At 41.2% G+C, this 576,716-nt stretch overlaps 2 protein-coding genes and 1 long non-coding RNA gene across 3 annotated transcripts; 1 reads left to right on the top strand and 2 right to left on the bottom strand.

Annotated features, from left to right (window-relative positions):
• Positions 1-120,341: 120,341 nt before the first annotated feature.
• Positions 120,342-430,295, top strand: LOC126267487 (beta-mannosidase-like). The gene is made up of 14 exons (XM_049972771.1): positions 120,342-120,514; positions 162,972-163,121; positions 176,450-176,598; positions 218,683-218,882; positions 230,452-230,710; positions 260,408-260,570; positions 307,149-307,345; positions 317,591-317,781; positions 337,752-337,942; positions 361,694-361,971; positions 370,270-370,417; positions 384,981-385,192; positions 398,170-398,379; positions 429,913-430,295. The coding sequence occupies exons 1-14, from the start codon at positions 120,373-120,375 to the stop codon at positions 430,162-430,164; spliced, it is 2,742 nt and encodes a 913-aa protein (XP_049828728.1). The 5' UTR covers positions 120,342-120,372; the 3' UTR covers positions 430,165-430,295.
• LOC126267490 (uncharacterized) lies at positions 367,448-380,863 on the bottom strand. Its single transcript, XR_007549013.1, has 2 exons — positions 380,808-380,863; positions 367,448-367,783 (listed from the first exon to the last, which is right to left on the bottom strand). It is a non-coding gene; the product is annotated as an uncharacterized LOC126267490 (long non-coding RNA).
• Positions 430,296-504,846: 74,551 nt separating the features above from the next.
• On the bottom strand, positions 504,847-531,710 carry LOC126267488 (uncharacterized protein DDB_G0286299-like). The gene is made up of 4 exons (XM_049972773.1): positions 531,668-531,710; positions 523,872-524,173; positions 512,993-513,061; positions 504,847-505,886 (listed from the first exon to the last, which is right to left on the bottom strand). Exons 1-4 carry the CDS (start codon positions 531,692-531,694, stop codon positions 505,229-505,231), a joined length of 1,056 nt encoding a protein of 351 aa, XP_049828730.1. The 5' UTR covers positions 531,695-531,710; the 3' UTR covers positions 504,847-505,228.
• Positions 531,711-576,716: the final 45,006 nt, after the last annotated feature.

The raw sequence follows: 576,716 nt of genomic DNA, 5'->3' as shown, positions 1-576,716 counted from the left end.
GTAAGTCTGGAGGCAGATATACATACAGTTGTCAAAGAATTGCACGGTATTATTACTACAAATGTTTACAAACCACCCAAAACAACATGGCCCGATTTTGTCCTACACACAGTAGAACATCCTGAAATGTACATAGGAGACTTCAGTAGTCACCACGAACTTTGGAAGTACTATCAGAATTATGAAAATGGGAGCATACTTGCAGAATGGGTTGAAGAGAATAATCTTCATCTACTGTTTGATGCCAAAGATCAAGCCACTTTCAGGTCAGCTGCTTGGGACAAGGATTCAAATCCTGACTTACGCTTTGTTAGCTGCAACGAAAGTGGCTTTCCCATCAACGCCACAAGGGAAGTGATGGATCCCTTTCCTCACAGCCAACATAGACCTGTAATAATACAAACTGGCTGCACCGTTCCTGTCTTAAGATCAACCCTAGATGCTCAATGGAATTTCCAGAAAGCTGACTGGACGAAGTTTTCAACGGAACTGTATAAGACCATTCGCTGGATACCTCCATCACATAAGAACTATCAAAGCTTCATTGGTGCAGTAACAGCAACATCTAAAAAGTGCATGCCAAGAGGATACCGCAAAGAATATGTTCCAGGATGGAATGATGAAAGTGAAACACTGTACTAACACTTCCAGCAAAGTGGTGACCCAGAGAGAGCTACGGAACTATTGTCTAGCTTGGGCATGTTTCGGAGGCAGAAATGGTCAGAAACAGTCGAAAATATGGGCTTTACCCACTTGAGCAGGAAAGCATGGAGTATTCTGAGAAAACTGGGAGGAAGTGCTCTAGTATGCAGAAAAAATTCCGGAGTAACACCAGACCAAATTGCTCCCCCACATCATTACTACCTCAAGAGTGCCTCCTGACAAGATACATACAAGACACATCAGACGACAGCTTTGTGACCTGAAAAAGACGGCATCTCTCTCATCTGAGTATACCCACCCCTTCACAGTTTCAGACATAGACTCTGGACTGAAGATCCTCAAACCTCTTAAGGCGCCTGGATTCGATGTTATCCATCCAGAATTCCTGATCCATAGGGGAGGAAAAGCTAAGAAATGACTGGCAGAATTCATCACTGACATCCTGCTGACTGGTTAACTTCGATTGGAGGTTAAAAAGTCGAAGATAATATCTGTTCTGAAACCTGGCAAACCCAGCAACGTGGTAGAAAGCTATCGCCCCATTACCCTACTTAGCTGCTGCTACAAGCTTTTTGAAAAAATAGTATACAACAGAATAAGTAGCGCTATCCTAGAGAACGTTCCAGTTGATCACGCAGGCTTCAGACCAGGGCGTAGCTGCTGCGACCAAGTGTTGTCTCTCACATCCTTCACAGAGCCAGGATACTAAATGAAGCAGAAAACATCTGTGGCGTTTATTGATCTGACTGCCGCCTTTGACACTGTGTGGAGGGAAGGCCTATCTACAAATTTCTCCACATCATACCCTGCAGAACAATGGCTCGACTGATTAACAGCATGCTAAGCGATCAGATGTTTCAGGTAATCAGTGGAAGCAACATAAGTAAGGAGAGGAAGCTGAACAATGGATTGCCTCTAGGATCAGTTCTCTCACCATTAGTATTCAACCTGTTTCTATTTGATCTTCCTGACACTTCGTTCAGAAAATACTGCGAAGCCGATGACCTGGCTCTAGCCATACGACACCAGGAAATGAAAACAACAGAAGAGATTCTAACCAATTACCTGTCTGCACTAGATGATTACTTCAAAATCAGGAGACTCCAACCAAGCGTGAGTAAAACAGAAGTGTGTTTCTTCCATTTAAATAATCAGTTGGCGAATGTAAAACTGTAAGTAAGTTTCAGAGACAGAATTCTTCGTCATAATTGGAACCCAGAATATCTTGGTGTCATCATGGACCGTACACTATGCTTCAAACAACACCGTCTTATCTTAGCTCAATAGTTGAGGACTCGAAACAACATCCTGCATAAGCTATGCAGAACAACCTGGGGATCTTCACCTCTGGGATTGGTGTAATCAAGTGCTGAGTATTGTGCACCTGTCTGAATTAACAGTCATCATACAAGGCCTATTGAAACCCAGCTGAATACGCCATGCATAGCGACCTGCCACTTCTAAATCGTAAGAGGCTGAAATCACGCCACGCCATCCAACCCTGTGCGATGCTGCTGACATGGTTGCTAATGATTTCAAAGCTCTCGAAGAATGAAAAGGTCGGTGGGAAGCAGTGACAGATGTGCGGCCGGCCGCGGTGGTCTCGCGGTTCTAGGCGCGCAGACCGGAACCGTGTGACTGCTACGGTCGCAGGTTCGAACCCTGCCTCGGACATGGATGTGTGTGATGTCCTTAGGTTAGTTAGGTTTAAGTAGTTCTAAGTTCTAGGGGACTGATGACCAAAGCAGTTGAGTCCCATAGCGCTCAGAGCCATTTGAATCATTTTTTGAACAGATGTGCGCCTGCATAACATCTCAGGTGCTAAACTTCCAAGTGGATTCGACCTATCATGCAAGACTTGGACTACTCTCAACAGAATCCGTGCCGCCCATGGCCGATGCAGGGATGTTCTCTTTAAGTGGAAGAAGCTGCCTAATCCAGCCTGTGACTGCGACGCTCTATACCAGACTGTTCACCACATTGTCCGTGAATGCAGGATTCGACCCTATCACAATGCTCAAGAGGACTTCCTGCTAACAGCTCCACATGCAGTGCACTGGATTGATGGACTGGATATTCAGCTGTAAAGAGAAACATAAGTTTCTTGTGTGTCAATATGTACATGTTGTTGTTGTTGTGATCTTCAGTCCTGAGACTGGTTTGATGCAGCTCTCCAAGCTACTCTATCCTGTGCAAGCTTCTTCATCTCCCAGCACCTACTGCAGCCTACATCCTTCTGAATCTGCTTAGTGTATTCATCTCTTGGTCTCCCTCTACGATTTTTACCCTCCACGCTGCCCTCCAGTACTGATTCCAAGATGCCTGAGAACATGTCCCACCAAGCGATCCCTTCTTCTAGTCAAGTCGCGCCACAAACTCCTCTTCTCCCCAATTCTATTTCAATACCTCCTCATTAGTTATGTGATCTACCCACCTAATCTTCAGCATTCTTGTGTAGCACCACATAGCGAAAGATTCTATTCTCTTCTTGTCTAACATCGGGGAGAGGCTACAAACCTGTCTCACTCCCTTCCCAACCACTGCTTCCCTTTCAAGTCCTTCGACTCTTAAAACTGCCATCTGGTTTCTGTACAAATTGTAAATAGCCTTTCGCTCGATGTATTTTACCCCTGCCACCTCCAGAATTAGAAAGAGAGTATTCCAGTCAACATTGTCGAAAGCTTTCTCTAAGTCTACAAATGCTAGAAACGTAGGTTTGCCTTTCCTTAATCTTTCTTCTAAGATAAGTCGTAGGGCCAGTATTGCGTCACGTGTTCCCACATTCCTACGGAATCCAAACTGATCTTCCCCAAGGACGGCTTCTACCAGTTTTTCCATTCGTCTGTAAAGAATTCGTGTTAGTATTTTGCAGCTGTGGCTTATTAAACTAATTGTTCGGTAATTTTCACATCTGTCAACACCTGCTTTCTTTGGGATTGGAATTACTGTATTATTCTTCAAGTCTGAGGGAATTTCGCCTGTCCCATACATCTTGCTCACCAGATGGTAGAGTTTTGGGAGGAATTGCTCTCCCAATGCCGTCAGTAGTTCTAATAGAACGTTGTGTACTCCCGGGGCCTAGTTTCGACTCAGGTCTTTCAGTGCTCTGTCAAACTCTTCACGCAGTATCATATCTCCCATTTCATCTTCATCTACATCCACTTCCATTTCCATAATATTGTCGCAAGTACATCGCCCTTGTAAAGACCCTCTATATACTCCTTCCACCTTTCTTCTTTCACCTCTTTGCTTAGAACTGGGTTTCCATCTGAGCTCTCGATATTCATGTAAGTGGTTCTCTTTTCTCCAAAGGTCTCTTTAATTTTCCTGTAGGCAGTATCTAACTTACCCCTAGTGATATGCGTCTCTACATCCTTACATTTGTCCTCTAGCCATCGCTGCTTAGCCATTCTGCATTTCCTGTCGATCTCATTTTTGAGAGGTTTGTATTCCTTTTTGCCTACTTCATTTAGTGCATTTTTATATTTCCTCCTTTCATCTCTTCTGTTACCCAAGCATTTATACTAGCCCTCGTCGTTTTACCTACTTTATCCTCTGCTGCCTTCACTATTTCATCCCTCAAACTTATCCATTCTTCTTCTCCTGTACTTCTTCCCCCCAATTCCTGTCAATTGTTCCCTTACGCTTTCCCTGAAACTCTCTACAACCTCTGGGTCTTTCAGTTTATCCAGGTCCCATCTCCTTAAATTCCCGCCTTTTTGCTTTTTCTTCAGTTTTAATCTACAGTTCATAAGCAATAGATTGTGGTCAGAGTCCACATCTACCCCTGGAAGTGTCTTACAATTTAAATCCTGGTTCCTAAATCTCTTTCTTACCGTTATATAATCTATCTGAGACCTTCTAGTTTCTCCAGGGTTCTTCCATGTATACAACCTTCTTTCATAATTCTTGAATCAAGTGTTAGCTAAGATTAAGTTATGCTCTGTGCAAAATTCTATCAGGCGGCTTCCTCTTTCATTTCTTAGCCCTAATCCATATTCACCTACTACGTTTCCTTCTCTTCCTTTTCCTACTGTTAAATTCCAGCCACCCATGACTCCCTTCACTACCTGAATAATCTCTTTTATTTCATCATACATTTCTTCAATTTCTTCATCATCTGCAGAGCTAGTTGGCATATAAACTTGTACTATTGTAGTAGGCGTGGGCTTCGTGCCTATCTTGGCCACAATAATGCGTTCATTTTGCTGTTTGTAGTAGCTTACCCGCACTCCAATTTTTTAATTCATTATTAAACCTACTCCTGCAATACCCCTATTTGATTTCGTATTTATAACCCTGTATTCACCTGACCAAAAGTCTTGTTCCTCCTGCCACCGAACTTTACTAATTCCCACTATATCTAACTTTAACCTATCCATTTCCCTTTTTAAATTTTCTAACCTACCTGCCCGATTAAGAGATCGGACATTCCATGCTCCGATCCGTAGAATGCCACTTTTCTTTCTCCTGATAATACCATACAGTAAAGCTGCATGTCCTTTACGGCTGTAGTTTCCCCTTGCCCTTGCTTTCAGCCGTTCGCAGTACCACAACAGTAAGGCCGTTTTGATTAGCGTTACAAGGCCAGATCAGTCATCCAGACTGTTGCCCCTGCAACTACTGAAAAGGTTGCTGCCCCTATTCAGGAACCACACGTTTGTCTGGCCTCTCAACAGATACCCCTCCGTTGTTGTTGCACCTACAGTACGGCTATCTGTTCCGTTGAGGCACTCAAGCCTCCCCACCAACGGCAAGGTCCATGGTTCATATGGGTGGAATATGTACATATGTATATGTAATTTAATTTTATGATATGTCTGTATTAGCCATACGCTAAGTAAAAAATATAATTATTAAAAGTTATTTTAAATACCAGCCGTTTACTGAAGCAGGTGAAATCTAAAATGTTCTAAAAATAATTAAAAATATGTCTTCGTATATGTATGTGCTCTACAGTTGATCAAAAATTTTATTGCCTTAAAAATTTAGTATATGTATTACAAAAAACTTAACTTTTATACAAATTAGATAATTTTAAAAAAGCGAAATTGACATGCGGAACGAGTGACTACCCAAAAAAAGAAAAAGGAATGAGATCAGCCGCATCAGACTGAGGTGGGAACGAGGAACAGAGGAACGAGGCCTACAGAACGAGAGCAAAGTAGGAAGGAGGCCGTGAACGGTAACGATTGTCCGTGAACGACGTCGACTAAATTCAACGGTGAACGACTGCTCCTCAGAAATCGTTCCTTGGACCTTTCATGCACTTCAGCGACCTGTTCCTTTGGATCTGCTCGTTCCAAACGCCAAACACGCCATTTTTGTTGTCCTTCTTCGCCTTGTAGCAGGCCAGGACTAATTTCTTGACATGTCATCAGAAGTCTGTTGCCATACAGTTGTGGAGTTGACTGTCGTGATGCATAGTTTCTCATCAGGACTAAGTCCACCGCCAGATTGAGTCTGTTAAATACAATTCTATGAGAAGTGGTGAACTACGCCGTACATGAGTGTCCATTTGACTAATAGCTCGTCAGAACTCAGAGCATTCCAGCGTACTGGCACCATCACCATGAGCTTCCCATGTTTACAGGAGTCGCCCTCCTCCAGTTGGACAATGGTACATTCCCAGAGACCTGCAGTGCCCGAAGCTGGACCTATTCCATTATGGACGTTGGGGCATTATGCTCACCAAATGGTTGGCTCAAGTCCATGTACATTGGCACAGCATTGATGAGGACATAAACACCTTCAGCAACTGCTGCCTTTGCCAACAACACGAGGCGGTCTCTAGAGACACGGTCTGTGGCCTCCTCCAATGCTTCTGTGGTCTGGGATCCACTTGGATTTTATGGGTCAACTATTAGGACGCAATGGCTCATACTTACCGACATCTCTAGTAAACTCCCATCTATTGTAAGCACGATGTCAGGCACTTCGGCCTTGACTGTTCTGGTCCTGGCACTCACACTCTCCATAGAGACCTTAGCAACCATGATCGTTACGGACAATTGTCCTCAGCTTTGTTCAATTGACTCCAAACAGTTTTGTGAAGAAAATGGAATTCGACACGTGTAGACAGCTTCCTTCCATTTGGTATCCAACGGCGTTGCAGAACAATTTTCTCTGCACCTGCAGGATGCAAATGGCCAAGCTACCACAAGCGTTCAATAAACAGGATACACTAAAAAATTTTTCTCGTTTCTGGCCGCGGTGGCCAAGCGGTTCTAGGCGCTTCAGTCCGGAACCGCGCGACTGCTATGGTTGCAGGTTTGAATCCTGCCTCGGGCATCGATGTTTGTGATGTCCTTAGGTTAGTTAGGTTTAAGTAGTTCTACGTTCTAGGGGACTGATGACCTCAGCTGTTAAGTCCCATAGTGCTCAGAGCCATTTGAACCTTTTTTTCTCGTTTCTTATCGTAGCGCACTTCTAGAAGGTGTCAGCCCCACCGAGACGCTGCAAGAACGACCTCAACATAACAAGTTGATCATCAAGACTGTCGCATGTAGAGACCCACCGTAAGTGTGCCATCTGTATCGTTTTAGACCCCACAAGAAGCCTTGACAACGGTGTTCATCAGGGGAAAACGCCAGTGGCCCCAGCTTGGATCATTCACCTTTTGAGCTGATCCATGGTCGACATTAGACCATGGAAAACGAATATATTAATCAGATCTGTTCCTGTTTCTCCAAAGATGCCACGTTTTCTTCTCCAGAGGCACCGCACCTAACCCACAACCCACAACAGCAGCTTCCACAGAACGAGTCCCTTTGGCAGCACGAACTCAGCTCCAGGATCAGGGCTGTTGCTGTGGCAGTTACCCCCACCCCAAAAGACGAGGACTCAGATGGATCCAGAGCATCTCCAACAGCAACCAGAACAATGTAACCACCAGAAGTCACGATAGACCCACCTTTTCTCTCCTATGGGGGACAGGGATGCAATATCCTGTAACCAAATGTACCCTCAATACAGTCGCGACTGCTGAGTTGACGACGTATAGCTCCACCGTTAATTCCACAACACAACCGGCTTGATAAGAAACACATCGGCGTTCAGATACGCCTAATCATTTATTCTATCCAAATCCCTAGAGGAAGGTTCGTAGTCGCTCATCTACGACAACACCTCAGCCCGCAAGAAAAGATCATGCACAAATTTATGGCCAACAGACGGATCACAGCCCTGTATCACCCGCATTATTCGCTCGGTTTGGCCCCAGCCGCCTTGTGATTGATCCCCAAATTGAAGTTGGCAATAAAGGAACACCGTTACGGCACACCTAAGCACATCCAAATGCCGTTCCAAGCGAGGTCTACAATGACCGTTTGAAAACATTTTCAAAGTGATTTCAGCTGTATATTGATTCAAGAGGATAATATTTCAAGTAAATGCAGTGATTTTGTGAACATAATACATGAACATTATTTTTCATACCCACAGTCCTAACGGAATACAGTGCTTAGCTAGGGTGATGTTTAGATGAGCGAGCTGGCCATTAGAACCGTGACATCATGAAACAGGCATGCTATAATCGCCAAACTGGCATCAAGTGTAGTACATGGTTGAATTTACAAACAATTATAATTTCAGAGGGAAGTGATACCACAGTAATTGTCGTTCAAAAGTCGCACTCGAATGTTGTTTGTAAGAAGATCGTTTTATCCATCATGTGAGGAGAAACTTCTACTACTGCAGCACTTCTTGTTATTCAGTAGTGGAAGGATCGTTGCCTACCGAATTGCAGCTTATCATTTCGTGATATTGCTGTTCACGTTGCTCGTGATGCTAAGACTCTCTTGTGAATGTGGAATCGAACAGCTTAGGAAGGCAATGCCCAATGCTGTGCAGGATCCCTCTCGACAGTGATAGAAACAGGAGTGACAACATGTCATATTTCCAGACGAATCTTGCTTTGACATCCAGCATCAAGTTGAGGAAAACGAACGTTTCAAGATGACATTGGTCATCGTCGAAAGAGCTCAGCACTCGACCTGATGGTACAAAGTGCCACTGAATACAGACCACGATCACCACTGACTCGAATGGCCCATAGTTTTGACAGCACCCGTGACATTTCTGAAGCGTTACAGCCGGTGGCCTTTCTCTGTGCTCAAGGTCTAAGTCATATTATCTTTCAACAAGATAACGCAAGACCAAATGTTACCCGTGTTGTCCTCAACTACCGCGATACAGAAGGTATTAAAGTGTTGTGCTGATCAGCACGTTCTCCACATTTCTCATCTATTGGGAACGTCTGCCGATAAACGGCCATATCATCGCTGTGACTGAAGAAATCGGGCATTGACAGGACTTAAGTACCAGTATTTGTCATCGCATATCAGTTCGACTCGATGCCCAGCCTGAGCAGAGCCAGTTACCAACAGACTTGACAGGTCCGTGCACCAAATTTTCAACTCTGTATATCCACAACTCGCCTACAAGCCTAATGATATATTTTTCCCACTATGCTGTACTCGAACAATAAGTAAAATCTTGTTCATAACTGTAGGTCAGTTTAAACTGTCGAAACCGTTAAAGTGAACCAAATAAACGTTTTCTTGTGCAGCTGAAGGCCGACCTCTAACTTTATTGGAATAAGTAAAATGGGAATATTTGCTATCCTACCATCTGGTGCAGTTACTAGCGATGTAGAAGAATTCGAAATTGTGGGTATGCATTGTTTCAGAGTAGTATTACAATAGAGGCGGAAAAATGCTCATACCGGAGAGAATAAAAGGGGAATATGTTCCTCTTTTATAGGACTTTGCCAGGATAGTGGTAAGTGTGGGGGGGGGGGCAGCTTACTTTTTCCCCTATGCCCAGGTTGATCTCCACTCACCTGTATTTTTCATTTCCACTGTCTTCCCTCTCTTTTGCTCCCACTGCTTCTGCCTCTATCCACCTATCTCTTTCACTGCCTCTCTCACTGACCATCAGTGTCTTCTCGAAAGAAAATTGCTTCATCCATCTAACTTTGTCTGCCACATTCTCTATCGCACAATCACAGTCTCCTCTCTCTTTCTTTCAAACTGGCAGTGTCTCTTCTCTCTTCCACCGTCACTGTCCCTCTGCTACTCTCTTTCGGCACAAAAAAGCGTGAATACCTTCATGTACCAAGATTTCTGCAGATGAAAATGGAATTAGGATTAAAGAAACTGGTTTCCCACTTCTCTGTCAGAGTCTTTTAAAGTGGAAGATATTCACTTTTTGTGCTCCGACAAGAATCTTTTTCAGCTAGTTCCCTTCTTTTGCCTTTTACAATAGGGTGCTAAAGCAGTACTAAAACAGTTGGAGAAATACTACGTTTATTTGAGCAATATTGTCAGAGGCCATGATTTTTCTGACTGTGAAAACACGAAATTACTGCTCCAATACAATGGAGATATTTAGCGTCCTTCCTGTAGATTGCTTTCAAAGTTTCATTCTGAACATTCCAAAGCGCCAGCGCAGCTGTGTTTATGAAAGAAACTACTTCGACACTATCACTTCAGCGTTGATATCCTTGATGTAGATAATGTTACAGTCAAAAAGATTTCGAAAACCGAGGTTGATGATGTAATGTTCTGATAAATGTATTGCTATCATCTGTAGGCAGCATTAGATGGCATCCTTAGTCAATGAGTTATCGGAGAGCTTCAACATGGTAACGAGGACTTAGTCGACAAAATGCTGTCAGAATGATGATGTTATTCGATCACTTACTTAGCTGTCTGACGCTTTCATGCGGCACCTGTACTTGACAGAAACACTACAAAACGTTATATATGGCGACCGCTCAGCGCCAACATATGCCACTATCTTTACAATCTGGGTGTGTCCAGATAAAATGTGGTACACCTAGCAGCTGTTGGCGACGAATTTCATTTCTCGTAGGCAACTTTTGTATAAAGCAACATATAAAAGTATGTGCGTGTGAGCTTAAACTAAATAATGGTACTTTTATAACTAGACGTGTATAGGTGCCCACGGAAAATTTTCAGCTAATTTTGAAGAACTTGGATCTATGTTGTGCTATATGTCAGACAGTGGATAGCAAATTATTGTTTGCTGGCATTAGGATGTAGATTTTTTGAAAGAATCCGATAGAAAGCTTTACCTTGTATTACTTGATTCTTTCAATGTGACGTCAGTTAATGATTTTCCCACTCAGGTAGTATGGGAAAGCAGAACACTGCTAAATAATGATTCTAGTCCAAAATAAATTCAATAAAATAAAATGTTTTCCTGTTAAGAGTGGTCTGTCTGATAATGATGCACAGCTAGTTTCAGTATATAACATAGCTTCATAGAGTAATGCAAAACAGTCCTCAAAATGTTGCATTCAATTAACAATTTAACAACTGAAAATTTTGGGGAAAGCTTATAACAGTTAAACTGGGATGATGTGTACAGGGAACCTGATACTAGTTTAAAATTTAACCTATTTCATGATACCTTTTTGACAAAACAGTGAAACATAATGCAAGAAACCATCTAAAAACCATGTATTACTAAATGGAAAAAAATAACTTCTAAACAGATATCGGAAATGTATCTTATAGCTAGAAGGAGTAATGATGCATAAATAGTGAAACATCATGAAAACCACTTCACTGTACTAAGAAAAGTTATTAAGAAGTCCTTATGTATGTGCATATATCTGATATTAGCACATCTGAGAATAAATTTAAAATAATTTGGAATATTGTTGAAAGGGAAACAGGGAAACAGCGAGCACAGGATGACTTTATTTCTATCTAACTCAATGAAAAGTTTGTTAACAAAAAGTCAGATGTAAAAAAACATTTTTAATAATCGTTTTTTAAGTATTGTAGAGAAAATAGGATCCAGCTTTTCATTAGAAAAGGCAAGGCATTGTATGGAAGAGGCAATACCTATCCAATTTGATGAAACTGAAATCAACCCACCTCTCCTACTTAAGTTAGGAAAATAAAAAATTCACTCAAAAGTACAAACTCACATGGAATTGATGGAATTTCCAACAGAGCACTAAAAGCTTGTTCCCTATAAGTAGGATTATCAGACACATATGTAGAAGCTCACTGAAACAGGGCATTTTTCCAGATAAACAGTAATACGCTATTGTTAAACCATTGCGCATAAATTGAGATAGATCTGATGCTAACAACTACTGCCCAGTCTCACTTCTGACGGATTTATCCAAAATTCTTGCAATAGTAATGTATTCCAGAGTAGCATCACATATTTTTAAAAATGAAGTACTAACCAAGTATCTAATTGCTTTTCACAAATGCTTTCCAACAGACAATGCTATATATGCTTTCACTGATCAAATACTAAATACTTTGAAAAACCGAACATCATCCAATGGGATATCTTGTAATTTCTCAAAGGCTTTTGAATGTGTAATCATGAAATTCTTCTAGATAGTCTTAAGTATTGTGGTATGAGTGGGACAGTGCACAAATGGTTTAGTTCAAACTTAACTGGAAGAATGCAGAAGATTGAATTTAACAGTACCGACAGTCTGCAAAAATCAGCAGCATCCTCTAACTGGGGAGGTCTCAAGAATGATGTCGCACAGGCTTAAATCTTTGGTAACTTATTGTTCTTACTATATATTAATGACTTGCCACTCTTTATTCATGAAAAGGCAAAGCTAGTTCATCTCGCTGATGACACAAATATAGTAATCACACCCAACAAACTAGAATCAACTGAAAAAATTGTAAATAATGTCCTTCAGAAAATTATTAAGTGGTTCTCTGCAGAAGGACTCTGTCTAAATTATGAGAAAACATGGTGTATATAATTCTGTACAGTAAATTCATAACCCCCCCCCCAAATACAAAAATAATAGCGAAGTGCATAGCTACAACACTAGAAGAATGGATGATCTTCACTATTCTGGGTTAAATTTGACTTCAGCACAAATGGGGGAATTATTCTGCTACAAAAATCTTTTATCATTTGACAAATAATATTAAAATTCTGACAGATAGCCAACAAACATTTAAAAACAAATTAAAAGAATTTCTGAATGACAATCCCTTCTACTCAATAGATGAATTTTTAGATATGAGGTAACTGTAAAAAACAATAAAAAATTTATTACATTGTGTAAAGAAACCTTATGTTAAACCGACACGTTCCACATCACTACCAAGTCTCGTATTCACACATCACTACCAAGTCTCGTATTCATGATCTATGGAACAAGTATTAATGTAATGTAACGTAACCTCTCGCACTATACTCCCAAGTTTCTAGTACATTATAGCGCGGCCGAGACACAGCTCTGTGAGCTAGTAGCCCTACTTTCTGCTTCACTTCACTCTCTGCCTGTCTGGTTAAGAAAGGTCTCCAACATCGAACTGTCACTGTTGAGGCGGGATTAACGATTCCTGTAAGCACTCACTTGACTACTACAGGAAATTCACTACCCCTGCACTCAATCACCCCTTAATAACCATTCAAAAATGAATTCTCCTTCCTTGCTAGTAATAAAGTACAGTTCCTCTACAGCGTATGTAGAATAAAGCAACAGTTTTGGGTCATTTATGCTGTATTACCATTCTAATAAGATTTACAGAATTGCTGTAAATATCAACAGTTGTGAAATTCGCTGACTGGCGAATTTCATGAGATGCACGGACTATACTATCTACTTGCCAATACAAGACAATAAAAAAGTAAGACATCAATAACTTGGAAGGTATTTATAATGATGAATGCCTTTTAAAAAGGGAATGCTGAGAAGTATAGGGTAATGGTCCATCCACGACAGTGCCCCGAACAAATATTTTCTAAAAATCTGCACAATTTTTTGGGCTCTATTGATCACATAGGTAAAGTATTTTGGATAGCCCTTTCCGTAAAGTCGATTTTTGTAACTTTCGGAAGAAAGTGCATACTGCAGCTATCCTACGGTATCGGGTCAAAATTTAGATACTACATACTATATCTAATTTCCACAGTCTTCTGTAGCACCACATCTTAAACAGTCCCCATTATCATACAATCTTGTGCTCCAAACGTACGTTCTCAGAAATACTGTTCTTCAAATTAATGCCTGTGTTTGATACTAATAGAATTCTCTTGGCCAGGAATATACTTTTTGCCAGTGCTAGTCTGTGGTTTATGTCCCACTTGTCCTGTCCGTCACTCCTTAACTACATCTATTTCGTGATTACCCCGACCGGAGTGCCCAAGCGGTTCTAGGCGCTACAATCTGGAACAGCGCGACCGCTACGGTCGCAGGTTCGAATCCTGCCTCGCGCATGGATGTGTGTGATGTCCTTAAGTTAGTTAGGTTTCAATATTTCTAAGTTCTAGGGGACTGATGACCTTAGAAGTTAAGTCTTGTAGTGCTCAGAGCCATTTCTTGATTACCAGTTCTGATGTTAAGTTCCTTGTTGTTCTCATTTCCCCCTCTCATTACTTTCCTCTCTATACGGTTTATTCTCAGTCATATATTTTGGTACTCATTAGATTGTTCATCCTATTCAAGAGATCCTGTTCTTCTTCACTTTCACTGAGGATAGCAATGTCATCAGCGAATCGTATCATTGATATCCATTCACCTTGAAATGTAATACCTCTCTTGAATGTTCCTTGTCTTTCCCTCACTGCTTCTCCAATGTGTAGATTGAACAGAAGATGCAAAAACCTACACACTGCCTGTAATAACCAAAACCAACTGTGGGAACGCCTTGAGCTGCGGATCGGAGCCGCCAGGTGGGGAACACAGGATGAGTCGGACGACAGACCAATGACAACTGACAACAATCGACCACGACCGACTATGAGCGACACAACAAGGAAGAGATAAACAACAGAGGCTTGTGGAAACCAAAACACCAAATGTAAATCCATTCAGAACCAGAGCCAGACAAATGTCAACAACGAGCAACGACCAGAACGCAGTACCACCTATATAGAAACGAAATCCAGAGCGAGTACCAGACTGACTGGACTAGGTTTTTTTTTCTTTATTTTGATTTCATTCCCCTGCCCCATATGGGCAGGGGAGGGCTGTCAGCGGCACAATCCGCCGCTCTTCAGCGGAGTGACACTACAACTAAAACAAGAATAAAATGATACATACATAAGGAGATAAAAAAGTGGAACATAAAACAGAGTAAGGGGAGAAATGGAGGTAAAATATACACTGACATGGAGACATTCATGGGAGGACAGTTAAAAAAAAAGTCACCAGAAAGTTAAAAAACACAATTGGCGATTCTTAAAACACAGAGAAGAGAGTGAATGCGCAGGCACAGGTTAAAAGTCGGCCACAGTAGTAAAAAAACTCTGGAACAACACACTTAAAACCCACTTGGAGCACACACGACGAACAATAAAACTGTCAGGTGGGACCTGCCGAGGGAAAAGGTCAGAGAGTATGGAAAAGGAGGGGAGTCCCTATATACGAAACCGGAGGGAGCAGCCATTAACCGCTGTCTGCACCTGGTGTAGCGGTGGCGCCCTCGCTGCGCGGAATAGCCGCCGTGGAGGCAGAGCCCTCTATGGGCTGACTACGTCCATTTGTTCTGGCGCGTGTTCGACTTCCGCGGCAGAAGGTACTAGACTGCCTTACACCCATTTTAATTCGAGTGTTCCCTGTTGGTTCTTATATGTAATGTATACTACCTGGCTTCCAGCCGAAGTGGCCGTGTGGTTCTAGGCGCTGCAGTATGGAATCGCGAGACCGCTACAGTCGCAGTTTCGAATCCTGCCTCGGGCATGAATGTGTGTGATCTCCTTAGGTTAGTTAGGTTTAACTAGTTCTAAGTTCTAGGGGACTAATGACCTCAGAAGTTGAGTCCCATAGTGCTCAGAGCCATTTGAACCATTTTTGAACTACCCTGCTTTCCCTATAGCTCACCACTATTGTTACCAGAATTTTGAACACCTTACACCATTTTAAGTTGTCGAGTGCTTCTATCAGGTCGATAAATCCACTGAACGTGTCTTGATTTTCCTTCAGCTTTGTTTCCATTATTAACTGCAACGTCAGCAGCTTCGATGCATAAGCTGTTAAGCTGATTGTGCGAAATTTTTTGCAGTTCTCGGCTTTAGTTATCAGAATCATACACCGAACACGGTGGTCTTCCATCGACGTAGTGCCAGGTGGCCGCATGGAGGCCGGGCTTCTTGCGACTGTACATTCTCCTGACCACCGTCACCAGCAGTCATGTACAGTGGCAATGCTCCTACCAAGTGTTTCTGCAGTACCGCAAAGGAACATCCAGCTCCTTGTAGCACTACTACACGACCTCGTTCAAATTCAGCGAGATGTTCATAATGGAGCCTTTGTCTCGTTAAAGGTACTCTTTACTAACATCAACTCGCCACATCCAGTCTAAAAGTAACTAACGCTCACGACCGTTACAGCTTGTATTTAAGGCAAAGCTCACAGTCTCACTACTAGCGCTCCTGTTACGCGAGCGGCACGAAATTTGAATAGGCATCATCTTGCAGACGTAGGAACACCTCAACCAACTGTCGCGTTCGTCGCTCAACTGCTTCTTGGTACTGCAGATTTTTTTTTCCGACGGTGTTGACCAGGCATGAGGTGTTTGGGCACGGCAGTGTCCAAATGTTGGACTGAATGGAAACACGAGGGAGACCACTCCCATCGTCGATTTTCTGGTCCAAAAAGCCTAATCACACGACGGGAGGCTCATGTATTGTACACTAAGCACCTGCAGGTACCAATCGGGCACATTATAACGCGCTGCGACACCCACACACTTGGTTGTCTTCTAGCGGAACACAAAAAGTTGAATCCCTGTCCAGTGTGTAATCTGCAGTTCCTGCCGCAACACTGCTGTTTTGGAGTGAGTGCGTACCTGAACGGTGCTGCGTCACATTCAGCGATGAATCTCGCTTTTGCACACTCTAAGATGACCAACATCTAAGAGTATGTCGGTGCCTATAGATGGGGACAAACTGTTTCAATGTTTGAAGAGACATCCTGATATTATCGCATGTGCCGTTATGTGAAAAAAATTGATTTTTCAGGAGATCTGTGGTAGTGAGTGCGGGAAACTGACGGCATAGCATTACATCAGAGACATCATGCATCCTCATATGTTACCTCACACGAGACAGTATCCCTGTACCACACTTAAACAGGACAATGCTCGTCCTCACACGGTACTCTATGAACTGCCTACGTAACGATAAAGTACTCAGCTGGCCAGAACAATTTCCGAAATGTTCCTAGTGGAACTTGTACGGGACCAGATCTAACGTCAACTTCATCCAGTGCCAATAGCCATGATATCGCACATTTACAAGGTATTGTATGGCGATTCTCCGCTGTCATCACATATGTACTTTGCCGTTACTGAATTCGACGGAAGACAGTCATCAGAGCGAGTGCAATTACGGTTCCCTTCTGTATGCCGTAGACGGCAGGTAGCTGCCTCAATTTGTAATGGAGTAGCAAGATATGTAAGAGGTCCAGCCGTGTGTTCCCACATCAGTGGGAAACACTGAAATGATGAAAATGTCCAAGAGTCTGGCAACTTCAAGTGATCAATACAAAGTTTCCTCTTACACATCTTTCGATGCTTATTAAAAGTCCAAATTTGTTGGATAGAAGTGATCAACATGCCTGGTGCAATATTTTTAAATATGAGTTAAGAGGAAGACTTTATATCGTAGTACAGTTAATTATCTTTCAGCTGACGTCAGTGTATAGGCTTCTTGTCCAATTTGTAACCTTAATGAAAGTAAAACTTTGTTCTGAGTTTTGATACAGAGATGACTGAAGTAATGAGTCTTGATTTTTACGTATCTACTTTTTATTTCCTCTTCTCGCAATCCATTGGATATAAATATCCACAACATGTAAAATCACAGTGTTAATACAAAATCATTGTGCTTGGAAGTTCTTTGTTTTACCCGTTACACAGCAAAAAGCCTCGTGAACTGAACTTCAGTATGGTCGAAATATTAGTAAGTGGTGCCGTGTGCGGCACCAATTTGACGTAAATGTCAAGAAAATAATGTTATAGAAGCATTCAGAACATTCTATGAGTCAGATTTGGTGTCTGTAAACTGCTTTTAATATTTAACAGAAATCAAAATTAGTCGATGTTTTTCACATATCAGAATACTTTGAAAATATTACGGCACTGAAAGATGTTAACTGAATTGGCAAAAATATTTTATTTTAATAGAGATGTAAAGACACATCATACGGTTGGTAAATTAAACAAGCATGATGTTTAATGATTTCATAAAAAAATGACAATAAGATTTATTAAATTTAATATTTTATCCACCCTCAGCAACTGTAGATGTACTGTATGTAAATGAAATAACAAGCAACCAGTTGCATAAACGAAAATTTCATTTCCTTGCCGGTTTCGGGCACATAGTGCCCTTCTTCCAAAGGTTAATCTTATCGTATTATTTGCGAGTGTCAACAATAACAGGCACACAGAAAAATCCATTCTGCTATATGCCTCTTATTGTTGACACTCGTAAAGAATGCGATAGGTATAACCTTCTGAAGAAAGATACTAAGTGCCCGAAACTGGTAAAGAAGTTTAATTTCCTGGATACAACTGGCTACTAATTATTCCGTAACACTGTGTTATTTATTTAGTTGTGACAATTATGCGAAGACCAGACTTCTTAGGTTAACTCGGTAGCTTATGAAAATTTCGATATCTACTCGACTAATTTCAAGCAAGCCAGAGATCCGCCAGACTATTACAATATTGTGTAGATATCCATTAACATGAATCAGACATAATATATCCGACAATTAATATAACCATCGTTGAAAGAAAAGCAGTATCGTTTCAGTAATTTGAAGAACTTACGTAAGATCATTGTTTATTAGATGCACTAGTTTCAGCAGAGAAGTAGTATATACACTCCTGGAAATTGAAATAAGAACACCGTGAATTCATTGTCCCAGAAAGGGGAAACTTTATTGACACATTCCTGGGGTCAGGTACATCACATGATCACACTGACAGAACCACAGGCACATAGACACAGGAAACAGAGCATGCACAATGTCGGCACTAGTACAGTGTATATCCACCTTTCGCAGCAATGCAGGCTGCTATTCTCCCATGGAGACGATCGTAGAGATGCTGGATGTAGTCCTGTGGAACGGCTTGCCATGCCATTTCCACCTGGCGCCTCAGTTGGACCAGCGTTCGTGCTGGACGTGCAGACCGCGTGAGACGACGCTTCATCCAGTCCCAAACATGCTCAATGAGGGACAGATCCGGAGATCTTGCTGGCCAGAGTAGCTGACTTACACCTTCTAGAGCACGTTGGGTGGCACGGGATACATGCGGACGTGCATTGTCCTGTTGGAACAGCAAGTTCCCTTGCCGGTCTAGGAATGGTAGAACGATGGGTTCGATGACGGCTTGGATGTACCGTGCACTATTCAGTGTCCCCTCGAGAGCTGTACGGCCAGTGTAGGAGATCACTCCCCACACCATGATGCCGGGTGTTGGCCCTGTGTGCCTCGGTCGTATGCAGTCCTGATTGTGGCGCTCACCTGCACGGCGCCAAACACGCATACGACCATCATTGGCACCAAGGCAGAAGCGACTCTCATCGCTGAAGACGACACGTCTCCATTCGTCCCTCCATTCACGCCTGTCGCGACACCACTGGAGGCGGGCTGCACGATGTTGGAGCGTGAGCGGAAGACGGCCTAACGGTGTGCGGGACCGTAGCCCAGCTTCATGGAGACGGTTGCGAATGGTCCTCGCCGATACCCCAGGAGCAACAGTGTCCCTAATTTGCTGGGAAGTGGCGGTGCGGTCCCCTACGGCACTGCGTAGGATCCTACGGTCTTGGCGTGCATCCGTGCGTCGCTGCGGTCCGGTCCCAGGTCGACGGGCACGTGCACCTTCCGCCGACCACTGGCGACAACATCGATGTACTGTGGAGACCTCACGCCCCACGTGTTGAGCAATTCGGCGGTACGTCCACCCGGCCTCCCGCATGCCAAGTATACGCCCTCGCTCAAAGTCCGTCAACTGCACATACGGTTCACGTCCACGCTGTCGCGGCATGCTACCAGTGTTAAAGACTGCGGTGGAGCTCCGTATGCCACGGCAAACTGGCTGACACTGACGGCGGCGGTGCACAAATGCTGCGCAGCTAGCGCCATTCGACGGCCAACACCGCGGTTCCTGGTGTGTCCGCTGTGCCGTGCGTGTGATCATTGCTTGTACAGCCCTCTCGCAGTGCCCGGAGCAAGTATGGTGGGTCTGACACACCGGTGTCAATGTGTTCTTTTTTCCATTTCCAGCAGTGTAGATTTGGAATCGGTTGCTTTCGCTGAGAGGCTGTAATACAGCTACTCATAAAATGGCTAAGTCTCCATGCTACTAAACTTAGTACCCAGAAATTTGATGGAATTCCATAGAATTTTTATTTTTTACGTTTCATCAGATCAGTCCGAAAATTGATTTCAGAAATTGTGTGGTATTCCTATGTACACCTACAAGATTCAGAAGTTAAGACAGTAATCGTAATTATTATTCATAAATATAATCATTGTACTCTAATGAAAATGATATAGCACATTGTTAGTATTTCACAAATCAAACTGCGCTTTCTGAGCTCAATTACTCCCTGCTTTGCTCACAGAGTCGCAATTTTGGACGTGCATTGAAATTCTAGCAACTCTACTATTCGGCGTTTCCTTACCGACTGTACCGCATCGCTGGACGGTTATTTAGCGCGAAGATGAATACAGAATAAGTGATTCGGTTTTATCCCGTTACTCAACTATTCTTCAAAAATTGATTGTAAAGTGGACTTTTGACTACATGGTAATAACTTTGTGTTGAGAGTCTCTCCCTTATTATTTTAAACAAAATCTGAATTACATTTTAGCAACGATTGGATTTGCGCTATACCAAACTACAGGTCAGCAGTTTTGGTACACTATATAAATGACATAGTGAATGGTAAGATTACCGCTTGTATTGATAGAACTGATAGCAAAACAAACATAAATGAATGTGTAAGAGAGAAAAGAGAGAATTTGGGAGCTGACAACTCCCTTAAGTTTTTGTATGTTTGATTGTTTGTTTTGCACATATCTAGAACCACAAAACATTCATTGTTAGTCCAACGTGTATTTCGTATCCTTACAGAACAGAAACTGCATTTTACGGTTAATAATAGTTGATCGTCAAACTTCTATACTTTTATGCAACCAAAACAATTACTCTTGGTGCAAGTACTACGGCATACATGCACAAACAAAAAGTATATATAAATATTAGTGATTTTGAACTCAACAGAGCATTATCCTGATGAAAGGCAATAGTTTCCCATTATTATTGATAAATGCGAAAGTTGTTTATGAATTACGGACACATGTTTTATGTATGTTCGAGAAAGTACTGAAGCAATGTTTGATACATTTTTGTTCTGTGATTCCTTTTCATTTTACCTTTTTGTTGAGAAAGCTGTATTTCCTAGCACTGTATGATGCTTCAGATGCCTCTGGCACTGTGTGACTCAACATCGGAGGCCATCAGTCCCCTAGATGTAGAACTACTTAAACCTAAAGACATCCCACACATCCATACCCGAGGCAGGATTCGAACCCGCGACCGTAGCAGCCGCGTGGCTCAGGACTGAAGCGCGTACAACCGCTCGGCCACATCGGCCGGCACTGCGCTGTATGAAAACTTCGTGTTGTTTTCTTTATATTTACTGCAACGTCCCTCTGTTTCACATTACATATCAACAGTTTTCGAATAAAACCTGAATTAAACGTTTGCAGTTACAGTTTTGCTACAAATACTTTTTGTTTCTGAGTAACACAGTGGAAAAAACTGAGTAGAACAAAATTGTTCTGTAGGGTAGCCAGCCTTTTATATATCCTTCTCGTTTTCTAGACGGTTCACCGCTTCCAGTTTTTACGGGAATCTAGTAAGACGTTTGTCACACATGTAAACAAAGCGATCGTGTAGACGTTATGCCCGATAGGTGTGCAACACAGCTAACATGCGGGTAATGTTGGTATGACTCATCTGACAAAAGCTACTACCTTACTCTATGCTTACTTATGGTATGGTAGCCTACGGTAGCCTTCACTAGTTTTACAACTCTAGTAATGACTAATGAATGAAAATGTTAGCTTTGGAGCACAGGCTGATGATAATCCTTCCATTTCCCATCACAACAGCCAATCAGCTGGCGCAATTTCCCACGATAGGCATCCTTTCCGTGCCATCTATTGTTCATGCCTCACTCCACATTATGAAATCATGTCAGCTATTCATCTTGGCTCAGCGGTGATGTGATGTGTAGGAATAACTCTTATGGCTCCCCGATCCAGAAATGTTACAATTTACTCCACTCATGCCTTGTTAATGGGATAAAAACCACTTGAAGAACTGTATAAGCGGTGTGCTGCTCGCGTTCCAGCCGTTGTTCTTTGGCATTCTGTCACATCGAGTTGCGTCTTGTTTCTTCCTTACTTACTGGCGTAACGAAGTTGCTGGCTTGCCTCCTTGAGTGGCAGCAGCAGCAGCTCTTATCGATACTAGTACTGTCGTACTACCTTTGGTGTGACGGCTAGTATTTCCGGGTGATGGTCGTGTGTGTGATGGTCAGTCAGTTGGACAGAGCAGTGAGGAAGTTTCCGCAGCGCTAGGCCAGGACAGGACCGCTGGTGGCGTGCACACGCTGTCGGATCATGAGGCGCTAGCTGCGAGAGCGACTAAGTTCGTTGCCCATCGAACCTGGATGCTGAAGCTGAGTGATCAGTTAAACTGTTATGAAACCTCAACTATTGTCACGTCTCTTCGTTCATTTGCAGGTTGTTGCTCCCTGGACCGTTTGGGCTAGCAGCAACGTTTGATGTCTTAGTCGGCGAAATCTTGCAGCCATCTTCCTATTTTGTGATTAATTATTAAACTGACTGTTACTTGCCAGTGAAGTGTACCAGCGGTATTTTCTGCCCTGTGGCCATTAACGCCCCAGTTACCTGCCCTGGTCGTTAGCGTAGTTTTCCGGCAGTGTGCCTTTCCTCATCGTGTTGATACTGTCTGGCACGGCGTGTAGTTAGACAGTCTTTTAAGTTGTTTGGTTCATATTTTGCTTAGAACGGTTATTGTTCCCTTGGCTGTTTTTAGACGCAAATTTCTGAAGACACAGCGCTGTTCGTATCCTCGTCCTCGGCCGATATTTCCCATCGTGGTGCCATTGGTAAGATGGAAGGGAATTGGTTAAATTGTTTGTCGGTCCTTGGGCCGTCCCTAGTTTGAGATGCCATCCGATTATTTAATGTCAACTCTTGGCTGCGTGTCTTACCTCACCTTACGTTTGAGCTACCTTCTCAGACGACCCTTGGAATACTTATGCGCACCACTTGTTCTGTTTGTGTTAGATTGTGATTTTCATTTTAGTTTGAAATATTGTGCGAGGCCTTCAGCCATGTATTAATTCAGTTTTTTTTAAATTGTACATAAGGATTTCAGCCGTGTTAAATTAAATGTTGAAGATTGATTTTATGTAAAAAAAATATTTTTCCTTAAAATTTGTTCTATCTGAAATTGTTTGTAATCCAGGCCCTAAGCTGTTAGTTGTTCAATGTGTTATGTGTGGCCTTCAACCAAGGAGTTACGTGAATCCCTTTTAATAACGCCTTCATCCATGTGTATTCTTTAAAAGAAATTTTTTTTTACAAGTAGGGAGTTGTTTACTTCTAATTGTTTGTCTGATTTGTTGTTCAGGCCTTCCGCCGTTGTTTCAGATTTGTTTGTGGTCTTCAGCCGTGCAGTAAGTTAATATTTCTTTAATTAGGCTCTCGGTCGTTCTGTTGTAATTTAAAAAGAAATTTCTTGGTTAGAAAAATATTTTATTAATGTGTTGTAATTTTATTTGTCCTTCAGATGTGTAGTATAGGCCCTCAGCCGCTAAGTTTTTTTCTAAAAAAAAGTTTTACCTTCTATTTTTAATTGATTTTCCAAGCCAAGTCTGCAACCGCTCTTTTTTATAACTCTTCAGGCCTTCCCAGAGAGATCTTGACATGTGGAATAATCGGATCTACTGCCGAGCGTTTTTGTCGCTCTGGCACAATATTTCGGCCACATAACTCGTTGCCTTCTTCAGGTGCTACCTGATACTACTGTATTGGGGTCTCGCGTGGATCTGCACGGAGAAAACTTGTCCTCCGATGTGTGATGGAGTTCGAAGCAGTTATTGCTTTGCCTCCCATGCATGCCGTTGTAATGCGTCTTCACATGTGGATTATCTTCTTGGGTGTCTCCTCAGCACAATTCTGCAGTGCTAGCTACGCAGCGAGCAGGTGTGGCCAGCGGGTGGCAACGCTGCGCGGCAGGATTTGGGCGTTGTGCGACCGGCCAGCACGTTCGTGAAAGGTGCGGGCGGTCGTCTGGAAGAGGTCGCGGAGCAGAGGTACTTCCGCGATGTCGTGAAGATGAGCGGTGGGGAAATCGTAAGGCAGGTGTAAGGCCAGCCGAAGGATGCGATTCTGCAGTGTCTCCAGCTTCTTCAGGTTCGTGTCGGGGGCGTTCCCCCAGACGACGGCGGCGAATTGGAGTACAGGGCGGAGCAACGCCTTGTACAGGGTGATGCCCAGCCGTGGTGGTAGTTGGGAGCCGGGTTCAGCACCGGGTACAGGATGCGGAGCCTGTTCCGCACTTTGGTCTTCACTTCACGGATGTGCGGAACCCACGTGAGTCGGCGGTCGATGGTGACGCCGAGGTAATGCGCCGTCGGACGCCACGGGACAGGGCTTCCACCGACGGTGAGCGGTTGCAGACCTGCAGGAACGAGTCGCCTGGTCACGACCAGGAACTGCGTCTTGGCCCCCTTGAATTGTAGACGCCACTTGACTACCCAGGCTGCCAGGGTGTCAACGGCGAGCTGCAGCCGGCGGCGCATGACGGCGGCATTGAGGCTCCTCGTATATAGAGCCGTGTCATCCGCGTACAGGGCGAGCCGCACACGGTCGATCTTCGGCGCATCAGAAGTTGATGCGGCGGACGGAGGACAAGCCATGCGCGGCCCGCACATGGAAGATTCTATCAGCTAGATAGAAATGGATGAGATGAACGTGCGACGTCGGGACCCCAAGTTCACAAAGTTTGAATAAGAGGCCGCGGTGCCACACACTGTCGAAAGCACGCGACACGTCCAGGAACACCGCGCCGAAAAACTCGCGCTGCTCCAGGGCGACGAACGCATCTTCCACTAGCCGAAGGAGTTGGTGAACGGCCGAGTGGCCCCTGCGAAAGCCGAACTGCTCTTCGGGCAGGAGGCCTTCCGCGTCAACGTGGCGCTGCAGCCGCCTGATGTACACCCTTTCAAAGACCTTGGAGACGGCCGGCAGTAAACTAATAGGTCTGTAGTTCGAGGGCTGACGCAGATCCTTCCCCATCTTCGGAATCGCCACGATCTCTGCATGCTTCCAGGACTGAGGAAAATTGCAGGACCGGAGGATTACATTAAAGACGTTGGCGAGATGAGTGACAGCCACCGGCGTCAACTTCTGGAGCAGGGCGTTGGAAACTTCGTCTGGTCCCGCAGCTTTCCTGGGGTTCAGGGCACGCAGGATGGACAACACCTCCTCCGCCATCGTCTCTTCAATGACAGCACCGTCGTCGCGTGCCTCCAAGTAGCGTGGAAGCCGGTCAGCAACCAGGTCGTCGTGGACAGCGTCGGTCGGGCCTTCGATTTGCGTAAACGCAGCCTCAAAGACGTCTGCGAGGGCATCAGCCTTCGCAGCTGGTTCGCAGACAGCCTGGCCGTGGACCAGCAACGGAGGGATACGTTGCGTGTGGCGTAGGAAACGCTTCGTCGTCTGCCAGGCCGTGCCGTCGTCAAGACAGAGGGTGGCGACTTTGTTAATCCAGTCGCGATTGCGATGGTTGTCAATGGCGGCCCGGATGTCCCGACGCATCCTGTTGAGGAGGCGCTTGGTGTCAGCATTTCTTGTCCTCTGCCACTCCCGGTAGACACGGTTCTTCTAAGTGATGGCCGCAAGGATGTCCGGTGGCAGCCGGCGGGAGTAGTCAGGCGGAGTGCGAGGTCGGGGCGGCGTTGCTATAGCGGCAGCGTCGATCGTGGTTGCCGTGAAGTGCAGAAGTGGTGCGTCTGCTCCAGCTTCCGCAGGGGGCGGCGCGGCGTGGCGGCGAGTGAGTCCGTCACGGCTGCTTCAAACCTGTCCCAGTCGATACCAGCAAGTGAGATGCCCCTCCTGGGCTGTTTGAGGGCGTCTAGGTCGATATCAAAAACCACTGGGACATGATCAGAAGACAGTGCCGTTCTCATCTTGGCAGTGATCTGGTGAGGGTTGCCCTTGACGACCGCGTTGTCGATCATATCCGGGAGGCCACGGGCAGGGAAGATTGTCGGATCGTACGGCCCCACCACAAGCGCATGGTGACGTTCCGCTACCCGGAGCAGGCAGCGGCCAGCGGTAATGGTCATCCTGCCAGGAAACATGTTTACTATTGAAGTCCCTGGCGACGAACACCTGCCCCCTCAAGGAGACCAGAGCATCGATGTCAGCAGTGTCCAGTGAACGAGATGGCGGTCGATAGTCAGCGACGAACGTGATGGCACCCGCCGAGGTGTGAACAACGACACCAGTGGCCTCCAGCGTTGCCAGTGGTGGGAGTTGTAACACGTGATGACAAACGCCATTGCAGACGTAAACGGTTGTCCCACCACCCGCCGTCAGTCGATCGGTGCGATAGCTGGAGTAGTTTGCCGCCCTGACATCGACCCCAGGCTTCAGGTGGGTTTCGTTGATAAGGCAGACGTCGACGGCTTCATCTCGAAGAAACTGGCGAAGTTCGCCAGCTTGAGTGCTGACGCCGTTGACATTCCACACGACGACCGTGAGCCCTCTAACGCTGCCCATGGTGCAGCTGGTGAGTGTTGACAGCAGTCGGGGCTGGAGAGGCCATCGGCACTGCAGCGGTGAGTTGCTGCGACAGGACTTCAATCAATTTCGTAGCACTGGTCGCCAAGGCAGTGAGCTGCGCGACGAGGTTGGCCAGGTCAGCGGCGGAGGCAGAAGGCGCGGTCCCGTCGCTGGAAGGGGGAGACGTGGCTGACTCGGGGCGCTGACCCCCGCGCAGGCGATTGGCGGGGCGCGGTCTGGCCGACGGCCCGGGAGAGGCAGTACCCGGGTCCGCCACTAGCAGCTGTGGTGGAGGCGCAGGAGCCTCATGTATCGGCACGGCATCGGACGCGGCAGGAGCAGGAACAGCCGACGCAGTCGGGACGGCGGAGGACGCCCCTGACGTTGCCGCCGCGAAAGAGACGCCGGGCCGTCTCGTTGCTGGCTTCTTCGGACGCGGCGCTGGTGTTTGGCCACGTTGGCGAGCGATGGCACGCTTCCACACCTCACACCCACGATAGCTGGCCACGTGAGCACCGGCACAGAGTGCACATGTCGGCTTCTCGGTGGGCGGACGGGGGCACGCACTTCCTGCGTGGGCGCCGGGGCATTTAACAACATCTGTCCGGCATAGAGCAGTGGCGCGCGACGTGATTGATACCCTGGCAGCGAAAGCACTGCACAGGGCCTCTCCTGGAGCGAAGATCTTCGGTCTGAACAGGAACGTCGGCGACTCGGGTCAATTGGTAGAGTTTGCGGTTCTCCACGATGTCGGAGCAGACGACCAGGAAGAGCGGCATATCAACGCGTGATGTGGGCGACTTCATCTTCACGACCGCCCGGATGTAGAAGTCCACGTCAGCGACTTCACGATGCAGGTGATCGGCTTCCATGTTGAACGGGAGGTCGCGGATTACAATCTTCAAGACCTTGTCGGGTGCGGAAGCGTGGGTATTGAATGGGATGCCACGCTCAGACGCCTCCTGAATTACCCGGCAATAGCCGGCAGCAGTGCGGAGTGTGACCCTGTACAGGTCACGCCCGGCAGACTTCACGGTGTATACGGCCGTTGTCCAGCTGCGCAACAGCTTCTGCAGTTCTCCATAGGGTGGCCGAAACTGGAGGACCATCGACGGAAGATGGGAGTCTTTCTTCGGCGCAGGATCACGTGGCAGCTGGTCCGGCTTGTCAACAAGCGCGTCGAATGAGTTGGCGACGGCAGTTGTAAGCGTAGCCGATGACTGCATGCGTCTTACAGTTCGCCGGGCCGGGATAAAACCATCGGCGTCAGGGGCGAAATCTTGCTTGGCCCTCTTCTCGATCGGCGAGCTGCGAACAGCAGACGTCGCGGCTGTTGCCCTCCTCTTCTGTTTCCCGCTTCGTCCGCGTGGCTGAGGCGCGGTGGAGCTCTCATCTTCAGAATCGGGGAGCGGAGCAGACAGCGCTGTCTTCAGGGTTTCCGGAGCTGTGTCCATCAAATCCATAGCCATAGCACTGGTCGTCGTAAGTGGGGGGCCAGACGGGGCCGCTGACGGCGCAAGCGCGGCCGGACGGCGATCTGCCACACCCTTCGCGTCGCTAGCAAGCGCAGGTACGTCCTTCTCGCGGCTGCACATCTCAGCGACTCTTTGCCGTATTGGAGGATCTTGTCCAGTATTTATGCCCAGAGGGCGCTGGGTGCTCTCTCTGCCGTCCGCGCCCGCCTGGCGCTGCCTGTAATGTGTTAATGTGTTGTCTCTTCCCCGGTGCTCCCTCGGACGTCCGCGCCCGACTTGGTCGCCATCTGTGGCAGCTGTCTGAGGCCCGTCCTGTGTTGGTCTTTCCGGTCGTGATCCGCGCCCACCTGGTGCTGCTCCTGAAGTTTTGGCCCTTCCCTAGTGCTCCCACGGACGTCCGCGCCCGGCTTGTCCACCATCTGTGGTCGTGGCAGCTGTCTGGGGCCGGACCCGCGTTTGGCGTTCCGTTCGAGGTCCGCGCCCACTCGGCGCTGACCCTAATGTGTTGGCACCTCCCTGGTGCTCCCACAGACGTCCGCGCCCGGCTCACCCACCATCTGCAGTTGTGGCAGCTGTCTGAGGCCCATCTCGCGTCGGGCCCTCCGTTCGCGGTCCGTGCCCGCCTGGCGCTGCTTGTAAGGTATTGTCTCTTCCCTGGTGCTCCCTCAGACGTCCGCGCCCGACTTGGTCTCCATCTGTTGCATCGCTCTGAGGCCCGTCGTTTGTCGGGCGTTCCGTTCGCGGTCCGAGCCCGCCTGGTGCTTCTCCTGAGGTGTTGGCACTTCCCTGGTGCTCCGACGGTCGTCGGCGCTCGGTTCGTCCATCACCTGCGCTCGTGGCGGCTGTCAGAGGCCGGTCCTGCGTCGGGAGTTGCGGTCAAGGTCCGCGCCCGCCGGGCGCTGCTCCTGCAGTGTTACTACTTCTTGAGGAGTTTCTTGGTTCCTTTCGTTGGGCCCTGATAAGCTCCAGAGCCGGACTCCACGCCGAGATGACCTGTTAACCGCTGTCTCGGTGTATTTGGTTGTCTGTGACCTTGATCTAGATGGCCTCCTTTATGACACTGTCCCAAAATCTTGGAGTCTGTGTCACAACTTTGGTGTTGTTGTAGTCCATTGAGTTACAGAGTTACAGACAGTGTTCCGCAATGGCAGATTTGGTTGCCTGTCCGAGTCTGGTGTGCCTCTGGTGTTCTTTGCACCTGATGTCCAACGTCCTGGTTGTCTGTTCAGGGTATGATTTTCCACACTGGCACGGGATGTTGTAAATGCCTGGTTTACGTAGCCCCAGGTCGTCCTTCACAATCCCTAGCATTGTCCCAATTTTGGAGGGTGGACAGAAGATACTCTTTGTATCATACACTCCTGGAAATGGAAAAAAGAACACATTGACACCGGTGTGTCAGACCCACCATACTTGCTCCGGACACTGCGAGAGGGCTGTACAAGCAATGATCACACGCACGGCACAGCGCACACACCAGGAACCGCGGTGTTGGCCGTCGAATTGCGCTAGCTGCGCAGCATTTGTGCACCGCCGCCGTCAGTGTCAGCCAGTTTGCCGTGGCATACGGAGCTCCATCGCAGTCTTTAACACTGATAGCATGCCGCGACAGCGTGGACGTGAACCGTATGTGCAGTTGACGGACTTTGAGCGAGGGCGTATAGTGGGCATGCGGGAGGCCGGGTGGACGTACCGCCGAATTGCTCAACACGTGGGGCGTGAGGTCTCCACAGTACATCGATGTTCTCGCCAGTGGTCGGCGGAAGGTGCACGTGCCCGTCGACCTGGGACCGGACCGCAGCAACGCACGGATGCACGCCAAGACCGTAGGATCCTACGCAGTGCCGTAGGGGACCGCACCGCCACTTCCCAGCAAATTAGGGACACTGTTGCTACTGGGCTATCGGCGAGGACCATTCGCAACTGTCTCCATGAAGCTGGGCTACAGTACCGCACACCGTTAGGCCGTCTTCCGCTCACGCCCCAACATCGTGCAGCCCGCCTCCAGTGGTGTCGCGTCAGGCGTGAATGGAGGGACGAATGGAGACGTGTCGTCTTCAGCGATGAGAGTCGCTTCTGCCTTGGTGCCAATGATGGTCGTATGCGTGTTTGGCGCCGTGCAGGTGAGCGCCACAATCAGGACTGCATACGACCGAGACACACAGGGCCAACACCCGGCATCATGGTGTGCGGAGCGATCTCCTACACTGGCCGTACACCTCTGGTGATCGTCGAGGGGACACTGAATAGTGCACGGTACATCCAAACCGTCATCGAACCCATCGTTCTACCATTCCTAGACCGGCAAGGGAACTTGCTGTTCCAACAGGACAATGCACGTCCGCATGTATCCCGTGCCACCCAACGTGCTCTAGAAAGTGTAAGTCAACTACCCTGGCCGGCAAGATCTCCGGATCTGTCCCTCATTGAGCATGTTTGGGACTGGATGAAGCGTCGTCTCACGCGGTCTGCACGTCCAGCACGAACGCTGGTCCAACTGAGGCGCCAGGTGGAAATGGCGTGGCAAGCCGTTCCACAGGACTACATCCAGCATCTCTACGATCGACTCCATGGGAGAATAGCAGCCTGCATTGCTGCGAAAGGTGGATATACACTGTACTAGTGCCGACATTGTGCATGCTCTGTTGCCTGTGTCTATGTGCCTGTGGTTCTGTCAGTGTGATCATGTGATGTATCTGACCCCAGGAATGTGTCAATAAAGTTTCCCCTTCCTGGGACTATAAATTCACAGTGTTCTTATTTCAATTTCCAGGAGTGTATTTTAAAAGAATTCTGCTGATATTTGCAGAAATAGGTCCAGCGTATGGCAGGCATGCCACCTTCTTCGTCTTCGTTCTTTTTTTGTTGTGGATTTGGGCCTTCAACCCAGAAGGCATCTCAATTTTTGCTTAACTCGGCCTTCAGCCGTATTGTCTGACTGTGATCTTTTAAAGCAATGTGTAAATAAGTGATTCTTAGAAAAATAAAGTTGTGTGTTTGGTTGTTTGACTCACAGTAACCTTAGTCAGCTAACATGCTACCGGGAAGATATTCTCTTTTCAGGCAACAGAACAAAGAGGTACCCAGTAGAGTTGCTAGGCCACAGAGTGACGTCTGGCAGTGTTGATGTCACCTCCCCGCGCTGCTGTGTGTGTGTGTGTGTGTGTGTGTGTGTGTGTGTGTGCGTGCGTGCGTGTGCGCCCTGTAGTGGCTGTGGTGGTGTGCCGCTATCTGTGACAGCCATCCGATGGCCGGCCTCGTTACCGCTTATCTAGGGGTCGGGCGAGCGCTCAGCGCTCCCTGAAACTCCCCCTGCGGCCCACACGACACGCCGGCACTCTGCTTTCGTCGGACGCTGTTCCCCACTCTCCTGCTTCAACATACAGCTTTGTAATAAGGGATACCGTTTCGGAGAATGCCTTTAACTCTATGGGAATCTTACTTGTGGAGTATCACAAGTCTCTGTCTAAGGTTCCCCGTTAGATTCCTTGTACTACATTGGAAAGGTAATTCCTGAGAACTAGATCTTTTGTTAAGCTCTTTTCCTTTCTTTTTGTGATCGAAATATTTCAGAAGTAGGGGGAAGCGTTGTTCTCATATGCTGCAACAGGTTTCTCTGCAGGATAAGGAGAGGCTGACTAAGAGCAACATGTATCTGTGAGCAGAAGAAGTAACATTATTTAAAGGAAAAAGTTTCGTTGTAGACAGCAATTGTACAGAATGGGTGAAGGCCAAAGAAACCAAAATATAAACCAGAATCAATGCTACGTTGGAATTTCAGACTTGCAATACAGATCTGGCGCCTGACACTAAATGCTGAGAGTATGGTTTAAGGGGGTAGGACGTCAAACGGGCCGACTTGGAGCAGGAAAGTCACCACAGGACATTTCAATTTCTGCTGTCTATACTTTTACAAATAAATTCATATAACTTTGTCACCATGACCAGGAAGGATTGAGGACTCACACTCATCGCAGTGGAAGTTCAAAAACGTAGCAAATTACCTTTTTTTTAATGGAAATGTCATCGTTTTTCACTTATTAATGGCTGCATTGGTTGCTATAGGTACACCTTTCTTCCTGAGTAAGAGAGAGATTCTTCGATGAATTTTTCATAGCATACAAACAGTAGTTACAGGTGTATGAAACACTAGAATTTTCAAAATCTATTAAAAAACTGTGGAAAAAATCGAGATAATTAACTATTAAACTTGAGTTTTTTTAAACATGAAGTTTAAAATGTAACAGTTCATTCATTTTTTCATAAATTAAATAACTTGTAGAGTTTCATACACCTGTAACTATGGTTTGTGTGCTGTACAAAAGTCATCGAAGAATCTATCTTACTTAGGAAGAAAAGTGTACCTATAGCAACAAATGCAGCCAGTAGTAAGTGAAAAACTTATGAAATTTCACATGTAAAAAAAAAAGAGTTTTATCACGTTTTTGAGCTTGTATTGCTATGAGTATGAATCCTGAATCCTTCTTGGTCATGCTATTAAAGTTTTATGGATTTATTTGTAAAAGTATAGACAGCGGAAATTAAAATGTTCTGTGGTGCCTCTCCTGCTCCAAGTCAGCCCTGTTTTTAAGACTCTAATGACAGTGAACGTTTAAACAAAAAAGGTGGGAAATACTTAATGACTGTTTTGTGCTGAAACAGCATTACTTGCTACGTATACACGCATAGGCTATTAAGTTCAAAAAGACAGATATTAAGTTCAAAAAGACAGCTACTCACACACTCAGTGTGTGACTAGCTGTCGTTGTGAACTTTGGTTCCTTATAAAATCCATTGACACAGCTATTAGTGTAAAAAAAATTGAACTACTGTGGTGGGCTCAAAATAACGTTTTAGCCGTTGATGATAACATATGGTTGATAATGGTCATTTGGCCGAAAATAGTAGCGAAGCGCAGTGTGCAAAATAAAGGACACCCGAAGGTTCACCATGAATTTTAACAATTATTTCGTGGGTGAATATTCCTACCTGCAAACATAAACAGATGAAAAAATTCGTTAGAAAAATTTATTCAGGCATATTTGTTATACAATTTGCAAATGAAGATAACTTAAAATAATATATTTCGTTTGTTATATAATAAACCAAGAAAGTTCCGCCCTGCTTTTTGTTTATTTTTTTAATATCTTCGATGGCATATCTTACAGATTAGATGGACTTTATCATCGTCACTATCTGTACCAGCATACCAGCTATGAACCCACTGCCTGCACTTCTGACAGGCAATCCAACCCTCACCTGAAGCGGAAAGCATTTCCTTGCAGTGTATACCTGCTGTCGTCTTCAGATGTTTCATTTTCTGTAAAGTAAGTTTCCTTTTCTTTTGTCTTCCATATCTTTGACTGAAGACCTTTTCCTTTCACTTTGTTCTTCTCTTCTCGTGATTGCAGCCTGCTCTTTCTTATATTCTCTTTAGCTTCTTTAGTTTTCATGGATTTTTCAACCTCTTCCTGTAGCACATTCATTTCGGGAGACGATGTCAGAATACCGGTTTTACCTCTCTTTCTTGTCACTCGTTTCTGTCCCGGTTCAACTCTGATTACTGGGGTAACATTTTCCAGGTTAAAAGTAGGGAAATTTGGCCCAGTGAAGTTATTGATGAATGCACGTTTTTCGTGGGCCAATTTGGCCTCTCCGTTTTCCGTACCATCTTCAGACGACAAAGGCAAAATATGCGGTAGAATTCGTCAAACGAAAAATAAAAGGCGACCAGGGTGGAGCGGAATATACCAGCAGACCAATCCGCTCCTAACGCAAACCTACTGAGAAAATATTCCGTGACCATCGTGAAAAAAAATATTTTCAACTCCAGTGCATACACAGATAGGTAAGAACATACTCATTTAGGCGGACTGAAAGTACCTTCTAAAGAAGAAAGTATGATAAACTTATCTTAGTTGGAAACGGTCCGGTAAGTTATAACAGAACAACAAATTCGCTCACTTTTGTAAACAAACTAAGTCACTCGCTCGCGACAACAGTGGTAACATTATTAAACCAAAACAGACATTAGACATTCTCAGCGCACTTAGGCGCCTCTAGCCGAAGTTATACCACCAGACCACCGAGACAGTTTTGCCCAGGTAATCCATTCCGCCCCAATCTCCCCTACAAGGATAGGGGTTACTAATAAAGCAAAGCAACTAGAGCATTTATAAGGCTGTTAAATTCATAATTCTTCCAAGAGTAATGAGCACTTGTATTTTTTCGCATATTACACCAGCAATTTTTCATATTAAGTAGCCTAGTTTGTTAATATAAACTAGAAATAGGAGTAATTTACATACAGAAGAGCAATGCAGTGCCCTGTATCAAATGTGCTACTTTCCCCACAATAGTTTCCGTTGCATTGTCTGATAAACTGAAGGTGAAACAATGGAAGTTAATGAAGGAAAAGTGAAATTCTCTAGAATGCCTGCCGGTTTGTTAAAGAGTTTGCACTCTATGTTTATCGTGCTTTTTACGTAAATAAAATATCTGTTGCTGCTGTTTCTTAATGAAAATTCTATAACAAGGGTGTACGCACTGGTTCGCTGAAGTGAAGCTAATAAATAAAGAACAGTGATTGAATTCTCGATGTGTAGTGAGTACATACTTGTGACTTGAAATATAATTAGGTATGTAATATTACTCATACATTAATCATTTATTGTAAGTACACATACTGTATAGGATACACAAATTCGTTTCATTGTGCAATTATTTCCATAATGTATGCCTGATCATATACTCCTTTATCACTTGCATGGCTTGACCATGTCATTATATAAGATTATCGTCTGTTGTTATGTTAATAATTGTGCACAAGCCATGTGATTCTCCGTTTATCTCTACATGAATTTGCGCTCCACAAGCTGCCTTACCTTCGTTCTCACACAATATACTGCAATGTTTCAAGGAGTAAATTGTTCTTCAAATATACTGAGTTGAAAGTGTTTAAAAATAATATTTAATCTGCAATAAAAGTATCTTCTCCACGCTATTCAGCTTATATTACGAAAATGCCCATCATATAAAGCCCAAATTGCCCTCTTTACACATACGAAAATCACAAGACCATTGGATAGCAACCGTAAGTATTGTATGTTTCCGTAATTTCGAAAACATTTGAGAATTTATTAATAGCGAAAGGAAACATTGACGCCCGACTAAAGTCTTCACAGACACTGACGTTATGCCAAGTGTTCCCCGTGGAAATCAGGTTGGACTATATTGTTCACGCTCTATGTTAATATCTTGTCAAATGCTTGGTATCAGAAGAAGTCGCAAAAATTAAGCAGATGCCTTGGAAATTTATAATGAAGCGTTATCCAATAGAAATCGTTGTCGTATCCAAACACATCTTGACAAAATATGAACTTTCTACAAATACTTGTAACTAGGTTCTCGTGTGGAGGAAGATAATTCCCAGCATAAAAAGGAAAAAAACGTGGAAATCTTTAACCATTCGAATAATGAGTTAAACTTGGTGACAGTCGTAGTAGGCTAATACCTGGCAACAATAGTCTGAAAAATATGAAGTGAATTTATATAACAAGATAATACTATCTGTAGACTTCCATTCATTAGTAGGGTACTGGGAAACTACGAAGCAGACTGCTTGCAAAACGGTACATCCAGCAATGTAAAATTGTTCAAGTGTGTTGGATTAACAAAGAACATTGATGGTACACGAAAAAGGGTAGCGCTACTGCCTACATGTTTGTTTTGGTGGGTAATTTTCCACATAAACGTGCTTAGATAATTCTAAGAGGCAGTTTCCAGATTGATATCCACTAATATTCTTCATCCGACTATGAATGACACCCATAGAGAGTGTGAGGATAAAAATTTGCCAAAGAACATCACCTACGGAAGCGAATAACGAAACACTTCTCCCATGTCCCATCTGTAGATATTGCGGATAGCAAGACTGATAAAAGTACTTCTACAACGTACTTCATAGTGACACAGGTTTTTTTTGTATTTTTTGTTTATTTATTTTTTGAATGATTTCGTTATGCCTTCAGATGATATTCTCTTCATTTGTTGTACTCTAAAGATAGAGTAATGAAAACCCCGAAACAGAGTAAAACCATTCATGACCTGCTTTTTGGTTGCGCGATCTTCCGCACCACAGGTTTTCAGTACCGTTTCATTAGAGTGCAGTGATCGACTTTAGATATAAGATCTTTGCAACAACTGTACAGAAATGATGTGCTTCCACAACAACGGAACAAATATTTACAAGTTATTTTCAGAAAATTACAGCTACATTTACGCCAGTTATGGACAACAGTTAAATGTAGCTGAGGTCAAAGGACATGTACATAGCTTAATTAACGAATTTCTGTAAAGTAAAATAAATATCATCTTCCTAGTGGAAGGTCGCTAAAAAAGATCGACTGTTGCAACAATTGCTCACGATTAACATGCTCCTAAACAATTTTTAATTTGTTTTATTGCAATTACTTTCAGGTGTAGGACCAAACACGTAAATGGCATCAGATACCATTAAAGAATAGTCCATAAAGTAAGTTAAAATCCTTCTAGTATTTCTTGGAATATGAGTTTTTCCTAAGTTAAATTCATAATGATACTAATGCATCCAATTTATGTCTCTTCCGTTCGGGAAATTTGAAAAACATTAAATAAAGAGAATATTAGCTGAAGGCATCATGGAACCATTCAAAAAAAATTCATCGTAGCTGCAGACCTCATTGCAATGAACATCATAGATCGCAGAGTAGTAGTTGTTCGATCTTCAGTCCGAAGAACTGTTTCTTACAATTCTGCACGCTTGTCCGTTCTGTGCAAGCCTTTTCAACTGTACGTAACTGCTGCAAACCTACATCCACCTGAACCTGCTTACTGTTGACACGACTTGGTCTCCCTCTACAAGTTTGATCCACTACAATTCCTTGATGCCTTACGATGCATTCCACCAAGAGATCTTTTCTTTTGGTCATATTCTTTTCTACAATTCGATTCACTACCTCCTCAATAGTTTCTTGATCTGCCGTCCCCTTCCCACAATAGTTTCCCCCTTTACCAAATTAATGATTGTTTCTCGATCAGTTCTCTTCTTTAACTCAAGTAATACCATAAACTTTGCTCCCCAGTACCACATTAGTGTTCCGATCACAAGCTTTATTCTGTTCCAGTCTAAACTGTTTGTCACGAGTGTATCACTTCAGTTCAAGGCTATACTCTAGACAAACACATGCAGAGAAAAATTCCACACACATAAACTTATATTCTATATTAATAAATTTCTCTTTTTCGAAAACTGCCAGTTTGCCTTTTACACTATCCATTCAGATTACTATTGTTACCTGTCAAATACAATTTGTAACACAAACGTCTCAAAAATGAGATCGACAGGAAGTGAAGAAATGCTATGCAGGGATGGCTAGACGACAAATGTAAGGATATAGAGGCTTATCTCACTAGGGGTAAGATAGATACTGCCTACAGGAAAATTAAAGAGAAATTTGGAGAAATTTGGAGAAAAGAGAACCACATGTATGAATACCAAGAGCTCAGATGGAAACTCAGTTGTAAGCAAAGAAGGGAAAGCAGAAAGGTGGAAGGAGTATATAGAGGGTCTGTACAAGGGTGATGTAATTGAGGGCAATATTATGGAAATGGAAGAGGATGTAGATGAAGATGAAATGGGAGATATGATACTGTGTGAAGAGTTTGACAGAGCACTGAAAGACCTAAGTCGAAAAAAAGGCCCTGGGAGTAGACAACATTCCATTAGAACTACTGACAGCCTTGGGAGAGCCAGTCCTGACAAAACTCTATCATATGGTGAGCAAAATGTATGAGAAAGGCGAAATACCCTCAGACTTCAAGAAGAATATAATAGTTCCAATCCCAAAGAAAGCAGGTTTTAACAGATGTGAAAATGGAAAAACTGGTAGAAGCCGACCTCGGGGAAGATCAGTTTGGATTTCGTAGAAGTGTTGGAACACGTGAGGCAATACTGACCCTACGACTTACCTTAGAAACTAGATTAAGGAAAGGCAAACCTACGTTTCTAACATTTGTAGACTTAGAGAAAGCTTTTGACAATGTTGACTGGAATACTCTCTTTCAAATTCTGAAGGTTTCAGGGGTAAAATACATGGAGCGAAAGGCTATTTACAATTTGTACAGTAACCAGATGCCAGTTATAAAAGTCGAGGCACATGAAAGGGGAGCAGTGGTTGGAAAGGGAGTGAGACTGGGTTGTAGCCTCTACCCGATGCTATTCAATCTGTATATTGAGTAAGCAGTAAAAGAAACAAAAATTCGGAGTAGGCATTAAAATCCACGGAGAAGAAATCAAAACTTTGAGGTTTCCCGATGACCTTTTAATCTGTCAGAGAAAGCAAAGGACTGGAAGAGCAGTTGAACGGAATGGACAGTGTCTTGAAAGGAGGGTATAAGGTGAACATCAACAAAAGCAAAACGAGGATAATGGAATGTAGTCGAATTAATACAGCTGATGCTGAGGGTGTTAGATTAGGAAATGAGACACTTAAAGCAGTAAAGGAGTTTTGCTATTTGGGGAGCAAAATAACTGATGATGGTCGAGGTAGAGAGGATATAAAATGTAGACTCGCAATGGCAGGAAAAGCTTTTCTGAAGACGAGAAATTTGTTAACATAGAGTATTGGTTTAAGTGTCAGGAAGTCATTTCTGAAAGTATTTGTATGGAGTGTAGCCATGTATGGAAGTGAAACGTGGACGATAAATAATTTAGACAATAAGAGATTAGCAGCTTTCGAAATGTGGTGCTACAGAAGAATGCTGAAGAGTAGATAGGTAGATCACATAACTAATGAGGATGTATTGAATAGAATTGGGGAGGAGTTTGTGGCACAACTTGACTAGAAGTAGGGACCGTTTGGTAGGACATGTTCTGAGGCATCAAGGGATCACCAATATAGTACTGACGGGCAGCGTGGAGGGTGAAAATCGTAGAGGGAGACCAAGAAATGAATACACTAAGCAGATTCAGAAGGATGTAAGCTGCTGTAGGTACTGGGAGATGAAGAAGCTTGCCCAGGATAGAGTAGCATGGAGAGCTGCATCAAACCAGTCTCAGGACTGAAGACCACAACAACAACAGTACTGAGCAGAATAATAATCTTATAAGGAAAATTACTTAATTTGGCCATGCCAAAAGAAAGTATACTGCACTGTCTGAAGACTGTGAGAAAGCGGCATTGTGGCCGGAAGATGTAAATGCGAATAGCCTTCAGCAGAGCAGATGTGCAGACGCTCGTTGCGAACATGATCTGATCATACAACCCTGAGTGTGTAAATGGCATTTTATTCATCCCAATTACGCCCCATTGGATTCAGGTCGGAGCACAGGCCAGGCCAATCCACTCCACAAACAAATGTCCCACGGATGACAAGGTGCTTTGTCATCTGCACCGTTCGCAGTACACAATGCCGTAAAATTTGTTCGTATCCATCCACGTTTATCGTTTTCTTAAGTACAATACTCGGCCCACACTGTAACCACGATAAACATGCCAGTACCTTTAACACCACCTCTGCACTTTGTTGGCACCACACATTATGGCAGGTAAAATTCTGCAGTCATTCGCCACACCCAGACCCCTACATCGGATTACCACTGGAGGTAGAGTGATTCGTCACTCAAAATCATTCGTTTCCTGTCATCCTTCGTCCAGCGCCGTCGCTGTTTACAAAGCCTCAAGTGTCGCTTAGCACAGATTACAAACACATGTCGCTTAGGAGGAGCTGTTCGCCCATTGTAACCCATTCTTTTTAACTTCCTACGCACAGAGATTCTGCTAGCTGTAGTAGTGGAAGCAATTTGGAATTCACGAGTAATTCCTCCTGCTGGTTTCATGCAATTTTTATAAACCACCCTCCGAAACCCCCGATGGCTCTTGTCCGCCAGTATAGGAGATGTGCCAGGTCTTCGTTTACCTATGGTGTTTTACGCTTTTCCACTTCACTTTACATCACGTACAGTCGACTTGGGCAGATTTAGGACTGGTATGTCCCTGACCCATTTGTTACTCAGATGACACCGAATGACTGGTCCACTTTCGGAATCATTGAGCTCTCCTGGCTGTTGCTGCTTTTCTGTTGACAACACAATGCTCCTCCGCCTCTGTGTTATTCATATCACGATAGGAGTAGGCGTATGATTATAAAGCCATTTTCTCTATTCAGCTACATACAAGAGTGAGTCAAATGGAAACCTTAAATTTGTAATAGCAAATCGGAATTCGCGCCCTTATCCTGTAAGTTGGTAAGCGTGCTACAAACAGCTTGCAGAATGCGCTGTAGGTGACAGCATAGTGCAGATGCACACATACCATCAGTGTATCAGTATAAATATGGCGGCCCCTCTTGCGACTTGCACCAAGGACGAAAAGCGTTCTGTTATTTGGTTTTTGCGTACTTAAGGTGTGAAACCTATTGAAATTCTTCGACGAATGAAGTTTCAGTACAGTGATGCATGTTTGCCACAGTATCAAGTCTATGAATGGAGTAGGAAGTTCGCAAATGGTGTGACTTCAGTGGAATATGCTCCTCGTCCAGGTCAGGCACAAAGAGTTGTGATTCCATACAATATTGCAGCAGTTGAAGCCATAGTGAAGGAAAACCGCCGAGTGACACTGATTGACATTGGACAATGTTTACAGATTAGTCATGGGACAGCACACCACATTGTGCATGATGTGCTACAGTTTCACAAAGTGTCTGCAAAATGGGTGCCACGGCAGCTGACTCCTGAAATGAGAGAACGACGTATTGATGCTTGTGAACAACTTCTTCGGCGCTTTGAACGAGAAGGAGATGGCTTCCTTGCAAGAATCGTTAATGGAGACGAAACCTGGGTTCACTTCCACCAATCGGAGACGAAGAGAGCGAGCAAGGAATAGCGCCATTCCTCATCGCCAAAACCAAAGAAGTTTCGAACAGAACCATCAGCAGGGAAGATTATACTGACTGTCTTTTGGAACGAAAAAGGGGTCATTTTGGAGCATTACATGCCTAGTGGAACCACTGTCACCAGTGCATCATACAGAGAGTTCCTAAAAAAATCATCTGCGGCCTGCAAACAAATCAAAGCGACGTGGATTGCTGTCAGCTGGTGTCCTTTATCAACATGACAACGCAAGTCCCCACACTGCCTGTACAACAGTTGCAACTATCACAGACCTGAATTCTGAGTGTCTTCTTCATCCACCATACTCACCAGACCTTGCCCCAAGTGATTTCCATATGTTTGTACCACTCAAGGACGCAATGGGAGAAAAGAAGTTCCGTTCTGAAGAAGACGTACACGACGCGGTGAATGAGTGGTTGCGCGGACTACCAAAAGAACTTTTTTCTAAAAAATTTATGCACTTTGTAAGCGCTCGAGGACTTGCATTGAGCGTGGAGGAGATTATGTTGAAAAGTGATACAGCTTTGTATCACTTCTGCAGAATAAATAATATGTAAAAAAATATTTAAGGTTTTCATTTGACTCACCCTCGTAAAACACCGTTCTTAACCATATGTCATGTTCTACATCCTAACGATGGACTCGCAAAATTTATCCTTGAAACTAAAGCAACTGAAATCACTCAACAGAGGAAAGTCCACTGGACCTGAGGGGATACCAATTAGACTCTACACAGAGTGTGCGAAAAAACTTGCCCCCCTTCTCAACAGCCGCGTACCGCAAGTCTCTAGAGGAACGGATGGTTCCAAATGATTGGAAAAGAGCACAGGTAGTCACAGTATTCAAGAAGGGTCGTCGAGCAGATGAGCAAAATATAGACCTATATCTCTGACGTCGGTCTCTTGCAGAATTTTAGAACATGTTTTTTGCTCACGTATCATGTCGTTTCTGGAATCCCAGAATCTACTCTGTAGGAATCAACATGGATTCCGAAAACAGCGATCGTGTGAGACCCAACTCGCTTTATTTGTTCATGAGACCCAGAAAATATTAGATACAGGCTCCCAGGTAGATGCCATTTTCCTTGACTTCCGGAAGGCATTCGATACAGTTCCGCACTGTCGCCTGATAAACAAAGTAAGAGCCTACGGAATATCAGACCAGCTGTGTGGCTGGATTGAAGAGTTCTTAGCAAACATAACACAGCATGTTGTTCTCAATGGAGAGACGTCTACAGACGTTAAAGTAACCTCTGGCGTGCCACAAGGGAGAGTTATGGGACCGTTGCTTTTCACAATATATATAAATGACCTAGTAGATAGTGTGGGAAGTTCCATGCGCCTTTTCGCGGATGATGCTGTAGTATACAGAGAAGTTGCAGCATTAGAAAATTGCGGCGAAATGCAGGAAGATCTGCAGCGGATAGGCACTTGGTGCAGGGAGTGGCAACTGCCCCTTAACGTAGGCAAATGTAATGTATTGCAAATACATAGAAAGAAGGATCCTTTCTTGTATGATTATATGATAGCGGAACAAACAATGGTAGCAGTTACTTCTGTAAAATATCTGGGAGTGTGCGTGCGGAACGATTTGCAGTGGAATGATCATATAGAATTAATTATTGTTAAGGCGGGTACCATGTTGAGATTCATTGGGAGAGTCCTTAGAAAATGTAGTGCATCAACAAAGGAGGTGGCTTACAAAACACTCGTTCGACCTATACTTGAGTATTGCTCATCAGTATGGGATCCGTTCCAGGTCGGGTTGACGGAGAAGATAGAGAAGATCCAAAGAAGAGCGGCTCGTTTCGTCACAGGGTTATTGGGTAAGCGTGATAGCGTTACGGAGATGTTTAGCAAACTCAAGGGACAGACTCTGCAAGAGAGGAGCGCTGCATCGCGGTGTAGCTTGCTGTCCAGGTTTCTGGATGAGGTATCGAATATATTGCTTCCCCCTACTTATACCTCCCGAGGAGATCAAAAAATGTAAAATTAGAGAGATTCGAGCGCGCACGGTGGCTTTGCGCCAGTCGTTCTTCCGGCGAACCACACGTGACTGGAACAGGAAAGGGAGGTAATGACAGTGGCATGTAAAGTGCCCTCCACCACACACCGTTGGGTGGATTGCGGAGTATAAATGTAGATGTAGATGTCGATGTAAATGTATAATAACATACAAATAAATGATTTTAACATAGTATTCGTAAAGTCTAATTTTATTCATGTTGTTAGGTCCTGATGAGACAAAATAAACACGCAAACCGTAATTAGCGGTATGATAGGAGGAAGGAAAATACAGTATGTGACTTGGACGTCAACACAGAACATTGCTTCAAGTAACCGACAGCGGAAGGGCGCCGCTAATATTAGCGAAGTATCAGGTCGTTTAGGATACACTGACAACTTTCAGTACTTAGTGTGACAACGAAAGATGGTGGCACAAATAAAATTAAGTTCAAGTATTTCCTCTCAAAGACTGAATTCATTAAGAAGAGGCAATTGCTGAAAATCTTCCTGAACTCGGATCTATGGAAACAGCTAGCCAAATTTACATGAAACATCTCAGATCGAAAGATGGCCACGAGAGGGGAAGAAATATCGGTAGCGTGTGTTTCTGAAGAATAAAGCTATCTGCAATGAACACGTTTTGAGGACAAAATGCGTGCATTATGAGATCAGTTAAGAGAATTTGGAAAGAATTCCAGGTACAGATATTGAATAACTCGACAGAAAACGTTGGCATCATCAATGACGCTGAAGAAAATAAGGAATGGAGAAAATGTTTACAAACCTTGTACCTGGCCGTGATATTGGCGGATCACATTATGATGTATATTTATTAATATAGATCCATTTGCTAAAAGTTGTGCTAGTCCTCTCTGAATATTAGACTTCTTTGGCGTTTAAAACGAATTAAGAAGGTTTCACTATGTTTCATCATAAAGTTTCCTCCAAGCTATGAAATTCGTCGTATTAAGGAATATTAAAATCCTTAAATAGAGGTCGCTCAAGAACTTCGCATATCCTCGGTCACAAGTATACGCATAAACACGTAAGATGTACGACGCTCCGGTAAATGAGACTCCTGGCGTTAATCTGGGAACTTGCGCGCCGTCTCAGGTTCTTCTTCCTTCCGCAGGAGGCGCTTTCGGCAACAGAACAAACAGCGATCGCAAGTTGGCTGTTTGAGTTGCTGGGCGACTATCGATTCATTCACGAGGCTTCATCTATACGTCTGCCTCCTCCAACCGTTTTAAAATAGCCCCTGCCAACTTTAAACAGGAAGAAAATCAGAACCAGCAAACTCCAGCACTTCCTCTTATTCTTTTTCATCACAAGTTTCGAGCCGAGAATTACGAAATGGGTGCCTCTTAAAATTATTCTTGAAGTCCATCAGAAAGTTTAGAGTTCTGTGAAAGAAAATTGAAAGAGTTGTCTGCCTAATCCAAAAGTACGGGTTTTAAAACGCAAACTGTCAATAATATAATATTGGTACCATTATGATAACAGATTTTATCTTTGTGCTGGCTTCCTGAGACGTAACATCTTCATTTTCTTCCTTTAATTTACTAGTTTTCTTTTCCAGTACTAAAAGAGGGGGTATAAATTACTTCTATTTCTCTGATATGTTTTCTGTTCGGTGCTCCTATTTTTGTGATCCAGGATAAAGCTGATATCTGTTTCCACAGGATTTTTTTTCTTTTTCTTTCGACAGAATGTGAAGCAAAAGATTTTTTTGCTGTTAACACGTATTATTAATTATGTTTTATGATAAAGATAAGAAAACTTCTGTATTTTGCTACTGAAATTTATTTTTGTGTACCAGACATATTCTGTCTATTCATGTTAAAGATCTTCTATGGTCTAATATACACATAACATTATTTAATTACACACATATATATTTTTAATATGAAATTTGTAGTGATTCTTTGGCAGTTTTTTTAGCTATATGCTTGTGTTCTCTTTTTTATTGTCACATTCTTTTTTTGGCCTCTTCATGCAGCCATCTGTTGTTCTACATCTGCTAAATGAACATAGTACAGGTATCTTCCAGTAAATATTTCTTTACACATAACCTATACTGTACTGTCCACACATGCACCGTTTTGTCACATAACTAACTCAGGGTTCATGCTAGCTTTAGAAGGGTAGAGTGGAGTGGGGTGTTGGGATGGGGTTGGAGGAATGGTGGGTTGTGGGACACAAACAAATGGTTGCGTGAACAGAACACAATATGAACGTAAATTTAAAAAATTTGGCCTTGCCAGGGTGGAGTGAGTCCGTCAGAAATGTGTACTAGCTATTAGTCAGATGCGTTATCCACTCCGTTGCATTAAAAAGTAAGAACGAGAATAAATTATAGCTTAACTGATAGGCACTAGGAATCATATTTCAAGCATAGTTGGAGTGGGTATGATAATCACGAAAATATTTCTGATGTACCAATAATAACTGCACTCGCTTGGCAGGACACCCATCTAGTAGTCCTTACTATTAGATGCCATAGAATGGGCTAGGAACCTCCCAATGTCTACATGTAACTAGGATAGCCGTACGTAAAACGGCGCTTATTATCAATATGACGAATGTTACGAATATATGGCATTCAGGTGTTCCGCATCAGCTCTAAGCACCATGAGCTTACCCAAAAAAGACGCTATGATCAACAAGAGAAAACACAAATGTTTATTCCAATTCGTTTTTTCAGGCCCAAATCGAAAAGCTTTTTTGTATATTTGCAGGGCGTTTTTTCCTAGTTGTGGTCGGTATTTTTTCTTTTTTTTAAAGGTACCGCATCTCAGTCGGTAAAAAAGGAAACATCATAGATCGCACTGTTGTCTGTTCGTCTGTCTGTCCGACAATTAAGAAGAACCATTTTTCTCAGGAAAGGGCAGACGTACCAATTTAAATTTACTTCACATTCTTCGACCTAGAATCCTTCAGTGATGTAAAAAAATTTAAGCATCAATGCAGTCAAAAGATGTAGCCAATTATGTCACATATTTTGATACCCAGAAACTCACCCACCAAAACCCGTTGGCCGGCCGCTGTGGCCTAGCAGTTCTAGGCGCTTCAGTCCGGAACCGCGCTGCTGCTATGCTCGCAGGTTCCAACCGTGCCTCGGGCGTGGATGTGTATGATGCCCTTAGGTTAGTTAGGTTTAAGTAGTTCTACGTTTAGTGGACTGGTCACCTCAGATGTTAAGTCCAATAGGGCTTACAGCCATTTGAACCATTTGAACAACCCGTTGACCTAGAAGCACAAAATCTGGCAGTAACCAAGGATCCTCAGTACAAGTGATGGAAAATAAAATCTTAAAATCGTTAATTTGTAATTATATCACACAAAAAGGACTTTGTGACTTGTTATCGGACCCCTTTACGAACGGTTAAATGTCCTTTTTGTCGTTTGTTATTGGACCACTTTTTTTCAGAAATTTGCACATGTATTAAGTAGAAATTTATGTCTCATATTAAAGTCTATAATCCTCTGACAGTGGAAAAATTTTAGTTTGTAAGTCAGTTCAATCAAAGGATACAGCCACTTAGGTCACATATTTTGATACTACGTTTCAAGCATTTGTTGAGACCTTTTGACAATGTTGACTGGAATACTCTCTTTCAAATTCTAAAGGTGGCAGCGGTAAAATACAGAGAGCCAAAGGCTATTTACAATTTGTACAGAAACCAGATGGCAGTTATAAGAGTCGAGGGACATGAAAGGGAAGCAGTGGTTGGGAAGGGACTGAGACAGGGTTGTAGTCTCTCCCCGATGTTGTTCAGTCTGTATATTGAGAGAGCAGTAAAGAAAACAAATAAAAATTCGGAGTAGGTATTAAAATCCATTGAGAAGAAATAAAAACTTTGAGGTTCGCCTATGACATTGTAATTCTGCATAGACAGCAAAGGACGTAGAAGAGCAGTTGAACGGAATGGATAGTGTCTTGAAAGGAGGATATAAGATGAACATTAACAAAAGCAAAACGAGGATAATTGAACGTAGTCGAATTAAGTCGGATGATGCTGAGGAAATTAGATTAGGAAATGAGACTCTTAAAGTAGTAAAGGAGTTTTGTTATTTGGGGATCAAAATAACTGATTATGGTCGAAGTAAAGAGGATATAAAATGTAGACTGGCAATGGCAAGGCAAGGGTTTCTGAAGAAGAGAAATTTGTGAATATTGAGTATAGATTTAAATGTCAGGAAGTTGTTTCTGAAAGTATTTGTATGGAGTGTAGCCATGTATGGAAGTGAAACATGGACGATAAATAGTTTGGACAAGAAGAGAATAGAAGCTTTCGAAATGTGGTGCTAAGAAAAATGGGGAAGATTAGATGGGTAGCCCACATAACTAACGAGGAGGTACTGAGTAGGGTTGCGGAGAAGAGGAGTTTGTGGCACAACTTGACAAGAAGAAGGGACCGGTTGGTAGGACATGTTCTGAAGCATCAAGGGATCACAAATTTAGAATTGGAGGGCAGCGTGGAGGATAAAAATCGTAGGGGGAGACCAAGAGATGAATACATTAGCAGATTCAGAGGGATGTAGGTTGTAGTAAGTACTGGGAGATGAAGAAGCTTGCACAGGATAGAGCAGCATGGAGAGCTGCATCAAACCAGTCTCAGGACTGAAGACCGCAACAACAACAACATTTTGATACTAGCAAACTCACTCATCAAAACCTGTAGGGTACTTCCCATTGACCTAGAATCATGAAATTTAGCAGGAAACCAGCTACCTCGTACAAGTGATGTAAAATATCCTGAAATTGTTAATTTGTCATTATATCACACGAAAAAACAGGTTTTTTGTCATTTGTTATTGGACCCCTTTTTTCCAGGAACTTGTACATGTATCAAGTTGAGATTTGTGTCATATACTAAGGTCTATAGTCCCTTGGCAGGGGAAAAATTGTAGTTCCTAGGTCAGTGTAGTCAAAGGATACAGCCATCATCACATATTTTTATACTCCCCCCACCACCCATGAACCATGGACCTTGCTGTTGGTGGGGAGGCTTGCGTGACTCAGCAATACAGATAGCCGTACCGTAGGTGCAACCACAACGGAGGGGTATCTGTTGAGAAACCAGACAAACGTGTGGTTCCTGAAGAGGGGCAGCAGCCTTTTCAGTAGTTGCAAGGGCAACAGTCTGGATGATTGACTGATATGGCCTTGTAACAATAACCAAAACGGCCTTACTGTACTGGTACTGTGAACGGCTGAAATCAAGGGGAAACTACAGCCGTAATTCTTCCCGAGGACATGCAGCTTTACTGTATGATTAAATGATGATGGCGTCCTCTTGGGTAAAATATTCCGGAGGTAAAATAGTCCCCCATTCGGAACTCCGGGCGGGGACTACTCAAGAGCATGTCGTTATCAGGAGAAAGAAAACTGGCGTTCCACGGATCGGAGCGTGGAATGTCAGATCCCTTAATCGGGCAGGTAGGTTAGAATATTTAAAAAGGGAAATGGATAGGTTAAAGTTAGACATAGTGCGAATTAGTGAAGTTCGGTGGAAGGAGGAACAAGACTTCTGGTCAGGTGACTACAGGCTTATAAACACAAAATTAAATAGGGGTAATGCAGGAGTAGGTTTAATAATGAATAGGAAAATAGGAATGCGGGTAAGCTACTACAAACAGCATAGTGAACGCATTATTGTGGCCAAGATAGATACGAAGCCCTCACCTACTACAGTAGTACAAGTTTATATGCCAACTAGCTCGGCAGATGACGAAGAAATTGAGAAATGTATGATGAAATAAAAGAAATTATTCAGATAGTGAAGGGAGGCCAAAATTTAATAATCATGGGTGACTGGAATTCCGAGTGTAGGAAAAGGGAGAGAAGGAAACGTAGTAGATGAATATGGATTGGGGCTAAGAAATGAAAGAGGAAGCCGTCTGGTAGAATTTTGCACAGAGCACAACATAATCATAGCTAACACTTGGTTTAAGCATCATGACAGAAGGTTGTATACATGGAAGAACCCTGGAGATACTAAAAGGTATCAGATACATTATATAATGGTAAGACAGAGATTTAGGAACCAGGTTTTAAATTGAAAGACATTTCCAGGGGCAAATGTGGACTCTGACCACAATATGTTGGTTGTGACCTGTAAATTAAAACTGAAGAAACTGCAAAAAGGTGGGAATTTAAGGAGATGGGACCTGGATAAACTGAAAGAACCAGAGGTTGTACAGAGTTTCAGGGAGAGCATAAGGGAACAATTGACAGGAATGGGGGAAAGAAATACAGCAGAAGAAGAATGGGTAGCTTTGAGGGATGAAGTAGTGAAGAAAGCAGAGGATCAAGTAGGTAAAAAGACGAAGGCTAGTAGAAATCCTTGGGTAACAGAAGAAATATTGAATTTGTGGTGTCACCGCCAGACACCGCACTTGCTAAGTGGTACCCTTTAAATCGGCCGCGGTCCAGTAGTATACGTCGGACCCGCGTGTCGCCACTATCAGTGATTGCAGACCGAGCGCCGCCACAGGGCAGGTCCAGAGAGACTTCCTAGCACTCGCCCAGTAGTACAGCCAATTTTGATAGCGTTGGTTCACTGACTTCTACGCTCTCATTTGCCGAGACGATAGTTACCATAGCCTTCAGCTACGTTATTTGCTACGACCTAGCAAAGGTGCCATGATCAGTTTCTATTGATATTGTAAATCATGTACCGTCAAGATCGACGTTCGTCATTAATGGATTAAAGTTAAGTATTCCACCAGCTACGACCGTTTTACTCACTTCTAATTCCCTTGTCATGTTCCAGACCTCACGCCAGCCTGCGTGAGCTAAAACGCGTGCATTTCGGCCTCCTTTGGTAACACGGTGTTGGCTCTCCTGCCAACCACAACAGAATTTAATTGATGAAAGGAGAAAATATAAAAATGAAGTAAATGAAGGAGGCAAAAAGGAATACAAACGTCTCAAAAATGAGATCGATAGGAAGTGCAAAATGGCTAAGCAGGGATGGCTAGAGGACAAATGTAAGGATGTAGAGGCTTATCTCACTAGGGGTAAGATAGATACTGCCTACAGGAAAATTAAAGAGACCTTTGGAGAAAAGAGAACCACTTGTATGAACATCACGAGCTCAGATGGAAACCCAGTTCTAAGCAAAGAAGGGAAAGCAGAAAGGTGGAAGGAGTATATAGAGGGTCTATACAAGGGCGATGTACTTGAGGACAGTATTATGGAAATGGAAGAGGACCTGGATGAAGATGAAATGGGAGATACGATATTGCGTGAAGAGTTTGACAGAGACCTGAGTCGAAACAAGGCCCCTGAAGTAGACAACATTTCATTGGAACTACTGACGGCCTTGGGAGAGCCAGTCCTGACAAAACTCTACCATCTGGTGAGCAAGATTTATGAAACAGGCGAAATACCCTCAGACTTCAAGAATAATATAATAATTCCAATACCAAAGAAAGCAGGTGTTGACAGATGTGAAAATTACCGAACAGTCAGTTTAATAAGCCACAGCTGCAAAACACTAACACGAATTCTTTACAGACGAATGGAAAAACTAGTAGAAGCCGACCTCGGGGAAGATCAGTTTGGATTCCGTAGGAACACTGGAACACGTGAGGCAATACTGACCTTACGACTTATCTTAGAAGAAAGATCAAGGAAAGGCAAACTTACGTTTCTAGTATTTGTAGACTTAGAGAAAGCTTTTGACAATGTTGACTGGAATACTCTCTTTCAAATTCTAAAGGAGGCAGGGGTAAAATACAGGGGGCGAAAGGCTATTTACAATTTTTACAGAAACCAGATGGCAGTTATATGGGTCGAGGGACATGAAAGGGAAGCAGTGGTTGGGAAGGGAGTGAGACTGGGTTGTAGCCTCTCCCCGATGTTATTCAATCTGTATATTGAGCTAACATAAAGGAAACAAAAGAATAATTCGGAATAGGTATTAAAATCCATTGAGAATAAATAAAAACTTTGAGGTTCGCCGATGACACTGTAATTCTGTGAGAGACAGCAAAGGACTTGGAAGAAAAGTTGAATGGAATGGACAGTGTCTTGAAAGGAGGATATAAGGTGAACATCAACAAAAGCAAAACGAGGATAATGGAATGTAGTCGAATTAAGTCGAGTGATTCTGAGGGAATTAGATTAGGAAATGATACACTTAAAGTAGTAAAGGAGTTTTGCTATTTGGGGATCAAAATAACTGATGATGGTCGAAGTAGACAGGATATAAAATGTAGACTGGCAATGGCAAGGAAAACGTTTCTGAAGAAGAGAAATTTGTTAACATCGAGTATAGATTTAAGTGTCAGGAAGTCATTTCTGAAAGTATTTGTATGGAGTGTAGCCATGTATGGAAGTGAAACATGGACGATAAATAGTTTAGACAAGAAGAGAATAGAAGCTTTCGAAATGTGGTGCTACAGAAGAATGCTGAAGATTAGATGGGTAGATCACTTAACTAATTAGGAAGTATTGAATATTATTGGGGAGAAAAGAAGTCTGTGGCACAACTTGACCAGAAGAAGGGATCGGTTGGTAGGACATGTTCTGAGGCATCAAGGGATCACCAATTTAGTATTGGAGGGCAGTGTGGAGGGTAAAAATCGTAGATACCAAGAGATGAATACACTAAGCAGATTCAGAAGGGTGTAGGTTGCAGTAGGTACTGGGAGATGAAGAAGCTTGCCCAGGATAGAGTAGCATGGGGAGCTGCATCAAACCAGTCTCAGGACTGAAGACTACAACAACAGCATTTTTATACTCGCTAACTCACTCATCAAAACTTATAGGGTACTTCCTGATGACGTAGAAGTATCAAATCTGGCAGGAAGCAAGGTGTTTCAGTACAAGTAAGTTTTTACGGAATCCTCGGTGCTCTCCCACGAATCCGGATTTTGATTCATTGCTTCTCTTGGTAGCGTAGCGGCGTAGATGGCGCCCCATGAGACGACATATCGGTCGCTCTGCGTCTGACAGTGCCGGTACGGTAACTCAGCGTGTTGGGTCTGAGGCTTCGCTGCCCTCTGTAATAAAAAACTGAGTTAATGGAACAACGACGAACTGAAACTGGCGTCTTGCGACGTCCGCACCGAGCAAATGCAACGAACGAAAACGAACAAAATGAGACTACAAAAAAAAAAGACGTTCAAGGGCCACTGCCGAGGCTGGCGCTGTGGACACGCCCCGCACTACTACAGCACAGCGCATGCGCTGAACCCTGTGCCGCCGGCGCAATTCAAGCTGCCTCGCCACTCCATCTTTCATCGCTATTACGCATAGGTATTTGTTCCGCAACCTCATCTACTGGCTGTTGGTGTAAATCATTACTGTCACTTGTTGTCATTAACATAATTATAGGAAATGCAAGCTTTCATTTCGTTGATGACGTCTTCTCGGGCTAACAGCCGAGTTATGGTGTCGTATTGGCGCAACATTTCGACGACTTTCCTACTCATCATCTATAGGCGAAGACTCGCGGAAACGTTGCGACAGGACCACGCCGTGACTCGGCTGATAACCCGCGAAGATTTCATCAACGTAATGATTGCTATCCAGTTCAATTTCGGCTATATTACTGGGTTAGCCAGTCACATAGAATTCCAGCATTTCCGTTAAACGCAGAAAGGGGACAATGCACATGCTATGTTGTTCACCCTAAGGACACATCAGTTAATAATAGCAGTAACATCTGTACCGATTGCAAGGCTTCAATTATTTAACACTCAATAGTACCCTAATAGATAGTAGTATTGAATTACGCTGCCGTGTAGCAATGACACTGCATTGCCAGAAAAAGACCGACTGGAAATTCTAGAGGAGCTCAGCTCTCTTTGATGCGTGGTGTAGAGAGGCTCTTCTGGAAGCCCTTTGCGGACGTTTCTGCATCTCGACAAGAATAATTCCGAGCCTGCATGTTCCTTCAGCATGTGCTTTGAATGCTGCAGTGTGAATAGCTCCGTCCATGTGGATGAGACATATTTCAGCTTGTTTTTGTTGGGAGTAGTAATAAGGTCTTGTCAATTGATTTAAGTGTTCTACTGGTCATTAAAACTGTAACACTACATTACAGCATGTCGGTTTTGGGGTACCAAAATACACGAGCTGCAATATCGCGATCTGAATTCCGACATGTTCTGCCAGACGTTTCTGTTTCCTAGACGACGCTTAACAGGAATTTCCAGCATTCAAATGCGATTTCTGAATGAAAAGAAATATACTGCCTAACGTTTCTTTATATACAGGTTGTACAGGGTGTTTCAAAACTGACCGGTATATTTGAAACGGCAATACAAACTAAACGAGCAGCGATAGAAATACACCGTTTGTTGCAATATGCTTGGGACAACAGTACATTTTCAGGCAGACAAACTTTCGAAATTACAGTAGTTACAATTGTCAACAACAGATGTCGCTGCGGTCTGGGAAACTCTATAGTACGATATTTTCCACATATCCACCATGCGTAGCAATAATATGGCGTAGTCTCTGAACGAAATTACCCGAAACCTTTGACAACGTGTCTGACGGAATGGCTTCAGATGCAGATGAGATGTACTGCTTCAGCTGTTCAATTGTTTCTGGATGCTGGCGGTACACCTGGTCTTTCAAGTGTCCCCACAGAAAGAAGTCACAGGGGTTCATGTCTGGCGAATAGGGAGGCCAATCCACGCCGCCTCCTGTATGTTTCGGATAGCCCAAAGCAATCACACGATCATCGAAATATTCATTCAGGAAATTAAAGACATCGGCCGTGCAATGTGGCCGGGCACCATCTTGCATAAACCACGAGGTGTTCGCAGTGTCGTCTAAGGCAGTTTGTACCGCCACAAATTCACGAAGAATGTCCAGATAGCGTGATGCAGTAATCGTTTCGGATCTGAAAAATGGGCCAATAATTCCTTCGGAAGAAATGGCGGCCCAGACCAGTACTTTTTGAGGATGCAGGGACGATGGGACAGCAAAATGGGGCTTTTCTGTTCCCCATATGCGCCAGTTCTGTTTATTGACGAAGCCGTCCAGGTAAAAATAAGCTTCGTCAGTAAACAAAATGCTGCCCACATGCATATCGCCGTCATCAGTCCTGTGCACTATATCGTTAGCGAATGTCTCTCGTGCAGCAATGGTAGCGGCGCTGAGAGGTTGCCGCGTTTGAATTTTGTATGGATAGAGGTGTAAACTCTGGCGCATGAGACGATACGTGGACATTGGCGTCATTTGGACCGCAGCTGCAACACGGCGAACGGAAACTCGAGGCCACTGTCGGATCACCTGCTGCACTAGCTGCGCGTTGCCCTCTGTGGTTGCCGTACACGGTCGCCCTACCTTTCCAGCATGTTCATCCGTCACGTTCCCAGTCCGTTGTAATTTTTCAAACAGATCCTTTATTGTATCGCTTTTCGGTCCTTTGGTTACATTAAACCTTCGTTGAAAACTTCGTCTTGTTGCAACAACACTGTGTTCTAGGCGGTGGAATTCCAACACCAGAAAAATCCTCTGTTCTAAGGAATAAACCATGTTGTCCACAGCACACTTGCACGTTGTGAACAGCACACGGTTACAGCAGAAAGACGACGTACAGAATGGCGCACCCACAGACTGCGTTGTCTTCTATATCTTTCACATCACTTGCAGTGCCATCTGTTGTTGAAAATTGTAACTACTGTAATTTCGAAAGTTTGTCCACCTGAAAATGTACTGTTGTCACAAGCATATTGCATTAAACGGTGTATTTCTATCGCTGCTCGTTTAGTTTTTATTGACGTTTCAAATATACCGGTCATTTTGGAAACACCCTGTAGATAGCTTTAATCCTACCTGCTTTGTGTGACTATGCTTAAACGCTACTCGTTTGGATGTCCAAGCATGTGGTACACGTTATCCCATTCCGAAGTTTGTTGTATGCCGCATTTTTGGTGCAGCAGTTTTAAAGGCAGTTGTGTACTTAAGAGCTAGTACAAAATCAGCGTACTCTATAATTACGCTGAAGAGCCAAACAAACTGGTACACCTGCCTGATATCGTGTTGGGACCCCGAGAGCACCTAGAAGTGCCGCAATACGACGTGGCATGTACTCGATTAATGTCTGAAGTAGTGTTGGAGGGAATTGCCATCATGAACCGCGCAGGGCTGTCCATAAGTCCGTAAGAGTACGGAGATCTCTTCTGAACAACTTGCTCCAAGGGATCCCGGATATGCTCACTAATGTTCATGTCTGGGAAATTTGGTGGCCAGCGGAAGTGTTTAAGCTCAGAAGAGTGTTCCTGTAGCCACTCTCTAGCAATTCTGGAAGTGTGGGATATCACAAGTCCGTCGGAATGCATAATGGACATGAATGGATGCAGGCGATCAGACAGGATGCTTATGTACTTGTCACATGTTAGGGTATCTAGAGGAATCAGTGGTCCCATATCAATGCAACTGCACACGCCCCACACCGTTACAGAGCCTCCACCAGCTTGAACAGTCCCCTGCTGACGCACAGGTCCATGGGTTCATAAAGTTGTTCCATACCCGTACACGTCCATCCACTCGGTACAATTTGAAACGAGACGCGTCCGACCAGGCAACACGTTTCCCATCATCAGCAGTCCAATGTCGATGTTGACGGCCTCAGGCGAGACCTAAAGCTTTGTGTCGTGCAGTCATCAAGAGTATATGAGTGGGCGTTCGACTCCGAAAGCCCATATTGATGATGTTTCGTTGAGCGGTTTGCACACTGATGGCCGAGCGTTGAAATCTGCAGCAATTTGCGGAAGGGTCGCACTTCTGTCACGTTGAACGGTTCTCTTCAGTCGTCATTGGTCCCGTTGTTGCAGGATCTTTTTCTTGCTGCAGCGACGTCGGAGATTTGAAACTTTACCGGATTTCTCGTATTCACGGTACACCCGTGAAATGGTCGTATGGGAAAATCGTACTTCATCGCTACCTCAGACATGTTGTGACCCATCGCTCGTGCGCCGACTGCAACACCACGTTCAAACTCAGTTAAACTTGATAAAATTGCCATTGTAGCAGCGGTAACCGATGTACCAACTGCGCCAGCCACTTTTTATCCTGTATAGGCGTCGGCGACGGCAGCGCCGTATTCTGCCTGTTTACATATCTCTGTGAATAAGCATGCCTATACCAGTTTCTTTGGCGCTTCAGTGTAATTTTTTCTACTGTGTTGCAAAGACGTAGCATTTCAAGAAAAAGAAATCAAGAGATTCTGCGAATCGTAGACTTATAGAAGAGCACGGTTGTCTTTCGGTGATTCTGCTCCGGAAAATTTTATTTCTATGTCTATGCTTTCCATGTTATAATCGGAATGGCTCCGTCAACATACGTATTATTTCTAAGTATGAGCTTTCAAGGTTATAATAGGAATAACTCCGATAAGGAAGATAAAAAAATATCAGTTTCTTTCTGGTGACAGTAACTAAATCTGATATGTTACGTTCATCTGATATGCACTCCTGGAAATGGAAAAAAGAACACATTGACACCGGTGTGTCAGACCCACCATACTTGCTCCGGACACTGCGAGAGGGCTGTACAAGCAATGATCACATGCACGGCACAGCGGACACACCATAAACCACGGTGTTGGCCGTCAATGGCGCAGCATTTGTGCACCGCCGCCGTTAGTGTCAGCCAGTTTGCCGTGGCATACGGAGCTCCATTGCAGTCTTTAACACTGGTAGCATGCCGCGACAGCGTGGGCATGAACTGTATGTGCAGTTGACGGACTTTGAGCGAGGGCGTATAGTGGGCATGCGGGAGGCCGGGTGGACGTACCGCCGAATTGCTCAACACGTGGGGCGTGAGGTCTCCACAGTACATCGATGTTGTCGCCAGTGGTCGGCGGAAGGTGCACGTGCCCGTCGACCTGGAACCGGACCGCAGCGACGCACGGATGCACGCCAAGACCGTAGGATCATACGCAGTGCCGTAGGGAACCGCACGGGCACTTCCCAGCAAATTAGGGACACTGTTGCTCCTGGGGTATCGGCGAGGACCATTCGCAACCGTCTGCATGAAGCTGGGCTACGGTCCCGCACACCGTTAGGCCGTCTTCCGCTCACGCCCCAACATCGTGCAGCCCGCCTCCAGTGGTGTCGCGACAGGCGTGAATGGAGGGACGAATGGAGACGTGTCGTCTTCAGCGATGAGAGTCGCTTCTGCCTTGGTGCCAATGATGGTCGTATGCGTGTTTGGCGCCGTGCAGGTGAGCGCCACAATCAGGACTGCATACGACCGAGGCACACAGGGCCAACACCTGGCATCATGGTGTGGGGAGCGATCTCCTACACTGGCCGTACACCTCTGGTGATCGTCGAGGGGACACTGAATAGTGCACGGTACATCCAAACCGTCATCGAACCCATCGTTCTACCATTCCTAGACCGGAACTTGCTGTTCCAACAGGACAATGCACGTCCGCATGTATCCCGTGCCACCCAACGTGCTCTAGAAGGTGTAAGTCAACTATCCTGGCCAGCAAGATCTCCGGATCTGTCCCCCATTGAGCATGTTTGGGACTGGATGAAGCGTCGTCTCACGCGGTCTGCACGTCCAGCACGAACGCTGGTCCAACTGAGGTGCCAGGTGGAAATGGCATGGCAAGCCGTTCCACAGGACTACATCCAGCATCTCTACGATCGTCTCCATGGGAAAATAGCAGCCTGCATTGCTGCGAAAGGTAGATATACACTGTACTAGTGTCGACATTGTGCATGCTCTGTTGCCTGTGTCTATGTGCCTGTGGTTCTGTCAGTGTGATCATGTGATGTATATGACCCCAGGAATGTGTCAATAAAGTTTCCCCTTCCTGGGACAATGAATTCACCGTGTTCGTATTTCAATTTCCAGGAGTGTATGTGTTAAGACTACAAAATGTCACAGACTTAAATTTTTTGCGTTATGTTTAATTGAATAATTCAAAATAATTACGGAATCTGGAATAAGAAATAATTAAAAATAGTACACCTTTTTTCAAAATTTTAAAATATGAAGTACATGGCTATATTATAATATGCGCCTTGATATTGCGAGATTTACAGACTGTACATTGGTTTGTATTGTGTTTGAGGTTGACTTTTTCTATTTTTGTCGAAAAAGAAATTGTATGAAATTGTATGAAGGCATGAGGTAGGAGGCGTAGTTGTTGGAGTAGAGTTGGCGATCATTTCTCGCAATGCCTGCGTCACTTCTGATGCTGCTCCCTTTTCTGTAATCATGTTAACACTGATAAAACAATGTACGCTGGATGGCTTTTTTCGACACTGTTTCTCGTGATTATCAACTCAGCTAGTATAGCATAAGAAATAACATACCTCTTCAATAGTTGACGCACCTTCAAATACTCTAACACATATGTGGGTCACATACACAAATGCATACACACACACACGTGTTGGGCTTATGTGTTTTTGTATGGAACAGTAATATACCAACTCTAAATTATTTTAACTCTCGCCCCAGCCAAAATTTTCGGGTGGTTTCCCGAGTCAATTAGGAGAAAATCTAAAGTGAGTGTACGCCTCCAGTTAGGAAGCTCCATGCGGTGTAGCTGCAAACAACGAAAGTGTCACACTTCAAATAAGGTATTTTATGACGTCACACTGTACGTTACACACAATGAATTATTTTTTAAAGTTCATAAATGTTTCTGCTGTCAGTTATCAGTTACTCACGTGAGATATTAATAAGACTTCTGAATGATTATACACAAAAAGTATTTTGAATCCAATTCACAACCAGTGTTCAGTCTACACTGAGTCCATTATAGAGTTGACATCTTGTAACGTAACCCTTTACAGCAGTAAGCAAACCGCTTGTCCACGTCACAGTGTGCCTAATGTGTTCGGAAACAAGCCATCAGTCCCATACCATACAGAATCGCCGCGGGTAGCGCGTATATCATACTACCAAACTGACATCCCTCCGTCTCTCAACTTAAAGATCTTCGCATTTAATTAATTTAGTTATGTGTCATATCACTACAAAGCAGAAAATAATTCCTACTACTTAGTAATATGGTCATCACTCCGTTACGAACAAACTGTGCTATTTTAACCAGCTGGTTACTATACAGAAATATCACGTAATATGAAAATGAGTGTGTCTTACTACTGTATCAAAATAACATCGCATAATGGCGCAAATATTTCCTGCTTGAAATTAATCTGAATGCCTACACTTTAAAAAAAACCTAGCAGTTTGTGAAAATGTGCACACTGTAGCGATTATACGATAATTACTGAATGAGTACTCACATACACGATTATTCAGCTGCCCCTAACTATGGGCTTTACACAACCTGCAAAGCCTTCAAAAACCATGCACAAGATTTTCATACTCTCTCGTTCGCAGTGTGCAAACTATTCGTTCTATAGAAAAAAATGAACTGAACCTTTTTGTATGAAATGTAATGTGGTTACATTTTATACTGGCACACATTTTTCTAGAGACTGTACTTTTCTAAATATTAAATATAGTGGCCTTCAAACATTTTTTTCTTGAATAACTCGGAAAATGTGGCCTCCAGCAAAAAATTTATTGCGATACAAAATTTAACAACATTAAATTCCCTAGAAAAAAGTACATTTCATTTTCGCTGCACTACTAGTAGTTTGCGTGCAGGGAGTGACAGAATATCAAAATCTCACATGTGGATTTTGAAGGCATTGCAGGTTGCATAAATCCTATAGGTAGGGGCAGATGAATCGCGCTGTATGTAAATGCAATCGCATAACAGTGCATTATCTAATACCTTTACAGACCGCTTTGCCTTAAATGTACTTAACTTCTGCAAATAAAATTTTTGACTATAACAACACATAAACAGTCGAGACATCGGTGGAATACTGCACTCCAAGCCAACACATACGACTACAGAATATGCAGGGTGTAAATCAATCAAATTCTTAAATATTCCACAAGCAATTACTTAATGTTTACTGGAAGTCGGTCATTCAAAAATTCTCTAGACTGAAGAACTTTTCTTATTACTGATCCTCGTTAGTGAACCAGACCTTAGCAATGAAAAATACTTTACATTATTTAAGAAATCTGAGAGCAAAAGATAACCAGTCTTACATAATCTTTCGGCTGTACTCTGAATATAATCAGAGAATAGGAACGGTCTCTTACCATAGGAAACAATACATTAGTCAAATCACAACATTATCACCTCCTACATTTCTAGATGCAAATGTATTAAATTCAAATAAATCGACAGTCTAAGTTGTTGTTCTTTCTCAGAGACTCCAAAAGACGAAATGGATTATCAATTTGGTGGCGTAGAATGGCGTAGACTATACTGTCCCATTTGTGGGCATGGTTCGTTGAAGGTACTTCACTTGGCACAGTGGCATACAATAATTTGTTAAACACATATACTGCCTGAAGAAAAAAGAATTGTTCTAAATGCACAACAATGATTCGGTGGGAATGGTGTCATGAAGCCGTTGTACCCTTTCCTGAGGCAAGCTGAAGGACAACTATTGCAACTAGTCTTTGATATCCTAGTTACTGGTGCTCGGTTATATTTGTCGTTGGAGCTGGTCCCACAAATGTTCTATGGGAGACGGATCTGCGGATCTTTTACTGACGGCAGTACTACAACATCACGCAGACAGTTTATACAGCCACGTGTCATGTGTGGACAAACATTGCCCTGTTGGAAAATGGTACCGCGGTAATGTCAGATGGGAACTAATACACGAAGACGCAGGATGTCTGTAATGTACTGTTGTGCCGTCAGAGTTCACTCAGTCGTTGCCAGCCATGGCTTGAAAACCATACACGACAGCTCCCACACCAGGAAACCAGGAGTAACACTGTCATGTCTCTCCAAAACAGTGGAAGAATGGACCACGTCAAAAGTTGCCAACATACTGGGGCAGTGCAGGACAACCGTTTATCGCCCAACGCAGTGGTACGCCATTGATCAGCAGTCCAGGCTTCCCACTCATTTTACCATTCCAGATGCAGCCGTTTGTGTTTTAAAAGGAACCTATAAATAGGATGGTATTTCCCTTCTCCGGCTGCTGCCAAGTGTGTGAACTGTTGACATGTTTACCAGTGCAGCTGAGAATTTTTTCTTTTTTTTGTTTTGTTTTTACATTTTACGCAGATACTTCTTTAAGTGTGTGAAGTACAGTTTATAAATATTTCCAAGTTCTCTGGATACTTTTGAGGGCAGCCAAGCTGAGCGTTCATTATAATTAGATCTTTCATTTTAACGACTGATAAAATACTAGACTGTGACTGGTGCGGCCGAACGGAGTGGCCGAGAGGTTCTAGGCGCTACAGACTGGAACCGCGCGACCGCTACGGTCGTAGGTTCGAATCCTGCCTCGGTCATGGACGTGTGTGATGTCCTTAGGTTAGTTAGGTTCAAGTAGTTCTAAGTTTTAGGGGACTGATGACCTTAGAAGTTAAGTCCCATAGAGCTCAGAGCCATTTGTGACTGGTGCAGAGGGGAGGAAAAGTGGTATATTATGCAATGTGAGTGAGCACAGTTTTACGTAAATGTTATGGGAATAATGCGATTTGGTGCACTTTTAGGAGTGATTTTAAAATTACTCTCTGATTAGTTGGAAAGAGGAGATGGTGGCGTACCGGCATTAAAGCTCAATTGAACTAGATCTCCCATCTTTGATTTCTGACTGGCTGTTTCATTTTTAGAACATAGCTATAATTGGCTGATGGTAGGCGAAGGGGATGTGGAGAGATATTTAATTTTCCCATTAGGGTGGCGGAGGGTACCTTGAGTACCTCTATCGGTTGTCGCTTCTATTCCAGTCTCGTATTGTTCGTGGAAAGAAAGATTGTCGCTAACACTCTGTATGGGCTCTAATCTCTCTGATTATATCCTCATGGTCTCTTCACGAGATATACGGGGGGCAGTATCCTGCTTGACTCCTCGGTGAAGGTATGTTCTCGAAACTTCAACAAAACCCCCTACGGAGCTACTGACCGTCTGTTTGCAGAATCTTCCAATGGAGTTTATTTATCATCTCCGTAACGCTTTCACGATTACTAAATGATACTGTAACGAAGCGCCCTGCTCTCCGTTGGATCTTCTCTATCTCTTCTATCAACCCTACCTGGTACGGATCTCACACTGCTGAGCAGTATTCAAGCAGTGGGCGAACAAGCGTACTATAACCTACTTCCTTTGTTTTCGGATTGCCTTTCCTTAGGATTCTTCCAATGAATCTCAGTCTGGCATCTGCTTTACCGACGATTAATTTTATATGGTCATTCCATTTTAAAACACTCCTAAAGCCGGCCGCGGTGGTCTAGCGGTTCTAGGCGCGCAGTCCAGAACCGCGGCACTGCTACGGTTGCAGGTGCCTCGGGCATGGATGTGTGAAGTTCTTAGGTTAGTTAGGTTTAAGTAGTTCTAAGTTCTAGGGGACTGATGGCCACAGAAGTTAAGTCCCATAGTGCTCAGAGCCATTTGAATCACTCCTAATGCCTACTCCCAGATGATTTATGGAATTAACTGCTTCCAGATGCTGACCTGCTATATTGTAGCTAAATGATTAAGGATCTTTCTTTCTATGTATTCGCAGCACATTACACTTGTTTGTATTGAGATTCAATTGCCATTCCCTGCACCATGCCTCAATTCGTTGCAGATCCTCCTGCATTTCAGTACAATTTTCCATTGTTACAACCTCTCGATATACTAAGGCATCATCCGCACAAAGCCTCAGTGAACTTCCGATGGTATCCACAAGGTCATTTAAATGTATTGTGAATAGCAACGGTCCTACATCCACCATCTTCTATTTTGTTATCTTTCTTTCCTGTTTAATACACTACCGCCGTTTTCTGGATAAAGAGGGGACACTGAGGGGAGAGGGGGATGGCTTCCCACTGATTAGGATGATAATATCCCTGATAAGAGTGATGATATCACAGATAATATGGTGAACATATCTCTGTGTACCAGATAACCAAAAGTCTTTTATTTCTTTCTCTTAGATATTATTACATTATTTATATAGAAATTCTATGTAGATCTCTCCCTCCATAAGCTCCAAAATACTTAGTTATACTAGCTCATTTAGAATTATACAAAATATTATATGCTACATTAGGTCAATTCATAATTCATGTGCAACATTTGGTCTGTTCTTATTTCTAGGAATATCCAATATACCCATTATCAGGTAATACAGGGTGAGTCACCTAACATTACCGCTGTATATATTTCGTAAATCACATCACTTACTGACGAACCGATTCCACAGACCGAACGTGAGGAGAGGGGCTAGTGTAATTGGTTAATACAAACCATATAAAAATGCACGGAAGTATGATTTTTAGCACAAACCTACTTTTTTTTTAATGGAGCCACATTAGTTTTGTTAGCACATCTGAACATATAAACAAACATGTAATCAGTGCCGTTTGTTGCATTGTAAAATGTTAATTACATCCGGAGATATTGTAACCTAAAGTTGACGCTTGAAACCTCCGACGTTGAGTTGCGTGTTGTAACAAACAAGGACCACGGTCGGTGAGCAGCATCTGCAGGGACATGTTTACGATTGTGGCTGTAGGGCACTGTTGTGATTTGGTGTAGCTGTCGCAGTGTCCACATGTAGCGCTTGCTGCTATTGTTATTCTGCATTCGTCTCCGCATGCAGACCAACTGTAGTACACAGTGTTACCAGAAGCCTGTGATAGTGTAGTGTTGGCGACCACCTCATTGGTCCTCACTTCATTGCAGGGGCCCAAACAGCTACAACATACATCGCGTTTCTACAGAATGATCTGCCAACGTTGCTCAAAAATGTCTCACTGGAAATGAGTCGACGTATGTGGTATCAGCATGATGGTGCACCTGCACATTCCGCAATTAACACTAGGCTGACCCTTGACAGGATGTTCGACGGGCGTTTCATAGGACGTGGAGGAAGCATAAATTGGCCAGCCCGTTCTCCTGATCTTACATCTCTGGACTTCTTTCTGTGGGGTACGTTAAAGGAGAACGTGTACCGTGATGTGCCTACAACCCCAGAGGATATGAAATAACGTATTGTGGCAGCCTGCGGCGACATTACACCAGATGTACTGCGGCGTGTACGACATTCATTACGCCAGAGATTGCAATGGCGTGCAGCAAATGATGGCCACCACATTGAACATCTATTGGCCTGACATGTCGGGGAACACACTATTCCACTCCGTAATTGAAAACGGAAACCACGTGTGTACGTGTACCTCACCCCTCATGGTAATGAACATATGCGTCAGTGAAAAAGACCAATAAAAACGTGTTAGCATATGGACGTAGTGTGCTGTTCCAGTCTCTTCTGTACCTAAGGTCCATCACCGTTCCCTTTGGATCCCTACGTAATTCGGTGCTCTCCGATGCACACGATCGAACAACGGAGGAGTGGTACTCAAGCGTCAACTTTAGGTTATAATATCTCCGGATGTAATTAACATTTTACAATGCAACAAACGGCACTGATTACGTATTTGTTTATATCTTCAGATGTGCTAAAAAAACTAACGGGGTTCCATTTAAAAAAACCTAGATTTGTTCTTAAAAAACATACTTCCGTGTATTTTTTATGGTTTGTATTAACCAGTTACTCTAGCCCCTCTCCTCACGTTCGGTCTGTGGAATCGATTCGTCAGTATTTGATGTGGTTTACGAAATATATCCAGCGGTAATGTTAGGTGACTCACCCCCAGATCGATTTCAGCCAAATTTGGCACAGAAACAGTACAACTCAGGAGCATTAGCACTGTGGGTTTTATAACGTCCTGGGTCCAGTAGGAGCAGAGACACGATCCAAATGTGTTTTCGCAGCCCCTGGTGTATAGGCTGCTCTGCATGACAGCCATTTTGTGTGGGAACTGTATTGGCCATCCAAATCATCCTGCTTTGTGAGGCAGCTTACAAGTCAAGGGCAAGAAATTGTTTTCTGGGACCGGTATGTAGGTGGCCCTGCGTGACAATGTTGGAGTAGCATCAGCCTCCTTTATTGACCTGCTTTGCAAGGTGGCCTGTACATCGTGGGCAAGTAACTGACTTTCAGGCGCCTGATGTGTAGCTTGCCCTGCATGGCAGACATATTGTAAGAGTGGTATCGACTTCCTTTATTGAATTGTATTTCAAGGGGCTACATGTGGTGCTGAGCATGGCTGGGGACAGATTGAGATGGATAGGGGAGAGAATGGACAGGGCGAAGGGGAGGAAGAAATGGACATAGAGGGAGGGGAGGCGGGGACATGCGGGGGTTAGATGGAAGGCGTCCCCGGAGGCTGATCAGAAAGCCTCCCCGGTGCGTCTGACAAACCGGTTTCAGGCACTGTCTCTGGCTGAGCCAGATGCAGCTGCCTGCCCTGTTTCAGAGGATCATTCTCAGCCTTCAAGGTCCGGGCAATCGCAGAGGGTGGGCTTATTGGTAGTTGGGAGCTCCAATGTTAGGCGCGTAATGGGGCCCCTTAGGGATATGGCGGCTAAGGAGGGGAAGAAATCCAGTGTGCACTCCGTGTGCATTCCGGAAGGAGTCATTCCTGATGTGGAAAGGGTCCTTCCGGATGCCATGAAGAGCACAGGGTGCAGCCAGCTGCAGGTGGTGGCACATGTCGGCACTAATGACGTGTGTCGCTTTGGATCTGAGGAAATTCTCTCTGGATTCCAGCGGCTATCTGATTTGGTGAAGGCTGCCGGTCTTGCTTACGAGATGAAGGCAGAGCTCACCATCTGCAGCATCGTTGACAGAACCGACTGCGGACCTTTGGTGCAGAGCCGGGTGGAGGGTCTGAATCAGAGGCTCAGACGGTTTTGCGACCGTATTGGCTGCAGATTCCTTGACTTGCGCCATAGGGTGGTGGGGTTTCGGGTTCCGCTGAATAGGTCAGGAGTTCACTACACTCAGCTGGCGGCTACACGGGTAGCGGAGGCTGTGTGGCATGGACTGGGCGGTTTTTTAGGTTAGAAGGCCTCGGGAAAGTGCGGGATGGGCTGCAATGTCAAAGGGTGCTTGGCAATTACAGGACGTGCTTGGATCAAGGAACAGTCGGAATTATAGTTGTAAACTGTTGTAGTTGCGCTGGAAAAGTCCCTGAGCTTCAAGCGCTAATAGAAAGCACAGAAGCTTATATCGTTATACGTACAGAAAGCTGGCTAAAGCCTGAAATAAGTTCTGCAGAAATTTTTACGAAGTCTCAGACGGTGTTCAGGAAAGATAGATTAGGCAGAATTGGTGGTGGAGTGTTGGTGTCTGTCAGTAGTGGTTTATCTTGTAGTGAAGTCGAAGTAGATACTCCCATGCGAATTGGTGTGGGTGGAGGTTATACTTAACAGCCGAATTAAGTTAATAATTGGCTCCTTCTACCGACCCCCAGACTCCCATGATACAGTTGCGGAACAGTTCAGAGAAAGTTTGAGTCTCGTAACAAATAAATACCCCACTCATACGGTTATAGTTGGTGGGTACTTCAACCTACCCTCGGTATGTTGGCAAAAATACTTGTTCAAAACCGGTGGTAGGCAGAAAACGTCTTCCGAGATTGTCCTAAATGCATTCTCCGAAAATTATTTAGAGCAGTTAGTCCACGAACCCACGCGAATTGTGGATGGTTGCGAAAACACACTTGACCTCTTGGCCACAAACAATCAAGAGCTGATAGAGAGCATCATGACTGATACCGGGATTAGTGATCACAAGGTCATTGTAGCTAGGCTCAATACCATTTCTTCCAAATCCATCAGAAACAAACGCAAAATAATTTTATTTAAAAAAGCGGATAAAGTGCCACTAGAAGCCTTCCTAAAAGACAATTTCCATTCCTTCCGAACTGACTATGCGAATGTAGACGAGATGTGGCTCAAATTCAAAGATATAGTAGCAACAGCAATTGAGATATTCATACCTCATAAATTGGTAAGAGATGGAACGGATCCCCCGTGGTACACAAAAAAGGTCCGAACGCTGTTGCAGAGGCAACGGAAAAAGCATGCGAAGTTCAGAAGAACGCGAAATCCTGAAGATGGGCTAAAATTTACAGACGCGCGAAATTTGGCACGTACTTCGATGCGAGATGCCTTTAATAGGTTCCACAACGAAACATTGTCTCGAAATTTGGTAGAAAATCCGAAGAAATTCTGGTCGTATGTAAAGTACACAAGCGGCAAGACGCAGTCAATACCTTCGCTGCGCAGTGCCGATGGTACTGTTATCGACGACTGTGCCGCTAAAGCGGAGTTATTGAACGCAGTTTTCCGAAATTCCTTCACCAGGGAAGACGAATGGAATATTCCAGAATTTGAAACACGAACATCTGCTAGCATGAGTTTCTTAGAAGTAGATACCTTAGGGGTTGCGAAGCAACTCAAATCGCTTGATACGGGCAAGTCTTCAGGTCCAGATTGTATACCGATTAGGTTCCTTTCAGATTACGCTGATACTATAGCTCCCTACTTAGCACTCATATACAACCGCTCGCTCACCAATAGATCTGTACCCACAGATTGGAAAATTGCGCAGGTCGCACCAGTGTTCAAGAAGGGTAGTAGGAGTAATCCATTTAACTACAGACCTATATCATTGACGTCGGTTTGCAGTAGGGTTTTGGAGCATATACTGTATTCAAACATTATGAATCACCTCGAAGGGAACGATCTATTGACACGTAATCAGCATGGCTTCAGAAAACATCGCTCTTGTGCAACGCAGCTAGCTCTTTATTCGCACGAAGTAATGGCCGCTATCGACAGGGGATCTCAAGTTGATTCCATATTTCTAGATTTCCGGAAAGCTTTTGACACCGTTCCTCACAAGCGACTTCTAATCAAGCTGCGGAGCTATGGGGCATCGTCTCAGTTGTGCGACTGGATTCGTGATTTCCTGTCAGGAAGGTCGCAGTTCGTAGTAATAGACGGCAAATCATCGAGTAAAACTGAAGTGATATCAGGTGTTCCCCAGGGAAGCGTCCTGGGACCTCTACTGTTCCTGATCTATATAAATGACCTGGGTGACAATCTGAGCAGTTCTCTTAGGTTGTTCGCAGATGATGTTGTAATTTACCGTCTAGTAATGTCATCCGAAGACCAGTATCAGCTGCAAAGCGATTTAGAAAAGATTGCTGTATGGTGTGTCAGGTGGCAGTTGACGCTAAATAACGAAAAGTGTGAGATGATCCACATGAGTTCGAAAAGAAATCCGTTGGAATTCGATTACTCGATAAATAGTACAATTCTCAAGGCTGTCAATTCAACTAAGTATCTGGGTGTTAAAATTACGAACAACTTCAGTTGGAAGGACCACATAGATAATATTGTCGGGAAGGCGAGCCAAAGGTTGCGTTTCATTGGCAGGACACTTAGAAGATGCAACAAGTCCACTAAAGAGACAGCTTACACTACACTCGTTCGTCCTCTGTTAGAATATTGCTGCGCGGTGTGGGATCCTTACCAGGTGGGATTGACGGAGGACATCGAGAGGGTGCAAAGAAGGGCAGCTCGTTTTGTATTATCGCGTTATAGGGGAGAGAGTGTGGCAGATATGATACACGAGTTGGGATGGAAGTCATTACAGCATAGACGTTTTTCGTCGCGGCGAGAGCTTTTTACGAAATTTCAGTCACCAACTTTCTCTTCCGAATGCGAAAATATTTTGTTGAGCCCAACCTACATAGGTAGGAATGATCATCAAAATAAAATAAGAGAAATCAGAGCTCGAACAGAAAGGTTTAGGTGTTCGTTTTTCCCGCTCGCTGTTCGGGAGTGGAATAGTAGAGAGATAGTATGATTGTGGTTCGATGAACCCTCTGCCAAGCACTTAAATGTGAATTGCAGAGTAGTCATGTAGATGTAGATGTAGATGTAGATGGATAATGATAGGCGGAAATGGAAAAGGGGGAGGCGGAGATGAAAAGAGACAATAGGAGGAGCGCATAGAGAGAGGGAAGAGGAAGATGTCGTCAGAGAGAGGGGATAAAAGAGAGGTTGAGAAGGAGATAGAAGGATAGAGGTGAGAGGATAAGCTGAACAAACAGTGGGAGAAAGAGGTGGACACAGAGACAGCGAAGATAAGGCATGTTCGGGGTAAGCGTCAGACACTTGCGTTGGCGAATCAGCTTGGTAAACGCTCGTAAATAAATAAATTTCACAGTTAAGAATGATGACATCATTGATAAGTGCAGGCTCTAGTGATGCACACGTAGACGACACAAAAAAGGCTCAGTATGCCCAATGTTGACAACGTTGACTGGAATACTCTCTTTCAAATTCTAAAGGTGGCAGGGGTAAAATACAGAGAGCCAAAGGCTATTTACGATTTGTACAGAAACCAGATGGCAGTTATAAGAGTGGAGGGACATGAAAGGGAAGCAGTGGTTGGGAAGCGAGTGAGACAGGGTTGTAGTCTCTCCCTCATGTTATTCAATCTGTATATTGAGCAAGCAGTGAAGGAAACAAAAGAAAAATTCGGAGTAGTTATTAAAATCCATGGAGAAGAAATAAAAACTTTGAGGTTTGCCGATGACATCGTAATTCTGTCAGGGACAGCAAAGGACTTGTAAGAGCAGTTGAACGGAATGGACAGTGTCTTGAAATGAGGGTATAAGATGAACATCAACAAAAGCAAAACGAGGATAATGGAATGTAGTCGAATTAAGTCGAGTGATGCTGAGGGAATCAGATTATGAAATGAGACACTTAAAGTAGTAAAGGAGTTTTTCTATTTGGGGAGCAAAATAACTGATGATGGTCGAAGTAGAGAGGATATAAAATGTAGACTGGTAATGGCAAGGAAAGCGTTTCCGAAGGAGAGAAATTTGGTAACATCGAGCATAGATTTAAGTGTCAGGAAGTCGTTTCTGAAAGTCTTTGTATGGAGTGTAGCTATGTACGGAAGTGAAACATGGACGATAAATACTTTGGACAAGAAGAGAATAGAAGCTTTCGAAATGTGGTGCTACAGAAGAATACTGAAGATTAGATGGGTGGATCACATAACTAATGAGGAAGTATTGAATAGGATTGGGGAGAAGAGAATTTTGTGGCACAACTTGACCAGAAGAATGGATCGGTTGGTAGGACATGTTCTGAGCATCAAGGGATCACCAATTTTGCATTGGAGGGCAGCGTGGAGGGTAAAAATCGTAGAGGGAGACAAAGAGATGAATACACTAAGCAGATTCAGAAGGATGTAGGTTGCAGTAGGTACTGGGAGATGAAGAAGCTTGCACAGGATAGAGTAGCATGGAGAGCTGCATCAAACCAGTCTCAGGACTGAAGACCACAACAACAACAACAACAACAACATGCCCTATGTATTCCCACTCTCTGCGGGACCTATTAATCAACAGGTAGCTTCAGATCGGTACGGAAAACCAGAAGCAAATTTGTGAAGTCTCTTTTCACCGACTTGGGACCATTACCAAGACTTCCGCGTGGAGTTAACGAGTTACAAAATCGAATGAATCGCGTAAGTTGCAGTAGATGTTGTGTATCTAGTAGAACATGCAGAGGATTCTTGTTTATTCGCCAGCAGCTCGTTGTCCTTCCAGTTCCGCTAGGCAGGGTCGGTGCTGGAGAAGTCTCTGTGCAGCAGACAGTCTCGCCCTCGCCGGCTGGCAGACGGCGCCCTGGAATGCGCTCAGCGGACCGCAACAGCCGGAATAGCCGGACGGGCCGTCTACTCTCTTGGGGTCGCTGTGTGGCGAGGAGCAGCGGCGCGCCGCAAGAGGCAACCACTGTACTGCGTAACTCTTGCCCTCGCACGCACTTCTCCTCCTGCACACAGCTTTCTTTTTAAGGACTTCAGCCTTTCCACTGGTTTATATGTTGTATTCCTTCACCCTTTTAAGGAAGCAAGACTAGGTAGCCAGCTTTTAACCTCTGTCGTTCAGTTTGTAAGTCTCAGAGGCAACGAAAGAAAAAAAATTCCTTAGAGGAACAAAATTACCGATTAATCAGTGCTAAGGTTTGCATAACGCTTCTGTCTGAAAACGAGGAAGAGTGTTCACCTTTTTTTTATTATTATTTGTTTTCTAGCTCTCATTTTGTTCTATATTGTTTGTTATATTTGGTCGGGGCGGACGTCCAGTGACACCCGTTCAGGTTCTATGTAGATCTGTTCACTGAGTTTTTGTATTACAGAGGTTAGCTAACCCTCTGACCAAGCACGCTGAGCTACCGTGTCGGCTAACAGGAGGCATGTTCAGGGTGTCCATCTGAGCCACCGAGGACACAGAGGATAGCGCGACTGCAGGGATTTATCTCTGGCACGCCTCCCGCGAAACCCACATTCTCAACGTATTGCCCCGCACTACATTCGTAGTGCCCCCGTCCATTATACTCATTTCTCGCAGAGCGTTGCCGATTCCCGTAAGAGTTAGGACAATGTTTGCGCTTCGCACAGAAGAAGAAGAAATCCAAAAGAACAGATATAGTATATATATATATATATATATATATATATATATATATATATATATATATATATATATATACACTCCTGGAAATTGAAATAAGAACACCGTGAATTCATTGTCCCAGGAAGGGGAAACTTTATTGACACATTCCTGGGGTCAGATACATCACATGATCACACTGACAGAACCACAGGCATATAGACACAGGCAACAGAGCATGCACAATGTCGGCACTAGTACAGTGTATATCCACCTTTCGCAGCAATGCAGGCTACTATTCTCCCATGGAGACGATAGTAGAGATGCTCGATGTAGTCCTGTGGAACGGCTTGCCATGCCATTTCCACCTGGCGCCTCAGTTGGACCAGCGTTCGTGCTGGACGTGCACACCGCGTGAGACGACGCTTCATCCAGTCCCAAACATGCTCAATGGGGGACAGATCCGGAGTTCTTGCTGGCCAGGGTAGTTGACTTACACCTTCTAGAGCACGTTGGGTGGCACGGGATACATGCGGACGTGCATTGTCCTGTTGGAACAGCAAGTTCCCTTGCCGGTCTAGGAATGGTAAAACGATGGGTTCGATGACGGTTTGGATGTACCGTGCACTATTCAGTGTCCCCTCGACGATCACCAGAGGTGTACGGCCAGTGTAGGAGATCGCTCCCCACACCATGATGCCGGGTGTTGGCCCTGTGTGCCTCGGTCGTATGCAGTCCTGATTGTGGCGCTCACCTGCACGGCGCCAAACACGCATACGACCATCATTGACACCAAGGCAGAAGCGACTCTCATCGCTGAAGACGACACGTCTCCATTCGTCCCTCCATTCACGCCTGTCGCGACACCACTGGAGGCGGGCTGCACGATGTTGGGGCGTGAGCGGAAGACAGCCTAACGGTGTGCGGGACCGTAGCCCAGCTTCATGGAGACGGTTGCGAATGGTCCTCGCCGATACCCCAGGAGCAACAGTGTCCCTAATTTGCTGGGAAGTGGCGGTGCGGTCCCCTACGGCACTGCGTAGGATCCTACGGTCTTGGCGTGCATCCGTGCGTCGCTCCGGTCCGGTCCCAGGTCGACGGGCACCTGCACCTTCCGCCGACCACTGGCGACAACATCGATGTACTGTGGAGACCTCACGCCCCACGTGTTGAGCAATTCGGCGGTACGTCCACCCGGCCTCCCACATGCCCACTATACGCCCTCGCTCAAAGTCCGTCAACTGCACATACGGTTCACGTCCACGCTGTCGCGGCATGCTACCAGTGTTAAAGAGTGCGATGGAGCTCCGTATGCCACGGCAAACTGGCTGACACTGACGGCGGCGGTGCACAAATGCTGCGCAGCTAGCGCCATTCGACGGCCAACACCGCGGTTCCTGGTGTGTCCGCTGTGCCGTGCGTGTGATCATTGCTTGTACACACCTCTCGCAGTGTCCGGAGCAAGTATGGTGAGTCTGACACACCGGTGTCAATGTGTTCTTTTTTCCATTTCCAGGAGTGTAGTTAAGGCTCACCGGCCACCTGACCATCTTCTTCTTCTGTGCATGCACAAACAGTGCCCACACTTTAACGGGAATCCACAACGCACCGCGAGTAATGAGTATAATGGGCGGGGGCACTACGAATGTAGTGCGGGGCAATACGTTGAGAATGTGGGTTTCGCGGGAGGCGTTCCAGAGATAAATCCCTGCAGCCGCTCTCTCCTCTGTGTCCTCGGTGGCTCAGATGGACAGAGCGTCTGCCATGTAAGCAGGAGATCCCGGGATCGAGTCCCGGCCGGCGCACACATTTTCATCTGTCCCCGTTGACGTATGTCAACGCCTGTAAGCAGCTAAGGGTGTTCATTTCATTGTAATTTCATTCTAACGAGCTGCATGGTCACAGATGGTACCTGTTCTTTCGGAATAGATACAATCTTAGTATATCTACCCTCATATCTTCACTGGCGGAAGCGGAAGTGATGCTGTGAGTGAAAACGGAGATCCGTACTTGAATAACTCGTTCAGAAGCGCACTCACCTGCGAAAAGGAAAGCTCCCAGGTTGGAGTACCATTCCGACGCACAGTTAGAATCGGCTGCGAAGTGCGAAATCGGCGCTCACAACGTTGTAGAGGTAATATTCATTATGGACGCTGCATAATTTATTATTATTTGTACTTAAAAGATCATGTTCTGACGTATCGCAAGTGACTCCGTGTAACAAGTACATTAAGTCAGTGGGTTACTACCGTATATTGTTTTGTGCGGCAGAAAAACAACACAAACCGTTCGTCTCTATGGCTATGGTTGAAGCTAGTCATAAATAACGTTGTCTACTCTCTCTGTAAGTGCAGAAAAGACAACAGAGGCTATTGACTTAGCAACGCAAGCCAACTACACTAAGTGCAAAACATAAGGAAGTAATTTTCGCATAACGTGTCATTGCCCAAATAACATAGCTCGATGAATCTTGGACCATACGTAGAACCAACTGCTACGGAAAAGTACAGGTTATTTTTCTTGTTGTTATGGTCTTCCCATCGAAGACCGTTTGATGCAGCTCTCCATGCTACTCTTTGATGTGAAAGCTTCTGCATCTCCTAGTAATTACTGCAGCCAACATCCCCTCTGAACCTGCTTACTGTATTCATCTCTTGGTCTCCCTCTACGATTTTTACCCCACACGCTTCCCTCCAGTACTAAATAGGTGACCCCTTGTTGTCTCAGAATGTGTCCTACTAACCGATTTCTTCTTTCAGGTTGTACCACAAATTTCTCTTCTGCCCAATTCTGTTCACTGCCTCCTCAATAGTTATGTGATCTACCCATCTAATCTTCAGCGTGCTTCCGGAGCATCACATTTCAAAAGCTTCTCTTCTTTTCTTGTGTAAACTGTTGTAAACTATTTATCGTCCATGCTCAACTTCCATGTATGGCTACACTCCATACAAATATTTTCATAAAGGACTTCCTGACGCTTAAATCTGTACTCGATGTTAACAAATTTCTTTTCTTCTGAAACGATTTTCTTTCCATTGCCAGTCTGCATTTTATATCCTCCCTACTTCGACAATCATCATTTATTTTTCTTCCCAAATATCAAAATTCATTTTCTACTTTAAGTCTTTCACTCCGTAATCTAATTCTCTCAGCATCACCTGATTTAATTCGACTACATTCCGTTATCCTCGTTTTGCTGTTGTTGATGTTCATCTTATATCCTCCTTTCAAGATACTTTTCATTGCGATCAACTGCTCTTCCAAGTCCTTTTCTGTCTCTGGCAGAATTACAATGTCATTGGCAAATCTCAAAGTTTTTATTTCTTCTCCTTGGACTTAAATTCCTACTACAAATTATCTTTTGTTTGCTTTACTGCTTGCTCAATATACAGATTGAATAACATTGGGGTAGGCTACGACCGTGTCTCACTTCCTTCCCAACCACTGCTCCCCCCTTTCATCCCCCTCGACTCTTATAACTGCCATCTGGTTTCTGTACAAATTGTAAATGTATTTTACTCCTGCCACCTTTATAATTTGAAAGAAAGTATTCCGGTCAACATTGTCAAAAGCTTTATCTAAGTCTAAAAATGCTAGAAACGTGGCTTTACCTTTCCGTAACCTATCTTCTATGAGAAGTCGTAGGGTCAGCAATGTGTCTCGTGTTCCTACATTTCTCTGGAATCCAAACTGATCTTCTCCGAGGTCGGCTTCTACGAGTTTTTCCATTCTCCTGTAAATGAGTCGTGTTAGTACTTAGCAGCAGTGACTTCTTAAACTGATCAGTAGCTCTAACTGAATATTGTGTATCCCGGGGCTTTGGCCGCGCTCGGTAGCCGTGCGGTCTGGGGCGCCTTTTCGCGGTTCGCGCTGCTACCCCCGTCGGAGGTTCGAGTCCTCCCTCGGTGTGGGTGTGTGTGTTGTCCTTCTCGTAAGGTAGTTTAATTTAGGTTAAGTAGGGCCTAAGCCTAGCGACCGATGACCTCAGCAGTTTGGTCCCATAGTCCTTACCACAAATTTCCAAATTTCCGGCGCCTTGGTTCGACTTAGGTCTTTCAGTGCTTTGTCAGATTCTTGACGCAGTATCATATCTCCATGCTCATCTTCCTCTACGTCTTCTTCCATTTCCGTAATATTGACCGCAATTGCATCTCCCTTGTAAAACCCTCATATACTCCTTCAACCTGCTTTTCCTTCTTTCCTTAGGGTTGGTTTTGCATCTGAGCTCTTGATATTCATACAGATGGTTTTCTTTTCCCCAAAAGTCTCTTTAATCTTCCTGTAGACAGTATCTATCTTACCCCTAGTGATATATGCTTCTAAGGTAACTGAAAGAAATACGCTATGTGACGAACAGGAACGACATTTTTATTTAAAGACAATACAATTACAACAAAGTCACTTTGATTTATGAAGGTCCCCTGGACAATACAAGAGACGGTACATCGTTCGTAATAGGATGTATGATCACAACGGACGGCAATGCATGCTCTGCAAAGTGCTGCCACTCCCGGCTGCAATGTTATGTATCAGTTCTTGTGGTAGGGGGTTCCATTCCTCCGCCAATGCGGTTGACAGTTGGTGGATGATTGTTGGTCCATGTGGACGTGCTGCGCTACGTTTCTCCAACTAAATCGAGGCACGAGCCTTGGGATTTAAGTCGGGGCAGCCGGCCAGTCCATTCGCCGAATATCCTCTCAAATTAAATGGTTCAAATGGCTCTGAGCACTGTGGGACTTAACATCTGAGGTCATCATTCCCCTAAACTTAGTACTACTTAAACCTAACTAGCCTAAGGACAACACTCACATCCATGCCCGAGGCAGGATTCCCACCTGCGACCGTAGCAGCAGCGCGGTTCTGGACTGAAGCGCCTAGAACCGCTCGGTCACAGCGGCCGGCGAATATCCTCTCGTTGCTAGAGATCCTCCACCAGCTCAAATGTAAATGGTCGCGCGTTGACATTCTTAGAAATGAAGTCAGGTCTGAATACCACCATGAAAAGCCGTACGTGAGGAAGCAGTACAGTGTTACAATAACGTTACCGCTGAATTTACCGTGTTCGGGAGATTTGGTGGTCAGTGCGCCCACACAACATTATGCCTCCCCCCAGCATAACACCTGGACCAACAAAATGACCATGTTGAACAATGTTGGATGTGCCCTCATATGACGAGGGGTGGATACAAGTAATGCACCCAGGAACTTCATCAAACATGATCGTTTAGTGGTCCAGGTGTTGTGGTGCGCGGAGGCATGATGTTGCATTGGCATACCGACCTCTAAATCTTTGAACACGGTTATACTCGCCAGTCAACGCTATTACGACACTATACTGCTTCCCCACGTGCACCCTTCAGAATTGTATTTGATGATGAAGTCCCATACTGCGGGGAGCGTATGGCACGATGCGGGAGACCCGCACCGGTGTACTAGTGGAGATGGTTTGCCAGTGCCGTCCTCTGACCGTAATGGGGATGAATGATGATGATGAAGACGACACAACAACACCCACTCATCTCGAGGCAGGAAAAACCCTTGACCCCGCCGGGAATCGAACCCGGGACCCAGTGCGCGGGAAGTGAGAACGCTACCGACAGAATTGTATTCGAATCTGTCTTAATTTTTATGGACGACAATGTACGACCGCATCGAAATGCGCTGGTGGAAGAACGCTTAGAACGAGAAGATAATTGACGAATGAATGGTCTTCCCATTCCCCCGACTTAAATTCCAGTGAGGATTCGTTGGACAGACATAGTGCACTGCACCCACAAGCTCCAACGGCCCACCACCAATTGCCAACCGCGCTGGTGGAGAGACGCAACCCCCTGCTAACAACAACTCCTTACCAACTTTGTGGCCAGCTGGGAGCATGTTGCGGAGGATGTTCTGCCCCCCATAGTGATCTCACACCCCATAAAGAACCATGTTGCTCTTTTTGTACTTTTGTGAGATCCATCAGAATCGCTATGACTTCATTGAAATTAATGTCTTCTAATAAAAGTGTCATTTCTGTTCGCCTCATTGCGTATTTTTTCAGTTACTTTCTGTAGTATACTACAGCAATTCTTCCTGTGTATTTTCCAAGTCTGAACAAGCTCTTACTTCCTAGTGACACATCGTGCGAAAGTTTCTTTCGTCCTTAGGTTTTGCGCGCCAGTGTACTTCAGCGTGAAAGAACGAGTTTAAATGACGATCGAGGTTTTATTAATAACTATCCTTCTCGAATGCAGCTTATTAAATAATTCACAGTATCATAGATTTCAGCTTTCGGCCGTTACCAGATCTGTCAAAATACAACTACACAAAAAAACTTATGCAATAAAAATAGGTACAGTACGGCAGCAGGCCAAGTCCACAGAAAATATATGAGTAGTACATAACAAAGATAACATAGCTGACACCTACGACGTACTATCATTAATAGTTCGACACGAGTATCTTCGCCAAATGCTTTGTACGCCCTGGTATACAAACAAATGGTAGTGATGGACTGGTTCAAAATAGGATATTCATGGTCGTCAACAAGGATTATTAGATAATAGAATGAAATTTTCACTCTACAGCGGGGTGTGCGCTGATATGAAACTTCCTGTCAGATTAAAACTGTGTGCCGGACCGAGGCTCTAACTCGGGACCTTTGCCTTTAGCGGGCAAGTGTTCTACCAACTCTTTTTTTTATTTAATTTTGTTCTGTATTGTTCGTTGTATTTGCTCGTGGTGGACGTCCCATGACACCCGTTCAGGTTGTTCGTTGCCCTGTTCACTCAGTTTTTTTTATTACAGAGAGTCGCTAAACCCTCTGACCGAACAGGCTGAGCTACCGTGCCGGCATCAACTGAGCTACCTAAGCACGATTCACGCCCCGTCCTCTCGCAGGAGAGCTTCTGTGAAGTTTGGAAAGTAGGAGACTAGGTACTGGCTGAAGTAAAGCTATGAGGACGGGGCGTGAGTCGTGCTTGGGTAGTTCAGTTGGTAGAGCACTTGCCCGCGAAAGGCAAAGGTCCCGAGTTCGAGTCTCGGTCCGGCACACAGCTTTAATCTGCCAGGAAGTTTCATTATTAGATAATGCTGAAAACATCGGGGCTCAGGTTTATGATGTTTTCCTTGGCTTTCGGAAGGCACTTCGTACATCACCGGACTGTAGTTTAATGAAAAAATCTGACCAGATTTGCGACTAGATTGAAGACTTCGGATTAGTAAAATAAACACGCCGCACTAAAGTAAACAAAATCGATGAATTTAATGGTAATCTCAGGTATACTCCGAGGAAGAGTGACAGGACCGTTACTGTTTACAATATATGTACAACGATGAGCCGAAACCTTACGACCACTGCCCAGCCTAAGGTTATATGCTACCTGTTGGTGCTGCGGGCACGTGACGCTGTAAGAAAAGTATACGAGCGGAGCAGAGGCGAATGGGGAACCGTTCTAGCGAAGATACTGGCGCAAATGCGGAAATCCGCCGACTTAAGAGGCTTTGACAAAAGCCAGATTGTTGTTGCCCGGTGTCTGGGAGCGATTATCTCGGAAATGGCGAAGCTGGTAGCCGTTCAACTGCTACTGTCGTTATCACGTATGGAAAGTGGTTGAAGAATGCTGAAACCACGAGTAGACGATAAGAAGTTGGACGCCCATACCTCATCACAGAACATAGGTTCAAATGGTTCAAATATCTCTGAGCACTATGGGACTCAACATCTTAGGTCATAAGTCCCCTAGAACTTAGAACTACTTAAACACACACACACACCCATGCCCGAGGCAGGATTCGAACCTGCGACCGTAGCAGCCCCGCAGTTCCGGACTGCAGCGCCAGGACCGCACGGTCACCGCGGCCGGCAGAACATAGGGATCGGAGGCTTGTCCACTCTCTAAAGCAGGATAAGGGGCGATCTGTGGCAGATCTGATGACAGAGTACGATATTGGTACACTCAGTAGTGTTTTGAAGCTCACCGTTCAGCACACAGTGTTTGACATGGTGTTTCGCAGCAGAGGACCGCTATGTGTTCCCATGTTGACCCAACAACATCGTCAGTTATGACTACGGTAGGCACGGGATCATCGAGATTGGACCGCGGATCAATGGAATCGTGTCGCCTGCTCGGATGAACCCCGTCTGTTGTTAAACGAGGTCGGTGGTCGTGTACAGATACGCCGTCATCCAGGCGAACAACTGCTCGAAGCCTGCAGCGCGCCGAGGACACAGCAGTATTATGTTATGGGAGGCATTCACCTGAGCGTTCATGGGACCTGTGGTAGTAATCCAAGGCACAATGACAATTGCGGACTCCGTGAACATTATAATTAACCACCTGTAATCGCTTTATGCTTGATGTCTTCCTCAACAGTGAGGTCATGCACCAGCTCCGTTCCCATCCAGCAACCGCCCGTAAATTACGGGAAGTGTGTCACCTGTGCTTAGGTATTAGTGCCATAAATCTCTGGAAACGAAACAAATACTTGCCTAATCCAATCCACGGCACGCAGAATCACTGTTCAACTGCGTTCCAGAATCTGACCAATAAGCTTTTAAGTATGTAGCCACAATGTTTTGGCTTATCAGTGTGACATAATAGAAAAATTCGAAGGCCCCAAAAAACTGTTCGCAGATGATCCGGTTGTCTATAAGGATGTGCAGTGGATTTTTGATTGGTGCAGGAGCTGGCAGTTGATCCTGCGTATATATAGGAAAGAAAAGTCAGTACTGTACAACTATACTATTGATGACAAACGGCTGGAAAGTGTACCTACCGTATAATATCCGGGAGTAAACATCTAGAGCTGTCATAAGCGGAATGACCACATAAAAAATGATAGGAAAAGCAGATGCCAGACTGAGATAGATGGGAAGAATCTTACGGTAATGTAACACACCCACGAAAGAAGTAACAAACAAAATCCTTGTCCAGCCGATTCTCGAGTATTGTTCGTCTGTCTAGAGCACTTAAATGGTAGGACTGATAGAAGAGATAGAGAAGATCGGACGAAGAGCGGCGCGTTTCGACACGGGATCGTTTGGTCTGCTCGAGAGTATTACAGAGACTCTCAACAGACTACATTTGTAGGCACGACAAGGGAGGTGTTCTGCATCCTGGACAGGTTTAATATCGAAATTTCGATAGAGTATGTTCTGGGAAGAGTCGGATAACATATCACTTCCTCCCACATACGTCTCACAAAATGATCAAATTCGAGAGACTAGAGGTAGTACAAAGGTTAACCGGAATATATAAGTTACGAATGCTCGCTGTTGTCAGTTGCTTTTCGAACTCTATGGACAGGGCTGGCTACATTGTGAAAGACGTGCATCTACCTTGCACTTCTTTCACTTATTTACGATATTGTAGTCATATTATTATCATTACTAATACGGAAATAGCGTGCCTGCTAGTCTGCTGAATTTTTCAGTGTGACAGCATAATGAAACTGGAGAGAGGACTGGAGCAAGGTACTTTTATTTTATTTCCATATTCAGCAGTCTCTATCAGCTAGCCATGTTGGCTTTCCTTTTCCCGCGCTGACCTTTCAGCTTGGAAGCATGGGCCGATAGTTTGAACGACTTGGAGAAGCCAAAGTAGTCCTTCTTCTTATTCTTATAAGTGGTAGTACCAACCTAAAATTCAGTTTCTCCTGCACGTTTGGCTCTGTAAAGAGGCCTCCCTGACGACTGCCTGACTAGATTCTATCACATCACGAGTCATTCAACCTAGTCAGCAATGTCTGCTTGGACGGCAGCTAGTTCGGCGACAGATCCGTGCCACCTGATTGGCGGACGAAAAGTGCGCCATTTCCTACCCCCACAAGGCCCGGCTCCGCTGGAGCAATGTCCAGTAGGCAGTTAGCAGTCGTGGGGAGTCGGTCGCGAGATCCAGAAGAAGATGGTTGCAAGCTGGTAAGCATGCCTGCTCTTGCTAGGCTTAGAAGTGGATTGAGTCGCGAATACATATTAAAGTGTTAGGTCTTTAATTTCGAGAGGATTTGCGTCTCATTGCTTTTATTTCTCCCTCATTTTACAGTTTTGTTCTTGGACTTGGCGCCAGAGTTTCGTCGGTTGCAGTATGCAAAGTATACGTGTGACTCTCGGTATAATTCAACCCCCGTCGTAAGTACTTCGCTTTCAGTGAATATCTTTCCTTCTCCAATATTTCGTGATATTGGTGAACACTTCATAACGGCCTTTGTGTGTTAGGTTTTCCCTTCTTTTTCGGCCACGTGTGAACATGTGGCGAGTAGTTCTGCACACTATATCTAAATTGAACCAGAAGTAGCATGGCCCGCGTTTCTTGTTATTCGTTTAAGGACGGGAGGTCGCTTTAATAACGTGCACCCACAAGTAGTTCATAGTTTCTCCTTTCAATATACTTACGTATTAGCTACTGGAGCCCGTCTCTTATCTTTCACCAATCATTAGAATAAATTCTTTTCTGGGTGGTCAGCTCCTGCCTTTCCTTATCCATTTCGAACGCTAGTATTGTGGCTGACTACTGAATTTAGGCCATATCCACTCATACCCCCAATCTTCTATTAACATCCATATTTAGCAAAATATGTATATTCAATAATCATACTTCGCTTGTACAAGAGCTTTCAATGAAAATTATTAACCCCATTTATAGGGATATCATTGATATACTAGCATTCTAAAACCCCCTGTTGAAAATGCTCCTCTTAAGAAGGTAAAATTAATTGTAAATTCAATGAGTAGTTTTTGTTTGAGCGTGGTGGCTATTTTTTATGCAGTCAGATAGACGATCCTTGCGCCAGGTCCTGAACCTTTCTGATGCGTCGATGACTCTTGTATGTGGTGATCTGTATGAAATTCAATCCCAGTCCTCCCTTCTAGATAAGAGAAAGTCACACTGATAGGGCAGTTGTGAGCAAAATCCACGTTATGTGGTGAAAGGGGAGGCCCTGCCATTCACCATCCCTTTCAATGGACAAGGCACCTCTTTTAATTGCTTCACCCTCAACCCTGCTTTAATTTTAAAACACTATCCAGCTCATTGAGATAGAGGAATGGCATGTGTTAGTAAAATTTCTGTAACGTTCGTGGGTGCTATTTCATGTGTCCTAATAGTGTGGAAAGCGGTGCTATTGACGTTCCATTGTAGGAAATCTATTTCCAGCGCCTGACGTACTATCTCCTAGAAAGGATTTCTGTACAAAGCGCCACACACTTTGGTCACAGCCGTTAAGGGAATCAGTCTCCTGTTCATTAATCAGATAGGAACTGCAACTAAAATATGTTAGTTAGGAGCTGGGTGTAATAACGTGCAAGGACACAAAACCATAACACAATATCTAGAAAAGATTTGATTTAACAAATAGAGCAAACTAATTTGTTTTAACAGGTGAAATTTGGCAACATATATTAATGGAAGAAAATCACCAATAGAAATTTAATTATTGATATTTAAAAATTTTTCATTTGACGTTTTGAAATCGTGGCACTGATAGAGCTCCTACATCGAAATAATTTTTATAAAGCACCATACAAATCCAGGTACCACTTAAAAAGTCAAAAAAAAATTTCAGTTAACACATGTTCCAAAAAAATACATGAAACATCAATAAACATTTAGTTAATACATTAACTAACACCTGTAGGCACAACAGGTCAAAAGAGCAATGATCAACCATAAGAAACATGAAGTAATACCTTTCTGTAAATCTGAGAAATGTCAAACTTCCTGGCAGATTAAAACTGTGTGACGGACCGAGACTCGAACTCGGGGCCTTTGCCTTTCGCGAGCAAGTGCTCTGCCACCGAGCTACCCAAGCACGACTCACGCCCCGTCCTCACAACTTTACTTCTGCCAGTACCTCGTCCCGATTTCGAGTCTCGGTCTGGCACACAGTTTTAATCTGCCAGGAAGTTTCATATCAGCGCACATTCCGCTGCAGAGTGAAAATCTCATTCCGGAGAAATATCGTTTGAAGTCTCATAAATGAGTACCAGTTGTCTCATTAAAATAGCAAAAAATTTCAGCTAAGAAGGAATGTACCAAACACACCTTGCGATAACTAAGGGTAACACTATTAAACAGGATGTAAATAAAATTTAAACAACAACGCCCATATGGCTGCAAGTAAAACATCTTCCACCAAATGCGAGCGAGAACTCCTCGAGCATGTAAGTTGGTAGAAAAGAGACTCACCCTGCCACTCAAAGTGATATTCAACCTCAGTGAATGCTCATAGCGTCCATGACTCACGTGACTCGCAGCACTTGTTCTTGGACGCCTGTCCGGAGGTTACCGACTGAAAACAAATGAGCCTGAGCTCATATGCACCGCTGTCAGCGTGATATAGAGCTCACACGCCCCTTGGCGGAACGGGATCGAGAAGGTTGCTTAGCTAGACAGCTAAAGAGATTATAGGTTACAACCGAAGTGTGTGTTGGTTATAGCTGTATTTACAGGGATTTTTTTACTGGTTAAAGCATTGTATTAAAATTTTTTGTATGCTATTATCTAGCAAAAATTGTCTCCATTCATAAACACTAAAGCAAAGTCCATTGAGCATGAGCAGTGACTTAGGTTATCCTACTGTGGGAAAGTAATCAGTTGAGAGTCTTTTGATGATGCAGCCGTATCAGACTTCACAGCATATAGCCTTAATGACTTGGAAAAAACGACCTATAATTCCGTAACATATTTCATACTTCCACTGGCGGTCGGATATGGAAGAGCAATATCAAGGGCTAAGGTTTCAAGTGGTTTACTAGACAAAATTGAGTGCAGTTCAGTCTTATTAGTGTTGAGGGTTTTTCCTTTCCGACAGATTGCTTAGTTCCTTAATGGTCCATGTACTTTTCATCGCATATTTGGAAAATAGCAAAATAAGTTAAGTTTCCTCACACATTTTGTGGTATGTAATGTCCCCAGGCATGATCTGTATATGAAATAAGTTTATCTACACTTTCAGACAGAGTGCATACACACAAAGTGTCTGTACTAGTACGTCTCGTGTAGAGTAAAATGTCATTGTTTAAAGTGTAATGCTGCTTCAAACGGCCTGTGTTATTCTGTTTTAACTCTGTTCTCACCTTGGGGCAACACGGATCTGGTTCTTGTAATTCTTTCTTGTTTCTGCACATCTCAGTATAGTATTGTCTGCAGTATTCGTATTTCAAAAGTAATATGTGATAATCTGTTACTTGTTCTAGTGTTTCTGCATTTTCGGTATGACGATGTGGCAGTCCAGACAATGATTCATCTACAGTATTTCGTTTTCCTGCAATATGAATTACTTCAAAGGAATATTCTTGTAAAGGAAATTCCCAGTGGAAAGTGCGGGTGTATTGCATGACATAAAAAAAGTTAAAATCAGTACAGACTTTCATGTTTTTATCATAAACCGAGTAACTGAATTTTTTGAATGCCCACGTAGTCGCTAATGTTTCTAATTCTGTCGCTGAATAAGACTGCTCACAGTCTGTTAGTGTTCTGCTTGCAAATCTAATCCCTTTTATTTCATACTTACCCTGTTCTTCATCGTTTTGCAAACAAACATGAGCGCAAAGCAGTGTTTAAAGGCATCTATAGCGACACAAAAATCTTTGCTCTTATGAGGATAACATAAGATTTCTGAATTAACTAATGCTTCTTTGATTGTGTTAAAGTCACTGGTGCATTCCTGTGTCGAAAGTTATAAAGTGTTCTTCTTAAGTAAACCTAGTACTGTTGTACTATTAAACAATTGGTTTGGGCCGGCCAGAGGGGCCGAGCGGTTCTATGCGCTACAGTCTGGAACCGCGCGACCGCTACGGTCGCAGGTTCGAATCCTGCCTCGGGCATGGATGTGTGTGATGTCCATAGGTTAGTTAGGTTTAAGTAGTTCTAGGTTCTAGGGGACTGATGACCTCAGATGTTAAGTCCCATAGTACTCAGAGTCAATTGTTCTGGAACAAAACGTTGCAAAAACGAGCAGAGTCCAAAGAATGCCTTTAACTGTTTTTTGGTGTTTGGATATGGAAAATTCTTGATTCCGCTAATTGTTTCAGGATCTGGTCATATTCCTTGTGAGAATATTACGTGGTCTGAAAATATTATTTCCTCTCTTGCAAACTGCAACTGAAAACTTTTATAGTGTCCTTTCTAGAATGTGTAGATGTTCTTCCGAACTATCTGTTGCTACGAGAATATCATCAGCATACAGTACTACACTTTCTAATAGTGCTGTATCTGGTACTTTGTCTAAAGCAGTGGTGAATACTCCAGAACTAACATTAAGTCCGAAAGGTGACACACAAAACCTAACTTCTACCGCCAAAAATAAAGGCCGCATATTTTGTATATTCTAGGGTTAGATTCACCTGCCATTACGAAGTATTTGACACCATGGAATTTCTGTGACTGCTAACCAAGGCCTTTTGGTCTCGTGCATATTGGTAGAATTATATCATTTATGGCTTATGAATCTAACACAAGACGAATGCTTCTATTAGGCTTGGTTAACAAGAAAGTGGGCTACAGTATGATGATACAGATGGTTCAGTTATGTTCTATTCTGGCATTTGCTTGATCTCATTTGTCAGTGGTGCTCGCTTCGAGCCGGCCGCAGTGTTCTAGCGGTTCTAGGCGCTCAGTCCGGAACCGCGCGACTCCTACGGTCGCAGGTTCGAATCCTGCCTCGGGCATGGATGTGTGTGTTGTCCTTAGGTTAGTTAGGTTTAAGTAGTTCTAAGTTCTAGGGGACTGGTGACCACAGATGTTAAGTCCCATAGTGCTCAGAGCCATTTGAACCTTTTTTCTTCTTTTTTTTTTTTTGCTCGCTTCGACATATAGGTGTTGTTGCGGCGAAATTCCATATTGTAAACGTAGGTTTTTAAAACCTGGTATTTGTGTAAATACCTGAAAATAATGAAGTAGTAAATCATATAACTCATCTTGTTGTTCGTTGGTAATTGCTGTAGATTCAATTACATTATCGCCTACTTGCTCCAGTAAGTCTGATATTTCATCTGCTGTTACCGGGTCGTTAGTGTTACGACAGTTATCACAGCCTAAGAATTGCATACGATAGCTCTGGCAGTATTTGCCATGTTTACATTTTGTGTGTTCAGAATTACTTCAGTCGTTGCACCAGTGTGCATTGATAAACGTACAATTCAGGAGAAATTAATTATTCTTCCTTTCTCTCTTTTAAATCCTACACCAATTAGGCGATCACAAACAAAATGATCAACGCCAACTCCACTCACGATTCGATATTTCTGTACAGGAAAATAAGGAATAGGGCATATTTCTCTCATCCTCTTATACAAATTGTATGATACAGCACTTATTGCTGCTCCCATATCTATAACATTTATAGTTGGAACACCCCCCCCCCCCCTCCCGCCCACGACCACTTGTGTTGTGGCCCGTATCACTTCATTCTTTGGGCCACGACCTTTCGTGTTCTCTTCCAATAACTCGTCGCAGAGGTCCATGTTGTCGTTGCACCTTGATAAAGATACAGGATCTGACTGATTACTACCTGGCTCATTATGGTTCTGGTAACTAACTGTGACGAGGTGTTGCCCCAATATGATCCCACTTAAAACTTATAATGTGACATGTAGTACCCATTTGTTTCTAGCTGTAGGTTGGTGACACTGCGTGCTGCACATCGCAGTGTAGCATGGCGTCCCATTTTGTTGGGTTTTTTTTATATACGTTACCTATGACATGGCTAAGTCGTGAGAGGCCGGCTGATACCGGCTACTATTTCTTTCTTTCCTTGTACAGGACATGAGTTTGCTCCCATATGACTGCAGAATCATTTATCAATAAAACTCTTTGCATAAGGTTTAGGATCTGAACGAAAACCTGTTTTTTTTAACAAAATTTCGCGGAACATGAAAATGTGTAAAAATTTTGTTACTGCCTCCGGATTATACGACAGGTTGTAGGACAGTGTCTCGTTATGCTTCGTGTCACGTAATTTGCTAAATTGGTTTAAATTGGGTTCAATAATGTCAGAACATGAAATAATAGTAAAGAAAAGCATTGCCCCAGATCGTAGGACTGGTAGTGATACATTCTCCTTCAGAAGATCACTGTTGTGATTGGTTTCAAAATGGCCTCCCCTGTTTTCTGAAACATAACTGAATTTCTGATATACGTCGTCAAACGGCGATAAGTGATAAGTGCGGATTTGTACAAAATGCGTCAAAATTCAAATTACATTGAATTGTGTTCATGACTGATGTGAAATTATACGGCCAATTCGGCGCCTTTTTTACATAAATTCTTCTAAATTTCTTCACACAAGGGGCATCATTTTCATTCCTGACAAATTTATCTTGTAGCTGTTATTCATTTGCATTCAATTTTGCCGGCCGGCAAAATTAAAACATCTCCCATATGGCTTCAAGTAAAATTCAGGTAGTAAAATTGAAATTACACTAATCCAGAACACAAAAAAACAGCACAAATAATATACATAAACTGCCAACAAGGTTAGACACAATGGGCAGGAATAACTGTGGCTTTAACCATTTTTGCGGTGTAAGTTAGCCAAGGTGGACCCAGTAAATTCTTTAAATAATAAAAGGGTAACCAAAACCTATGTCAGTATGACATGACACAGCTAGCATAAAGCTCCCCTACAGCATGGCGATAGCTCAGAATAACGCACTAATCGGACCACCAAACAAGTCCAACAACTACTGGTGACTATGACTCAGTAATCTCACTTTATCTTTGAATTTTGTAGATACAATACAGCAGAGGAAATTCCAAACTCATGCATGTAAGTTGGACGAACAGAGAATCACACAGCCCTTCAAAGTGATACTCAGCTTCAACAGACGCTCAAAGTGTCCGTGTCCCATTGACTCATAGCACCTGTACTTGAGTGTCAGTCCTGCAGTTATCAGAGAAAAATGGCTCAGAATAAGCTCATGCACATCGCTGTTAAGTCGGTTTGGTGGAGAGCACGAATGCCCCTGTGGCAGCACACTGGGAAGATTGTTGCTTAGCTACACAAGCAAAGAGATTCCACATCTAGCCACTGAATGAATCAGCAACGACCATACACTTCTTGATATATAACAGTATTATTCACAAGTTTTTTGATGTATATAGATAGGCCTTCGGTGCGACAGAAATTTTTCGGTACATGCATTCAAACACAGTTCTAGTTGAATAGTATGGGTAGTGCAAGCAAAGATCCATTTAAAAATGAGTTGTTACACCTTTCACACTTAATATATTACTAATTCTACATAATGCAACCTTGGAATATGATGGGAAACTGGACTACTTGTGCATTGATCAGTGGAGACTACATAACACACCACATCTACATATTACAGTGAAATTGTAGCAAAATGCCCCATGTTGCAGTGAAAATGTAATCAAATGCCCAGTGTTACAGTGAAATCGTAACAGTCTGCCCAACGTTAAAACAAAAATTCTAACAAGATGCCCCATGTTATAATGAAACTGGAACAAAGTCCCCTGTTACAATGAAATTGTAACAAAATAACCCTGTTACAGCGAAAATGTAAAAGGATGCCTCACTTTACAGTAAAAACTGTAACGAATTACACAACACACAGATGTGTCACAGCAAGATTCACTAAACTCCCGCGAACTCATTAGGAAGGTCAACATACTGAGAAGTTGAGCTTCCTTTTGGTGGAGCTCATTCGAGTTGTGTACATTGTGGCATCTCCTCCTAGTAGAGTGAAGCCACATGAGCTCTCAAGTTTTCTCCTAACTAAATGCAAATATGAACAATTTGTTTCTACATTTGCTAAAATCGAGCATTACATTAACACGGCAACGGTAAATAGGGTTATGAGCCATGCTAGCCTGGCTCTAGTATGATAGAAAATTTGTGTCACTCAATGGTTGCTAGATGTCACTTCAAAACAGCTTCTTCACATCCATCTTTACGTGTTGGCTAAACTCTCTGCTGACTCTGGGGCATGAGTAGACATTACGACATGGCCAGAAGCAGAATCAATTCCAGCATTACCGACGGTGGGCGCCACGAACTTGTAAGTCATTTCCAGCCAGGTGTCCGGATACTTTTGACCACATAATAAATATACAGGGTGACTCACCAATCAACAGAGTGTAATAATACGTAGAAAGCGGTTTTTTTGTGCAGACATACAGCTTTCTACTATTTTGGCAGTGGTGGGGCTTGAGGATGGCGGTAATGTGCCGACAAAACATTCTCAAGATACAGCTGTGGTGGTACTTGCTCTCACATTATTTTATTTCTTCTCTCAATGTTTCATTTTCAACTACGAAGTATACATCCCTTTTCTATTCGTGGTCCTCCTTAACCTTGAACATCAACGGAAGTTGGAGCAAGTTTTTTGAATCCTAAGGTACAAACAAACCTCATCAGCAATTTTCTATCGCCAAGATGAGGGGCCATTTTGGCATGCAGCTCATGATCAACAGAATTTGCCCGTGAATCCTATTTCAGTGGCGTCTCATGGACTAAGCACACGTGACACTAGAGTATTACTGGTGATCCGTATCGTCAAGTGTCGGCACATGGATCGTGCATTCGAACGTTGAGCGTTGAGCGCGCCGAGGTTCTTGGAAAAACTCGTTTTGATGTCTTTCCGAACGTCCACGACAAGTCTAACATATCACATGTTATGAAAATGCTCTTAAAAGTAGACCAGTGAGATGAAAGAACGACACCTCTGCATCACATGACGCCATCTCTCGTCAGTACAGAGTCACGAAAGGCAATTTGGGCTTTCAATTGAAGACCATATGTATACAGGGTGGTCCATTGATAGTGACGGTGCCAAATATCTCACGAAATAAGCATCAAACGAAAAAACTGCAAAGAACAAAACTCGTCTAGCACCCGCTAGATGGCGCTGCCGTAGATGAAACGGATATCAACTGCGTTTTTTAAAATAGAAACCCTCATTTTTGTTACTTATTCGTATAGTACGTAAAGAAATATGAATGTTTTAGTTGGACCACTTTTTTCGCTTTGTGATAGATGGCGCTGTAATAGTCACACACGTATAAGTACGTGGTATCACGTAACATTCCGCCAGTGCGGACGGTATTTGCTTCGTGATAAATTTCCGATGTTCAAATGGACCGTTTACCAATTGCGGAAAACGTCGATATCGTGTTGATGTATGGCTATTGTGAACAAAACGCCCAACGAGCTTGTGCGAGGTATGCTGCTCGATATCCTGGACGACATCATCCAAATGTCCAGACCGTTCGCCGGATAGTTACGTTATTTAAGGAAACAGGAAGGGTTCAGCCACATGTGAAACGTCAATCACAACCTGCAACAAATGATGATGTCCAAGTAGGTGTTTTAGCTGCTGTCGCGGCTAATCCGCACATCAGTAGCAGACAAATTGCGCGAGAATCGGGAATCTCAAAAACGTCGGCGTTGAGAATGATACATCAACATCGATTGCACCCATACCATATTGCATGGCGACGACTTTGAAAGTCGTGTACAGTTCTGCCACTGGGCACAAGAGAAATTTCGGGACGATGACAGATTTTTTGCACGCGTTCTATTTAGCGACGAAGCGTCATTCACCAACAGCGCTAACATAAACTGGCATAATATGTACTATTGTTGTTGTTGTTGTTGTTGTTGTCTTCAGTCCTTAGACTGGTTTGATGCAGCTCTCCATGCTACTCTATCCTGGGCAAGCTTCTTCATCTCCCAGTACCTAATGCAACCTACATCCTTCTGAATCTGCTTAGTGTATTCATCTCTTGGTCTCCCTATACGATTTTTACCCTCCACGCTGCCCTCCAATACTAAATTGGTGATCCCTTGATGCCTCAGAACATGTCCTACCAACCGATTCCTTCTTCAGGTCAAGCTGTGCCACGAACTTCTCTTCTCCCCAATCCTATTCAATACTTCCTCATTAGTTATGTAATCTACCCATCTAATCTTCAGAATTCTTCTGTAGCACCACATTTCGAAAGCTTCTATTCTCTTCTTGTCTAAACTATTTATCGTCCATGTTTTACTTCCATACATGGCTACACTCCATACAAATACTTTCAGAAATGACTTCCTGACACTTAAATCTATACTCGATGTTAACAAATTTCTCTTCTTCAGAAACGCTTTCCTTGCCATTGCCAGTCTACATTTAATATCCTCTCTACTTCGACCATCATCAGTTATTTTGCTCTCCAAATAGCAAAACTCCTTTACTACTTTAAGTGTCTCATTTCCTAACCTAATTCCCTCAGCATCACCCGACTTAATACTACTACATTCCATTATCCTCGTTTTGCTTTTGTTGATGTTCATCTTATATCCTCTTTTCAAGACACTGTCCATTCCGTTCAACTGCTCTTCCAAGTCCTTTGCCGTCTCTGACAGAATTACAATGTCATCGGCGAACCTCAAAGTTTTTATTTCTTCTCCATGAATTTTAATACCTACTCCAAATTTTTCTTTTGTTTCCTTTACTGCTTGCTCAATATACAGATTGAATAACATCGGGGACAGGCTACAACCCTGTCTCACTCCTTTCCCAACCACTGCTTCCCTTTCATGCCCCTCGACTCTTATAACTGCCATCTGGTTTCTGTACAAATTGTAAATAACCTTTCGCTCCCTGTATTTTAGCCCTGCCACCTTCAGAATTTGAAAGAGAGTATTCCAGTCAACATTGTCAAAAGCTTTCTCTAAATCTACAAATGCTAGAAACGTAGGTTTGCCGTCCCTTAATCTTTCTTTTAAGATAAGTCGTAAGGTCAGTATTGCTTCACGTGTTCCAGTATTTCTACGGAATCCAAACTGATCTTCCCCGAGGTCGGCTTCTACTAGTTTTTCCATTCGTCTGTAAAAAATTCGTGTCAGTATTTTGCAGCTGTGGCTTATTAAACTGATTGTTCGGTAATTTTCACATCTGTCAACACCTGCCTCCTTTGGGATTGGAATTATTATATTCTTCTTGAAGTCTAAGGGTGTTTCGCCTGTTTCATACATCTTGCTCACCAGATGGTAGAGTTTTGTCAGGACTGGCTCTCCCAAGGCCGTCAGTAGTTCCAATGGAATGTTGTCTACTCCGGGGGCCTGGTTTCGACTCAGGTCTTTCAGTGCTCTGTCAAACTCTTCACGCAGTATCGTATCTCCCATTTCATCTTCATCTACATTCTCTTCCATTTCCATAATATTGTCCTCAAGTACATCGCCCTTTTATAGACCCTCTATGTACTCCTTACACCTTTCTGCTTTCCCTTCTTTGCTTAGAACTGGGTTTCCATCTGAGCTCTTGATATTCATACAAGTGGTTCTCTTTTCTCCAAAGGTCTCCAACGGAAAATCCACGATGGCTGCGATTAGTGGAACGTCAGTGACCTTGGCGGGTTAATTTATGGTGCGGCATTATGGGAGGAAGGATAATTGGTCCCCCATTTTATCGATGGCAATCTAAATGGTGCAATGTATGCTAATTTCCTACATAATGTTCTACCGATGTTACTACAAGATGTTTCTCTGCATGACAGAATGTCGATATACTTCCAACATGATGGATGTCCGGCACATAGCTCGCGTGCGGTTGAAGAGATATTGAATAGCATATTTCGTGACAGGTGGACTGGTCGTCGAAGCACCATACGATGGCCCGCACGTTCACCAGATATGACGCCCCCGGATTTCTTTCTGTGGGGAAAGTTGAAGGATATTTGCTATCGTGATCCACCGACAAAGCCTGACAACATGCGTCAGCGCATTGTCAATGCATGTGCGAACATTACGAAAGGCGAACTTTTTGCCGTTGAGAGGAATATCGTTACATGTATTGTCAAATGCACAGAGGTTGACGGATATCATTTTGAGCACTTATTGCATTAATGTGGCATTTACGGCTAATCACGCTGTAACTTCAGGCGTTCTCAGAAATGATAAGTTCACAAAGGTACATGTATCACATTGGAACAACCGAAATAAAATGTTCAAACGTTCCTCCGTTTTGTATTTAAATTTAAAAAACCTACCAGTTACCAACTGTTCGTTTAAAATTGTGAGCCATATGTTTGTGACTTTTACAGCGCCATCTGCCACAAAGCGAAAAATGTGGTCCAACTAAAACATTCATATTTCTTTACGTACTACACGAATATGTAATAAAACATGGGGGTTCCTATTTAAAAAAGCGCAGTCTAGCGGGCCAACCACAGCGCCATCTGGCTTCCTCCTCCAGGCTAGACAAGTTTCGTTCTTTTTTTTTTTTTTTTTTTTAAGCAGCTTATTTCGTGAGATATTTGCGGGGTCACGATCAATGGACCGTCAGCAGCTCGTGGTCGTGCGGTAGCTTTCTCGCTTTCCACGCCCGGGCTTCCGGGTTCGATTCCCGGCGGGGTCAGGGACTTTCTCTGCCTCGTGATGACTGGGTGTTGTGTGATGTCCTTAGGTTATTTAGGTTTAAGTAGTTCTAAGTTCTAGGAGACTGATGACCATAGATGTTAAGTCCCATAGTGCTCAGAGCCATGTGAACCATTTGAACCAATCAATGGACCACCCTGTATAACCGTTTCTAAGAACTAACAAATTGCGGATTTCTCGAAACCCGTACCATTTATTGTAATAAAACGAAGGGGGTCGTCATATTGGCGGTTGAAGAATTATGTAACTTGCATATTACGGAAGTATGTCGTTTCAAGGCAATGGGATACTGAGAATGCGTTTTTATCCATCAAAAACGCATTGTTCTTCGTATAATTTGTTATAATGAAATGTCAGTTAATAACATAATTCGATTTTAGCTTCCAGGGGACAGTAATAGATAAAGTATGGTCGTAAATCACGAATGGTAAGTGTACGTGTAGCGTAATGAGTAGAGCCGCAGACTGTTAATGTAATTAAACGATGTATTGCTCGTTTGCGTCCCACTGGATTCCAATATCTTTTTGCTATACTTCGCGTTTTCGAATAGGTTCTGATATATACGTGTTAGCTTAACAGAAAAATATTATATAATATTCGTTGTTATGAAAATATACGTGCGCTCTTTATGAGAAGTGAATTTGTTGGATTGCCTTTAAGTACAAGACGGCGTGCATTACTTGCAGTACGATATTTTTCACTTTCGTGTTTCACGTTTTGTATTTCACATGTTACAAAGAGTCTGCTACTCAATAGGAACAATGATCAAACAGAGTGACGTTAAGATTTAACTAAAATTTGAGTATGATGAAATAATTTTTAGCTTGTGTGGAAAACTACTGTAAATTCGTTTCGCATTACTTGTAATGAAACTTCTATGAGCCGACGTCCTTACTGACTTCACGTGGTATTCCCTACTTTCCTTTTTCCCTTATACCATTTTTAGGGATATTGAAAATCTAATTTATGCATACTACAGACAGAACAACATGTCTAGCGTATGAACAAGGGAGGAAATATGCGTTTTAATAGAGCTAACGTAGAAATTTAACGCCCATCTAATTCGTAAAGATTTTATTTGTCGGCCACTTGCAGCTGACAACTGCCGCTGGAGCTCGGTGCGATCGCGTATACCACGTTGGGGTCCACGTACCGTGTGCACAAGTCACATCGTATCCGAGCGGCCAGCAGCACGTTGAACTCGACACCCTCAACGTTGGCATTCGTAAGTACGGTCCGTGTGCCCCAGACTTCATCGTTATCAACAACAAAACCACGAGCCATTGGCTATATACAATAAAAACAGTCAACTACATTAAACACAGCTACACATGCAGCTACAAAAAATGACACGAAGCTGGCGAACTGGTGTCATTTAGAAAAGCTTTCACGTCACGATACACACAAAATGTAAAAATTCTCATACTTAAAGTCATTTTACCAGATCCGAGAAGTCGCTTAATCACAGCTAGAGCTCCTCTTAAACTACGATTCGATAGTTTATGTTCGCTGCATAAAAGACGCAGCAAACCAACGCATAATTGTAGTATTTGTCGAATTGGTGGGGAAAGAAACATAAGTGAATGTGTAAGAGAGGAAATGGGAATAGACGACTACCCTTTTTTTTGTTGTTGTTTTGCACATTATTCAAACGGTCCGTCATTCAATATTAATCCATTGAGTACTTTATATCCTTACAGAATAAAAACTGCGTTTCACAAGTATTAAAAATTAGTTGTCGCGAAACTTCTGCGCCTTTGTGTAACCAAAGCAATTACTTTTGATTCAAGTATAATTTACATGCACAAACACAAGAAATATACACCATTATTATTGTTATTTTGTATTCAATAGAACGTTCTTTATCTTGATAAAAGATATGAGTTTCCTGATATTATTGATAAATGTGAAATTTGTTTACGAATAACAGAAATATGTTGATGCAAGCTCGATGAAGTATTGAAGCGATGTTTGATATATTTTTGTTTTTTTTTTTTTTTCTATTTTATCTTTTGGTTGAGTAAGTTGCGTTTTCAAGCGCTACGTGATAAATCCGTATTGTTTTCTTTATTATTACTACCACATCCCCCTGTTTCACGTTCAAATCGACAATTTTCGAATCTAACCTGAATTAAACATCGACAGTTTCAGTTTTTCTGTAAATATTGCTTGTTCTTAAGTAACAAACAGGAAGATGACTATGCTGAACAAAAATATTCCGTAAGTTAGCCAGCCCTTTATACAAACAAACTGGTACACCTGCCTAACATCGTTTAGGCCTCCGGTAAGCACGCAGAAGTGCCTCAACACGACGTGGCATGGACTCGATTGATATCGGAAGCAGTGCTGGAAGGAACTGACACCATGAATCCTGCAGGGCTGTCCACAAATCCGTAAGAGTGGAGATCTCATCTGAACAGCACATTTCAAGGCATTCCACATATGCTCAATAATGTTCTTGACGGGGAGTTTGGTAGCCAGAGGAACTGTTTCAACTCAGAAGAGTGTTCCTGGAGCCACTATGTAGCAATTCCGGACGTGTGGGGTGTCGCATTGTCCTGCTCGCGTTGCCCAAGTCCGTCGGAATGCACAATGAACATGAATGGATGCAGGTGAGCAGACAGGATGCTTCCATGCATGTCACCAGTCAGAGTCATATGTAAATGTATCAAGGGTCCCGTATCACTCCAACTGCACATGCTGCACATCATTACACAGCCTCCACTAGCTTAAACAGTCCACTGCCGACACGTAGGGTCCACAGATTCGTATGGTTGTCTCCACACCCGTACACATCCACCCCCTCGATAGAATTTGAAACCAGACTCGTCCGACCAGCTAATATGTTTCCAGTCATCATCAATCCAAGGCAGGTGTTGACGGATAAAGCTTTGTGTCGTGCAGTCATCAAGGGTACACGAATGAGACTTCGGCGCCGAAAGCCCATACCGAAGATGTTTCGTTGAACAGTTCGCTCACTGACACTTGTTGATGGCCCAACACTGAAATCTGTAGATATTTGCGGAAGGGCTGCACTTCTATCACGTTGATCGATTCTCTTCAGTTGTCGTTGGTCCCGTTCTTTCAGGACCTTTTTCCGGCAGGAGCTATATCGGAGATTTGATGTTTTACCAGATTTCTGATATTAACGCCACACTTGTGAAATGATCGTATGGGCAAATCCCCACTTCATAGCTACCTCGGAGATGCTGTGTCCCATCGCTCGTACGCCGACTACTGCACCAAACTCACTTAAACTTTAATAACCTGTCATTGTAACAGCAATAACCGATCTAACAACTGCGCCAGACAGTTGTTGTCTTATATAGGCGTTGCCGACTGCGGCGCCGTATTCTGCCTGTTTCCATATCTCTGTATTTGAATACCTATGCCTATACCAGTTTCTTTGGCACTTCATTACACATACATCAAAAAGAGTTTTACATCGCCCAGGTTCTCAGAACTCCTGAAGATAGACGTTGACTAAGGATATTGTATCACAGACAATCCCTTTGACAGTCCAAAGATGTAAACAAAAATGCATGAGCAGCTCCTATCAGACGGAGGGGGTCCGACAGCCGATCCGTTCCAGTCATTCCACCAAGGAGGTGGTAGACGGCTCGTGTTGTCTGCAGTTCAACCATGCCTAGACGGTCAATACCGCGGTTCGATCGCGTCCGCATTGTTACTTTGTAACAGGAAGGGCTCTCAACAGGGAAAGTGTCCAGGCGTCTTGGAGTGAACCAAAGCGATGTTGTTCGGACAGTGTGGAGAAGATACAGAGAGACAGGAACTGTCGGTGACATGCCTCGCTCAGGCCGTCCATGGGCTACTACTGCAGTGGATGACCGCTACCTACGGATTATGGCGCAGAGGAACCCTGACAGCAACGACACCATATTGAAAAATGCTTTTCTTGCAGCCACAGGATATTGTGTTACGACTTAAACTGCGAGCAATAGGCTGCATGATTCGCAACTTCACTCCCAACGTCCATGGCGAGGTCCATATATTTGCAACCATATTTGCTGCGTGGTACAGATGGGCCCAACAACATGCCGAATGGGCCGCTCAAGATTGGCATCACGTTCTATTATCCGATGAGTGTCGCATACGCCTTCAACCAAACAATCGTCGGAGACGTGTTTTGATATTACCTGGTCAGGCTGAACGCCTTAGACACACTGTCCAGCGAGTGCACCAAGATGAAGGTGCCGTGCTATTTGGGGTAGCATTATGTGAAGCCGACAGACGCCGCTGGTGTTCATGGAAGGCGCCGTAATGGCTGTACGATACGTGAATGCTATGCTCCGACCGATAGTGCAACCATATCGGCAGCACATTGCCGAGGCATTCGTCTTCAATGACGACGATTCGTGCCCCCATCAGGAACATCTTATGAATGACTTCCTTCAGGTTAACGATATCGATCGACTAGAGTGGCGAGCATGTTCTCCACGCATGGACCCTATCGAACATGCCTGGGATATATTGAAAAGGGCTGTTTATGGACGACGTGATCCACCAACCACTCTGATGGATCTACGCCAAATCGCCATTGAGGAATGGGACAATCTGAACCAACAGTCATTTGATGAACTTGTGGATAGTATTCCATGATGAATATAGGCATGCATCAATGCTAGAGTACGTGCTACTGTGGATTAGAAATACCAGTTTGTACAGCAACCGGAACCATCACCTCTTAAGGTCTCGCTGTGTGGTGGTACGACATGCAATGTGTGGTTTTCATGAGCAATAAAAAGGGCGGAAATAATGTTGATGTTGATCTCTATTCCAATTTTCTGTACAGGTTCCGGACCTCTCGGAACCGATATGATGCAAAACTTTTTTTATGCGTAAATAAGAGATACTTTCAGTGATGGTGACGATATAGAGTTATGGAATCGTACCGTTAAGTGTCATTGTCGACAGTCCTGAAAGTATCAGCTGAATGAATAACGTCTGATCGAAATTTTGGTTTTCCATTAAACTGTGCGTCGTAAGCTTAGTTTTCCTTCCTGACACTGACGCGCGTATTCTCCTGAAAACGCTGGGAAATGCAGAACTGTCCCTGACTTATGTGAGACGTCTCACATACGAAAGGGAGGAGCGCATAGGCCTGCTTTGTCCTTTGCAGCAACCGAACTTTGAGAACGAATCGTATTAAGCTCATGTTTCGAACACCTGCATTTACGTATTCCCTTTTGTTTACATCTAAATGTAGCGTGTCCCCACCTCGTAGGAAATTGATTCTCTGCTCCTCCTCATCCACCATGATATGTGGTGTTTACAAATGTTCCACCATGTCTAGATACACGTGGCTAATGATAAATAAGTTGGTAAAGGAAACTGGAATCAAAACAAAGTTGCAAAGAAAGTTCATGTCCTGTAATATGATCTAAATACTTAACGAATTGCAGCGAAACACTCTTTTTATGGAAGGAAGGAACGAACGGAGATTAATATATAACGTCCCGTTGACAGCGCGGTCATTAGAGACGGAGGACAAGCTCGGATTAACGAAGGATGGGGGAGGAAATCGGCCGTGCCCTATGAAAGGGATCGAACAGGTATTTGCCTTATGTGAATTAGGGAAATAATGGAAAACCTGAATCTGGTTGGCTGGACTGTATTTGAAACATCGTTCTCCCGAATTCAATCTTTGTATGGACTGAAACACTCAATAGCTACGATAAATCGAAATTCCACTATATTCTCCGTCACAACGTCAAAGCCACCAGTACAACAAAAACGGACATTTTTTCAGGGAGTTGTACGTAATCAGAATTATCAAGTCCAGAAATCAATCTGCGTACCTGGGATGACGCTCAAATTACTTATTTATGTGACATGTTGTTGATGTTGTGAAATCCTCTACTTAGTTTTCGTTACAAATTTTTTATATAGAAAATCCTTTCTTCTTCTTGCTCTTACAAGGTCCATCGCGTAGAAACTTCATAGCAACGAAAGATTTTGTAATTGCTCCGTCACACAATATTATATGTTTATTTAATCGACAGATAAATCAGCCAGCTGATGTGTCATTTCCACATATCAGATCTTAGCTGTCTCTCTCCCTGATAGGCGTTCTGAAATCGGTACTCAGGAAACATCATCCTATTCGATAACTAAGATAACCACTTAAATCAAATGAGAAACAAATTCAAATTTGCAACCTACCCGACAAAGACCTGTAGCAGTCGTTGCAGATTCGTGTCTAAAATAAAAATCCTTAGAGATTCAGCATTGGAGCATAAGCACTCCAAGGCAGATACTGCTTGTGATATGCTGCACAAATACTTTTATGTATCTGAAGAATGTTATGACATATCAAATGCCGATTGATATGTCATGACATCCTTCAGGTAAATAAAACGTTTTGTGTAGCATATCACAAGCAATACGTTCTTTGGGGCACTTGAGTTCCAACCATCCAACAGCACATTTTATCTAATAATAAATCTAAAAATAAATTTAAAGGTGATGTTGATTGTTACGTTGAAACATTTCAATATGAGGGTAAACTGGCTAGGCTAATAGCAGGAAATGTAAGGGGGTGGTGAGAGGCGCTGCCACGAGTGGTAACATACCAGTGGTCATAGGTGTTGGAGCAGCACCTTTCTTAGGGTAGGTAGGACAGAACGAAGTCAAGTTCTGAGAAAAGTAAAGATTGAAACAAACCTTCAGTTTGATAAAGAAATCAGACAGTATAATCCTGGCACATTGGATCAGCGAACACAGCTGTTGGTTAAAAATATACAGCGATCATCAGAAATTTTACTTCCACCCAATTTCATCTTAGTAAATGTGAAATGCCAACTATCCTTAGTGCATCAAAATATTCAAGGGCTTGGAAGTAAATTTAATGAGCTACTTATGTGCATTGATGAATTAGAGTCTCGAACCAAGTCGAAATAATCTGCCTCTCTGAGTATCATGTGACAACAGTTATAGATATGTTAAAACTTACAGAATTTAAGTTAACCTCCAACTTCTGTAGACAAAAGATGGAGAAAGGAGGAGTTGCCACATTTGTTAAAAACAGTTTTTAATTTAAGAATATTGACATTAATAAATTTTGCTTAGAGCAGCACTTAGAAGCATGTACAACAGAGATAGAATTTCTTAATAGGTTCTTTATAATAGTAGCCATATACAGAGCACCTTCAGGAAATTTCAAGTTGTTTATAAACGGTCTTGAAGATATATTATCTCATCTAAAATTAAAAAACAAAGAACCAGTGGTTACTGGTGATTTTAATATAGATGTCCTGAAAACCATTGTCAGTGAACAGTTACTTAAATCAGTTACATTGTCCTTCAATTTAATTTCTACTGTAAATTTCCTAGCTAGGGTATACAAATGTTCTAAGACTGTCATTGATAATATATTTATAGACAATTCTAGGCAACTAAGCCACATTACAAAACCAGTAGTAAATAGGCTGTCTGACCATGACATGCAACACCTAGCATTAAATTTTCAGGTTAAAACATCTATCAAAACTGAGTACAGAAGGCCAATAAAACAGTCAAAAACTGAGGAATTTAGGAGATTACTCAAAGAAATTAATTGGATGGATGTTTACAGCATCCAAGACACAAATGAAAAATACAAAACATTCATTAATAAAGTTAGCACATTATTTGAAAATTGTTTTCCCCTGAAGGTAACTCAAATTAAGCAGAAGTCTAATAAGTAACCATGGATCACACAAGGGATAAAGATATCACGTGAGACAAAAAGGAAACTCTATCTCATAAGTAGGCACACCTTTGATACTAGCATTATAGCTCATTACAAAAATTGCTGCAAAATACTGAAGAAGGTTATCCAGAAATCTAAACACCTGCATTATGAAAATAAGATAAATACATCCAGCAATAAAAGAAAAACAATATATGATATAGTTAAGCCAGAGACAGGTAGGACCAGAAATGAGGAGGAACAAATAGCTCTAAAAATAAATGAAACCATGGTAATAAACGCATGTTGTGTTGCAAACCATTTAAACAAGTATAGCATGGGGTTGTCAGGTTCAGTAAATAATGCAATGGAATACCTGACACCAGTGCACACAAGCAGTGTCAGTAAAATGGAATTGACACTTACTTCACCCAAAGAAATAGAATCCATCATAAAGTCCTTGAAATCAAAGCATTCTAGTGGTTATGGTAACATATCAACAAGATTAATAAGAGTGTTCATATGAGCTTAGTTATTTGTGTAATCAATCACTTGTCACAGGAACACTCAAGGACTGGATTAAATATGCTAAAGTTATACCTCTCCACAAGAAAGGGGACAAAGAAATGCTGTGAAATTATCCTCCAATATCACTTCTGCCAGCTTTTTCAAAAATCTTTGAAAAGGTTATGTTCAAGGGTCTACTTACGCACCTTAGTGAAAATAACATACTGTCAATGTCACAGTTTGGGTCTCTTAAGGGTTCTGATATTGAGAAAGCTATTTACACTTACAGCAAAAATGTCCTTAATTCATTGGACAGCAAATTAGAGGCAACTGGCATATTCTGTGACCTGTCAAAGGCAACTGACTGTGTAAATCACAGCATTCTTTTAAGTAAATTAAAATATTATGGCATCACTGGTAGTGTAGGAAAGTGGTTTCAGTCATATCTTGCTAATTGAAAACGAAGGGTGTCATTAAGTAACACTTCAGCAGTAGGCAATCAGACATCATCTGACTGGGAAGAAATTACATGTGGTGTTCCCCAAGGTTCCATACTAGTTCCACTACTGTTTCTTGTGTATATTAATGAGCTGTCATCTGTTACATTACCAGAAGCCAAGTTTGGCTTATTTTCAGGTGATGCAAACATTGCAATAAATAGTAAATCAAATATAAATTTAGAAAGGTCAGCTAATCAAATTTTTACTGACATTAATATGTGGTTCATAGCCAATTCACTGTCAGTAAACTTTGAAAAGACCCACTATATACAGTTCAGAACTTCCAAGAGATTTCCTTCTGGTGTATGTAGAAAATATGATGACATGAAAATAGGAGACGTTGAGAGTGTAAAATTCTTGGGATTACAACTTGATAATAAATTCAGTTGGCAGCAACATACTAACAAACTGGTAAAGCGCCTAAACAAGTCTGTGTTTGCAATGCGAACAATGTCAGACATAGGAGATATAAATATAAAAAACTGGCATATTTTGCTTATTTTCACTCCATTATGTCGTATGATATCATATTTTGGGGTAACTCCACAAACAGAGAAAAAATGTTTAGAGTACAGAAGCATATAAAAAGATTAATGAGTAGTGTACATCCAAGAACACCATGTTCAAACCTATTTCAATAATTCTGCATATTAACCACAGCTTCTCGGTATATTTATTCCTTAATGAAGTTTGCTGTAAATAATACATCTCTTTTTCCAAATAACTACTTAGTACACAATATCAATACTAGGAATAAGATCAATATACATAAAGATTTAAAATCACTTACTCTTTCTCAGAAAGGAGTCCAGTATTCAGCAGCACATATTTTCTATAAGTTACCAGCAACCATTAAGAGTTTAGTTCAAGACAAGACACAATTTAAACAGAATTTAAAAGAATTTTTGGTTGCCAACTCGTCTATTCCATCCATGAGTTTCTCAAAAAGTGCAGTAGACCATTTTAATGAAAATTTATTATACTTTAATTTTTGACAATACTTGGTTGTAACAGCCAAGTAACGACCTACTGTGTGAATGATGGATGTATGGAAAGCAGGTGTAAGTCGTAAGTCTGTGAGTAGTGGAAGTTTAATTTTAAATCTTGTACATAATCTGACTGTTCTTAACTGAGGATCACTGAAAAGAATAATTTACTTTAATTTTTGACAATACTTGATTGTAATAGCCAAGAAACTAGCAAATGTCTGAATGATGGATTTAATGAAAGCAGATGTAAGTATTAAACCTGTAAATATTAGAAGTTTAAATTTCATTCATGTACATAATTATACTGTTCATTGACTGAGGATCATTTAAATTAATGATACTACAGTTTTTCTAATTACATTTTTGTAATGTGTTTATCTGACATGTTCCACACCCAGGAGGATTCCCTCTTTTATTGGTATATGGAATGAATAATTAATCTAATCTAATCTAATCTGTTCCACTGGCTCTATTGAGCTGCCTTCAACCATTCTATACCTCGTAGCACCTCTACCTGCCAAGTGCATCTACACTTTCGATTCTGGAGAGAATGATGAACAGTACATTGTTTCATTAGATAGCCACAGAGGCACCTCAACAATGATTGTATTTTATAAACTAATATTTTACGATTCACATGTCTATAGGTACATCAAGCGAATGTGTCTTTCTGTAACCATGTTTATTTTGTATCCCTGCTGTAGTTCTGTATCCCATGCTACATTTATGTGTTTCTGTTCCTCTTCCATACTTTGTATGCTAGAGAGAGTGTGTTAGTGTCTGTGTAATGCTTCCATGTACTCTGATTCGCAGATATGAATTCTTTGTGTCTCAGTGGAAGTTTAGTCAACTTTTGTAGAGAGCTTAAGTAGTGTTCTGCTGGACCAAAGACACATTAGGAGACGCTGGTCAGCAGCCATTGTACAAGTTGGTACAGGTAGCAGAATTGTATTTTCTCTGTCCATTTCCGCTACTGCCTAAGGTCCACTGTCTGGCAGCATGGAACAGCACTGTGTGCTGGGTCTTCGGAGGTGAGGTTGTCTGTTCTGGTCATCTCGAGAAATGTAGGTTAGTTAGTTGGAATGTGTAAGGGCTTGTTTGAGTATCAGAAACTAAAACGTTAGTTGGAAGTATAACCATGGCAAATCATACCTTATTATCTCTTACAGTTAGTGAGTGTGACTGTGCTCATCAATATTTCAGTAATTTAACAGCATTCTTTGCCCTACTGCAATATAGCGATGGGCGAGTGCTTAGTCCAACCTATGTCTCTCTTCAGTTAGTGTGAGACTTTTGCGCATGAATGGTTTGTGTGTTTTCCACTTGCTGTGTTAGAATTTTTGTCCACTCACTTTTAAATTCTTTCTGCAAGTTTCTGGTTTCTTGTAGTGTGTGAACTAGTAATAGTTGTCACATACTTCTCCACGTACTTCTTCTGTTGTGCATTGGAGCCTTCAGCTATGTAAGTCTCATCTTCTCTTTGTGTGACTTCTTTTTATTAACTTCATTTGTAACAATTTTCCTTTCTTCTAACAACTTTCATGAGCTCAGCGTTCATTGTAGGAATCTGAATTACACTGTGAGTCCTTCCGACACATGCAGAGCGTTATTATTTATTCACATTTTTTGTACCTTCGAGATGGACAATTCCTAAACAAGTTACCAACCATGCGGTTGATTAGTAAAGCTTAAGTTTCTATGCTCCATCGCGTTTTTAATCTGGTGTGCGAGATGTGTCTGTAAAATAACGGGACTGTTGCTTTAAAACACTTAATTTCAAAACATACATATTTAGTTGTCAACCTCAATATATTCACCTGCTCTATCCCTACAACGCTCCATGCGAGTTTTCCATTGATGGAAACACTGCTAGAAGTCTTTCTCTGTGAGTTCCTTTCTGGTGCATGTCGCTTTTCCTTACACTGCTTCAATGACTGAAATCTTGTTCTTTTTAATGCAAATTTGACCACGGGAAATAGATGAAAGTCACATGGTGTTAGGTCAGGCTAATAAGGCTGGTGGATTAAAACTAAGAAGCTCTACTTTGCTAGAAATTTGACATGTTCTTCCACAATTCGGGTCGCTTTTTTGTTATTCTCTCGCAGAATTGAGTAAGAATCTCAAAGTAATAATGTTGACTAATAGTCTGACCATCAGAAACTCAGTGAACACGCACAGTTTCACAAATATCGAAAAACACATTTATCATTGATTTGAATCTTGATTTTCCAATTAGAGCTTTTTTCGCGCTCAGTGAAGTTGGGATTTTCCTGTGTATGGATCATAAGTAAAAAAGCCATCTTCGTCATATGTTTTCAGTCTTTCCAAGACATTAGGACATTTTCCATTGTATTCAAAGTGTGAGTACAAACATTTTCATGAGCCCGTTTTTGTTCGATCGTGAGAATTTTCGCCACCAGTTTCACACACGTTTCTCATGTTAAACTGTTTATGAAAAATTTGCCTTTCACATTCTTTCTAAATTAATACTGTTTCAGTAATCAATCAAATACTCAACTGAAAGTTATATAGGATCAGATTAAGTACATTTTTGCTCTTTTCATCCGTTTTTTATGTTGAATGTCGCCCCAGGAGTATTATCTTCAAAATCTTCTCTGCCATCTAGGAAACTCTTTAACCACTCATAATCTCGGCTACATGATAAACAGTCTTCACCATACACTTGTTTCAGTAAAAGACAGGTTTAGTAGCAAGTATTCTACGCTTCATGTGAAAATTCAAGATAGTTCGTTGCTTTATTATTACACTTACCATTTTTCCTTCAAAACAAAATAACAGCTCTTACACAAACGAAGGCCATGGCCCCACTGATTTGTTCCGGACACAGAAGATGCCGCATTCGACTGAGAAGGGGTGTGTACTTTTGAGATGAAAGTACGTGTAGAGTGACTGTAGAGAAGAACTGTCACATCCGCTTCTATAGAGAAGCTATAGAAATACACAAATACGAGAATAAATTCAACATGAAAGACGAAAGCCTCACGGTAATCGGATCCTGGCCTCTCATGCTGCAGCGAACGACAATCGCAGGTAGCAAGAGAACCACACTAGAAATGACTATGTAGAAGCCCTTGGACGTTGGTGCACCAGGTACATATAGTCTGTGGCCATGAGCTCGGCTCCAATCCACTAATGGAAGGTGTGATGCCCCACCCACTTCTATCCTTATATGATCAGTTATTGCCTGACCAAGGTTGGCGATCGGACTCGTAACTATATAATGGGCGGACATTCGCTTGCAGTAAGACCTCAGTGTTGATTGCACTTAATCGATCTAAGCGCTGCGGAGCTAAGCTCTTACCACACACCCTTTAATTTTGATTAATTGGAACCATTATAGTCACAAGCAAACAAGGGGGAGGAGATCACACAATATAAGTCCTAAACACTTTGAAACAACGATATACACTGAATATATACAATATGGATTCTACACATGTATTACTTTCGTTACTGCAGCAAAAGACTCTTTCATCACTACAGAATAAATCTGTTTTAAACATGACACATTTTTAAGTAAAATAACACTGAAATGTTGAGTTACAAGATCCTGTTAAGTATTGAAGAGGATAGTTACTGTGTTGGTATTATTTGTAATTTTTGTAACTAATAAACATCTTTCTTAAACATTATCTTTATACAGAATTGACCACTGACTGAAAATGAATATTTACACTGATACTACCTGATAATTTTCAACGTGAAGAATTTTTGAAGTGATAGTATTTCAATGCATCTTAACAAAAATACTTTCCTGCACTTTTGTTGAAACATAAATTTAGTTTGTCACACACCATGAATCAGTAAAATCGTATGTTCTAAACACCACAGTAATAATTGTTTTGTAGTAATGAAAATGTGCACAATACCTTTTGCTGTTTTCTTCTGCAACTGCTTTTATTATGCTTATCAGTGTAACAAAATAGCTGAAACTTTGTACACAATCTGATGTTTAGCTTAATATGGCAATAATAATTTTAAGCACTTTACATGGGCCTACATATAACTAGCTTATGATCTGAAAATGTTGATGATTCAGTACCACAGTGAAAAGTACACACTAAACATCTACTTAAATAACCACACCGTGATAAGGCTTCTTGCTTTTAAAAACTTAACTTGTATTAGCCTACCTAACTTGTACAGGAGGACGACGAAACATGACTTTTACAATATGTCCGTCACTATGTAAAATACAATATGCTGAACTTCATCACAGAAATAAATACTTCATTCCTTGTGTGATGTTGAGCAATGTTTTGCAGTCTCTGACGAGATTTTGTTACTGATGGATGGTTTAGCAGCTTTTACACAGTGGCTTCCAAGTCATAATTCCCAATGTAATATTTGGCCAGTATAGTGGCTCATGCTGTATCGTAATGTCTGCCTCCTTCACAGCAAACAATGGCTTTCCACTGGCTCTCGTAATAACATTACCACTTCAGCTTGGTTGATAAATAGCTGCTTGATACTGTAGAATTGTGCGTAGCAATAATTTTCCGTCCATCTGAGGCTGTTTAACGATGATTGTGCTTATTTTAATCACCACACAATACAGTATGTGGGTATCGCACCACACGCTACTTCACAATACTTCCGACTCACAAAGAGAACTGTTCTGGAACTTTCTGTCGTAATGTTTCTCCCGCCTTACCCTTCCAACATAAAACCAAGACTCGTTGCAATTTTAATTACAAAGGTTCTTAATATTTTTAAAACTAAGATCTACTTAAAAATATATAGAGATTAATACCTAAAATATTATTTACAGCTATACATCTGAAACAAAGTTACAGAATTTTGGTTGCGTACTACACTGGCTGGTGGCAGCACCTTACAGCAGCGAGCTGCCTTACTTTACCCTGGTGGGATTAGGTGGCAAAAGCGCCCTCAGCGCATTACCATCTCATTGCTTTCTTTACACAGATTTTTCCAACTGCCCTGCTACTGATCGTATTTTTTAAGTTATGACAGAGGATAACGAAATAACTTCTACGAAATGAAATGGAACAATTCCTACACTGTGTGAAATATACTTGTGTCATTACGAGGGTGAAACTTTGACAAAGCGAACCACTCATGCTGGCGAAATGTCACAAAAATCATGAGACGAACGTCGGCTGAAGAATCCAAGACTGAAGCCGACAGGTGGGTTGTAAATGAAATAGCTGCTAGAGAGTGGCTAAAAGCTTTGGTGATTATCTCATTTGAGTATTGGTATAAATATTCTGTGGACGTGTTCATGGACAAGTGAATGAAAAGGTGTTGGGTTGTATTATTATTATTATTATTATTATTATTATTATTATTATTATTATGGTAATAATTTTCTTTCAGAGTGTTAGTCTATTATTTTATCTATTAGTGTAAACAATGAATTGTTTGGCATGCATACTTGAACATTCTGCTTTAGTTTTCTGGATATCGTAATTTTCTTGCCAAGTACAAGATATTATATTGGTTCAGGTACATGGATGACATCTCTTGCTTAATAGATGAAGCACAAACAAAAATTGAATAACTACATCCTGACATCAACAAGGTACACAAAAACATAAAATTTACAATTGAAAGAGAACAGAATAGACAAATTTACCATAAACCCACAAAAACGGACATTATCATTCCACAATGCGTGAACCATCCACACTCACAAAAGCTAGCAGCTCTTCTACACACGCTCCATAGACTCAACTCAGTGCCACTCAGAAAAGTAAACTACCAAAGTGAACTTAACATAATAATGCAGACAGCACACAACATTGGTTACAATTGTCACATAGCCACAAAGCTAAATAACAAAATTAAAAGTAAAAAAAGCAGAAAGCGCCAAACCACTACAACAATCCGACAGAACCAAACACAAACACTCAGTACCAAACCATCTACACAGAGTAATCAGAAAAATGCGAAAGAAAACACGAAATGGTACACAATGTCTTACTAACACAAACTCATACATAAAATCACCAACATTTTCCGCACACAGGGAATAAATATAGCATACACAGCAGACAAGTCTATACAAAATTACACCCAAAAACTGAAAAAAATAGAGACTCACACCAGAAAGCAGGTATATACCAACTACAGTTTTTTTTCCAAGGTGGTGATGGTAGATGGAAAGGACAAACAGGTAGAACGTTGGTGTTAGATACAAAGAACATATGAGAGTCTGGAAGTATGACACAAACTACTCGAAATTTACAGAACATCTAAGAGAACATAATTACAAACCAACCACTAGGGAAGAAGACATGAAAATAACTGGAGTCAACAATAATAAACACCCCCTTACCTTGCAAGAAAATTACCACATAAAGAAAACCAAATCAGAAAGGAAAACAATGTTCAATGACCAAGTACACATGTCAAACAATTCATTGTTTACACTAACAGATAAAATAATAGAATTCAGAAACAGGATTATTATCATTACAATAATAATAATGCAACCCAACACATTTTCACTCACTTGTCGATGAGCCCCACCACAGGACATTCAAACCAAAACTCAGATTAGATGATCACCAAAGCTTTCAATCACTAACAACTATTGCTGTCATATTCAACACTCTACGACTCAGACCACCACCAAACCCCAACCCCAAGACACACACACACACACACACACACACACACACACACACACACACACACACACACACACAGATACAAACATCCTGATCAGAAGCTAGTTTTCAACAAGTACTTCGTTAGGTTGTCAACATTCAGGTACAAAAAAAAGGAGGAAACACATAAAGAACTCACAATATTTAGGCCGTGAAAAGCACAGTGTTCGAAAGAATAGCTACAACTAGAGGCACGAGAATAATATTGAACCACAAAGAAGAAGAGGAAATGGTGAAGAGTGTGAAAGAAAAAGTTTGGAATACAAAATTGTGTTTCGGTTATGAAGTGGTAGTGGGACCTCCAGACCAGATGAAAGGAAACACAGATACCAACAAACTGTAAATAATTACTTATTTACTTTAAAAAACATGACGTGAACTGTTTGACAATCTAAAAGTAACAAAACTGTATCGTTCTTGATGCGAATGAAGATGCCTTGGAGTAAGAAAAAGGCGAAACGCGTCTGGGAAAAATGAATTAAGTTTGCCGCAAGGAAAGGCGGTTTTATTTAAAAAACAAGTAACAAAAGAAAGTGACGAGAAATTCGATAATTATGTTTTCGTAAAAGTTCAGCTGAGAAAGGTAGCATACAGATAGAATTTTCTATTTCCTACAGGCGTTTGTTCACCGTCTTCCTAAAATGACCCAAAAAGAACCGACATTGGTTAGTATGTTGTGTGGCAAGGCAAACTCATCGGTTTCCAAGTAGGAACCCATATCCGGAAACGCATGGATTGGACGCTGAAGAGTGTCGAAGTCTGAGAACGAACGGTTGTGACGGTTTCAGTAATTAAAACTTCCGGGCTAAGAGGCCGTGGTCCAATAGTAGAAACACTTCTCCCTGACGTTTCGTTGCCAGCTGCGGGTAACATCATCTGAGGTGAGTCTACGACTGGCTGCTAGACCGTGGAGGTCCTGTTTATATAGCTAGCACGCTCGTCTCACTAAATTTTATTTCATGGTCACTCGTTTCAAAAACATGTTCCGCTACAGCCGATTTGTTGGTGTGTCCCAGTCGACAGTTCCTTCTGTGTTCAGTTGGGCGAGTATTGATACTTCATTTTGTGGTTCCAATGTAAACCTTCCCACAACTACACGGAATTTTGTGCACACCAGGAGTAGCTAAAGGGTGTCGTGCATCTTTCGCCGATCTTAAGCATTCACTAATCTTCTTGGTGGGTCTGAAGATTGTTTCAACTCTGAAGTTGGCCAGCGCTTTCCCGATAAGGTCCGTAATATTGTGGATGAATGGAAGAAAAACTTTCCCCACCGATGGTTGTTGTTGTTGCCCGTTTTCGGACATTTTTCTTCTGGGATGGAGTGCTCGATCTATCTCCTTGCCAGCGTACCCATTTTTCTGGAAAGCGGTTCGCAAGTGGTTTAGTTTTTCTTGCAAATAACCTGGCTCACAGATTTTATTAGCCCTGTCCACCAATGTCTTGATAATACCTCTCATCTGCCTGGGATGATGGTTCGAATCCTTATGAAGATAACGATCGGTATGTGTATCTTTTCTGTAGACTTTGTGACCCAGAGACCCATTTGCTCGTTTAATTACTGAGACATCCAAAAAATTAATCCGTCCATTACTCTCTGCCTCCATAGTGAATTGTATTTATGAATTGATGCTATTCAAATGCTTCAAAAAACGGTTCAGTTCTTCTTCACCGTGATTCCATATGACAAAAGTGTCGTCCACATACCGATACCACTTCAAAGGCCTTTTTCTGGCTGACTGCAGAGCTTGCTGTTCAAAAAATTCCATAAAAATATTATAAACGGCTGGACTTAGAGGCAATGTCCAAACAAAGCTACTATATCAGTAGGAAATATGTCAGATATGCAAGCAAGAGCTTCGTTGACAGGAACCATGGTGAACAGAGACACCACATCAAAGCTGACAAGAATATCTGTTGACAACACGTGACGAGTGGTGACGCCCTATACACGCTCTATATAAACAGGACTTCCACGGCCTAGCACCCAGTCGTAGACTCGCCTCAGATGATGCTGCCCGCAGAAGGCAACAAAACGTCAGGGAGAAGCATTTCTACTATTGGACCACGGCCTCTTAGCCCGGAAGTTTTAATTACTGAAGACGCCGGCCGTGAAAGCCCACGCGCTGTGGTTGTGACGGTTTGTTCCGGTTCGTTTCGGTGTCTGAATACGGAAGGTATGCAAACCCTTTAGCCATATGTGCACTGCGGGCGGACGACCTGAGCCTAATGACATTCCTGCGCGTGCGCTAACATTTCTCGTAACAGCCTTTGTACGCACCCTACTGCGGACCGTGTGCGGCTTGCCACTCGAGTGACGTTGTTGACAGCAGTGCGACATGTACCAGCACACGGCTGCGGAAATGACCGACGTGATGGTTGCATACGCCAAAGTGGACTGCGACCGGAGAGCTGCTGCAAGACTGTACGCGGAACGTTTTCCAAGCAGACCTACCCCACGTCACTCCACGTTCGCGTCCGTCGAGGGATGCCTCAGAGAAGCCGGAAAGTTGCAGGTACGCATTTTCTGCTTGAGATGTGTCCACTGTACAGTAAAGCAGCAGCACTTTGTGCTTGGAGCTTGCGAATACTGTCTTCAGCCTACTGCCTATCCTATCCTCTGGTAAGTGCCGAAACGTGATGCGATTCATCCACGCTCGGCTTGACTACTGTAGGAGGAGAACGTCCTGACAATGTTCGAAGAGGACCCGGCTACCAACACTCACAAGGTGGAGCAGGTGATGTACACTGGTAAAAGTGCTGCGTTGTCCTTGAACAGCATCTCTATCCACACCATCTGCAGAAAGTCCAGGCATTACTGGAGGAGGAATACCCACTATGGGCGCAGTCTGCGCAGTGGTATTTACAACAATGCATACTCCATCCATAATTCCCGAGCCTGGTACTATTCAGGAATGAATGCACATTTACTAGAGACAGCATATTAAAATTGCACAACATGCATGTTTGGGCGGACGAAAATCCTCTTGTGCAGGTGATTCAAAATCACTAACATAGGGTGTCCGCCCCAATAGCTGAGTGGTCAGCGTAACGCATTGCCGTCTTACGGGCCCGGGTTCGATTCCCGGCTGCGTCGGTGATTTTCTCCGTTCAAGGGTTGGGTGTTGTATTGTCTTCATCAATGTGGCGTCGAATGTAATAAAACTTGCACGAAGGCGGCCGGACCTGCCCCGTAAGAGGCCTCCCGGTCAATGACGCCAAATGCTCCTTTCCATTTACCAACACAGGGTCGTTATTAATATCTCGGCCGGGATAGTTGGTGACATACCACTGGGCGATATGTACTGCCAAACAGACTAACAGGAATGATCTACCTCACATTTATTAAAGATGTTTTGTCTACCCTACTGGATGTGGTTCCACTAAAAGTTCGGATGGACACATGGCTGCAACACGACGGAACTCCAGCACGTTTTGATGTCGATGTGCGGAATCACCTGTGCGCCTCTTATCCTAATCGACTGGTTGATAGTGGTGTACTACTTCCATGGCGAGCAATGTCACCAGATTTGACACCGCTCGATTGTATGTGGGGTATGCTGTGTGGCCCGCCTTAACGTCAGCGGAGGACGATATTAGGACGATATTGCTCGAGTCAACGGAACGACTGAAATGCCTCAAAGACACGGTTGGTCCCGGCGGAGGATAGAGTCCTCCGTCGGGCATGGGTGTGTGTGTTTGTTCTTAGGATAATTTAGGTTAAGTAGTGTGTAAGTTTAGGGACTGATGACCTTAGCAGTTAAGTCCCATAAGATTTCACACACATTTGAACTTTTTTTTTTTTTTTCATCGAAGACAACCGCAAGTATTTAGTCATGTGCATGAGGCTGAGCAACGCCGATGTAGCGATGTAGATTCTGCACTGACATAGCGGGTACGCAGTTTTGGAGATTTATGGTAGGTTCCTATGGGACCAAACTGCTCCGTTCATCAGTCCCTACACTTACACACTACTTAATCTAACTTAAACTAACTTACACTAAGGACAACATACACACACACCCATGCCTGAGGGAGGACTCAAACCTCCGACGGGGGGAGCCGCACCAACCGTGGCAAGTCGCCCAAGACCAAGCGGCTACCCCGCGCGGCGGTACGCAGTTCGAAGTCCGTTTATACTGTAGATAGGGTGATGTGCTACTCATTTGAGGTTTATGGACGTAATTTGGAACGCACACCCATCTCCGACGTTGTCCAGCAGCCAAGCCGTGCGTTACCAGAAATGGGTTCCTGCTTAAAAAGCGATCAATGTGCCTTCCCGCACAACATACTAAGTGTGGTCAGTGTTTTGATCCGCCAGAAAGTTTCATGTTAGCGCACACTCCGCCGCAGAGTAAAAATTTCATTCAAGTTGGAGGAAGACTACGACAATTCACAATTGTATGCAACATTAGTTAGGTGGCGCGGAACCTACCATTGCGGTGGAACAAGAGTGAACGACGAAGAACAAAATGAATTATCACCTATCTGTGGAGGACCTGGAATCACAACAGAAATGGAGGTCCTGGCGTTCGAGGACCATCGTGTTACATTCGATGCGATGGTGGAATAAGTGAAAATCAGTCACAAATGCCAGTTTACCAACTGAGGATATTCGTGTAGAATGGAACCGGTCATGGATTAGTAAGTATACCTAAAATAACAGCTGCGTTGGTTTCCTTGACATTCACACTGAAAGTAGAACAAGATCGGTCATTGATCAGGTCCAACATCCTGAATATCATTTCTAACATGACTCAGATCGACGCTCACCCGGTTCCAAGACTGTTCACACACCATAGAGGATCCCGACGAATCAAGGCAACAACGGAAATGTCACACCTGTTTCAGGCTAATTCAAATTTTTTCATGTCTTTTGCAGCCGTTTTCTCATCACGGCAGAGTCTGGGCGTATCATAATGAACGCTAAACAAATCCAGCAGGCCTAGTGGAAATATTTGCATTCATCACCGTTGAAAATGCCTTAGACGCAAATATCTTAGTGCACGATTGGGTTGAGTGTTTTTGGAACCACTATAGTGCAATACAATAAGGTTAACTCGGAAGGGGCGAACTGTCACAGATTCACAGTATCAATGATTCCTGACGAGAATACTGGAGGCTGTCAAGATGCATCGTGGGAGGCTGTCCAAGGGCTCTTTTTGCTCAATGACAACGAAACAGCTCGTTCTTCATTGGAAATAATCACTAATGATGCCTCTTCAGGGCATTAAATTTTACCCCACTCCGCACTTTTTTTTGACTTGGCAGCAAGTGACTTCTTTCTTTTGCCTCTGATGAAGAAACCATTGCGTGACAGGTACGCCCACAATGACGAAAAGATGAGTTTCGACGTGGAACGTTTCCTAAACAACCAAAAAGTAGACTTCTACAGTCAAGGTCTCAACCAAGTCATCCATCTTCGACAAGGTTCCTGGATACATTACGTGTTTCGCTTCTCTCAGTACATAAAGTTACGTTCAGCATAGTCTAACATGATCGTTTTCGTGGTCCAGGTTTTATGGAGAAGTATGGCTGGGGAGTTATAATGTTGTTTGGGCTCACTGAATTTCACAGCTTTGAGCACGATACACTCACCAGTGCCGCGTGATGACTGGGTGTTGTGTGCTGTCCTTAGGTTAGTTAGGTTTAAGTAGTTCTAAGTTCTAGGGGACTGATGACCATAGATGTTAAGTCCCATAGTGCTCAGAGCCATTTGAACCACTCACCAGTCAGTGTTATTGTGATACTGTCTTTCTGCTCCATGTGCGCTTTTCAAGGCGTGCGCTAGGCTCTAGCTTCAATTTCATAGAACAGCGCCGGTGGAGGAGTTCTTGGAAGGAGAGGACATTCGGCGAATGGTGTGGCTTGCTCGTTCCTCCAGCTAAAATCCCATCTAGCACGAGTGGGATGCGTTGGGAGCACGTCTACACTCTCCAACCAGCGTCTAGCAGTTGCCAGTCGCTCTGGTGACAGAATGGAACGCCATATCAAAAGAACTCCTTACCGATTATACGGCCAGCATGGGAGCACATTGGGGGATACAATGATAAATCGTAGTGCCTTAAGTGTAATTATTGTCTTTGGATAAAAGGAGTTATTGCTCTTTGCCTCACTGCTTATTTCTTTCAGTTCTCTACCGTACACACACAAACACACACACACACACACACACACACACACACACACACACACACACACACACACACATGGAACACATAGACTTATGGAAACACCAAAACCAAGTTCCCATGCCGAAAACGGTGTAATAAAGACGTTGACATTCAAAACAGCTTCCAGCCATATCGGAATGGATAAGTACGGCTCCTGTATGGGTTTCAGGGGAGTTTTATGCCTTTCTTCCTGCAATCAGTGGAAAGTTCATGCAACGACGATGGAGGTGGATAACGATCACACAACTCTCTCTCAGAAGCAGATCACAAAGGGTCAATAATACTGACTGTGGTGGCCAGAGAAGCTGCGACATTTCATTCTCGTGCTCACAGCTCTGGCCGATGCGAGCTGTGTGAAAAGGGGATCTGTCGTCTTGTATGACAGATCAGATCATAACGGACCTCATCAGCCAACATACTCACATAATCCTTCCCTTGCAGAGTAACCTTGGGGCCCATGGACTACTGCGATATGGCTACCATAATCATCGTCCAACCCCCACCATTTTTCGTTCTTGGAATGTAAACTCGGAAAGGTGTTGGAGACAGAGTGAAACAAGATTCCGCCGATCGAACGTCTTTCTTCCATCGTTGCAAAAGTTTTATGCGTTTCGTACCACGTTTTTCTGGTACAGGCATTTGCATCACGGATGAGTGGTTTTGGAATTTCATCTCGCCCTGCAATTCTTTGATGGAGCTCACTTCGTGTTGTTTTGATGCCGACAACGCTGATAGGGTCCACGAGTGCGATTTTCAGTTCTGCAGTGGTTCTCCAGGTATTGTTCTGTTATTTTTCGTTACAGGCATCTTCAGTGACCGTCCATGACAGTCACTCAACACAGATTTTCGTCCTCGTTGTGACTTAGTGGATGACATTCTTCCGCTTTTCCTGTATGCGGTGTAAATCTTCGATACGGTGCCTCTTGAAATACCATACACTTGGTCTACCTTACTTTCGGAAGAATGCACCACACCAGCATCAACAATTTGCCACATTCGAATGCAATGAACTTCGACGTGCAACCTTTAGTATTCGCTATCATCTGCATTTATGTTCAAGAATCCATTTCTAGCGGTGTTTCCATATTTTTGTCCACCCCTTGTATATTGTAGCAGTTCTTTCAATGTACAGTCCAAGTTATTTGGCGGTGACACATCAGGCACAAGTTACTTCTGTCCATAAGTTGTCTACACTATTGGATGTAGCGTATCGAAGATAAAAACGGTTCCGTGTCAATAATAGAAAAATATCATTATATTTGAATTCATAAAATTCTTACGAAATTATAACACCTCACAAGTACAACATACATTGTAAATGAACGTCCTGTCCCTACATTCATTTTTGTGGTTGTGAGCTCTCATTCAAACCCAGTTCCGAAGAGCTACAATGTTGCTTGCTTCTGTATACAGCCTTATGTTTTCCTTCCGTTTATCTGTCGTTTTATGAATACTTTCGTGCACGTTACCTCCTAAATATCCCCGGAGATAAAAAGCACAAGCAGACAGGTGCGGAGAACCATTACCGTTGGTACGTTGTTTTGTGAAAGTTTCATGAATACCACACAACGACAGACGAGACGTGTGGTACATAGCTCCATATCGTTGTAAAAAGCACTACTGCCTTTCATATTCCATTTGGTAAGAGAAAAACCTTTCGAAAGTCTGAAGACAAAAGTCTATATTGAGAGTCGTTTCAAGGAATCAATTTGTAAGTAATCGCAAAGAGGAATTTGAGAACTTGATGCAAATGTATTTTCGTTTGAACGGTATCAAATGGCCGGAGAGATAAAACCAAGCGTCATCGTTCATAAAATAGTGTGTCTAGCCAATTTCGCCATCCAAAATCTGTTTTAACAACCACTAGTAATAACTGATCCTATTTGTTTATGAGCTAGAAATAATTTCTGAACACATGGAAAGTGGTAATAATTCATGTTTACGGACTGTTAAGGTTCAAATGGTTCAAATGACTCTGAGCACTATGGAACTTAACAAATGGTTCAAATGACTCTGAGCACTGTGGGACTTAACATCAGAGGTCATCAGTCCCCTAGAACTGCGAACTACTTAAACCTAACTAACCTAACAACATCACACACATCTATGTCCGAGGCAGGATTAGAACCTGCGACCGTAGCGGTCGCGCGGTTCCAGACTGAAGCGCCTAGAACCGCTCGGCCACCACGGCCGGCTACTGTTAAAGTGTACGTTTAAAAACTGTCGTTTGCGAAAGCCGCCTGACGGATGTTTTTCCTCGCCGTTGTAATTTTTTGTAAAATGTTTGCATCCGGTTGCCGAGCTTTAATTGAAGGCTCACAATTACGCTTAGAATTGGAATGATCGGTGTTGGATTGGCTCTCACTCACATGCCTCATTTCATAATTCAAAAGGATACTGTTAGCTCATATGTGGCGTAGGAGGTAGACTGAGGTACAAACATTTTTTTTTCATTCATTTACGTTTCTTTGTATCTGCATTCGTGTTTGATTGATATTTGTGGCTGATTTCTCCATTAGTACCAGATGATACAGTTTATTCAGATTCTTTAATTTCCAGTTTTTTTTAATAACTTTGATATTGTGATGTAATGCAAACGAAGCACTTCGTGTGCTTTCGATGCACCAACAATGGGGGCGGAGATGACTGTCCACAGCTGGAGTCAAGTGCTAGAGGCGTGAACTTACAACAGCCGAACCGTATCGGTGTAGGCTGTGTCGCACGTATAATTTCTTATTTACTTACCGGTTATGGAAATTTTAATGTTCCATGTCTGAATAATTATTAATTGTTTAAGCTGGATAACGCATGGCATTGTAGTCGAACAGATAACACATGACACTGTGGTCAAACATGTCTAGAATGATTTGACAGCAATGTCGCTGGTATCCCTCAACTTTAAATTGGATTTCTCATTCGGTAGGTAAGAGCACCTTAGCCCTCCCGCTAGTAACTTCCTGTCAGCCTCACATCAAGTCAGCCGGTGACCACGACCTATCGGCCGTTCCTGCGCAGGGGCATCTGTAGAAGTCAGTGGATTGATGAACTTAGTACTTTTGTGTTTTACATTGACGAGACAGAACACCACAGTTATGGCCTGTTGCACGGTCTGCAATCCAAGTACCAATTTGGACGGTGCGTGTAATCTGTAGCAATACAGAGGAGGGAATACACAGGATACTAGAACGCTTGCTGTGATGAACATTGACTCATCTTTCCATCTGCTTGCAAAGGTTAATTAGTTTCTAAACAATTAGCGCTTCCTGAATAGCCCTCCAGGCCGTATTGTTTTCACCGTGATTCGCTGCACCAGAGAAATACTTCAGTACATTCCCGTCATCATATTCAGCCGAAAGAGTCAACAGCTACATAAAAAAGAAAATCGACAGATTGTTAATACTGGAATTGGTAATGACAAATATGACACCAAATATTTAAAAAGTAGTGTCACTATGATAAACTCTGACTTCTCACTGTTAACGTTATTTTGTTTTTAGTGATACATATTTATTAATCGGACATTGAGATCTGCAGCAGTATATTTTGATAAAATTATTTTTAAAAACTGTAATTTTTCCATAAAAAGGTTGCTCATTTAAGAAGAGCAACTTCCAATCACTATCCCGTAATGTGGGCTTAACTGTGGGTTACATTATTGATTTCAATAAAAGGAGTCAGGTTGCTTTTTCTTTTCTGGCAGGGGACCGTTGAACATTATTTGCTTTTTGAAAAGGGGGCGGTACGCCAAAACTGGTTGAGAACTTGTGGTCTCGACGCCTAATGCCTACGCTTATACATACTGACCCTCTGCTGTACAGTATGGTTTCACACATGACGCACTCCGAATTGCGTCCTGAGACTATGTGCCACATGGTGTATATCATTAAAACTAACGACCAAAGCACACATACACACACACACACACACACACACACACACACACACACACACACATACACATACACACACACTTTGCTGAGATACCTTCGCTCCTTCGGCTCCTCCCGCGTTCTTTGCCAGGTATTGCACAAGGCGTCGCGCGAATAGAAGCCGAGTAGAGTTCCCTAACGACACTCGGCAGCGGATCGTGATAAGCCTGGGTGGCTGATAAGCCCGGCCTTAAGAGACGTCTGCGGGCAGTGAGTCGACATCGCAGTGAGGGGCGGGCAGCCATGGTGAAGCTCGCCATGACCACGACCATGAAGACGCTGACGTTGGCGCTGCTGGCCGCCGCGACCCTTATGGGCCGAGCTGAGGGCCTCATAAGACTTTCTCTGGACGGCGACTCCTGGACGGCCTCCAATGGCAACGGTTGTAAGTACCAAATCAGCACTACCACCCACAGAGATGGGTGCACTGTTTGGTAATAACCTCTTGCAAACATATAATAAACTTGATATGTACTGTAATATAACACGACAAAAATGTTTTTGTGGGTGAAGTTTGGGATGTGTATCATTGCTTAATACGAGGAAAATAATTAATATACCACGTATTTTTACGGTATACTCCACCAATAAAATAATACGTATCTTGCGTAATCCGGAGCGCTGCTTCTTAATGCTGCCGTAGGTTCATCTTGATGTTTCTGCATCGCCACACGGGAATCATACAACTGTAGAAATAAGTTTCAGTATTTCTTGTTCACAGAGAACTTTATTTCGCACGATTCGGCGGCAAATGAACAAAGTCTGACTAAATGCTATTGAAACAAAATTTGGCCCTAGAGTGACTTAAGACTGACGTAAGATTGACATAAGACTGGCCTATGGCGGCCCACAAATTACCTCTATTTATATGTTTTTAAACACTTACAATCATTGTTACATACTGAATTTTGGATTTATACAACGAAAGTTTTCACATACATCATCCGAAATGACATAGAACATTACATGAAATAAAAGTAAATAATTTCATACAAAGACAGGAAAGAATCTGTTTCTATTAAGACTATAAATTACATGTTTTATCATTGCAACAATGTATTTTGTTAATTTGAATACACACACATCAAAAACAGTTATGCATCAGCCCGGTTACCAGAACTCCTGAAGATAGACGTTGACTGTGTGTATTGTATCACAGAGACAGTCCAGAGACGTCACTAAACCCACCCATAGATGTAAACAACCATGCATGAGCGGCGCCTATTAGATGAATGGGGTCCGACAGCTGATCAGTTCCAGTCATTCCACCAGGATGGAGCTACACGTCTCTTGATGTCTGTAGTTTAACCTTGCGTAGACGGTCAATACCACGGTTCGATGCCGTCTGCATTGTTACTTTGTGCCAGGAACAAGGGAAGTGTCCAGGCGTCTCGCAGTGAACCAAAGCGATGTTGTTCGGACATGGAGGAGATACAGAGAGACAGGAACTGTCGATGACATGCCTCGCTCAGGCCGCCCAGGAGCTACTACTGCAGTGGGTGACCGCTACCTATGGATTATGCCTCGGAGAAACCCTGAGAGCAACGCCACCATGTTCGATGATGCTTTTCGTGCAGCCACAGGACGTCATGTTATGACTCAAACTGTGCGGAACAGGCTGAATGATTCGTAACTTCACTGCTAGCATCCTTGGCGACGTCCATCTTCGCAACCACGACACCACACTGCACAGTACAGATGGGCCAAAAAACATGCCCAATGGACCGCTCAGGATTGGCATCACGTTCTCTTCACCTATGAGTGCCGCATATGCCTTGAACCACACAATAGTCGGAGACGTGTTTGGAGGCAACCCGCTTAGGCTGAACGCCTTAGACACACTGCCCAGCGAGTGCAGCAAGATGGAGATTTCCTGCTGTTTCGGGGTGGCATTATGTGGGTCCGACGTATGCCGCTGGTGGTCATGGAAGGCGCAGTAACGGCTGTAAGAATGCCATCCTCCGACCCATAGTGCAACAATATCGGCAGCATATTGGCGAGGCATTCGTCTTCATGGACGACAATTCTCACCTCCATCGTGCACATCTTGTGAATGACTTCCTTCAGGATAACGACATCGCTCGAGTAGAGTGGCCAGCATGTTCTCCAGACATGGTCCCTATTGCACATGCCTGGAATACATTGAAAAGTGCTGTTCATGGGCGGCGTGACCCACCAACCACTCTGAGGGATCTACGCCGAATCGTCGTTTAGGAGTGGGACAATCTAGACCAACAGTGCCTTGATGAACTTGTGGGTAGTATGCCATGATGAATACAGGCATGTATCAATGCAAGAGGACCTGCTACTGGGTACAGAAATACTGGTGTGTTCAGCAATCTGGACCAGCACCTCTGAAGGTCTCGATGTATGATGGTACGACATGCAATGTGTGGTTTTCATGAGCAATAAAAAGGGCGGAAATGATGTTTATGTTGATCTCTATTGCAATTTTCTGTACAGGTTCCGGAACTCTCGGAACCGGGGTGATGCAAAACGTTTTTTGATGTGTGTATTACTTCACTGACTTAAAGATATATCATCCTATCATTTTCAAGTGAACAGAGCAAATGGTTTTATTGAATAAAAGACCTAGATTCAACTAATTAAATTTCGTAGGAATAAAATTTTACATTTCTATATGGTCGTAATTACAGTTCTGTTAACTAACACCAATTAAAGGATAAGTACTCTTAATTCTGACTGAAAAATCATCATGTCATATTCCTATAAGGGATACAAATGGTTTTTTGACTTAACAAAGCATATAAATGGCTGTCTCTTGATGACCAGAAATATCGGAACTTTAATGGTTAATTACTCCATAATTGCAACAGCAATTTTATACCTACCATGTGGCTGTATCTTGTATTACGTGCAAATTCTGATAATATATTAGCTTTTAATCCAACATGTTTCCTTCATTCTACATACCGGTGAGGCCCAACGTAAACAGTGTCAAACAATAGCTTAAATTAGTGCAAATTACTGATTTTCTGCACGAAGAATCTTCGGTGTATTCGAATACAGGTAACCAGATAAGACAAAGTCAAAGCAGCAGTTTATATTGGTGTAAATTAATGATATATGCCCTCTTCGGCAGAGTCGGGATGAGACTGGAAAAGAATACAGGATCCCAAAAGGGATTGTGGTATTACAGTACGCAGCCAAGCCTGACTCCTGATTTCGTTCATCTAACTTATGTTACATTATAAGCATTCATGGCCTGTGTACACAGCCTCGAAGAACAACAAGGTAGATCCTTAGAAAAGAAAATAACTGGAAATATAGGGCACCTACAGAAGAAATAACCTGCATCTACATTATTGGTCTGCATTTCACAATTAAGTGTCCCGCATAAGGTGAAACAGAAGTGATTTCTGGCGCTTACCAAGGTAGTGTTATAAGCCCTCTGGTATCTAAATAAACGAGTTAGGAGACAATCCGAGCAGCCGTCTTAGGTTGTTAGCAGATGCTGATGTTGTTTATCGTCAAGTAACGTCATCAAAAGATAAAAACTAATTACAAAACGATTTAGATAGGACATCTGCATGGAGCGAAATTTGCAGTTGATATAATTAATGAAAAGTGTGAGGTCATCCACGTGAGCGCTAAAAGGAATCCGTGAAACTACTGTTAGATGATAAATCAATCAGATCTAAATGCCGTAAATTCAACTAAATACCTGGTAATTAGAGTTACCAACAACTTAAACTCTACAGAACACATAGAAAATACTGTGGGGAACGCCAACCAAATACTGCGTTTTATTGGCAGAACACGTAGAAGATGCAACAGACCTACTGAAGAAACAGCCTACACTACACTTGTCGTCCTGTCTTGGAGTACTTCTGCGCCATGTCGGATATGGGATCCTTACCAGATACGATTAATGGTGTACATCGAGAATGTTTTAAGGACAACACGTTTTGTACTAGCGTGAAATAGAGGAGAGAGTGTCACGGACACGATATAGGATTTGGAGTGAACATCATTAAAACAAAGGCATTTCTCGTTGCAGCGGGATTTTCTCACAAAATTTCAATCACCAACTTTCTGCTCTAAATGCGAAAATATTTTCTTGACGCCGACCTACATAGGAAGAAACTATCAACGGAATAAAATAGAAGTCATATCTCGCACGGAGTGATATAGGTGTTCGTTTTTCCCACGCACTGTTCGAGAGTAGAATAATAGAGAATTATTGTATAGGTGGTTCGATGAACCCACTGCCAGGCACTTAAGTGTGAGTATCCATATAGATATAGATGAAGATGTTCACTGAACCACCTTCGGGCTATTTTTCTACCGTTTCACTCTCGAACAGCGCGTGAGAAAAGCGAACACCTAAATCTAATTTCTCTTATTTTATAATGACGATTGTTTCTCCCTATGTAGGTGGGCACCAACAAAATATTTTGACACTCTGAGCGGAATTTTGCTCACCGAAATTTCATGAGAAGATCCTGCTCCAACCAAAATCCTCACTGTTTTATTGATTTCCACCCCAGTTGGCGTATCATATACATGGACCTCTCTGCCCTATTTCGTGACAACACAAAATGAGCTGCTTTTCTTTGGACTCTGTCAGTTCTATCAGACGCGGATCCCACACCGAACAGCAATATCCCACAAAAGTACGATATATTCTTACCAACACAGTAACTGCAATATGGTATTTATCAGCCGATACCAGGCTAATGACTTTCGACTAAATATCTTCCCTCTACGCGAATTAAAATAAGCGTAAAAATGCAGGTTAATGACACATGGTCGACGACCTATGGAAGTTTGCGTCTGGCCTTGAAGCGTGTTTGGGTGCCTAAGTTTTTGAGGAGACCGCTCGCAATAAGAGGAAATTCGGATTCGAGTCCCGGTTCGGCACAAATTTTTAACGTCGTCATTCCGTCGAAAGTTTCCCGCATATGCAACTGCGAATAAACTTCCTGTACTCCATAAGATGGCGGATAAGCGTGGTGTAAGCGGTTGTATTTTCTAAGTGTTCTGTTAATAAATCATAGTCTTTGGTTTACTTTCCCCAAAACATTATCTATGTTACCGCTCCAATTTAAGTAATTCGTTAATGTAATCCCTAAGTATTTAGTTGAATTTAGAGCCTTTAGATTTGTGTTTTATCGGGTAATGCCACTTTTTCCACCATACAGTTATCTTGCCTAAATCATATTGCAATTTGTTTTGATCGTCTGATGGCTTTACAAGAATATGGAGGGTAAATGTCGTTAAATAGATACAACATTGTAACAGGTCATTGTAGGTGCTACAGGAAGATAAATAAACGATCACTTTACGGAACATAGAACAGGGAACACATTAGCTCATAATAAATGAGATAAATAGGTGATGAGAACAGAGTAGAACAAGAGAAGATGAGAACAATATTTGGATAAACTTTATAGTTGCTCAGAACAAATTAGGCCAATTGAAATTTGTGAACATCAGACAAGAGTATGATAGGGGAGATTCAGTTTTAAGGAAAACGCACTATAGTCAGTTCTGTATAAGAAATAGTGTCATACCAGCAAGTGATATAATGCGCGAATAGGAGTCAATAAATAGGCTCGAATACTCCAAATTTAGGGACGTACATACTGATGATCTGGAAGAACCGTATTCTTGAGCTTCTCAAACAATTAAATTCAGCTAGTTCTATCCTTTGTATAACTGCTAATCTTGGGAATAGATGAATCTACCTCCTGACATATTTCGCGTATGTCCACTCAATTATGTTTAATTGTAAAATTTTATGGGGTAACTCACCACTCAGAATAAAAGTATTGATTGAACACAAGTGAACACTAAGGTACTATATAGTTTCCACCCCCTGTCACCACTAGATACAGTATGTGATCAAAAGTATCCGGACACCCACAAGAACATACTTTTTCCTTATTATGTGTATTGTGCTGCCACCTACTGCCAGGTACTCCGTATCAGCGACCTCACTAATCATTAGACATAGTCAGAGAGCCGAATGATGCGCTCCGCGGAACTCACAGACATCGAACGTGTTCAGGTAATTGGGTGTCGCTTGCGCCATACGTCTCTACGCGAGATTTCCACGCTCCTAAACATCCCTAGGTCCACTGTTTCCGATGTCATTGTGAAGTGGGAATGTGAAGGGACACGTGCAGCACAAAAGCTATACAGCCCGACCCCGTCTGTTGATTGACAGAGACCGCCGACAGTTGAAGATGGTCGTAGTCTGTAATAGGCAGACATCTGTCCAGACCATCAAACAAGAATTCCAAACTACATCAGGATCCACTGCAAATACTATGACAGTTAAGCGGGAGGTGAGGAATCTTGGATTTTATGGTAGAGCGGCTGCACATAAGCCATACATCTCGCCGGTAAATACCAAACGACGCCTCTTTTGGTGTAAGAAGCGTAAACATTGGACAATCTAACAGTGGGAAAACGTTGTGTGGTGTGACGAGTCACGGCACACAATGTGACGATCCTATGGCAGGGTGTGGGTATGGCGAATGCCCAGTGAATATCTGCCAGCATGTGTAGTGCTAACAGTAAAATTCGGAGGCGGTGGTGTTATGGTATGGTCGTGTTTTTCATGGAGGGGGCTTGCACCCCTTGTTATTTTGCGTGGCACTATCACACACTGATGTTTTAAGCACCATCTTTCTTCCCACTGTTGAACAGCAATATGGGAATGGCGACTGCATCTTTCAACACGATCGAGCACCTGTTCATAATGCACGGTCTGTGGCGGAGTGGTGACACGACAATAACATCCCTGTGATGGACTGGCCTGCACAGAGTCCTGACCTGAATCCTATAGACCACCTTTGGGATGTTTTGGAACCCCCGACTTCGTGACAGGCCTCACCGATACCTCTCCCCAGTGCACCACTCCAAGGAGAATAGGCTGCAATTCCCCAAGAAACCTTCCAGCACCTGATTGACTGAATGCCTGCGAGAATTGAAGCTATCATCAAGGCTAAGGGTGGGGCAACACCATATTGAATTCCAGAATTACCGATGGAGGGCGCCACAAACTTGTAAGTCATCTTCAGCCAAGTGTCCAGATACTTTTGATCAGATAGTGTACCTCCTCAAGGAGCTAGGCGTTTTAACTTCACCAACACAATACACACTGGAGGTTGGACAAAAATATAGAAACACCGCGAGAAATCCATGACTGAACGTCAATGCAGATGCTAACCAAGCCTGCTCTGTTGTATTTCACCAAGAACGTCACCTGTGAAATGTCCTGAATAAGTTGCAAGTGCTAGTCGTGGCCATAATAGTGTTCTGAGTGGTTGTGAGTGTATTATGTCGAATCTAAGTGACTTACAACGTGGGCCACTTGTTGGTGCTCATCTGGTGGGTGCTTCCATATCGAGATGAGCTGAAATGTTTGATGATTCAAGAGGCACGATGTCGAAGATTTATTCCGCAGACTGGGAAAGTGGGAAAACTTCATCAGCTAATTCACAGCACGGACTAAAGTCTGTATTGAGTGATCTAACGAATGGTCTTTGAAGAAGAATGTGACTAAACGTAAGAGGACGACAGCTGCAAAAGTCACTGCAAAACTGTATGTCACACTCACGAACCCTGTCAGCATCAAAACAATACGAAGCGAGATCTGCAAGATGGGAGAGTTTCAGGGCGAGCTGGTACTCCAGAGCCATTCATCAGTGATGCAAATGCCCATACCTGGAATTTTACGTCAACTCGTTGTCTCTGTAGAGCTGTACCATGGGATATAAGGAGAGGATGTTGTTTGATGGCCGGTATCCTCTTTCTATGACACAAACTGCACTTGTATATTAACTGGGTTCTTTATTCATATAGATAGAAAGTTACTTAACTCTAGACAGTCGTTGTGGTACAAGCTCTTTGGTTCTAGTCCATGTTTGCCTCGCTGCTGGTGAAGTAAAAGTCCGCCATGTACATTACTCTGGTCGCTATAGGCTGCCACTCTCTGAGCTAGCCGCGGACCTATCTGCTACTGCGACTCCCACTGGGCTGCGACTGATGACATACTGGAACTCACTCGGTGCCACTGACTGCGACAGACTAGCCCTCCGGTCCATGACGGCGATCTAAATACTGGCGGCTGAAAGGGCGTTGGCGGTACGTTTCTTGCGAGTCTGTCGTTGGTCTATATCGGTCTTCTCGCAATCTCTTTGCCGCCTGGTGTGCTAGCGCCAGCTTACGCCAGCACAAGGAAAATGTGGTACTGAATCCAAAACACCTGTAGTATGGAGCAATGGAAGAAACCATTTGGTTGGATGAATCTTGTCACAGACTGTTTCCAACTTCTGGCTAAGTTTACATTCCAAAGGTCATGGCGGCGATTCTGTGATGATTTGGGAGCCGCATCATGGTATTCCATGAACCACATGCTTACCCTGCAAGTACGCATTAGTTCCAAGGATTGTGTGACCATATTTAACTGATCAGGTCCATCCCTAGGTACAACGTTTGTTCCTCAGTGGTGGATCCGTGTGCCAAGACAACAGGACCCGTGTTCCCACAGCTCACATCGTCCAGGACTACTTACATGAGCACGAGGATGAACTGCCCCATCTCCTATGGCCACTACAGCCACGAGATCTCAATCTCATTGAGCCTTTATGGACCTCTTTGAACAGAAGGGTGCGTAAACCCTATCCCCCTCCGTCAGCCTCCCACTATTTTCCAGGAAGAATGGTATAAGATTCCTTTGAAAATCATAGAGGATCTGTATGTATTCGTTTCGAGAAGACCGGCAGCTGTTTCAAATGCCAACGGTTTGTCTGCACCACTTTAGGCATGGTGAAGTGTTGTGTTTCTAACGTCTCGTGTTTTCTGTATTTCCGTACTTTGGCCAACCCTTGTATATTCGCTTGTGCAATTCGTGAAGGTCAAAAAGAGACATTTCTGTACACAGAGACATTTGGGGGCGTTCAGTGCACAAAAGAATATCTATTCAAGGTAGCATATAATAGCACTTAAATTTACCCTTCATGAATACGATAATGGATTATAAAAAATCTCCTTTCATTCAAACATTTTCATATGGTGGGAACTTCTCCCTGTGATTAATTACTAAGCAAAAACTTTATGTCTCTATTTCTCAAAACTTCCTTAGTGTGACTTCATTCTCTTGTCCACTGAGCTCCCCCGCATGACACCGTCCACGCCCTTTACATAGCTTGTCCGGCCTGGTAACAACATTAAACAACGAACAACACAAATGCACTTTACTGCCCGTTCGGTTTGACTCAGATATAACTGCAACTCCTCCCATTTACGGGTCTACAGCCGACGACGGTGTGTACGTGTACAAACTGACAGTGACACGGGACCATGTCTTCTAGGTGTTTCTTTTGTTATTTGCCAGGTAATGTAAAATGTTTTCCGTTCTTAGATAGTGTGATATCAAGAACACACAAGAGTTATCAGTACTTCTAAGTAATTCAAGAGGTCAAGAATGATATAAGGCAGGGTTGCTACTTATCACAGCTGACATTTAATTTGTGTATTGAAGAGGCAATGTGCAAAGTGAAGGACTATCTTAACGTGGGAATTGTTTGTCACTGATAAAGAATCCTGCATGATAAGATTCGGTTGATGACATAACTGTAGTCACCGAAAGCTAACAGAAACGGGGTCGGCTTTTTAATGACACAAATTGACTACTACTCGACGCAAAAATTTGCTCATAAAAACGATAACCAGTGTTAGGCTGTGCACAGCAGGTGGAAATTTCTGGATGGCAGAAAACTTGGACAACAGCCTCTTGAGGAGACAGATGATTTTTTTTCTGCCAATGAAATAATATCGATAAGAAACGAAGATACAAAAACTATATATTACGTTGGTGCATAAGTTCGTAGCGTTTCTGTTTTTCAAGTTAGTTTTCCTGTGTCTATGGGTTTATTTATCAATCCTCATTTTTTATTTGTAGTTCACTGTTGTCACTTGAGTTTAGATTTTGTCATCTTCTCACTTAAAAATAGTTAATGGAACTGTGGACGCTACAAAATGGAGTGCCAAGTAGAGAAATCTGAACATTTCCGACATATTTTTCTGTTTGAGTTCAATAGGCGGTTGACAGCAGAGGAGGCAGGAAGAAATGTTTGTACCGTGCATGAGGATAATGCCACTGCACAGAGCACGGAGAGAAAAAGTTTTTCTCGTTTTAAGGAGAATCATTTTCACAGTAGCACTCTCCATATTCAGGAAGACCTTCGGGGGTTGATGAAGATCGTTTAAACGAATTAACCCACAATTAACCAAATCAGTGTACTCGAGAACACTTGAGAGTACTCGAGAAGATGAAAAAGCTATGAACTGCGAACATTCCATCACCGTGTGACATTTACATGCAATGGGGAACGATAAAATACAAGGTGTATGGATACCGCATGCCTTAAGTCAGATTCACAAAAATCAGAAGGTGGCCGAAAGTAAATCTGCTTGCTCATGAACAGTGCCGGCCATTCCTACCCGTACCGTTACTGGTCACGAGAAATCGTTTGTTTGTGCTAACTTAAAGAAAAAAAAGGAAGGGTTGATCCCAAATAAAGAACCGACTCCCCGTACAACGACCGCCGCGCATCCACAAAAGAGGATTTATGCATTTGTTGGAACGGCGACAGTGTTGTGTATTACAAATTGCTTCCCTCAGGTGTAACCATCACTGCTGGTAATTGTTGTCAACAACTGAGGTGCTACCCAAGAACAACGACCAAGAGGAATGCCTGAAGTGATACCAAAACGCTACACAGGAGTTGTACTGGGAAGTCGTTTCGCACCCACCTTATTCACTGATCGTGCGCCCTCAGATTTTCACCTTTTCAGCTCTGTATCCAACATCCTCGAAGGAACTTCCCTTGCGGATGAAAATGCGCTCGGAACATGGCTCGATGAGTTCTTAGCTTGAAAACCACATGATTTTTACGGTAGTGGAAACGAAACGTTACCGCAGCGCTGGCAGACTATTGTAAATAGCGCAGGGGAGTACATTATTTTGGCTCTGAGCACTATGGGACTTAACATCTGACGTCATCAGTCCCCTAGAACTTAGAACTACTTAAACCTAATTAACCTAAGGACATCACACACATCCATGCCCGAGGCAGGATTCTAACCTGCGACTTTAGCACTTGCGCGGCTCCGGACTGAAGCGCCTAGAAACGCTCGGCCACCGCGGCCAGCGGAGTACATTATTGACGACACAAGTCTCTGTTATGTGTATGTGTCATGCTAATATTTGTCGTGATAATTGAACTTATAGAAAAACCCTACGAGCTTATGTCCAAGCCTAATAGAAATTCATAAACATTAACTCTAGAGAAAGGGTAATGAGAATCTATGTTTGGAGCATAAATCTCTGCTTGTTTGTGTGTGTGTGTCTGTGTGTGTGTGTGTGTGTGTGTGTGTGTATGTGTGTGTGTGTGTGTGTGTGTGTGTGTGTGTGTGTGTGTGTGTGCAGAATACGTAATAGAGGAGGTTGGAAGAAGTGGTTATAAAGGTGACAGAACTGCCTCAAGATGAGAAAAGACAGATGGACTGATGCCTCGGATATCGTAGCTCAGTAAAGTGGCTAAACATTGCGAACCAGTGTTGGAGGGTAGATACCTGCTAGCCCGAACATTCTCTCGGAACATTATAGCGGCTGGCAGCAAAAATTGGTGATTGGTCAAGCTAGTCTCAAGATGACGCTTCCAGTTATTCTTACGAAAACTGTTATGTAGTACAGGAGGTTCGCTTTCCTTTTCCTCAAAGTTTCTCTTTTCTGTCTACTTATTTGTCGTATGGCACATGTGGTACCACAAAAATTTGAGAAAAAACATGAAATGTAAATTGTATAGGCTAGGGGTAGTTTCAGTTAGCCACTCAAGGCACATGGGCTTTGGAACGAAGAATTCCGTTGGATCGCCGGGGTATGTTCTCCCAAGATATTTCAAAACCTCTGACCATTTTCTGAAGATCTGCTAGATCATATAGATAGTAGGGAGTGTTTACATTCCGCAGTTCCATTCATTTGGTATTGGGATTGAAGGTGTCTCCAACGAGCTGTTGAGCAAGACGTCAGGGTGGATTTCGTGATTGTAGCCGATTTCTTGCCAGCTAGTGTATGTCCTGGTGGATCAGTAGTTCAGGATTGTTCATGATTTTTTTTATTTCCTCTATGAGCGCTGACTTCCCTTGTTGTTGAGGTGGAGGTATTACATGATGCACCCCGTAACCATCCTCATGGCGTTTGTAACTGAACGTCCATCGTTGTGGAGCGAATACTGTTCATTTAGACTGGTGTGCACATTCGGCCACAGAGTATAACAGTCTTAGTGCTGAAGTTCGTAATGTGTTTACCGAAGCTATGGTCGGCAGCTCGAACCGATACCGCAAAAGTTGGCCATACCTTGCTGCAGTCCACACCGACGAATGGGAGACACTAGCTGAGCCACGCCATCCCATCCAGCTGTGCAGCGCCACCGCATAGACGCCGATATACGAGTACAATCGAGCGTACAATCGCTCAGGCCAGTTCGTGACCTCTGACTAAGCAGACAGTATCGACTAGTTAGGGACCATGTGTTACTCATGTCGTAGACCGTACTATTTTTCATGAACCTTGTACATCCAGAGGAGACTATTGTCAACGTGGGCGTCAAGTGACGCTTTAATATTCAAAAACAGTTGTAAATATGCGGCACATTTCAGGTGCAATCAATTTTGTAAGTTTAAGTCAATATTTGTATCATTGTTATAATAAAGTGAACTAATAGTTCATATTTTGTAGTTCCGTTGTACCATCTCCCAGAACAATCAAAGAATCCACAGTTATGACCAGACGATTATAGTATCGTAAGGCCACAACAGAAGCTCCCTATGTAGCGCTACTGAGTTTATGCTTAATGTGGTTACGTCTCCTTACCTTGCCTATTTTTATTCGGTAAATATAATAATCCATTTTCTCTATAAATAGATGAATTTGTTATGCATTTAAAAGAGGATGATGGTAGCTTGTCTCTGACACTAGTCAGTAATTATCTGACGAACAGAGGGGGGAACGTGCTGGTGAGACATTTGGCCTGGGGCCTGAAAGGCGATGTTCAAATGTCAGTCAGCTATCCAGACTAAGATTTTCAGTGCTTTCTATTATATATTGAAAAAAAAATTCCAGGATGGTTCGTTTCAAGGGGATTCAGCAATTTTCCTTCCTGAATCAAGGATTGTCTCAAACGGCTTCTTGGTTGGTCGAACTATGAATCATAATCTTCTTTGCATCATTGACTGCCGACGGACTTGGAAACCGAAACATCATTAACTACTTAATTAAATGATACATAACATTCATAGCTGCTGTTTTCATCTGTAACGATAACCATTAGACTCAAAGCTTAAATTCAGAAGCGTATATTGCGAAGGAGGAGTCTAACAACGAATGGCATCATTTCTAAGCTCTTAGACCGTTACCAGTGCAGTAAGTACAGCAATTAACGTACCTAGTAATGAAGGAAGTAATAAAAACAGTCATACTGTTATAAATACAAGAAATTCAAAAAGAAAAAGGCAGCATGTCATTAAAGAAACATTCCACCATAAAAATCAGAGAATTAATTCCCTGAATGTCCAAGATACGGAAAGGAGATGCCAGTATATGCAAAAAAATGTTAATTAGCGGGAATAGTGGCAACCGACAGAATGACAGCCAAATGAAAAATCAGAAAATACAGAGTAAGTATTAAATTCCAGATAGCCAGAAAAAAACGGCAATTCATGATAGTAGATCATACATATCTTGGAAGCTAGTGGTGGAGATTCGTACTGATTTCTTCTCCCTCTCCAGCATCCAGTTCTTTCTTATGTTTGTGTCTCATTTCATGTTCCTCCTTATTTGATGTAGTTTTCTATAGCGCAGCAAGTAAGTTGTTAATGCTTTCTCTGTACTCATTTTAGATTCTCCCCACTTTTTATTAGTATGATACACAATCAACACATTTTGGCTTCAATTTATTAATTTTGTTTTAATATTGTAACTTACTATACGCAATATTGTATTTGGGAACTTTTTGTCAGACCTCCTGTTTCCCCCTAAACTGTAAATGGAATTTTTATTTTTATCAGTATTCGAGTTCATAGTGTCTTTTTGTAGATTGGATACCCTAAAATCTTACTGATAGTGGCGTTTCACGAGGCCGAAACGGCCGTGCTTCCTCAACAAACAAATTATCTCCAACTGGCAGTCTTGGCTTTCGTCATAAGCGACTTGTAGTTACAGATCAGATCATTCAGCACTATGGAGAAACGCAGTATGACACGCATCACTTAATGTAATGAGATCGCTTGTTTGTAAGAACCGCCCTTCATATTAAAACAGTAAGTCAAATAACGACTCTTGCATATGCGGGTAGTGATCTTACAGTTCAAGCCACCCATACTTACCATCCGCTTCACAACTTTGTCTATCATGTTTCAAACTGCGATAGATCACACAACTAATACTAACTTAGGCACTTACGAATTTTGGACTTAAATAACATGCAGTAGAATATAAGAAAAAGGAAGGATAGTGTATGAGGAAGAGAGTCCTTCAGGTAAGTGCAAGGTTCCAGAGGATAATTCCAGCTATTAGCTGTAGGGGTAATAATACAGGAAACAAATTAAGAGAAGTAAGGCTATCTAGATGTCGCTGGAGACGCAGTAAAGCTAATCAACAATCTAAAATACAATTAGGGGTTTTCAAACAGGGGAGGGAAGTCATGAAATTCATTTCCTGACTATAAGTTTCTATTGTAGCACTTTCACAAGGAGAGCAATAGCAATGCCAAGTGACTTAAAAGAGAGACATGCTACTGATAAAAAGAATGTATGATATAGAAGAAATAATCACCCTTCTGAGTTTCACTTGTACCCTGAACAGGTGATGACCGAACTGAAACACAGGAATAAATTCCAGGAATGATTAAGGTTCCTCAAAAATTCTTCACCTCCCTAAAAGTACGGAACACTTGTGAGAACTATCAAACATGATGTACTTAGCTCCTTGGCATATAACTCGTTATAAAGCTAAACAAATGTGAAACGTTAAAGTAATATTTCCGTGTTTCATGCATTTAGCAACGAGTGCTTGAAGCGAAAAGATACGCAACCAACTCAGCATTTTTCCAAGCAAGTGTGGAAGTCTGTTAAGACCTGAAACCAGCTTTCCCAGAGCGACGGACCAAGGGCCGCTAACCCGTCGAGTGCGTTCGAAAGAAAGAATCGAGAAATATTATGATTTAATATGCCGTTGAGAGCAGATTCTGTCTGGCAACTGATCATCTGCATGTCCCACGTTGTATTGTACTGAGCGTTATGAATGCAAAGTGATCTATAGGTATCAAAAACTTGCCATTTGGTGAAGTTGCATGACACAAATAACGAAAAGTACATGGTTATTCAGCGAGAAGCAACTGACTTCGTTGTTGACTGCAGTGACCAAATGACGACAGTAACGTTACGTGTGTTGCAGTAAATTACACAGTTGTTCTGCACACCTCTAGAGGCTACTTTCAACCTCCCGGAACTGTGAATAGTAAATCGCTGTGGTGTTCGAACCAACCTTCACATTTTGTAGCGCTATACTAGAACGAGATATATGTCGTCAGGTTGCCGAGCTGGGAAAGTGCTTTTAGCAGTGGTTCACCTGGCTGGCACTAAAACATCATGACCTTCACATCAAAACCGATATTAAGGCATGTAACATCATATGTTCATTACCGTTCACAGTTCTGCATTAATATTCTGCCAATCAATGTGTAGTTTAAAGCAGAGGTCAGTACTTCAGGCGCCATACATCTAGTGTTCTTCGGATTGCATTCACGTACAGGGACTGAGAGGAATGACTGGCTGTATGTATCTGTATGAACTGTTATAAGCCTGTTTTATTTTCTTCGGGTCTCTGCGGAAGAGGAATATGGTGGCTTCAGAATAGTAGTTGACCCCGCCCTGAAATTGGATATTAGACTATTCCAAGCACATTTACACGGGATATTGAACATCTTCCTTGGAGTAACCGCTGGTTAAGCTTCTTTCAACATTTCCGCAAAACCCTCTGCTTGTAAAACGAGCTGATGACCTTTCAGCTGACCTTCTACACAGCCGCTCGATTGTATCTCGTAACCCGACACGGTGTGGATACCTCACATTTGAGAAGTATCCACTCTGAAAGGTCTACCACACATTTCAAAGTTGTTGTACAAAGGGCGCTGTACTATGCACCTAAATGACACCAGAAATTAAATCCTCAATATCGGTCAGTGTAACAACAGAAGAAACTTCTTCTCCAGTGTTTGCTGATCACACTCTACAAGAAATCTAAAACTATGAGACTCTGTACCTGCGCAATGTTTACTCGTGTAACAGGGGGGGGGGGGGGGGGGGGGGGGGGAGCGTATATGAAAGCTATCAAAACCGTGAAATTTTTTTTATTGTCTCTTCATTTATTACATGGCACTGAAATTTCAATTTCTAAATATTATGTTCCAGTTCCACTCGCAAGTGTGATATAAGTAATAACTGGCAAAATCTTGCAAGGTGCGACGCCTCTTGCTTGTTCTGTATTTCCTGTTATTATTTATTCCTTCAGCATTTTCTTCCACCTTTATGCGATCTCCATGCAGCGGATATTTGTGTAGTACGTCAAGTAGCTGTGGAATGGCATCAGACATTCTACAGTTTATGGTGTTCGTTTACAAGTGGCTGCAAAGGAGTAAAGTTTACGGAAATTGTGTGTAAATTTATTAGAATCCGCAATATGCCTTATTGCCGTAAAGTGTAATTGTTACACTTTAATAATCTACACTTTAATAGTACTGGCAGACTACAAACTCTACAGAGGCTGGGATTTGATCCTGGAGCTTTCACAATGTCGATATTGAAAGAAATCGATAACAGAAACATTGCTTTGGGGGATGTTATTGCTATTCAGTTTGATAATCTGGTTAACCAAAGATGAAAACCAATGAAAAGATAGCTTGAGGATGAAGGGGGGTATGCATAAGCTTTACACTGGTTCACCCACAGAAGGAAAGGTCTTATAGAAACACCGTCAAATCATAGATTCAGGTTTCCCGTAAATAACATTTTGCAAACTTTATGTACCTTTCCTTCGCAAACCATTGACGTTAAAGTACTTAAATTTGCCATGCAACTAGTCAATACCATAGTGAAATATTCTGTGGGTGGAATTTTCATTTCATACAATAGTACGGGATTTATATAAGAGAAATACCCTAACATTTGGTGTTTTTCCACAGACATTTGGAGAACTGTAAAAATCCAGCAAAAGAAGATATCAAAATTCTGTTCCACAGATATCTGTAATATCTGTAATAATGGTACATTCGGTATGAAAATGCGTTGACTTCGTTCTGATAGATTTTCCAGAAAAGGCACATCTTTACTCACTTTGTTCAAAAAAATTTAAGTTCTGTATCATTAAAAACGTATAACGGCAAGAAGCACGAAAACTTACGTGTGTATGGATATAACATTTCTTAACAACTGTGCCAAATTTAATCACATCGTCTTGAAATCTTTGGACATTATAAAGTTTACTTTAACGTAAGGTACTGAAAATTCGTATACCTCCTCTACTCTAATGTTTGCTGATTGCACTTTACAAGAAATCTAAAAGTGTGAGACTCTCTACACGCGTGATGTTTACTCGTGTAATCTGAAACCTCATTCACATCATTACAACCAGTTATCTGACATTTACTTGTGCATAAAGAACTCCTCTAGAATTTCCTATGTTTTATACTTTCCACCTGTATGTATACATGTTTTCATGCACGTTTTCTAATGTTATCTCCCAGCTTTTCATCGGGTCGTCGCTTCAGTTTCTTTTCATCATGAAATCCAGCGTAGAACTCCCTTCTGTCACCTACATCTTGCCCATTCATTTTCATTAAAGTCGTAATTACGTCCATCTTTCCACTGAGCATCCGGACTCTCTCTCTCTCTCTCTCTCTCTCTCTCTCTCTCTCTCTTTCCGACATGCATCTCCCCACTGCTCTCTGAGCGACCCACTGTTCTTTTAATCGTTTCGCATTAAAAGTCTCTTTCTCATTTACATCACTGATAAAACCCAGTAATTATAAACTTTCCCCTTAGACACAACGTAAGCTTGCATGTGAAAATCCTGTTCTGTTTACCAAATAAAATATTTAGCAGGCTCTATTTACCGTACTGTATTTAAATAAAGTTACTTTAAGTCCAAATACGAAGCAATCTGCTCCTACCGACCGCCGTGTCATCCTATACCAGAGGCGTCATTTGGTGCAGTATGGAGGGACATCTGGTGAGCACACTGCTTTGCCAGTATTGTCAGCTTTCTTGACTTCGGAACAGCTATGAATCGGTGGAGTAACTCCTCAGTTGGCCTCATAAGGCTGTGTGCACCCCATACCACTCCTCCTACCAAGGGAAAAATCCCTGGCAGGACCAGGAATCGAACCCGGGTCCCCTGCAAGGCAGTGAGGCGTACTGACCATTCAGCTATGGAGGGGGATCATCCAGCTGCTACCTTCAAGCGTCATATATATTAGCTTGGTGCATAAGTTCGAAGTGTTTTTGTTTTGCATGTTGGTATTCCGACTGCAATGGATTTATTTATCGACTTCCATTTCTTTATTCGTAGTCCACTGTTGTTATTATAGTTTACATATTGTCATTTTGTCATTTGGAGATAGAGAACGGAGTTGTGGACGCTAGAAAATGGAATGCCAAGTGGAAGAAATCGGAATGTTTCCGACGTATTTTTCTGTTCTGAGTTCAACCGAGGGATGACAGCAGCGGCGAGAGCCACAAACATTTGCACCGTGTATGGAGATAACGCCATCGGAAAAAGCTCGGCACGAAAATGATTTTCTCGTCTTAAGGAACAAGAGGTGGCAAGCGTCCCTTCCTGGAATCTGGACACAGGCATTTTATTCATCACAGAATTATCTCTAATTTCTTGCCATTAAACCCCAAATTAAAACTGTCTGACGCGACATGAAATACTGTGGCTTTAACAAAGACTACCTCCCTTGGTATTTTTTGGTCTTCGCTCCCTTCAAGAGAAATTATGCTGATTCCTAGGCGCTGCGGTTTTGGCACTGTTCTGCAGTCGAGATGGGACAGAAACTTTACAGAACAGTGCTGAAACGCAGGGAGTGAACAGAAATATGGTAACGCCATTACCACACCTAATACAGTGTAGGAAAACCGTTGGAATTCGAAACAGATTCCAGTCGCCTCGTAATGAATAAATACAGGTCCTGTATAGGTTTGCAAGGGAAGCTTACACCATTCTTCTTGCAAGCTAGTGACAAATTCAGGAAACGACGACGGACTTGGACAGCGATCACCCACCCTTCTCTCCCAAACAGACCAGAAAAGCTCAATAATATCGATATCTCATGACTGTGGTGGCCAAGGCGGATGTGAGAATTCATCCTCACGCTCACAAAACCAGTTCTGGACAAAGCGAGCTTTGCGAACAGGGACCCTGCTGTCTTGGAACACAGCGCCACCATTAGGGAGCAAACATTGTACTATGGCATGGACCTGATCAGCTAAAATGGTCACATCATCCATTCCAGTGAAAGCTTCCCGTCTCCTCCATATCTCTTTTGTAATTTGATAACCTTCCCTTTTATAATAAACTATGAAACCTTTCCTTAGGATTTCTATCTCTTGCTTACTAATAACAAGTGAAATCTTCTCTTTGAAATTAATTCTCTTTCTCAATCTTCGCATACAAATTTAATGCTGCTTCTTAAAAGTTACTTTCTGATTATTTCGACGAAACATAGAATGTGTCGTCGTCGTCGTGTGGCCCTCAGCCGTTATGTGCAATAGCCCTAAACTGTTCCGTACCTTATTTACTGTTACTGGATCGCCATCTGACTGTTACATCGAACTGCGACATGAATATACTTACTGTGGTTTACTATACTCTATTAACTGCTGGTGGGCTGTCATAATAAGTGTCTGTATTTATTAGCAAAGCTGACGTTATTCTTTAATTAATTTGACTGAAGTTACATAATTCATAGTTACACTTTTTCTTGACAACAATAAAATTTTTGCAAAGTTTTATGTTGATGGTTTTTGGGATGGATTACAATCAGTAGTGCATTATTGCTGGCAAAAGTTAATTATATTCTGAATGAAATGATTTTACAAACGTTCAAATGGGACCTACTTTATACAATAATCTTACAACTAGCAATGCGCAAACATACCTTTAGTAGTCTTAAGTTTCTCAAAAAAATTAATTCAATAATATTAGTTCATCTTATTATAATAGTCAGCTGATGTCTCTGTACATCCGTTTATAATCTCTTGTAAATCATAGCTAGTGGCTAACAGGCAAACCACTCCTCTCAACCTCTCGCTTCAGACCTGCTACCGACTCGCTTCACTTCTCGCTTACTACTGACTCCTACGAACGCTAAAGTGCGACCTCTCCTGCCAACAATGCTTTCCGGTGCAGACAGTCCCTGCTACCATTACAAAATGTATCAATGCGTGGTGTTTCCCGCTCTTTTCTTAAAGTGTATCCATACGCGGTCTCTCCCGCCCTTTTTAAAATTATATCAATTTGTGGTCTCTCTTGCCAACAATACTTTGGTGCAGACATTCCCTGCTACCACAATTATTTCCAACATGACAAATATTAATTATTCCTACTTAATTCTATTAATAAAATATAGACATTTTTCATAAATTGTGATTTGACAATAGACAATAGAAATTTACACGTCTTACACCAGCAATGCGACCTTGCAGAGTAACCATGGGGCCCATGGAATACCACGATAGAGTTGACCAAATCAGTATTGAAACCCCTCCGCGTTTCATTCTTGGGACGTAAACTCGGACAGAAGTTGGAAACAGTGTGAAACAAGACTCGTCCGACCAAATGACGTTTTTCCATCGTCCATAGTCCAGGTTTAATGGCTTCTGCACCACGTTTTCCTGTTACAGGCATTTGCATCGCTGATGAATAGTTTTGAAGTTCCAGCTCACCCTGAAATTCCCTGATTCTGGAGGTCTCTTCGTTTTGTTGTGGTCTGACAGGGCGCGATTCTGCAGCAGCAAACGGCCTTGCCCCAGTGGTAGCACCGGTTCCCGTTAGATCACCAAAGTTGATCGCTATCGCATTGGGCTATCACTTGGATGGGTGTCCATCCAGCCTGCCGAGCGCTTTTGGCACGCCGGGTGCACTCAGTCCTTGTGAGGATGTACTTGGTTAGAAGTAGTGGCTCTGGTAAACTCTGACATACGGCAGGGGGACCGGTGTGCTGCCCACACCCCTCCACATCCGCATCCCGTGACGCTTATGACCTGAGGATGACACGGCGGCCGGTCGGTAAGCTTGGGCCTTCATGGCCTGTTAAGGCGGAATTTTTAGTTTTGGTGATTCTGCAGCTGTTGCCCCTTCTTTTTCGTAACGATCACTCAACACACACTTTCGTCTGTGTTGTGACTTAGCGGATGACCTTTTTCCGCTTTTCCTGCATGCGGTACAAACCCTCGATACGGTGTATCTTGAAACATCAAACGCTTGGTTGCGGAGGTAACGAGCACACTCAATTTACCCACGCTACGATTCACTTACCTTCGACTTAATGCACTCACGACTACAAAGAACAGTGTTCTGGCCACAACAGACACTTGTAACGTATTGAAGACATTGCACAGGAGCTGCTCGTGGTCAAATACTACAACGCAGCGTGCAGGCTCGGCTAGCATCTATTCAAACACGCATTTCTGGCGGTGTTGCCATATTCTTCTCAAACCACTGCAGTGTCACCAATCTTTGGCTTGCCTCTTACTTGTACAGCCCTTCTAGAGCTGCAGAAAACGTGAAACGTGACCAATACAACAACCTGAAGCTCTAACCCAGTACAACACAAGCATGGCAACAATATATGTGCCCGTCATCCACCCCCATCTTTCCCAGAAACGCTCCATCTCCTTTTTGCACAACAAAATCTCAATTGTACTTTACCCAGTGTCTACGGACAAAGAAGACCCCCAACGACTTGCAGATTCTATATTCAGTTGTACACAGAAGAACTACTGCACCAAACTTTGAAAAATACAATAGTCTATATTTAATCTGTGATTCTGAACGCTTCAGTCTAAACAGAAAATCCCATTTTATGTGCTAGAAGAGAAGGAATAAAAGAGTGAAACTTCGAGGTCGAATTGGCGTACCCTCTAGCAATTGCGACCTTCTCAGCTGTATGGTGAGCAACACACTGCTACATGCAGTCACAGAGCTACGTTTTCAGCAGCTGCATTAGTATGATTCCACAATAATGTGACAAACGGGCATGAAGAGGGTGACTTGATTCAGTCCTAGACTTCAAAAATCGATTCTATCAGCCATTTTGAGGCTGGTTTTGGAAGATTTCTCACGTTCACCTAGACGTTACCAGGTACTCGCCTAGACTTTACGTAGCCGAGCAAAAAACATAGCTTCCAGAGCACACTTTGTTCAAGTTTAGTAATACCAATCAACAAAAAAACGAAAAAAATCCATTACAATTGTCAGATGAACTTTGTAAGCAAATAAAGTCTTTTAGATAGCGTAAAATCTAACCAGCCTTTTTTCTTTCAGAAGTATACAGCCTATTCCTCTACTTCGAGGATTATTAATGTTGAGTGATTTTTTTTATCCATCTTAATTTTCTCAGTCGGTCTGAATTATTTCTGTTTCAGATTTTGAATTTTTGTTTCATACCACAATATGGAACCATAAATATTTATCTGTAAATGTTTTTTAGGTTTATTTCATAACCCATTCTATATGTTCGGTTCAGTCATATGAGCATGAAATTTTAGCTCGTTCAATAAAAAAGGTGGCATTCATATTCATACAGGGTGACACAGAATAACGTGAATGTTTGAAGTGAGTAGTGGCAGCCATGGGCAGGTGGCAGCACTGCGGGTTCGTGACAGTTAGCGAGTAAACATTGCGCCATTTCAGTAATTATGGATCAGTGTAGTGGACAACGGCCTGCGTTAGTCATAAAAATGTTTTATAAAAACCATGATAATTTAGTAGCTGCGCAGAGGGAGTTTCGACCTTTTTATAATTTAGGACGTCATGATGCCCTTCCGTCGAAACACGCGATAAAATGTTGGGTTAATAACTTTGAAGACATTGGATCTGCCCTCAAGAAGAAACCAGCAGGACGACCAAGAAGTGTGCGTTCTCCAGCGAACATTGATGTTGTACGTGAGTCTGTCTTACGGAGCCAACGCCGTTCATTTCGTAAGCAAGCAGCAGTGGTTGGAATGTCCCAGGAGAGTGTTCGCAGAATTCTTCATCCTGATTTAAAATTTCATCCGTACAAACTACAGATGGTGCAACAATTTAAGGACAAAGATTACCGCTTATGATTAGGATTCTGTCAACAAATTATATCAAAAATAATCAATGGTGATGAATTTCTAAACAAGTTGTGGATGTCAGATGAGGCACATTTTCATCTCACAGGCTACGTGAACATACAGAACTACCGTTACTGGGAAAACACAAATCCTAATGACGCTGATGAGCGCCCTTCACACGCTGGTAAAGTGACAGTATGGTGTGGTGTTTCATCACTTGGAATTATCAGATAGTATTTTTTCGCAAATGAACAGCGAAACAGAATAACTGTCAATGCCGATCGTTGCGTGGAGATGTTACGAACTTTCGTTACACCTGCATTGTACAACTTTCCAAACGTTCAAGAAGCTTGGTTTGAACAGGACGGAGCGACATCATACACTGCACACCAATCAATGGCGTATGTGGAGAATTGTTTGGAAACCGTATAATCTCACGATTCGGTAACATTCTGTGGCCCCTAGATCGCCAGGTTCATCCCTTTGTGATTTTTTTCTTGTGGGGCTACCTCAAGAGCAAAGTCTACACGACTCGACCAAGAAACCTGTATGAGTTAAAACAGAGAATTCGGGATGCAACTCACAGTATCCCGGCTGAGATGTTGCAGCGGTCAATAAGGAATCTCAACAGCAGATTTCACGAATGTATTCGCACAGGAGGACGCCATCAAATAGAAATAATTTTTTAAAAAATGATAAATGTCATCAATGTTTCGTAAATGGTAAAGTTGTGAGGTTTCAATTACTGTTAATGCAATTTCTTTCCTTCATCACTGCTAGGTTTATTGGATTGTGGAAATGTTCCCGTTTTTCTGTTGCATCATGTATTAATAACATAAAAAGGTATACTTTGTAGCTACGACCGAATATGCTTACCTAGTTACTAAGTGAATAACTGTCAATCTTTCGTGACATAAGTTTTGTGCACTTCCTGTCAAATTTAGTTCCTAGAGCACAAGACGTTTTCCATCTGACTGTTTCAGTTACTTAGAAAGTGGCAGTTTCAAAATGTTGTCCCCTCTTCGAAAAATTTCTGCGGACACTCATGATTCCAAAAACAGTGGTATGAGCCATTCGCGTGCAAAAAAGCTCTTCCTACCACGAGATACATTTCGATGATCACCTATTCAGGATCCAAGAGAGGAATCTTGTTAATGCAAAGAAACAAAATTTCGATATAACAGGACCAGCTGCTGCATCACCCTCTGCTTAAAACAAATTACGCTATCTGAAAAAAAAGACTTTTTCTACTGACCTGACAGTGTTGCATAGCTATTCAATACTCAAAGTGCAGGTGTGGGATTTCAGTGAAGTGATCAAAATGAAGTGGAACAAAACATTACGCACAACTGGCTAAGTCAGCCGCGGTGGCCGACAGGTTCTAGGGGCTTCAGTCTGGAACCGCGCGACTGCTACGGTCGCAGGTTCGAATCCTGCCTCGGGCATGGATGTGTGTGATGTTCTTAGGTTAGTTAGGTTTAAGTAGTTCTAGGGGACTGGTGACCTCAGATGTTAAGTCCCATAGTGCTCAGAGCCATTTGAACCACTTTGAACAACTCACTAAAGCCACTTTTTTCGTATTCAGCATCACTTCTTCATCTAAGCAGTTCGGTATCAAACGTCACCCTTACTACATTTTCCACCCTTATTACATTTTCAAACGAGGATACTGAACTACTTGAATGTAGAAGCAATGTTGAATACGATAAAGCCGGCCGGTGCGGCCGGCGTTTCTAGGCGCTTCAGTCTGGAACCGCGCGACCGCTACGGTCCCAGGTTCGAAACCTGCCTCGGGCATGGATGTGTGTGATGTCCTTAGGTTAGTTAGCTTTAAGTAGTTCTAATTTCTAGGGGACTGATGACCACAGATGTTAACTCCCATAGTGCCCAGAGCCATTTGAACCACCTGAATACGATAAAATTGCTTTATTCAGATGTGAATACCATTATTTTTGTTTTTTGCTTTGACCTCTTTATTGAAATCCCACGCTTACACTTTGAAGAACTGCGGAACACTACGAGGTCAATAGAAAAATTTTGTTGTTCAGTTAGTATAATTATTTCGAGTAGGGGGAAATGTAACAATAAGTCACAACATTGAAATGTGTGGGTCTAATTCTGTTATGTCGATATTCCGTTTCTTCGCGTTACCGCATTTGCTTTCTCTACACCTTGAATACACTATCAATGAAATAGCTCGCTTGGTAAGACGCAATTTTGCATGCACCTGCCTCATAACACTGTATATGGGATGCGCCATCTATACTGTAGGCATATTTTTGTGCGGTTTTGCCCATACATGGTTACGTACTTGTTAATGCATTGCAGTGAGTGGAATGGACTATGTTCACCATCGTGAATATAAGAATGCAACTTGCAGTCACTGTCAACATGTTTCGTCGGACCATTTCAAGCACAGAACGCGTACGCTTCAGTTGCTAACGAGAGACGCAGAGAAACTGAAGTTCTCGTCAGATTAAGGTTCAAAGAAACGGAACACGAAACAGAAGGCAACAGAGCTTCGTTTTGAAAGTAACTGCGAGTGCCATGCCGGCACGAAATAATGCAATAGTCCCCAAACGATTATTTTGGCTTATGGGCGTCCTTAACGAACAACAGTGCGAAGTCCCCAGCGCCATTGTGTGTGAAGAAGACGTCAAGGCAACAGATGGAATGGAACATGGATCAATGGCGCCAGGTTCTCTTTTGCGACGAGAGCAGGACTTGTCTGACGTCTGATGATCGGTGTGGAATGCGGATGAAGCCAGTTATCTATGTACTTCTCAGGTATGGAGTTCATAAGTTCAGCAGGAAGATGCATCTGTCATGTCTTAAGCCAGTCATGCACAGATGCTGAAAGATTCTCGTCGCTATCAGGGCTGTGTAGTTTCAGGACAAGGTCTTCCAACCTATTGTCCAGCCCTACATTCAACGTTTCAGCCACAGGTTTATTTTTAGAGACGATAAGTCATAAGCACACTGTTCCAGGCTAGTGAACACCTACCTCAATGGAGGTTGGAATAAACTGCGTGACACGGTATGCGGTACATCTACATCTGCACGACTACTCTACAGTTCACACTTATGTAGCTGGCAGTGGGTCCACAGAGCCACATTCACAGTTTTCTCGACCGCTGTTCTCTCGAAACGCATGTGGGAAAATTGAACAATTATTTTTTCGGTGGGATCTCTGACTTCTCTTATGTTCTTACGATGGTGCTTTCTCTGTATGTAGGAGGGAGTCAAGATATTATTTTAGCATTCGGAAGAGAAAATTCGTAATCTAAATTTCGGGAGAAGAACTCGTCGCAACGAAAAACACCATTTTTTTAATTACTGCCACCCCAATGTGCTTATCATATCTGTCATTTCTTTGCATTACTTTGCGATAATACGGAACTAGGTGGCCCTATTAGACTTTTTCAACGTCCTTTGTCAATCTATACCAAGCGGACCGTGCAGCAATACTCTACAAGTCAGTCCCTTAAGTGGATATGTTGCCTCTTCTAGGTGTTCTGCCAATAAAAACACGATCTTTGGTTCGTATTTCAACATTTTCAGTGTGATGGTCCTATTTTAAGTTGTACTCCTTAGGTATTTAGTTGACTCGATCAAGCCTTCAAATTCCTGTTATCTTTCGTGTAATCAAAATTTAGTGGATTTTTTTAGTGCTCACGTGAAGGACTTAACACTTTTTACTCTTTAAGGTTAACTGCCACTTTTCACAACATGTAGATACCTTGTATAAATCATTTTTACATTCGTTTTGATCTTCAAAGGACTTTACTAGACTCTAACGACGTCATCGTCTGCAAACAATGTAAGAGGGCTGCTCAGATTGTCTCCTAAATTGTTCATATAGATAAAGGACAGCAGAGACACTTCCTTCCGGAATCCCAGATATGACTTCAATTTCAGTAGATGATTTTTTGGTTCAAATGGTTCAAATGGCTCTGAGCACTATGGGACTTAACTTCTAAGGTCATCAGTCCCCTAGAACTTAGAACTACTTAAACCTAACAAACCTAAGGACATCACACACATCCATGCCCGAGGCAGGATTCGAACCTGCGACCGTAGCGGTCGCGCGGTTCCAGACTGTAGCGCCTAGAACCGCTCGGCCACCATGGGCGGCGATGATTTTTTCGTCGACTCTGAAGAGCTTACCGGAAATTACGAATCCAGTCGCACAACTGCACTGCGCAACAAGATTAACGGGTTGGATTTTTGAAACCACGTAACTTTCTTCCATTGGGTCGCAGAAGTTGGAAATATGGCTCGAAAAGCTACAACCTTCCTCTGTGGCGCCCTGCAGAGTCACCATCTGCTCGTCAACGCTTCCAACATCAAGATGCTGACACATGAAAGAAAAAAAAATCCAGACTTGAGAATTCGTATGAGGTGTAATGTGGGTTAATGATATCACATTGGTACCAAATTTCACCAAAATTCTGCCCAACGCCATCTATTCCGTGACACTCTATGGGAAGGTCGTCATACCTCCCCTGACCCATTTCTCAACCCTTCTCTGAATACCGAGCCCTCGTATCGTAAAGGGCGTCAAGGAAACCACCTCTTCTATAGGGGCGCACATTTTTGTATTATTTGACTGTGGAAAATGACTGTGTGCATTGCGATGTCTGACAGAAAGACGCTATTGACGACTTTTCACACTGCTGAAACTCCCCGGATACTTCAACAGTTCTCTGAGGACATCGTATGGTTGCAACCCCAACCCATGCGGTTCTAGGCGCTTTAGTCCGGAACCGCGCTACTGCTACGGTCGCAGGTTCGAATCCTGCCTCGGGCATGGATGTGTGTGATGTCCTTAGGTTACTTAGGTTTAAGTAGTTCTACGTTCTAGGGGACTGATGACCTCCGATGTTAAGTCCCATAGTGCTCAGAGCCATTTGAACCATTTTGTAACCCCAATGAACGTGATTCCACCCTTTGGAGCGCAGCATGGGCGCAATTACTGAACGCGTATACGGCGTGGAACCACGTCTGAAGCCATTCGACGAAGTTTGGATGTGACCCAAAGCAGAAAAGTGTGTTTATGCTGTTTCATTCGTCCATTTTTCGTGCACTCCTGTGGTGTATGCACTGTGGGGGAGAGTGCGGAATTGACACGTACTTGCGCGAATAAAATGACAAAGGGTCCTCTGAGACCACTAGTTTAGCACTGTTTCGTATTCGCCTGTGGAACAGGCACCCCGTCCGACACCCGTCACATTTGGTACGCCGGCCGTCGTGGCCGTGCGGTTCTAAGCACTTCAGTCCGCAACCGCGCTGCTGCGACGGTCGCAGGTTCGAATCCTGCCTCGGGCATGGATGTGTGTGATGTCCTTAGGTTAGTTAGGTTTAAGTAGTTCTAAGTCTAGAGGACTGATGACCTCAGATGTTAAGTCCCATAGTGCTTAGAGCCATTTGCACCATGTTTGCACATTTGGTACGCGGGAGTCAGGTGCTACATCAACGATATAGCGTCAGCCCGCCGAGAGGTATAGAAGAGGTTGCCCGCTACGCAGGCTCTTAATTACCGGTGAATGTTATTTCTGTACAGTCACATTTTTCAAGTGCTCAGCGTAGTCTAAGTGTGGAGGAAGCATTGAGGAGGCAGCCGAGATGGGAGCGGTGTCTCAAAAGGACCCTTTGAAGTCTTATTCACGTATGTGTTAATGCCGTAATGCCCCCTCCCCTCTTGCCCACGACGGTGCGAAAAAAGGGGGGATTGAACGCCCTTTTCTTCTTCAGACTACGTTCAGATTCGGCCAAATGGTTTCGGACAGTCCCTAGTGATACCACCCTAAATACCAGAGCAAAAGTTGCGGCCACTGTACACTCTTATGGGGTGAGATCACGTTCGACGGGGCTACATCCGTAGGATGTCCTCAGAGAAGTATTGAAGCGTCAGGGGGGTTTCAGCAGTGTGAAAAGTCACCAAGAGCGTCGTCTTGTTCCACATCGCACTACAAACTGTCGTTTTCAACTGTGAAATGTTTAAAAACGAAAGCCGCAAGGGAAGGGGCGGTTTCATTCACGCACTTCATGACTCCTGTTCAAATAACTTACGGGTTTGCTGCCGGGTGACGTCGTCGAACACCGCCGATATTTCGATAGGAGCACACCCTGCCATTCTCAAGGCACAAATGCAAGGAAGATGAAATGTGCAATCAAATTTAATACCTCGGTTCACAGAGGAGAAACACGGAAGACACCACATACAGAACGAGGGTCAACACAAACAAAGATAACCAGCTTCAGAAATATCGGTAGTTACTATTAATCAACAGGTGAGGTAGCACTAGTTCTGTTTAAATGCTTCTTGGAATCCGGCTCTGTCTCTCATCAAAAAACAGAGGGACAGAATTAGTGCTACCTCACCTGTTGATATTTCTGATGTTGGTTGTCTTTGTTTCTGTTGACACTTGTTCTGTGTGTGGTGTCTTCCTTGTTTCTCCTCTGTGAACCGAGGTATTAAATTTGCTTGCACATTTCTTCTTCCTTCGCCGGGAAAAGTTAAGGTTTTATGACTCCTGTTTGAACAGTGGTATATCCGAAATGTTTTCCTCGACCACCCCCAAACCGAGTGATTTCAATGCTCTGCATCAAAATCACAGATCTGACCTCCATCGCAAAGATGCAAAGCTGTGAAAAGGAGGGTTGCAATGTGGGTCAACGGAGGTCTGACGATCTTCCCATGGTGCGATACGTCCACGGTGGCGTCGGGCAGAATTGGGGGAAAACTTGGTGTCAGTATGACACCGTTAACCCACCTTACATCTCACACGGACTTCTCAGCACCGATGTTTTTCTTGTATGTGTCGACACTTTGCTGTCTGAAGCATCTCCGAGCCCCAGGGCTGCGGGGCGCCACACTTTTGCACCAACACAGAGGAAGGTTGCAGGCTTCGAGCCAAATATCAAACTTCTGAGTTACACTGGGAGAAAATGACAGGGTTTCAAAAAAGTGGTTAGAAGCCGTTAGTGAGGAACGGTTTTCAAAGTTTTCTAGAAACTTAGAATTATGGAATAAACTTGAGATTGCCTGTCGATACTATTCATAATTTCATGCGAATAAAATGACAGTTGTGTTTCACAAGAGTGATATTTTCTGAATCCATGCTGGTTGCATGTCGCTTTGATTGAGTGACTAAAACTAGTTTCTGTTTCCAAGTTTATCATGTTACCAGCTATTCTTGATTCGAATTCATGGATACTTTCTGCGTCTTATTTGGTGAAATAATTTCCGAAAACCGTGTTTAGCAACTTCACTTTAGGTCCACTTAGTTGGTAACTTCCCCATTCTCTCTTGCAGTGAAGGTGTTCATCATGTTTTATTGACATGAGCATGCTTGGAACCAGTTGAAACTTGCAGCGACGCCTCAGCAACCTTCCTCAGTCGTTGGATCTACTTCTGAAGGCTGCCGCAGGTCTGAGCACAATCGTTTCGATTACCTTGTGCACTTTATGCCGAGGACGATCCAAGCTTTTTAGAAAGCACATGTTGCAGCAAAGCAGGATTAAATGTTACCGAGCAGCAGATTTTGATTTCAAGAATGTTCAACAATGTGCGCTTTCGAAAGCACTGCATTTACTTAGACAATTTTCTGTTTTCCATTAGGCTTATTCTCTCATTCCTTGTCGCGTCTGGATGTAAACATTCTCTCGTTTGCAGATACGCAGGTGGTGCAACCACATTTTCGTTACGCCGGTTATAAATCTGTGCACCTTTAATCTTTCCTATATACACACTTTCATGTCTGCCTGGAGTGCCAAACATAAGTTGGAATTGGTAGCAGGACGTGACCGGGGTGTGGCGCAAGATCTGATGGCCGAGAAAAGATTAGTCTCAAAGTAAGGCGCCAGCGATCAAGAAGATTACTTATCTTCTTCTCCACACTGAAGGAGGCACCGTCTATTGCTCTCATAGCAAGTCGCTACGTAATTAAGTTCACAATACAATTCACAAATCCACAGTGCAATCCAAATCGTAACTAAGTTCTAGGCCCAAGGTTGTCATGTAAGATCTATACAATAACACTTCGATATTAACACAGCTGGCGAGCAAGAGCGAATGGCAGTAGCGTCAGGTCTGTGCTCCCGTTATATCTTGTGGCCATAGAGGGAGCTGCAGGCAAGAACTATTGAATGGCGCGACGTTTGGTATAAGACAGTGTTTTGAGCACCTTGCAGTGTTTCATGGTGCCTCATTTTATGTCTCAATTTGACCAGCTGATCGAATGACGCATGATCTATTTATACTGCTTTCGGATGTGACAGTGACCCGATGATGGACTGTATAGGAACAAGATGGCTTGCGTAGTCTTTGCCAAGGTTCCACTTTTTGACCATATCTGGCCAGCAAAAGCGAGGGTTGCAATACTGTGCACCAAGCATATCGGGAAGCTTTCAGGTCTGCGCCTGCCATCCAAGAACGAGTAAAGGACTCCCAGCGACATTCCGTGTGATCCCACACCATTGATCGCAGACTAGCAGTATGCGGAACGGGAAATTATCGCCCCATACGTAGCCGTCGTTGACACCACAACAATGGCGCCGCCGTTTCGATTGATGTGGTATGGACTGCTGAGGAATGGCGTCGCTTTGGTGTTCAGCGATGAACCACGGTTCTGCAGTATCATGAATGACCATCGTCGACGAGAATGGCGACAGGTCCCATCCTTCCAACATTTTGGAGAGGCGTAGCGGTTTTATTCCTGGTGTCATGGCGTGAGGAGCTATCGTGTGTGACTTCAGATCATTATTGCTAATAATTGAGGGTACTCCAACGATCACAACGATATATCACAGACACTCTGTGCCTTCATGTGTTACCTCTCACGTGACAGTATCGTGGAACCATTTTTCAGCAGGGAAATGTTCGTCTACACACGGCACCAGTCTCTATGAAGTGTCTGCGTGATGGGGAGGAACTCTCATGGCCAGCAAGATCACCAGATCCGTCCCCGACTGAACACACTCTGTCCAAGTGTCAGTATCTAGGACAGTATCTAGGATATCAAGGACCACTTAAACATTGTGGGCCAGCTAGCCTCAGGAGAGGATAAAATGGTTTCTTCCCAAAGAAATGCATCCAGGCTTGGTGGAGCGAAAATTCATACTGATAAGTAGGGTCACGCTGCTAAGTTGTAAATTTTCCTAGATTTCATAACCACTGAAGGAGCATCACACACCCTCCTATCCACTGAAAGAACATCACACGCCCTCGTCCACCTCTTCTGGGTGCTTCACTTTTACTGTCATGCATTGCATAAGAAAAGCATTTCACTGACCCAGTGACCAATCCCTCCCGGCAGTTTCAAGGTTTTGTTTCAACATTGCCTAGGTCAGCGCAACTGTGTCCAGTGCGAGATAACAGAACCTTCTGGCCACTTGAGCGATAAATGATCTAGTCCTCAGTACTCTTGACGAGACCTTATCTGCTTACGCGCGGCGAGATACCAAAAGTGCGCAACATCAGGGAAGCGACGCATCTCTGCTGGTTCCGACTGTATCATAGCTCAGAGCAGCAACGCTGCTACAGAGAAGCAGAACTCTCTGTAGTGAAGACAGCGTGTTCCCTGAAAGCCTGCAGCGCTGTTGCCAGCTTTCAACAGCGAAGCGCTAACGACAGCGAGTGGAAACAGTAGCTGAAACAAAACTACATTACTTATTGTTTGAGGCAGGCGCGCGAAGCTGCCTTTCCCAGCTGCAACTGTCAGGAATCAACGTACGTCGACTCAGATGTAGTAGACAGAGCAACATCAAATAAAAATTGCCCTTCTGGCCGTTAGAGTTGCAGCACCATGAAGGCAGCATGCAACAAACGTTATACTTACACTGCTTGGCAGTATACTCAAATGATTAGCATTTCAGCACAACCGCTCAAGTGGGTAAGACTAACCCCATCTACATTTTGTATATAAGGAAAGATTACGGAGAGGACTTCTCAATCAAAAGTCGCATCTGAATGTCGTTTGTTTGCGAGGACATCGTATTGTGCCTCATGCGAGAAGGAGAAATCTGTATCAGCATTTGTCAGAATTCGACAGTGTCATGAATGCAGCTTTTCGAGACTGAAGTTTGTCATCCAGCGAGACTGCCGCTCGCGTTCGCAGGAACCACACGACTGTCTTGCATGTATGGAATCGATACATTCGGGAACGCCATACTCTACGCCAGGAATGGGCAACCTTTGGTGACTGATTCACATACGGATGCTCGCGGTCCGCTTCGTCACGTGACGCGACAGCAGCACACCTAGCGCATGAAGTCAAAACTATAGCGTTGATGACATTGATGTTTGTACGATAACGCACAGGCATGATTGACAACCTTTTTCCAACACGCCACACCTACAAATTATGCCCCAAAATAGGCGTTTCTGAGAGTACAATCATTTTATGTTCATCCTATCTGCCGGCCGCGGTGGTCTAGCGGTTCTAGGCGCTCAGTCCGGAACCGCGCGACTGCTACGGTCGCAGGTTCGAATCCTGCCTCGGGCATGGGTGTGTGTGATGTCCTTAGGTTAGTTATGTTTAAGTAGTTCTAAGTTCTAGGGGACTAATTACCACAGATGTTACGTCCCATAGTGCTCAGAGCCATTTGAGATATCATTCTATCTTCAGATGTTTACGTTTATTTACGCGTCATGAACACTGTTTCTTACTTACGACGGTTTTGGAATAGCTGTCTTCAAAACTTCCGTTGCGCAATTCTGCAACGTCCTTAGTAAAGAAACAATGCTCACAATAAGTAAGTAAATGTAAATATCTGAAGATGGGATGCCAGGCATCTTGAAATATCATGGAAAAATAAACGACTTTAAAAACAACTAGTTGTAGTTCATTCATTATAAACTGGCTTCCATTTCAACAGTTGCAGTGTTCTAGTAAGTCCACAGTGGACAAGAAACGTTTACTAACGTTAACACGGGAAAGAACAGAAAAACGACAATGAGACAGGTAATCCCAGTCGACAATCAGGCAGGTCATTCGAGTGTATTAATGTCCACAAACACTATTACCCAGCATTTTTTAAACATTTGTCCAAAAACACTTTTGACGGCTGATCTCATAGGCCTGGTTTTTTTATGTAACATGAAATAAATTAAGGCTTTATTTTTTGTTCGTTTTATAAAGTTTTGAAGTCAAAATCGCTTGAACTGAGTATATATCGGCTTTATTATGGAGTAGCCAGACTTAAAAAATGCTTACTTGCTGCAAGACATGTATCCACATGGACCGTCCGATACCGTCTGGTGCAACTTGGTCGGTCAGCACGGGGCCACTGTTTCGGCTTCTCCTGACACGTCAACAGAAAGAGGCGCAGCGAGGGTGATGGGCACAATGACAAAGCCGGAAACAGGAGTGTCGCCACAACGTCTTTTCAACTAGTCCCGCGTCTGTGCAAAGCGTCAAAATGTGTTCCCGTATGTGGGGACTCCGAGTACCTGGCATAGTGGTATGACGTGGTATAGGCCACACAACACCATCAACCCTGATTCGCATAGGCACTTTAACCCTAAAGTGGAGAGCGCTATAATAATGAAGAGCTGGAGAAAACTGTGGCCATCCATTGATGCCGAGTTGGATCTAGTAGTGAGTGACAGCGATGAGCCAGTCAGTTCGGAATTATCAATTACTTTGTTCACTGACATGTTCCACAGCCTTCCAGGAGGAGAAGAAATTGATGATGAAGATGTTACTAAGTGGCTGAATGAGGAAAACTATGATACGGACCAAACTTTAACAGATAAAGAAATAATCAAAATCGTACATGAAATTAATAATGAAAGTGATGAAGAGAACACAGGAGGAGAGAACATGAAGATTTCTCACACCGCTGGTGCAGAAGCTGCCAAGATCTTCCTGGAGTACATTATGTAACAAGCAGAAACATGCAGTACCGATGTAATGCTTCGGCTGATTGGCAAACAATATCATGTATGTTAACTGCTTTTCATGCCTTCAACATAATCTCGATAGAGTCGTTTTCGCTATCGTTCAGCAAGGTGACAAGTATTAAATGTCGATAATGACGTTTAATTTATTCCAAAATTCGCTGGTCCACAGGCTGAATAAGGGCCATCACAGTGGGTGGGAGAAAGAGTGCTTGTACATGTATACCATTGGACTTACAGAAACATGTGAAGGATGACTGGAAGCATTGTCAACTATAAGGATAGCTTTCAGTGGAAGCTTTTTTTTTCTTTAGTTCTTTTTCTCACTGCTGGTACAAACGTTTCATGGGACCACTGAGAGCATATTTGTCTGTCCATCCACGCTTTCTTCTGAGCGCAATACTCCACAGGTACAGTATTTATGTCAATGTGTTGAAAACAATGCGGATATTGTGATTTTCCCATCACCATAAGCGGTAGCTCTTATTTGCATTAAAACGTGTCATTAATGTTACGCGCTGTTTCTGTTGCTTGTAATCATGAGCTTCCTTCTCGTTCTTGGCAGCTAATGTTTTTGAAGGTAGCATCTTGTAGAAGAGTCTTCTTCCTTTATTATCTTATGTATCTTATTTACAAACTCATCAGCATCCTTATCGTTAGCTGAGCTCCTTTCCCCGGTGACTGTCGGCTGCCGAAACTTTCAAGTTTGATAGCCAACTTCGCTCACTGAAAACAAGTTACTACCGCCATGTTGTTTGTTAAATGTAGCTGCTTCTTTTCTTTGTAATTGGGCCACTGACTGGAGTTACTTTACTGCGTTGTAAAGTTATTCATTCTCACTATTTCGCATAATCTTCCGTTTTCGCAACTCACTACCCATTTCTGTTGAGTAGGCCTACTGTCGAATAGCATCATCTTTCTTTTTGATGTCATAAACGGTTGCTCATCCAACATGGAACTCAGCAGAAACGGCTTTCTGTGAAGGACCTCGATTTAACTCATCTAAAATTTCGAGTTTCTGCGTAACATGTTTCCTTCTAGAAGACATTATTCCGAACTGTAAAGAAAGCTACAATTTCAAATACAGTATACAGGGTGTTACAAAAAGATACGGCCAAACTTTCAGGAAACATTCCTCACACACCAATAAAGAAAAGATGTTATGTGGGCATGTAACCGGAAACTCTTAATTTCAATGTTAGAGCTCATTTTAGTTTCGTCAGTATGCACTGTACTTCTTCGGTTCACCGCCAGTTGGCCCAATTGAAGTAAGGTAATGTTGACTTCGGTGCTTGTGTTTACATGCGGCTCATTGCTCTACAGTACTAGCATCAAGCGCATCAGTACGTAGCATCAACAGGTTAGTGTTCATCACGAACGTGGTTTTGCAGCCAGTGAAACGTTTACAAATGCGGAGTTGGCAGATGCCCATTTGATGTATGGATTAGCACGGGGCAATAGCCGTGACGCGGTACGTTTGTATCGAGACAGATTTCCAGAATGAAGGTGTCCCGACAGGAAGACGTTCGAAGCAATTGATCAGCGTCTTAGGGAGCAAGGAACATTCCAGCCTATGACTAGCGACTGGGGAAGACCTAGAACGACGAGGACACCTGCAATGGACGAGGCAATTCTTCGTGCAGTTGACGATAACCCTAATGTCAGCGTCAGAGAAGTTGCTGCTGTACAAGGTAACGTTGACCACGTCACTGTATGGAGAGTGCTACGGGAGAACCAGTTGTTTCCGTACCATGTACAACGTGTGCAGGCACTATCAGCAGCTGATTGGCCTCCACGGGTACACTTCTGCGAATGGTTCATCCAACAATGTGTCAATCCTCACTTCAGTGCAAATGTTCTCTTTACGGATGAGTCTTCATTCCAACGTGATCAAATTGCAAATTTTCATAATCAGCATGTGTGGGCTGACGAGAATCCGCACGCGATTGTGCAATCACGTCATCAACACAGATTTTCTATGAACGTTTGGACAGGCATTGTTGGTGATGTCTTGATTGGGGCCCATGTTCTTCCACCTATGCTCAATGGAGCACGTTATCATGATTTCATACGGGATACTCTTACTGTGCTCCTAGAACATTTGCCTTTACAAGTACGACACAACATGTGGTTCATGCACGATGGAGCTCCTGCACATTTCAGTCGAAGTGTTCGTACGCTTCTCAACAACAGATTCGGTGATCGATGGATTGGTAGAGGCGGACCAATTCCATGGCCTCCACGCTCTCCTGACCTCAATCCTCTTGACTTTCATATATGGGGGCATCTGAAAGCTCTTGTCTACGCAACCCCGGTACCAAATGTCGAGACTCTTCGTGCTCGTATTGTGGACGGCTGTGATACAATACACCTTTCGCCAGGGCTGCATCAGCGCATCAGGGATTCCATGCGACGGTGGGTGGATGCATGTATCCTCGCTAACGGAGGACATTTTGAACATTTCCTGTAAGAAAGTGTTTGAAGTCACGCTGGTACGTTCTGTTGCTGTGTGTTTCCATTACATGATTAATGTGATTTGAAGAGAAGTAATAAAATGAGCTCTAACATGGAAAGTAAGCGTTTCCGGACAGATGTCCACATAACATATTTTCTTTCTTTGTATGTGAGGAATGTTTCCTGAAAGTTTGGCCATACCTTTTTGTAACACCTTGTGTAAAGCATTGTTTAACTAAGCATTGTTAGCACGATAATTCATTCTGCACTTGTTTTGGATGTGCACTCGATCACCCAGAGGCCAGACTACTGAGGGCCGGATTAGTGAGAGTCTAGTATATTTCAGATTTCTCTCACAGTTGCGTCTGCAGAACATGTTAGCGAGGTGAGACTGTGTAAGCTCCGTTGAGTTTTGACAAAAGAAGCAAATGTTAACATGGAAACAAGAGAAATGTGTCGGTTTTACTCAAAATTCCCCACTCGTAACTTTTCTCTGAAAGTTACAAATGGTTAACAAGCCAGGCGGAAATAAACCGCTGCATTTTCTTTGGAATTCTTTTTAGATACTAACGAAAGCAGAGGTGACAGTAGACCTTTTTGAATGGTCACCATGGAAATGTGGGTGTGGAGGGGCTTCGCTTAATATTTGCCAAAAACGTGAGTGTAGGCGGTCAAAATGGTTCAAATGGCTCTGAGCACTATGGAGCTTAACATCTGAGGTCATCAGTCCCCTAGAACTTAGAACTACTTAAACCTAACTAACCTAAGGACATCACACACATCCATGCCCGAGGCAGGATTCGAACATGCGACCGTAGCGGTCGCGCGGTTCCAGGCTGAAGCACCTAGAACCGCTCGGCCACAATGGCCGGCTATAGGCGGTCAGATTGGCATTTTCTCTACAGCGCTGTGAGCGACCCCCACCACTGCTGGTGTCCCCACGCTTCCCCAGCCAACTGCACATCTAGCACCCACGGCATTTTGTGCGCACTATACTAAAGAGTTAACGATAATGTTTTTGGAACAGCGTGTAGTATTCTGGTAGTGACTGCGTAACGATGCATTTCCAGCTGATTGCCCCTTTCCTGGTGTGTTCATTCTTCTGAGCAGGGTGTAGGATTTTGCTTAGAATGTTAACAAAGCTCGACTAAAATCCCTTGTTGGTATATGTAACAAACTACTTGTGTAACACCTCCTCGCAACAGTCAGACCAGTAGATATTCCCAAAGTCTGATAGCCGTTCGTTTCAATTAAGGTTAGTGACAACTACCTCACTGAGTGTTCTTTTTGCTATCAACATTCCTTTCACACATTATTGTTTGAAATACAGTGTCTCTTTACAGTCTTTTACAGTGTCTCTTTATTGTGTTTCAACACTTGTCGGCAAAGTTTTCAAGCATGATTCAATGTTTAATCCTTTTATGCACACAAATGTTCTTATTCGCTTCCGCCGAGTAGCGCATATCGCGGTGTTAGCTTTCCACTTTACAACGCTAAACACAACGTCGATTATACATTCCTAATTGATGTTGTGCAACGTTTACTTTTATGGTGCACACAGCTACGGAGTGTGTTGCAAAATATTTGTTCTGCTAAGAGATCTAAATTTTTATTATGATGCATTACACTTTTTTACTTGAACTTCAGACATTTCAATCAGTTTCGAGACAGTCTGCAGAAATTATTATTCTCAACGGCCAGCTACTGTCCGGTATGCCTGCTGGTATGCTGGTAGTTTGAGTGGTGATAAAAATCTTCAACACTTCTCTCTCTCTTCCCATTCAGGGAAAAGATACTGAAGTACCATCGTCACGTGGTCGGTTCTAGTGTAAGTAGTGGTCGAAAAGCGTTATTTCAATTTTATAATGGTCGTAACCAGTGATTTTTCCTTGGTATGTGACCAGAACTAATAAGAGTCAACTTTGACAAGTATTTTTAGCGTCTTCAGTAATGTTGAATATGTTGCTTAGATAATGTTTGAAAAAATCAATGTGCAATACGTCTACTTGTGCTTAAATTAGTGAAGTTTTAATAGACATTACTTTTGCTTAATTAATGAAGTAAGCAAACACGTTTTAAAAAGATGGGAAGATAGTGAAAACGAAGTCTTTCGCGACGGCACTTATATGTGAAACATTCTCGTTTTTCTTAGCGCGTTAATTCCGGATAAAATCTCGAACTTTCGACGATAGCCTCCATCGTCATCGTCGGGAGCAACTGACTGTCTTCACTGCTGCTTTGGCGGCCTTTTTTATAGCCCGTGGACGGCCTCTGATTGAAATTCTGAAATTAACCATCTGAAGTACGTGTTCCGAAAAAATGGCTTTGGTGCAGTCGATATGAAGGCAGTGTCCTCCAAAGAAAGAAAACGTGGAAAAGCTGCACACTCACAGGATGGAACACCGATTGCGGTTCTTCCTTTTTGTGGCGCTATATCCAGCAAAATAGGAAGAGTCCTGGGTAGACAGGGTATAAACCGATTTTTCGTCCCACTAAGAAAATTAAGAAGATGATGCGCCCTGTTAAGGACAGTCTCGGCCTCAGGGTCCCTGGAATTTATAATGTCCCCTGTGAATATGGAAGTAATTATGTAGGTCAGACATTCGTACCGTTTCTGACCGCTGTGCAGAACACCAACGCCATATTAAAATTAGAGAACTCGAGAAATCGGCAATTGCGGAGCACAGCCTCACGAAGAAACACGAAATACTGTGCACTGAAACGAAAATTCTGTCCCATGCCTCCTCATACTAGGATTCTGTTATAAAGGAGGCTGTTAAAATAAGAATGAGCAAGAAGAACTTTAAACGCGACAGCGGATACTATCTGAGCAGTGCATGGAAACGAGCGCTAGATGCAGAGAAGCAGCAGAGACATTCTTTCCAAGGTTTATGTTCCAATGGAAACGGTAGAGCCACCAGCACACACATTGACACCATTTGCGACAGCAGTACGTAATCGCCGACCAATCACAAGCCATCCACGGGCTATAAAAAAAGGACACCAAAGCAGCAGTAAAGACAATCAGTTGCTCCTGGCGATGACGAAGGAGTCTATCGTCGAAAGCTCGAGAATTTATCCCGAACTGTCTCTGCAAGAAAACCGAGAATGTTTTACATATGAGAAGATAATGCTGAACAGTGGACGAGCAGTACAACACTGCTACAGGTGCCTTGCTACCTAAATCTGGGCCTGTTTATAGCACTCTCCTTTTAATAATGTTAACAGTTCTCAAGACATACACCAACGCCTATGGCGTACTGCATGACTCCTTGATCGAGAGACAGGGAAAGGTGGGAAGGTAATTGATACTTGTGGTGTTCAGAGTATTCCACATTTAATCAGCTGTATTAAATTCAGACAGAAATGGAGCTAGAATGTTGCGAATTTGCAGTTTAGACATTCCAAACATGCTGTGAGGTATAATAAATTCTAGCATTTTAATGGAATATTTTTAAATTGGTATCCGTGATCAGCATCTTGTTACAGGCAACCATCTTGGCACAAAAAGCTGCAAGATAATGGATTAATGACCAAAAAACACAAGGATACGCAAACTTGTGAGAACAGCTGGAAACCTTCGGACTGCAAGTCGTCATTCGGAACAATGCGACTACATTCCTCACCATACATTCATATAAATGATTTTCCCCAATGGGCGGTGAATCTACCACCTTTAGTAGTGTCTGGGGTTTCGGACACGTCTGAAGGAACAGACACCCCACATCCAAACAGCTGATTCACATCAATAGGCAGTGAATTCACAACCTCTGTGTGGAGGCACATTTGTGTTCGACCTCTATTAGGAATCTAAAGTTAGCGAGTGCAGAAGACATGGACGGGAACTAGGGATAGGTGGTGCTAGGTGGCAGTGTGAGTCAGCTGGGAGCATGCCGAGATGGTTCGTGCATTTGTGATAAACATTGTGTCCAGTTGGTGCAGTGGTTAATGCAACTGCCAAATAAGCAGGAGACCCCAGATTCGGGTCCTGGTCTAGCACACATTTTCATTGGTCTTTGGTGATTTCACATAAAGTCCCAATGCAGCTGATGTTATTATTTCCTTCCCTTTCCTTTCCTTTCACCCCCCCCCTCCACCCTCAGTTTAGATGATATGTATCTCAGCTGTGTATCCTACATTGTGTCCGGTCTTTTGGATATGTCCAAAAGACCAGACACCACCACGCATTCATATAATATTTATCGAGCCTGGGGTTGGAGAGGGTGGACTGCCCCCACCCATTGTCAACCCCCCCCCCCCCCCCCGCCCCCACTCCCGTTGTCAATGCTTAGTGAGGACTCTGTGCCCAAAGTTTTATTAAACAGGCAGTTGTCAATTGCACTGAATGCAGAGAATTAAATTTCATCATCACAAGAATTTGACATTCTGTAACTTGAATGTTCAATACTGAGTTGCAAAACTATTGAGTCAGCAAGACTGTGCCATGGGAAGCTACACCAGAGTATAAAGAAAGCACACATATGGTATTTTTCACATCACAGATAGGTTCTAATTTTGTTAATATACCTCAGCCCCTTCATTGTCCTAACCCTACTTTCCTTGATTAGCTACTTCTTAAGGAACAAAAATATTTTTTTTTATTCTTGGTAAAATTTGTGGTTTGAAATCAGAATTTCAAGAAAAACCTGACAAAATTAAGCAGACATTTTTTTTTCAGCAATAAATTGAAAATCCTCTAGTTTGTGCTTCTATTGGCTCAGACATTTGAGGAGGTGTGCAAAGCAGAAATGTATGGTGCCGTGGGGAGAACCACAAGGAGGCAACTTCAGTTGCCTTATGTAATGTTTCATATGAATAGAATGAAATGTAGATATAAATGTATGAATGTTTCATACATCGGTACCATCTTTGAAGTCGCAAGAACATTTTTCTATTTCTCTGTTTTTCATCCCTAGAATAAAGGTCTGTAGTCTGAGACTATATTGGTTTTTATAGACTTCTCTTGACTTCCTGGAATATTTTTTTTCTTTCGTTCATTTACTTTAAACCCAATCAGAAGTTTAATATTTAATTGTTTGCAAATTACATTTTACTTTGCCAACAGCCATCACAGTTCCTGCAAGTGTTCCTGGCGGCATATATTCAGACCTCAGAGCTGCTGGAGTCTTACCTGAAGATATCTATTATCGCTTCAATGATGCTGAGTATCGCTGGGTGTCTTATGAAAATTGGACATACTCGACAACATTTCAAGGTCAGTGACTGGGGAAATATGGCTTCCACCTCTCAACTATATTTGTTTCTGTCTGAAATTTTCCCCAAATTTACCTCTCTCTCTATAAAATCTGTTACTAAAACAGTGTCCCCACAAACTGTTATCCAACTTCGACTGGTGTGCTAACCATGGAACAAATAGAATCTAATTTGAAATGAACTGTAACTGCTCATAATGCAACTTATCTTTATATTAAATGTGCAACTGAAGTAAAACAATTACCTGGCGTTAATCAAAATTTCCACTTACCTTGCATCTTGACAACATTGTTGTGTCTTTCTTAAAAGCACAATGGCACACAGCAAAGAGGCAGTAGCTAAGCTTAATTTCTGTTTCTAAATGCATATTCAAACTGCTGCATATAGTAATTCATAATGATAAACAGCGGGGTGGGGAGAGTAACTGTTCCTATAAAATGATGTTCCAAGACAATGATATTAGAAGGGTGTATGTTTTCAAAAAAGGCAGAGTAAAATTTCGCATGATCTTCACACATAACACTGATCTAAACAATACTATGGTTAGCAAAGTGAACAATGATTCATAAAAGGTACAATGTTAACAAAGAATTTCTATAAAAAACAAATAACTTAATCAGTTAATATATTGATGCATGAAACAGGGAAGAACATGGTCTTTCTCTCACCTCTGAGCAAGTTAACTGGCTGACAATAATCATTCTTTGCTGGTGCAGTGCTGCCATCTCACCACAAACTTCTTCTCTTCAAAATTAATAACATTATTCAAAATTTATAGTCTTTCTGCCTTCCAATATATACATCATATTCGTCCTTTCTGTCATTTACCATAAATCTTTCTTCATGTAACAGATACCATCACAAATCAACACCACACTAGTAGACACATCCATCACTTACCACGCTTCAACGAAGAATGTATCAGATACACAGAGGCTAAAACTGTTCCACAACAAGACCAAAGGTTATTTAATGTAACGTAACTTGCTCTCTCTCTCTGACATACACATCAATGACATACAAATATCAAACTGACATGACCACCTTACAATACTTGTTGAGGCGAGGAAAGTTAGTAGAAGAATATAATAACTAAAAAACAAATTCGGTACATTTGTGCATTGTGAAAATATCAGAAACTGAATGAGATCCTGTAACAGGTCATCATGTTGAATTTATAGCTTTAAATTACATTAGCATACTGATATATTCAATTTCTGGTCCAACTATTGACTTCAGTGACTAGTACGTAAATATGCAAACAACACTAATTTGATAGGTGAAATTTTGATCAGTTGACAAGATACATCAAATATATGAGATTACTATATTTTTGAAGTCTTTTGTCTGTTTATGGGAACAAACAGGTGCATATGCAACTATAAAAAAATATATGCAAGAGACTGGAAAGGCAAATATTCAACGTCGATCGTAGAGTGGCAGAGAGAGAGAGAGAGAGAGAGAGAGAGAGAGAGAGAGAGAGATGGAGTTATGAACCTGGGGCCCAGTCTGCTGTTAAGGGTGGCCATACATCACTCAGGAGAACAATGTGATACATTTATTGTACTTAAAACTTCTGGGCTGATAGGCCGTGGTCAATGTATAAAACTCTCGCCTGATGTTCTGTCTCCAACATCCTCTGAGGTAAAGCAGCAAACTCCAAAGAGAACTTGAGGGAGCACTGTTTATATAAGCAGTGCAGAGGGTGCCTCTGTCCATTAGGTGGTGTCAGCTATGAGAGAGTCTCTTGTAATGCCAACATTCTCAATTGAAAGTAAGCGATCATCATGCTTCCAGTGCAACACTGACATCCGAATTTTATCCAGTTTAACACCTTCCTCTTTCTTGTTAAAATTATTATGGTATTTATCAATCTCAATAGCCTCTCTATACATGCAAGCATAATAATGTGCAGTTTTAGATATGACACTCATCTTGCTGAATTTTATTTCATGATTACCTTCCTGATAAACATATTCTGCTATGACCAGTTTATCCATGTGACCCAGGCAGCAATTCTTCTTATGTTCAACAAGACAGGTGTTAACATTTCTTTTTGTTGTACTGATATAAACCTGTCCACAACTTCAAGGAATTTTATATACACCCAGTGTAGCCAAAGAATGTCATGCATCTTTTGCTGATCTTAAATATTCTCTTATTTTCCTGGTGGGGTCTGAAAATAGTTTCCAACCCATACTTGATTAACACTTTCCCAGTGCAATCAGTGACCTTACTAATGAATGGAATAAAAACCTTGCCAGTGGGTAGCTACTGTTTGTCGTTGCTCCTGATTCTCTGCCTTGAACAAAGTGCTCAATCTATCTCCTTTCTAGAATAGCCATTCTTCAAGAAAGTCAACTGTTGATTTTCAATCTCATCTTTTAAAAACAGGTTCACAAATTTTGTATACCCTGTCTACCAAGGTTTTTAATACATGTGTCTAGGGTGGTGGTTTTAATCTTTACGCACATAACAATCATTATGTGTGGCCTTTCTATACACCTTATGGAACAACATTCCATCCCATCACTTAATCACAGACATATCCAGAAAATTCAGGTGCCCCTTACTCTCTGTCTCCATAGTAAATTGGATTTTCAGATTAATGTTGTTAAGTTGTGTCAGGAAAACATTCAACTGCTCTTCTCCATGTGTCCATACTACGAAAGTGTCATCGACATAGCAATACCCTCCTGCTGGTCTCTTACTATCATTGTGCAATGCCCTTTGTTCAAAAACCTCCATAAACAAGTTAGCCATGGCAGGACTAAGAGGACTGCCCATAGCCACCCCGTCAATTTGTTCACAAAAGTCACTGTTGGACCACAAAGAAAAGTGCTACACTGGGGGTATATAAAATTCCTTGTAGTTGTGGACAGTTTTATATCAGTACCACAAAGAGAAATGTTAACACCCATCTTGTTGAACATAAGAGGAACTACTGCCTGGGTCCCACAGATAAATTGGCTGTAGCAGAACATGTTTATCAGTAAGATCATCATGAAATAAAATTCACCAAGATGAGCATCATATCTAAAACCACACATTATTATGTGCACATATATAGAGAGGCTATCCAGATTGATAAACATCTTAATAATTTTAACAAGAAAGAGGAAGCTGTTTAACTGTATAAAATTTGGATGTCAGTGTTGCACTGGAAGCATGATGATCAATTACTTTTAATTAAGAATTTTGGCATTACCAGATACAGTCTCATAGCCTATGCCACCTGATGGACAGTGGTGCCATCTGCACTGCCTATATAATCAGCACTTCCTCAAGTTCTCTTTGCAGTTCGCCCCTTTACCTCAGACAAAATGTCAGGGGAAATTTTTGTACATTGACCACGTCCTGCAGCTCAGAAGTTTTAAGTGATGATAATATCAGCTGTGAAAGCCTACATTGTATTAATTAAAACTCCAGTTTCAAAAAACTCTGTAGACAGAAAACAACTTCTCAGAATGATGTCAAATTTCAACAGCATATTATTGATGCATAGGTGGACATACTGGAACAAAACAAATTTAACAAAAATTTGGCCAGAATTGTCAGTGTGTGCATACTAACAGATGCACAGCACACTTCTGTTCCTCAGTTTACACCCAAGATGTCCTACATGACTGTCTCCATGAAAGGTAATGTTCTGCTGGTAAAGTTATTTTACAAGAATGGTGACTGAGTGTTGGATGTTCAAGGGGATAAAAAGGATCTGGAGGAAATGATTACAAAATTCAAAAAGACAGGTTCTTTTGAAGAGCAAGGTGGCAGAGGAAGGAAAGTAGTTGATTTGACATTCATCAAAGGTGTGAGTACAACACTGCAGGAGGGGTTGAGTGGTGCTGTGCAAACATGCTGTCCATATGGAATTCCCCATACATTGGACAAGTTGTGAGCATGGTGCATAAAAGCTCACAAAACATCCTGCTTTGCTATCCATACAAAATCACCCATGTTCAGGAGTTGCTTCCCACTGACCTCTCAGGAAGACAAACATTCACTCTGGAGTTTCATGCTCCCATGGAAGTGGACAATGAATGGCCCTGAAACATTCTGTGGGAAGGCAAAGTCCATTTCCATCTCTAAGAACATGTCAACAGCATGTATGTGGGGGTAGGATCATTTTTATGCAAGACAGCAATCCTCCGCACATTTCACAGCCAATGAAGCAGCTACTGCAAAGGCATTTTGGAAATGATAAAATTATCAACCATCATTTCCCTACAGCCTGGCCATCCAGATCACTTTATATACATCCATGTGAATTCTGGCTGTGGGGTTATCTGCTAGATGTCGTGTTCAGTGCTACAGTTACGAACATAGCTGAACTGAAGGCAAGCATTGCACAATGCATTCTGAACATGTTCCCAAAGACACTTCGATCTATTGTGGAACATGCTGTTTCTAGATTTTATCTTGTGGCTGAAAATGGTGGACAGCATACTGAATATGTTTCATTCCAATTAAAAACCTAGGTTATTTTGCTTTTTATACAGTTTTTGACTCCAGAACAGTTAAATCCAATGCCACTTTGCCTGTTACGCAGTTTTTGGTCACAGGACATTTAAAACCCAATTTTTCCTATCTCATGTGGTACGACGCTGCTGTGGTGAATGAGCTTACCCAAAAAACAATGCCCCAACTGTTGACTGCTGAACTTGTGCAGTCATGTTAATTGAACATTACAGATTGTGTAATGTGCAGTTCAAACCATAGCCATCATATTGCGATTACTCTGCTATTTGTAGCAGACCCCATTTATGTTAAGACCCTTACAGTGTTATCTGCTGGTCTAATTGTCGTTAATTCTTTTGTTCCATGATGCTACCCCATGAGTCAATAATGTTGTTGTTGTGGTCTTCAGTCCAAAGACTGGTTTGATGCAGATCTCCTCTCTACTTTGTCCTGTGTAAGTTTCTTTGTCTCAAGTAATGATAATCTGTCAGGAAAATGGGATGATGACCTATCAGAAGAGAGGGATGTTCAAAGATGGTTGTTACTATCACCCCCCCCCCCCCCCCCCCCCCCCAGTCACAGCATACATAGGGAGCATGGCCTACATCTGAAAACTTCTGGTAAGACACTACTTGCACAACTAACTGCCAGAACCATCCAGTTTCACCAAAGCACTTTCCTACCATCCTAGTGATTTTCAGTGTGTATCCTAGATAAATTTATAATCTGCCTGGTTAGCTGAGGGCACTAATGCGCTGCTTCCTGGACTCAGGTAGGCACGCATGCCCTAGACAAATCCACCCAGAGGGTTACTGATGTCAGCCGGTGTGCCGGCCAACCTGGATGTTGTTTTCAGGCAGTTTTCCACATCCATCTAGGTGAATTCTGGGCTGGTCCCCACATTCCACCTCAAGTACACTACTCGCAAACATCTGAACCTGTTCACACTATTCTATGGATTACACTAGACACAGACAGCTAGGGTCCACTAACTCTGCCCCAGGAACGGGGTGACAGATGTAAGGGCATCTAGCCACCCCTTAAAAATTAACATTGCCAAATCCATCCTAACCATGTCAACCTTGTGAAACTGTGGGACAAGACACCTGCAAAAGAAAGAAAGATCCTAGGTAAATTCATCCAAAAGACAGATTTGAAAAATAAGTATATTTACAGTTCAAACAGCTACTAGAAAAACAAAATACTGCAGCTTAGACATGGCAGTCACATGCTGTCCAAAATTTACACAGTTCACAGACAGGTGGTGGATATGACCGACCTCACTCAGGTGATTGATGACTGCAGTGACAGGGATGGCATCCAGTTGCAAAGTTAAATGAAACTGCCAAAGCTTGAGTACAACAGAGTCCATTCTAGACAGGGTAAATGCTATCACAAAAAAGAAAATGAAGAAGAAATTATCTGTTAGCTACATGGTAAGAATCAGTGTAGATTATAAACCTGTTTTGCAAGTAGTAAATTATTATTGTAAATATTCCTCTGTTGTTATAGGAGCAGGTAATTGTTTATTTGGAAAATGGCCAATCAAACCAAGTAGATATTAAGCTAACAACAAAAGGTAAACAGCATTTATTTAATGTAACTGTTGTTTTATCATCATCATAATTTATGGTCCATTGTGATGCATATCATACTTTATTCATACAGGGTGTTTCACATATAATTTGGGAAATGACTAACAGAACCCCGTCTTCTCTCCCTTCAAGTGTACAGGGATTGCTTGCATCTACCTTGTTTTTTAAAATTCCCCAAGGATAAAAATCACATGGATTTAGATGTGGAGAACAAGGAGGCCAGTCAAGTAGCCTGTCATCAAAAGCACTTCTTATTCATGTTAGACGTCATTGACAGTGTGTTGTCTCGCATTGTCCTGCATGAAATAACTGTATATCTTTTTGTTACGTGGTAGTGCTCTAAAAAAAGAAAGCAGTAAGAAGTTATTGTTTCAAGGAGAAAAATTAGTCCAGTTACTCATCTTACACTCAACACTCCTGTTTTGACATCACGCAGAGGCTGTTGATGTAACTGATGAGGATTTTCAGAACTCCATCATCAACTGTTCTGTAAATTTACATAAGCAGACAAATGTAGCCTTGCTCCATCAGAAGAGAAGAGCATTTCGGGATTAACCCTTCCATAATGCACAGATTGTAACAGCCATTTGCAATAACAATAGTGAGCAACAGCACCTAAGATAGTCAGTCAGTACATTACCATTATTTTATATGGTTTCAGTTTGCATCTGTGCACAGCTCTGCGAGCAGACACGAGCAAAAAACAGACAAACTATTCTCAAGTGCTAAGCAAAGCAATGATTTTCTCAGTCTTCTTTCCAAGGCTTCTCATAACTCACGTAATTTATTTTCAGTTAAGACACTGGGTTCTCTAGATTTTCATATTTCTAATATGGAACTAATCACTTGTAATTTTTTAATAATGTATGTATTGACCAGAGACTGAAACATACACAATGGGACATTATCATATGAATGCAAGCCGACATTCCCCATAATATTCTGTTTGTATATTCTGTGGCAGTGATATTTTCCATGTCTGGTGCAAAGTGAGATCAAAAGTGCACGTGAGTTTTCTTTTTGGTCATGTGTTGTTTTTTATCTTTGCCGTAAGACTATAGGATCTCCTAGTTTTTGTTACTTCTCTGTTGTTGTTGTTTTTTTCTAGTTTCTTCTAATTGTGAGTTTTCACGAATAAATATTTTTTCGTTAACTCATTTACCAGAAGGCTATGCGATTATTTGTTGTAGGCAAGTTGCTACAATTTTATTGTATTGTTTTATTGATCTTCTTCATCATTTTTGTAAATAGATGCAAAATGATATGGTACAATTCAGTATTATGAGAAGATGAGGTGAGAAAACATGAATTAATGTGATGATTATTAATTATATTGAAATGTCTGCTTGTGTCTGTGTTTATTTATACTGCAGAAACGTATACAAAGGAGATATTTGTGCAGATATCCTTGAATTTTGCAGTCTGTTTTACTGTTTCACTCTTAACATGATCTATACAAACTTTCCAATATTACTGTTTGTTACAACAATTACGAACACATTTAGGATTTAACATGATAGATATGGCCGTGATGTGGAGACAGCATCCAAGTGCAAGGAGGCCTTGGAGGCAATAGGAGAGAGAAACTCCCAATTACTGGAGAACTTAGAATATGGGTGAAAGTGGCCAATATGAGGAGTGCCCCCATGGCCCGCTTCAGAGCATGAGACAACAGGACTGGTGATGGGCAGTCCAACCCGAGATCCCTGGCAATGTCTAGTGGTGGTATGAAGGTAAAGGCTGAGGCCACACAGGAGACCTTGAACCTGTGACGGGCATGTTCTCCTGCTGAGGGGTGCCAGAGCCAAAGCCAGAGGCTGTGTAGTCACAGGCTCATCAGGTGCAGGTATAGACGCTGGTGGAAGAGGAGTCTGGAACACCGATGGACAGGTGGCATCCAGTTACCAGGACACCGGAAAAGGCAGTGGTGCTGCCTAGGTGAGGGGGAGGGGAGGGGGTGCCCACCAGGACTTGGAGATGATTTTGATGGCGCTGAGCCTCCCAGTCTTGAGTTTTCTGGTTGTAGACTCAGCAGATATTCTGATGTGCGATGATTACTGTCAACCAGTGGAGGTGCCAACCAAATCCATGCACCCAGATTCCTGTGCCTGATGCAAACTCAATACAGTGGAACACAATGGTGGGTGAGATCACAAATAAAGGATGTTGAGCAGCATCTGTGGCTGGCATCTGTGGAGAAGCTTGTAAGGCTACAGGAATCCATAGAAGTCATTTGGTAGGCTGTCAAAAAAACTGAAACATCTCTTTTGTGAGAAGGTTCTACAGATATTTTTTCATCCACATCTTAAAGGTGCAAAACATGCATTTCACCTCTCTAATTGAGTGGGGATGAAATGAAGGGGACCAGATGTGGTGACTGCCTGACCCCACAAACAAATCACAAAACATCTGGAACAGAAATAGAATACAATAGAATCTTTATCATCACATGACATGTTGTATACAATCATTTGATTGAAACATTGGTGATTCGTCAGTGAATAATTATATGCCTACCTAAGTATACCTAGAACAAGATACATTAAAATAACGCATATGGTTGCTCCCAGACACACATTACAACATAAAAAGATAATTACATGTTAGATTTCTTCCTTTTTTCTTAAAATTTCCACAGTGGTTTGAAATCATTCTTTCAAAGTATTTTTCATGTTTGTTTCTGTAGTTTATAAATATTGACATACTTCAAAAACCACATACTTTCATAAAAGTTGTATATATGTTTACATCTAGATATTTAGATGCATAGTTCACATTATACATAGTTTATAAGTATGGACACATATAAAAAGAACATATAGCTCCATTGAAAGGGAACATAAGCATATACATAGAACATAATGTAGAAAAAATGGGAAAACAAAACAGATGTAATATCTCTTACTTGTCTTCGTTTATGAAATCATCTACACTGTAGTAGCATTTGCTTTTTAAATATTTTTCAGTGTTTACACAGGAGGATTCTGGCTTGCAGTCCAGCTTTGAACTCATTTTATTGCTAAGCTTCAAAGTCATGGGACATGGAGTATTTTCAAATAATGTTAGTCTATGGCAGGGTAACATGTAATCTTGTTTGTGCCTTGTTTCATAAGTATGTGTAAATGAATTTCCCTCAAAAAGATGCGGGTTTTTTTAACTCAAAGAGAAGTGTTTCATATATAAACATGGAATGAATTATCAGTAAGTCAAGGCTTGCAAATAAAGGTTTGCATGACCGTCTATTGTTTGTTCCAGTCATAGCTCTGATAATTTTTTTCTGTAGCTTGAACACTCTGAGGAGGCTTCCTTTTTCAGCTCCCCAAAAAATTATGACATATCTAACAACTGATATAAAATATGCATGACACACAGTTTTCCTACCAGCTAAGTCAGTTACTTTATTCAGAATCCTCATTGCTTAAACAAAACTATTTAACTGCTTCAGAAAGCAATCCACATGATCAGTCCATGAGAAGTTTTTGTTTATGGTCACTCCCAGAAATTTGACAGATTCTGCAGTTACCAGTTCTCTGCCTTCCTGAAGTGTACAGTTTGTGTTTCATGTAGTTTCATAGCATTATTATTTATCCAGTTTTCTAACTCTTGAAGAGTCTGTTTTGTTTTCTGTGCTAATTCTTCAGTGTTTTTACAGCAGACTACTGCTGTTGAGTCATACAGAATCCTATCTGAAGTTACCTTACATGACATGTCATTTATATAATACAGAAATAGTAATGGGCCTAGTATGGGTACACCTGCTTGTATTTCCCTCCAACTAGACAAGCTTTCTCACCCTTATGTTGTACAACTACCCTCTGTCTCCTAGTTTTGAGATACAATATGAAAGAATTTAAAGACTTTTCATGGAAGCCATGAGATGCTAATTTGTGGAGCAGTTGTTTGTAGTTTACCATATCAAATGCCTTACTGAGGTCACAGAAGATACCAGATACACTCTTCCTGTTATAGAGGCATTTGCTTATTTTAGTGATTAACTCATTAATAGCATGCACAGTGCTTTGGTGCTTCCTAAATTGATACTGATTATTAAGAATAAAGTTATGTTTTTTGTCATATTTTTTCTAGTTGGTTACATACTACTCACTCAAATATTTTAGAAATAATTGGTAGTACTGATACTGGGCAAAAATTATGTATCTTCTATTGTCTGCCCTTTTTGTGGATAGGTCGAACTTCTGCATACTTCAGCCTATCTGGAAAGCAGCCCTCATCATTCGATTGATTTATTATGTGACAGAGTTGGGGTTCAATATTATCACATCCTGCCTTTATTATTTTTGTTGGGACTTGATCCCGACCAACTGAGTTGAGATTTTTTAAGGATTTTATAAAGTTACCCATCTCATAGCAGGATACATGAGTGAATTTGAATTCTACTGATCTGTGCTACATTATATTGCATTATATATATGTGGAGGAGGGAGTTTGTCAATTTTGTTAGAATTTATGAAATACCTATTGAATTCTTCACAAATATGTCTAGAGTTTGTAATCATTTCCCCATCTATATCTAATTTATGATTCAAACTTTTTGTTTTTCTCTGCACCTATTTCACTCCTGACAATTTGCCATAAAGCTTTTGATTTATTTGTGGCATTTGATATGTTTTCACTGTATGCCATTTGTTTTGCCTGTTTAACTACTCTACCAAATATTCTTTCATATTTGTTTACATAGCTGACAAACTATGCATCATGGTTATGCTTTGCTTGCACATGCAGTTTCCTCTTTCTAATACTAGTGATCCTGGTGCCTTCAGTTATCCATGAGTTCTTTTTTCACAGTGTTTGCCACTTGCTGTTATGAACTGAGGTTTTTTGTCAAAAACAAGGGAGACATTGCTGTTATGAACTGAGGTTTTTTTTGTCAAAAACAAGGGGGACATTCTACAGAAAACATTTTCAAAAGTACACTGATTTCGGTAGTGGCCAAGGAGCTCTGAACCACATATGGACAATGCAAAAACATGTCAATGACAATCACCCAAAATGCATTCAGAAACTGACCCACAAAATACACATGGATGCTTTCCTAGAGCTGGGCAGCTGGAGGCCATGGGGAGAACAAAGCCCTGGGAGCTGCTCATTGACTAGCACACTGGGGACATGCAGCAACCAAATTCTCAAGCTCCTGGTCAATGCTGCACCAGTACACATATCTGCAAGCCAAGGTTTTGGTGCAGGAAACACCCCAGTGACCTTCATATAACAGCTATAAGAACTCCTGTCACAAACTCCCAGGAATAGCCACCCTGTGAGATGTGCTGTCCATGGAGAGGAAGAAGACCCTTTCTGAGACTCAGAGATGATGGTACAAGACAACTTAGTTGTGAAGCAGATTGGAAACAAGACCTGGAACAAGATGACCACCCCTGATGGACAGGGTGGATGACCTACTTGAGGATGGTGTCAGACAACAGTGTCAGACAACGTGGCCTTGGTGTGTCCAGGTATTAGTGATTGGAAACACATCTCCCGTTTGGCAGGAGGTGATATCCAAATGAAAACACCTGTGCTCCTCTCAATCAAACTTGTGTCCAGGCTAACAGGCAGCCAGGATAATACAATCACACTGGAATGGTGCCCAGTGGAAGTGAAAATGGATGCCACAGTGATATTAGGAAAGGGACAAGGCCAAACTGTGGGTCACCTTATTGGGGATCTGGTTGGTTGGACTAAATAACAAAACTAATGGCTTGTGGTCAGCAAGAAAATGGAATACTGTGCCTTACAAGAAAAAGTGGAATTTGATGACCACATACACAATGGCCAGAGCCTCCTTCTCAATGTGAGAGTAGTGGACCTGTGCTGAACTGAGAGGTTTTGATGAAAACAGCAGTGGCTGCTGCAAGCCATCTGCATTCTGGTGGGTGAGGACTGCCACCCTGCCACTCTGTGAGGCATCCATAGCCGAAACCAATGGTTTGTTGAGATCAAAAGTAGCTAGACAAAATGCCGACCTGAGGTGGTCCTTCAGTGCAGTGAAGACATGGTCACACACTGAAAGCCAGACAAATGAAGCACCCTTGTGGAGAAGGAGGTGGGGTGGTGTGCAGTGAGGGATGTCCTGGGAATGAACTGGTGGTAGGCAATTTTACCCGACAAAGCCCGCAGTTCTTCCAGTGACAAGGGATGCGGCAGGTTCCTGATGGGCCTGACCAGACATAATGGGATTTGGATGCCCTGCAGTATGGTCCGGATACTCAAAATATGGTTGGAAAAATTTGGACTTCTGCATACTACAACACAGATCCATGGCCTGAAGTTTTTGAGAAATGGCCCTGAGACTATGCAGGTGGTTGCTCATTGTATGTTCAGTTATGACAGTGTCAATCAGGTAGGTGAAACAGTGTGTAAAAGTGGACATGACCTGTTCCAGATATCATTGAATAACTGTGGGGGCACTTTTCACCTCAAACATCAACCATTTCATTATTACAGGCTGAAATTAGTATTAAGAACTATGATACATTTAGACTTCTTATCCAAGGGTAACTGGTGATAAGATTCAGAAAGATCAAGTTCAAGTTTGGAGATTAAGCACAGAGTGTCCAGTGATTGATAGGGGACTTCAGCAGATACCAACCGTATGGAATCCGAGACTGAAAATCCAAAGGCTTGAAAGGAGTCATACCCAAAAAGATTTGCTGACAACCTCAAAGGTACTAGGCTGAATCACTGACCTATTGGTAACATCAGTCATGCATTTGCTAAGAAGTGTATTTGCAACTTACTACATTGGAAGTATTGTGAAGTGCTAGACAATTTTAAACATAAAGCGTTTTAGCTGTCCATTTCACTGATCCTATACTACATACAAATAAAGTGTCTCCTGATGGTCAGAAATCAAGAGTACATCTTTTTCTAATTTTCTAGGTTCTAGTTAGATGTCATAAGACTGTATTAAGCAGCATAGTGATAGCACATTGCTAACACAGTGTAGAGATAAAGATTGTAAAACCTTTTTATAATATCTATTACATTCTGTGCACATCACTGATTCTCCTTTTTGGACATGTCCCACCCTGCACAGTAAAACACACACACACACACACACACACACACACACACACACACACAGATACACACACACTCAGAGAGAGAGAGAGAGAGAGGGGGGGGGGGGGGGGAGGGCATTTTGTTCTTAAGATAATGTGATCAATGAGAACATTCCAGTCAGAAAAACTATTTTTTTTAATCCATTTTGTATGTGTTCTATATAACTTCACTAATATGTAAAAATTTCTGATTTCAGTCAGTTCTGACATCAAGAATAAAAGGAACATTACTCTACTTTTTAATGGAGTGGACACAATTGCTGACATATATCTGAATAAAAATTATATTGGTTCAACAGAAAACATGTTTCTTCGATACTTTTTCTCAGTAGAAGATTATGTGCAGGTATGTTCATACTGTAATATGAGATGCAAAGTATTTCAATCCTTTAAATCAATATTACATCAAGACTGCTAATATTTTATGATATGTTGAGAAAAAGTGAGATTTATATTTTCAACAATTATGAAAACAATAGACTGCAACTCACTGTAAAGAGGACATGCTGAGTTCCCAACAGGCACAACAATAAAACTGTTACACATTGAGCTTTTGGTTACAGTCTTCTCCAGAAAAGAATGGAAAACACATTTACTCATATTCATACAAGCAGGCACAACTCACACACACGGCAGCTATCTCTGGCCACTCTCATCAGACAGCAGCTATTGGACTGAATGAAAGCAGCAATCTAGAATGAGACAAGGAAGGAGAAAAGATAGCAGAGCAGAGTATGGGCAGGGGGCAGAGAAGAGCACTATCTGGCAGAGTGTGCAGGGACAAGACAGTGGCAGGACAAAGTTGCCAAGCACAGTGTTGGGCAGCTGTGGGAGGGCAGGATGGGGAGGGGAGGGGGGGGGGGGGGGTAGAGCAGAAAGCAGAGGGGCAGAGATGGGAAAAGACTGGCAGGTGCATTTGCAAAAGACAGGTACCACAATGACAGTGAGGGAGCGTTTCCTAGCAGGAAATGATAAGACAGATGGGATGCGAACTATTGGGAAGAGGGTTTGGGACAGTAGTTTATCATAATTTGAAGCTGGGGTAATTTCAGGAACAGATAATGCATTGTAAGAATAACTCCCACCTGTGCAGTTAAGAAAAGCTAGTGGTGGAGGGGAGGATCCAAATGGCCTGGGTTGTGAAGCAGCCATTGAAGTAAAACATGTTTTGTTCAGCTGCATGTTGTGCTATGGGCTGGTGCACTTTGCTCTTGGCTACAATTTGGCAGTGGCCATTCATCCTGATGGACAACTTGTTGGTAGTCATGCCAACATAAAAAGATGTGCAGAGATTGCAGCAGAGCTGGTATATGACCTTCTTGCACAGGAGGTCTGGCCTCAAATAGAGTAGAACAAGCCTGTGATAGGATTGGAATAGGAAATATTTGGTGGGTGGATTAGGCTGACTTGTACTTGGCTCCTCTACAGGGATATGACCCCTGTGGCAAGGGGCTGGGATTGGGAGTGGCGTAGGGATGGACTAAGATGTTGTGGGAGTTGGGTGGGCAACAGAACACCATTTAGGGGAGTGGGAAGAATCTTGGGTAGGATGTCTCTCATTTTAGGGCAAGATGATAGATTATCACTACACCCCATGTTTCTGAAAGACAGAGCTGCCCAATAACTACAGACACAATTGAAACAATGAGTGAGGAGAGTAAAAAGGGCCCAGAGACTGTGACCATGTGTATGTGAGTTTTGCTTGTGTGTGTGTGTGTGTGTGTGTGTGTGTGTGTGTGTGTGTGTGTGTTGGTGTTGGTGTGTGTTTTCTACTGCAGAAGAAAGACTTTTTTTCTGAAAGCTTTAACATTTTAGCAGTCAATTTCATTGAGCCTATGTACCACTCAATACCTCCTCTTTATGGTGAGAAGCAGTCTATGTTTTGCATATGTTATGCAACAAATTGACATAAAATTGGAATATGAGAGATATAGACACATATCTCACATCTTATTGCAATTCTTGATTCATGTAGTGACACTGTTATCAGTAATCTCCCCTATCCATATACACAGTTCCAGATTAGGTTTATGATGAGAATGTTGCAGATGGCATTAACTCAACTCATGCACACTCTGTGAGGCTTAAGTTTGGTCACTTGCAGCTAATTAAAAGGTCAATCTTTTTTTTTTCAAACTATAACTCATCTACTGGTGCAGACATAATAGTCTTCTCACTGGATATACAAAAAAGGGGCGAACAATTCTTGTTGAGGTGTAAACACAAGAAATGCCACAATTTTTGTTGTACAAAATGTTGATCCATCACTGAAAATTATTTTCCTCAAGTTTCAGTCTTCTTAGCGTACAATATTGTGCTCTATTTAATTAACATTAAAATTAATGTCCTTGACAATTTTTTCCTGAGAACAAGTTACCTTCTTTGAAACACCAGGGCATGATATTATTTATTTATTTATTTATTTATGCATTTATTTTACCTGGCAAGATTACGGCCTTCAGGCATACTCAGATTGAACGAATTACAGTTTCTACAGAACATTAAGGACATATAATGTATTATACAGAATTGATGTTAAAGAAAATATTACATGATCCAGGGAAACAAAGCTGATTTAAAAGCTGTTAAAACTTCAATTCATCTTTTTCCTTGAAGTTTTGACCAGCGGAGCATCTTTCTCTTTCAAAGATTTGTTTCATTTACCTCTGTCCTGTCTGAGTATTAGTGCACATGAGAATTTGCATTATAGACATCTTCTTCGTAGTTTTTTAGTCTAAATTTTGAAAAAATATTGTTACAGTGGACAAGAGTAGAAAATGCAACAGAGTAGTGAGAAATTGTCAACAGTTTGAAGAATGGAGATGTGACAAGTGATAGTGTTATCATTGGTGCTGTAGCAATTGTGCCTATAATTTACAGAGAAAGAGCCCTGATCTTAAAATTTATAGGTGATTTAGGAGTACTACAGACAGAATTAGAACAGTTGAAAGCTACAGTTATCAACCATAAAGCTAGGGAGCTGCAATTGTCAGCCATAAAGGCAGGAAGAGGCAGAGGAGTGGACTGTGTCCAACCTGTGAAGTGAGACAAGAGGTTCAAGAAATGTTGTAAGTCTCTGTCTTTAGTCTAGATGCCTCCAGTAGCTAAACTGTTCTGGAGACTATGGACAAAAGTGTGCAGACAACTCAAGGAGTTCAGAAACACTCAGGCAAGACAAGTAAAAAAGAGGAAGCTAAGTGTAGTAGTAGTTATATATCAAAAACAAATATTACAAGACTTACCAAGCGGGAAAGCGCCAGTAGATAGGCACAATAAATAAAACACACAAACACACACACAGAATTTCAAGCTTTCACAACCTGCGGCTGCTTCGTCAGGAAAGAGGGAAGGAAAAGGAAAGATGAAAGGATGTGGGTTTTAAGGGATAGGGTAAGGAGTCATTCCCATCCCAGGAGCGGAAAGACTTACCTTAGGGGGAAAAAAGGATAGGTATATACTCGCGCACACACACACATACACATATCCATCCATACATATACAGACACAAGCAGACATATTTAAAGGCAAAGAGTATGGGCAGAGATGTAAGTCGAGGCGGAAGTGTGGAGGCAAAGATGACGTTGAATGACAGGTGAGGTATGAGTGGCGGCAACTTGAAATTAGCGGAGATTGAGGCCTGGTGGATAACGAGAAGAGAGGATATATTGAAGGGCCAGTTCCCATCTCCGGAGTTCGGATAGGTTGGTGTTGGTGGGAAGTATCCAGATAACTCGGACGGTGTAACACTGTGCCAAGATGTGCTGGCTGTGCACCAAGGCATGTGTAGCCACAGGGTGATCCTCATTACCAACAAACACTGTCTGCCTGTGTCCATTTATGCGAATGGACAGTTTGTTGCTGGTCATTCCCACATAGAAAGCGTCACGGTGTAGGCAGGTCAGTTGGTAAATCACGTGGGTGGCTGTGCCTTTGATCGTGTACACCTTCCGGGTTACAGGATTGGAGTAGGTGGTGGTGGGAGGGTGCATAGGACAGGTTTTACACCGGGGGCGGTTGCAAGGGTAGGAGCCAGAGGGTAGGGAAGGCGGTTTGGGGATTTCATAGGGATGAACCAAGAGGTTACGAAGTTTAGGTGGACGGCAGAAAGACACTCTTGGTGGAGTGGGGAGGATTTCATGAAGGATGGATCTCATTTCGGGGCAGGATTTTAGGAAGTCGTATCCCTGCTGGAGAGCCACATTCAGAGTCTGATCCAGTCCCAGGAAGTATCCTGTCACAAGTGGGGCACTTTTGGGGTTTTCCTGTGAGAGGTTCTGGGTGTGAGGGGATGAAGAAGTGGCTCTGATTATCTGCTTCTGTACCAGGTCGGGAGGGTAGTTGCGAGATGCGAAAGCTGTTTTCAGGTTGTTGGTGTAATTGTCCAGGGATTCAGGACTGGAGCAGATTCGTTTGCCACGAAGGCCTAGGCTGTAGGGAAGGGACCGTTTGATATGGAATGGGTGGCAGCTGTCATAATGGAGGTACTGTTGCTTGTTGGTGGGTTTCATGTGGACGGATGTGTGAAGCTGGCCTTTGGACAGATGAAGGTCAACGTCAAGGAAAGTGGCATGGGATTTGGAGTAGGACCAGGTGAATCTGATGGAACCAAAGGAGTTGAGGTTAGAGAGGAAATTCTGGAGTTGTTCTTCACTGTGAGTCCAGATCATGAAGATGTAATCAATAAATCTGTACCAAACTTTGGGTTGGCAGGCTTGGGTAACCAAGAAGGCTTCCTCTAAGCGACCCATAAATAGGTTGGCGTACGAGGGGCCATCCTGGTACCCATCGCTGTTCCCTTTAATTTTTGGTATGTCTGGCCTTCAAAGGTGAAGAAGTTGTGGGTCAGGATGAAGCTGGCTAAGGTGACGAGGAAAGAGGTTTTAGGTAGGGTGGCAGGTGATCGGCGTGAAAGGAAGTGCTCCATTGCAGCGAGGCCCTGGACGTGTGGGATATTTGTGTATAGGGAAGTGGCATCAATGGTTACAAGGATGGTTTCTGGGGGTAACAGACTGGGTACGGATTCCAGGCGTTCGAGAAAGTGGTTGGTGTCTTTGATGAAGGATGGGAGACTGCATGTAATGGGTTGAAGGTGTTGATCTACGTAGGCAGAGATACGTTCTGTGGGGGCTTGGTAAACAGCTACAATGGGACGGCCAGGATGTTTGGGTTTGTGAATTTTAGGAAGTAGGTAGAAGGTAGGAGTGCGAGGTGTCGGTGGGGTGAGGAGTTTGATGGAGTTAGGTGAAAGGTTTTGTAGGGGGCCTAAGGTTCTGAGGATTCCTTGAAGCTCCGCCTGGACATCAGGAATGGGATTACCTTGGCAAACTTTGTATGTAGAGTTGTCTGAAAGCTGACGCAGTCCCTCAGCCACATACTCCCGACGATCAAGTACCACGGTCGTGGAACCCTTGTCAGCCGGAAGAATGATGATGGATCGGTCAGCTTTCAGATCATGGATAGCCTGGGCTTTGGCTGTGGTGATGTTGGGAGTAGGATTAAGGTTTTTCAAGAAAGATTGAGAGGCAAGGCTGGAAGTGAGAAATTCCTGGAAGGTTTGGAGAGGGTGATTTTGAGGAAGAGGAGGTGGGTCCCGCTGTGATGGAGGATGAAACTGTTCCAGGCAGGGTTCAATTTGGATAGTGTCTTGGGGAGTTGGATCATTAGGAGTGGGGTCAGGATTATTTTTCTTCGTGGCAAAGTGATATTTCCAGCAGAGACTACGAGTGTAGGACAGTTTGGTTGAACCTGGGAGTGGGGCTGAAGGTGAGGCCTTTGGATAGGACAGAGGTTTCGGATTGGGAGAGGGGTTTGGAGGAAAGGTTAACTACTGAATTGGGGTGTTGTGGTTCCAGATTGTGTTGACTAGAATTTTGAGGTGTTGGTGTTGGGGGGAGTGGAGCTGGAAGTGGGAGATTGAGTAGATGGGAGAGACTGGGTCAGTGTGCAATGAGAGGAGGTTGAGGTTTGGCGGGAAGGTTGTGGAGGCTGAGTGAGTTGCCTTTCTGGAGGTGGGAAACCAGGAGATTGGATAGTTTTTTGAGGTGGAGGGTGCCATGCTGTTCTAAGTAGTAGTTAGATGGTTAAAACGACCTGGATGTTCCTTCTGTGACTGAATAATTATGAGAGGGAAATGTCTGAACTAGTACAGAATGCTCTGGATTGTGAAGTCCAAATAATGAATATTTTTAAGCCAAGTTCAGGGCTCAGAGAAGTCATGAGTGATGTAGAATCTTTGGAGGAAGGTCTTCATAAAGAATATTGTGTAGTGATGATTTGGGGGAGTCAGGAACAGTTTGGACCATAACCTTACAGCAAGAAACACACCATTGGCAATGCTTCTGCCACAGTGTATAGACTGTGCCACTCTTTGAGAATTATGATAAGACCTGGATGAAACTTATATTGACATTTAAATGCAGAGCTCCAGGAATCATCCAACAGAGGGGGAGGGGGCTGTGGTGAGGGGGTGGGGTATCAGATATGGGCATTATAGATCATCATTCATCACAAGGGTGCACCCAACACAAAACACCCTACGCTTGAATACTTCCAGTAACAGTATACTTACATGACTAGTTTTCAGAAATTTTAAATGTATCTTGAGTAATGCCTGTTAAATATCAGTAATTTCTTACACTTTCCTTAAGCCCTGTCTTTCCAAAAGACAGAGTTGACAAATTACTACAGACACAATTGGAACAATGAGTGAGGAAGCAAAATACAGCAACTTGCACAGTACAAAGGATAACAATTAAAATGTATTTTGCCTTTTCTGTTAAAGCCCACTAAATGAGAAAAACAACTTTTCAAATCAATACCAGGGGGAGACAAATCTAAATTTATTTTGAAAGATAAGCTTTTAACAGAACATCATTTGGAAATTATGGAAACTGAACTACTTTAGATCATTAATTTTATCACATTATGTTGGTATAATGTGAAGAAAGAGAGAGTGACTGTATTCACAAGAACAGGAATTAAGTCCCAGGCCTTATACTTCACTTGCATCTAACAGCTCATTAAGTGCTATATTAGCAATGGATACACAAGATTTAAGTTCTGACACTCATTTTTCCCTTGCTCTGTTTATGAATGGGACATGTAAGGAAATGTGAATATCTTGTATGCTCAATGCTCCACAGCTTGTTGGTATGTATTAAAAGGCATCTTGCTGTGCACAATGAACTGCATGTAAACATATTGAATTGCCAACTGGCAATTAAATACTTTTATATGCAGCTCACAGAGCACAGAAACATGTCTTTTAACAGGAAAGGATATAACCGTCAGTGGTACAAGGTGTCCTGTTCAGTTCACTGTATAGTGGCTTGTGGGGTATGTAAATAGCTGTAGGACTTAGAAACAAAAATTAAAACTTCATAGATGAGTAAATTCTGATTAGAGCTTCCCTATTTGTAATTTCTGAGTCAGTAATAGTATTTTTATTCTGTATAAGTTTTGTTGTCACATGAGATATTTATATCATGACCCTATGATGCATCAAGCACTTGCTATCATAAAACCTCTCTTTTTATTTGAGTCACAACAATTTTTTGGCAATCAGACTTTTTAAAAGTATTGTATCAGCTTCAATACTATCATAATTACACAGTTGCATAGTTAAAGTTATTCACACAAGGAATGCTCTCGTCCCATTTTGCATCTTCTCCTTTCCAAATTTCTGCCGTTCTCCTAGATTATAAACTTTACAGCTACAATAGACTCCTTGCTGTCAGATGCTAGTGGGTAATGCTCACTACCCTTACACTTTTGCTTTTCTGCATACTGTGTCCATGCTCAGAGCAGTGAGTTATAACACAGACATGACTTGAAGTAAAACATTAATTATTCCTCTCAATACATCATAGGAACCTGAGTCCTGGCACACATTGGATGAGGCTTTCTGTGTAAAATTGCTGCACACCTACAATATTAGAAAAAAGGTAGACTGCTACTCACCATAAAGATGACCTGTTGAGCTTCAGACAAACCCAATGAAAAAGCTGTTACACAATACAGCTTTCAGCCAAGGCTTTCTTCAGCAAAAAGAACACACACACATTCAAACAAACAAACACACCTCATGCACACATGACTGCTACCACCAGCAAACATTGGCAGAGAGAAGCACACAAAGAGGATGAGTGAATGTGAAATTGGAGGAGGTGATAGGACAAGGGGGTGGCAACTGTTGGGTGAAAGGTATGGGGTAGGTTCCCATAGTTTAAGGCTGGTATAGTTTTGGTAACAGAGAATCTGTTCTAAGGATAGCTCCTATCTGCACATTCCCAGAAAAGATTCTGCTGGCGGTAAGGATCCAGATGGCCTGGGTTGTGCCACAGGGTGTCTACTTTGCTCTTGTCCACAAATTTTCAGTGTCTGTTCATCTTGGTGGACAGCTGGTTGGTAGTCATACCAATAAAAAAACTGTGCAGTGGTTGCAGCATAGCTGATATACGATATGGCTGCTTTCACAGGTGGCCTGGCCTTTGACGGGTAAGATAAGCCTGTGACAGGACTGGATTAGGAAGTGCTGGCTGGATCAATTAGGCAGATCTTGCACCTGGGTATTCTGCTTGTGCCGCCAAGGGGTTGTGATGGGAAGTGGCATAAGGTGGACTAGTATGTTGTGGAGTTTAGCTGAGAAATGGAACACCGTTTTAGGAGAGTTAGGAAGGATCTTGGGTAGAATGTCCCTCTTTTCAGGGCATCATGATAGATAATGAAAGCTGTGACTAGGCTATGGTTCAGTTGTTCCAGTCTGGAGTGGTAACAGGTGATGAAGGGAGCAGGAAATCTGTTTGCAGACTAGGTTTGGGGTATAGTGCCTGTTTGTGAAGGCCTAGCTAAGACATTCCGCATACTGTGAAAGCTGGGAAAAGGAGTTTTTGTCACATATCTTGCACATACAACATTCCTGCATGTCAAGGCTGTTTGGGGAGGATTCTTTGGTGTAGAAGGGATGTCAGCTGTGAAAAGGCAGATACTGTTGGTGGGTGGTGAGTTTAATGTGGACATAGATGTCAATCGAGCCATCAGTGAGGAGGTCAACATGTAAGAAGGTGGCACATTGGCTTGCAGAGGACCAGCTGAAGTGGATGGGAGAGTTTTGGGAGACTAGAGAGGTTTCCTTTAGACTGCCCATAAACAGGTTGACATAGGAAAGTATCATGCAGGTGTCCATGGCTGTGCTGCAGATTTGTTTGTACACCTTCCTGTCAAAGAAGACATAGTTATGTGTTAGGATAACAGTTTGTTAGGTGATTGACATATTGGGTTTGGTGTCTGAAAGATGTTGGGAAAGGCAGTGTTCAGTTGCAACAAGACCACAGGCATGAGGTATGTTGGTGTATGGGAAAGTGGCATCAACAGTGACAGGTAGGGAACCAGGAGGTAAAGGAGTGTGGATGGTAGACAGTTGATGAAGGAAGCAGTTGGTATCTTTGATGATGGATACTAGATTATTGGCAATTGGGTGAAGGTGTTGGTCAATGAGGGCCAAAATCCTTTCATTGGGGGCATAATAACCACATACAATGGGACTTCTTTGTTTGTTGGGTTTGTGAAATTTGAGGAGCACGTGGAAGATGGGTGTGTGGGCAGTCATAAGGATGAGTAGAGAAATGGATGCAGGGAGAGGTTCTGGGAACTGTCTAAGGCTTTAAGTAGGGATTGGAGGTTATGTTGGACTCTTGGGATATGATCACTCTGGCAGAGTTTGTAGATGGACGAGTCAGGTAATTGGCAGAAGCCTTTCACCAGATACTTACTGCAACTCAACATGACAGCCTTTGTCTGCTGGGAGGATGTTTAGACCAGGATCTTTTTTGAGACTGTGTATGGCAGTTCTTCCCTCTGTTGAAAGGTTGGTGGTGTTAGGAAGGGACCTACGGAAGGATGGTGAAGCCAGATTAGAGGTAAGGAATTCCTGGAAAATGACCAGAGAGTGGTCAGGTGGGAAGGGCACAGTATCATGTTTGTATGTGGTATGAAATGAGAGAGGCAGGGTTCATTGTTGGCTTTAGCTGTAGGGTTTGGTGGCAAGGAAGAGTTACCACTACAGGGATCAGGAGAAAGAGAGTAGGTCTTTGACAAGTCCATCATTATTAAATTTGGATGTAGAGCTAAAGATTAGGCTTTTGGATAGGACAGAAGTTCCTGTGAAGCTGAGAATTTTGATGGCAAGGTTAACAATAGTGTTCTGGGATTGTTTGTGCTCTGGATTTGGAGCTTTGGTAGGGAGTTTTGGGGATGTGGCAGGTTGAAAGGCTTTGTGAGCCAGAGTCTGGGTGTTAAGAGAAGTTGATGAGGAGAAATGGTGTGGGTAGTATAGGGGTTGGATAGGGGTGCTCCAAGGTGGCAGTGGGATGTCAGCAGGTTAAATAATTTGTGGAGATGGTGTCTGGAACACTCTTCCAGTTGCTGGAGAGCAAGGGATTCAGTTTCTGAGAAGGGATGTATGTAGAAGAGATGGCACAGTAGCAATATCTTGCAGAGAGAGTAGAGGTGGTTCTGATATGACTGTCACATTAAAATGTTTTCACAGTACCACATACGTAAGGTCAGGGACTGGCAGAATCTGAGAAGGTGGAGATCATTGTGAAAGAAGGGGTGGGAACCAGAGAAAGGAATTTTTGTGGTTTGGCCATTGGGGGTGAGAGTGGGGGCATTTCATGGTTTAGGCATCATTTAAGCAAAAGCATGTGGGATTGGGTTTTAGCCAGGGAAAGGGATACTTTTCTGAACTGGTGCAGGAAGATGGAGCGGGGTTTCATTGTTACAGGGATGGCATTGGGGAAACATGAAATGATGTAGCACATAGGCAAATGAAGGTACTGAATGGTCGTGAGAAGAGCTGCATAACAGAAAAAGATGCATGAAAATACACACAGGCATGCAGAAAACGCGCACAGCAACATATACAGGTGCGTCAAAATGCACAAATACTTGAAAATATGTAAAAATATGAACAAACACACACAAATACTAATAAACACACAAAAAGAAGGGGAAGAGGGATGGATGAGGTACGGGAGTTCATGTGGAACAGGTAGGTGTGGAAAATAAAACGTAAAAATATGCAAGGATGAGGGAAGAAATAAAGTCAATAGGAAAAATTATAACAGAATTTGGGGCATGAGATGCCGCACCAACAATCTGTGCAGTCACATAGCCATGTGTTTTTCATGAGATAGATCATTGTTACAGTGGGGCTCAGAAGTCAGAATGTATGTGGTTTGAAAGGCGGTGAAAAAACACTTGGAGGTAGAGAAAGAACTGACACTGAGAGGAGTAATTCTTCAGAGGTAGTAACAAAGGAAAGTAATACTTGGCTGTAGGATTGAAGAAAAGCTATTAGGCAAAATCAAACAATGGGTCTCATAGTTGGAATATCAGCCATACTATGAAAAGGATAAATTAGTACTGACTGTCAAGATGACACGTTGGATTGCACTATGAAGGACTGCTACACGCTATAGCTTACACATAAATTTACACAAGCAACCTCACCTCACGTAAACATGACTGCTACCACCGGCAGCTCTGAATGGAATGCCACTGTCACATGAATAGCAATCTGGAGTGGGGCGGAGAAGAGGGAGGTAGTCATACCAGTATGAGAGGCCTTTGAAAAGTCCATGCAAAGTCTGAGAGCTAGCACCACCGGCACATATCAAGGTCATGTTTAGTTAGTAGCATCTTTGGAAAGAATACACACCAAGTTACAGTCATATTGGTCTATTTCTTTGTGTTTGGCATTCATGTGAATCAAGGAAGTCAAGTGATTGTCAAAAAAATAGCCGAAAAAGAGTTTTGTGTGTGTTTAAACATTAATTTATGAAAGGCAAAACGCCTCAAGAGAGTAAAGGGAAGCTTGATAAACATTACGGTGACTCTTCACCTTCGATTAGAACAGTTTATAAATGGTTTCAAAATTTTTGGAGTAGCCATATGGGCACAAGTGATGCTGAATGTTCTGGACGCCCTTTGGAGGTTATGACTCCAGAAATCATTCATAAAATCCATGATATGGTGAGGGATGACAGAAGATTAAGGTGCATGAGACTGCTAGTGCCGTGGGCATCTCGAATGAATGGGTACATAATATTCTGCATAAATATTTGAACATGAGAAAGATATCCACAAGATAGGTTCCACGATTGCTCACACTTGACAAAAAATGGAATTGTTTGAAGTGTTGCAAAGGTGGTCTGCAGCTGTTCAGGAAGAATCCACAGGAGTTTAAGAATCGTTTCATCACTGTGGATGAAACGTGGATACATTAGTATACTCCTGAGACCAAAGAACTGTCTAAGCAATGGGTTTCCAAGGAAGAATCTGAACCAAAAGAGACATTGGAAATAGGATTCCAACTCATTTCACATTTATTTATTTAATTCGTGTTCTGTAGACCCATTAGTGATAAATCATGCGGGTGTAGAATGTGTCATTTACATAGATTTGAGACATTTGTTTATAATAATAGGTTGCACAATAAATAATATATTACGTAGAAAAAATGTTAACAAGAATTGTTTTTAGTAAAAAGCTACAAATTACATTGAACAGACTTACGCTAGATCAAATTCAATTCACATATTCTCATACATAAATTCATCCAGTGAGTAAATGGTTCTACTTAGAAGATATTGTTTCAGTTGATCTTTAAAAGTAGGTGGATCAGTAACTGACATTTTTATTGCCTGAGGGAGAGTATCAAATATTTTTATGCAAGAGAAGTGTACTCCTTTTTGTACCATACTCAGATTCTTTTATTCAAGATGTAGATCATTTTTTACCCTAGTGTCATAGTAATTATTAATGCTGCTCATTTCAAAAAGGAAATGGTTTTTACACAAGAAACACATGAGAGAGAAAATGTACTGAGATACTGTTGTGAGTATTCTCAGCTCTTGGAAGTATTTCCTGCAGGAATGTCTGTAATTGACACCACACAAAATCCTAATGACTCTTTTCTGGGCTATGAGGATTTATTTATTTATTTATTTGTCCATATAAATCTCTTTGAGTACATATATTGTACACAGGGTATTGGACAGAAAACCTTTTTAGCTATTGGATTTTCAAATGTCAAACATACATTTTATAAATTTTTATGACAAATTGGATCTATACAGTTAATAATTACAAATTTTTGAAATATTATATATTTATAACTTATTTCTACAATTTAAGATACAAATTACATTTTTTCTTGCATAATATACTGTGAGATTGAATAGTAGCAAATTTCAGAAGGTAGAATGTCACAAACGTTTTAAAGCTTTGTAGTTCAGTAAGAGATTTTATATGTCTTGGTAATCTGTTGTAAAGTTTTGTTCCTGCAAGATATACACCTTTTTGGCATAATGTGGTGTTACAATGATTAACATACAGGGTGTTTCAAAAATGACCGGTATATTTGAAACGGCAATACAAACTAAACGAGCAGCGATAGAAATACACCGTTTGTTGCAATATGCTTGGGACAACAGTACATTTTCAAACAGACAAACTTTCGAAATTACAGTAGTTACAATTGTCAACAACAGATGGCGCTGCGGTCTGTGAAACACTATTGTACGATATTTTCCACATATCCACCATGCGTAGCAATAATATGGCGTAGTCTCTGAATGAAATTACCTGAAACCTTTGACAACGTGTCTGGCAGAATGGCTTCACATGCAGATGAGATGTACTGCTTCAGCTGTTCAATTGTTTCTGGATTCTGGCGGTACGCCTGGTCTTTCAAGTGTCCCCACAGAAAGAAGTCACAGGGGTTCATGTCTGGCGAATAGGGAGGCCAATCCATGCCGCCTCCTGTATGTTTCGGATAGCCCAAAGCAGTCACACGATCATCGAAATATTCATTCAGGAAATTAGACATCAGACGTGCGATGTGGCCGGGCACCATCTTGCATAAACCACGAGGTGTTCGCAGTGTCGTCTAAGGCAGTTTGTACCGCCACAAATTCACGAAGAATGTCCAGATAGCGTGATGCAGTAATCATTTCGGATCTGAAAAATGGGCCAATGATTCCTTTGGAAGAAATGGTGGCCCAGACCAGTACTTTTTGAGGATGCAGGGACAATGGGACTGCAACATGGGGCTTTTCAGTTCCCCATATGCGCCAGTTCTGTTTATTGATGAAGCCGTCCAGGTAAAAATAAGCTTTGTCAGTAGACCAAATGCTGCCCACATGCATATCGCCGTCATCAATCCTGTGCACTATATCGTTAGCGAATGTCTCTCGTGCAGCAATGGTAGTGGCGCTGAGGGGTTGTCGCGTTTGAATTTTGTATGGATAGAGGTGTAAACTCTGGCGCATGAGACAATATGTGGACGTTGGCATCATTTGGACCGCAGCTGCAACACGGCGAACTGAAACCCGAGGCCGCTGTTGGATCAACTGCTGCACTAGATGTGCGTTGCCCTCTGTGGTTGCCGTACGCGGTCGCCCTACCTTTCCAGCACGTTCATCCATCACGTTCCCAGTCCGTTGAAATTTTTCAAAAAGATCCTTTATTGTATTGCTTTTTGGTCCTTTGGTTACATTAAACCTCTGTTGAAAACTTCATCTTGTTGCAACAACACTGTGTTCTAAGCGGTGGAATTCCAACACCAGAAAAATACTCTGGTCTAAGGAATAAACCATGTTGTCCACAGCACAGTTGAACGTTGTGAACAGCACACGCTTACAGCAGAGAGACGACGTACAGAATGGCGCACCCACAGACTGCGTTGTCTTCTATATCTTTCACATCACTTGCAGCGCCATCTGTTGTTGAAAATTGTTATTACTGTAATTTCGAAAGTTTGTCCGCCTGAAAATGTACTGTTGTCCCAAGCATATTGCAACAAACGGTGTATTTCTATTGCTGCTCGTTTAGTTTTTATTGCCATTTCAAATATACCGGTCATTTTTGAAAAACCCTGTATATGTCACTGTCTGACCTGGTACTGTAATCATGGACACTTTTGTTTTGAGAAAAAAGGTTTTCTTTTCTGAGTACACTTTTTTTGACATTCGTGACTACTTCCACTATATACATGCAGGGAAGGGGTAGGATCTTTAGATCTGTAAAGAAAGGTTTGCATGATTTTCTGCTGCTCACTTGTTTCATTATTCTTATAATTGCCTTTTGTTTCCTGAAAAGTGTTATGGCCTGATGTACATTTCCCCAGAAAATGATACCATACTTCAGTATTGAATGTACATGAGCAAAGTATACAGCCCTAACTGTTTCTGCACTAGTACTGTTGCAGAGAATTCTTACGATATAGCTCATGTTTGCTAGTTTTGAATTTAGGGCTGTGATACGAGTGTTCCATTTAAGATTTTCCTGGATATGAATCTCAAGAAATTTAGTTTCATTGACAGCACTAATGTTTTGGTTATCTATACATATTACAAGTTGTGCTGGATTTTTATTTTGATCAGTGTGGAAATTGATGAGTACCATTTTTTGGGGATTAACTATTAGCCTGTTTCTGGTAAACCATCCAGACACTCCTTTTGTAATATCTTTTGCAGATGCAGTAAGATTTTCTTCATTATTCCCTTCAATCAATAGATTGGTGTCATCTGCAAACAGTACTGGTTCAGAATCCCTAATGTGTGATGGGAAATCATTAATGTAGATCAAAAAAGAAAGGGACCTAAAATGGAGCCCTGTGGAACACCATGACTTAGTCCACATGGTTCTGAAAGGTGTACTTGGAGTTCATTTTCTCCCATGTACTTAATTTCAGTTACCTGAGAGTGATATTCCAAATATGATTTAATCCGCTGATTTGGCACACTTCTTACACCATACCATTTGAGCTTACTCAGGAGTATAGAATGATCAATCACATCAAAAGCTTCTGTTAGGTCCAAGAATAAACCTGAGATATTTCTGTGGTTGTCCACTGCATTTAAGACATAGTTTATCAGATTGAAAGTGGCAGTTTCAATTGATCTCTGTGGTCTGAAGCCACGTTGATATCCAGAAATAATATTATTCTTGTCGAAGAATGTAATAAGTTTTGAAAGGAACACTTTTTCAATAATTTTCGAAAACCATGACAATAGAGACACAGGCCTATAGTTACCTGTACATTGATGATCACCTTTTTTTATATAGGGGTATTTCTTTTGCCATTTTCAGTTTCTGAGGGAAGACACCACATGATAAGGATGAATTGCATATGTCCAATAAAGGTGAAAGTATTTGTCTTGCTGTTATTTTTATAATACAACCTGGAATATCATCAATACCAGTTGAATACTTACTCTTCAGTGAATTAATGGTATTTAGGAGCTCTGTTGGGCTTGCTGGACTAAGGAACATGGATACATTATTTATTTCAATAGATGAATGTTCTCTCCATGTTGTATTAGGTGGGTTTCCAAATTTTTCCTTCACTAATTTCCCAGAAACAGTTGCATAGTAAGAATTGAAACTGTTTGCAACTTCCGTAGGGTCAGTGACATTCTTGCCATCATGTGATATCACAATATTTTTGTGAGTTGTCTTCTTCCCCGTGAGATCCTGCACAGCTTAGTTTTATTGGATGACTTCATAATATATTTGTCATTTTCCTTAATTTTTGCCTCCTTTATGACGTGTTTCAAAAGTAGCTTGTATTTTTTGCCTTTTAGAAGATACTGTGATGCCTGGTGTAATCCAGTTTTTGAATCTATCTGTGCTTTTGGAAATAACTTTCCTTTGTGGAAAAGCTATGTCAAAATTATGCTTGAAAATGTTCAAAAAATTTTCCGTCTTTTCCTTAGCATTAGAGGCATCATATACTTATCTCCAAGATTGTTCGCTGATTAGGTACTGGAAGTATTCAATATTTTTTCCACTAAAAATCCTTTTATGGATAACATTTTCTATACTGGTCGAAATGTGATTTACAGGTATGGTCAGTAATTGCGAAAGGTGCTCACTATAGCCGGTATCAAAGGTTTCTTATGTACACTTGTCCATGTTTACACACACCTGATCAAGGAGAGTGACACTAGTTTTAGTTACATGTGTTGGAGAGCTAACAGTAAGACAAAGATTGTAGGCTTTTATAATATTTACAAATATTTCCCTGTGAGGGCTATGGCTCGGAAAGTCAATATTAAAACCACCACATAGTACCACTGTTTCCCCAGTTGTCTTAATTTTGCCTAAAGCAAGGTCCAATTTTTTGAAAAAAACAAAAAACACTTATGTTGCTAACCGGATATCTGTATACACATAAAATAATAGTGTTTTAACTCAACAGCTGATATTTCAAAGTCTCTTTCACAACCAAGTTTGCAAACAGGTGTTATACTCTTATAATCTATATTTTCTTTTACATATATACAAGTTCCCCCATGTTTTGATTCCATTCTACAAAAGCAGTTTGCAAGGTTAAAATGTAATATTTTTAAGTACTGAAAATACTCATTTCGTAACCAATGCTCACAAAAACATAACACTGAAACATCTTTCCATTCACTATTGAGGAGTATATTTATTTCATCAACTTTGTTTGTTAATGACTGTATATTCTGGTGTACAATCTTCAGTCTATATTTGCAATTTAGTTCTGCATCACAATTTTTTGTGATACAGTCTGCTTCCCTAAAAAAAGTATTTCACCCTTTTTATAAGACATTGCATCATTCTTTACGACCCATTTGTCCAAAGTACTTTGGACTGCTTCTATATTAGGCCTATTGTGACTCCAATTTGCTAGACGTACATTTATTCAACCAAAAATTGTTTCCCATTGTGATTTAAATGAAGGCCATGGCTGGTGTGCATGGACCTGTCTAACATGTTTGCATTTATTAAGTTCACATACAGAAACCTTTTGCATACACTATCTATCTCTTTGTTTACCTTTGCCTTTGGCTGGTTTCCCCAGAATATAATTCCATAGGCCATCAGGGCATGAAAATAACAAAAATAGGCAACTTTCAAAGTATTTAAGTCACTGAAGGAAGCAATCACAAGAATAGTGTAAATTGCTGAGCTTAGGTTTTTTATATATATATATATACAGGTAAGGACTGTGTAAGGACCAGTTTAGACTGCTATTAACACATAGACCCAGGAACTTTGTTGACTCCACTTTTCCTAAATTTCCATCATTGTATTTAACATTAATCTCACCTTCGATATTATGGCTTGTATGGAATTGAATCAATTGAGTTTTTTTCAAAATTTAGTGATAATACATTAGAGGTAAACCAGTTAAAGGTCTACTGAATAATTGCATTTACAGTGATCTCAAGATTAGTATTTGTTGAATTGTCTAAAAGAATCATCATGTCATTGGCAAATAAAGTAAATTTTACCTTAGCCCTTGTACACATTGGAAGGTCATCTATGAAAATAAGGAAAAGTGGAGGACCCAGAATAGAGCCCTTTGGGACTCCACAGTTCATTGTGCCCCAAGAAGACACTGGTTCCCCATTAGTGTTGTTTACTATGACTTTCTGTTTCCGGTCCTTTAAATAGGAGGCAAGCCACATCCCTGCTTCTCCAGTAACCCCCAATTCTCAGAAAAATCGCATTGTTCACGCAATCGAATGCCTCAGAAAGGCCACAAAAAATTCCAGTAGGAGACGTTTTATTATTAATTAATTCAAAAATTGCATTGGTGAAAGAATATATTGTCTCTTCTCTTGAGATGTTTTTCTGGAAACTGTATTGGCTTTCAATGAGCATAATGCATTTACTAAGATGTTCAAAAATCCTTCTGTGTACAAGTTTCTTGCGAATCTTCGAGAAACAGGTTAAGAGTGAAACAGGGTGATAATTGGTTACTTTGTTTCTGTCACCCTTCTTGTACAATGGTTTCACCACTGTATATTTAAGTCTATCAGGGACAATTCCTAGTCTCAGTGATTCATTAAAGATGTGGCACACAAATGAAAATGTGTGTGTGTTTCAACACTTTGATGGAAATACCATCAATACCAGTTGAGTTTTTGTACTTCATGGTCCTTGTTGTTGATGTGGTCTTCAGTCCTGAGACTGGTTTTATGCAGATCTCCATGCTACTCTATCCCGTGCAAGCTTCTTCATCTCCCAGTACTTATTGCAACATACATCCTTCTGAATCTGCTTAGTGTATTCATCTCTTGGTCTCCCTCTACAATTTTTACCCTCCACACTGCCCTCTAATGCTAAATTTGTGATCCATTGATGCCTCAGAACATGTCCTACCAACCGGACCCTTTTTGTTGTCAAGTTGTGCCACAATCTACTCTTCTCCCCAATTCTATTCAATACCTCCTCGTTTGTTATATGATCTACCCAGTTAATCTTCAGCATTCTTCTGTAGCACCACATTACAAAAGCTTCTATTCTCTTCTTGTCCAAACTATTTATTGTCCATGTTTCATTTCCATATGTGGCTACACTCCATACAAATATTTTCAGAGACGACTTCCTGACAATTAAATCTATTCTCGATGTTAACAAATTTCTCTTCTTCAGAAACGTTTTCCTTGCCATTGCCCGTCTACATTTATATCCTCTCTACTTCGACCATCATCAGCTATTTTGCTCCCCAAATAGCAAAACTTCTTTACTACCTTAAGTGTCTCATTTCCTAATCTAATTCCCTCAGCATTACCCAACTTAATTTGACTGCATTCCATTATCCTCATTTTGCTTCTGTTGGTGTTCATCTTACATCCTCCTTTCAACACACTGACCATTCTGTTCAACTGCTCTTCCAATCCTTTGCTGTCTCTGACAGAATTACAATGTCATTGGCAAACCTCATTTTTATTTCTTCTCCATTGATTTTAATACCTACTCCAAACTTTTCTTTTGTTTCCTTTACTGCTTGTTCAATATTCAGATTGAATAACATCAAGGAGAGGCTTCAACCCTGTGTCATTCCCTTCCCAACCACTGCTTCCCTTTCATGCCCCTTGACTCTTATAACTGCCATCTGGTTTTTGTACAAATTGTAAACAGCCTTTTGTTCCCTGTATTTTACTCCTGACACGTTCAGAATTTGAAAGAGTATTCCAGTCAACATTGTGAAAAGCTTTCTCTAAGTCTACAAATGCTAGAAATGTAGGTTTGCCTTCCCTCAATCTTTCTTCTAAGATAAGTTGTAAGGTCAGTATTGCCTCACATGTTCCAACATTTCTACGGAATCCAAACTGATCTTCCCCGAGGTCGGGTCTACCAGTTTTTCCATTCGTCTGTAAAGAATTCACGTTAGTATTTTGCAGCTGTGACTTATTAAACTGATAGTTCGGTAATTTTCACATCTGTCAACACCTGCTTTCTTTAGGACTGGAATTATTATATTCTTCTTGAAACCTGAGGGTATTTCGCCTGTCTCATACATCTTGCTCACCAGATGGTAGTGTTTTGTCAGGACAGGCTCTCCCAATGCTATCAGTAGTTCTAATGGAATGTTGTCTACTCCTGGGGCCTTGTTTTGACTCAGGTCTTTCAGTTCTCTGTCAAACTCTTCACCCAGTATCGTAACTCCCATTTCATCTTCATCTACATCCTCTTCCATTTCCATAATATTGTCCTCAAGAACATCACCCTTGTATAGACCCTCTATATACTCCTTCCACCTTTCTGCTTTCCCTTCTTTGCTTAGAACTGGGTTCCCATCTGAGCTCTTGATGTTCATACAAGTGGTTCTCTTATCTCCAAAGGTCTCTTTAATTTTCCTGTAGGCGGTATCTATCTTTGGCCTAGTGAGATATGCCTCTACATCCTTACATTTGTCCTCTAGCCATGCCTGCTTAGCCATTTTGCACTTCCTGTTGATCTCATTTTTGAGACGTTTGTATTCCTTTTTGCCTGTTTCATTTACTGCCTTTTTATATTTTCTCCTTTCATCAATTAAATTCAATATTTCTTCTGTTATCCAAGGGTTTCTACTAGCCCTCGTGTTTTTACCTACTACATCCTCTGCTGCCTTCACTACTTCATCCCTCAGAGCTACCCATTCTTCCTCTACTGTATTTCTTACCCCCATTCCTGTCAATTGTTCCCTTATGCTCTCCCTGAAACTCTGTACAACCTCTGGTTTAGTCAGTTTATCCAGGTCCCTTCTCCTTAAATTCCCACCTTTTTGCAGTTTCTTTAGTTTTAATCTACTGTTCATAACCAATAGATTGTGATCAGAGTCCACAAATGCCCCTGGAAATGTATTACAATTTAAAACTTGGTTCCTAAATCTCTTTCTTAGCATTATATAATCTGTCTGATACCTTCTATTATCTCCAGGATTCTTCCATGTAAACAGCCTTTCTTCATGATTCGTGAACCAAGTGTTAGCTATGATTACTTTATGCTCTGTGCAAAATTCTACCGATGGCTTCCTCTTTCATTTCTTATCCCCAATCCATATTCACCTACTACGTTTCCTTCTCTGCCTTTTCCTACTCTAGAATTGCAGTCACCCATGACTATTAAATTTTTGTCTCCCTTCACTATCTGAATAATTTCTTTTATCTCATCATACATTTCATCAATTTCTTCATCATCTGCAGAGCTAGTTGGCATATAAACTTGTACTACTGTAGTAGGTGCAGGCTTCGTGTCTATCTTGGCTACAATAATGCATTCACTATGTTGTAGTAGCTCACCCGCACTCCAATTTTTTTATTCATTATTAAACCTACTCCTCTCCTCCATTACCCCTATTTGATTTTGTATTTATAACCCTGTATTCACCTGACCAAAAGTCTTGTTCCTCCTGCCACCGAACTTCACTAATTCCCACTATATCTAACTTTAACCTAACCTACCTGCCCAATTTAGGGATCTGACATTCCACGCTCTGATCCGTAAAATGCCAGTTTTCTTTCTCCTGATAACGACATCCTCTTGAGTAGTCCCCGCCCGGAGATCCGAATGGGGGACTATTTTAACTCCAGAATATTTTACCCAAGAGGATGCCATCATCATTTAACCATACAGTAAATCTGCATGCACTCGGGAAAAATTACGGCTGTAGTTTGCTCTTGCTTTCAGCCGTTTGCAGTACCAGCACAGCAAGGCTGTTTTGGTTAGTGTTACAGGGCCAGATCAGTCAATCATCCAGACTGTTGCATCTGCAACTACTGAAAAGGCTGCTGCCCCTCTTCAGGAACCACACATTTGTGTGGCCTCTCAACAGATACTCCTCGGTTGTGGTTGCACCTACGGTACGGCTATCTGTATCGCTGAGGCATGCAACTTTTAATAGTACCCCAGATGGTTTTTACTTTGTTGCCAGAATTATCTATTTCTGATTTGATGAACATACTTTTTGCCTTAATCAGAACTTCATTTAAGATCTTGCAGTACCTTTTATAATGAGCTCTTATTTCAGGATAATTTGTATTTCTGAGAGAAACATAAAGCAGTCTTTTAGTCCTACATGATGTTTTTACTCCTTTTGTGAGCCACTGTTTGCTGGTATGGCTCTGGTACTAGTTCTTTGCAGTGCTTAGAGGGAAGACAGCTTCAAAGTGGCACATAAATTCATTTATACATAGGTTAAATTTGTCATTGACTTTCAGTGCTCTATAAGTTGGACTCCAGTCAATGAGTTGAAGATAACTGTCGAAAATCATGAGATTTTCATTATTAATTACCAGAAATGACCCTTTACAGACTTTGTCCTTCTTGTGTGGGCATATACCATATTTACTTGAATCTAAGCCGCACTTTTTTCCAGTTTTTGTAATCCAAAAAACTGCTTGCGGCTTAGAATCGAGTAAAAAGTAAGCAGAAGTTCTGAAAAATGTTGGTAGGTGCGACCACAACTAACTTCTGTTGTCAAAGATATGTAGCGCTACACAGGCATGCTTTTCAGGCACAAAGATAAATACTTGCGCCAAAACCTCTGCGTCACTGAATAAAAAAAAAAAAAAAAAAAAAAAAAAAAAAGGAAGACGAGCTTTCTTCTCCACCCCGAGTTTCGACCACTGCATTTTCATACATTATCCGAAGAAGAAAATTCAAATTCCGTATTGTTCATCCTCGAATGTAGCAGCATTTCAATGTTCTACGAAAATCCGACTGGCAAGACTGTTTGTGATGTTTGTCAATATGGCCAACTCTACATTCCGAATTTCTTCCTACCTGTGAAAAATGATGGTTGCTAATAGGAACTTTTATGAATTGTGGATCACATGCAATAATCTCTTCACCATAAGAATAATATGAATGTAAACATTTTGCCATGTGTTCTTTCATGTTTGCTGCTACCTCATTTAAATCCTGTCCACCTAATAAACTACGAAACTAGAGTGAGACAACAGCAAATGCGGAAGAATATACATATCATGTCATGTTTATATTCTTATTATTCTTATGACTAATAATGGTTCAGTCAGTAATGAAGCACAGCAGTTGACTAGATTTTTAAATCTAAGATGACATTAATTTATGTGCAGAATATAATGTACTAAAGAGGCGTCTGCAATGATTTTCAAGTGGAGAAAATTTTTCGCTAAACTCTCGGTCAGAACATCTTCTATCATACGCGGTCTATTGTTTGGTTCTTGTTGATCATTATCAAAGAAAGCAGCAGTGTGAGTAACAACAAATAGCAGTATCTTGCCATTGTTTCCCAAATAAGACGATTCCTCTCCTTTTTTTTTTTATTGTAAACGGCGGTAGCATGCAAAAAAGCAAGCCAAGCTGCGAGTGGTGACAGGCCATAAACACTCATTATCAGAATGTGACAAACAATGCATGACACAGTACAGTAATGCATTTTCAGCTTAGAGTGATCTAAACACCTATAACAAAAAGAACGGCACTTACTGGATCAAAGAAAAATAAGCAATCAATGCAAACCAGACAAAGCACGTGAAAAAGGAAGGGTACCCATATAAATACAGATGGAGCACCTGACGCACAGCAGTGGTTACCTGGTAAAGCTTAAATGCTAAGCTTACGACTCAAACCAAACTACTGTAGCTGTATCGTCATTCATTCGACCTAAATTGTGTCTCATATTACAATGGACCAACAACTTTGTCTCGATTTGGAGGTGCAGCCTAAAACTTTTCTCTCCCCTTGAATTTCAAGTCTCAAATTTGAGGTGCGGCTTAGATCCGGGAAATTTGTTTTTTTACTTGATTTCAAGCCTCATTTTTCAGGTGCAGCTTAAATTCGAGTAAATACAGTATCATTGATAGTTAGCAATTGGCTGTCACAGTCTGAAAGAACATTTAGGACTTGTTTTACTGTTGCGTTGGTATTTCTATTCTCATCAATGAAAATATTATCTATAAGACACGAACAGTAGTTCGTAACCCTTGTGGGGAAGTCTACCATGGGTGTGAGGTTGTATGTGTTCATTATATGTAGCAGGTCAGCTCTACTACTATTATAATCTAGAAAGTTAATGTTAAAGTCTCCTAAGACTACAGTATTTTTATTTTTTCAATATATATGGAATAGAAGAGATTCTAGTTGCTTAAAGAACATACATTGCTTCCCTGATGGGGCCCTATGCACTGTTACTACAAAGAGAGACAGGGTCTTGGTGCTAATTGCTATACCACAAGCTTCAAAATGCTGATCAAAACAGTATTTTATGAGCTCTAGATATCTATACATTATATTCTTCTTTTTACATATATTATTACACCACCCTTCTGCACATTGTTTCTACAAAAGTGAGAGGCAATATGTAAGCCATCTAGATTCAGTATATTGATACCCTCCTTTACATGATGTTTGGTAAAACAAAGGATATCGGCATTATCAATAGTATTACTGTCACTAATATTCATTGTCAACAGTTCTAGTTTACTTCTTAGTTCACTTATATTTTGATGGAAAATACACAGTTTGTCACATTAAGTATTGACTTTCTGAGGAAGTGAGTTGCTAGGTTTTAAGATGGGTGAGTTTTAGCACATGCTCATTAGATAATTGATCTTTTGTTGAGTGTCACTTCTGACTGACTTACCTAAGTCATGGTTTTCCCCTTTTTGTTGCAAAACCATAAAAAATCTTCATTGAGTAAAGCAGGTTTTCTAGGCCTCAAGCTTCTCTTTTGATTGTAGACTGCTGCAGGCCTTGGTGACACTACAGTAGCTTTGATGGAGCACTGTGTCTAGTTGTTGATCCTGCTGCAGTTAATGTTAATGTTTCCGGTGCTGTAGTTACTGTAGCTAGAGTTAATGACACTTCCACTGTTGACGGGAAGTTGATGTAGTAGAAACTGAGCTTGACAAATCATCTATGTCGGTTTCTTTACTTGAATTGTTTCTCAATTTATCCAAAGTCACTGCAATTGTATCACCTTGTGATCCTAGATTAGGCTCCTCCATACTTTCTGTTATTGGTAGATACTGTGATTCATTGAATTGATTTAGGTTAAGTCACACACTCTAGATTTGCCACTGCTGTTCCTGTGCACACCAAGTGTTGTGAAGTCTTCTCTTAGACTGGCAGCCTTAAGGAAGCTCATGTAGCAGAACAGTTTGCACATTTTCTCAATTTTACAATTTGTAATTTCTATTTCTTTATTTACACAAGATATTTTTGTTAGGTCATGTTGCTCAGGAATACTCTTAATAGTTATTTTGTGTGATGGCACACACTCTAGCATTTTCTTCAGATCTCTTATTGCATCTTTCGCTTCATTTTTGTAAACATAATTTGCTCCAGCTATTATTATAAATGAGTTATTTGAACCTGAGTCTTTGTATTTGTGGATATCTTTTGTAACAACATGCAGAGGCACACCTGGTTTCACTAGACCCATAACATTTACCTTTTCCGTTTTTTCTTTCAGTGTTTCAGCTAGCCCTCTTCCATGACTGTTTGAGAATAAGTAAATATTTTCTTGATTTACTTTCCCATTTTCAGCCCTGTCCTTTTCCCCCGGCAATAAAGTGTTCACTTTATCATCACATTTGTTTCTAATATATAATCTAGTAGTACTTTTTTTTGCTGCCAGAATGAGTTAAATGTTTCTCATTGAGACCTTTTGCTGTAAGGTAGTCACGAGAATTCGCAATGACTTTCTCTTTTTGCACTACAGTACTGTTTGATAATACCTGATATCTGTTACTTAATTTGATATGAAAATTATCTATAGAAACTTTCGCCTGATGAGCCTTTTTAGGTGTGTAGGACATATTACAAAGTAGGTCAAAGTGAGTGTCCGCTGCTTTTACGTTCGCCGACTTGGTTTTTTCTACTGAGAAGGCATTTTTTAGTTTGTTTACTTAAGGTTTTAGGCAGTACACATCATTCATTAATGTTGTAACAACGCATTTTTCAATGCCTCATCATGTGCCATGAAAAGTTCATTAATGGCGTCGCACTCATCACTACACATTCACGTTTTATTGATTGCAGTGTAATTTAAACTGAGTAATTTAAACACAATTTGAATGAACCCACTGTTGAGCTTCTTCACACATACAGAGTAACTGCATTACATTTTCTCCACATGCATTACACTTAACACCATTATTTTCGTAATTTGAACTGGAATGATTTACCACTTTACCAATACGTGACACCATCTTATCCCCTATTCTCCAGAATTGGCTCCCTCGGTCTACTATTTGTTCCCCAATTTGAAGAAATGACAGGCGGGACATACATGTTATTCAAGAGAGGAGGCAATAGCAGCAACTAATAGCTATTTTGCAGACTTGGACAATTCCTATTTTTTGGAAGGGATCAACAAATTAGAATAGCATTGGACAAAGTGTATAAGTCTAAAAGGAAACTATGTTGAAAGAACAAAAGTTTACCCCAAACATGTAAGTAGTTTTCATTTTTGCATTGACTTTTCAAACGCCTCTCATACAAAAAGCTGTGCAATTTGTTGTAGCAGAACTGGTATATGACATGGCATAATATAAGCTGGTGACAGGATTTGAATTAAACCCATCAACCACCAACAGTACCTGCATTTTCACAGCTGCCTTTCCTTCCACACCTAAAAATCCTTCCCATGCAGCCTTGTCACTCAGGAGTGGCATATCTGCAGTGACAAGAACTCCTTTTCCCAGTGTGGTGAAGGTCCCACGAAGACCTACACAGGCAGGCACTATGCCCCAAACCTAATTCCAAACAAATTCCGTGTGCCATTTCTCTACACACTTCCAATCTTACCAATACCCTTAAGAGCCAGCATCAAAGGAGTGCACTGCACATCAGAGGCTGATACCAAAATAGATGACTTTGTGTGGGATGGACACATGGGCTTTTTAGGTTAGGCCACTCACCATACAAGTCAGATATCACTAGCTGTATAGGGCCCATAATGATGAGTAACATTGAAAGAAATGTACTGCTCCCCCACACCCCCCACACCGACCAATGTCCCCTATAGACGAGAGTATTAAATTTTTATTTGTTAACTGCTGAGGTACGTGAAACAAAGTGCCAGAACTTGAAGTGCTCCTAAAAAGCAGTTGAACTCACATAATACTAGGCACAGAAGTTTATCAAAAACCAAAATTGATAGTAGCGAGACGATTGGTGAAAATTTAACCTCATATTGAAAGGATTGGCTAATGTTATACGGAGGTGGTGCAGTTGCAGTAGAAAAGGATTTCTTGGCGACTGAGATAGAAACTGAAACTGCATGCAAGATTAATCAGACAAGACTTGTATCAGGCATGGGCCTAAACTTATAATTTGATCCTACTGTGCATCACCTGATTCACCTCCAGACATAACCAAAGATTTGGAGAAACCTCAGTTTTCTGGTACGTGTATTTCCCAGTCATACTGTAATCATTGGAGGAATATTTAAACAGCTAACAGTCTATTGGGATGGTTACAATCTTGTTAGTAGAGTGTGCAACCAGACATCCTGCAAAACATAACAAAATTCTATCTCTGAAAACTACCTAGAAATAAGGTAGTTTGGAAAACCACACTTGCCAAAAAAAAAAAAAAATTAATAAATAAATAATAATAATAATAAAATAAATAAATAAATAAAAAAGCAACCCAGACAGAAACAAATGAATCACATCCTATGTCAGGACTTTGATTATCTATCTTGATGCCCTGAAATGATCCTCCCTATCCCTCCTAAAGTGGTGTTCCAGCACCCACCCAACCTCCACAACATCCTAGTCATGCCCTATGCCACACCCAATCCCAATCCCTTGCCACAGGCATCAAATTCCTGTGGAAGATCTAGGTGCAAGACCTGTCCAATCCATCCACCCACTAATGGCTGGACCGTCTGTGAAAGCAGTCATGCTACATATCAGCTTTTCTGTGACCATTGCACAGCTTATTATTGATATGGCTACCAGCCAGCTATCACCAGGATAAAACACCATTGCCAAACTGTGGCCAAGAGCATAGTAGAACACCCTGTGACACAGCATGCAGCTAAACATAACATGCTTGATTTCATTGGCTGCTTCAAAGAATAGGCCATCCATATCCTCCCCTCCACCACCAGCTTTTCTGAGCTGCACAGATTGGAGTTAGCTTTACAACATGTTCTCCAACCTCAAATTTATTGCAGCATCAACTTATGGCAACCTGCTGTCCTCAGAGCCTCCACCCAACCTGTCCCATCCCTTTGTCCTCTCATCTCTTCCCTTTTCATATTCAATCACCCTCTTTGTGTGTTGCCCTTTTCCCTTCACTGCTCCTCTCCTTTTCTGCTCCTCCCCTTTTCTGTTTCTCCCCTTTTCTGTTTCTCCCCTTTTCTGTTCACCATTTTCTCCTCCCCATCCCACCTCCCGATGTTGTGCATAACATGCTCCACCAAGCAGCATTTTCTCTTCTCCCCCCCCCCCTCCCAAACCACACACTTCTATCCCTCCCCCTTCCCCACCCTACTTTAGATTGCTATTCATTTGATCGTCACTTTCCGGTCAGAGCTGCCTGTCATATGTGTCATGTGTGCTTGAGGTGTGCATGCTTGTGTGAATGTGTGTATGTTTTCTTTGCTGAAGAAAGCTTTGGCCAAAAGTTATGATGTGTAACAGTCTTTCCCTTGTGCCTGTCCAAACCTCAATGGGTCATCTTTACTGTGAGTGGTAATCTATCCTTTTCTTAATATTGTTAATATCCCAACCTGGTGTTTCCTTTGGTTGATTCCTCAGCACCTAAACGGATAATTATCTGATGTGGCACCAGCATGTGGATAAGCTAATCAGAAAGTGCAGTTATGCCCAGTATTCATGTAGAAGGGTTTCTTATTTTGGTGCCTTGCAGACATGATTGCTAGTATAAAAGCACTTTTAATACTTTCACTACATGTTGTCCTATGACACAATCTTCTGGGACACTGCAGCTAAGGTAAAAAAGTATTCATCCTAAATCAATCAATAAGAATACTGTGTGAAGCTGAAAATGGAACATCGTGCAGTAGTACCTCCAGGACCTATGAACCATTACACTTATGCACCAATACACACATCAAGAAAAGTTCTGCATCACCCCGGTTCCCAGAACTCCGGAAGACAGACATTAACTGTGGAGACCGTATCACAGACACAGTCCCTTTGACTGTTCATAGATGTCACTAACCCACCCAAAGATGTAAACAACCATGCATGAGCAGCGCCTATTAGTTGCGGGGGGTCCGACAGCCGGTCAGTACCAGTCATTCCTCCAGGAAGGAGGTACACAGCTTGTGCTGTCTGTATTTCAACTGTGCCTAGACGGTCAATACCATGGTTTGATCATGGCCACATTGTAACTTTGTGCGAGGTAGGGCTCTCAAAAGGGAAGTGTCCAGGTGTGTCGGAGGGAACCAATCAATGTTGTTCAGACGCACAGGAGCTACAGAGAGAGAGGAACTGTCAATGACATGCCTTGCTCAGGCTGCCCAAGGGCTACTACTGCAGTGGTTGACCACTACCTATGGATTATGGCTCAGAGGGACCCTGACAGCAACACCACCATGTTGAATAATGCTTTTTGTGCAGCCACAGGACGTCATGTTATGACTCAAAGTGTGCACAAGTGATGCACAACTTCACTCCCGATGTCCACGGTGAGGTTCATCTTTGCAACCACGACACCATGCAGTGTGGTACAGTTGGGCCCAACAACATGTCAAATGGACTTCTCAGAATTGGCATCACGTTCTTTTCACCAATGAGTGTCGCATATACCTTCAACCAGACAGTTGTCGGAGGTATGTTTGGAAGCAACCCGGTCAGGCTGAGTGCCTTAGACACACTGTCCAGTGAGTGCAGCAAGGTGGAGGTTCCCTGCTGTGTTGGGATGGCATTATGTGGGGCCAACGTATGCTGCTGGTGGTCAAGGAAGGCGCCGTAGTGCCACCATATCAGCAGCATACTGGCGAGGCATTCATCTTCATGGATGACAATTCATGCCCCCATCGTGCACGTCTTGTGAATGACTTGATTGAAAAATGCTGTTTATGGATGACATGACCCACCAACCATTCTGAGGGACCTATACCGAATCGCCATTGAAGAGTGGGACAATCTGGACCAACAGTGCCTTGATGAACCTGTGGATAGTATGTCACAATGAATACAGGCATGCATAAATGCAAGAAGACTTGCCACTGGGTATTAGAAGTACTGGTGTGTACAGCAGTCTATACCACCACCTCTGAAAGTCTCACTGTATGGTGGTAAACATGCAATGTATGGTTTTCATGAGCAATAACAAGGGTGGGTGTGATGTTTATGTTGATCTCTAGTTCAATTTTCTGTACATGTTCTGGAGCTCCAGGAACTGAGGTGATGCAAAACTTTTTTTGATGTGTGTTTGTGTATATACACCTTAATCATAATAGAAAGAGTCAATTTAGGATGAACTCTGCAATTCACAACCACAACACTACAAGAAAAATAATTTCCATGTCAACTGCCATTCTATCTCTGGAATCGCAAAGGAGTTCTATACTCTGATTGAATTCAACTGAATTTTATTTGATCCTGTAGGATTATATGGTGTACAGTGAATGCACATGTAATATAGGACATGTCAAAAATACAAAAACCTTCATTATCACATGCTTTCTAACTTTTCTAGCATCATTGATTACAATTAACAATATTTACAAATTTAATGTGAGCAGTACTCACCAATACTGTAAAATTTTTTTCCCACCAGACAGCCTTTTAGGTTATTTGAAAACTTAATGTCATGTTCATTGTCATGCAGTTTTTTTAGCCAGACTTCTTAGTAATTTGGTACATGAGTAGTGGGGTCCTTTTTCAAGCATTGTCAGTTGGTGGGGTATGCTTCATACATCATTCTTCCTTCATGTGTTGTGGGTGTGTACACTAGTATTTGTAGTCCACTCTCCACTCTAGACTATCTTTTATGACATATGGTACAGTTTTATATATGAACAAGGTGAAAAAAGTTAAAATGCCTAGTCTTTTGAAGCAATCTTTCTTCTTTATGTGATTCTGACTGCTTTTTGTAAGGTGAACATCCTTTTTATTTCTTAAGTGTCTGCGTTTTCCCATACTACCACTCCATAATGCAAGCATGGTTTGAAGAGTCCATTGTATACTGAACACAAAATCTGTTTGTCTGTGTAATGTGCAATCTGCCTCATTATTAATATGATGGAACTAAGTCTTAGAGACAGAATTAATATGCTGGTTTCATTTCAGCTTGTTATTCACAGTAATGCCTAAGAATATAGTGAATTCTACTTCTAGTCTTGTTTCACTCACTCTAAACCCATGTGCTCAGCCTTCTCTTTAATTTCTGAACACTGGATACATAGACTTCTTTAGGTCTATAACAAGTCCATTTCCAGGAGCCATTGCTCTTTGGTGTTTGTAGATATGTATGCTCTTCTCTCAAACTGTGTCACAGTTTGGTCATTGTTCAGTATTGTCATGTCATCTGCATACAATATTTTCTTCTCTTTCTCTTCAACACCTATGTCATTACCAAACAGATTAAACAGTAATGGCCCCATTTCCGATCCCTGCAGCATTCCGTATTTGGTAGTTTTTGTTTCTGACTGATATGCATCCCCTATTGATACATGTGGCTTCCTGTTGCATAGGTATGATTTTATCCACTTCCATGCTTGTCCTCAAATATCATAGTTTTCCAATTTTCTTATCAGTATTTCATGATCAATAGTGCGAAATGCTTTCGAGAGATCCAGAAATACAACTTGTTTTTCATCTAAGGACCATATAATATATTCAGTCAGACTGACAGTTGCTGATTCTGTAGAGCTAGCATTCCTGAAACCATGCTGTGATGGTATGAGAATGTTGTATTAGTCCAGACACCATAATCAAATAATCTATTATACATAAGCATTTCTAGGATTTTTGAGAAACCTGATATAAGTGAAACAAGCCTATAGTTCTTGGGGTCATCCTTATCCCCTTTCTTGTACATCCTGCTAATCTTTAGTTTTTCTGGAAAAATTCCATCTCTGAGAGAGCAGTTTTCTACGTCCAACAATGGTGAGATTATTTGCTCATTTACTTGCTTTATTACGTGATTTGATATTTCATCATCACTAGCTGATTTCTTGGATTTCAGTTTCTGTATATTTTTCCTCAGTTCATCTTATGTGACTAGTGTCAAGAGTATAGTTCTGCTTGATGTTTGTGGTAACTTAGTAACCTTCTTTTGGGGATTATTTCTTTCCAGGTTTAAGTTCTCTTCCACATTTATATAGTTATCAGTGAGTATGTTAGCTATTTCTCTACCATCTGTAACCACTGTGTTGTTTATTTTCTTTGACCTGATATTGGTTTCTTTGTTTGATCCTGCTTTTTCCTGTGTTTCACCATTAATTGTGTTCCAAGTTGCCTTTGTCTTGTTTCTCGAGTTCATTATGGTAGTATTAATTGCTCATGGTTTTGCCTCTCATATTGTTTTTCCATACGTCTTTTGTAGCATTTTATAATTTTCAGCTTCTCCTCTCCACCTCAGATCATACAGCTTCCTTTGAAGTTTTATTATTTCACTGGTAATCCACTTTGTCTGATCCTCCATCTTTTATTGTCTCACTACTTTGGGGAATGCTACAATAAAATGGTGTTTAATTGTTGTAATAAATGAATCAAATATTTCATTTACGTTCTGTGTCTGTAGGGCTTCATTTCATGTTTACCTGGATAACATTGTTTTAAAGATGTTAATATTTTGTTCATTGATGTTCCTGATTTCTTTAGTTGTTTGTCTTGGTTCAGCTATTATTTTCTTAGTTCTGCAGAAGCGGATCAGCTGTCCATGATGATCAGATATTTATTTGGACTGCACATGACTCATAATTAGACCTACTGTTGTTGCCTCCGTGTTGTATTGTATTAACAATTCTTCAAAATCTTCTCTTGGTTTTGATTCTTTTCTCAGTCAACACTGAAGTCTCCACATATAATGACGTTTTTCCTCATATTCATTCTTAGTAGTAAGTTGGCCATTTTTTTGGAAAGTTGCTAATCTTGTTACTTATTGATCTGTACACACAATACAATCTAAAGTCATCAGTCACTACACCAGTAATATCAAAGTCTTTTTCTCCAGCTACAGGCAATCTCACACCTTTACTGTTTGCAGTCTTTAGGGGCTGTTTTCTATTTTAATATAAGTGGAAACTCCACCACTTGTATGTTTAGATCTACAGATATAACTGGATAAGATATAGTCCTTTATTGTCAAGTTAGCTGTCTGAGTTTCAGTTAGACCATGTTCACTAATACATAGCATATCTGGTTGCATTTCACTTAGGACTACTTCAGCTTCTCATTTCTTGTTACCAACGTACTGAATATTCTGATGTAGTACTTTTATAAAACTTTTCTTTTGTTGACTTCCATGTTGTGGGCTGCCTTCTGAGAGCATATTCTGTAGTCCCTCCTTTTTTGTGTATTGCTCATTTTTTGCTTTTTCCACTGCAGCAATTGGTCCCCCCCCCCCCTCTCCCCCCATCAGACCATATTAGTTTCCCTTTCTTCTGATTATTTTGCAGACTTCTGTAAACATTCTGCTGAGGTTTACGGACCCTAATCAGCTTAAATACATACCATCCTTTCTGAGGCAGTTTTCACTCAGAAATTTGTTTGGGTCTGTGAAAACAGCAAGAAGACAATCACACTGTTCTTTGATGGCATAGTTCATTTTGGAGATATATTTGTCACTCACTGATCTTCTTTATATGATTGTGTTAAGTATCAGCCGGGATCATGAACAGATACTTCTTGCCGAGTAATTCATATTTCTTGTTTCGTTAATAATTTCTTTGTCAGTGGTGCTTCTTACTGAATTTGTTTCAAAGCATATAATGACACCACTGTAATTAGTCTTGGTTCCAGAATCCAGTTTTGTATTCGTTTGCTTTGACTTTACCATGTTTTTAAAATATTTGTTAGTTGTTGCATTCTAATTCCCAGTATGACATTGATTTTGTAGTTGGGGACAGAAATATTTTTCAGCAGTGAGTCACCAATTATTAGAAACTCATTTTCATTCCTTTGCTTAACCGCGGTGTTCTATTTTCTTTTATTGTATGTCACCATCTTCCATTCATATTTATCTACAGATTTTTGGCTTGCTGAGCTTATTGTGACTTCAGAAATGATGGATGTTTTGTTGTTTATAGTGTTCTTAGGCATAAATGTATTTTTGCCATATTGCTTTTCAGTTTGTTGTATTTCACACACACAGGACTGGTTTTCACATATCAATCTATTATTCTCTTTTTTATAGTGAATAATTCTGTTTTTAGTGTTTCAATATCACATTGAAGTAGCTTTATAATTTTGTTTTTTGCGTCCACTTCACTTAAAACATCAGCTGTTTCATCATGTAAACAGCCATGGCATGTCCACAGAAATTCATAACTGATAAATTTCAAATTTGCTTTCACACACTTTTCGTGTAACCAGAAGCCCCATTTTATGCACAAAATACCTTTAATCACTCAGTTTTCACATTCCCTACACAAAGAACTTATTCGTAGTGGGGAGCAGGCATGATAATTACAACAATAAATAACCATTTGCACTCCCATCACTGACTATGAATACTTTTATTCACACATCATATATACATCGCATAGAGCATAGAGTATGTATTACAGAGAACTGATATGGCAAATATACAGTTGTTGTTGCTGCGGTAGAGCAACGATATTATTGGTGGGTAAAGCCCTCCCCCCCCCCTCCCCCCTGCAAGTGCGGAGCATAGTGACTGGTGTACGTCATGATGCATTGTCCTGTTGGTGATGGCAAGGACCACCATATTGTAGTCCACCAGGTGCCTGGGCAGCCGTAAAGGGTGGGCAGCCTGTGACATCAGTGGCGGTGCTGATGGGGTACTGGCAGTGTCCATTGAGGTGTTGTTGGCTGGTGGTGTGTCGTTTGGTCTTGGTGAGGTTGTCGGTCCACCAGCCGCAGTGTCTGTGGTGTCAGTCATCGTTTTGGAGTGCTCTGTGGCCTCCATGAGCAGACAGCCATACGAAGGAAGAATGGATTTCAGACCTGTTGTTTTGATTGTAGGCAAAAGGGGCATGGTGTGCTCTAATGATCTCAAGACCATGCTATAGCCTGACTGTCTATTGTCAGATTTGGCCGTAACCACAAGTAATGAGCCTGCAGTGTTACATAAATGTCTTCTGGGAGGTAGTCTCACAGGTCTAGGCCAACTGTAAATTGGCTCAAGGTGCTGGAGCTGGGGCGAGTGGAGGGTAAACACTATATGTCTCTGCTAAAGTCCACGCCAGTTTCAGGCAGTTCAGTGACACAGTTGTCCTTTTTCCAGCTTGCAAGATATCAAGAGTTTTTGGCCTCCATTTCAACAGATATCAAAAGTTTTTGTCCTCCATTTCAACAACCTGTATGGCTGACTGTACACAGGGTGGAGGGCAAGTGTGACGGCATCAGTCCTGACCATGATGTGTGGACACGATTGGAAGTCCTTGTGCACAAAGATGGTTTGGCATGGTGTGAGGGTGGTGGGATGCATTTTACTACGTCCAGCAGGTTAATATCCACAGGATCGGTGGTTTGGGATATGAACTCTGCTGGGAGGGTGATTGGTTCCCCATAGAGCACCTCTGCCTGTGAGGAATCCATATAATCTTTTTAGGCAGCTTGTATGTCCAGCAACACCCAGAGGAGGGCCTCCGTCTACTCCTGTTCGTGGCGCTATCTTGAGGGTGCGGTGCCACGGTTCTGTAAGTCCATTGGACTGCGGATAGCAGGCTATCATGTGGAACCAGTGGCACCTATGGAGATGGCAAAGCTCAAAGGACAGGGTCAATTCAAACTGCCAGCCCTGGTTAGTTGTCAGGGACTCTGGGCAGCCGAAGCGTGCAACCCATAGTGTGATGAAAGCTTGGGTGACAGTGTTGGCTGATATCAGTCAGTGGTGTGGCCTCCACCCATTGAGTTGTCCTGACTATGGCTGATAAGATGTACTTGTATCGATTTGAATCTGGGAGTGACCCCACCAAGTCTATGTGGACATGGAAACAAGCCCTTCAGGATGGAGAATTTCCCAAAGGGTGGTTGGGCATGACGTCCAGTCTTGGCCCGCTGGTATTGGATGCAGACTCTCTTTCAAACAGTGCAGTCCCATTTAATGTTAGTCCAAACAATATGTTCTACTATGAGTTTCAGTGTTGGGCATACTCCAGGGTGAGGCAAGTGCAGAGGATGTCAAAAACTGTCTTCCTGAAGTTCTGTGGGATGACTGGTCGTTGCCTACCATGAGATCTGTTGCGCCAAACTAGTTTGGTTGTCCATGTGATGGTTCACTGCTTGAGCTGGAGGCCCATTGTATGTCCAGATAACAGGTTTTGAAGGTCAGTGTGAGTTGCTTGTGACTACACTAGTTAGTCGAAGTCAAGGTATGCTGCATTGAGCAGTGAGAAGTAGTCAACTACCGTGTTTTCTGCTCCCTCTACATAGTGGATGTCCATAATATATTGTGAAATTGAGCACAGGTGGCAGAATCATTGAGGGGAGGTAATGGCTGGTGGGTTTTTAATAATGTCAGCCAGAGGTCAGTTGTCTGAGTAGATAATAAGTGGCCAGTCCTCAAATGTCATCTCAGAAGTATTGGACCATCTCCTATATTGCCAAAAGCAAACAATTGAAGTTTGACCACATTTTGAGAGTCAGTAAGTTTCCGTGAAAGAAACCATAGGAATTTGGTTGCAACAGTGACTTCCTGTTGTAGCACTGCCCCAATCACCAGGTTGCTGGCATCAGCCATTATAACCCTATGGGCATCCAGCGATGGGAGTGCCAGGGTGGTGGTCTGCGCAAGCTCAGTACTGATGTTCTCGAAAGCTGCTTGCATATCAGGAGTCCAAGTGAGCTTATGTTTGCCTTCTTACTGAAGAGTGACTCTGTAAGAGGCAGAAGTGTTTTTGTGGGATGGGGGAGGTGTTGTCAGTAAAAATTAATTAACCCCTAAAAAACAGCACAACTCTTGATAGCTCATCAGGGGTGGTAGGTTACTCATTTTCCAGGGTGTGGCAGATGCCTGAAGCATCAATGAGGTGGCGTACGAAAGTAACACATTTTTGCTGGAGTTGGTATTTGTCCTAGTTGACCACAACACCATGCTCTGCTACATTTTGAATATTGCTTGGAGGTGTTTCTCATGATCTTGAGCTGTTTGTGAGAAGATAATTACATTGTCCAAGTAACAGCAAAAGTGCATGGTAAAAAACAAGCCTTCAGTGAACCATGGCCAAGTCTGTGCTATGTTCTTTAGTCTGAAGGGCATAAAGAGGAATTCATATTGGCCAAATGGTGTAATTACTGCTACCTTTGGGATGTCCTCTGTGGCCACTGGGCTCTGTGAATAAGCTCTTTTGCAGTCTATCACACTAAAGATGGTTTCACCAGCCAATTCATGTGAGAGGTCCTCAGTATTGGGCATGAGGTAACTATCAGTGATGGGGATGCATTAAAATGTCTATAGTCCCCACACAGGCACCACATTTTATCTTTCTTCTTTCTCATAGTAGTCAGTGAGGCCAATGCACTATCTGATGGCCTGATGTTGCCGTCGTGTAATGGGTCAACAGTTCCTTGATCGTGGCCGTGGCCACCTTTAGTTTGTGAGGGGCGAGGCAGTGGGGCTGGTGTCAGATCAGGGTAGTATTAATTCTATGTACAGTACTGCTGCATACGATGTTAATCTTTTTGTGATGCTGATGTGGAGTAGCATGTGAGGCACACAATTGCTCACAGAGGTGATATCATTGTTTGCACTCAACCCGCTCATGAGAGCAATATAACTGTTTTTGCAAGGTCCACTCACAGAAGCATCATCACCAGAAGTAAGAGGCACTGATCTGACATGTGGTTCTCAAGACCTGGTGGTGTCTCAGTCAGGCAGCTCTCATTGTTGTTGGTGCGATGACGGCTGTTGCTGTGTGATGTGCAGTTGTGCCATGAGTTTGGAGCAGCGGTTGCAGAGGTGTTTGTTAGCTGCTCATGAGATAGCATTGGTGCAGCATTGGTCAGTGTACACAGTAGTCATGGTTTTAAACTCCTCAAACAATGCCTGGTAATGCCAGATCCAGTCCTGTTTGATAGGTAGGAGGAGCAGGTGATGGAGTCTCATCCATCGGTGGGTTGTCACTTTTTACTTGACTGACACGCCATTAGAATGTAGACATGGGGTATGATGAGTGTTGTCATGTTTCATAGTGAGACAGCTTGAAGCAGGTCAGCAACCTGATGCATCTGTGGAAGGCCACTGTATTAGTTTGGGTAGCTCCAGGGTCAATGACTGCGGCATGCGTCAGCACTGAAGGATGCGCTGAACCAGCAGACCTGCAGGGGCAGTACGGCCAAGTAGGAGCAATGTTCTGGCCGGGTGAGTTGTTTAGATGATTAGGCATGGGTCAACAGCTGGGTGTGAGTGCAGCAGGTGGTTGTTTACAACCCTCTACAAACACAGTGCTTGGGTCCATCATAGTATCTGATTGTTGGTGCATCGCTACAGTGGAGTCTAGTGAGGCTGCTGCAGGCATGGCATGAAAGGGCTCAGCTGAAATGAGAGCGGCTCAGCAACTGTCAGTAGACCAGGCACTGCACAGTGAATACTGCCAGAGCTGATGCGATTGTTTATCAAGACATGATGTTGCATGGGGACAATCGTTCGGTCAGTAAGGTGTAATCGGGTTACCAGCAGTTTGTCCCCATGCATTAGCATGAACATGATTATGTTTTCAGGCAGCTTGAGAAGCCATAGTGACCAGAGAGGATGATCTCATAAGAGGTTTGTGTCAATTCGGAATTGCAACCTGCACCAGAGCACTTAAGGGGTATCATGGCCCAGCGATGTCTCAGCGATGGCTAGGTGGAGTTGTTGTTCAGGTAAACGTGACAGTCACTGTGGTATGAGCATCTGTCTGTCATGTATCTGCCAGTGATATGTGCATGCAATAGGAGGTCAGTGGTAAGATTGGTGTTAGTGTGAAGATGGTTCAAAAGCACCAAAAACTTGCCATGGTCGTCTGTGATCCTGGCCGACTGCAGCATGCACTCACAGAGTACGAACCATACTTGTGGGAAATCTACTTGTAGCAGTGGCAAATGTAACTTGGCCTGTGGCCAGTGATAATCTGCTTGGTGGTGAGGAGATGAGACCAGTATGAAGTTGTTGCAATCACATGAAGTACATTGTGCGGTTTCATGAGCACCATTTGGTGGTGCTGATAGAGGCAGCAGCTGGTATCTCGGTGGGATAATCACTGTTGATGTGTCAGTAATGCAGGTGTCATGACCGATTATCGCGGGATGTGGCACGTGCCATGGCTGATGCTTTGGCGTCATGAAGGACAGTGTAGTAGTGGCGTACCAAGGAATGGGGCATGGTGGACAGATCTGGTTGTTGGCAATCATGGTGGATGGTGCATCAGTGTAGGTCACCCAACAGAGCGGCTGTTGTAGGTACTCTTTGTGCTCCCGCAGTGCAAGGGTCATAGTTGAGGTCAGGCTTGCCATATTGATATGCTGTGATCATGAGGTGTGAAAACCCTGCACGGTTGTAGGTAGACATGGTGTGCCTGCTTGTTGACTGACATCACATGGCAGGCATAGCATGGAGCACAGCAAGGCTGTTGTTGATGTGACATCATCGTGATGACGTGATGCAGGTTGCAGCGTGGCCGTAACAAGTCTGACGTCACCCAGGTGATGTATGGTATTGCACGGAAAGTAAAGTTCAGACTCAGGCTGTGGAAAAAATGGTCTGGCACAGGAAGGTCACTTGTAGGATGGATTTGTCCACAGTAACCCATAAATATTGGTTCTCTGCAATGGAAGGCAATCATATATGGCAGCAGTTGTCAGCAGTTGCTGTACTCTGGAGGGTGTCCATAATATGGTACATTGCACATGGAATGTCAATACACACTGAGGCAGTAGAATGAAAATGAGTGTGGTGTAATTCATTAACACCGTCACTGTTCGGTATATTAGTAGCACTGTTTAGGTGGGAGGTGGGGACAGATGCAGGTTGCCATTGTTCACTGTGTATGTTCACTCAACAGTGAGGGAGTGGCAGGCTTCATCTCACCACCTTCACTGATGACATCATACTTGATTTGTGATTTAGTGTGTTTATCCATTTGATGAGAGGTAATGTTGCCCTGGTTCAACGGTTGTTGATATAGTGGGAACAATGTCAACTGTTCGAGAACCACAGTTTCATTGGTTATATCATCTGGGAATCAGCAAGAACACCAAATACATGTATAAATAAATCAACTGTAGTGATGAGAGGTGATGAAGCACAATAATGGGGTGTATTCTTTGTGGCGTGAAATTTGCATCTCATAGTGATCGGCAGCATTCCAGCATGAGTTTAACTTTGTAGATTGTGGTGCAGTTGAAAAGATAATAATGGGGTCACCACTGTTGGTAGAGGAGAGCGTGCATAGTAATTATAACAATAAATAATCATTCACATGCATGTCACTTACTATGAATACTTTTATTCTTGCAGCATTTATACAATGTGTGTATCATAGAGAGCCTACTGCAGAGAACTGATCTGGCAAAGATACAGTTGTTCTTGCTGTGGTAGGGCAACAATATTATTGGAGGACAGAGCCAGTGGTTTTACGTCCCCACAAACTGTTTATTTTTTTGTCCTTTTGATGAGAGTAAAGTGTCACTACAATTTCCTATCAGCACCATTTTAGCTCCATAACAGTCTATAACAGGTTGTCTGTAGACATCCTGTTTATAATAAGTAGTATGCAATGAAAATAGTATCTTTTTCTGCAGATTATGTATAAATAACTATCCAGTAGACTGCTGACCTCACAGTTTTGTCTCCTCCCCCAAATCAACCCAACCCAACCCTATCCAGTAACATAATTCTATTACTCTGATACATACACACTTTACGAACTATTTATAAGATGCTTATAATTGAAGTTTCTTGTCTATTCAGTGTCACTTCTGAATGCAGTCAAAAGGAAAGACCAATATGAGGGTTGAATGAAAAGTAAGGCCTCCACCTTTGTTAATTGGGTTTGGACGGGGATATTTTAATAAATCAAATGCAGAAAAAATCCTTAGAGTGTGATCCTTAATTACTAAAATTCAGTTTTTCACATCATCGCCAGCCAATTGGATACATTTGTGCCAACGATGAACAAGTTTTCTGAAGCCATCACAGAAGAAGTTGACACTCTGTTTCCACAACTACAGTCTCACAGTTCTCTCAACATCTTCATCAGGAGCATAGTGATGTCCCTGCAGATTGTCTTTCATTATCAGGAACAGATGGAAGTCAGACAGTGCTAAATCTGGACTGTATGGAGGATGCCATATGGTGCTGAGATTCAGTCTCACAGTTCTCTCAACGTCTACATCAGAAGCATAATGATGTCCCTGCAGATTATCTTTCATTATCGGGAACAGATGGAAGACAGATGGTGCTAAATCTAGGCTGTGTGGAGGTTGCCGCAAGTCGCTGAAATCCACTTTCTGAAGTTCTGCTGTGGTGGCACATGAAGTGTGTGGTTTGGCATTGTCATGCTGCAGGAAAACATTTCCCTTTTCCCTTCGGACATTTGTTAGCCATCGTTTCAGATTTCAATGTGCTGCTTAGGATTCCATCATTGTTGTTCTGTGTTCACAGTTAAGGAAATTTTCATTCTTTCCTCCTTGCACTTTTGTTTAATTCTGCAAAATATACATATAAAAAAGTGCAGTAAATTCCAAAAGACATTTGAGCTAGAAATGGATTTTAGGTTCTATTTTAATTCCATACTGCTGTTCTCCCCCTCTGCCCCTCTCTCTTCTCCTTCTTCTTCTACTTCTTCCACTACTACTACTCCCCCCTCCCAGAATATGAGTGAACGATTTCACAGTATTACATATTTATTGACTAAAATTTCAAATAAATCTAATTCCCACAAATGTCTCTTCATAAACTGTTGCTACCACTCATGATCACTTAATAATATCAGTCCAAAATTTTGAATTTGGTAATAAGGACTGTCTTCTGACTACAGGAGGGAGAAAACATTCTTGAAGTGAGATTTCAGTCAGCAGTGATATCAGCCTTGGAACGTTTTACGGCAGAAGATTATATTGTACCACCTGAGTGTGTACCAGATGAATATCATGGAGAATGCCATGTAAATTTTTTACGTAAAATGCAGTCATCTTTCTCTTGGGATTGGGGACCTGCTTTCCCATCAGTCAGCATATGGTAAGCAAGTTAATTTCTCTCATGCGTGTGTTCTTGTGTGTGTGTGTGTGTGTGTGTGTGTGTGTGTGTGTGTGTGTGTGTGTGTGTGGTTTGTGTGTGTGTGTGTGTGTGTGTGTGTGTGTGTGTGTGTGTGTGTGTGTGTGCATGTGTGTGCGTGTGCGTGTGTGTGTGTGTGTGTGTGTGCGTGTGTGTGTGTGTGTGTGTGCAGCATGCATGCATGCGTCTGTTCATGTGTGTTTAATGATTGATTCTAGAATTACAAAATGTGTGCTTACCTCCAACGAGTGTCACCTTTATATGTATACAATCATACTACTGTAAGCAACATGTTACACAGAGTAGCCAAAGTAAAAAATGGCCCAATCTTAACATTATGCTACAGCTGTTAAAATTTTTTTGGTGATTAATGGTACTTGTTCTGTGAGTTCACATACATGGATAGCCGCAATCAGGTCTCGTCTGAATCAATAAAAAATTGAAGATTCAGTTGCCCAACACCACCAGCACTGCTGAAAGTGTTCATGTTGATCTCTAAATTTTCACTCATGCACAACAGAAAATTTGCATGGATAACAATGCATTCCATTTTGATAATTCTCTGACATGATTATATTTTAATTATTGTTGCTTGACTAGCTACCATTGTAATTTTATCAGAATTTTCTGCCTATCATCTCCTACTTGCACAGAGTTTTCTAGTGTATGGACTCATTTTAGATAAATGTACTCTACAGTAAATGGATGTCTTACAATAATACAAACTTTTCTTATTTCTAATTTAGCGTATGATACAAAATTAAAGATAAAATATCTATTATTGAAGTACTGAAGAAGGACGTTTACTACTATTTAACAGTTACTTTGGTATGTACATTTACAGAAAGGCTGTCAGACACATGAACAGAGTGACTTGAAGGTAGCTCCTTCATCAGGAGAAATTAAAACTTGAAATGGAAACTAAGGACTAGAGACTAGTACATGTGAAACCTGTCACATTTATTGTTCCTTCTACTTCATTTTCTTTCTTTCTGACTGAGCTAGTGTGTTTTCTTTCCTCTTAATGGTCCAACTATTCATAAATCATCAGCCCTGAAATTCAATATGTATTTTTCTGTTTCCAGGGCTCTCGGGTGTCCAGCCGGATGTGATTGTTGAAGTCCCACGATATTTCGCAAATAACCATTCTGCCATCATCAGGTGGTTCTGATGGAATATTATGGGACTTCAACGATCACATCCAGGTGGACACCAGAGAGCCCTAGAAACAACACAAACACCAGAAAAGTCTCTGATCACATGTATTTTCCTGTTCACAAGTCCATCTATCTTGATGTACACTCCTGGAAATGGAAAAAAGAACACATTGACACCGGTGTGTCAGACCCACCATACTTGCTCCGGACAATGCAAGAGGGCTGTACAAGCAATGATCACACGCTCGGCACAGCGGACACACCAGGAACCGCGGTGTTGGCCGTCGAATGGCGCTAGCTGCGCAGCATTTGTGCACCGCCGCCGTCAGTGTCAGCCAGTTTACTGTGGCATACGGAGCTCCATCGCAGTCTTTAACACTGGTAGCATGCCGCGACAGCGTGGACGTGAACCGTATGTGCAGTTGACGGACTTTGAGCGAGGGCGTATAGTGGGCATGCGGGAGGCCGGGTGGACGTACCGCCGAATTGCTCAACACGTGGGACATGAGGTCTCCACAGTACATCGATGTTGTCGCCAGTGGTCGTCGGAAGGTGCATGTGCCCGTCGACCTGGGACCGGACCGCAGCAATGCACGGATGCACGTCAAGACCGTAGGATCCTATGCAGTGCCGTAGGGGACCGCACCGCCACTTCCCAGCAAATTAGGGACACTGTTGCTCCTGGGGTATCGGCGAGGACCATTCGCAACCGTCTCCATGAAGCTGGGCTACGGTCCCGCACACCGTTAGGCTGTCTTCCGCTCACGCCCCAACATCGTGCAGCCCGCCTCCAGTGGTGTCGCGACAGGCGTGAATGGAGGGACGAATGGAGACGTGTTGTCTTCAGCGATGAGAGTCGCTTCTGCCTTGGTGCCAATGATGGTCGTATGCGTGTTTGGCGCCGTGCAGGTGAGCGCCACAATCAGGACTGCATACGACCGAGGCACACAGGGCCAACACCCGGCATCATGGTGTGGGGAGCGATCTCCTACACTGGCCTTACACCTCTGGTGATCGTCGAGGGGACACTGAATAGTGCACGGTACATCCAAACCGTCATCGAACCCATCGTTCTACCATTCCTAGACCGTGAAGGGAACTTGCTGTTCCAACAGGACAATGCACATCCGCATGTATCCCGTGCCACCCAACGTGCTCTAGAAGGTGTAAGTCAACTACCCTGGCCAGCAAGATCTCCGGATCTGTCCCCCATTGAGCATGTTTAGGACTGGATGAAGCATCGTCTCACGCGGTCTGCACATCCAGCACGAACGCTGGTCCAACTGAGGCACCAGGTGGAAATGGCATGGCAAGCCTTTCCACAGGACTACATCCAGCATCTCTACGATCGTCTGCATGGGAGAATAGCAGCCTGCATTGCTGCGAAAGGTGGATATACACTGTACTAGTGCCGACATTGTGCATGCTCTGTTGCCTGTGTCTATGTGCCTGTGGTTCTGTCAGTGTGATCATGTGATTTATCTGACCCCAGGAATGTGTCAATAAAGTTTCCCCTTCCTGGGACAATGAATTCACGGTGTTCTTATTTCAATTTCCAGGAGTGTATTTGCTTCTGCCTCAGCTGCTGACAAGTTGATGCTTCCTCTGACACATGTGTTGATAAGCATTTCTGAAATTTGTTAACAACAGATGTAATTTTAAATATTAGGAAGTCTTTTCTGAAGGTATTTGTCAAGAGTGTATCTTGTACAGAAGTAAAACATGGATGATAAACTGTTCAGACAAGAAGAGAACAGAAGCTCTGGAAATGTGGCACCACTGAAGAACGTTGTAGATTAAATGGTTAGATCATATAACTAATCAGGAGGTATTCCTTCATTTTCACAAAAAGAAACAATACTAATTATACTATTTGTAAACAATTTACACATTGTCTGAAAGGTTCGACATGTCACTCATTCATCAGCACACGTGTTTAAACTACAGAGTCTCCATGTTTGTTTCTGGACCATCACCTGTGGACAAAAAGATTCAGCAAGGAGTTTGACTTAAACACGACGTTAATGGTGTTAAAGAGGTGACATTTTTCATCTCTAGCAGAGCACACACTATAAAGAAGGAACTGATGGAAATGAATGACAAGTTGAAACTCTAAGCCAGTCAGGACTTCCACAGGTGCCATAATTCAATTGATAGTTCACTGCCCGCAAAAGGCAAGATCAGAACTGATCACAGCCTCCTATTTCATTGATTGGAAGACTTGAAGGTTCTGTGACAAGCTAGGCTGCAACTTCCTAGCTTTGAACCATGAAGTTGAGAAGTGTAGAGTCCTGTGTGCACTGCACATCAGAGGCTGATACCAAGTTAAATGACTTTGTGTGGGCTGCACACAAGGGCTTTTTAGACTAGGCAACTCACCATCCAATTCAGATAACAGTAGCTCTATCAGACCCAGAATTATGAGTAAAATTGAAAGAGGTGTGCCATCCCCATCCTAACCCCACCCCCACCCCCACATGACCCCATAGATGAGAGTATTCAATTCCTATTCGTAAGATGCTGAGGCATGTGCATCAAAGTCCCAAAACTTGAAGTTCTCCTAAAAAGCAGTGGAGCTCACATAATACTAGTACAGAAAGTTTATTAAAACCCAAAATTGGTAATAGTGAAACAATTAGTCAAAATTTTAATTTATTGAAAGAATTGACTAATGGTAAATGGAGGTGGTGTACATGTTGCAGTAGAAAAGGATTTTATATCTACTGAGATAGGAACTGAAGCTGCATATATGACTGTTCGGACAAGACTTGTATCAGGGATGGGCATAACCTTATAATTGGATCCTTCTATGAATTTCCTGGTTCACCTCCAGACGTAACCAAAGACTTTGGAGAAACCTGTTTCCTAGTACATATATTTCCCAATCATACTGTAACCATTGGAGGAAATTTTAAACATCCAACAATCTATTGTTAGTAGAGTGTGCAACCAGACATCCTGCAAAACATAACAAAATTCCATCTCTGAAAACTACCTTTAACAGATAGTTAGGAAACCCACATCCCCCCCCCCTCCCCGCCCACCTCCAAAAAAAAGAAAAAAAAATCACCATATCAATATCCTGACCACTTTGAGGGTATCCTTACTGAGCAGGATGATTATACACAAACAGATAACTACCTCATTTATAAATTTTATGAGCCCCTCTGTTTGCTCTAGCAGATGATTTTCTCTTGCATTCACACCTATATGCTCTCGAAGCATCAGCATTGTAGTGGACACCTGCAAACTGAAATTTCTTTTCACCTCTACCACAGGCTGCCTACCATCTTTCATCCAGAATTCGCATCCTCTTGTGAGCTAGGAATTCTTCGGCAAGTGAAAGTGACAAAAGCTAGATGCAATATATGTGCAAATGCTCTGCCTTTCAATGTGAACCAGAGCTAGTGTTTGTGAACCAATGCTAGTGATTGTAAGCCTGTGCTTCTGTGTGTGAAACAGTGCTTTTGTTTTGGACCAGTACTCTCAGTGAGGACCCAGGGAGAGCTGTGTGCTGTATATTCAAGAACAAATTGGATGAGTTGACCTTGTGCCATCACTTGGGGCAGATAGCTAGCAAGTGCAATAGCTTCCTGAGGAGGAGCAATCCAGTGCTTCATGACTCACATGCCATTTTGCTTTCAGTTTCCTTACCATGCTTTGGGTAGTTACCTATCAGTTTCTGGAGGACATAAATCCCATGATTGGCAGCACACATAAACACCTTGTATGTTGGACTGCTTTGTTCCAGCACTGAGAACCCACGTGGTCTGTCCCCTAGAATTAGCACACAGCTTTGCATCACCTTTTACGTGCAACAGTGTATTGTGAGTTTTCCCCTTAATTTTATTCGCAGCTACCCTTGGCCTTTGCTAGTTATGAACTTTATGTGTCCATGTTGGGCTTTGGACTTTGTGTAATTCAAGAGAAGGCCTACAAACTTTAAGTATGTGTTCATTCCCATACTGGCACTGATAAACTGAGAATTTTCACAGTGTGATCACACCTGTATTGAACATGCCCCTTTTGTTATTGTTATATGTCATACAGTGACCTCTACCTTAATAAATAGTTAGTGCTGCCAAAAGATTGCTCCATTCAGTGCACATTCCCTGTTAGGTTGTCTTTTGTGCACCTCTGTGTTGCTCCATAAGCTCCATTCAGACTTTACTCATTGTTTGCACCCTCCGTCCCAGTCAGATTCATCCTAAAAATGCCTGATATGCAGCCTACATCAAGGAAACATTCCACTGAGCAGACACCTGAAATGTTATCCACATCAGAATGTGTTTCATCCAAACCACTGGCTCAGGCAGTTTGCACAGCTCTTGAGTGCCTCTATGCCTCAGTCACATCATCAACCTATCTGTTAAACAGAGTTTCTACCCATCTCCTCACCATTGAAATCTGTGACCTGTGCCGATGGTTCTTCTCTGTCAAGGTGATCTTTGCCAGGTCCGGAATTATGAGTGACACAACAAACTTCACCCTTACTATCACCAAGCTCTAGTCTGCTGCCATGGCAGAAGCTCACAACACAATCCCTAGCCCTCTGCAGTACAACAAGTACAGTAAATTGAAAGATTGCCTCATCACACAACTGGCATCATTCAAAATGCAGCACTCATGGCCACTTTTCCAACATGAGGTCCACCCAGCTCCTGTAGCACCCCACATCATGCTGGACAAGCATTTAATTCACATCTGGAATTCTCATTTCTTGCTGTGATCTTTACAGTGTTTCTTGCACGGAACCATACAGACATCAGTGCCACTGCCATCATAGTGCACCAGGTATTTGAGTCACTTGGCCCATCACTGGCTGTTGTTGGCACTGCCTAGTCCCCTTATCCTTATCGCCAACCCCATTGCTCCAGTGAACTCCCACCACCATGCCATTGGAATTAATACCAAAATTAATCAAATACATGTTCATAAGCTAGTGCTACAGTGGAACTCAACAGACATTAAGGGTGGAGTTGGTTGGTGCTACAAGTTTCTGAAGTGTCATGGACTTAGCATGAAAACCAAAACCAAGATATGCAAGAAAATTCCACAACAGTATGAAGACAAAATATTATCTTTCCATTGATTTATTATTCAATATTGAAAGAAAACCAATATGGAACTAAACCAAATAGTGAATATGTATGGAACTCCTCTGACATTTGATGTGCCAAGTAACAGAACTGAAGCCATGAAAGATGCTAGAAGTGTAACTATAAAACCAAGTGGAGATAAAAAAATGCACTACATTGTTGTCCTTTCATGTTGTGCTGACAGTGCTAAACTTAATCCAGCAATCATTTTCAAGCACAAAACAATGCCAAAGGCTTCTGAAATACTCCTGGGTGTTGTTGTTCATGTACATACAAGGGTTTGATAGACAAGGATGGTATGGGAGAGAAGGAAAGGTGCTTTATTGAAGAGGAGTTCTCCTCTTGTGCTAGATAAGTTTAGAAGTCATTTGAAAATTCTGTGAACAAGAAACTGAGACAGGGAAGCACAGAGCTTGCTGTTATTACGTGAGAACTTACTTCACAAGTGCAACCTCTTGATGTCTCAGTAAATGAACCATTTAAAGTGTGTATGAAAGAGAATTGGAACAGATGGATGATGGCTGAAACCCAAAATGAATTCATGCCAAACAGAGGTTTCCCTTAGGGAAATAGCGGAAAGGTCGGGGAAGAAGGCCAGTGTTCACTCTGTCTGCTTGCCGGGGGGTCTCATCCGAGATGTGGAGGAGGCCCTACCGGCGGCGATAGAGAGCACTGGGTGCACCCGACTGCAAATTGTTGCTCATGTCGGCACCAATGACTCTTGCCGTCTGGGTTCAGAGGTCATCCTCAGTTCGTACAGGCGGTTGGCGGAGTTGGTGAAGGTGGAAAGCCTCGCTCGCGGGGTGGAATCAGAGCTAACTATTTGTAGTATCGTTCCGAGAACCGATCGCGGTCCTCTGGTTTGGAGCCGAGTGGAAGGCTTAAACCAGAGGCTCAGACGATTCTGCGGAGAGCTGGGGTGCAAATTTCTCGACCTCCGCTATCGGGTGGAGAAATGTAGGGTCCCCCTGAATAGGTCAGGCGTGCACTACACGCCGGAAGCGGCTACGAGGGTAGCGGAGTACGTGTGGAGTGCACATGGGGTTTTTTTAGGTTAGAGAATTCCCTCCCTAGGCCCGACAAGACGCCTCCTGAGACGCGGCAAGGCAGGAGTAGGCAAAATGCAACAAGGAATAACAATATTAATGTGCTAATAGTAAACTGCAGAAGCGTCTATAGAAAGGTCCCAGAACTGCTCTCATTAATAAACGGTCACAACGCCCATATAGTACTAGGAACAGAAAGTTGGCTGAAACCAGACGTAAACAGTAATGAAATCCTAAACTCTGATTGGAATGTATACCGCAGAGATAGGCTGGACAGTGAAGGGGGAGGCGTGTTTATAGCGATAAGAAGTGCAATAGTATCGAAGGAAATTGACGGAGATTCGAATTGTGAAATGATTTGGGTGAAGGTCACGGTTAAAGCAGGCTCAGACATGGTAATTGGATGTCTCTATAGGCCCCCGGGCTCAGCAGCTGTTGTGGCTCAGCACCTGAAGAATAATTTGGAAAATATTTCGAGTAGATTTCCCCACCATGTTATAGTTCTGGGTGGAGATTTTAATTTGCCGGATATAGACTGGGAGACTCAAACGTTCATAACGGGTGGCAGGGACAAAGCATCCAGTGAAATATTTTTAAGTGCTTTATCTGAAAACTACCTTGAGCAGTTAAACAGAAAACCGACTCGTGGCGATAATATATTAGACCTTCTGGTGACAAACAGACCCGAACTATTTGAATCAGTTAATGCAGAACAGGGAATCAGCGATCATAAAGCGGTTACTGCGTCGATGATTTCAGCCGTAAATAGAAATATTAAAAAAGGTAGGAAGATTTTTCTGTTTAGCAAAAGTGACAAAAAGCAGATTACAGAGTACCTGACGGCTCAACACAAAAGTTTTGTCTCAAGTGCAGATAGTGTTGAGGATCAGTGGACAAAGTTCAAAACCATGGTACAATATGCGTTAGATGAGTATGTGCCAAGCAAGATCGTAAGAGATGGAAAAGAGCCACCGTGGTACAACAACCGAGTTAGAAAACTGCTGCGGAAGCAAAGGGAACTTCACAGCAAACATAAACTTAGCCAAAGCCTTGCAGACAAACAAAAATTACGCGAAGCGAAATGTAGTGTGAGGAGGGCTATGCGAGAGGCTTTCAATGAATTCGAAAGTAACGTTCTATGTACTGACTTGGCAGAAAATCCTAAGAAATTTTGGTCCTATGTCAAAGCGGTAGGTGGATCAAAACAAAATGTCCAGACACTCTGTGACCAAAATGGTACTGAAACAGAGGATGACAGACTAAAGGCCGAATTACTAAATGTCTTCTTCCAAAGCTGTTTCACAGAGGAAGACTGCACTGTGCTTCCTTCTCTAGATTGTCGCACAGTTGACAAAATGGTAGATATCGAAGTAGACGACAGAGGGATAGAGAAACAATTAAAATCGCTCAAAAGAGGAAAGGCCGCTGGTCCTGATGGGATACCAGTTCGATTTTACACAGAGTACGCGAAGGAACTTGCCCCCCTTCTTGCAGCGGTGTACCGTAGGTCTCTAGAAGAGCGAAGCGTTCCAAAGGATTGGAAAAGGGCACAGGTCATCCCCGTTCTCAAGAAGGGACGTCGAACAGATGTGCAGAACTATAGACCTATATCTCTAACGTCGATCAGTTGTAGAATTTTGGAACACGTATTATGTTCGAGTATAATGTCTTTTCTGGAGACTAGAAATCTACTCTGTAGGAATCAGCATGGGTTTCGAAAAAGACGATCGTGTGAAACCCAGCTCGCGCTATTCGTCCACGAGACTCAGAGGGCCTTAGACACGGGTTCACAGGTAGATGCCGTGTTTCTTGACTTCCGCAAGGCGTTTGACACAGTTCCCCATAGTCGTTTAATGAACAAAGTAAGAGCACACGGACTATCAGATCAATTGTGTGATTGGATTGAGGAGTTCCTAGATAACAGAACGCAGCACGTCATTCTCAATGGAGAGAAGTCTTCCGAAGTAAGAGTGATTTCAGGTGTGCCGCAGGGGAGTGTCATAGGACCGTTGCTATTCACAATATACATAAATGACCTGGTGGATGACATCGGAAGTTCACTGAGGCTTTTTGCAGATGATGCTGTGGTGTATCGAGAGGTTGCAACAATGGAAAATTGTACTGAAATGCAGGAGGATCTGCAGCGAATTGACGCATGGTGCACGGAATGGCAATTGAATCTCAATGTAGCGAAGTGTAATGTGATGCGAATACATAGAAAGATAGGTCCCTTATCATTTAGCTACAAAATAGCAGGTCAGCAACTGGAAGCAGTTAATTCCATAAATTATCTGGGAGTACGCATTAGGAGTGATTTAAAATGGAATGATCATATAAAGTTGATCGTCGGTAAAGCAGATGCCAGACTGAGATTCATTGGAAGAATCCTAAGGAAATGCAATCCGACAACAAAGGAAGTAGGTTACAGTACGCTTGTTCGCCCATTGCTTGAATACTGCTCAGCAGTGTGGGATCCGCACCAGGTAGGGTTGATAGAAGAGATAGAGAAGATCCAACGGAGAGCAGCGCGCTTCGTTACAGGATCATTTAGTAATTGCGAAAGCGTTACGGAGATGATAGATAAACTCCAGTGGAAGACTCTGCAGGAGAGACGCTCAGTAGCTCGGTACGGGCTTTTGTTGAAGTTTCGAGAACATACCTTCACCGAAGAGTCAAGCAGTATATTGCTCCCTCCTACGTATATCTCGCGAAGAGACCATGAGGATAAAATCAGAGAGATTAGAGCCCACACAGAAGCGTACCGACAATCCTTCTTTCCACGTACAATACGAGACTGGAATAGAAGGGAGACCGATAGAGGTACTCAGGGTACCCTCCGCCACACACTGTCAGGTGGCTTGCGGAGTACGGATGTAGATGTAGATGTTAATGGACATTATTTTCAAATCTTTCAAGAAGAATATCTTAAGTAAGAATCTCAATGGCAGTGAAGACCATCATATATATGAAGAAGACAACAATGACAGTGAAGAGGAAGAAGAAGAAGAAGAAGAAAGTTCAGATGATGATTTTCAGCGATTTTAAAAGGCAGTTCACTTTTATGGACTAAGAATTTTTTACTAGTAATCTAATAATATAAATGGTAAAAATGTTTTTTAATTACTTAAAAATTAAGGTGCATCTTATAGTCTATAGTGTTCTATAGTCAAAAAATATGATAGATGACACAGAACTTGTCAACAGTGTTAGAAGCTGGAATACACAGCACATCTGCATTCTACTGTGTCTCAAATGAAGTTACGATGAAAACAAAATATCAGTTGATGAAAGTGAAAGGAAGGAAGCAGTTGTCTATTCCTTTATAGTGATGAAACTAGTTTTGTGCAACAGCCAATACAAATGATGGATTACACTGAAGTTGCCATAAGTAAAAATACATACTTTGCATCATTCAAAATTATTCATGTTATCAGTTATACAAATGTTGTTATGTACAGGTCATCTGAGTATAATGCCTCACACATGTTGTGTTAGCTTTAGGATCTCCAAGGCAGATGGAGGAACTGTGACAGTGCAAACAAATTAGTCACACACAAATATATACTTCATTGTTCTGCAATACTTACATTGTACAGCATCTTGTTGGATGCACTTGCAGATAGATACAGATAAGCAGTGGTCTGTCAAGGCCTTTGTTACTGAATACAATGTCAACTAGACTATGTCCATCCTGGATGCCACACTGTCAATCACTGTAGTAAATATTAGTCCTATGTGAAGGCTATAGGTGACTCCATCCTTAGACTAAGCCTCACAGGCTGATCTCCACTACAAACTGCAACCCTGCAACTCTTTACTAGAACTGTCATATGCTAATGCCAAACATAAACCATATGTTGCTGCCTGTGGCCATCACTTATCATGATGTAATAGTCCACCTTATAGGTGGTGACATAGAGTTTGCTGATTGGGCCTCGCTTGTGGTTGGCAGTGAACTTCGAAGTGCCGCCAATGGCATCAGTCACTAACTGTTTCAGTGCACCAGCTCTGATTGTGTCCATTGGCAATGACACAACAAATATATGCTGATCTTTCTGAGATATACATCTGCTATGGCTTATTACATCCTCCTCAGAAACAAGGCATGTTGGAAACAAAATTATTTCTTATTTCAAATTCTTTAATCCATGTAGTCATCTTTAAGATTGCTCCTCATTCTTGTAAGTGTCAATATACATAAGAATTTAATACTACCTCTTTAAATTTCCAGGAAAAATGTAGAGCTGCTTGCTGCAAATAATGGTTACATCAAGAATTACTATGTTTCTGTGCTGTTTAATGAAACAAGCCAGATGTATGAGGTAACTCAGCATGTGGAGATTTCTCCTCATGATACCATGTGTGATCTGTTAACACTAGGAATAAGTACACTTCCAGGAGGAAATAACAGAAATCAAGCAAAGACGATGAAAATAACATCAGACCAATTGGTTGATCCTCAGTTTGAAGCCACATGGTATTATTCAGAGGTCAGTATATGAACATATCTCTTTTCAGTAGAAAGTTTGAGGTGGTTTATTTATTTGTGTGTATGTTTGTGTGTGTGTGAGAGAGAGAGAGAGAGAGAGAGAATGCAATGTTCCTTGTTCCTTACTTTGCACACACTTATTTTTCGGCATATTGATTTGCACCTGAGGTTTACATTTGACGGTGACTGTGCGGATCTTTTGGATTTTGTTTCTTCTGTATTCTTAAATGATGCTAAAAATAAGATTCTTCAACATTAAATTCTCATAAAAAATATGAAGAGTTTCTTCAACAATATTCTCCATGTATTCTCAAACAATGACACATTAAATTGTTCTGCATGAAACTTTCTCAATGCAGGAACATGACATGTCTATTTCTCTGCAGATCTGACACACAAACGATGTGATTCAAATTTTACAAGCTTCGGTGTTTCTTTGTAGATCATTTCCAGCAATGTTACAAGCTACTCTAGCCTGTACAATGATGCATGAAACATGCACAAATGCCTATGCGCGTACCTCATATCACTGAGTGACTGCAATCGCCACAACACCCTGAAGGCTTCTGGTGTTCTTTGGTATACTCACCACATGCAAAAATATACAACAGAACCATACAACTGCTGTCTTCTCTTAATATTAAATCATTACATCTCTTATAGTTAATGGGCATCAATTGTGAGCAAAGTGGATGTATAGCTACATATCACTCTCCTGAAGTGCTACATAATGTCACATATTCCTCCTCTCAGATGCATGATCATACAGTAGGTTACATAGGCTTATTACTTTGGAGACTGGCCACTTAGAAGAATATTGGACCTAGGAAATGGGTCATTTATGGCACTATTTAAAGTGTTAGTGGCACATATGTAATTGATGTATCTTCAAGACCAATACACACTAAAAAGGGCCTGACTTCAAGATTTATTTCTCATATTTACTTTAGTCCTTTGATGTAATACAAATTTTAAAATAATGGTGACAGAAACTGTGATTATCCTCTCAATAAAAAAGTGTGAGGTAGGTTATTGATCAGTTTCTTCCCTTGCACTTCCAAAATTTCTTGCTCACTCAACAAACATGATGTATTTGTGGCAGAGCTACAGCAAACTGTAAAGCCTAATGAGTTCACACATGAAATTATGTCAGTGTGATTTCATTGGCTTAGCCATTCACAACAGAAGCTGTTAAATTTTGCTAATGATTCTTTCAAAATAATTCTAGAAGTTGACAACAGAAGGCAGCACAAGTCAGGAGGCAGTTCACGAGACATCTGCACGTTGTTCTCATATGAAATAAACCAGTTTTTGAGATAAGTGGCCCACTCATTGAGAAACTCACGATCTAACCTAAACTCAGGTGCAGTGTTTCTAACACAAATTTGTAGCATGAGCTATGCTAGGACTTGGTCTGCCAGGTGTTAAACGGTTACATATTTAGTGCTACATATAAGTGATTTATTTACTAAGTACAGTTATCTTATGTAATGTCTCTCCCTATTCCTTGAGACTATAATATTAGGTTTTTGTGACTATTATGTCACAAAACTTTCAGACTTATTCTTAGTATAATATTAAGAGCTTTCCAGTTTCCATAAGACAGTGAGATACATAGGCACCATAGATTCTTAATTTGAGTTACATTTACATTTTACCCTTATATCCAGATATGTATTTTGCTTTGTTTATGTGCAATATTTAGTGTAATTTCTCCCCCGTAGCACCATTACATAGTCACTCAACATGTTCTTAATAAAGACTATATTTACATTTCACTTATTCATATGTGGTTTTTTTAATTGTCTTGATACTACACTCCTGGAAATTGAAATAAGAACACCGTGAATTCATTGTCCCAGGAAGGGGAAACTTTATTGACACATTCCTGGGGTCAGATACATCACAAGATCACACTGACAGAACCACAGGCACATAGACACAGGCAACAGAGCATGCACAATGTCGGCACTAGTACAGTGTATATCCACCTTTCGCAGCAATGCAGGCTGCTATTCTCCCATGGAGACGATCGTAGAGATGCTGGATGTAGTCCTGTGGAACGGCATGCCATGCCATTTCCACCTGGCGCCTCAGTTGGACCAGCGTTCGTGCTGGACGTGCAAACCGCATGAGACAACGCTTCATCCAGTCCCAAACATGCTCAATGGGGGACAGATCCGGAGATCTTGCTGGCCAGGGTAGTTGACTTACACCTTCTAGAGCACGTTGGGTGGCACGGGATACATGCGGATGTGCATTGTCCTGTTGGAACAGCAAGTTCCCTTGCCGGTCTACGAATGGTAGAACGATGGGTTCGATGACGGTTTGGATGTACCGTGCACTATTCAGTGTCCCCTCGATGATCACCAGAGGTGTACGGCCAGTGTAGGAGATCGCTCCCCACACCATGATGCCGGGTGTTGGCCCTGTGTGCCTCGGTCGTATGCAGTCCTGATTGTGGCGCTCACCCGCACGGCGCCAAACACGCATACGACCATCATTGGCACCAAGGCAGAAGCGACTCTTATCGCTGAAGACGACACATCTCCATTCGTCCCTCCATTCACGTCTGTCGCGACACCACTGGAGGCGTGAGCGGAAGATGGCCTAACGGTGTGCGGGACCGTAGCCCAGCTTCATGGAGACGGTTGCGAATGGTCCTCGCCGATACCCCAGGAGCAACAGTGTCCCTAATTTGCTGGGAAGTGGCGGTGCGGTCCCTTACGGCACTGCGTAGGATCCTACGGTCTTGGCGTGCAACCGTGCGTCTCTGCGGTCCGGTCCCAGGTCGACGGGCACGTGCACCTTCCGCCGACCACTGGCGACAACATCGATGTACTGTGGAGACCTCACGCCCCACGTGTTGAGCAATTCGGCGGTACGTCCACCTGGCATCCCGCATGCCCACTATACGCCCTCGCTCAAAGTCCGTCAACTGCACATATGGTTCACGTCCACGCTGTCGCGGCATGCTACCAGTGTTAAAGACTGCGATGGAGCTCCGTATGCCACGGCAAACTGGCTGACACTGACGGCGGCGGTGCACAAATGCTGCGCAGCTAGCGCCATTCGACGGCCAACACCGCGGTTCCTGGTGTGTCCGCTGTGCCGTGCGTGTGATCATTGCTTGTACAGCCCTCTCGCAGTGTCCGGAGAAAGTATGGTGTGTCTGACACACCGGTGTCAATGTGTTCTTTTTTCCATTTCCAGGAGTGTATTTTTATCCAATCAGATGCAGCACCATGTTATCAAGTCTTTTTCTCATCCTAAATGTAGGAGAAAAGTACCTTACATTAAGTAGCTCATACTCCAGCTCAGCTGGTTGTGGCTGCTGTATATATTTTGTATTAATTTTATCTCTTTTGAAAAATATAGCTGGAGTTACCATTTTGAGTACATAGTAACCTTTTAGTTTTATATACTGTACCATGATTCTTTTATCTCATAAGCTTTCATTATTGAGAGCATACAAATCACTATTTCCACTTTCAATAAGTCCTTATTTCACTATACTTAACAGGGTACTAAAACTTGGGTAAATTTCCGTAACTTTGGAGTAAATTTTATGTGTTCTACCACTGCATAAATTAGTCACGACACTACTTTCCTCAGAAAGACTTCTTGCATCAAATTATTTTTTTTTCCCACAGCTGTGGTGTCCCTGTATACATTTCTCAATTTTCTCATTAGAGGCATAGATCAACTTTCTTTGGTTCACCTACTCTGTTCCTTTCATACCACATATATTAGGGCATATCATCCTGTTTCCAACTTCACACAGCTCTCTCTCTCTCTCTCTCTCTCTCTCTCTCTCTCTCTCTCTCTCTCTCTCTCTCTCTCTCTCTCTTCTGTACAGTACATACCATTTAAATACTTACTTGCACCACCTTAGACAGTTATCATTGGTAGTTGTTATTACTGACTTACCAGTATCTTATTGTGGTTAATATCTGTTACCATAGAATTACGCATTGTAGAACTTATATTAGGTTATCCAAAGCTGCTATGGATTCTGATATCTTCTTACTCTAAACTGGTTGTTAGCACATCATTAAGCATAACTCAAATCATACAGTTTTCAGTCCTTCATTAACATGATAATGCTAAAATCTGCATAATGCAGTGCACACAACAATATGTTATATGGTAAAAATGTATTTTAAGGACAAATGAAAAAGCAATGTAAATCTTTACCTAATTTCAGTTCTTTCCAGAGGGCATACATACAACTTTAACATATTTTAGAAAATACAAACAAAAATTCATGCTATAACTGAATCTTTTCTAGTTCAGGAAGGCTTATTCTGCTTCCAACTGAAGAGGTAATTTTTTTTCTGTTTAACACAAAACGCAATCTTTCTAATTAATGCAGTAGGTCCATGTAAACATTTCTCACTGTGAATTTGTAATCCTGGTTAATTTTGCCAAAACAATTATGTTGGAAAAAAAACTTATGCAGAAAAGAAAGGAGTCTCTCTAAGGATTACTGAATATGGAAGAGGGAAAATAGAACCATTACCCAAAAGAGTGGACTAAAAAAGGAAAGAAGAGATCAGGAATGTTGAGACTTTAGGAGAAAAGACAATAACCCCAAAGACAGATACCCTTCCAGTCTACAACACATCACTGGTAAGCTGGAAGATAGTGGTGTTCATAGATTCTGTGGAATGGTGATCACCATGTTTATGCCCACAGGCTCCAAAAAGTGATCTCAGGACCCTACTCTTCCATGCCAGTGTCAATTGTATGTTCACCAAGAAACAATTTTGTTTAAAAAATATGAATGGGTCATTTTGCACTACTTTTTCCAGGTTTACTTCTGTTTTTTCATATATTCACGCATAACTTTGCAATATCATCAATGTGATATTCATCCTACATGATTAAATATTTATAAATGATGTTAATTAAATAAATCAGTTGTGGAATTACTTACATATTCTCTAATAAATAAGTAACCATATAAATATTCCAAGGCTTAAATAGTTTTTTTTTTTTTTACCTTGTTTAGTTTTGTCTGGTACTACACTCAGACTGCTTCATTTGCATTTTTCATCTTCAATGTGCGGTACTGCTGTTTAAGAAATAAACCCAAAATGATAAGCAACTGTCACTGGGTTCAACATAAATAACTCCAATCATAGCTGTTAAAGATGAAATAATTATTAAGCACTCAGTTAATGTATGGTCACCTTGATTATATTCCATAGCAAAATAGCCTCAGAGCAGGAAATATCATAGCCTACATCACTTACTCAATATGTTATGACAAATTTCAGGTTGTGAATGTGTGTGTGCGGATGGATATGTGTGTGTGTGTGTGTGTGTGTGTGTGTGTGTGTGTGTGTGTGTGTGTGTGTGTGCGAGTGTATACCCATCCTTTTTTCTCCCTAAGGTAAGTATTTCCGCTCCCAGGATTGGAATGACTCCTTACCCTCTCCCTTAAAACCCACATCCTTTCATCTTTCCCTCTCCTTCCCTCTTTCCTGATGAAGCAACCCTTGGTTGTGAAAGCTTGGATTTTGTGTGTATGTTTGTGTTTGTTTGTGTATCTATCAACCTGACAGCCCTTTCGTTTGATAAGTCACATTATCTTTGTTTTTAGATATGTTATGAGTGTTATTTTGACCAGCAGCACTGAAAATAACACTGAAACAACTCCTAATAACTTTTGCTCAAATATAAATGTGAAAGTATATTAATACTAATCAGTATTATCATGTGATTTTTTATGATATAAATATTTATTAGCATTCTTATTCATACAAGCCTGACTTCCATTGAAGCCAAATGGAAAAAATTATTGGGATATATGTACACTATTTTAAAGTTTGAAGTTACTGTATGACTACTGAGAAATAAAGACACAAGACTGTAAATACTTTTGGATTAAAGGAGAGCACTCACCTCAAATGTGTCAATACACAGCTTGTCTCTAATCTTAAGGGTCCATGTTTCAAACCATAAAAGAAAGTGAGAAACATGAGTGTTTCAAGAAGCAGTGTCTTTGTAGTGTTCACTGTTGCTATATGTTCTGCTAGATCTTGGTGAGCTGTTAATAGGCACACAGAAGAAAGAAAATTTACTAGCTTTTGGAGATAGCCTTTGATGAGGTAAAGTAAAATACACACACACACACACACACACACACACACACACACACACAGAGAGAGAGAGAGAGAGAGAGAGAGAGAGAGAGAGAGAGAGAGAGAGAGAGAGAGAGAGAGATAGAGATAGAGATAGAGAAACTATGCCCCTATATGATGCCACCAGCTGAACTAACAGTGCCAATACTGTTTTTCACGAGGTGGACTGGTTGTAGTAGGGGTATATTTGGTGGGGTAGGTAGAGGGAGAAGAAGGTGGGAGGCAGGGAGAGGACTAGGGGTGGATGGCTAGTGGCTCAGAGTGAAGTGTTTGGTTTACCGGCTCGGAATGTGAGAGGAGGGCTGGCAGGTCTATGGGTTTGCACAATTGTAGCACCTGATGGGAAGTGGTGCATGCTGAAGGCAATGTGAGGACATGAATTGGGAGAGGGTGACAGGTCAGAGGAAGGGGAACCTTTTGGGTGTAGGGTGCAGGGGCTGTGGGTTACCTAAGATTGAGGCCAGGATGATTATGGGAGACAGAGGATGTGTTGTAAGGATAATTCCTATCTGCACAGTTCAGAGAAGCTGGTGCTGGAAGTAAGGATTCAAATGGCTCGGGTTATGAAGCAACCATTGAAATTGAGCATGTTGTGCTCAGCTGCTTACTGCACCACTGGGTGGTCAACTTTGTTCTTGACAACCATTTGGCGGTGATCATTCGTCATAGTGGACAGCTGGTTGGTAGTCATACTAACACAAAAGCTGTGCAGTGTTTGCAACAGAATTGGTATATGAAATGACTGCTATCACAGGTGGCCCAGCCTCTGTTGGGGTAGGACATGCCTGTCACAGGATTGGGGTAGGATGTGCTGGCTTTATGGATTATGCAGGTCTTGTACCTCAGTCTGCCACAGGGACATGATTCCTGTGCCAAGAAGTTGGGAGAAGGAGTGGCATACGGATGAAGTAGGATGTTGTGTAAGTTGACTGGGTGACAGAACTCCACTTTAGGAGGATCATTTCAGGGCAGGATGGGGGATAAAGCCCAGGTGGAGGATAGGGTTCAGTTGTGCCAGTCCAGGGGAATATTAGGTGGTGATTGGGGCACTCCTTTGTAGCTGATTCTTCAGGGTGGTATGAGGATTGTAGGAGGGTAAATATATGGCACAGGAAATCTGTTTGTGGATTAGGTTTGGAGGATGTCTGTCTGTGAAGGTCAAATGCAAGACTGATATTTGTCAGCAACTTACAGCCTGCCAGCTGCTTACTCGACAAACATTAGAAGCATAATATCATTGTATATAGTTACTGAACTAACTCAGTGTGAGGAAACAGTATGTCTGATGAACATGATTATATATCAAGAATTTATTCATGTGGTTATAAATATGAATACACATCTCCCTCAAACTGTGACTCTGCCAAAGCTTAGGTCTAAGTACTTATATGAATTATCATCAGATGGAAATGTAACAGACTGGCTGCAGCTCTCAAACAGGAACACACAAGATATTATCTCAAAACAAGTGTTATATATTTCAATATGAATATCATATTTGACAGCTCAGAGATGTCAGAAAGGGGGACACAGGAATAAAAGTGACATATTTTGGTACTAGTAGCATCATTACAATTTCAAAATCTCAACAGAGGAGGGAGGATGGGAGCAGTGTGTATATGATGATTCAAAGATCTCAAAGATGTTAAGATCTCCATAATGGACACATTTGTTCTTCTTTTGATCCATTTTATATGCAGCATCCTGTGCTAGCACCAAACCTCAAATGCATCAATACAACGCTTGTCTCTAATCTTAAGGGTCCGTGTTTCACAACTATAAAATAAAGCAAAGAACATGAGTGTTTCAACAAGCAGGGTCTTTGTAATGTTCACTATTGCTATATGTTCTGCTATATCTTGTGAGCTTCTTCACAGCCACTTGCCCTAGTGTCATCTGTCTTCTCATTTCATCTTCACAGCTTCCCACATCATGGATAGTTGACCCAAGATAGATGAAAGAATGCACGACTTCCGGTTAATTTAATTAACCTTTTAGATGAACCTATGCTTGTCCATCATTTATCCTGAGTTTCGACTTCCCGAGATTGAGGTCTGATCTATATGATGGATTAAATGTCTTTAATTTTGTTAGTAGCTCAGCAAGTTTATCTTCCTTTCTAACTAAAAGCATGGTGTCATCAGCAAACCAGAGGTTGTTAGTAGTTCTGCCACTATTTGATGTGCCTGTAGTCCAACCATCAACAGCATTCCTAAGACATGTTCTTCACAGATGTTGTATAGTATGTGGGACAGAGAGCAGTCCTGTCTGCCATCTTTTGATCCACTGAAGACGTAAGATGTTCCAGTACTTCTCTTCATAGCCATGGGGTAATTATTGAATAGACTTCTGATGAATGCTGTCAAGTGTGGAACTCTGCAACCATCTGCCACAGCTTTTCCCAGACAGAACAGTCAAAGGCTTTCCTATAGTCAAGGAAGCAGATGGAAACAGGAACACAGAACTCATGATTTCTTGATTATCTGTCATATGTTGAGAATCTATTAAATGTTCCTTACCATTTAGTGAAACCTGCTTATTCTGTGGCCACATGAGACTGAATATATAGCTTCAGACATTGGTCTGCACACTCCCCAGCTTCCTATGGTCTCGCTCACAATGAATGCAGCACATCAACACCTTACTGCCCCACTTCTTTTACCATCTCTCCAGATATTCTGTCTAGACCAGGAGATTTATTGTTCTTCAGATGTTGAATTTCCTTTTCTATTTTGCTGCATAAAAGTGTAGATTCTGACACTGTTCATTCCACAATACAACTTTACACAGTACTGATTCCACCTCACAATGGTGTCTTCCTTGACCCCAATAGGGTTGCCATTCTCATCATCTACCACCCATGTACAAGGATTAAATTCACTGGTGACACTGTTGATTTTCTTGAAGAGATCACATACTTGGCTGTTATTATAATGTTGTTCTATCTCATTACAGATACTGTTAACGAAGTGTGACCTGTCCTTTCCTCAATTCCGCTGTATTTCTCTGCACAGGTTCTTATATCTGTCTTGACTCTGGGATACCAGTTTTCTTCAGGTCACTTCTCTCATCAGTTAATTGCAGTGTGGACTGTGATATCCATGGATGTATTGCACTTTTGTGATTGTTCTGATGTTGAAAGTGACAAGTAAATTACCTCCTTCAATTGGTCCTATTTTTGTAATGCTCTTTTCTTCTCAACAAGACTGATGTTGTGGAGTTTGGGCTCATCAAACTGTCAAAGAACTTCCTTGTTTGTGAGACTTGGGTTTCTTTCTCCACTTTTCTTCATGGATTTGTACTTAATTTGCATTTTTATGGACAGCAGATTGCGATTATTTTCACAGTCAGCTCCATGGGAGTTCTTACAGTCTAAGACCAAGTCTTCCAGCAATTCTGCTCTGGGATGAAGACAATCTGGTTTCTAAATCTATCATCACATGGTATCCAAGTTTACAATCATCTTTGGTGATGTTGCAACATAGTGTTATAGCCAGTCGTATCATTACCCACACAGTGACTGCCTTGTTCATTTCTCCCATACAGACCAAAAGTCTGACCACAGATTGGAAATATGTAGCTTGGGTACTATCTCCAGTTTTAGCATTGAAATCACCTTGAATTATTGCCTCTTCTTTGTTAGGACTCTTACTAAAGACTTGTTTAGAACTCCTCTATCTCCTAATCTGATGCTGCAGCAGTAGGGGCATAGATCTGAATGATCTTGAGTACACATGGAGGAGAATTCAATTTGATGAATATAATCTTATCATTAACAAGTTCATAACTGATAACACAGTTGTTCTCATTTCTAGGAGTAACTATCAATACACCATTTGTCCCCCAAATAGAATGTTTAGCTGTAATACTTGATGAAAGAGATAAAATAATATTTTGTTGTACCTTTTGCTCACTGAAAGTATTGACACATTCCTCCAGTGTTTTAATCCTACATCCTGGGAATACAGTTATAACTGAATTTTTATTTTGTTCTAAAACTTTTAATCTGATTGTAGCATCAGAAAATTGCGAGATTAGGGTGGAGCTCACCATTTGCAGCATCATTGATGGAACCGCTGTGGTGCTTTGGTGCAGAGCCAAGTGGAGGGTCTGAATCAGAGGCTCAGGCAGTTCTGTGACCATGTAGGCTGCCGATTCCTTGACTTGCGACATCAGGTGGTGGATTTCTGGGTTCCACTTAAACAGTCATGAGTCCATTACACACAGGAAGTGGCTACACGGGTAGCAGGGGCTCTGTGGAAGGGTCTGGATGGTTATTTAGGTTAGAGCATCTCAGGAAACCACAGAACAGGTGTCTGTCTAAAAGGAGGCAGGTAAAACACAGTAAGGTGGTTGTAGGAAAGATCAGTATTGTAGTTTTAAATTGTCGTAGCTCTGTTGGGAAAAAACCAGAGCTTTAAGCCCTAATAGAAAGCACTGAAGCTCAAATAGTTATAGGTATGGAAAGCAGGCTAAAGCCAGAAGTAAGTTCAGCCAAATTTTTTTCAAACAACCTTACAGTGTTCAGGAAGGATAGACTAAATACAGTTGGTGGTGCAGTATTTATTGCTGTCAGGAGTAGTTCACCTTGTAGTGAAACTGAAGTAGAAAGTCCTGTAAAATAGTATGAGTAGAGGTTACACTTGACAATCAGACTAAACTATTAATTAGATTGTTTTACCGACCCCTGACTCAGAAGATATAGTTACTGAACAGTTCAAAGAAAACTTGAGTCTCATTTCAAATAAGTACCCCACTCGTACAATTATAGTCAGTGGTGACTTTGATCTACCTTCAATGTGCTGAAAAATTATATATTTAAAGCCAGTGGCAAGAATAAAATCTCATCTGAAATTGTACTGAATGCTTTCTCAGAAAATTGTTTTGAACATTTAGTTCATGAGCCCACTCAAAACGTAAATGGTTGTGAAAGCAGACTTGGCCTTTTAATCTTACATTCCCACACACCACTATTAAAATTCTCTGTTTCTGGACAAGTTTTGAAAGCTTTGAGAGGTGTAAGATATACAAGAGAAAAACTTTTTACTAATCTTCATTTTCACTTCTTGTTGTTTGCTGCAGTTATTGCATGTAGGGGCACATTTTACAATGCAGCTGCAATTTTTATTTTATATATTCTTGTTGAACTGAATAATTGATGGAATTTTTTTCTGTTGCTATGAATATCTTTTTATTTTATACCATTCTTCTATACCACACTGACTTCACAATGTCCATTTTCATAAAACCATCAATTACATTGATGTAGACAAAATTAAAATAACAGATGCACTTTCATCAGAGGCATGACCACTAACTACTCTCACATTCTGTGATACTCACAATATTCCAAATAACTTACAAAGGGAAAGAGTTTACATACTTTCTTGACAAAAGAAGAATCATCACCAGGTTATAACATTATTTTATAAATTAATCCAGAAATAAATTTAACAATTAGTGTTAGACTGTGCAATTAATAATGTGAATTTTAAATATGCCAGATACTTCATAATTTCAAATATTTCTACAAGAAGAATAATTTTAGCTGTACTGATTGTAACTACTTAACTTCTTTTTATACATTTTAGCCTAAAATATAACCTATGCCAGATTTGGGATTAATCCTGGTATCAGCTATTTCTATAAAAAAAAAATTATGTTAGAAAAGGGAGTCCCATTACAATATCCCCCTCACAAAATTTGGAAACAAGATGTTCACAATATTTTGTGGCAGACTACAAGGTTTGCCACATGGTGTTCATAATGATGCCAAGGATAGCTGATGGATGTTTAGAAGTATCTGATACGTAACATATAACAGAAAACATAAGGAAAATATTTACTATACAAATCGTAATCTATGTGGTTCATGGTGTGGGTTCCTGTAGTCATGTCCTAGTTCATGAACCATGGGCAACGTATGCGTGGCCAAGTAAGTGGTCCCGACAGTCGGGATACCAGCTACTTTGGAATAAGGCTGGGCATCTTGGACATATTCTGAGTCGTTGTCACCTTTGTGCTCATACAGTGAAGACTACCAAATCCACTGGTTAGACCCTCAACCGTTAGGGGTATCAAAAATGGCTACATACTATAACTCAGGTAGACAGAGAAAGTTATGTTGAAGAAAGAAATGAAGCCAAACAGATAATTGCAGCATCCAAGAAGAAATCTTGGGAAGACTTTGGAATCAGGTTGGAGACTATGGGTCAAGCTGCTGAAAAACCATTCTGGAGTGTAATTAGCAGTCTTCAAAAGGGAGGTAAGAAGGAAATGACAAGTATTTTGGACAGGTCAGGAAAACTGCTTGTGAATCCTGTGGATGCCTTGTGCAGATGGAGGAAATATTTTGAAGAGTTGCTCAATGTAGGTGAAAATACGATCAGTAATTTTTCAGATTTTGAGGTAGAATGGGATAGGAATGATGATGGAAATAGGATCACATTTGGGAAGTGGAGAAAATGGTCAATATATCGCAGTGCAATAAAGCAGCTGGGGTGGATGAAATCAAATTGGAACTCATCAAATACAGTGAAATGTCAGGTCTTAAATGGCTACACAGGATAATTGAAATGGCCTGGGAGTTGGGACAGATTCCATCAGACTGGACAAAAGCAGTAATCACACCAATCTTTAAACATGGAAACAGAAAAGATTGTAACAACGACAGAGGTATCTCTTTAATCAGCATTGTGGGAAAATCTTCTCAGGTGTTGTTGAAAGGGAAGTGCGAGTATTAGTTGAGGACAAATTGGATGAAAATCAGTGTGGGTTTAGGCCTCTTAGAGGTTGTCAGGACCAGATCTTTAGTTTACGGCAAAAAATGGAGAAGTGTTATGAGTGGAACAGGGAATTGTATCTATACTTTATAGATCTAGAAAAGGCATATGACTGGGTTCCTAGGAGAAAGTTATAGTCTGTTCTGTGAGATTATTGAATAGGAGGCAAACTTTCAATTAAAGGTCTTTACATGGATAGTCAGGCAGCAGTTAGAGTTGACGGTAAATTGAGTTCACAGTTCAGAGTAGTTTCAGGGGTAAGACAAGGCTGCAACCTGTCTCCACTGTTGTTCATATTATTCATGGATCATATGTTGAAAACAATAGACTGGCTGGGTGAGATCAAGATATGTGAACACAAAATAAGCAGTCTTGCATATGTTGATGACTTAGTTGTGATGGCAGATTAGATTGAAAGTTTGCAAAGTAACATTTCAGAGCTAGATCAGAAATGTAAGGACTATGGTATGAAGATTAGCATCTCCAAAACGAAAGTAATGTCAGTGGGAAAGAAATATAAATGGATTGAGTGCCAAATAGGAGGAACAAAGTTAGGACAGGTGGATGGTTTCAAGTACTTAGGATGCATATTCTCACAGGATGGCAACATAGTGAAAGAACTGGGAGTGAGGTGTAGCAAAGCTAATGCAGTGAGCGCTCAGCTATGATCTACTCTCTTCTGCAAGAAGGAAGTCAGTACCAAGACTAAGTTATCTGTGCATCGTTCAATCTTCCGACCAACTTTGTTGTATGGGAGCGAAAGCTGGGTGGATTCAGGTTACCTTATCAACAAGGTTGAGGCTACAGATATGAAAGTAGCTAGGCTGATTGCAGGTACTAGTAGATGGGAACAATGGCAGGAGGGTGTCCACAATGAGGAAATCAAAGAAAAACTGGGAATGAAATCTATAGATGTAGCAGTCAGGGCGAACAGGCTTACATGGTGGGGTCATGTTACACGCATGGGAGAAGCAATGTTACCCAAGAGACTCATGGGTTCAGCAGTAGAGGGTAGGAGGAGTCGGGGCAGACCAAGGAGAAGGTACCTGGATTCGGTTAAGAATGATTTTGAAGTAATAGGTTTAACATCAGAAGAGGCACCAATGTTAGCACTGAATAGGGGATCACGGAGGAATGTTATAAGGGGGCTATGTTCCAGATGGAACACTGAAAGGCATAATCAGTCTTAAATGATGATGATGATGATGATGATCATAATCTATACATATATCAGTATATGGTATTCAGATTTTCAGATCTGTAGAACATACTGTCACAAGACAAGTAATACAATGTCAAAACTACAACATTACACCACAAAACTATAGAAGTAAATACAAAGACAATGTAAATTACTAGAATTATAAATTGTACATTAATATCCATACAATCAAACCTTCAAAATCTTCAAAAGAGAAGAGAAACAATTTCAGAGCCTTAGTGTATGACAAGTGAGCAGACTCGAAAAACTCACAACAATGGAAACACACCAGAGGAATATACTCAATCATGAGTAGGAATCAGTCAGCTACATAAACCAATATTCAAGGATATGTTGACTCATGAAAGAAAAAACTATGGGAAAAATATGAGGGCCTGAGTTTATGATGTGGGGACCGACCCATGAATCCAAACCACACCAGGTACAAACCAGCAAAAAATGTTTCGAAACAACAAAATGAATGAATTTCATAATCATATCAGTAAGTTCAGTCATATGCAAAGAGTAATTGCAAGAGACAACTAGCCTCATTCAATGGTTGTACATTCTCCATTCTCCTTGAGTACACACACCCACACACCCACCCACCCACACACAAACACACACACACACACACACACACACACACACACACACACACACACACACAAATAGCTTTGAATGAAGACACAATCCAGTAGCTTGAGGACCAAAATGAAAAGAAGACATGTATACATCTTGTTATATCGTTAAATAGTAGACGTATTCCACACTATTTGCTAACCTACATACACAAAGACCTAGAAGATTCATTTATAATTGATAAAAAAATACATAGTAGTTTAAAGTTACATAATGCGTTGAAAATTCAATCCCCCTACTTTAATAAAAAAGAAAAAAAAAAAGAAAAAAAAACATGAGTTTATGCTGAATAAGCCTGTCTTTAGCAGACTTGGCTAACAATTCACAAATATCAGTACAACATAGATCCAGTCAACAGAGTACTTTAACGAGCACCCATGATCTCTTGGAAGTCAACTGGTGTAGCCGGGTACAGCTGTACACCACAGCTGTACAGCAGAGTGGGGAGTGGATCCCCCCACATCTTTCAGTTTCCTCCTTAGAGTTCTTATCACATGCTCCAACAGATAGGTAACTCCCTGTCTAACATTCACATTAAATCCTGAAACATTGTTTTGTGTACTAAATATGCTGTTCAGTACCTCCTTTACATCACATGAGATACGTTCTCCTTAGTAACTTTTCTAAATCAGTTATGTGGGATTTACGTCAGGTGCAACTAAAAAGTGTTCACATATGAAAAATTAATAAACAGAGTTAAATGCAATGAAAAGAATGGTCTAATAAGGTAATACACACAAATATGCTCAGATACTATTCATAATCTTAGCTGTACCAATTATGAACATTGTCCCATTTCCAAATTGCAAAAAGATCTAATCATTTAGTCTCATGGCATGTATGTATCAAATTCTAAAGCACAAATCTAATACAGAACATAATTATATAGTGTATCATAGATTTTAACCCAGTCAATAGATAAGACAAACCTTAGAAATCACATCATTCTTACATACTAAACTCCAGAAGAAAAAAAAAAGTTATCTAGTCTAATCCATCTAGAGATAGATTTAAACTTAGTCAACAGATAAGATAGAATTCTAAAAATTACGTGATCTTACATACTAAATTCATGGCTAATAAAACACAATTATATAGTCTTATAAATCTACAGATGTAGTGTATATTTTCTTCTAGACTAGGTATCATTATACATCCATGTTCATAGGTCTTGCCTTCTATACTGAACGTTTAAAGTATCTGACATTTTACCAGTTTGCTTTGCTTACCTGTAGGTCCTCTTATCCTTACACATACAAAGGGAATTTCCACAAAAGTCTTACTATATTTAATCTTGTCTCTAAATTGTTCAGATATACCACAAATCGGGCTACCTGTATCAAACAAACAGTTCCCTTCCCACTTATCAATCTTAATGTAAGGACATCCAAAATGTGAATCTCTGTTATTAGACACTTCATGTAAGAGATCACTTTCAATTTCATCAAATACTACATCCACACTGTTTTTGCAGGGTTTTATCAACTTTACTGGAATCGTAGCATTGCTTTGGTTACTCATGTTGTCAGGTAAAGATTGACCACATTGAATGGGTTCCGCAGCACAACTAACATTACTTATTACAGATGGAACAAAAAAATATTACTGTCAAAATTACATTTCCTACTTAGATTTTCTTTCACTTCATTCCACCAGCTTGGATACAAATTTTGACTAACTACAGCTAACTTACTCCAGAATGCACATTTACCTACATTATCATCAACTTGGCCCCAAAAAAATTCCAGGACCGATGGCCCTTCAATCATACAAATCAACCAAACAAATTTCAAAAAGTTTTCACCTTTATTCTCTAAGCTTACAGATAAATCACCTTTACTGTTTGGATCATTACTATGCATGACATTAATTAAAAACTGCTTTTACTGGGCTGGTATTCCATGATTCACACTTACATCATCACAAACATCACTTCCTTATCTGTATCCACAAATAACCCTGAAACTTGATTATTCTTAAACTCCAAAAAATATCTGATACTCATCATCATCATCATAATACTCTTCCAGAATTACTTCATCAACAACAACATTAACAACACCAGTCTCATCACCATCAAAGTCACACACCTCACCTACATTCATTTGCAAAAAGCTACCAGTCTCTGACTTACCAACCTCAGTCATTTCACAGCTCTCATTCATATCTACATATAAAATACCACCAAATACAGATCCTACACAGTCATCACCTGTTTTACATATATCAATAACACAGTTTTCTGCCCAAGAAAAGAAATCATTAGTACACACTACATCAAAATTCTCATTACTCTCACATTCTGGTTTGTGATTAGTATCTACAGCATTATAAGTAAACATAATATTATAATTAATTATAGAGTTAAGAATTATGACATTTTTCAGAAAATGAACATCTCCTCTCTAAAAATCAACATGGATTCTGCAAACAGATATCCTGCGAAACTCATTTTGCTCTGTTCCTCCATGAGATCCACAGCACAGTGGACAACAGCACTCAGGTTGATGCCATGTTTCTTGATTTCAGTAAGGCATTTGACACCATCCCTCATTGCCATTTAATGGAAAAAATATATGAACTTACACAGTATAAGAGCTGACCTGTGATTGAATTCAAGACTTTCTTGCAGGTAGAACTCAACACATCACCCTTAATGGAACTAAATCAACAGGTGTAAAGGTAATATCCAGAGTACCATAGTGAAGTGTGTCAGGAACATTGCTGTTTACAATATATATAAATGATCTAATAGAAAGTGTAGGATGCTCTTTAAGACTACTCGCAAATGATGCAGTTGCCTATACCAAAGTAGCAATGCCAGAAGATAGTAACAATCTGCAGAAAGACCTGCAGAGAATTTATGAATGGCGCAGACTCTGGCAGTTGACCCTGAATGTAAATAAATGTAACATACTGAACATACACAGGAAAAGAAATCCACAACTGTACAGCTACACTATTGATGAGAAACAGCTGAAGACAGTGTGTGCTGAAACATATCCAGGTGTAACTATCCAGAGTGACCTTACGCAGAATGACTATATAAAACTGATAGCAGACACCAACTCAGATTCATCAGAAGAATCTTTAGGTAATGTAGCGCATCCACAAAATAAGTGGCTTACAAGGTGCTTGTTCACCTGAATCTTGAGTGTTGTTCATCTATCTTTGATCCCTGTCAGGTAGGACTGATAGAGGAGATAGAGAAAAATCCAACGTTTCATCATGGGATCATTTAGCTGGCGAGAGAGCATTACAGAGATGCTAAACTCCACTGGCAGATGTTACATGAGAGGAGTTGTGCATTTTGGAGAGATTTGCTATTTAAATTTTGGGACAGCACTTTTCAGGATGAGTCAAACAACATATTACTTCCCCACGTATACATCTTGCATATTGACCATGAAGAGAAAATTCGAGCAATTGAGCAATACAGTGGCTAACTGATAATCACTCTTTGCATGCACTATTCGCAAGTGGGACAGGGTTGGAGGGATCAAATAGTGGTACCACAAGTACCCATCACCACACAGCATAAGGTGGCTTGCAGAGTATGATGTAGATGTAGATGAAAACAGGAACGAGAAATCTGACATTCCTTCTGTTCAACTTCAGATACCTGTGGCACATTGTTAATACTGTTATTATCATCTCATTGTAAGCGTAATTTGGGGGTCCTGTTCACGTTGTATTTCCTTGCAAGAAAATTGTGGACTGCCATTTCCCGAGCAGTTACCTCTATGATTATTTCTACTATTACATTGCCCATGGTTATCCCCATTATTCCTATTCTGCTGATGTTCAAAGTATCTGTCTCTATTACCAGTTTGACTCAGATAGAAATCACCATTATCTCTGTTTCTGTAGTTGTTACCATTGTGATCTCTATCATTTCAATTATTATGGTATACATTTCTATCTACTGCCCTATCCAGTCGGTCAACATATTGTAAAAATTGTTCAAGCAATCCTCAGATCCATGTACTAAATCCCACTGCAGTCTCTCTGGTAATCTCCTTTTTAGTGCATCAGTCAATGTCATTTCATCAAATGGTGTGTCAACATGTGTTAATTTCTTACGTTTATTCATACAGAACCCTTTCATGGTACTGTCCCTACTCCTATAATTTGGACCATTAAGAAATTCACTTTTAATTCGCCCTTGTTCAGCTTCTGACCAAACTTTATTTAAAAACTTTTTTTGAAACTTTAGTATGATTCCAACTGACTTAAATTTAGATTTACCCACAACAGAGCTTCACCTTCAAGACATCTTTTAACAAATTTAATCTTTTGGTCATCACTCATGCCCAATACAAAACTACCTCTGCAGTGATGTACAAAATCCACTGGATGTTAAGTATCTGAAGGCAAACTTTTTATAAGAATCTTGGACCACACAATACCATTGATTGATTAAAGATTTTTGTGAATGAAATTTTCTTGGACTACTGAAATTTTGGGGGCTAAAACATTTACATTAGTTAACACTCTGTTTTCAACATTTAAAATTTTTGATCTAAATTACTAAGGTTCTGTCCCATCTTGTCTTCTATGGCTATCTGCTCAACTCAGACATCATCAACATTGAAACTTCCTGGCAGATCAAAACCGACACTCAAACTCAGGACCTTTGCCTTTCACGGGCAAGTGCTCTACCATCTGAGCTACCAAAGCACGATTCAAGCCTGGTCCTCACAGCTTTACTTCCACCAGTATCTCGTCTCCTACCTTCCAAACTTTACAGAAACTCTCCTGCGAACCTTGCAGAACTAGCACTCCTGAAAGAAAGGATATTTCGGACACATGGCTTAGCCACAGCCTGGAGGATGTTTCCAGAATGAGATTTTCACTCTGCAGTGGAGTGTGTGCTGATATGAAACTTCCTGGCAGCTTAAAACTGTGTGCCTGACCAAGACTAGAACTTGGGACCTTTGCCTTTAGTGGGCAAGTGCTCTAACATCTGAGCTACCAAAGCACGACTCACACCTGGTCCTCAAAGCTTTACTTCTGCCAGTATCTTGTCTCCTACCTTCCAAACTTTACAGAAGCTCTCCTGTGAACCTTGCAGAACTAGCACTCCTGAAAGAAAGGACATTGCGCAGACATGGCTTAGCCACAGGGTGGGGGATGTTTCCAGAATGATATTTTCACTCTGCAGCGGAATGTGCATTGGTATATATCACATAAATTAATAAGTGACTGGACTGATTCCCCATGGTTCACAAAATGGGTCAGACTGCTCTTGTAGAAGCAACAAAAAAACATGCCAAATTTAAAAGAATGCAAAATCCCCAAGCTTGCCAATGTTTTGCAGAAGTTTGAATGATAGCACATTTTTCAATGTGAGATGCTTTTAATAATATCCACAACAAAACAATGTCTTAGAAACTGGCAGAAAACCCAAAGGGATTCTGGTCATACATAAAGCACACCGGTGGCAAGACACAATCAATACCTTCACTGAGTGATAACAATGGTGAAGTCAATGATGACAATACCACTGAAGCAGCATTATTAAACATGGTTTTCTGAAACTCATTCACCAAAGAAGATGAAGTAAATATTCCAATCAAGAACAACTGCCAAGATAAGAAACATAAAAGCAGATATCTATGGTGTAACAAAGCAGCTTAAATCGTGTAATAAAGGCGAGGCCTCCAGTCCAGATTGTATACCACTCAGGTTCCCTTCAGAGTATGCTGCTACAATAGCTCCATATTCAGCAATTATATACAACTGCACACTCACAGAAAGAGCCATTCCTAAAGACTGGGTAATTGCTCAAGTCACACCAATACCCAAAAAGGTAAATTGGAGTAATTCACTGATTTGCAGCCCCATATAACTAACATCAATTTGCAGTAGGGTTTTGGAACATATACTGTTTTTGAACATTGTGAATTACCTTGAAGAAAATGATTTATTGACACATAGTCAGCACAGATTCAGAAAATGTCATTCCTGTGAAACACAACTAGCTTTTTATACTCATGAAGTAATGAGTGCTATCGACAGGGGATGTCAAATTGCTTTCATATTTTTAGATTTCCAGAAGCATTCAACACCATTCCTCACAAGTGTCTCCTAACCAAACAGCATGCCTTTGGAATATCACCTCAGTTGTGCAACTGGATTTGTGATTTCCTGTCGGAAAGGTCACAGTTCGTAGTAATAGATGAAAAGTCATTCAGTAAAATGGAAATAACATCCGGCATTCTCCAAGGAATTGTTATAGGCCCTCTATTGTTCCTGACCTATATTAATGACATGGGATACAATCTGAGCAGCCCTCTTAGATTTTTTGCAGATGATGCTGTCATTTAGCATCTTGTAAAGTCATTAGATAACCAAAATGAATTGCAAAATGATTTAGATAAGGTATCTGTATGGTGTGAAAAGGAGCAATTGACACTGAATAAAGAAAAGTGTGAAGTTATTCACATGAATACGAAAAGAAATTCGCTAAATTTCGATTACACAATAAGTCACACAAATCTGAAGGCTGTAAATTCAACTAAATACTTAGGAATTACAATTAGAAATAACCTAAATTGGAACAGTCACATAAATAGTGTTGTGGGTAGAGCAAACCATAGACTGTGATTCATTGGCAGAACACTTAGAAGGTGCAACAGGTCTACTAAAGAGACTTCTTACACCATGCTTCTCTGCCCAATTCTGGAGTATTGCTGTATGGTGTGGGATCTGCATCAGGTGGAACAGATGGATGATATCAAAAAAGTTCAAGGAGGGCAACTCATTTTGTACAATCACGAAAGAGGGGAGATAGTGCCACAAATATGATATGTGAATTGGAGTGGCAATCATTAAAACAAAGCCGTTTTAGCTGTGACAGGATCTTCTCATTAAATTTCAATCAACAGTTTTCTCCTTTGATTGTGAAAACATTCTGTTGGTACCCACCTACATAGGGAAAAATGATCATCATGATAAAATAAGAGAAATCAGGGCTCACACAGAAAAAATTAAGTGCTCATTTTTCCTGCTGGCAGTTCAAGAGTGGAACTGTAGAGAGACAGCTGGAAGGTGGTTCATTGAATCCTCTGCCAGCTACTTTGTTGTGAATTGCAGAGTAATCACATAGGTGTAGATGTAGATGTAGATGTAGATGTTAGTTTACAGTTTTTGTTGGTTGTGAGTGTGATCAGGTATCCTGCAAAACATTAATAAATACCACCTCTGAAAACTACCTAGAAAAGATAGCTTGGAACCTCACTCATGATGAGAAGTATTAGATGTAATGGTAACAAATAGATCTGACCTCATTAAGAACATTCACGTCAAAACTGATATCAGTGACCATGGGGTAGCTGTAGCAACAATGATTACTAAAATGCTAAGGGCAGCAAAGACATGTAGAAATATTTTAAAATGTTCAATTAAGTACATATAGAAGCACTAGTGTTATATGCCAGTGAGGAACCTGAAACTTGTTGCTCAGCACTTGAACAAGTGGAGGAGCTATGGCTCAAGTTTAAAAGAATAGTTGACTATGTACTGGAGAGATATGTACCTAGTAGAACAATTCGTGATTGGATGAATGCCCCATGGTATATTGTCACTGTAAAGGGACTTCTAAAGAAAGAGAGATCACTGAAAAATAAATGTAAAACAAATCATAGGGTTGTAGATAGTGAGATGCTGAATGAAACTTATTTGGCAGTCAAGTGAACAATGCATCAAACTTTCTATGACTAACATAGTAGAACATGGTTGAAAGATATTTCACAAAATCCAAAGAAATTGTGGTCTTATGTGAAGGCTGTTAATGGCATCAGAGTTACTGTCCAGTCCTCACAGATGAGATAGGAACTGGAATTGTGGGTAACAAAACAAAAGCAGGAATGCTTAACTCTATTTTCAAGTGTCCCTTTACGAAAGAAAACCCAGAATTACTGCCTCAGTTTAATCCTCAGACACAATAAAAGTAAGTGAAACAGATACTAGTGTTGTGATGTTGAGAAACAGTTGAAATCATTAGAGCTGAACAATGCTCCAAGTCCTGATGGAACCCCTGTCAGATTCTATACTGAATCTGCAGTTGAGTTAACGCCTCTTTTATCTATAATCCACTGTAGGTTATGCAATGCTGGAATAGTTGGAAGAAAGCACAAGTCACATCCATCTATGAAAAGGACAGGAAAAGCAAAAAACTACTGTCCAGCATCTTTGACAATGATGTGTTATAGAATCTTAGAACATATTCTGAACTCATTCTGAGATATCTCAGACAGAATGACCTCCTCAATGCCAATCAGCATGGATTCTGTAAGCATCAATCATGTGCAACCCAACTCACATTTTTCTCAAATGACATAAAGAAAACCACTGATCAAAGCAGTGAGATAGATGTAGTATTTCTCAATTTCCAAAAAGCATTTAATTCAGTTCCACATATATGCTTCTTAGTGAAAGTACCATTATATGGGGTATCACACAAAATTTGTGATCAGATTGAGGATGTTTTGGTGGGGAGGAGATTGCAAATTATATCAAATGGAGAGTGATTGACAAAGGTAGAAGTAACTTTGAGTGACCTCAAGGGAAGTGTGTTGGGACCCTTGCTGTACATGTTGTGTATTGATGACCTTGTGAACAATATTATTAGTAACCTCAGATTTTTCACAGGTGATGCGGTTATCTATAATGAAGTACTGTCTGAAAGAACCTGCATAAATACTTGGTCACGTCTTGATAAGATTTCAAAGTGATGCATATATTGACAACTTGCTTTAAATTTTCAAAAATGTAAAATTGTCCATTCCACAAAGTAAAAAAAATTATCCTTTGACTTTAATATGAATCAGTCACAGCTGAACTGGTCAATTCGTATAACTCACTGGGTTAACATTTTTTAGGGATGTGAAATAGAACAATCACACAGGCTCAATCATAGGGAAAGCAGGTGGCAGACTGGTTCATTGCTAGAGTACTATGGAAATTCAGTCAGTGTACAAAGGTGACTGCATACAAAACACTCATGTCATTTGTCCTTGAATACTGTCTAGAGTTTCATCATGAATGATCACAGGCTTGTTTGAGCCATGAGAGTGTGTCTTATCTTCAAGTATCTGCCAGTTCAGTTCTTTCAGCATCTTTGTAACACACTCTCATGCATCAAACAAACCTGTGACCATTCATGTGACAAAGATTCTGAAAGAACTCAACTAGCAGATACCTGAAAATAAGATGCTTATTATCCCTTGAAATCCTACTCCTACTTCAAGTTGTGCATCTAGGAATACATTACAACTCCATAAGTATTGCTCTGATAGGGATGGCAAACACAAGATTAGACTTATTGTAGTAGATACTGAGGCATTTAAGCAATCATTCTTCTCACAATCCATACATGAATGGAATGGAAGAAAGTCCTAATAACTGGTAGAATGGGAGATACATTCCACCATGCACTTCACAGTGGTTTGCAGAGTATATACATATACGAAGGTGGAGATTTACCTCAGTAAATTCTTTTTCAGTGATTGTGAGTCATGGTGTGGTCTGTATTGATATGGCCATTGGGTCAAGATGAGTTTTGATCGGTGAGTGGCAGATTTGTTGTGTGGCAGTCTTCACTGGCGTGGAGTCTCACAAGGTGATGTTAAAGGCTGCATGCATGTTTGCAGGATGTGGAATGAAGGAAGTGAGTTGCCATGTTCAATGGTTGGGTGGCTGTGTGTGTCACAGTTGACTCGGTGAGGGAGAGCAAATATGGGGAAGTGTTTCTCTGACTGCATAGAGACAGAGAAAAGTTATTTGTGGCTCAGTAAGGAATGCAGGGTTTACTGGTCAATGAAATTAATTGATTCTGAATCCCTGAAGAAGACAGGAAGGCTCCATGGAGGTTCCCTTCAGGAAGTAAGCAGACACATTGACATTTTGTGTGGTGAATTAGAGGGTGTCATTGCTGTTCCTTGGATGGAGACATGACCAAGTATTGAGCCCCACTTTAATTTTACTGAAGGCTACAAAAACTTGGAAATCCACCATAGCCAGCTGGGGTGGCCAAGCGGTTCTAGGCACTACAGTCTGGAACCACGTGACTGCTACAGTCGCAGGTCCGAATCGTGCCTTGGGCATGGATGTGTGTGATGTCCTAGGTTGGTTAGGTTTAAGTATTTCTAAGTTCTAGGGGACTGATGACCTCAGCAGTTAAGTCCCATAGCGCTCACAGCCATTTGAACCATTTTGAACCGAATCCACCATAAATGTGGTGGAGGCAGTGCAGATTTATTTAATTTGGTGAGCACTTACCTTTTGCTGGTTAGTGTAAGCAATTACCTTTTGCTTGTTAGACGCAAAATAGTGAAATTGGTCTGCGTATATAAAACTGTTACTCACTGCCATCCTGGTTTTCAGTGGTCAGTATTGTATTTGGTAATTTTATGTTGTACATTCACTCAATATATTGTCTGGTATAATGTGAACCTCACATTCGTATCAGTTAAGTCAGAGTACAAAGTTGCAGGGGTGCTTTTTTTAAAAATATAATTATGTTTGGAAGTTGTTGCAGTGGACTAAAGCCTATGAATTGAACTGGTACGCAGTAGGTTTTCTGACAGTTGTACGGCATATACTAGTTGTCATTGTCAAGTTTAGATACTTGTGAATTATCATGCCATTAAGGTGTTGTCAAATGACTGTTCAAGTCGAAGGTTGCTCTAGTATTAACAGTATGTGTTACTGGAATTATGATCACAGTCAAATTGTGTGTCTTAAAATACTGTGACATTACGGAGACCTTAAGTGAAAATATTTAACTTCGGGCTCCTTCACCTTGTTTATTAATAGGAAAATTTACTGTGTGTTTTTTGATTAAAAACTGAAATCAAGCAGGGGTCGTTTTAGTTCATCTGTTTAATTTATATTTTAGTGCTTAAAGGGCTTTCATGAGATTTAGGAACCCTTACCATATTCTGTGGTTTTTACTATTTAGTTGATGGTATGCAGGGTCACAGCTAGTCGGTGGTTGTAATGACTGGCAATCTATCCACGCCTTCATGTGTTAATGTGGTGCCTGCCTGGGAATGTGACACTGATTTTTAATTCCTAGTTTAATTTAGTCATGTCCTTTGGAAGGCATTTGTATATTACTGTATTACAGCATTCATCTTTTGAAAGCTTATAAAAGAAATTTTTAAGAACTTTATTCTATTTAAATCAGTTTAATTTTCATGCTGTCTGTCTTTTCCTTATAAATTGGAATATTTAATTTTTTGTTTAAAACATGTTAAAGGTAAACAAGGTTGTAGTTAATTATTGTTTGACACAGCCTCTCAGGAAATGTCAAAAGGTGGGCCAAAGCCTGTTGCTTAATGTGCAATAAATATTTAATTTATGGTAGTTACATGTTAGTTAATAGCAGCATCTTTCCTACTCCACATGTATAGCTCTAAAAAACCATGGCCAATAAATAATTATATTATTTTACTTATGGGAAGATTTGAGCATATCAGATATCTTTAATCTCTTTTAAATCTATAACCTGGTTCGTAACTAAGTCACACTGCTTAATAATTTTAGAATGTAACTCAGCTGTGAAAATCAAAATTGCAGTTTCTTTTTTGGATATTTTATTATTAATTCCTAGTTTTTCCTGACTTGAGCCAATAATGTGTTGACCTATTCTGATGTAACTTGACATTTGTTTCAGCAATAGCCTGCTCATTCCAAACACTCTGGGTGCCTATTTGAGCATTTAAAACCAATTTTCCCCCAATTTTATCATTTGTCTTATCTAGATTAGCATTTAAATCAGCACTTCAGTTGTATATTTTTGTATTTAATTTCCTTATATCTGTTTTTAAGTCAGCATTAGTGCTATGTGAAACTTTAAGATCTTTCAAATGCACTTTCATTCTGCGAGTCAGCACTAGCATACAACTAAGCAATAATAAGTTTTCAATTACTCTTCTCCAACAAACACTGTTAAAAACAAAATTTTCTGATATCAAATTGTACTTCCACTACACCTATCATACAGTCCCACTCAACAAAAAAATAAATAAAATTTAATTTGCCTTCATATATTAAAAACAAAGATTCCAAGACTTACCAAGTGGGAAAGTGCCGGTAGACGGGCACAATAAAATAACACACAAACACACACACAAAATTTCTAGCTTTTTCAACCAACGGTTGCTTCTTCAGGAAAGAGGGAAAGACGAAAGGATGTGGGTTTTAAGGGAGAGGGTAAGGAGTCAGATGTCTGCTTGTGTCTCTATATGTATGGATGGATATGTGTGTGTGTGTGCGCGAGTATATACCTATCCTTTTTTCCCCTTAAGGTAAGTCTTTCCGCTCCCGGGATTGGAATGACTCCTTACCCTCTCCCTTAAAACCCACATCCTTTCATCTTTCCCTCTCCTTCCCTCTTTCCTGACGAAGCAACCATTGGTTGCGAAAGCTAGAAATTTTGTGTGTGTGTTATTTTATTGTGCCTGTCTACTGGCGCTTTCCCGCTTGGTAAGTCTTGGAATCTTTGTTTTCAATATATTTTTCCCATGTGGAAGTTTCTTTCTATTTTATTTAATTTGCCTTCAGTACAACATACTGAAGTTGGTTACATAACTTGCTGTATCAAGATGCCGATGACAAGCCTGGTCACTGCACTCAGTGAGAGTGGGTAGTTGCAGGCTGATGAGCAACTGCCATTGATACTGCTAATGCTTCATCATTTCTAGGAATGTGATGAATACAGTCATCACCCTTAGTAGTTGTTGGTCAGCTATTTTCCATCTTGTGAACTTAATAATCTTCTGTGAAGTACCTTTCACCAATAACTTTGATTGTTACATATTAACAAAATTATTTATTCTTAAATGTTTGACTTTCCACATATGATTTATCTAGACACTTCTTCTTAATGTTCTGCTGTTTACCTAGTTATCATTGATAACTTCCCAAAACCTTCAATTTATATTTCTGCTTCTTCTTAATTATTCCCAGCTTCCAGATATTGTTAACATTCTTTATCAATTTGATACAGTTCCATCATGAATGTTCCATGTACAACCACCAGGACACAAAAACGTAATGTTCCCTTACATTCCTTGCCTTCAATAAGATTATTTTTTGCTTTATTGATTTGCATAATAGCTGTAATTATATCTTGTCCATAACTGTGCAAATCTTTCAGACTTCATTTCTTGTCAGACTTGAATAATGCCTGAAGTAATAACATAGCATTAAATAAATAAATTAATAACATAACATTAAATTAAATTAAATAAAAACAAAGAGTTTCTTCAAAAACGTTATCTGTATATTTTCCCATAACCATACATTAAATTCTTATACAAGAAATTTCTTAATACAGAAATAATCACATATCTATATCTCTCTAGGCCTGACAAATGAGTGAAATGAATCAAATTTTAGAATCTTCTGTATCTTCGTATATCATTTCCAGCAATATTATGCACTAGATACAATGATGTGTCGAATGTGCACAAATGCCCATGCAGATACATGTCATGGAGTTACTGCAAGACACATGGTATCCCTCAGTGTACTTGTCACATGCAAAATTACAGAAGAAAACTGCATGAGACATGAGCTCTTATTCATAAATGAAAATGGTTTATATAAACTCGCTGCAGTCAAAACTCAATAAAATATAAACAATTCAGATGGGTGGTGTGAATCAGATAGTTCACTTTTTGTTCCTTGATGTCCTGGAATTCTCCACAAGAACAAAATTTGGATGTATAACCATTTCAGTGGCCTAAATGAACTGAGTTAAAGGTATGCCTTTATACTTTTCATAGCATTTTATTATTCATAGTGTCTCGGGTGGTCTGTTGCAAACATCATATCAGCAATAAAGAAGATTTGAGTTTTTAATCCATTGAGTGTGCTAAATGATTTGAGTAAAAGATACACCTTTATACTTTTCATAACATTTTATTACTCAAAGCAACATAGGTGGTCCATCACAAACATCAGACACAACTCCCAAACCAATATACATTTTCAAACAATTCCTTGATTATTAGTATTGTAATTTTTAGAGATTAAAATTGAAAATAATAAACTCAGGTTAATTTGACACACATACAGAAGTGTTGCAATTGCTCTTATTTGTTTCATGCATAAAATTTGGCCAGAAATAAATGTTATCACTTGGATTTACATGGAATAAGCAGAACATACAATGGTTTCAATAACTTCATTAATTACTCAGTGACAAAATTAAGTGCAATGTTCCTACCATATGTTATATATTCTTATGGTTATAGCCTTTTATCAGTATTAGTATAGTTCCATCCTTTACACAGAAAGTATCCTTCAATAATTTGTTTAGATGTATTCGGTTTCATTATTTCTCAAAGTCTCATAATTTATTTATGTACATAAATTATGCAGATGAATAATATCAGTACATATGTTAATTCTGTGTTTTTTTCGGACAAACAAAAATGAGTACCATGGTACAACATGATTTCACTATTTGCTAACTGGAACAGACTGTGATAATTTCAAATGTTCCTACCAATTGACTTTGTTCTATAGGTTTGATATGTTGGTATTTCATAATCATTTACAAATTATGTTAATCACAAAGTAGAGATTACTGGTTCTGACATCATAACTATTTGGTTAATTGAAACCTGGGTTATCACTTGGCCTTAGTAAACTGTGAGTTGTTGTACTGGACTGTGTGTGTGTGTGTGTGTGTGTGTGTGTGTGTGTGTGTGTGTGTGTGTATTTCTTTCTATTTTTAATTGCAATTTTGTTGTTTTTATCTTGTTGCCTTTTATAGAAAGCACACTCTCTTTACATACTCTTAGCACGTAAATGAGATATTTTAATTTCTTGATATTAATTCCATGAACTCAAAAACAAAACATACTTTGTGCTCAACTTGTTTTATCACTGTATTAATTTTACAGGATGAGGTGCTGAATTGGTGGCCCAATAGCATGGGTAAACAGTATCAATATCGGACATATGCTGAATGTATGGATGAGGATGGATTATACACCATAGAAAAATATATTGGTTATAGGAGAATTAATATAGTTCAAGTACCTGTGGCAGAAGATGCAGACAAAGGTCAGTAAAAATTTCAACAAGTAAACTGATGACCAAAACAAGTAAATATCTAGTTTTTACTGTAAAATTTCTATTTGAATGTGCTATCATCTGATTCTGGCTAACATGACATTTCCATTGATTCTTTAACATGCTAACACATGTTCGTGTGTTATAGGCTCACTGTAAAATGACAGGCTAATCATTCAGTAGCACACAGCAGTTTATATTACAAGGTCATTAGCAATCAATGACTTCTCTGAAACAATTAAGGGAACCACATGTTAAGAAAATGTTTTTATTTAGTGTAAAAATTCTAAAGTTTAAAAAAAGTATTAGAAGTTTGTTGCAAGGAAAATATGAGTGCCAAGGTTCTGGCAACTTCACTTGTATAGGTTTAACATTGCAGCAGAAGGAAGCTGGATGCAGCAGACCATTAATAAGAATCTCACAAACTGGTCAAGATATGACTTGACTAGAAACAGTAAAGGTTATTTTACTTTTTAGCGGTTAGGGAAGTTCTGTATGTCAACAGTTGCAGGATAAACTTGCCCATTAGTTGATTGGGATCAGACAACAGTCTGGTCCATAATGACCTGGATAAGCACAAATATTTGTTTTATTGAGCTTCAGCAGCAGCAGCAGCAGCAGGGACAACTCTAAATGAACAAGATTAGATTATAATAGAGTAGTACTTGTTCCATAGATCATGAATACGACACTTTGTAATAATGTAGAATGTGTCAGGTTAATAAAAGGTGTCCATCCAAGACATTACATTACACAAAATATTACATGACACTTAATATTTTTAATCTTTTTTCCTTTTCTTTTTTGTTGGGGGGGGGGGGGGGGAGGGGAAATTACCCACTTACTACATCCAAAAATTCATCTAATGATACATGAACAAACCCATCAGATGAGCAGATGAGTCAACTAGACATTAGCAACTTTGAGTGGGCCTCTCATCAGTTTTGTACCAGTTGCTGATGTTGTTGAGGTACTCAAGGATAGTCAAAATGTTAATGGGAGGAGCAAAATAGATTATTTGTTATTATCATTTTTATTTGATTATGAATTCCATTGATTTTATTAGCATTATAGTTGCTAGAATATGGAATAAGTCAATGTTCTTATAATATTTACAGATACAAATGAATTTTAAAATTTTTATAATAATGAACATAGAAGAGCACAATATGGTAGACTCATGATAGTATTCATATCAGTTAATGGCACACCATAATACATAAAAATAAATGAAGCACATAATACAACAAGACATCAGAATTAGCCCACTGCCTGACAAAAAAAAAGTGAAGTACGCAGAACGATTCGAGGAAACGGAACTTAACTTCTTGGGTTGAGAGGTGATGTGATGTAATTTCCATGATTATAAAATTAAGTCAGGTTTAGAAGGAACTGGACAATATCAGTATGATGTTGACACCCTCTGTCCTGTATGCATCCAGTTGGGAAAAAGTCATAAAGCCATTGTATCCTCTCTGGGGATGAGATAGCCCAAAAATTCTGTAATTGGTCCTTGATATCATCAATAACGGCACTGGGACAGAGCTGATGTCCAACCTCATCCTACACATGTTCTACAATGTACAGATTTTTTCTCGATCCAGGAATACCTAACATCAGACAGGCAGTTTACAGAGATGTGTGGGCAAGCATTGTCCTGCTGTAAAATGGTACCACAATATTATCATAAGAGAGGTAACACATGAGAACACAAGGCATACCATTGTGCTGTCAGAGTTCTCTCAGTCACTATCAGCCATGACCTGAAGTCACACCCCATGGGTGCTCATGTCATGACACATAGAGTAACAGTGCTGTGCTCTCCAAGCCTTTGGAAGAATGGGACATTTTCCCCATTTGCCACTGCACTCATCAATAGTGGTCATCTCAGATAGCGCAGAACAACGATTCATCCCTGAACATAACTTGATGCCATTCATTGGCAGTTATGCTTTGCAGTCATGACTTCACACTAAATGCAGCTGTTTGTGGGTTTGTGTACTTGTGTTAATGGCAACCTACACATGGGAAGGTAATTCCTTAGCCAGGCTGCTGACTAGTCTCTGACCAGTTGTGTAAGATAACATAGAATGTCACAGGGAGTTTATTATTTGTTCTTGGATGGCAGGCCCAGATCTGAAGGCTCATGATCTGCTTTGTGTATAATACAACAATGCTTCTGTGATCAGTCAGCATCTGACATTGTTTGCTTCCCTTGTATACCCTTCCCAGCCTTGTAACAATGTTAAACATGAGCAACATCAATGTGCTCTGGTGACCATTCTGCCTGGCACTGAGAACTGCAACTCTAATCATTGATTTACCTTTCAATGGTGTATACATATAAAAAGTTACATTGAGATATGATGATTCTTTCTGTGTACTACTCTTTATTGTTGGCCAGTCTATTTAGCACACACTATGAAACATTCCTATCAGTAATTTCTTAACACTATAAAACTAATATTATAACTTTTATAACAAAAAAGAATCCAAACTGATGTGACTTCTCGTAACACGAAAGCCGCAAGAAGCTATCTCTGGACGATCCGTGGTGAACCTTACGGAGAAATCGTTTGACGATGCGACGATGTCAGTGCTTGCGAAAGGTTTAAACTTCGCCCCTACTCCTGTTTCACTGCCTTTAACGGATTTCATCAGTTCCATTGAGGAAGCTATTAGACGTCTCCCTGCGGATAATGCAGACGAAATTCGATGTGAATCTTGCCGAACGTTGTTGAAATGTGCGCCACAATGGAGTAACATCTCGCCAGCTGAAAGGGCTGCTCTCCGCAGCCTCAGAGAAGATACTAGCACAGTCGTACTGCCTGCGGATAAGGGTAACGCCACAGTTCTTCTGACAAGGGAAGCCTACAACGAGAAGATATATTGTCAGCTAAATGATTCCACGTACCGCAGAATTGAAAAGGACCCAACAAGCCGAATATCAAGGAAAACTGCTACCCTTTTGAACGACTGTTCTCTACCTGAACAAATTATCAAGAGATTGAGACCACACAATGCAGTACCACCAAGGCTCTACGGTCTTCCCAAGAGAATGGCTACACTTCACGCCAAATAAGAAAGGCCATGCGCAACTGTCATAACAAGAAGCAGTGCACTGAGGACGCTGATGACGACTTTAAATCAACTGCGTTTCTTCCATACGCCGGGAATGTGTCGTCGAAAATAGGCCGATTACTGAAGAAGAATAAAATCAAGGTTATCTTCCGTCCACCAGCAAAGAACCGGGCCCTGGTTGGATCCGTTAAAGACGATTTACAACTGAAGAAAGCAGGCGTCTACAAAATTCCCTGTGAATGTGGCTCTGCATATATTGGCCAGACGACAAGAACTGTCCATGAACGATGTACAGAACATGAAAGATACATCCGTCTGCGGCAACCGTCAAAATCGGCAGTAGCACAGCACTGTATTTCATTGGGACATTCAATGGAATACAATGGAACAAAAATGTTAGCTCCGGTTTCCGGATTTTGGGATTCCGTAATCAAGGAATCAGTGGAAATACGTCTTGCCGATAATCTTATAAATCGTGACAACGGCTTTCAACTGGATAAAACTTGGAATCCTGTTATTAAAATTATACATTCACAGTGGAATAGACAGCGTCATTCGATACTCAATGACTAGATGATCTTTTACTTTCACCACCGAGGGCAGCACGTACAACTCGGCTATGCCGCGCATGTCAACACGTGCGCGAGAATCGGTATAAATACCGCGACTGCACCTGGGCTCTTCAGTAGTTGTGTACTCACCTGATGATGGCCGGACGTCTCTGGGCCGAAATATCGTGGCAGAATGTCGACGGGATCCGGCTGCATACCCGGAAATTATTAGAAGAATCCAAACTGATGTTTGAACTGATGACATATTCCAGTTATACAGTAAAATTACATACACACACAATTATTTATGCTACAAATTATTGAGTGGAATGAGTTTTGTTACTGATATTATTTCAATTTGCTCTTGTATTTTGGTGTCTCGGGATCAAGACTTTCGGTTTCAATAGGTACACTATTTAGCACTTTCACACCTGAATAATTTACTAATTTCCACATAAGTGTGAAGTTTGCCTGGTTACTATGGTAGTCTTGTTTTGACCTTTTATCATCCCATTATATGCATTATTACTTTTTAAAAGACAATGGTTTTTATTATCAAAATGTACAAGGGAGAAGAGGAGTCATTGTAAACATTTGTAGTTTCCATTATAACCAGGAATAACACAATAACTATGTCACCATTCTATATTTTATTTACACAACACTGATACAAATAATTCTGTTACCAAGTGCCAAGTTGTAGATGAACACTTTATGGAAAATTATGTTAATTGATGGTAGTTATACCAATGTCCAGGAAGTGCAAGTGGAAGACAGTATTCCAGTGGAATCACAAGTTCTTTGATATACTACACCTAATGAAACTTGAAGTCCAAGTTGCAGTATAGCATTTGGATTACAAAGTTCTGAGCACAGCCCAATTAACATTGAACAGCAGGTTCATCACAGTCCTCCTGATTTGTGGAGTAGAACATAGCACAATGAGAACTAACTTGTAGGTGTCCAAAGTGGCGTTAAATAGGGTTCCAGAGTTAATAAAGCTGTTGGATGGACCTGATTTATTTTCTGGGTGGTTAATCACTGAGTGGTGTGGGTGGCCAATCACTGTGGGTTGGAATACATACAACAAGGTGGCCAGCAATGTTAGCAGTGGGCAGCACATGGAGCAGTACGGCCACTGATGCGTTTCTTGGCCTCTTGTAATGGAGCAGAATGCTGCTGTGTGCAGAGCTTTAGTAGTGCTGTAAATGAACACCACATCGATGGGGTCCTCCTCCGATTACTCAGCAATGTTAGTGACTTGAGGTGACCTCGGCAGCAGATCAGGTGGTGCAGGAGCAGCCAGTAGCATGTCTTCATCTTCATCTAGAATTACTCGTGGTTGGTGACATCTCATAGTCCAGGAAGGGCAGCCTCTGGAGTTGGGCAACACCTGGGGTAATTTGCTCTTGTTGGGGTGTGGTGTTGGTCAGCTGGCTGTGGGTAAAAGCCATGAATAAGTCTCATGTTACACTGTCTGGGGACGACGTTTATTGGCATGTTACAAAAACACTCGGTCTGGAAGCTACACCCAGAAAACATTCCAGCCCTGGTGCTGGATGATTGTTTCTGGAATCCAGGCTGGTTGCTGGCCAGATCCTTTCACCCACACCAGGGTACTAGTGCAGAATCTGGAAGCAGGAAATGCTGGTGTTGGCCATGGCATCAGCATGAGCAGGCTCAAGAGTCTGGGGCTGCTGTCCATGGAAAATTTCCACAGAACTTTTGTCTCCAATGGGTGTGGACCTGTAACTGCTCAGAAAAGAAGTCAGTGATGGATCAGTGGAGTGATCCAGGAGGTATTTCTTCATTTGAACTTTTGGAAGTTCTGTCCATCCTCTCGGCTTTTCCATTAGATTGTGGATGGAAGGGGGTGTTGGAATATGGCAAATGTGGTGCTGGGCACAGAAATCATGAAAATCCTTGAACAGAATTGTGGACCATTGTCAGTTATGAGCATTTTCAACAGACCTTCAGTCACAACAATTTTTCTAAGGCTGTGACGGTGTTGGTGGTTGATGTGGCACTGATGCAGGCAATGTGTGGAAATCAGGTGTAAGCATCAGCCACTATCAAGAACGTGATGTTTAACTCTGGCCCGTCATAATCATTGTGTACCTGCTCCCACAGGGGGGCACATGGTGGGAAAAGTGAATGTCGTGGGGCTGCCAGCTGGCTTTGACAGGATGGACATGTTTGGGTAAGTAATTCAATTTCTTGGTTCATGCCCAGCCAGTAAGTGAACCTGTGAGCCAGGAGCTTAGTTTGGGATATCCACAGTGACATTGGTGCCATAGTTGCAGGCTGTGCCAACGTAAACAACAAGGAATGACTACTCAAGGATCTCTCTCATCAGAAATGAGCAGAATTACTCCATCAATTAACATGAGCTGATGGTGGGCATTAAAGAACTGATAGAATGTCACTGGAAGCCTTGAGACGTTGTCGTTGAGGCCACACATGAAGTATGTAACTCCGAACTTGTCAGATTAGTTTATCATTAGCAGTTGCAAATATGACCCTGGAGCTGGTAATGGGAAAAGAATCTATGGTGACTTCTGCTTCTTAATCGATTAGAAAACACAGAATTTCTTCTTTCTTGAACTCTGGATCAGGTCCCCATGGTAGGCGGGAGAGGGCATCTGCATTGGCATGCCAAGTCATGTTGTGAAAGTGAATCTCATAATGGTAGCACACCAAAAATAAAGCCCAGTGTGGTGAGCAGTGCTGTCTGGAATCTTTGCTGCTGGGTTCTATAGGGAGATCAGTTGCTTATGGTCCGTGATGAGGTGAAACTTGGTGCCATAAACAAAAACTGGGAATGTCTTCAATTCAAAGACAATGGCCAGCTCTTGTGTTTCTATCTGGGAGTACCTGTGTCAGGTGTCAGTCAATTTTTTTGATCCATAGGCCACAATGTGCTCAGGGCCATCTGCCTCCCTGTCTGCCAGGACAGCTCCAATGCCTGTAGCAGATGATCTTTGTAGGATCAAAACATGTGAGACACGGGGCTGTCAACAACTGGGCTTTCAATCTGTGGAAGGTGAGCTTGTAAGCTAGTGTCCACTGGAAAGGCACCCCTTTTTTGCAAAACTGGGACAAGGGGCAGTTTCTGTTGCTACTGTGGGTAAGAACTTTCAATTATATGAAATGTTCCCCAGAAAGGAATGAAGTTGCTTAAGCATTGTTGGTCAGGGAACTTTGATTATGGCTTCGACTTGTTTATCCCAAGGATGAATGCCTGACCTGGAAATTATGTGGCCAAGATACTCAATATCAGACTGGAAAAAGCAATATTTTTCTTTTCTGTGTTTTAGGCTGGCCTCCCTTAAGAAGATGAATAAAGGTTTCAGATTGCAAAGGTGTTCCTCTGTGGCTCTTTCTGTTACAATGATGTCATCTAAATAGTTAATTCATCCATGCACTTTGAGTACTAATTGCTCCAAAAAATGTTGAAAAATGGTGGGGGCACTTGCTATACCAAACATTAGGCATTTCATACAATAAAGTCTGTGTGATAGTTAAGTGTAAGAAACTTTCGAGGTTCTGCATCTAGGGGAAGTTGGAGATAAGCATCCACTAGGTCTATTTTAGAGAAGAAGTTCCCATCTTTTAATTTTGATCGCAATTCTCCCTGCTTCAGAATAAGATATGTCTCAATTTCTGATTAGGTGTTGACAGTTACTTTAAAATCACCACACAGGCAGATCTCCCCCAACAGCGTTCGCTATGTGACTAATGGGGTAGCCCTTTGAGTAGAAGGAATAGGTTCTAGAACTCCAATTGCAGTTAGGTAATCAAATTCTTTCTTTACTTGGTCTCTGGGAGCAAAGGAATGACACGGGCTTGAAAGTACCAAGGCTGTCATTATGTTTCAGTGCAATGTGTGCCTCAAAATCCTTTTGGGGTGCCAAGTTCTGGGGTGAACAGCTCCTTATAATCCCGGCAAATTGTCTCTAGGTCTGAGTACAGAACACCTTCTGATACCAAATTACAGAGTCGTCCATGGAAAATCCACATTTCTGAAAAGAGTCAAGTCCAAACAAGTTCTCAGAAGAATCACTGTTAACGATTAAGAAGATAATGTGGCAGGTGACATTATGATATGTCATTGCCAGTTTGACTTGACCACATACTGGAATGGTATGTTTATTGTATGCCATCAAACATCTCTCTGTTTCTTGCAAGGGTGAGCTCTAAGTGTCAAATAGGTACTGTAATTCAGAATGCTTATGGCTGCACCTGTGTCTACTTGTAATTCAACTGGTTTCTCTGCTATTTGCATTTCTACAAAAAGCTTATTGGAGGTCTCTTGTGGTCTATAGCAGCTACCAGATTAACATCCATCTGTTAGGCAGGAGACTGTCATGCCTGACAGTGCTTACAACATACAGAAGCTAAATGGCCATTGGCAAAAGAGTTTTAGCAATAGGCCCATCTGTCAGGGAAGTCACCACATTAATATTTTTTAAAACAATCCAGACATGACAGCATTCATTTTGGTACCCAAGGCTGGTTTGATTGTCAGTGGAGGATGTTTTTGTTTAATGGTACGGTGTCCCACCTTTACATTCGCTACATCCAAATCGCCATGAGTGTGGCCATTAGCCATTGGCTGCTGGCTCAGATGTGTTTACATTAATGACTGCTATGTTAATCCATGACTCCAGTTTCTTGGCTGCTCCTTGGGTCACTGTGAAGCTGTATGCTAAGTCCAGAACTTTGTCTAATACGGGTCTTCGAGTTGAAGTACCTTGTGCTGGAAATCCCTGTCTGGAGTACCCTGTATGATCATGTCCTGAATCATTTCTTCTGAATAGGACTCCTTACTTTTAGTGGTAACAAAATAACATTTTCACCATAAACCTTGCAACTCTGTGGCCATTCTCAATGAGTCTGGTTTGGCTGTTTCTTGCCTTGGTATAATGCTACCTGGGAGGAAATAACATGGGTATGCCACTGGTAATATTTAGTCAACAATGAACGAATATTTGAAAAGGTGAGAGCTAAATGCTTAGATAAGGGGCCAATTTGCACAGTAGCTGGTAAATCTCAGGTTTTGACCAAGATAAAAACAAAGACCAAGTGATGCTGGCATCAGTTGCCCTGATGCGTGCAAATGCTCCAATAATCTTGATTCATAGGCTTCTCAATTCTCTAGAGCCTCATCAAAGGAAGGAAAATCCAGCCTTGCTCTGTTTCTTGCATCTGCAGTAAGCTTTGAAGAAGTGGTTGGAGAATACTCAGTAGGAACTTTTCATCCTGCTGATGAATAAGTTGCATGAGGAAGGCTTCCAGTGTAGATGGTTGCTGGCTCACCTCCATTTTTATTGTGTTATAACCAAGAATAACACAATAAATATTTCACCGTTCTATGGTTTACTGGCACAAAACTGATACAAATAATTCTGTTACCAAGTGCCAAGTTGTAGATGAACTCTTTAAGCAAAATTATGCAAATTGATGGTGGTTATACCATTGTCCAGGAAGTGCAAGTGAAAGGCAGATTTCTGGCAGAATCACAAGTCCATGGACATACTAAGCCTAGTGAACACTGAAGTCCAAATTCCAGTATAGCATTCAGATTCTAAGTCCTGAGTACAACCAAATCAACATTGAACAGCAGGACCACCACAGCATAGCACTCCCAAGTTGTAGAGTAGAATGTAGCACAGTGAGAACTGGCTTGTGGACATCTGTGGCAGTGTTAAATAACACTCCATAGTAAATAAAGCCAGCAGCTGGGGTTGCTGTATTTTCTGTTTTCTGGACAGTCAATCATTGAGTGTTATGAGAGACCAGTAATTGTGGTTTGAAGCGAGCTTGCACGAGGGGCAGGCTGCGATGTTAGCAGTGGGCTGTGCATGGAGAAGTGTGGCCAATGATGCATTTCTCAGTCTCACATAATGGAGCATGTCACTGCTCAGTGCAGAGCTTGAATAGTAGTGGATACCACAATTTCCAGAACAGATTTGCACAAGAATGTCTTGTGTCAACATCACTCATAAAGCAATGTTCTCTTGTCATCCACTTTTTGTTATTCATCAGGGGCTGATTATCCTAAAAGATGATGCCATAAGACAACAACACATGGAAACATCCAAAGAAAACATCTCCAATGGCATGCTGTGCATGAAGATGATTCAGTTATGCATAAGGGAAAAGTTGCAGAGTGAACTCTTTTTGCCAGATCAAGGATATGGTAGACCAATCTATGTTGCTATAAGCTATACACTCAAAAATGTAGAATAGTCCAACTGCTGTATTTGTCATTTGTCATCTATTTACATATGGTGAAGAAAAATTCAAAAACATTCTTGCCATCAAAATAGTCCAATTGCTGTATTTGTCATACGCACACACATAGGTTGAAGAAAAATTCATGCCATCGGACTTTGCCGTGCAGTTCCTCACGTACTGTTGTTGTTGTGGTCTTCAGTCCTGAGACTGGTTTGATGCAGCTCTCCATGCTACTCTATCCTGTGGAAGCTTCTTCATCTCCCAGTACGTACTGCAACTTACATCCTTCTGAATCTGTTTAGTGTATTCATCTCCTGGTCGCCCTCTATGATTTTTACCCTCCACGCTGACCTTCAATGCTAAATTTGTGATCCCTTGATGCCTCAGAACATGTCCTGCTAACTGGTCCCTTCTTCTCGTCAAGTTTTGCCACAAACTCCTCTTCTCCCCAATCCTATTCAATACCTCCTCATTAGTTATGTGATCTACCCATCTAATCTTCAGAATTCTTCTGTAGCACCACATTTCAAAAGCTTCTATTCTCTTCTTGTCCAAACTATTTATCGTCCATGTTTCACTTCCATACATGGCTACACTCCATACAAATACTATCAGAAACGACTTGCTGGCACTTAAATCTGCACTCGATCTGAACAAATTTCTCTTCTTCAGAAACGCTTTCCTTGCCCTTGCCAGTCTACATTTTATATCCTCTCTACTTTGACCATCATCAGTTATTTTGCTCCCCAAATAGCAAAACTCCTTTACTATGTTAAGTGTCTCATTTCCTAATCTAATTCCCTCAGCATCACTGGACTTAATTTGACCACATTCCATTATCCTCGTTTTGCTTTTGTTTATGTTCATCTTATATCCTACTTTCAAGACACTGTCCATTCTGTTCAGCTGCTCTTCCAAGTCCTTTGCTGTCTCTGACAGAATTACAATGTCAAAGGCAAACCACAAAGTTATTAATTCTTCTCCATGGATTGTAATACCTACTCCAAATTTTTCTTTTGTTTCCTTTACTGCTTACTCAATATACAGATTGAATAGCATCGGGTAGAGGCTACAACCCTGTCTCACTCCCTTCCCAACTGCTGCTTCCCTTTCATGCCCCTCAACTCTTATAACTGCCATCTAGTTTCTGTACAAATTGTAAATAGCCTTTCGCTCACTGTATTTTACCCCTGCCACTTTCAGAATTTGAAAGAGTGTATTCCAGTCAACAGCTTTCTCTAAGTCTACAAACGCTAGAAACGTAGGTTTGCCTTTCCTTAATCTTTCTCCTTAGATAAGTCATAGGGTCAGTATGGCCTCAGGGTTCCAACATTTCAACGGAATCAAAACTGGTCTTCCCCAAGGTTGGCTTCTACCAGTTTTTCCATTCATCTGTATAGAACTCACGTTAGTATTTTGCAGCTGTGACTTATTAAACTGATAGTTAGATAATTTTCACATCTGTCAACACCTGCTTTCTTTGGGATTGGAAGTATTATATTCTTCTTGAAGTCTGAGGGTATTTCACCTGTCTCATACATCTTGCTCACCAGATGATAGAGTTTTGTCAGGACTGGCTCTCCCAAGGCCGTCAGTAGTTCCCATGGAATGTTGTCTACTACTCCCGGGGCCTTGTTTCGACTCAGGTCTTTCAGTGCTCTGTCAAACTCTTCTTCATATATCCCATTTCATCTTCATCTACATCCTCTTCCATTTCCATAATATTGTCCTCAAGTGCATTACCCTTGTATAGACCCTCTATATACCCCTTCCACCTTTCTGCTTTCTCTCTTTGCTTAGAACCGGGTTTCCATCTGAGCTCTTGATGTTCATACAAGTGGCTCTCTTTTCTCAAAAGGTCTCTTTAATTTTCCTGTAGGCAGTATCTATCTTGCCCCTAGTGAGATAAGCCTCTACATTCTTACATTTGTCCTCTAGCCATCCCTGCTTAGCCATTTTGCACTTCCTGTTGATCTCATTTTTGAGACGTTTGTATTCCTTTTTGCTTGCTTCACTTACTGCGTTTTTATATTTTCTCCTTTCATCAATTAAATTCAATATTTCTTCTGTTACCCAAGGATTTCTACTAGCCCTGGCTTTTTATCTACTTGATCCTCTGCTGCCTTCACTACTTCATCCCTCAGAGCTACCCACTCTTCTTCTACTGTATTTCTTTCCCCCATTCCTGTCAATTGTTCCCTTATGCTCTCCCTGAAACTCTGTACAACCTCTGGTTTAGTCAGTTTATCCAGGTCCCATCTCCTTTAATTCCCACCTTTTTGCAGTTTCTTCAGTTTTAATCTACAGTTCATAACCAATACATTGTGGTCAGAGTCCGCATCTGCCCCTGGAAATGTCTCACGACTTAAAACCTGGTTCCTAAATTTCTGCCTTACCATATAATCTATCTGATACCTTCTAGTATCTCCAGTATTCTTCCATGTATACAACCTTCTTTTATGATTCTTGAACCAAGTGTTGGTTATGATTAAGTTATGCTCTGTGCAAAATTCTGCCAGACGGCTTCCTCTTTCATTTCTCTCTCCCAATCCATATTCCCCACTATGTTTCCCTCTCTCCCTTTTCCTACTCTCGAATTCCAGTCACCCATGACTATTAAATTTTCGTCTCCCTTCACTACCTGAATAATTTCTTTTATCTCATCATACATTTCTTCAATTTCTTCATCATCTGCAGAGCTAGTTGGTATATAAACTTGTACTACTGTGGTAGGCATGGGCTTTGTATCTATCTTGTCCACAGTAATGCATTCACTATGCTGTTTGTAGTAGCTTACCCACACTCCTTTTTTTTTTTTTTTTTTTTTTTTTTTTTTTTTTTTTTTTTCATTATTTAACCTACTCCCGCATTACCCCTATTTCATTTTGTATATCTAACTCTGTATTCACCTGACCAAAAGTCTTGTTCCTCCTGCCACCGAACTTCACTAATTCTCACTATATCTAGCTTTAACCTATCCATTTCCCTTTTTAAATTTTCTAACCTACCTGCCCAATTAAGGGATCTGACCTTCCACACTCCATAGAACGCCAGTTTCCTTTCTTCTGAGAACGACGTCCTCTTGAGTAGTCTCCGCCCGGAGATCCAAATGGGGGACTATTTTACCTCCAGAATATTTTACCCAAGAGGATGCCATCATCATTTAACCATACAGTAAAGCTGCACCCCCTCAGGAAAAATTACAGCTGTAGTTTCCCTTTGCTTTCAGCCATTCGCAGTACCAGCACAGTAAGCCCGTTTTGGTCAGTGTTACAAGGCCAGATCAGTCAATCATCCAGACTGTTGCCCCTGCAACTACTGAAAAGGCTGCTGCCCCTCTTCAGGAACCACACGTTTGTCTGGCCTCTCAACAGTTACCCCTCCGTTGTGGTTGCACCTATGGTATGGCCATCTGTATCACTGAGGCATGCAAGCCTCCCCACCAACGACAAGGTCCATAGCTCATGGGGGTCCTCACATACTAGTAATACAGAAATTCTCTCACAAAATTTCATCGTGTGCATATTTGTGGCAGTAAATGGATGTTAAAGATTGGCAATCTGTCAACATTATAATCATGTATGGTAGCTATCTCTGTCTGTATAATAAGAGCAGTGATGTGGTTGGCATGCAGGAGGTTGAGGGTTCGATTCTGGGTTGAGGCCTATTTGTTTTTACTTCCCAATTTCATTCTCCTATGCAAGACTGTAGTTTACACTTTTTCTTAAGCTGCACATGTTCAACATTTACATAGTACAGTGTTCTGTAGCAGGCAACATAACAAAAATGTGGTCAGACAAGTCATAAATAGACAGTTGAAACAAATGACCTGTCAGATGGCAGAATATCAACAAAAACAATATCAATTTTGATATGCTAAGGATGATTGCACAATTAAATAACTCAGTGTCTGCTAGTCATTTATACTACATGCATTACACCTGCTCAGATGTAACACATTAGCAACCAGTGACAATAATAATTTCCATATTAATGACCACATGACATTGTCCTCAGAGCAGGTGGTCAAAGTGACACCCTACACACCCAAATGTTGTGAATCCTGCTGGATCATACAGCTCTGGACTCTTCGCAACATGGCTGTAACCACAAACACTATAGAAGTATGAGCATGTGCTACCAGTTTTTCCACCTGTGTCAGCTGAGTAGAATACACATGCTCCTTCAACTGTACCCACTGGAAGAAGTCCAGGGATTTAGGTCGGGTGAATGCAGAGGCCATAAAACTGGATCCATTTCTCCTGAACCATTTCTCTGGAAATGTTCTAGCTGTCGCACATTAATTGCAAAGTATGGAGGAGCACCTTCATATTGGAACCAAAATCTCTGTGAAACATGAAATAGGACATTTTCCAGTGTATCAGGCAAATAGTTTGAGAGGAATGAATGATAACTTCATGCAGTCAGCTGGTCAGGCAACAAGTAGGGACTCAAACTCCTGTCTCCCAATATTCTGGGCCAGATGTTGATGCCAAAGTGACATTGATATCCACAGTTGGAGATGACACTAATTATGGGCTTTGTGCTTATTGAAGACACCCTCATGAGTGAATGCTGCTTTGTCTGACCATATTAGAGTGTTTATGAAGCTGTCAATGGATTCCTGCTGTTGTTGAAACTATTCACAGAATTGTAGCTGCAGACAGCAATATGCAGAATGCAATTGTTGTGTTAAAGAATAATGATAGGTGTTCAACCCAAGCACATGCAACATATCAACAATCATGCATTGCAAAGCATGCAGCTGCATTGCTACACTACATGTACTCTGCTAGGGTTGTTGCTGTATGAGCTCCTGAACAGCTTTCTCAGTAGCTGGAGTATGATGAGTCCATTGATGACCTCTGTTGTCCATTGGTGGAAGGAGAGAATCTGTTTCTCAAAGATAAAGCTCCATAGAATGAAATGCAATTTTATCTGGATGACATTGACAAGATACCTAGCAGCATATTTATGTGTGGTAACACCAGCCCAATTATCAAGTATACTGAGGATCAGAAGCACATCCTCATATCCATTGTTTGTGTATGCCATACAACTGCAATGCTGTTTTGGAATAAAACAAGAAGAAAATACAATAAGGGTGTGTTAGCAACCAATACCTGTCTGGTGAACAGCGCATACAGTATAAACATATCATTAGTCACACTGGGCTGTACCACCTACATTACATTACATTTGTCGTTTTCCATGGATCCCTTGGCGAGGAGTCTCTGGAACATGGAAAGAGATGGAAAGAGTAAATTTTTTTTTTTTTTTTGCCCCCCCCCCCCCTCAGATACATGGATATTGTGCAATTCTAATGCAGACACAGTTCTGAGCTACAATCATTGTGAAGATATTCATCGATGGAGTAGAAGGAGTTGGCCAACAGGAAGTTCTTTAATTCACTCTGAAACTGATCTTTATCACTTACAAGACCTTTGATATGCTCTGGTAAGTTATTGAATATATGAGTACCAATGTATTTGAAAAAATGGCTCTGAGCACTATGGGACTCAACTGCTGTGGTCATTAGTCCCTTAGAACTTAGAACTACTTAAACCTAACTAACCTAAGGACATCACACACATCCATGCCCGAGGCAGAATTCGAACCTGTGACCGTAGCAGTCGCACGGTTCCGGACTGCGCGCCTAGAACTGCGAGACCACCATGGCCGGCCATGTATTTGACTCCTAACATGCATCACCTTTATTACAGTTTTTCTTCTGTATGATTCATCCCAACACTGCTAACTGAGAAATGTTCATTTTTCAATTAATCTGTTTCCCTAATGGTAATGGATATGGTGTTCCCACATTTCCATCAATGATAATAATAATAATAATAATAATAATAACAGTGATGTTAGGTTATGACCATATCTTGTTCAATGTCATCCAGATAAAAGTGTGTTTCATTGTCTGGAGCTTCATCTTTCGGAGGCAGGTTCTTACTAAACAGTGTGCACTTATCAGACACAATGTTGAATGGCATATTTATTGGTTCCCTGGTGAAAATACATACAAATCATTACTGAGTTTGGAAATTATGTGCAAAGCACAAAGCACAAAGTGATGTAATGCCCTAATGAAATCCAATGGACCTGAACGTGTAAAGAATAAGAGTTGGAACTAATTGATGGGACCATTGAGGGAGTGTACACAGAAAAATGTTTGGAGGCTAGTAGATGCAGTGGTGTGAAATAGTTTGCATCCATGACATGCAAAAGGCTTCTTTAAATGCTGATCAGTGAAGATGATTGTATTTTCATTTCTGTGTTCATGATAAGTAAGTGTTAATATTTTGTAGAAGACCCACTGTAATCACAGTATGATGAATAAGATGCCAGACATGATACCACGCAGACTACATTTAGCAAATAAAAACAAATATGTCTCAACTTAGAAGTGAGCTTTCAACCTCCTGCATGCTAACCTGAAATGCTATCCACTGCTACAAATGGACAACTACTCCTATATGATTACAGAGGTAGTTACCATATATGAGATTACAGTGTTGCCAGATTGAGAATCATTAATGCCCATTTACTGCTGGAAATATGTACAGGAAGAATTTTGTGAGAGACTTTTTTGTATTGGTAGAATGTGAGGAATCATGCTGTAAAGTCCAAGTGCATGAATTTTCTTCACCCTGTATATATATTCTTGTTATTTCTGTTTCACCTGAACTCTTTACATTCAGAGACAGAATATCATCAAATAGGCTATTAGAAAAGCCTTCCAAGATTTTTCCACTGCTTTATCCCATAGGAGAGAAGTATCACCTGGAAAGAGGGGGAACTTTCTCATTTCTGTGGAACAGTGGGAAGTAATTTGTAAATCTAGGAACAACTGAATTGATAGCTGAAAATATAAGAGGGAACTCTTTCTCCCATAGTAAAATTTCTATTTTTGTATCTGTGGGAGTAAGTCTTCGTTGAATACAACATTGAAACAGAGTGTTTTAACCCTGTAACTGTGGGTGATTTTCCAATTTTTGCATACAAAATCTTGGGCATTTTTATTCAATAATGACATTAGCTCTAAGGATATAATTATAGGAATGTAACAAGAAAAATGAAAACTTACTTTAGAGTTGATTTTTGATTAATTTCTAATGTAAATAACATGGGAAACCTGAAAATTGCATTCAGTGTTACAAAAGCAGAATAAACTTATTGATAATTTTATTGAGTGTTGTAGGCTATATCTTAAAACTATGTTCCACACAGAAGCTCAGGAATATGACTAAAAAACTGCTGCTATGAGAAGGTGTATTTGTAAGCATCTGAAAGATGTGACTTATGCTACTTTTGATGGGCAAATAGTGACCTCTGATGTTCCAGAGCAACTGAAAAAGATTTGATGAAAAAACAGCAGCCTACAATGTTCCAGAGCTACAGAAAAGAATTCAACAGGAAAATCAAAACTTCTGATATGCAAACCAAGCAGAAATTACATCCAATGTAATAATCACAGGCCTTACAAATTTGTCTGGGTATTGCTGGACCCACATGTCTTCATTGCCCACAGCTGGAGGGTTAAAGGGGATGAGGCAAATGAATCTTACACAGAAAAAATGTTTTAAAAGGCTTGCCATAATGCTTCAGAATATTAGAGAACTGAAACAAAATAACAGAAGCATATTTTATTGGAAAGATAGAAGAAAGGAGTCGTTATATGTATTAAAACTAACAGGAAATTCAAATCTATTGAAACCCACACTTTCTGCTTATATCAACAACTGAAAGCATGTGCTAGCAACCAAAATAAATTTCCACTCTGCACTAGAGTTGATTTGAAACTTCCTGGAAGAGTAAAAGTGTTTGCCAGACTTTGACTATTACTAGCAAGTGCTCTATTAACTGAGGTATTCAAGCATGCCTACAATCCACTCCGACAGCTTTACTTCTGTTAGTATCTCTCTCCAAACTTCTCATAAGCTTTCCTCTATACCTTTCAGGACTAGCACTCCTGAAAGAAATGATATAGCAGAAAAATGCCTTCTTCACAGCTTACGGTATTGTGTGTAGAATTAGCTTTCACTCTGCAGTGGAGTGTGTGCTGATTTCAAACTTCCTGGCGGAGTAAAGCTGTGTGTTACACTGAGACTCAGCCAGGGAACCACTAGGCGTGAGGTCCTGGTGGAAGTAAAGCTATGACAGTCAGTGGTGATTTGTGTTTGGATAGCTCAGCTAGTAGAGCACTTGCCCCGAAAAGGCTAATATCTCAGGTCTGAGTCCCAATCTGGTACAAACATTCCAGGAAATTTCAAGAGCTAGTGAATTGCTGTTTCTGGAAAACAGATTTATAATTATTATAGTATGTACCTCTCCACTTGGAAATTATCTAGCATTTACTGAACAATCTGAGTCATTATTCCTCCACCTGGTGGAGAAAAGAAAGCAATTATGATGATTTGTGAAATTTTTAATATTAATTTTCTGTAAGATTCAAATAAAAGAAACTACTTGGAAAAGTTATTTAGCACCTGTAACAAGAGTTCTTTAATTGATTTTCACTCTGGTATTGATTAAACAACATATAATCATTTATTTAAATGTTTACTATTTTGTAAATGGCCTATGACCATGATTTAGAACTTGCCATACTTAACAACTTGCCTCATCATAGTGAAGTAATGTCATGGAAAGCAAATGTAAGAGATTAATGAACAGATAACAGAAATTGTTGGTGCTACTTTATGAAATGGTTCCAAGTGTAATGTGTATAATTTGACACATACCAATTTCAATTTTAATGTGTAAATAGATGATTTTCTATTTACCTTCAATAATAATTGCATTTTCAAGACAACAATGAAGTATGTCACTTACAAGACACAAAAGGCTTCAGATTAAAAAGGAATCACATATCATGTGTAAGAAAGAAGAAATTGTGTGAAATGTATAATCCTAGAAAGAAGTAGAACTGTTTTCATATTAAATGAAGTATTGTGTTCTCTTTAGGAAAGTGACTAAAAAATTGAAAAAGGAACTCTGAATAATGGGTGAAATGCAAATAATAAAATTAATTCTTTATTGGGAATAGTTCAAGAGATAACAGAAAATTATTTACAAAATGTGAGGCAGTAATACATTACCTGATTCTGTGATGCACAACACTCTGCATGTGTGGTTGCCATTGGAATTTGATGAGCATCTCCACAATGCTCTCAGACTTACTGAATGAACCAGGATGAAAGACACTACTGTTATTTGGACTGTCTCAATCTTCTCAATTAGTCATACCTGGTAAGGATTCCAGACTGAAGAGCAGTTCTCCAGATTCAGTCAAACGAGTTTATTTAAGTCAATTTTATGGATGAGAACAATTTTCTTAGTATTTTTCCAGTGACTCTAAGCGTGAGATCTGCCTTTTGTACTACTAGTTTTATGCAGTTGTTCCACTTCAAGTCACTTCAAACAAATGGTTCACAGTTGCCACTTGTTTCCAGTGATTTGTTGTTGATAGTGTAATGAGAATGGAAAAGCCCTTCTGCATATTTATGCACAACTCATTTCATTTATAAATAACAGTTGTGCACTGCCAGTCCCTGTACCAAGTATCAATTTTCTACTGGTATCCCTCCATTTTGCTATAGTTTTCTGGGAACAAAACTTTTTTGCATGCAACAACCTCATACGTGAACAGCCTCTCAGAACTTCCAGTGGTATCCACTTGACCATTTATATGTTTTTCAACAGGCCTATTGGACTGCTTGGGGTACTCCCAAAGTTATTTTCACATTGAACAATTGTGCCCATTAATAATAATTTCTTGAGTTCTATCTTCTGGGATATCTTAAATCCAGTAACAAAGCTGGTTCAGTATTCTATAAACTCATATTTTGTGACAGGGAATAACTATATTGAATGGATGTTATGGATGAACAGAGGGAGCTGAGTTTCACAATATCTCTGCAGAATCCTTGTTGACTCCTGTGGAGGAGATTTTTGTTCTCAGAAAGAGGTCACAATAAGCATAAAACATCCTCTATAGATCTGAAGTAGATTACATCACTGATATATGTTTACAATAATGTGTATCTGTCTGTGACACTTCTTAAAAATATTCATGATCTGTAGATATCTCACATTGCATGAAACTCTTCATTGCCTTAGTAACCTAAGATAAACTGCACCTAGAAGGGGAGCAAGCCCATATGGTCTTGATGAGATCATGCCATACTCAAGGCTCACTTACTTTCATAGCTTTATATAGTATATAACATATTTTAAAGGTATTGATATGTCATACATACCATTTTAAAATTTTAAAGTCTGCCAGATGATAACATACTGCTGAAACTAATTTCAGGACAAAAACTATTTTAGTAACTTTATGGTGCTTGTAAATAAAAATTCTTTCTTTGAAGCATTCTGATCCTGCAGCTCCTGAGGCAGATGCTCTTTGAAATCATGTGATTACCATATTGTGGTCATCCTTGATGCTTACTGTCACCCAGATTATTTCTCATTTGGAATCTGTAATAATATAAATGTAAAACTTCACTAGTAGTCACTCCTGGTTTTAGCTTGCTTACTGTTCCTGGTGGCACAGGGACGTTATTTGCTTTGATAAGTGAAACTACATCTGAGAGCCTAAACTGGGCACAATTGCAGTTAATTAGTATCAAAGTAACATTATCTCCTTCTTATCTCCAATAACAAATATTTTTTCTATGATTAACACTGCTAACCTACTCCTTTCCCCAGTTACAGCACATAATTCAGCAACGAAACTATAGAGGGTTTTGTATGACATTAAAAAACCCATGTGCATGTTACACTTTCCCTGATACCACAAAAGCAATTCCTCAAGTAACTTATGCCAAGTAGTTGAGGGCACTTTGCATGTCTTGGAACAGACTGTATGGGTCTAGTTCTGAAAGATCATACCACGATTTTAATGTGTTCACGATGGGCCCAAGTTGTTCTGGTAATAGTCAGTCCTCCAGGGGCCAAACAAAGATTCTGTAAAATAGTAACAGGTAATATATCTCTGCTCCTTAGGACCTGCTCCTAAGGCACTCTAAGACATTAAGAATCTTTAGAATTATTACCTTTCTATCCTTTATGTGTTGCAACCAGATATGTGTCTTGCTGCAGATAATGTCCAGGAACTTAATTAATTTATTAAAATTAAGAATTTTGCTTCAGAGGCAAAATTTTAGTTGATTAAATTCTCCAATAGCTATGGTTAAAATTATCCCCTGAGTTTCACTGTTCTCTTGGATACGTTGGTCTGATAGCACACTGCTAGCTGTGAACCTAATACACTATTTCAATTATCACACAATAATGGCAAGACACCCCTGGAATCCCCATTTATACTCTTGTTGTATCACCAGGCACTTTCACACACATTTGTAGTGTCAAAAAATGTTCCTTGCGAATGTTGCCATACAAAAGACTATCTGTATCACCACTTCCGTTATAATAGGTTGTGAAGTGTAGAATGAGGCCACACTGAAAACAGCTGAGGAGCTGTTTAGGTTCTGTAGCCCCATACTAATTGGCTGTAGATCATTCTTTCTAATATTTTCCTTATACAACTAGTAAGTGCTGCACTGTGGTAAGCTACTGTTCCCTTTCTGGATTTCAAGAGAGGGGTCATGGATGCTTCCACATAGGAACCAATTGCTCTGATAGATATTGTTAAAGAATTTAAGAAGGGATACATGGGATTTAAGTGTTGCAACATGTCATAGCTCCTCAGATTTGCTGTAGCTGATGTTCATTTGTACCCCCTGCGCTATTTTTGTCTGTGTTCAAATGTGGGATTCAGATTACCATTGGATGCAAATTGGTAAAAATGTTTTGCCGTTGTATGGGAAGATCTTCTGGTTTGGATGTCAGAGTGCAATTGTCTTGTGTGGTCTTAGACATGCACACATTACCTCTTCCACCAACCCTCCTCATCACCTTCAGTGTGAAATTACTTTGTATTGTAATTCTATGCCACCACAAGTGAAAATGTAATGTGCCATTTTTATCTGTCTATGTGATGTGCAGTTGAGCTTAGTGTAGTGTGTGTGTGTGTGTGTGTGTGTGTGTGTGTGTGTGTGTGTGTGTGTGTGTACACAACATGAACTGGCCACTATCCAGAAACAGCTGGAAGGTGCATTGACCATAGTCCACATACTTCAGGCTGCTGCTCTGAGCATCACTGATGTTGGAGCTTTAAGTGGTAAAAACTGTGACACATTTGGTGCCACTAGAATCCTCAGGAAACGTTGATGTTACTGTGCCTTCCGATGCACCATGTGAAGGTTGGTCGCTGATGGTGGTGGATAGAATATAAATATGGGAACAAGCTACATGGCTGCCCCCATAAATAATAACAGGTACAGATGCTGCACCGTACTGATAACACAACTGAGTCAACGTACAATGTCTCATCTGTTGAAGCAATGACTGATTTACCTACCAGATCTGGACAAGCATGGACAGTGGGTGTGTTGGTCATGGGGAGCACCAGCGTTAGGTGGATAATGGAGCCCCTCAGGGAAATAATGGTCAGGCTGGTATGCTTGTTAGGAGGTGTCATCTAAGATATGGAGGAGACTCTGCTGATGGTGTTGTGTGGATTGGGTACAACTAACTGCAAATAGCAGCTCATAGCAAAATGGATCATATTGGATGTAAGTAATCTTTAAGTTATTTCCTAATGCCTTTCTCTGTAGTTTCATACAGTGGCTAAAATGTCAGAGAATTTTACATATTGACAATGTGGTCACATACCCTGAAGAATATTTTACATTCTCTTTTGTTAACATTTTCTTTAGTTTACATTCCCTTTTTACATACTCTGTATTAACAATGTTTCTTTAATACTCTGTTAAGAAAAATAAAAGAAAATCAACAAAATGAACATTGGGAAACACTTTACGCCTCACTCCCAACCTCAACACCTTCTCTCCCATTTGCTTCATGTGCTCCTCCTCAACCCAACACCCCACCTTCCTAGACATTGACCTCCTCCTCTCTGATGGCTCCATCCCCACCTCTGTCCACATTATACCTACCAACCACCAATATTACCTGCAATTTGACAACTTTCTTCCATTTCACACCAAAAAATCCATCCCATACACCAGGCCACCTGGGAACTGGATATCTGCAGTGACAAAACCTCCCTTGCTCAGTATGCTGAGGGTCTCACCCAGGTCTTCACAGACAGGCACTACTCCCAGACTTAGTCTGAAAACACATCTCTTGTTCCATCTACCCTCACACCCCAGTCCTCCCACCACCACCAAGAACCAGACACAAAGGAGTGTCCCCTTCATCACCCATTACCACCCCGGACTGGAGCAACTGAACCACGTCCTTCACCAGGGCTTTGATTACCCATCATCATTACCTGAAATGAGGGGCATCCTACCTGAGATACTTATCACTTACTTTGTACATTAATAACAAAGCTGTTCCATTGCCCACTCAACCTCCACAACATCTTATTTAATTCCTATGTGCCAACCCCTATCCCAGGTTCTTGCCATGAGGGTAATACCTCTGTGGAAGACTGGTGCAAATCCTGCCCAACCCACCCAGCACTTCCTATTACAGTCCTGTCACAGGTTTATCCTACTCCATCAGGAGGTGGGCAACCTGTGAAAGCAGCCATGTCATTTACCAGCTCTGTGGCAATCATTGCACAGCTTTTTATATTGGTGTGACTACCAACCAGCTGTCCACCAGGATGAACAGCCACCACCAAACTGTGGCCAAGAGCAAAGTAGACCAACCTGTGGCACAACATGCACCTGAACATAACACACTTCATTTTGATCGCTGCTTCACTACCCGAGCCATCTGGACCCTTCCCTCCACCACTAGCTTTTCTGAACTGTGCAGGTGGGAGTTATCTTTACAACACATTCTCTGCTCCTGTAACTATCCCGGCCTCAACCTGTGGTAGCTACTGTCCACACACCCACCACCCAACAGTTTCCTCCCCCTCTGCCCTGTCATCTCCTCCCCATTCTTACCTCCCACCCTGTTTATTTGCAGCCCTCTGCCAGTGTGTGCACCTGTCTTTCCCTGTTCCTTTCCTTTTTTGCTCCTCCCCCCTCCCCACTCCCCCCCTCCCCCCTCCCCACCCTCCCCTCCCAGCCCCACAACCTCCTGATGCTGAGCTTGTTGGCATTCTAGTCACTGCACACGCCATCACACAGTCATTTCTCTCCCAACCTGTGCACTACTATCCTTTCATCTCCCCTGGTCCCTCCAGATTGTTACTTGCAGCCCATGTGATAGTTACATTCTGGCCGAGATGCTGGAGTTGGCAGTCATGTGTGTGTATGAGAAGTGCTTGTTTGTGTGTATGAATGGTGTGTGTCTCTCTGTTACTGAGGAAGCCTGTGGATGAAAGATGTATATAAGTGTCTTTTAATCACGCCTGTCTGCAACTTAAAGTGTCCTCTTTAGAGTAAGTAGCAATCTGCCTTTTCCTATATTGTTCACATTTCACTTTCATACAGACAGACTCTGTTTACTTATTTGCAAGGTGATTCATGTCACTGTTGTATGGGGTGGGCAGGTGCACATTTGTGCATCCTCAATTGGCATGTGATGTTTGTTAACAGACATTCCCAGCTGATTTGATGGATTCATAACTAGGTCATAACTAGGTTGTGGCCAGCTGCATCTGCTGCAATCTGCAATGCTGGAGAGTGAGCAGATACATACATGCCTGTGCCAACTAGAGGTTTAACCCCTACACAACTCATTGCATTGAAAGTGGGGGCAGCCCTGCTTTGCATTTGTCGAAGCGTCTGCTGTTTCTGGTAGCTCTAGTATGATTGGTTGATGTGGGGAAGGGGTCCAAATAGGGAGATTATTTGTCCCATTGGATGATCATTCATTTAATCCTATACTTGGAAACTAGCTCTTGTCAGAGCCCCTAGTTCCTTCATTAGCAATATTGTTTAGCTTAACATTGCTACTTCTTGAAATTTGGTCTGAAAAGGGTGCATGGAGTTCGTTATAGTACAAAAGTGGTTTTATAAGTTTGGTAAATTTCTATGAAAGAATGGAACATTTCTGACAATATCTTGAAAAGTATAGAGTGCTACTCACCATATAGCAGAGATACTGGGTCACAGATAGGCGCTACAAAAAGACTAACAAACAAGTAAGTTTCCAGCCAAGAGGCTTTCTTCTGAATTACACACACACACACACACACACACACACACACACACACACACACACACACACACACATATTCAAACAGAGTCTGGCCTTGGTGGCAGCCAGAGACAATGGTCATGTGTGTGTGTGTGTGTGTGTAGCCCTGCGCCTGCTATACGGACGTTTGAGTCACAGCTCCCGTACAAGATAAGTAATTTTAGTAGCAATAAACTGTTACTAACACTTTAAATTAATTTATTACGTTAATTATAGTGCTCTTCAAGCATACCATTAAAAGTTTTTGTCTTACTCGCGTATTTTCACAGTAATCACGCAAAGTTCGTTTTGTTTATATATCGCAGCCAGGCCAAACTTTTGAGCTTTCAGATTAAACTTCATACTGCAATTTTAAGTGCATTTACTGATAGTTTAGTGTGCCAAATACGTTTGCTGCCCCTTGATATCTGTAGAGTATCGTCATCTCTTACGTAATTTCCTGTAATAAACTTCTGAACCATTGTTTACATTGTCGCGAGTAGGCCTAATTTTTCGTACACATATTTTCATTGTTTTCCGGTAACTTAATTGTCTTTCTGTCACTAAAATCGATTTGTACCATGAGTGTAAAGTGCCTGAGATGCCGTAGAATCATTAGCTCTGGGGTCTGGTGTGATGGATGTAGTAACTTTTTTCATTGGGGCGATTGTAATGGTGTGGGAATTGGGAAAATGAGCGAGACTCATCAGTGGTTCTGTAGGCTATACAGTAGAGATAGAAAGATTGTGGAACAGGAGGGAAAAATTTCTGCCGTTCAGGATGAGTTAGATGAGGCTAGGTGAGAACTGGGCAGGTTAAGGGGGGAGAAGGGTAAACAGGGGTGGGAAGTGACAACAGGCATAAGGAACAGGCTAAGAAATTCTTCTGATAGCTTTGTTATTAATATACAAAATAGGTTTGACCTGTTGTCTCAGTTAGAAACTGATGAGCCTCTTACAGAAGTAGTTGTAGACAGGGCTCAGCAAGCTTCCAGCAGCAAATTGAATAAGAAGGTAGGGAAGTGTGCAGAGAGAAAGAAAGTCTTGTTGCTAGGTAGTTCACATGCTAGGGCCAACTTCTGCAGGATGAATTAGGGTCAGAATACCAGGTCACAAGTTTTTTCAAACCTAGTGCTGGACTGGGGCAGGTTACAGAGGATTTAGGTTCACTATGTAGAGGCTATGTAGTGTAGCCATGTATGGAAGTGAAACATGGACGATAACTAATTTGGACAAGAAGAGAATAGAAGCTTTCGAAATGTGGTGCTACAGAAGAATACTGAAGATAAGGTGGATAGATCACGTAACTAATGAAGAGGTATTGAATAGGATTGGGGAGAAGAGAAGTTTGTGGCACAACTTGACTAGAAGAAGGGATCGGTTGGTAGGACATGTTTTGAGGCATCAAGGGATCACAAATTTAGCATTGGAGGGCAGCGTGGAGGGTAAAAATCGTAGAGGGAGACCGAGAGATGAGTACACTAAGCAGATTCAGAAGGATGTAGGTTGCAGTAGGTACTGGGAGATGAAGCAGCTTGCACAGGATAGAGTAGCATGGAGAGCTGCATCAAACCAGTCTCAGGACTGAAGACAACAACAACAACAACAATGTAGAGGCTTTACTAAGGAAGATACCATGGTTATTGTGGGTGGACCGGGCAACAGTATTGACAGAGATCCGGGGTATAGCATAGAGTGTGACCTGGCAAATATTGCATCGGCATCGAGTCATACCAGTGTTGGGTTTGTGTCGTTTCTGGAGCGCCACGACCGGCCTCATTTTAGCTCTTCTGTCAGGAGAGTTAATTTAGAGTTGGAACGGCTACTTGGATTTGATGCAAGGTCACACATTGGTGTGGTTCCTGTTGATTCACTCTGTAGGTGGGACTATACTAGACATGGCCTACACCTCAACAAGAAGGGGAAGGGTAAACTTGCTGGGCTGATAGCAGGAAATTTAAAGGGGGGAGGAACTACATCTCATGGTGGTAACTCCTTTTTGAGTGTAAGATCAGTGTCCAGTGGGAAACTCAGCCAGGCAAGTACTAAAGATGTTAAAAAAGTTCAACATATTCACAAAAGTAAAATGAAAAATAATGTTAGTATATTTCATCAAAATATTGGGGGATTGAAGAATAAAATTGATGAGCTTCTGCTTTGTTTAGAAGATATAGAAACTGAGAATGTAATAGATGTACCATGCCTGTCTGAGCATTACATTGTCACTGATATGCAAAAGGTTAGCATCAAAGGGTACAAATTAGCTACACATGTAAGTAGAGATAATATGATGAGAGGAGGAGTTGCCATATATGTCAAAAGCTTCCACAGCGCAAAAAATGTAGAAACTAAAAAATTTTGTGTAGAGCAACATATGGAAGCATGTGCCACTGAACTAAAACTAAATGATGGCACTTTCATAATTGTAACAGTGTATAGGTCCCCCTCAGGGAATTTCCAGCTATTTCTAGAAAACTTGGATGCTTTGTTGTGCTCTCTGTCAGACAGGGGGAAGCAAATTATCATTTGTGGTGATTTCAATGTTGATTCTCTGAAGGAGTGTAATAGGAAGAATGACCTTGTAGTATTACTCAGTTCTTTCAATTTGAGCTCCGTCATTGATATTCCTACTCGGATAACAAAGAACAGCAGGACATTGATAGATAACTTTTTATAGACCAAGATAAGTTTAAGGACATAAATGCTTATCCTGTTGAGAATGGTCTTTCAGATCATGGTGCACAGCTAGTTACAGTACATGACATAGCTCCAAGCAGTATATCAAATCAAAATTTCAAAGCAGTGCATTCAATTAACAATATACAGGGTGTTTCAAAAATGACCGGTATATTTGAAACGGCAATAAAAACGAAAAGAGCAGCGATAGAAATACACTGTTTGTTGCAATATGCTTGGGACAACAGTACATTTTCAGGCAGACAAACTTTTGAAATTACAGTAGTTACAATTTTCAACAACAGATGGCGCTGCGGTCTGGTACAAACTGCCTTAGACGACACTGTGAACACCTCGTGGTTTATGCAAGATGGTGCCCGGCCACATCGCACGGCCGACGTCTTTAATTTCCTGAATGAATATTTCGATGATCGAGTGATTGCTTTGGACTATCCGAAACATACAGGAGGCGGCGTGGATTGGCCTCCCTATTCCCCAGACATGAACCCCTGTGACTTCTTTCTGTGGGGACACTTGAAAGACCGGGTGTACCACCAGAATCCAGAAACAATTGAACAGCTGAAGCAGTACATCTCATCTGCATGTGAAGCCCTTCCGCCAGACACGTTGTCAAAGGTTTCGGGTAATCTCATTCAGATACTAGGCCATATTATTGCTACGCATAGTGGATATGTGGAAAATATCATACTATAGAGTTTCCCAGATCGCAGCGCCATCTGTTGTTGACAATTGTAACTACTGTAATTTCGAAAGTTTGTCTGCCTGAAAATGTACTGTTGTCCCAAGCATATTGCAACAAACGGTGTATTTCTATCGCTGCTCGTTTAGTTTTTATTGCTGTTTCAAATATACCAGTCATTTTTGAAACACCCTGTAAATACTGCAAACTTTAGGTAAAGCCTAAAGCAGCTAGACTGGGATGAAGTGTATATGGAATCCGATGCAAACTTGAAATATAACTTATTTCATGATACATTTTCAAGGGTATTTGAAAATTGTTTTCCCAAGAAAATAGTTAAACATAATTCCAAGAAAACATATAAAAAATCTTGGCTAACTAAAGGAATAAGAATATCTTTCAGCCGTGAAAGAGAACTGTATCTAACAGCAAGAGGGAGTACTGACCCCAAAATTGTTCAATATTATAAAAACTATTGAGTGGTACTAAGAAAAGTTATTAAAAAGTCCAGAAGCATGTCTATCATGTCTGAGATCGGTAACTCTGATAATAAAATTAAAGCAATTTGGAATATTATTGAAAGGGAAACAGGGCAACCAAGAGCACAGGAAGACTTTAGTGCCATAAAACTGAATGAGAAGTGTACTAACAAACAATCAGAAATTGGAAATATTTTCAATAATCATTTTTTAAATGTTGTGGAGAAAATAGGATCTATATCTTCACTAGAAGAGGCAAGGCTTCTAATAGAAGAGACCATACCTGTGCAGTTTGAAACAACTGTATATCCACCAACCTCTCCCTCTGAAATCAGTAAAATAATAAACTCACTGAAAAGTAAAAGCCCTTACGGAATTGATGGCATTTCCAGCAAGATACTTAAAGCTTGTTCCCCACAGATAAGTAGGATTCTCAGCCATGTATGTAATAGCTCTTTGGAGCAGGATGTTTTCCCCGATAGACTGAAATATGCCATCGTAAAACCATTGCATAAAAAGACGGATACGTGAGATGTCAACAACTATCGCCCAATCTCTCTTCTGACAGCTCAATCAAAAGTTTTTGAGAAAGTAATGTATTCAAGAGTAGCCACCCATATTTGTAAAAATAATGTACTAACAAAATGTCAGTTTGGTTTTCAGAAACGCTTTTCAACAGAAAATGCTATATACGCTTTCACTGATCAAATATTAAATGCTCTGAATAACCGGACATCACCCATTGGTATTTTTTGTGATCTCTCAAAGGCCTTTGATTGTGTAAATCATGGAATTCTTTTAGATAAGCTAAATCATTATGGTTTGAGGGGGGAAGTGCACAAATGGTTTAATTCATACTTACCTGGAAGAATGCAGAAAGTTGAAATAAGTGGTTCGTGTAATGTTAAAACAACAGTTGATTCCTCAAACTGGGGTGCTATCAAGCACGGGGTCCCACAGGGTTCGGTCTTAGGTCCTTTACTGTTCTTGATATACATTAATGACTTACCATTCCACATTGATGAAGATGCAAAGTTAGTTCTTTTTGCTGATGATACAAGTATAGTAATAACATCCAAAAACCAAGAACTAAGTGATGTAATTGTAAATGATGTTTTTCACAAAATTATTAAGTGGTTCTCAGCAAACGGACTCTCTTTAAATTTTGATAAAACACAGTATATACAGTTCCGTACAGTAAATGGCACAACTCCAGTAATAAATATAGAATTTGAACAGAAGTCTGTAGCTAAGGTAGAATTTTCAAAATTTTTAGGTGTGTCCATTGATGAGAGGTTAAACTGGAAGCAACACATTGATGGTCTGCTGAAACGTCTGAGTTCAGCTACGTATGCTATTAGGGTTATTGCAAATTTTGGTGATAAGAATCTCAGTAAATTAGCTTACTATGCCTACTTTCATTCACTGCTTTCGTATGGCATCATATTCTGGGGTAATTCATCGTTGAGTAGAAAAATATTCATTGCACAAAAATGTGTAATCAGAATAATTGCTGGAGCCCACCCACTTTCATCCTGCAGACATCTATTTAAGGATCTAGGGATCCTCACAGTAACCTCACAGTATATATATATTCCCTTATGAAATTTGTTGATAATAATCCAACCCAATTCAAAAGTAATAGCAGTGTGCATACCTATAACACCAGGAGAAATGATGATCTTCACTATGCAGGGTTAAAATCTGACTTTGGCGCAGAAAGGGGTAAATTATGCTGCCACAAAAGTCTTTGGGCACCTACCAAACAGCATCAAAAGCCTGACAGGTAGTCAACCAACATTTAAAAGTAAATTAAAAGAATTTCTAGATGACAACTCCTTCTACTCACTGGCTGAATTTTTAGATATAAATTAAGGGAGGGAAAAAACTAACTTAAACATTAGTGTCATGCAATATTTTGTGTAATGTAATATCGTGTACAGACATCTTTCATTAACCTGACACGTTCCACATCATTACGAAGTGTCATATTCATGATCTATGGAACAAGTATTAATCTAATCTAATCTGTGTGTGTGTGTGTGTGTGTGTGTGTGTGTGTGTTGCACTTGTGTGAATCTATGTGTGTATGTTGCGTAATTCAGAAGAAGGCCTTTTGGTCAAAAGCTTACTTGTTTGACAGTCTTTTTGTTGTGCCTATCTGTGAATCAACTTCTTAGCTATGTAATGAGTAGCAGTCTACCCTTTTCATAATATTGTCTTATTCCATCCTGGATTTTCCAAATTAATATACTTGTTTCACTTTCATAGTAGGTAAGCTTGATTATTCCAAGGAACATATAAAGAAATCCACAACATATAGGATACAGTTCATTTTGACAGCTGTCTGAAGTGGTCAGTATGTTGACTGTGACTGAAACTGGAGAAAACAGTTTTGTGCTGTATTATTAAACATTTTCATTTGAGAGGCTCGACTGCCACCCAGATCAAAACAGAATTGAATGCAGTTCATGCTGACTCTGTACCACCGTTGAAGACCATTTACTTTTGGATTAATGAATTTAAACAGGATTGGACAAGCACTGAAGATGAAGTGTGCTCTGGCAGTCAAATTGAGGTCTTCCCAAAGAAAACCATTGACAACATCCATGATATGGTAATGCAAGACTACTGAATAAAAATTCGTGAGAGTTCTGAGACTGTGTAGTCATGTCAAATGAATGAGTACATAATATCTATATGGAGAATTGGCTTTGAGGAAGCTGTGTGAGAGGTTCATGCCACAATTTTTCACAGTCAATGACACAACATTTCAATACAATGTCTGGTGATATTTAAGCCCAATCCACAAGACTTTCTGTGCACTGATTTGTGACTGTTGACAAAACCTGGATCCACTATTGCACACTAGTGTCAAAATTGTCAGCCAAGTCAGTGGACAAAGGCTGGTGAAAGGGCACTGAAGAAATCGAAGACTATTTTGTCAGTAGTTATTGTGATGATGAGTTCTCTCTCTCTCTCTCTTTCTATGCACACTCACCACTCAACTGCACCTCCCTTTTAGCTTCTTTGATACAAAACTGATTTTTTCCTTTTTCATGCAACTGCTAGGCCAGCATCCATTAATGTCTGCCAAAAAGGCATGAGGGTGGATCGAGTCCTTTTGATCAAATTTGTGAACTTCATTTAACCAATAGTTATGACACCCTATAACTTTAGTTCCATTGTGTGCGCTAAGTGACTCTGTCTGTAATTCCTTTTTAATGCATTCCTGATGGTATCTTCGCTCTTGTTATTGTTCTTCGTGATTTCATTCTTCACTAAGAAATAGTTCGTGGGTGAATGGCCAAATGTCTGTGTTCAGTGGACACAAAATTTCATCAAGCAACCACATTGCCATCATCAGGTGTGGTGATGAACTGTTTATCTAAGAGTTGACACAGGGCTTATATCTCCTCCCCCCTCCCTCTGACCTGATACTCTCTCTGTGGTCTGCACCCAGCTGTGGATGTGAGACCCAAATCTCCTCTCGCTCCTCCCACTGAAACATCACTCCATACTAGGTTCATGCTCAGGGGCACATGCTGTTGGCTTTTCCTCTGTTGCTCTGGTCTACACCCAGCTGTGGATGTGAGACCCAAGTCTCCTCTTGCTCCTCCCACTGAAACATCACTCCATCCTAGGTTCATGCTCAGGGGCACATGCTGTTGGCTTTTCCTCTGTTGCTCTGCTTGTCCCCAAAGTCAGTTTGTCATGGGATATATCCTTTTTTTTCCTAATCTAACTGCAAGTTTCCAGGCATTACCAAGAGTATAGTCACTATCACAATTGATGATCAGTTTCCATGCTTGATTCTCAGTGGATTCTTTAATGACATAGCCCCAAAAGTTAGGTATCTTTTATAGAACCTTAGTACAGCATGCAGTGCCCTTAGGTGACTGCAGTCTGGTGTGCTGTTTGTGTTCTCAGCAGTGATCTTTGACATTGTGCACTTTCTGATCTATGGTATATATATGAATTTAAATTGCCCTTTTTTCTGGATTTTTGGATCCAAAGAATCACATCACCTGCAGCTTATGATCAAGTGCAAAGCCAATGGAAGTTCTAAAAAATGACACCAGGAGCCACCACAACTAACTTTTGCTTTCAAATATGGTAGTGTCACACAGGCATGCTTTGCAGGTGGAAAGATAAATACTGGTGCCAAAACTTCTGCAGTATTAAAAATACAAAAGTAAGGTAGAAGATGAGCCTACACCCACCCTCCCCATCTTCCATCCCCCCTCCTGAATTTCAACCATTGAATTTTAATACATCATCCATTGGTCAGTACTCTTCATCTTTGGGTGTAGCAGTCTATCATATATTCACAGCAACAAAAATAAATTCCTTTACAGAAAGACCAACAATGCATATGGCTTTGGGATTCTTCCATGAGATGGTAAGCTGTGGCTCATTCTCGTTTCACATGTTATTTCATCGAATATTGTAAAGTGCTGCTGTTAGTGAACCATAATCAGGTACTTCCATTATAGTGCCAGATTCAAGAAGGAAGAATTTTTTAAGGAAAAAAGTTATGTACTGTTACTGTGACTTCACTATTGTTGTGTCAAATAAACATTTTGCGCAGTTAAGTTGTCAAAACAATTGAAATTCATCACAGAATGACAGCACATTACAGTGATTTGTGTTTGTCATGGCAACACATGTACAAGTGGTTTAGGAAGTTTAAAAGTGGTGTATCTTCTGTGGAGGATGCCCCAAGACCAGGGAAAGCTTCCTGCATAATGACAAACGAGAACATTGTGTTGGTGGAGAAGCTAATACAGGAGAACAGATGCATAACTCTGAATGAAACAGCCCGCAAGTTTGAAATTTCGGTGCAGAATATTGTTGCCAATGTAGTGCACTTCAATAAGGTATCTGCGACATGGATGGCATCTCAGTTGACTGCCAAGTGGAAAGACCATTGCATTAATGCCTGTGAAGAATTTTTACATTGCTTCCACTTCAAATATGATACAAAAAATTGTTACAGGCAATGAGACTTGAGTCTACTATCACCAACCAGAAATGAAAATGCCAAGCAACACAGCTCATCACTGAAAGCAAAAAAATTCCATACTCAACTGTCTTTCAGAAAAGTCACACTCATTCTCTTCTGGGATGAAAGTGGAGTAATTTTGTTGCATTACATGGATAGGGAAATCATGTAACCAGTACTTCTTACTCATATTTTCTGAAAACTTAACTTCACTTTGCAATCAGGAGTAAATGACAAGGACTTCTGACTTCAGGAGTACTACTACAGCATGACAACACCTGGTGACATACAACCCATAAGACAGTTGAGACTATTCAAAAAATTAAATTTGAATGTCTGGTACATCCTCCTTGTTCACCAGACCTCAACCCTAGTGACTTTCATCTGTTCACTGCCCTCAGAGAAGCAATGGGGGACAGGCACTGCGCAAGTGACAAAGAGGGGAAAACCTTGGTGCATGAATGGGTACACACATGACCAAAAGTATTTTTTCATCATATTATCTATACATTTCTGGAGTGGTGGAATATGTGCGCTCAATGTCAGGGACGGTACGTTGAAATATGATATGCAAGATTTTTGTTCATTGTTACAACTAAAATATTATAGCACTTTTAAGATTTTCATTTGAACCGCCCTTGTATTAGAAAGAAAAACAGACTTCGCAATAATTCTAGGCAGGATGACATCAATTCTGCAACAATTTAAACATATGTACACAGACTGGCTTTCAAAAAATAACAGACAGTTAACACCAACAAGATGTGTAAAACATGCAAGTTTGTAGCAAGTATGCCAGAGGATTGATGATGCATTGTTACAAACAATTTTCTGAGAAAATAAACTGACATTTGGCTATGTATTACAATGTACATGCGAGTGTACACCTGTCCTTTTTTCCCCCTAAGGGAAGGCTTTCCGCTCCCGGGATTGGAATGACTCCTTACCCTCTCCCTTAAAACCCACATCCTTTCGTCTTTTCCTCTCCTTCCCTCTTTCCTGATGTCAGTCGAGGCAGAAGTACAGAGGCAAAGAAGTTGTTGAAAGACAGGTGAGGTATGAGCGGCGGCAACTTGAAATTAGAGGAGGTTGAGGCCTGGCGGATATCGAGAAGAGAGGATATACTGAAGTGCAAGTTCCCATCTCCGGAGTTCAGATAGGTTGGTGTTGGTGGGAAGTATCCAGATAACCCGGACGGTGTAACACTGTGCCAAGATGTGCTGGCCGTGCACCAAGGCATGGACAGTTTGTTGCTGGTCATTCCCACATAGAAAGCGTCACAGTGTAGGCAGGTCAGTTGGTAAATCACGTGGGTGCTTTCACACGTGGCTCTTCCTTCTCTCACAGAAGAACCCTAAAAGTGCCCCACTTGTGACAGGATACTTCCCGGGACTGGATCAGACTCTGAATGTGGCTCTCCAGCAGGGATACGACTTCCTAAAATCCTGCCCCGAAATGAGATCCATCCTTCAGGAAATCCTCCCCACTCCACCAAGAGTGTCTTTCCGCCGTCCACCTAACCTTCGTAACCTCTTGATTCATCCCTATGAAATCCCCAAACCACCTTCCCCACCCTGTGGCTCCTACCCTTGTAACCGCCCCCGGTGTAAAACCTGTCCTATGCACCCTCCCACCACCACCTACTCCAGTCCTGTAACTCGGAAGGTGTACACGATCAAAGGAAGAGCCACGTGTGAAAGCACCCATGTGATTTACCAACTGACCTGCCTACACTGTCACGCTTTCTATGTGGGAATGACCAGCAACAAACTGTCCATTCGCATGAATGGACACAGGCAGACAGTGTTTGTTGGTAATGAGGATCACTCTGTGGCTAAACATGCCTTGGTGCACGACCAGCACATCTTGGCACAGTTTTACACCGTCCGGGTTATCTGGATACTTCCCACCAACACCAACCTATCCGAACTCCGGAGATGGGAACTCGCCCTTCAGTATATCCTCTCTTCTCGATATCCGCCAGCCCTCAACCTCTGCTAATTTCAAGTTGCCGCTGCTCATACCTCACCTGTCTTTCAACAACTTCTTTGCCTCTGTACTTCCGCCTTGACTGACATCTCTGCCCGAGCTCTTTGCCTTTACAAATGTCTACTTGTGTCTGTGAATGTGCGGATAGATATGTGTGTGTGTGTGTGTGTGTGTGTGTGTGTGTGTGTGTGTGCGCGAGTGTACACATGTCCTTTTTCCCCCTAAGGGAAGTCTTTCCGCTCCCGGGATTGGAATGACTCCTTACCCTCTCCCTTAAAGCCCACATCCTTTCATCTTTCCTTTTCCTTCCCTCTTTCCTAAAGAAGCAGCCGCCGGTTGCAAAAGCTCAAAATTTTGTGTGTGTGTGTGTGTGTGTGTGTGTGTGTTTGTGTGTTATTTTATTGTGCCTGTCTACCAGCGCTTTCCCGCTTTCCTGACGAAGCAGCCGCCGGTTGCGGGGTTGCGGAAGCTCGAATTCTGTCTGTGTGTTTGTGTGTTTCATTCACTGTGCCTATCTACCGGCGCTTTCCCACTTGGTAGGTCTTGGAATCTTATTTTTTGGTATATATATATATATACTGCGTCAGCTTTCAGACAACTCTACATACAAAGTTTGCCGAAGTAATCCCATTCCTGATGTCCAGACGGAGCTTCAAGGAATCCTCAGAACCTTAGGCCCCCTACAAAACCTTTCACCTGACTCCATCAAACTCCTCACCCCACCGTCACCTCGCACTCCTACCTTCTACCTACTTCCTAAAATTCACAAACCCAAACATCCTGGCCGCCCCATTGTAGCTGGTTACCAAGCCCCCACAGAACGTATCTCTGCCTACGTAGATCAACACCTTCAACCCATTACATGCAGTCTCCCATCCTTCATCAAAGACACCAACCACTTTCTCGAACGCCTGGAATCCGTACCCAGTCTGTTACCCCCAGAAACCATCCTAGTAACCATTGATGCCACTTCCCTATACACAAATATCCCGCACGTCCAGGGCCTCGCTGCAATGGAGCACTTCCTTTCACGCCGATCACCTGCCACCCTACCTAAAACCTCTTTCCTCGTCACCTTAGCCAGCTTCATCCTGACCCACAACTTCTTCACTTTTGAAGGCCAGACATACCAACAATTAAAGGGAACAGCCATGGGTACCAGGATGGCCCCCTCGTATGCCAACCTATTTATGGGTCGCTTAGAGGAAGCCTTCTTGGTTACCCAAGCCTGCCAACCCAAAGTTTGGTACAGATTTATTGATGACATCTTCATGATCTGGACTCACAGTGAAGAACAACTCCAGAATTTCCTCTCCAACCTCAACTCCTTTGGTTCCATCAGATTCACCTGATCCTACTCCAAATCCCATGCCACTTTCCTAGATGTTGACCTCCATCTGTCCAATGGCCAGCTGCACACATCCGTCCACATCAAACCCACCAACAAGCAACAGTACCTCCATTATGACAGCTGCCACCCATTCCATATCAAACGGTCCCTTCCCTACAGCCTAGGCCTTCGTGGCAAACGAATCTGCTCCAGTCCTGAATCCCTCGACCATTACACCAACAACCTAAAAACAGCTTTCGCATCCCGCAACTACCCTCCCAACCTGGTACAGAAGCAGATAACCAGAGCCACTTCCTCATCCCCTCAAACCCAGAACCTCTCACAGAAGAACCCCAAAAGTGCCCCACTTGTAACAGAATACTTCCCGGGACTGGATCAGACCTTGAATGTGGCTCTCCAGCAGGGATACGACTTCCTAAAATCCTGCCCCGAAATGAGATCCATCCTTCATGAAATCCTCCCCACTCCACCAAGAGTGTCTTTCCGCCGTCCACCTAACCTTCGTAACCTCTTGGTTCATCCCTATGAAATCCCCAAACCACCTCCCCTACCCTCTGGCTCCTACCCTTGCAACCGCCCCCGGTGTAAAACCTGTCCTATGCACCCTCCCACCACCACCTACTCCAGTCCTGTAACCCGGAAGGTGTACACGATCAAAGGGAGAGCCACATGTGAAAGCACCCACGTGATTTACCAACTGACCTGCCTGCACTGTGATGCTTTCTATGTGGGAATGACCAGCAACAAACTGTCCATTCGCATGAATGGACACAGGCAGACAGTGTTTGTTGGTAATGATGATCACCCTGTGGCTAAACATGCCTTGATGCACGGCCAGCACATCTTGGCACAGTGTTACACCGTCCGAGTTATCTGGATACTTCCCACCAACACCAACCTATCCGAACTCCGGAGATGGGAACTCGCCCTTCAGTATATCCTCTCTTCTCGATATCCGCCAGGCCTCAACCTCCGCTAATTTCAAGTTGCCGCCGCTCATACCTCACCTGTCTTTCAACATCTTCTTTGCCTCTGTACTTCCGCCTCGACTGACATCTCTGCCCTTAACTCTTTGCCTTTAAATATGTCTGCTTGTGTCTGTGTATGTGTGGATGGATATGTGTGTGTGTGTGCGAGTATACACCTGTCCTTTTTTTCCCCTAAGGGAAGTCTTTCCGCTCCCGGGATTGGAATGACTCCTTACCCTCTCCCTTAAAACCCACATCCTTTCATTTTTCCCTCTCCTTCCCTCTTTCCTGACGAAGCAACTGCCAGTTGTGAAAGCTCGTAATTCTGTGTGTGTGTTTGTGTGTTTTGTTCATGTGCTTATATATATATATAAACAGTCCAAGAATTTTTAGCAATGTACTTGATAATGACATAGAAATCAAAATATAGGTAGTACAGAAGATTACTACAGTAATATACAGTCAAATGGCAGTATATTCTCTCAAAAATATTGTACGATTGTGGCTCAACACCATCAAAAACTTGTTATTGTTTCAAATTAGACTTGCAACAGGCATTTATAAAATGTTCCATACTGAATGCACTAAATGGTATGGAGGATGATGCTCTGTAGGAAGAACTGAGCAACAAGGAATCATGTGTTAGTGATTATCTAATTTATATTTAAATATTTCATAAAATTTATGTATACATCTAATAAAATTTTGTTTTATATTTGAGCTGTTAATTTCGAAGTTATTTTCATTCATATTTTGTAAGTGTTGCTTTTATGATTTATGTTGATATGGCTAATGCTACATCCTGAATGTTTTCCTACCAGTGGCAAGAGATTCCTATGAATCAAGAATCACATACTCTCTTTGCCAGAAGAATAATACAAATGTAAAAATTATGTATTCTTCCATGTTAGCTGTTAAATCCTGTTCACCTAACAAACTTGAGTGAGGCAACCGCAGGCACAGAAGTGTGGCAACTGACTTTTACTATTGATTTTGAAATCGTCTACAGCTATAAATTCTGTTTGAAATTTGAAAGAGTGAATTAATCTACAAAATAATCTTGCAAACCTTGACTGCTAAGCTTATGACTTGATTTCAACTACTGTAGTTACATCATCATCCATTCTATCTCTTGTATCTCATGTTACAATAAACCAAGTTTTTTTCAGTTTACAAGAGTAGCCTGCAGCTTTTTCTCCACTTGAATTTGAAGTTTCATTTTCTGCATGCAGCTTGGATTTTAGTACTTTTTCCTTGAATTTCAAGTTTCATTTTTTTGGATGTGGCTTAAATTCAAGTGCGGCTTAGATTCAGGTAAATGTGACATTTAAATCATGGGATATGGGATGGGCATTTGGTAGACTCAGAACTTTCGTAGCCCACAATCACCCTTGACACTAACAAGCTGTACCCATGTTTTAGCTGGTGGTTGGAAAACACTCTTCAATTGGTGTTTTGTAAGAATTCACCTTATATTTCCAGATAAACAGAATAAACACAATGGATACATCCTCACAAGGTTCATCTTCTGTGTCATCTAACTGTACAGATGGCGTAGAATATAAGGCTCTGTGAATAAGCAATTTTTTGTAGCTGTTACCCTAGAAAACTGTCTTCCAATGTTCAAGTTCTTGGTTGAGACTCTCGTTTTCAGAGAAGATGCATGCCTTTTATTTCTTTGAACATGCCACTCCTCTGTGACACGGTGTCAGCTGTCTGCTTGTAAGTACAGGTCAGTGTACATCTTGTTATGGTGCACAATATGGCTCGATGTGCTGTGTGCTCTTCTTTTTGCTCTGACAGCCAGAAACAGAATTGTGGTGCAAAAACAGAAATTCTGGTGCAACAGAAAAAAACAGAATTCTGGTGCATGTAAGATGTCAGATATGCAATGTAATTGGAAGACTGGAAACTGATTTTTTGATCAAATTTTTTTCTTCATACTAATACTTTTCACAATTATGTCAATCGTGATATAACAAATTGTATGAGGCTAAGACTGACACATACTGTGTAATATTGCCCCCTGTGCACTGAATGCACCCAGATATTCATAACTGATGACAGTGACTGTTTTAGTACACAGATTTATAATCTACATACTCGCATATCCCTTTGTAAGAATTTTGAAACATGACTTTAATCTTAAAACACTGTTGATGTGTTTCATAAGAACCATATTTCTGCAAATGAATGTTTTTAAGTCTTCCGCCCCCCGCCCTTCTCAAGATACAACTTCTTACCCCACTCCACCTGCCTTACTGCAATCCCAACTTTGTGTGTTCATGTGGTACAATGTGGCTGCACATGTGTGTGTGTGTGTGTGTGTGTGTGTGTGTGTGTGTGTGTGTGGTGCAGCTCTCCATGCTACTCTATCCTGTGCAGACTTCTTCATCTCCAAGTACCTCCTGCAACGTACATCCTTCTGAATCTGCTTAGTGTATTCATCTCTTGGTCTCCCTCTATGATTTTTACCCTCTACTCTTCCCACCAGTTATAAATTGGTGATCTCTTGATGCCTCAGAATGTGTCTTACCATCCAGTCCCTTCCTCCAGTCAAGTTGTGCCACAAATTCCTCTTCTCCCCAATTCTTTTCAGTACCTCCACATTAGCTATGTGATCTACTCATCTAATCCTCATCATTCTTCTGTAGCACCACATTTTGAAAGATTCTATTCTCTTCTTGTCTGAACTGTTTATCATTCAATTTTCACTTCCATACGTGGATACACTGCAAACAAATATTTTCAGAAAAGACTTCCTGACACTTAAATCTATACTTGATGTTAACAAATTTCTCTTCTTCAGAAACACTTCCGTTGCCATAAACTGTCTACATTTTATATCCACTCTACTTCAACCATCATCAGTTATTTTGTCCATCAAATAGCAAAACTCATTTACTATTTTAAGTGTCTCATATCCTCACCATCAACTGATTTAATTCAACTACATTCCATATCCTCATTTTTTCATCTCATATCCTCCTTTCAAGACACTGTCCATTCTGTGCAACTGCTCTTCCAGGTCCTTTGCTGTCTGACAGAATTACAGTGTCATCAGCAAACCTCAATGTTTTTATATCTTCTCCATGGATTTTAATTCCTACTCCAAATTTTGTCTTTTGTTTCCTTTACTGCCAACTCAATATACAGAATGAATAACACCAAGAATATGCTACGACCCTCTCTTACTCCCTTCTCAGCAACTGCTTCCCTTTCATGGCCCCTGACTTTTTTAACTATCATCTGGTTTCTGTACAAATTGTAAATAGCCTTTCATTCCCAGTATTTGACTCCTGCCACCTTCAGAATTTGAAAGAGAGTGTTCCAGTCAATATTGTCAAAAGCTTTCTCTAAGTCTACAAATGCTGGGAATGCAGGTTTGCCATTGCTTAACCTGTCTTCTAAGATAAGTCATAGGGTCAGTATTGCCTCTCATGTTCCAACATTTCTACAGAATCCAAACTGATTATCACCGACGTTGACTTCCACCAGTTTTTCCATTCATCTGTAAATAATTCATGTTAGAATTTTCCAGCTGTGACTTATTAAACTGATAGATCAGTAATTTTCACACCTGTCAACACCTGCTTTCTGTGGGATTTGAATTATTGTATTCTTCATGAAGTATGATGATATTTCGCCAGTCTCATACATCTTGATCGCCAGATGGAAGACTTTTTTCATGATGTCTAGTTCTGGGGCCTTGTTTCAAATTAGGTCTTTCAGTGCTCTGTCAAACTCTTCACACAGTATTATATCTCCCATTTCATCTCCATCTCCATCCTCTTCCATTTCCATAATATTGCCCTCAAGTACATAGACCCTATATATACTCCTACCTTCCTGCCTTTCCTTCTTTGCTTAGGACAGTTTACCACCTGAGCTCTTGATATTCATACAAATGGTACTTTTTCCACCAAAAGTCTCTTTAATTTTCCTGTGTTCAGTATCTAGCTTACGCCTAGTGATAAATGCTCCTACATCCTTACATTTGTCCTCTACCCATCCCTGCATAGTCATTTTGCACTTTCTTTCAATCTCATTTTTGAGACGTTTTTATTTCTTTTCACCTGCTTCATTTACTGTGTTTTGTTATTTTCTCCTTTCATCAATTAAATTCAATATCTCTTCTGTTACCCAAGGATTTCTACTTGCTGCTTTCACTATTTCATCTCTCAAAGCTACCCATTCTTCTTCTGCTGTGTTTCTTTCCCCTGTTCTTGTGAAGCATTCCCTAATGCTCTCTTTGAAACCCTCTACAATCACTGGTTCTTTAAGTTTATCCTGGTTCTATCTTCTTAAATTCATACCTTTTTGCAGTTTCTTCAGTTTTAATCTACAGTTCATAACCAATAAATTGTGGTCAGAGTCCACATCTGCCTCTGGAAATGTCTTACAATTTAAAACCTGGTTCTTAAATCTCTGCCTTACCATTATGTAATCTATCTGAAACCTTCCAGTGTCTCCAGGCCTTTTTTCATGTATACAACCTTCTTTCATAATTCTTAAACCAAGTATTAGCTATTATTAAGTTATACTCAGTGCAAAATTCTATCAGGCAGCTTCCTCTTTCATTCCGTACCCCAACTCCATAATCACCTACAACTTTTCCTTCTCTTCCTTTTCCTACTGTTGAATTACAGTCCCCCATGACAATTAAATTTTTGTTTCCCTTGAGTATCTGAATAATTTCTTTTGTTGCATCATACATTTCTCCAATCTCTTCATCATCTGCAGAGCTAATTGGCATATAAACTTGTACTGCTGTGGTAGATGTGGGCTCCATGTCTATCTTGGCTACTATAATGTGTTCACTATGCAGTTTGTAGCAGTTCTGCCTGCTTTATTTCTTCATTTGTTGTCCTTTGTGTTGACACATTGTGTTGCTACACTGGCTGAAAAATGGGGTTTGTTATTTGGACACTGACTACTGTAAATAATCTGGCCAACAGGTATACATTAATGTTTCACCGTTGTTTAATTTCACTTTGCACAACCCCAATAATATACAGTTATACATGTATGGCCAGTGTGCTATTATTTAAACTTTCGATGAGCCTCGTTAATAGTTTGCAGGCAAACATATACATACTGCTACAATAGTTTACTGTTGAACATCTAAGAGCAATAATAACATAACCACATAGTTCACAGTTCTTGAAGAATAAACAGGTACTTATGGAGCAGACTCTCTCATTGTTTTTGCACATGGCCTAATTGTTTAACACCTATTCCACAGTTAAGTTGATGCATTGTTGTCATTCTAAGCAACGTTGGTTACTTGCCTGAAACTTGGTCGTGGACTGACTGTCTCATTACCAAAACTCGGGCCCTTATATATCCTCGCAATAATAGGTGCTGAAACTGCACCTTGTTTGAAGTTTAATGTACAGAAAGTACAATTAAAACTCAAGTCATTAGATTAACTGAACACATCGAAAAATTGTGTCTTTTTAAAAGTTTCTTCTACTGCGAGGGTTAAGCCAAATTATTTGTTTAAATCATGAAATTAACATATATAGTTAAACAAAAAATACTTTAAAAAAACTTTAATCACTTTGGAATGAATTAAGGCTTTGCTAACATGTTTTTGAAAATAGTCAAATAGTTTCTTTAAGATTACTAGCATTTTGTCTTTCAAATGTTTACAATTATTATACAATTTAAATTTGTTTATATGTCAACAATAGGATTTAAGTTAGGAAACAATAACTGATTTCGCCCTATAATGAAAGATACTAACCAGTAATAGTCAAAATAAATTAAAAAATCAATTACATACATAAAACTAAGAACAGAATTAGATCTGGTGTTATATTCTTTAAAACTAAGGGCCAATCTTTCTCTTTTATAATAATATGGATTATACTCACTTATGTTAATCTTAATTAAGTCAAAATGAAGAAATGAATTTTAAGGAGCAGATGACAAAATAAGAGGGGAATTAAAATTATCCCAGCTTGCTTCATCTCAGGTTTGTAATAGCTTATACACCTTTCTATTTTTTTCATTCATTTTAAGCCTAATCCTGCATTACTGTTATTTGATTTTGTATTTATAACCCCGTATTCACCTGACTGCAAGCCCTGTTCCTCCTGCCTCCAAACTTCACTAATTGCCACTATATCTAACTTTAACCTCTCCATTTCCCTTTTTAAATTTTCTAACCTACCTGCCTGGTTAAGGGATATGACATTCCACACTCCAATCCATTTTGTTTCTCCTGATAACGGAGTCCTTCTGAGTCAACCCCGCTCGGAGATCTGAATAGGGGACTATTTTACCTCTGGAATATTTTACCCAAGAGGACGCCATCATCATTTAACCATACATTAGAGCTGCATGCCCACGGCTTGCCTTCAAGAGGTAGACACTGAAAAATTAAAAGTAGGCAAGTCCTGCAAGGACAGTGCAAATGTAAGGAAATATTATAAATTTTCTGAGTTAAGCGAAGGTGAACAGAATGTCAACTTATCAATGAAGATGTGTTCACAGCTCTTAAGAAAGAAACGGATGAAGGATTATTTTCTTTTTGTTTTACTTGTCTTTCTTGATTTGTTATTCTGTGATTTATCAGGCACTGTCCTCAGTCATCATTTGTAAACAGGATTTTAACATCATGCTAGTGGTGTATGTTGAAAGATCTGCAGAGACCAGTAGATTCTTCTAAGGACATTATTAGTAGATATATTATATTCCTAGTATTTAACTCTGTAGTCTCTAGTATGAGTATTTCCATGCTTCATTTTAAATTTTCCAGAAGTAATCAGTCATTAGCCTCTTGCACCCAGCATGTATTCTATGCATACTAGTATTTTATCACTCATTTGCCTCTTACTTCCAACACCTCTTCCATTCATATTATTATTTTATATCCAATAATCAAAGTGCATTTGTCATGTCTATGTCCTTGAGTTTTTGGGTGAGCACTATAACACCACTTCTTCCTAACCAGGTGTGGAGATAGTTATGGATTATTAATGAACAGCCATCTGTCCTAACTAGCACCAGACCAGGTGCAATATACTAATTCATTGGGTTGCTCAAAAATTCCATACAGTTGTGCCAGTCAGTATTAAAAGTGAAACTTCCTGGCAGATTAAAACTGTGTGCCCGACCGAGACTCGAACTCGGGACCTTTGCCTTTCGCAGGCAAGTGCTCTACCAACTGAGCTACCGAAGCACGACTCACACCCGGTACTCACAGCTTTACTTCTGCCAGTACCTCGTCTCCTACCTTCCAAACTTTACAGAAGCTCTCCTGCGAGACATGCAGAACTAGCACTCCTGAAAGAAAGGATATTGCGGAGACATGGCTTAGCCACAGCCTGGGGGATGTTTCCAGAATGAGATTTTCACTCTGCAGCGGAGTGTGCGCTGATATGAAACTTCCTGGCAGATTAAAACTGTGTGCCCGACCGAGACTCGAACTCGGGACCTTTGCCTTTCGCGGGCAAGTGTCTCGCAGGAGAGCTTCTGTAAAGTTTGGAAGGTAGGAGACGAGGTACTGGCAGAAGTAAAGCTGTGAGTACCGGGCGTGAGTCATGCTTCGGTAGCTCAGTTGGTAGAGCACTTGCCCGCGAAAGGCAAAGGTCCCAAGTTCGAGTCTCGGTCGGGCACACAGTTTTAATCTGCCAGGAAGTTTCATATCAGCGCACACTCCGCTGCAGAGTGAAAATCTCATTCTGGGAGTATTAAAAGTGACGCAGTGGAGATTGTCTACTGGACCTATTAGTTTGGCCAAAATCAAATACAATAAGCATTATTACTATAATCATACCTGCAGCCATTCATGACTGGGACTATAATTTTATGGTCAATTTAACACCAAATCATTTATGTGTTTACCCTGATATATTAATGTGCTGTCATCAGTCATTCATTCAATATAAATATTCTTATGAAGACCTAGCTGGCTGAAAGCTCTCCTTCTGATAGTTTTCTGTTGTACCTATCTGTGACTCAGCATTTCCACAATATCATGAGTAGCAACTATCCTTTTCATAATATTGTTACATTTCAACATGGATTTTCCATCAGTGGATTTTCAGAAGTTTCTTTTCAGAAATTCTATCCTATGCATTTCTAGAACTACACTGTGATTCATTAATAATTCATAATTGTGTAATTGCTGCAATAATTTACCATTCATGTCAGTTTCTGTTACCTTTGAGAACAGTAACATTAACTAAACTAGTCTCTAATTTTTCATTACTTTCACCATAACATTTGTAAGGGGGAAGTGCATAATTAGTTAATGTATAACTAATCTGCATATATGAAATTAATTATAGTAACCAAAACATTAATTAGGAATATTTGAAATGAAATCTTTGTGTTTCAGGTCTTACTTTCTACTTAAAGGTCAATGGTGTTCCAGTTTTTGCAAAGGGCAGTAACTGGATACCATCTCATGTGCTTGCAGAAATGAGTGCTGATCCGAACAGGATCAGAAATCTACTAACTGCTGCCAAGAATGCTAATATGAATATGCTACGCATATGGGGAGGAGGATTGTATGAATCTGATTTGTTCTATCAAGTATGTCTTATAACTGAGTAATTAATTTCTTGATATTTTAAGATTTTTTTTTTCTGTACTAAGACTTTTATGTTCACTCCAGATCCGTAAGACATGGCTCACTTGTCATTGCATGGGTATCAATAAAAAATGTTAAACTTGAAACTGTTCCTACACAGGTCATTTGATTAATTTGTAGTTTCTTAAATAGCTGAAATACCTTCATCATCAGATAGACAGGTAAACAACTTCTTTACTGTCTCTTAGACTCCAGTGATCTGACAGCCTTAGAAATATTTGACGTGTTGGAATATTAAAGATTCTGTTCAAATTTTAAGCTTGAGAGGCAGTTCATGCTATTTATGCCTTTTGTCAGCTAGTGTACTACTAGTTTCTCTTGGGCTCTCTCATTTTGTAGTGCTATGAACACCATAGAATAGTTTGAAATAAACATATGTATCTCTTTGGGTTTGAACACAATCAGCAATTCAATTCTGCATATGTAAATTTTATTGCAGAACGTAACTTCTTTCTCCTGCCATTACATCCCCTGCATATTCATAGTTATCGTATTTACTTCTGGCAAGAAGGCATTGTGGTTACTGTATGGTTGAAGTTCATCATAATCATTTATCATCCAAATCAAACATCCAATTGTTTGAATTTAAGTTTCAATACTTTAAAAAAATCATTCAATTAGTAGAAATTCCTGATTCTTTGTATATGCCTTTGTAAGCATAATTTAAAAATGCTATGCTTTATAAGTAAAGAGTCCTTTTACTTTGAAAACACAATTTTCAGAGAGAAGTGATTTAAGTTCATTCTCAAAGAAACTTTCAATTTTTATGTTGTTTTATACAACTAGTTAGGCTGTCCAATAATTTAACTGCTAGGTATGAAACATTTTTTCTGGGATAATGTTGTTCTAGACAAAGTGATGTAGATGTTATAGGTGTTTCTCATGTTGTAACTATGTGTATTTTGTTGCAGTTTCATAGAACTGATTACAATATTGTCATTTGCAGGTAGGATAGGCTCACTGGATATGTTAACTGTCATTTATTGAATAAAGTATAGTCTATATCATTCTAATTTGCTCTAGTCACAAAGAAACATGAGAACTTCTTTTCTAAATAATATATAATTTTATTTACTCATAAAGCTGATGTATTAATTGTGTTAACTATACCTTAAATGTTGATAAAGCCAATTTTATCAAAATATACTGGACAGCTTATAATAGACATTCTACACATTCTGTGTTAAGTATGTTTTGCTGGTGGCTGAATTTCCCAGAAGACTAATCCATATGTACCTAAGTAACAAAAGGAAATTTGCATAATAGAGCTACATAACTATTAATTGACCTCCACTCCAGCATAGCATACAAAGGAATAATAAGCCTTTGATAGCTTCAGAATTTCAAATTAGATAACATTTTATATACAGATACTTACCTTTCAGTATTCACAACCAATAAGTGTGATCCTGTATATATTCTGAAGTCGTTACAGTGATATAATTCAACCTGTGTGGAGGTGAGTGGCACAGGGTGTAATGCAGTCTTAGTGAAACTGCAATTATAGGCAATACCTGGAGCACCTGTCACTTCTAAGTGTGTTAGGCTTACCCAAACTAGTGTGTGAGAGAACATTTATTTTTGTAATGTCTCATGGGACCACCACAGCTTATGTTCCTTAAACCCTAACTCTCAACTGACTAAGAGAGCTCAACAGGCTAGTCCTCCAGAGCAATCACGAATTTGAAAGAAAAATGCTAACAGTAATATAGTACATGAGTACTAACTTGTTATTCTCAGTAAAAGGAAATTATGAACTTTTGAGCAGCTGGTGCAGTTCTACATTCAGAAATCATTAGAAGCCATCACTACAGATGTTGAATCTCTGGAATGACAAACAAATAGAATGACTACAGTTGTCATTGAATGATAAAAGACACTTAATGCTATGAAAGGGGTTGTTACATTCTGGATCATAATGACAGCTCACACAAAGGACGGATGGAAGCAAAAAAGAATATTATTCTAGTAAATGGTGGACTCAAGAAAGTACCACATTTATGACATTATAAATATATTTGTCATTTGCTAGAACACATTAAGGTGGATTTCTCCATTTTTCAAAACCATGTTGTCCATGTTGTGGTCTTCAGTCCGAAAACAGGTTTGATCTAGACCTCCACACTCTACCTTGTGCAAACCTCTTCATTGCTGCGTAACTATAGCAACCTACATCCTTCTGAATCTGCTCACTGCAGACAAACCTTGGTCTCCCCCTAAAATTTTTACTCTCCTGCACTTCTTCCAACACCAAACTGATGATTTCTTTACATCTTAAGATATGCTTTATACCTGATCCTTTCTTTTAATCAAGTTGTGTTATTCCACCAATACAGTTCATTACCTAGTAATTTGTTACCTGATCAACTGATCTAAAATTTAATAGAATCCTACAGAATCACATTCTATTTTCTTCTTGTATGAACTGTTCACCATCCACATTTTACTTCCATAGAAGCCTATACTCCAGACAGAGACCTTCAAAAAGCCTTCTTAACACTTGAATTTGTGTTTGATGTTAACAGACTTCCATTTCTCAGAAACACTTTTCGTGCTATTGCCAGCTTGCATTTTGCATTCTCTATGGTCCAGTCTTTGTCAGGTATTTTGCTGCTAAAACAGCAAAACTCATCTGATACTTTCAGTGTTTCATTTCCTAATTTAATTCCCTCAGCATTCCCTGATTTAATTCTACTCCAACCCAGTATCCTTGTTTTATTTCATTGATATACATATTATAACAGGTAACATCTATTTTTAAAAGGTTAAATGGTCTAGGATAGCATCATAAAAGAAGTTACTTTAATTTAATGGGATATACTGAAAGTAGTGATCATGTGGATTCATAGGTAGTACTGGGGAAGGTAGGATACAAAAGAACAATGAAATGGTTTGATGAGGAGTGCTCACTGATAATCCAAGAGAGAAATGAAGCAAGACAAAGAATGCTGCAAAAGAAATCAAGACTAGCAGCAGATGACCACAGAGAGAATAAGAAAAGGGTAGGTACATTTTGTAGGGTGGAGAAAAGGTAGTATGAAAGGAAGAAGGCAGAGCAGTTGAATGAAATGAGGGAAATAATGAGATATGGAAGTTATACAAAAGATCTAGACAATAACAAAGCAACAGAAAAGAGAAATAAAGAGGCCAAATTTTTAAAATTTGAGGGGGTTAATATCAAGATGGTTGTTAATAAAGGGAATATGGATTAAGGGAGCAACACCTAAGGGCTGGAATGTGGGAATGATCTGCCTATTACATAAGAAAGCTGATAAATCAGAGTGCAGCAATCACTGGGGGATTACTCATTTAGATAAACACATAAGATGTTTATTTCAATGAAAACAATCAGTTTTTTTTTAAATATAATGTAATTGAGTCAATAAAAAATGTACTCACCAAGTGGTACCAAGAGAGCACACATGTAAAGTTACTTAAATTTGCAAACTTTAGATGCCAGTGGCTCCTTCTACTGGCAGAAGGGTTGCAAGGGAAGGAAGAGCAGTGAAGGAAAAGGACTGGAAAGGTTTAGGAAATGTGGAGAATTTGAAAATGTCACTCAGAGCTCCCAGTCAGGGGAGAGTTACCAAATGGGACAAAGAGGAAAGACTGATTGCAGATTTCACTACCTTTATATGTGTGTTCTCCTGCCACCACTTGGTGAGTACAGGGTGTTTAGTAAGATTTTAGTTCCTCAGGTAGAATACTGGGTGAAAAGGATACTGGAAGATTATCAAGCTGGATTTAGGTGAAACAGGTGCACAGTGTTCCAGATATTTTCATTAAGACAAATTCTTGAGAAATTTTATGAATATGAGAAGCAAGGAATGTCAGGACTTGGAAGGGCTGTTATGCTGTACTAGGAGAAGTGCTGTAGAAGTTAGGACTGGAAGCAAATATAGACAAAACATAGTGTATGGTGATGAGAGATCCTGGTTGGGATATCAGGGTGGCTTGAATAAAAATAAATGGGAAAGAATATCAAAGAGCAGAAGAGCTTAAATATGAGGGTTAACAGAAAGTAAGGCACCACATTTATTTTCTTTGTTGAAAACAGTGCCATGAATGCAAAACATTACATGCATGTTATTTGAAGCCTCCTGACTAAGTCCACCAAGTTCCTGTCACTTCCAACAGATAGAATAGCTGCAGGACAGTTTCAAAATGGCATCTGTAGATGATTTATGTTACAAGCAATGTGTCGTAACTGAACTTCTCACTGCAGAGAAAGAATCTGTGGGGAACATTCCCAAACACTTGTGCAAAGTTTATGGAGCATCTGCTGTTGACAGAAGTACAGTTAGTCACTGGGCACTGAGGGTGAGGTCATCAGAAGGCGGTTCAGCAGAGCTCCATGATTTGCAATGGTTGGGGAGACCATCCACAGCTGTCGCACCTGACAGCCCTGACCTAGCCCCTTTGGATTTTTACTTGTTTGAGCCATTAAGGAACGCCATTTGTGGAAGATATTTGGATGATGATAAGGAGGTGATTCACACAGTGAAACACTGGCTCTGCCATCAGAGCAAGGATTGGTACCGACAGGGCATACATGCCCTTGTTTCACACTGGAGGAAGGCTGTAGAACAGTAGGGAGATTACATAAAAAAACAGTGTGTGGAGATAAAACACCATTCTTTCATGTGTGTAATTCTCATTAAGTTCAATAAAGAATTGTTGAAGAAAAAAGTGCAGTGCATTATTTTCTGGGCAACCCCCATATCTAAGTTCAATAATAACAGAAGATAATAGCACAGCAGTAGAAGTTAAAGAAAGGATAGCAAGTGGAAACCAAAGCTATTACTCCTTTCAGAGCACATAGAAGTCCAGAAATGTTAGAAGGAATACAAAAATCAAAATATATTTGACAACACTATAACCACAGTAATGCATGGATAAGAAAGTTGGGTGGTATCTACTTTAGTATATGCATAGGCATTATAGCACTACTTCACTACATGATCTGTGCAGATACTTTGTGGGGAAGTGGTAGCTCAGTAATACTCAGGAAACAGAAACCCAGGAGAGGGAAATAAACTCACCATGTCAGTCAATCTACAGGAAACAGAGAGTCTGAAACCACATTGATATGAACACGGAAAGGACTCATCAGTCTGTGGCTGGCATGGATGGCTAATGGCTAAGCACTTGGCTCAGCCTACAGTACAATAGGCTGGGTCAGGTCCATGGTGGATGAGCTCCAGAGAAAGCTCTGACCTGCCCAGCCTACTACCACCTGCAGGTAAACACCTACACGAGTTGGTCTGCCCATCCTATATGTTTAGAGTGAACTCCATTGCAGTTTTCACATTGTCCTGCTGCATTACCCATGCCACCTCATCTGTCTCCATCAGATTTCCACTGGTGGGGATACTAAAACTCTAAAGAAAGAAGGCTCATTATTGAGGTGGGAGAGGAGGTCTTTAGAAAGATATTTGGGGCAATGAGGAAAGAGTAAATCTGGAAAACGAGGACAAACGCAGAACTTCAAACACGTTTTGGACAGATAAATGTTATAATGAATATCAAGTAAGAAAAAATAAGATGAACGGGTCATGTACAGAGAATCTGAGAATCCCAGAGTGTCACAAAAGTATTTATAGAACATCCTGAGGGGAGGGAAAGAAGAGGAAGACTCAGAAAAAAGGTTCCTTGAAGATTTGGAGGGTGGCCTCAAAGCAATGAGAGCTAGGAATTGAAGAATGGAAGTGATGGATAGGGAAGAATGGAGGCAGGTGGCTAATGAGGCTATGGCTCTCCAAGTACAGTAGCACCAGCCAATAAGTCACTAAGTTATTGATGTTTATCCAGTCCAGGATGCACCCGTGGTCTAGGGGTAGCGTCTTTGATTTGTAATCAAAAACGTCTTCGGTCCCGGGTTCGATGCCCGCCACTGCCTAAATTTTGATAAATAATCAGCATTGGCGGCCGAAAACTTCCAGCATAAGAAGTCAGCCTCATTCTGCCAACGGCCTTGTCAAAGAGGGCAGAGGAGCGGATAGAGGTTCAGGGCACTCTCTTGTCCTAGGGGTGGGAAATTGCCCCTAAAGGTGGAAGAATCAGCAATGATCAACGACATGAAGATGCAGAAGGCAATGGAAACCACTGCATTAAAGACACGTAACGTGTATCCACAGGACATGTAGCCTGTAGTTGAAGAAGTGTCATGATGATCTCTCCATTGGCAAAAGATTCTGGAATAGTCCCCCATTCAGATCTCCGGGAGGGGACTGCCATGGGGGAGGTTACCATGAGAAAAAGATTGAATAATCAACGAAAGAATAACGTTCCACGAGTCGGGGCGTGGAATGTCAGAAGCTTGAACACGGTAGGGAAACTAGAAAATCTTAAAATGGAAATGCAAAGGCTCAATCTAGATATAGTAGGAGTCAGTGAAGTGAAGTGGAAGGAAGACAAGGATTTCTGGTCAGATGAGTATCGGGTAATATCAACAGCAGCAGAAAATGGTATAACAGGTGTAGGATTCATTATGAATAGGAAGGTAGGGCAGAGGGTGTGTTACTGCGAACCGTTCAGTGACTGGGTTGTTCTAATCAGAATCGACAGCAGACCAACACCAACAACGATAGTTCAGGTATACATGCTGACGTCGTAAGCTGAAGATGAACAGATAGAGAAAGTGTATGAGGATATTGAAAGGGTAATGCAGTATGTAAAGGGGGACAAAAATCTAATAGTCATGGGAGACTGGAATTCAGTTTAGGGGAAGGAGTAGAAGAAAAGGTTACAGGAGGATATGGGCTTGGGACAAGGAATGAAAGAGGAGAAAGACTAATTGAGTTCTGTAACAAGTTTCAGCTAGTAATAGCAAATACCCTGGTCAAGAATCACAAGAGGAGGAGGTATACTTGGAATAGGCTGGGAGATACGGGAAGATTTCAATTAAATTACATCCTGGTCAGACAGAGATTCCGAAATCAGATACTGGATTGTAAGGCATACCCAGGAGCAGATATAGACTCAGATCACAATACAGTAGTGATGAAGAGTAGGCTGAAGTTCAAGACATTAGTCAGGAAGAATCAGTATGCAAAGAGGTGGGATACGGAAGTTCTAAGGAATCATGAGATACGTTTGAAGTTCTATAATGCTATAGATACAGCAATAAGGAATAGCGCAGTAGGCAAGACAGTTGAAGAGGAATGGACGTCTCTAAAAAGAGCCATCCCAGAAGTTGGGAAGGAAAACATAGGTACAAAGAAGGTAGCTGCGAAGAAACCATGGGTAACAGAAGAAATACTTCAGTTGATTGATGAAAGGAGGAAGTACAAACATGTTCTTGGAAAATCAGGAATACAGAAATACAAGTCGCTGAGGAATGAAATAAATAGGAAGTGCAGGGAAGCTAAGACGAAATGGCTGCAGGAAAAATGTGAAGACATCGAAAAAGATATGATTTTCGGAAGGACCAACTCAGCATACAGGAAAGTCAAAACAACCTTTGGTGACATTAAAAGCAACGGTGGTAACATTAAGAGTACAACGGGAATTCCACTGTTAAATGCAGAGGAGAGAGCAGATAGGTGGAAAGAATACATTGAAAGCCTCTATGAGGGTGAAGATTTGTCTGATGTGAGAAAAGAAGAAACAGGAGTCAATTTAGAAGAGATAGTGGATCCAGTATAGGAATCGGAATTTAAAAGAGCTTTGGAGGCAGAAGGGATAGATAACATTCCATCAGAATTTCTAAAATCATTAGGGGAAGTGGCAACAAAACGACTATTAACGTTGGTGTGTAGAATATATGAGTCTGACGACATACCACCTGACTTTCGGAAAAGCATCATCCACACAATTCCGAAGACGGCAAGAGCTGACAAGTGCAAGAATTATCGCACAATCGGCTTAACAGCTCATGCATTGAAGCTGCTTACAAGAATAATATACAGAAGAATGGAAAAGAAAATTGAGAATGCGCTAGGTGATGATCAGTGTGGCTTTAGGAAAAGTAAAGGCACGAGAGAGGCAATTCTGAAGTTACGGCTAATAATGGAAGCAAGGCTAAAGAAAAATCAAAACACGTTCATAGGATTTGTCGACCTGGAAAAAGCGTTCGACAATATAAAATGGTGCAAGCTGTTCGAGATATTGAAAAAAGTAGGGGTACGCTATAGGGAGAGATGGGTCATATACAATTGTACAACAACCAAGAGGGAATAATAAGAGTGGACAATCAAGAACGAAGTGCTCATATTAAGAAGGGTGTAAGACAAGGCTGTAGCCTTTCGCCCCTACTCTTCAATCTTTACATCGAGGAAGCAATGATGGAAATAAAAGAAAGGTTCAGGAGTGGAATTAAAATACAAGGTGAAAGGATATCAATGATACGATTCACTGATGACATTGCTATCCTGAGTGAAAGTGAAGAAGAATTAAATGATCTGCTGAACGGAATGAACAGTTTAATGAGTACACAATATGGTTTGAGAGTAAATTGGAGAAAGATGAAGGTAATGAGAAGTAGTAGAAATGAGAACAGCGAGAAACTTAACATCAGGATTGATGATCACGAAGTCAATGAAGTTAAGGAATTCTGCTACCTAGGCAGTAAAATAACCAATGATGGACAGAGCAAGGAAGACATCAAAAGCAGACTCACTATGGTAAAAAAGGCATTTCTGGCCAAGAGAAGTCTACTAATATCAAATACCGGCCTTAATTTGAGGAAGAAATTTCTGAGGATGTACGTCTGAAGTACAGCATTGCATGGTAGTGAAACATGGACTGTGGGAAAACCGGAACAGAAGAGAATCGAAGCATTTGAGATGTAGTGCTATAGACGAATGTTAAAAATTAGGTGGACTGATAAGGTAAGGAATGAGGAGGTTCTACGCATAATCGGAGAGGAAAGGAATATGTGGAAAACACTGATGAGTAGAAGGGACAGGATGATAGGACATCTGCTAAGACATGAGGGAAAGACTTCCATGGTACTAGAGGGAGCTGTAGAGGGCAAAAACTGTAGAGGAAGACAGAGATTGGAATACGTCAAGCAAATAATTGAGGACATAGGTTGCAAGTGCTACTCTGAGATGAAGAGGTTGGCACAGGAAAGGAATTCGTGGCAGGTCGCATCAAACCAGTCAGTAGACTGATGACCAAAAAAATCCAGTCCAGTGGCCCAAAGATTTCTTAGCCAAGCTGCTTGATGGTGAGCATTTCTAAATGGCTACATTTGTGATAAACTGGATTATTCAATGTCTTGTCAATAAATAAAAGTGCATCTTTTGTATACATTAGAATGAGCCTACTTGTTATCAGCCCATGCACTCTTGCTGGGACTTGGTAGACCATACGTCAAAAATTACTACTTGCTAACACTTACTGAAGCATATAGATTTGTATTTTCTTCTTTCAGGTTACCATCTGGTTGTGATTCTGAAAGTTTAAGTCCATGTTATCACAGTATCAGTAAAACAAATCATAATTTTAACTACTAGGTTTACTTCATTTTCACTGTGCATAATATGGATGACACAATTACTTTGATCAACTTCAGTAAGTACTACAAAAAGGATAGATTGCTATTTACCATATAGAGGAAATGTTGAGTCACAGACAGGTGAAACAAAGAGACTGTTATATATTTAAGTTTTTAGCAAAAGGCCTTCTTCTAAAGTAGAAAACACATACACAAACGCATCCCGCAAACAAGACCACTGTCTCTGGCCAGTGAGGCTGGACAGCAGCCAGAGACAGTGGTCATGTAAGTGAGAGTTGTGCTCATGTCAATGTATATGTTACTTTAGAAGAAGTCCATTTGTCCGGAAGCAGTCTTTTTGTCGTGCCTGGGTGTGACTCAGTGTCGCCTCTATAAGATGAGTATCAATCAATCCTTTTCATAATACTATTCCAGCCTGAATTTTCCATTGTTCAGTAAGTACTAAATGATGTATAGAATTTTTTATCAGTAGCCTATTCTCAATTTGATAACTGATCCACAATTTTGAAAACAAAATTTACTGCTTCTACTTTTCAATATGTTCCATTAATATGTCAATACTACTTCTTAGTGAACATTTTTCTGGCCCTCCTGCCACTGCGCTTCTCCCAAACAGCATCTACCATTGTTAGCTGATGCCTAGTTTTATTAAGGCATGTGTTTCTCCTCTTTTTTCTTTAAAATTTAGTTTGTAGTACTGACCTGTCAAATAACTCTTTTTCAGATCGCTGATGAAATGGGAATAATGATATGGCATGATTTCATGTTTGCCTGTAATATGTACCCAACAAACCCAAGGTTCCTGGATAATGTTGCAGCTGAAATTACTGAGCAAATTGTACGGTTAATGCATCACCCAAGCATTGTTGTTTGGGCTGGCAACAATGAAAATGAAGGTGCACTTAGGGATAACTGGTAAAACTGTTTTCCTTTTGTAGAAACTCAAAAGTAGTAAATTAAATGCTCAATTGTCTCACTTGTTCTAGTGTTACTCTAGAATATACCCTTCTGATGTTGTATGCCTGCAACATACTTGTTTCACATTTGTTAATGATATTTATATGCCTAGGAAATGACATATAAAGAGGATTTTTCGAGAAGCTGTTTTGTGACAAATTTATGTAACATAGGGTTACACCAGTTAATCATTGATTAAGAGTCTGAATGTGACAGTACTAGACACAAGTAACAAAAGTTGTTACATTGGTTTGGAATCGATTTACTACAAACAGTTTCAATATTTACTAAATCTTGATTTCCAAACACATAAACTAATTAGAAAAGTTAATTATTTTTCATTTAAAACTCTCTCTCTCTCTCTCTCTCTCTCTCTCTCTCTCTCTCTCTCTCTCTCTCTCTCTCTCTCTCTCTGTCTCTGTTCATTTCAAGAAAAAAGTATCTTCTGTTTATATTTGATTTATATATTATTACTTGACAGTATTGTACATTGCTACAATGTGCAGTATTTATTGTGTGAAAATAAGTGGTAATTTATCTAAGTCTATAAGAGTGGATTTGTTGTAAAGAGACATCTATTTTTACTGTAAACACAAATAACTATTGTTCTTTGGGAAATATTAATGTGATTGTAAATATCGTAAGTGATCAGTAAGATATCTACATATAAGTATTTATACTGTGAAATGTTGTGCACTTCCCAGTGATTGTTTCCCATGAGTAAAACAATCCAATGACCATTCAGTTAGCCATATTTGAATAAATGCAGTAGCCACTGCTAATCCCGGTTGATGCACTTGAGCAATGGTGGTATTCTGAGACAGGATACAAAGGTGTTTTGTGAGAAATCTCCTGTGCATACTGATTACATTTTTTTTTAATTTTTTGTTTCAGATTTCGTTTTCCTAGTATCCTATCAGTGAACCAAAATCAGTAATGACCCTGTGAAATTATTACATATAATATACCTACAAATTGATAAACCCAGATATTTTTATTAGTTGCCTTATTCCAACTGTTAGTCAATGATGTAGTTATAGGATACCACATGTTTCCATTGAAATGCACAATTTTATATTTCTGAACATTTAAAACAATTTGCCAATCTCTTCACCACTACAGAATCATACTAAGGTGTTATTAAATATTTGCACAGGTCTTTTAAGATATCACCTCATTATCAAGAACCAACTTGGCTGCAAAAAGTTTGGGTTACCACTATGACCATCTATCAGGCATGTAGCAGCTAATGAAATATTAAATTAGTCTTCATGTTTTGTCGATTGTTATCATGATAAAGAGCCTACAGAAATGTGGAACAAGTCAAGTTGCTTGTTAGCAAAATGAAAGTGCATTAATAATGTTCTATTTCAATAGCTACATACCGACACTGATATTTGTCACAGAACAAGAGTTATTAAAATAAAGTAATAATATAAACTGGTTTACTGTTGCTATTGCTGCTTGCTAAGGAGTTAAAAAATTCTTCAGTCTGTGAACCTAGATAGTCAGATAATTAGTGGGAGAAATGGCTAGTGAAGCATAAAAATGTATTTTTGTAGTGATTCTCAGTTTCTTTCTTTATGTGAGATGGGTCTTTTATAAGACTTGTACACCAGATTAAAGAGGCCCACTCTGAAACCTAGGCAAAAAGTCCAATTATAAATGTGAATTGTTTTTCTGTTTTATCAGCAGTTATATCATTCACAGTTCATCTGAAAGTGATTTCTGTTACTAGGAAAAATCAATACAATTAAGAACTAAATAATCTCTTTTAGTTGAAAATAGACTGTGATTGTCATTGGTAGTATTAATGGCTTGGATATGATCAGTATCTATTTATGCATGTGTGTTTTATTTCTCAAAATGTTTCTTGAATATTTTTCATCAGAACATTGTGTTATCTACTTTGTAGTACACTTTCATGCTGCTGAAGTGCCACAATTACCTTTCTCAGTTTGAATTAGTGACAGTTGCAAACAATCAGTAATGCTTCAGTCCATGAAGAGCAGCATAGCAGTAGGATCTAGTGACCTCTTGGATCACTGGTATATTTCTTAATGTATAGCTAAATACAGGTAAATATGGGTAGGGACTGTGTGTGGATGCAGAAGGGACTGGTGTTTGTCCAGAAACATTTGATAGTTGCAAAGGCCACATCTGATAGACTACAGGCTGCTGCCTGGAGCTTAAGTGACAATGAGGCATCTATAATGAATGTTGTGATAACTCTGCTGCCTCTAGCTTCACCTGGAATGTGTAAAATAGCAATGTCTTTCAATATTCCTGAGCTGGCCAGTTCACATTTGCTTGAAAATGAATAACTAACTGTGGTAAGGGATTGAATCTCTGATTGAAAAGCAAATTTAGGTGCTGGCTGTGTGGCATCCCCCTCACACCTTAACAATAGGTTTAAGGTCTTGACCATTTCTGAGAGTACATATGAACTAGCATGTGATGTATCATCTGCTGGGACTGTGATTGATCTCCCTGAAAGGTCCAGACAAGCACCAATGATGGATATGCTGTTACTGTGACCTTCAATGTTCGGTGGGTGATGAAGCCATTAAGGAAAGCAGTGCAAGTTAGGAAGAAAGGCCATTGTCCAACTGGATTGTTTGCTGGGGCAGTGCTTGAGTCCAGTGGGTGCAGCTAACTGCAGATTGTGGCTCATGTCAACAATAATTATGTCTGCCACCTGGGTTTAAAGACCATCCTTCATTTGTAAAGGGAGTTGTCTGTATTAGTGAAGACAGATACCAATAATAAAGTGCACTGTTACAAGGGATATGTCATTGAACAGTCACATAGGCTCAACGTATGTAAAGAATTGGGTTCAGTAGTAGATATTAGGAAAATGCAATCAGTCTGTAAAGAAGATTCCTTCAAAACACTCATTCAGATCCTAGAATATTGCTCAAGTGTGTGGTGTCAGTACTAAATACAACTAACAGGGGCCATTATTGGTTTGTTTGATCCATTGGAGAGAATCATGGAGATAACAGAAATTCTGAATTGGCAGACACTGTACACTTGAAGAGAAACACAGACTGTCCTGTGAAAGAATACTTACACTGTTTCAAGAACAAACTTTAAGTGAAGAATATACTACAACCTCCCACCTATTATGCTTAAAGTGATTGAGAAGACAAAATTAAACTAATTATAATGCATGTGAAAGTGTTTAAGAATGTGTTCTTCTTGCACTCCACATCCTAATGGAATGAGAGTAGGACTGGTACAGTGGAAAGTAACCTTCTCTTCACAATGGTTTCCAGAGTATCACTAAATATATAAATGTGACCATAGAGTTGGAGGCTGACCCAGCACTTTGCTGCATTTTTCCCAGAACTCATTGCAGACTTTTGGTTTAAAGATGAAGGGGAGATTAAACCAGGAGCACAGATGATTTGGTGATGATCTTGAATGCAGTTTTATTTATCTTTGCTATTGCTTAGAGCATTGTAGGACCTCCTTTAATATATCAGGCAGACACTACACACAGGAACAAACACTGCAGTAACAGTATATGTATGACATGCACATATTGATTTTTTACAATGTAGGTGCCCCTCCACATTCTGATAAAAATTAAAAGTTGATTTTGAAGAGGAAGAATGTTGGCTCCATTAACTACAAATGTTGTGCTGAAAGCAGATAAGTTCATCACCTCATATTTTGCTACCATAAATTGAAGACCTATAACAACTAAAGTTCAATATAGAATAATAGGTTTCACAGGGGACCAGCTAATTTGACTAATTCCAAACCTTGGTCGTGTATCAAATGAAGAAGTTATGGTGCAATATTTAAATTTGATTAAATGACTGATTTCAAAAGTAGTGTTCATTCAACCAATTCTACACAAAAGAAATATTATGTTTTACACATACAACTATAATGCAAATGCATCAGGTATCTCAGTAGTAACAAAATACTATATTATCCATAACTTCAGAAATATTAAAGCCTCTCAGAATCTAAGTTCAGTTTTGGAATCACCATGAAAATTCCTTTGAGATGAAACATTTTATACATCATTTCAGTCATTTTAAAGTTTGTAAAAATGACATTTCTTTTATTTTGCTAAGACATCGTTAGCCATACCCACACCCTGCTATCGAATCACCACATTGTGTACTGTGATTTGTCACTCCACACAATGCTTTTCCACTGTTCAGTCATCCAATGTTTACACTCCTTACACCAAGCAAGGCATCGTTTAGCATTTACCAGCATGATGCGTGGCTCATGAGCAGCCGCTCAATCATGAAATCCATTTTTCTCTCCTCCCGCCTAACTGTCACAGTACTTGCAGTGGATCCTGACGCAGCTAGTACTTCCTGTGTAATGGCCTGGATAGATGTCTTCCTACTGCTCATTATGACCCTCTTCAACTGTTGGCAGTCTCTGTCAGTCAACAGATGAGGTCAGCCTGTATGCTTTCGTGCTGTGTGTGTCCCTTCACGTTTCCACTTCACTGTCACTTCAGAAACAGTGGACCTAGGGATGTTTAGGAGTGTGGAAATCTTGTGTGCAGATGTATGACACAAGTGACACCCAATCACCTGACCACGTTCGAAGTCCGTGTGTTCTGCAGAGTGCCCCATTCTGCCCTCTCACAATTTTTAATGACTACTCAGGTCGCTGATATGAAGTACCTGACAGCAGGTGCCAGCACAATGCACCTAATATGAAAAACTTGTGTTTCTGAGGGTGTCCAGATACTTTTGATCACTTAGCGTAGATTTTTAAGAACTGCCACAATGTGGTTCAGCGTGAGTTGATGTTGAGGTGTGGAGAAAATCCGAAAAAGTTTTGAGTCAGGAAATGGGGATCAAAGTCAGCTTTTCAGCCATTTAGTGACTACACTTGCACCAACTCAGGACGTCAGAGTGAATAAACGCACAGAATATTCTTGTTCCCAAGAAGACTTGTCAAACAGTTGCCCATAACTATGGGTCTAAATTGACGGTTTCAATCTATTGCAGAATTATGGTACATGTTTTAGAAGCTCAACTGTAAGAATTAACATGGATCCCACAAAGCAGGTGTATGAAATCCACCTAACACTAGTTGTCACCAAAACCCAGAAAATGCTGTCATCTGATTGATACCATTTTCTGTGCCTTCCAGGGAGAATTTGATACATTGTCAAGCTGTTGCCTAGTTAGTAAGATATGAGCATATGGAATATCAGACTGGATTGAAGATTTCCAATCAGATAGAACAAAGCATGTTGTTCATAATGGAAAGAAATCATATGATGTAAAGGTATCTTTAGGTGCACCCTAAGAGTGTCTTTATACTGTTAGTGTTCCTAGTACACATAGATGATCGATTGGATAATCGTAGAAGCTCCACAAAGTTGTTCACAAGTGAAGTTGTATTATTTATAGGAGTCATGATGATAAGTAATAGGAGCAAAATGCAGGAGAATTTGCAGAACAATTATGGGAAACAGTCACATCCATATCTGAAAGTATGCATACAGAGCAGTTTAAAATGAAATGACCACCTGAAACTGAATTACGTAGGCATACATTAGTTTGAGATTTATCATAAGAATCTCATGAAATGTAATTCATGTATGGAGGAAGTAGCTTACTGGAACCCTTATTAACCCATTACTGAAGTATTTGTCCTCTGTCTGGGACCATTTCCAGGTTCTATTGATTGAGGAAATAGTGAAGATCCAAAGAAGAGTAGTATGTTTCATTCTGGGGTCCATGAGTAATGATGAAAGCATCAAGGAGATGCTCTTTCTATTATTGGGACAGAAGCTATAAGAGGGGTGATGTGAATCACACAGAAGTTTACCATCAATGTATATTACTAGAAGAGTTAACCACTATATTGCTTCTGCCCACACATGCCTCACAGAAAGATTCTGAATATAAAATTAGAGAGATCTGGGCTCATACAGAGGCTTACCAACAGCTGTGACTGTAACAGGAAAGTGAGTAGTTGTGATAGTGTAACTTCACAAAGCATCATCTGCGTCACACCTTCAGGTTGTTTGCAGACTATATGCAGATTTGGATATTATACAATACTCAGTTACTGCTCTTTTATTTTGTTTATTTTAGGTGCCATTGACCATATAGCATAGTGTTTTAAGATTGGTGTTTACATCCTTGGTACATTGGTTTTTATACTTAGGCTGTGGTCTAATGATTATTTTTACCACTGGCATTTTGTATCCTACTGCTGAAGAATTTCTTAGAGGCAATCCAAATGCAGAATTATTTCTATAATTTGCAATGATTTAAAAGTGAATTAATGTACATAGTATTTGCTCAGGTAACTGGAACAGTTTAGTAGTGGGAATGTCATACAATTGTAATGTTTGCTGATAACATGAGCATACTGATCAGTTGCTGAAAATCAGCCAAGTCACAAGGCAGATTACAGATGATGTTTAGAAGTGGTCCACAATAGTTTGTATCCAAATGCATTAATTCCTTGGTTGTTGTCCCTAGCAATAAAAATCTATATGAATTGAACTGTGAAAGACACAACTACAATACAAATAAAGTTATTGATATGTAGAATCTGTCTGCTTGCCTATACTTTAGAGTGAGGTTCTGCATTCTGGTGCAAAGGTTGAAACAATAAGCACTCTGACACAAATTTTTAAAAAAATGAATATATCTATAAATAAAAACAAGAATTAAAAACATACATTAATAACTACTAATTTTGTAGAGTATCTCATTATCTAAATTTCATGATTGTGGATTCCTTTAGCTACATGGTGAATAGCAGTGCTCAGTAACTGATTAACTCATTCATTCATTGTGAACAATTATTTATTCTTACAGCACGTTGACAAATATTGGTCTGTCATAAATAACCCCATTTTTCTCATCTTTTTCTTGTGCCTTTGTCTGCATCTGCACATGGTTAGCATGGTTATTAATCGATTTGGCATGGTTAATTGACAGGGTGGCTGGATGCCCTTCTTGTTGCCACCCTGGGATAGTATGCATGTACTGTAATTGTCTGCATATTGTGTGATTCATGTGAAAGTGTGTGAATGTTTTCCAAATTATGTAACTGAGAAGTTACTTGTTTACTAGCCTGATATTCACATAGTTGGATGTGAGAAACCACCTAAAAAGCACATCCAGGTCATCCAGCACACCATCCCTTATTCTTAATCTGCTGGGCGGATTTGATCAAGGGCTAGTGCACATCCCTATCCTGGAAGTGGTGCTGTAAGACACTCGGCCATCTGGGTGGGTTCCATGATAAGTAAAATGTGGTAATGTAGACAGTAAGCCAGTAATGGGAGATAAAACGCATCTACTGTATGTAAATGTACAGACATCACTCTTTTTCAAACTTGCATTTTTCTGTTAATCTTACTATGTGTAGTTTACCTTGATCAACCACAAATGGTTTGAAGCACCTTAAGGGTAGACAGTCATTAACATAGTTTCTTGCATCAACTGTGCTTTGTTAATATATATCTTGACTCATTCAATATTCCTAAATTTTCTCCTTCATGTTGAGACAGAAGAAATATAATAAGTGAATATGTTTTTGTGCATGTAGTTAGATGTTTAACTACAATCTTTTTAATGTAAATAGAGTAAAATTGAATTTCATTTATTAATATCACATGAGAAGACACCTGTTGTTGATAGCCAATAGCCAATATTGGATACAAATAACAAACTGAGACTCCAGAAATTCTAACGAAATTAAAAGAATATATTACTAGTTATTTTCTATAAACCTCTGTTAACAGTCTGAGAAAGTACATTAAATACATCTCAGTTACACAGAAAATATAAATTTCATTTTTTATTTACCTCTATATGATTATTCTGTAATTCACAATTTAGTGTTGGGCAGAGTGTTCATTGAGTAACCTTCAAGTCACTTCTCTACAGTTCCACCCTCAAACAGCATCTAGGAAAAAAAACAATTAAATCTTTCACACAAGCTCTGATTTCTCTTATTTTATTATGATGGTTATTTCTCCCCATGTAGGTGGTTGCTAACAAAATATTTTCACACACTAGGGAGAAAGTTGGTGATTGAAAATTTCATGTGAAGATCCTGCTGCAGCAAAAATAAATTTGTTTGTGATGGGCGGAGTGTGTGCAGACAATAGGTTACCATAGGTTGAGGCCTGGATGCAGCAAAGAGTGTGTTGTAAAGATATCATCAGCCCAGTTCAGAAAAGCTGGTGATGGAAGGGAGGATCCAGATGGCTCGAGTAGTGAAGCAGCTATTGAAATCAAGCACATTGTGTCAACTGCATCTTGTGTAAGAGAGTAGTCTACTTTGCTCTTGGCCATAGTTTGGCTATGGCCGTTCACCCTGACAGAAAGCTTGTTGGTAGGCATACCAATATAAAAGCTGTGAAATGATTGCAGCAGAGCTGGTATACAACATGGCTACTTTCACAGGTGGCCCAGCTTATGATGGGGTAAGATTAGACTGTCGTAGGAATGGAGTTGGAGGTGCTGAATGGGTAGACTGGGCACAACTTGCACCTGTTTCTTCCACAGGGATCACATCCCTGTGGCAAGTGGTTGGGACAGGGAGTGGCGTAGCGATGGATTATTATGTTGTGGAGGTTGGGTGGGGAACAGAACACCACTTTATGAGGGACAGGAAGGATATTGGGTAAGATGTCCCTCATTTCAGGGTATGATGATAGGTAATCAAAGCCCTGACAAAGGATGTGGTTCAGTTCATCCAGTCTGGAGTGGTACTGGGTACAAAGGAGCCACGCCTTTGTAACTAGTTCTTGGGTGTAGTGGGAAAATTGGGACTATGTGGGGAAATAGCACAGGAGATCTCTTTGCGGACAAGGTCTGGGAAATAGTGACTGTCTTTGAAGGCCTTGGTGAGACTCTCAGCATACTAGGTAAGGGAGTTCTTGTCACTGCAGATGTGCCGACCCCAAGTAGCCAGGCTGTATGGGAGGGATTGTTTGGTATGGAAATGATGACAGCTGTTGACATGCTGGAACTGTTGGTGGTTTATGGGCTTAATGTGGACAAAGATGTGGATGGATCGATCCATTAGGGAGGGAAAAGTCAACATTCAGGAAAGTGGCATGCTGGCTGAGGATCGGGTGAAGTGGAGGTTGTGAAGGAATGAGGATAGGGTGTGTTGGCCCTGAACCCAGATCATGGAGATATCATCAATAAACCTGAACCAGACGATGGGTTTGGCATTTTGGGAGGCTGTGAAAGTCTCCTCTAGAAGGCCCATAAACAGGGTTCCATGCAGGTGCTCATGTCTGTGTCGTGGATTTGTTTATGTACCTTCCTGCAAAGAAGAAGCAGTTGTGAGTTAGGATAAAGTTAGTAAGATGTATGAGGGATGAGGAGGGTGTTTGGAATCTGAAGGACATTGGGAATGATAGTGTTCAAAAGCAGTAAGACCATGGACATGAGGGATGTTGGTGCATATGGAAGTGTCATGAAGTGGGTGATAGGTAGGTATCATGGAGGAGAACTGGTGAAGGAAGAGGCTGGTATCTTTGATGTGGGAGGCTAGATTATAGGAATTTGGTTGAAGGTTTCCAGAATGAGGTGATTGTCAATGAAGGAATAAATTTTTTCAGTGGGGGCACAATAACCAGCTATAGTGGGACATCCAGGATTGTTGGGTTTGTGGGTTCTGGTGGACATGTAGAAGAAGGGGGTGTAGGTGCCACAGAGGTAAGGAGGGAAATGGCTTCAGGAGAGAGGTTCTGGGGAACACTTAAGGATTTAAAGCAGGAATTAGAGTTTATGTTGGACTTCTGGGATGCATAACTTTGGTAGAGTTTATAGATGGAAGAGTCAGGTAATTGGCAGAAGCCTTCCACAGGTATTATGAGGAAATGACCAGGGCAAGATGGTGTGGCCAAGTTGGAGATAAGCACATTGTGTGGGAAGGGGGGGGGGGGGGGTCATGGTTGAATGGTGATATGAACTGGGAGAAGCAGGGTTCAATGGGGGTATTAGGTTCAAGGGATTGGTGACAATAAGGTGATTCCATTGCAGGGAGTAGGAGAAGGACAATAGATCTTTGACAAGTCCAGCATGGTTAAATTTGGGTGCAGGGCTTAAGGTGAGGCCTTTGTATAGGACTGAAAGTTTGTGAGGCTGTGGAAAAGGTAATAAAGTCCAACAACAGCGTTACAGGTATGATTTGTCTATGGCTTTTTAAGAGTTTGGGTAGGGGGTTTTGGTGGTTGTGACAGGTTGAAAAGGTGAGCTAGGCAGAATACAGGTCCTATGAGGGATTGATGAGGAGAAACACTTTGGCTAGGATAGGTGTTGGATAGTGGTGCCCTGATGGGGCAGTGGGATGCCATCAGAGTGGATAACTTATGGAGATGGTACCTGGAATACTGCTCCAGTTGCTGGTGAGCAAGGGATTTAGTTTCAAAGATGTAGTGTATGTAGCAGGGATTTCCCAGTAACATGTTTTTAGGTTTGTGAGGGCCACAGACTGGCAAACTCTGGAAAGGTGCCGGCCGTGGTGGTCTCGCGGTTCTAGGCGTGCAGTCTGGAACTGTATGACTGCTACGGTCACAGGTTCGAATCCTGCCTCGGGCATGGATGTGTGTGATGTCCTTAGGTTAGTCAGGTTTAAGTAGTTCTAAGTTCTAGGGGACTGATTACCACAGCAGTTGAGTCCCATAGTACTCAGAGCCATCTGAAAAGGTGAAGGTTATTGTGAAAGGAGAGGTTGGATCCAAGGAAAGGAACTTCAATGGTCAGGCCACTGGGGGTTTCCATTCAAGAAAAAGGATGTGGGACTGGGTTTTAGCCAGGGAAAAGGATACTTTTCTGAACTGGTGCAGAAAGATGGACCAGGGGTTTATTGTGACAAAGCTTGCATAGTGGAAATGATGTGGAAATTGACTTAAGAAGGTGCTAGATGGCTGTGATGGGGGCTGCATACAGAAAAGATGTGTACAAAATATGGAAAGACATGCAAAAACACGTACAGGCACATAAAAGTATCCATAAATACATAAAAATATGCAAAAATGCTTGAAACTATGTACAAATATGCTAAATACCTTGCAGAAATGTGGGAGAAAATAAATGGATGAGGTATGGGTATGCATGTGTTATGTTTTAGCATTTTACTTTGGACACCTACCTTTCGCCACATAAAATTATGTCCCTCTCTTCCCTTTCCCAAAACATACATACTCCCATATCTCATCTGTTCCTACTGTGGCTATTGGCAGTCTAGTCCCTGCATGCTCTGCCAGACAGCACTCTTCTCTCTCCCCACCCCTATCCTGCTATCCCTCACTCCAGATTGCTTATTCCTTTCTATGTGACAGTTTTATTCTGTTATGAGTTGGTAGGCGTGACAGTCCTGTGTGCATGAGTTTCCTTTTGTTTGATTTAGATATCACTTCTGTTTTTCTCAATGACTTTCCTTCATTTATCATGAACTGTGACCTTTATGATGGGAAATCAGAAAGCCAGTCACACAAACAACACAATACTCTATAGGTAAGAAGTTTGATTAGATGTCGTTGTGAGGCAAGGTGTCAAAAGCCTTCTGGAAATCTAAAAATATGGAAGCAATTTGATGTCTCCTGTTCAAAGCACTTATTACTTCATGAGAGTAAAGAGCTAGAAGTGTTTCACAAGAATGATATTTTCTGAACTGGCTATTTATCAATCAGCAATTTTCTTTGAGATAACTGACAGTGTTCAAGCACAGGATATGTTCCAAAATCCTACTGCAAAGTGACATTAGTGATATGGATCTCTAAATCAGTTGATCACTCCCATTTAATTTCTTGATTATTGGTGTGAATCTGTGCAACTTTCCATTCTTCAGGTACAGATCATTTTATGATTATATGGTTGTATATGATTTCTGAGTATGAAGCTGTTGTATCAGCATATTCTGAAAGGAAAATGTTTGGTATACAATCTGAATTGGAGGCCTTGCCTTTATTGTTTTAAGCTGCTTTGTTACAAATGGTTTAAATGGCTCTGAGCACTATGGGACTCAACTGCTGTGGTCATTAGTCCCCTAGAACTTAGAACTACTTAAACCTAACTAACCTAAGGACATCACACACATCCATGCCCGAGGCAGGATTCGAACCTGCAACCGTAGTAGTCGCACGGTTCCGGACTGTGCGCCTAGAACCGCAAGACCACCGCGGCCGGGTGCTTTGTTACACCAAGCATATCTATTTCTAAGTTGCTTATGTTGGCAGTTGTTCTTGATTCGGAGTCTGGAATATTTACTTCATCTTTTTTGTGAAGGAATTTCAGAAAACCATGCTTAGTACTTGCTGTAGCGGCAGTGTCATCAGTAACACCACCCTTGTTTTCATACAGTGATGGTATAACTGTGGCTCTGGCTCTGAGCACTATGAGAATTAACTTCTAAGGTCATCAGTCTCGTAGAACTTAGAACTACTTAAACCTAACTAACCAAAGGACAGCACACACATCCATGCCCAGGGCAGGATTCGAATCTACGACCGTAGCAGTCGCCCGGTTCCAGACTGTAGCGCCTAGAAACTCTTGGCCTCCCCGGCCGACTGGTATAATTGTGCGTTGCCATTGGTGTACTTTACATATGATCCGAATCTCTTTGAATTTTCAGGGAGATTTCAAGAGACAGTTTCATTCTGGACATTGAAGTTTGTGCTAAATTTTGTGTTCTATAAAACTTTACTGATCTTGGGGATTTTGCATTCTTTTAAATGTGGCAAGCTTTTTCATTGCTTCTGCAACAGTCATCTGACCTGTTTTGTGTACCAATTTATTTGGTACATGTCTCTCAATTGCTGTTGGTGCTATTTCTTTCAGTTGTGACCTATGCTTACATAGTCAGGTTGGAAGGAGTGGAGACTGGCTCTTAAGAAGATATCAAGTGAATTTTTATCTGCTTTTTTAAATAGATGTATTTTCCATTTATTTTTGTGCCTTTGAATGTTGCAGTATTCAGGCTAGCTACAACAACCTTGTAGCCACTAATTCCTGTACCTGTCATGATGCTCCCCATTTGTCCAAGATTATTTGTTGCTAAGATGTCAAGCATGTTTTCACAACCATTTACACTTTGAGTGGTTTCCTGGGCTAATTATTCAAAATAATTTTCTGAGAAAGCATGTAGTATGAATTCAGATTATGTTTTATGCCTACCACTGACTGTAAACATATACTTTTGCCAACATATCAAGCGTATATTGAAGTAAGCATCAACTACAATTGTATGAGAGGCATACCTGTTTGAAAAGAGAGACTCTAATTCAGCAACTGCATCATCCAAATCAGGGAGTCGGTAAACAGAGTCAGTTATTAATTTATTCTGTTTGCCATGTATAACTTCTACCCATACCAACCCACTATAACTATCTACTTCAATTTCACTACAAGGTAAAATACTTCTGGCAGAAATAAACACTCCATCACCAACTATATTTAATCTATCCTTTCTGAACACAGCTCTAGGTCCTTTGTAAAAGATTGAGCTGAACTTATTTCTGGTTTTAGCCAGATTTCTGTTCCTATAATGATATGAGATTCAAATTTTTCTATTATTGGTTGGAGCTCTGGTTCTTTCCCAACATAGATATGACAGTTTACAACAAAAGTATTGATTGTTGCTATTTCCACCTTCTTTCATTGTTTGTCCTGCCCCTTTGAAATTGAAGCCCTTTCTGCACTTTCCAGAGATGGTCAAATCTAAAGAAAACTGCCCTGTCACCTCCACACAGCCCCTGCTACCAATGTAACCACTTTCTGTGTGTAGTGAACCCCTGAGCTGTTTAGTGAAACCCAGAAAACCACCACCAAGTGGTGCAAGTCAAGAAATCTGCAACCTACATTGTCACAGAACTGCATGAGTCTCTGATTCAGACCCACCCCCCAGTTCTGTACCACAGTCTGTTCTGTCAACAATGCCACAAATGGTGAACCCCTGCTTCATCTTGCAAGCAAGACTGGTTGTCTTTACCACTTCAGTTAGCGAACCTAAACCAGAGAGGGTCCAAAGTGACACACATTGTTAGTACCAACAGGAGCCACCACCAGCAGTTGGCTGCACCGTATGCAATCAGTACACATGTCAATCAGTAGGTTGTTATAGACTGCCAGTAGGATTTGAACAAAAGATAAAGTATTTGATTATCTGTTACTTGCACAGCAAAATTTTTAAATTTCATTCTTTTTCAGTTATTGAAGTGTGGAAAGTGCATTTGAGTAATAGCTTAAATCTTAACTAGGCACAATCCAATTCAAGTCATTATATCATTGTCTCCCTCAACCTTTGAAATGACTTAATCATCCACAGCTTACATGAATTTGTAACTACAATTTATTATGTCATGTTTCCTATATAAAAGATGTGCAGGAAGCAATAAGTTACATGAGAAATCGTAGCACTGACTGGATTTTGTAAAGAGAGACCTTGTGAAACACAGCCCACCTCAGGAAAACATGCAGCAATACAGCTCACTCTGTTTGTCCATGAACTCCAGAGCACCATAGACAAAGGTGCCTTGGATAATGTCATGTTCCTGAGCTTCTGGAAGGCATTCAGTGCAGTTCCATGTTGTCAAAATACAAGCTTTCAGAGAATCTGGACAAATTTATGACTGGATTTAGAACTTTCTAGGAGAAACATTATTATTAATTATGTTAAACAGAAATATGAAAAAAAATATTTCTGGAGTACCCAAGGGACTGTTATAGGATCATTACAAGGAGCTCCTTGTCCAGGCTGTGAAGGCCCAAAGGACATCTACCTGCTGCCATGTCTTCATCTGCCTTTCAGCACGATGTGGAAGCAGTATAGAGGGGGATGTTGCAAGTAGCTTCTCAACTGACATCATGGGGCTGAGTGCACCCCGTATAAGTCCTGCCACTAAGGTAAAATATATGCCAGTAGAGGAAATCAAACCTAAGTCCTCCACTTGACAGCTGTCTACAATGACTGCTTATCTATGGAGGCATACTATAGGGCCTCTGCTGTTTAAACAATATACACAAATAATCTAGTGGATAACATCAGAAGTTCCATGTTGCTTTTTGCAAATGGTAATGTTATATGTAGGAATGTTGCAACACCATACATCTGTAGCAAGATGCAGAAAGACTTTCTGAGAATTGATTGTTTTTACATTGGATGGCTGTTGACTCTGATATTAAATAGTGTAACAACAAAAATAAATGTGAGTAATTGAAGGGATCCAGTGCTATTTCATTAAAGTACTGATAATAATGCTTTGGAAAGAGTAAAAACTATATAGTACCACCTAGAAGTAATCATCTGAAGTGGTGTAAAGTGGAACAAAGTCATAAAAATAATTGTAGGCCAAGCAGATGTTATATTGGGATTCATTGGAAGAAATGTGAGGAAATGTAGTTCACCCACAAAAGAAGTGTCTTAGAAAGCACTTGTTCAACCACTTCTTGAGTATTGTTCATCAGTCTGGGACCCTTACCAAGTAGGGTTAACAAAAGACAGAAGGAATATCAAATGAAGAGTGGTACATTACATCATAGGACCATTTATTAAGTGTGAGAGTATCATGGAGGTGCTCAACAAACTCCAGTATCAGTCACTACAAAAGAGGCATTGTGTATGCTGGAGAGGGTTATTGTTGAAATTATGAGAGCATGCATTTGAAGAAGAGTGTGCAACATATTGAATCCTCTGTCCAATGTATTGATTCTTCCCATATATATCTTGTGAAATGACCAAGACAAGAAAATCAGGTAAATTACAGCTTATACCGAAGTTTACTCGACAGTTGTTAATCCCATGTACAGGTCTCAAGTGTGAAGGGGAATAGGGAAAATGATAGTTGTACCAGAGGTGCCCTTTCCCACATATCTTAATATGATTTGCAGGTTATAGATATAAATGTAGAATTGTACCCAAGATCCCTGGATCTGAAGTCTGAAACTTAGCCACTCAGCCAATGCAATGCATGAAATGGAAATTTAATTTGTGAAATTTATTTAATTTGTTTATTTAATTTATTTAATTTATTTAATTTATTTAATTTATTTAATTTATTTAATTTATTTAATTTGTGAAATTTAATTTGTGAAAAGAATGGCAAGAAGAAAAATGGCTGGTCTGTAAATAACCTCATGATGTGAATTTCTGTTTACTTCCAACACATATATATATACACTCCTGGAAATTGAAATAAGAACACCGTGAATTCATTGTCCCAGGAAGGGGAAACTTTATTGACACATTCCTGAGGTCAGATACATCACATGATCACACTGACAGAACCACAGGCACATAGACACAGGCAACAGAGCATGCACAATGTCGGCACTAGTACAGTGTATATCCACCTTTCGCAGCAATGCAGGCTGCTATTCTCCCATGGAGACGATCGTAGAGATGCTGGATGTAGTCCTGTGGAACGGCTTGCCATGCCATTTCCACCTGGCGCCTCAGTTGGACCAGCGTTCGTGCTGGACGTGCAGACCGCATGAGACGACGCTTCATCCAGTCCGAAACATGCTCAAAGGGGGACAGATCCGGAGATCTTGCTGGCCAGGGTAGTTGACTTACACCTTCTAGAGCACGTTGGGTGGCACGGGATACATGCGGATGTGCATTGTCCTGTTGGAACAGCAAGTTCCCTTGCCGGTCTAGGAATGGTACAACGATGGGTTCGATGACGGTTTGGATATACCGTGCACTATTCAGTGTCCCCTCGACGATCACCAGAGGTGTACGGCCAGTGTAGGAGATCGCTCCCCACACCATGATGCCGGGTGCTGGCCCTGTGTGCCTCGGTCGTATGCAGTCCTGATTGTGGCGCTCACCTGCACGGTGCCAAACACGTATACGACCATCATTGGCACCAAGGCAGAAGCGACTCTCATCGCTGAAGACGACACGTCTCCATTCGTCCCTCCATTCACGCCTGTCGCAACACCACTGGAGCCGGGCTACACGACGTTGGGGCGTGAGCGGAAGACGGCCTAACGGTGTGCGGGACCGTAGCCCAGCTTCATGGAGACGGTTGCGAATGGTCCTCGCCGATACCCCACGAGCAACAGTGTCCCTAATTTGCTGGGAAGTGGCGGTGCGGTCCCCTACGGCACTGCGTAGGATCCTACGGTCTTGGCGTGCATCCGTGCGTCGCTGCGGTCCGGTCCCAGGTCGACGGGCACGTGCACCTTCCGCCGACCACTGGCGACAACATCGATGTACTGTGGAGACCTCACGCCCCACGTGTTGAGCACTTCGGCGGTACGTCCACCCGGCCTCCCGCATGCCCACTATACGCTCTCGCTCAAAGTCCGTCAACTGCACATACGGTTCACGTCCACGCTGTCGCGTCATGCTACCAGTGTTAAAGACTGCGATGGAGCTCCGTATGCCACGGCAAACTGGCTGACACTGACGGCGGCGGTGCACAAATGCTGCGCAGCTAGCGCCATTCGACGGCCAACACCGCGGTTCCTGGTGTGTCCGCTGTGCCGTGTGTGTGATCATTGCTTGTACAGCCCTCTCGCAGTGTCCGGAGTAAGTATGGTGGGTCTGACACACCGGTGTCAATGTGTTCTTTTTTCCATTTCCAGGAGTGTATATATATATATCCATGTGGAAGTTTCTTTCTGTTTGATGAAATAAATACACATGCCACAGTAAAGTATGCCCAAACAGTGGCATCAATATGCAGGCGACACAGGCATGTATTCGTGCATGTAAATGATCATAATGGTGCCAAATGGAATCCTTGTCCCAAGCACCTTGTGCCTTGTGTTTCAATTTGGCTATGGTTCTTCCAGGTACTGGAGAACAAGCAAGTTCCCTCTCCAACATCCAGAAAGTGTTCAGTCAATGAGAGATCTTGTGACCTTGCTGTTCAGGACAGTTATTGTATACCATGAAGACCACATTGTATCAAAGCACCCATATACAGACAGGCAATGTCCTGCTGAAAAAGCACATCTCTGTCTTGTTGAAGAAGTAAGAGTTTCACAACATGTGCAATGTAGCAGGCACTGGTTACTTTATCCTGCAGAAACACATAACGTGGCCACGAGTTGTAACTGATGGCCCCTCATATCATGAAGCCTGGAATGGAACCTATGAGTCATGATACACTTCAGAATAGGCCTGTCTGTGCTGTACATGTTTACTTTATCCTCATGTACAGAACCTACTCTCATCACTGAAGACAATGGAGTGCCACTCTCAACTCCTTAACAGCACCCGAGTTGTCATGTTCGGTAGTGTTGTGGGTGTCAGTGGTAGCCTGGCCAGAGGCACATGTTTTCTTAGTCCTGCTGCAAGCAGATGGTTTTCAGTCATCCTCAGTGACACATCATGTACAACACGTGCAAGATTTCTGCCCCAGATGGTGCTTGGTCAGCCTCTATTACTCTCACAATACATTGATCTAGATGTACATATGTACTTCAGGGACATCCAGAACCTGGTTTACGGGCATGGGAATGTTCCATAGACCTCTGCTGAAAACAGTGGCATACCACCGATACATTGCACTCACTATGTTCAGCAACCTGTCAATACATGTATTCAGCTTTCTGCAGGCCCATAATGGAACCCTGTTCAAATTACTGAAGTTGTTCAACAAGAGTATGTACTTATTGGCATGACATGGTTGCATCTTAGAATGAATGCTGCAGACACTGTTTACCTCTCCACTCAGCCCAATTACTGCCTGCAGAGTCAAAACAGAGGGTGCACAGACAGGCTTCAGAGTGCCACCTGATCGCTGATGATCATGACAAATAAATCAATAACACTACAACCCTTCAGTATGCACATATTATACCCTAGTGACACTGAACTCAGTCCTTGAGTGTGCTGCTTTTTTGCTGGCACTGTATAGAAGTATAAACCACTGTCCTAACTTTTGAAACTATTAGTTCCGTTCTCAGAGAAGGATAAGCTATACTTTGGAGAAGGTTATGTCTTTATACATGGTATTACAAAACTTTGAGGGGTAGTAGAGAGTGTCATGAGGAGCAAATTGTAGATAGGAGCCCATGTCCAGAAACGTCATGCAATGATGCTAACAAACCACAGGTGGAATGTCTCGCAATGTTGTTTGTAATTCAGTGATCCCAACTAATTGCCATGATTGCCATTGGACAAGATAGAGCTAGTTGCTGCACAGACAGGTCTTGTCTGTTATCAATGTGATGCTCTGTTGTCTTGGTGGATGATGGTTTCGGACACAGATTTCCATCTGCAGCCTACTTTTCCTTTGCACACTGAAAAAAAACTGAAGATTTTAAGAGTCCAAGATAAAAATAGACTGCAGATGGAAACCTGTGTTCAAAACCATCTTCAACCAAAATAACAGAGTATTCATTCATAGCAGACAAGGCCTTTCTATGCAGCAGCTAGCTCCATTTTCTCTACTAGTGGTTGTGGCAATCAGTCATGATCACTGAATTACAAATAACATTGCAAGACATTCTGCTGACATACTGGCTTAATGGCAGGTGCTAGTATCTTTAACTTCAACACTCTGTAGCATCATTTGATGATGTTTCTGGACAGGAGTTCCTGTCCTCAGTTTATTCCTCAAGACAGCCTCTACAACCTCTTGGAGTTCAATGGTATCATTTTGTAGCACCCTGTATATTGGCAGAAGTTTAATGATAGATTGATAGTTAATTGTGCTGCATCCTATCAATGTGCATTCTGGCTTGCTACACATCTCTGAGACTGTGCTTTCGTGATAAGATCTACAGAACATGGTGTATTATTGAATCAATCATTCAAAAAATTATTTCCATGTATTACCAGGTTTGAACCACAGAACTCAGAGGTGCACATTTGTGTTGCAGTCTGTGGAGCTTGAAGAAGAGCTACATACTTAACAACAGAATTTGTAATATACTGCATATTTTTACATTTTTAAATTTTCAGATACTCACTAGGGAATTTATTTTTTATTTCAGGTATGGCACAGGGTCAAACTTTAGCCTTTACTACTCTGACTATGTTAAACTTTATGTTGATACAATTGGTGAAGTAGTACAAGCATTAGACACAACCAGACCATTTGTTTTCTCAAGTCCATCCAATGGCCTTAAATCCATACAAGAGGGATATGTTTCTCAGACACCAGGGAATTCCTTGTATGGTGATGGTAAGCAAAATAAGATTTGTTCATTATGAAAGCTTATATTTTCTTTTACACAGGCTGGATGTTAACATTTATATGTAAATGAACTGAAAGGCATACTGAAGCAACACTACAAAGCATTAAATGTAAAAGTAATATTATGTTAACTACTTCCAATTAATGAAGTACAAGGAGTACCAAGAATTTTACACAAAAAGAGGTCAGTAATCATGGAAATATGATGTACATTTTATAATCTCATTTTTACCTGTGTGTTGGAGCTGCCCACATTTGAGCACTGTTTGTAACTAAGAAAGTAAAATATAGAAAAGTTGAAATACATGTACAGCTTGCTTCACATACAGGAGAATAATAAGCTCAAAATAATGAGACAAACTGTGACCAAATTTTCATAATCAATAGCTCATTGCTCATTCCTCAGTTCCAATAACCTTCTCTTTGTGCTTTCATGATAAGATCTACAGAACATGGTGTATTATTGAATCAATCATTCAAACAATTATTACCATGTACTACCAGGTAGATGTAGATGTAGATGTTTGTGTCCACCCCTCCTCTTTTCTTATGTGAGTGAGCATTGGTATTAGACTGCAGAGGTGACACTACTGGAATAAGTTACCCAAAAATCTCAGACTCTGCCTGATTTACACTTAGAAATCTCCATCATTGTATTGACATTGAGATAGATCACACAATATTGTCACAAGGAATATTTATCATATATAAGCATATTGTGTAAAGCTGGTGCCTGAACATCTTTCAGAAGCATCTTGAGTGACATGTGGCGCACCTGTTGCTTCAAATGTGGGGTCTTTACTACATCTATATAAAAATTGCTCACTACATACTTCCCACACTGTTTTTGAAGACTTTATCTCCAAAACTGTAATAATTTCTTTCTATGCAGAAATTGTTATTCCATTTACACCACATTTTAGAAATAAATTCTCCATAGTATTTGTGACTTAACATGTAATACATATATCTCTCATTAAGTACATTAACCAGTCATATTAATGTGTTATCTTAATGTTTTCATATACGAGGTCAGTATACATCTCAATAGTTTATCTAGATTTCATTTTAACATTTTTATATTCTTGATGTAATCCTTTCTGGGAAGTCTGTGCATCTTCAGAGCAGGAAGGCAATCTATGGAAAACTTATTACTATATCTGAGCAGCTATTTCCTCTTGCTAAGTTCCCTAGACCATCATCACATGCTGAAAATGCCCATCATCCCTCAGTATTGCTCACCACATTCATAATGAAAATAGAACCAACATACAAAATCTGCTCAATTATACTAGACATTTTATTTTATGTTATTAGTTCCTTACTACATAAATTACTTATGTTGCAATTCTCATTCGTGGTAAGAAGATGTAGTGACATGCCTCAAATACGTTGTTTTTGTGCTTACATGCCTGTACATTTGTTCCGTAATGATACTTGCAGTTAATAATAATATCAAATGAAGGATAAAACTGTGCTATTCACAATCACAATACTAGAAGTAAAAAACATAAATAATCTGTTTAGACTATGCATCCTTAAATAGGGTTCAGCATGGAATTTTGTGGTAAAAACAGGTTACCAATATGTGTTAAGCAAGAAATTGAAAGTCTCCATAGTTTCATAGATGAAGTTATCTTATTAGACACTCCTATAACTTATCATAATATTGGAACCTAGCGGAGTAAATTCTAATTAATTTTAATTTTGCAATTAAATGAGATTTGACTTTGCCAGTACTGTTGTGGCTGTAGAGTTAATTGTAAAGTTACTTAAATATTTCACTTGAAGTGTAAGACATAAACAATAACTGAATATCATAAGAGGAGCAAGTGGTGAGTTTTTTTTAAAAATAACTATTTTATTTATATATGTAAAGTAACTGCTATATTTACCAATGTGAGTGGATTATCACTATTTACAACTTATTGTGAGTATGCTTTATAGAAGTTTTCTGTGGTGTCTGCTTCACATAACTTGAACTTATCTTGAATGAAGGCTCTACAAATTGTTGTTGTGATTGTCAGTCCACAGACTGGTTTGATGAAGCACTGCCCTTGTCTGTTGTATGCATGTCTCTTCACCTCTGCATAAATATCACAAGTTGAACCTGCTTACTTAGGTGAGCCTAGGTCTCCTCCAACAATTTATATTTCCCCTCCATCATTCCCGCCCCCCCCCCCCCCCACCCCCTTGTTTCCTTCATTACCAAATTAACTATTGTAATTGAGATGTTTCATTTTTTTCTGGTAAAAGTATAAATTTTAATGCAGGAAAATTAATTATACAACATCGTAACACATATTTTTTAAAAAAATAGTGTCAATATATTTAATATAAATTAAAGCAATTTGTACAAACCTTGCACCTTGGTAGTTCTGCATTGCAAAGAAAAGAAGAAAGAAGTAGATGGTGTAAGTGAAACCATAACAAAGAGTAATCAACTCATGAAATTCCCTGATAGATTAATTATGGGTGCTTTACTGAGGCTTAAATCCAGGCCATTGCTGGCAAGGTATTTTGTAAATTTTGGCCTTCCACAAAAACAAATTGTCCTTCACTGATCCCAGAAGGTCTGCAGTCTTAGATGATGGGTAAAAAAAGATTTTCATTTGAAATTTACACAGGAATCTTGCTATCTTAAGTGTAATTTTGTCAACAAAAAGAAGAAAAGCCAAAGATTTTACTGTCATGTTCTCCTCTTTATCCATTTCTTGGTTTTTGGTTTTAACTTATGGTGCCCTGTTCACCCGCTGGGTAAAATATTTGTTGGTCACCAGCAAATGAGTAGTAGGCTCCTGTTTACCAAATGCCGGACGTCAGCTGCGCAGCGGCAGTTATTAATAGGTAGTGTTCGTGCCTCAGGTTGAAAGTGCAGTCTGTTGGGCTCTGATTGCTGGCAGCCAAGATGGGGCAAGCCTGAGTCCATCCTCTGTATTCATGTTCTTAGGATGTTTAAATATTTCGATGGCCTCTCTGATTTTGCATTTCTTCATAACCGGATGCTTGGCCAACACACAGGCTTTGATGAATTTTATTTCCTTTCCACAATCTTACTGATGTTCTGCCACTGCAGATTTATCGTGTTGCCCTAGATGAATATAGTGCTCGTGTTCCTGAATGCACATTGCAATTGGCCTGCCAGTCTCACTGATGTGTGCCTTTCCACATTCACATTTGATATTGTAAACGCCTGCAGTGTGTGATGCATCAATCTTGTTTTAAGTGGAGCCTAGCACATCCTGGATCCTGTGGCCACTATAGAAGGCAGGCTGCACCCCATCCCAGCGAAGGTGTTTGCCTATTTGGTCAGTAACATTTTTCCCATAAGGTAAGTGCACTGGTGGCTGCAGTTTGTCTATTTCCTGCTTATCATGCTTATTTGTATTCGTCAACAAGGCTGTGTGGATTGACTTATGGCTGTAGCCATTGGCTAGAAACATTGTGCATAGCCTTTTAAGCTTAGGCGTTATGTTTTGAGTATCACTTAGGTGCTGCGCACAGATTTCCAAAGAATGGATGACCAAGTTCTTCTGTGCTGGGTGGTGGTAGGATTGGGTGTGCAGATACCTGTCTGTATTTGTAGGCTTGTGATACTCTCTGTGCCCCAGTGTGCCCTCCATTGTCTTGTATACTTCAATATCTAGAAATTTAATTGCAACATTCTTCTCTTCTTCGAGTTTGAATTGTATTTTCCCATGAATGTTGTTCAAATATTCATGAAACTTGTGTAGTTCTGTTCCACCAGGAGGCCATATAGCAAATGTGTCGTCCATGTATCTGAACCAGCATTGTGAGCATAAAGGAGCTGAACCAAAGGACTGTTGCTTCAAAGGCTTCCATGAATGTCGGCTGCCAGTGGAGATAGGGGAGACCCCATTGCTACGCTGTCTGTCTGCTCATAGTATTTTCCTTGCCATTTGAAGTATATTGAAGTCAGGCACAAGTCAACCAGGTTGCTTATGTCTGGTGTGGCATGCTCCTGAAGGATGAAGATAGTTTCATCCATTGGCCCATTCATAAATAGTGACTTCATGTCAAAGTTGATCATGATTTTCATAGGTAAAACTGTTTCTCACTCTAGGCTTTCTATAAAGTGTGTCGAGTTCTTCTCATAAGAGTCCATCTTGCTAACTAGATGTCTTATTTTGTGGGCTAGATACTTTGCCAAATTGTAACTAGGCAAATTGACCCCATTCATATTGACTTGAAAGGACAACTTTCCTTATGTATCTTTGGAACACTGTAAATTCTGGGAATAAGACCCTTGGCTATGTCAGGGTCAATTCTCGAGTCCTTAATCGAGGTCTGCATCTTTCGAATTATCTTCATTGTAGGGTCCACCCTTAGTTCTCTGTAGATTGGATCATTTAATAATTCTTTTATCTTGTCTTCACACTGCACGGTGCCTAAGATGACAATAGCATTGCCTTTCTCTACTTTTATTATTGTCACATAGAAGAAGGTGTAACTAGATGAATGACAAACACTAACTTCACTTAACAAAGGTTTATTCAGTACTTGCACATACAAGAGTGAACTGCCTCTGGCCAGAACACATACAGTATATATACAGCTACAGAACATTCCAGAACAATGATTTTTGACATTTGTGGATACCTCTATAATGTGCTCGAACCGAGTACAGGAATTAAAATTGTACAGTTCAGATGAGTTTTGAGCTCAACAACTCTGTACAACAGGTAAGTGTCATAACCACTACGCCACAGTGTTACTCAACTTCTTCTGTGGCATTGCTCCCTTCTTAAGTGAACAGCATCTCGGTGTTACATCCTCCTAGTCCAGGAACGAGTCATCTGTCCTGCATACTCTGGCTCCCAATCACTGATAATAGCCCTGGCGGTGATCTTCTTAGAACTCCTTTAACCGCTACACTCTTTGTCACCATTCCGCTTGTTTTCCTGTTGCTGGAGCTCCGAATTTACCTTGGGAGGCAGGATCCTTGTAGGGCTTCATTTGAAGGATGTGGACAGTATCTCTGATCTTCTGTCATCTTGCATCAGGGTAGAAATCTTCAACTTCACAAGTAACATCAGACAACTATCTTACAACCTTATAAGGTCCAAAGTATTGCCTGAGGAGTTTCTCAGAGAGACCAACCCTCTGAACATTGCAGTCTGCAGAGTGGAGCTAACTGCTGAGCTTACTCAGCTCTGGTTAACACCTGGCTGATGTAGTTGTCATCAACATCATCAGGATGCAATGGAAACACAGTGACCATCATTGTAGTCACCTCACACCCACGCACCAGGAAAAATGGCATAAATCCTGTGGTGTCTTGTTTGGCGGTGTTGTAGGCAAATGTCACAAAAGGTAGCATCTCATCCCAGTTGCTCTGCTCAACACTGATGAACATAGATAGCATATCGTCCAAGATCTTATTAAGGTATTCAGTATGCCAGTTAGTTTGCAGATGGTAGGCAGTTGTCATGTAGTGAGAAATGTTGCACCAATGGTTTATCTCTATCACAAGATCTGATTGAAAAACTTTCCCTCAATCTGTAAGTAATGACCTTGGGGCACTGTGTTTTAATACAATGTCTTCCATGATGAATTTGACTACCTCGAATGCTTTGGCTGTTCTCACTGCCTTTGTAATGGCATAGCATGTCAGATAATCAGTGCAAGCAATAATCCATCTATTATTGCCACTAGCAGACATTAGAAATTGTCCCGAGGACGTCAATCCCAATATGCTAGAAAGATGTGCAATTGGTATGAGTCGGCCAGGTTATTTCTGAGGAACTGCCTTTTTCCTCTGGAATTCCCGACAGTGTGACACATAGTGATGGACACTCCAAAATAAACCTGGCCAGAAAAATCTCTTGCGGATTCTATCATAGGTCTTAATAAATCCTAAATGTCTGGCCACAGGTATATCATGATATTTCTGTAGAACACCTAAGTGCAAGTGTTTAGAAATCACTGTTAGCCACCTATTTCCAAACATATCAAAGTTTTTCTTGCAAAGTAATTCATTAACTACCTTTAATTGTCCTTTCATATCCTCTGATCGATTTAAGGCAAGCATAATTTGTGATATCTTAGCGTCCTTCTTCTGCTCAGCAGAGAGATGTTTTTGTACACTATGGTAATGTCATACTCTTGAAGACATAGTGCCCACCTGGTGAGTCAACCTGTTGGATCCTTAAGACCTGTCAGCCAACAAAGTGAATGATGGTTGGTAACAACTGTGAATGGCCTCCCATAGAGATACTGTCGAAATCTGCACGTGGCCCATATCACAGCAAGGTGAGTAGTTTCTCTCAGCTTTTGTAAGTGTCCTAGAAGCATAGGCTATGACCTTCTTTTTTCCATTCGAAATTTGCATCAGAACAGCACTGATCCCATACCCACTGGCATCTGTGTGTAGTTCTGTAGGTGCTCTCTCATCATACAGACCAAGTACAGCGTCAGTCATCAGTGTTTTTCACAGCACATCAAAAGAATCTTGTTGAGCACTACCCCAGATAACTTTAGCATCAGCTTTTAACACCTCTTGGAGTGGCCTGGCTTTGATACAAAAGTCTTTGATAAAATGACGGTAATAAGAGTATAATCCAAGGAAGGTTCTCACATCTCTAATACTTTTAGGAAAAGGAAATTTTGTTATGCTGTTTATGGGTCTGGCTACACACCTTCATTTGACACAAGGTGTCCAATTATTTTGATTTCTTTTGCTCCAAAAAGACACTTTCTTGGATTAAGTTTCAGTCCACCTTGTTGGTGACACTTAAGAATGGCCATCAGTCTTTTTATATGATTAGATTAGATTAGATTAGATTAGATTAATACTTGTTCCATAGATCATGAATACGACACTTCGTAATGATGTGGAACGTGTCAGGTTAATAAAAGATGTCTGTACAAGAAATTACATTACACAAAATATTGCATGACACTAATGATTAAGTGTTTTTTTTTTATTTTTATTTTTATTTATTTTTTTTTTTTTTACTTACTTTATATCTAAAAATTCAGCCAATGAGTAGAAGGAGTTGTCATCTAGAAATTCTTTTAATTTATTTTTAAATGTTAGTTGGCTATCTGTCAGGCTTTTGATGCTGTTTGGTAGGTGCCCAAAGACTTTTGTGGCAGCATAATTTACCCCTTTCTGTGCCAAAGTCAGATTTAACCCTGCATAGTGAAGATCATCCTTTCTCCTGGTGTTATAGGTATGCACACTGCTATTAATTTTGAATTGGGTTGGATTATTATCAACAAATTTCATAAGGGAATATATATACTGTGAGGTTACTGTGAGGATCCCTAGATCCTTAAATAGATGTCTGCAGGATGACCGTGGGTGGGCTCCAGCAATTATTCTGATTACACGTTTTTGTGCAATGAATACTTTTCCACTCAACGATGAATTACCCCAGAATATGATGCCATACGAAAGCAGTGAATGAAAGTAGGCATAGTAAGCTAATTTACTGAGATTCTTATCACCAAAATTTGCAATAACCCTAATAGCATACGTAGCTGAACTCAGACGTTTCAGCAGACCATCAATGTGTTGCTTCCAGTTTAACCTCTCATCAATGGACACACCTAAAAATTTTGAAAATTCTACCTTAGCTACAGACTTCTGTTCAAATTCTATATTTATTACTGGAGTTTTGCCATTTACTGTACGGAACTGTATATACTGTGTTTTATCAAAATTTAAAGAGAGTCCGTTTGCTGAGAACCACTTAATAATGTTGTGAAAAACATCATTTACAATTACATCACTTAGTTCTTGGTTTTTGGATGTTATTACTATACTTGTATCATCAGCAAAAAGAACTAACTTTGCATCTTCATCAATGTGGAATGGTAAGTCATTAATGTATATCAAGAACAGTAAAGGACCTAAGACCGAACCCTGTGGGACCCCGTGCTTGATAGCACCCCAGTTTCAGGAATCAGCTGTTTTAACATTACACGAACCACTTATTTCAACTTTCTGCATTCTTCCAGTTAAGTATGAATTAAACCATTTGTGCACTGCCCCACTCAAACCATAATGATTTAGCTTATCTAAAAGAATTCCATGATTTACACAATCAAAGGCCTTTGAGAGATCACAAAAAATACCAATGGGTGATGTCCGGTTATTCAGAGCATTTAATATTTGATCAGTGAATGTCTCTGAGAACACTATAATGTCATCTAAATAACAAATACACATCGTCCACTTCAGGTGACATGCAAAATTATCCATCATCCATTCAAAGGTTGCTGGTGCATTACACAAACCAAACAGCATTACGTTAAACTCATACAGGCCCTCAGAGGTGATGAATGCAGTTTTCTCACGATCAGCCTCATCTACTTCGATTTGCCAGTCTCCTGAGTACATGTCCATGATTGAGAAAAACTTAGCCCCCTTCAGACAATCTAGTGTATCTTCAATTTGTGGAAGAGGGTAAACATCCTTTTTTAGTTATCTTATTAAGCTTCCTGTAATCAACACAAAAGCGCCAACTGCCATCGTTTTTCCTGACAAGGACCACTGGAGATGACCATGGGCTCTGTGAAGGCTGAATGATGTCGTTCTTCATCATTTTCTCTACCTCATCATGAATTATTTGAAGTTTCGTTTCTGACACGCAGTATGCTCTCTGGCTTATTGGTTGATGGTCTCTAGTGCTAATCCAGTGCTTCACCATCAATTTGTCTAATTTGCTCTTTGCCTGTGGATTGACTCATTCAGAGAACTATTGAAGAATGGCAAGTAGCTTCTTCTGTTGTTCCATAGTAAGTTCTGGTGATAGTTGAGCTAGAAGATCTTGTCTCATAGTGGTAGCACTAATTTCGCTCACAGACTTCGCTTCGGAGGTTTCTATGATGCTCAGCTGTTCTGCAATTAACAGCTCAGTGTTTGCTTTGCACATGAATCTTGGAAGGATCTGTGGTTCTCAGCAACAGTTAACTATCCACTATTCACCGAATCCATTTTTAAACAAGATGACAGAGGTTGGGATGACCAAGTTATTCTTCAGTAGTATGCTTCTCTTACATTCCATTACAAGATCCATGGTTTGATGCATGTGACAATTACCTTTCTAGTTCTGACTGCAGGAATGATCACTTCATCCTGTACACATAGTCTCCGCACACTGGGATGTGCATCTTCCTGTCCACAGTATCTCATCTCGTCTAACATAGTCTTCGAGTGACCATAATCTGTAATTGCATGAGAAGCTTTCAAAAAGTCCCATCTGAGGATGACGTCATGACTACACTCTTGTAAGATGATGAATTCTAAGGGCTGTGTATGGCCACTTATACTTACACAAATGGTACATCTTCCTGTAGGTTTTACATATTTCCCATTAGCCACCATCAGCAGAGATGTTTTGTTGTCAACAAATACGGTTTTCTGCAACTGGCGATGGTACTTCTCTGAAATGACTGAATATGATGCTCCAGAGTTCACAAGAGCTTGGACTGGTAAGCCATCCATGAGGATATTGATGTAGTTCCCTATCATTTTTGTTATGATCGACGGAAGAGCATTTTTCTCTTCAGTGTCCTCACCTCCAAGAAAGGTCACACCCTTTAGTTTTCCAGGTTTCAGTGGCTAGGTGATCGGCTTGAGCTTCTAAATGGTGATGGAGACCTTGATTGGCACGTTGGGGAGCATCCTCTCCAGCGGCTAGCTTGTGGTGATGGTGGCCTACCTCGTTCTGCACCCACATCTTCTTGTTCATGTTTGTCATCCCGGAGTTGGCATCAGCTAAGATCAATCTGCTGTCTTATGGCGTGGGCATCATCAGATATCAGCCACCTTCCTTGACAATAGTGCACCACATGTCCTGGTCATCCGCAGTGGAAACATACTGGTTGGTTATCCGGGGTCCTCCAGACGTCGGTCTTCCTTGGTGCCCAAACAGGTTCCTCATGCGGCACTGTAGAAAGTAGATATCAAAATAGATGACAGAAGGATAGAAAACAATTAAAATCACTCAAAAGAGGAAAGGCCGCTCGACCTCATGGGATACCAGTTTGATTTTACCTAGAGTATCTGAAAGAACTTCCCCCTCTTCTTGCAGCGGTGTACCGCAGGTCTCTGGAAGAGCATAGTGTTCCAAAGGATTGGAAAAGAGCACAGTTCATCCCCATTTTCAAGAAGGGACATCGAACAGATGTGCAGAATTATATTTCTATATCTCTAACTTCGATCACTTGTAGAATTTTGGAACACGTATTATGTTAAAGTGTAATGACTTTTCTGGAGACTAGAAATCTACTCTGTAGGAATCAGCATGGGTTATGGGTTTCAAAAAAGATGATCGTGTAAAACCCAGCTCGTGCTATTTGTCCACAACACTCAGAGAGCAATAGACACAGGTTCCCAGGTAGATGCCATGTTTCTTGACTTCCGCGAGGTGTTTAATACAGTTCCCCACAGTTGTTTAATGAACAAAGTAAGAGCATAAAGACTATCAGACCAGTTGTGTGATTGGGTTGAAGAGTTCCTAGATAACAGAATGCAGCATGTCATTCTCAATGGAGAGAAGTCTTCCAAAGTAAGAGCGATTTCAGGTATGCCACAGGCGACTGTTGTAGGACCATTGCTATTCACAATATACACTACTGGCCACTAAAATTGCTACACCATGAAGATGATGTGCTACAGACAAGAAAATTTAACCGACAGGAAGAAGATGCTGTGATATGCAAATGATTAGCTTTTCAGAGCATTCACACAAGGATGGCGCCGGTGGCGACACATACAACATGCTGACATGAGGAAAGTTTCCAACTAATTTCTCTTATACAAACAGCAGTTGACTGGTGTTGCCTGGTGAAACGTTGTTGTCATGCCTCGTGTAAGGAGGAGAAATGCGTACCATCACATTTCCGACTTTGATAAAGGTTGGATTGTAGCCTATCGAGAGTGCAATTTATCGTAACGCGACATTGCTGCACGCGGTGGTTGAGATCCAATGACTGTTAACAGAATATGAAATCGGTGGGTTGAGGAGGGTAATACGGAACGCCATGCTGGATCCCTATGGTCTCGTATCACTAGCAGTCAAGATGACAGGCATCTTATCTGCATGACTGTAATGGATTGTGCGGCCATGTCTCGATCCCTGAGTCAACAGATGGGGACGTTTGCAAGACAACAACCATCTGTACAAACAGTTCGATGATGTTTGTAGCAGCATGGACTATCAGCTGAGAGACCATGGCTGCGGTTACCCTTGACGCTGCATCACAGACAGGAGCACCTGTGGTGGTGTACTCAACGATGAACCTGAGTGCACGAATGGCAAAATGTCATTTTTTCGGATGAATCCAGGTTCTGTTTACAGCATCATGATGGTCACATCCGTGTTGGCGACATTGCAGTGAGAGCACATTGGAAGCATCTATTTGTTATCGCCATACTGGCGTATCACCGGGCGTGATGGTATGGGGTGCCATTGGTTACACATCTCAGTCACCTCTTGTTTTCATTGACAGCACTTTGAACAGTGGACGTTACATTTCAGTTGTGTTATGACCCATGGCTCTACCCTTCATTCGATCCCTGCGAAACCCTACATTTCAGCAGGATAATGCACGACCGCATGTTGCAGGTCCTGTACGGGCCTTTCTAGATACAGAAAATGTTCGACTGCTGCCATGGTCAGCACATTCTCCAGATCTCTCACCAATTAAAATCGTCTAGTCAGCGGTGGCTGAGCAACTGGCTCGGCGCAGTATGCCAGTCACTATGTTTGATGAACTGTGGTATCATGTTGAAGCTGCATGGGCATCTGTACACGTACACACCATCCAAGCTCTGTTTGACTCAATGCCCAGGCTTATCAAGGCCGTCATTACGGCCAGAGGTGGTTATTCTGGGTACTGGTTTCTCAGGATCTATGCACCCAAATTGCGTGAAAATGTAATCACATGTCAGTTCTAGTATAAAATATTTGTCCAACGAATACCCATTTATCATCTGCATTTCTTCTTGGTGTACCTATTTTCATGGCCAGTAGTGTACATAAATGACCTTGTGGATAATATCGGAAGTTCTCTGAGGCTTTTTGTGGATGATGCTGTAGTATGTCTATAGGTTGTAACAATGGAAAAGTGTATTGAACTGCAGGGTGATCTGCAACAAATTGCCACATGGTTCAGGGAATGGCAATTGAATCTCAATATAGACAAGTGTAATGTGCTACGAATTTCTAGAAAGAAAGATCCTTTATTATTCAGCTACAATATAGCAGGTCAGCAACTGGAAGCAGTTAATTCCATAAATTATCTGGGAATAGGCATTAGGTGTGATTTAAAATGGAATGACCATATAAAATTAATCGTTTGGTAAAGTAGATGCCAGACTGAGATTCATTGGAAGAATCCTAAGGAAATGCAGTCCAAAAACAAAGGAAGTATGTTACAGTACACTTGTTCGCCCACTGGTTGAATACTGCTCACCGGTGTGGGACCCATACCACATAGGGTTGACAGTAGAGATAGAGAAGATCCAACAGAGAGCAGCACGCTTCGTTACAGGATCATTTAGTAGTTGCGAAAGCATTATGGAGATGAATGATAAACCCCAGTGGAAGATTCTGCAAAAGAGACGCTCAGTAGCTCGGTACGGGCTTTTGTTGAAATTTCGAGAACATACCTTCACCGAGGAGTCAAGCAGTATATTGCTCCCTCCTATGTATATCTCACGAAGAGATCATGAGGATAAAATAAGAAAGATCAGAGCCCACACAGAGACATACTGACAATCTTTCTTTCCACGAACAATATGAGACTGGAATAGAAGGGAGAACCGATAGAGGTACTCAAGGTACCCTCCGCCACACACCGTCAAGTGCCTTGCAGAGTATGGATGTAGATGTAGATGTAGATGTAGATTGTAGGAACATAACTTCTCCTGGATCTCAACTTTTTCATCATTTTAAAGGGATCTGAAGAACAAGAGACTGGGTTCAATGCCTGTTCCACTTCCTCCCTTATGAACTCTTGAAACATCTCGGTTTTTTGCTCGCCATGCAATTCAAGTGCCTTATGAACTTCCTCTCTCACTATATGATGAAGAACACTTCAAAATCAGTTGATTCCTCTCGCACAGATATCGATATGATGTTTAGAAGCTGTTCAAATTTCTTGTAAGTAATTCTTTTATGATGCATTGTCTAAATATACTGGCACTATTTTATGAAGTCGTCTGCTGTCGAAACCTCTTTCAGGAGTAAGGCTTGATACATGTCCTCAGCAACACCCTTCATGAGATGTGTAACCTTATCTTCCTCCTTCATTCTAGGATCCACTATTTTACGCAGCTCCAAGATGTCTTGAATGTAGTATGCTGTAGTTTCTCCTGAACGCTGTGCCATGTAAACTGTGGCTCTGTCGTGGCCTGATGGGAGCCACTGTTTCATCGATAATGTGTGCTATCACATGTTCCAATACCTGGCATCTCCACCAGAATAATGTCTTATAGAAGAAGGTGGGATTAGATGAATGATGAACACTAACTTCACTTAACAAAGGTTTATTCAGCATTTGCACAAACAAGAGTGCAGAGCAAACTGCCTCCGGGCAGAACACATACAGTATACATAGAGCTATAGAACATTCCAGTACTATGATTCTTGAAATTTGTGGATATCTCCAGAATAAATATAGAAATTAAAATTGTAGAGCCCAGGTGAGTTTTGAACTCAACAGTTTAGTCCCATAACCACTACACCATGGTGCTACACAACTTTTTCTGCCCCAATATCACAATTTGATCACTGTTCTTCAGTTCCTTGATAGCTAACCTATCCTCTCAAGTAAGGTTTTGTTTTGGTGGCTTGGCACATAGTAAAACTCAGACGGTTTCCTGCATAATTTTCTCAGCTTCTATGGCAGATGTGTGCTGGAGTGCTGTTTCCATGGATTCAACAATTTCTTCCTTAGGAATCTGCTCTGGTGTGATGGAAAAATTTAGTCCATTATGTAGTGCTTCTGTGGCTGCATTGCTGAGAGGATGAGATGAAACATTCACTACTGTTCAAGATGTACCCAGTCAACGCTTAGTGTTCTGTGTCGTCTTTGCTAGCTGCTCGAATTTCTTCTTCTGGCGAATGGCAGTGGTATAACAGTTCATGCTCAAAGTAGAGAAGAATGTTGCAATTCCATTTCTAGACATAGAAGTATAAAGGACAATGGAGAGCACACTGGGGCACAGAGTATATTGCAAGCCTACACATAGAGACAGGTATCTGCATGCCCAATCCTACAACCACCCAGCGCAGAAGAACTCGGACATCCAATCTTTGGAAATCTGTGGGCAGCACCTAAGTGATGCTCAAAACATGACACCTAAGCTTAAAAGGCTATGCACAACATTACTAGCCAATGAATACAGCTATAAGTCGATCCACACAGCCTTGTTGATGAATACAAGTAAGCATGATAAGCAGGAAATAGACAAACTGCAGCCACCAGTGCACTTACCTTATGGGAAAAATGTTACTGACCAAATAGGCAAACACCTTCATTGGGCCGGGGTGCAGCCTGTCTTCCATAGTGGTCACAGCATCCAGCATGTGGTAGGCTCCACTAAGGATAAGGTGGATGCATTACACACTGCAGGCTTGTACACGATGGAATGTGAATGTGGAGGGGCATACATCGGTGAGACTGGCAGGCAATAGCTATGTGCATTCGGGAACATGAGTTCTATATTCATCTAGGGCAACACAACAAATCTGCAGTGGCAGAACATCAGCCAGATTGCAGAAAAGGAATAAAATTCAGAGAAGACTGTGTGTAGGCCAAGCAGCTACTTATGATGAAATGCAAAATCAGAGAGGCCATTGAAGTACTTAATATCCTAAGAACATGAAATGAGAGGATGGACTCACGCTTGCCCCATCTTGGCTGCCATCAATCAGAGACCAACAGGCCACACTGTCAAAATTGTGGTCCACAGTCCCACAAGTGGTGACACTGTGAAGAAGGTGATCAAGCAGAGAACGTGTGAAGTAATGGTGTAGGTGACAACAGGAATTGTTCTATTAGGACAGAAAAATGGTGATGAGGACAGTACCTATAGCTCAGCTAGCTCCAAATGGTGGTATATTAATTGGACTACCAGGCTTTATACTTCCTAATTTGGTTACAAACATTTTGCTCATTGCTAACATTGTGCCAACCAACTGCACAACAAAGTGGATGTAAAGTCATATCTGCTGCAGCAACCAGATTTGTGTTTTAGAATGTCAGAAATTTTATTTGACAGCCATGGTGAGTGCAATGGCAAAATGCAAAACACACTTACTGTTGATCATTTAGTTTATGCCATGCCTGTACAGTGTAAATACCAACATCTAAAGAACAATATACTTCAAAGGGGGTGCAAAGCTTCAGACCAGTAAGCACAGACTAGTGAAGAAATTGGTGATAAATCACCTTCTGATTTTTGGCACCATTTACGTGCTCTCATCACTGAAGCTGAAATAACAGATACAACTTTGTGACATATTTTGTCTAGACAACTGCTGATACCTGTAAAGGCTGCTGTTATTCCCAATGATAAATGTGACATACCGTCACAGTTGGATAGTGCTGACAGAATATACTGAGTGCTTCAAAATGAGAACATTAGTATTGCACCACAATTCTGCACTGGAGTTGCTACAGCACCTTCATCCGCCATTATAAAAAACAGGACAGCACCTACTGCCCACTGTTTTCTGAGCAGGTACACATGCTGCAGTACTCAAGTGGACACACTCAGGTGGCAGATGACAGAAGCAGACAGTGAAACAAAGACTCATGCCAGCCACAATGGTATCAACCCTCAGCTATTTCACTGACACATGTGCTGCAAAGTAAACAAGCAGCAGTGTAAGCAGACACCACCCAGGTACTGGTACCATACCTGTTTTGGCACACAGAACAAAAAGTGCATTGGGCCTTGTTCTCACCCACCCAACTGGTCACGGGAACTTAAAAAGGCACCTGCCTCTCAATACACAACATATTGCTGGTGGTGACAACAGAAACAATTTCAACACAATTGTCACTACTCCTGGCAGCCATCTGGGAATTTCAGTTCCCACAACCTGGTTTGTTCACACAAAACATTGGAAATCTGAGTGTTGGTGATATACCTTTACACCATGACCTTATGGGTGCTTACCATGGGTTGCAAAGTTTATATGTGAAGGGCATATACATGCCACATACCTACCTCCCTGTGATGCAAGAAAAATGGAAACAGGCAATCACATGATTTACAGCAGTCAATAGTTCACCAATTTCTAAAACCAGAACTGCTTCAGCAAAAGACGAAGTTCAGCAATGATGAAACTAGGATTCGTGATTATCTGGATTGTCAACTGTGAGCAGATATCTCTGAAGTCTAGTCCATCCATGCCATGTTGTGCCTGCACTATGTGCACACATCCTGCTTGAGCTCTGCCTCATGCATTTCATTATTATTTTTTAATTAGACATTGTGCATTACATCATTGTTTGAGTTAGACAGTTGGTAATCACCACATCTCTGCTCCATGTGACATCTGTGCTGAAAAAAATGTCATAGCACAAGAGAGTGGTGTTGTAACCTAAGGATAAAATAAACACTATTGATTAATTTAAAAAAAGGAGAATCTAGTCATAACTTAGTGGATAAGTATGGTGTAGGTACTTCTATGCTAAGAGATATTAAGAAGAATACCAATTCAGTTTTGAAGTAAACCTGCAGATTTGATAGTGAAGATGGAAATAAACATCAAAAAGTGATGAAGAAACTGAAAAATAAACTTTTGGAAAAAGCTTTGTGTTTTTTTTACAAAAATGGTCTACTGGGCAACCAATACCTCGTCCTTTGCTCTGTGAAAAGACATTGCCGCTAAATAAAATAGGTGGCTATGAATCATTTGTGGTAAGTAACACACTATTGTACAGATCTAAATCCTGTCATGGACTTCATGTATTGGAAGTACAAGGTGAAAAAATGTCAGATGACGTACATGCCAAATTCTTTTAAAGATGGGTTTAAAAAAGGATTGGCTGAAAATGATTGTGACTTCTACTTTACAATGCTGATGAACGTAGATGAAATTGGAAATCATTAGCATCAGAATTTTTAGTTTCTCATCAGGAAAGTTGAGCTGCAGGATATAAAATTAGTAAAGAAGAAGTAACAATATTAGTTTGCGGACACTATCAAGACCCATAAAAGGCCTTTTCTCCTTGTCAGAAAATAAAGAAAAACCCAATGCTTAAAAAATATCAGGCTTTCCTTAATTTATAAAAACCAAAACATGGTGTGGATGAACATTGAAATACTCAGTTACTAGTACAACAACACTTTTATTCCTGGAGCACAGAAATGTCAAAAGCAAATAGTAAACAAGGAAATTGTGCAAACCTATCCTCCAATGGAACTGTTAGAGAGAGAAAATGGGATGTATACAGCAAAAGTTTTGCCTCCTAATGTGACATCCTTGTTGCAGCCAATGGATCAAAGTGTTACTGAAATATTAAATGAGTTAATAGAAAAAAACTCTTATGTAGGTTGTTATCTGTTGATGAAGATAACATTGAAGTCATTTTGTAATTTTTCAAGTGAATAAATATACAGGAGTGTTATTACATGGTTGTAGATTTGTGGGAGCTGAATGAAACGAAGACTTAGAACAAAGCTTGGAACAGGATACTCACATGAGTGCACAAAAATTCAGTAACTGATACAGATGATTCTGTTTCAGAGGATATAAATAAACTAATTTCAAAGATACAGATATGCCAGGAATGTGATGGCAATGATATAAGAGAGTGGCTCACTTGTGACAGTAATATTAAGGTTTTCAGATTTTATCAGATGACAAATTGTTGGAAATATATCACAGGCAATTGTATAGCAGGAAATGGGTGAAGATGAAACAGTAGAAAATGTAGATGCAAAAATGGTGCAGGATCATCTCTTGTGGAAGCAGTTCAAGCCCGGGAAGCAGCTTTCAAATGGTTTGAAAAGAATCATGAATTTGCTACAAGAGAAATAAATTCATGATATAGCACCAAAGAAGAGAGAGAATTATATACATCAAATGACAATTGCCAAATATTTTAACAAAATCAAACTACAGTGACTATCCTATTGGACTTTTTTAGGTAATTAATTCATGATTAAGGCTGCTGTACTTTAATGATTTTAAGAAAATATTCTTTTGTATGAAAATTTGTCTCTAATCTTGTAATAAACATTGATTTTTTTATTTTAATAAGTTTAATTATTTTGGTTGTTTTGAATAAACACCTAATATTATCCTTTGTACTAACCCTAGAAAGATAAGTTTATGACAATGTACCTAAAGGGTAACTGCAGATGGGTGATGTGCATTACCTCTCTAGAGTTAATAATATATAAATCACTTTTTGACAATATAATGTAATTGTATTAAAAACAAAGATTCCAAGACTTACCAAGCAGGAAAGCGCCGGTAGATAGGCACAATGAATAAAACAAACAAACACACACACACACACACACAATTTTGAGCTTTCGCAACCGGCGGCTGCTTCGTCAGGAAAGAGGGAAGGAAAAGGAAAGATGAAAGGATGTGGGTTTTCATCTTTCCTTTTCCTTCCCTCTTTCCTGACGAAGCAGCCGCCGGTTGCAAAAGCTCGAAATTCTGTGTGTGTGTTTGTGTGTTTTATTCATTGTGCCTATCTACCGGCGCTTTCCCGCTTGGTAAGTCTTGGAATCTTTGTTTTTAATATATTTTTCCCATGTGGAAGTTTCTTTCTATTTTATTTATATAATGTAATTGGATAGATAAAAAGTTTGCCCGCCAAATGATGGCAGGAGAATACACATATAAAAAAGTTTTTTTGCATGCAAGCTTTCAGACACAGTGGCTCCTTCTTCTGGGAAAGTGCTAAAGGGGAAGGAAGAGGGGTGAAGGAAAATGATTGGGCAGGTTTAGGAAAAAGGGTAGAATTCAGAAAAGTCATCTAGTGAGGACTTACCAGATGGGATGAGAAGGAAAGACTGATTGTTGGGGACTGCACAGGATGACATTTGAAAACTTGAGAGCTTAAAGATGGAAGATAGGGTAATATACGACATAGAGTTTACTGATAAAACACTGTGCATGAGTTAATAAGAGTGAAAAGTTAAGTGCATTGTATGTAATAGAGGTAGGAGGGGACAGCAAAAAAGAGGCAGGTCAGGAAATGAAGAATGTGGAAAACTAAAATAGAGTGAACAAAGGAGAATTTACTATGAAGAAATGCTGAGATGGAGGAAATTAACATTAATTTATGTCAGGACATGTAGCACTAGTTCCCACCTGTGGAGTTATAAAAACCTGGTGTCTGGGGGAAGACTCTGGATGACACATATGATGAAACAGGCACCCGAGGTCATGAATGCTATGTTATAGAGCATGTTATGCAACATCTTATTGTGTGTTTCTGGTATACACCCTCTGCCTATGCCTATTCATCCTAACTGATAACTTGCTGGTAGTCATGCCAATGTAAAAATTCAAACAGTGTTTACATAACAACTGTTATATGAAGTGTCATTTAACAGGTGGCTCTCCCTTTGACAGTATGTTTTGCCAGTTACATGGCTGGTATATGTGGTGGTAGTAGGGGGCATAGGCCAAGTCTGCCACTGGGGATGGTCACAAGGTTAGGAGCTTTAGGGTAGGAGAGGGTTGCAGAAGGAGCATAGGGTCTGCCAAGGATATTTTGGGGATTGGGAGGGTGATGAAAAGCTATTCTAGACATGGTGGGCAAAATCTCAGACAATATGGACCTGATTTCAGGGCACGATTTTAGGAAGTTATGGCCTTGTTTAAGTAGCTGATTATTACATGCAAGACCAGTATAATACTGAGTGACAAGTGGTGTTCTCCAAAGTTTTTTTTTTTTTTTTTTTTTTTTTTTTGAGGGATCAACAGTACCAGGATTCAGATGTGATGGCCCAGGAAATCAGCTTTTGAACTAGGCTGGTGGGGTAATTATGACCAGTGAAAACTATGGTGAAAACGGTGGTGTACTGTTGTAAAGAGTGTGCATCCAAACAAATACATTTGCTTTGAATGCCAAGGCTATATGGGAGGGAACAGTTGACATGGAAAGGATTGAAAGTGTCAAAATGTAAGTACTGTTGTTTGTTGGTAAGTTTAATGCGGACAGAAGTGTGTAGCTGGCCTTCAGTGTGGTTGAGATTAACATCAAGGAAAGCGACATGGGTTTCGGAATATGACCATGTTAAATTTAAATGGGAGAATGTATTTAGAGATTCCAGGAATTTTGAAAGGTCAGCCTCACCATGAGTCTGCATGGCAAATATGTCATCAATGTGTCTAAACAAAATCAGGGGCTGAAGTGTTATGGATCCTAGGACAGACCCATCCAAGTGACCCATGAAAAGGTTGGCATAAGAAGAAGCCATCTTGGTTCCTGTGGCTGTAACCCTGGGCTGTTTGTATGTCTGCCCTTCAAAGTTGAAGTAGTTGGTAAGTATACTCCCAGCCCTCCATTTGCTCAAGAAGCTCTGCATCTGACTCCTGACAAATTAGCTGCAGTGAAAACGAAGATGGATGAAGTGTTAATTCTGGGAACAATCCATGGTTGGGCATCACTGCTGCACCTTGTAAAGAAGGAAGATGGCACATGGAGGTCGCACAGTGATTATCATGCATTAAATGCACTCATTGTTCCTGACTGTTATTCTATAATGAACTTTGAGTATTTTATGAGTACACTTGCTCCAGCAATAGTTATTAGTGTAATAGGCAAGGCCTATCACAGATTCCTGTGGCACCCCAGCACATTCAAAACACTGAAGTTATTGTGCCTTTGTGTTATTTGAATAATTGTGTATACCTCATGGCTTGAAAAATGCCACAAAAATCTGCTCAGCATTTGTGGACAAAGTATCATGTGGACTTGATTTTTGTTCTGCTTACTTAGACAATGTGCTTGTGTTGTCCAATTAAATTTTAGAACAGGAGGAACATTTGCAGCTGACTTTCAAGAGATTTTCAAAATGCAAATTAGTTTTGAATGTAGGCAAATGGGCATTATATCAGCAAAAGGCACAGCTTTTAGGACACACAGTTTTCACATCTGACATTTGTCTGCTCCAAACTGTGCTTGAAGCAATACACATGTCTCATGTTGAGGACTTTCAAAAATAGAAAAGGTTTCCAGCGACAGTTAATTTGTGTAAAAAACATTTGCCCCATGCAATGGCTATGCAGCCACCTTCGACTGCTGTTTTGGCAGGCCACAACACTAAAAGTGTGGCTATGTTCTCACCTGGGCTCTAGATATCTTACAAGTCCTTGGTCAGGTGAGAGCAAGCCTTCAAGGTGCCTTACTGTTGGCCCACACTGTACACACTGCACTCCTTGTAGTCATCTTCAACATGAGACAACTACCTACTGGTGCAGCTCTACACCACCTGGCTTTTTCTCGTAAAAACTGACCACTGCCCAAACCAAGTGGAGCTTGTTTGATAGAGAATTACTCACAATTTAGAAGACTATAATAAAATTTCCAACCATATAGGGAGACATGACTGTTTATTGTTTTCATGGACTATAAACCAGTTGTTTATATTTTTGTAAAACTGATGGAATCTTTTATCCCTGGTCAGTTCTGACAGCTCAAATTCATTAGCCAAACTTGTAAAAAGTGGCAGATTATTTTTCATGACTCAATGCTGTATCTGGTATCACTGACTATGGTAAGTTGGTGCCAGCAGAAGCCATCAACACACACAAATGCAGGATTGAGATCAGGTTTGAATCTCAGGAAACTGCTCTTCCAAGGGTCAAAAACTCAGTTAAACAACAATCTTGACCATATGTGGCTCTACTTCCCAAAAAATATGTTCAACATGTTACGTACCCCCTCTCATCCAGCAGCTAACAACATGACTAGAATAGTTACAGATAGATATGTTTAGCCATATGTAAATAAAAGGACTGTCACTTGCAGGTCAGGGCACATATGGTGTATCAGGAGACAAAGGTTGGCAGACATGCAATAAATCTGTTGGGTGCTTCCCTGAACCCAAGCAGTGATTTTCCCATGTGCAAATCTACTTAGTGAGCCCACTACCGCCAGTGGAAGGTTAGTTTTCACAGTGATTGATCGATACAATATTCTGATTGCAAACATTCCTGTGGTGAACAATTTATAAAACTTTCTTAGCTTATTGTATTGTGCATTGGTTATCGTGCATCATGATAGGCAGTTTTCTACAAACTAGCCAAGTTTTGCAATTTATAAGACCAGCACATCACACACTATCAATAGAATGGTAGAACCATTGCACATGATACTTCGTGGTAACAGTAGTCCCATTAGCCCTACACAGACTCTGCACAGTGGCCAAATTAAACATTGTTTATAGAGTTTGTTTATGGTGAACCACTGTGGCTACCATTGGAATTTTTGGTGCATCAACAAGAACCTTCTGCACAGGACATCTCTTTCTTTTGACAACAGGTGAAATACCTCACTTCTATGTCCTGTCGAAGTCCAGCATCTCACCAAGCAGATGCCAATATTCTTATTCACAAAGACTTGCGTAAGAGTTTCCATTTAATGTTGACGATGGATGCGGTTAGTTCACCACTCCAGTCAACTTACTCCAGACTGTATCAGATTGTAGTACACAATGATCAGGCAGTGAAAATTCTTCTAAATGACAAAACTACTACAGTGCCACTGGAGTGGATAGAATTAACTTACCTGCTATTCAAAGACTTATCCTTCAAATCAGCACTGTTCACATCAATCACTGCCTACAGGAAACAATGCAGTCAATGTACAGACAACACCAATGCTCACACTACTTTCATCTGACTGTTGTAGTATTGCTGTTTCACAGAAGCCATCACCAGTTCATACAAGGGTTGGCTGATTTGTACATCATAAAACATCAGTACCTCTACATCCCTAGAACTTCACTCTTCCAATGGGGGGGGGGGGGGGGGGGGGGGAGGATTGTGCCGTGTGGCAGTGAGATTACTTCAACTGTAAAACACAGTCACTGAAAGAGCTAGTAAATGTCCTTGACTTGGTAACTTGAGTTTTGTGCTTTTTGAACATGCATGCTCCACTGACTTACTTGCATTTCATTCTCTGTGTTAATGAGTATTTATCAAGTGTTAAAAAATCTAGCTTGTTATTGGCATCAGTATATGCATGGTTTTCATTGTGGTCCACATCCCCACATGCTCATCTTGGGCTGTCTTTAAAATCAGTCAGTCATCCAAGGAGTAGTTTCTAGAAGAATTAAACAGAGGCTTCTTTTAGTACTGTTTTTGAGTGATCTGCTCACAAAAGGAGTTGATGAAACATATACTGTAGTTATGAATTTTAGTTTCATTTCTGTAATTTGAGTTCCAGTAATAGGTATTATTATTTACAATTTATTTCATTTATCTATTATAGTTCACTGATTTCATTTATATCTTTAATTGTAAGACATATTTATATTTGATGTGATGTGATTATTGATACTGAAAATGTAACACAGTATGATCTACTAAGCCATAATGACGTACTGTATCATAACCTAACATACATAATAATGTCTTCAGTATGCTTTGTAACTTATGAAGCCAGCAAGAGAGAGAGGGAGAGAGCAATGTATTTATGTGTTTTTGTATGTCACTTTCTATTTTTAATTCATTATTGGTGGCATTAATAATACATTCTTCCTCATGGTTTCAGTTCACTATTATAATTATAATGATGATGGCTGGAACTACACAACTTTCCCAACTCCTCGGTTTGCTTCAGAGTATGGTTTCCAATCATTACCATCAATCTATACATTATCTTCAATAGCAGTACCTTCAGACCTAAGTGTTGGCAGTGAACTCATGCAAAGGAGACAGCACCATCTTAATGGTTATGAGGAAATGGCTCAGCAAATAAGCAGGCACCTTCCTCTTCCAGAAGACTATGACACTGAAGAAAATTTCCGAACTTTCATTTACTTCAGCCAGGTAACACATTACCATAGTATACAGTTTCTCCCAGATGTTCAGGCCAATATATTTTTTCATATAATATGTATTGTGTTTTGTTGGTGATATACATAATTTTAATAATCTTTCATTAACTTTTACAAGGGGCTACACATTTTGGAGTTGCTGCATAGTTATGATTTAATTTCTTTTGCACTTATGTCAACACAATTCTCTTGTTTTCTGTAGCTCTTCCTACACAAGCAGATAGACATAAAATTGTATTGTTTTTCATCAATACAAAATATGGCATTAACTGCACATAAATAAACACTCTGAAAACAGTAGACTTTCACGTTTCAAAATTAGAATATGCTTATGCCAGAGCAGTAGAAAGGGTGGAAGGAGAAAGTCTGGAAACTATTTAACATTTAAAAATGGGCAGCAAATCAGTAGAACAAACAGAACTGAAAGATGTCTGTAGTCTTTGGTTATATTGTTATTTTACATATTTAGACCGTATTTGCAATACTTGAAAAGAAAGGAGAGAGAGAGACTACACTTACAACCTACTTACCTGTATTACTAGAGTCAACTGTACCAATGTTGGTTAAATTTTAACCATTGTTAAGTCAACATTTAACCATAGTCAATGCAAAATTTGACATCACAAACCTCAGTTAAAGTTAAACAATTGAGTTGATTGTGTTTAAAGTTGACCAAGGTTGGAGACTCATTTATCTCGAATTGATAACAGTTAAAGTAAACGCATACCATTTTAAGATAGCAGTACATTTTGATGTTTTAGATGGGATAGAAGATGAAGAAATATAGTATCATGACCATGTAAGTTGTTGTGACAACCATGTTGTTGGGTTTGTGGAAAGAGGAAATCCTTTTGAAGATGATGGTGACAGGAAATTTGAAGAGAGATTTTGTCATTCAAAAGAAACAGTGTGGTGGTTATTAGATCAAATCAGTGAGAAGTTGGAATTTCCTACTATCATAATAACTCTGTCTTGCCCATAAACAGACCTCTAATGACATTAAGGGCATATCCAACGGGTGCATTTAATATAATTATTGATGACAGTGCTAATGTACATAGTACAACAGCTCAAAGAATTATAAGTGATGTGCTGGGGATCACAGCATCAATGGCTCCACAATAAATAAAGTTTCCTTCTTAAATGGAATTACATTCCATGAAGATTCAGCATGATGGATGGATTTCCTGGAGTCACTGGTATGTTGGATTGTACTCATGTAATGATTCCATCTCCTGGGGGATGTAATGCAGAACTTTCCACAATAGAAAACCATATTTTTCATTTAACTGTCAAACAATCAGTAATCACAGTTTAACAATACAGGTTACTGTTGCTTGGTATCCTTCCTCTGTGCAATCAAGAAAATCTTGTCATTGTTGTATTTAGTAATATATCAGTTACATTATTACAGCTCTAGGTCCAGTATTCAGTACAGTAAGTGAAATAAAATTATGTAGAATTTGTGGAAATGGTTGATTCCACTTTACAGATGTACACCATTTATAACTGATTAATACTCTATTTGTATTACATATACTATGCATAAAGCAGAAACTTTTCACCACACAGTAAAACATGGAGTATCCTTTCTCTTTTTTTCATTCTAAAATTTTCTGATCACAGTCAACCAGCCCTAAAAGGATTTCAGTTTCAATTTTTTAGAAATTCAGCGTCCTTTTCTTACTGTCCTCAGCGCAGTAATAATACCCACATTACAATAACAAACTGAAAAGCACTATAAGCACCAGAAACATTGATTATTACTATTATCTTGAATGTATAATGGGTACTTTCCTTGTAACAGACAGAGTTAATCATGGTAAAATTCGCAGTTAGCTGAATTTGTTTCGCTAATTGGCATTTGATGTTGGTTCAGTTCAGAGACAATGTAAATGTGATTAAACTATAATTATGATCACAGAAGCCTTGTTCACCTTGCTTTTGAATTGACTCTGCTGCAGTCAGCCTTTATGGTGAAATTGTTGGATTTTCTTGAAATAAAGTACAAAGTGACTTCTACTTAGTCTGTAGTCCACTAATTTATTCATTTTTTTCTTCTGTATTTACTTTATCATTGAAGATAGTATAGTTCTGAACCTTAAAGATATAGCTGCAAGGAAGGGGAGGAAAATCAATGTGCACTCCATGTCCATACTGGGGGGAGTCATTCCAGATGTGGAAAGGGTCCTTCCAGATATCATGAAGGGTACAGGGTGCACCCATCTGCAGGTGATCACTCATGTTGGCGCCAATGATGTGTGTCACTATGGATCGGAGGAAATCCTCTCCGGCTTCCAGTGGCTATCTGATTTGGTCAAGAGTGCCAGTCTCACTAGTGGGTTGAAAGCAGAGCTCACCATCTGCAGCATCGTCGACAGGACTGACTGCGGACCTTTGGTACAGAGCCCAGTGGAGGGTCTGAATTAGAGGCTTAGACGGTTCTGCGACCATGTGGGCTGCAGATTCCTCAACTTGCGCCATAGGGTGGTGGGGTTTTGGGTTCCGCTAGATAGGTCAGGAGTCAACTACGCACAGCTAGTGGCTACATGGTTAGCAGGGGTTGTGTGGCATGGACTTGGTGATATTTTAGGTTAGATGGCCTCGGACAAATACAGAAAGGGCAACAGCCTCCAAAGGTGTGGGGCAAAGTCAGGACATGCGGGGACCAAGCAGTAATCGGTATTGTAATTGTAAACTGTTGAATCTGCATTGTTAAAGTACCAGAACTTCAAATGCTGATAGAAATCACTGAAGCTGAAATCATTATAGGTATGGAAAGCTGGCTGAAACCAGAGAGAAATTCTGCCAAAATTTTTACAAAGGAACAGATGGTGTTTAGAAAGGATATATTGCATGCAACTGGTGGTGGCATGTTTGTTGCTGTTAGTAGTAGTTTATCCTGTAGTGAAATAGAAGTGGATAGTTCCTGTGAATTATTATGGGTGGAGGTTATACTCAACAACCAAGCTAGGTTAATAATTGGCTCCTTTTACCGACCTCCCAACTCAGCAGCATTAATGGCAGAACTACTGAAAGAAAATCTGGAGTACATTTCACATAAATTTCCTCAGCATGCTATAATCTTAGGTGGAGATTTCAATTTACCAGATATAGACGGGGACACTCAGATGTTTAGGATAGGCAGTAGGCACAGAGCATTGAGAGACATTACACTGAGTGCACTATCCGAAAATTACCTTGAGCAATTAAACAGAGAACCGACTCATGGAGATAACATCTTGGACCTACTGATAACAAACAGACCCAAACTTTTTGACTCTGTAAGCACAGAACAGGGAATCAGTGATCATAAGGCCATTGCAGCATCCATGAATATGGAAGTAAATAGGAATATAAAAAAAGGAGGAAGGTTTATCTGTTTAGCAAGAGTAATAGGAGGCAGATTTCAGACTACCTAACAGAACACAGCATCTTGTTCTCAATGGAGAAACATCTACAGACATTAACGTAACCTCTGGCATGCCACAGGGAAGTGTTATGGGACCATTGTTTTTCACAATATATGTAAATCAGCTAGTTGATAGTGTCGGAAGTTCCATGTGGCTTTTCACAAATGATGCTGTAGTATATAGAAAAGCTGCAGCATTAGAAAATTGCAGCATAATGCAGGAAGATCTGCAGTGTATAGGCACTTGGTGCAGGGAGTGGAAGCTGACCCTTAACATAAACAAATGAAATGTATGGCAAATACATAGAAAGAAGGATCCTTGATTGTATGATTATATGATAGCAGAACAAACACCAGTAGCAGTTACTTCTGTAAAATATCTAGGAGTATGCATACGGAATGGTTTGAAGTGGAATGATCATACAAAATTAATTGTTGGTAAGGCGGGTGCCAGGTTGAGATTCATTGGGAGAGTCCTTGGAAAATGTAGTCAATCAACAAAGGAGGTGTCTTACAAAACACTTGTTTGACCTATACTTGAGTATTGTTCATCAATGTGGGTTCCATACCAGGTTGGGTTGACAGAGGAGATAGAGAAGATGGAAAGAAGAGTGTCACTTTTTGTCACAGGTTTATTTAGTAAGTGTGTTAGCATTACAGGGATGTTTAGGAAACTCAAGTGGCAGACTCTGCAAGAGAGGCGCTCTGCAGGTTTTGAGAGGGTGCGTTTCTGGATGAGGTATCAAACATATTGCTTCCCCCTACTTATACCTCCTGAGGAGATCACAAATGTAAAATTAGAGAGATTCGAGCACGTACTGAGGCTTTCCGGCAGTCGTTCTTCCCGCGAACCATACATGACTGGAACAGGAAAGGGAGGTAATGACAGTGGCACATAAAGTGCCCTCTGCCACACACCATTGGGTGGCTTGCACAGTAGAAATGTAGACATAGATGTAGAACCTTCACTACAAATGTCTTTTGTTTGTTAAAATATTGGTTTGCATAGTCCATAAATTGTGTTGTGGACACTTGTCAGTCACCAAGAGCTATAAAAAAGTATAATATATGCAAGAGTCACTCTAAATGTTCTGAGACTGAATGGTTTCTTGTCCAGCACCATACTTCCAGAAAATCAGGCAGCATATATTCTAATCCATGGTAGTACTTCTTCTTCTTGCAAAACTAAAAACTTTCTATGGGTCAAAACATCTATCTACACCTCCATCTACACTCTGCAAGCCACCTCATTGTGTATCGGGGAGGGTGTTCTTGGTATTATTCTAATTTTCCCCCTTTTACTGATCCATATACAAATTGTGTGAAGAGCGACTGTCATAGAGCTTACATATGAGCTCTAATTTCTCCTAGTTTCTTGTCATAACCCTTTTGAGAGAGATATGGGAGACGTAATATGTTATCTATCTCTTTTAAAATGTATGTTCTTAGAATTTTAACAGCAGCACTTCTCTGCAATGCATAACACCTTTCTTGTCACATCAGCTACTGGAGTTTGTTATGAATCTCCGCCATGTGCTTGCACACACTAAATGGACTCATGATCAAATCTTCTTTCTCTCCATCTCTTTTCTGTTAATCCAATCTGATAAGGGCCCCAGACTCTCAAGTCTTAACCATAAATTGGTCAAATGAGTGTTTTGTAATCCATTTCTTCATTTACATTTCCTTAAGAGTCTTTTAATAGATTCAACCTCCAATAGATTCCACACTGACATTTCATTTTCCTACAATTAGTTTTATGTGATAATTACACTCCAAATTACTCACTATTTTGTATTTTGTCTACAGATACTTTGTGGTGGCCTGGTGTAATGTTAAGCTCTTTCTATACAGCTTAAGTGTTTTCGTGGACTTACTTGTTGAAGAATGCTGGTTCTGCTTTCTTGCAGTGCTGATGTCTTCTGCTAGCACTGGATGCTTCTCTGAAGATTTCACTGCTAGGAAAGGGAAATTTTCACTCTCTCACTCTCTCTCTCTCTCTCTCTCTCTCTCTCTTCTTATTTACAAAATATGCTACTCCTGGAATATCACTCAATGCAACAGAAATTATTTATTTCCACTTTGTACAAAAAAACAACTAAACTTTATGACATAAGCCCACACATTACTGGGCACCCAGAATCATTTAATTATACAATTTTAAACACAATTAATACATAAGCTTTTATCATGGCTGACTATTTGCATCCAGTCCATGTACTCTCAACAGCAGTTCAACATCTAATAAACAGTCACTATTTCGAGTCTCTCTTTTGTTTTTCAACAGTACAAAGCTACATTACTCTTTGCAGCTGGCCATGGAGCTTCCAGGCTGTGCTTGATTATTCTTGGCAGTTCCCGCTGAGCACTTTCCAGCACCTTCCAGTTTTGCCTGCACAAACAATAAATGGGTGCAGTATCCCATGCTCATCCTTATGCCCTTCTTTAAAATAATGCGTGTTCGAAACGACTGGAACACAAGTGTTTCCAGACTTCCGTAAAATTCTGGGGGCACTACAACTTGACAGTATGTAGTCTTGTCTTGTCAGAATTAGTGTTTGAGATTTTAACTGGTAGTAAAAGATGATTTTCCATTGATCTAGTGATGAAGTTCTGGTCATGTATTGGTTCTTCCATGGTTATCCTTTAGCAACAAAAGTAAACATTGCAAGAAGTGAGAGTAAAGCTTTGTTGCAACGTGCACATCTGCACACTCATGCATGAAGAAAGTATAGCAAGATGGCAGCTCCTTTATATTTTTCCCAGTAAATCCAGCAGAAATTTTAAATTATGGGACTCTGTGGTATTTTGCTCCATCAGTACCAAGTTCCTGTTCACAATACTAGCTATAGCCTATTTGTAAATTGAAGAGTGACCAGACAATTTCCCACTCTCTCTACCCAGCTATATCACAAGAAGCACCTACAGGCTGTTTCATAAGGTTATATCAAACCCGGAAAAGCATGGCTTGCCAGTGAGCACATCCTACTCCAATTTTGTTCGTGTAGCATCATCATGGCCTGGTCACAGCCTTTGGTTCGTTTATTTATCAGCAGTTGAGTGGGGCAGCAGATCTTCCACTGTTTTGTCTCACACCTTTACACATATTTAGATTTACTCTCCTTAATACTGCCCTATCTTTCAGGATGTCACTTTGGTTATTTTTATGGCCAATGCCCTGGCTTTAATTCTGGTTATTTCTGTGACTGTTCCTCTATTTCCTTTCTTCAGAATGTCAAAAACAAATAATACTGAAAACTCTGTTTTCAGTGAGGAGTGGCAGATGAAGTACTAATCTCAAAGCAGTTGTGATGTCAAACACTAATGTTTCATACCAGTATGTAAAAAGTGCTTGAGTCAGAACATAGATACTAATCTTGCTTGAAATTTCTCCCCACTCCATGAAGCAACACATGGCCATCACTATCATTATGGACGATGAATAGAAGGGCTACCTGAACCACTGAGTCTTAAAGAAAAGAGTTTAACTGCATCGTCTCTGATATGCTTGAAATATGTAACAAAAATGACGAATATAATACAGGGAGGAATTGATCACCATCCCATCGAAAATTTAAACAATTTCAGAACAAGTTGACATAACATGCACCCAGAAAAGAAGTTTCACATTTTCTAATAAAGAAGTAAAATTGAATACTATGGGATTTGAAAACATATTCATTTTTTATCATTATTAGCACTTCTGAAAATTTGACAGATTATTTCAGTAATTTGGATTTGTGTTAGCATGGAAAGTAATGCAATATTTCTTATATGTTTAGGATTATTAATGGATTATGGTGTAAATTTACAACATCTAAACTGCAACTAAAAAAGTAAATCTTGTATCATTTCCTAAGATGCTGTGAACTGAACCAAATATACGTGAAAGTAAAATTTTCAAGATTTACTTCCATTATCGGTAATGTCTCCAATGAGTTTTATAATCATTTTAAATCTGTGGAGGTGATTATCATTTTCTTTAATAATCCAATGAAAGTTAGTCTTGGAAATGTTAGAAGTGCTGTGCAGTAAGAAGTGTTCACATTACCAAATTATCCATTCATGCTGTCCAGAATAGAAAGAGATGCTCCAATTTTTTAAGTCACAAGACTGATACTGACAAGTCTTGCTCTTAAAATAAAATCTTTTTCATATCAGCATACACTTGTAAAATAACATTTTCTTAAATGAATTATAGCAAATCTGTTCATTGTAATGTAATGACCAGTGAATCATTTGAATTTCAACTACATTTTGCTACAGCACAAGCTGAAATCAATAGTGTAGAAATTTGTAAGACTGAGTTAAATCAATCCAACTTAAATACTCAAATATCTAATTAATGTAAGTACAAGAGTTTGAGACCAAAAACTAAATAAAAATCAAAGTTGTAGTACCATACTGTATGCCTTATAGGTTTTTGAATGTAAGGCATATGTAGAGCTTACTTTCCCAAAGTCTATGAAAGTTGTCCTTTCAATTGGCTGGTGTGGCTCTGACGGAGGCTGTGATGTCACTATATAATTTGTGTGAGAGTGGAAAGCACCTACTGGAGGGGAATGGCCTGTGAACCATGCTTCTCCAGGCCTGTTTTAGATAGTTACACTTCTTTTCTTATCAGATAATTAATTTCCATTTGGATACCAACATGAATTCTATTCATGGATAATGATCCTAAATTTGATATAATTTACTTCTACAAAACAGTTGAGAAATGATGAATGAAATATCATCACAAAACAGTTCCTACATTTGAAAAGTCTGCATATTTTTTCACCTGAAATAATGTAAATTATTAATGTTTTATCTATTACACAATGTTTCAGAATTTAATTGAGCTAAGAAAAGCAACTCACTGCATTTTTATTCCTCCAGATTAACCAGGCAATGTCAACAAAGGTGGAAACAGAGCACTACAGAAGGAATCGTAATAAGCTTACAGATGCTGGAGAAGGATATACAATGGGGGCATTGTACTGGCAACTGAATGATATTTGGGAGGCTCCATCATGGTCTTCTATAGGTAAACACAACAATTATAAATCACAAACTACAAACTTGCACCTAAAAAATTAGATTTGTTGGTTGTACACTGCAAATATTAAGTTTTGTAGTTGAAATTTAATCACAAAAAAAGACACTAGAGCAGTTTATACTCCTTTAAATTAGCACAAATGCTATAAAAGAATGCAATTTCTTATCTTTATATCTCAATTTGCTTTCAGTTAAAAACCCGTATTATTACAAAACACTTCACCCTTCAATTAAAATTAAAATAAAAAAATAAACTTATTACAAATTCAATATGAGTATACTGTGCAAAACATTTACGTCATGTGTTATAAATATAAGCAGGAAATAAAACAATTCAAATATTATTAATGGATATATTTGTCTTAACTTCTTGTCTTATAGAAAATCAACATTTTATTCCAAGTCTGTTGTTATTGAATCTATGGTGATAAATGCTTCTTTCCAAGGTGAAAGGGAAACATTGTTCTTCTTTAAGTAGTAAGATAACAACCTATACTTTATTTTGCTTTCCTTTGTCTCAAACTTTAAAGCTCATCTAAAAAGTAGAAAGCAAAAATGTTAAATGAGGAAAGTCTGTTAGAGTGTGCTGATGTTTTAATGGTATGGCTTGATGAGTTGATTTAGACAGTCTCCATTGAAAGAATTGCCAAACACGATCAGCAGTTGCATCACTCACAAAAGGCCTGCCACATTGACAACGGTCTTCAACATTGCCTGTTTTGTTAAACTTTGCATACCATTGCTTTATTGATTAAACATCAGGAGGGCTGCGTCCATAAGAAGCCCAAAATTTACACTGAACACTGATGGGCAATTTTGTTTTCTGATACCAAAGCACACATTGTGCTTTTTCCTGCTTCGACACCATTTTGCCAGCAACTAACGTGACCTAACAGACCACATCAGTGTTGTGGAGCACTAGCGCCATCTATTGGTTACAACAACTAGTAACACTAACCTATGTAATAGCATCAAATGTAACTTATTATGTCAAACGATTATTCTGTTACAAATTTTTATAATCTGGGCAAGACTTTGTGTTCGCCCTGTATTTTCTGTTTTACATGGCTCTGTATTATTATTTTTGGCAATATGCTGATATTGTTAAGAAGAAATGACAGGAAAGAATGTATATATTGAGAGGGCAGTGTCAAAATACCCAGACTAATGAAGAGGGTTCAACAAGAGGTTCGTGAACATACACCACTTATTGCCCAAACCGCCCATTTCTGAGCCAAAAATATCCTTTTTGAATGGGAAGAGTTACCCCAAAATATAATACCATATGACATAAGGAAATGAAAATAAGCAAAGTAGTAGTAGAAAATAAGCAAATAAGTTCCTGAATGTGGGCTTTCCATGACAGTTTACTACCTATCTGAACACCTAGAAATTTGAACTGTTCAGATTCACTAATCATATGCCCATTCTGTGAAATTAAAATGTGAGGTTTTGTTGAATTGTGTGTTAGAAACTGTAAAAACTGTCTTACTGTGATTTTGCACTAGTTTATTTTCTACAAGCCATGAACTTAGGTCATTAACTGCTCTATTTGAAACCTGGTTGATATTGCACACAACATCCTTTACTACCAAGCTAGTGTCATCAGCAAACAGAAATATTTTAGAGTTACCCTTAATACTAGAGGGCATATCATTTATATAAATAAGGAATAGTAGTGGCTCCAACACTAACTGGGGCACCCCCTCCCTCCCACTTGACTGTATCACACTCAGACCCCACATCACAGCCATTCTCAACATTGTGAATAATGACCTTTTGTTGTCTGTTGCTAAAGTAAGAGGTGAACTGATTGTGGGCTACTCCACATATTCCATAATGGTCCAACTTCTGGAGCAATACTTTGTGATGAACACAATCAAATGCCTTAGTTAAATAAAAAAAATATGCCTAGCATACAAAACATTTTGTTTAACCCATGCAGTACCTCACAGAGAAAAGAGAATATAGCATTTTCAGTTGTTAAATGACGTTTAAAGCTGAACCGTACATTTGATACAAATTGTGTGATGTAAAATGATCAGTTACCCTTACATACACACTTTTTTCAATAGCTTTAGCAAATGATCAATTATCTTTAGATACACAGCATTTGTGATAACTTTAGCAAACACTGATTACATAGAAATAGGTCTAAAATTGTTTACATTACAGTATCCTTTTCTCCCTTTTTATAAAGAGGCTTTACTAATGCATACTTTAATCATTCAGGAAACTGACCATCCCTAAAGGAAAAATTACAAATATGGCTAAATACAGGGCTAACATGTGCAGCACAGTACTTTAATAGTCTGCTTGGCACTCCATCATATCCATGAGAGTCCTTAGTCTTCAGTGATTTAATTGTTGACTCAATCTCCCCCTTGTCTGTATCACGGAGGAGTATCAAACAATGGAAAATTCAGGATGGAATGTAACAATATTTTGAGAAGGAAAGCTGCTACTCACTGTATAGTAGAGACGCTGAGTCGCAGATAGGCACAACAAATAGGTTTTCACACTTAAATCTTTCGGCCAGTGGTCTTTGTCAACAACAGACACACATAGGTACACACACACACTTACACAAACATAACTCACACACACATGACTGCAGTCTCAGGCAACTGAAACCACACTGTGGACAGCAGCACCAGTGCATGGTGGTAATGCAAGTGGGTGGGGGAAAGGAGGAGGCTGGGGTAGGGAGGGAGAAGGATAATATGGTGGGAATGGTGGACAATGAAGTACTGTAGGTTAGGCAGCGGGCAGGGGATAGGTGGGGATGTGCGGGGAACTAGTGGAAAAGGAGAGAAATAGAGAGAAGTAAATAAAAAAAATAAAATAAAATAATTAAATAAAAATGAATCTGTGTGATGGTGGAATGACAGCTGGAATAGGAGCAGGAAAGGGGCTGGATGAGTGAGGACAGTGACTAACGAAGAATGAGGCCAGGAGGGTTATGGGAATGTAGGACGTATTGCAGGGAAAGTACCCACCTGCACAATTCATAATAGCTGGTGTTGGTGGGAAGGATCCAGACTGTGAAGCAGTCATTGAAATGAAGGATATCATTTTTGGCAGTGTCTTCAGCAACAGGGTGGTCCACTTGTTTCTTGGCCACAGTTTGTCAGTGGCCATTCATGTAGACAGACAGCTTGTTGGTTGTCATGCCTACATAGAATGCAGCACAGTGTTTACAGCTTAGCTTGTGGGCCACATGACTGGTTTCACAGGTAGCCCTGCCTTTGATGCGATAGGTGATGTTAGTGACCGGACTGGAGTAGGTGGTGGTGGGAGGATGTATGGGACAGGTCTTGCATCTAGGTCTATTACAGGGGTATGAGCCAAGAGGTAAGGGATTGGAAGCAGGAGCTCTGTAACAATGGACGAGTATATTATGTAGGTTTGGTGGACAGTGGAATACCACTGTGGGAGGGGTGGGAAGGATAGTTGGCAGGACATTTCTCATTTCGGGGCACAACAAGAGGTAATCAAGACCCTAGCAGAGAATGTAATTCAGTTTCTCCAATCTTGGGTGGTACTGAGTTACAAGGGGGATGCTCTTATGCAGCCAGATGGTGGGGCTTTGGGAGGTGGTGGGAGACTGGAAAGATAAGACACAGCAAATTTGTTTTTGTACAAGGTTGGAAGGATAATTACAGTCAGTGAAGGCTTCAGTGAGACCCTCAGTATGTTTTGAGAGGGACTGCTTGTCACTGCACATGCAATGACCATGGGAAGGCTAGGCTGTACAGAAGGGACTTCTTGGTATGAAATGGGTGACAGCTGTCGAAGGGAGGTATTGCTGGTGGTTAGTAAGTTTGATGTGGATGGAGATACTGGTGTAACCATCTTCGAGGTAAATGTCAATATCTAGGAAGGTGGCTTATTGGGTTGAGTAGGACCAGGTGAAGCAAATGGGGGAGAAGTTGTTGAGGTTCTGGAGGAATGTGGATAAGATCCCCTCACCCTCGATCCAGATTGCAAAGATGTCATCAATGAAACTCAACCAGTTGAGGGGCTTAGGATTGTGGATGTTTAAGAAGGACTCCTCTAGATGGCCCATGACAACTTACCAAACACACATGATTTACACTTGTCAACAGGTTCAGAATCACAACACTCCAACTTTTTGTCTTCACTCTGCAAACATGACTTAGTCCATTTTTGATTGTAACATGACCAAGTCTACAATTCCACAAGACTACTAATTTTACTAACTGCTAGAGCACGCTCAAGTAACACATGTTCAACATTTTTTGGTTTATAAATTGCATTTGACTCCAATCCAGAACAAAGTGATGACAGTGATGTGTTTGTTGGTAAAGACAGAACAGTATGGAACTCACGGGCTCTGCCAAAGAACTCCTGCACACATTGTCATAACATCATAACTCATTTACCAGGTGTGAAAGGTTCTGCAAAAAGTTCTAGAAATCCTCTACAGTGCTTTTTGATGAAAACATTATACACATACTCATTGACTGCACTAATAGGTACATTCAAAGTATCCAGGGAAACTTTTCAAGGGAAAGAGATGTACAACAAACTAATAAAGCCGAAATAAAGACCTTATTGGGATTATTGTACTATGCTGGTGTAATGCGTGCCCATCGACTAAGTGTACAAGATTTGTGGTGAACAGATGGCACAGAAGTTGAAATATTTCATCTCACAATGGTCATAAACAGATTTCATTTTCTTCTTTGATGCCTCAGATTCGATGATAAACAAACGAGAATGGAAAGGGGGAAAACAGATCACATGGAGGCGATAAGACAGGTGTTCAGTCAAAGTGTTGAAAACTTTGAGAAGGCTTACTCAGTTTCTGAATACATGACAGTTGATGAAAAACTATAAGCATTCTGTGGAAGATGCAGATTCCGACAGTACATTTCAAATAAGCCAAATAAGTATGGAATAAAGATTTTTGCAGCAGTGGATGCCAGAATGTTTTACACATTCTACATGGAGGTGTATGTTGGGCAACAGCCTGAAGGCCCTTGCAGACAGGACAACAGACCAGTTGAACTTGTTCAGAGACTTTGTTAACCTGTCCTGAAAACAGGCCACAACATAATTCGCAACAATTATTTTACAAGTTATGAGCTTGCAAACGCATTGATGATGAAGAAGATGACCATCATTGGTACCCTGAGGAAGAACAAGAGACAAGCCCCAAGGGGATTTATTAACTCTAAAAACTGACAAGAAAAGTCATCTATGTTTGGGTTTCAGAAAAATTGCACCTTAGTCTCTTATGTGCCGAAACAAAATATAGTGGTATTACTACTGTCAACGATGCACCACAACGGAAATATTGATGAAAATACAGGGAACGATTAAAAAAAAATAAAATAAATAAATAAATAAAAATAAAAAAACAGAAATTATCACTTTCTATAACCTTACTAAGGGTGGAGTTGACATTGTAGATGGAATGAGTGCAACATATAATGTAGTTAGAGACACAAGAAGATGGCCAATGGTTGTTTTTTATGGCATCATAAACATAGCTGCGATAAATGCTGCTATTATTTTCAACCCAAATGAGAAAGAATGACTGAGATGAAGAGAGTTTTTGAAGCCACTTTCTTTTGCACTTGTGCATGATCATCTTCATCAAAGATTAATGCCAAAAATATTACCAAGGAAGATAACTGAGAGAATTGGAGAGCTTTGCAGTGTGAAAATTTCTGAAGTGGAATCAAGTGTGACTTCATGAGGACGGTGTGTGGACTACAAAAGCAAAAACAGAAAAACAATATATATTTGTAAGAACTGCAAGAAATATATTTGCCTTGAACATTCTGTTACTGTGTGCAAAGACTGTATTGACAAAATATCTGACTGAATACATGCATTATTTTGATAACAGCTAAATTTTATGTATCTCAATTTGTGTAAATATTTTTGACCAAAATATTAAATTTATCCCTTAAATATATTTACTAAACTGATTTTTAATGATTTACTTCATTTAATAATGCTTCCCTCCATAGTATACATCTAAATGCAAATTCAGAAAGATAGAAACTGAAAGGGTCTGTGAGACCAGCTGCGTGTACGGCCATCCTGTTTCCAGGTCCGTGCACCTCTGGGTTAAACCCTCCCTATTTCTGCTTACTTGCCAAAGCTGAAACAGAAGTGTCTGTCATTCATACTTCATGATGAGAAACAGCCCTATCCAAGGGAAACAGAAAATTACTGCAGTATTAACTTCTTTAGATTTGGAAAAAAACTTACCTATCTTCCCCTGGACACTCCTTATTACATCTTCAAGTAAACTACCTGCTGTCAGACAAATGAGTCTATAAATACTACTGAAAACTGTAAGTAGACAGTACTAAGCTTCAAATAAATTAAACAGTTTATTTAAATTTAATTATGACATGCCATGCAAAAATAAATTATTTTCTTAATGAAACATAATTTTATGCTTTACTTAAGTATGTGCTCAAATTGTGTACCACTGACTGCAAGGTACATTTGCATTCATGTTCAATAGGTAGATGAACAGATGGAAGTACACATGATATACAGTTACATGTGTAGTGTGGCTTCATTACAGACTGCATCATTCAGTGATACCCATAGTAATAAATTAAGAGGAATCAAATCAAGAGACCTGATTAGCCACAGTACTGTGGCATTCTGCCCTATCCAACAGTCAGGAAACTTTTCATTCAATATTATAATATGAACCATGGACCTTGCCGTTGGTGGGGAGGCTTGCGTGCCTCAGCGATACAGATGGCCGTACCATAGGTGCAACCACAACGGAGGGGTATCTGTTGAGAGGCCAGACAAACGTGTGGTTCCTGAAGAGGGGCAGCAGCCTTTTCAGTAGTTGCAGGGGCAACAATCTGGATGATTGACTGATCTGGCCTTGCAACATTAACCAAAACGGCCTTGCTGTGCTGGTACTGCGAACGGCTGAAAGCAAGGGGAAACTACAGCCGTAATTTTTCCCGAGGACATGCAGCTTTACTGTATGATTAAATGATGATGGCATCCTCTTGGGTAAAATATTCCGGAGGTAAAATAGTCCCCCATTCGGATCTCTGGGCGGGGACTACTCAGAAGGATGTCGTTATCAGGAGAAAGAAAACTGGCATTCTACGGATCGGAGCGTGGAATGTCAGATCCCTTAATCGGGCAGGTAGGTTAGAAAATTTAAAAAGGGAAATGGATAGGTTAAAGTTAGATATAGTGGGAATTAGTGAGGTTCGGTGGCAGGAGGAACAAGACTTCTGGTCAGGTGACTACAGGGTTATAAACACAAAATCAAATAGGGGTAATGCAGGAGTAGGTTTAATAATGAATAGGAAAATAGGAATGCGGGTAAGCTACTACAAACAGCATAGTGAACGCATTATTGTGGCCAAGATAGATACGAAGCCCACACCTACTACAGTAGTACAAGTTTATATGCCAACTAGCTCTGCAGATGACGAAGAAATTGAAGAAATGTATGATCAAATAAAAGAAATTATTCAGATAGTGAAGGGAGATGAAAATTTAATAGTCATGGGTGACTGGAATTCGGTAGTAGGAAAAGGGAGAGAAGGAAACGTAGTAGGTGAATATGGATTGGGGCTAAGAAATGAAAGAGGAAGCCGCCTAGTAGAATTTTGCACAGAGCACAACTTGATCATAGCTAACACTTGGTTTAAGAATCATGAAAGAAGGTTGTATACGTGGAAGAACCCTGGAGATACTAAAAGGTATCAGATAGATTATATAATGGTAAGACAGAGATTTAGGAACCAGGTTTTAAGTTGTAAGACATTTCCAGGGGCAGATGTGGACTCTGACCACAATCTATTGGTTATGACCTGTAGATTAAAACTGAAGAAACTGCAAAAATGTGAGAAATTAAGGAGATGGGACCTGGATAAACTGAAAGAACCAGAGGTTGTACAGAGTTTCAGAGAGAGCATAAGGGAACAATTGACAGGAATAGGGGAAAGAAATACAGTAGAAGAAGAATGGGTAGCTCTGAGGGATGAAGTAGTGAAGGCAGCAGAGGATAAAGTAGGTACAAAGATGAGGGCTGCTAGAAATCCTTGGGTAACAGAAGAAATATTGAATTTAATTGATGAAAGGAGAAAATATAAAAATGCAGTAAATGAAGCAGGCAAAAAGGAATACAAACGTCTCAAAAATGAGATCGACAGGAAGTGCAAAATGGCTAAACAGGGATGGCTAGAGGACAAATGTAAGGATGTAGAAGCTTATCTCACTAGGGGTAAGATAGATACTGCCTACAGGAAAATTAGAGAGACCTTTGGAGAGAAGAGAACCACATGTATGAATATCAAGAGCTCAGATGGCAGCCCAGTTCTAAGCAAAGAAGGGAAGGCAGAAAGGTGGAAGGAGTATATAGAAGGCTTATACAAGGGCAATGTACTTGAGGACAATATTATGGAAATAGAAGAGGATGTAGATGAAGACGAAATGGGAGATACGATACTGCGTGAAGAGTTTGACAGAGCACTGAAAGACCTGAGTCGAAACAAGGCCCCCGGAGTAGACAACATTCCATTAGAACTACTGACGGCCTTGGGAGAGCCAGTCATGACAAAACTCTACCAGCTGGTGAGCAAGATGTATGAGACAGGCGAAATACCCTCAGACTTCAAGAAGAATATAATAATTCCAATCCCAAAGAAAGCAGGTGCTGACAGATGTGAAAATTACCGAACTATCAGTTTAATAAGCCACGGCTGCAAAATACTAACGCGAATTCTTTACAGACGAATGGAAAAACTGGTAGATGCAGACCTCGGGGAGGATCAGTTTGGATTCCGTCGAAATGTTGGAACACGTGAGGCAATACTGACCTTACGACTTATCTTAGAAGAAAGATTAAGAAAAGGCAAACCTACGTTTCTAGCATTTGTAGACTTAGAGAAAGCTTTTGACAATGTTGACTGGAATACTCTTTTTCAAATTCTAAAGGTGGCAGGGGTAAAATACAGGGAGCGAAAGGCTATTTATAATTTGTACAGAAACCAGATGGCAGTAATAAGAGTCGAGGGGCATGAAAGGGAAGCAGTGGTTGGGAAAGGAGTGAGACAGGGTTGTAGCCTCTCCCCGATGTTATTCAATCTGTATATTGAGCAAGCAGTAAAGGAAACAAAAGAAAAATTTGGAGTAGGTATTAAAATTCATGGAGACGAAGTAAAAACTTTGAGGTTCGCCGATGACATTGTAATTCTGTCAGAGACGGCAAAGGACTTGGAAGAGCAGTTGAACGGAATGGACAGTGTCTTGAAAGGAGGATATAAGATGAACATTAACAAAAGCAAAACGAGGATAATGGACTGTAGTCAAATTAAATCGGGTGATGCTGAGGGAATTAGATTAGGAAATGAGACACTTAAAGTAGTAAAGGAGTTTTGCTATTTAGGAAGTAAAATAACTGATGATGGTCGAAGTAGAGAGGATATAATATGTAGACTGGCAATGGCAAGGAAAGCGTTTCTGAAGAAGAGAAATTTGTTAACATCAAATATAGATTTATGTATCAGGAAGTCGTTTCTGAAAGTATTTGTTTGGAGTGTAGCCATGTATGGAAGTGAAACATGGACGATAACTAGTTTGGACAAGAAGAGAATAGAAGCTTTTGAAATGTGGTGCTACAGAAGAATACTGAAGATAAGGTGGATAGATCACGTAACTAATGAGGAGGTATTGAATAGGATTGGGGAGAAGAGAAGTTTGTGGCACAACTTGACTAGAAGAAGGGATCGGTTGGTAGGACATGTTTTGAGGCATCAAGGGATCACAAATTTAGCATTGGAGGGCAGCGTGGAGGGTAAAAATCGTAGAGGGAGACCGAGAGATGAGTACACTAAGCAGATTCAGAAGGATGTAGGTTGCAGTAGGTACTGGGAGATGAAGCAGCTTGCACAGGATAGAGTAGCATGGAGAGCTGCATCAAACCAGTCTCAGGATTGAAGACAACAACAATATTTCAGTTGCTACAAGGGAAGAGTCAGAGGGGCAGCCATTGTGCTGAAACCACATACACTGTTGCTTGTGCAGTGGTAACCCTTCTAGAAGAAGAAATAGAATGTTCCTGAGAAAGTGTGCATACATGTTTTCATTTAACATCCCTGGTAAGGTCCGACAGTAGAGTTTCCTATGCTGCAGCACCATAGGTTTATGCCTCATGATCATTGTTGTTGTAACTGATGCAGCCAGTGCGGAATTCGAGCTGCTCAGTAGCACGTGTTATGTAAATGTGCATTACCATGATCCATAAATGTAGCTTCATCGGTAAAAAGCACATGGAAAAATGTAGTGTCATGTCCCAAGAGATGCAGAGAAAACTTACAAAATTCTAGATATCTACCAAAATCACCTACCCCAGTGCCTGATGTGGTGACAGATGAGAAGGGTGGAATTATGTCAATGCAAATGATACTCCTCCAGTTGATCCCACATTCCTTGGCAGTATATCTTATTCCACCATTCACCATATAGAAGTAGCATTTCTGACTTCTGATTGATGTACTTGCCTGCATGTAAGAATTGTTGAAGCAGAAATGATCTGTTGGTAAATAACACAGTTCCTGTTAGTTCTGCAATGCAGAAAAGTAAATAGTCAAAAGGCTTGAGGCCATAATGTAGCCTTGCACAAGTGTGTGTACAATGCAACAGCTGATTCTGGCCACTTTATGTTTGAATTTTAGAATGTTTCTTTGATTCGTTTGCAAATAGTTTTAACCTCAACATTAACAAGCATTATATCACTGCACCTGTGTTGTAAAGCACTTTCAGTTGCATAAAAAAGGATTTCATTATATTTAAAAAATCATGCTAGTCTCAATATCTCTATCAATATAAAACAAGTACATACCCCTTAGCATACTATCAGTTGTGAGAAATCTTGTTTTGATATCTGGAACTGTTCACAAAATAAAAGGGGTATTACATCTTCGTGACTCATTGTGTTTCTTTTCCTCCTTCTCTCTCTCTCTCTCTCTCTCTCTCTCTCTCTCTCTCTCTCTCTCTCTCTCTCTCCTTTTTTTAATGCTAATGGGTCTGATGCAACTCTAAACCATAAGAAGTATCACAAACAACATGGTGACATATTTATCATTTATTTATGTTCATAATTCATACCAATATGTGGAGTGGAATGTGTCTTAGGCAAAATTGCATCACGACACTGTAAGGAGCTTGGCTATTAAGAAATATCTTACAGTTGTTGTTTTTGTTAAATTTAGACTGTTTGCTTTATAAATGCCACCTGGATGATCATCAATAGGATCTTCAGTCCTGCAACTGTGTTCTCAAAGCTTCTCTGTTTGTACTAACTGGAAAGTAGTCAGAATTTCAACTACTGCTCAATGGACTCAGACCATCTTCTTCTTAAACACACATGTATTGTACCTGTGTTACAATTGTTCTCCCATATTACAATCTAATCAGAATTACATACTATGATCATTCCCAATACAGGTTTCTCTATTTCATCCACTAGCTGCCTGTTAGCCAAATTGATCTCAGTTTTCCCTTGTGACATCAGAAGTATTGTCATGAGCTGCAAGGCTCCAGGGTCCACAGCAGATCTCCTAGGTAGAAGAGAATACTTGCCTGAATAACAAGTATCATAATGGGAAGTTGGCTAACTGCCCATTGTCTTGTCTTGTAGATGCGCTCCTCAACTTATCCACACACTATGAATATAGTGCCCCTTGCCCATTATCCTTATTACTCACGGCATTTTGCTGTTCCCAATAAGAGTATGATCCTGGTGTGCATCAGCACTGAAGAGATCATTGGAGATAGTGGGCAAGGTGCACTACATTTGAAGTGTGTGGATAAGTTGAGAATTTGGTCTGATGGAAGGCAGTCTGTGCAATTGCAATGACCACTGCGGCAGGTTGACTAAGTAGTCAGAGCACCTGCCTAGTAAGCAGGAGAATCAGGTTTGAATCCTGGTCCAGCACAAATTTTCGACATTTCGCATTGATTTCAGTCAGTGCCCAGTGGCAGCCAGTGCCTTAATTCCTTTGTGTCTTATACAGCCTGTTACAAAAAGGTAAGGCCAAACTTTCAGGAAACATTCCTCACACACAAAGAGAGAAAATATGTTATGAGGACATGTGTCCAGAAATGCTTACTTTCCATTCTAGAGCTCATTTTATTATTTCTCTTCAAATCACATTAATCACGGAATGGAAACACACAGCAACTAAATGTGCCAGCATGACTTCAAAAACTTTGTTACAGGAAATGTTCAAAATGTCCTCCGTTAGCGAGGATACATGCATCCACCCACCATGTCATGGAATCCCTGATGCACTGATGCAGCCCTGGAGAATGGCTTATTGTATCACAGCCATCCACAATATGAGTACAAAGAGTCTCTACATTTGGTACCAGGGTTGCGTAGACAAGAGCTTTCAAATGCCCCCATAAATGAAAGTCAAGAGGGTTGAGGTCAGGAGATCGTGGAGGCCATGGAATTGATCCGCCTCTACCAATCCATCGGTCACCGAATCTGTTGTTGAGAAGCATATGAACACTTTGACTGAAATGTGCAGGAGCTCCATCGTGCATGAACCACATGTTGTGTCGTACTTGTAAAGGCACATGTTCTAGCAGCACAGGTAGAGTATCCCGTATGAAATAATGATAACGTGCTCCATTGAGCATAGGTGGAAGAACATGGGGCCCAATCAAGACATCACCAACAATGCCTGCCCAAACGTTCACAGAAAATCTATGTTGATGACGTGATTGCACAATTGCGTGTGGATTCTCGTCAGCCCACACATGTTGATTGTGAAAATTTACAATTTGATCATGTTGGAATGAAGCCTCATCCGTACAGAGAACATTTGCACTGAAATGAGGATTGACACATTGTTGGATGAACCATTCACAGAAGTATACCCATGGAGGCCAATCAGCTGCTGATAGTGCCTGCACACACTGTACATGGTACGGAAACAACTGGTTCTCCCGTAGCACTCTCCATACAGTGATGTGGTCAACATTACCTTGTACAGTAGCAACTTCTGTGATGCTGACATTAGGTTTATCATCAACTGCACAAAGAATTGCCTCGTCCATTGCAGGTGCCCTCATTGTTCTAGATCTTCCCCAGTTGTGAGTCATAGACTGGAATGTTCCGAACTCCCTAAGACGCCGATCAATTGCTTCAAATGTCTTCCTGTCGGGACACCTTCGTTCTGGAAATCTGTCTCGATCACAAACGTACCGTGCCATGGCTATTGCCCAGTGCTAATCCACACATCATTGTGGCATCTGCCAAATCCGCATTTGTATACATTGCACTGACTGCAAAACCACGTTCTTGATGAACACTAACCTGTTGATGCTACGTACTGATGTACTTGATGCTAATACTATAGAGCAATGAGTCACATGTCGACACAAGCACTGAAGTCAACATTACCTTCCTTCAATTGGGCCATCTGGTGGTGAATCGAGGATGTACAGTACATACTCTAACATGGAAATTAAGCATTTCTGGACACATGTCCACATAACATATTTTCTTTATTTGTGTGTGAGGAATGTTTCCTGAAAGTTTGGCCATACCTTTTTGTAACACCCTGTATAGTTGAGACATACACTACTGCTCTTTCCCAACTAGAAATGTTGGGTATTCTGTCAAATGACAGCCAGGCCCAATATGTTGGAGCTGGCGATCATGTGTTCATCAGGTGAGCTTGCTTGTGTGTATGAATGGTGTGTGTCTCTCTTTTACTGATAAAGGCTGCGGCTGAAAGATTCATGCAGGTGTCTTGTAATTGTGCCTGTCTCCAGTGTACTGTGTCTTCGTTATGGTAAGTAGCAAAGCCTGAGTAATTTAGTCAAAATATTTTGCATTGTATGTACTAAAAGTTTTGAGCCAACTAATAAAGAATCAGAGAAAATAGTAGCAACTAATACACAACATTATAATGAGCTTCAGTGAGACTTATTATTATTGTGTCATGTTCTGGATTCACATATATGATCCTGAAAGAAAGAGACAACTTATGGAATAGCATCGCTTAAAATTATTTAGCATGAAGAGACACAAAAATATCCTATCAGGTAAGATGGCTATGGACTGATATATTGGTACCTTTAGAAGTTTTGATCTCATCTGTGACTAGTTCTGAAATGCAATTACTATCCAGTACTTTGCTGCTGCATTGATATTTTTTTCAAAATCACAAAGGAAACTGGTGACTAAAGAGAAAATATACTCTTAGATACTGGTACACTGCAACAGTTGTGTGTAATTTTCTTGATTTTTACTGCTTTTGAACATTAAAGGTGAATGTAAAGATTCATTAGATTTGGAATTAAAATACATTGTAAACTTCTATGTTATAGTGACTGGAAGAAAAACATCACTTATGAATATTGAGCAGTAAAATAAATATAATGCTGTAGATTCTGATAGACCTTAACCTAATAACTTGCTAGTGTATGTTTGTGATGTTTCAGATTTTATATACACACTAACTCTTGCCTGTTTTACATTAATTATCCTATATTTTTCTTTGCAGATTTTCATGGCAACTGGAAGATGCTTCATTATTATGCAAAGAACTTTTTTTCTAATGTTCTTGTGTCACCATACATCACTCCTGAAGGAGAGCTGGTAGTGAGCCTTATCTCTGACCTGCCATATGAAATGGATACTGTTGTACTTAGCATTTATGTGTACCGCTGGGACAGCTTTGAGTTTGATATAGATATTATAGGAGTTCATAGACTGGTAAGAGAGGTTCTCATACACAATCTTCTTTGTTGTAAGGAAAAAAATGGCAGTATCTATCTCATTCCATCTGCTCAGTCACCCCTGGCCTGGGGTTCTGGATGACTTTTGCAAACTCTCGCCGTTTGCTAAACCTCACCAGTCCTTTTTTTTATTCCTCTTCCTTCCCCTTCAGCCCTTCTGCCAGAAGAAGGATGCACTGGCTCCAAAAGATAGCACATGTACTTAACCTTTATAGACTGAAGCACCAAAGAAACTGGTAAAGGCATGCATATTCAAATACAGAGTGTGAACAGGCATAATATGGTGCTGCAGTCAGTAATGCCTATATAAGAAAACAAGTGTCTGACACAGATGTTATATCACTTACTGCTGCTACAATGGCGTGTTATCAAGATTTCAGTGAGTTTGAATTTGGTGTTATAGTAGGTGCATGAGCAATGGGACACATCATGTGTGAGGCAACAATGAAGTGGGGATTTTCCCATACGACCATTTCATGAGTGTATCTTTAATATCAGGAATCTGGTAAAACATCAAATCTCTGACATCACTGTGGCCAGGAAAAGATCTTGCAAGAAAAGGACCAACACAACTGAAGAGAATTGTTCAACATGAAAGACATGTAAACCTTCTGCAAATTACTGTAGATTTCAATGCTGGGCCATCAACAAGTGTCAGCGTGTGAACTGCCCAAGAAAACATCATTGATATGGGCTTTCGGAGCCAAAGGCTCACTCATGTAGCCTTGATGACTGAAAACATGTTGCCTGGTGAGACGAGTCTTGTTTCAAATTGTATCAAGCAGATGGGCATGTACAGGCATGGAGACAATCTCATGAATACAGAGACCCTGCATGTCAGCAGGGAGCTGTTCAAGCTTGTGGAGACTATAATGTGTGAGGTGTGTGCAGTTGGAGTGATATGAGACTCCTGGCACATCTAGATATGACTCTGACAGGTGACACGTATGTAAGTATCCTGTCTGATGACCTGTGTCCAATCATGTCCATTGTGCATTCCAACAGACTTGAGCAATTCCAGCAGGACAATGGGACACTACACACATCCTGAATTGTTACGGAGTGGCTCCAGGAACACTCTTCTGCATTTAATCACTTCCGCTGGCCACCAAACTCCCCAGATATGAACAGTATTGGGCATATCTGGGATGCCTTACAATGAGCTGTTCAGAAGAGATCTCCATCCCTCATACTGTTATAGATTTATGGACAGCCCTACATGATTCATGGTGTCAATTCCCTCCAGCAGTACTTCAGACATCAGTCAAGTCCATGCCATGTCATGTTGTGGTACTTGTGTATACCTGTGGGGGCACTACATGGTATTAAGCATGTGTACCAGTTTCTTTGGCTCTTCAGTGTCTATGTTTTCTTCTACTGCCACCAGATAAGTGGATTTTTATCTATTCAGTTACATTATATTTTCCAAACTTTATTATTCTCATTGATGAAAAAGTTACATAGGTAGCTTTTTCTGCGTGTTTTTACAGCATATTCTCAAATAAGTAATAGTATGACAGATGGGCATGTGCATGCTGTGTGAGGGTGCAGGAGGAGCAGGTCACTGTTCCCTAATGGCTGAAAGCTGTGTGGTCAGTGACCAGCCGGGAGCTGCCTCAGGATGCAGAATCTGGCATGTTGCATGGAATACCTCTGGTGTCAGTTGTTTTACCTACAGACTCTGCCACCAAGGCACATATGGCATACATGAAGTGAAGGTCCACTCTCTCAGCAGTGTGAATGGTGGATTGTAACATGTTGGTGTCATTCCAGGCAGAAAGTCAATATGAGGACTTGCTGGTCTAGTCTTGACTGGTCACCCTGTGAGTGGACAGGTGGCTGCTCCTGCAGCAGCATCCAAGCTGGCACACAGGGGAAGGATTTACTAGTTATTATGAACACCAATGTTAGGTCATTATGGAGCCACTTAGGAAAATAGTGAAAGAAACGTAATGTGCAGTCAGTATGTCTGCTGGCGGACATGTGCAAAATGTGGAAGCAGCCTTGCTTGTGGCTATTGAGGTTGCAGTGTGCAATCATCTGCATCTTGTGACTCATGTCTGCACCAGTGGTGACTGTCACTTGGACTCTGAGGTCACCCTCAGCTGGTGAAAGTGGTGAAGCCTGCTGGCCTTGCTTGCAGAGTGCAAATAAGGCTCACAATATGCAGTATCATACCCAGAAATGATTAGAGTTCTTTTGTTTTGAGCTGATTGGAGGATCTCAACCAGAGGCTCTGTTGATTCTGTGATGGTTTTGGCTTCAGATTCCTGGACCTGCATTATGGAGAATTGTAGGAGTTCCCTGAATATGTCATTGGTGCACTACTCAAAGGAAGTAGCTACTTGTGGATTGAACATAGTGTTTTTTTTTTTAAAGCCAGGCAATAGTTTGAAGTTCTCTGATGATTATTTGCTAGTCAGTATACTGAGAGTGAAATCAGAGGTGTACAAAGTAAAGGCAGCTTGGGTGTAAAAATTTTAACAGTAGATTGCCAAAGCATTTGTAACATAATTCCTCATATATTACCTTCCAGGAAAGTAGATGCACTCAAATTAGTTTCAGAACTGAGAGCTTTCTGAAACTGAAAGAAGAAATATTTAATGATGTATGGAATGTATGGTGATGACCTTGCTGCAGTGGGTACACTGATACCCATGATATCACCAAAGTTAAGCGATGTTGAGCGTGATCAGCACTTGGATGGGTGACCATCCAGGCCGCCATGCACTGTTGCCATTTGTTGGGGTGCACTCAGCCTCGTGATGCCAATAGAGGAGCTACTCGACTGAATAATAGCAGCGTCAGTCAAGAATAGCATCATAATGATCGGGAGAGCAGTGTGCTGACCCCACGCACCTCCTATCCGCATCCTCCACTGAGAATGGCATGGCGGTCGGATGGTCCTGGTAGGCCAATTTTGGCCTGAAGACAGAATATGGAATGTATGTTGGAAAGACTGGTAGATGCTATAGGAGGGCGAGTGTTCATTGCAGCAAACAACAATATTGACACTCTGTTGACGTGAAATCAAGTATAACTGTGAAGTTACCTGGTCACAAGCATCTGGTGTAAGTGAACTCAAGTTAATCATTGACCTCATGATCCCACACTAACTGCTGAGGAATCATTCAAATATGGTCTATTCCAAGTAAAGTGGAAATACACAAATCATGCAGTATTAGATGAAGGTGACTTTACCGTATTGAGTATAGACTGGTATGCAGAAGGAATTATTGCAGGTGGCATAGACAGACAATCTTGTGAAGTAGTTCTGAATGCGTTTTCTGAAAACTGTCTTGAGTAGCTGGTTTTACAGTCTACATGCAATGGAATATTTTAGACCTTTTAGCAACAAATAGACCTGACAATACTGACAGTGTCAGCATAGAGACAAGGAATGATAATCATGATGTCATCATAGCAGTGATGGTTACTAAAGCTAATGAATCCATCAAGATGGCTTGGACAATTTTTATGCTGGAAAGAGCAGGTAAGCAGTTGTTAACAACATACTTAGGCAATGAATAGACATCACTTACTTTCACTGTGATGGACATAGAGGAATTATAGATAAAATAATTGTAAATTGCACTCTGGAGACGTATGTGCTGAGTAGGCAGACTAAGAATGGGAATGGTCTGCAATGGTTCAATAACAAAGTTTGCATTATAAATTATGCACTGGAGAAGTAAGTGCTGAGTAAGTGGGCTAAAGATGGAAAACATCTGCCATTGGTTAATAGCAAAGTTTGGAAAATGTTTAGGAAGCAGAGAATGTTGCACTCTTGGAAATGTTGACAGGTATAGTTCTTACAGACTAATGCACAAAGCATACAACAACTTCCACTGTCACACCTTAGTGAAGGATCTTGCTGGTCCCATGTAGAATCATTAAGTGGGTCAAAGATTTCTAGCCAGTCACTCATTGACCTGTTTGATGGACAATAGAAGGCAGCAAAACAAAGCTGAAGTTCTAAATTTTTTGTTTCAAAAAACCATTCACACAGGAGAATCATACAGGCAAACCATTGTTTGACCACTACACCCACACCCTTATGGAGGACATAGAAATAGGCATCCCTATTGTTGAGAAGCCACTCAAAGAGTTAGAAAGAAAAAAAAAATGTTACCATATCTGAGAAGAATCCCAGTTTTGTTTTACAGAGAGTAATCTATGACATTGGCCACTTACTTAATTTGTATTTTTGCATATCTCTCATCCAGCACAAAGTTCCAAGCAATTAAAAAAAGCTCAGGTGACTCATATATTTCAGAAGGTTAAAAGAAAGAATCCACAAAAATAGGAGCAATATCCTCAACATCAATTTGCTGCTGAATTCTTGAACATATTCACAGCTCAAATGTAATGAGTTTCCTTGAGACAGAAAAGCTTCTGTCCGCAAATCAGCATAGATTTAGTAAACATTCTTCTAGCAAAACTTAGCTTGTCCTTTCCTCACACCACAATCTACAAACCATGGATGGAGGGCAACAGGCAGATTCTATATTCCTAGAATTCCACTGTGCCTAGTGCAGACTGTTATCGAAGGTCCGAGCATGCAGAATAGATTTGCAGATTTGTAAGTGGCTTGAACATTTCTTAAGTAATAGAGGAAAGTACATTGTCCTCAATGGTAAGGATTCACCAGACACAAAGACTTCTGAAGTAACAGAACCCAGTACATGGTCCTCAATGATAAATGTTCATCAGAGACAAGGGTATTGAAAGAAGTTCCCCAGAGCAGTATGGTAGAACCACTCTTGCTCTCTGAGTATATAAACAATCTGACAGATGGGGTGAATAACAATGTACAGCTGTTAATTGATGATGCTATAGTATACAGGAAAGTACCATCATTGAGTCACTGTAGAAGGATACAGGATGACTTAGAATATCTAATTTGTGTGATGAAAGGCATCTTATTCCAAATCTAGGATAATGTATATTGATGCAGATGTGTAGGAAAAACAATACAGTGATGTTTAAATACAGTATTAGTGTTGTGGTGCTTGACACAGGCACTTCAATTAAATGATCATCATCAGGATTTCCTTCCGGCAAGCCAGGTAGGAATTTGGTGAACGATATGCCTCGATTGGTTTCTGTCCTGGTATAACTTTTCCCTCTTCACTAAATCCCATGTCCCTCCTCTCGTCTTGAGATCTTCCATAACCTGGTCTGTCCATTTATTTCTAGGCTTCCCAGTTGGTCTTCTTCCTGGTACCTCCATCTCCAAATACTGGTGTGGAGTTAAAGTTGAGTGCATTCGCTTCACATGACCAAACCACTTCTATCTCACAGCACTCATCCTCTCCTCTGTAGTGAATGTCACCTACAGGTATCTCCTTACATAATCATTCCTCACTCTGTCTCTCCTAGTTTTTTGTAGAGCTGACCTAAGGAACTTAATTTCACATGCTTGTATTTGACTCTCTTCTCTCTTATTTATGACACAGGCCTCTAGACTATTCATCATTATTGGCAGGAGATAAGTTTTATACATGGTCTGTTTGGCTCTTTGAGGGACTTCCTTGTCCCATATTAGATTTCATATTTGGTGGAAGAAGCTAGATCCTTTTGTTATTCTGTTTATGACTTCTAGTATGGAACTTCCACCACATGATATGATGCTACCCAGATAACTGAAGCTTTCACACATTCAACCTTCTCCCCCTCCAGTATGATGTTACAAGGTGTGGGTGTTCTGTTCATCTCCATTTCCACTGTCTTGTTCCTATTCAAAGTTAACTTGAAGTTTTTAAATTTTGTGTTCCAGTAATCTAGTCTCCTCTGAACCTACATTTCCATCTCTCCCCAAATGGTGATGTCATCAGCGAAAACAAAAGCATTGAGATCTTCATTTTCTTCTTCCTTGATTTCTTTCATGATTGTGTCTGTAAGTGTAATGAAGAGTAAAGGGGAGAGCAAACTGCCTTGTTGAAGACCTCTCTGTGTCTTAAATCATTTTGATCTTCCCCCTCCTACTTGTAAACTGCTGTCACAACCATTGTACAGCATCTGAGCTTTTTTCCCATTCATCTGGCACTGTGTTTTCTTTCCATATCACCCCCAGCACCTGGTGTAACCATTGTATTCCATGGGTTCCTGCTGCTTATATCACATCCGCTCGCTGGATGACGCATATGTATCTGCTCCTATAAGAAGTTTTTCTGGCACAGCCTAGTGCAATGCTGGCCACTAGATTTGTTCTGTTTAAAAAGAAACAACAGATTTTTCTTTGTGATAATCAGGATGACCATGGATAGGAGAAATTAGTAAAATCTTTAAATTCAAATGATTGATTGTCAGCTACTAGATTTTGGAAACTTTTCCTATTTTATTCTTCTTTCAACTTCCACTCCTTAATTTTTGGCATTCTTTGTACAGCATTCAACTTTTCATCTTATAATTTAGATCAGCTTCTAGTAACCTGTGGTCACTATACAAGTGCTCACTTGGTATGGCTTTAGTGTCTCTTACTTCTCCTCCTTCTGTTAATGTATAGTCTATAACTGTCTTAGATTTGCCATCCCAGCCACATCAAGTAATCATTATCTTCAATTAACTATCTAAGCATAACACTGCAAATCAATATGAAATAGCCTGAACACATAAGTACCATAGTAGGGAAGGTAAATGGTTGACTTTGGGTTACTGGGAGAGTTTTAGAAATCTGTAGCTCATCTACAAAGGAGGCCACATATGGAACACTTTTGTGACTTATTTTTGACTACCATTTGAGTGTTTGAGGTCCTCACCAGGTCAGATTAAAGCATTTCCAAGACATGCTGGTAGGTTTGATCAATATATGAGAGTTATGTATATGCTTTGTGAACTCAAATGGGGATCCTGGAAGGGAAGACAGTGTTCTTTTTGTGAGGCACTTGCAAAAATTTGGAGAACAGGCATTTGCGGCTGACTGCATGATGATTCTACAGCCACCAACATACTATTTGTGAGAGGACTGCAAAGACAAGATATTAGAAATTTGGAGTCATATGGAAACATATAGATAGTCACTTTACCCTCCTTCCATTTGTAAGTGGAATAGGGAAGGAAATGACTAATAATGGTACATGAAACCCTCCACTGTACACCTTATGGTGGGGTGAGGAGTAAATTGTTCTCTGGTATCTCACATATTTATCTATCTTCCTTTGCTGGGTAATTGTGTCATACACAAGCATGTTTGGGTACTATGTTGTATCCAAAGTGGTCCCACTTACAAGGGTTCCTGTGTGTTGCCTTCGGGCAGAAGACACAAGTTGTATTCTTAAAGTGTTCTTTGCAGTCTCATGTACCTGTTTGGTTAACATTCTGGATTGAGTAAAGTATCATCACCAGCATTCTGTTTTACTTGTACACCACAATAGTAACAGAAGTTGATGGTCTGCAGCACTTCAGCACACCAGTGTGGCATGCTCACAAACTAAATGATCTGTTGTGAGGTATAAGATGATGCAAAGGTGTGTGGGAAGATCAAAACTCATCCCAGTCACTGTATCTCAATGTGTTTAATGTGTTGGTGTCACATTAAAAGGCAGAACAATAGCATACCAGGTTACTCGCAAACATTTTGAAGCCAATATGTCCTTCCAGGATGCAGAAACACTCCAAAGTCACAGGAATCTTCTTCTTTGTGATAATAAGTATTTGGTTTTTGTTACCAAAAATCAGCCTTTATTCCTGTGGTAAGTGTCTCCACAGTCATACTGCGTAAAAACAAGTGACATGGATGAAAATGATGGCAAAAATGTTTTTTGTGATGTGTGCAATAAAATCTCAAATTTCTTCCTGAACCGATGCACAGTGAGTCTGTGACATTTTGGAAGACGTAAAACCTCCATCCATCTTCTGGCAAAGTGCTGGTGTCTTGCAGTTTGTCCCTTTATATGGTCAGTGGCAGTGGATTGCAATTAAAGTATATGCAGCACCAAATCTCATCAGTGGGTTTTACAATCAGTGTCAGTACACATGTACTGCACCAAAAGATGGGTGAAGAGCCATATGCCTTCTAAAACAACTTGGACTCATTGATATTTGATGTGAGAAAAACATGAACATTTTATTTTATGCAACAATGGGACTGCTTATGTTGGTATCCAAAAGTGCTTCTAATGTGTTGATGACTTTCATTCATCTGAGCAGTTAATAGGTCATAGCTTGGCCCCTGACAAAAGCAAAATTGAGACAATCAGTTTTTATATCTGTGTAATCTCTTCCCACAAAGCCTCTAAAATCTTGGAGATGCCAAGGATGGTGTAAGTAATATATTGTTATTCGTGAATGTTCTCTCTGTTTCAAAATAGTTGCTATTTCTGTGTATTTCTATGCATTTGATGAGACTCCAGTTTTAAAAATGTTTTTAACAGCATATTTTCTGCAGAAATTGGAGAATCATTGCCTTTAAAATTTGCATTTGTTTCCTGAGCAGTAAGATAAAAGATAGTAAATTCACATTTTATCTGGCAGGTTATGTTGTTCATTATACAGGCTGATATACAGTATGAGATTTGAGGTTAGGTGTTTTCTTTCTGTTGCCTCCTCCCTGCAATGAGGTACAAAATTAGTGTCAGTTGAGATCATTTCATCTGCAATCTCTGACTAGCTAACACAGCATCAGGCTTTTTTAATTCTGCAAACTGCATTGTGAGCCCTACTGGATGTAATGGCATTTAACCCATGTTACTAAATGATGTTGTTTAGTGTGGGTAATTTTCATTTTCCTCTGTTTCTTCTGGATTGTAGGTTGGTGTGCCTTCTGAACTCAGACTTTGTCTCCACTGTTTGTGCATTAGTTGAGTATTCTTAGGTTTTATGTAATGTTGCATGCCATTACCAAATGCTTCAGAGATCATTTTATTGACTTCTAGTGGACCAACCCAGCATTGCTCAGGTACTTACCTGTAGCTCTGTGTCCACACCAATATTATGCAGTGTCTGACATGCCCATATCATGCAGTGTCTGGCCATAGCTTAATGTTTATGATGTCATATCTTTTGAACTACGTGTTGTACAGTCATATAACTTTGCACTTATGTTCAATGGTGTATGAGCTTACTGTCTGTGAAATATCTCATGAATACAGTTAGTAGTAAAGAGGTAACAAATTATTAGCATCATGCCTCATGCACTATATTTACTGTATGAACAAGGGAAAAGCAGTAAGCAATAAACATTTTCATCATTTTATAGGGGTTGTTAGTGAGAAATGAATTTGTAAAGGTTTGAAATTATATGTCAAGTTTGTTGCAAGTCTCTAAGTTCTCTCATTCCCAAATACTGAAATAATGTAGTCTGAGAATTCAAGCACCACATGCTATGCTTCTTTGTCACCCCCGCCACTCTGTCAGTTAGGTGGTTCTTACCCTGATGTGTTCTAAACAGTGAGCACACACTAGAGTGCCTTGCTTTGTCACAGTATATTGTCTACTGTAGTAGGGCCCAGTAAACTTGGACTTTGAAGAGGCTTCATGTTGTGCCAACCAATGTATCTGATACTGTACTTCATAAGGAATTACACTGATGTGAGCTGCATATAGCATGCAGCCTCTTGAGCTGTGCCTTTTCGTGCTGTAGGAGTTGAATCACAAATTGTTGATAATTTTCTTCATTGTCAACAATGACAACCAGGTAGAGGAAATTTCTCAATTTGTGATAACTGGCTTTAAAGATATTAACATGCAGGCTTAAGTCTTTGTTTTCTAACACTAATATATCTCCCATCTTATCTTTATTTACTCCCTCATCCCATTCTATGATATTGTCATAAATCTGTTTTCCTTGTACTGGCCTTCTATATATTCCTTCCACTTTTCAGCTTTCACCACACTATTGCGTGCAACCCCCCCCCCCCCCTCCCCTCCACACACACACACACACACACACACACACACACACACACACACACACACACACACACACACACCAGGTGTCACTGGCTGCAGATGCTGATGCAGTCACCTCACTGGCCAATGACAGACCATGTATGGATCGGTCCATAGGGTGAGGGGCTATAAATCAGCCATGCACCCCCAGGAAGTCAGTTCATCGCTGCACCTGATGATGGTGACATGTCTGATCACAAAGATATTGTTTCTGATGGATGCTGTGAAACAACAGTACACCTGTGGCTATCCAGTCAATAATAACATTATTATGTGAAGTTCAAGCAGTAAAGAGAGATCAAAGAAAGTGGTAGTATGACTGCAAGTGTCATTGTAGCTTCTGACAGATTCAGTTGAGAAAACTGATAAATCATGATACAGAACTGAGCTCAGTATTCCTGACTCTGTGGACAGTTAGCATGCAAAGTGTCCACAGCATGGAATGCTGATGTTTTTTCCACATAATGATAAATCATTATACAGTTTCAACCACAATGTTGACTCAGCAAGACAATACTACACAATGTGTGTAAGTCTGTTGGGTTAGAAATTGGCCCCACCTGCTATGAGCTGCATTGCTGGCTTGTATACCACTATCAGAGCTTCTATTATCCAAGGACCATAAATGCCTCAAAGTGCAACAGGCACATGAATGACATTTGTAGCATGCTGAGCAGCAAAATGTAATGTTGGGAGTCAAGTCACATATATGTGTTAAATATTGCCATGTGGTGAACCCAATCTCACAGATTGCATTGTTAAGGGGCACAAATATAAAATAAATAATAGGCTTGAACTGCTATCAAATGTTGCAGGATACCTCAACTTCTACATAGTAAGATATTGAAACTGTCACCACATAAAAAAGTACAGACTTTGCTTCAGTCAATTCCGTACATCATATTTCAATTGGACAATGCAGCACCACATGTGGTGAGTGATTTCACAGTATTCTTCAAAAAATGGCGACTACTGCTGCTTTCCTGAGCTAATGATTCACCTGAGATTGAATATGTTTTAGACATGATTGGTCAAGAATGCACTAGTTGCACTTATCAAGCAACCACTGTTGATACTTTAGGGACATATACACAAAATGGATGATGGGTAATTCCTGAGGATGATATCCTGGCCCTCTTTAAATCCATACCAGGACATTTGGAGTCTCTGACTGATGGATGTAGGAACTTCACAACCTACTTAATGCTCAGAGTCAGATAAATAGGAGCTAGTCTAAATGTAGAAAAATGTAAGTTAATGCATATGAGTAGAAAAAATAAAGCCATACAGTATGAGTATAGCATTAGTAGTGTGCTGCCTGAAATAGTCACATTGATTAAATATCTAAGCATAATGCTGCAAAGTAATACGAAATTGAATGAGCGTGTCCACTTCACTTTACTGGGAGAATTTCAGGAAAGTGTGGTTCATCTGTAAAGGAGATCACATGTAGGACACTATTGTGCCCCATTGTTGAGTAATGTTCAAGTGTTTGGGATCTGCACCAGGTCAGATTAAATGAAGACATCAAAGCAATTCAGAGTCAGGCTGCTAGATTTATTATCCGTGCATTTAAACAATGCTGGTATTACGGAGATACTCTACGGACCCAAATGGGGCTCACTGGAAGGAAGTCGACATTTTTCTCAAGGAGCACTGTTGAGAAAATTTAGAGAAATGGTGTTGAAGGCTGACTGCAAAACAGTTCTACTGCTAGAAATGTATATTTCATTTAAGGACAAGGAAGATGAGATTAGAGGGATTAGGGCTTGCGTGGAAATATATAAATAGTGTTTTTTCCTTGTTCTGTTTTCAAGTGGAACAGGAAAGGAGGTGACTAGTAGTGGTACAGAGTACCCTCCACCATGCACTGCACAGTGGATTGTGGAGTATGTTTGTACATAGACACAGATGCTGATATACCTAATATGAGGTAATTATACTGTAATTTCATTTCAGTCCCATTTATCATCATAAAACTGACAGTTATCACAATGTTAGTGTATTTCAACATATAAAGATTCGTAATAGAGACACTATCATTCATTTATGTTGGTAGTAGCAAAGAGATACATTATGTACATTTTCTTCACCTTTACAATAGAACTAGTAACCCCCCACCCCTCTCCCTTGATTCCTTAAAGTATCAAACTTCTGCATATAAAAGAGCTTCAAATGTCTGATTACTTTACAAATGCAAATGTGTTAAATATTTTACATTAAGTGTGTAAAACCTTTACAGTTGTAGACACAAAACCCTAATTTGTTGTTTTTATTAGATCTGGATTATTCACCCACAGACTAACGAAAAAGTCAAAACCAAAACTGAACTATGTGCCATACAGTGATATAATTTCACAGGTACATTCAGTGGTACATTAATTGCACGTGCAGATACTGTCTGCAAAATGTGTTGTGAACAGAGTTAATAGAAAAGAAGTAATAAACTGAAATGTAGTGCCAGATGCAGGAGTTGTACTGCACAAACAACAAAAATGAAGTAGGCCATAAACTCTTTTACTTTCATTATTTTATTGGGTGTGTCAGGAAGAAAAAGTTTCAAAAAGGTTTGAAATTATGTGTAAAGCTTTCTGGAAGCTACTACATAAAGCTTTCTTGAAGCTACTAAGTGCTCTCTTTCTCAAATACTGAATGAATACATTTCATGTAATTTGCTTGCCATGAATTACACTGCCTCAATCTGTTTTATTTAGTTAAGTCCCTGCCATAAGATTATATATATGTTAATGAGTAAATTATGAAACATTTCAAGTTTTTAAATCATTCAGTAATGATATGTAATAATGAAAATCAAGTTTTTGTTGCCCCTGTAAGCCATTAGATAGGCAACCTGCAACTGGGAGTGAGTGATCATTTTAGCAATTTAGCAATATAAATAGATGTACAGTTGCTTATGTCATGAGTGGACAAATTTATTCCACGGTGGATAAATTTACATTCACTTGAATTTGTTTTATACAATATTACAGTTACAAATAATGCGTCAGTTAATGTTCTAATTTATTTCAACTCATAAGTTACTTAACATCTCCAAACTTACAGCCGGCTGCCACAGCATATGATGCATACAACGAAACACTGGAAAATATCCTGGATGGTACAACATGCGGTGCTGATGGTGGTACAAAAGACGCTTGTCTATTATATTTCACTTTAGAAGATGACACATTAACAAAAAAAATCAGTCCAGATAACTTTATATTTCTTAGTGAAATAAATTCAGCAATTGGAATCAGTGATCCTTCTTTAAATGTGAGTATTCAGCTTTCTTTTTTTTTTTTTTTAATATCTATGGAACTGCTTTGTTGTTCAATGCGTAAAACATTTTAAGTATTGGTAGTGTAATTCCTTTCAAATTGTGGAATTGTGGTTTAGATTAATCCATCTCCCTTTTAAAAAAGAAAAATACTAAGTAGCTTACATTCTTTGCAGAATAAAAGTTATTGTTTGGATTAATAATAAGCTGATTTCCATTGTAAATAAAACACTCTGTATTCTTGTGATGCATGTGAAAACACTACCATACAAATATGAGAAAACTTTGGTATTCAACAACAAGGAATCACATTTGCCTTAATCATTATAATCTACTAGAAAATCAGTTGCTCCAAGTGAGCAAGTCACAGTCTTCTTTTATTCACATTTAGGCCTGTCAATGCAGACAAAGTATCCATACTTTAATTCCTATAAAATTTGCTGTAACTGTTAATCTATTAATGCTTAGAATTTTCAGAGTCTAATAAACAAGAAGTGGTGAGCAATTATGTGGTGCAGTTTTTATCATGTACTGATGGAGAATCATAGGTTAAAGGGAACACCTCCATTGCTTGGAGAAAACTGTACATTTTGCTTTAGCATTCTGAGATAGACAGGGTGTATATGACCTGGGACAACTGAGAGATCCAGGAAAAACACGGCAATTTTCTCATCTGGCAGAAAACTGGGAAAACCTGGGAATTTTTTTAGAATTCCAAGGATTTTTCATTGTTTATGATTTCAGTTAAATTTTTGTAACTTTGACTGGTAAGAACCGATACTCTAACAAAGGATTTTACTATACCCCCTTTTGCAGAATAATACTACAGCAATAAAACATGAACAAGAGAAAAAAAAATGAAAATAAGACTTCAATTGCAAAGGAAATGTGCAACATAAAATAACAAAAAACAGTCCTCATACAAGCATCTGCCAACAGAAAAATGTGTGAAAGACTTTAGAAAGTACTTCATAACAACAAATTGCCTCCGATGAGCATGACGTCACAACTGTTTACATCAGATTCTTTTTATCAGTTACGAGTGGGCTCATAGATATGCATAGTTGAGTCGCATATGAGTGGTACCTTCTCTCACTTCTGGCTACAGAAATGTGGCTTTTGGCTGAATATGCAGCAAGCAGCTGGATGCTACTGGGAAAATTTTTACTGGCACACCCAAGCTGCCATATTCACGCATGTTCAGCATACTTGGATCTGGAAAGGGGGGGGGGGGGGGGGGGGCAAATCGAGATATCTAAAATCTAAAGTGGGTGGCAATTTTGAGGGGGGAAGGGGGCTCCAAATTCATATTATTGAGGGAAAAAAACCTTGTTTCACAAAGTGCCTAGCATTCAGTGCATGTTGACCTATCAGTTATGCATGTGATTTTGAAATGCATCCCTGTTGGTTTTTGAACACATTCTAAGTTGATTTATGAATGAATCATATGTTCATTTTTGAAGGCGTGCATTGTGTATGTGATGTCCCTGTCAGGGGAATCCTCATTGCATCTAGAAATAAACTTTATTGCAAACAAAATGGGATGAGGCCATACAAGCTGAGTGAAGTAAATCCAAATGAATGAATGCCAATTGCTGTCTGTCCAGTGTTAATGTGATGGTTTTTTTAAAAAAAGAAAAAAAAAGGAGCGCAGGATGTCAAATTGGTCTATTGGGAGCAGGAGAGGCATGAGAGGACATTTTAATTTCCACTGTTGTGAATATAATTTGATGGCTTCCATTACAGAATATACACTTTTCAATTCCACAGAGTGAACTGCAGTGATGTGCGATAGAAGAATGCTGTGTGAAGAGGCATGGTGTTCACTTTGGCACACTTAGACCAAATAACATGTCTTACATTTCCTCGAACATATGTGATTTGTGTGTCAAACTCTTCAGGAAGATGTGCACTAAAATGAACATATTTTTGAAAACTGGATTTTTTTTAAAATTTTGACAAGTATCAAACACTTGAGGGAGGGGGGACAGGCACTATCTAGTACTTCCCCAGTTCAGAAATACCTTACATCAGGGCTGATGCAAAGAGCAGTCTGAGTTATAGTAGGGACCATTGATCCGTGTTTACATTTAGTAATTTTGCTGTTTCCTCTTCATTTACTGCTCTCACGTCAAATGGAAACAAAACAGGTTTCAGTGGCCGGGAGCTATAATGTGAATTAAAATACATTCACATAGTTACAGAAGGCTAAAATATGTTATTAGTTTCAGATTTTTATTTTATTTCCACATGTCTGATGGTCAAGCATTAATCGCCCTGCAGAACAATGAAGTTATTTTTGTCAGTTTTCTAAAGAAATTTTGCTTTTATTCATCTTTTCTGCTGAGGCAGTCAATGTATCTGAAACAAAGTATTTAATTCCACACTATTGGCTAGTTTCAACTGTTTGCTGCATTTCAAGTGCATGTTTTCATCTTCTAGCATGAATGGCATTATGCCATAATAAAGAACCAAACATGAGATAATGCAGTAATGCTACTCAAAGAAATTTTCATTCTGAAAACCACACTGATAATTTTAATACTAGGTCAAGGCCTACTTCATTGTGAATCTGGACATATAAATGTGCACTTTAAGTATGCACTTTAAATGTGCACAATTTGGTATAGTTTACAAAATTTTGATGCTCTTGGAGTATCCTTTGACATCTTGTTTCTTTTATGACATAGTGTAAGATCATTTGATGTCTTACACGTACGAACATACGGGCTTTCTACGTCATCGTAGCTGTGCAGGCGTGGTTTCACCTGTTATCAGGTGATCTCTGGCAACTGCTAAAACAAACCTATTTCTAACAGGTCATGGGACAATATTGTGAATGGTGGTTTGAAAAGTGTTACATTCAAAGTAAATTTCCTTTTACAGAAGTTGAACTATGTGTGAGAATGTACAATGAATTTCTTAAATCACAGAGTGATAGACTCTCATTTAAGAATCAACTCTTTGATGACAAGCCATTTAGAAGAATTTTGAGCCCAGAAAATCAGACATTTATGTCATTATTAAAAATTTTACTGGCACATTTGTGTGATATACCCTAAAGTGTAACACACGCCAAAAGACCAACATTTTATGTGAAAGCTTATCTTCTCTTGCAGCTTATTAACCATAGAGACTAATATTATTTGTGAAGGCATTGCTTTTCTTGTAGCAACACTATGTATATTAATTTAAATCATTAACTTGTCCTGTTTGTGTGTTCACACTACTTAATAGTGATGTTTCTATTGGCTGATTACATCACATGTCCTATGCTCCGAATATCTGCTGTCATCTGCTGGTGAGATCACATGACATGAGTTATTGTAGATTGTAGATTGTATTTTATTGGTCCTGTTGTCTCCATAGCAGCTTATGCATAAGACATTGGACAAGTCAACTTATAAATATACAGGCTGAAAGTAATTTTAAAGGCATATATATTTAAGCTTACAATAATATATTAAAAACAAAGATTCCAAGACTTACCAAGCGGGAAAGCGCCGGCAGACAGGCACATGAACAAAACACACAAACACACACACAGAATTACGAGCTTTCGCAACTGGCAGTTGCTTCGTCAGGAAAGAGGGAAGGAGAGGGAAAAATGAAAGGATGTGGGTTTTAAGGGAGAGGGTAAGGAGTCATTCCAATCCCGGGAGCGGAAAGACTTCCTTTAGGGGAAAAAAAGGACAGGTGTACACTCGCACACACACACACACACACATATCCATCCGCACATACACAGACACAAGCAGACATATTTAAAGGCAAAGAGTTAAGGGCAGAGATGTCAGTCGAGGCGGAAGTACAGAGGCAAAGAAGTTGTTGAAAGACAGGTGAGGTATGAGCAGCGGCAACTTGAAATTAGCGGAGGTTGAGGCCTGGCGGATATCGAGAAGAGAGGATATACTGAAGGGCGAGTTCCCATCTCCGGAGTTCGGATAGGTTGGTGTTGGTGGGAAGTATCCAGATAACTCGGACGGTGTAACACTGTGCCAAGATGTGCTGGCCGTGCATCAAGGCATGTTTAGCCACAGGGTGATCCTCATTACCAACAAACACTGTCTGCCTGTGTCCATTCATGCGAATGGACAGTTTGTTGCTGGTCATTCCCACATAGAAAGCATCACAGTGCAGGCAGGTCAGTTGGTAAATCACGTGGGTGCTTTCACATGTGGCTCTCCCTTTGATTGTGTACACCTTCCGGGTTACAGGACTGGAGTAGGTGGTGGTGGGAGGGTGCATAGGACAGGTTTTACACCGGGGGCGGTTGCAAGGGTAGGAGCCAGAGGGTAGGGGAGGTGGTTTGGGGATTTCATAGGGATGAACCAAGAGGTTACGAAGGTTAGGTGGACGGCGGAAAGACACTCTTGGTGGAGTGGGGAGGATTTCATGAAGGATGGATCTCATTTCGGGGCAGGATTTAAGGAAGTCGTATCCCTGCTGGAGAGCCACATTCAAGGTCTGTTCCAGTCCCGGGAAGTATTCTGTTACAAGTGGGGCACTTTTGGGGTTCTTCTGTGAGAGGTTCTGGGTTTGAGGAGATGAGGAAGTGGCTCTGGTTATCTGCTTCTGTACCAGGTTGGGAGGGTAGTTGCGGGATGTGAAAGCTGTTTTCAGGTTGTTGGTGTAATGGTCGAGGGATTCAGGACTGGAGCAGATTCGTTTGCCACGAAGGCCTAGGCTGTAGGGAAGGGACCGTTTGATATGGAATGGGTGGCAGCTGTCATAATGGAGGTACTGTTGCTTGTTGGTGGGTTTGATGTGGACGGATGTGTGCAGCTGGCCATTGGACAGATGGAGGTCAACATCTAGGAAAGTGGCATGGGATTTGGAGTAGGACCAGGTGAATCTGATGGAACCAAAGGAGTTGAGGTTGGAGAGGAAATTCTGGAGTTGTTCTTCACTGTGAGTCCAGATCATGAAGATGTCATCAATAAATCTGTACCAAACTTTGGGTTGGCAGGCTTGGGTAACCAAGAAGGCTTCCTCTAAGCGACCCATAAATAGGTTGGCATACGAGGGGGCCATCCTGGTACCCATGGCTGTTTCCTTTAATTGTTGGTATGTCTGGCCTTCAAAAGTGAAGAAGTTGTGGGTCAGGATGAAGCTGGCTAAGGTGACGAGGAAAGAGGTTTTAGGTAGGGTGGCAGGTGATCGGCGTGAAAGGAAGTGCTCCATTGCAGCGAGGCCCTGGACGTGCGGGATATTTGTGTATAGGGAAGTGGCATCAATGGTTACCAGGATGGTTTCTGGGGGTAACAGACTGGGTACGGATTCCAGGCGTTCGAGAAAGTGGTTGGTGTCTTTGATGAAGGATGGGAGGCTGCATGTAATGGGTTGAAGGTGTTGATCTACGTAGGCAGAGATACGTTCTGTGGGGGCTTGGTAACCAGCTACAATGGGGCGGCCAGGATGTTTGGGTGAATTTTAGGAAGTAGGTAGAAGGTAGGAGTGCGAGGTGATGGTGGGGTGAGGAGTTTGATGGAGTCAGAAGTAATCCCATTCCTGATGTCCAGGCGGAGCTTCAAGGAATCCTCAGAACCTTAGGCCCCCTACAAAACCTTTCACCTGACTCCATCAAACTCCTCACCCCACCGTCACCTCGCACTCCTACCTTCTACCTACTTCCTAAAATTCACAAACCCAAACATCCTGGCCGCCCCATTGTAGCTGGTTACCAAGCCCCCACAGAACGTATCTCTGCCTACGTAGATCAACACCTTCAACCCATTACATGCAGCCTCCCATCCTTCATCAAAGACACCAACCACTTTCTCGAACGCCTGGAATCCGTACCTAGTCTGTTACCCCCAGAAACCATCCTGGTAACCATTGATGCCACTTCCCTATACACAAATATCCCGCACGTCCAGGGCCTCGCTGCAATGGAGCACTTCCTTTCACGCCGATCACCTGCCACCCTACCTAAAACCTCTTTCCTCGTCACCTTAGCCAGCTTCATCCTGACCCACAACTTCTTCACTTTTGAAGGCCAGACATACCAACAATTAAAGGAAACAGCCATGGGTACCAGGATGGCCCCCTCGTATGCCAACCTATTTATGGGTCGCTTAGAGGAAGCCTTCTTGGTTACCCAAGCCTGCCAACCCAAAGTTTGGTACAGATTTATTGATGACATCTTCATGATCTGGACTCACAGTGAAGAACAACTCCAGAATTTCCTCTCCAACCTCAACTCCTTTGGTTCCATCAGATTCACCTGGTCCTACTCCAAATCCCATGCCACTTTCCTAGATGTTGACCTCCATCTGTCCAATGGCCAGCTGCACACATCCATCCACATCAAACCCACCAACAAGCAACAGTACCTCCATTATGACAGCTGCCACCCATTCCATATCAAACGGTCCCTTCCCTACAGCCTAGGCCTTCGTGGCAAACGAATCTGCTCCAGTCCTGAATCCCTCGACCATTACACCAACAACCTGAAAACAGCTTTCACATCCCGCAACTACCCTCCCAACCTGGTACAGAAGCAGATAACCAGAGCCACTTCCTCATCCCCTCAAACCCAGAACCTCTCACAGAAGAACCCCAAAAGTGCCCCACTTGTAACAGAATACTTCCCGGGACTGGAACAGACCTTGAATGTGGCTCTCCAGCAGGGATACGACTTCCTTAAATCCTGCCCCGAAATGAGATCCATCCTTCATGAAATCCTCCCCACTCCACCAAGAGTGTCTTTCCGCCGTCCACCTAACCTTCGTAACCTCTTGGTTCATCCCTATGAAATCCCCAAACCACCTCCCCTACCCTCTGGCTCCTACCCTTGCAACCGCCCCCGGTGTAAAACCTGTCCTATGCACCCTCCCACCACCACCTACTCCAGTCCTGTAACCCGGAAGGTGTACACGATCAAAGGGAGAGCCACATGTGAAAGCACCCACGTGATTTACCAACTGACCTGCCTGCACTGTGATGCTTTCTATGTGGGAATGACCAGCAACAAACTGTCCATTCGCATGAATGGACACAGGCAGACAGTGTTTGTTGGTAATGAGGATCACCCTGTGGCTAAACATGCCTTGATGCACGGCCAGCACATCTTGGCACAGTGTTACACCGTCCGAGTTATCTGGATACTTCCCACCAACACCAACCTATCCGAACTCCGGAGATGGGAACTCGCCCTTCAGTATATCCTCTCTTCTCGATATCCGCCAGGCCTCAACCTCCGCTAATTTCAAGTTGCCGCTGCTCATACCTCACCTGTCTTTCAACAACTTCTTTGCCTCTGTACTTCCGCCTCGACTGACATCTCTGCCCTTAACTCTTTGCCTTTAAATATGTCTGCTTGTGTCTGTGTATGTGTGGATGGATATGTGTGTGTGTGTGTGTGTGTGTGTGTGCGAGTGTACACCTGTCCTTTTTTTCCCCTAAGGGAAGTCTTTCCGCTCCCGGGATTGGAATGACTCCTTACCCTCTCCCTTAAAACCCACATCCTTTCATTTTTCCCTCTCCTTCCCTCTTTCCTGACGAAGCAACTGCCAGTTGCGAAAGCTCGTAATTCTGTGTGTGTGTTTGTGTGTTTTGTTCATGTGCCTGTCTGCCGGCGCTTTCCCGCTTGGTAAGTCTTGGAATCTTTGTTTTTAATATATTTTTCCCATGTGGAAGTTTCTTTCTGTTTTATTTATAAGCTTACAATAATACACTTTACACGTAAGTATTTATATAACACATTTCATAAATTTAAATATTCTTCAATGGAGTAAAAACAGTGATGTTGTAAATATGACTTTAGAGATTTTCCAAATGTATTAACCTCAGTGATAGCTTTTATGTTATGACTGGCTTACAACAGTGCATCACAATCTTGGAAAGTAACATGGGGTGTATGGTGGAATTTGAGTTTATACTTCTGTAATTCCAAAATATGCAGCATACATGTCACTGCACATCAAAGATCTTTCTAAAATGTGTTTTTCCCCCTGAGTTTCATTTCCTAAAGTGCCAGGAAATTCTACATCCATGTATAAAACCATAACCACTCAAAGGATTGATAAGTTTCACAGTTCTGAGGAAAAATATACAGTCACTCAACATGGGAAATGTTTGTTTTTACCTGGGAGAAAGAGTATTTCTATATTTTTAACCGGGAAATCTGGGGGAAATCCAGGAATTTTTTTTCCTTGTCTGCATATACATGCTGGATAGAGTAAAAAATATTGTGTGTGCCCTTCAGCCTTCAGGCTGTTTACTGATTGTACTAGGGTAACAAGAGGATCGGTCTGCACGTGCACTTCATAGCATTCTGCGAAACAATAATGAAGGGAAGAAACCTCATCCTCTGGAAATGTCCTAACTTTAAAAAAAAAGTTATACATCTTGTTGTGAATCAAGAGGTTCTGTCTGGGGATAGAATGGGATGAAACATTAATACATAATACAGTAAAAAGCACCATTTACCTCCCATCTCACTTTGATCTGGAGAGCATAGATGTAGAACTTGAACATTTGACGGAAGTCTGACAGAATGTCGACTTACATATCAGCAGGATTAATTCATACAATTCAACTTTGATTACCATATGTCCAGCCTACCTGATGGTGTTTATTGAATCCATTCACTGAGACTTATCAAATACAAATATTTGGGATTATTAACATCAGATGATGGAACCACAGACTAAAAATCAACTATTAGGTAATTACTGCAAGGAATAGATGGCGAGTGCTGTACGGAGTCCTGTGTAACAAAAAACAAACCTTACAATCTAGCTCCTAGACTGCAATCATATGGATGGGCAGAGGACAAGTAACAATTGCACAGGGCATCCTTGTAGAAAGGAACATGCTACATATTGTCTTGAATAAATTCATACTGATATGGAACGACCATTTCTTTTGCTGCCTGGATGACTGCAGCATAAGTAAAGCCTCTGCATCACTACAAGTAGTGTTTAACTTGAAGTAACTTGGCTAATAATTGTCTAAAAAGATGTGAAAAAACAGCACTGGTCAAATAAGAGGTGTGCCAGGTAAGCAAATAGTTCCTTAAGATTAGAAAGGTCAGTTCCATGCAATGCAAAAATATAAGGGGCAATCAAAAAGCTTCTATTCAAAGACCATACAGTCTAGAATGTTGGCTGTTCACCAGTGTTTGCCAAGAAAAGCCCTGTTTGTATGCATTTGGTAGTAATGTTGCCATAGTTCACAATGAAGCATTTACTGCTTGCGCATCAGAAAGATGTGAATACCACACTAATCCCTTGCCTACATGTTGGTGCATATATATTCTTATTAGAGCTGTTGACAAAATTATTTAATTGGGTAGATAAAAAATCTCTCACCAAGCAGTGGCAGAACACACACATAAAAGGCTGTTGTAATTGGCAAGCTTTCGGAGCCAGTGGTTGCTTCTTCAGGCAGAAGGGTCAAATGGCAAGGAAGGAGGGTGAAGGAAAAGAAATGGAGAGGTCTAGGAAAAGGGTAGATTTTGGGAAAGTCACCCAGAACTGCAGGTCAGGGGACCATTAAAGCAAGTAGCAGTTGAAGATCAGGATGTAGTTGCAACACTCAGGTAATCCTAGTGTGTGAACAAGTGAATGACATATATTTTATTCACCTAAAGAGAGATTTTTCAAAGTTTTTTTCTAATAAATATGTCATTGGAACCTAATTAGTGATTAAGTGGTTACTTGAGTAATGAAGTAACATAGTACAGTCTTATATGAAGTCTTCACGGGCTGTCAGCTGAGTAGCACCATTGTCTCGTAGCGAGACAATGATGCTACTCGGCTGACAACCCATGAAGAAGTCATATATGAAATTCACCAAAAAAGCCTGCACTCACATATAGTACAGTCTATTCTGAAGCAAAAGTCAACAAATAGTTTTGTTGCCACACTAGTTCTCCAGAAAATTGGTAAAAAATGTTTGGTCCCAGCTAAATACATTGAAGTGACAGGGCCACCAAACAGTGGTAATAGGTTGACCATGGTGTACTGGATGGATGGAGAAAGGTTTTTTGTTTTTGTTTTTTTTTTGGGGGGGGGGGGGGGAGGGGGAGGTCTGAGACTGAAGGGGTATAAGGAAGAATGGGTGATAACTGGTAGGGATAGGCAGGTTGAGACTGATAAGGAATGTATAACCTGTTCGCACTCTCTGACACAAGCAGAAAGAGTTGCAGATGGTGCCTAATGAGTGCAGAAAATGCTTGGGACGGAGCAATAGAACAAAGGAAGATTGTGACCACCGAAAGAAAAGCAAGAGTATGGCTTTATGAGTTGATGTGGAGGGCATGGATGCAGAGGTGGACATGTGTGTGGGATAGAAGGTAGCACAGAATGTGGTCAAAATGAGAAATGTGGGATCAAAGGAAACGCCCCCCCCCCCCCCCCAAAAAAAAAAGACAAAAAAAAACAGAACTTTTCAAAAAGCTAAACAATCTTATCACCTTCTAAGTACTCTTGAGTATTCATAACACATTGGTTAATCAGTGAATCCATTCTTGGTGACATTTATAATATAATAAAATGATAATATAATAGGATAGGGAATGAATGATAATAAAATGTTGGAATGTGTGGCTTTTTTAAAATGGGTGAATTAAAGAGATTTATTCTTTGGCATGAAGGACAAGCACAATAAGCTAGGCATTGCCTGTAATGGGAAAGGAATCATTTTAGTTTATATTTATATAAATAAATCGTCTTCATAGTATTTTATGCGTACCAATTATTAATATTATGTCCGATCGCCGTCTCCTTCACTGTGGCCATGTTGTTATATTCGGATCTTCGTAAATTTTCCGAAGTACACAGGTGGGCTTCCGTTCTTCGTATTGCATTACTACTTGAAATAATAATAACTCTCACAAATATTCTGTTAATAAAACTCTACTATATTTCTGTTCGATGCACATAGAAAATACACACAATGGCGGTCTGCAATTACTCGCTAAAAAATGGCGGTTCTCACTCGTTCACTCACTGAGCGAAACCTTCCTTCCAACAACTCGTACAAGAACAAAAAACTCCTCTGCCTTTTAACATCTGAAAGTCAAAAATACCTGACGGTAGGCACAGGCTCTACGCTGGGCTACTACCACCTCATCTTCTCTCTTTGCTTTTAAAGAGGATGAAAACATAAAAGTAAGAAATGCAAAAGGTGTATCACACATTTTTATACAATAAAATATTCATGGGTTTCTTGCCGTGTAAGACGGCAGTGTGGGCATGGTGTTTCCGAAATGCTGATGTCTGTCTTTCCATTTCCTGGCGAAGTGCCATTCTGTTACAACCTAGTCTCCATATATAGGTAGCAGCACAGGTATTTAAATCACATAACAGCTGCTCCATGACAGTTTACAGCAGTCTAGCCAGTTGTTTGTGTGGCTAGCAACTTGCATCTGCCATACATGGCTCCATACACAATGCAGACTGTGTTATAAAGCAAGCTGGGATATTTTTAATTCCCCTCTTGTTCTGCCATCTGCCTCCTTAAAATCCATTTTTTTCATTTTTGACTAATTACTATTAAGATACGTGAGCATAGACTGCATTTTCATAAAAGAGAAAGGCTGGCCCTAAGTTTTAAAGTAAATAACACCAGATCTAATTTTGTGCCCAGTTTTATGTATGTAATTGAGTTTCTAACTTATTTTCACTATTAATAGTTATAGGGTGAAATCAGTTATTGTTTTGTAACTTTAATTCTGTCAACTTATAAACAATTATAAATAATGTACTAATTATAAACATTTGGAGGAAAAACTAATAGTATTCTTAAAGGATCTATTTGGCTCTATTCGAAAACATGTTAGCAAAGCCAGCTCTTAATTAATTCCAAAGTAATTAAAAGTTTTATCAAATTTATTGTTTGCTTAATGATATTTGTTAATTTCATGATTTAAACAAATAATTCAGCCTAAATCTTGTAGTAGGATAAACTGTTAAAAGGAATGAATCTTTCAATGTATTCAGTTAATTAAATGAGTTAAGTTTTAATTGTAATTTCTCTGGATTTAACTTCAAACAATGTGTAGTTTCAGTACCTATTATTGTGATGATATATAAGGGCCCAAGTTTTTGTCACGAGTCAGTCAATCCACAGCTGAGTGTCAGACGAGGCACCTGTGTTGGTTAGAGCGACAACAATGCCTCCACTTAACAGTGTAATAAGTGTTACACAATTAGTCTGGGTGTTAAAACAGTGGCAGTGTCTGCTCAATACATACCTGATTATTCCTCAAGAACTGTGAACTTTGTGGTTAGGCTTCTATTGCTCATAGTTGTTCAACTGTAAACTATTGTAGCAGTATGTGGATGGTTTGCCTGCAAACTATTAATGAGGCTTATGGAAAGTTTAAACAATAGTGCACTGGTCATATAACTGTATAATATTGGGGGGGGGGAGGGGGTAGTAAACAGTGAAAGTAGAAGACTGTGAAACGCAACAGTGCATATGGTGGCTACATTATTTACAGTAGTCAGTGACCAAATTACAAATCCCATTTTTCAGCCAGTGTACCAATGCAGTACATTGACACCGAGGACAACCAATGGAGAAAATAAAAGTAGGCAAACCACTACAACTGCTGTCTCTCCCACCTTATTGCTTCAAAGACCAGTTTCAGTGCTGTGGCGAGGTAGCAAGATGGCACCTATTTAAAAGTGTAGTGACACAACATTAGTAAATAGGCAAAAATTAAATAGTGTATCATGTAAAATGTATCAGAAACTGGTTGTAAAAGGAATCTTCTGTGTTAAACACAACTTTCAGCTGCATGAAAGATGTGCAAAAATATGTTAAAACTTTGTAAGTGACGATATTCACTGGTCATGCCTAGAGTGTTTGTAGAATGAGAAAGCGAAACTAGCTTCCACTGTGAGCTCACAGGAAGAAATTATCAAAATCCTATGTGGCGACATTCACAATGTAAAAGCAGAACTATCAGTGCAGATGCAAGAAAACTGTGACCTGAAAAGTGGAAGAAAATGTTTCTGTGAAATAGCTGAGGCGATTGATGAAAATAACATGAAAAACATGTGGATTGATACATCTGTTCAAAACAATGTGCCTGTAACATGTACGGAAGAAACTAGCACAGAAATCACAAAAACTCCAAATAAATATAAGTGAACAAGTGTAACATACAGAAAAAGAACTCAACGCGCCTAAGCAACATAAAACAGAATGAAAACAGTAATTTCCTTGTTATAGGCGATTCTCTGCTCCAAAATGTGGCAGTGACAAAGTCCATAATAGATGTTCACCCAGGTATCAAGACCCATCAATTGAAGAAACATTTTAACAACATATACTACTCACAGGATGGTTCACCAGAGGCATCTCGGAAGAATTACCCGGGACCTTCAACCACATAGTTACAAATTCCCTTAGAAGGAAGATTGGAGAGGAAATTGTAAATGAAACAAGAAATTTAATTCAATCTGCTAGAAACATCTACAAGGCATCTAGAATTGTAGTGAGTCGTGTTGTCTACAGAAGATCCATGAGTGATAGTTATATAGCGAGAATAAACAGTGATAGAAGCGAAAGCTGTAATGATATGGGAGCTGTGTATGTAAACCCAAATAAGTTCTTAAGCATTAAATGCCTGGGTAAAGGTAGTCTTCATTTAAACAGATTAGGATCAAAAATTCTTTGTAAAATGTTTGCTGATACTTGTAAAATTCTGAATAATGGGGGAAACTTATAAGGAATGATGGGGATGAGAAACAGCATTTGGTAACTAAAACAGCAAGACTGAAATGGTGTCCAAGAAAGAACATACTGCTTGAAACCATAAATAAGAAACAATGTTCCTACGTAATGCACTGGAATATAAACGGTCTAAGTGCCAACTTTCAAAACAAAAGTCATAAAATGGACGATTTATAAATTATTCTTTTAGAGTGTAAAAATATTAAAGTTATTTGTCTCAATGAGCATTGGCTTACATGTGATAATATTAAAATTCTTAACGAAATCAGAAATTTTGAGGTAGTAGACAGCTTTTGTAGACATGAAGAATCACTTGGAAGCTCTTGCATACTTACTCAGTCTGATATAAAATATGTAATAAAAAATGATTTTAATCATTTGAATGAAGATAGTATATTTGATAGCTGCTGTATCGAGTTAAGGGACCTAAATATCATAGTGGTTTCTATTTACAGCGTACCAGAGAAAGCTGGAATTGAAGTTTTTCTGGCCAAATTTCAGTGCCTCCTTGAAAATCTAAACAAAGAAAAAGAAAAAAAAGGTTGTAATAGCTGCTGACTTCAATATTAATATCCTAGGTGAAAGCAATGATGTGTCCAAAAACACTGACATAGCAAAAAATTTTGGCTTGAAAGTAAACATTAAACAAGCCACTGGGTAATGCACAGTCAGCAACCTGTACTGACAATATCCTAACCAACTATGTATTTGAAGATGCCCATAAATTTTTCTTGGTTCTACCAATCTCTGACCACTCCCCATTACTGATTGAACTACCAAAAATTAACAAAGAAATTCTATGAAAAGGAACTTCAAATGAAAAAAAATTTACTGTATTTATAAATAAGTTAAGAGAGGTTGAATGGCTTTATGATACCTTTATTTCAAGTTGTAGTATCTTTGACAAATTTTTAAGCAGTTTTCTTGGGGAGTTTAATGAAACTTTTCCATTTACAACCACATGTAACAAAATCATTGGTAAAGTTAAATGGATAACTCTGGGATAAAAATTTCTTGCGTTAGGAACTGGCAACTACATAATGTACTGAAATATAATAAAAACAGGTATTTTACTGAATATTTTAGATGTTATAAAGCTACCATCAAAAAAGTTGTGAAAGCAGCCAAACAAATGACAAACAATAAGTTCATTTCACAACATAAAAGTAAAACAAAGGCAGTGTGGTCTGTTGTCAAATCAGAGATAGGTGTTAGATTTAATAGAAATGAAATATCTAGGATTAAAGTAAATTATAGCATTATTGTAAACCCAGCTCAAATATCGGAGTGTTTAAATTAATTCTTCATAAATGTGGCAAAGCCAGATGTTGATATAGTAGAGTATCACAGTAAAGTAAACCCCTTTGGACTCCAGCAAGGAGCTGAGTACCTCAGAGATTTTAAAAAAGTCTGAATAAAGCATGTGGAAAATATTATATTATCATTAAGAAATAAAAATTCAGCTGGGTCGGATGGGACACCGACTAAAGTGATTAAAGCAGTGTACCACATAATAGCACCTCCACTACCTAAAACAATTAAGAAATCTTTTGAACAGGGGTGCTTTCCTGATGTGTTGAAGTATGCCAAAGTCAGATCTCTGTTCAAGAAAGGGTCAAGGGAAGACATGGGAAACTATCGTCCTATTTCTACTCTTCCAATCTTGTCGAAAGTGTTTGAGAAAGTAGCTGCAAACCAGATACAAAATTTTATTGTGAAAAAGATATCATTATAAATAATCAATTTGGATTCCAACCAGGAAAAAACACTCTGGATGCAGTAAATAACTTTATTGAAAAGATATGGAAAGCACTGGACCAGAGGCGTAAAGTTGCTGGTATTTTCTGTGATCTTACTAAAACCTTGGACTATGTGAACCATGCCTTGCTTATCTACTAACTATATAAATATGGGATTAAGGGAAATACTCTCAAATGGCTTACATCATACCTGTAGAACAGAAAACAAAGGGTAACTATCACTTCACATGTGGTGAATTATTTTTCGAAATGGAGTGCTGTACCACAAGGTGTGCCTCAAGGCTCCTTTTGGGGCCAATCTTGTTTCTATTCTATGTAAATGACTTATCCACAAATATCAATTCCCCATCAGTTCTGTTTGCAGACAATATTTCTGTTTTAATTGAAGATAGTGATGCAGAAAAATTCAAAAATTCCAAACTTCATTGTGAGCACACTGGACATCCTAGAAAACTGGTTCCAGTTAAATGGGTTGAAACTGAATGTTGCAAAACCACATATGGTACATTTCCAAACCAAACACTCAAAATATGCAGAGCTTAAAATAGAACACAATAATCAACTTATGGAAGAAGCTGATACTGTCAAGTTCCTAGGACTAAATGTGGACAAGAACTTGAACCAGAACACAAAAAAAGAATCCTTATCAAGTATAGTAAGCAGTTTTGCATTTGCAATGCAGATAGTTGCAAATTCTATCAACATGAGTACACAAAAAATAGCATATCATACTTATTTTGAATTAGTCATTAGGGATGGTGTAATTTTCTGAGGAAGTTCAAGTAGAGTATCTCGCATACTGAAACTTCAGAGAAAAGTTATCAGATACATGTGTACTGCACAAAAAACAAAATCTTATCACCCATTATTTCAACAACTGTAAATCCTAACTGTACCCTCCATATAAATTTATGAAATAATTATCTTCCTACAAAGCAGGCAAAAATTATTTGAGGAAAATCATTGTAACCACACATAAAAAGCAAGAGATAAAAATAATGTTATGCTTCTCACACACAAATTGAAATTATTTGAACAGGCTCCACATTATATGGGGATGACAATATATAACAAATTAATGGGCAGACATATATTTACTTTTAAGCCAGAGATCCTAAAAATAAGGCTACATCAGATTCTGGGGGAGAAATGTTACTATTTGATAGAAGAATTTTTAGAGGATGACATGATAATTTGAGCTAGGGTAATTTAGAGTTATATTTTTAGATACTATTATTATTATTATTATTATTATTATTATTATTATTATTAGTCGTAAAGCTCCCATGTGGAAGACGCTAAGTAAAGCTGGTTCACTTTCCGTTCTTCTTGGTCTTCTGGTTCTTTTTATTTGTCCACCAGTTTTTCATTTTTTGCGAAAATTTAGTTCTTCTTTCTTCGCTCCATTTTGTTCCGGTTCTCGGTGCTTTTGTCTCTGGTTTAACCCCCCACTTTTCAACTTTTATTCTAAAATTGTTCCTTGCAGCTATTTCTTCTTTAGTAATTTTTGCTAATTCCAAATCTTTTTTAACTTTTTGGATCCATTCTCCTCCATTAACAAGAGAATCTACGTATTCTACAATTCTTTTTGTTAATCTGTGTTCAGGAAGTCTCATTATGTGGCCATAGAATTTAAGGCGTCTTTTCCTCATGTCTATCTCTATGTTAGAATATTCTTCAATTTTTGATGTTTTCTGTAATCTATATCCATTCTCGGTTCATCTTGGTCCCAAAATTTTTCTAATTATTTTTCTTTCTTCTTTCTTTAGATTTTCTAGATCAGTTTTCCTGTTTAGTGCCAAGGTTTCGCTGGCATATAACATTGATGGTTTAATGACTGTATTGTAATGCCTAATTTTTGCATTTAAAGATAAATATTTTTTATTATAGTGGTTTTGCACTAATCCTAAACCTTTACGAGCTTTTTGTATTCTTTCTTGCTGTGCAAATTTTTCCGAGATAATTTCTCCAAGATATTTGAAGTATGGTACTCTGTTGATTTCTCCGTATTTTGTTTGTAATTTGGAAATTTCTAAATTTGTTGTTGTAAACACTGTCTTTTCAAATGATATCTGTAGGCCGACTTTTTCTGCACATTCTTTTAGAATTTCTACCTGTTTTATAGCCATCTCACTAGAATCTGCCATTATTGCGAGATCGTCTGCAAAGGCTAAGTAGGGGATTCTTAGGTTATGTTTCTTGGTTCCTAATGAAATTGGTTTCCAGCACTTTTCTTCTTCAAGTTTCTTCTCCCATTCTTCCATGACTCTATCCAGAACTACATTGAACAACAAAGGCGACAACCCATCACCCTGTCTAACCCCAGTTTTTATTTCAAATGGTCTTGAAAGTTTTCCCATAAATTTCACTTTGGATTTTGTATTTGTTAACGTCTGTTGAATGATTTTCTGTATTTTCTGATCCAAACCTTTTTCCTCAAGAATCCTAAATAGTGTGGGTCTGTGGATTGAGTCATATGCCTTCTTGAAGTCGACAAAGACATACACTGTAGGCTTGCCTCGCATCTTCCTTATCCTTGTGATTAATTTTAGGTTTAAAATTTGCTCTGGGCATGATCTGTTTGGCCTGAACCCAGCTTGGAAATCTGAGATTTTGGGTTCTAGCATTTCTTGTGCTCTTTCAAGAATACAAGCCGATAAAATCTTATATGTGACAGGAAGTAGAGAAATTCCTCTGTAATTATTTACATCATGTTTATCCCCTTTTTTGTGTAATGGATTTATTAAGGCACACTTCCAATCTTCTGGGATTTCTTCGGTGACCCATATATTTTGAATAATTCCTACTAGCTCCTTTCTTGAATTAGGCCCTAGATTTTTGAGAAATTCAGCTACAATTCCATCCTCCCCGGAGGCTTTGTTATTTTTTAGTTTCTTTATGTGTTTGATAATTTCTTCTTCTGTTGGCGGTGAGGAATCTTTTTGCTGCGGGGCTTTGGTGTTGGATTGGATATTGGGAGGGTTTCTGTTGGTTCTGGACAGTTTAGCAGTTTTTCAAAATATTCGGCTAATACTTCACAGTTTTCTTCATCGCTTAGTGCTAAATTCCCATCTGGTTTTCGGAAGCAAACATTTTGAGGGTTATAACCTTTAATTTGGTTTGCGAAAGTTTTGTAGAATCCATGTGTATTATAGTTTTTAAAATCTGTGTCTATTGATTCTAATTGTTGGATTACATATTTTCTCTTCTCTTGTCTGATAATTTTATTCGAAAGCTTTCGTGTTTCTAGAAAGTTCTGGTGATTCCCCTCATTCTTATTTGAGCTATATTTCTCAAAGGCTTTTTTGCGTAATTCAACGGCATTTTCACATTTTATATTCCACCACGGATGTTTGGGTTTCTTCTGTAACGGTTTTTTTTCTTTGGCTATTTCTGTAATTTTTGTCTTGAATTTTTCCCAGTTGTTTGCAGGAGAATTTTCCCATGTTTCTATTGTTTCTGATTCTGTTAGTTTCTGTAGATTAAATTTTGGTACTACCGGTGGTGTTTGCGATGTTTTTCGTCTTGGAGTGAATTGTACTCGAACCCTGGTGAGGTAGTGATCAGAGTCGATATTTGTGCCTTTCTTAACTTGAATATCTCTGATCTCTTTTTGGAAGTCATAAGAGATGGCTACATGGTCGATCTGAAATTCTCCAAGTTGGTTTATAGGGGATCTCCAGGTTTTTTGTTTGCTAGGTTTCTTGTTGAAGGAGGTTGAGCTTATTTTCATGTTGAACTGTTGGCAGAGTTGGATTAGTCTCATACCGTTTTTGTTGGTCAATCTGTGTGCTGGATATAAGCCAACTGTCTTCCTAAATTTTTTTTCTTTGCCAATCTGTGCATTGAAATCTCCAAGAAGTACTTTGACATCGTTTCTTGGTATTTTAGAGATTTCAAGTTCTAATCGTTCCCAGAATTTGTCTACAGCTTCTCGGTTCTTCTTATTTTCAATGTTGCACGGTGCATGGACACTAATTAGGGTGTAGTTTTTATTCTTATTTTTAAACCTAAGAAGCATTAGTCTGTTGTTAATGGTTCTTACAGACTTTATAGATTTAACGGCAGATTTTTCAACAATAAAGGCCATACCAAGCATGTTCGCCCCTCTACCAATTTTCCTATTAGTTCCACTTTTGAAGATTCTGAAGCCATTGTAATCAGTGGTTTGATCATCGGGGAACCTTGTCTCTTGTACTGCTAGGATTTGGATTTTCAGTTTCTTTAATTCTTCTGTTACAATATGTAATTTTCCTGGTTGTATCAGTGTCTGTATGTTTATTGTTCAAATGTAATTTTTCTTCTTGTTTTTGTTTTTGGGAAGTTTTCCAGAGTGCTCCGACTCACTCATAAATCGTGTAGGCCCGGTCTCCCCAGAATCCGAATGACCGGTTGCCACCTTTTTACTAGGTGGGTGGATTTTACCACCTGGGGTAATTTTGTTATTACATACACGAACCATGATTTTACTTGTAATTCATAGTTGGTCTGGCATGTGCCAGTTGATAGGATCAAGGTTGTGGAGCCTTGAAACATGAGTCAGCCGCCACTAACATGTGGAACAGACGCTGTTGGTCACCGCCACTAACATGTGGAACAGTCGTGCCCTTTGGTACTAGTTTTGGTCCACCCCGGGTATTTTATTTGCCCGGTACCCACCATATCTAGTGAGCACCCCCCTATCCGCCACCTGGGGAGGCGCCCGGTAGGAGACTAGTAACTCCCGTGGGGTATTATTATTATTATTATTATTATTATTATTATTATTATTATTATCTCTGCCTGTTGAGTATATAAAACTAAATTGTGTTATTATTATGATGCTTTATGTAAACATCAGCTTTCTATGTTTACAGAAAATTTTACCAAACTTTTGACATGTCTCCTGTACCTGAATCAAATGAATTTGATTATTTATCTCATGAGATTAATAAACAATTCAGAATTCTGATGGGGGCAAAATCCTTATCATGATTAACAAGATTTGTCAACACCCGTACCTTGATTGCCTCCTTAATAATACTGTCTAAGCAACGATTAGCTAAGCAGAAGGCAGACATCTTTTAGAAATTGAAGGAGTGCTTTTCCGTTGGGCTATGCTCAGCCAGGGAACATTTTTTTTTTTCTCTTGATAGAGAGAGAGAGAGAGAGAGAGAGAGAGAGAGAGAGAGAGAGAGAGCCTTGCACTTCTCCAATGTAAGATTTTCCACATTCGCACGGAATGTGCTAGACCAAGGTGAACAAAATTTGAGGTAACATTTCACATTGCCCAGAATGTTCCTTATTTTGCAGATGGTTGAAACATTGGAATGATACCTCTGTTAGACAGAGCTTGATCAACTCATGGATCTTGTTGAGATGGTGGAAGACTTCATATAGAGAGGTTCTCCCATTTAGCAACACCACAGATGTGTCATCAGCATATCCATAGAAATGTTTAGGTAGCTGAGGCAATGTCCTAAATGCAGTCTTTTCTAATTCTTCCAGTTAAATATTTTCCATGATACATGACAGTGGCACACCCATAAGAAATTCATTAACCTGTTCATAGTTGTTTTCCTCATCAGAAAGTATGTAATAGCTGTGCCCAATCTAAATTTGAATAGTTAAATGACCATGTAACATAAATGACTGTCTAATCAAGTGGTGACCTAATCCCACTAGTTACACTGAATGAATTGAGGTGTGCTGTTTAACAGTGTGAGATTATAATCTAAAAGAATTAAATTAAATATACTGTTCAGCTCAAAATCAGTGTAACTGTACTTATATACTCACTCTATAACTTTACTTGTTTGCAAAAAGTATTTTCAAGAAAATTAAGAGAAACATCATTCTCTGACATTAAATACAGTTCCCACAAGTATATTGCACCAATATTGTTGAATAAGTATGCATGGGCCCAGAAGTGCACTCAGTTACGCTAAATGTACTGACGTCCACAATATGTGCAACTTATAATTTTGTAAACAAACCAGCCTCAGACAAGTATTCATTAGCCCTCAGTTTCAAGTACCAGACTGGTTGTGTTCTTGGCTAATCAGAACAAAGCACATCTAGGATAAGTTCTTATGCACATTGTATAATGGTGGTTTGCAAATCTGCTCACTTCAGAAAAACCACATGGGAAGTTAGAATCTATGAAACATGGTTAATGAACCAAATGAATGGGAACATGAGTAAGTACTCTTCTACAAATAATCAAAAACTTTAGCGAGGGATGTGTAGCAAATGCTACATTTATATGTTGGTAGTTTACAGTAACAATGTTGTCATAAATCAACAAATTACTATGTTATGACTGGTACAACAACTACATCTTGTTTTAAAGAAAAAACAGGTAGACCCATTACATTACTGTTGAAATTGAGAACTGGACTTTATTTAGCAGTCTTTTTCAGAACTCTCTACTTTGGTTGCACCTCATCTCACTGAAGAGATAGTGTTGTGACAATGACATTTATGTTGATATTTGGTATTTCTGCTTTGAAAATTATATCTCCAAATGCATTATACATCTGTTACAGGTAAAAATAGGACTTCTGTACTGTTGCAATTGTCATTGTGAACTTGATTTCAAGGGACTTAAGTTCTAGAGTATGCACAGTTTCAAATATGCAACACTAATGTATTTATGGAATATATGTCCCTATACAGTGTCCTACTCAGTGGCACCCATCAAACAGTTTCAGTTTAGTGATTGATACAATGTAGTTCAAGGCTTAACTCACATCAAAGTTCAATCTTGGAAATGCTCAAGCCTGATATCCTGCACACTCATTGTTTCATCAGTGTGCCATCAATTTGTATTCATTGCACACGTGAAAACTATCTTAGTTCATCTAAGCATAAAATCAGAACACTCAGTTCACAGTTTACTCAGTATTAATTTGTGTCATTCTGCAATTCCATCAGTATGGTGCACATATTTATTTAAATGATTTATTTGTGCCCTCACATGTGAAAACCAGCACACAAGTTTCATCATTGTGTCACCAGTCACTTTCTTTTATTCTTCAAACCTGCCACTCGAGTGTTCAGTTGCAGTAGTAAAAAACAGTCTCTCTTATATATAAATACATTGAAATATTCATGTTCAGGTAGATGTACCAGTTGAATGTACTGATATTTACTACTAAATATAACGAGTGAAACAAAATAATAAAGGAAAAAATATTTATATAGGCACTTTAGAGATTTACTTTACATGTAAGGCTCAAAATGTTGTTCCAGTAAATCAGTGTCTCTTGGAGAGCAACCACAATCAACAACAAAACAGCATCAAAACTCATCAGTTTATCTCCTTGGTCTATATTAAAAACAAAGATTCCAAGACTTACCAAGCGGGAAAGCGCCGGCAGACAGGCACATGAACAAAACACACAAACACACACACAGAATTACTAGCTTTCGCAACCGATGGTTGCTTCTTCAGGAAGGAGAGGGAAAGACGAAAGGATGTGGGTTTTAAGGGAGAGGGTAAGGAGTCATTCCAATCCCGGGAGCGGAAAGACTTCCCTTAGGGGAAAAAAAGGACAGGTGTACACTCGCACACACACACATATCCATCCGCATGTGTATGTGCAGATGGATATGTGTGTGTGTGCGAGTGTACACCTGTCCTTTTTTTCCCCTAAGGGAAGTCTTTCCGCTCCCGGGATTGGAATGACTCCTTACCCTCTCCCTTAAAACCCACATCCTTTCGTCTTTCCCTCTCCTTCCTGAAGAAGCAACCATCGGTTGCGAAAGCTAGTAATTCTGTGTGTGTGTTTGTGTCTTTTGTTCATGTGCCTGTCTGCCGGTGCTTTCCCGCTTGGTAAGTCTTGGAATCTTTGTTTTTAATGTATTTTTCCCATGTGGAAGTTTCTTTCTATTTTATTTACATCATCATTAATTATCTCCTTGGTCTGTTTGATTGGTTTTAGGATGCCCAGAAAGAGTGCTTAATTTCTAATGTACTGGCTGCAGTGACTCATGTGTGCACCTAGTATAGACATATTTTTCCAAAGTATACTTCTTCCATCACCGACTCACAACATACTTCCTGCATGACAGAAACTACTATAAACAAGCTGATGGGTTTCTAATGGGCTCACCTGCATCACCTGTAATGGCCAACTTTTACATGGAAAAATTTGAAAAGATGCACTAAGGGTGACAATACAGTGCTGGAACATTTTATTGCACTGCACACACCACAAACCTTCAAAGGCACTGTATTTTTATAGTCATTTACAGTCATGGCTGTCAGATCCTCCATCATGTTTTCTTCACTGCTCATAACTGATGAAACTAGTGTCTTTCCATGCTCCTCTTCCTATGTAGGAACAAGAATAAATTTCATGGAGTTAGGTCAGGTGAGTAAGATGTATGGGGCAAGGAAGTATGCTATTTTTAAGAAAAAATGTATGAGTAGGAGGAGTGTCATGGTGGCAATACCAGCCCCTGTTATGCGATCTTCACAGAGCCTTCAAATAGAATAAACATAGTTAATGATCTGATGTGGTGGAGTGAACTATGAATGCACTGTCCCTCTTACATAAAAAAGTAAACAAAAATGAACATTGTCTTAATGCTTGACTTTAACTGATGAATTGTTTTGGGTGAGATGACAATGACTTCTTCATTAACTTAATTGTTGTTGACATCATTCTGACAGCACTATGAATCAGAATAGTAATGATTTGGAAAAAAACTTGTGGATGAGTTTGGAGCTGTATATTCTTCAGTGTGGGCTTGACTTTGTTCTCAGTCACACCTGAGTAGCGTTGCTCTTCCAAAAATCACAGACCATTGGACCATGGGAACTCCAACAGATGGTTAACATGACCTTTGCAAGCCTATGGTTGAGTTTTGAACTTCTTATGGACAGTTGATTCAGAGTGTTAGCACCACCTGCTTTCACATTTGAACTCTTGCTCAAATTGATGTATTCAACTGTGATTAGTGTTTGAAATCCTGCCAAAAAATGCATCACCTTTGGTACTACTACAGTCTCTGAGATCAATGCAAATGTGAAATCTTTGTTCTTTGTGGTAACAGTAAGTTCTCTGGAGACACTCATTCCGCATGTTGTATGGTAGTTCAGTTTGTATTGAATGGTGGAATGAATTGTACCAACACTTACTCAACATTTTTCAGCAATTCATTCAGGTGTAAGTCATTGATTTTCTTGCATAAGCCAATATATAAAAGCCTGCAAAGCTCAAGCTTTTACTGCTACCATATGCCCAGAACAATGCTTGTCAGTTACACTTCTGTGATTGTGTTTAAACTTTTCCACCTGTGCATAAAATCTCACATGGCTCATGCAACTGCTGCCATATTGTTTCTCCATCTGGGAATTGTGGCAGTTGTACACTTTCTGATAGTTACAAATCAGATCCCAGAAGCCTGTTCATCAAATACAAATTCTTCAAGCAGACACATAATCACAACTGAGACCTTAGATGTTACTTTTATATAAACATTAATTGGACAAATGATTAACACTCTTTGCAAGGTTGCCAATTAACACAAAAGATTCAGTTTCCTGCACTGCACATTACCTTCACTATATATGTGTGTCTGTTTAATTATTGAATGACCTTCTTATACTACATGCACAGTAAGTAAAATTCATTGTTCACTACCCTTCCTGGTGCTGCAATTTTAATGACCAGCAATTTAGGCAGTCAAAGCCCCGAGAGAGGATGTTTGAATAATGGGTATTGGTTTATAAGAGACTGTGGTCCTTTGCAGCTGGTTTGTAGGAGATGGGGAAAGGGTGTTGAATATTAGGGTGATGTGTAGCTATGACACAAGATATCAGTTTGCGGACGTGTTTGTTACTGCACATGACTCATTCGCAAGCAGCTAGGCTGTATGGGAGTGACTTTCTGGTGTGGAAGGGATGTATAAGAGATTAATGGCAACCTTTAAGTGTTGTTGATACAATTCTTTTACACAGTATTTTGACAACCAACCCAGCTATCTTCTTGGTGTCTGGACACCAGCCAGACTGAAGTATTTTACACTCTTTGATGCTCATTTGTTTTTCAGAGCCTACACTCATATTCCACGCAATGGAAGTTCTCTCAGGATTCTGCTGCTATAAAGGATGAGATGGTCAGTGAGACTTTAATAAACTGAATGACTGATCTGAAACCTTGCTCAAACAGAACCTCTGCCCCAGTTTATAATGTGTTTTGGCACTGCAGACCATGAATGGTGTGACTGTAAAGAAGATGCTTTTTAGTGTGAAGGGAACGGAAGTTATTACAATGCAAGTACTGTTGACTGACAGTTAGTGGGCTTGATATGCACTAAGGACAATTTGTGTTTCCTTTTTTTTTTTTTTTTTTTTTTAAGATAGGGGGGCAGGGGGGGGGAGGGGGGGGGGGTAGGCGTAGTGGAGCATCAGGGTGCAAGTCAATGACTCAACAGGTGACATGCTGGGTTGAAGAGGAACTCATGAAGAGAACAGGAGAGAATGTGTTTGTTGTTGTTGTTGTTGTTGTTGTTGTGGTCTTCAATCCTGACTGGTTTGATGCAGCTCTCCATGCTACTCTATCCTGTGCAAGCTTCTTCATCTCCCAGAACCCACTGCAACCCACATCCTTCTGAATCTGCTTAGTGTAGTCATCTCTTGGTCTCCCTCTACGATTTTTACCCTCCACGCTGCCCTCCAATACCTAATTGGTGATCCCTTGATTCCTCAGAACATATCCTACCAACCGATCCCTTCTTCTGGTCAAGTTGTGCCACAAACTTCTCTTCTCCCCAATCCTATTCAATACTTCCTCATTAGTTATGTGATCTACCCATCTAATCTTCAGCATTCTTCTGTAGCACCACATTTCAAAAGCTTCTATTCTCTTCTTGTCCAAACTATTTATTGTCCATGTTTCCCTTCCATACATGGCTACACTCTATACAAATACTTTCAGAAATGACTTCCTGACACTTAAATCTAGACTCAATGTTAACAAATTTCTCTTCTTCAGAAACACTTTCCTTGCCATTGCCAGTCTACATTTTATATCCTCTCTACTTCGATCATCATCAGTTATTTTGCTCCCCAAATAGCAAAACTCCTTTACTACTTTAAGTGCCTCATTTCCTAATCTAATTCCCCCAGCATCACCCGACTTAATTCGACTACATTCCATAATCCTCGTTTTGCTCTTGTTGATGTTCACCTTATATCCTCCTTTCAAGACACTATCCATTCCGTTCAACTGCTCTTCCAAGTCCTTTGCTGTCTCTGACAGAATTACAATGTCATCGGCGAACCTCAAAGTTTTTATTTCTTCTCCGTGGATTTTAATACCTACTCCAAATTTTTCTTTTGTTTCCTTTACTGCTTGCTCAATATACAGATTGAATAACATCGGGGAGAGACTACAACCCTGTCTCACTCCCTTCCCAACCACAGCTTCCCTTTCATGCCCCTCGACTCTTATAACTGCCATCAGATTTCTGTACAAATTGTAAATAGCCTTTCGCTCCCTGTATTTTACCCTTGCCACCTTCAGAATTTGAACGAGAGTATTCCAGTCAGCATTGTAAAAAGCTTTCTCTAAGTCTACAAATGCTAGAAACATAGGTTTGCCCTTCCTTAATCTAGCTTCTAAGATAAGTCATAAGGTCAGCATTGCCTCACGTGTTCCAACATTTCTACGGAATCCATACTGATCTTCCCCGAGGTCGACTTCTAATAGTTTTTCCATTCGTCTGTAAAGAATTCGCGTTAGTATTTTGCAGCTGTGACTTATTAAACTGATAGTTCAGTAATTTTCACATCTGTCAACACCTGCTTTCTTTGGGATTGGAATTATTATATTCTTCTTGAAGTCTGAGGGTATTTCGCCTGTCTCATACAGCTTGCTCACCAGCTGGTAGAGTTTTGTTATGACTGGCTCTCCCAAGTCTGTCAGTAGTTCTAATGGAATGATATCTACTCCCGGGGCCTTGTTTCGACTCAGGTCTTTCAGTGCTCTGTCAAACTCTTCACACAATATCGTATATCCCATTTCATCTTCATCTACATCCTCTTCCATTTCCATAATATTGTCCTCAAGTGCATCGCCCTTGTATAGACCCTCTATATACTCCTTCCACCTTTCTGCGTTTCTCTCTTTGCTTAGAACCGTGTTTCCATCTGAGCTCTTGATGTTCATACAAGTGGCTCTCTTTTCTCCAAAGGTCTCTTTAATTTTCTTGTAGGCAGTATCTATCTTACCCCTAGTGAGATAAGCCTCTACATTCTTACATTTGTCCTCTAGCCATCCCTGCTTAGCCATTTTGCACTTCCTGTCGATCTTGTTTTTGAGACGTCTGTATTCCTTTTTGCCTGCTTCATCTACTGCATTTTTATATTTTCTCCTTTCATCAATTAAATTCAATATTTCTTCTGTTACCCAAGGCTTTCTACTAGCCCTTGTCTTTTTACCTACTTGATTCTCTGCTGCCTTCACTACTTCATCCCTCAAAGCTACCCATTCTTCTTCTACTGTATTTCTTTCCCCCATTCCTGTCAAATGTTCCCTTATGCTCTTCATGAAACTCTGTACAACCTCTGGTTCTTTCAGTTTATCCAGATCCCATCTCCTTAAATTTCCACCTTTTTGCAATTTCTTCAGTTTTAATCTACAGGTCATAACCAATAGATTGTGGTCAGAGTCCACATCTGCCCCAGGAAATGTCTTACAATTTAAAACCTGGTTCCTAAATCTCTGTCTTACCATTATATAATCTATCTGATATCTTTTAGTATCTCCAGGGTTCTTCCATGTATACAGCCTTCTTTTATGATTCTTAAACCAAGTGTTAGCTATGATTAAGTTATGCTCTGTGCAAAATTCTACCAGGCGGCTTCCTCTTTCATTTCTTTGCCCCAGTCCATAATCACCTACTACGTTTCCTTCTCTCCCTTTTCCTACTACCGAATTCCAGTCACCCATGACTATTAAATTTTCATCTCCCTTCACTATCTGAATAATTTCTTTTATTTGATCATACATTTCTTCAATTTCTTCGTCATCTGCAGAGCTAGTTGGCATATAAACTTGTACTACTGTAGTAGGTGTGGGCTTCATATCTATCTTGGCCACAATAATGCATTCACTATGCTGTTCGTAGTAGCTTACCCACATTCCTATTTTCCTGTTCATTATTAAACCTACTCCTGCATTACCCCTATTTGATTTCGTGTTTATAACCCTGTAGTCACCTGACCAGAAGTCTTGTTCCTCCTGCCACAGAACCTCACTAATTCCCACTATATCTAACTTTAACCTATCCATTTCCCTTTTTAAATTTTCTAACCTACCTGCCCGATTAAGGGATCTGACATTCCATGCTCCGATCCGTAGAACGCCAGTTTTCTTTCTCCTGATAACGACATCCTCTTGAGTAGTCCCCGCCCCGAGATCCGAATGGGGGTCTATTTTACCTCCGAAATATTTTACCGAAGAGGACGCCATCATCATTTAATCATACAGTAAAGCTGCATGCCCTCGGGAAAAATTACGGCCGTAGTTTCCCCTTGCTTTCAGCCGTTCGCAGTAACAGCACAGCAAGGCCGTTTTGGTTAATGTTGCAAGGCCAGATCAGTCAATCATCCAGACTGTTGCCTCTGCAACTACTGAAAAGGCTGCTGCCCCTCTTCAGGAACCACATGTTTGTCTGGCCTCTCAACAGATACCTCTCCATTGTGGTTGCACCTATGGTACGGCTATCTGTATCGCTGAGGCACGCAAGCCTCCCCACCAACGGCAAGGTCCATGGTTCATGAGGGGGCGAATGTGTTTAGGCTGGGAAAAATTATGATCTTAATGGGGGTAAAAACTTGATAGTGGTGCATCCCCCATCCCCACCCCCCACCCCTCCTCCCCTTATCATTTCACATAGGATGTCAAAAATTTTCAAAAATATGTTCATTTTGCAGCACACAACTTTCTAAGAATATATATATTAAAAACAAAGATTCCAAGACTTACCAAGTGGGAAAGCGCCGGTAGATAGGCACAATGAATAAAACACACAAACACACACACAGAATTTGGAGCTTTCGCAACCGGCGGCTGCTTCGTCAGGAAAGAGGGAAGGAAAAGGAAAGATGAAATGATGTGGGTTTTAAGGGGAGGGTAAGGAGTCATTCCAATCCCGGGAGCGGAAAGACTTACCTTAGGGGGAAAAAAGGATATATATATAACACACACACACACACACACACACACACACACACACACACACACACACACACACACATATGTAAACAAGAATAAACAACTCGTAATCAAGCCGACTACGGCAAAGATAAATATCTATCAGCTGCAGCTTTCACCCGCTGTCTTTGGCTCAGTGGATAAATGACGTCATCACAAACTCTTCAGAAAATTTGCACTCTTTATTGTGGTTTAGTTAATAACTTTCTCTTTTGTATCACACAGAATTAAATACAGGGTACAAAAATTCAGTAAAGACAAGAGACAAGAAAGATTGAACACATTTCTTCAACCCATAGGTGCCAGCTTTTTTTTGTCTCTAATCTTGCTAAGCTTTACATGGTGTGCTTTACTTTCTGTGTAAGAATCTATTATCTCATCAAAGTTCGTCAAATGTTTTGCTGCATGAAAAATCAAAATGTCATTGTGTAATAACGAAAAAGCTGTTAGTACAAATAGTATCTATTCTTGATTTGATTACATCTATTTTGTCACTGATTGCTAGATAAAGTGAAATAGGCCTTTCTAATATTTCAGCAATTGTATCCCTTTCAAAAGCCAAACCCAGTCCCACATCCTGTTTTTGAATGCTGCCTCGCATGTGGGACTACCTACAGCAGCCTAACAATAACCCAAAGAAGCGAGACTATTTTGGCAAAAATGGTTATTTTTATGCACCTCAATCACATAAACAACACAACAGAATATAAGTCACGAAGTACCAATATCAAATGCCTATTAGGTCTACTACAAGCAAAAATTTTTAGTTAGGAAATAGCTTCACATTTCATTTATATGCTCCAGGTTTTCACGCATGAAATTGGAAAGTGGTAGTAATAAACTTTTATATAAATTTGGAATTGACATATTTTTCCATGTAATTTGTGTGATTTCCCTATTTCTTCTCCTTCCTCTAACATAAAAATTCTGTAACTATTCATGCCAAATTCTGTAACTGTTTGTGTCACTCTCAAAACTTATTCTTGGAGTAACTTCGCTAACCATGTCGGAATTACCAGTTGAGTTATACCGTGTTTATTCTCTGGTTATGCATTATTATGTGTTTGAACACATTTTCCATGCTATTCTGAGAATAGATGCTAAAGTGGCTGCTAACTGGGGGCATGTACAACAAGTCCTTAGTAGTAAATAAGATCAGAGAACTATAAATGAGAACTGAAGGGGGAACACAGAGATAAATCTTGAGTTACACACTGAAAGGAAAATTGAAAAGCCCAAAGTAAATATGTGAAATAAACTCAGATAATAGAAAAGGGTTTGGCAACAAAAATTCTAAAAGAAATTTGTGAGGAAAGGTTGAAAAAAAACATAACTGCTTGGCCCAGTGGGGCTGCAGTGCTGGGAAATGTAATATATAATCATCTGGGACAAATTAATTTTGCATGTGTGTGTTTTGTATTAATAATGATATGAAACTTCCTGGAAGATTAAAACTGTGTGCTGGACTGAGACTGCAGAGTGAAAACCTCATTCTGGAATAATGATACACATTAAAATCATGAGGATGACACACTGAGTGGTCAATAAGACACGTAAACAAGACTAATATCAATATGAAACTTTCAGACAATGTCCTTCTTCAGAACTAATTACACATACACACACACTTCTGCATGATTACATTGTCCTAGTGGATTACAAGGTGCTGGCCTTGGTTAAGGTTCTGGGTTAAGAATCTCAATCTGTCAAGTAGTTTCAAAGCAGTACACAAACCAGCAGACTAGAAGATTCATTCTGGTTTTAACTATTGTTACCATTTTCCTAACAACTTGTGTAAGATGTGCCATTAACAATATAAAATATTGTTTTTATGTGCTTTTTACAATTTCAATCTCTCTTACAGATAACATCTGTGACTGGCCCATATCAAGTGTCTGGCAGTGATACTTACACATATAATATCACTGTTTCATCCAACGCTATAGCACCTTTTGTGTGGTTGGAAGCAGAAAATATCAACGGGTTTTTCTCAGACAATGGATTTATTATTCTCCAACCAGTCACTGAACTTCAGTTTTACACAACTCAGGAGACAACAGCTGAAGAATTGGAAAGTGCTCTTTCTGTCACGTCTGTCATGAGCTCATTTCATTAATCTCATTTATCATATAAGTAAATGTAATTATGTTTAATATAACATCCAGTGGACGCAGAAAATGATGAACACATTGTACACAGATTAAAAGAAATTAATGAAAAGAAATAAATAAAAGTGTCAAAAATTTATTCTCGCCACAAGGAGCAAATTCTCAATGTTTCATTAATTCATTCACATAACATGTTTCATAAATTCCAAGGACACATTTCAGTGATCTGGACCAAGTCACATTATTTGTTTAGACACACAGGGAGTCACTGATGACAACTTCTTTTAAGCAAATTAGCAACAACTTATGACCAGTGCTAGTGTAATAAGGCTACTCATGTAGTAAATTATCAGAACTGTTTATGTATTTTGCAAGGAGACTCGAAACTAGCCAGGACTTACTCTGAGGAGATGAATATCTAACTCCCCAACACACTCCCCTCAGTTTTAGTCTTAAGATGGCCCATTGGATAGCCCATCAAAAACTCAACAAAGATAAACCACCGTGCAGTCTGAGGCATCTTACTACAGTTTGGGCGGCTCCCCCTGTCGGTGGTTCGAGTCCTCCATCAGGCATGGGTGATTGTGTTGTCCTTAATACAAGTTAGTTTAAGTTGGATTAGGTAGTGTGTAAGCCTAGAGACCAATGACATCAGCAGTTTGGTCGCATAGGAACTTACCACAAATTTCCAAAAAGATCAACCATGAAAACTGGAAGGTGTACTGAACTGTGAAAAAAGAAGCAAAATAGAAAGAACAAATCGTCCCAGCTCAAGATGTGCAGCCTTGTGGAGTGTTGTGTAGGCATCATGATTATGTGGTCATGTTGCAGGACTGTAAAGGGGAAGATCCATGCTCAAATCTTGCTTCTGCAACAAACTTTTTTTCTCTCTCTCTCTCTCTCTCTCTCTCTCTCTCTCTCTCTCTCTCTCTCTCTCTCTCTTTTTATTTTTTTTTTATTTTTTTTTTTTACACAAAATTATGAATTTTCCATCTGGTCATTGACACATCTCTTCTCCTTCCCTAGTCTTGGCAATTGTAATACTACACATTGGTTAAAGAAAAAGTCATGTGGTAAGACTATATTACCGTCGCAAGTAAATGTGAAGAACAGTGAGAGCAGGTGAGCTTTTCACAGAAATGAAAACAACAAAGAATTGGGTGTCAATTATGTTGTAACAAAGGAATTCAGAAGTCAAAAACTTTCAAAACGGAACCCAAGAGTCATAAAATGTGGTACTTGTGTAGAAAAACAGGAGGTACATCAAAAACTTTCAAAACAGAACCCAAGAATCATAAAATGTGGTACTTGTGTAGAAAAATAGGAGGTTCATAAGTCTCGAGGTCCCGTTCTTACACCTTGCTGTTGCAAATGGATGTTACACAATGACAAAGACAAAATTTGAATACAGCGAACAGACACATCAATAATAGGATGGAGAGTTCATAATTTTTGTGGCAAAAATGGGAATGAGTGAGATTTGAACATGGATATCTCCTTCATAGTCCAACACCATAATTACATAGCCACGATGCTGTGGTTACACAAGCAGGCTCATTGCTGCACCTTGTGAGCTAGGACCATTCACTGTTTATATTTCAATTCTTTTTTTCCACAGATCAGTGCATCTCCTTCCTGTTTTGATGCTTGATCTGAGTTCACTTTCTGATGAGCTACCGACTGGGACATCTTATGACTAAATCTGGGGGAGGGGGTGCGGGTGGTAATGGAAAATGGAAAATTTTCCTTGTAAGTACTGACAATAGACACAAACAAACTATAAAAAACTATTTTAATTTTCAGAACTATTCTAGTTTTTGGAACTATTCCATCATCAGGGAGGAAAGAAGTATAGGTTATTGAAGGTTAGAAAAGAGGGGCAGGTCATTATACCAAAGGATGAGACAACTAAGGAAAACAAAATGCCTGAGGAAGCAACAGAGTAAGTAGGGGGTGAAAGAAAGTACATAGGTAAGTAAAGTGCCAGTTTCACAAATGCTACAAGGAAAGCAGAAAAGAAGATGAAAGAGAGATAAAGGAAGGGACTGAAGACAAAGAGAAAATGAAGAATATAGCTGAGTATATAAAAATATTTATTTAAAAAGAGAGTGATTTTGTGTTAATAGGAGTTCCATCCAAGATTATCATGTTAGTGGGATTTATTTACTTTCACATTGTGTTATGTAATACACATAACTAAGGAAAACCTGCAGTCATGTGGTATGAGCAAGTTACATATTAATAAGCAGAAACAGCCACTGCAGGCTACTTCTGTGAATTACTTACACAAGCTCTGCCATTCTGGCCACACACCAGCCAACTGCTGTGTCATTCTCAGCCAGTGGTGCTATCTGGATATGGTATAGAGCGGGATAAGCTCAGCAAACCACTCTCCCAGCAGTTGTCGCCTTTGCAAGCCTTGAGTTGCTTCATCTCATTCAAGTAGTTTCTAAATTGGCATCATGAAGCTTAGTGGATCGTACTGCAACCCTCCTACCCAAGAAAAATCCCTGGCAGTACCAGGAATTGAAACTGGGTCCTCTGAGTGGCAGTTGCCTGTGTTAACCACTCAGTTATAGTGGCAGACGTGACTTACACTAACAACATATTTTGGCTAGTGTTAAACTATTCATAATTATGAGATAGTATGTGTATTTGTGTATATTAGAATAAAAACAGCTAGCAGTACTCTGAAAGAATCTACTGTAGCTCTGCTTTTATTACCCAGCTGCTGATTTTGTCCAATATTTCAAACAAATCCTTTACATAAATTTACACAGAGTACTATCAGGTGTATGTATACTGGAAAAGCCATAACATGTTTAATATGAACATTACAATTATATAAAATTTACTTTCCTGAGGCCAAATATTTTGATAAATTGTAGAAGGCATGTTTAATAACTTATTGTTTTACTTTGTTTCTGAGTATTTGAAGTTTCCTGTTTCCTGGCTGTTTATGATAATTTTGCACCAGAATATAAAATTCCATTCTGAATTTTAGATAGGGTTCATGGTCATATGGAAATTAGTGTAGCAGATGGAGATACCAGTCTTAGGTGCATGAGGTGGTCTTGCTTGTGTGAATGTGTTTTCTTTTCTGAAGAAGTCTTTGGCCAAAAACTCAATGTGTAATAGTCTTTTCATTGTGCTTGTCTGAAACTCAACTTTTCATCTTTATGGTGAGTCCAGTCTATCCTTTTCATAATTTTACTTTTACTTCTATTATTGTAGTTGCAAGTTTTACTATTCATCCTAAATCCACTCTTGTTATAACCACAGATAACATTATTTAGATATATATTGGAAACTGAGCATAAGAATACGAAGTTCCAAATGGATAAGTGTGAAAATTGCCACAGAGAAGTGACCTGTGATATGACAAGCATGAATGGGGTATTGCTAGCCTTTGGTGCTGTAGTAATTGTGACTATGGCTCCACAATTATGAAGAAAGAGTAGCTGATCTTTAAACTCAAAGCTGATCTCACAGTATTACAAGTAGGATTAGAGCAGTTAGAAGTTACAATTGGCAGTAATGAAGTTAGGAATAAGGCAGACTGTGATCAACCCTCACAGATCAAGTAATAGTAGAAAGAGCTGCTGCAAATCTCCCAGCTTTAGTCTAGATATCACAAGCAACTTCACTGCTTTGAAGACTGGAGACAAAAGTATACAGGCAATCCAAAGAGTTCAGGAGCACACTGGCAAGCCTGGGAAAAAAGGTATGCAGTTTTATCTGTGGCAGTGTGCAGGCAGAATATGTTCATACTTACCCCATGAATTTTAACCACTTTATTAATGCAAATCGCTAACCAAATAGAAACAAATTTTAACATAGTAAGTACACAGCATACTGGATGAAGACTAGATAGAAGGAAAAGACATTAGACTTGTATAATGTCCTTAGTATTTGATTTAACTTGTTCATATCGCCCTAGGTGGTCAGTGTCACCAAAGAGCCCCACCCACTTCTAGTGTGGAACACAGGATGTAGAGTAGCACTGAATATACTCTTTCATCAGATTGGGGGGGGGGGGGGGGATGGTGTAGTTGACCATAGTTAGAATGGAGAGATTCCCCACTGTCATTACATGGTATGGTGGAAGGACACAGAGCCACAGTTAGGTAAGAATGACTGGAATGGAGACACATCAACTGAAGTAAATGTAGGCATGTATTTTCCAGTTGTGGTGGAAAATTGTCTTCCTCTTCTTGTTTTCACGATTTCCAAACCAGCAGAGATTGTTGTTGTTTTTCAGTTAAGGAAGATGTAACTTACATTCTGGAGTAGTCGGGTGTTCTGCCGGATGTTCGTGTCAGACTTGCACAATATTTCGACGGTGTGCCTCACTGTCTTCCTCAGGTGCTTCCTGGGACTTGTCCCTGTTTGGAACGCGTCCAGTATTTATGCCTAGGTGTTAGGCGTTCCATGTGCGGTCCGCGCCGAGTCCTCTGCTCTGTGACTGGTCCATTCCCGAGAGGGTGTGTCTGGTTGGCGCCTGGTGCTCCCTCCGCCGTCCGCGCCGCGGCAGGTGCTCCCTCCGCCGTCCGCGCCGCGGCAGGCGCTTCCTCCGCCGTCCGCGCCGCGGCAGGCGCTTCCTCCGCTGTCCGCGCTGCGGCAGGCGCTTCCTCCGCCGTCTGAGACCTGCTAGGTGCTCTCCCAGTCGTTTTTCGTTGAGATTTTAGAAGCTCCAGTGCTGGGTTCCATGCAGCACTAAGTTGATATCCAGTGTCACGGTTGATGAGATTTTCACTGATCTTAATCTCAATGGATTCTTTTATGACACTGTCCCAGAATCTCGGTGTCTGTGTTACTATTCTGGTGTTGTTGTAGTCCATGGTGTGGCCAAGTTCTAGGCAGTGTTCAGCCACTGCTGATTTCGTAGCTTGTCCCAATCTGGTGTGCCTTTGGTGTTCCTTGCACCTGATTTGAACCGTCCTGGTGGTCTGGCCTATGTATGCCAACCCACACTGGCATGGTATGCTGTAGATTCCTGGCCTCTGTAGTCCCAGGTCGTCCTTAGTATTGCCCAATAGTGCACCTATCTTCGTGGGTGGGCAGAATATGCTCTTGATGTTGTGTTTGGCCAAAATTCTGCTGATTTTGGCAGATACTGGCCCTGCATATGGGAGGTATGCCACCCTCTTGGCCTCTTCCTCTTCCTGTTCCTCTGCTGGTTCCTTTGCTGCACTTACTGAGTGAAACGCCTTCTGGATGTCTCTGGCAGAATATCCATTCCTGTTGAATACTGACCGCAAGTGTGCCATCTCTGTCATCAGACTGTCAGAATCAGAGAGCGTCTGTGCCCGATGGATAAGAGTTTTGAGCACACCATTCTTTTGCGCTGGATGGTGACAACTGTTTGCTTGTAGATACAAATCCGTATGTGTGGGCTTGCGATACACACTTCGCCCAAAGGTACCGTCTGCCTTCCTCTTAACCAGCACATCCAGGAAAGGAAGTAGACCATCCTTCTCCAGTTCCATCGTAAACTTAATATTGGGATGGCATGAGTTAAGGTGGTCCAGGAAGTTGTCCAGCTCCTCCTTTCCGTGGGGCCAGATGACAAAGGTGTCATCGACGTATCTGTAGAAACATTTTGGCTGATGTTAGTGCCTCTTCCTCGAATTTCTCCATAAATAGGTTAACTACCACTGGTGAAAGGGGACTACCCATCGCCACCCCTTCTGTCTGCTCATAAAATTGACCTCCATAAAGGAAGTAAGTCGAGGTCAGTACATGCTTGAACAGATCCAAGATGGCCCCGTCGAATTATTCCCCAATGAGCTTGAGCGAGTCATTCAGTGGGACACGGGTTAACAAGGACACCACATCGAAGCTGACCATGATATCTGAGTCTGAGATGCATAGCTGCTGGAGGCGTTGTAAAAAATCCTCTGACTTCCGAATGTGGTGTGAACACCTCCCCACGTAAGGTGACAGTATCTTCTTCAAATAAGCTGCTGTGGGGTAGGTGGCTGCCCCAATATTGCTAACAATCGGTCGAAGTGGCACCTCCTTCTTGTGGACTTTGGGTAGTCCGTACATCCTTGGTGGTACTGGCACTTTTGATAGTAGTCGCTTGATGACGTTGTCAGGTAGGTCTGTCTTCTTCAGTAGCGTCCTTGTCTTCCTGTCCACTTTGTCAGTGGGGTCACCCCTTATTGGTGTGTAGGCAGGATCTTCCAGCAGTTGTTGCATCTTCCTATCATAATCTGCCTTCAATAGGATCACAGAGGCATTGCCTTTGTCAGCTGGCATCACCACAATGTTTTCATCTTCCCGGAGTTGCCTGAGTGCCCTCTTTTCTGCACTTGAAATGTTAGACTTGGGCAACCTGGTCCTGGTGAGTGCCCTGCAGGTTTCTCGTCGGATTTCTTCAGCCACACTAGAAGGAAGTGTGTTGGATGCCTGTTCGACTGCACTGATAAAGGCCGCCACTGGCACATTTCTGGGAGTCACTGCAAAGTTTAGACCCTTGCTGAGTACTTGAAGTGTCACCTCATCAAACTGCTGGCCATTTAAGTTGACCACTGTGCGCCTGTCCACTCCCTGCTGTGACTTGTTATTGAGGCGCTCGAACTTAGCTTGTTGGCAGGCTCTTGATTTATTCCTAGTGCACTCTGCTAAGGCCCATGAGGCTCCATCCACAGCACCCTGTGTAGGCGGTGCAGACGGCGGAGGGAGCACCAGGCGCCAACCAGACACACCCTCTCGGGAATGGACCAGTCACAGAGCAGAGGACTCGGCGCGGACCGCACATGGAACGCCTAACACCTAGGCATAAATACTGGACGCGTTCCAAACAGGGACAAGTCCCAGGAAGCACCTGAGGAAGACAGTGAGGCACACCGTCGAAATATTGTGCAAGTCTGACACGAACATCCAGCAGAACACCCGACTACTCCAGAATGTCAGCATTTCGCCGGGAAAGCATGAAATCATACAAGATGTAACTTATTTGGTCCCCTTGCCACAGCACCCTGTGTAGGCCTAAATAAGGATGCTGAAGGATCACTTGTATGGTATCATTGTGGAGCATCACATATGTACAATTCTTGAGAGCCCTAGGCATGAATTTCGGGAGGTGGTGTACAGACATGAGCTATGCGTTGAGTGACATTGGCTGCTAGTAATGATACCTCTGTCTACAAATGCTAGAAACGTAGGTTTGCCTTTTCTTAATCTTTCTTCTAAGATAAGTCGTAAGGTCAGTATTGCCTCACGTGTTCCAACATTTCTACGGAATCCAAACTGATCCTCCCCGAGGTCCGCATCTACCAGTTTTTCCATTCGTCTGTAAAGAATTCGTGTTAGTATTTTGCAGCTGTGACTTATTAAACTGATAGTTCGGTAATTTTCACATCTGTCAACACCTGCTGTCTTTGGGATTGGAATTATTATATTCTTCTTGAAGTCTGAGGGTGTTTCACCAGTCTCATACATCTTGCTCACCAGCTGGTAGAGTTTTGTCAGGACTGGCTCTCCCAAGGCCGTCAGTAGTTCTAATGGAATGTTGTCTACTCCGGGCGCCTTGTTTCGACTCAGGTCTTTCAGTGCTCTGTCAAACTCTTCACGCAGTATCTTACCTCCCATTTCGTCTTCATCTACATCCTCTTCCATTTCCATAATATTGTCCTCAAGTACATCGCCCTTGTATAAACCTTCTATATACTCCTTCCACCTTTCTGCCTACCCTTCTTTGCTTAGAACTGGGTTGCCATCTGAGCTCTTGATATTCATACACGTGGTTCTCTTCTCTCCAAAGGTCTCTCTAATTTTCCTGTAGGCAGTATCTATCTTACCCCTAGTGAGATAAGCTTCTACATCCTTACATTTGTCCTCTAGCCATCCCTGCTTAGCCATTTTGCACTTCCTGTCGATCTCATTTTTGAGATGTTTGCATTCCTTTTTGCCTGCTTCATTTACTGCATTTTTATATTTTCTCCTTTCATCAATTAAATTCAATATTTCTTCTGTTACCCAAGGATTTCTAGCAGCCCTCGTCTTTTTACCTACTTTATCCTCTGCTGCCTTCACTACTTCATCCCTCAGAGCTACCCATTCTTCTTCTACTGTGTTTCTTTCCCCCATTGCTGTCAACTGTTCCCTTATGCTCTCCTTGTAACTCTGTACAACCTCTGGTTCTTTCAGCTTATCCAGATCCCATGTCCTTAAATTCCCACCTTTTTGCAGTTTCTTCAGTTTTAACCTACAGGTCATAACCAATAGATTGTGGTCAGAGTCCACATCTGCCCCTGGAAATGTCCTACAATTTAAAACCTGATTCCTAAATCTCTGTCTTACCATTATATAATCTATCTGATACCTTTTAGTATCTCCAGGCTTCTTCCATGTATACAGCCTTCTTTTATGATTCTTGAACCAAGTGTTACCTATGATTAAGTTGTGCTCTGTGCAAAATTCTACCAGGTGGCTTCCTCTTTCATTTCTTTGCCCCAGTCCATAATCACCTACTACGTTTCCTTCTCTCCCTTTTCCTACTGATGAGTTACAGTCACCCATGACTATTAAATTTTCGTCTCCCTTCACTACCTGAATAATTTCTTTTATCTCATCATACATTTCATCAATTTCTTCATCATCTGCAGAGCTAGTTGGCATATAAACCTGTACTACTGTAGTAGGCATTGGCTTTGTGTCTATCTTGGCCACAATAATGCGTTCACTATGCTGTTTGTAGTAGCTTACCCGCACTCCTATTTTTTTTATTCATTATTAAACCTACTCCTGCATTACCCCTATTTGATTTTGTATTTATAACCCTGTATTCACCTGACCAGAAGTCTTGTTCCTCCTGCCACCGAACTTCACTAATTCCCACTATATCTAACTTTAACCTATCCATTTCCCTTTTTAAATTTTCTAACCTACCTGCCCGATTCAGGGATCTGACATTCCACGCTACAATCCGTAGAACGCCAGTTTTCCTTCTCCTGATAACGACATCCTCCTGAGTAGTCCCCGTCCGGAGATCCGAATGAGGGACTATTTTACCTCCGGAATATTTTACCCCAGAGGACGTCATCATCATTTAATCATACAGTAAAGCTGCATGTCCTCGGGAAAAATTACGGCCGTAGTTTCCCCTTGCTTTCAGCCGTTCGCAGTACCAGCACAGCAAGGCCGTTTTCGTTAATGTTGCAAGGCCAGATCAGTCAATCATCCAGACTGTTGCCCCTGCAACTACTGAAAAGGCTGCTGCTCCTCTTCAGGAACCACACGTTTGTCTGGCCTCTCAACAGATACCCCTCCATTGTGGTTGCACCTACGGTACGGCCATCTGTATCGCTGAGGCACGCAAGCCTCCCCACCAACGGCAAGGTCCATGGTTCATGGGGGGGGAGGTAAGTGTAGAGACAATGTAAATTATTAGGATTACAAATCACAAGTTTACATCTATAAAGTCACACCTTCAAAATCTTCAAAAGAGAAGAAAAAATTTAGAGCCTAAGTGTACGATGAGTGAGCCAACTCGAAAAACTTACAATGACGGGTACAGACCAGGAGAATATACTTAATCATGAGTAGAAATAGAGCACAAAACCAATTAGCCACTTAAGCCAGAGTATTTAAGGATATATTGACTCATGAAAGGAGAAAATAATGAAAAAAATATTATGGCCTAAGCTTATGATGTGGAGACCGACCCATAAATCTAAACCACACCAGGTACACACCAACAAAAAATGTTTCAACACAACAACATGAGTAAAGTTCACAGTCATATCAATAATTTGAATCATGTGTAAAGAGTAATTATTGGAAGCATCTAGGTGTCAAAGTTGAGTGACTGTAGGAAGATATAATATGACTTAGACAAAATTTCCAGTTGGTATGATGAATGACAGCTAGCCCTAAATGTGGAAAAATGTAAGTTAATGGAGGTGAGTAGGAAGATCAAACCTGTAATATTCACATACAGTATTACTAGTGTTCTAGTTGACACAATCAAATCATTTAAATAACTCGACATAGCATTGCAAAGCAATATGAAGTGGAACGAGCATGTGAGAGCTGTGGTACGGAATGGAAATTGGGATAATCTTAGGAAAGAGTGGTCCACCTGTAAAGGAGACTGCATATAGGATGCTGGTGCAACCTATTCTTGAGGACTGCTCAAGTGTTTGAGATCCATACCACATTGGATTGAAGGAAGACATCAAAGCAGTTCAGAAGCAGGCTGCTATGAGGTGTGTTTTTTAAGTAAGCACCATTTTGAAATTAAAAACAGACGTGCTAAGGTATCTCAATAATTTTAGTTTTACATGAAAGCCTGTCCCTTAATCTACTTTTCTACATAAATTCCGTCAATATTGAGGCACTTGTCCATTGTACCAGTTTTTGAATACCCTCCTCATAGAAGTCTGCCACCTGACTTGTTAACCACTGCATCACCACTGTTTTGATTTCGTCATCACCCTGAAGATGCTGACCACCCAGGTGTTTCTTCAAGTGCAGCCTTACTGTAAGACATTGCACAATCTGGCCTTTCAATTCAGAACAAAATACATGGCAAGTTGAGCAAGGGCATTGTTTTGCTGCAAGACAATGCCCGTCCACCTGTGGTGAATCAGGCCAAAGATCTCATCACATCTTTTCGGTGGGAAACTAGACCATCCTCCATACAGGTCTGATCTTGTGCCCAGTAACTACCATCTGTTCCTGCACTTGAAGAAACACCTGGGTGGTCAGCATCTTCAAGACGATGACGAAGTCAAAACAGTGGTGAAGCAGTGGTTAACAAGTCAGGCGGCAGACTTCTATGAGGAGGGTATTGAAAAGCTGGTACAACATTATGACAAGTGCCTCAATATTGACAGAAATTATGTAGAAAAGTAGAATAAGGTACAAGCTTTGATGTAAAAATAAAATTATCGATATATTTTTGCACGTCTTTTTTTTAATTTCAAGATGGTTCTTACTTAAAAAACACATCTCATAGATTTGTTACCTAGTTCAAACATCATGTAAGTGTTATGGAGATGCTTCAAGAACTCATATGGGAATCCCTGGAGGGAAGTTGACTTTCTTTTCACGAGATACTATTGAGAAACTTTAAAGAACTGAGATTTGAAACTGACTGTTGAACAGTTCTACTGCCACCAACATGTATTGTGCGTAAGTACCACAAAGATAAGATACAAGAAATTAGGGTTCACATGGAGGCATGTAGACAGTCATCTTTTCTTTGCTCTATTTGAGAGTGGAACAGGACAGGAAATGACAAGCAGTGGTACAGGGTACTCTTGGTCATGCACCGTGTGGTAGCTTGCGGAGTACTGATGTGATGTGGATGTAGATTTAGATATTTGGGATGGGATATTGGTCAGGTATAGTCCACGCATTCAGAGCCCTGTAATCCTCACACATACTACATGTAATGTCTTTCTTGGGATTTAAATATATTAGGAAAGCCCAAGCAGTATTTTAAAGATGTACTGTGCCCCTGTTTGATTTTTCATCTACTGCACTTTTTGTGACTGTAATTTAACAGAGGTTACCCACCATGCTTTTTGAAAGATGGGTTGTCCTTCAGTAGCATATACTGTGTTCACAGTATTTCTCTTAGCACCGTGGTGGGTTTGGATTTGAGAAGCACTAATCAGATTCATGTGGGGATCAAATCATTGAGCCCACAGTCAATATCCTCTAAGTGTTCTGTTAGTCACAGTAAAATATTGTTGTGCACACGAGCTGGTATCACCAGGGACAACACAGTTGCTCATTGCACTTGTGGATGGTGTGTACTGATTGTCTGCATAAAAATCACATGTCCTTGTTGCCTCTAGTATCCACCACTGCATTCATATCCAATAGAGTTTAAGTAAGCATCTCATCCAAGTATTGTAATTCCTTATCATCCTTGGAACTGCCTTTGAAGTTGTGTGTAAGCTCTCCCTGGTTTGCAATATGTCCTTGAAAATGTAATCAGGTGATGAATAGCGATCAATACTGGTAACTAAGGAGATCTTCTATGATGACAGTTGATGTTTTACCTCAGTTTGCTGTGTTGGTCATGCATAGTCTTATGCAACAGTGAATTTTCGTCCTGTAATGCCAGAGGATCTATTTTGGCATCTATTTACAACTGGTTAAAGGTATTAATGCCCTCTGCTTACAGTAGAATAACCAAAACAGGAGGTCTGCTGACCACACCTTGAATTTACACTCCTGGAAATGGAAAAAAGAACACATTGACACCGGTGTGTCAGACCCACCATACTTGCTCTGGACACTGCGACAGGGCTGTACAAGCAATGATCACACGCACAGCACAGCGGACACACCAGGAACCGCGCTGTTGGCCGTCGAATGGCGCTAGCTGCGCAGCATTTGTGCACCGCTGCCGTCAGTGTCAGCCAGTTTGCCGTGGCATACGGAGCTCCATCGCAGTCTTTAACACTGGTAGCATGCCGCAGTTGACGGACTTTGAGTGAGGGCGTATAGTGGGCATGCGGGAGGCCGGGTGGACGTACCGCCGAATTGCTTAACACGTGGGGCGTGAAGTCTCCACAGTACATCGATGTTGTTGCCAGTGGTTGGCGGAAGGTGCACGTGCCCGTCGACCTGGGACCGCACCACAGCGATGCACGGATGCACGCCAAGACCGTAGGATCCTACGCAGTGCCGTAGGGGACCGCACCGCCACTTCCCACCAAATTAGGGACACTGTTGCTCCTGGGGTATCGGCGAGGACCATTCGCAACTGTCTCCATGAAGCTGGGCTACGGTCCCGCACACCGTTAGGCCGTCTTCCGCTCATGCCCCAACATCGTGCAGCCCGCCTCCAGTGGTGTCGTGACAGGCGTGAATGGAGGGACGAATGGAGACGTGTCGTCTTCAGCGATGAGAGTCGCTTCTGCCTTGGTGCCAATGATGGTCGTATGCGTGTTTGGCGCAGTGCAGGTGAGCGCCACAATCAGAACTGCACACTACCGAGGCACACGGGCCAAACCCGGCATCATGGTGTGGGGAGCGATCTCCTACACTGGCAGTACACCTCTGGTGATCGTCGAGGGGACACTGAACAGTGCACGGTACATCCAAACCGTCGTCGAACCCATTGTTCTACCATTCCTAGACCGGCAAGGGAACTTGCTGTTCCAACAGGACAATGCACGTCCGCATGTATCCCGTGCCACCCAACGTGCTCTAGAAGGTGTAAGTCAACTACCATGGCCAGCAAGATCTCCGGATCTGTCCCCCATTGAGCATGTTTGGGATTGGATGAAGTGTCGTCTCACGCGGTCTGCACGTCCAGCATGAACGCTGGTCCAACTGAGGCGCCAGGTGGAAATGGCATGGCAAGCCGTTCCACAGGACTACATCCAGCATATCTACGATCGTCTCCATGGGAGAATAGCAGCGTGCATTGCTGCGAAAGGTGGATATATACTGTACTAGTGCCGACATTGTGCATGCTCTGTTGCCTGTGTCTATGTGCCTGTGGTTCTGTCAGTGTGATCATGTGACGTATCTGACCCCAGGAATGTGTCAATAAAGTTTCCCCTTCCTGGTACAATGAATTCACGGTGTTCTTATTTCAATTTCCAGGAGTATAGTTGCCAGTCGCTTTGTTGGAATCTAGAACCTCTCTTAAATCGGGGCACCACAGATAATGATACAGTAAGTCAGCCACCAATAGATGTTCATTAATGTCAGGTAAAATTTTGCAGTGACCTATGTTGACAGTACAGGTAGTGGAATCATATATAATTATAGATGAACCATTTGCAGCCCTGAGCTGTAGTAAGGCTCCTGATGTGAGGGCTGACAATTTTGCTCAAGATCATGCTTATCTATGAAGCTGAGTTGACTAAAAAATGTTGGTTGGTACTCACTTCAAGAATGTGGCCATTGTGGTTGAATGCATGAAAAAAACTAGTCTGGTTTACATATATAGTGCTTGGCATACTTTCTTAATTCCAAGATCTCTGCCACTTATTGAAGATCTAAGTTTAAGGTTAAAAAATTGTCATGATCAGCAGTTTGTTGAGTATGTGAGGACATACAAAAAGACTTACCACAAAGTAATAGCAAAAGCAAAATTATTAACTAATGATAGATTAATAAGGCAGGCTAGTAACAAGACCAGAATGATGTGGAAAATGGTAAAAAAAGAAGCTGGAGGTCAAACTTAAGAACAGGAAATCAATCTTAAAAATAATGAAAATATTCCCATAGAAAAAGATGCCATGGCAAACTATGTAAACAATTATTTTGTAAATATTCCCCTTACTTTAAGTAGTCAATTTAAGCAACAACCAACAGTGACGACTCCAATGGTAAATACCAGCATGATGGCAATCCCAACAAATGAGCATGAAGTTCTAAAAGTCATTAAATGCTTGAAATCCAAAATGTCCTCTGGGTTGGATGATGTACCTGTATCAATAATTAAGAAAATTGCTCCATGTGTTGTCAAGCCTATAGTGCACATAGCAAACTTGTCCCTTAGTGAAGGGGTATTTCCGGATAAACTTAAAATGTCTAAAGTGATACCTCTATACAAAAATGGTGACAGACGTAAAATAGAAAATTAACAACCTATATCTCTCCTCCCAGCCTTCTCCAAAATACTTGAGGAATTAATGGAAATCAGGGTTACAAAATATCTAGAAAAACATAAACTAATAAATAACAGTCAACATGGCTTTCGAGCAGGGCACAGTACAGAAACAGCCATATTGGACTACACAACAGAAATAGTAAGAAATTTGGAGTCCAATAAACAGGTTGTTGGAATTAATCTTGATTTATCCAATGCTTTTGATACTGTGAACCATGTAATATTACTAAAGAAACTTGAAGCAATAGGCATCAGGGGCACTGTTAAAAATGGTTTGAATCTTATCTACAAAACAGGTCACAAGTTGTTGAGCTGAGGTCATCCAACAATCTTCACAACTTTAAACTCATATCTGAACCGAAACAAATTGAAATAGGAGTTCCACAGGGCAGCATTCTGGGCCCATTGTTATTTATAATTTATATTAATGATATACAGGCTCCAGACAGCTCAGCCAAAATTCTACTATTTGCAGATGACACGAGTATCATAATCAGTGATATAAAAGAATCATTGTGTACTACAGCAGAAAAAATGCTCTCATACATACAGTCATGGTTTTATTCAAATAAGCTGACATTTAATACAAACAAAACAAACTATATACAGTATGGAAGCAAGTGTCAAGGGGAAAATATGTGCCTTATGCTGGATAGCAAACAAATAGAAAAAGTGTGCACCACAAAGTTTCTGGGAATGCGAATTGACCAAGATTTAAAATGGAATGAACACAGTGTAAATCTTACTCAGAAACTTAGCTCAGCATGTTTCGCCTTAAGAATAATATCCAAGGTATGTAGCAAAGAATGTATTAGAGAGGTGTACTTTAGTTATTTCCAATCAGTTGCAAGCTATGGCATACGTTTTTGGGGAAGAACCAGGTTAAGACTGAATGACATTTTTATTATGCAAAAAAGAGCTATTTGTATCATGACACACAGCCCACCACAAACTCACTGTAGACCATTATTCAAACAACTAAAGATACTTACGATACCATCAATATATATTTTTAAATGCCTGGAAATGATCAGTAAAAGTAACTGCGATCTCCAAACCAACTCAAGCTACCATGATCACAATACAAGGCATTGTAAAGACTTCCACATTCCCTATGTAGCAAAAACTAGAAGTCACAAACATGTTAGCCATTTAGGAATAAAGCTTTTAAATGCACTTCCATTTCAAATTAAAGAATTGAAAGGCAAAAATAATTTCAAGCGTGAAGTAAAAAATTACTTGATGGAAAAATGCTACTACAATGTAAATGAATACCTGTCTCAGAGTGTGGATTGAAACCTGTACTTACTTTTTTTTAAAATTCAAACTAATTTAATTATGTTTTCAATTTCCTAATTATGGTACTTAGGAAGAATCTGTTAAATATGTGTAATATGTTTTGAGTATGAGAGATTTTATTTATCTCATTTGTTTAGTGATGATCCACATGAGTTCCAAAAGAAATCCGTTGGAATTCGATTACTCGATAAATAGTACAATTCTCAAGGCTGTCAATTCAACTAAGTACCTGGGTGTTAAAATTACGAACAACTTCAGTTGGAAGGACCACATAGATAATATTGTTGGGAAGGCGAGCCAAAGGTTGCGTTTCATTGGCAGGACACTTAGCAGATGCAAAAAGTCCACTAAAGAGACAGCTTACACTACACTCGTTCGTCCTCTGTTAGAATATTGCTGCGCGGTGTGGGATCCTTACCAGGTGGGATTGACGGAGGACATCGAAAGGGTGCAAAAAAGGGCAGCTCGTTTTGTTTTATGGCGTTATAGGGGAGAGAGTGTGGCAGATATGGTAAGCGAGTTGGGATGGAAGTCATTACAGCATAGACGTTTTTCGTCGCGGCGAGACCTTCTTACGAAATTTCAGTCACCAACTTTCTCTTCCGAATGCGAAAATATTTTGTTGAGCCCAACCTACATAGGTAGGAATGATCATCAAAATAAAATAAGAGAAATCAGAGCTCGAACAGAAAGGTTTAGGTGTTCGTTTTTCCCGCTCGCTGTTCGGGAGTGGAATAGTAGAGAGATAGTATGATTGTGGTTCGATGAACCCTCTGCCAAGCACTTAAATGTGAATTGCAGAGTAGTCATGTAGATGTAGATGTAGATGTAGATGTAGTGAATGATCTATAATTGTTTATCATGAGCATGTACATTGTTTTTGGGTAATAAGTTCTTGTACACTACTTATTTACTATGTGTATGTAATTTGTTTGCTGTTTGTATATTTTGTCAATTTATTATTTGTATGTGTTGTTATGTGTCACGTGTAATCAAATGACAAATCCTATATCACATGTGTGATCTATTGGATGCTAAATAAATAAATAAATAAATAAAAATCAAGAGTGCTGTTTTGGTGCTCATTCTGGGAGGTGCACTTGAGCGTGGAAGCACCCAAAATGTGTGTGAAGCCAGTGTTAATGTGCATTCTGTCAGGTGCTGTTGAAATTCTGAGTAGTACGAGGTGTTGACTAATATGTTATTGTCAGCTGATCATGTTGCCTCTCGGGAAGAGCTGACTTATGGAGGGTGGATTTTGGAAAAAAAGTGTCCACACTTAGAGGAAAGAAATGATTTAATACCGACAATTAAAGCTGTCAGTGGCTCAGAAATGAGTTCAATGTGCTGCAACAAAACTTTTTGCTTGTTTCCCCAATAACATAAAATGTCCGATGGGTAGAAAGCATTAAATCTAACTTAAAATCATCCCTCCTAGACAACTCCTCCCATTCCATGGAACAATTTCTATTTAAAAACTGGTAAGCTGTAAAAAAGTTAGTTTTTACCATTTTGGAAGCCAAATGTGAGTAGATCACTCTACAACTTTGAGTTAAAAAACCATTCCTGAGTATAGGTTGGACCATGATTTTCTTGATGTGGAAGCCATCAGTCACTCAAAAACTAGACTCATTTCATATGAGAATATTGTATGGCTGTCTTGCTATCTGTCCCTTGACTGGTGCTGCTTCTGTTGTCAATTTCTAGAATTATTACAATAGAAACATCAGCAAATGTAATAGCTGCTGTTGCAAATGGCTGAGCCAATATGATTGTATTGATGTAATTTGATGCTTGTACTCATTAGGATTAATACTGCTAGAAATATGTCATGTTTATTGAGTCAGCATGAAATTCCTGAAGCTTAAGAGGATGAAATTGACCAATAATTCCACTTTCTTTTTGGAAGGATACTTATGCTTTCTGTCATTATTATTTTCAAATTGGTAATCTTTCAAAGAACTGGAGTAAATATGAAAATAAATATTGAATCTTGGCCTTTTTAGTAAGTATTACTCTTGAAGATACATCAGTTATGTATGTGCCAGTAATGCTTTATATAACAACATAAATAATGGCTGGTTCCCTACACCCAATATTGTTCTAAGTGGCTGGCCTCCAAAGTGTTACATGTAGCTGCAAGTGTAGGACTAAAACATATTATGTTCATTAATGTTAACTTGAATCTTATATATATACCATGTAAACTGAGACATTTCATCTTCAGCTCTGCTCTGTTACCAAGCACTGCATCATCATGCACTTTGTCTGCCATGGGTATGGTTTGCTGGTGGCTGCTGTGTAACAAGAGCATCCACCTTGTAATGTGAAAGTACAGTCAGCAATTTTAGTTTTACCTCTAGCAGATGTCCTTCATTCATTATCAGGACACTTTCAAGGTGGGGCAATTTAATTGCCCAAATGGCCCACATCATACTGTCTGGTATTAACTTTGGATCCAATAAGGTTTGTAGATGACACCAAAACTGTGAAGGAGTCCATCCACTCAATTGCTCTGAGAAAGTTATCTGGCAGATTTATTGTTCGGTTTAGTTGCATGACCTTTGCAGTAAGGCCACCTCATCCATTTCAGATCTGCAAAAGGCAAGTGATGACAGGACTATGTTACTAATGATAGAAGCATGCTATCCAATGTTACACAGTAATCAGGAATATTTTTCTGTATCATCAATGATGTTGTGATTTGAAAACACACATTTTACAATAGTGAGCCAAGTATGTCATTCTTCTGGCATGAACTGTGGAAGTTTTGGTAACACACTGTACACAGTTTGTGGAAATCACTGGAAATGTAACCACGTTGCATTAAATGAGTCGATCTTGAGGTACCACTGATCAGTCATGATTTGGTTGATAACATGGACATCTTTATATGTGATCAGGCTGGCCAGATTCCACAATGGTTCAGAAATGGTCTTACAAACTTGATAAATTGGCCATGAAAACACACTTTGAAGAAGGATGTGTATGAACAAAGTAATTGACTTTAACACAAAAATCTGATGTAGATCCAGTAACACCTGTTAGCATTAGTTGCTTTTGCTTCTCTTTAAGAGCCATGGAAGGTAACATAGGGCTGTAACGGATGGTATCCACATGTATTTGTACATGTGGGGGAGGAACAGTGTGATCACTTTCATATGTAGCATGGTAATTGTACTGTCCCATATTCTCCATTGCACTACACAACCCACAGAAGCACAGTCCACATATATGAAAGGTACACAATGTCCACTGTTTGATGGAAAGGTAGCACTGTGCATTTCCTAAATCTGTAAAAGCTGTATTGTTATTGCACGTCACCAGTGAGAGTTTATCCATGACAGTATGTAGGCAGAATAAGATGTGTATACTGATGCCAAAAGATGTAACCACTCTATTAACATAAAAAATTACACAACTCGACACATGTGTTAACATATTAAGTTCACAGCACACTAGACAAAGACAAGATAGAAGAGAAAGACATTACAATGTATAGTGATATACATCTACATCTACATCTACAGGAATACTCTGCAAATCACATTTAAGTGCCTGGCTAATGGTTCATCGAACCACCTTCACACGTTCCACATCATTACGAAAGAATCGTGTTCATGATCCATGGAACAAGTAATATAACTAACTAACTAACTAACTCTCTATTATTCCAATCTTGTATAGCGAGCAGAAAGAACCAACACCTATATTTTTCCATATGAGCTCTGATTTCCCTTATTTTGTCATGGTGATCATTTCTCCCTATGTAGGTTGACGTCAACAAAATATTTTCGCAATCAGAGGAGAAAGTGATTAGAAATTTGTGATAAGATTCCATCTCAATTAAAACGTCTTTCTTTTAATGATGTCCAGTGCAAATCCTGTATCATTTCTGTGACACTCTCTCCCATATTTCGTGAAAATACAAAACGTGCTTTCCTTCTTTGAACTTTTTCGATGTACCCCGTCAGTCCTATCTGGTAAGGATCCCACACCGCACAGAAGTATTCTAAAACACAATGGGAAGTGTAGTGTAGGCAGTCTCCTTAGTAGATCTGTTACATTTTCTAAGTGTTCAGCCAATAAAACAGTCTTTGGTTAGCATTCCCCACAACATTTTCAATGTGTTCCTTCCAATTTAAGTTTTTTGTAATTGCAATATCTAGGTATTTAGTTGAATTGATGGTTTTAGATTAGACATTTATCATGTAACCAAAGTTCAATGAATTCCTTTTAGCACTCATGTCAATGACCTCACACTGTTCATTATTTAGGGTCAATTGGCAATTTTCACACCATTCAGATATCTTTTCTAAATCGTTTGCAATTTGTTTTGATCTTCTGATGACTTTATTAGTAGATAAAAGATAATGTCATCTGCAAACAACCTAAGTTGGCTGCTCAGATTGTCTCCCAAATTGTTTATATAGATAAGGAACAGCAAAGGGCCTATAACACTACCTTGGGGAATGCCAGAAACCACTTCTGTTTTACTTGATGACTTTCCATCAGTTACTATGAACTGTGACCTCTCTGACAGGAAATCATGAATCCAGTCACATAACTGAGACGATATCCCATAAGTATGCAATTTCACTACAAACTGCTTGTGTGGTACAGTGTCAAAAGCCTTCCAGAAATCCAAAAATATGGAGTCAATCTGAAATCCCTTGTCAGTAGCAGTCAACACTTCATTTGAATAAAGAGCTAGTTGTGTTTCAGAAGATCGATGTTTTTTAAACCTATGTTGACTGTGTGTCATTAGACAGTTTTCCTTGAGGTAATTCATAATGTTTACACACAATATATGTTCAAAAATCCTGCTGTACGTCAACGTTAAGGATAAGGGCCTGTCATTAAGTGAATTACTCCTACGACCTTTCTTGAATATTGCTATGACCTGATCAACTTTCCAGTCTTTAGGTACGGATCTTTCATTGAGTGAACGGTTGTATATGATTGTTAAGTATGGAGCTAATGCATCAGCATACTCCAAAAGGAACCTAATGGTATACAGTCTGGAGCAGAAGACTTGCTTTTATTAAGTGATTTAAGTTGCTTCACTACTCTGAGGATATTTACTTCTACATTAATCATGTTGGCAGCTGTTCTCAATTTGAATTCTGGAATATTTACTTCGTTTTCGTTTGTGAAGGTATTTTGAAAGGCTGTGTTTAGTAACTCTGCTTTGGCAGCACTGTTTTTGATAGTATCTCCATGGCTATCGTGCAGGGAAGACATTGATTGTTTCTTGCCGTTAACATACTTCACATATGACAAGAATCTTTTTCAGTTTTCTGCCAGGTTTCAAGACAAAGTTTCAATGTGGAAACTGTTATAAGAATCTCACACTGAATTCTGTGCTAAATTTCAAGCTTCTGTAAAAGATCACCAATCTTGGGGATTTTGCATCTGTTTAAATTTGGCATGTTTGTTTCATTGTTTCCGCAACAGTGTTCTAACCCGTTTTGTGTACAAAGGAGGATCAGCTCCATTTTTGTTAATTTATTTGGTATAAATCTCCTCTTGCTGCCAATACTACTTCTCTGAATTCAAGCCACCTCTGGTCTATACTTATGATATATTATTAATTTGGAATAAGTGGAGATTGTCTCTCAGGAAGGTGTCAAGTGAATTATTATCTGCTTTTTTGAATAGGTATATTTTTTGTTTATTTTTGGAGGATTTGGGGACTACAATATTCAATCTCAATATGACAAGGCTGTGTTCACTAATCCCTGTATCAGTTTTGATGCTCGTTATTCACTCAGGATTATTTGTTGCTAAGAGGTCAAGTGTGTTTTCACAACCGTTTACTATTCGCTTGGGCTCATGAACTAACAGCTCGAAATAGTTTTCAGAGAATGCATTTAGCACAATTTCGTATGATATTTTATGCGTACCTCCAGAAGCATCTATTTTTGCCAACATATCGAGGGTAAATTAAAGTCACCACCAACTATAATCGTATGAGTCGGGTATGTGTTTGAAATCAAACTCAAGTTTTCTTTTAACCTTTCAGCAACTATATTACCTGAATTGAGAGGCTGGTAAAAGGATTCAATTGTTATTTCATTCTGGTTGTTAACAATGATCTCTGCCCATACTAACTCACAAGGAAGTATCTACTTCAATTTTGCGACAAGTTAAACTACTTCTAACAATAACAAACAGACCACTGGCAACCACCGCGTGGTATTAGCCGAGCGGTCTAAGGCACTGCAGTCATGGACTGTGTGGCTGGTCCCAGCAGAGGTTCGAGTCCTCACTTGGGCATGGGTGTTTTTCTTTGTCCTTAAGATACTTTAGGTTAATTAGTGTATAAGCTTAGGAACTGATGACCTTAGCAGTTACGTCCCATAAGATTTCACACACATATGAACATTTTGAACTGCCAACCATGTTTAGCCTATCCTTTTGGAACACTGTACCTATTCCGCGGAGCCTGAAACCCAACCACCCTTTGGGACAAGTCAAGGAATGTGCAGCCTACACAGTCGCAGAACTGCCTGAGCCTCTGATTCAGACCCTCCACTCCGCTCTGTACCAGAGGTCCGCACTCAGTCCTGTCAACTATGCTGCAAATGGTGAGCTCTGCTTTCGTCTTGCAAGCAAGACTGCAGCCTTTCCCACTTCTGTTAGCTACTCGACACCCTAGAGAATCTCTTCTGATCCAAAGTGACACACATCATTGGTACCGATGTGAGCAACCACCTGCAGTTGGCTGCACCCTGTGGTCTTCATGAAATCCAGAAGGACCCGTTCCACAGATGGAATGACTCCACCTGGTATGCACATGGAGTGCACATTGGTTTTCTTTTCATTTGTGGCAGCCATGTCCCTAAGAGGCCCCATAACATGCCTCGGTGGAGCTCCCAACTATCAATAATCCCACCCTCTGTGATTGTCCGGATCTTGGAAGCTGAGAGGTTTCCTCTGAAACAGGACATGTGGCAGCATCTGGCTCAGCAACAGTGTCAGCCACAGACAGCACCTGGAACCTGTTTGTCAGACAAACTGGGGAGGCATCTAATGTAGTCGCCTGGGAAGTCTTTCCCCACCTGCTACGTCCCAGGGCAACCTCCCACTTGACCACAGGTGAGGGGTCAACCTCAGTGGGAGCAGGACCGATTGGAGGACTCAGACATGCTGGATGTCCGTTGGATCCCTACGGCTGGCCCACAACAGAGGTTCCCATCCACTGCAGCCTCAGTCTCTCTAACCGAAGCCATCACAGCCTGAAGCTGAGAGAGAAGTGTCGCAACTCGACTTGCATCCACACACAGCAGTCACAGTCCCTGTTCATACTAAAGACTGTGGAAAACTAAACTATTCAGAAAAATGCTGCTCAACTCCACTGTAGACCCTGACAAAAATGCAGGAACTGTGTCTAATAATTCGAAGATATTCAAAAACCTAACTAACTACCGAAGCACTCGGATGAAACTAAATAATTCGCTCCTGATCAGGAACCTTTAATATGTCACAAAATCTGTTTACTCTCTGACACAAACGAAAATGAGAGAACTGTGAGTATTAGATATTAAATTTACACTCAGAAACTCAATAAACTAGACTATTAAAGCACACAGATGATATTATAAAATTCGACATGGTTTGAAAATCATAAATGTCACAAAACGGTTACTTTCCTGTTGCTACTTGTGTTTCGATTGGCTACTACTGCCTGACTGATTGGCTGACTAACACCAACAAGTGGTCACTAGCTTTCAGAACAAGCAAACAAATGACTATCAAGTTGTGATACGGAACTCTACTGTAGACCCTGATGAAAATGCAGGAACTGTGTCTCATAATTCACAGATATTCAAAAACATAACTACCGAAGCACTCAGGTAAAATTAAATAATTTGCCCTTGATTAGGAACTTGTAATATCACACATAATCAGTTTACTTTCCAACGCAAACAAAAATGCAAGAACTGTGGCTATTAGATATTAAATTTATACACAAAAACTCAATAAAATAAACTATTAAAGCAAACAGATGATATTATAAATTTTGCTCCTGGTTAGGAACTTGTAATGTCACAATAGCGGTTACTTCCCTGTTGCTGCTTGTGTCTCTGTTGGCTTCTACTACCTGACTGATCTTAGTATTCAGTTCATATCGACATCAGTGGTTGATGTCACCTTTAATACAATTTAAGTTTAGTAATAGCCACAGCTGTCAATGGCCATGCTGCCATGGTTGCACTGTTTCCTGTCAGATCACCGAAGTTAAGCACCGTTGGCCTTATTTGGTTCTTGGATGGATGACCCCCATGTGCTGTTGACCTAAGGTCAAAAAAGCTCACAATGGCTGGGAGAGCAGTGTGGTGACTCCACATCCCTCAATATCCCATCTGATGATGACAGTTGACTGAGGACGACACAATGGTTACTTGGCACCATTTGGCCTTGTGACGCTTGTTCAGAGTTTAGTTTATTTTAGCTTGGTTTAAAAAGAAGGTCTTCTGCTGGGTAGTAGTCATGGGAGGGTAATTCTGAACTATTGCAGCTCTGTCTAGATAGTGAATACCAGATAATAAACAGCTTTGAGCCAAGTGCAGGGTTCAGCAATGTCATGCCTTGCCTCATGGCTCGTATTTCTGCTATAGATCTAGACGCAAGATCTGTCCCATACGCCCTCCCACCACCACCTACTCCAGTCTGGTCACAGGCATCACTTATTCAATCAAAGGCAGGCTACCTATGGAAGTGGTCATACTATCTACAAACTAACCTGCAACCATTGTGCTGCTTTCTACTTGGACATGACAACCAACAAGCTGCCTGTCCATGTGAATGGCCAATAAAGAGTTGTAGCTTCAAGACAGCTGGACCACCTAGTTGCTGATCACACTGTCCAATGCAATGTGCTTCATTTCAAAGATTGCTTCACATCCTGTGCCATCTGGATTCTCCCTACCAACAACAGCTTTTTTGAACTGTGTAGATGAGAACTCTCCCTGCAACATATCCTATGTTCCTGTAACTCCTCTGGCCTCAACCTGCACTAGTTACTGTCCTTTTCACACCTATTCCATTCCCTACTCCCACTCCATCACTACAGAGCCATTTATTTCACCAATGCACCCACTTGTCTTCTTCCCTCCCACTACTTCTCCCTCCCCCCTCCTTCCTCAACCCACCCAACTGCACTCAGCATTCCTACTCTGTCCTCATCACATCTTTGCACATCCCCAAAAGCAGCATTACAGCATGCCCACCCCTACCCTGCAGTCCCTTCTGCTCCCCATCCTAGCCTCCTCCCTTCCCCCACCACTTACAGTTTGCTTCTCCCATCAAGTGCAATTACTCGCAGTCGACCTTAGTGTTTAAATATATAGCAGTCCTGGTATTATGCCTGTCTGCAGCTCAACACCTCCTCTATATGGTGAGTAGCAATCTATCCTTCTCATAATACTGTGGTCACCTGTGATTTAGGGTCTCTAGGGAAATATTTTGTTAAAGAAGATTATGTAGTGATTAGTGGAGGTGCCAGAACCATTTTGGACCATAACTTTGACTAATGCAATTGAGAATAACATTAGGCACATCACTGTGGCTGCTCCTCAAACAAATTTTAAGATAGTGTTAATCATCAAGAGATATGACATGGATGAAGTGTTCTGCTAAACATGTATAGTTTTAGGTGTCCCTCAAGAGAATGGGATGTCACACATGGGTGTGAGTAATGTGCCAGCCCTCACACAGTCACATCACACATAGCATGCTCTACATCTGAATTTTTCCAGTAAGAGGCTGCTTACACTATTTCCAGAAGCATTATGCACAGCTATAGGACATGTCTGCCCAATCCCTTTGATTTCACAGGTTTCAATTGGGCCTTTTTAATATAAATGTTTCCAAAAGTTGGAGCTGCCAAATAACATGGACACAATTGCAACAATCAATGAAAAAAAAAATGACAGCTTGAACAGTAAATGGGGTAACAGTTATAATACAGTTGGCTTTTCCATCAAAACATTAGAAGCTAGTTAAATAAGAAAATGAGCTTCTGATGAAAACACAGAAACATGGAGTGGTTATATACACAAAAACTGAAATAAAATTACAGACTGTAGACATCAGTGACTACAGCACTGAATTTCACTTTGAGTGCTTTTTTCAGTAACAGACTTGGAAATATACAAGACACCAATTCTGACATTCTGTAGACTCCCAACAGTAAATATTTTTAACTTTATTAAGCAATTAGAGGGTTACTAATATAGCTTAGTAGAAATAACTAGAAAGTAATTTTAAATGGAGATTCCTAAGAAGATTATATTTTGGATAGTTCTGACTGACTTAATGATGTCTGAATGTGGTTTGACCCCACAATGACTCCACAAAAAGTACAGAAAGAAGTATTTTGACAGCAACTAATAATTTGTACTGGAATTCCATAGTAAATGGTTTATCTGGCCATGGTTGTCAAGTGGCAATAATAAATATTCTCCATCAACCAGATTCAACTATGTATGAAAATGTAAAATTGCACATAATTGAAATGTTATCACAGCTGCACTACTCAAGGAAAATTTAAAGATAAAAGTGGGAAGAAATTTACCACAGTCACATAGTAAATGAGAAATTTAATTCTTTCATAAAAATATTCTTAAAATACTATGAATCCAGTTTTCCTGTTAAGTGAGTCAGTAGTAATTACACTAGAAGCCGAGAGAGAGGGTGGGTTACCTCTGAACCAAAGTATCTTGTGCTAGGGAGGGAAAGCTTCACTTAATGGGTAGGAATAAATTTAATGAAGACCTATAATTCCACTGTGCTGCAGTGAGGTGGGTTTTTAATGGTTTCCTTTGACACTGTTTGTCTATGCTTCCATCCTCAGCTAATATACAGTTGTCTTCGTAACCATCTGACCACAAATAAAATATTATCAAGTCACATTTCAGATTTCTAAAGGTTTCCAATATTGAGAAGGCTACCTACACATACAGTGAGAATATACTAATTCATTAGACAGTAAATTACAGGCTACTGGTATATTTTGTGACCTGTCAAAGGCATTTGATGGAGCAAATTGCATCATTCTTTTAAGTAAATTATAATATTTTGGTGTAACAGGAAATGCTGCAAAATGATTCAAATCCCATATCTCCAACAGAAAACAAAGGGTGTCAATAGGATACAGACATGTATTAAGTTATCAGGCATCATTCGACTGGGAACCAATAATATATGGTGGCCCCCAAGATTCCATCTTGGGGTCCTTACTTTTCCTTCTGTATATCAATGACAATTCATAAGTAACATTAGCAATGTCAAGTTTTTTTGTTTGTAGATTATGTAAACAGTGGGATAAATAGTAAATCAAGTGTAACCTTAGAAAGGACAGCTAATGAAATTTTTATGGGTATTAATAAATGTTTCCTAGCCAGTTCTCTTTCAACAAACCTTGACAAAACATACTACATGCAGTTCAGAACTTCTAAAAGGTTTTCTGCCAGTATATGGCTAAATTATGAGGATGAGCAGATAGAATAAGTTGGTAGCGTTAAATTCTTGGGATTACACCTTGATAATAAATTTAACTGGGAGGAGCATACCACAGAACTGATGGAATGCCTAAACAAATCTCTATTTGCTATGAGAACGTTGTCAGGTATGGGTAATATAAAAATAAAATAGCTATCGAACTATGCTTAGTTTCATTCCATAATGTCACACTGGATTATTTTCTGGGGTAACTCATTAAGCCAAGTTTTCTGAGCCCAAAAACGTCTATCACAAATTACACAGGCCAATGATGGAAAAACATTTTTTGCTGGAAATACCTTATTCTTATGTTTTTTTGGGGTGGAAAATCAAAATATTATACTTAAAAACCTGTATTATCCACCATTTCTTCACATTTTACAGTTACATTTATTAAATTAAGTGATTTTTTTTCAAGAATTTAACAGCTTTTATGTAGTTAAAATAATTTAAAAAGGAGGTGTAATGAATGTAGATAATGTTGGTAGCAATATAGAAAAACATTTGCTGGCAAAAAAAGGTCGATTCTATTTTTTTGTTAACAGATGGTGTTTCATTTACTGTCACTGCCATGTTTCCTGTACTATTGCTCATTACAATGTCTAATTGTGGTTGTAAAGACTCTGCTGAGAGTTTTTGTTATATTTGTGGTGAATTTGTGATTAAAAAACACCAAAGAAACAGACTTTGTGAAAAAGGTTTATCTATCATGCTTTGGATCTAAACTTGGTTATCAAGATAAATCTTGGGTGCCGCATAAGGTATGTTATGGGTATGTTGTGGCAGCACCACTGTTTAGGATAGGGGAAGTTAGTTTTGTGCAATATTCTGAGCACAAGTTTCAGATGGGTGCGGTTCGGGTTGCAGTGAGTTATGCATACCAACAGTTGGGAAGTAGAATAGAGGCCATAGGGCCATCTAATTGCTGAAGGAGTATAAATAGCAGTTTTGGATGTCGTAAATCACAGGCAGAACGGGCCCACTGGCCAACCTAGGTTGTTATGAGTACGTGAGACAAAATGGCGCATATGGCAAAGCAGAGGGGCGCAGCCACGTATAAATAGGTGCAAGTTTCTAACTAGATTCATTCAAGTGTGGCAGCTCTGCTGGATGGCGGGGTGTGTCACACCACCAGCCAGCGTGCCAGTCCCCGGCAGGTCATTGGGTCGATCCTCTGAGGCCAACACAGGGTCCGTAGCCAGACAGCCAGCGGCGAGCCACTCTCCAGATTGCTACCGCAGGCAGTCATCTTGGCTCCCAACGCATGCTGGAGGCATCCCAAGGTGAGGGACACAGATTTGGAAGCCGGATCATGGGCGCTTGTGGTCACCGTGATCTCAGCTATGCCAGCAAGGCAGGATGCAGCAGCCAACTTGGTGGCTTCCAGCTGATTGGCGCTGAGTCAGTGGAGAAGAAGACCACTGAGTCAGCTGCCAGGGCAGCCCTGATGAGACGGCCCTACAAGGCTGACACGCAGCAGCACATTGCACTGGATCACTGGGGCGGTGCCCTCAGCATTGTGGGACCCTGTGACGTGGACCAAGGTGAATGGCGCACTGTAGTGGAAACAATAAATCACTTGAAAAGATCGGATGAGTCTTAATACGGTGCCCTCTACTTCTTCCCACTACATTTGGTCATCCTGATACATTCGGTGGCAGAAACAGCTACTACATTTGGTGTCAGAATAGCGGAGATCATCTGTCCAGTACAACATTCGAGTCCACCACCCAGATTACATTCACAATATGTGGCGATTTTTGACCAGTTTTCTTTTGAGTATTGGACATTTTCTTTCTTGTTTGTGTTTTGAGTATGGCCAGCCAGAAGCCATATTTTAGATGTTTTGTGTAGGCATAGTAAATTTTTTTTGTCAGAATTAGTGCTAGGGTATTTGGGGTAGTATTTTTTTTTTTCGTGGCATTTAATTACTTTTGTATACATTTGAGTACGATGTTACCGAGTATGATGATGCTGAGGTGTAGGGAGTTGGGTTATTCTTGTACTTAAATGTTTCGTTTTGGGACTAACTGAGAACGAAAGAAGCACAATGGCAGAGTCAGGGACACGAGTTGTGTGGGGAACAGAAGTGGTACAGATTTTGTTGAAAAAGTAGCACAATTGACAGCAGGCAATACACAGTTGAGAAATGAATTAACGTCTATAAGTGAGCGGGAAACCATATCTGATCAGTCGTCGTTGCCTAGGATGCAGGAGATTGATCCAGCTGCTGCGAGTTTGATTATTCCGTTTTCTGGCAAGGCATCTGAGGATGTGCGTGCGTTTGTGTAGGACTTGGAGACTTCAGAGGTGATGAATGGTTGGCCTGATGGGCAGTTGTTACATATAGCCAAGATTAAATTAATAGATGAAGTGAAAACATATGTAAAGTATTCTGAGGCCTTAAGGAAGGCAGGACAGATTAAGCAGTTAAAGGAAGGGCTTTTACAAATGTACAAAAAACAGAATAGCACTCAGTACTTTAGAGAGAGGTTAAGTTAAATGTCCTAGAGACAGGGGGAGACGATGGAGAAATTTGCGGATAGGATAAGGGACATTAATGAGTATACTCATGAGTTGGATCAGAATGAAGAAGTGAATAGTGTTCTGTTGCAGGAAGCTAAGCAAAGGGCACTTGTATTTTTGAGAGGGTTAGCAGCACATATGTCACAGAAAGTGTTTGAAGGGACTCCAAAAGATTTGTATTCGGCCATTCAGCTGGTGATTCAGTGTGAGGAAATAGACACGGAAACAGGGGTGCACAAGAGGCAAACAGTATTTACCACAGGTGTGAAATGTTTTAAGTGTGATCCTATACGACTTGCGCAGGGGCAATGTACCCACTCGCCAAAGAATAAAGGAGGGGGTGGAAATCGGCAGCAGGGAGGATCGAGAAGTAGAGATAGAAGAGGTGGACAAGCATTAAATGGCTGAGGGGACCCAAGACTCACCTAAGGGAGCTCATGTTTAATTTCAATGCTACAAATATGTATGCGGAGGTGGATTGTTCAGTGGTAGGATCCATAGGAATTAAAGAGTTTAAGATTTTGTTGGACCCAGGGATGCAAGTCTCAGTAGCTACTAAGAGTTTAATGGGACAAAGGAAGTTAGACCCACCACATTATAGGTTGCATGGAGTGGGGGATAAGGTCGCACCTTTGGGGTCGGTGACAGCTGACTTTTGCATAGGGAAAGTCTCATTTGATGCATGCATAGTGGTAGTACCATGGGTAAGCAAGGGCTATGATATGATCCTAGGAGTAGATTTCCTGCATCAACATCATGCCAAAATTGACCTTGGACAATGAACTGTGGAGCTTGGTGGAATATTATTTCAGCTAGCAGAAACTGTTGTAAATGCAGAGCTGTCACAAGGGACGTTCAACATAATGAACAAACCAATTGAATCATGTGCATTAGCATTTAGGCTTAATTTGCATGAGTGTGTGTCTAGTGGCACTGGGAAGTTGCTTTGAGTAAGTGTGGAGTCGAATCTACCTGTGGGTACAGTATGCGTTATTGAACCATTGCAGGATAATTTTAGCACTGTAGACGAGAATTTGAGTAAAGGAGTTTTAGTAGCAAATTTGGATGTTCCAGGTGACGAAGACTGGTGTTCAAGAGGTAGGTGAAGCGATCACCACTAACTGCTGATAGAACTGCATTGCATGACAAAATGAAGCATTTGAAAGAGGAGAAAGAGAGCATATGGAAGAATTATTGTGGGAATTTAGGGATTCGTTTTTTCTGCAAGGGCAGTTGCCAATAACTCCATTAGTTCAGTATAGGATACCAGCAGTGAATGAAGCACCTGTTTACCATAAACCATACAGAGTACTGAGGTATTTTTAGCCAATTGTGGAGGATTTCATTGATCAGCAGCTTGCAGACGGTATTATATAGCTTAGTAATAGTTGCTGGGGACCGGACATTGTCATTGTGCCTAAAAAATCTATGGATGGAACTAAGAAATACAGGTTCTGTTGTGACTACTGATACCTCAATAATAAGACAGTAATGGATGCATACCCCATTCCAAAAATATAGGAGACTTTGGATCACTTAGGACAGTGCCAGTACTTTTCTACACTGGATTTGACAAGTGGTTATCATCAGTTGGAGATGTCTCCAGAGGATCGTCCAAAAACTGCTTTTTCTATTCCTGGAGGCCATTGCCAGTATCTTAGGATGCCATTCGATTTGAAAAATGCACCAACAACATTTCAGAGGTTGCTAGACAGTGTCTTGAGGGGTTTGCAACAACGACAGTGTCTGGTCTATTTGGATGACATTATAGTGTTTTCAAGTAGTATGGAGCAACATAGACAGTGGTTGAGGGAAGTCTTTATGAGGTTAAGAGCGCCTTGTTTGACGTTGAGCCTGGAGAAGTGTCATTTTGCATTAGAAGAAGTAAAATATTTTATTTGAGTCATATTATCAGCAGGGACGGAGTGCGAACAGATCCAAGGTTGGTACAGGCTGTATGGGATTTTCGGGAACCAAAAACAGTTAAGGAAGTGCAGTCATTCAGCTGAATCTGCAATTTCTATTGAGAGTTCGTGAAGGGTTTTGCATATTTAGCACAGCCGTTGACGCGATTTTTGTGGAAGGGTGTGAAATTTGAGTGGACTGAAGAGTGTCAGAAAGTGTTTGACAAACTGAAAGAAGTGTTAACATCAAGTCCGACTCTTGTGTTTCCAGATTTTGATAAGGAGTTTATAGTAGCATGTGATGCATTGAATCAAGCATTAGGGTGTGTTCTTAGTCCGGAAACTGATGGGAAAGAACATCCTGAAGCCTATGCATCTAGGCAGTTGAATGCAGCAGAGAGGAATTACTCAACAACTGAGAGGGAGATGCTTAGCATAGTCTATGGAATCACATATTTTAAATGTTATTTATAAGGGGTAAGATTTCGGGTAGTGACAGATCATGCTGCATTGATGTGGTTGTTGGGGTTGAAGGATCCATCCACTAGACTCACTAGATGGGCTGTGAGGCTTAGTGAATTCAACTGCAAGATGCACCAAGTAGGAAAGTGGCAAAGGTAGAAGTCATAGGTTATGACCTAGCAGCATGGCAAGAGTTACAGGACGTGGACAATGATTGTAAACTGTATCAGACACAGTCACAGTTTAATATGTATAAAGGTCTTCAGTGCAGGGAAACAAAGTTAGGGCCAAGGGTAGTAATGCCAGCAAAGCTGAGAGATGAGGTTTTAAAGGAACCACATGATCACATGTTTTCTGGTCATGGCGGTTGTAGAGCGATGAATAGGAGAGTGGCGGAGAAGTATTGGTGGAGAGATAGAAAAGGAGATGTGGATCAGTATGTCAAGAATTGTAGACCACGTGCACAGAGAGCAGATTTGAGTCGTAAACAGATACACCTACAACAATTACCAGAATCAACATGTCCATTTTATTTGTTGGGGATTGATTTCTTAGGACCTTTCAGGCAAACACCATCAGGGAACAGATTCATTCTGACAATAATACACCATTTTTCAAGGTATGTGGAGATGGTGGCTATGACGAATCGACAGGCAGCAATGGTCGCACAAGCATTAGTAAACAACTGGATTCTGAAGTTTGGTGTACTGGAGACAATAATTACTGACCAAGAGACCAACCTCATGTCAGATTTAATGAAGGAATTGTGTAAATCGTTGAATGTAAGGAAGTTGAGGATGAGCTCATTGCATCCACAGACCAACAGAAGGACAGAACAGGTACATAGAACAATAGGGAAGATGCTGAGTTTTTATGTGGATTCTCATTGCCATTAGTGGGGCGAGTATTTGAAGCATATTGTATGCACATACAATGCAGAAGTCCATACAAATACCAGTTTGTCTCCATATGAGGTAGTGTAAGGGCAAAAAATGCCATCACCATTTGACTTGAGAAAGCTACAGAAAGGGACTGGTGAATCTGTACATCAATTCGCAAGGACAATTTTGGATGTTTGGAAATGGGTACAAAAGGTGAATACAAAGACTTGGAAAAGACAGGAAGACACAGTAAAGTGGAAAGGAAGTTTACCGCACTATAGAGTGGAGCAATTGGTAATGCTGTCCAGCCCCTAAACGCAAAAAGGGGAAATGAAGAAGTTCTTCACGAGTTATCAACGGCCATATCAAGTTGTTGAAACCTCATCCCCCATTAATGTTAAGCTTCAGCTGCCAACTAGAACAACAATAGTACACATTGTGCAGTTATGGCCATTTAAGGGTTGCCCAGATGTGGTTCCAGGCATGTCACAGGAAGGAAAGAGGAAGAGAGAGTGAAGAGAGGTGCTAAGCACAGAGAAAACTAGGAAGACAGAATACAGCATGAAGTACCGTATGCTTTGTGATCCAGAAAGCAGTACAGTATTTGTAGTTTTTTTTTTTTTTGTTTTCGTCTCATGTATCATTGGGTTTGCATAGATTAATTAGGCATTGTATTTTATATGTGTTTTCGGGCATTGAGAGCCTGCTAGGAGCAGCAATCTTTTTGAAGAGGGTGGGACGGCGATGATCTCTGTCCTCAGGCCATTGAAAAGGAAAGTGTAGCATCTGACATATGTGGAGTGTTGTTGGAGGAGAAATCAAAAGCAGTTCTGGAGAAATAACTGCGTTGGAGTAAATTTTGTGGCAAAGCCGTAGTAAATAGGTGTTGAACGGTGTCACAGTCATACGATTTCCAGTTTAAGTTATTAGTTATCGACAGTGCTGGGTTAGAAAAGTCATCTTTATTGCACCAGTTCATATAAACTAAATTTAAGGATGAAAGTAGTCACACAATCGGTGTTGAATTTGGATAAAAAGTAGTGAATGTTGGAGAAAAATCTGTGAAGCTACAAATATGGGACACATATATGGTGCAGTTATTTTTAGAGAGGAGGAAAAGAATAAACTGTCCAAGGGACATCATGGAGCCAAAATTGAGCTTGCAATGGGTTGGGATGCATTGGATCTTCTCCATCTATGAGAATTTGGTAGTAGTAGCAAGTTGTTTTGAGCGGGGAGTATTTGCGGAAGTGAAATGTATAGAGTTCAAGGGGAGCAGAATTTTAATCAATGGAACTAAATGTAACATAATAGAACCAACCTTCCACCTGCCAGTGTCAATTTCAGGAGTCACGTAATTGAATGTTACGCAGCCACAGCTATACTCGCCAGCAGACACTTTAGGGTTTCTGCCAAGGCAGAATCTGACCTTGTTAAATGAAACTCTGGAGCCAGATCTGTTGAGATCTGTAAACCAGTTCATTTTAGAGCAAGAGGAGCGCATATCAGCCAAACAGCTTGTGCAACATGTCGCTCAGTATAGAGAAAGGCAGCGGCAAATGACAATCATTTTGAGCATCTCTCTGCCAAGTGTCACTGCAGCCTTAACTTTGTTATGTGTTGTTTTCTTTCTGATCAGGCAGAGAGCTAATTCCAAGAGGGAACCAAGGGTAGTCCAAGTACCAGTGGATTGGATACTGAGGGTGTGAGATGAGTAGGTAAGGGGTTGATCGAGCAGTGGTTGTCCAGTAAGGAATTTTTACGTTTTGTTTCGTGTCATGGTTTTAAGGGGCACTAGACCACATTAAAGTTTTCTAATAGTAAGGAAATATGGCATAGGTGCCAACGCAAACAAGTTAAGGGTTGATCCGGGGACTGGGTCTTTCTGAAGAGGGGAATAACATAGCAGTATCAACGTTTACGATAGGATAGTTAGTTTTGTGCAATATTCTAAGCACATCTTATAGCTGGGTGTGGGCCAGATTGCAGTGAGTTATGCATACTAACAGTTCCGAAGTAGAATAGAGGCCACAGGGCTGTCAAATTGCTGAAAGGGTATACATAGCAGTTTTGCATGTCACAGAAAAGGCCCACTGGCCGACCTAGCACGTTATGAGTATATGATGCGAAGCAGTGCATATGGCAAAATGGAGGTGAACAGCTGCATATAAATAGGTGTGGGTTTCGTACAAGATTCATTCAAGTATGACAGCTCTCCTGGACGGCGGGGTGTGTCACACTACCAGCCGCACGCAGCAGCAGACTGGGCACCAGCATGCCAGTTCACAGTGGGTTGTTGGTTCAACCGCCTGAGGCTGACGCAGGGTCCGTAACCAGCCAGCCAAAAGTGGGCCACTCACTGGCTTGCTAACACGGGCAGTCATCTTGGCTCCCAATGCATGCTCTAGATTAAAAGAAAAGAACTTATTGGCAGTTTTAAACAGCATATACATGTATAGAAAGAGAGAGAAGCAATTTCCAAGTTTTTTCAACAAGAAGGTGATTTAGTGTACTGCTGAGACATTCCCGGTCTGATGAATGAGTTTGGTATTGAATACAAAAAAGAAGACTGGAGGCTGTTTATTGATTCATCCAAAACTAGTTTAAAGGCTGTTTTATTACACATGTATGCATCCATACCTGTTGGACATCCTGTACATATGAAAGCTATGAAAAATGAGAAAGAAAATACAAGCCAATTCCCGCTAAGTTAATCCTCTATTAACACATATCATTGTTTTAAGCAGCTTATGCTTACTGTAAATACAAACCATGTTTATGTTGTAACAAAGGGTTTCATTAATTTCCCCATTTACCATATAGCATAGTATTTTTATACTATACAATAAAAACCATATTGCTCGAAAACTATGGGTGATACAAAAAAAACTAAGGCTAGAGTTGGATTCAGCTCATAAAAAATCTATAAACATCAGATGTCAAAGTAAAAAAAGATTTGCAAAAAAAAGTTCCATTGGCCTATGTTATTTGTTGTGCGAACTCAAGAACGTTCTATGGAGGCCTATATAAGGAACTGGAGATACTAATTTCCCAATATATTTTTTCCTCAATGAAATTCGCCATTAAAATATGTCTTTTTTTCAAACCAATAGCTGACTTCATGGATTCACTAATAGAAATAAGAATAACTCTCACAAAGATTTGAAGTCACTTATTTTGGTTCAGAAAGGTGTCCACTATTCAGCAATACTCAGTTCCAATGACATGTCAGCAGCCATAAAAGTTTAACTAATAATAAAGTTCACTTTGAGAAGAGTCTAAAGGATTTATTGTACCCAACTGATGAATTTCTTAGCAGAACTGACTGATATGTGTGTGTTATTAATAATATCACCTAGTATGTTGGACATGATCTGATTTCCGTACAAATTTTGTGCAGTAGTGCGACCATTGGAAACAAGTGCTGATAGTGTTGATAGTCTAAGAATTATCATAAGCAGCTAAGTATAGTGCACATTTAATATTTGATGACAAGTTTTATATCCATTTATTTATTTTTTTAAACCAGTTACACATTCACAATGGCAATTTCATTTGGGATCTCTGGAAGGTATGCTATCATATCTATTCTTATTTTGTAAATATTTATTGTGTATTCTTGTTTTCTGGCACATTCCACGTCCAAGAGGCTCTCCTCACCATGGATCAATTGGAATGAGAAGTACATCTAATCTAATCATAACATTTACTAACATAAACCCTGCATGCATCAACAAACAAACCATTAAAGAATACTCACAAAATTTCTGTAGGACAATGAATTAAATTTGCAGCACTTCATGCACCTTCACACACTTGTACACAACACTGGTTCTCAACCTGAACCCAAGGTCATCATGTAACGAAGCAAGCTGGGATATTTTTAATTCCCCTCTTCTTTTGCCGTCTGCCTCCTTAAATTCATTTTTTCATGTCTGACTGATTACCATTAACATACATAAGTCTAATATGCATTTTCATAAAAGAGAAAGGTTGGCCCTCAGTTTTAAAGAATGTAACAACAGATCTAATTTTGTGCTTAGTTTTATGTGTGTAATTGATTTTCTAATCTATTTTGATTATTCCTATTTAGTATATTTTGTTATAGGGCAAAATCATTAATTGTTTTGTAAATTAAATTCTATTGTTGACCTATAAACAAATATAAATTGTAATAATAATTATATACATATCAAGGAACAACTAATAGTATTCTTAAAGGATCTATTTGGCTCTATTCGAAAACATGTTAGCAAAGCCAGCCCTTAATTAATTCCAAAGTAATTAACAGTTTTGTCAAAAGTATTGTTTGCATAACAATATTTGTTAATTTCATGATTTAAACAAACAATTCAGTCTAACTCTTGTAGTAGAAGAAACTGTTAGAAAGAACCAATTTGCTGATGTATTCAGTTAATGTAATGAGTTAAGTTTTAATTGTAATTTCTGTACATTTAACTTCAAACAATGTGTAGTTTTAGTATCTATTATTGTGAGAATATATAAGGGCCCGATTTTTGGTCCTGAGACAGTCAGTCCACAGCCAAGTTTCAGACAAAAAAACCTGTATTGGTTAGATCAACAACAATGCATCCACGAAATAAGTGTAACACCATTAGGCAGTGTGTTAAAACAATGACAGTGTCTGATCCATTTGTACCTCATTATTCTACAAGAACTGTGAACTATGTGTTTAGACTTTTACTGCTTGTAGGTGTTTAACAGTAAACTATTGTGGCAGTATGTGGATGTTTGCTGCAAACTACTGATGAGGCTTATCGTAAGTTAAATAATAGAACACTGGCCATTTATAACTGTGTATTATTGTGGAGCTGTGAACAATGAAAGTAAACAACTGTGAAATGCAACTGTGCACCTGTAGGCTACATTATTTACAGTAGCCAGTGTCAAAATTGCAAACCCCATTTTTCAGCCAATGTAGTAATGCAGAACATGACACTGAGGACAATCAACAAAGAAATAAAGTAGGTGAATGTCGTCACAATCAGGACACCAAAATTAACATCGAAAGCATTATAATTGTACTCCTTGTAATCTGTTGAAGCCGTTCCTTGTGTTCATTGCAGTGTTGTTTGTGTGACTGGAGCAGACAGCACTCACTCCCTTAGTTGTTATCCACATGGTAGCCATTCGAGATGACTGTTGGCCATCCAGTATTGCTCCACACCATGTCTGTGAGGCCCTCTGACCTAAACTCCTTGCAGACCAGTATGGTTTGCCTCTCTCCAAGAATTGACTCCATCAGTCACAGTGACTACTTGGACCAGCCAAGCTGATGCTAAACAAGTGTGGGCAGTGCCAGGGCACAACTTGTCTACCACTATCTGCGTTGCCCTCCGGTGCTCGCTCAAGTTGAAGCCACCATTTCCTTTCTGTACAGCAGTCTCTTCTTGACTCCAACACCTTCAGGCTCAGCCTACTGATCAGACAACCTCAAACATCCAACACTTGATTGACCCTCAGCAATGTGCCAAAGGGTTACCAGCTGCTTCCATTGCAATGCCAGCACTGGCCTCCAGTAGATATTGTCAGTTCCTCATCGTACTCCAGATTGACCACCATCAACTGTGCACTCTCCTAGCTGCATGATAACAGTGCTCACAGTGGCCATCTCCTGCAGCAGCTACACTCTGGTGACACCAGGGCCACATACCAAAGAACATCACCAATGGTAATTAGCCATGCTGTTCAACATGGCATAAACTGCTCCTCTGAAACTCTCATCTCCTCTACCACCAACACAAATATGACAACTTCAAACTGTAACACAATATAAACATTTAAGTTGTGAAAACCTGACCTCATGTATTTGGTAATAATTATTGCTGATAAATTGGTTTGAGCTCAGAGATGTATGTCTTGCATTCCTTAACAGTAATTTATTTTTCCAAAATGGCTTTTCATTCTGTACAAGAGTGTGTGCTGACATGAAACTTCCTGGAGATTAAAACTATGTGCCAGACTGAGACATTAGGTGGGATTATTTTCAACCAGAGAATAAGAACTGTTCAGAAAATTTGTACTCTTATTGTGAATTAGCTAATAACTTTTTCTTTTGTGTGGCACAAAATTAAATATAAGAAACATAAAACCAGTAAAGGCAAGAGACAAACAAGATAGCACAAATTTCTGCAATCCTTCGGTCCCAGATTTTTTTTCTCTCTAATCTTGTTTCAGTTTTACATGCTGTGCTTTCTTTTTTGTGGAAGAATCTATTACCTCATCAAAGTTAGTCAAATGTTTTTCTACATGAAAAATCTGCTGAAAAAGCTGTTGATATGAATATTACCCTAGACTATTGTGATTTCTTGATTTGATTATGTCTATTTTGTCAGTGTCTGCTACGTAGAATGAAATAGGCCTTTCTAATGTTGCAGCAATTGACAAACAAGCTAAAGAAGTGAGATTATTTTGGCACAAATGGTCATTTTTATCCACCTCATTTACATAAATAACACAAGAGAATATAATTCACAAAGTACCAATATCAAATGCCTATTATGCCTACTACAGGCAAAAAAATTTATGTTAGTCAATAGTTCCACATTTCATTCATACACTACAGTTTCTCAAGCATGAGATAAAAAAAGTAATAGTACAAAAATTTTCTATAAATTGTACTCGTCATATTCTTTCATATAATTTGTGTGATGTTGCCATTTCTTCTCCTTCCTCATTTTAACAAACAGTTTTTGCATCATTAATTCTGTAACTGTTCCTGCCATTGTCAAAACTTATTCTCTGGTTATTTTCAGTAACCCTTAAAGAATCACCAGTTTAGTTATTCTGCATTTATTCTCCATTTAAGCATTGTTGTATGTTTGTGCAACATGTTTCTGACCTATTCCGAGAATAGAACTTAAATGGCTGCGAACGGGGAACTGTGCAACTGGCCTTTAGTAGTGTAGTGACCTGACAAAACTCTTCTGTCAAAATTTCATTTTCATGGATACACCAAGAAGATTAATATGTAATCTTTCTTACATGTTAATTGTTTATTTCTGCTCTGGTATTCTGAAGCTACAGATTTTACTAACAATTATAATAATGCTGAACATTCACAAACCCAACCAACAACATAAACAGACAGCAATTAGCATTCACCCATTCGGGTTTATTCAGCTCAGCCCCATCCCCTTTTGTCTGCAGGAAAGTTTTTTATTTCTATATATGATGGGGATTCCCTTGGCAGAGACATCACATACACCATGAACACACTCAAAAATCAGTTTATGATTCATTCAAAAAGCAACTTAAAACATGTTCTTCAAAAACCAACAAGAATGCATTTCAAAATGAGATGAACAATCAATAGACCAACATGTGCGCTGGATGCTAAGTGCTTTGTGAAGCAAAGTTTTTTTCTTCAATATGGCTTGGCTACAACTGTTGGAGGGGTGTTTCTACAATTAATTTTCACTCTGCAGTGGAGGGTGCACAAATTTGAAACTTTCTGACAGGTTAAAACTCAGCTCAGTTGTTAGAGCACTTGGCTATAAAAAGCAAAGTATAAAGTGTCTGGGTTCAGGTCCTGGTCTCACACATCATTTTAATTTGCAAGTAAGTTCATATCATTGCACATTCTTTCGCAGAGTCAAAAGTCATTCTGGAAGTGATCCCTCAGGTCTTGGCTAAGTCATGTCTCCACAATATCTTTTCTTCAGAAGTGGAAGTGCCACTAATTACACAGGTGAATTTGTGTGAAGTGTGGAAGGTAGGAGGTGAGGTACTGGTGGAAGTAGAGATGATAGGACAGGTCATAAGTCATGCTTGGGAAGCTCAGTTGGTAGAGTATTTGCCCATGAATAGCAAAGATTCCAGGTTTGAGTTTGTATCTGCCACACAGTTTAGATCTGCCAGAAATTTTCAGATAGATTTTTAATTAACACCTTCACAGCTGTAATAAACTGCACAATCTCAAGAGCCCCTTAATATATGACAGGAACTTACCCATCATCCTGGTCTCTGCCCCATTCAGCTTACTGTATTCTGGAGATATACTCAATCTTCCACCTTATATGGATTAAGGTGTCTGCCTTTGTCTTATGTCATTTGTACTTGTGATTCACCTTCTCTACTTTTCCCACATACTGAAACCCCTCAATCTGGTGTTGCGGGGTGTCGATGGTTGAACCTGGGACTCCAGAGGGCCGAGCTGAAGCTGGTAACCACAACGTTGTATTTTGTCAGGAGGCTGAGCAAGTTCAAGATCGTCAAGTGGCAGTGCAGAGTGATACAGCAGTATCCGGGAGTATTCCTTTATTCACATAATTCACAGTACTACACAGTGCTGTTCCGTGAAACCAGCTGACTCATCAACTCCTGGTATGCCGACGCCGCTGCTCCATCATCAAGGCCGCTCAGCTGGGAGTCAGCTGCACTCTGCCCAGTCACCATCCACCGAGGCGGCACTTTTTGCGCCTGCCCATGATTCTGGAAACTGTTACAGTCCCTGGTCCCCACCACCCTCTGAGCCGTTTGGCCTGCTCTGTCCAACCATGGGATGAAGGTGGTTGTAATGGTCACCGTGGCCCTCGGCCGCTGCTGCTCCCAGGACAGGACTGGACTCGAACCCATGCCCTCCTGGATGCCGTGCCGCAACTTGCCGCTAGTGGCGCTTGCCAGATGGCAACACCCGCCAACACCTCTGATGCCACTGCAGCGCTGCTGTGACCCCTGCAGCGTACGCCAGGTGGGAACTGAACGTGACCCATCCTGCACTCCTTCAGGCAGACCATGCAGTCTCCAAGTACCCGGCTGCCATTCTGTCTCACCCTGGTGTTGCATCCCAGGAGGCAGAATACAGCCCGAACAAGTACATAGAAATAAAGTATAGATTTACATAGATTATTTACACCATTGCTTCCAGACTGGCCTCTATAAGTGTAGACCAACACACTTCTGACTCAACTCTCAACTGACCTGGCACACACCCCTCAAGCTAATAGTGCCTGACTATTTATACTGCTTTTCCCCCTGCTTCTGACATAGTGTCAGAGAGAGACTGAAACTATGGCAGGGGTAAATTCCCATACATCAGCCACTTATACATCTCCCTCCTGACTCTGGCCTAGTGCCCTGCCTCATACATCACAATAATTTCAAACAACGCTGCAGTTCCCTGCCTCACTGCTGCTTCACTCCAAATACATTGTACATGCAATACGCTGCTACAGCTCCATGTTTACCATGTCTGGCCTACTGGCTCCCGGTTATTACCCCACAATGCCAGTGGCCCCAGACTTCATTGTCCAACTGCACCTTTCCTGAATTTTAACAAAATTCTTCTTTTCTATGACTAAGACTAATACTAGTGCAGCACACTCCCCTCCATTCAATAAGATTCATCCTGAATCAAACTATAACCACCATGGTCTGTGGCTGCATAAATATACCTTGTTTACAAAACTTATATGCTACAGACTAAAACTAACAAGAACATAATAATAATAACACTACACCTATACACTGTTTACATTGGTTACCCATGCCATGTGTTGACATCTCCTCTACTGGTGCATGTTTCCACACTCTCCACAAAGCTATACTCAAGAAAAATAGAAAAACGGGACACCCTGTAGCAGAAGTGCTCACTGTCATTATTCTGTAAGTGTGATGCTGTTGTAAAGTTCAAACTTGTCCCAATACTTTATTAACCATGACAGACCCTTCCTGTGCATTAATAAAGGAATGCAACATTTCCAAAAACTCTGGATTTAATGTGGAGTTTAAATATGTTCGACTCTGCATTGGTCAATGTGGTGCTACAGAAGACTGCTGATGATTAGATGGGTAGATCACATAACTAATGAGGAGGTATTGAATAGAACTGGGAAGAAGAGCAATTTGTGGCACAACTTGACTAGAAGAAGGGATCAGTTGGTAGGACATATTCTGAGGCATCAAAGGATCACCAATTTAGTATTGGAGGGCAGCGTGGAGGGTACAAATCGTAGAGGGAGACCAAGAGATGAATACATTAAACAGATTCAGAAGGATGTAGGTAGCAGTAGGTATTGGGAGATGAAGGAGCTTGCACAGGATAGAGTAGCAAGGAGAGCTGCATCAAACCAGTCTCTGGACTGAAGACCATAACAAAAACAGCAATCTATAACTTATTTCAGTACTGGTAGTGCCAATAACCAAGCTGCATGTATGTTAATAAGTGATACAGACAATTAAGATGTGGAAATATTTGATTTGAACGTTTATTGTACCTTATACCAACTGTAGGCCTAAAAATGGAATACATGATACTTTCCAGTAGCTGCCTATTTTTTTGTGTGCTTACCCGCCTAGCACTGCATTCTAACAAACACATGTTTACTGCCATAAGAGGCTTGGTCATGTTAGCTTCGCTACATTGCCTCAGTTAGGCTTAATGATGAAGCTTAACAGCCTGCTTAGCATGTTATTTTTCAGCCGCTTGTATTTAGGCATGGGAGTAGCTTTGGGGAATTTAATTTGAGAGATCACAATGATGTTACAGGCATTTTATAGGCACCAGTTTTGATGGATATGTGTGAATGGGAAAATAATATTGTGGCACTTGACATAAACATTTCCATTTTTTTGTTGCTAACATATTTCTACACACATTTTAGATGTGGTAAGAGCACTGTGACACTTGACAAGCATCATAGAACAATTTAGATTTAGAAAATATTAAACTGAGGGTTGGTTGTCTCTTACAGCAAACTTGATCAAATAACGTAACTATGGAATCAAATTATAAGCATTTACAAGTGCTGCCAGTTGTTGGTGACGTCAAGCAAGAGTAGCATAAAGGGACAGTTGATTTTAGCTCTAGTTTCAAAGTTTTGTGGAATGAAACTCACCTTTATCTTTCTAATTTGTTATTACATTGCAAGAGTAAACATTAGTTTTCAACTATTTATGGAGATCATGTTTTATATTTGTTCTTATACTCCATAGCGAATGTACTGAAGCTTTCAATGAATTTTACAGATACAAAATTAAATTCAGTGATGAGTCTACAGTTGATGAGTCTACAGTGTTTGCCCACTGTAACACTGTGCTGGTCTTGCAATATGGATAGTTATCCACTGGAAGATTATATCTGTGCTGGGAAAGACATGAAATATGAAGAGATCCTGACAATAATATTGCCCACCGAGGACTAGCTCATTGGAGCAGTGCATGTTTTGTGAAGCCTTTTCCCTGCATAATGCTGTATCTGGACACGACCATCAAATGATGAAAAAAGAAATGTAATCATCTATCTAGGCAATATATTTCCACTGCTCCATGATCCAGTCTCAATGGTCCTGTGTCCACTGCAGTCATAACTGACTATGTCATTGGCTTAACATGGGAACATGTGGAGCCACCTGGCTCAGAGCTCCATGTTCAACAATGTGCACTCAATGGTGTGCTCCAAAATACACGAAGTAGAAATAAAGTTAGCCTAGAGAACATCATTTCAGGGTACAAAGAAACATAGCAGACGAAAGGAAATACAGTACTAATGTGAGAGTTGCATATGTTGAAAGTGACAATCATTCATCTCTTGGCACTTGCTGAAGGTGGATCAAAGCTGGATGACGAATTGCTACAATATCTTCCAAAATGTTCTTGAAGACTGTGAGGGTTGTTGCAATACACCATGTACTTGAGGGTTCTCCACACAAAATAATCACACACTGATAGATCAGGTGACCTGGGTGACCACCAAGGGCCGTGACCAGTCTGACCTCTGCTAAGAACTCTGTCGGGCATGAAGATTGCATAAACATGCTTCAAGTTCTGGCTAGCTATATGGGTAGTTGCTCCATCCTGTTGGAAGTAGCTGTAGATCTTTTCCTCCTCTTTTCCTCCTACTGCCACAAATTGTTTCAAAATATTGGCAATGGAATGCACCAAGGTCAGTATCTGATGAAAGATGGGACCAATAAGGTGGCGTACAGACACTACACACCTAACCCCAATCTTCTGATTGTGCAGTGATGTTTTGTGAAAGGTATGCATATTTTCTGCTGCCCAAAACCTGTGATTCTGTGAGTTATAAGCACTCAGGTGAAAACAAGGCTTCAGCAGATATAAAGAACAGTCCCATGTCAAAGCCATTCATTGTTATCTTGATGAAAAGTCACTCACAAAACTGGAGACAATGAGAAGCATCTGCTGGTTTTAATGCATGAACAACAGACGCTAAGTGGGGATCCACATGATTGACGTGATATGCTGGTCTCTTATGACAGGCATCAGGTTGATCTAGGAGGACTCTTTAAACATTTTCTGGTGAATTGCAGCCACATTTTCTGGTGTGCTGAAACGTTTTGGGTTGTTTCTTGACTTGTTCCAAACAAATCCTGCCTGACACTCTTTTTCAGACTGCATGGCACTTTAACACCATTAAACCTCCCAGCAAACAACTGACCACACCGTTTTGACTTGTATGTTATCACGTAACTTTCCACAGAGAACACCCGCTGCTCCACTGTAATAACCATTGTACCCTTTCCACTGCTCCACTCTCACTGACATAGCCCACACTATGCTCTGAACTGGTGTGGATCACGTGACGGGCATACACGTGGTGTGTGTGTGTGTGTGTGTGTGTGTGTGTGTGTGTGTGTGTGTGTGTGTGTGTGTGTGTGTGTCACAGGACATGGTTATATGCATACATTCACTTCTAACTGTATCCAATTATTTGGACCACTTATGTATTCCCCACCCTGTACTTTTTCCTGTCAGCATTGTACGCTGTCCTGCTTTGCTGAGTGGACAAGCCTCCAAGCTCCATATTCTGTGGTAGGTGTGGACATCCAACCCTTTGTCCTCTAATCTTAGTTTCACTGCCCTTCAGTTACTTTCCATAGATGCTCACCAGAACAGTACACAAACAATTATTTTTCTGGAATGCTTTTCCCCAGGTGGTGGACTATAACAGTCCACCCTTTGTGAAAGTCACTCGTGTCAGTTGATTTCCCCATTTATGGCCCATATTGTCACTAGAAAGATTCTCCAACCACCTCTGGTCTGCTTATATATTTTCTTAACATGTCACATAACTTCAATGCCGTAAGGAGGCATCAGTCTTGTCATGGGCTGTGGTATTATTTTTTCGCTCATCAGGGTATGTCAGCCATGATATCGCTTTTCAGATTTCCATATGGTCGGAAATTTTTCTTAGTCAAGGTACTTGTTGAAAAGTCTGCTAAAAACAGGAGTAATGGTTGTCCCTAAATACTTCAATATCTCATTAAAATTCCATTTGAATCTGGTGCCTTTTTAATTTTTCAATTTTCTGATTCATGATAACTTGGTCAACAAGCAAACTAACAATGTGATTGTTCCTGTACACCTAAGTCAGCTTTTGTACCAGGTCACTGCAGGTTCTGGCCAGAAACACTGAATCAGCAGCTGTCAGCACTTTTTTCCCAGTGTCACATTGTAGCTGACGCAATAGTGAATGTAATATTTAACCTCACTGGCGACAGCTCTCAGGCTCCCCCTGCCCCAGGAAGCAGAGAGGAAGGGAGGGGGAGGCCGATCAATTGGCATCAAGCTCCCTGCAACCTCCCCCCCCCCCCCCTCCCCAAGCACACCCATTTTGCTCTCATCCAATAGGGATCATTAGAGGTCTGTGCTCCGAAGCGATTACACCTACAGGTAATTTTTCTCCGAATTAAAAAAGAATATGAGGTATGTGAGAAAAACAATGAAACTGATTTTTGTCTACCAAAGTATATATATATAAATCAAACAATAATACCATCCCTTTCAAAGGAGCTCGCTTTGACAGCTATAAACTGACAGCAGTTTTCCAAATCTAGGAAGCGGAGTGAAAGGTTTCAAATGATAGTGCCTTTAACATGTCAGTCACATTCTTTCGAATTATTAAGACATTTTTCCACTTTAGGAAAAGAAGAAAGTCACAAGGGCTCAGATCAGCTGAACAAGGAGGCTGTGGAACAACTAGAATGCATTTTGAGACCAAAAATTCCGTGATGGAAGTGGCTGTGTGACATGGGACATCGTCATAATGCAGCATTCACTTGTCCGCAATGTCTAGTTTCACCAGATTCACACCTCTCCTGAGCCTTTCAAGGATATCTTTGTAAAAAGCTTGGTCGACAGTTTGTGCTGGATGACTGATTACAAGAACACGTACATGTTCGACATTTTCGTCAGTTTTTGAAGCTGAAGGGCTCCCTGAGCGAGGCTCATTTTCAACGTTTTCTCTGCCTTCTAAAAATGATTTGTACCAGCGAAAGTCTTGTGCCTTTGATAAGGAATGTTCCCCATAGGCTTGTTTCAACTTTTCAAATGTTATACTTGCAGATTCACCAAGTTTAACACAAAACTTGATGACAAAAAGTTGCTCTAAATTCTGTTGTTCTATTTTCGTAAGATACAACAAACACACTTCACTGGTGGTGCTCCTCCCCCCCCCCCCCCCCCTCCCGCCCCGACAGAAGTTCGAGTCCTCCCTCGAGCATGTGTGTGTGTGTGTGTGTGTGTGTGTGTGTGTGTGTGTTGTCCTAAGAGTAAGTTAGTTAAGTTAGATTAAATAGTGTGTAAACTAGGGACCAATGACATCAACAATTTGCTCCCATAGGAATTTACCACCAAAACTCTGACTGAACATATGTACGGGATAAACACACCTGTCTACACAAGTAGAACAACACACCACTGCTGTAACACTCACAGTGTTGTCTGACTCATTACTTTCCTCACACACCTTGTAAAACAGAGTGCAAGAGCTAACCAATAGCACACAGACTCTGTGAAATAACTGATGTACAAGAAGCAGTGCACAATTGTAAATGAGAATATCACACAGAATGCTAAAAGAGTCACGATTCTGTATTTTGATAAAATACCTTAGAACGTTCCTAATACTCTTAAGCCTTTTAAAGTTGAAACTAAAATAAAAACCAACGACGCAGCATGACTCTTAAGCCTTTTAAACTTGAAACTAAAATAAAAACAAACAACGCAGCATGACTGAAATTAATGAACAATTTAAAACTTGTGGTTGAGCAGTACGATGGAACTGGTATCTATGAAATCCAGTGGACACACTTGCAATATGAATTCTATTGGCATCTCTGTTAGGTCCTTTAACACAATGAAGACAGAGACGTTTCTCGTCTTAATTAGTTCGAAAAGTCCGCCATTGCAGTGCATGTTCATGAAACTGGTCACCCTGTGTTGGGAATTGAAGATCTTTCCGTTTGTATATGCAAGATAAAGGTACGAAACTGTATCTATTAGCACAATTAAAGAATAGTACACACAACGGGAGAAACCTAAATACACTAAATGAACAACCTACAGCTGACAGGAATAAGTTCTTCCAAACCTATAGATCTTTTATAATACTACCTAGTATCTGGCAGTAGCATTTGTTTAGCAACTTATGGTTTTACCAATGGCAGTCTGTTCTTGACGATATCTGAACTGCCTAGCTTCCCGGCAAAGTTATGCACCATTTTGGTTCTTTGGTATCTCTTTGGTTTCGTGTTGATAGTCACAGAGTGCTCACTCCAAGTTACTTCCGTGTTTCTCTTTCGAGTGTCGCTTCCGTGACGGTATGAAGTTAGTGTGAGGCTACCAGTACTCAGTACAATTTAATACAGTCTCATTTTAGTCTATTTTATCAGTTGATGGCGAAATGGATTTATACTTTAAGAAGACCCAGATGCAAGGGAAGTGACCGAGTAATTTTGCTGTTTTTATTTTGTTCGCTTTTAAAGATTCTTGTGTAGCCATTCTGGTGATGACGTCATGATCATCGAAACGCCTAAAGGAATAAGAGACAGATGGTTGTATCGACATTTTTAACATTAAAACAAAATTTTATTTCGCTAATTTAAGCATTATCTTGCCTTTCATGAATACGTCGCTCTCTCATAAAACGAATAAAATTTTTGGACCACTGTCAATGAGGTGGTGTATACACTGAAATTGACCAAGCGATCAGAGTTTTTTAATTGTTTAATTTACTGTACTTCAGCTTACACAGTACAGCATGTTACGTTGTTACATAAATATATGCATCCATTTATAGATCATTACTGTTACAATAATTGTTCCTTTGTTTGCTAACTCTCACTCACACACACACACACACACACACACACACACACACACAAGTATGCATCCTTTCTTGACAGAGCACACATAATTATACATAGTAAAGTGATCATCTGACCCGTTCTTTTTTTTTTTTCGGGGCAGTCCCGATTTTTGTGTCTGTCCCGAATTTTTTCAAAGGTAATTCGGGACACCTGTTTGTCCCAAAAGTAACAATCATGATCCAATTTGTCCCGAATCAGACATTCATTTCACCTGTATCGGTATATTTTATTAGTAGTTTTAATTATGGTGGGAAATGGTTTGACAAGAGGGTACGACAAATTGTCGAAACCGTTATCAAACTGTTTCTATGTGCAAACACTAGTTCGCCGCAGCTCGAACAGCTAATGCGCAAAGACCACGGCAACTGGGAAGAAGTCGCACTCGAACGCATTCGCGCGGTCGAAACGGTTCTAACCGTAACTCGAACAGAAGAAGGAAGAAATCTGCATATTTTCCGATAGCCATGGAAGAGGCAGAGGAGATTTTATGGCAAACATGCAGACGAAATACAAAGTAACTCGAACAGACGAACAGTAATATACGCTCTCGTTGACTTTGGCGTCACCAACGCAGTGTATGCTGGTCTCTAGAATACTACAATTTGTCATCTATGTGCGCCATATTATATCAGATTGCATTTTGTGTTACGCCATGTTATGGTATGCTACGTTTGATAAGTTTAGTTGCTTTTCCTCGTCAATAACAATACTTCTTCACAAGAATGCGTTCAAAGAAGCATAAGTGCTCCTTCAATGAACAACTGCAGAAAGAATTTCTATTCATCAGTGACATTAGTTCTTCGGACTCAAAAGGAAAAGTGAGGTCAATAGATGTGCTTCTATTTTCTCACTAAGTCACAGTGGACGTGGTGATATACAGCTACATTTAAAAATTGACAAACATAAAAGAGCAGTCTCTGTAGCAGCGTTTAGTGCAACATTAAAGTCATTTTTTACATCAGAGAAACTTTGTGGTCAGGGGGAGAGGTTAGTTGCAACTGAGGGCGTTTTTGCGTATCATACAATTCAGCACTATCATAGTTTCAGATCTATGGACTGTACATCGAAGCTTCTTCAAGCGACATTAGATCCTAAATTTGCTTGTGCACATACAAAAACACAAAAACAGAGACAATAATTGTGAATGTGTTAGCTCCTCATGCATTACATATGTTGCGACGTGATTTAGAAATAGTGACATTTATTTCACTTCTGACTGATGCAACTAACCACGAAGAGATTAAGGTCTTTCCTAACCTCGTCAGATATTTTGATTACAAAACTGGTGTAAAAGTAAGATAATTACAATTAAAATTGTTGCCTCTACTATTATGAGTGGCTATTTAACAGACTGCCTCAGAAAAAACAGACTAGAAGAAAAAGTTTTTGGACTGTCTGCTGATAACAGTAATTGCAATTTTGGAGGTGCTGAAAGAAAAGGTCAGAATAATGTTTTTACTAAACTACAAGTGGAACTCGGTCAAAGACAGATAGGGGTTGGTTGTGCTGCTCATATACTGCATAATACTGTTCAGGCAGCTACTTATATTTTGCTTGCAGATATAGAAATGGTAGTTTCCAAAATATTTCTGTATTTCAAATCATACACTGTGAGGGTTGAAACTCTGAAGGACTTTTGCAGCTTTGTTGAAACAGATTTTGCAAATGATTTTGGGTTATCCTCAAACAAGGTGGTTAGCACTGTTGCCTGCTGCTGAGCGAGTCATCAAAATGTTTAAACCACTAAAATCATACTTCCAATCTGAAAAAAGTGTCCATAGTTACTTCAAAACTTCTTTCAAAACCCTTTGTCTGAAGTATGGCTATACTTTGTTCATAGTCAGACTTCATCATTTGGCTTCATCATTTCATGAAGCAGTTAAAAGAGTTGAAGGACAGACCATCACTATATTTGAAGTGGCTGATTGTATTAGTAAGTTGAAAACTACATTGCAGTCCAAAATTGAAGACCAGTTCCTTTCCTCAAGAGTTAAAACAATTCTTGAAACAGAGGTAAGTCTGCTTCCAGCTGAGGTAAAGAGTTTTCATGGTGCTGTATTATTTTTCTATGAAACTGATCTATCCTACTTAAAAAAGTGGACTGAAAAAAGTTTCCAGAACTAGGACTGCTACGATTGGCTGATCTTGAATCAATGGGATGGGATGACATTGAAAGAACTTCTTCTCTGGTTACTGAAACTGTGTCATATGTTCAGTTTGCAGGAAATGTAATGTATGATGAGTATGTCAGTGTCAAAACAGTTTGTAACCACTGAGAAAATCATGAAATGGACTGCTAACAACACTGTTCCACGTCAAAGATGGGTTGAGATGATTTCTCATTTCAGCTAGAATCATGTCTCATTCTCAAATGTACTCAAGCTAGTGGAGTTTCTTCTCTGCCTTCCTGGCACTAATGCTGCTACTGAAAGGGTATTTTCCCACATGAACAATACATGGACAAGTGACAAAACACAGTTGGCTGTAGAAACCATGAAAGCAATGTTAGCAAGTAGAATAAATTATGATGAAACTTGTGTCGCGTTTTTTCATATGTTGTTGAAAAATACAGACTTGATAAAGAAAATTAACAGCACTGATAAATACAGTTGCCCTGATCACACTCATTCATCTTAGAACAGGGCCGGCCAAACGCTGCACAGTGTGCAGACGTGCGGAAGTGCTGCACATGTGCGACAGCGACATCTGTTATTAGACATGTGTCCTAAATGAACGGCGGCGGCTCCACTTCCCTGTGGTACAAGCAAGAGTGCAACATATCCAGTCTCGAAACTTCCTGGCAGATTAAAACTGTGTGCCCGACCGAGACTCGAACTCGGGACCTTTGCCTTTAGCGGGCAAGTGCTGTACCATCTGAGCTACCGAACCACGACTCACGGCCGGTACTCACAGCTTTACTTTTGCCAGTATCTCGGTCGGGCACACAGTTTTAATCTGCCAGGAAGTTTCATATCAGCGCACACTCCGCTGCAGAGTGAAAATCTCATTCTGGAAATATCCAGTCTCGTTTACTCCTGGTGACCGTAAGCTTAACAGAGAAGTACTGAAAAATGACAAGTACTGTGAAAAAGCAAAGGACGGGAGATCTATGTTCTCAGTCGCTGAAAAATGACGGGGAACTGCAATTCTTTTTTGTAGCCGTTGAGGAAAACTCACAGTGTTTGCTGTGCCGCCGAATAATGGGCGTCCAGCATTAGTTTTCAATTGAAAGACAATACATATCACAATGACGAGTGTAGTGTACTCAACAGCGAAGAAAGACAGGCAAAATTAAATGTCCTTCAGAAAATGGATGAGACACATCAGCTCGATTTTACTGTACGTTCAGAGTAACTGATACTTCTTGAACTCTTAGTTTCTTGTGTTACATTTATGTCTGTTTTACTGTACGCTGTACAATGTACTGTTTTCAATTTTCCAGAATGACAACCACACTAAATCTTCACTGCGAGCAAGTTTTAAAATCGCATTAAGAATTGAACAATCTGGGAAACCCTTTTCCGAAGGGGAGTTTGTGAAAGGGTGATGGTGCAGAACTTGTGTGTCCCACGAACGTTACCATGTTTCAAGAAATCAGTCTATCCAAACAAACAGTGACAAGACGTATCAGTGCTATGGCCGGCGATCTGCACAGGCAGCTAATAAATAAGGCTAAATGCTTTGTTGCTTTCTCTGTTGCGCTCGATGAAGCAACAGATCGTACAGTTACAGCCCAGGTAGCGATATACATACGAGGTGTCGATAACGCACTTTGTGTGACAGAGGAGCGACATCTATGCGTAGAAACATGCACTACATGAACGCTGACGGCTGCGGCGTGCAAGATGTGACCCGGAAGTTGCACATGTGCAAGAGCACCGCACGCGTGCAAAATTTCTCGCCGGCCCTGTCTTTAGAAGGTGTTAATAAAATGTAAACGTGCTTTTCTTTGTAACAAATTTAATTGATATTTTGTATTTATTACACTTAATTGAAACCTTCTTCTCATATAATAAATAAATAAATATAGCCTATTTTGCAAAGTGTCTCGGATTTGGGCCTAGGAAATATGTTAATGTCCTGAATTTGAGTCTAGAAAATATGGTCAACTTAATACTTACACCAATACAGTATGGTCATTTTAAACTCAAATGTTGCAGAAAGCAGTGGCGGCTGATCAGAGGAGGCAATGGAGGCCAGGCCTCCACACTTTTCAGTAGTACAAGTCGTAGTAGTTGAAGTAATAATTATTTTCACAATAAACCTTAATGCAGTTCTGTCAGCGAGCACGAAAGACATTAGCTTGTATTATTTCATGTAAACTACCAGCGCTATGGAGCAAGTCAAGGTGGGAAACGTGGCCCTAACTTAAAGTAGATGGAGGCACGAAGCATGTGGCGAGGAATCCAGGCCGGCCGGAGTGGCCTAGCGGTTCTAGGCGCTACAGTCTGGAGCCGCCTGACCGTTGCGGTCGCAGGTTCGAATCCTGCCTCGGGCATGGATGTGTGCAATGTTCTTAGATCAGTTAGATTTAAGTAGCTCTAGGGGACTGATGACCTCAGAAGTTAAGTCCCGTAGTGCTCAGAGCCATTTGAACCATTTTTGAGGAATCCAGACACAATACAGACCACCTCTAAAAACGCCCCGTTGCCATGGTAACCGTTACACCACTGCTGGAAACGGGAGAGGGAGTACAGGCAGCCTTAGCCAAGCCGTACGCCTCCGTGACACAGGGGGGCAGCTGCCGTGGAAGATTTCCCTTACGCTAGTTTACCCCTGTGAAATCAAGCGCAGCCTTGTACATGCAGTGATATAATGCTTTTGATTGAGGGCGTCATTACTTTCTTGCAGTAACTTTCGTTCTCAAGAAGATATGAAACTGAAAGACGCGAAATTTTGAAGAAAGAACGTTCAACACTGGCGTTACACTTTCTTCAGAACGATAAGTTCAAATCCCCTGCAAAACTTCTTCGTATGAGCAGCACAAAAGGTTATGTGCTAGTCCTACAAAAGAAATTATTCTGCTGGCCAAGTGCCGGCCGGGGTGGCCGAGCGGTTCTAGGCGCTACAGTCTGGTACGGCGCGACAGCTACGGTCGCAGGGTCGAATCCTGCCTCGGGCATGGGTGTGTGTGATGTCCTTACGTTGGTCAGGTTTAAGTAATTCTAAGTTCTAGGGGACTGATGACCTCAGAAGTTAAGTCCCATAGTGCTCAGAGCCATTTGAATCTTTTTTTTTTTTTCCTTTGCTGGCCAAGTTTGCTCCTAAACACAAGAAAATTCCAGGGTCCACTGAGGGTTTTGATGATTTGAAGACTCTGTTTAGAGGTTTAGCAAGACACGCTCCTTCGAAAGATAATCTGTGTAGTTTTGTTTCAGTTAAGGAACTATCCAAACAAGTGTTTAGTATTCAGAGCTCCTTCATGAGCATATCAAACTAATGAAAATCGGACACAACAATGAAGTGAACGCTGATAAACAGATCATGAAAATTCTAATTGACGTGACAAGACTTTTCTGTAAGTGGGAGCTAGCTTTCAGAGGTCCCGACGAGACAGAAGATGCCCTAAATGCCAGGAATTTCAGAACTTTTTTTAAACTTCTGCTAAACAGAAACGAAGACTTTGATGCACAGTGGAAGGGAATGGACTATTCTGAAAGTATAAATAAGTCTACTTGTGAACATACATATTGAAGCTTGGATATAACCTGATGTGGCGTGTTTGAGAATAATGACATGAAGAACAAACTGGTGGCCCAAACCTATGATGTTTTTGTTTTGGCAGGAGAATTAAATGGCCTGCAAGTTAAGGTCCGCGAATTGTTTTACACATCATTTAAAGTTAATTTTGCAGCGGCTGTTCTTGTATGAAACCAGTATTTTTTTCTTCATGTTTCAGGGTATTCCTGCTTTCTTCCACCCGTTTTCAAAAGGCACCGCTATTACAGACAGTATTGCTGACAATTATAGACAGCATTGTTGGTACACGCATTGCTTCAAATACTGGAACAAGATGGAACAGTAACGCCAGAATAATGTCTGCCGTTCTCTAAAACCCTCTGGAGTTAATTGTGGTTTTAAATGATTAAATGAAACAATTGACACTCCAGACTCTAGTGCAACAACTACACGAGAAGCCTGTTGTTCCAAGAATGGCCTCCAAGATTTTGACTCTGTTATTCTTCTCGCTGTTTTTCAAAGCATTTTTTAAAGACTGAAATGCTTTTGAACATTCTTCAGAAAAGCAACGATGATCCACAGTTTTGTAACAATGCTGTCTTAGAATCCATAGCTCCCCCGGAAAACTTAAGAATTAAAGATAAATTGATCGACTTTAAATGCCATGAAAATCTCGACTAATTCGCAGCCTGAAGCTCCCATGAATAAAGCTGAAATTATGGATGAATACATTGGCAGTTCATTGATGTCAAAAGGCGTACAGGTATTGAATAATGTTGTAACACAACTGGAAACAAGGTTTTCACCCTGTGATAAACTGCTTTCTTTAAATCAGGCGGTCTACTCAGTTCGCCAATAATGGTCGCTATTTCCGTGTAGAAGGTGCGGTTTCGTTATTCGCTCGCAGTTTCGTGTACAAATGGAGACTGTAGTTTTTCGCAGCATAAACAAACATTTCACTCTGTCAGTTTGGGAGACGTAATCAAAAGAGTGAGTGAGAATGAAACGGACCAAATTCTTCCAGAAGCTTTTAAAGTATACTGTCTGCTACGACTACTGCAAAAAATGCTTCAGTAGAAACGAGTTCTTCTGTTCCTAAACAAGTAAACACTTATTTGAAGCACAGTAACGCCTTATCGCTTATCAGCTATTGCGAAGCCCCCCCCCCCCCCCAATCCCCCCCCCTCCCCCCCAGCCGGCCGCGGTGGTCTAGCGGTTCTAGGCGCTCAGTCAGGAACCGCGAGACTGCTACGGTCGTAGGTTCGAATCCTGCCTCGGGCATGGATGTGTGTGATGTTCTTAGGTTAGTTAGGCTTAAGTAGTTCTAAGTTCTAGGGGACTGATGACCACAGATGTTAAGTCCCATAGTGCTCAGAGCCATTTGAACCATTTGAAGGGCCCCCCTACGGTAGTTTGTTGGAGGGGGAGGGGAGGATATGTATAACTCATATTCTCAAGTGTAATCCTCCCCTCCCCCTCCAACACTTGAGTATATATATATATATATATATATATATATATATATATATATATATATATATATATATATATATATTGGAAGACGAATGGCGGCGTGAGAGTAGACATTGAAAAGTTCTTGTTCCGAATCTGTTAAGAGCCTTCGAAATATCGACTTTTAAATTTAAATAAAATCTCTGAGCACTATGGGACTTAACATCTATGGTCATCGGTCCCCTAGAACTTAGAACTACTTAAACCTAACCTAAGGAGATCGCCAATACCCAGTCATCACGAGGCAGAGAAAATCCCTACTTCACTATATTTTCCCCTTCCTTGTGAGCTAGATTTGGGGATGGGGGCGGCTACTCTTTGCCCATGGGAATGGGCGTGCTTAGCTCTGGCTTGTACTTAAGCTGAAGAACTAGTACTGGGAATACTTGAAAGCCGAGACATACGGTTTGACGATGTCATCGAAACATTGGGGAAGAATAAGGATCATCGGGTTAACTTGTTTACGTCCGCCCCCAGTAGCCGAGTGGTGCCGACACGGTAGCTCAACGCATTCGGTCAGAGACCCGCGTGCTCTCTGTAATAAAAAAACGAAGTCAAGGAATCAACGATGTCTTGTGACGTCCGCCCAGACCAAACGCAACATCGATAAAAAGAGGTCAGCGAAGGGCGTGGGTTCGATTCCTGGCTAGGTCGGAGATTTTCCCCGCTCAGGGACTGGGTGTTGTGTTGTCATCTTCAACATCATTTCATCCACATCGACGCGCAAGTCGCCGAAGTGGCGTCAAATCGAAAGACTTGCACCAGGCGAGCGGTCTATCCGACGGGAGACCCTCTTCCCACGCCATTATTATTACTTGTTTTACAAGTAACAACGTTCAAATGCCCAGTCTACCAGTTTGTCCGTAAATAAAAATGAGTGTCTTCATTATTAGCATTAGTAGTCGTCGCCGTCGTCTTAGCAGTAATAGTAGCAGTGGTCGTGGTCGTTAGGAGCGCTAGTTTTGCGTGCGATAGCGTCTGGTTCGGAGCAGTCCTTGAAGTAAGCGATATGTAACAGTCGGTTGTGTCACTGATCAGATGCTGCTGTAAATGCAGTACAATGCGCTAGAACCATACGCTGAACACCATGGTCTTAACTCCGGGTGATGCCATGTGGCCGTCCGAGGCCCGGTCTTCTTGCATCCGTACATTCTCGTGAACACAGCTGCCAGCTGTCATGTAGAGGGTTACACTCCAGCCAAGTCTTTCTGCAGTATCGTAAAAGGGTCATCCAGCTTCTCGTAGCCCTATTACAAGACCTCGTTCAAACTCAGTGAGGTGTTCATAATGGCGTCTGTGCCGCCTTACAGGCATTCTTGACTAACATCAACTCACCAAGTCCAACCTGAAATGTGACTAACGCCCACGACCGTCACAGCGTGTACGCAAAGCAAACACGATCCAGATCCTCTTATAGGCGTTAATAGCGTCACTCGTATGCGACTGGTGCGAAATTTGAATAGATATCATCTTTTAGGTGTAGAAACACGCCCAAAACTTTCGTTATGTCGCACAGCTCCTTCTTGGTTTTGCGATTTTTTTTCGACGACAGTGTACAATGTATACAATGTGGCTGCTGGACGTCAGCAAAAAGGTGATGTACTTCAAGGTTACGTTCGCTGAACTTTTTCACGGAGGAACTTGAGGAGAATGTGGATTGTTTTAACTAAATCCCGTTTGATGGTCTCCACTTCTATTTGTTGCAAAGGATTTTATATGCAGTAATAAGCATGAAAGAAGATTTTATGGCACATGTGTAATAGATCTACACCTCTTTTGTTATCACACACCGTGTTGTCCTGTTTTTTATGGATTGGTCAGACTAAAGCCATGTTCTGTTTCACTGGCCGTTTCTATTTTTTGGGAATCGTAATACATTATGTCGATTTTAGACAGAAATAACAATTTTACTCACATTTTTTCCATAACTTTTGAAATTATGTAGCTATTTTTCGTATTCCCTCATTTTCGTAAGACTGGGAGGAGATAATCTCGGCCAGCAGCTCCGACGTGGAGAGAACTACTTTGTCCTTTTTTATTTTGTTTATTTTTTTTAAATATTTGTACCATATTTTAGGTTTCTGTTGCTAGTCAGCACTCTTCCCCTCCAGACTTTTATTTTGCCTTGCTCCGTCTTCGAACAATCTAATTTTTGTATACAGTTTTTTAGTTTTCTTTCCATTAAAGCCTTCGTTTATCTCATATAGCACAGCTTTGGTCTATGTCCACATATCCTTTTTACTCTTCTCGAATTACCTTGAGTTATTTGATGAACCGCACTGAAAACTTCGTTGCAGCTTCGCTGTACCGTCCACCTTGTACTCATTGCAGATCAGATTCCTCCTCTTGCCTGACGGATATTTCGCATTCTTCAAGATCATACGTAATTATTTGGGGGAAGGGGAGGGGCTGCTTGGTACTGAGCCAAGTGCTAAGACGCAGGTGTGATTCATACGTTGCGTTAATTGCGGCTTTCAGAGACCGGCCCAATGACGTTGTTTTCACTGTGTATTCACCACGCGTGACAGTGTTTATGAAGCTGCTAACAGCCCCGTCAATGACTCTAGAAAGACGTGTTCCTCCTACTGCTGGTGTAATGCTTACAACACCTTGACGAGACCTCCCCTGAAAGCGGTAGCCTTCTTGATACGTGTTGTATCGCGTAAAATAGGACAGATAATTCTCACTGCGTCAGAAACAGCTCCTGAGTATGTGGTTGCTCTTACCGCTGCATATTTCCACTAACAACTAACCAAACATACAGGAGCATAATATACAGCCAATGTGTGTGTGTGTGTGTGTGTGTGTGTGTGTGTGTGTGTGTGTGTGTGTGTGTGTGTTTGTGTGTGTGTGAATTCCTAAGGGACCAAACTGCTGATGTTATCGGTCCCTAGACTTACACACTACTGAAACTAACTTATGCCAAGAACAGCACACACACCCATGCCCGAAGGAGGACTCGAACCTCCGTCGGGAAGGACCGCGCAGTCCGTGACATTGTGCCTTAAACCGTGCGGCCACTCCACGCGGACAGCCAATATGTCTACGAGATGGGAAAAGATCGTTTCAGTAATCCTAATTCCACTAACTGGCGCCACCATACGGTTTTCATATCATGGAGAGGCTCTTGCTGTAATTCATGACGATTTTCAGAATTCCAGCAACGATTTATCTGCAAGATAGCGTATCTTGGTAACTTTATCAAAAACGAAAGAGCATTTCTGGATGGACCTCTCCATCACGACCAGACTCCAAAAGCCAGCTGCAGTACTGATAACGGGAATGAAAAATCAGGCAGAATATGTAGAACACTGGGAAGGCACTGCAGATGTGAAACTGTGGCGTTTCTGTATTAAAGAAGTGGCTTTGTTACGTCTGCCACAGAAAGAGTGTTTAGATAGCTGAGCACGTGGGTTATCTACAACTCTTTGGTTACTAGAGGTTGTATTAAGACGAGATGACGTCACTATCGCCCAGCCGCGAGTTGGAGTCTGTTGGTGATTACTGAGTGGAGAGAGAGCAGTGCGAATGGCGAACATGGTGGTCATAAAATGACTGTCCAGATTCTTCTTCGCGTGACTGTTCTTTTGGAATGAGGTAATTTGCTTAAAGTTTTTTGTTTGCTGGGATACCCGCGCCGGCTGCTTATGTATCGATATTCATTCTGCATAGTGTTATGATCATGTAAAGCCGAAATCCCGAACAAAAATGTCTATCTCGTTATCCATTTCAAAATTATCAGTCATGTTCAAATCGTTGAAATGGCTCTGAGCACTATGGGACTTAACATCTGAGGTCATCAGTCCCCTAGAACTTAGAACTACTTAAACCTAACTAACCTGAAGACATCACACACATCCATGCCCGAGGCAGGATTCGAACCTGCGACCGTAGCAGTCGCGCGGTTCCTGACTGAGCGCCTAGAACCGTTTTTTTTAAAAAAAAAATCTCATTTTGTTCGTATTTGTTCGTTGAATCTGATGGGGGCGGACGTCGGAAGACACCCTTGTAAGTTCGTTGTTATTCTATTAACTCAGTTTTTTCGTTACAGAGGGCAGCTAACCTTCTGACCAAACACACTGAGCTACCATATTGGCTAGCGCTAGACCACCGCGGCCAGCTATCAGTCATGTGTTCTTCGTTCTGACAACTGTTCTTCACCCTCCCGTTTTGGTTAAACCTTTTTCTAAAGAACACTAAAAGAGTGAAAGTTTCATGTAACTTAACCCTTTGCAAGACACGTGGACCTTTGCGACTCGTGCGGGAAGTAGAAGGGGTTGTGGTGTCAACACTGGTGATCATGAGAGCCCTGTGCGCCAATGTAAATACGTCTCGGTTGGTTGTTGAGAGACTGCTGTAGCGGTTGCGGCCTCAGATGTTCCAAGGTAAGGTTAAAATTTGTTTTCCCTGGGGCCATTTCGGTTCATGTGTCACGCAAAGGTTTAAATATTGACTGTTTTTTTTAATTTTTGTGTGACTCAGCTGCATTGTTTGTGACAATGCTTGAAAACAATAGTTCTTATGTTAATGCGATTCAAATTCTCTGTGTTTAAAAGTTACTATGTAATTTTAATTTGGATAACCTTTTGATTTAATTGTCATCAGTACGTTAAGCTTTCCTCCCTCTGTTTGAAAGTAAAACTTAGCATAACTTTCCTGGTACGCCGTGCATTGTGGGTGCTCAGTTTGCTGCATTCTTGGTAACATATCTATCCTTGTTGACAAGCAGCTGAAGTAAATCTTAAGGCCATCAACCCCGCAGGCTATCAGCCTTCAGGGACTTGCAGCTCAGCGTTTTATTTCAAACATTAAAGCAGAGCAGAGCAGCACATTCTGTTGCGCAGGTAAGAATCAACTGTAGGGCCAATACGAACTTTGTGAAAAAGAATTAGGAAACAATAATAATTTGCATATTTTTCATATATTCCAGAAGTCGCATTTTCTAACAGCATACATATTTAATACACGACAGTTATCCATTTCAATTTTTTGATTGATGATGCAGTTATTCGGTGTATCCCAGATACCCACTCTTTGTATTTAAGTATTAGTCGTGTACAGTTTGTTAATTTCAGTTTACAGTAACTATATTTCACATATTTGAGGAAAGTTACGTAGTTAATGTTTACATTCAGTAGTAGCACGGATTCCGGCATTTTGGCATCACTTTTACTGATGCTTACATACACTGATCAGGCAAAACATTATTACCACTAACCTACTACCGATGTAAATCCCTCCAGATAATAGGAGAGTGACCTGGCGACGAATGACTTCTAGTCAGACACACGCAAGGTGTCTGTAGTATCAGTGAGCGTGCTGTGCGTGTGTAGAATGGGGAAGGCGCACGATCGATCTGAGTTTGACCGAGTGCACGACTTGTCGGGTGTTTGAGGAGATCAATGTGAGTGTCTTCAACACGTGGCGAAACGGAGGTGAAACCACGTCCAGACGTAGTGGGGTTTGGCGGCCACTCCTCATTACAGATGTCGGAAGTCGTAGGCTGGGCAGGCTGGTAAAACAGGACAGGCGGCGAACTGTGGAGGAACTGACGTCAGACCTTAATGCTGGGCAATGTAAAAATGTGTCTGAACACACATTACGACGGCCGTTATGGCCGAGCGGTTCTAGGTGCTTCAGTCTGGAACCGCGCGACTACTACGGTCGCAGGTTCGAATCCTGCCTCGGGCATGGATGTGTGTAATGTCCTTAGGTTAGTTAGGCTTAAGTAGTTCTAAATTCTAGGGGACTGATGACCTCAGATGTTAAGTCCCACAATGCTCAGAGCCATCTGAACCATTTGAACACACAGTGCACTGAACACTCCTGACGATGAGTCCCCCTCCCCCCCTCCCCCCCCCCCCCCTAGCCGACGACCTATGTACTACCAGTGTTAACACCATGACAACGGCAACTACGATCGAAATGGGCACGTGACTATCGGCACTGCACGTTGGCACAGTGGCAGAGCAATGCACGTTCTGATGAATCCCAATGCCTTCTTCATTATGCCGATGGGAAGGCGCGAATCTTTACTTATCTCACGGCCGAATTCAGCAGCATCAATTAAAATTACGCACTTATTAGAATATTACTTTCTGTGTATTTTTCTTTGCTACTGAGCACGGAAACTAAACTCTTAAAAAGCTCTTAATTTCAGTCGCCGCTTTTTGGATTCGGCTGTTATTTGCTAGGTGCACGTTATTATAAAATGTGGCTGAGAACAGCGGGTAGCAGTTTGACGACCACTGGCCTAACCTGTTAAGATCGTATTGCGTTTCCTAGCGTTTACCCGTGGCCAAAAGTTTTCCTTGTATTTAATGATTTGACAATTCATTGATTTTAGGCTTTGTTGCCGAATGCTCTTTCTGTCCTCAAATTCCTTAGTTGACGTAAGAAAGTCGTAAACTGCGGTTGATTCTGAATGACGTAAACTCTGTCATTCATGTCATCGTCTTTTAGCCTTTTGCGTATCGCCTTTATTGAGACGGATATCGGAAACCAGTCCACCATTTGTTTAAAAGATGGAAACTGCCATAAATCCTTACCAACGATAATTGGTTTGATGCGGGGCTTCGACTGCTGTTTCGTAATGTACAGTGCTACGCATTAACATATACGAGGATGTGCAAGGCTATGCAAAATGAATATACACTGCCGGAAAATAATCGCAACGACAAAAATTAATCAATTGACAGTAATGACATTTCGGAAATAAATTTGTCAGTTAACATATGTGATTGAAATTGCAAGATCACAGCGCGAGATAAGCCTTTGCGATGTGAAATCTGTTCATATGTGTGTGAATTCCTAAGGGACCAAACTGCTTACGTCATTGATTCCTAGACTTACACACTACTTAAACTAACCTAAACTAACCTACGATAAGAACAACACACAGCCATGCCCGAAGGAGGACTCGGACCTACTGCAGGAGGGGCCGCGCAGTCCGTGACATGACGCCTCAAACCGCGCTGCCACTCCGCGAGGCCAATGTGAAATGCTGGAACATTTATAACCGATGTAATCGCCAGAATGTTGAATGGAAGCGTGCAAACGCGCATGCATTGTTTTGTACTGGTTTATCCACGAGATAAATTTTACCTACAGTGCGACGAGAGGAAATTATGCTTCTAACAGTTATAAATATAATTTATTCGACATATAAAAAAAACAGTGAAAACGATGATAAGTATTAATTATTTATATAATATTTTATGATGTTATTGGACATATCGATATGTAATTATTTGTTGATTATTACTTGAGAATAGAGTTCATTATTATTATAAATATGAGTGAATAATTATTTGTAACTTTAATTCCTCTCTCAGTAAGCATTATCTGTGTTAATTATTTCTTTCCGCTGCAAGGAGCGCAGCCATTGACGACAGCGATTTGTATCGCGTTTTTGTCTGTGTTTTCCTTAGGAAAAAATCAAATGTTTGCTTGATGAAGTCTAAATAGTGCACAATACGAAAGTAGAGTTTAATAAGCATTTCAAATACTTATCTTGTTTGCTCTAACAATAGACAGTCTCTATCAATTGTCTGCCGCCATCTTAACAATTATCTCAGCGGAAAATTCAAATTACGCAAATCTGCAGACATAAATGCCGAACGTAATACAAAGGTGTCAAAATAAATGTGCACCGGTGGTCCCGAACTCATTTTAATGAAAATGATTCGAATCAGATTGGTTCTTTAAAACCAGTGCTCATAGCACGATCCTTATAACAAACTTTTCTAGCTGATGTATGGAGCCGAAATTAATTACGAGTTGCGAGGAATATTGTTTCAGATAACATACATCAGTGTTGTGCGCGGCTGATATTCGGTGGTTTTAATGATCATGTTGCTGAAGATAACTATTTCCATCATAATCAATAGTTGTATAGAATCTGTTGTATGAACTGTGATTTAGTGACACTTACACAACTTACAGACAACACTTTAACACAACGTTAACTTGGAGTTCTTTAGCAACTTGACCAAATCTTTAGCCGGGAGAAAATTTATTTAGTAATTACTCAATGTAATAAAATAAGATTATCATTTTCATTTACATATTAGTTAAAAACCAAACCACTGATTAACACAGCAAACGCCACATGCTGAATGTCAGGTTGCGGGATGAAATTCCATGCATGTTGCACTTGGTCAGTCAATACAGGACGGTTAATGCTGGTTGTTGTCGTCCGGTCACGTTCCACATGCGCTCTATTGGAGACAGACTTGGTGATGGAGAAGACCAAGGCAACATTATGACATTCTGTAGAGTATGTTATTTACAACAGCAGTATGTGGGCGAGCTTTACGCTTTTAGAAAACACCCCCTAGAATGCTGTTCGTGATCGGAAGCATGGCAGGTCAAATCACCAGATGGACGTACAATCTTGCAGTTAGGGTGCGTGGGATAATCACGGCAGTGCGCCTGCTGTTATACGAAATCGCACCCAAGACCGTAACTCCAGGTGTAGGTCCAGTGTGTCTAACACGCAGAGAGGTTGGTTGCAGGCCCTCAACTCGCTTCCTCTTTAAACCGAGCCATCACTCGCACCGATACAGAACCAGATTTCATCAGAGAACACAACAGGTCTTAAGGCTGCTCTCCAATAAGCTCTCGCTTGGCGCGACTGAAGTCGTAAATGGCGGTAGTTTGGGTTCAGGGGAACGCACGCTACAGGGCTTCTGGCTCGGTGCTGTCCTTGAATTAACCGATTTGTAACGCTTCATTTAGTCACTGTAGTGCCAACTGCTTGTCATATTTCCGCTGCAGATGCACTATGATGCGCTAGAACCGTTCGCCGAACACGATGGTCGACCTTCTAGGTAGTGCCAGGTGTTCGGAGTCCGGTCTTCTTGGCCGACCGGAGTGGGCAAGCAGTTGTAGGCGCTTCAGTCTGGAACCGTGCGACCGCTCCGGTCGCAGATTCGAATCCTGCCTCGGGCATGGATGTGTGTGATGTCCTTAGGTTAGTCAGGTTTAAGTAGTTCTAAGTTCTAGGCGACTGATGACCCCAGCAGGGAAGTCCCCTGGTGCTCAGAGCCATTTGAACCATTTTTATGAACCGGTGTTCTTGCGACCGTACATTCTCGTGACCACACCTGCCAGCAGTCGTCAGAGTGGCTACATTCCTGCCAAGTCTTTTTATAGTATAGCGGAAGGAACATCCAGCTCCTTGCAGCCCTATTACACAACTCGTTCACAGTCAGTGAGATGTTGATAATGGCGTCTTTGTCGCCTAACAGGCATCTTGACTTACATCGACTCACCATGATCAATCTCGACGGAAACAAACGCTCACGACCGATAGAGAGTGCATTTAAAGAACACGTGATTTCAATAGACATCTTTTTCTGATGTAGAAACATGTCTACAAACTTTCGTTTACAGCTCCTTCTTGGTTCAAATGGCTCTGAGCACTATGGGACTTAACTTCTGAGGTCATCAGTCCCCTAGAACTTAGAACTAATTAACCCTAACTAACCTAAGGACATCACACATATCCATTCCCGAGGTAGGATTCGAACCTGCGACCGTAGCGGTCGCGCGGATCCAGACTGTAGCGCCTAGAACCACTCGGCCACTCCGAACGGCTCCTTCATGGTGTTGCGATTCTTGATTGTTTGTTGCCGTCTGTATATTTACTACAAACGGCTATTACTGTTTAACGCACAATTATACGTCGATAATAAGTACAGACAATGTAAAAGAAAGTTCAATTTTTTATATACTTGATAAGTGTTCTATAAATTCCTTTTGCTCACAAGCGACTATCCATTTCACTTTGTATCTTCTGACGTATTTGTGAAGTTAGGGAATTCTGCTGACTTGTATGCAAAGTAACCCAACACGGACGAAGCAAGGAGAACATAAAAAGCAGACTAGCGCAGGCAAAGAGGCCATTCTTGGCCAAGAGAAGTCTACAGGTATCAAAGGCCTTAATTTGAGGAAGACATGTCTGAGAATGTATGTTTGGAGCACAGCATTGTATGGTATTGAATCTTGGACAGTGAGAAAACCGGATCAAAAGGCAATCGAAATGTTTGAGATGTGGTGCTATAGAAGATTCTGAAAATCAGGTGGGCTGATAAGGAATGAGGAGAACAGACGCAGAATCCGCAGAGAAAAGAACATATGAAAAACATTGACAACAAGAAGGGACAAGATGATACGACATGCGTTAGGGCATCAGGGATTAACCTCCATGGTACGAGAGGAAATTGCATAGGGTAAAAACAGTAGGGGAAGACAGAGATTGGAATACACCCAGAAAATAACGTAAGTAATTGAGAATGTAGGGTGCAAGTGCTACCCTGAAATGGTTGGCGCAGGAGAGGAATTCGTAGCGGGCCGCATCAAACCATTCTTGTGGTGTGTGTACAGTAAGACCTTTGGTACACACCATCACATTATTTGACTTGTCGCTCTAACGAAGTAGGCGAGTGTTAGCAGTATGTCTCGTGGTCTTATCGTGGCGTGTTTATCTTCTGCTGTTAGGTCAGACGATAGAAATGCCACTTGCACGCTTTGAGTAGCAGATTGACGGTGACCAACTTTAAACAAAACTTGATTAATTTTCACACGCATTTATTAAAATAATATCAAGCATAAAAATAAGTTAACTTGGTTCTGGATGCTATTTACAATTGACAGTCCGAAGTTCCTTTGGTCTTGGTATGTTAATCTTATTCTCACATATCTCTGATACTTGACAAAGTGTCTATACATTTCTCTTCATGGCTATGTACAGAAATATGATAATCGTATTAGGCGCAGACTGGTACAGACTAATGTAGACTGGTACAGACTAATGCAGAGTGACCAATCGGAGGTCTGTACACTCATTATAATACCTCGAGCGTTCAGGTATCACTGCGCGAGTGTGATCCGCGAGGAGAAAAGGTTCTATGTTAGCAACAATCTCATTGGCTGCGTTACATATTAATACGTGGATCGGCGGATGCAGAATATGGTCTGTCTCTAAGACAGTGCCATCTCGTAGTGCGGAGACGGACGAGCGCTGCGCCTGCGCTGTTGTGCTTGGCGGGGCGCGCTCTAGTGGGAAAGTTGTGTACGCGCTGACTATGCGGAACTACTGTAGGAACACAACAATTCAGAAGACTAATGACCCAAAAAATAAAACAAAAGAAAGGATAATCCTTCCAAGATGTCGTGTTTTCAGTTTTTCAACGAAATCGGGATACTTGCTTTTCGCTGGCAATGTGTCACCACTCATGTCATAAGTACATGCCTAGGAGACTGATGCAAGGGATCCACCAGTCACCTGTAGTTCCTTTCCACATATTAGAACATCAGACATGTGTTCTTAGCAGTTCTAATTCTGTGTTTAGGTCCAATATTGGCAATGTTATTTCTCCAACGAGATCGTGTTGTGCAAGGATCTATGTGGAATTTGAGGTTATGTAAAAGAAAAACTGGTGACAAAGAGCGGTCGGAATCTGGTTTGCAGCTCATTTTGGAACATTGCTACAACTGTAACAGTTGTTTACCTGAGGCTACTTCGTAAAACGTCTATTCCGGTAGATTTGATTGCTTCAAGGCGCTTACCTGTCGTGGAAAATAAATCTATTTTTGGGAAGACTCGTAAGTGCACGTCGGACGTTATTTCATGTTGTACTGTATGCTAAGGTTTCGTTCTCTCCCACACCAGCGTTAGGCATCGGAAGAAGGCGTTCTTGTACGGCTCCTGAATAACATTCATAGACTATCTCGACAGTACGGTCTTGACGTATTCTATTCTATTAATACTTACAGACTCTTTCTTCGGCTGTCTGGAAGATTATATTTTTCTTCTTTTCTGTTACACTTTCTCGCCTGTCAAACACGTCTGTGGCCATTCTCTCTACTTTTCTTTGCCTACGTCTTGTGTGAGTCCGACATGGAAAGCTAAAACTGTTTCACGTTTCGTGAAGGTAAAATTCGACATTTCTGCTTTTGTATTGCTGCTGACTGTTTCAATTCCTATCTCGTCCACAAGTCTCAGAACACTGTGTGTTTTCTACTTGACAGCCTTGAATATGATCAAAATTGCTGGGTGTTTTGAGACAGATCCAGAGTCCATAGATAATATTTTGCTACGGTAACTATTCACTGCTTCACGCATTACGCTTTTCTTAGCCGAGTGCGTTGCAAGTAATATTTGCGTAATAGTGGCTTTAGATGTTTTGTTTTGAACCTATATGCAGTAGGCGGCGTTAAGATGCTTTCTGATGTCTCTGTATCGAGGGGTATTTGTGGGATAGGTACAAATTTTTATAGGGCTTAGACGGCTACGATTTCAACATGAGCAACAGTTTCTATATTTGTTAACTGGCTGAATCAAATAATTCGTACCTAAGGAATGAGGTAACCTCCTCCTTATTCTTTTTGTTGAACGTGTGGACTTTTCTGCTGTAATACCACAGCCCTTTTTGGATCCTGTATCTTTTTCCGGTCTCATCCCCCCTCCCTCGAAGAGGGCATATGTGTAATAGCGGTAATTTACACCAATTTAAACTGCTGCTTTGACTGTCTTTTCTGGTTATTTGGATTCGAATACACCGAAGATTTTTTTTGCAGCAAATTAGTAATTTGCACTAACATAAGCTATTCTTTTGACATCGTTTAGCCTGCCGCGGTGGTCTAGCGGTTCTAGGCGCTCAGTCCGGAGCCGCGCGACTGCTCCGGTCGCAGGTTCGAATCCTGCCTCGGGCATGGATGTGTGTGATGTCCTTAGGTTAGTTAGGTTTAAGTAGTTCTAAGTTCTAGGCGACTGATGACCCCAGCAGGGAAGTCCCCTGGTGCTCAGAGCCATTTGAACCATTTTTATGAACCGGTGTTCTTGCGACCGTACATTCTCGTGACCACACCTGCCAGCAGTCGTCAGAGTGGCTACATTCCTGCCAAGTCTTTTTATAGTATAGCGGAAGGAACATCCAGCTCCTTGCAGCCCTATTACACAACTCGTTCACAGTCAGTGAGATGTTGATAATGGCGTCTTTGTCGCCTAACAGGCATCTTGACTTACATCGACTCACCATGATTAACCTCGACGGAAACTAACGCTCACGACCGATAGAGAGTGTATTTAAAGAACACGTGATTTCAATAGACATCTTTTTCTGATGTAGAAACATGTCTACAAACTTTCGTTTACAGCTCCTTCTTGGTTCAAATGGCTCTGAGCACTATGGGACTTAACTTCTGAGGTCATCAGTCCCCTAGAACTTAGAATTACTTAAGCCTAACTAACCTAAGGACATCACACATATCCATTCCCGAGGTAGGATTCGAACCTGCGACCGTAGCGGTCGCGCGGATCCAGACTGTAGCGCCTAGAACCACTCGGCCACTCCGAACGGCTCCTTCATGGTGTTGCGATTCTTGATTGTTTGTTGCCGTCTGTATATTTACTACAAACGGCTATTACTGTTTAACGCACAATTATACGTCGATAATAAGTACAGACAATGTAAAAGAAAGTTCAATTTTTTATATACTTGATAAGTGTTCTATAAATTCCTTTTGCTCACAAGCGACTATCCATTTCACTTTGTATCTTCTGACGTATTTGTGAAGTTAGGGAATTCTGCTGACTTGTATGCAAAGTAACCCAACACGGACGAAGCAAGGAGAACATAAAAAGCAGACTAGCGCAGGCAAAGAGGCCATTCTTGGCCAAGAGAAGTCTACAGGTATCAAAGGCCTTAATTTGAGGAAGACATGTCTGAGAATGTATGTTTGGAGCACAGCATTGTATGGTATTGAATCTTGGACAGTGAGAAAACTGGATCAAAAGGCAATCGAAATGTTTGAGATGTGGTGCTATAGAAGATTCTGAAAATCAGGTGGGCTGATAAGGAATGAGGAGAACAGACGCAGAATCCGCAGAGAAAAGAACATATGAAAAACATTGACAACAAGAAGGGACAAGATGATACGACATGCGTTAGGGCATCAGGGATTAACCTCCATGGTACGAGAGGAAATTGCATAGGGTAAAAACAGTAGGGGAAGACAGAGATTGGAATACACCCAGAAAATAACGTAAGTAATTGAGAATGTAGGGTGCAAGTGCTACCCTGAAATGGTTGGCGCAGGAGAGGAATTCGTAGCGGGCCGCATCAAACCATTCTTGTGGTGTGTGTACAGTAAGACCTTTGGTACACACCATCACATTATTTGACTTGTCGCTCTAACGAAGTAGGCGAGTGTTAGCAGTATGTCTCGTGGTCTTATCGTGGCGTGTTTATCTTCTGCTGTTAGGTCAGACGATAGAAATGCCACTTGCACGCTTTGAGTAGCAGATTGACGGTGACCAACTTTAAACAGAACTTGATTAATTTTCACACGCATTTATTAAAATAATATCAAGCATAAAAATAAGTTAACTTGGTTCTGGATGCTATTTACAATTGACAGTCCGAAGTTCCTTTGGTCTTGGTATGTTAATCTTATTCTCACATATCTCTGATACTTGACAAAGTGTCTATACATTTCTCTTCATGGCTATGTACAGAAATATGATAATCGTATTAGGCGCAGACTGGTACAGACTAATGTAGACTGGTACAGACTAATGCAGAGTGACCAATCGGAGGTCTGTACACTCATTATAATACCTCGAGCGTTCAGGTATCACTGCGCGAGTGTGATCCGCGAGGAGAAAAGGTTCTATGTTAGCAACAATCTCATTGGCTGCGTTACATATTAATACGTGGATCGGCGGATGCAGAATATGGTCTGTCTCTAAGACAGTGCCATCTCGTAGTGCGGAGACGGACGAGCGCTGCGCCTGCGCTGTTGTGCTTGGCGGGGCGCGCTCTAGTGGGAAAGTTGTGTACGCGCTGACTATGCGGAACTACTGTAGGAACACAACAATTCAGAAGACTAATGACCCAAAAAATAAAACAAAAGAAAGGATAATCCTTCCAAGATGTCGTGTTTTCAGTTTTTCAACGAAATCGGGATACTTGCTTTTCGCTGGCAATGTGTCACCACGCATGTCATAAGTACATACCTGGGAGACTGATGCAAGGGATCCACCAGTCACCTGTAGTTTCTTTCCACATATTAGAACATCAGACATGTGTTCTTAGCAGTTCTAATTCTGTGTTTAGGTCCAATAAGGGTAATGTTATTTCTCCAACGAGATCGTGTTGTGCAAGGATCTATGTGGAATTTGAGGTTATGGAAAAGAAAAACTGGTGATAAAGCGTGGTCGGAATCTGGTTTGCAGCTCATTTTGGAACATTGCTACAACTGTAACAGTTGTTTACCTGAGGCTACTTCGTAAAACGTCTATTCCGGTAGATTTGATTGCTTCAAGGCGCTTACCTGTCGTGGAAAATAAATCTATTTTTGGGAAGACTCGTAAGTGCACGTCGGACGTTATTTCATGTTGTACTGTATGCTAAGGTTTCGTTCTCTCCCACACCAGCGTTAGGCATCGGAAGAAGGCGTTCTTGTACAGCTCCTGAATAACATTCATAGACTATCTCGACAGTACGTTCTTGACGTATTCTATTCTATTAATACTTACAGACTCTTTCTTCGGCTGTCTGAAAGTTTATATTTTTCTTCTTTTCTGTTACACTTTCTCGCCTGTCAAACACGTCTGTGGCCATTCTCTCTACTTTTCTTTGCCTACGTCTTGTGTGAGTCAGACATGAAAAGCTAAAACTGTTTCACGTTTCGTGAAGGTAAAATTCGACATTTCTGCTTTTGTATTGTTGCTGACTGTTTCAATTCCTATCTCGTCCACAAGTCTCAGAACACTGTGTGTTTTCTACTTGACAGCCTTGAATATGATCAAAATTGCTGGGTGTTTTGAGACAGATCCAGTGTCCATAGATAATATTTTGCTACGATAACTATTCACTGCTTCACGCTTTATGCTTTTCTTAGCCGAGCGAGTTGTAAGTAATATTTGCGTAATAGTGGCTTTAGGTGTTTTGTTTTGAACCTATATGCAGTAGGCGGCGTTAAGATGCTTTCTGATGTCTCTATATCGAGGGGTATTTGTGGGATAGGTACAAATTTTTATAGGGCTTAGACGGCTACGATTTCAACATGAGCAACAGTTTCTATATTTGTTAACTGGCTGAATCAAATAATTCGTACCTAAGGAATGAGGTAACCTCCTCCTTATTCTTTTTGTTGAACGTGTGGACTTTTCTGCTGTAATACCACAGCCCTTTTTGGATCCTGTATTCTTTTCCAGTCTCATTCCCACTCCCTCGAAGAGGGCATATGTGTAATAGAGGTAACTTACACCAATTTAAACTGCTGCTATGACTTTGTCTTTTCTGGTTATCTGGATTCGAATACACCGAAGATTTTTTTTTGCGGCAAATTAGTAATTTGCACTAACTTAAGCTATTGTTTTGACATTGTTTAGCCGGCCGCGGTGGTCTAGCGGTTCTAGGCGCTCAGTCCGGAGCCGCGCGACTGCTACGGTCGCAGGTTCGAATCCTGCCTCGGGCATGGATGTGTGTGATGTCCTTAGGTTAGTTAGGTTTAAGTAGTTCTAAGTTCTAGGGGACTGATGACCACAGATGTTAAGTCCCATAGTGATCAGAGCCATTTGAACCATTTTTTTGACATTGTTTACGTTGGGCCTCGCCAGTATGCAGAATGAAGGAAACATGTTGGATTAAAAGTTAATGTACCATCACACTTTGTACACAATACAAACTACAGGCACATGGTAGGAATAAAATTGCTATTGTAACTATAGAGCAATTGACGATTAAAGTTCCGATATTTCTAGCCATCAAGAGTCAGCTACTTTTATGTTTTCAAGCTAAAAATTGTATCCCTAATAGAAATAAGACATGATGATTTTTTAGTAAGAATTAAGCATATTCATGTTTTAATTGGTATTAGTTAATGGAACTGTAATTACGACCATATAGAAATGTTAAGTTTCACTCGTACAAAATTTAATTGATTGAATTTATGCCTTTCATTCAATAAAACTAATCCCTCTGTTCACCTCAAAATGATAGGGTTATTTTCCTTTTAGTAAATAAAATGATATATGCAAATTAACGAAATATATTTTTACAGTGATAAAACATATAATTATGGCCTTAATAGAAACGTATTCTTTCCTGTCTTTGTATGAAATTCACTTTTCATTCATGTATATTTCTATGTAATTTGTGAAGATGTATGTAAAAATTGTAATTGTATAAATCTAAAAATTTAATATTTAACAATGACAGTAACTGTTTAAAACTACATAAATAGAGGCGATTTGTACACCGCCATAGGGCAGTCTTAAGAGGTCAGTCTTAGGTCAGTCTTACGTCAATCATGAGACACATGTAGTTCGCCGTCGAACATAACATCTAGCGTGCGAAATAAAACTCTTTGTGAACAAGAAATACTGGAACTTATTTCAACCATTTCATGATTCCCGTGTGGCGATGCAGTAACATCAAGAGGAACCTATGGCAGCATTAAGAAACAGCACCCCGGATTACACAAGAAACGTGTTATTTATTTTGTGGAGGATATCCCTAATATGACGTGGTATATTGTTTTTCTTGTGTTAAGCAACGATACACATCTCAAAATTCACAACACAAAAACATTTTCGCCATGTTATATTACACAGCTCATATTTCTAGCTTAATATAGCGCATTGCTAATTCTTGCTACAGCAGAATCGTAATAACTGAGGCTTTTGCCTATGTGAACATCCTCGTAGAAGTCAGGTCAGTATGTTCGCAGAAAGTGTGGTATTTTTCCATTAAGGTAGAATTATGTACTTCTTAACCTACGCAGTTTTCACAGGAAGCATTTAGAACTGCTCCTAAACAAATTTTACATCTTTCTCCATCTATAAAATTATTTTTCCAATCAGCTTTTGAGTGATTACAATTCCCAGCAAAGTGAAAGAAATGAAATGAATCGAATGCATGAAATTATATGAGTGTAAGCTACATCATCCATCCATTCATTTCGTTTGAGTGTATTTAACTCATTTCTTACACATCCCGTGGCAGGATTTGCAACGGTCTGAACTATCGTTACCCAGTAACGTTTACGACGTAACCCCGTGGGAGAACCTTTGGTTGTACCATTCTGTAACCATAAGTACAATAGAAACATAAATGACAATGAAAATTTGAGTCATGCTGCTCAGATAACAGGATAATCAGGAAATAAAAGTTACTGGCGGGTAGAATGTACATTTATTTACAAATCAGTGATTTTCACTGTACACAGAACAGATCGCACGCTCTGGTGTGAGTATAAGGTCACACCAGTGTACAGGCGACACTCGAACGGACACAGCGAAGGCCACTGTCCACCACGTCGCTCTGCGACCGGCTTATGCCGCACTCTCTTTCCTCCACGCTTCCTGCAAGTCTCTCACGTTGAACGTGTGAATCACTTTGGTGAATCATTCGTTAGAAACTTTCCAGTGGCATGTACGAATCCGGTGAGGTAACTGACAGTCTTCGGCATCGGTGTAGGCGTGGCGCGGAGGGGTTGGCAGCACCTTCTCGTTGCTAGGTTACCGCCATTGCGCCTCCGGCGAGACTCGGGCGGCGCTACGGGGCTTCGGTCTTGGCTTGAGCTTCTCCGCTGGCGCTGTCGCCTTCAGCTGTCTGGCTCTGGCTTTCAGCTGTCTTGCTGCCGCTCGCAGCCGCTGCCGTCTTCTCTTTCTCACCCTCACTATCGGCTGCCTTCGCTTCGCTAGGAGCTGCAGCCTTTTCTTCCGCGCCTTCAGCTGTTTGGCTTTCAGCTTTCTTCTCGTTGCCAGCGGCTGCTGCTGTCTTCTCTTTGCCACTCACAGCATCGGCGGCCTTCCCTTCTCTCGTGGCTGCAGCCTTTTCTTCCTTTCCTTCCTGACTGCTTCCCGCCTCGGCTGCATCACCCTTGCTAGGTCCCTCGGTATTCTCTTCCTTGCCGCTGTCGCTTACAGTCGATTCGCTTTTGCTAGGCTCTGGCTTCTCCTCTTCTTTCTTCTCGCTCTCGCCACTTGCACTACTCTTTTCTTTCTTATCACCGTCTCCTTTGTCTGTCTCGTCTTCACAGTTCTTCCCATCCTCTTCCTTGTCCTGTTTATTCACGTCACCCTCCTTGTTGTCGTCGTCGGTAGTTACTTGTTTATTACTATTTCCATTCCGTTCTACTTTGAGCGCTTCGTATTGCTTTTCTTGGATCGGATCTGCCTCAGGATCCAATAAAGCATCGTCATAGTCGACCCTGAAATCAAACAAGCAAGATTTACTGTCTTTTCATATTTCAATCAAAATAATAATGTATAACCGTAATCACTTGAAGAAAATATAAAAGGAGAGATTTATTTACGACGTAAGTGGTTCGTGAAATCTACAGCTACATCTAAATCTGTACTCTGCAAGCCACTGTTCAGTGCATGGCAGAGGGTAAGTCACATCGTACCAGTTATTAGGGTACATGATAGCCAATAAAAGTCTCTTACAAGAAAGTTGAAGCAATCCTTCATATACCCTCCTATCGAATGAAATCAGACATTACAGCGATTAAAGGAAGAAGTCGAATTACATCAAGAGTTGTTCAGAACAAGCAGCGATATTTTATTACATATAACTTTGTAATATGAGTAGCCACAGCTCTTGAAATGCACGGTAAACTGAACTTGAATAAAATCCCGCAGCACCTATCACATGTTGTGGTCTTCCATCGTACAATAGCCGCTCCGGTCTTACGGTGATCCTCGCCAGTTTACAACACAGCCGACTGCTTCCTGTGTGGTATCCTAGCAGAAATCAACTGCAGGATATGTAAATTTCGTGTACTGGTTTATTTGGACACAAAAGTTATGTTAGGCGGTTCATTAATCTGTTTCCTGGTGCTAGGTTTTCCTTTATTAGTAGGGTTGCCTATTATCTGATATTCATTCTCCGTTTTTTCTGATTTTTAGTGTTTTAAGCAAAGTTTATATCTTATAAGATTTTTAATAGTTTGTTCTTCATCTGCATTCAATTGCAACTAGGAGCACGTGTGGGCCCAACAGCTTCATTACCTTCTCGCTTCCGAATTTTTAATGTGGCATAATTTTAGCCTTCTGGGAGTTTTCATTTTTGTAGAAACGGGGCTGGTTAATGGTTTACGTTCCTCGGACAGACGCTCCATTGAATGTATCCTATTTTATGCTTCTTGTATTACATTTTAATCATATTTACTGCATTAACTACGGTTCTTTTTGTCATAGCGCCTAATGCCCTGCACTGTTTGCCCCAATCCTCTGTCGGTTATTATTTGTTTATGACTTATCCACTTCTTGGCATAGCATTCTGTATCTACGAACAATACGTCTACGTGACATTATTCTGGTGAAGACTCTGGTATTGGAACTTGTGATAGCGCACATTATCGACGACACAGTGGCTCCCATCAGGTCACCACAGAGCCGCCGTTTACATGGTGGGAAACCGGAGTTCGAGCCACATTCAACAGATTGAAATCTATTGGAGACGGAAGAAGAAGGGGACGTTACGATGACAGCAACTGTGTGTCACCACATGAGACATCCTTCCGGGTTCTCTGGTGACGATGGCCAAGATCCAAACAAGTAGCTGAAGGTATACGTGCGTATAGCCAAATTTAACAAATGAGATGACACCATGTGTCTCGCTAACGTATTTTTCTACTTGCAGGGCACTGTCAAGCAATGGTATGAGAACAACGAGGAGAAGTTCACAAGCTGGGAAGTATTCCAGGCGGAACTGCGCAAGTATTTCGGCGACACACGACGACAGAAGTGCAAGGCTGAACATAAATTAAAGTTCAGGGCACAGCGTCCAGGAGAAACTATAGTACCCTACATTCAAGGCGTCTTGGAGCTGTGAAAAATAGCGGATCCTAGAATGAAGGAGGAACATAAGGTTGCATACATCATGAAGGATGTTGCTGAGGATATGTATGAAGCCCTATTCCTGAAGGAGGTTTCCACAGCAGACGACTTCATAAAATGGTGCCTGTATATCGAGACAATGCACCAAAAAAGGATTAGACGCAAGAAGTTTGAACGGCTTCTAAACGTCGTATCGATGTCTGTGATGGAGGAAGGAACTCATTCACAAGTGTTCTCCGTCAGATAGTGAGAGCCAAGTTCAGAAGGCACTTGGATTGCACGGCGAACAAAAAACCGAGACGCTTCAAGAGGTCATAAGGGAGGAAGTGGAACAGATATTGAACCCAATCTCTCGTCCTTCATTTCCCTTTAAAACGGTCAAAAAGTCAAGACCCAGCCCAAGTTACGTTCTTACAAGGCCGCATAAGGAACCTGTTTGGACACCAAGGGAGACTGACGTCTAGAGGACCAAGGATAACCAACAAGTATGTTTCCACTGCGGACGACCGGAACATGTGGTGCGCTATTGTCGAGAAATGAGGCGGATATTTGATGACTCCCGCGCCAGAAGACAGCAGACCGATCTTAGCCGACGCCAACTCCGTGACGACGAAGATGAACAAGAAGATGTGGGTGCAGGACGACGTAGGTCACCATCGCCGCATGCTAGCAGCTGGAGAGGACGCTCCCCAACACGCCGATCACGGTCTCTAACGCGGTTTCGAAGCTCCAGCCGATCACCTAGCCGCCACAACCTGGAAAACTAACGGGTGCGACCTTCCTTGGAGGTGAGGTCGCCGAAGAGAAAAATCCTCCGCCGTCGATCACTGTGTCGACATCCTCATGGACGGCCGACCAGCTCAAGCTCTTGTGGACTCTGGAGCATCATATTCAGTCATTTCGGAGAAGTACCGTCAACAGTTGCAGAAAACCGTATTTATCAAGAGCAAAACATCTCTGCTGAAGGTGGCTGATGGGAAACATGTAAAACCTAAAGGAAGATGTACCATTCGTGTGGGTATAAGTGGCCATACCCAGCCCTTAGAATTCATCGTCTTACAAGAGTGTAGCTACGACGCCATTCTCGGATGGGACTTTTTGAAAGCTTCTCAGGCAATTACAGATTGTGGTCGCTCGAAGATTATGCTAGACGAGGTGAGATACTGTGGACAGGAAGATACACATCCGAGTGTGTGGAGACTATGTGTTTGTGTACAGGATGAAGTGACCATTCCTGCAGTCAGCGCTAGAAAGGTAACTGTCACGTGTCATGCCATGTATCAGCCCATGGTTCTTGTAGAGGAATGTAAGAGAAGCATATCACTGAAGAATATCTTGGTCATCCCAGCCTCTGTCGTCTCGTTTAAGAACGGATTCAGTGAATTGTGGATAGGTAACTGTCGCTGGGAACCGCAGATCCTTCCAAGACGCATGGGAGTAGCAAACGCTGAGCCCTTAATGGAAGAACAGCTGAGCGTCATAGAAACCTCCCATGCCCAGTCTGTGGGAGAAATTAGCGTTATCACTACGAGACAAGATCTTCTAGCTCGACTATCACCAGATCTCACTTAGGAACAACAGAAGAAGCTGCTTGCCATTCTTCAAGAGTTTCGTGAATGCTTCAGTCCAAAGATGAAGAGTATGACAAATCGGCGGTGAACCACTGGGTTAGCAGTGGAGACCATCAACCAACAAGCCAGAGAGCATACCGTGTGTCAACAACGGAACGTCGAATAAAACGCGACGAAGTTGAGAAAATGATGAAAAATGACATCATTCAGCCTTCGCAGAGCCCATGGTCGTCACCAGTGGTCCTCGTCAGAAAGAAAGATGGCTGTTGGCGCTTTTGTGTTGATTACAGGAAGCTTAATAAGATAACTAAAAAGGACTAATTGACGATACACTAGACTGTCTGAAGGAGGCTAAGTTTTTCTCAACCAGGAACATGTACTCGGGATATTGCCAAATCGAAGTACATCAGGCTGATCGCGAGAAAACTGCGTTCATCACCTCTGAGGGCCTGTATGAGTTTAAGGTAATGCCGTTTGGTTTTCGTACTGCACCATCAACTTTTGAACGGATGATGGATAATCTTCTAAGTCACCTGAAGTGGGTAATGTGTCTTTGTTATTTAGATGACATTATAGTGTTCTCAGAGATATATGATTAACACGTAAAAAGTCTGAGGGTCGTTCTTAAGTGTCTCCAACAAGTCGAACTGTAACTTAATCCAATAAAGTGTCTCTTTGGAGCAAAAGAAATCAAATTACTTGGACACCTTGTGTCAAACGAAGATGTGAGCCAGACCCAGAAAAGGTATAATGGAATTTTCTATTCCTAAAAATATTAGATATGTGAGAAGCTTCCTCGGATTATGTTCTTATTATCGTCGTCTTATCAAAGACTTTTGTATCAAAGACAGGTCATTCCAAGAGTTGTTAAAAGCTGATGCTAAATTTATCTGGGGTGGTGCTCAACAAGATTCTTTCGATGTGCTGCGAAAAGCTCTGACAACTGACCCTGTACTTGGTCTGTATGGTGAGAGAGCACCTACAGAACTCCACACAGATGCCAGTGGGTATGGAATCGGTGTTGTTCTGGTGCAAATTTCGGATGGAAAAGGGAAGGTTATAGCCTATGCTTCTAGGACACTTACAAAAGCCGAGAGAAACTACTCCTGTCTTGCTGTGATTTGGGCCATGTGCAAATTTCGAGAGTATCTCTATGGAAGGCCATTCACAGTTGTTACAGACCATCATTCACTTTGTTGATTGGCAGGTCTTAAGGATCCAGCAGGACGACTCGTCTTGAAGAGTATGACATCACCATAGTGTACAAAAGTGGAAGAAAACACCAAGATACCGACTGTCTCCCAAGAAATCCTGTGCAAGACTTTGATGAAGATAGTGACTGTCTCGCTGCACTCCAGAATCTCTCTTCTGAGCAGAAAAAGGACGCCAAGACATCTCAAGTTATGCTTGCCTTAAATCGGTCAGAGGATGTGAAAGGACAATTTATGGCAGTTAATGGATTACTTTGCAAGAGGTGGCTACCAGTGAGTCCTAAAGACATGCGCTTCCTGATGACGTGGACTACTACATCGGGCCAGGTGTTAACCAGAACTGAAGAAGCTCGGCAATTAGATCGACTTCGCACGCTGCAGGCTCAGGAAAATGATCGCTGAAGGTATGATGCGAGCCAGCGCCCTGTTGTCTACCAGCTTGGTGACCTCGTCTAGATCTTCACTCCTGTTCGGAAGGTTGGTCTCTCTGAGAAGCTCCTCAGGCGCTACTTTGGATCTTATAAGGTTGTAAGACAGTTGTCTGATGTTACTTATGAAGTTGAAGATTTCGACCCAGACACAAGACGACGAAAGGTCAGAGATACGGTCCACGTTCTTCGAATGAAGCCCTATAAGGATCCTGCAACCCAGGGTAAATTCGAAGCTCCAGTGACAGGCAACAAGCGGAAAGGTGACGAAGAGTGTAACGCCAAAAGAAGTTCTAAGAAGATCACCGCCTGGGCGAGAATCAGTCATCGAGAGTCGGAGTATGCAAGACCGATGACTCGTTCCCGGACTAGAAGGAGAGACGCTCTTTCTTAAGGACGGAGCAATGTCGCAGAAGAAACTGAGTAGCACTGTGGTGTAGTGACTGTGGTACTAAACTGTTGCATGGAGACTCGTGAGTTCAAAACTCACCTGGACGGTAAATCTTAATTTCTCTATTCACTTCAAGTACATTCTAGAAGTAGCCACAAACGTCAGGAAGCATTGTACTGGAATTTTCTGGATATATATATATATATATATATATATATATATATATATACCTTACGTGTTCTGGCTGGAGGCAGTACCCTCCGCGCCCTTGTATGTGCAAGTGCTGACTAAAACCTTCGTTAAGTGAAGTTAGTGTTCGTCATTCATCTGATTACACCTTCTTCTACGTGATTATATATATATATTACAAGGACTGTTTCCTTTCCAGTAGAATCACCTGAAGATGCTGCTTTAATGCAGCGAAATCGGTCGTGATTCAATCATCACTTAACAGCGTTCTGCAGTTTTATTTAAATTCTATTATTTTTGGTCTAAAACGTGTTTTTTTCCGTTTTACTACAGTTAAATGCTATTACTACACTTAAATATTATTTTTGAACAGGTACGTTTCTTTTTGTTTGCAAAGCATCTTCTGTGGAAATCTTGAAATAGTGTGTGCATAATATGCCTTTACATTCTAGTCTGTTTACGAAGAAGGCTAATATCTCAAAAAAAGTTTCTAATAAACAGCAGTTCTTCATAAAATTGCCATACAATGTACTTACGGTGCCTCTTGTTTACGTTTTCTGAAAAACAACTGGTTTGTTCTTCGTTGTTAGCAGAGGTTGAAGTCCAAGAAAACTTAGTTGCAAGTTCACTTCTCGCAATTTTTTGCCTTTTATTAACCCACTTTTTCTTACTCTGTATTTGTGTTTTTCCCACTTCACAATTGTAAACTAAAAGAAGGGAAATAGTTGCAAGCGTTCTGCACTCAGCACAGTGTTTATGTATAATCATTTGTGTACTGTGTACGTTTTGAGCATAGCCAGTCTTGTGAATACTATTTTTGTTAGCTGTCAGGTGCTCGCGGGACGCGGGAAGAGAGTGGGAGGGAGGAGGGAGACGGGAGAGAGAGAGAGAGAGAGAGAGAGAGAGAGAGAGAGAGAGAGAATCACGAAAGTGAAGTGCATAAACGCAGAGCAAAAAAAGGGGTTGATAAAAGGTGAAAAATTGTGCCAGCCGGGGTGGCCGGGTTGTTCTAGGCGTTTCAGTCTGGAACCGCGCGACTGCCACGGTCGCCGGTTCGAATCCTGCCTCGGGCATGGATGTGTGTGATGTCCTTCGGTTAGTTAGGTTTAAGTAGTTGTAAGTTCTAGGGGACTGATGACCTCAGAAGTTAAGTCCCATTGTGCTCAGAGCCATTTAAACATTTTTTTAAATTGTGGTATTTGAATGTGTAACCAGGGTTTTTCCGGCTTCACTGCTGGTAACAATGAAAGAAACAAGAGATAAAAATACTGTAAGTACATTGCATGTTGATTTTATAAAGAAGGCCTGTTTATAAATACCAAACTGTAGAGACATATTTATACCACATATACAGAACAGCCACAAAGCACGCTTCATAAATAAAAGTGAAACACTTCCAGTGGATAATACTTTTTAAGTGCAGTAAAAAAACATTAACTGATACATATCAGCTTCTGTAAAATATGGCTGTGCAAACAAACATAAAGCTGTTTTTTGTGACGCCATATAGTAACTCTGAAAAACATAAGAGGCAAGGATACAAAACTTAAATTCTACGGTGGTGTATGAAAGTGAGACGAGGAGACTGGTATGAAGGTAAGAAATTCGAGTAGTACAATAGCTACTGTTATAACGATAATAACTATGTCAGTGTAAGGTGTTTAGTAAAGCCGTGTTACTTACGTCCCATTGTCCGTGGAATTGTCATCGTCCAAGACTCCGACTTCGATGATGACATGCGACAGCACGTACCTGCAGAATGAAGGAACTGATTAGCCAGCAAGTTTTCATTGTGTGCTGTCTCGTTCACTAGATGGCTCCGATATCGTCTCGCAAGTCATAAAACATCCGTTATATTTTCATTACAAAGTGAAAAGACTGTAGATAGGTTTTTAAATTTATTACGATACAATTCGATGTGATTTCTGTAGCCATGAATAGTTCTAAACGCACTGAAAGTGCAACAATGAAAATATATCACGTTAATTGCAGTACAATTCTCTTGCCAGTCTACAAACTAATTCTATGTGCTGTAAGAGTGATGAACATAATTTCGCGAATAAATATCCTGAATATCGCATAAAAATAAAGCCGATTGTCGAAGTTTGTATCTAAAGAATGTGTGGTTCTATGATGCCTTTTATATTCTTGTTGTTTCATATACATAGTGGCGAAAGATTTCCAGTAGAAGGAGTGACTCTCATTCAGCAGTCTGGTTAAAGAGAACGGAGGAGCGGCAAGAGACTCATACGATCACATCTTGCGGTACTTCAAAAGGAAGTTCGGAAACATTCTGAGTGCGGCGGAGGCTGAATCCTCCGTGATCAATCGGAATTACTCCGAGGTGTCCATCAGGGTGATTGAATTTCAGTCCTTGGGTGAAACATCGCACAACATTAGGGCAAAGCTCTTCGGTCCGCAGTTTTGTGTACACGACGCTGCTCGTGATGGAGAAGTGAATTCCTACGGCATCTTGATGTGTCAGATGAACTTCGTCACACATAAACAGTTCCGCCTTGTGCGCTCGAGGTCTGCATGTTCCTCTTTAAAGATGATTTTTATAGTCGCACGGCATTGCAGGTCATCGCAGGTCGGAACTACATCTACATCTACACACATACTCCGCAATCCACCATACGGTAACTCGTACCACAATTAGCATCTTCTCTCCCTGTTCCACTCACAAACAGAACGAGGGAAAAATGACTGCCTATATAGGCAGCCCTAATCTCTCTTATCTTATCATTGTGGTCTTTCCGCGAAATGCAAGTTGGCGGCAGTGAAATTGTACTGCAGTCAGCCTCAAATTCTGGTGCTCTAAATTTCCTCAGTAGTGATTCACGAAAAGAACGCCTCCTTTCCTCCAGAGATTCCCACCCGAGTTCCTGAAGCATTTCCGTGACACTCGGGTGATGATAAAACCTACCAGTAACAAATCTAGCAGCCCGCCTCTGAATTGCTTCTATGTCCTCCCTCGATCCGATCTGTAGGAATCCCAAACGCTTGAGCAGTACTCAAGAATAGGTCGTATTAGTGTTTTATAAGCGGTCTCCTTTACAGATGAACCACATCTTCCCAAAATTCAACCAATGAACCGAAGACGACTATCCGCCTTCTCCACAACTGCCATTACATGCTTGTCCCACTTTATATCGCTCTGCAATGTTACGCCCAAATATTTAATCGACGTGACTGTGTCAAGCGCTACACTACTAATGGAGTATTCAAACATTACAGGATTCTTTTTCCTATTCATCTGCATTAATTTACATTTATCTATATTTAGAGTTAGCTGCCATTCTTTACACCAATCACAAATCCTGTCCAAGTCATCTTGTATCCTTCTACAGTCACTTAACGACGACACTTTCCCATACAACACACCATCATCAGCAAACAGCCGCACATTGCTATCCACCCTATCCTATCGGACCTACCACACTTCCCTGGGGCACTCCAGATGATACCCTCACCTCCGATGAACGCTCACCATCGAGGACAACGTACTTTGTTTTATTGCTTAAGAAGTCTTTCAGCCACTCACACACTTGGGAACCAATCCCATATGCTCGTACCTTAGGAGTCTGCAGTGAGGCGCCGAGTCAAACGCTTTCCGGAAATCAAGGAATATAGCATCCGTCTGATACCCTTCATCCATGGTTCGCAAGATATCATGTGAAAAAAGGGCGAGTTGCGTTTCGCAGGAGCGATGCTTTCTGAAGCCGTGCTGATGCAAGGACAGCAACTTCTCTGTCTCAAGGAAACTCATTATATTCGAACTGAGAATATGTTCGAGAATCCCGCAACAAAATGATGTTAAGGATATTGGTCTGTAATTTTGAGGATCCGTCCTTCTACCCTTCTTATATACAGGCGTCGCCTGCGCTTTTTTCAAGTCGCTCGGGACTTTACGTTGGGCAAGGAAGACAGCGGCGTAGCACCACACTCTGATGTGTAAACAAAACGAAGCTCTCGGAGTACTGCTCGAAGCGCTGAGCACATTCGCCTCGTGTCACGGCTACGAGCCAACTGATCGTTTCAGCCATACCGACACCGTCCCTGACTGAATAAAACTTTCAACTTATCTACACACGTCTGACGTAGTGCCCCTGCCCATTATCCTCAATACTCGTGGCATGTCTCTGATTCCTGTAAGAGGTCAAGTTTATGTATGCATTTGAAGAGTAAGGATCAATGGCCATCTCGCCCTATTTATATAGACTGCCGGAAAAAAATAGTACACCTGGAAAGACGACGTCGATTTTGATCTGATGATAGCAAGTGCGATCAGCAGGATACAGTAGAAACTCTCTAATCCGCCACCTTCGAGACCGGGACCAAGGTCGGAACGAAAAACAGGTCGGATTATCCGAAAAATCTAATATTTATTGCAAAAAATATTAAAAAAACATTTAGTACAAAAATTGAACGAATTAAGAACTAAAAGACTTCTACAGTAATATAAAAATATGTTTTTGACACAGTGTTGAACAACATATTAACTAAAAAACATCTACACACACTATAATATGTATTGGTTTTAAAAGGAAAAATGACAAACAAATTACAGTACTGTACAGTACTTCATAACGTATAAATGATATATGCTGTAAACTAAAAAATGTTTATAGCACTGTATATAAAAAGAAATTTTTTACAAAGAAATAAACTACTGTATGTATAAATTAAGAAATGACTATACTGTATGTATTGTTTTTACAGTAAAGACGAAAACAAATTACTCGGAAAAAAGTCGGTGGTACATTTTTGTTTAGCAGATGTTATTCTAGATTTAGTTGCACTGTCCCTCCATTTCTTTATCCACAAAACATCCGTTGGAGTTGAAGTTGGATCCTGTTCGATGTATTGAAGGGTGATGTCAAAAGCGTTTTTTGCATCTTTGTGTGAAATCCGGATTTTTTTTTTTTTTTTTTTGGGGGGGGGGGGGGGGGTGTTCGTCTTCGCCGTCCGAGTCCTGATTGACAGTTTACTGGTTAACAGCGGCAACAGTCTGTTCGTCACTGAGCTCTTCAAAAGCGTCACAGTCTCTGTCACACTCGTTCATCCACTCTTCATTGGCAGGGACGTTCGGCTGCAGAGTATGTAGACCCTTAACGATTTCCAGTGCGTCGTTGTTTTGCTCATCTTAGGTATGCTCTTTTTCAGTCATAACTTGTGGCCAAAACTTACGCCACGATTTCTGCAGTGTGTCAGGTTTCAGTTCATCCCATTCTGCAGCGACTATGTAGATGGCATCTTTGATATTCAGGGATTTCATTGCCTCAAATAAGTTATGACCTCCTCCAGATTTTTCCAAGATTGAGCTGATATACTTTCTGCAATATCTCCTTTTTAACCATTCGATGACGCACTGATCCATTGGTTGGATGAGTGAGGTCACATTAGGAGGCAGAAAGAGAGCTTTTATGTCCCCTTTCACCAAATCTTCCTCAGATGGATGTGATGGTGGGTTACCAAACAGCAGTAGAGCACAAACAGGCAGATTTTTTTTGCTTCGCGTCTTTTTCGACCGATGGCACAAACTCGTCGAAAAACCAGGATTTAAAAAGGTTACAGTCCATCTAAGCAGATTTTTGGTTGGGGTAATAAAACGGGAAGGAAGATAAGTTTATATTTTTGAATGCCTTGACTTCTTAGATTTGCCAGTGACGAACATGGGGAACTTGCGGGTACCATCTGCGTTGCTACAAGGAATGACAATTATTCTACCTTTTATAAGTTTCGATCCTGCCACGGATTCGTTTGAAGCTGCGAGCGTTTTTGTTGGCAACATTTTAAAGTTAAGCCCTGTCTCGTCGATGTTATACACTTGACAGGGTCACAGTTGATTTTCTTCTACAATTTCTTGAAACTTAACAGAAAACTCCTTAGCAGCTGCGGCATCGGCAGATAGTTTTTCACCGGAAATAGAAACAAATCGGACACCATGACGAGTTTTCCAACGATCAATCCAGCCTTCACTGGCAGCAAATTTACTTTCGGCTTACAGTTTTTTGTGCAAAACTACCGCTTTTTCTTTGAGAATTTGCCCAGGTATTGGAGTTTCTTTCCTTCTTTCTTGACAATAGCACATCCACAATGTGTTATCAAGCAGTTCAATTTTATGCTTTTTTAATGTTTCCACCATCAATCGTAACTGTATAGGATTCGATGTCTTTCCGATTCTTCCTCCAATTCTTAATTGTCGTAACACCTACATTCACTTCCTTTGCAGTTTTTTGGAGCGATTCTCCTTCGTCCAGTCTTTGTAGCACTGCTAATTTTTCATTTAGTGAAAGAGTTACGAGTTAACGTTTGAATCCAGACATGTTGAAAAACAGGCTACTGTACACACAATGAATCTACAATAATAAGTACGTTAGAGAACACGGAATAAAGCAAACAACTACGTTTTTTAATCGCAACAAAGTTTAAATCTACACAATGACATACAGTATAACAATATGCACAGTGATAGACACCGCAACAATGGCCCGACAGGCGTCCAGTCAGTGACAAGTCGGCAAAGGCTCGCGAGCCTGAGCATGGTCGGATTACGGAGTGACAGATTATCCAAGGTCGGATTAGAGGGGTTCTACTGTAATAGGTGTACTGATAATGGTTTCAACGTCGTCTGCCAATAGATAGGACAGTGGCATAGCAACCAGAGTGCTATCTGTGTCTATCATTTAGTAGGGAATGCTCACAGCCAGAAGGCCCAGTGTGGTGCAAATGCGTGAAGCAGGCAGGCAACCATGCCACAGAGATACACTTCTGCTGCTTACAGCCAAATGAGTGAGTTTGAAAGGGGTCAAACTATGGCTTTTCGAGTGGCGAGTTGGTCTTTCTGGAGAATTGTCCCACACATTGGACGTGCTCCATCATTTGTGCAACGATACTGGTATCAGTAGTCATACTCATACACGTAGATGAGGTACTGGATATCCACGCAGCACAGGTATCCGCTAGGATCGTCATATTTGTAAGGCCAGAAGTAGCAGATTGTACAGCTACCACAGCACGGATAAGAGAGTTTGTGAGCCCTGATGTGTGCATACGAACTGTTGCGAACTGTTTAGTAGAAGTAGGACCATGGGTATGCACACCTCTAGCCTGTCTTCCACTCATGCCACAGTATCGACATGCACGGCTCACTTGGCAGATGGAATGGTGCGGCTTGGTATTCAGCCGTGAAAGCAGATTCTGCCTGCACAGAAGTGATGGTCGTTTGTCCATACAACGTACACATGCAGAATGTTGTTAGGTCACGTTCTTTTGCCGTTCTTATACCAGGAAAGTTATGTATTGTTCCAATAAGGATAATGTTCGCCCACACAATGCCCTTGAAACTCAACGAGCTCTGAAAGACGTGCAACAACTTCCCTTGGCAGAACACTCTCCAGGTTTGTCTCCAATCGAGCACGTGTCTGATGTGAGAGGAGGAGAACTGACTCGTGCGACTCGTCAACCAACAACTCTTACAGAAGTATGTGAACGGATCGAGCAGGCGTGGCATAACACGACAAAATTTTCTCGGAGTTCCAGCCGCGTCCAGTGGTTTAAAATCCACGAGCTTTCGGTCGAGTTCTCCTCTGCCATTTCTAAGTGGTGACAGCCGAATGATTGCTGCTGCCCTTCTTATGTAGCCGCGCTGTCTTCAGTGACGTCACTGGCGCTCGTTCCAGCGCCATTTATGGTAATGCTTTCATTGCGCGCTTGCCGCGCCCTTTTCAACTTTCCGATGGTCGGGTTCCAAGCTGTGCTTAGCTACAGGCCGCCTTTCTTACTGCGAATGTTGTCAGAAATTTTTAACTCGATCGCTTCTTTTATAACACTGTCCCAAAAATTAGTAGTCGGCGTAATAACAAATGTCTCCGCAAATGCTGAGACTATAAATCTACTCTATAGAAATCAGCATGGGTGTCGAAAAAGACGAGCGTGTGAAACCCAGCTCGCGCTATTCGTCCACGAGACTCAGAGAGCCATAGACACGGGTTCGCAAGTAGATGCCGTGTTTCTTGACTTCCGCAAGGCGTTTGATACAGCTCCCCACAGTCGTGTAATGAACAATGTAAGAGCATATGCACTATCAGACCAATTGTGTGATTGGATTGAAGAGTCCTTGATAACAGAACACAGCATGTCTTTCTCAATGGAGAGAAGTCTTCCGAAGTAAGTGATTCCAGGTGTGCCACAAGGGAGTGCTGTAGGACCGTTGCTATTCACAATATATATAAATCACCTTGTGATAACATCGGAAGTTCACTGAGGGTTTTTGCGGATGATGTTGTAGTATATCGAGAGGTTGCAACAATGGAAAATTGTACTGAAATTCAAGAGGATCTATAACGAGTTGACGCATGGTGCAGGGAATGGTAATGAAATCTCAATGTAGACAAGTGTATTGTGCTGCGAATACATAGAAAGAAAGCTCCTTTATCATTTAGCTACAATATAGCAGGTCAGCAACTGGAAGCAGTTAATTCCATAAATTATCTGGGAGTAGGCATTAGGAGTGATTTAAAATGAAATGACCATATAAAGTTAATCGTCGGTTAAGCAGATGCCATACTGAGAGTCACTGGAAAAATCCTAAGGAATGCAGTCCGAAAACAAAGGAAGTAGGTTACAGTACACTTGTTCGCCCACTGCTTGATTACTGCTCACCGGTGTGGGATCCATCCCAGATAGGATTGATAGAAGAGATAGAGAAGGTCCAACTGAGAGCAGCTCGCTTCGCTGCAGGATCATTTAGAAATCGCGAAAGCGTTACTGAGATGATAGATAAACTCCAGTGGAAGACTCTGTAAGAGAGACGCTCAGTAGTTCGGTACGGGCTTTTGTTGAAGTTTCGAGAACATACCTTCACCGAGGAGGCAAGCAGTATATTGCTCCCTCCTACGTATGTCTCGCGAAGAGACCATGAAGATAAAATCAGAGAGATTAGAGCCCAGGCAGAGGCATACCGAGAATCTTTCTTTCCACGAACAATACGAGACCGGAATAGAAGGGAGAACCGATAAGCAGGTGGCATGCGAGGTTTGGATGCAGATGTAGATGCAGATGTACTCCATGAAGAGGTTGGCAATAACTGGAGCTAATGGGCTTCCCATTGCGACGCCGTCCGTGTTGTGTGATAAAATTACCCGAGGCAGTATTAGCCACGGCCAACGGCCTAGCAGCTGTGGTAACAACTGTTACCATCAGATAACCGAAGTTAAGTGCTGTCGTACTGGGTTAGCACTTGGATGGGTGACCATTCGGTCTGCCGAGCGCTGTTGGCAAGTGGAGTGCACTCAGCCCTTGTGAGCCAAGCTGAGGTGATACTTGATTGAGATGTAGCGGCTCCGGTCTCGGAAACTCACATACGGACGGGAGAGCGGTGTGCTGACCACACGCCCCTCTATATCCACATCCAGTGACCCCTATGATCTGAGGATGACACGGCGGCCGGTTGGGACCGTTGGGCCTTCATGGCCTGTTCGGGAGGAATTTAGTATTAGCCATGTGTACGAGCGACAGCACTTGCACTGGAGGCTGTACCACGTACTAACTCAAGTGTTGCAGCATGGGCCGATACCTGAGGTACCTCCGAACCGCTTGTGCTATTGAGCTGTAAATGTAACCATGACATGTGGACGCAAATTAACGAACATCTAGAGATTTGTAAAACAGATATAATGCAGAAACACGAGAAGAAGCTCAGCAATCTTTTTTTGTCTCCTTTCTAATGAAAAATGCCCTCAGAATACATTTCAAAAAAGCAGTCACGTCTTTCATGAAAGAATTTCAAATAAAACCAACACGTCTTTACTGAGAATGAAAAAGTCCTGTTAGGAAAAGGACTAAAATACAATGTCAGGCCTAACCTGTCAGACAGAAATGTAAGAGAAAATATGCTTGTTGATTTAAAAATCGGTCTCGATTATAATAAGATAGACAATGCTTCTCTAGCCAGAATTGCGTATGATGTAACCCGCATGCTAGAGAAAAATGAAGCTACTTTGTCTAATGCTAAGCATAACGACAGGATTTTAGTAACTTCCATTAATAATAAACTTAAAACAGCAAATGCTTAAATAACTAAATGCGATAAAGGTTGTTGTCTAGTCATTGCTTATATTTCTGAGTATATTTCTAAACCTGAAAATTTCTTCAGTGAAAACAACATATCGGAGCAGCATGATGATCCGACTCCTAAATTACAGAATGAAGTAAGGTCAGGCATTAACAATGCGAAGTTTCTTATAAAACCTTTCCAAGAGAAGCTACTCATCAATACGAACCCTCAGCCCTCTAAACGTCGGTCCCAGTTCAAAATTCATAAACTTAATCATCCAATATGTCCAATCTTCAATAGCATGAATAGCGCATATCACGATTTGGCCCGATTTCTACACGAAACTTTGAAAAAATCTTCCGTTTTCGAAAAGAATTATTCCGTTCCTAACAGCCACGTTTTGGTCCAAAATATTAAAAACATAGTATGCAGTTCAGACACCGAGCTTTTATCCTTAGATATTAAAAATCTTTATACAAATATCCCGGTACATGAGACGCTCATCATTGTGGAAGAAAACGTACGTCAATTTAAAAAAGATCTATCAGATGAACAGATTACCGACATTATGAATCTCATTAATGTCGTTGTCAAGTACAACTACTTTGAATTCAACGGACAACTGTACCAGCAGTCTGATGGGCTCGCTATGGGCAACCCTTTAGCCGGCATCCTTGCCGACATCTTTATCAATTCCTTGGGAAAAAAAAGCTGTTTAACCGTGTCTCAGCCGCTTCAACAGGTATCCTTTCTTACACAAGATACGTTGATGATATTCTAGTCATCTATAACGGACCCGCCGATAGAATTGATAATATATTTAAACTTTATAACGACCTCCATGAAAAAAAAATCTTTCACTTTTGAACTCGAAAACGAAAACCGCCAATTAAATTATTTAGACTTGACGCTTACAATAGAATACAATAACATCACTTTCAATATTTTTCGAAAAGAAACGTATACTGACCAAATCGTGCGTGCTACCTCTTAATCCACAGTCTCAAGAAATGGCCTTTTTTCACTCAGCCGTTCACCGAGCTACCTCCATACCACTTTCAACAGAAAAGTTTAACGAGGAGATTAATTTACTTAAAACCATAGCAGTCAATCTTGAATATACGCCTAACATAGTGGACGATATCGTAAAAAAGAAAACTGCAAGAACTACCACGCTCAACACATCATGCACCGAAATTAACCCAAAATACTTTTTTCTATTCCTTTCATACGACCCATTTCCTATCAGATTCAGCGCATGCTTCGCAACAAATAGAACTGAAATGTTGCCTCCTCTACTAATAATAATGTAAAGAGAAACTTCATTCATAATTCGAAATCCATTCGCTCCCCTACAGAAAGCTCTGGCGTTTATAAGATCATCTGCGATACCTGCTCCTCCTATTATATAGGGGAAACTGGACGTGCTTTCACCATCAGATATAAAGAACATCTTTTGAGAAAGAACGGCACCAGTCCCCTAAAGTCATCCTTTGCCGATCATCTCTTAATTACTGGACAAGTGCCTAAATCCACAGGCGATAACAATATTCTGAATACCGAAAAGAAGGGGCGTAGGTTAGATGTCATAGAGGAATTGGATATTTTCAGACATCTCTCTCGTCATGATGGCGTCATTCTCAGAGAACAGCTGCAGCTGCGAAATAAAACCGTTTTTGACTGTATAAAGGCACTGTTTGATCTTTGATTCAGATTTCCTCATGCAGTTTACCGAAATGTTGTTTTCCTTTCACATTTTTGCTGTTTTTCTTGTATGTCATAACCAACGTTTTTTACGTTACAAAATGTATCTCCATGTAAAGCATATAAATATATAACTTCATCCTGTTATTATTAATGCTTATGTTATGCCTGAATCAGCTGCATCACAATTTCATCTGTCTAATTTTGAATGTACAGTAGCCTAGTTGTTTCCGCGGCTACTAGATGGCGCTCGTAGCAACACCATGTTTACTTGCCCACACTTTCTAACGTGGGCACCTCAGTCTTGTTGCAACCCTTGTTCACAGTACGAGCAGCCCTTAGCGGCTCGCCATCTCACAACTTTTCATGACGTCGCCTTTCCGGCTTAGGTCTTTTTTAATATGTGACTTGTAAGTACTGCATCTTTTCCAGTCAGTACAAATTTTAATTTTATTCATGTATTATATACATAATATGTTTCAGAACAGTTGGTCTAATTCTGAAGACGACGTTCATAGTAGCTTCGAAACCAGGTCAATTTTGTCTTAATATTTGTTCCAATATAGTAACCATTTCATATACTCTGTGCGGCTTTGTTGTAACAATAAATTTTAAATGACTTGGAAACCTCTAAAGGCGTCTATTAATGGCAACGCTACCTCGGCGGGCGCCTTGGTCTCACCACACTTTGAAGTAGGTTGATGATGGAGTCTCGCACCCTGATCACAGCTACCCCGTAGCGGGCCGCGGTGCTCACGATGTTAAGCATAATGTAGGTAACTGGTGAGCGGTACTCACGCGTCTCCGGGAGCGGCGGACTCGGGCAGGTCGGGCGGCTGGGGCGGCGCCAGCGGCAGCTGCTTGGCCAGCGAGACGGCGCCGGGCGGCAGGGCGTCGAGCGTGGGCGGCGCCAGCGGCAGCACCGTCACGTTGGCGGCCGCCGGGTCCGGCAGCAGCGCCACCGACAGCACGGTCAGGTTGGCCGGCAGCGCGGCGCGCGGCACCACCGCCACGTTGGTGGCGCTCTGCAGCACGCGCGGCGGCACCGGCGACGCAGGCGACAGCGGCGCCACGGCCGCCAGGCACACCAGGGCCCACACCTGCACACGGCGCCGGCGTCACCTCGCTGCACGAGCACTGCGCCACCGCTCGTAAAGGCAAACACGCAGTCTCTGTTTGGGTTGCTTGGGGGAAGAGACCAAACAGCGAGCTAACCGGTCTCATCGGAATGGGGAAGGAAGTCGGCCGTGCCAGGGAACCATCCTGGCACTTGCCTGGAGCGATTTAGGGAAATCACGGAAAACCTAAATCAGGATGGCCGGACGCGCGATTGAACCGTCGTTCTCGCGAATGCGAGTCCAGTGTGCTAACCACTACGCACTCTCTGGGAAACGGATCAGAAGCCAAACGGCGTACCAGAGACATCGACAGCTACGTGACTCCAGAACGAGATTTTCACTCTGCAGCGGAGTGTGCGCTGATATGAAACTTCCTGGCAGATTAAAACTGTGTGCCGGACCGAGACTCGATCTCGGGGCCTTTGCCTTTCACGGGCAAGTGCTCTACCAACTGAGCTACCCAAGTCCTCACTGCTTTACTTCTGCCAGTACCTCGTCTCCTACCTTCCAAACATAACAGAAGCTCTCCTGCGAACCTTGCAGAACTAGGACTCCTGAAAGAAAGGATATTGGGGAGACATGGCTTAGCCACAGCCTGGGGGTAGGAGACGAGGTACTGGCAGAAGTAAAGCTGTGAGTACCGGGCGTGAGTCTTGCTTGGGTAGCTCAGTTGGTAGAGCCCTTGCCCGCGAAAGGCAAAGGTCCCGAGTTCGACTCTCGGTCCGGCACTCGGTTTTAATCTGCCAGGAAGTTTCAGCGTATAATATCATTTACGCTGTTCACTTAAAGCATAAGCACAGTTTAAGGGGGTTTGAAGAGACACAACAGTAGTTTGTACTCTACACAGTTTTAGTCTGCAAGGAAGTTTCAGCTACATGACTGCCCTGCAATTCCCACTCAAGTGGCTGGCAGACAGTTCATCGCACGAAAAAAAAAAAAAAAAAAAAAAAATTGTTCAAATGGCTCTGGGCACAATGGGACTTAACATCTGAGGTCATCAGTCCCCTAGAACTTAGAACCACTTAAACCTAACCAACCTAAGGACATCACACACATCCATGCCGAGGCAGGATTCGAACCTGCGACCGTAGCAGTCCCACGATTCCGGACTGAAGCGCCTAGAACCGCTCGGCAACCGCGGCCGGCGTTCATCTCACGGCTTTCACACTATCTCTCTAATGTTCCACACTCTACAGCGTACGGGAGAAAACGAATGTTAAATCTTTCAGTGCGAGTTCTGATTTCTCTTTATCACTATAATCATTTCTCCCTACGCAGATGGGCAGCAACAGAATATTTTCGCATTCAGAGGCGATGGAAATTTCTCGTTGCAACGAAAAACGTAGTTGTTTTAATGATTGGCACTCCAACTCGCATTTCATATCCGTGCCACCATCTCCCCTACTTCGCGATAATACAAAACGAGCTGCTCTCCTCTGTCCTTTTTCGATGTGCTTCATCAATTCTATTCATTGTGGCCGAGTGTTCCTAGACGCTTCAGTCCAGAACCGCGCTGCTGCTACGGTAGCAGGTTACAATCCTGCCTCATGCATGGATGTCTGTGATGTCCTTAGGTTAGTTAGCTTTACGTAGTTCTAAATTTTAGGGGACTGATGACCTCAGAAGTTAAGTCCCATAGTGTTTAGAGCCATTTGAACCAGTTCTATCTGGTAAGGATCCTATACCGCGCAGCAATACTCCAGAACAGCAGACGTAATGAATCTTTTAAGTGTACTGCCAATAAAACTCTCTATTTAGTCTGCCTTCATCACAACATTATCTATGTGATTGTTACAACTTAGGTTGTCCGATAATTGTAATCCATAGTTATTTAGCTGCGTTGACAGCATTTAGATTTGTATAATTTATCCTTTAACTGAAATTTAAGGGATTCCTTTTAGTACTCATGTGGATCACTATTTAGAGTCTGCTGCCACTTACCACGCCATACTGATATTTTGCATAAATTAGTCAAAGCAAAGAAGAATGTGCAGACCTGATTGAAGCCACATTTTCAAGTTCAGAATCACTTCTGCATTCAAGCAGTCTAATATTAAACTCCATGTCAAAATGTAATCAGTGTGGCTACTTCTGTCACGTGCTTATTATATGTAACAGGTAAAAGGGCTGATATTTTTATATGTGGTACCCTCATATGTACGTACATTGATGTGTTGGTTATTTATGTACACACACACACACACACACACACACACACACACACACACACACACACACACAGAGTTAGGTTTAAGTAGTTCTAAGTCTAGGAGACTAATGATCTCAGATGTTAAGTCTCATGATGCTCAGAGCCATTTGAACCATTTTTCAAATCTTAGCTATAATTATGGAAGGATCCCAATACATCTCGAGTGTTCTACTATCAACAGAGATTTAGCACGATATTCTTCACGACCATTAGCTTAAGTCTTGTCTACTGCCTAACGCACTCGATGGGGAAAATTACTGTATTTTTCTCCGTGTAGCACTACCGGAAATGTTGGCAAAAACTGGAAATTTGTGGTAAGGTCTTGTAATGGGACCAAAGTGCTGAGGTCATCGGCCCCTAAGTTTACATGCTATTTAATCTAACTTAAACTAACTTACGCTAAGGACAGCACACACACCCATGCCCGAGGGAGGACTCGAACCCCCCACGGGGAGGGGGGAGGGGGGGAGCCGCTCGGACTTGGCAAGACGCCCTAGACCGTGCGGCTACCCCGTGCGGCGGAAATGTTGGAAAATATCGCGCTAGCAGTCAGTCAAGGACTGAAGACGGAGTTCCACAATACTTTACCATTGATATATTTAGATAATATTTTCCGCAATTGTTGGTTTGGGAAGGGTGGACTACAACAGTGGCCAACACATTCTCCCGACTCACTCTTAGGAATTTCTTTTTCTGGGGGGAGACGACACACCGACAAACTCTCTAAAAAAAAGCTCGTTGCACGTTTGGCTGAAGATACAATCATTATTAGTGAAACACCTGGTTATTTGAGACTCTTAGACAATCATCAGCACTCAGCCATTATGGCTGAAACACCTGTTTGTTCTGAGCGTGTTAGAAAATCATTAGCAGATGCTAGTTTTGGACTAATTTAAATAGACGATAGTTTGAGCAGCACCTCTACGTAAAACAATATGCATTACACGGAAGTTTGAACACCGTTCCTGAGAATTACTAGCGTCCTAACCTTGATCGCCCCCTGGTGGGAGAATCGTGCACTCGTGGCATTAAAAATGTGTTTCTTTATTGTCTCCTCTAAAGACCCTGAAATTGTTTTTTACACCCCGCATGCATATGCTAGGCGACCTTTTTATCTTGAGAGAACGAAATATCTCAAAAACTGTGCATCGAATTAAAAAACAGAAAAATATATGTTCAACATTTTTAAAAATGCCCGGTGATATCAATGCGAGGGAAAAATTTGAAATCTTAGCCGGCCGCTGTGGCGGAGCGGTTCAGTCTGGAACCGTGCTGCTGCAACGGTCGCAGGTTCAAATCCTGCCTCGGGCATGGATGTGTGTGATGTTCTTAGGTTAGTTAGGTTTAAGTAGTTCTAAGTCTAGGAGACTAATGATCTCAGATGTTAAGTCTCATGGTGCTCAGAGCCATTTGAACCATTTTTCAAATCTTAAATCGGGACAATCAATTTCTATTGTAGATACGAAATCTATTGAAAAAAATATGTAACTTTTATCTGCAACACTTTGGTCGTTGCGTGATAGATGGCACTGTACATGAAAAATAACACAACTGCGTTTCAGAACGGTATTAGCTCGAGAAAAATACATTAGACAAAAAAAGAAAGCCAGATGTTCAGTAACTGTGAAAGACATATTGTCTGAGGTGTGTCCCCTCACCTCTCACCAACGGGGTGCTGGTGCTGGTTTAAAATATGTCCTCTCACTTTTCACCTCTCACCAGTGGGGTGGTTGTTATAGCAATTATTTCACAGTAAGTGGTCAGAAATGTCGCCAAGCAGTTCGATGCATTCGTTTAGCCACCCACAGAATGATTTGACACAACTGAGCAGTATCCCAGATGTAATCTGCTCAAATGCATTGTTAATACACTGAAAGCTTCACACTTCGTGAAACCCCAGAAACAAAAGTTCGACGAAGTGAGACCTGACGATCTTGCAGGCCAAGTTAACTGGACCACCTCTACCGATCAACCGATGACTGTACATGCGACCTCATACTTCCCGTGGTGTTACAAACTAATTTGCTTGATAACTGCCATGTTGGAATCACATTGTCTGTCGCATCTCCAAGACAAGGTCTGCAAGCAATACTGGAAGATAGTCCTCCAGGAATGATATTTACCACCATTTAAGGTGTCATCGACAAAGAATGGACTAATGAGTTTGTCATTAATTATTCCACAACAAACATTCACAGGTCCCAGACGCTCATGTTCTACTTGCTACAACCAATGTGGGCTTTCCACATTCCAAAAATGCATGTCGTGTCGATGAATCATAACTGCTATGGTTCTTGAAGGTCGAGTTGTCAGAGAAGAATGATCAAGCAAATAAATTGGACTCTTTCTGTATTTGCTGAAACCATCACTTGCAAAATATTACTCACTTCCAGAAATCATTGTCATGAAGTCCCTGATAGAGGGAAACAGGTGATATTTTTTTACGTTTCAAAATTCGTCAAACACTTGTGACTAATTCCCGAATAACGACTTAGCTGCCGAGTGCTAATATGGGGCTTATGTTCACTGACATCCCTCCAGAGATTCGAGTCCTCCCTCGGGCATGGGTGTGTGTGTTGTTCTTAGCATAAGTTAGGCTAAGTTAGTTTAAGTAGTGTGTAAGTCTACGGACCGATGACCTCAGCAGTTTGGTCCCCTAGGAATTCACACACATTGGAACATTTTGAACATGATTCACTGCACCTAATATCGCAGTTTCATTAGTCCCTACAGCAACTGTTCTTCGACACTTCCCTTTTCGTAGTTGTACAGTTCCCCCTGTGGAGAGCTGTCGAATAACCAGAAAAAGAAGCGCGTGATCGCACATTGTTTGGAAAACGTTGAGCATAAAGGATTACGGCATTATCGAAAATCCCGCCACTTTCTCCGTGAATGTAATCCATTTTAATTTTCTCTTCTATTGTAACTGCCTGCATTCTATTAACGCAGTCAGGTTATGGGGGAACATATTTAAGAAATGAGGGACGACGTGCGCACCTGGCTCGAGTGAAATAATGAATCAATGAAAGCTGCAAAACAGCTACACGCAGTAAACTGCAAAGCACTGAGCCATTTGCCAGACATGTCTGTTTGTACATTTTTGATCCAAAGCATTTTTCTCGATATAATACGGCTACTGTTTTGCATGTCAATTCTGTTATTCGTCGTGTATCGCGCAATGACAAAAGTGTTGACATACAAAAATTACGCCCAGCGGTTCTAGGCGCTTCAGTCCGAAACTGTGCTGCTGCTGCGGTCGCAGGTTCGAATCCTGCGTCGGGCATGGACGTGTATGAAGTCCTTAGGTCAGTTAGGTTTAATTAGTTCTAAGTCTAGGGGACTGATGACCTCAAATGTTAAGTCCCATAGTGCTTACAGCCATTTGAACAAAAGTTACGTATTTTTTTCCCGTAGAAATAGAATAATAATGTTATGTTCCTATATAAGAATTTAAAGTTGCCTCACCGCACCGCGCTCAGTGGTGGGGCAAAGAGGTCAACATTTGTATCACTGAAAAGTACTTTTTGAGTCGTTAGTATGCACATTCATGGACAAAACGAGCGAGACCCCTCGCCTTTTCGTTATGCTAATCCGCACAGCTTTAAAGTCTGCTACACAGTATAACAGGCAAGGCGACGAAGTGCTACCAACAAACCATGCACAGGCGTGAAATTGAAAAGCTATCCGAACTTTCTTTGACTGTTTTTAATCATGTGAAAGATTATATTAATGCTGATTAGTGTGTTAAACACAACACATAAATATAAGATATAAATGAAAGAAGAAACGCTGATTAGTATAAACTGTACTAATAAAAATCAGTTTCGGCTTATCGAGATAACGTAACTGTAACTGTAAGGTGTTTCGCTACTGCAAGGGAGGTCTGGTTTGTTATCGGTTCTAATCTTGATGGAGGTAGATATACTATCAGTAAAGCAATTTTAAGAAATTCTCGCGTCCCCAATACGTTTTAATGGTACCTTTATTCTGTACCGGCACCCTGTGGATGTCAATATGAAACTCTTGTAGAATTTCATACCTGTTACTGCTTACTTTTTCCGCTTCTGTCAATAACTGAACTAACTTAAGTGTGGCACTGAATGATTTTTCAGTGAATTTCATTATGAATCTTCACGCATTGCACAATTTCCACCCTTTCATGGTAGGTCAGCAACGGTATTCCAGTATGACTGGTCTGAATGGTGATACAGACCGTTTCACGGCCGGCCAAATGCGCATAATATTTTGCTAATTCGTAACGATCTGGAGTACTTTGTCTTACTAAAACAGTTATGTATCTCGATAAAAAAAAATGGCTCTGAGTACTATGGGACTCAACTGCTGTGGTCATCAGTCGCCTAGAACTTAGAACTACTTAAACCTAACTAACCTAAGGACATCACACACATCCATGCCCGAGGCAGGATTCGAACCTGCGACCGTAGAAGTCGCACGGTTCCGGACTGCGCGCCTAGAACCGCGAGACCACCGCGGCTGGCTATGTATCTCGATAAGCTGAAATTCATTTTTATTAACACAGTTCATACTAATTAGCGTTTCTTCTTTCATTTATATCTTATATTTACGTGTTGTCTTTAACATACTAATCATCGTTAATGTAGTCTTAAACATGATTGAAAACAGTCTGACAAAGTTCGGATAGTTTTTCAATTTCACTCCTGCGCATAGTATGTTGGTAGCACTTCATCGCCTTGCCTGTTATGCTGTGTAGCAGAGTTTAAAGCTGTGCGGATCGGCATAGCGAAAAGGCGAGGGGTCTCGTTCATTTTGTCCACGACTGCACATATAAAGCGGCCAATGACTCATAAAGGTGTTCACTATACAATGACAAAAATTTGGCCATTTTCATTATATTATAAAGTGCCTAACAGACACAAAAGTGACGTGAGACTACCACGATCGTTCTATCACACACTTCCATGTCACAAAGTAGCTTTCTCTTTTCCCTGCAAGGATGGCTACAAAACGAAACTGTGCGCGCAAGTAAGTAAAATGATGAAATGATAATGACTTCTCAGTTTTTATTTACTTGTGACTCGTGGCCTACACACAGAACAAATTTCACGGTAATGTCGTTCGTCGACAGCGTGTACCTATGTTCGAAGGCGCTGCCATATCGTTTACTAATGTTAGTGAATGGATCTTCGCACGCAGAAAGGAGGATGGACGCTTTTGCCTTCCTAGTGACGGTTCGTTAATGGGCAGGGAACTCAGGTACTAACACGTACGTTGGGCGGAGTACTCACCCGGGGGGAGATGACGCGAGCAGCCATGGCGGAAGCACTGAACAGGGTCCGCCGGCCGGCTGGCTGCGCATTTATACCAGCGCAGCGCGTGGCGCCTGCGTGACGCAAGCGACACGCCCCCAGCCTGCGGACATCTGCACTACGCTCGGGATGCGCCCCGTCAGTGTGGCCTAACAAGGGAACCTCCCCACCGCATCCCCCTCAGATTTAGCTAAAGTTGGCACAGTGGATAGGCCTTGAAAAACTGAACACAGATCAATCGGAAAAATAGGACGAAGTTATATGGAACTATGAAAAAAATAAGCAAAATACACAAACTGAGCAGTCCATGCGCAAAGGTCATTGGTTTAAGTCTTCCCATGAAAAGCTTTATTTTTTTATTTTCAGACAGTTATTATCTGTCGGTCCGTCCGCCCGATGCGAGGTAACTGCGCCGTAGTATGCGGACGCTACACCTAAACAAACATCGAAACACACGACGTCAGTCGACTACAGTACAAGTTAGGTGGGTCGACAAGATATTCCTGTCATGTGACGCACATGCCGTCACCAGTGTCGTGTAGAATATATCAGACGTGTTTTTATGTGGATGAATCGGCTGATCTATGACCTTGCGATCAAATGTGTTCTGTTTCCATTGGAGAGGCACGTCCTTTCCTCTACTAATCGCACGGTTTTGCGGTGCGGTCGCAAAACACAGACACTAAACTTATTACAGTCAACAGAGACGTCAATGAACGAACGGACAGATGATAACTTTGCGAAAATAAAGAAAGTAAAATTTTCACTCGAGGGAAGACTTGAACCAAGAACCGGTCGTTCCGCAGCTGCTCAGGCGCCACGGCGCTCATGAGCTCACATTGTCTTTTATGTTGCCTATGTTGCGCATATTTTTTTCATAGTTCCACTCAACTTCTTCCTGTTTCCTCGATTGATCTGTGTTCAGTTTTTCAAGGCCTATCCACAGTGCTAACTTATAACTAAATCTGAGGGGGGTGCGATGGGGAGGGTCCCTTGTAAGGTGAATGATGACAGCTGACCACGGTTCACTGCCATTAAGAGACTTAACGAGTCGTCAGTGGGTGACCCAGTTTTTTTTTTAGAGCAATTCGGTCTATACGTAGTAATAAAAGACGTGGGCTGTCCCAGTAGAGCTTTAAGGAACTTCCGAAAAGGCCGTGGGCCAGTATGATAGAGGCTGAATAGTTCCAAGTGTCCACGTTTTACTACCACTAATTACTAGGAAAGTGCAGCTATCGATAACGTTTTGGAGAATAGAGCTGGCAGATGTTTAAAGATAGCTCTCAGCTATTATGCGAAATCCTACAAATTGAAGGTCGGTGGGGGAGAAAGAAAAGGAAAAGCAAGGGAAGGGATTATTGATGTCAACTGCGTCGAGATTTTATGCAGAATCAGCAGCGACGAATGTCTAGTTCGCCTCGATGGGCAATGAATCCACCACTTTCTACATCTACATCTACATCTACATTTATACTCCGCAAGCCACCCAAGGGTGTGTGGCGGAGGGCATTTTCGTGCCACTGTCATTACCGTCCTTTCCTGTTCTAGTCGCTTATGGTTCGCGAGTAGAACGACTGCCGGAAAGCCTCCGTGCACGCTCCAATCTCTCTAATTTTACATTCGTGATCTCCTCGGGAGGTAATAAGTAGGGGGCAGCAATATATTCGATACCTCATCCAGAAACGCACCCTCTCGAAACCTGGACAGCAAGCTACACCGCGATGCAGAGCGCCTCTCTTGCAGAGTCTGCCACTTGAGGTTGCTAAACATCTCCGTAACGCTATCGCGCTTACCAAATAACCCTGTGACGAATCGCGCCGCTCTTCTTTGGATCTTCTCTATCTCCTCTGTCAACCCGACCTGGTACGGATCCCACACTGATGAGCCATACTTAAGTATAGGTCGAACGAGTGTTTTGTAAGCCACCTCCTTTGTTGATGGACTACATTTTCTAAGGACTCTCCCAATGAATCTCAACCAGGCACTCGCCTTACCAGCAATTAATTTTATATGATCATTCCACTTCAAATCGTTCCGTACGCATACTCTCAGATATTTTACAGAAGTAACTGCTATCATATAATCATACAATAAAGGATCCTTCTTTCTATGTATTCGCAATACATTACATTTGTCTACGTTAAGGGTCAGTTGCCACTCCGTGCACCAAGTGCCTATCAGCTGCAGATCTCCCTGCATTTCGCTGCAACTTTCTAATGCTGCAACTTCTCTGTATACTACAGCATCATCCGCGAAAAACCGCAAAAACCGCATGGAACTTCCGACAATATATATATATATATATATATATATATATATATATATATATATATATATATATCAGGTGTGGATGCACAATTACGTCCAACCTCTTGCGGGAATCTCATGTACGGGGACTGCAGATAGGTGACAAAGGTGGGAGTGTGAGTCGGCCGGTAGGAGCACCGAAATAGTCCGCGCAGTGGTGATGAACTGTGTCTAGATCGAGGGTTCGAGTCCCGGTTCGGCACAGATTTTCACTCGTAACCGCTGATTCTGTATAAAATCCCCACGCAACTGACACTAATAATCCCTTCCTTTTCCTTTCCTCCCCCCCCCCCACCCCATCAATTTACATAATATGTATCAAGAGCTGTGTGGTGTCTGTCTGAAAGAACAGACTCCATACTGAATCCGCATTCATATCTAAAAAGTTTCGAGAACGAGAATCTAGAAACATACTACAGCCCACTACGTATCACTCCCGTAGTGACCGCGAAGACAGATTAGACTAATTATAACGCACGCATAGTCGTTTAAACAGTCCTTCTTCGCTCGCTTCATACTCTAATGAAATGGGAAGTCACTGTAATAAGTGATACATGAGAAGTACCCTCTGCCATGCACGTCATAGGGGTTTCCTGAGTATGGGTGTAGATGTATATACATCCTCATCAGCCATTTGACAGCATTCGTGAATAAAAACCTCATACAGACGCCTCCGTCAGTTAATGTCATCAGAGGTATGAATTAACGTTGATCCTACATGATTCTTATGTTGACAGATGGAACAAGTCTTACATAAGTCAGCAGTCTTTCGTGGCTGTTGCCATTAACAACTCTTATTTCGTGAACGGCTTCAGAAGAAAAACGGAAATTTTCGGCAAATAATTGCGTGCAGAGGATCGCATAGAACTGGTATAAAGCTAACACTTTAGGATCAACAGACAAACAGAATCAAATATTTTTAATGGGACATCCGATAATTTATGCGTCATCGAAGGCTCTCGAAAAGACGAGAACAGCGATATACAGTTTTAACACCGCAACAACGTATTCCGACAACCTTGCCTCTCAAATTCAGCACATTAGTACGGGGTAATTACTAACGTTTTTTGGAAATCTCTGGTGACTTTTAACAAGTTTTAATTACTTAAAAAATATGAATGCTTTAACACTCGTCATAGTACCACCACGAAGAGCGACTTTTCGGAACTACTTGTTTCAACCTTCGGACATCATCAGGTATCTTGACGTCATTTAAAACAACTTATATTACTTCAATTCTTCATAAGTCACTGCTACCAAGTAGTCACATATGTTACTTGACTGTAGTGACGTATGAAGGATTTTATGCTGTTTGACGACACAGGTTTCATATTGCCGTGTAAAGTGTTCTAAATGACTCCAGGGTACCTGACGATTATCCGAGAATTCAGACTAGTTACTAGTTGTAACAATAAAATATTTATAACCATCTCTTGGCGGTGGTATTGTACCGTGTTTTTTGAACACTTTTGAGCTGTGTGATCTCACCTTTACAAAATTTATATAAATGCTTCAGTATCTGTATTGATATCGTACTAGAGTCACGAGTATTACCCTGTAATAAAATTACGTTCTCCTCCAAGATACATGATTTCTTGGGTACCTCGTTTTGACGTCTTGAAGGGCTCACGAAATAAAATGGATAATAATCTCTTGCGCGGCTCTGCCTGGTTATTCAGAAACGAGTTAATGGGTTACAACGACGAGGAGGAATATGTGTAAAAATTGTGTTGCATTACAACGTTTTTGTCACCCAATGCTTGTAACTATTTAAAAATTCTCCACATGTATTTTTAAAACTAATGAGAAACAGTTTTTTGCTAAGTGTTTTTGGCTCTAATGTATTTCATATCACTACTTTTATATTAGAATATCAAACAATAGTCGTATTAAGTAAAATGTACATATTTTATAATTTATATTGGTTTCATTGTGAGTCTTAGCAGGAAGTGGTTACTTGTGAACTACACTTTTTGTGACTTTTTTCAATGTTATTATTTACTTTAGTGATGTAGCCCATTGTCTATTATAACTGAGAAACAAATTGTTGTGCATCGTGGGTGAAACATAAGCAGCAAAGGGTTTACGATCGTCTGTTGTTAATACTAAACAAACAAAACAATAGATCCACAATCATCACAATAATAAAATAAAACAAAAAATGAAGACTCAATCCTTTTTTGTGAAGTCTGACTAATTGTCCTATCCGCCCGTCTTCGTAATTGAGTGGCCATCGTAGATGGCTGCATGCGGAACACCCGCGTTCGATTCCATATACTGCCAAGGATTCTTCCTTGATAGAACATCAGGGGCTCCACGGCCTGGAAAGTCTGCAAAACGGCCAGGAGAGCTGTTTGCTGACCACATGCTTCTCCATGCCGTATCCGCACGGCGCAAGGCAGAGGATGGTACGGCGTCCGTTGGACATCCCTTGATCCTTGGAGGCATTGCGAGGAAGTCGTTCAGTTGTCCAATCCACTCTAATTAAGTTGTACCCCACTATAAATAGTTACAGAATGAACAAACAAACTTCAGGCTTTCACGGTCGGTACTTGCATTATTTGTTGTATGGGCAGTAGGCTGTGGTCCAAGGCATGTAATACCGCGTAAAGTTCTCTCTTCCACTACTAGGGGCATTATCAGAGGCTATAAAGAATCAGACAGCAACTCAAAGTAGCTCAGTACAGCCGAATCGCTTATGCGTGTCTGCGCAAAGGTAGGTTCGTAACTTCATCAGACCGCTGCCTAGAATCACGGAGTCGCACTTACGTTTGTTATGCAGTTTGTTATGGGACGCCGCAATGAGTGACCGTCCGGTTTGAAGCGCCATCGTCACAGATTGCGCAGCCCCTCCCTCAAGCCCTTCCTCGGGCATGGGCCTGTGCGTTAACCTGTATGATTTCAGTCCTTCTTTTTTGTTAAAGTCGTTTTTGTACTTTAGAATGTCTACGGTCTTCTCTGTACATCCTAGCATAGTAATGATTGGATCTTGATAAGACCATTTTATCAGAGAAACTATTAATACTTCTTTTTGTAGTTCCTACGTACACTTCACAGGATGTGGAAGGGATTTTTTATCTGTCGTAAAAACAAACACAAATCGCATAAGCAGAATGCTAAGAAGACCCGGTATTGACACAACGTTTAAATAAACGAAAAAGCTGCGCGAATATTTGAATTCTTCAAAGGCACTTCGCACGCCACTCGCCACAGTAGAAATACATAAAATCCCTTGCACATGTGGTCAAATGAACATAGAGAACTACAAAAAGTAGCATTAATAACATACGAAAGCAAGAGGAGCTATATAATTTCAACATTTTGTTGATAACATGATCAGCAATTCAAATCTGATAGTTATGTATTCGGGTTTGTACAACAGTCGTCTACAATTTCTTGGTGGTAACTAGTTTCGAAAATTAACGTTTATTCTCAAACCATTTCCTGCACTTCGAGTGTTAGTAGAGCATAATTCCAATGATACAGTTACAGGACATATTCATAAAATAGACCTGCGTGATAAATGTGGCATGACCATAACACAGAAGTGGTGCGTTCAGGAGACTAGCTAGTCGTTAACATTAACGTTCGAAACTAGTCGCCGACAATAAATTGTACGCAACTGTAACAGAAATATGAATAAATAACAAGAGGGCAATAGGGATAAGTCGGCAGCAGCAGGTCATACACTGGGACTAGGGAACCACCAAACTCGTTTTTCTGATATTAAAGTTTAATCGAGACCCAATTATTACTATGCTAGGATGTACAGATAGTCGTAGAACTCAGAATCAAAATAAACTTTAACAGCAAAGAAGAAGAATGACTGAAATTAGACAATTTGTGGGCCGTAGTGCTAAACAAAGCGAACAGTGCCAACTTTTTTCCAATACAATAATCTGTCAGCGAACACTCCACTGCAGAGAGAAACTTTCTCTCTAGAATACAAAACTCGTGAGACACGTCGGCGCGTCTCCTATAGTTTCGGAAGAGATCTGATGACATCATGAACCCACCGTTGTGTGGATACGTATAAACTGTTCGGATTTCTGAACGTGTTTGAGTCTGAAACTGTTGTCAGAGTGTTTATAGCCTCTGATGATGTCTCAAGCAGTCAAAGATGGAACACTAAGCAGAGAAATATGCTTTGCACCACGTCCTAATACCCATAAAACAAAAATCACCAAACAGTTCAGTTACTCCCCACTCCTTGACACCACCAAGCACGAGTAAAGGCCCATTATCCTCGTTTTGCTTTTGTTGATATTCATCTTATATCCTCCTTTCAAGACACTGTCCATTCCGTTCAACTGCTCTTCCAAGTCCTTTGCTGTCTCTGACAGAATTACAATGTCATCGGCAAACCTCAGAGTTTTAATTTCTTCTCCATGAATTTTAATACCTGCTCCGAACTTTTCTTTTGTTTCCTTTACTGTTTGCTCAATATACAGATTGAATAACATCGGGGAGAGGGTACAACCCCGTCTCATTCCCTTCCCAACCACTGCTTCCCTTTCATGTCCCTCGAGTCTTATAACTGCCATTTGGTTTCTGTACAAATTGCAAATAGCCTTTCGCTCCCTGTATTTTACCCCTGCCACCTTCAGAATTTGAAAGAGAGTATTCCAGACAACATTTTCAAAAGCTTTCTCTAAGTCCACAAATGCTAGAAACGTAGGTTTGCCTTTCCTTAATCTATTTTCTAAGATAATTAGTAGGGTCAGTATTGCCTCACGTGTTCCAACATTTATACGGAATCCAAACTGATCTTCCCCGAGGTCGGCTTCTACAAGTTTTTCCATTCGTCTGTAAAGAATTCGCGTTAGTATTTTCAGCTGTGACTTATTAAACTGATAGTTCGGTAATTTTCACATCTGTCAACACCTTCTTTCTTTGGGATTGGAAATTATATTCTTCTTTTCACATTAACAGCAATAATCACAAACACTGTCTATGGCTTATTCCTATTCCTACTGTTTTATCTTTCATTTGACCACTCTCCATTGTAATGCAGTTTCAGATACATTGTTAAGCAATTTCAGATACATTATCCATATTTGTGTCATATGGATGACTGACGATGAACGTTTATACTGCCATCTTGACCGAAACTACCTACCAGTGAACCATATACATTGTTTACACCTCCCCGTAAATGTACAAAAGCAAGGAACACTTATTTAAAGTCTGAGCCTTCAAGAACGTCGAGCTTCTCTCCCATTTTTAGATGTCCAAAGAAGGCACTATAGTTTCCCACGACAGGTAAATAGCATAAACTGGTGGCAACAATTGGAATAAAAGGAAAAAAATTGAAAAACTTCGTAGTGTTTTTCTAAGGGATCAATAAGGCTATTACTTACCCTAGCCGAGTTTAGCTCGTTTCACCGTGACATTCTTCCTTTAAGGAGTGCTACTACAGAAAGATATGCAGGAAGTTCGGAACATACGAAAGAGGCAGAATTAAACGTGTGGTGACGGTTCGTGAATTATGCCTGGAAATCTAAGTCGGTGAGTACAGTACTCTCGCAAAGCAAACGTTATGAATTCAAACCTCTATTCGGTACACATTTTCAGTCAGGTAAGTGTGGACACCAGTAATCTAAATCCCGTGCCAAAGCATCCTGCTCATTGTATTCACTGCGCCTTATCGGTCAGTTCCTTGACGACATGGCTTTACTGACTTTCAGACCGGGTATTTTGCTGAAACAGACAGTTACGGAGCTGAACGTCAGAGGTAGGCGGCGCGTGTCACCTTGTTTAGCGCACGTCCGATATCTGCGTCATCACGCACCGCTCGGGCGAACCACAGCAATATCGGAGCCTTACCAATTTGCGCTTAGTAATGTTGCGCTCGTCCTGAAGTTGGGAGGACGATTTTAACAAACTTTCGAATACCGAGAGTCAGTACCAGTTTGTTAAGCGAGAAATATTGATACATGATGTTTTTGTCCTCCCGAATTTTTATTTATTTTACAAATAAATCTCATCAAGAGCTGGAGATGGTTAGTGTCTTACACAGACGGACAGCTTTCAGTTAACGAAGGAAAATCTAATTTCTTCTCCTCCTTCCCTCAAGAATTACGCATTCGTCCACCCTTCTTTTCCCTTAAAATAGGTAGTTTAACACCGCTTTGTGGATTCTTGCTCTATCTATCTATTGTACGTGGCTTATACAGGATGGTCCATTGATAGTGACCGGGCCAAATATCTCACGAAATAAGCATCAAACGAAAAAACTACAAAGACCGAAACTCGTCTAGCTTGATGGCGCTATGGTTGGCCCTCTAGATGGCGCTGCCATAGGTCAAACGGATATCAACTGCGTTTCTTTTTTTTCAATGGGAACCCCCATTTTTTATTGCGTATTCGTGTAGTACGTAAAGAATTATGAATGTTTTAGTTGGACCACTATTTTCGCTTTGTGATAGATGGCGCTGTAATAATCACAAACGTATAAGTACGTGGCATAACGTAACATTCCGCGAGTGCTGGCGGTATTTGCTTCGTGATACATTACCCGTGTTAAGATGGACCATTTGCCAATTGCGGAAAACGTCGATATCGTGTAGATGTATGGCTATTGTGCTCAAAATGCCCAACGGGTGCGTGCTATGTATGCTGCTCGGTATCCTGGACGACATCATCCAAGTGTCCGGATGGTTCGCCGGATAGTTACGTTATTTAAGAAAACAGGAAGCGTTCAGCCACATGTGAAACGTCAACCACGACCTGCAACAAATGATGACGACCAAGTAGGTGTTTTAGCTGCTGTCGCGGCTAATACGCACATCAGTGTCAGACAAATTGCGCGAGAATCGGGAATCTCAAAAACGTCGGTGTTGAGAATGCTACATCAACATCGAATGCACCCGTACCATATTTCTATGCACCAGGAATTGCATGGCGACGACTTTGAACGTCGTGTACAGTTCTTCCATTGGGCACAAGAGTAATTGCGGGACGATGACAGATTTTTTTGCACGTGTTCTATTTAGTGACGAAGCGTCATTCACCATCAGCGGTAACGTAAACCGGCATAATATGCACTATTGGGCAATGGAAAATTCACGACGACTGCGACAAGTGGAACACCAGCGACCTTGGCGGGTTAGTGTATGGTGGGGCATTATGGGAGGAAGGATGATTAGCCCACATTTTATCGATGGCAATCTAAATGGTGCAATGTATGCTGATTTCCTACGTAATGTTCTACATGTTTCACTGCATGACAGAATGGCGATGTACTCCCAACATGATGGATGTCCGGCACGTAACTCACGTGCGGTTGAAGCGGTATTGAATAGCATATTTAATGACAGGTGGATTGGTCGTCGAAGCACCATACCATGGCCCGCACGTTCACCGTATCTGACGCCCCCGGATTTATTTCTGTGGGGAAAGTTGAAGTATATTTGCTATTGTGATCCACCGACAACGCCTGACAACATGCGTCAGCGCATTGTCAATGCATGTGCGAACATTACGGAAGGCGAAATACTCGCTCTTGAGAGAATGTCGTTACACTTATTGCCAAATGCATTGAGGTTGACGGATATAATTTTGCGCATTTATTGCATTAATGTGGTACTTACAGGTAATCACGCTGTAACACCATGCGTTCTCAGAAATGTTAAGTTCACAAAGGTACAAGTATCACATTGGAACAACCGAAATGAAATGTTCAAACGTACCTACGTTCTGTATTTTAATTTGAAAACCTATCTGTTACCAACTGTTGGCCTAAAATTGTGCACCATATTTTTGTGACTATTACAGCGCCATCTATCACAAAGCCAAAAAGTGGTCCAACTAAAACATTCATATTTGTTTACGTACTACACGAATATGTAATAAAAAATGAGGGTTCCTATTTAAAAAAGGCAGTTGATATCCTTCTAACCTATGACAGCACCATCTAGTGGGCCAACCATAGCGCCATCTTGTTTCCCCCTGCACGCTAGACAAGTTTCGTTCTTTGTAGTTTTGATGCTTATTTCGTGAGATATTTGGTCCGGTCACGATCAAATGGTTCAAATGGCTCTGAGCACTATGTGACTTAATTTCTGAGGTCATCAGTCGCCTAGAACGTAGAACTAATTAAACCTAACTAACCTAAGGACATCAAACACATCCATGCCCGACGCAGGATTCGAACCTGCGACCGTAGCGGTCGCTCGGTTCCAAACTCCAGCGCCTAGAACCGCACGGCCACTCCTGTCGGCGGTCACGATCAATGGACCACTCTGTATACAGGGTGAAGAAAAATACGAGCACTCTGGCTCCGCAGCGCGATTCTTCACATACTGTCACTACAAAAAAAGTCTGCCACAAAATTTCGTCCTGCGCATATTTCCGCCAGTAAATCGACGTTAAAGACTGTCAATCTGGTAACACTGTAATTCCATGTACGGTAAAAAAAAAGTGTGTGAAATCTTATGGGAATTAACTGCTATGGTCATCAGTCCCTAAGCTTACACACTACTTCACCTAAATTATCCTAAGGACAAACACACACACCCATACCCGAGGGAGGACTCGAACCTCCACCGGGACCAGCCGCACAGTCCATGACTGCAGCGCCCCTAGACCGCTTGGCTAACCCCGCGCGGCGCACATGTACGGTAACTTCTTGTGTCAGTAAACAGCAGTAGTTCTGTGCAGTTGGTGCAGTGGATAGGTTTTTGTGTTGGCATGCAGGAGGTCGAGGGTGAGATACTGGATCGAGGCGTATTTCTTTTTTTTTTTTTTTCTATTTGTCAGCTTCATTCTGCCCTATAATACTGTAACATACACCGTTAACTAAGTCACACGTAGTCGACATTTACACTGCTTTCCTAACGGTAATGGACATGTTTCAATAATGGACATGTTTCCACGATTCCATCGATAGTAATAATAATAAAAATAACAATAATATAATAGCAACGCAAGGAGATACTTACTAAACAGAATGCTTTGATCAGACTCAACGTTGAAAGACACAATTAGTGGTTCCATGGCGATAAAACCTGCAAATGGTAACCGAATTTGGGAACTACTCGCAAAGCAAGTTTCTGGTGACATAAGGCCTTGACGAAACGCAATGGACCTGAATCTGGCTAGCATAATAGTTGGTATTAATCGATGGGACCATTGAAGGAGGATACACAGGAGACAGGTTTGGAATCTAGTAGATGAGTGGTGCGATACAATTCGCGTCCACGTCGCACCAAAAGATCGCTGTATGAGGAATAAGACGCCAGAAACCACCTGAAGTACATTTAGCAAATAGAAACAAACACATCCCGATCCAGAATAGAAACCTCAACCTCCGGCATTCTAACCCAAAACGCTATCCACTGCACCAACAGTACGTAACTATTGCTGAATCCTAACAAAAATAGTTACCGTACATGAGATTGCAGTGTTGCCAGATTGCCAATTTTAACGTCCATTTACTGTTGGAAATATGTCCTGAAGACATTTTGTGAGAGACATGTCCTCATTGCTAGTTTGTGAGGAATCGCTGAGGAAAGTCCGGGTGCACGAATTTTTTTTCCCCTTTATGTACCGCAATTCATGTCAGCAGAACACCGTACATTCTGAGATTTTCTTTGACTCTGGCTACTTAGTTCCAGCGTTGAAACTCCTTCCCTGCAGGAAACCTCATTACCCTGCTTGAAATCCGCTTCTGTCTTTATACGAGTTTGTTATATTCCATATGTCGCATCCATAAAGGTTCACACAGTCAAGTACAATTTTATTCGTGTGTCCTTATCTTTATTTTGCAGTATCCTCCTATAAATTTCGCTCATGCAACTGATCATTTGAATTTTGTGATATCCACTTCATTTAGATATGATACATCGGACCCTAGGAAACATTTATGAAATGCCGAGATAAGCTTACAGCTACTATGTCTGTCCTTTTCAGTTTTTCTTGTTTCGTTTAAGCCATATGTTTTTCATCAATTCACTGTGTTTAGCATCCGACTGTGTCACCAGTTGCCCGTTTGTCGTCTCGGAGACGAAAATGTCACTACAGATGTTCTGAAGACGTCTCGGTTTCGCTCACCTTCCAGTTGTACGCACATTTCCACTTGAACTGTTTTGATATTCATGTACTGTGGTATACTTGCCTCGGTTTTGAGCAGAGATGTTGAAGATGCATTGGTTCGAATAATCTCTGAGCGTATAACTAAGCCATCGAAATAATAATGTCCTAGGTATGGTAAAAAAAGCAGGTAGTATATATGTATTTAAAATTAGGTTTTATTGGTGTTCTTGAGGTGGGCTGAATACACAATACTCGGAATCTTAAGCTTTTCTCGACAATAAAATGGTTCGTCAAGACAAGAGGTACTCAATTATGTATTGTCCTTCTGGAGATTTGACTGGAGTTCCGTGGAATGTGTAAATCGAGCGTTTTGGGACGTATGATGAAGAAATATGCTGATTCTTACAGTGAAGATAACAGCAACCAGCCATGTTTTATGATGCTGGTTATTTACCGACAGGTTCATCATCAGGCGGCTTGTTCACGTTAAGAAACATTTTTATTGTTGTTTACATTAGTTCTCACTCCCCCCCCCCCCCCCCCCCATATGGTGAAAATTCCTTAGGGTGGTGCCCTTCAACCAAAACATGATGTGGGACAACTGTCTTGTTTATCCGTAATTGTGCCTCATGACGATTTCAAACTATGTAAACAGATTGTTAAAGTGAAAATGTTTTAGTTGCTTCGACGTAAACTGATGTAAACAACAATAAAAATGTATCTGAACTTGAACAAGCCGTCTGATGATGAACCTGCCGGTTCGAAACCGGTAACGTTAATATGTAAGTAAATAAATAGCATCATAAAATGTGGCTGGTGGCAGCTACCTTCTCAGCAAGAATCAGCCTGTAATCTGTTCCCAGACACAGGCTCACGACGTCAATTTTCGGCAAAATGGCATATGCTGAAGAGCATTTAATTTATTCTACATGTAAAATATATGGTTAACATGCTTTGTTCTAGAGTGATTTTTAATAATGATGAAGTAGCCTTCATTTCACTGCCATATGGAGACACCATGAAGATCAGCAGAACACATCTAGAATTGCTATTATGGAATCTGATACCTGGAATTAGATACCTGCATCTCGATAATTAATGTGGTTACTACAGGGTGTTTCAAAAATGACCGGTATATTTGAAACGGCAATACAAACTAAACGAGCAGCGATAGATGTACACCGTTTGTTGCAGTATGCTTGGGACAACAGTACATTTTCAGGCGGACAAACTTTCGAAATTACAGTAGTTACAATTTTCAACAACAGATGGCGCTGCAAGTGATGTGAAAGATATAGAAGACAACGCAGTCTGTGGGTGCGCAATTCTGTACGTCGTCTTTCTGCTGGAAGCGTGTGCTACTCACAATGTGCAAGTGTGCTGTGGACAACATGGTTTATTCCTTAGAACAGAGGATTTTTCTGGTGTTGGAATTCCACCGCCTAGAACACAGTGTTGTTGCAACAAGACGAAGTTTTCAACGGAGGTTTAATGTAACCAAAGGACCGAAAAGCGATACAATAAAGGATCTGTTTGAAAAATTTCAACGGACTGCAAGCGTGACGGATGAACGTGCTGGAAAGGTAGGGCGACCGCGTACGGCAACCACAGAGGGCAATGCGCAGCTAGTGCAGCAGGTGATCCAACAGCGGCCTCGGGTTTCCGTTCGCCGTGTTGCAGCTGCGGTCCAAATGACGCGAACGTCCACGTATCGTCTCATGCGCCAGAGTTTACACCTCTATCCATACAAAATTCAAACGCGGCAACCCCTCAGCGCCGCTACCATTGCTGCACGAGAGACGTTCGCTAACGATATAGTGCACAGGATTGATGACGGCGATATGCATGTGGGCAACATTTGGTTTAATGACGAAGCTTATTTTTACCTGGACGGCTTCGTCAATAAACGGAACTGGCGCATATGGGGAACCGAAAAGCCCCATGTTGCAGTCCCATCGTCCCTGCATCCTCAAAAAGTACTGGTCTGGGCCGCCATTTCTTCCAAAGGAATCATTGGCCCATTTTTCAGATCCGAAACGATTACTGCATCACGCTATCTGGACATCCTTCGTGAATTTGTGGCGGTACAAACTGCCTTAGACGACATTGCGAACATCTCGTGTTTTATGCAAGATGGTGCCCGGCCACATCGCACGGCCGACGTCTTTAATTTCCTGAATGAATATTTCGATGATCGTGTCATTGCTTTGGGCTATCCGAAACGTACAGGAGGCGGCGTGGATTGGCCTCCCTATTCGCTAGACATGAACCCCTGTGACTTCTTTCTGTGGGGACCCTTGCAAGACCAGGTGTACCGCCAGAATCCAGAAACAATTGAACAACTGAAGCAGTACATCTCATCTGCATGTGAAGGCATTCCGCCAGACACGTTGTCAAAGGTTTCGGGTAATTTCATTCAGAGACTACGCCATATTATTGCTATGCATGGTGGATATGTGAAAAATATCGTACTATAGAGTTTCCCAGACCGCAGCGCCATCTGTTGTTGACAATTGTAACTAGTGTAATTTCGAAAGTTTGTCTGCCTGAAAATGTACTGTTGTCCCAAGCATATTACAACAAACGGTGTATTTCTATCGCTGCTCGTTTAGTTTGTATTGCCGTTTCAAATATACCGGACATTTTTGAAACACCCTGTATAAGATGCTGTTCGCTGTTAATACTCATCAAAGTGGAAATAGGTTATCAATATCTTTAAGATATCGATAAGTAGTTAAAGTGGAATAGGATCTGATCTAATTTGTGGGATTCGAGGAAGCCACACAGCTGTTTGAAATTATCCTCGCTCACACTTCAGTCGGAGCCGCCGGGAGGCTCCGAACAAAATATCGCAACATCGCCGGCTCCGGAAAAATCATTCCATAACCAACTGTTCGTAGATACTATAATGAACTGCTGTTCATATTTCTTTTACTCATTAATTTTAGGTCGAATACACCCTTTTCAGCAATTTTTTTATATAAGAAAATGATTAAAACGACAGCGGAAGCACACAATCGGGACTGATTTAATCGACATTTTCTCGACTCATTTTTAAACGAGTTCCGTTTGCTATGTCACAAGGCTGAAAACAATTTTGTCAACATAATACAGCGAGAGTGACAAAGCGTTGAATACACACAACGATATCTCGAAGCCGAGAGCTGCTATTCGGCTCTGTGCACTCCTGTCTTCTGGTCGTAGACGGCGTTTTTCCGACACAGCAAACGTCATTAATCTTTTCGTTACTGCTCTCATGAACTCCGAGTCATACACTGTGTTATAACCAGATAGATATTAAACGTGCAATTGTCCACAGCATGATAAAATTTAACAGCTTTTTTTTTTATATCTCGGGAGTGGTTCAAATGGGTCTAAGCCTATGGGACTTAACATCTGAGCTCATTAGTCCCGTAGCCTCAGAACTACATAAACCTAACTAACCTATGGACATCACACACATCCATGCCCGAGGCAGGATTCGAACCTGCGACCGTAGCAGCAGCGCGGTTCCGGGTTCAAGCGCCTAGAACCGCTCTTCCACAACGGCCGGCTAAATCTGGAATATCCGTCGTCTTAGGTTAGGGAAACGGCTAGAAATGATCAACGGTAACCTGATATATTGCCTGTGCATCACTTTGCGTAACCCAGCTGCAGCACCACGGTACCACGTTAGGCAGCTGGAGTCAGACTCGACGTGACGCAAGGCGGCAGCAGGTACGTCTACACGTACGAAGGGGTGCCAGGTCGGAATATACCCGACAGGTTAGCGGAGCGCTAACAGGCAAGTGATAAGTAACAACTGGCGCTGACGCAGCGTTCCTCCCTGCCTCTAATTCAGTGGTCGTCAAACTGCGGCTCGCGGGCAGCATGCGATCCCAATATAGTATTCGTGTTGTCCGCGGTTCCGAGTAATTTCCATCGACATGCACTAGCAACTAACAGCCGAATCTAAACACGTCGATTACCGCCGAGAGCTTCTTAAGAGTGTAGTTTTCCTGCTGACAAACAAAATACTTACCAGGAAAGTACTTGGGCTCGAACAACACCAAAATCGTGTGAGAAATAATGTAAAGTTGTCTCATTGCACTAGTAATACTCCTGTATCTGCAAAACTCTGCAGTCGTCCCTTAGAGGCCTCTGCATATGCCATGCCGCATTGCACACTGACCTGCCGGTACGCAAGTCGGGACCAGTAGTGACGGTGCAGTGTGCCTCTGAAGTTGCGTTTTGTGACATTATTTGTGTATTGAAGCGTCAGATGGATCGGCGAGTGGTAATCAATCCTGCTAATGTATTGCGATTGGTTGAGATGAAGTTACGAAGAACCCTTCTTCGTGAAGATGGTGTAGGGGACGAATCATTCGCATGTTTTCTGATATCTATTATAGTGCAGAAATATGAGCATAAGTTAGAAATAGATACTGTTGTAACACTAACACATAATGATGATGATGGGGATGATAATGATGAACAACTCATTGCAAACGGTAGTGCTACGGCAAGTGCGGGAAGAGGCGATGGAAGCAGTGACAGTGAATACCAACCGTCTCCCAAGAAGGAGGTTAAACTTGCAAGTATCATCACGGCCTTTGATGACAACACACTGGAGAACATGTAGGATGATTATTACGTAAGAAGTTTCGATACATACGACAATCTTCTGAAAAGATACCCTAAACTGAAATCTAAAAGCAATATTAAAAACATACTGGATTACGTGGAAAATAAAAGAGAAGGAAATACAGTTTTCAAAGGAAATCGTACACTGCTGTTCAAGACCATCAAGGAGCGTGTAATGGCGAAATTCGACGAAGCGCGAGAATGCGGTTCCGCCGTTCATTATTGTCATTTACAACATTGGGCATTGGACGTAGCCAGAAATCTCGGGTGTACAAACTCTACAGCTTCACTAGGATTTATTACTAATTTGAAAAAGGAGTTTAGGATAACATCACGCCGTATCACTGTGCTGCAAGCACGAAAAGATAAGGATGACGAAGAAGAGCTGATTGAACGAGCTCAAACGTTTTTTGCTGACGTCAATGAGCATATCACGAGAGAAAACATCGATATTAGTTCTGTATGGAAGTGTGATCAGAGTCAGTTCAACTATGAACTTTCTGGTGACAGAACACTGTTTATGAAAGGGGAGAGAAACACTGTTGCGATGTTGCAATCAGTTAACTGTGCAACACATAGTTACACGATCGATGTTGCTATATCAATGGACTGACGATTGGCAGACAAACTCTATATTTGCTTCAAAGAATCCAGTGGAAAGTTTGGACCCCGCGTGTCAAGGGAAATAGAAACGCTGTGCCCTCCAAATGTCGACGTCCATGCAAGTGTGACTGGGAAGATGACGAAACAACATCTGAAGACGTTTTCTTCTGTCAGTTTTGAATCCATATTTGTCGAGAAAGTCATTAGTACTTTGTGACTCCTGGTTTGGACATAAGGATGAACGAGTACTACTGGAAGCATTTGGCGGAAAACATGTTGATTTAAAAATCATTCTGCCTAAAACTACAAAATATGAACAACCTCTGGATGTATATTTCTTCAGGCAATATAATACGCCAAGAGAATAAGAGACTTCATTAAACTACGTTCCAGTAATATGCAGCCGAAATTGGACGACGGATTCTTTATCATGAATATGCATTCTGTCATTTACAATCAGTTATCTGCGGTAGTATACAGACCAATTCTTCGTTACGCGTGGCTGAACGCTGGCTACTATATTGATGAACCAGTGAACAACTTCAAAAGTGTCATTGACGTGTTGTTCAACACTGGTATTATAGAATGTGCAAATACGCCATGCGATCAACTTGCATTTCTTCACTGTGCGTCTTGCAGTCATTCGTATTGCTCGGAGCATTTTATTGACATTCCGCATTTACATTTATAGTTAAGATTGCTGCATTGCGTATGGCGTCTACAATTACATCTACAGTGATATTTAGAGCATGACTGCAGAGTTTTGCACACAAACGACACCCACCAGCACATTCAGAGGTACATAATGGTCCTGTAACCAAACGTTCACACACATCTGTTTGTTCGAGCCCAAGTACTTTTCTGGTTAGATAGAAAGCAATATTTTAAGATGTACTTAATTTCAATTGACGTTAGTGAATTCCAACGTGAACTAAGTAATCGCTTACCTACGAGGTAAGGGAGTAAGCAGTGCAGCCACTGCAGACTAGCAAGGATATCAGCGAGGGAATGTTTTACTGTTTGTCTTCTAGTACTGACAACTCATGGGTGTTGTAGTGACTGACAATTCGCAATTTTTCATAAACACAACTTTTATTTATGTACGTTTACAAGGTTGATGACTGAACAACAAAAGAAAGGTAACAATAACGATGCCATTAAAAGTCTCCTAATTAAGGCAAACAAAAAGTTCACTTCTACTTTTCCACAAAGGTTCATGGTAACACACACACTAGTAAAAGTCCAATTCAGAGACGAAGACGTAGTCTTCACCTGCCGAAGTCCACGAGGTCGGCATCCGGAGTGAACTGAACTTCGGGGCTGGTTCTAGCCCCTAAATGGCTGTCTTTAGCCAAACAGGTTTTGTCGTAGTGATACTTCCTGCGAGCCGTGGCACGAGCTCCCACTGCAGGAATTAGTGCTCGGAGTGTGTTTCCATTATCTTGTATGTAAATAGCCAGTGTATACCATGGTGCTTTTGGTATGCGTTGGACATAGAAAACCCTGTCCTCTGTGATGTAATATGGGTTGCCGGCCCTCAGGGGCTACCTTGGCTTCGGCATAACAGGTGTGCACTACTCGTGCCGCTAAACTGATGTGGTACAAATTTTGGCATGCAACATACAATTGTGAATGTACATTACAGAGACAGTCATCGTTGAATGCGGTAATTACTTTTTACTTATTGTGCATGGCCTCCTTCGAAATACTTTCCCCCACAATTGATACACAGCTTCCTATTCCATTTCCGCTCCCAGAAGCAGTCTTGATACGCCTCTTGCTGGATCATGCAAAGCGCCGTCTGCGAATTTCCTCCTGTCTCGCCTATCGTTGCAAATCTTCGTCCTTTCAACGGGGTTTTCAACTTTGGAAATAAAAGAAAGGCCGCAGGGGCCATATCTGGAAAATATGGAGGATGAGGCAGCCCAGTAATTTACTTTTTTGTGCTATAGTCACCCAGCAATAAGGATGAATAAGTGGGTGCGTTATTGTCATGTAAGAGCCGTGAATTGTCACATTTGAGGCCATTTCCTTCTCACATTTTCTCGCAGGCATCGCAGCACGAATTCCTCATTAACTAGTCCCTAGTCCTTAAACAAAAATAAAAACACCTATAGCATGGTTTGACATTTGACCTGATCTGACGAGCCTTTTTGGTCTTGGAGAGTGTTTCCTGATCCATTGTGAAGATTGAACTTGGTCTCAACATAATAACCGCAGACCCACGTCCGATCACCAGTTAAGATTTTCTTAAAGGGCATCTTCCAGAAGCTCTTGAAGCTCTTTCTGGTCTTGATGTATGAGCCGTGAGAGGGACTTGGCGGCAACGCGATGCATTCCAAGGCGCTGTGTCGGGATTTAATGACATGATAGGGAAATTTGTAAAGAGAAAGAAAGTTCTGTTGTTAGGTAGTTCCCATGGTAGAGGTGTTGGCCAACTATTGCAGGAAAATCTAGGTCCAGAGTACCAGGTCACAAACTTTTTCAAGCCTAGTGCAGATATGGGTCAGGTAACAGTGGATGTAGGTTCTTTATGCATGGATTTCACAAAGGAGGATGCCGTGGTTATAGTGGGTGGTCCGGGAAATAGCATTGATAGAGACTCTGAATATTCCATAGAGAGTGACATGGTGACGATAGCATCAGCAACAAAGCATACGAGTGTGGGATTTGTGTCTGTGTTGAGACGCCATGATCGGCCTCATTTGAACTCTTCCATCGGGAGGGTGAACTAGGAGTTGGAGTGGCTGCTTAGGACGGATATAGGGTCCCATATTGGTTTGATTCCTGTGGATGCTGTCGATAGGTGGAACTACACTAGGCATGTCCTTCACCTCAATAGGAAAGGGAAGGGAAAACTGTCAGGGTTGATTGCAGAAAAGTTGAGGGGGGACTCCGTCACAAGTAGTAAAATCCCAGTGGTCACAGGTGTCAGAGGGATGCCTTTTTTAGGATAGGGAAGGGGGACAGAAAACGAGATTTAAGAGAGATTGGCAGACACACTCAGTTTAAAAAAAAAAGACAGGTGAACAGGAGTCAGATTTTAGCACACAGCCTCCATTTAAACAATGTTTTACAGAAAGTAATCAGAAACTGCCAGTTCATCTTCGTCAGAGCAGTTATAGTATGCAATATCAGTTATCTTTATTACACCAGAACATTCCGGGATTCAGAAATAAAGTTGATGAACTACTCATTTGTATTGATGAAATGAATTCATCTAACATTGACATAACCTGCCTCTCTGAACGTCAAGTGACCACTGATATAGATATGTTAGACATTTCAGGATTTAAGCTAGCTTGCTACTTCTGCAGAATAGATATGGATGGAGGAGGAGCTGCCTCATTTATTAAAAAGTCCCATAAATTCAAGAACATTGACATTAATAAATTCTGTTTAGAGCACCATCTAGAAGCACATGCAACAGAACTAGAGTTCCATAACAGATCCAATATAATAGTAACTATTTACCGAGCACCTACAGGAAATTATAATCATTCATAAATCATCTAGAAGCTCTTTTGGGTTATCTAACAGGAAGAAACAAAGAAATTTTGATTGCTGGTGACTTTAATACAGATTTTCTAATGCAATCTTCCAGTAAAGATTTACTGCAGTTAGTATGTTGTCTTTCAATCTAATACACACTGTAAACTTTCCAATTAGGATCACTAAATCCTCAGGGACAGCCATTGATAACATATTTATAGACAAAGCAAAGGAACAAAATCACATCATTAAACCTGTAATAAATGGACTATCAGATCATGAGATGCAGCCCCTTGTTTTAGATATAAATTCTGAGCAGATTATCAAGACTACTGAATCTTATTAAAGGAGAGTAGTTTGTTGATGTTGTGGTCTTTAGTCCTGAGACTGGTTTATGCAGCTCTCCATGCTACTCTATCCTGTGCAAGCTTCTTCATCTCCCAGTACCTACTGCAACCTACATCCTTCTGAATCTGTTCAGTATATTCGTCTCTTGGTCTCCCTCTACGATTTTTACCCTCCACGCTGCCCTCCAATACTAAATTGGTGATCCCTTGATGCCTCGGAACATGTCCTACCAATCGATCCCTTCTTCTGGTCAAGTTGTGCCACAAACTTCTCTTCTCCCCAATCCTATTCAATGCTTCCTCATTAGTTATGTGATCTACCCTTCTAATCTTCAGAATTCTTATGTAGCACCACATTTCGAAAGCTTCTATTCTCTTCTTGTACAACCTATTTATCGTCCATGTTTCACTTCCATACATGGCTACACTCCATACAAATACTTTCAGAAATGACTTCCTGACACTTAAATGTATCAACCAAAAATTGAGTGTTTTAGAAAACTGCTCAAAGATATGAACTGGAAAGATGTTTATAGCGCTCATCGTATGAATGAAAAATATAACATATTCATGAACAATGTCAGTACCATGTTTGAAAACTGTTTTCCCCTAAAAGTTACTCAAATTAAACAGAAGTCTATAATAAAACCTTGGATTACACAAGAATTAAAGATTTCCTGTAAGACAAAAAGGAAAATGTATCTGTCGACCAAGAATAGCTCCAATGCTGATGATTTAGCTAAATACAAGGAATACTGTAAAAGATTAAAAAAAGTAATTCAGACATCTAAACAAATGCACTACGAGAAGAAGATGGCAATGTCAGGGAACAAAATAAAAACAATATGCTATATAGTGAAAGAGGAGACTGGTAGAACCAGAAAGGAACAGGAGCAAATAGAATTAAGGGTAGATGACACATTAGTAACCGATGGGCATAGTGTGGCAAATCTATTAAACAAGTACTTTACATCTCTTACTGATAGAATGAGATTGTCAGCATCAGTAAATAATGCTCTTGAATATCTGAAACTAGACTTTACAAATAGCTTCAGGTACATGAATATGTCACTCACTTCTCCAAAAGAAATAAATTCCATAATAAAATCTTTAACAACAAAGCATTCTAGTGGTTACGATTAAATATCAACAAAGTTAATCAAGGCATGTTCTTGTGAGTTTAGTTCAATTCTAAGTTACTTGTGTAACCAGTCAGTTGTAACTGGTACATTTCTTAACTGGCTAAAATATACAGATATTAAGCCTCTATTCAAGAAAGGGGATAAAGAGATACCATCAAACTACAGACCGATTTCACTTTTGCCATCATTCTCAAAAAGTTTAGGAAAAGTAATGTACAGGCAGCTCCTCAACCATCTGACCACAAATAATATATTATCGAGAACACAGTTTGGATTTCTGAAGGGTTCTAATATCGAGAAGGCTATTTACACCTGCAGTGAAAATGTACTTAAAGCCTGAAAGACTTAATAGTGACCAACTCCTTCTACTCTATTGACGAATTATTTAATAGAAACAAATGATGTATTGTATATACTCATACTATTAGTATTGTTATTTCAGCTTTAAAAATTTTTTGAAATATTCCATATCCACGAGGAGCTACTCAGCACGGGTCTATGGAACGAAAAACTAATCTAATCTAAATCCAACTGAAATGTTACAGTCTTCTGCAATCTCTCGGACAGTCAGTCTTCAATTGGAACGTACAATTTCGTTGCTGTTCCTGACATGAGTGTCGTCAGTAGACGTCGAAGGACGTCCTAAACGAAGGTCATCTTTAACTTTCTTTTGGCTATTTTTAAACTGCTGTTGTAAAACAACAAGAAGAATAATGACATCCAAAACATCTAGTGAATGTTTCTGATCGTGCCTCATATGATATAATTAATTTTGATATAAGTACAATTACTGTTATTAATCAGATAATAATCTTCTCACACAGACAACACAACACTTCATCAGGCAATTATAGTGTCATAGCGTTGGGGACTCTGAAGTTGGCAGCAATCTGAAACAGAGAACAGTCAACACGAAGAATTCCAAATGGTGCCGACGTATAACAATGTGCGCCTGGGGGCCGGCGGCCCACTGTTGCGCCCTTACTATAGCTAATCTATTGGGGGCTCGTACACACTTATTTACGTACCGGTGCGTTACCAACTAATAATCCGCCAGGCAATATATTCTGTAATATTTAGTTGTGGACTTTCTTCACTCCAAGTGCACTGCAATAACATCAGTACATCTTGAGGTAAGGAATAACGTAAACTGAAACAGAAAATAACGAGACATGACAGTTCTAAAAACAATGACAAGGGTACTGTACGATCTCCCCCTCACCAATTTGATTCATATTCACATGGTGTGTAGATCCCGACTAGGAATTCCGACACGTGTAAACATGAAGCCGTGTAAACATGAAGCCCCAACTCACAATCGTTTTAGAGAAAACCGAGTTTACAAATCTTAGGCGTAGTTATACACTTTTTATGGGCGCCAGGAAGCAAGAAGTCTGCAGCCGACAGAGTAAGCACTTAGTTTGATAAGCATGAGCTCTCTGAATCGAATCTTGCTTCAGGTAGTTTTATTTTCTTTGTTTCATTCCCACTTAAATCTAGCAACAGGATTATTATGATGGAGTCGGTTTTTTTGGTTCTTTGCCTACCTGTAAAGAAGTATCGGCAGTGAGACTGAATCCAAAGAGCTGGCGCTTTGAAACTAAGCGGAGTTTTTAGGTACAAGTGGCCATACATAGCATGAGTGCTATTCGTTTATTATGGTCCGATCGGTTACCGGAATGTGAGCCACATTGAAAATCAAAAATGTTTTATTTTCAACAATTAGCTACAACTTCCAGCTACTTTTTACATAGTCGCTACTCCGACTTTGATATCCGCCGTACAGTTGTACCAGTACCCTCGCCACAGAAGACAGCCGCCTGAACTTTCTACCAATCCTCTCTGTTGGTCTGTGCCAAAATGTTGTCTTCATATCCAGCGGATCATGTGAACAGAAATGAAACTCAAGAGCGTCTTGGCTGTATGGTGAGTAATCAAACAGTTTCCATCGAAAACGATGCAGGAGCGTCTTCATTGCTCTTTTAGTGTGCAGCCGAGAATCGCTATGAAGAATGAAATGCATGAAAGTTACGCTGTGTAAGATGCATGAAATCAGACGAAATCTCTACAGCGTGGATTCATAGTCGGCGGGACACACTATTTTCTAAGTACCTTTAAGTTCTCATTGTGCGCTCAGAAATGAAAAGAGGAATGTGACGTGATCGACTAGCATTCTAGAGACACTGCCCAACACATCTGTGCAAAACTTCACCAGATTTTCACTGTGGTTTCCATTTCACGACCGATCAGACCTTAATAAACGAATACTACTCATACACGGACGCCTAAAATTTATGGAATCGCTTTTCTCGAAAACATTGGAGTTGCGTATCCAGTTTTACATACGTTGAAGTCCTGGTCGCGCCCTACACACCCCATCAGTATGACCAGTTCGGTGAACGAAGTTTCACGCTGTCTCCTTGTCAGTCAATTACATTTTTCATGTGTTATTAGCATCTTTAGATTACGCGGAACGAATTATTTTATAGATTTTGTATGATAGGTGGGTTACTCATATAGTACTGTCACCTCGGAAAAAAAACAGACCGGCGACCACGAATCTTGTCTGCATGTTCATTGTCCAACGCGACATATACTTTTTCCAACGATGACTGACTTGGAGGACACCTTAGTCGTAGATAAATACATTTTTGGCTGTACAGGAGTCGTTCCACATACAGTACTGGCCATTAAAATTTCTACATCACGAAGACGACGTGCTACAGAGGCGAAATTTAACCGACAGGAAGAAGATGCTGTAATATGCAAGTAATTAGCTTTTCAGAGCATTCACACAAGGTTGGCGCCAGTGGCGACACCTATAACGTGCTGACATGAGTAATGTTTCCAACCTATTTCTCATACACAAACAGCAGGTAACCGTCGTTGCCTGGTGAAACGTTGTTGTGATGCCTCGTGTAAGGAGGAGAAATGCGTACCATCACGTTTCCGATTTTGATAAATGTCGGATTGTAGGCTATCGCGATTGCGGTTTATCGTATCGCGACATTGCAGCTCGCGTTGGTCGAGATCCAATGACTGTTAGCAGAATATGGAATTGGTGGGCTCAGGAGGGTAATACGGAACGCCGTGCTGAACCCCAGTCGAGATGACAGGCATCGTAACAGCATGGCTGTAACGGATCGTGCAGCCACGTCTCGATCCCTGAGTTAACAGATGGGGACGTTTGCATGACAACAACCATCTGCACGAACAGTTCGACGACGTTTGCTGCTCGGAGACCATGGCGGCGGTTACCCTTGACGCTGCATCACAGACAGGAGAGCCTGACGAACCTGGGTGCACGAGACGTCATTTTTTCGGATGAATCCAGGCTCTGTTTACAGCATCATGATGGTCGCATCCGTGTTTGGCGACATCGTGGTAAACGCACATTGGAAGCGTGTATTCGTCAGCGCCATACTGGCGCATCACCCGGCATGATGGTATGGGGTGCCATTGGTTACAAGTCTCGGTCACCTCTTGTTCGCACTGACGGCACTTCGAACAGTGGACGTTACATTTCAGATGTGTAACGACCTGTGGCTCTACCCTTCATTCGATCCTTGCGAAACCCTACATTTCAGTAGGATAATGCACGACCGCATGTTGCAAGTTCTGTACAGGCCTTTCTGGGTACAGAAAATGTTCGACTGCTGCCCTGGCCAGCACATTCTCCAGATCTCTCACCAACTGAAAACGTCTGGTCAATAGCGGCCGAGCAACTGGCTCGTCACAGTACGCCAGTCACTACTCTTGATGAACTGTGATATCGTGTTGAAGGTGCATGGGCAGTTGTACCTGTACACGCCATCCAAGCTCTGTTTGACTCAATGCCCATGCGTATCAAGGCCGTTATTAGGGCCAGAAGTGGTTCTTCTGGGTACTGGTTTTTTAGGATCTATGCACCTAAATTGCGTGAAAATGTAATCACATGTCAGTTCTAGTAAAATATATTTGTCCAATGAATACCCGTTGATCATCTGCTCTTCTTCTTGGTGTAGCAATTTTAATGGCCAGTAGTGTACGTACGTTGAAGTCCTAGTCGCGCCCTACCCCCCCCCCCCCCCCCCAGTCAATATGACCAGTTCGGTGAACGAAGTTTCACGCGGTCTCCTTGTCAGTCAGTTACATTTTTCATGTGTTATTAGCATCTGTAAATTATGCGGAAAGAATTACACTCCTGGAAATGGAAAAAAGAACACATTGACACCGGTGTGTCAGACCCACCATACTTGCTCCGGACACTGCGAGAGGGCTGTACAAGCAATGATCACACGCACGGCACAGCGGACACACCAGGAACGGCGGTGTTGGCCGTAGAATGGCGCTAGCTGCGCAGCATTTGTGCACCGCCGCCGTCAGTGTCAGCCAGTTTTCCGTGGCATACGGAGCTCCATCGCAGTCTTTAACACTGGTAGCATGCCGCGACAGCGTGGACGTGAACCGTATGTGCAGTTGACGGACTTTGAGCGAGAGCGTACAGTGGGCATGCGGGAGGCCGGGTGGACGTACCACCGAATTGCTCAACACGTGGGGCGTGAGGTCTCCACAGTACATCGATGTTGTCGCCAGTGGTTGGCGGAAGGTGCACGTGCCCGTCGACCTGGGACCGGACCGCAGCGACGCACAGATGCACGCCAAGACCGTAGGATCCTACTCAGTGCCGTAGGGGACCGCACCGCCACTTCCCAGCGAATTAGGGACACTGTTGTTCCTGGGGTATCGGCGAGGACCATTCGCAACCGTCTCCATGAAGCTGGGCTACGGTCCCGCACACCGTTAGGCCGTCTTCCGCTCACGCCCCAACATCGTGCAGCCCGCCTCCAGTGGTGTCGCGACAGGCGTGAATGGAGGGACGAATGGAGACGTGTCGTCTTCAGCGATGAGAGTCGCTTCTGCCTTGGTGCCAATGATGGTCGTATGCATGTTTGGCGCCGTGCAGGTGAGCGCCACAATCAGGACTGCATACGACCGAGGCACACAGGGCCAACACCCGGCATCATGGTGTGGAGAGCGATCTCCTACACTGGCCGTACACCTCTGGTGATCGTCGAGGGGACACTGAATAGTGCACGGTACATCCAAACCGTCATCGAACCCATCGTTCTACCATTCCTAGACCGGCAAGGGAACTTGCTGTTCCAACAGGACAATGCACGTCCGCATGTATCCCGTGCCACCCAACGTGCTCTAGAGGGTGTAAGTCAACTACCCTGGCCAGCAAGATCTCCGGATCTGTTCCCCATTGAGCATGTTTGGGACTGGATGAAGCGTCGTCTCACGCGGTCTGCACGTCCAGCACGAACACTGGTCCAACTGAGGCGCCAGGTGGAAATGGCATGGCAAGCCGTTCCACAGGACTACATCCAGCATCTCTACGATCGTCTCCATGGGAAAATAGCAGCCTGCATTGCTGCGAAAGGTGGATATACACTGTACTAGTGCCGACATTGTGCATGCTCTGTTGCCTGTGTCTATGTGCCTGTGGTTCTGTCAGTGTGATCATGTGATGTATCTGACCCCAGGAATGTGTCAATAAAGTTTCCCGTTCCCGGGACAATGAATTCACGGTGTTCTTATTTCAATTTCCAGGAGTGTATTTTATAGGTTTCGTATGATAGGTGGGTTACTCATGTAGTACTGTCACCTCGTAAAAAAAAAACCAGACCTGCGACCATGAATCTTGTCTGCATGTTCAATGTTCAGCGCGACATATACTTTTTCCAACGATGAATGACTTGGAGGACACCTTAGTCGTAGATATATACATTTTTGGCTGTACAGGAGTCGTTCCACATAGAAAATAACTTCGTCGTCATTCCGGAAAACGCCTGCCACGCGATGCTTCACCTGAGAAAACAACAAGAAGCCACCAAGTGCCATATCAGTAGAATACTGGGGTTGAGGCAAAATTTGACAGCTCAAAGAATTAACATTTATGTTTGTGTCTTGTGTGGAACTGGCTGTAACGTCGTCGTGCCCCTGTGAAAGTGTGCCTCTCATGACCGTAATCCGTTGGCAACACACCATGGCATTTCGAGAAAACACTCAACATAACCTTGACCGACGATGGTTGAATCTCCTCTGTTTTCAGCGTTGATGAATCCAGAGTTTTCACTGCTTTCTTTTCTCCTTTGTCTAGGGGCGGTAGGGATCCTCCCAGCAATCATCAGTGTTGATTAGGTAGCTAAAGAAGTCATCGGAACTGGCGTAACATGGCTGCAAGACTTTCTCTGATGCCATGGGTCGGTGATCTCTCTGAACGGGTGTGAACAGCCACGGCACACAGCGTGTGGCGACGTTTCTCATGTTGAAAGTGTCGTTAGAGATACTGCAGACTGATCCATGCCTGTGAATGGCAGCGACACACCGGTCTTCAGCACGAGGCCTTCGACGTCTATTGCGATTCCTGATCTTTCGCAGAGATATGGTTTGCCACTTGGTTCTTCGTCTGTCAGAACTTGTTTGTCCACTTTATGGAAGCGGCTGTGTCATGTAACCACTGCCGCATATAATGATGCGTTGTTGGCCTTCGCTTCCACTAAATCAGCATGGATTGTTGTAACCGACAGAAAACGAATTACCGATTACAGGTTCAGTGGTCAGCACCATTTTCTTGAGGCTGCTCTCACAAAATGCCTAGGTACTACGGAGCAGGGATTTCATTGTGTACCAGGACTGCAGACATATATCTGCAAACAAACAAAAGGTTAATTACGTAACTCTCTTTTTTCGAGGCCATAATTGAAACTTTGTGACTACTTATTTGAAATAACTTGCTTCTGTGTACGGAATGTCAATCGAAAGACACTGTGATTTCAAAATTAAATATCTCGAAAGAGAGGTTCAATTGACGATTGCAACAACAGATATGTTTGTCTTGAAAACTGTAAGAATTTTGTACAGAAGTTTCGAAATAGTTCGAAAGATGTAACGGGCAATGATGTACGTTGTGTAGCTTGTAAAGTGTCAGGGTGCATAATTAAACACGTCCTCTGTAAGCAGTCTTTGCAATGACATCACCGAGCGAGGTAGCGCAGTGGCTAGCACACTGGACTCGCATTCGGGAGAACGACGGTTCAATCCCGCGTCCGGCCATCCTGATTTAGGTTTTTCGTGATTTCCTTAAATCACTTCAGGCAAATGCCGGGATAGTTCCTTCGATAGGGTACGGGGCGACTTTCTTCCCCATCCCTCCCTCATTCAATGAGACTGATGACCTCGCTGTTTGGTCTCTTCCCCCAAATCAATCTAATCCAATCACATCACAATCATTTCGAAATGTCCACCACTCGCAATACGGAGGAGACGCAAAAGAACAATGAAATTTACCATCACATCGTATAGTGTTTCAACTAAAATGGATTCAAATGCCACATAAATCACCAATTGAACCTCGTCCAGCATGGTGGGATGGTTCCGGTAGATAGAATCTTTCGGTGTATCCTACAAGGATTCAGTAAATTCGTATAATCCAACGCAGTAACTCTGTTCCCGAAGAATTCATGGAGAAAGGGAAACATCTTTTAGGTTTAATGTGGTCTGGTCCCAACTTGCATGAACTGCTCGGTGCCTGGTCGATTCTCGAACGCTAGCTTTGGGACGACAAATTGTTCCAAAATTGCAACGTTAAGTCCACTAGTGACCGTTTCCCACATGAAAAACGGGCCAATAATGTATCTGCGGAATATCGCAGCCCACCTTTGGGAGAATAGAGTGGTTTCGCTCCACACAAATGGGGTTTGTCGGAACCCCAAAACCGTTAGTTTTGTTTAGTTACTACCCTATTCAGTGTGCTTCATGTGTGAACCAGACGCAACTAACATCAAATTGTTCAGCATCAATCATTGTGAAAACCTGTATGACAAAGTCAGCCCGCTGTCGCGCAGCTCATACAGGTATGATGGCTTGGTGGCTTTGGATTTTGAATGGAAACATGTGTAGGCTCTGTCTCAGTATTTCCTTCGCTGGAACGGTTCAAACTAGTCGCTGCTGCAATTTCTAGAACGGATTTCATTGGACTTTGTTGAATAATTCCAAAAGCCGTGGCAACATTTGCAGTAGTAACTACAGTTTGCCTGGGGCCAACGTTCTTCGCTGCCTGTCTGTCAGAATTTGGCGAAGAGGTTACGAATGATTATCGTCTTGAGATCTTTTGAACGTTACATCATATTTGAAAATTGCACCGTATTGAAGCAGTACTGTATTCTGACATTCGATGTTCCAGTACCAGAAAAAGACGTTCAATGGAATACATGGTTTCAAGCTATTCCTTCGGTACGCTAAACTCCTTTCACGTTTCATCACGGCAACTGATCACTCTGAGCTGCGGCACACTATTTATATGCACTATATATTCCGAGTATAGCTCCATCTGCTGGCAGCTTTTGGAGCTACACACATCAAAAAAAAGTTTTGCATCACCCCCGTTCCCAGAACTGGATAGACGTTGATTGTGGATATTGTATCACAGACACAGTCCCTTTGACTGTTTATATATGTCACTAATCCGGCCCAAAGTTGTAAACAAGCATACATGAGCGGCATCTATTAGACGGAGAGGGTTCGACAGCCGATCAGTTCCAGTCATTCCACCAGCAAGGAGGTACACGGCTCGTGTTGTCTGGGGTTCAACCATACCTAGACGATCAATACCGCGGATCGATCGCGTCCGCATTGTTACTTTGTGCTAGGGAGGGCTCTCAACAAGGGAAGTATCCAGGCGTCTCGAAGCAACCAAAGCGATGTTGTTCGCAAATGGAGGAGATACAGAGAGATAGTAACTGTCGATGGCATGCCTCGCTCAGGCCGCCCATGGGCTACAACTGCAGTGGATGACCGCTAAGTGCGGATTATGGCTCGGAGGAACCATAACAGCAAAGCCACCATGTTGAATAATGCTTCTCGTGCATCGACAGGACGCTGTGTTGCGACTTAATCTGTGCTCAATAGGCTGCATGATGCGCAACTTCACTCCCGACGTCCATGGCGAGGTCCGCCTTTGAGCCGCGAAAGCATGCAGCGCGCTACAGATGGGCCCAACAACATGCCGAATGGACCGCTCAGCATTGACATCACGTTCTCTTCACCGATGTGTGACGCATATGCCGACAGTCGTAGGAGACGTGTTTGGAGACAGCTCGGTCAGGCTGAACGCCTTAGACACACTGTCCAGCGAGTGCAGCAAGGTGGAGGTTCCCTGCTGTTTTGGGGTGGCATTATGTGGGGCCGACGTACGCCGCTGGTGGTCATGGAAGACGCCGTAACGGCTGTACGATCCTCCGATCGATAGTGCAATCATATTTGCAGCATACTGGCGAGGCATTCGTCTTCATGGACGACAATTCGCGCTCCCACCATGTACATCTTGTGGATGACTTCCTTCAGTTCCCACGCCCGGGTTCCCGGCTTCGATTCCCGGCGGTGTCAGGGATTTTCTCTGCCTCGTGATGACTGGGTGTTGTGTGATTTCCTTAGGTTAGTTAGGTTTAAGTAGTTCTAAGTTCTAGGGGACTGATGACCATAGGTGTTAAGTCTCATAGTGCTCAGAGCCATTTGAACTTCCTTCAGGATACCGACATCGCGACTAGAGTGGCCAGCATGTTCTCCAGGCATGAACCCTATCGAACATGCCTGGGATAGATTGAAAAGGGCTGCTTGTGGACGACGTGACCCACCAGCCACTCTGAGGTATCTACGCCGAATCTCCGTTGAGGAGTGGGACAATCTGGACCGACAGTGTCTTAATGAACTTGTGGATAGTATGTAGCGACGAATACAAGCATGCAGCAATGCAACAGAACGTGTTACCGGGTATTAGAGGTACTGGTGTGTACAGCAATCTGGACCACCACCTCTGATGGTCTCGCTGTATGGTGGTACAACATGCAATGTGTGGTTTTCATGAGCAATAAAAAGGGCGGAAATTATGTTTATGTTGATCTCTATTCCAATTTTCTGTACAGGTTCCGGAACCCTCGGAACCGAGGTGATGCAAAACTTTTTTTGATGTGTGTGTATTGAAATTTCTGCTTTCACAATAAACATACTGTTCGGTGCACTGCTCTACCAATCTTTGGTTTCGAGATATTTGCTCTTGAAATCAGGGACACCTTCGCTGGTCACCCTGTGTGATCCCACGCCGGTTGGGAGTGGTAAAGGATTGACCCCAAAAACAAAAGAATCTTTTAAAACACATGTTTGCCTCAACCGCATTCTAACGTCGGCAAAATGAACACCAGGATCCACCATAACATATTTAATGCAGGCCATAATGACAACAATCGTTCATGTTATTAAGCATTTAAAGGAATTTTCAATATTTATCACAATAACCTCTTGAACACGATAAACAATAAAATACCAATTTGAACAAAATTTAAATATTGACAACGCTGACAATATTAATTTTCAGTTCAAGGACCTGTAACAAATACATTTAATATTTAATGAGGCGCTGACATAATGTGATCAGCTTGAGCTTAGGCCATACATCACTCGGTCCCTCAGATTAGGCAATCTAAAACACACGCAGGGTAAAATTTAACCTTATGGCAACAACAGAAATAAATACAAGGCCCTTTCAGGTTTTAGTAATGACACAAAACTCAATAATAATAATGATAATTGGCTCGTAAGTATTTAATAGCGAACACTCTCTTCCTAAGATTAACCTCTTTCAATTATTAACATCCAGGCCTTTAAAAGAAGCGCACAATTAAAAAAATTAATTTCTTGTTAATAAATAAACACAGAAACAGATTTACATCAAGGGATCAACATCAGAATCCAAGTCCTGTTTGCCTTTTAACAAGTAGGCTTAATGTAACTCGGTCTTGTAGTGGGGGACGGAGACCAAAATAACGGTCGTTACTCAAAGTTAGACGGCGTTACGCCAAAGTACCTAAAGTCCATCTTTATAGCAAAGCCTTGCCGAGAGGACAAGTGTTTTCGTGAATTACGACCAACACTTTAATCACCCATAATAAAAAGTGCTAACCACTTTTCTATCTCCTCCAGTACTTGGCTGTACAGTAAATAATGGCAGCTCAGCTTCCGCAAGCCAAAGTAGTAAAAAAAAGAAACCTGCCAACTTTGAAGATGCGATTCCGTGACAACGAAGGCAGAGGGAAGGAGTAATTCTTCAGATGCAGTAGACACACTTTCCACTGTCCATAACTCGACGAACCTAACCTCCAGCCTCAGTGAGCAACCCTAGTTAATATCCGAACAGCGTGCAGACATTCCATCCAGGACGGAGCTTGCATGCGGCAGAATCAACTCAGCGCGCGGAGGAGAGATATTATGAACGGTAGGTATTGATCCTAATGCGGGCTGAGCCAACATGTTAGCAGCGCTAAATTAAATATTCTTCTACAAACGTGACAACGCTGACAGCAGCAACCGTAAATACACTCTCAATAAATGATCTATTCAGTCAATCGGTTGCGTGAAGTTTATTATAAATAAGAACAATAAACTTATGCAACAGATTGGCAGTATGCATCATTTATGGAAAATTCGTCTATGACATAGAAGGAGCTGTCCAGAATAAATGATTTCAGGTTGGATTTAAATTTTTCTTCGCTGCTTCAAAGATATTTTATGTTATTTGGAGAGTAATCAAAGATTTTTGTGGTTGCACATGGAAATCCTTTCTGAACCACTGATAACTACATCAACTGATATATAACGGATAAAATGACAATATTTACTCATTGTTGTAGTAATATATATATATATATATATATATATATATATATATATATATATATATATATCAGTGCAGATTTGGGAAGCATACTAATATCCACAACCGGAAACGAAAACAATGACAATATCTACTCATTGTTGTAGTTATCAGTGGTTCAGAAAGGATTTCCATGTGCAACAACAAAAATCTTTGACTACCCTCCAAATAACATAAAATATCTCTGAAGCAGCGAAGGAAATTTTAAATCCAGTATATATATATATATATATATATATATATATATATATATATATATATATATACTAAGGAGGCAATTTGGAGGTTTGTGAGTATATTTTAAGTTCTAGGTTGTATGAATTTTGGTTTGAGCATTTTCAATCTGGATGGCAGAGAATGAAAGTGTTAATCTCACAAGAAGTTACCGCAGGGGAAGAAGTTTTTCCAGCGTACATATTGTTGTCTGGTTGAGTTAGGGTTGATTTGTGAGTGGAACTGAAATCCGTATCAGTGATCTGCAGTTATGGTGTTTCTTATTTACCGTTTCCCGGAAAGTTGCTTGTGTGATGGGAAATGGTGGCAGCAGTGAGAGGCTGTTGAGGATTAGTTGTGGGTTGGGCAGACCATTCAGCATGGCTTACTTCAGTTGCTACGACTTGTTGATACAATGCTTCGGGTAGTCCAGCGTCGCTATTGTTGATCAGTGGATTGTAATTCATGCTGCAAGATGCAATAGTAGCCCGCATCTCGTGGTCGTGCGGTAGCGTTCTCGCTTCCCACGCCCGGGTTCCCGGCTTCGATTCCTGGCGGGGTCAGGGATTTTATCTGCCTCGTGATGGCTGGGTGTTGTGTGATGACCTTTTGTTAGTTAGGTTTAAGTAGTTCTAAGTTCTATATTGAGCAAGCAGTAAAGGAAACAAAAGAAAAATTTGGAGTAGGTATTAAAATTCATGGAAAGGAATAAAAACTTTGAGGTTCGCCGATGACATTGTAATTCTGTCAGAGATGGCAAAGGACTTGGAAGAGCAGTTGAACGGAATGGACAGTGTCCTGAAAGGAGGATATAAGATGAACATCAACAAAAGCAAAACGAGGATAATGGAATATAGTCAAATTAAATAGGGTGATGCTGAGGGAATTAGATTAGGAAATGAGACACTTCAAGTAGTAAAGGAGTTTTGCTATTTAGGAAGTAAAGTAACTGATGATGGTCGAAGTAGAGAGGATATAAAATGTAGACTGGCAATGGCAAGGAAAGCGCTTCTGAAGAAGAGAAATTTGTTAACATCGAATATAGATTTATGTATCAGGAAGTCATTTCTGAAAGTATTTGTTTGGAGTGTAGCCATGTAGCCATGTATGGAAGTGAAACATGGACGATAACTAGTTTGGACATGAAGAGAATCGAAGCTTTCGAAATGTGGTGCTACAGAAGAATACTGAAGATAAGGTGGATAGATCACGTAACTAATAAGCAGGTATTGAATAGGATTGGGGAGAAGAGAAGTTTGTGACACAACTTGACTAGAAGAAGGGATCGGTTGGTAGGACATGTTTTGAGGCATCAAGGGATCACAAATTTAGCGTTGGAGGGGAGCGTGGAGGGTAAAAATCGTAGAGGGAGACCGAGAGATGAGTACACTAAGCAGATTCAGAAGGATGTAGGTTGCAGTAGGTACTGGGAGATGAAGCAGCTTGCACAGGATAGAGTAGCATGGAGAGCTGCATCAAACCAGTCTCAGGACTGAAGACAACAACAACAACAACTAGTTCTAGGGGACTAATGACCATAGATGTTAAGTCCCATAGTGCTCAGAGCCATTTGAACCTTTTTTTTTATGCAATAGTAGATGTGGTGGCTGGTGATTCTTGGCTGAAGGAGAACTGTTAGGGAGATGTCGGAAGGGACGGATATGCATGAGTTGTGATTGTGGTGAAAGTAGAAATTGTAAGTAGGGGTTGATAGATATAGGGTGTTGTGTGAAGAGGACGTGCTCCATGTGGCGACGGCGGGAGCAGGAGAAAGGGAAGTATAGATTAGGATGTGGTAGGAAGGCCCATGATGGTGAATGGCAATGAGCAGCGTAAGTAGGGGTTGATAGATATAGGGTGTTGGGTGAAGAGCGTGCCCCATGTGGCGACGACGGGAGCAGAAGGGGAAGTATAGATTATTGATGTGGTAGGAAGGTCCATGATGGCGAATGGCAATGAGCAGCGTAAGTAGGGGTTGATAGATATAGGGTGTTGGGTGAAGAGGACGTGCTCCATGTGGCGACGGCGGGAGCAGAAGGGGAAGTATAGATTATTGATGTGATAGGAAGGTCCATGATGGTGCATGGCAATGAGCAGCGTAAGTAGGGGTTGATAGATATAGGGTGTTGGGTGAAGAGGATGTGCTCCATGTGGCGACGGCGGGAGCAGAAGGGGAAGTATAGATTATTGATGTGATAGGAAGGTCCATGATGGTGTATGGCAATGAGCAGCGTAAGTAGGGGTTGATAGATATAGGGTGTTGGGTGAAGAGCGTGCTCCATGTGGCGACGACGGGAACAGAAGGGGAAGTATAGATTATCGATGTGGTAGGAAGGTCCATGATGGCGAATGGCAATGAGCAGCGTAAGTAGGGGTTGTTAGATATAGGGTGTTGGGTGAAGAGGACGTGCTCCATGTGGCAACGACGGGAGCAGAAGGGGAAGTATAGATTATTGATGTGATAGGAAGGTCCATGATGGTGCATGGCAATGAGCAGCGTAAGTAGGGGTTGATAGATATAGGGTATTGGGTGAAGAGCGTGCTCCATGTGGCGACGACGGGAGCAGAAGGGGAAGTATAGATTATTGATGTGGTAGGAAGGTCCATGATGGTGAAAGGCAATGAGCAGCGTAAGTAGGGGTTGATAGATATAGGGTGTTGGGCGAAGAGGACGTGCTCCATGTGGCGACGGCGGGAGCAGAAGGGGAAGTATAGATTATTGATGTGATGGGAAGGTCAATGATGGTGCATGGCAATGAGCAGCGTAAGTAGGGGTTGATAGATATAGGGTGTTGGGTGAAGAGCGTGCTCCATGTGGCGACTACGGGAGCAGAAGGGGAAGTATAGATTATTGATGTGGTAGGAAGGTCCATGATGGCGAATGGCAATGAGCAGCGTATAGTGGTGTGGGCAGCCACTGAAGTGGCTTAGAGGATGACAGCGACGGGTTACAGTCGAGTGTTAGGCGATGAACAGACAGTCTGGAGCGTGTCGTCGGCGAATGTCTGAGACAGGAGGAGACTCGGAGTCGAGGGGGAACGCTTGGCAAAGACGAGAAGGCAGGTGACGCAGCCAACAGGTGATGTAAACGCGGCGGTGAACAGCTCTGGACGAGACGACATACCAGCAGTGAGACGCAGCAGCAACGGCAGGACGAGGAGACGCAAAAGCGATGAAGACAGCGATGATGGAAGACTGGAGACTAGAAATCTACTCTGTAGGAATCAGCATGGGTTTCGAAAAAGACGATCGTGTGAAACCCAGCTCGCGCTATTCGTCCACGAGACTCAGAGGGCCTTAGACACGGGTTCACAGGTAGATGCCGTGTTTCTTGACTTCCGCAAGGCGTTTGACACAGTTCCCCACAGTCGTTTAATGAACAAAGTAAGAGCATACGGACTATCAGATCAATTGTGTGATTGGATTGAGGAGTTCCTAGATAACAGAACGCAGCACGTCATTCTCAATGGAGAGAAGTCTTCCGAAGTAAGAGTGATTTCAGGTGTGCCGCAGGGGAGTGTCATAGGACCGTTGCTATTCACAATATACATAAATGACCTGGTGGATGACATCGGAAGTTCACTGAGGCTTTTTGCAGATGATGCTGTGGTGTATCGAAAGGTTGCAACAATGGAAAATTGTACTGAAATGCAGGAGGATCTGCAGCGAATTGACGCATGGTGCACGGAATGGCAATTGAATCTCAATGTAGCGAAGTGTAATGTGATGCGAATACATAGAAAGATAGGTCCCTTATCATTTAGCTACAAAATAGCAGGTCAGCAACTGGAAGCAGTTAATTCCATAAATTATCTGGGAGTACGCATTAGGAGTGATTTAAAATGGAATGATCATATGAAGTTGATCGTCGGTAAAGCAGATGCCAGACTGAGATTCATTGGAAGAATCCTAAGGAAATGCAATCCGACAACAAAGGAAGTAGGTTACAGTACGCTTGTTCGCCCAATGCTTGAATACTGCTCAGCAGTGTGGGATCCGCACCAGGTAGGGTTGATAGAAGAGATAGAGAAGATCCAACGGAGAGCAGCGCGCTTCGTTACAGGATCATTTAGTAATTGCGAAAGCGTTACGGAGATGATAGATAAACTCCAGTGGAAGACTCTGCAGGAGAGACGCTCAGTAGCTCGGTACGGGCTTTTGTTAAAGTTTCGAGAACATACCTTCACCGAAGAGTCAAGCAGTATATTGCTCCCTCCTACGTATATCTCGCGAAGAGACCATGAGGATAAAATCAGAGAGATTAGAGCCCACACAGAAGCATACCGACAATCCTTCTTTCCACGTACAATACGAGACTGGAATAGAAGGGAGAACCGATAGAGGTACTCAGGGTACCCTCCGCCACACACCGTCAGGTGGCTTGCGGAGTACGGATGTAGATGTAGATGTAGATGTAGATGGAAGGACGAAACCAACAGCGACAAACACGATGGAAGCGAACCCTAGGAGTAGCAGAGTGCATATGACACGCTGTGGGATTTCAACTCATGGATGAGGGGAAAAAAAGCAGGCTGGACGTTATGGAGGATACATGGCGCGCTGCTTTGAGGTGAGAAGTTCCAGCAGATGCTGATGACTTTTCTTGCTTGATCATCAGCTCCAGTTAATGGGCATGTATAAAAAGACCATTGTGGCAAGTGGACAGAGAGTGGGGAGAGGGAATTGACATCTGAGTTATAGAGAAGGAGGAAAGGATGGTTGGTGTCGTTTGTGAGGACTGTGGTGATGTAATTGATCTAGTTATTGTATAGTATTGGGATGGTTGCTGCGGTACTAGCAATTTTGACTTGGAAAGTATTAAACGAGGATGTCAATTCAGGAAAATAGGAAGTTGTTTCGGAAATATGTAGCAATGGCATTCAAACGGAACACTGAACGAGCAACCAGGACACTTGATGGAGGATATGTGGGAGAGTGGGAGCATATTTTGATGGACATTGGTGATGGAGTGGATAATGTCTTCGTCAATGGGATGTGGACACAGAGAGATTCTGTGGTGTCGACAGGGTGCATTGAGATGGCCAGTTCCGGTTTAGTTGGAGGGAGTTTATCTTTATAGTTATAGGAGTAGATAAGATGAAATTAGTCACAGGTTGTTACAGAGAAGTGGTGACATGAGGTTAGGACAGTGTTGATACATTTGGTTGGCACTGCAGTGGGAGCTTGTAGTTTGGTTTTTGCAATCAGAAAGTAGTTGGCATTGTAGACGAGGCAATGATAGACTTAGGCTCTGGATCAGGACGCTTATAGTTTGTGTTTACTGTGATATATGTAGATTTATTTCTGAGGGAGGTGATCTGTGGTAAATGGATCTTTGGAAAACACACTTATGAGGAATGTGGGATCAGATTGATGGTGAACTCGGATAGATTTTCCAATTTGGAAGTTGGTACTGAAATTTAGCTTCCACTCGACATTCCCCACTATGGATTAGAGGTCAGCCTACTTGATCACAGCAGTGAGAATCAGTGGGTGGTGGGAGTTTGCCATTGTCTGGGACATTGTAAGCCAAGTGGAAGCAGAGAAGCATGTGGACCAAAAGCTATGGCAGGAAGTCTGTGTAGTATATGAATGTGGAATTATGATCAAAGAACTTGATGCTTATGGAATCATTGCAGGGATTAATTGTGGTATTTTGGTGTTTGGACGGCACTTTTTTATTTCACGGCGCAGAGTTTTAGAATAGACTACCTGGGCGTCTACACATGATAGAGTGACGAAATGTGTTGGAGAAGATGTATGGGACAGGAAGAGAGTATATAGGTTATGGAGTGCAGGATTCTTGTGGAGGATTCTGGGTTTCAGGCATGTGTTCATGCTAGATAGTTGTGGCAATATTTTGAGGAAGGGTTATGTGAGGATATTGACTGGCGATGGATTGGCTCTTGTGCAGTCTTATTTCTTACCTAAAAATGGTGGAGTTGCAGATGTGGCTGGTGAAGACTCAGCTGTTGCAGATAAAACTGGTGTGTGGTCTGGGTTGTAGTTGTAGTAGTCGTGCTTGTTGCCTCTACTTCTAGACACAAACGTGATGATGGCGACGGGACATTGGTAAGGGTCGTTGACGCTGCCTAGTGGCACACTTCTAATGATTATAACCGTGTTGGCGACAGCGACAGCGATGGTTGCGGCAGCAATGGAGCTGCAGGGCATGATGGAATGATATTATCAGTGAAGAAGGAATCCGGTAAGGTTGTCGATGTAGTTTGTGTAAACTGAAAAATGTACAGAGCCATTTGGCTAGCGGGGAAGGTGGGAAAAATGGTGAAGGCAGTTGGGGACAGTGAATAGGGGGTAAAGGAGTAAGAGCACGTATGTGTGGACTATATGTGCAAAGAGATGATTGTGGACGTAATAGTAGTCGGTTGGTACGTCGCACAAGTAGATTATTAGGGTAGCGACACCGTGCTCGCAAAGTGAAAGATCCTCTGCGATGGCAATGACAAGCAGACGATTAAACAGTAGTGAAAACGAAGACTGGCTGGTAAATGCAGTGATTAGCAGCGACGATTGGCGGCGATGATGCTGACGAAGGCAGTGACGGCGAGACGAAGAAACTTTTTCCTATCATGCCGTTAGCTTCCTTTAACCCACAGGTTGGTCGTGTGTTCAGAAGTTGTTCATCCTAGTTATCCGCTGCGTATGAAATATCGCCTTATTTACTTGCCAGTCCCGTTGTTTGAACATGACTTATCCGATGAGCATGGAGGGCTATGAATATGACGCTCATAAGCGGAATTCAGTCAACTCGATGTGGCCCTAAATCAAGATAAGTTTCATAGCTGCTGCCTTTCAACGTTATCCTTACCTTCTTCTTCAGAACATTAACCATTACCTTTCCCACCAGATACATCTGACCTCATCGCCCCATCCGCTATGACTTCCTCACCCACATCAGTCGTACCACCTACATTATCGCCGCTGACCTCATCATTCATAGTAAATCCTTGGTGGGGGCATCAGGTGACATTTCCTATGCCACAACACATCTATTCTGAAAGTAACGCAACCCCAGATAATACAACCCCAAATTCTACCCTAATGTCTTCTAACGTCCATGGACTTGCCATCGCAGAAGTTCAGCGTCGAATTAGAAGTGACTACCTGCCCATTTGTAGCACAGCATTGTATGGTAGTGAGTCATGGACTGTGGGAAAACTGAAACAGAAGATAATCGAAGCATTTGAGCTATGGTGCTATAAGAGAATGTTGAAAATTAGGTGGACTGTTAGGATAACGAATGAGAACGTTTTTCACAGAACCAGCGAAGAAGGCAAGAATGGAAAACATTGACAAGAAGAAGGGACAACGTGATAGGACATGGGTTAAGACAAAAGGGAATAACTTCCGTTGCAGTAAACGGAACTGTAGAGGGTAAAAATTTCAGGGGAAGGGATTAGAATACATCCATAAAATAATTGAGGACTTAATCATTCTTCTCCATAAGTGCGGAAAAAAACCCTCTCTGTTCAACGAAGATGGCCCACCAATAGTAGCCACAGGAATTTTATCCAATAATCCCACTTTTCCAACATAAACGTGGAAAAAGTCCCCTTTACAAGAGGACGCCACATTGCTTCCTCACGATGCTCAGTCAACCGTGGACACCCAAGAGCCCGAAGAAGGTCCCAATAGAGAGGTCGAGACGTCGATCGTATAGAAGAAACACGACGCGGCCTAACAATCAAGATTTTATTTTCACTGCATACCTGTCTCATACCTTTTGAATCCGAGCACTTCGTTCATGGTAACCCAATCTTATTGTTCCCTCTTGACTCTTGTATGTACTGTTTATTACCCGTCTTTCACTGTAGCTTAATCCTATTTTTCTCAGAAATTCGAATATCTTGCACCATTTTGCATTGTCGAATGCTTTTTCTACATGGATAAATTCTGTGAACATGTCTGGAGTTTTCGTCAGCCTTGCTTCCATTGTCAAGCGCAACGCCAGAGCTGCCACACTGATGCCTATACCTTTCCTAAACCAAAATGATCGTCGGATACCACATCCTCAATTTTCTTTTCCATTTTTCTGTGTATTATTCTTAACAGCAGTTTAACTCCAAGAACAGTTAAGCTGATTGTGCGATAGTGACATACACATAGCTGCCCTTGCTATCTTAGAAACTGTGGAGATGATATTTTTAGGAAAGTCCGAAGGTACGTCGCCAGTGTCATAGATTCTACACACCAACTTGGATAGCCGTTTGGGCGCGCCACTTCCTCCAAGGATTTTAGAAATTCCGATGGAATGTTATCTATGCCTTTCACTTTATTTAATCTCAAGTCTTCCAGAGCTCTTATAATTTCTCGCTGTAATACTGGATCCTCCATCTCTTCCGTATCGTCTCCAATTTCGTTTTCCATCAGGTTATCGGATAAGATCTCTCCATCATACAGGCCTCGAATGTACACCTTCCACCTGTTTACTCTCTCCTCTGCGTTGTATTGCCTTCTTTCGTCGATCAGTGGAAGTATTTCCTCACGGTTACCTTCTTTGTACGAGGGCTGGAACTTAAATAGCGGCAACTATTTATTCTCAAGCGATACAGAAGAGTTACATGTTTTCACTTGATAGTGTCCTTCAAAGTAGTCACCAGCGTTGTGTAGAACCCGTTGCCAGCGATGTGGAAGGCGTAGAATACCATTAGCACAGCCTGTTCTGTTGATGGTGCGAATGGAGCGGTCTACTGCCTGTCGAATCTCTGGAACAGTTCTGAAGCGAATGCCACGAAGTGGCAACAAATCAGAGCCACAAGGACTTAAGTCCGGGGAATGTGGTGGATGCTACAGTACTCACCAGTCCCAACGACCGAACAGAGCAGCCACACCTTGCGCTGGATGCACCCGCGCATTGTCATGAAAAATGATGGGTCGGTTGCGCAGAAAGTGTCGCCGCTTCTTTCACAAAGCTGGTCGCAGGTGATGCCCCAAAAACGAACAGTAACACTGTGCATTGATGGTCTGTCATGGAGGAACATAATGCATTAGTATAACACCATCACAGTTGTACATGAGAATCACACCGTTACGTTAGACCGCTCGCTCACAAGTGACTGTGTTTGCCTTGATTGTGCGCACCCCGGTGACGTGGGACCGGCGAGTCAATTTTCTCGGAGGTAAGGTGAGTATGTCATCAACATGTGCTATCAGCGACAATAGTAGATTCCATTGCATCGTGTCTCCACAGCAGTGTTGCCACTATTTAAGTTCCAACCTACGTATCTACATTTCTCTGTCGATCATCTGTGATTGCGCTTTTAAGAGATATCCACTTCTCTTCAGCTGAACTGCCTTTTGTGGTATTCCTTATCACAGAATCCACATCTACAACAAGCTTCGAAGGCGCCTCGTCATTTCTCAGTACTTCGGTATCCTACTTCCACGCTGATTCTACCAAACGATTCTGTTAAACGTCAGTCTACCCTTTCACGATTACCAGTAAATTATGATCTTGTTCTGTATCTGCACCTGAGCAAGTGTTAGAATCCAATAACGGGTTTTGGGAACTCTGTCTTACCGTGACATAATCCAGCTGGAACCTACTTGCGTCTCTGCGTCTTTTCCAAGTATATCTTCTTTTCTTGTGATTCTTAAAGCCAAAATTTGCTATTGCCATGGGAAATATATTGCAAGTCTCAATTACTCTTTCTCCTCTCTCATTCCCACTGCCAATCCCACATTTTCACCTAACCCTTTCTTCTATTCCTTCCCCTACAACCGCATTCCAATCACCAATGATTATTAAATTTTCCTATCCCTTTACATACTGGATTAACCGTTCAGTATCCTCATATACTTTCTACACGTCTTGTGCTGCTACTTTTGCGACGTTGTCATGCATGCCTGAACTATCGTTGGCGGCCATTGTTTGCTGTTAAATCTAATGGGAACAACCGTATCACTGAACTGTTCACGGTAGTCACTCTATGTCCTATTTCCTTATTCATGACGAATACTATTACCGTTATACCATTTTCTGCTTCTGTTGATATTACCCTACATTCGTCTGACCAGAAATCGTTACCTTCATTCCATTTCACTTCACTGACCTCCACTGTATCTAGATTGAGTCTTTTCAGATTTACTAGCTTTCCTACTACATTCTGACATCCCATGGCCCGACTCATAGAGTATCCCTTCGTTGGTTATTCCATATTTTTGTTATCATCACTTCTCCCTTGGCTGTCCTCTCCCAGAGATCCGAATGGGCGACTACTCAGGAATCTTTTGACAACGGAGAGATCGCCATGACACTTTTCGAATTACAGACTGCATGTTCCGCGGATACACATTATATGTGTTTAATACAGTGCTTTCCATTGTCTTCTGCATCCTATGCCTCTGATCATTGCTTATTCATCAGCATTTTGAGGGCAGTTTCCTACCGCAATGACAAGAGAGTGCTCTGAACCCTTGTCCACTCTTCCGTCCTCTTCCACAAGACCGTTGGTGTAACTAGGGATACTTCTGCCGGAAATATTCTGCCGCCT

Source organism: Schistocerca gregaria, chromosome 4 (assembly GCF_023897955.1).
Source record: "Schistocerca gregaria isolate iqSchGreg1 chromosome 4, iqSchGreg1.2, whole genome shotgun sequence".
NCBI classification, from domain to species: Eukaryota; Metazoa; Arthropoda; class Insecta; order Orthoptera; family Acrididae; genus Schistocerca; species Schistocerca gregaria.
Note: the sequence above shows the minus strand (reverse complement) of the source record. Positions and strands in the feature narration are given on the sequence as shown.

What these genes read in the sequence shown, in the direction of transcription:
- LOC126267487 (XM_049972771.1), top strand. Translation starts at nt 120,373, where the DNA reads ATGGTGAAGCTCGCCATGACCACGACCATGAAGACGCTGACGTTGGCG. An exon ending in GGCCTCCAATGGCAACGGTT is followed by an intron (nt 120,515 to 162,971) that starts GTAAGTACCAAA and finishes CTTTGCCAACAG; the next exon opens with CCATCACAGTTCCTGCAAGT. An exon ending in TCCATCATGGTCTTCTATAG is followed by an intron (nt 370,418 to 384,980) that starts GTAAACACAACA and finishes TTTTCTTTGCAG; the next exon opens with ATTTTCATGGCAACTGGAAG.
- LOC126267488 (XM_049972773.1), bottom strand. Translation starts at nt 531,694, where the DNA reads ATGGCTGCTCGCGTCATCTCCCCCCGG. An exon ending in CTCGCGTCATCTCCCCCCGG is followed by an intron (nt 524,174 to 531,667) that starts GTGAGTACTCCG and finishes CGCCGTGTGCAG; the next exon opens with GTGTGGGCCCTGGTGTGCCT. An exon ending in AATTCCACGGACAATGGGAC is followed by an intron (nt 505,887 to 512,992) that starts GTAAGTAACACG and finishes GTTTGATTTCAG; the next exon opens with GGTCGACTATGACGATGCTT.